The sequence below is a fragment of the Labeo rohita genome, chromosome 16 (genome assembly GCF_022985175.1).
Source record: "Labeo rohita strain BAU-BD-2019 chromosome 16, IGBB_LRoh.1.0, whole genome shotgun sequence".
Lineage (NCBI taxonomy): Eukaryota > Metazoa > Chordata > Actinopteri > Cypriniformes > Cyprinidae > Labeo > Labeo rohita.
The window spans coordinates 32816692-33344493 of record NC_066884.1 but is presented as its reverse complement, the minus strand read 5'-3'; the positions used below and the strand labels follow the sequence as shown (position 1 = coordinate 33344493).

At 36.8% G+C, this 527802-nt stretch overlaps 12 protein-coding genes and 1 long non-coding RNA gene across 23 annotated transcripts; 5 read left to right on the top strand and 8 right to left on the bottom strand.

The window, feature by feature from the left end:
• Positions 1-60102: 60102 nt before the first annotated feature.
• On the bottom strand, positions 60103-67606 carry sri (sorcin). The gene is made up of 8 exons (XM_051132260.1): positions 67448-67606; positions 65382-65450; positions 64908-64977; positions 64735-64778; positions 64414-64561; positions 62492-62605; positions 61708-61766; positions 60103-60767 (listed from the first exon to the last, which is right to left on the bottom strand). The coding sequence occupies exons 1-8, from the start codon at positions 67484-67486 to the stop codon at positions 60741-60743; spliced, it is 570 nt and encodes a 189-aa protein (XP_050988217.1). The 5' UTR covers positions 67487-67606; the 3' UTR covers positions 60103-60740.
• A 1063-nt stretch (positions 67607-68669) lies between these two features.
• On the top strand, positions 68670-77827 carry nt5c3a (5'-nucleotidase, cytosolic IIIA). Of its 2 annotated transcripts, none has more exons than XM_051132375.1 (9): positions 68670-68868; positions 74356-74454; positions 74712-74781; positions 75949-75995; positions 76094-76179; positions 76254-76343; positions 76529-76691; positions 76805-77005; positions 77087-77827. In XM_051132375.1, the coding sequence occupies exons 1-9, from the start codon at positions 68731-68733 to the stop codon at positions 77186-77188; spliced, it is 996 nt and encodes a 331-aa protein (XP_050988332.1). In that variant the 5' UTR covers positions 68670-68730; the 3' UTR covers positions 77189-77827. The 2 variants fall into 2 exon arrangements, with proteins under 2 accessions (XP_050988332.1, XP_050988333.1); XM_051132376.1 differs by lacking the exon at positions 68670-68868 and adding an exon at positions 73347-73405.
• On the bottom strand, positions 72062-74332 carry LOC127179100 (uncharacterized). Its single transcript, XR_007829473.1, has 2 exons — positions 74128-74332; positions 72062-73865 (listed from the first exon to the last, which is right to left on the bottom strand). It is a non-coding gene; the product is annotated as an uncharacterized LOC127179100 (long non-coding RNA).
• A 2705-nt stretch (positions 77828-80532) lies between the features above and the next one.
• si:ch73-341k19.1 (protein piccolo) lies at positions 80533-90050 on the top strand. 5 transcript variants are annotated; one of them, XM_051130369.1, is made up of 7 exons: positions 80533-80726; positions 81681-81849; positions 82095-82546; positions 84396-84564; positions 84723-84812; positions 84947-85066; positions 85384-86281. In XM_051130369.1, exons 1-6 carry the CDS (start codon positions 80721-80723, stop codon positions 85030-85032), a joined length of 972 nt encoding a protein of 323 aa, XP_050986326.1. In that variant the 5' UTR covers positions 80533-80720; the 3' UTR covers positions 85033-85066; positions 85384-86281. The 5 variants fall into 5 exon arrangements, with proteins under 5 accessions (XP_050986326.1, XP_050986324.1, XP_050986322.1 ...); XM_051130367.1 differs by lacking the exon at positions 84723-84812 and having other exon boundaries at positions 84396-84488; XM_051130365.1 differs by having other exon boundaries at positions 84723-85066.
• Positions 90051-99697: 9647 nt separating this feature from the next.
• bmper (BMP binding endothelial regulator) lies at positions 99698-116703 on the bottom strand. The gene is made up of 14 exons (XM_051130372.1): positions 116052-116703; positions 115359-115444; positions 113898-113997; positions 113179-113261; positions 112734-112824; positions 112417-112499; positions 110922-111021; positions 109113-109357; positions 108910-109014; positions 107485-107530; positions 106442-106768; positions 102361-102697; positions 100540-100670; positions 99698-100378 (listed from the first exon to the last, which is right to left on the bottom strand). Exons 1-14 carry the CDS (start codon positions 116140-116142, stop codon positions 100197-100199), a joined length of 2007 nt encoding a protein of 668 aa, XP_050986329.1. The 5' UTR covers positions 116143-116703; the 3' UTR covers positions 99698-100196.
• A 4257-nt stretch (positions 116704-120960) lies between these two features.
• bbs9 (Bardet-Biedl syndrome 9) lies at positions 120961-289967 on the bottom strand. Of its 3 annotated transcripts, none has more exons than XM_051131731.1 (23): positions 289894-289967; positions 285158-285270; positions 283954-284104; positions 281893-281957; positions 281294-281407; positions 279602-279776; positions 274007-274091; positions 273742-273925; positions 270298-270427; positions 266490-266671; positions 266154-266230; positions 264959-265012; positions 264732-264834; positions 241202-241306; positions 236388-236402; positions 234835-234975; positions 231428-231523; positions 229480-229652; positions 229187-229339; positions 203869-204051; positions 197568-197793; positions 190881-191000; positions 120961-122292 (listed from the first exon to the last, which is right to left on the bottom strand). In XM_051131731.1, the coding sequence occupies exons 2-23, from the start codon at positions 285267-285269 to the stop codon at positions 122096-122098; spliced, it is 2841 nt and encodes a 946-aa protein (XP_050987688.1). In that variant the 5' UTR covers position 285270; positions 289894-289967; the 3' UTR covers positions 120961-122095. The 3 variants fall into 3 exon arrangements, with proteins under 3 accessions (XP_050987688.1, XP_050987686.1, XP_050987689.1); XM_051131729.1 differs by lacking the exon at positions 289894-289967 and adding an exon at positions 289326-289449; XM_051131732.1 differs by lacking the exons at positions 236388-236402; positions 289894-289967 and adding an exon at positions 289326-289449.
• Positions 289968-292664: 2697 nt separating this feature from the next.
• On the bottom strand, positions 292665-303525 carry eaf1 (ELL associated factor 1). Its single transcript, XM_051132478.1, has 6 exons — positions 303000-303525; positions 301385-301479; positions 301165-301301; positions 299358-299524; positions 295337-295540; positions 292665-293784 (listed from the first exon to the last, which is right to left on the bottom strand). Exons 1-6 carry the CDS (start codon positions 303100-303102, stop codon positions 293735-293737), a joined length of 756 nt encoding a protein of 251 aa, XP_050988435.1. The 5' UTR covers positions 303103-303525; the 3' UTR covers positions 292665-293734.
• A 458-nt stretch (positions 303526-303983) lies between these two features.
• Positions 303984-308267, top strand: pmvk (phosphomevalonate kinase). Its single transcript, XM_051131724.1, has 5 exons — positions 303984-304156; positions 304243-304306; positions 306665-306817; positions 307577-307706; positions 307790-308267. The coding sequence occupies exons 1-5, from the start codon at positions 304068-304070 to the stop codon at positions 307960-307962; spliced, it is 609 nt and encodes a 202-aa protein (XP_050987681.1). The 5' UTR covers positions 303984-304067; the 3' UTR covers positions 307963-308267.
• Positions 308268-309053: 786 nt separating this feature from the next.
• arhgef2 (rho/rac guanine nucleotide exchange factor (GEF) 2) lies at positions 309054-355379 on the bottom strand. Its single transcript, XM_051131723.1, has 21 exons — positions 355087-355379; positions 339608-339767; positions 329962-330029; positions 328083-328146; positions 327694-327826; positions 326721-326830; positions 325283-325426; positions 324485-324735; positions 323609-323734; positions 323373-323490; positions 320460-320711; positions 320295-320371; positions 318917-319089; positions 318751-318818; positions 318461-318649; positions 318267-318371; positions 315806-315861; positions 315661-315702; positions 315485-315535; positions 315046-315400; positions 309054-310559 (listed from the first exon to the last, which is right to left on the bottom strand). The coding sequence occupies exons 1-21, from the start codon at positions 355150-355152 to the stop codon at positions 310507-310509; spliced, it is 2661 nt and encodes an 886-aa protein (XP_050987680.1). The 5' UTR covers positions 355153-355379; the 3' UTR covers positions 309054-310506.
• Positions 355380-378185: 22806 nt separating this feature from the next.
• Positions 378186-396355, top strand: LOC127178361 (myelin basic protein). The gene is made up of 4 exons (XM_051131197.1): positions 378186-378379; positions 382065-382113; positions 385662-385725; positions 395861-396355. The coding sequence occupies exons 2-4, from the start codon at positions 382069-382071 to the stop codon at positions 396157-396159; spliced, it is 408 nt and encodes a 135-aa protein (XP_050987154.1). The 5' UTR covers positions 378186-378379; positions 382065-382068; the 3' UTR covers positions 396160-396355.
• Positions 396099-408495, top strand: LOC127178362 (myelin basic protein). The gene is made up of 5 exons (XM_051131198.1): positions 396099-396354; positions 406471-406572; positions 406690-406716; positions 407358-407432; positions 407785-408495. The coding sequence occupies exons 1-5, from the start codon at positions 396238-396240 to the stop codon at positions 407818-407820; spliced, it is 357 nt and encodes a 118-aa protein (XP_050987155.1). The 5' UTR covers positions 396099-396237; the 3' UTR covers positions 407821-408495.
• A 1346-nt stretch (positions 408496-409841) lies between these two features.
• LOC127178739 (zinc finger protein 236) lies at positions 409842-452114 on the bottom strand. Of its 2 annotated transcripts, none has more exons than XM_051131815.1 (31): positions 451988-452114; positions 446602-446729; positions 445471-445635; positions 445105-445283; positions 442711-442838; positions 442459-442631; positions 441922-442047; positions 441510-441680; positions 437190-437391; positions 436652-436924; positions 435370-435573; positions 435052-435184; positions 434458-434718; positions 433966-434129; positions 432792-432884; positions 430983-431122; positions 428609-428709; positions 428014-428165; positions 427552-427734; positions 426641-426932; positions 425083-425186; positions 424307-424732; positions 422294-422439; positions 421987-422206; positions 421344-421520; positions 418853-418993; positions 417540-417697; positions 416129-416314; positions 412852-412981; positions 412191-412388; positions 409842-411008 (listed from the first exon to the last, which is right to left on the bottom strand). In XM_051131815.1, exons 1-31 carry the CDS (start codon positions 452037-452039, stop codon positions 410842-410844), a joined length of 5373 nt encoding a protein of 1790 aa, XP_050987772.1. In that variant the 5' UTR covers positions 452040-452114; the 3' UTR covers positions 409842-410841. The 2 variants fall into 2 exon arrangements, with proteins under 2 accessions (XP_050987772.1, XP_050987773.1); XM_051131816.1 differs by lacking the exon at positions 451988-452114 and adding an exon at positions 448445-451805 and having other exon boundaries at positions 409843-411008.
• A 284-nt stretch (positions 452115-452398) lies between these two features.
• znf407 (zinc finger protein 407) lies at positions 452399-500519 on the bottom strand. Of its 3 annotated transcripts, XM_051131841.1 has the most exons (10): positions 500446-500519; positions 484414-487498; positions 483310-483424; positions 468804-468878; positions 467003-467169; positions 461020-461103; positions 460555-460675; positions 457602-457780; positions 454879-454903; positions 454282-454487 (listed from the first exon to the last, which is right to left on the bottom strand). In XM_051131841.1, the coding sequence occupies exons 2-10, from the start codon at positions 487433-487435 to the stop codon at positions 454406-454408; spliced, it is 3870 nt and encodes a 1289-aa protein (XP_050987798.1). In that variant the 5' UTR covers positions 487436-487498; positions 500446-500519; the 3' UTR covers positions 454282-454405. The 3 variants fall into 3 exon arrangements, with proteins under 3 accessions (XP_050987796.1, XP_050987797.1, XP_050987798.1); XM_051131839.1 differs by lacking the exon at positions 454879-454903 and having other exon boundaries at positions 452399-454487; XM_051131840.1 differs by lacking the exon at positions 454879-454903 and having other exon boundaries at positions 452399-454487; positions 484414-487494; positions 500446-500511.
• Positions 500520-527802: the final 27283 nt, after the last annotated feature.

Sequence of the window (527802 nt, the reverse complement as noted above, 5' to 3'; positions counted from 1 at the left end):
TGAATAAACAAATAAACTTCTATTTCGTAAAGATAGGCCTGTCTTACAATATTTCCAAAACTCTTTGAAAAAGTTTCTGATTCCTCCAGCTGTGGTGTGGGACTTAGCAAACTAGTATACCCTGCTTCGCAATTCTTTTTATTTGGCAGACACATGGAACTAAATCACCATCACTATGACCCTTTTCTTTTTGTCTCACTGTCCCTTCTCACTTCCTCTTCCCTGGTCTCAGTGCTTGTCCCGCACTCTTGAAGTACAGCAGCCAAAGAACAGAGGGTCCCTGTGGGTAAGCAAGGATGGGTTTTTGAAGTGATTTCTCACTTAACTCACAGGGAGTACAGCAGGCATTTGGTCTGAAGAGCTCAAAACCTTCATCCTTTGCAGGCTTCTGCCTCAGAATTCTGCTCTACTGCATCACATGTTCTGGTGACTGTAGCCTACATATTACACTTTGCTCTTTGAACTGAGCTCTGCTACTGTGACCATCATACTTTCACCTTTTTACACTTCCAATCAATCTTAGCTTCTGTGCCAAGTGATGTTTTAACATGTTTTCAATATAGTGTTACATGGGGCATTTTTAAGTTGAAGGTGAAACAAAAGGCATAATGTCTTCAAACAAACAAACAAACAAATAAATGGTTGTGGTCAAGAGAGACAAATTAGCACAAATCCAAACATTTCTAAATTAGGGGCCAGTTTCAAGATCACTGGACATTTTGGAAATGCTAAGAAGTTTAACAAAATTTCTAAAAATGAAAAAGACTGAACTCACCATACACCAACATACATATTTCAAACAGAATTCCCTATTTCATATTAAAAAGGTAACATTTGTTGCTGCAGCACAACATAGAATATTGGGGGACACATTTTTTTGGAAAATATAATACAATTGTGCTTATAATCCTGAAATAAAGACTGAAAGAGTTGTCACAACCTCAATTGTGGTGACACTGAAGTCATGCAACCATGGTGTAGTTTGTTTGTAACCTATGCTTAGCTTTTTATTTATGCCAGTTGGTTTCAAAAAAGGTTATGTTCATTTGTGAATATTATAATGATGAAAAAAAAACTTTTGTTGGAGCCCATTTTCTGCAACCATTGAGACATTGTTAATCATTTAGATAAGCTCAATTTCTGTGATCAGCTATGCACAAAAAATACTTGTGCAGTTATTTCTTGTTTTCCTCCCCTTACAAAAAAAGACGTTTATTCAAGTGTTCTATTAGTATACTGCTTTTAAACTAAAAGTAGGAACATACACTTTCAGTCTACTTTTTATGTACTTGTCAGAAATATACTTAAAATGTCATTTAAGTATACTTGGCTTATACTTAGAAAACGTCTAAATATATTTGAGCAATATTGTTCCCCAAGAATCCATGTTTTCATTGTTATGGTAGGGGGCGCTATTACACATCTTCTGTACAGAATTTCCAAAACACAAGCGAAGAAGAATCTGAAACAACAGATTCTTCTACACAGGATCATAAGTCACAAAACAGCATCAAAACTGTAACGTTATGGAATAAAACGTGACCCATAATGAACCTAATAATGATTGTCAAGCTTTGGGGTGTTGATCAACTCCATCTACGTTTTGATTATCATTCTGAATCCAGTTCATAGTCTTTTTTCACCTTTTTGTTCAAAATGTTTTTTATTTATTTATTTTTTATTATTATTTATGAAACGTACCCACATTCAAGTGTTTATAAAAAAAAATGCATTAAGCTAGAATAAGCTAGAACAAGCAGATGCCCTGTTCTTTCTTTTGATGTTCAGATATTCATATAAGAAAATACATACACATTAATACTTAATAGGGACATAGTAGCATAATTAAAGTATGATGTAAAATCCACTTAAAGAAAACTTATGACTATACTTGCAGTATAAAACTACTAAACTAGTAGTTTACTGAGACTAAAAATGCTACAAGTATTTAAGTAGTAAACTATCAGTATACCTACAAGTTCACTTTTAGTATAGTTGCATTACAAACTAAATCACAGATAGATGCTGTTATACTTAAAGTATACTCAAATGTATACTTTTATATACTAGAAAGTGGGGCAATTTAGTCCCAAGGAGTATTGAAATGGTACACTTACAAGTATACTACTAGTACACTGACATTTGTATACTTACTACATAAAGCATGCTTAATCATATACTTGAACTTTACTTAAGTATACTTAATGAAATAAACTTGAAGTATATTTATTTTTGGTAAGGGTCAGCAAAGACAGAATTTTCCCCAAATGCTGGTTTCTGTTTGGATATTGTTTGAGTACCAATTTTTCAGTTTTAATGCTTTAGGTTATATATTTTGCAATCGTATACAAAAGAATATTGAGAGCCAAATATTATTAGCTGGGATTGAAATGGCACATACCGATCCACAGATCTTCCCTACTCCAAGTTCAATTGGCAGCTACAAATGCAATTTCTTTATTATCCCCTTCTTGGTAGCTTTTCCCAGGGAGATGTGTCTTTGAAGATAAGCATTTGCTTTAGCTTTAATGATATGCTGTCTGAGCCTCACTTCAGTTAACTTCCTTTCCAACATATGAACAAAACGATGAATTAGCCAGGCTTGTTGCATTCAATTTGAGCAGTTGAAAAGAGAAAAGTCAGCTTTGACACAGCTCATGCAGAGAAGGAACCAGAGAGCACCTGACAGTTTATGCTATTGTTTGATGATTGTCAGAGGTTGCTTTTGCTTTGCACAAATTGGATTCCGTCTCCTGGAATGAATTATCAAAAGCTGAGGGGAGGATTAATAAGTCATGGAGCTGTTTTCTCTGCAGTGTTATGATTATTTCACAAACGGAATGGCTCCTCTTTGCTAGTCATGCTGTGTGTTTTTGTTCTGTATCCAGCTTCCTTCACTGAACTTCATGTAGCTTGTTTCTAACCTCGTGCCAAAAGCTCAGGTGCAAAGGTTTGTGAAGAATCTTGTGAGTTTTTCTGAGGCTGGTGTTGCTTCACCATGATCTGACTTGATGTGTATCTGAGTGATACAAGCCCACGGTAGAAGCGAAAAGCACCTTTCCTGGCTTAGAGCGTCTCCCAGTGTTTTTTTCTCTGATCTGTGCTGGATGTACATGTAATATACCCGAGGTCAATCAACAAGAGAGACTGAAAGGCAGAAAAGGGTGTATTAACATTCACAAACTTCTTAATATTTTATTACTTCCAGCTGTTTGATGTTAAAGTGGCTCACCAGGGAGGATGCTCTCCATATACACAAAAACAGACACATATACACTCTTAAAAATAAAGGTACTTTAAAAGGTCCTTCACAGCGATGCCATAGAAGAACTGTTTTTGGTTCCACAAAGAACCATTCAGTCAAAAGTTCTTTAAGGAACCATCTCTTTCTGACCTTTTTATAATCTGAAGAACCTTCTTTTGCCACAAAGAACCTTTTGTGAAACAGAAAGGTTCTTCAGATGTTAAAGGTTCTTTATTGAACTATTTTGACTAAAAAAAAAGGTTCTTCTATGGCATCAAGAAGCACCTTTATTTTTAAGAGTGTACACACCATACAGACAAGATACTTCAAGGAAGCATACTACATTTACTACAGATCACATATGTGACCCTGGACCACAAAACCAGTCATAAGTAGCATGGGAATATTTGTAGCAATAGTCAAAAATAGATTGTATGGGTCAAAATGATTGATTTTTCTTTTATGCCAAAAATCATTAGGATATTAAGTTAAGATAATGTTCCATGAAGATACTTTGTAAATTTCCTACTGTTAATATATCAAAACTTAATTTTTGATTAATAATATGCATTGCTAAGAACTTCATTTGGACAACTTTAATGGCGATTTTCTCAATATTTAGTTTTTTTGCACCCTCAGATTCCAGATTTTCAAATAGTTGTATCACAGCCAAATATTGTCATACTCAGCTTTCAGGTAATTTATGTTTTTTTTTGTTTGTTTGTTTTGTTTTTGTTTGTTTTTTTATTATATCAATTTCTGCATTTTATCAAATGTAAAAGTGGTAATGGCAATAGCTCCTGCTCAAGGATGTAAACAAATTTCAGTAAAATGCTATGCAAATGCAAAAGCTGTGATGTAAACTAAAGGCTAATGACTATTCAGGAGCGTCAATTTTGTGGCTGCAACATATCTAAAAGGGACCATTTTCTGAAATTGCACAAGTACAGAATTTACATTCACAACTATTTCATAACTGTCCTGGTGCAGACTGGTGCACAGATTTCAATGTCACCATCACCACCTCCATATTCCAGTGGTTGTATGAAGTGATGTGAAGTAGTAGTTCCTGCTTAATTCCTTAAGTAAGCAAACAACAAGTGGTGGATGACATCTGGGCCTTATTTAATAAAGCCTAAAATAAGAATCCCTCAGGGAACAATTTTAGGTCCTATTCTTTTTAGTCCTTATATTAACTACTTTCCAGTATGCACAGAGTCTTCAAATGTATGCTGATGATACTATTATTTAAATTGTGTGGATGTTGTTTGTTAAGTGTCTGCTTGTCTAGTCCTTAAATACTATGAAAAGTCTGTATCTTTGTTTATTAAAAAGTACTTACAACAGAACCATTAAATGTTAGAATTAAAGGTAAGGTTGCAAACATTGATAAAACCTATTCATTTGGATAGTGATTTATCCATGGAGGAGTAGTGAGTTGTGTCCTACAAACCTGGAAATGCATTCATGTGGCTAATCACATGATTGTCAGCTGTAAACCAAAAAAAAGTCTGTTATTGCTTGGACAATTAATAAATTTATATTTAATTTAATAATAAGAAATCAGTATCCCATATTTTTTATTTGATCATTTAAATATCCTGGAAAAGTGGAAATTAGCAGAAATACTGCAAGTTAACACAAACTTAACATTAGTCGACTAGTAAACAGTTGTGCAAGTTCTAATTTACATACATGTTTATAATAAATATATAAAAATATATATAATTATACTACAATAATTATGTATTTAAAAAAATATGTCTCCCACTCAGTGGAGCGACATAATTGTAAACAGTTTCCAGCATTTCAATAATAAAAGTGTCCACTTTTAAAATGTGTGCATATGAAATTAAATACTTACCATAACTATGCTTAGCAGTGATCAAAAAGGATTTACAAAACGACTTTTGGATTGATCCCCTTTTGTAAACTCTGAGATGTGAATTTAGACTGCAACTTAGTTACCACAGTAAGTAATTTGACTGGGAATTTTTATGTTGGTGGTGGTAGAAAATCGCTCACATCATTGATTCGAATGCCGGTGAAATTACAGACTAGCTCCTGAAAATGTTGAACTGACCTCACATCCCTATATGAGAAACAATCACTGTCTGAATAAGGCTTAACACCCGTCCATTTTGTGTTAGACAAGTGAAAATAATTAAACAAAAAGCATATAGATACATACAAGAAAAGGATTCAAAATATTCTGAAGTGTGTGTATCTGTGTGGTGAACATCTCCAGAAGGACCAGATCAAAACCATAAAGCCCATCAAAACCCTGCTCTGTCTTTCTCTCTGTCTCTCTCTCCCATTCTACTCCTCCTTCTCTCATTAAAATGGTGAGCTCTGGCTTCTAATTAAATCCCACTTGAAAAGTCTGAAAAGTCAGACTCAGATTGATTCAATTTGCATTTCTGAATAGGGTCTGTTGCTTAAAGAATTACTAAATTGGCAAAAACCAGCCCCCTCTTAACCAGAAAATCCATTGCTTCAACAAAAATAGAGACTTGTCATCCAACAAAGTTTCATCTGTCTCTCTCTCTCTCTCTCTCTCTCTCTCTCTGTGTGTGTGTGCGTGTAATGGTGTGAATCTGGCTTTTTGAGGGAAGCCTGCAGAGACCAAAAAGAAGCACCCTGAGCTGTCTAATTCCTTTAATATTCTGTGTATATCTGTCACAATATGTGTAAAGGTTATATTTAATGTACTGCTTCAGGAATAATTTAAAATAAAGACTGTGAAACTCATAGTGAACTGCTAAACATTTAAAACAATAGAAGGATTAGTTGTTTAAAGGTACACTTTTGACCCTCTAGTGGTTACAAAAAAACAAACAAACTAAAAAAAATCCTGCTTAAGAACATTGTTTTGGTTGTTGTTCTGCTCTGTTCCTCTGTGTGGATCTATGGGATTGGAGAGACCAGTGTAAACATGTATACAGGAAATCTTATCGAAGCAGACAAATACATAAATAATGGTTTCTTTGTTCAGTATGCAGTGATTTCTTGGAGGTTTTGATTGATCTGTGGTCCTTTTTCTTGTTCATTGTGACACCCAGCTTTCAGCTTCACATTAACCACAGCCAGAGATTCTATTGTCCGTGTACACGCATGACATGTATGGGCGAATGACGTATATATGCAATATCGCATAAAATCCACCCTGAAAGCTATAAAATATAGTCCTGGTTTGGAAGATGGATTTTTTAGAACACTTAATGATACTATTTTTTTCTGGTTAGCATGGCCTTATTTCCCCCTGCTGGTGTATGCTACAACTGCATGCAAAGAATTTTTTGCTCCATTCGTTGCTATTCTAAAAAATCTATGTGTTTTGATATAAGAAAATGTTTTGTGTGGTGTGGGTAGAAGACTGCATAAGAAATGTCCAGTAACTGGACACAGGATTGCAGTGGTTGTACAAAATATGAACAACTGATCTTATATAACAGATTAAACAAAGAAAAGACACCATAACAAGGCAAGGCTTTTGGTTGGAGGATGGCTAGATAACAGGACAACAGTAGAAGCATGATTTTTTCCCCTCAAACCTTTCCCCGCACCCTGTTCTAAAGATTCCACTGATTGTGTCAATCACAGTGCTGATTGCCTATACAACACTTAAAGGAGAAGTCCACTTGCAAAACAAAGATTCACATATAATGTACTCACCCACTTGTCATCCAAGATGTTCATGTCTTTCTTCAGTGGTAAAGAAATTAAGTTTTTTATGAGGAAAACATTTTAGCATTTTTCTCCATATAATGAACTGGTATGGTGCCCCGATTTTGAACTTCCAAAATGCAGTTTAAATGCGGCTTCAAACAATCCCAAATGTGGTTGTAAATGATCCCAGCTGAGAAAGAAGGGTCTTATCTAGCGAAAAGATTGGTTATTTTCATAAAAAAATAATACAATTTATATACTTTTTAATGTCAAACGCTCGTCTTGTCTTACTCTGCCTGGAGTGTTTTTCTCTGTTTCATGATAGTTAGGGTATGTCGAAAAACTCCCATCTCATGTTCTCCCTCAACTTCAAAATTGTCCTACATCAATGTTTTATCTTTTTTTGCTGAGGGTGTTTGATCTTCTTTGCATGTTTACTTTGCATGTGTCGGTATTTCTGCAGCGATAGGATGATTTTGAAATGATTTTTGAAGTTGAGGGAGAAAATATGCTGATTTTTCTAACTGTCTTGAGCCAGAATACACAGAGTTCAAGGAGAGCAAGACGAGCATTTGAGAATATAAAGTATATAAATTGTATTATTTTTATGACCGATATTGGATTTTACAGATACCGATAATTAGGTTGGACCACACTGGCCGATACCGATTAATCAACCAATTACTATTTTAAAAAAATATATATAGCCTACTAAACCATACTTTGTAAATGAATAAAATTATTAATATTAATTACATATTGATCATTACAGTTAGTTCATTGTTCATTAATGTTACCAAAAGCAACTAAAATTTGTAAAATATATCAGTAAATGCGGAAATTAACACACTCTAACAAGGAACAATATTTCTATTCTATAGCTTTAATCAATCTTAATGCTACAAATGGACTCATTGTAAAGTGCTAAAAATGACATCAACAATCAAACTAAAGATGGCCATCTTTAAATATCTACACAAAGGCCACAGTATGAAATTGCATACATATGGATATTGTGTACTTTCACAATTTAACTGCTTCTATTCTAGAACATTTGTGGTTATCTAATCAAAATATAAAAATATTTTAGTCACACAACGGGCAAAAGTGCAGCGCCACATCTAGAAGAACAGGCAGCTATCCGGTATCACACACACTGGACGCGTCGCGTTCAATTCAAGCAGCGGTCTACAAGACTTTATCTGATCAACAAATGGGCAAAAGTATACTGCTGTCCTTTCTCCACTAATGCAGCATCTAGTCAACAAATTCATTGCTTAGTAATGACATAAAAACTACAAGTATACTGTACACACCTTTTTGTTGTCGATGTTTTAAATCTGCCAGCTTCGCTAAATAAGACCCTTCTTCCTCAGCTGGGATCGTTTTAAGCTGCATTTAAACTGCATTTTGGAAGTTCAAAATCGGGGCACCATGTCAGTCCATTATATGGAGGAAAATGCTGAAATGTTTTCCTCAAAAAACATAATTTCTTTACGACTGACGAAAGAAAGACATGAACATCTTCGATGACAAGGGGGTGAGTACATTATATGTGAATCTTTGTTTTGGAAGTGGACTTCTCCTTTAAATAAATACTAACCACATCCTAAACCCTAACCTTAAAGGCAGAGATGTTTTTGTTAAGAGGTAAGGTTAATGTACATCCAGCCTGTTACTTATATCTTTTAATCCATTACCATGTTCAAAACTGTTTTTCTGTAATCAAATTCTATAATAAGAGTCCTATCTGCCATGACACATAAGGAAATATGTGACACAGATGTTACAAAACCATACAAATGAAGTATTTATTTTTTATATAAATCAGGGGTATTCAATTAAATTTCCAAGAGGCACGGCCTTCTTTACATGTATTGTATTTTTACATTTAGATACATGCGAGGCCATGTGACAACAAATGCTGTTTCTGTTTAGGGTTTTCTTCTAATCTATACTATTATCTACTAAAAATGTCTACAATAATCAAAACGTTTTCATCTTAAGCAGAAAAGAAAGATAACCAGCAGTTTCAAAGTTTAAGTTCTATCCTAGCCATCGAACAACAATTTTCCCAATTATAATTACATGATTCTTTTGACATATGTTATAGCCTAGAATAATAATGCTAAATGTAGATCAGAAACATCTGGTCACATTTAGTTTGAACAGTCAGAGTCATAGGTTATTGATAGATTAATAGTAAGAAAAATAACTAGATTTGCAGCATTGTTTTTTCTGCTGTGTTTTAGTGAAAGTAATCTATAATTTTGCTGCTTACCATGTTTTTGTTGTAACCACATCATCCGCAGCTCTTAAACTTGGTGCCGACGCGCATCTGGAGAGAGAGAAAAGGCACGGAAAGGGCTGAAAGGGCTTGAATAAAGCATGTTTGGCTTTAGATAAAAATACTAGAGGATATAGGCTAGCGCTGAAAGCTACAGTGTACTCCTAATATTGGCACCCTTGGTAAATATAAGCAAAGGCAGCTATGGAAATAAATATGCATTATTTATCCTTTTGATCTTTCATTTAAAAAAAATTACAAAATTCTAACCTTTCATTGAAGTAAAACAATAGAAACTGATTATAAAAGTCCTTTTCCCAAGATAACAGCTCAGACTCTCTTCTATGAGTTTGGAAAACACCTGACAAGAGATCAGAGACTATTATTTCGTACAAAATAACTCCAGATCCTTCAGATTCCCAGTTCCATGTCGGTGCTTATTTTCTGTAGTTCACCCCACTGACCCCACTGACACCCCATGATAGAAGCTTCATTTTGTGCTCAGTGACACATTTTTGTGTTGACTTTGATGTTTGTTTTGGATCATTGTCCTAATGGAAGATCCAACCACGACCCATTATAAGATTTCTTACAGAGGCGGTCAGGTTTAGATTTTTTATCTGTTGGTGTTTGATAGAAACCATGATGCCATGCATCTGAACAAGACCTCCAGGAACTCTGGCAGAAAAACAGGCCGACAACATTAAAGATTCAGCAGTATATTTAACTGTGGGCATGGGGTACTTTTATCAATGTTTCCACCAAACCCGTCTGGTGGGTTAGCTGCTAAAAAGCTCTTTTTTAAGTTTCATCTGACCATAGACGCCAGTCCCATTTGAAGTAGTCGTGTCTGACAACTGAATATGCTGGAGTTTGATTTTGGATGAGCGGGCAGGATTTTTCTTGAAACACTCCGAAACAACATGTGGTGATGTAGGGGCTATCTGACTTTTTTTTAGGCTTTCTGGCCCCTAGATTTAAATAATCTCTGCAGTTCTTCACCTGTGATATTTGAAGAGCCTTTGGCCACTTAAACTCTCCACCCTAAGTGTGCATTAGGACAATATAGACGCACGTCCTCTTCCAGGCAGATTTGTAACATCTTTAGTTGATCTGAATTTCTTAATTATTGTCCTGATGGTGGAAATGGGGATTTAGCTGTTTTCTTACAGCCACATTCTGTTTTGTGAAGCTCAGCAATCTTGTCCCGCAGATCAGAACTATATTCTTTGTTTTTACTCCTTGGTTGATTGAGGGAATTTGGCCTTTGTGTTCCTCATATTTATAATCCTGTGTAACAGGAAGTCATGGCTGGACAACTTCATGCTCCTAGTCACCCTGGTGTGCTAAAACATGTAAATATGGACGGGAATATACTTCAGAGATATTTTACTCATAATAATTTCTAGGGGTGCTAATAATTGTGGCATGAAACATGAAATTGAGATGAGAAAAACATTTATTTCATAATGAGATTTCCCCCCCCCACTTTCCATTGTTTTACTTCAGTAAAAGGTTAGAATTTTGTGAATTTTTTGAATGAAAGATCAAAAGGATAAACAATGCAGATTTATTTCCACAGCTGCCTTTGCTCATATTTACCAAGAGTTCCAATATTTGTGGAGGGCATTGTATTTGCCATAAATGACCCTGAGCACTTGTTATGCGATCCGGGCTACTCACTTAAAATGGTGCTGCTGTTACGGCTCACGGTCTGGATGGATGCCGTGGTGCGTATGCACCTTTTGAGTATCAGTTATGTAAGTGTTTACAGATAAAAGACTCGAGTTGCTTTCAAAATATTCACGAGTCCTTTTCCTCAAGTTGAGTCAAGTCTGGAGTCATTTCAGGTCAAGTCTGAAGTCAAGCCTGAAGTCTATAAAAATGTTACTCGAGTCCGACTCGAGTTCAAGTCACTAACTTGAGTGCCCATCTCTGCTTAAAGGGGTCATCAGATGCCAATTTTCCACAAGTTGATGATTCTTTAGGTCTTAATAAAAAAAAAGTCTACAACATGCTTTGGTTAACATGTCTCAATGGTAATGTAAGAAAAACAGTTTTTACCTTGTCAAAACAGCTCTGTTCACAGCAACCCATTTTGTTGCATGTTTCTTTAAATGCTAATGAGCTCTGCTCACCCCGCCCCTCTCTTCTGTAGGATGACAAGCCGTAATGTTTACTTTAGCCGCATTTAGCCGTGAAGCTTGCTAACTAGCACGTTAATAGGAAAGGCGAATTGCAAATATTCATAAAAGCCCTTATACTCACTTCTTCTGTTGGTGAAGCTGCATCACAAATGAGTTGTGCGAACTTAGACACATTTAGGCAGATCGGCGATTGGCTCATTCCCTTCAAAAACTAGTCTTCAGTGGCTCAGATGCCGGGAGTAAATGAAGACTGCTGTGTTCATTATTAAATGTATGCAATTTACCATAAAATCTGTGATGGAGTGATGGAGTTGACCAGTGAAATCAGCTGTGGAGAGGGTTTGCACTTACAGTAAGTGATTTGGGGGGGAAAAATATGCATAGTAGGAGGGAAACATAATGCCACAATACTTGGTAATGTACATGCACAAGCATGCTTCAGATAAAATGGCATATCAGATGACAAGCATGGCATTCATTAGAAGGATACAAACAGTAGAGAGAGAAAAAAGAAAGTCTCTCTGCCTTGGTCACACAACTCCAGCAGATGACAATAATCAAATGTTCAAACAACATCAGTCAGCCCTATATCACTACACCTAAAATGAGTCCAAATCTAGCACAAAACATATGTAAATAATCCTAAGACTTCCCCTGGATGACAGAGCATAGAAACATAAAAAACAGTCTGTACAGTTACAGTGTCATCAATAGGCATTAATAACACAATATTAAAAGAGAAGTTCACTTCCAGAATAAAAATTAGGAATTATATCCATATAGTGTACTTCAGTGGTGCCCCCAAGTTTGAACTTCCAAAATGCAGTTTAAATGCAGCTTCAAATGGCTCTAAACGATCCTAGCCGATGAAGGGTCTTATTTAGCAAAACAATTGGAAAAGAAATTGACAATTTATATACTTTTTAACCTCCATAAATTATCTGTACATTTTTGTTCTGAAAGTGAACTTCTCCTTTAATAACGCATTTGACAGATACTTTTATCCAAAGCAACTTGTAGTGGATTCAAGATATTTTCTTTTCTTATTTCAGTTCATGCATTCCCTAGGAATCTAACCCAGCTCAACTGTTCGAGCAACAGGAACCCCAACAAATCACACACCACCCATCACTACTAAAAAGTCTGTCAGTTTTATGTTTATATTTGAAAAGTTTTGATGCAAAAGTCTCTAAAAGCCATCTTGGTCAAAAATGAGATAACGATATTGAGGGAATGCTCTCCACACATAGTATATGTTCATCAAGTACTTTCATTTCAAATGTGCTAAATACCAGCCTAAACCCATTCAGAAGTACCAGTTGTCTTCCTGTCACAGCACACAAACTACAGTACCTGTGGTTTAAGTATGAAAGGGGAAATTCCACGTGCAGCAGAACCCCGGTGCTTCCTGCTGAAATACTCACAATAGATGATTTCTACCAATATGCAAACATTTCTAACAGATTTATTTTTCTGTAGCATATAGTTTAAAGTCAGGGACAGGCCACATATCTTTAGTTCATTGCTTGTTGTAACCAACTGTCAGAATTTCCCCACAACCCACAGAACGAGTAAATGGATCATTTATGTTTCAGGTCTGAAAAGAGTTTTCCCATCTTTGTTGCCTATAATATTCTTATTATATTATTTCTTAATATTCTTAATATTATTATTTTTTTTTTTTTTTTTTTTTTTTTTTTTTTTTGTTCTATGGCACGGGTGTATTTGTAGCAATAGTCAACAATACATTGTATGGGTCAAAATTATCGATTTTTCCTTTTATGCCTAAAAATCATTAGGATATTAAAGGGATCATCAGATGCAAAATTCAGCAGGAGCAGACAAGAATGTCTCGTAAGCGATTGAGGTGTTCTGTTGTTAGATGAAATAATGATCATAGCAGTCATTTACTCCCGACATCCGAGCCGCTGAAGATGCAGAGGATTAATGTTACTTTTGTTTTTGAAGGAAATATGCCCGGCGATCTACATACATGTGTCTATGTTCGTGAAAATCATTCATGAAGCAGCTTCACCAACAGCAGAATTGAGTATAAGGGTTTTTATGCATCTTTGCAAATCGCCTTTCTTAATAATGTGCTAGTTAGCAAGTTTTGAGACTATATGCTGCTAAAGTAAACAGACCGGCTTGTCACCCCACAGTGGAGAGGGGCGGGGTGAGCAGAGCTCATTAGCATTTAAAGGAACATGCTATAGAATGGCTCGCTCTGAACAGAGCTGATTTTGGCAGGTAAAGGTAAAAGGGTGTTTTTTTCACTACCATCTAGAAATTTTAATCAAAGTACGTTATAGACTTCTCATTAAGACTCTAAAGAATCATATCAGCTTGTGGAAAATGGGCATCTGATGACCCCTTTAAGTAAAGATCATGTTCCATGAAGATATTTTGTCAATTTCCTGCCATAAATATCAAAATTTAATTTTTGATTAGTAATATGCATTGCTAAGAACTTTATTTGGACAGCTTTAAAGGCAATTTTCTCAATATTTAGATTTTTTGCACCCTCAGATTCCAGATTTTCAAATACTGTAGTTGTCTCTCGGCCAGATATTGTCCTATCATAGCAAACCATACATCAATGGAAACCTTAGCTTCAGATCATGTATAAATCTCTATTTCAAAAAAAAATTTACACTAATGAATGGTTTTGTGGTCCAGAGTCACACACACACACACACACACATACATACATACATACAGCACACAAATGTCATGCATAGTAATCACCACAGGATGGCAGTCATAATACTTTATGTAATAACTTTATTAGTAGAAAGAGCAGAGCATTACAATTAAATTCATTCAATATCAGATTTTTTATTTTCCAATTTACCAGTAGTCAATATTACAGTCAGAATTATTTTAATAAGGTAAACAGATATTGGTGTGCATAAAAATAAGCAATGGATTATTAATATTTTCATAAATATGACTTTTATTAAATTCAACTTTTAAAAAATATATATTTTATTATTTTTACATTATAATATAAAAATATTTTTATATTTTAGGTTTTTTATATTTTATCATTAGTTTGTCGGCTTATATTTTATTATATAGTCTGCCTTTATATACCGCCTTTAACAATACATAATTGTGATGGCTGTACAGTATTAAATACAAAATAGTACATCAACAATGCCAAGGGCAACAGTAAACACTCAATTTTCAGGTAAAGGTAGTTAATCAAATACAATAAAATAAAATACAATATTGTGTGAAGATAAAGTGAAGATAAAGTGTCCCCAACTAAGCAAGCCAGAGGCGACAACGGCAAGGAACCAAAACTCCATCGGTGACAAATGGAGAAAAAAACCCTTGGGAGAAACCAGGCTCAGTCGGGGGGCCAGTTCTCCTCTGGCCAGACACAGAGGACTCACCAGGTCCCGTGGTTCTGTGCCGACAGCCGTCTACATAGAATATTAATTCCTCATATAGAAAGTGTGTTATTTGGTTTTGTTATTAATGTTTTTATTTTTGATGTAAAATAAAATAGTAAGAGTATTTTTGTTGTTATTATTACTGTTTTTGTTGTTTATTATTTTTATTCTTGTAATATTTTTATTTTTGTTCTTGTTATTTTGTTTTGTATCATTTATATTATTTCATGTTTATATGGTTTATATTATTTTAGGTATTTTCTTTTTATTTTGTTGCTATTTGTTGTTATTTTTGTTGTTGATGTTATTTTTTTGTTATTATGTCTGTTGTTTTTATTATTATTATTTCTCATTATTGCGCCCTATTTTTGCTCTTATTTTTGTATTTTATTTTTATTATTATTGTTGTTATTTCTATTATTTTTGTCATTTGTTATATTTGTTATTATTTTGTTGTTATTTTGTTATTATTTTTGTAATTTGTTATTATTACTTTTGTTTTTTTGTTGTTGTTGTTGAAGTTATTTTAGCGTTATTATTTTTGTTGTTGATGTTATTTTATAGTTGTTATATTTATTATTATTTGGCTGTTATTTTATCATTGCTATTTTTGTTATTATTTTTGTTGTTGTTATTATTATTATTTGTTGTTATTTTGTTGTTAATTTTGTTATAATTTTTGTTGTTGATGTTATTTTATAGTTGTTATATTTGTTACTATTTTTGTTATTACTATTTTTCTTGGTGATCTTATTTTATAGTTATATTTATTACTATTTTGCTGTTATTTTGTTGTTATTTTTGTTATTATTTTTGTTGTTATTATTATTTATTATTATTTTGTTGTTATTTTTATTGTTGATGTTATTTTATGGTTGTTACATTTGCTGTTATTAGTATTATTATTAGTTAAATTATTACTATCAGTTATATTTGTTATTATTATCATGTTTGTTATTGTTACTTTTGTTGTTGTTGTTATTTTTGTTATTATTTGTTCTTATTGCTCGCTTAATCAATGTTAATCAAACTCTTACCCTCCCTCCCTACAACAACATTCCTGGTGGACACACCTTTCTTTAACCCTTAAACATGCAATATGCACCACAACATATACATACTCTGTAGTCTCTCTTAAGAGGCATAAGACAGATTTTTTCACCCATTACTGTTATCATTATCAAACTCGTAACCTAAAAAGCTTGTAATTAAAGCTGCGACAGTTCCACACTTCATTAACAGTTAATTAAGTTTATATGAACACTAATCACACTATTTATACTAAAATAAAACATAGAATAGCGCATAAGCACATGAACCTACTAACCTCATTCACCACAGCCAAAAAGAGGGGCTTCACTGTCGGACTCACGTCAGCAACCCACGGGAATCTGAACTGGACCCCATCCGACACCCACCAGCGTTGCGTCACTATTGATCTTCACTGTCAGTGAGAGATATGACGCAGCGTTTCGCCTTTGGTAAGAGTGTCTTCACCTGGTCAAAGGTGCTGAGGGAAGTGAGGACACCAAACCACCTGACGCCTCGGGTCATTCCTATAGTTATGGTGTGGAGAGACACCACACACCCCACACAGCACCGCCCAAGACAGATCCCACGAGAAGCTGAACGCAGAGACCCTCTTCACCCTCTGAACCTCTTGGTCTTCTGTTGGTCTTCACTGGAAAATGATGGTCTTCACTGTAGTTTGAAGGTCTTCAATGTTTTTTGATGGTCTAAGCTGATGTTGGATGGTCTACCTTGATGTTTGATGGTCTACGCTGATGTCTGAAGTTCTGCGCTGATGTTGGATGGTCTACGCTGATGTTGGATGGTCTACGCTGATGTTTGATGGTCTACGCTGATGTTTGAAGGTCTACGCTGCTGTTGGATGGTCTGCGCTGATGTTTGATGGTCTACGCTGAACTTTGATGGTCTACGCTGATGTTGAAAGGTCTAAGCTGATGTTTGATGGTCTGCGCTGATGCTTGAAAGTCTACGCTTATGTTTGAAGGTCTACGGTGATGTTTGAAGGTCTACGCTTATGCTGGATGGTCTACGCTGATGTTTGATGGTTTTCACCAGGGTTCCTCAAATATGGTCCTGAAGAGCTGGTGCCTTGCAGAGTTCAGCTCAAATCAGATCAGACTCACTTACCTGTGATTTTTCTAGTGATCCAGAAGATCTTGATCAGCTTGCTCAGTTGTTTGATCTGGGTTGGAGCTAAACTCTAGGGCAAGATTTGATTCTACACCAGGGTTCCTCAAATATGGTCCTGGAGGGCTGGTGTAATATGTAATATGTAAATATGTAAAAAAAAATATATATATATATATATGTAAATTTACGGCAAAAACAGCTGTGGTAGCCAAAATTTTACCATAAAAATATGGTAGCAACATTTTAGGTTTTTTAGGATACACAAGCAGCTTTTAAATTCTATCATATATAGAAGTTGCACATTGTCATTCATACAAACACTAAACACCAATCATGGTATCACACATGAAACTGAAATAATGCAATAAACATTAGTTTAACCACATTAGATGTAACATACAACCCTAATGTACACAACTAATAAGAAACTACCGTACACTTACATGTAATGTCCAGTGCAGTTTTTCACCATGTATAGTGGAGGAACTTAACATTAACTAATTAATAGGGTTTTACTGTAGCCAGTCTGTCACTGTTAAAATCACAGTCATTTTTTTTAGCTCAAAACCTGATCCAACTCACTTACCTGTGATTTTTCTAGCGATCCTGAACCTTGATCAGCTTGCTCATGCAGTTGTGTTTGATGGAGCCAAACTCCAGGACAAGATTAAAAGAACCCTGGTAAGTTGCCATAGATGATAGTTAAGATAATTAAAATACGTATATTAAAAGGTTTGTGGATGTTTTGTCCTGAAATACGTTACAGTAACTGAAACGCCCTGATTTTGATTAGTGGTAAAAGATTCAAATTGAAGTTTATCTAAATATTTACAACTTTTCCACACACTTACACGCATATTGTTTGCTTCCTGTTGCTATACTTGTGAAACAATATTTTGATGTTCACACACGTCCATTCACTTCCGCTGTAAGTGCCATGCTGAATCATTCACCCGATTCGTTCGAAAAATGATTCTTAAAAAATGATTCATCCTGCTGTGGCTTCATCAAATTCGTTGGCGCAGCTAAAACAGATCAAGCAACTGGCAATATTGTGCTCAAAATGTAAGCTGTCCAATATGAACTTATTAACAGAAATCCAGCTTATTTTGCTAAATGGAGTATGCTATTTAGTGTGAATGTGTGAGATTTCCGTTTTATTAGCCGCTAACTAAAACTAACTAGAACGGTAAAACTATTTGCTCTACAAAAGACTCGGATTACAAATTTAAATTATATGATAATTAAGACCATTTTGCAATATAAATCAGCACAACAAACTGTTTGTCTACAGGTAAAATAACTGGAAGCGAATCATATACAACTGCTCCAGGTAAGGGAGACATTAAAATGAAAGTCATACATACAGTGACCTCTTCTGTGAGGAACATGTTTTTAATTTCTGAATTAAAATTTTAGGGTAGCAGAAAGTTGAAAATGTCAGTGTAAATTGCCAAATCACGACCATATGATGCAGCCAATTAAGTCTGTGGAACAGTGTTGTTATTGTTAACTAAAACTATTAAAAATTGTTTTGGTATATAACATAAATAAATAAATAAATAAAAAGTAAGTATTGAATGAAACCTAATTAGAAAATTAGAAATTTTGCCTTTGCAACTAACTGAAATAAGTTGAACCTGAATTACTAAAACTGAAATAAAAATGATTAAAGCTATATATAAGTTTTGGTAACACTTTAAAATAAGGTGTCATTTGTTAGTTAATGTATTAACTAACATGAACAAACAATGAACAATACATTTATTACAGCATTTATTAATCTTTGTTAAAGTTAGTTAATAAAAATACATTGTTAGTTCATGTTAGTTCACAGTAACTAATGAACCTTATTGTAACGTGTTACCTATATATGTAGGCCATGTGGTGCAATTACTCAATTGTATACACCGATCAGGCATAACATTATGAGCACCTTCGTAACATTGGTTTGGTGCCACAGATGCTTGACTGGATTGAGATTTGGGGAATTTGGAGTCCAAGTCAACACCTCAAACTCGTTGTTGTGCTCCTCAAACCATTCCTGAAACATTTTTGCTTTGTGGAAGGGCACATTATCCTGCTGAAAGAGGCCACAGCCACCAGGGATACCGTTTACATGAGATGGTCTGCAGCAACGCTTAGGATAATGTTTTCAAAATGTGTTTATACAAATCCAGAGTAGAAAAACAAGCTTTTGTTTGACTTTTCTTCTCATCTACTTTGCTTCTTCAAGTTGTGGATGTTTTATGACGGCCGGCTGCTGTTGCCTCGAGAAATTGAGCAACAGATTGAAAGGATCTTGGCGGACAAATCTGAATCTCAGCCAGGAGAAGAGATGCTGGCCGCACTGACAGCAGGTGAGAGCTGACTACTCATTTTTATTTTTCATTAATTTGTTTACATTTTTATTTTATTATTTTTTAAATATTTGTGACAGTGGACCGCAAAACCAGTCATAAGTAGCACGGGTATATTTGTAGCAATAGCCAAAAATACATTGTATGGGTCAAAATGATCGAATTTTCTTTTATGCCAAAAATCATTTGGATATTAAGTATCATGTTCCATAAAGATATTTTGCTAAGAACTTCATTTGGACAACCTTAAAAGCAATTTTCTCAATATTGTGATCTTTTTGCACCCTCAGATTCCAAATTTTCAAATAGTTGTATCTCAGCAGTTGTATCTTGAAAAACTGACACTTATGACTGGTTTTGTGGTCCAGGGTCACATTTATTTAAAATTATTTTTAAAAATGTTCATTTTAATTTAAAAAGGGTAAATGATAATATATATATATATATATATATATATTTATTGTAGAATGGTTAAAAAAAAAGAAAGGAAGAAAAATAATTTAAATATCATGGTCGATGAGATTGCATTAATAAAGGAAAAAAAGGTTCCCTATCTGTCGTACACTCCGAGTTGTGTCGAGTAGTGTACGACACTAGGGGTCGCCCTTGAGAGCCCAAACACCTCTGACAGTTTTGAGAAAGGCCAATGAAAATTGGGTGTGCAGATTTGCATAGCTGGCCACGCCCCGGACATCCGGGTATAAATAGGGCAGCGTGTGCATCTGCTCACTCGTTCTGTTCTTCGGAGCCGAATGCAGCGTCTCTCTGTGAGAAGCGGCAACATTCACCTCTCTCGTCGTTGGATCTACGGCACAGACAGCGGTCTCTCCCTCTCTGACACGGCTCGTGTTGTGAGAGTTCCCCTGGGTGCGTCGACGGCGATCTTCAAGAGAAGATTTTCCTCTAATTGAGCAGATTTTCTCTAAAAGAGCTCCACGGGCAGATTGTGTGTTTCATTATGCCTTTCCGTCCGTGTCCAACTGGTTGCGGATTTTACCTTTCCCCTAACGATCGGCACGATCGCTGTGTTCAGTGCTTGGGGCGTGAGCATGCTGAAGCAGCGTTCGCTGAGGGAGGTTGTCAGAACTGCGAAGACATGCCCTTGGGCACGCTCCGCTCACGGGCCGCGTTCTTTGCGAAGAAGCCGCGGCGCCATTCAACTGCTTCCCGCTCCGGTCCTTCTACTTCCGGGTACGAGGCCGCAGCGATGTGCGTTGAAGAAGAGCGGCAGGGGGACGACGTTTTGCCGGGTATGTCCCCGCAAACCGTTCACCCTGTGTGTCCACCGATGGAGTCTCAGGACGATTTTGAAAGCTCGTCTCAGTATGGGCTGGATCTTTTGTTCGGGGCTCCTGCTGAGGAAAAGGCAGGGTCTGTAGCATCGGAGGGAGAGCCGTCAGAGGCTGACGTCACGGCTGAACTCACCGCTCCGGCGGGAGGGTCTCAGTCTGTGGCAGATGCCGAAATGGCCGCCGCACTTAAACGGGCAGCCAAGGAGATTGGGGTTGTGTGGGTCCCCCGCCCAGCCCTGAGCCTTCAAGGCTGGATGACTGGTTCCTGGGCAGTGCACGTGACTCGAAGCCACGTTCCTCCCGGTCCCGTTTTTCCCGGAAGTGCATGAGGAGTTAACGAAGTCGTGGAAAGCCCCTCTGTCGGCTCGTTCACGGCACGCTATCTCCCCGTCCCTCACCACCCTCGATGGCGGTCCAGCGAGGGGGTATACGGAGGTCCCCCAGGTGGAGAGAGCGATTGCGATGCACTTGTGCCCGCAAAACGCCGCCTCCTGGAGGGGCCGCCCGAGACTCCCGTCCAGGGCTTGTAAGTTTTCGTCTGCGCTTGTAGCGAAGGCTTATGCGGCCTCTGGGCAAGCTGCGTCCGCCTTACACGCTATGGCGATTTTGCAGGTCTACCAGGCTAAGGTTCTCAAAAACCTGCACGAGGGTGTTCCTGACCCAGAGCTGTTACACGAGCTGCGCTCTGCGACCGACTATGCTCTTCGGGCTACGAAGGTTACGGCGCAGGCTCTGGGGAGGGCGATGTCCACTATGGTGGTCCAGGAGCGCCACCTATGGTTAAACCTGGCCGAGATGCGAGATGCCGAGAAAGCACGCTTTCTTGACGCTCCCATTTCCCAGGCTGGTCTCTTCGGCGAAACCGTGGAAGAATTTGCCCAGCAATTCTCCACGGTGAAGCAGCAGACGGAGGCCATCAAACACATCCTGCCTCGGCGTGCAGCGAGCGCGGGCCCAGCTCAGCCGAAGCAGCAACCTCCGCCTGCCCCCCGCCGAGGAAGACCCCCTACGAGGGCGGCTCAGGCCCCGCAACCTGCCGGTCCTGTAGCCAGTCCTGCCCAACGGTCCAGCACTCGTAGGAAGGTGGCACCGCCAGCCCGTCCTCAGGCCACTAAGAACCCGCGTCAGGCTTCAAAGCGTTCCTGAGACGGGCAGCCCAGGGAGGGAGGATCTTCTGACCTGTCCGGATCCGCACTCGACGAGGGGACGAGCGCTGGATTCGGCTTCCACCCGGCTGTCTGCCGCACGGCAGACGGCCACCACATGGTCAATAAAAGAGCTATTTCCTTCTTCTCTGGGCACAATATGCAGCACCTCCGACCCTCTACTCGACGGTCGGATGCTGCTTCCATTATCGGAATCAGACGGTCGCACAACACCTGTGCTCCCGTCTGCTCTGGAAACAACGAGCTCGTCCAGACGATCTCCCCTCTCGGGTGGATCATCTGCACAGCTCTTACGGTTCGGACTCCCTGGACAAGACAGCCAGTGTGGTTCGGGGCTTCTTACCTCCGGCCACACACTGTTTTTCCAGCGACGGTACCCCCACCCTTGGTACACCGAATGTAACTCCTCTGAGACCCTTAGCGGAGAATTTTTCGGATTGGTTAAATCTCCCCAATCCTTCCCGCTGGCTCCTCAGGACCATTCGGCTCGGCTATGCCATCCAGTTTGCACGGCGTCCACCCAAGTTCCGTGGTGTTCTCACTACGTCGGTTCAGGGCTCCAACACCGCGGTTCTTCGGGCGGAAATCGCAGTCCTTCTGGCGAAGGATGCGATAGAAACTGTCCCCTCAGCCGAAATGAAGAAAGGGTTCTACAGCCCCTACTTCATTGTACCCAAGAAGGGTGGCGGTCTCAGACCAATCTTGGATCTGAGGGTCTTGAATCGGGCCCTGCTCAAGCTCCCGTTCAAGATGTTAACCCTCAAGCACATTCTCACGTGTGTCAGAATTCAAGATTGGTTTGTGGCCATAGACCTGAAGGACGCGTACTTTCATGTCTCAATCCTCCCAAGACACAGGCCGTTCTTGCGGTTTGCCTTCGAAGGACGGGCATATCAGTACAAGGTTCTCCCCTTCGGCCTCTCCCTGTCGCCCGGGTCTTTACGAAGGTAGCGGAGGCCGCCCTTTCCCCCTCAGGGAAATGGGCATACGCATTCTCAATTATCTCGACGACTGGCTGATTCTGGCTCACTCGTGGGATTTGGTTTGCGCACACAGGGACATGGTTCTCAACCATTTGGCTCGGTTGGGGCTTCGGGTCAACTGGGAAAAGAGCAAACTCTCCCCCGGCACAGAGGATCTCTTTTCTCGGTGTAGAGCTGGACTCGGTCAGTATGTCTGCGCGTCTCTCCCGGAGCGTGCACAGTCAGTTCTGAGGTGTGTGGCAACACTCAGGTGCGGGTCAGCGGTCCCCCTAAAACAGGTTCAGAGGCTCCTAGGGCACATGGCATCCTCAGCCGCGGTCACGCCACTGGGGTTGATGCACATGAGACCGCTGCAGCACTGGCTTCATACTCGAGTCCCCAGGTGGGCGTGGCATCGAGGCACATTTCGGGTGAACATCACACCATCGTGTCGCCAGACACTCAGCCCTTGGACAGACATTATGTTCCTACGGTCAGGAGTTCCACTGGAACAGGTGTCCAGACGCATCATTGTCACCACAGATGCTTCCAAGACAGGCTGGGGTGCCACCTGCAACGGGCAGGCAGCTTCCGGGGTCTGGACAGGCCCCCGACTGTTTTGGCACATAAATTGTCTGGAGTTGTTGGCAGTGCTCCTCGCCCTGAGGAGGTTCCGTCCTATGATTCAGGGCAAGCACGTGTTGGTCAGGTCCGACAACACTGCGACTGTGGCCTACATCAACCACCAGGGCGGTGTACGCTCCTTTCGCATGTCACAACTAGCCCGCCACCTGCTGCTCTGGAGTCAACACAGACTCAAGTCTCTACGAGCCACTCACATTCCGGGCGAAGCCAATCGTGTGGCCGATTCCCTGTCACGACAAGTTTCGCTCGGAGGCGAGTGGAGACTCCACCCCCAGTCGGTCCAACTGATTTGGGATCGATTCGGCCAGGCACAGGTAGACCTCTTTGCCTCACCGGAATCCACCCACTGCCAGCTGTGGTACGGTCTGACCGAGGCCCCCCTCGGTATAGACGCACTGGCACACAGTTGGCCGAGGGGCCGGCTCAAGTATGCGTTTCCCCCAGTGAGCCTCATCGCACAAACCTTGTGCAAGGTCAGGGAGGACAAGGAACAGATTCTCTTGGTGGCCCCCTTCTGGCCCAACAGAACCTGGTTCTCGGACCTGGTGCTCCTGGCATCAGCCCCTCCCTGGCGCATTCCTCTGAGGAAGGACCTCCTTTCTCAGGGGAAGGGCACAATTTGGCACCCGCGCCCCGATCTTTGGAACCTCCACCTTTGGTCCCTGGACGCGACCAGGAGGACTTCAGAGACCTTTCACCTTCAGTGGTAAACACACTTCTACAGGCAAGAGCCCCCTCTACCAGACGGCTGTATGACCTAAAATGGCGCATCTTTGTGAACTGGTGTTCTTCTCACGGGAAGGACCCACGGAGCTGTGGCATCAATTCAGTGTTATCCTTCCTTCAAGAAGGCCTGGACAGGCACCTGTCTGCCTCAACACTCAAGGTTCATGTCGCAGCTATATCAGCTAACCATGACTTGGTGGGGGCAGATCGGTGGGGAAACACGATTTGATAATCAGGTTTCTTAGAGGAGCCCGGAGGCTGAACCCTCCTCGGTCGCATCTCATCCCCTCTTGGGATCTTGCTGTGGTTCTCCTAGGCCTACAACAAGATCCATTCGAGCCCCTTCAGTCAGTCGAACTCGATGCTCTCTCCTTCAAGACGGCTCTTTTGACTGCGCTCACTTCTTCCATCAAAAGAGTGGGAGACCTCCAAGCCCTCTCCGTGAACAGTTCGTGCCTGGAATTCGGACCAGCGGATTCTCACGTTGTCTTGAGACCCCGGCCTGGATATGTGCCCAAGGTCCCCACCACTCCTTTCAGAGATCAGGTAGTGACCTTGCAAGCTCTCTCTTCCCAGGAAGATGACCCCAACCTGACCTTGTTATGCCCAGTCCGTGCCCTGCGCATCTACATGGAACGAACGCAGCCCTTCAGACGTTCGGAACAGCTCTTTGTTTGTTACGGAGGACAGCAGAAGGGGAAAGCTGTCTCCAAACAGAGGATCTCCCATTGGCTGGTAAACGCGATCCGTATGGCCTACCTGGCCAGAGGCCTACCCTGCCCTCTGGAGGTAAGAGCCCACTCAACCAGGGGCATCGCTGCCTCAGCAGCCCTGGCGAATGGGGCCTCATTAACAGACATCTGTAGAGCTGCAGGTTGGGCTACACCTAACACATTTGCCAGATTTTATAATTTGCGCACAGAACCAGTGTCAGCTAGAGTCTTGATTACTAACTCTTGACTCAGCACACTGGTTGGTGTAGAGCTTGCATAAGCGCTTCCCTAATGGTGATTACGCTTCTGAGTTTCAGTAGGTTTCCTGATGCGAACCCTGGACACCATCTCCATCTTTGGCACTTCTGCACATGGCAGAGTTTAGCGGAGAAACTCGCTATGGAATCCCTTCACAAGGTATGAATACCCTTTTTATGATTGGATTGTGCCCCATATGTAGTGGCCCCTTATGTGGCCCCATATGTGTATTTCCACCTATAACTCTTGTGGTGCGGTGTTTTCCCCTGAAAACAGGTTCTCTAGGATCTGAGTCTGGCTGTCTTCCCAGGTGTGAGACCCATCTCAGGTCCCATGTCTAACTATGTCACTCTAACCCCCCCTGTTGGGCAGGTCGTGAACTCCGTAATGTCTCTCCTTCGGGAGCAGGCATTTTTCCCAACGATCTCAAGACACTCAGCCGCCCTTAGGGGAGGCCCGGCTGCAGGACCCCGCTGTACAGGTCAGTCCTTGGACGTTGGATGGTCACAGAGGAGGTGAGCTGCACTTACGTTAACACGTTGCCCTGTTTCTTCTGCACTTATCTCTCGTGACGCGGTCAGACATGTGGCGTGTTTTTACGGGGACCCCTAGTGTCGTACACTACTCGACACAACTCGGAGTGTACGACAGATAGGGAACGTCTCGGTTACGTATGGTAACCCTCGTTCCCTGATGGAGGGAACGGAGACGTTGTGTCTCCCATGCCACATCTCTGGTCCGCCTCTGAGTGAGCTGAGACGCTCGGCTCCTCAGAATCAGAACGAGTGAGCAGATGCACACGCTGCCCTATTTATACCCGGATGTCCGGGGCGTGGCCAGCTATGCAAATCTGCACACCCAATTTTCATTGGCCTTTCTCAAAACTGTCAGAGGTGTTTGGGCTCTCAAGGGCGACCCCTAGTGTCGTACACTACTCGACACAACGTCTCCGTTCCCTCCATCAGGGAACGAGGGTTACCATACGTAACCGAGACGTATTATTTATTTATTTATTTATTTTTTTTTTTTTATTTTTTTTGATACTCAAAAATATGTGACCCTGGACCACAAAACCAGTCTTATGTTGCATGGATATATTTGTAGCAATAGCCAAAAATACATTGGATGGGTCAAATTTATCGATTTTTCTTTTATGCCAAAAATCATTAGGATTTTAAGTAAAGATCATGTTGTATGAAGATATTTTGTCAATTTCCCACCGTAAATATATCAAAACTTAATTTTTTAGTAGTAATATGCATTGCTATGAACAGTGTTTCCAACTTCTTTCAATGGGAAGTAGCTAAATCCCGTTTGAAAAGTCGCCAAATGTTGCTAGATGACGTCATACACTAATTAGCATATTCATGACATCAGTGTGTTGTACTGTCTTGCCTCTCAGGGCTCATATACTGCATTTTAATGCAGCCAAATTCTCAATAAAACGGTTTTCATACCTATATTTCGTAATTATATTGATATATTTTACTGTTTCTGTCGTCAAACATCTTGGTACTTGCACTGCAAGCAGCAGCATAGCAGATCTGTTCCACCAAGACCAAATACATTTACATTGTCATGTACATTACCATGCCAATCCCTCCAAGAGTTGTCATGACAGATACTATACATATATATATATATATTCAAACCAAAATTTATTCAGACACCTTCAACATTTCTCACATTATCACAGTTTATTCTCTAGCGTTTATAAAATTGTAATAAAATATGACAAGAATGACCTTTTAAACATGATTACATAATGCGTGAGTTCGAGTTAGTGCAAGATGAGCATTTGTGGTTAAAAAGTATATAAAAATTGTATTTTTCTTAATAAATGATTGTTTAACTAGATAAGACCCTTACTCCTCAGCTGGGATCATGTAGATCCCTTTGAAGCTGCATTAAAGCTGTAATTTGGACCTTCAACCCATTGATCCCCATTGAAGTCACTATATGGAGAAAAATCCTGGAATGTTTTCTTCAAAAAACTTAATTTCTTTTCGACTGAAGAGAGAAGTATGTGAACATCTTGGATGACATGGTGGTGAGTACATTTTTATTCTGGAAGCGAACTAATCCTTGAAAAGGGACAGTTAAAAAAAAATTAAAAACCTGTCATCCTTTACTCACCCTTATGCTGTTCTAAACCCTGTACGACCCTGTTTGTATTTCTGCAAGCAACAAAAATTGAGAGATTCAGCAGAATGTCCTGGCTGCTTTTGTTCATAGAATGAAAATTAATTACAATTGGGCTGTCAAGTTCACTAAATATTTTTAAAAAGCACTGTAAAAATGTCCGATATGACTCTATTGCTCTATATTTCAAATCTTCTCATGTTATATTATAGCTTTGTGTGGAAAAACAGACAAATTTATTAACCAAGTTAAATATTTAAACACTTAACACTACCATTCAAATGTTTGAGGTCAGTAAGATGTTTGAATAGTTTCTTCTGCTTACCAAGGCTGCATTTATTTGATTAAAAATGCAATAAAAACAGTAATATTGTGAAATATTTCTACAGTTTAAAGTATGTTTCCTATGTGAATCTATTGTAAAATATCATTTATTCCTGTGATCAAAGTGAATTTTCAGCATCATTACTTCTGTCTTCAGTGTTATGATACTTCGAACCCTCCGGGTCCCCAGAGACTGCAGTGGGACATCCCAGAGGAGGTCAATTAAAATGTTGACTGTGCATTTCAAACATGCTTTACTTTCATCCAATATATAATTGAACAAGGAGTGTCCTCATTCCTTCACAGTGTCAGACGGTGATCAACAGCTCTCTGAAAGTGGTCAAAGCTCTGGTGTACGACGTGGACATGAACATCATTCCCTTCAGTGGGTTTGGCAAAGGCCTGATCAAGAAATGCAAGATAAGTCCCGATGACTTCATGCAGATCGCCCTCCAGCTGGCGCACTTCAGGGTATGAGCGATTCTTCAGCGAGGTCTGCCTGAAGTACGAAGCCTCCATGACGCGTCTGTTCAGAGAGGGCTGCACTGAGACCGTGTGCTCCTGCACCACTCAGACCTGTGATTTTGTCTGTGCCATGATGAACAACAAAGCGACGCTGGGGCTGACTGTAATGGCTGGCTAATTTCAGTGAGTGTGTTTGCTAATTCCTACTAATTCCACCATGTGTTTTTTTTCTCAGAGAGAAGTTGAAGCTGTTGGAAGTGGCGGCAGAAAAGCACTGGGATTTATACAGACAGGCCATGACAGGAAAGGGCATCGACTGCAGTGGCGATTTCTTTAAGACTGCAAGGGAAGCTCAGCTTCCCCTATAATGTCACAAAATTAATGGTCAAATTATGTACTATTGTATTAACATTTTACTGACTAAAAATGCGTTAGAAAACGTTCATCTCAAAGACGAGTTCGTTCAGAATCAGTTAGATATAGCAGGTCGGCTGACTTGATTTTCTTCTCATACATTCCCGTAGCGTCACAGTGCATTTCCCCCGTTGAAGCCCAGCGTCCATTGACTTCAATGCGGCTGCTTTGAACGTTTTTTTTCAGTGCTTTGAAACTAGACGGTCATTGGATAAACGCTGCGATTATGTCCCGCCCACGGACGCTCAGCGTCTCTGGGGGTGAATGAGGAGCAAATGAGGAGTGGGCTGGCCTGGACTCCGAGCTTCTGCGTGATGATTGGAGGGTCTGTCGAAAGATTGCATCTCCTTTTGACTGACAGCGATTTTGTACTATAAGGAATCGCTGAAGCTATTCGCGTTCAGTCCCATCGCGGATTTCTCAAGTTCAGTCGAAATAAAAACTGCTGCAACCTATTTCTTTATATTTGCTTGGCGAAATTGCTTGATTTTCATCATACATTTCACACAATTATACACCACATTCCTTGTTTCACTTTTACAGAGTTTAATTTTTTTTTTTAGATCGTTCATTCATTCATTGCTTACTTGGTGTTCCTTAAAGACATGGAGTTGGACAGTGCAATGCCTCACCTTTACAAACTGTTCTCATTAGTGGCAACAATTGGAGCTACATCTGCAGGTGTAGAAAGGAGCTTCTCCTGTTTAAAGCGGCTCAAGTCCTACACCCGAAACACAATGGGCCAAGGCCGTTTAAGCAGCCTAGCTCTGCTGGCCATTGAGAGGACACTGGTCAAGTCACTGGAAAAGACGCCTAGTTGGTACGACAGGGTCACAGACCGTTTTCTTGAAAAGGAATGTAGGGCAGAATGTACTTTTAAATAAATAGACAATTTTATGATGTAGGCCAAAAATGAGCTTCCCCTATTTGACAGACCAGTAGCCGCCACTGATCGACTGCTATCTTTTTTTGCCTCTACTTGGTTTCAAAGTGGTGTGAGATGTGGCACAAGCTAAAATGCAATCCATTTCATAGATTTTGTAGCCTAAAAAATTTGTTTGTGATGCATTGGTTGTGTTGTAAGCGTTATCCGAGTCCTGGAGACTGTCCACTAGGGGTGTAATGATACATGTATTTGTACCGAACAGTCACGATACGGGCATCTGCATGAGGCCTTACAACGAATACAGGCAATTCATCGAACCGTGACATCTGTATACCGTTACACCCCTACTGTCCACCAGTCAGACTCCTCTCCAAGAGGTTGATATGTTTGATTTAAAGAGGCATCTAGAATTAGTCACCAGTAGAGGTGGATTTGGACTTGTAAGTTCAACATCTTGTTTCTAACACTGTGTCCTCACAGATATGATTGGGTGAAAACGCACCGGTAGTTGTGTAAAAACAATTTAATTACGAAATTAAAGCTGTTATATTTTGAGAGTATATTCTAGCTTGCACATGCAAATGGCCCAGATTGGAGCACCAGGAAATATTACAAAGTTTCAGCCTTCAAAATCTGCCAGTTTTATTGTATTTTGTGATGAAACTGCCAGAATTTAAAAGCTTTAAAAGCACAAAATTATTGTGATTACTGGGTGGCTGGTGTGCTACAAATAATGAATGGAAGACATTAAATATTGTTTCAGTAATTCACTGTATTATACCGTGAATAAAACAGCTTGTGAATAGTCACTTATATACCGCAGAAAAGACAACAATATAACTTATGTTACCGAGTTGGAGTCTACTTCAACCTTTTTTATTGTTGCTTTTAATTAAATACTTGTGAGAAAATAAAGACTGGACTCCACAGATGTTTTTGTGGAGTAGGTGGTGGAATTTTCACAAAGGAAACAGTATAATTTAATGAATTGAATCACATGAAAACAGCGTTTTGCAACGTTACATTAAAGAGCTTGGAAAACACATTATTGAAAGACATTGTTTGTAATTTGCTATAAAACTGGCTATTTTGAAAGCTGAGATTTGAAAGCTGAGACTCAGAAAGCTGACCAAAAGCACAAAGCTTATTGCTATTATTGGGTGGCTGGAGCACTACAAATAGGCCTAATGAATGCAATCGAAGATGTGAAATATTATTTCCAAGCATACTGTCCCTGCAAGTATAACACATTGAATAATTCAAATAAATATATTCACATATATTCAAATAAATTCCAGTAGTCTGGCAACTTCTCCTGGTGCTCCCAAACTGGGACATTTGCATACGCAGGTTATACTCTCAAAATGTTATAACTTTAATTGCTATGATTTAATTCTTGTAATTTTGACTTTATTCTCAAAACATTTAGACTTTATTCTCAAACTATCACAACTTTAATCCCGTAATGTTTTTTTTTTGTTTGTTTTGTTTTGTTTTGTTTTGTTTTTTTAAAATGCCACTAAAACGTCATACTTAATAACGTGTTCAGGGTTTATAAAGAAAACAGTGTGTATTTTTTTTCCCAATATGTGAGAAAAATGTGTTTTCTTTAGGTTGCTGATGATGGTTATGGTGTATCATATATTATTTCTGGAGAAGACCTTATCAACTTCCACATATATAGCAAACACTCCAGACCAGAGACTGTAAGTTCACACTATTCACAAAAAAATAAATTAATAAATGAATAATAATAATAATATTATTATTATTATTATTATTATTATTATTATTATTATTATTATATATTATAAATCATATTATTTATTTAGAGTTATTATAAATAAAAATTATATAAAAGTACTGTTTTAAATATATTTTTTAAAGAAATAAATTCTTTTAGTCAGCAAGGATGCAATAAATTGATCAAAAGTGACAGTAAAGACACTTAAAGTGTTATATTTTAAAATATATTAAAAAGGCTATTTGAAATTGTAGTAGTATTTTACTGTTTTTACTGTATTTTGATTAAATAAATGCAGCCTTTCTTCAAAAACATTTAAAGCACTTGCTGACACTAAACTTTTAAATATAGAATATAATGGTAGTATAAATTAGTATAAATTATATATATATATATATATATATATATATAAATTTAAATTATTCATAATATAATATAATGTAATATAATATATGTATACATGTCACATAAAGATGTTTTTCTTGTGAGTTTTTTTTTTTCCTCATCGCTTTTTCCAGCTAACAAGTGATCGATCTCTTCTTGTTTTCTCATTAGTCATTTCATTTGATGAAATTTCCTGTTCAGTTTTTCATTTTGAAGTGTAAAGAAGACATACTGTGTGGATTGGGAATTACATCACAGAGTGTGTGAGATTATTTTGTCTGTGTTGGGATGAAGGGGATGTAGCCTTAATCTGAAATGTTCTTCAGAAGATCCAGGAGAACCTGTTGCCTTTCTGTGCTGCTGTACAGTCAGATTTTCAATTTTTCTGCATTTGCATTTAAACACTGAACTTTTATTCAATGAATGTGTCACACTCAGGTTTGCAACTAATTTATTCACTTTGTTGTGACTTGAATTATTTCTGAAGTAACACTGTGGCAGGTTACAAAGGTTATAAAGGGAAGCTATACAGGGAAGACAGGCCAAATATTTCCAGCGTGTAGGCCAATTATACATATTTTTCTTTCACTTGCGTTGTTTTTTTTTATTTACACATGGTCAAAGAATTGCAGCAGAGTGTCAACATTATCTCATAGATAGTTATTTTTAATTTATTTAATGAACTAACCAACACTCCAACAACACTTCAAATAGTAATAATTTTAGTAATAATAATTGTAGTAATAATTTAGCTCTTTTCGTCAATCTCAGTGCACTACCAATCAAAGCCAAAAAGAGAAGAAAACTGAGATATCATTCAAAAGTATAAGAGATAGAAAGATTTATTTCTGTCTATTTTGTTTCTCCAGGATAGAAAAGTGTGCTATTTAATTATCGGTTCCTCATCAAACATTTCTGAAAGTGTGCTAATGGATTTAAAGAATTTTTTTTTTTTTTAATTATTGTAAACATTAATAAATGCAAATTAATACAATTTAAAGGGAAAGCTTCACTTAACTTCATGTGTTGTGCAGCATATCAAATATATTTGTATCATATTTTTCACTATATACCTCATTTTTGCAACAAAGGTATGATATATGAACTGTTTGGAATTGTTACTGTCATTCAAAACACATTTCAACATAATAAAAGTTGACTTTTACTCACTTAAAATAGTTGGGTTAAAAATGACCCAACAGATAACCCAATGGTGGGTTACTATTAGCAACTACCTAATGTTGGGTTATTTTAATACAGTACACCAACAATCACACTATGAAAAATATTAAACAAATCATTCCAAATAGCAAACAGATCAAAACGGTACTACATTATAACAAGATTATGACTACAAAAAAATCGCATACAAAATTAAACATGAGAACATGATAAATAAAACAAATATCAATTACTATATGAGTGCCTTCCCTGCTCCTCACGCCGTTTGTGTTGTTCGGCAGCTTGTGATCTGGGCAATCAGCGCTGATGGTGCGGCGGGAGTGCGCAGATCACGAGCTGACTCTCTACCACCTGTGGCTTATTTCCCCACGCCTTTATATGTCCCCACTTTTCCTTTCCTCGCTGTGAGGAGATTGTTTTGTCCTTAGCTGTGATTTGTGTCACTCTCACGCTGCAGTCTGACCCTCTGTTCTCTTGTGCTGCAGGATTCTTAGCGCGGAGTTCCAGCTGCTTGGATGGTCCGCTGTTTCTGCCGGCCAGCTCTGGAATCTCTGTTTCTCCTAAACAAGCAGTTAAATATTGTTTATGTTACTTTGTGTTTTTTCGCTGCCGGCTAGCTCTGGAATCTCCGCTTCTCCTAGCAGCGGTTAACTATTGTTCATGTCATTTGGTGCTTTGTCGCTGCCGGCCAGCTCTGGAATCTCCGCCTAGCCTACGGCGGTTTATTATTGTTTGTGTTACTTTGTGTTTTAAGGCGAAAAGAATAAAGCTTCACTATTTCTAACTCTGCATCTGAGTCCTCTATCACCCTCACCGTGACAGAATCTACTCACCATTATGGATTCAGCAGAGGAAACAGAGCTGCGCCGAGCCCTCTCTCAGCAGGGCGTTCTACTCGGTCGGCAGCAGGAAGAACTTGAGGCTTCTCGCCACGCCTATGCAGAGGTTTCGCTCCAACTCAGCCAGCTGGTGGAACGGCTGAACCAACTAAAGGTCAGCGCTTCTGCAGCTCAGGCGGCTGCACCCGTTCCTGGCCCAGAAAGAGACGTTTCTCGCCACGCTGAGCCGCGACTTAACCCGCCCGCTCCTTACTCGGGTGAGCCCAACTCATGTCGATCATTTCTGTCCCAATGCTCGCTGGTTTTCGCTCTCCAGCCCTCCTGGAGCTATCCAGGGTAGCGTATGTCATCACGCTCTTGGTGGGTCGAGCGAGGGAGTGGGGCACTGCTATGTGGGATGGCGAACACGCTTGCTGCGGATCGTTCGAGGCGTTCTCAGAGGAGCTGCGCAAGGTATTCGATCACTCGGCTCGAGGGATTGAGGCGGCTAGAGCATTGTCGGTGCTTCAGCAGGGCGAGCTGTCCGTGTCTGTGTATTCCATTGAGTTTCGCACGCTCGCTGCGTCCTGCGGCTGGAACGAGAAGGCTCTCTGGGATCGCTTCCTCCACGGCCTGGCTGAGCACGTGAAGGACGAGATCTATTCCCTGGAGCTGCCTGCTGGCTTAGACGGACTGATCGACCTCGCTATTCAGGTCGATGACCGGATTACTCTCCGCTCCCGGCACCGAAGAGGGGGATTTCCCTGCGAGCGCGTCACGAGCGCTGAGTCAGTAACTGCTCGTGACACAATTTCTCAATGCCTCGTCCTCCCGGAGGAGGAGCCTATGCAGGTCGGAAGAGCACGGCTGACTGTGGGGGAACGACGCCGTCGCCTGGCCAACAGGTTGTGTCTTTACTGCGGGGAGGCGGGGCATGTAGCAGCTGCGTGCCCTGTAGCGGGGCGACGCTCATCACGCAAGGAAGAGCATAGGGTGAGCGATACCTCGACTCGACTGCCATCTGGTGGTCGAGCCGAGTTTCTTGCTTCTTTACGGTTCGGTGGAGCTGCTTTTCAGGTATCAGCGTTAATTGACTCTGGAGCAGAGGGCGATTTTATGGATTCTGGATTGGCTACGCGCCTAGAGATTTCGTCCGTTGCCCTGGCCAAACCCATTTCGGCTAGGACACTTTGTGGCACCCTACTCACTAAGATCACTCATGTCACCAAATTCGTCACATTAACTCCGTCTGGTAATCACGCTGAGAAGATCCGATTCTTCCTCATTAACTCGCCCACCACCCCTGTGGTGTTAGGTCACACATGGTTGGTTAAACATAACCCCCACATCGATTGGGCCCACAGTTCCGTGTTGGCTTGGAGCACCTTCTGTTTAGCCCAATGTTTGGGTGCTGCATTTTCCCCTGTTATGTCTTGTTCTGTGTTGCAGGAGGAGCCGGTGAGCCTGGCAGATGTACCGGAGGTTTACCATGACTTGAGGGAGGTGTTCAGTAAGTCCCGAGCTTCATCTCTGCCTCCGCACCGCCCGTATGACTGAGCGATTGCCTGGCACGTCTCCACCTAGGGGGCGCCTTTACTCTCTATCCGGCCTAGAGAGGGAGACCATGGAAAGGTATATTCATGATTCTCTGGCAACTGGCATTATCCGTCCCTCTTCCTCTCCAGCTGGGGCGGGGTTTTTCTTCGTGGAGAAGAAGGATGGTTCTTTGCGCCCCTGTATAGATTATCGGGGGTTGAATGACATCACGGTAAAGAATCCTTTGCCGTTGATGTCATCGGCATTTGAGCTCTTGCAGGGGGCAACCATCTTTACGAAGTTGGACCTCCGCAGTGCTTACCACTTGGTTCGGATTAGGGAGGGGGACGAATGGAAGACCGCCTTTAACACCCATGCTGGGCACTTTGAATACTTGGTCATGCCCTTCAAACTCCCCAGCGGTCTTCCAGGCACTCGTCAACGACGTGCTCAGAGACATGGTCGATCGGTTTGTTTTTGTGCGGTTCTTTTGGTCATCGCAGGCACAGACTGCGTTTGAAAATTTGAAGAGTCGATTTATTTCGGCTCCCATTTTAACAACCCCTGACCCGTCCCGGCAGTTCATTGTGGAGGTGGATGCGTCTGAGGTGGGGATTGGGGCCGTCTTGTCTCAGAGATCACCTTCAGACGAGAGAATACACCCCTGCGCCTTCTTTTCCCATCGTTTAACCCCCACGGAACGGAACTACGACATTGGGAATAGGGAGTTACTAGCTGTCAAGCTGGCGCTGGAGGAGTGGCGTCACTGGTTAGAGGGCGCAGGATTTCCGTTCATCGTTTGGACCGACCACAAAAACCTAGAGTACATCCGCACAGCCAAAAGAATGAATTCTAGGCAGGCTCGCTGGTCATTATTCTTTGGACGTTTCAGGTTTACTATTTCTTATCGGCCGGGCTCTAAGAATGGTAAACCTGATGCACTGTCGCGGATCTTTGAGGCTAAAGCTAGTCCCGCCCCCCCCCTGTGGCTATTCTGCACCCCGAACGGGTGGTGGTGGCGGCGGTCATCTGGGGGGGTGGAGTCCAGAGTCCGCACCGCACTAGGCGACGCTACTGTCCCCGCGGGGTGCCCAGAGAGCCTGCTGTTCGTGCCCGAGTCGGTCCAAACTAGCGTCCTACAGTGGGGCCACTCCTCTAGCCTAGCTTGCCATCCTGGAGCGACTCGCACTCATAGGCTAATCAAGCAGCGGTTTTGGTGGCCGTCCATGGCGCGGGATGCTAGACGGTTCGTGTCGGCCTGTCCGATTTGCGCTGCGGGTAAGGGCTCCAATCGACCCCCAGCAGGGCTACTCCAGCCGCTGTCAGTCCCTTCGCGACCCTGGTCACACATAGCGATGGATTTTGTTACGGGCTTGCCTCCTTCTAATGGTAAGACAGTAGTCCTCACTGTGGTGGACAGGTTCTCGAAGGCGACCCACTTTATTCCCCTCCCCAAATTACCTTCAGCGAGGGAGACGGCGACTATTGTCTTAGATCACGTCTTCTGTATTCATGGCCTCCCGGTGGACGTGGTTTCTGACAGGGGTCCCCAGTTTGTGTCTAGATTTTGGACAGAGTTCTGTCGACAGCTGGGGGCGACTGCGAGCCTGTCCTTTGGATATCACCCGCAGACCAATGGTCAGGCTGAGCGTGCCAACCAGGATTTGGAAAGTGTTCTGCGCTGTGTGGCGTCTGCCGAACCGTCATCTTGGAGTTCCAGGTTAACCATGGTCGAGTATGCGCATAACTCCCTCCCTGTCTCGTCTACGGGGTTATCTCCCTTTCAGTGCTGTTTAGGCTACCAGCCACCATTATTTCCCTCTCAAGAATCCGATGCTGTTGTTCCTTCCACGCATGCGTTTGTTCAGAGATGCCTCCGTACTTGGAGGATCGCCAGAGAAGCCCTCACTCGGACTGGCGAGAGGAACAAGGCGTTGGCGGACCGTCACTGTATCAAGCCCCCACCTTACGTGTGTGGCCAGAAGGTCTGGTTGTCGTCTAAGGACATCAACGTCAGACTTCCCTCACGTAAACTGGGACCCAAATTTGTTGGACCGTTTATTATCACCAAGGTGCTTAGTCCGGTGACGGTGCGGCTCAAATTAACCCCCCCAGTTTAAAAAGATCCACCCGGTGTTCCATGTTTCCAAGATCAAACCCGTCTTTTGATCCCCCCCTTCAACCCCTGACCTCTGCGGTTAACTATTGTTTGTGTCATTTGGTGCTTTGTCGCTGCCGGCCAGCTCTGGAATCTCCGCCTAGTCTACGGCGGTTTATTATTGTTTGTGTTACTTTGTGTTTTGAGGCGAAAAGAATAAAGCTTCACTATTTCTAACTCTGCATCTGAGTCCTCTATCACCCTCACCGTGACAATTTTAAACCCATTTTTATTGTACTTAATATTTTCTTTTTCACAAACTGTTACATACCGTTTATATATTACAAACTTTTTGAACTTTTCAAATGTGTTTATGTTTGTGCTTTTGGAAATGGATCTTTAATTAGCCTTATTATTTTGCATTTAAGCATCTTTTTGAGCATAAATGTAATTACATTCTGAAAATGTAATTGTTGCATGTCCAATTATTTTGCTTTATTATGATTTATCCATAACATGGTGTAGTTTCACCAAAGTGTTACAGTTAAGACGTGTAAGGGGTTTTGACACTGGAACTTTCAGGAACGTTTAAAATTGTGTAAAATCTAGCATCCTGTTCAGACCCTATTATATAGTAGATCCAAACAGTATTAACTTAATTTCACATGAACAGCTAGTATGTCACAATACCTTGAAACCGATAACGGTGTCTTTTTATAATTGTAATCAGTGCAAGTTAGCTCACAGCGCCCTCTGTTGGTGAAAAATAATCACTATTGTTACATGATTGCTCTGGTAACCAGAAACTTTCTAGAGACAAAATGGTTCATTTCTGTGTGTTTTGTAGCGTTTTAATTTTACACTGTAGTTTCCTGACAAAAGTACATGTAGTTTTGAATAAAAAGACGACATACTTTCACTCAGAATGGATGCGACACCGGAAGAAAGTGGCTCCGCTGGTCTTAGGGGCCATTCACATATCACGTCTTTTGCGCGCTCAAGTTCGTTATTTCAAGACGCGCGGCAGCCGCGCTCATAACGGAAGCGACGCGGTCGCGACGCGCTCATTTTTTTCAGGCGCGTCCGCACCGCATCGTGATGAAAACATCTCAACTTTTCAGAATGCGGCAAGCGCACCGCGGGTCATGTGACAGGATTCAACCAATTAGCTCCATCCTTTCCAGTAACAACATTTAAAGCTCAGCCAAGATGGAGAAACATCTGGTCATAGCTGTACATTTTTAAATAAATTTAGTAGCAGAGCTACAGCAAGTGATTTTTAGTGCTGGAAATCCGTTTGTCCTTTGATGAAACTTCCGCGTCTTCATTGAGAGTGCGGGTCATGGTTGCTTAGCAACGGCAGACGCCACGGGAGCGCAAGCCACAGAGCACTTTGGAAAGGAGGAAAAATCGGCGCGCCTAGCGTTTTCCACGCGTTTTTAGGCGCGATATGTGAACGGCCCGTTAAAGACGAGCGCGTCGGCCAAATATCTGAAATATATGTAAAATTTCCCCCCAAACTGACGAGACGAACAGGAAAAAGTAAGGGAACCATTTTTTAATAGGTTTGATCGGCTACAAAGCGCTCCTGTCGTTAGTAAAGAGTGCAGATAACTGATTAAAATATCAGTCGACAGAGGAGATGTAAACATACTCTTAGGAAAAACAGAAATATTACTGTCAGGGCTTAAAGACACTTTGTAACGAAAAACAACACTACGCACACATTAATTACCACTGTATGGTCTGCCGCAGTTGCACCGATCGACCGTTGGAATTAAAATTTTAACCCAACTGGTTGCGTTGTTATAGAAATAACCCAACAAATTTAGGAATAACCCAACAAAGTGACCCAACATGTTTAACCCAAATACTGGGAACAGTAAATAACCCAACGTTTTTTAGTGTAACATTCATCTGATCTGATCTGTATGCTTCACATCATATTTGATTATGTAAATGAGCACTGGAAGTGTATATGATTATATATCATTAGTTTTTCACATTGTGGTGTGTTCATGGAGTATAGTCATGAATACAGCAAATTCACATGAATATATCACTATAGAAGTAATATTACTAAAACATGAGTGTCCAAACCTGATCCTGGAGAGCCACTTTCCTGCAGAGTTTAGTTCCAACCCTAATTAAACAAACCTAAACTCGTTTATCAAGGTATTCAGCATTAATAAAAAGAACTGTGGCAGGAACCTCTGTGGAGTTAATGACAGGATCCACTGGGACTGAGCTGACATTGCAAGGAGTTTGGAGATGGGGGCAACAATAACAGCAGCCCCTGTAGCAGCCATTCATGTATATTTAATTTAGAATTTAGTGTTTTATAACTCAAGGTAGCTAAATATATTTATTATAATGGGTAATCATGATTAATTTCAGAAATATGTGTGAATAATTATATATTACGTGTGAATAATTAATTACATATGTACACACACACATACAGCACACAAATGTCATGCATAGTAATCACCACAGGATGGCAGTCATAATACTTTAATAACTTTATTAGTAGAAAAGCAGAGCATTACAGTTCAGTTCATTCAATATCAGATTTTTTATTTTCTGTATTACCAATTTACCAGTAGTAAAATTTATAGTCAAAAGTATTTTAATGAACAGATATGGGTATATATATATATATATATATATATATATATATTTTTTTTACATTATAATACGAATATATCTTTATATTTTATCATTAGTTTGTAGGCTTATATTGGATTATAACGTTTACATAGAATATTAATTACTCATAAAGTGTGTTATTTGTTTTTCTTATTAATGTTTTTATTTTTGATGTAAAATAAAATAGTAATAAGTATGTTGCTATTATTCTTGTTATTTATTCTTGTAGTATTTTTTATTTTTGTTCTTATTTTGTTTCATATCATTTATATTATTTCATGTTTTATATTATTTATATTATTTTAGCTGTTTAACTTTTTATTTTTTGCTGTTATTTTTGTTTTTTTTTTTTTGTTTTATTTTTGCTATTATTGTTTTTGTTTTATTTTTTTTGTTATTTTTGCCATTTGTTACATTTGTTATTATTTTTGTTGTTGATGTTATTTTTTGTTATTATTATGTTTGTTGTTGCTATTATTATTATTATTATTATTTCACATTATTGCTCCCTATTTGTGCTCTTATTGTTTTTTATTTCATTTTTAAATATTATTTTTGTTATTTCTTTTATTTTTGCCATTTGTTATATTTGTTATTATTATTTTGTTATTTTTGTCATTTGTTACATTAGTTATTATTACTTTTGTTGTTGAAGTTATTTTAGAATTATTATTTTTATTATTATTTCTTATTATTTATGTTGTTGATGTTATTTTATAGTTGTTATATGCATTATTTGGCTGTTATTTTATCGTTGTTATTTTTGTCATTATTTTTGTTGTTATTATTATTATTATTTGTTATTTTTTGTTGATGTTATTTTATAACTGTTATATTTGTTACTATTACTTTTGTTGTCAATATTACTTTATTGTTATTTTTGTTATTGTTGTTATTTTAGCGTTGTTATTTTTGTTATCTTTATTTGTTGTTATTTTTGTTATATTATGGTTGTTATATTATTATTTGGATGTCATTTTAGCATTGTTATTTTGTTATTTTTGTTATTATTTGTTATTATTTTGTAGTTATTTTTGTTGTTAATATTTTATTATTTTTGTTATTATTATTAGTTATATTTGTTATTACTTTTGTTGTTTTTGTTGTTGATGTTATCATTATTTTTACACATCACAGTTTAGCATTATTTTTATTATTATTATTATGTTATATTTGTTACTATTTGTATTATTTTTCTTGTTGATCTTATTTTATCGTTAGACTTACTACTATTTTGCTGTTATTTTGATTGTTATTTTAGTTATTGTTATTGTTATTATTATTTTTATTGTTGATGTTATTTTATTTTAATTGTTATTAGTAGTAGTAGTAACAATTATCATTATTAGTTATATTTGTTATTATTATCATGTTTGTTATTGTTATTTTTGTTGTTAATATTTTTGTTATTATTTGTTATTAATTGCTCCCTTAATCAAATTTGTTATTATTGCTCCCTTAATCAATGTTAATCAAACTCTTACCCTCCCTCCCTACAACAACATTCCTGGTGGACACACCTTTCTTTAACCCTTAAACAGGCAATATGCACCACAACATACATACATACTCTGTAGTCTCTAGTAAGAGGCATAAGACAGATTTTTTCACCCATTACTGTTATCATTATCAAACTCGTAACCTAAAAAGCTTGTAATTAAAGCTGCGACAGTTCCACATTTCAATAGCGGTTAATTAAGTGCATGTGAACACTAATCACACTATTAATGCTAGAGCAAAGGATAGAATAGTGCATAAGCATATGAACCTACTAACCTCATTTACCACAGCCAGAAAGAGGGGCTTCACTGTCGGACTCGCGTCAGCAACCCATGGGAATCTGAACTGGACCCCATCTGACACCCACCAGCGTTGCGTCACTATTGATCTTCACTGTCAGTGAGAGATATGACGCAGCGTTTCGCTTTGGTAAGAGTGTCTTCACCTGGTCAGAGGTGCTGAGGGAAGTGAGGACACCAAACCACCTGACGCCTCAGGTCATTCCCATAGTTATGGTGTGGAGAGACACCACACACCCCACCCAGTACTGCCCAAGACAGATCCCACGAGAAGCTGAACGCAGAGACCCTCTTCACCCTCTGAACCTCTTGGTCTTCTGTTGGTCTTCATTGGAAAATGATGGTCTTCACTGTAGTTTGAAGGTCTTCAGTGTTTTTTGATGGTCTACGCTGATGTTTGATGGTCTACGCTGTTGGATGGTCTACGCTGACGTTGGATGGTCTATGCTGATGTTTGAAGGTCTACGCTGATGTTGGATGGTCTACGCTGATGTTTGAAGGTCTACGCCGATGTTGGATGGTCTACGCCGATGTTTGATGGTCTACGCCGAAGTTGGATGGTCTACGCCGATGTTGGATGGTCTACGCTGATGTTGGATGGTCTGCGCCGATGTTGGATGGTCTGCGCTAATGTTTGATGGTCTACGCTGATGTTGGATGGTCTACGCTGATGTTTGATGGTCTGCGCTGATGTTGGATGGGCTACGCTGATGTTTGATGGTCTACGCTGATGTTGGATGGTCTACGCTGATGTTGGATGGTCTACGCTGATGTTTGATGGTCTACGCTGATGTTTGATGGTCTACGCTGATGTTTGATGGTCTGCGCTGAGGTTTGAAGGTCTACGCTGATGTTTGAAGGTCTACGCTGATGTTGGATGAGCTACGATGATGTTTGATGGTCTACGCTGATGTTGGATGGTCTACGCTGATGTTTGATGGTCTACGCTGATGTTTGATGGTCTACGCTGATGTTTGATGGTCTACACTGATGTTTGATGGTCCTTGCTGATGTTTGAAGGTCTACGCTGATGTTTGATGGTCTACGCTGATGTTTGAAGTTGATGGTCTGCGCTGACGCTGATGCTGGATGGTCTATGGTCTACTGATGTTGGCTGATGTTTGAGGTCTATGTTGGACGGTCTGATGTTGGATGGTCTACGCTGATGGTGATGGTCTACGCTTTGATGGTTTTGGATGGTCACCAGGGTTCCTCAAATATGGTCCTGAAGAGCTGGTGCCTTGCAGAGTTTAGCTCAAATCCTGATCAAACTCACTTACCTGTGTATTTCTAGTGATCCAGAAGATCTTGATCAGCTTGCTCAGCTGTTTGATCTGGGTTGGAGCTAAACTCTAGGGCAGGATTTGAGGAACCCTGGTATGTTGGTCTTCACTGCTATTTAATGTTCTACATCAGGGTTCCTCAAATATGGTCCAGGTGTATGTAATATGTAATATGTAATATGTAATATATATAATAACCTATTAAAATGCTGAAAACTGTTTGTAATACACTGATAACCACCAAAAGCAGGAGGTGTTGAGAAAATCACATGATGAACCACAGCCCTACACAAGCAGCTTTTAAATTCTAACACATGTAGAAGTTGCACATTGTCATTGATAGAAACACTAAACACCATCATGGTATCACACATGAAACTGGAATAATGCAATAAACATTCATTTAAAAACATTTACTGTAACACACAACACTGATGTACACAACATTAATTAATTAATAGGGTTTTACTGTAGCCAGTCTTTTACTGTTAAAATCGCGGTCATTTTTCAGCTCAAAACCTAATCAAATTCACTTACCTGTGATTTTTCTAGCGATCCTGAAGACCTTCATCAGCTTGCTCATGCAGCTGTGTTTGATGGAGCCAAACTCCCGGACCAGATTTAAGGAACCCTGGTAAGTTGCTTTTCACGGTTGTTTGATGGTCTTAGCTGCTGTTTGAAGGTTGAATCTCGTTTCCATAAAGTTAGAAAAAGACTATCCATCAGAGCTATAAGTGCAGGAGCGAGTTTCATCAGTTTACACAAGGGATTCTGTTCGTCACAAGAGGAATTTAGAACGTCCCTGATGTGACTGCGCTGACTGTCTCTCCCGATGCTGATTGGCTGTTGAGAGTAAGCAACTTTCAAAAAACAAATCAAATACAAAAAAAAAAAAAACACAGGAATATTAAGTTGTGTTCAGTTTGTAGTAAATACTGTAAGTTGGTAACATGCCAGCTTGCTTCTCTTCTTGTTTGTGACGGCAGTATAAGCCTATAGTAAATGCATGGTCCGTGTATCATCTGATCATTCAATTATTCCACTTAATCTGGTAAACGAAAAATGGGCAAAACAGGTTGATATTTCATTTTTAGTTTTTTTTTTTTTTTTTTTTTTTTTTTTTTTTTTTTTTGCCAAAAATTACAGCTGATTTATTTTTTTTCCATTTTTAAGCTCGAAACCAAAAATCCAATTAACAGAAAAACCAAAACGAAATAATACGGTTAATTTACTTTTTTTTTCTCCCAAAGACTTACCGCTTATTTACCTTTCTTATTGTTACCGCTTAATTAATGTATGGCCTCTACTCCAGGCGCGCAGATGGCACTTGGGACTGGGGGGACACGATCAATCTGAGCGCATCATGCGCATAGCGGTCAGACACAGCGAAAACTAGAAATAAAGAAAAACGTAAATTAACCGTATTATTTCGTTTTGGTTTTCCTGTTTATTGGATTTTTGGTTTCGAGCTGAAAAACGGAAAAAATATATCAGCTGTCATTTTTTGGCTCATACAGAAAAACCGAAAAATGAAATATCAACCTGTTAATATTTTTCGTTTGCCAGATTAAGTAGAGTAATTTAATGGTCAGATGATACACGGACCATGCATTCATTCATTTATCCATTCATGTATTTATTTATTTATTTGGTCTTGTCCGTCTCAAGCCCTTTGCTTAACTGCAATTGTGTTTAATAAACGCGGGATAACCTGATTGCAGACAAGGTCCTAAAGTAAGAAAGAGTTTTCAGGTGATTAATAAAGATTATTAATAAAAAAAAATAATAATCTGCATCTGCAAAGACATTTGGGAGATTTTGTCTTATTATTTTATTACTGTCAGCACTCTTCTGCTGCCCTCTGCAGGCCATTGATGATAATAATTGAAGATTATTAAGTTAAGATGTAATTTCTAGATGTTTTTACCTGGAATGCAAAAACAGATCAAGCAACTCGCAATATTGTGCTCAAAATGTAAGTTGTTCAATATTAACTTATTAACTGTTTACAGAAATCAATATGTATCCAGCTTGTTTTGCTACACAAAGTAAGTTATTTTATGTGAGACTTCTGTTTCATTAGCTGTTCAGGCTAACTAGAAAAATAACAAAGTGTGTAAACGGTAAAACTATTTGCCCTACAGAAAATTCTGATAGAAATTAAATGATAATTAAGACCAATTTGCATAAATAATAAAGCAAATAATAAACCAATATAAAGCAGCACAACAAACTGTGTAGGCCCACACGCGTGTGCATATAGGCGAACTAGGCAGCCGCCAAGAGCGGGAGCACAGTCAGGACGGCATAAGGGACAGAGATTTTATTTTATCTTTTGGGCATTCGTTTGCAATTATTGCACTCATATCAACAAGTTACCACTCTATTAGTTATTCTAAATCTAAATGAACTTTCTTTCATAATAATGCCGCTTCCACGCCACTCCCGACTGCGGCGTCAGTCCTCTTAATGCAAAACACCATCATGTACATCCATAAATGTCATCAAAATGATTCTGGACATAAAAACAAATTTAAAAATGAAAACTTATAATAACCCTGCACGAACGACTTCCATTGGTGCATGAGTATGGCTTGAACAGATTTCTGTGTCTCTTATTGAAAATGAACTACAAAGACCTGTGCTTTCAGCGTCCCAAACAGCATTCATGTCGAGCTGCTCACCGGGGATTCTACCAAATCTTCCAATGGCCACTTCAGGCCCGCACATACACAGAATTTGCATTTGCAGTTGTACTAGTGTTTGAATGTTTTTTTTTTACATTAAAAAAAAAAAATGTTTGGAATGATTATAATTCTTATACCTAGTCATGCAGATTCCTTTCCTTTAAAATATAGTTACCATAGTAACATTCTAAGACAGTTAAATTCAGTTAGCTGCCTTTTTTAAGTAGAACTTCACTCAACAAGCTTGCAGCAGCAATTCAACTTGTGATCATCTGTAGAAAGCATTGTCTGTAAGTTTTTATGGTTAATTTATATTTAATTTGCTGAATTTATTGTTTATAAAGCTGTAAAAGAACTATATACCATAAATGACACTAAAAGGAGATATTGTTGTATTCTTAGAGATAACTATAGCTTCACTACACTTCTCCTTTCTGTAGTTTCACTCTGTTTCGACATACCCAACGTGGTGTGAATAAAGTGGCATTCTCCCACAAGTCTACGTGTTGGAAAGAGTTTATCTATCTGTCTAACTTCAGGAAGAGAGACACCAAAGTGAGGGCAGAATGAATATATATATATATATATATATATATATATTTAAATCAGAAAACATGCCAGTGTCTGCTTTTATTTTAATTCAGTTGTATCAATTAACAAAATCTCCAGTGTTAAGTGGGGGCGGCACCAGGGCCATGCACAGGGGGGTGGCCCAGTGGATAGAGCCACTGCCCCTCTGCCCTCATCGGCTGAGGTGCCCCTCTTACCAGTCCCCCATTACCCCAGCTCAAAGCATTCTGTTACCACTACACTAAAGATCCACTGATTCCACTCTGTGTTTTCTTGCTCTGTGTTTTCACTCAAAATCTGTGTGCCCGCTCTCTGGAGAGTAGAAACAACAGTTCGCACAAATCATGCGTGATCCTGCTTCACCTACAGCAGAAGTGAGTATAAGGTTTTTTTATGAATCTCTGCAATCACCTTTCCTAATAACGTGCTAGTTAGCAAGTTTCATGGTTAAACATGCTAAATGCGGCGAAAGTAAAAAATCTCTCAGAGCAGCTCATTTGCATTTAAAGGAACAATCCCCCAGAATGGGATGATTTTTGCAGAGCTCATTTTGACAAGGGAAAAAGGGTGCCGTTTTACACAATGATTGAGAATTTTTAACCAAAGTATATTATAGACTTTTCATTAAGACCCTAAAGAATCATATCAGCTTGTGGAAAATGGGCACCTGATGACCCCTTTCAAATCTACATGGTGGTAAGTGTGCATGCTAGGCACCCTGTGCACTTTTCTAAAATCCTGTGTGGTATGGGTTACATGCTTAACCTCCTTCCTATTATGAATTTGGTTCAGGTCCCCGTCACCTTAGGCCCCACTCTACCTATGTATCCTTGGAACAGGGTGTTGCTACCTACGTTCTGTGAAACGGTTCCTGGGCGAACCCATGCAGAGCCAGCGGTAGCCACTGGGTGACAGGCCAGGCCTAGTTACTACCTAGGCACTTGGCAGTATCCCCTTAAAGTAATCTGCTTTCTGATTCCAAACCTTCAAGCTCTGCCCCGGGTCCAGCACTTCTAACCCTTTACAGGTAAGTCTTTGGGTATGCAGCTCAGGCCTCTAGCCGAAGGGGATAATATCACTGACAGCCGTCATTCATCCCAGGGGCAACTCCCTTAAGCTTTGGTAGAGTTGGTACTTAGTGCTCGCCTTTATGCTTGGCATACACTCCTCTCACCATGGCAGCGTGGGTATACCTTTCCCCATAGCAACCCCTAGAGGACGCAGTTCCACGCTCCATTGAAAGGGTACATCTCACGTATGTAACCATGGTTTCCCGAGAAGGGAACGAGACACTGCATCCTCTAGAATCCTCACCATGCTTCGGACACAAGCTTCAGACGAAGAAGTGATAATGTGTTTTCCCGGCACCCTTTTATACTGATGTTATAGGCTGTCACCGGGCAATGTTATTGTCATCTTTAAATGTATGCTTCAGTCACTGGTCACCATAGCAACCCCTAGAAGATGCAGTGTCTCGTTCCCTTCTCAGGGAATCATTGTTACATACATAATCTAAGACGTTCCCAAAGCTTGTTGCGTTAACAGGTAGATGCCTTACAATCCACATTACAGTCACTGGTTGATCTGCTGAATTAGTAATTTGGTAGTTTGTTTTTGTATTACTGTCGGTAATGATTTGCTCTTAATCTTCTAAAAGTGCTAACAACAAAATATCCACGTTCTTAGAATTAGAATGCCTAATCAAATCAGGGCCGTGCACAGGGAGGTGGCCGGGTGGCTAGAGCCACTGCCCCTCTGCCCTCATCAGCTCATGTTCCCCTCTCACCAGTCCCCCCATTACCCCAGCTCAAAGCGTTCTGTTACCGCTACGCTAAAGATCAGCTGATTCTGCTAATCTGCTCCATGTTTTCTCGCCTGCTCCACAGCATCACTTACTCTTCTATAGTAATGTGCGTCGTAGCCTACGTGTCAATAGGTGTCATCATCGTACAGTCTACATGCATGTCATACCCAAGATTATTAGATCCATGTCGCACAGTGTGATCCATGTGTTGCACAGTGTTCAGTGTGTAGAAGGCTTTAAACGTCTACAAACAATGAAGTCTCATTAAGTACTCAGAAAGGACATACGTAAACCAATATCCTTCAGAAAGTTCTCAGCCATGTCTGTATTGGAGTAAAGAGTATATATATAAATTGCAGTCAAGTAGGTAAGTTGCTAATATCTGTGTTACTCAGTAGGTATACAAAAAGATAATTAGGTAGAGCAAATAATTACATTTACTCATATACTTTATACCACTGGTTAGTTATATTTTGTAATTTATAAGATTGATATAAGATTGATTGATAATTTATAAGATAGATAGTTTCAAATTCTACAGAAATACTTTTAAATTCTCAATACTTATGATTTCTTCAATATTTATCCTTTATTAATCTTTAAATTTGAATTGAAGCTCAACCTTTAAAAGCTGTGAATGATTAAAACTAGTAGGTTTCTATTGTTTTCTCTCTTTCACACACACATTTTAACAATTTATTTAAATCCACTTAAAAGAAAATAATTTACAGGGACATAAATATTACAGATGCAATAAGATACATGTACAAAATCATGGACCAGTAGCATACAACAGATCTTCACAATATTAAACATATCACTATGTTATGGATATACATAACAACGTCTCCGCCATATGGCGGCTGCCTATGATAGCAGACAAAGCACAATACTTTGCTAACTGTTTAGCCCTCTTTTTTGGAATCCCAAGTTGTTGAAGCCCTCTCACAACCAACCTATGTATATGTCCTAAGCTGCCAAATATAAAAACAGATAAACGACCCCGATAACCTATCTCCGTAATAATATTTAGGAGTGGTTGGTATTTAATGACTTTAGTCATAAAGGCTTCCTCTATACTAGAGTCAAAAGTGCATGCTACCTCCAGAATGAACACTTCTCTACGCTCCTCATTAATCACAACAACATCTGGTGTATTAGCAGACAAATGCAAAAAAATTCCAGAATTACTGTTAAGACACTGAAACATAGATGTCTTTACACAAGAATGCTTGTATATTCTTACTACAGGTGGTAGATACTTTGATATATCCTTCATTATAAGGTCCACTATTCTACACACACACACACACACACACGTTTGTTTTTGTGAATTGTGGGGACTTTCCATAGACTTCTATAGATTTTATACTGACCAAACGATATTGTCTATCCCCTAACCCAACCCTAAACCTAGCCCTCACAGAAAGCATGTTTGCATCATTACACTTTCAGATAAACATCATTTACTATTTTTAAGAATTTTTTAACATTGTGGGGAACACAGGCCGGTCCGCACAATGTCAAAAATTTCAGGTTTTACTATCCTTGTGGGGCATTTGGTCCCCACAATGTAGCAAAAACAAGTACACACACACACACACATTCTTGCATTTGTGGTTTACGGGGACTCTCCATAGGCGTAATGGTTTTTATACTGTACAAACCCTATTTTCTATCGCCCTACACCTAAACCTAGCCCTCACAGGAGACTGTGCAAACTTTTTGAATTTCATAAAACACTGTTTAGTATGTTTTTTAAGCCTTTTGTTTTACGGGGACACAGGAAGTGTCCTCATAAACCATGTTTACGTTGTAGTACCCATGTCATTATACACATTTGTGTCCTCATAAACCACAAATGCCGGCGCACACACACACACACGGAACAGCTCAGAACTACAATTTATCCATGTAATGCACAAGGTGCACAGGCAAATTTTGCTACCCCTTTCACCAGACGTTGTCGGGAACTGTCAGTCTTTGGTTCATTCATTGTTCAATTCATTGTCATGGACTTTTAGTTTGTTTTGTTTTATTTTATTTCCTGTTGTCCTTGTTGGCAATTCATTTGATCATCACTCCTGTTAGTCCTTTAGTTAGTTATCAGTGTATACTTCAGATCCTTTGTTTCCACAATTCATTGTCAGTTGTTGTTTGTGTATTGTGCACACTGCCTCGGATTACCCTGTGTTTATTCTTTTATTAAATACCTTCATGTTTGAACTTTCTGACTCATCTTGGTCTTAGCGACTTTTTAAACTGTGACATTTGTAAAATTACAACAACAATTGACAAAAACTCAAAACAAGTATTAGACTGACAAAATTTAATACCTTAATATCTGATCTAGATATTTTACTAGTCACAGGAAAAAATATTTTAGGCATTTTATTGACTTAAAGGGGTCATCGGATGCAAAGTTCACTTTTTCATGTTGTTTGAACATTAATGTGTGTTGGCAGTGTATGTACAAATCTACCTTATAATGATAAAAACTCCATGCAGTGGTTTTTAATTAATCTGTAAAAATAATATCCCCTTTTTCAAATCGAGCCATTCTCATATGCCTGTTGGTGCCTGTTCACACCGACAGAGGCCGCTCCCATGATAATTGATTGACATGAGCATCTTACCTCAGATCAGCTGTAACAGTCCGACCTCTGTTGTTTCAATGCCAAAGCAGGAATGTAAGTTAGACAAGAATATCTTGTCTAATTTACAGAGAGAAGAGAGCAGAGCTCATTTGCATTTAAAGGAACAATCCCTCAGAATGGGATGATTTTTGCAGAGCTCATTTTGACAAGGGAAAAAAGGGTGTTGTTTTAGACAACCATTGAGAATTTTTACCAAAGTATATTATAGACTTTTCATTAAGACCCTAAAGAATCATATCAACTTGTGGAAAATGGGCATTCGATGACACGTTTAAAACAATATTAAATCAAGATGATGTGCTTCAAGGCAAGCTCACAGAGGGGAAAAAAACATGAGAAGAGGGCGGGGGGGGAAGGTGCATGCTGCACGTTGTAGTTGCATTGACAATCTGCCCATTGCCGGCAGCTCACAGCTGATGGGTCGAGCATGGAAAAGACCTGACAGGAAATATTTTCCCTATCAGTAATTTCCTGCTATTTAGAATTCCTTAAAAGTAAGGAATTGTATAATGTGGATATTTATCCTCAGCTGTTGGACGTATTATTTATATTATGTCCTTATAAGATAACCACATTATACTGCACTCCGGGAGCCCTTTTTCTGCATCTTTACTTTCATGCAGGGTTGTATGGCTCTCTTTGAGCTTCCTCTGTCTGAGGGTCGGGGTTGTAAGTCCTGTGTGTTGGACCTTCCCCCACCCTGGAAACCTCTTGAGTTGTATGGCCTCCTACTAGGCCTCCTCAATTAGGTTTCTCCTCTGACTCAAGTGCTGGCTCCTTGTTGCTCATGCTAGCCTGAGCGCTACTTGTGAGTAAGTCCATAACACAGAACCTGGCTCCCCAACTTTAGCGCTACAACCTCTGAGGCCCTCTGTGTCGAAAAACATTATGACATTCCGCTAATTCATGTCTCATCCTGAGGGGCTCTTGTGACTTAAGCTACCTCATGCCCTACACAAATATCTAAGTTGTTACTTAGTACAACTTAACATTTCAAGTTGACTAAACTTATTTTAGTTGAATGAACTTAACTTGAATTTTAAGGCAGCAGGGTAACAAATTATTTTAAGCTGACTCAACAAATTGTGTTTTTTATTTTTTTACAGTGTAGGGGAGTGTGATGTACTAACTTCTACTGAAGGTCTATTATTGGGTACTCGCTCTGAGGAGCTCTACCATGTGCATAAATGGCATTGGGTCCCATTCTGTACCACTGACTTAAGATAAGTTTGGTAGGGCACTTCCTCTGTTCAAAGTCAGAACCCTTCACTGTGGCGACCTCTTGAGGCTGGTGGTCAACACCTCCCCCAGTCAGGTTTTCTTGTGTCTCTAGGTTGAGCTGATGTTCCTCACTTATGAGTAAGTGAAGTTGAGTATTCTGCTCCCTGTGGACTGGAGCTCAATTTTACTCCCCCCCCATTAAATCCCTTGTTAAGTATACTCGCTCTGAGGAGCAGTAGTTCTATGCATGATTGGATTATTGGGCCCCGGTGTTCTTGGCTAAACAGGACCCACACTCTCTCTTCCGAATCAGAGAGCATGAGACTGTATACAGTTGACAAGTCTCTCATCGGCACCCTGTTAGACTGCCTGTTCTAGTCTAACACTGCCTTATGGTCGAGCTAAGCAGTGCTCCCCTCACTGCGAGGGTTAGCTATGAGCCAACTCCCCCCGGTATGAGTAATAAGAGTTTGCCTCAGTCTGAGGGCCGAGAGCATTGCTCCAGAGAACTCCATGTGCAGCTATACCAATTTATCAGGCCCGTCTCTGTTGCCCCCTTGGTCAGTTGCCTTTATGGTAGAAGAATAATGTCATGTAGAATAAGGCATTAATATGTGCTTAATTAGTACTAATAAATGGTTAATATTCTAGTAATATGCATTCTAATAGGCAACTAGTTAAGAAACCGTAAAATAAAGTGTTACCCTAAGAACTCTACCTCCTTGGCTATAGACCGCTCTCTCTTGAGCCGAGTTCTCCTCTCATTTCTGAGAGTCAAGCCCGCCACTCCCTGAAGCAGCCAAACCAGGTTGTCAGGCCATCTTGCCTCCCTGCTAGGCTGCCCTTATGGGTGAGCGTAGTGTTGCTCCCCCTACTTTAGAGGGTTACCTATGAGCATGCCACTTCCAACATGAGCGTTTGAGTTCCTCTTTCATCTCTGAGAGCCGAGTCCTCGGCTCCCTGGAGCTCTGTTGAGCAGCTGCACCAGGTAGGCCATCTTCTGCCTCCCTCTTGGGCTGCTCTTTTGGTTGAGCTTAGCAGTTGTAGTGGACAGCACATTCCAGGGCCCAGTTTATGGCAGGGGCCCTCCCTGACCACAATACTGGACAGAGGTTTGCTGCATTTTGATTGTGGTGAACTAACATAAGCAAACTGTCCAACGCCATCAGATAAAGATGCCAGGACAACAGCCAGACATCTCTTAGAGCGCAAGAAGACCATCTTTGGTACAAAGCCCGGGAAGGACAGAACTTCCTATTGGTCAAAATGCAGTTTGTGCCCTTCACCCACCTTGAGACTGATTCCTAATGGTTTGGCCTGTGACCCGGCCATAAAAATTCTTTAGGACCTCCAGATGCAGCAGCAGTGGGTGAAATAAAGAGAGATCATGGAGATCCATCCAAATCCATTCATAACTGTTTTCAAACCTTAAAACTGATGCACACTACAACACACACATCTTATACTTATTCAGAGAAATAAGTATTCCTTGTGACAGCAATGTGTAGTGCAACACCTTACACAAACTTAGCTGTTAATGGACAAATGAATGCATGAATGACAGTTTAATCTTTTCCCATCATGTTTGGACTTAATGTGTTCGTAACATTGCCAGATGCATTCTGGTTATGGTTTGGAAAGTGATAAATGCACCGGTGAAACTTTAGTGACACTTTTCTAGCTTTGTGTTTGGACTATGCAAATAAATTCCACAGGAGGAAAGAAGGGTGGACCACCACGTGTCCCCCCACTCTGATGGAACCAGCCAATCACAGCATGGAAATGGAGAAGCGCCAAATTGCAATCTCCTCCTCATCGGAAAGGGATAAAGGTACCCTTCCAAAAGACACTCCTTTGTTCTGAGTCTCAGTCTGTCAATGAAAGAGACTGCAACAGAGCAAGAAAGTTCTGAGTCTGCCATCCGTTAAGGAAAGAGACTGCAACAGGACAACCAACATTCTGAGTCTGCTACCTGTGAAGGAAAAGACACCAACAGAACAAACCCCGGTTATGAGTCTCGGTTCTGTAAGGGATGAGACAGAAACAGATCACCTTCGTTCTGAGTCTGCCGCCCGTCAGGGTGAGACAATAGCAGAAACACCTCCGTTCTGAGTCTCCGGCCTGCAAAGGTGAGACAATAACAGATACCAAGTCCAAGTCCCCAGCTTTTGAGGCAGCAATAGATACGACCACGTTCTGAGCCTCTAGCCTGAGAGGAAAGAGATAATCTACGTTCAGAGTCTTCGTCCAGTGAGACAACAACTGATGCAGCATCCTGAGTCTCCATCCTAGAGAGACAAAGCGGATTGACCAAGTTCTGAGTCTCCAGCCCAGAGAGGCAGAAGACACACAGACCTTTGCAACAAGGTTAAGCTCCGGCGAACAAACCTTCACTTCAGGTACTTTTGCTTGCGTGTTCCAAGCTAAGGACCTTCAGCGCCTACTCCAGGGCCACATCTGCGTGTTCCAGATCTTAGGACCCTTGGTGCTCCAGGAGATCAGCATCCTACAGCTCTTCATCTTCAAGGCTGTTGAAACGGATTCCTGCTCCTTTCCCCACTGTACTGCCACCAGCGCAACCAGTGGAAGAAGTCGCCGCCACCGGACTGCTCACTCAACCACAGCAAACGTAAATATCACTTCCAAACCTCTTCCAGAGACCTTGGCATTGTTGTATATTATCAGTAATTTACAGTATACAGTATATTTACATTGGATATTATATAGCTGATTGCAGTTGATAACAAATCTTACACATATTTGTTTGATGCATAGTAAGGTTCTTCACCTTATTTGTTTCAGAGTAGCAACAGTTTATCTGTCCAGATAACGTAGCTCTGACATAGCAACACCCAACATAATCACTTGCTTTTTATGCATCTTTTGCACTTTATTCCTTCTTCATTCATGGTATTCATTTAGTAGTTGTTGATTACTCTTGTATATCTTGTTAATAAAATTTTATTACAACTTGTGTCTTCCTTGTGTTGATAATACAGAAGGGGTTCTACAAGTTAAAGATCCCACCAATCTTTCTTATGTGATGTACTCATAACCACACATTAAGTGACGCGATCCAAGAATCATAACATCAGCTGTGACATGAGTACCCATCACTACCCTATTTCTCCCCCTAGGTTGGCGAAAGTTAAATTCACTACCTTAATTGGTGTCCCTAGGTTGGCGAAAGCGAAATTTATTACACAGTGCTCCCCTCACTCTAGAGCAGGGGTGGCGAATGTCGGTCCTGGAGAGCCGCAACCCTGCATAATTTTGCTTCAACCCTAATCAAACGCACCTGAACAAGCTAATCAAGGTCCGAAGGGTACTAGAAAGCAACAGGCAGGAACTCTGCAGGGCTGCGGCTCACCAGGACTGGAGTTCACCACCCCTGCTCTAGAGGGTCACCTAAGAGCATGCCGCTGCCGACTGAGCATTTGAATTCCCCTCTCATCCCTGAGGGTTGAGTCCATTGGCCTCTGGAGCTCTGTGAGACAGCCATACCAGGTAGTTTGGCCACCTTCTGCCTCCCTGTTGGGCTGCTCTTTTGGTTGCCCAGTTTATGATTGATTTTATGATTGTGAGTGCCCACACTAAGCATCCTGCACACATTTCTAAAATCCTTAATGGTAAGGGTTACGTGCCGCCAGCCTCGTTCCCTTTCTCTGAGTTGGCTTCACCTTGGGCCCCACTATACTTATCCTTGTGATACATTTTCTATGATTGATCTTAGCAGTGCTCCCCGTGTTCTGGAGGGTCACCTATGAGCACCTATGAGCCGTTCCCAGCTGAGCATCTGAATTTCCCTCCTCATCCTGAGAGTTGAGTTCCTCACTCCCCAGGGCTCCATGAGACAGTGATACCAGGTTGTTAGCCCCTGTGTTTGCTTCTTTGATAGGCTGCTCTTGTGGTTGAGCTTGTAGTGCTCCCCTTGCTCTAGAGCAGTGGTCTCAAACTCAATTCCTGGAGGGCCACAGCTCTGCACAGTTTAGCTCCAGCCAGCTCCAACCTACACCTGCTTAATAGTTTCTAGTGATCCTGAAGACCTTGATTAGTTGGATCAGGTGTGTTTGATTAGGGTTGGAGCAAAACTGTGCAGAGCTGTGGCCCTCCAGGAATTGAGTTTGAGACCAGTGCTCTAGAGGGTCATCTATGAACAAACTGCTCCCAAGTTGAGTGTCTGTGTTCCCCTCTCATTGAGGGTTGGGTGCTCCGCTCCCTCAAGTAATTTTTGAGCATAATGCTCCAGAGCTCCTGTCATGGTAAGCAGGTGTGCTGGTGGACCAGCATAAAGTATGTTTTGCATAAGGTATGTTTTGCAATAATCCATGCTGGTTTATGCTGGATTTTTCAGCAGGGATCTTTCCTAAGCGGGGTGTTTGCTACCAAACTCCAGTATCTGTTGTGACAGTTCCTTTGAGCAAGCTTGTGGTAGAACTGGTGATAGCCCCCTGAGTGACAGGCCAGGGTCTAGTCATGTCGCATTGGCCATACCCCTTTAAAAAAATCTCTTTGTTTCCAGCCAATCTTACTGTCGTGTTAAGATGTATACTTCAGCCACCGGTCATAGCGACCTCTAGAGCAGCGGTTCCCAACCACGTTCCTGTAGGCCCCCCAACACTGCATGTTTTCCATGTCTCCTTAATCAAACACACCTGCTCATTAGTAGAGACTCCAAGACCTGAAATGGGTGTGTCAGACAAAGGAGAGATGCAAAATGTGCAGTGTTGGGGGGCCTCCAGGGAACGACTGCTCTAGAAGATGCAGGGTCTCTTTCCCTTCACAGGGAACCATGGTTACATATGTAACCTGAGACATTTTCCTTGGCTCTCTGTCTACCATTTGCATTATACTTTTGTTCAATCTGGGGTCGACTTTCCTCTTGTGGGAAAGGACATCTGGGGAGATTATTTGCAACTATAGTCTCAGGAACATCAAACTGCTTGGAGATATTCTTATAGCCTTTACCTTTCAACATGCTTATCTATGATTTTCTTTCTGATGTCACAGACAACTCGCTCGCTTTCTCTGGTCCATGTTCAGTGTGGCACAAACAATTAAACCAAACAATAGTAATGAATGAAAACAGCTAAGTGGACTTCTCCAAAATCTAAGAGTCGATTAAGCAATTATAGGTTGGTAAGCATACATAGGTACCCTGCTCTGTAAATTAAGGCACACAAAGCCTGGTTACTGACAAATCTGCTTTTTTCTGTAACAGCAGCATTGATCTTAAAAGCTTTCATCTGACCTTAAAATGCACTACAGAGAAGCAAAAAGCTGGGAAAGGCAGCAAAATCATTGATGTTCATAAATCCATGATAAGATAATTTGTCTACAAATACAGAAAATTCTGGACTGTTGCTACTCTGCCAACACAGTAAAAAATTATTTTTCTTAGTTTTACATGAAGATTATTGTGGTGTGTATTTACTAGACATTATTGTGTATTTATTGATTATTGGATACTATTTCAGTCGTTCTACATAAAGAGATGGAAAGAACCTCCTGATAACAGCAAAACACTACAACTACAAGTTTTTGTACATGTGCTTACTGTCAGAAAGTCACTTAACAGGAATGGGGTGCATGAAAGGAAACCACTGATGTGGTTTTATTGAGATGTGTTTTGTGTGCCTGCAACCACCTAGGTTCTCAAAAACCTCTCTAGGAAAATGTTGTGTGGGCATTTAAGTCCACAAAACGTCAAACTTTTTAGTGAGAATTGGCCACTGCACATAAACACCTAAACCGCTTCCCATCTGTGAAGCATGGTGAAAGCATCATAGATTTATGCTGCTTTGATGCCACAGGGTCTGGACACTTCCTTCATTGCAATCATTTAACAACAAAAGATTCAAAACTGCATTAATTTTACAAGGGAATGTTTCAAGCTTTAAAGATGTTGGATGATAAAACACTAAAATATCTCAATTAGAACTTGCATATTAGAGGCTTGTATTTGAATAACTAAATTTGAAAACCATAAATTAAGCTTAACATCTGGATAACAACTGTTTTAAATTGTTTTTTTTTTTTTGTTGTTGTTGTTTTTTTTACTTATTTGCAATCACACCTTCATCTGCAAACGAAGTGATTATAAACATTTCTCAGTAATGAGTGCTATTTTTTTTTATTTCACACTGTGTACACTATCAGTGCCTAAAAGTGTGTACAAAAGCAGTGGCTAAAAGGTCAATCATTTTTCCACTGCATATACTGACCACATCCTTTCCTTGAAATGTTGCATCCCTCAAAGTCACAGTACAAAGCACACCATCTCAGTACAATCAATTGATTTTGAAACATGCATGAATATGCACAGTTGCTTTGCATTTTGGAACTGAGACTAACTGCTGTGTCAAACTGTTTGTTGGTGTTAGATCATGCCTCCACAACAGAAATTTCAGATCCATCCCCGGGCGCCAGATCCTGTCAGAAAATATTAGTTTTTTTTATCTGGTAACAGAATAACTAGTCTGAAAAGTATAGTCCCCTGGTTTCACAGACAAGGTTAAAGTCTAGTCACAGACTAAAATGTAAGTCTGAGCTGTTTTATCTGAAAGAAGCTTGCACTGATTGATCTTTAAATATGTCAGTGCCCTTGTTTTGTCTCAAGATGCACACCAGTAATGTTTTTCTAAGGCATGTTTATAAAAAATATTTTAATTTCCTAATTGAACTATGGCCTCCTGGTTTAGTCTAAGCCCTGTCTGTGAAACCAGCCCTATATCTGTTAAAGGTTTAGTTCACCCAAAAATGAAAATTCTGTCATTAATTAATCACCCTCCTGCTGTCTCAAAACCGTAAAACCTTTGTTCATCTTCAGAACGCAAATTAAGACATTTTTCACAAAATTTGAGAGTTTTCTGACCCTGCACAGACAACAATGCAACTGACATGTTCAAAGCCGAGAAAGGTAAGGACATTGTTAAAATAGTCCATCGAACATCAGTAGTTCAAACCCTAATTTTATGAAGCTAAGAAAATAAAAAGTATACTTTTTGTGCGCAAAGAAAACAAAAATGATTTTGAAGTTCATGCAGACTTAGATAAGACAAGCATATAAAAAGTATATGAATTGTTCATTTGTTTTAAAAAAACAACCAATCAACCAATCATTTTGCTAGATAAGACCCTTCTTCCTTGGCTGGGATCGTTTAGAGACATTTGAAGGTTCAAACTTTGGGGCACCATTGAAGTCCACTATATGGAATATTCCTGAAATGTTTTCTTCAGGAAAGATAATTTCTAATCGACTGAAAAAAGAAAGGCATCTTGGATGACAAGGAGCCTTAGCTAAGACGATGAAAGTGCTATAGTTTAAAAACTTAGAATTATCTGGGGACCTCGTGTGATTTAGAAATTACCCCCCAACACCGAAAGATGGATGAAAAGGTGCACAGGAAACAAAAACTTTGAAAAAAGAAATGATATACAACACCGCCAAATGCTGCCTAAATCACAGAGATGCAGATTCACATGGGACTAATTTTATCACAGGACCTCTGTGTTTGGCAAAATATGGTAGGTCATTTGCGCTGGAATTTTTACCGATTTCCACGGGATTAAGATCACAGAAAACCTCCGCAATTACTACAAATGACTGGTTGCATTGCTGTCTATGCAGGGTCAGAAAGCTATCGGAAAATATCTTAATTTGTGTTCTGAAGATGAAAAACGGGTTTGAAACAACATGAGGGTGAGAAATTAATGACAGAATTTTCATTTGTGGGAAAACTAACCCTTTAACAAGAAGTCTTTCCTGGTACCCAAAACTGAAGAGTCTTCTATCAGCCAAGAAGCTGAATGACTAAAGCCAGAGAAGTGTGAATGACAAAAAAGGTTCAATGTTCAATGTTCTGACGTCATCTGACCAGCAAAAATCCAACAAGTGTTATTATACTAAACAACTACACAACAATATTCCATGACGTTAAAACCTAAATAGGAGACATTCTCTTATTTCACACTCATGAAGATAAATAGCCCTTAAAACCACACAGAAAAATAACATAAAAAACGTATATAATATAAATGACTAATCAATGAATCAATGACATTAGTATATAAATGGCTACAATGATTATTATAAATGATTAATGGAATAATAAAAACGATTAAATGATAAATGATTACCAATGAATGAATGAATGAATGAATGAATGACTGGATGAACATAAAAGAAAAAAGTAAAACAAATGTATGGTTGCTCTCTTGAAGCAAAACACAGGTTGCTACAAAGAACCTTTCAGTGGAGAAGACTATGTGAACAATTCTGTAAAAGTGCATTCAGTACGTTTACATAATCAACTGTAATACACAGGAAAAATCTAAAAAAAAAAACCTCACACATTCATATCTTCACCAGTCAAGAGTAAAGAACTTGTTACACAAGATGCTGAAAAATAAGTATTCTGTCGTTATTTATTAAGTCAAACAGGGAATGTCTTAAATGTTATGTTATTTAAAAATTAAGTCAATGTAAATAAAAATATGCTCATATAGATCTTACGAACATGTCAAACAGCCAAACAGAGTCAAAAAGTAGAGCAGACACACGTGTCATTAATTCTTTGGTGATACATAGTATAACATTTTACTTCCAGTTAACAGGACACATGGATCTGAAGTTTAGCCCTCCTCACATTGATATAGTATTCATTACTGACCGTGCAAATTTAAAACAAATACATTAGGGGTATACAAATGCGCTGACAAGATGCCAGAGTTGGGATGCTGATTTTGATGGTATACTGTAATGTGTCTCTAATCTGCTAAATGCAACTCTAAGGCATTAGGATATTATAAACATTAATATCATGAATTTCTGTATAGCTGCTTTGATACAATGACTTGATATATAGAGGATATATGTTGATTTTGAGTGGTTAGTCTGTAAATGTCATTGGTGTCGATAATGGTGCATAATGCCAACAACATTGTTTTATATTGTATAAGTACTACAATCTATCCAAAGTATGACATGAAAGCACATGTAAGTAAATCATTTAAAATTGCAAGTTACATGAACCCAGAGGCTTCTCTCAGATGCTCATGGTGCATTGGATGAACTGTGAAAAGAGACACACACAAAAAAAATTAAAATAATCTATACCAGTAAGACCTTTAAATGCAATCATTTTAAACATCTACTTATTTAAGGACCACCTAAACGATTCACTGGAGCTGGGTGAGTGTAGGTGCATGAATTGAAATACAACACTATAATTTTGTAATTCACACATTAGAGGCTTGCATTATAACTGCATTTGAAAACCATACATCACCTTGATATCTGGATGAACAGTATATGTTTTAAATGATTCCTCACATATTTACCTTACCTATTTGATCTTCAATTTGACCTTTGACAAATTGCAAAAAAAAATAATTTTTTTTTTGTATTGGTTCTGTATGTTGCTCAATAATGAGGGCACTTTTTTTTTGTTTCACACTGTGTGGTATCTGTGGATTATGGTCTATGTTCATTTTTCCACAGCAAACACCTGACCACATTCTTTTTTCACAAAATGCTTTGTCCCTCAAACCCCACCAGCAAACCTACAATCCACTTTCCATACCTGATTTTGCACATCAGCTGCTTTTAAAACATGCATGAATTTTTTGGTTTAGTGGCATGTTTGGAGACCACAAAAACAATTAAGTGGAGCTGCTGAGTAATGTATAAATTTGAGTCTTGCAATGTTTTATTCCTACCAACAGCATATTATTAGTTTGCAACTTTATCATGATTATAATATCACATCAAAATTCTTTTTCTGTGCTCTTTAATCCAGAGAGTCACGACTGCAATTGAGGTTCACTAGCAGCCTTTGTCCAATGATTCTTATTATTTAAAAATAATTATTTTGTCTTTTGTTTTATTTAAACCATCACATTTTGATTTATAGATCACATTGTATTGAAATTATTTTGAAAAAATACTTTCTCTTTCTTTAAGTAACAGTTTTTCTTCAGTATATTTTGTTCTGTAATTTTCTAAGTACTTACATCATCATACTGAAATGTCGCCATTCCCTGTTGTGCCTGGTCCCTCCTTCTGAACAAATCTGATCATGAGACAGTTTTACAGCAAAAAAAAAACATTAATATGTTTCAATTAATTAGTTTAGTCAATTTAATTTAATTAATCATTCACTTAATTTTATATAATGCTGGTGAAAGTTCTAATATTCATTAGGGTAATCTGGAACACCTTAACTGAAAATTGAGTCTGCGGGTTGTTTTTCATGTCCATGGATTGAAGCGACCCCAATAATGTAACACTTATGGAATACTAATTTAACCAGGGGAAACCCCACTAAAAAAATGTGTATTTTACCCCCCCAGAATGTGATTTTTAGTTTTGTGTAGTAATTGGGCAGGTTTCGTTGTGAAAACCTGGTAACCCTAATTTAAAATCATATGCATTGACGGCCCTGAAAAATTTTAATATATATATATCTTTCTTGACCATTCAGAAGTGTTGTAGGTTGGAAGTGTGGAGATGACAGTAAATTAAGTGTGTAAAATAAATACATAAAAATTTGTCCCAGGTTACCCTAAAGCCTGTTGCACATACTCTGAGTATATGTTCATGATCAAATTTGTAGCAGTTCTCAATTACCAGAAAAAAAAAATCCATTCTTTTAGAAAATAATCATAGTAGTAACCTTGTTCATGTTCTGTTCACACAGTATGTGGAACAGGCATAATTCAACCTAATTTTCATTAAATGGAAAACTCTATTTACAATAAAAAAAAAAAAAAATCATTAGGATCTTTTCATACTTACCAGTCAAGCTCCTCAGTTTGACACTGCAAGCGACATAATCATCAAATGAGATCTTCCCATTAGAGCTGTAACGCTTAATTATGCAGTTCATGGCCTGAGGACTGAGCCTGTACCCTGCAAACATGACACACCATGATCTTAAAAAACACAATACAGTTGATTTACATTCCATGAAAAGCCTCTTGCCACTAAATAGGCAGATGAAATCAAATTGCATCCATACGTTTTTTTTTTTTTAACCTGTTTTGCATTCTCATCAGGAAGCACAAATAAAAAGCCCATTCTGTCTTTTCATTCATTTATCCAAAGCACTGCTAAAGGAAGATGCTGGATCTAGCAGTCATATAAAAATTGGGCTGATGTAATCAGACATCATATCCTTATTACTCCAAACTAAAGTCTTTACTAAAAAACAGATACAACAGATTTTCTACATGATCATTCAGAACAGAATAAGCACTGGAGGAGGAGCATTTCATTTAGGGCTGGGCAATGTGGGCAAAAAAACATATAATCACAATAATTTTTTTCATATCAGTCGATATCAATAATTATCACGATAAATGTCAGATCTTTATTTTATTGAAGTTTAAAGTCAAATTTTTGCTCCAAAGTAAAAGCTGTAGAAACTAGACCATTCATTTTCCTTAACAAAATAAGAATAAATAAATATCTAAATAGAAAAAAAAAATTCTGCATGTTCTAATAAGTTATATTGTTTTAAATCAAGAAACAGGTTTGGGTTGTCTGATAAAAATAATAATAATAATAATAATAATAATAATAATAATAATCAGTAACACAATAACTACATGGTATAGGTAGCCTATTTGTATGAAAAACGGTAGTCTAAAAACATTCAGTATAAATGCACACATGCTATAGCTTAATCACAAATACATACATACTATAATTATATACCATTACTCCTGTAATAAAATTCACTGTGGATATCCCACATTGCTGCCACAATACCATGGTGCAGTGACTGTTACTACAGTAAATCCATGGTAAATGTCTCGTTGCACACAGCTTTAAACTAGTTTGAATCACAGTCATTTGTGTTCATCGCTGAATTCAAGTGTTTCACACTGGATCTCACAGCGCTGTTTAGTGCTTGCGTGATGGAGTAAATTCATCCTCTCTAGTGAGCTCGTGCAGTGTGGCAGTTTGAACTTTGGTAAATGAGTTGCGCTGTTTTGTTCCACTTTTGGCACATATAAATTATATTGAACAATTATCGAACTCTTCATATCGTTTTATCGAGGAAAATTATATTGCGATAATTATCGTTTTCGAATTATTGCCCAGCCCTAGTTTCATTCCTCAGGAAGTCTTGACTGCATTGTCACAGCTTTTTAGTAGCTCTCTGTTAAGCTCAAAGAATATGGACTGAAGTCAAGATGAACTGTGGAATATTTTAAATATTAGTATATTAGTAACACTTTAGTGACCAAGTCTCACTATTTTCTAGTTGCTTATTAGCATGCATATTACTAGTATATTGGCTGTTTTTTAGTACTTATATGGCACATATTAATGCCTTATTATTTTATTAATTTTATTAATTTTTTTACGTTTATTAATTTTAGTTAATGTTCATTTCAGCATTTACTAATGCATTATTAAAATCAATGTACAATTAGTTAATGCATTGTAAACTAACATGAACAAACAATGAACTACTGTATTTTTATTTACTAACTTTAACAAAGATTATTAAATAGTGTAATAAATATATGAACTAACATGAATGAACAAAGAACAATACATTAACTAATATTAACAAATAACAAATTGTAAAGTGTTACCGTTTATTACTGCAAAAGTCTTAGTTAATAGTTGAGTTAATAGAGAATTGGTCCTCAAACTAACCACTCATAATGACAGACACTGAACAGATACTGATTCTTAAGTTTTACCCATAGACGAAACAGCCTGGCCCATTTCCTGTGGGTCGACTGTGCCACTCATGTCCTTGTCAATGCTCATGAAGTGCTGCTTCCAGCCATTGAGCACCGCCCACAGCTCCTTAAACTCATTAAATCCCATTGAGCAAGACATGTCTCTCTGATGAACAGCTAAGTTATGGAAAAAAAAAAAAGTTCAAGAAATGGCCACAATTTATTTAGAACTAGGGATGGCATAGTAGTAAGATTTAATACATTTCATTTTGAAAACTGTAATACATCTGAAAAGATTCATTATGTCTGAAAGGTCTTCAGTGTGAGTGAGAAGGATACATCAAGCATGCTGATCATCAGTCTACATGTCTCAATGTTGAAAGCTGCAAGATAAAGAATGATTGTTACAAATCTGCAAAGTTTTAAATCTCCAAATACTTTCAGTTTACAATTATGGGGAAATTCTCTACATTCTGCATCTCTATTAAATTAAGATAATATAACATTCTTACGTCGGTAGCCACCAGAGAAGTTGGCCTGAGTCAAACAAGTTTGAAGTTCTTCTGCAGATATCTGGCCATCCTAAAGAAAAAAAATATATATACCTGTATTTATAACATCAGCAACTGTAGAATATTCATATTAGAGAAAAATGCATTCATGCTTGTTCAGCAGAATGAAACAAGTAGCACATAAAGAATTTAAACTTCTTATGAGAAAGACTGATTTGTATAGACCAGGGGTGGCGAACGTCGGTCCTGGAGAGCTGCAGCCCTGCATAGTTTTGCTTCAACCCTAATCAAACACATCTAAACAAGCTAATCAAGGTCTGAAGGGTTACTAGAAAGCTACAGGCAGGTGAGTTTTAATTAGGGTTGGAGCTGAACTCTGCAGGGCTGCGGCTCTCCAAGACTGGAGTTCGCCACCCCTGGTATAGACTGATCTATGCAATCTCAGCAAAATTGTATGCAATAACTTTTACTTACTTGACCAGCAACTGCAGTAAAGTATCCATACAGAGGGTCCTGCTGCTGTCCAGGGAATCCACCTGGATACTACAGAAGAAGGGGGAGGATGATTTTAGTGCTGTTATAAATGGTGATAAGACACTTTTTATGATTCATCAATATATGTGTAACTTCCCCCCAGTTTTTTTTTTTTTTTTTTTTTTTTTTTTTTGCAATGCATAAGTTTAATTTGTATACCTACTAAATGCTACACTGTACCGTGTTTTACTCCTTTTTATTTATTTATTTTTTTTAAATCAGCTTACGGTAGGGTGCTTTGTGTTACATTTTATTCATGTTTATTGCATTGGTGTATGGCATTTTTTTTGACCCTATGCACTGTGTATAGGCTACTATTTGAGAATCAGCTGTCTTATAGACAGACCACTTATGATGAAACTTCATCATGTGGTTGTCTGTTTTATCACCTGTATTATCAGTATATTTTGAGGTAAAAAGCGGATTTTAATAGCTTAAGTAAACTGGTAGGTTTACATTATATCACTTCATAAACTATATGGTTTTAAGGTGTAAACTACACAGGCACCAACATGTCATCCTATACTACCTGAACCACTCTTCACTGTCACCACATTTTTACAGTGAATTTCTAGCAATTGCAGCTGCTGTTTTTTAAACCATAAATTTAACAGGATTTTTACAGTGTAGCATTTAAATAACCCTGAACATGGCTAAACTCAATGAACTTAAAGTATGGGGGGAAAAAACTATGGAAGCCAATGGCTACAAGTAACTGTTTTGTTACTAACATTCTTAAAAATATCTTCTTTTGTGTTCAAAAGAAGGAAAACCCTCAAGGTTTGGAACATCTTCAGTATGAATAAATAATGAGAGAATTTTCATTTTTTGGGTGAACGATCCCTTTAAGACTGAAAACAAGCTTTAAATTTACATCATGCAAATAATATTGTAAAGTGCACAGCACAGTACACATATTCCAGATTGAGTATACATGTTTACATAACTTTTGTCTATATGTCTACACAAAGTATTAATTAAAAAATAAAAACATAAATATACTTTTCTTCCACAGTGTACTTCTTCATAATTTATAAAGTAAAACTGTACAGAAAAGTGGACTGTGCAAACAGGAAGTGTGGCAAAAGTTGCTGAAGTGGTTGCAAATCTTCGAAGATTGAAGCAATCATTAAATATCACTAATCTGTTCTTAAGCAGGATACTCAACTTCATGCCCTTATAATTTAACAATTCAACTTAACTAAGGAACTACAATTATGTGAGCATAACAAAACCGAATAGGAGGAACTGATATACAAAATCGAACTGCGTAAACTCAAGTGACATTATTCAGTGAACATTTGCTACTTTGTGCTTTCCTGATGACCTAGCCAGTTTTCCACCAACCAATTATTACTAATTAGTCCTTTAGCTGGCACTTTTATTATGAAGTTAAGTATTTGTAGGAAGGTCCAACCATGACATACTATAGTGGTTTACAATCCTGGGGACACAGCACTGCACATTTTGTATGTCTTTCTTATTTAACGCAATAAATGCAGATCACAAGCTCTATTAAGAGAAAACTCCAGGAACTGGACAGAGTGTATCAGATAAGAGAAACATATAAAATGCACAATGCTGTGAGTCAGGACTAGGATAGAAACCACTGACCTACAGTCGTCTCTCACTCATCTAACACACCCAGTTCTGGTCAAGGGTCACTGTACTAATCTGCTGATTAAAATCAGGTGTGTTTAGTCAGTAAACCAGAGGTAGGCATACCAGCAACAATTAATTTCCATATCTAGTTTCCCAATGCTTCAGGACCGCTTGAAACGTCACAGGACATAGTAACACTTTCATTTTACAGCGCCCACTGTAAAATAAAGATTTTAGCCATTGCCAAATACAATTCACCCTGAAAACATAAGTTTCTGGTCACACTATAATGGTTAGATGAAGCAGAAGATTGTTTGGCATCAGGCTTTACTAAACGTTCTGTATAAAATGTTCCTCTACAACGTATGAATTAATATAATAAACAAAACAATGATAAATCCTACCCCGCCCGGAGCCGGTGCACCGTAACCCTGGAAATTCATTGTTAGCAGAGCAGTTTCTTGCCAAAACCGGACGAGAGAGATTGCCCAAAACCGGACAAGTTGATGCTTAAATGTGTGGATTTTATTCTCCTCCCTCTTCCGTGATGGGAGTGTCTTAAGCAAACAAACGAATGTTTTTTCCTACGACCGTAAGATGATCCACTCCCCTGGTTTGCACTATGAACTAAATAATAAAAGCCATTCTTTTGTATTTACTCACTTGTGAAAGGGACTTTAAAGCATGGAAGCGAATTAAACTATTGTGTTTGGAAAATGACTGACATTTCGGAGAATGTTGCGACACCTGTCGTCAATTGAGTGTAATCGTACGCATGCAAAGAATATTTGCCATATTTGAAATAAATCTCAGTAGTACTGTAATAAAAAATCTGTAATACTTTAGATGCCTATATTATCTTTATTAAATAGGTTGTGCTATCTGTGTAATTGAGGCTGGTGAATTAAGTTTATGAGTTTTCCAAAATTAAAATTAGTAACATTTTAGAATAGGGAACACTATTCACTATTAACTAGTTGCTTATTAGTATGCAGATTACTAGCATATTGGCTGATTATCAGTATATATTAAGCACATATCACATATTATTCTGCATGACCATATTCTAGATCTCTTAAGTCAATCCAATACCTAAACTTGTCTTACTGCATTTTTTTTTTTTTTTTTTTTTTTTTTTTTTGATAACATTTTACATTACTATTAATCCAGGAAACAGTGTTGTCCTGTAGAGAGCACATTCAGGGCTTTTCAGAGATGCCAAATGTTTGGAGGTTTAACTATGACCACACCCTGGTCATAGGAGGTCCCAGGAGGATATATGTCCCAGAATTAGGAGGCTAAAATAAAGTTATTTTTTATTTAATCATGTTATATTGAATATCAATTTGGTATGCCAGGTACCAATATTTCTACAGAAATATGCATGCCATGCAGTAAAAGATTACTATCGTGCAGACAAAACAGAAAAAAGAAAAGGGCGCCCCCTGGAGGCAACGGCGTCCAGTCGCGCGCATTGCATTATGGTAGACTGCTAGTCTTCTCTGGTTGCATACTTCACATTTTGGAGAACGCTAGTGTGTCATCCGGGTATTATATCCATGCAGACAGCTGTAATACTACATAGTGCAGAAACAGATAGGGTGTAGGGTGATTGTGTATCGTTTCGACACACCCTGTAAACGTAGTGTAAGCGCGACAAGGGTTGTTTTTTAACCGGAGAGCGGACATGGATAGAAACGCTGTGGTTAAAGTCGGCGCGATGGCGAGCGCAACTATGTGTGCGTTATTCGGTGGAGTTGTGGTCGCTCAGTACATTTTCACCAAAAAACAGAGAGCAGGAAAGAAAACCAAGATAATCGAAATGGTGAGCGCACATATTTTTAAATTTCTGGAATGGCTTTCGCACCCCGTTTACCCCGCGCATAAAATTAGAACGTTCCCGAGGCTGTCAAGCTCCAAAAGTTGACAGCTGTCTTCTTTAAATATAACGGATGCTCGCGATTAATGCTGCTGAGCAGTCCAGTGTACTGAGCCTTGGGCCCCGGCGCCCGCCACTATCGTCACGTCACTGTCAACGTATATGGGATGTAGAGGTCATTCAGCACGCTTGATCTGTTTGTGTTAAGAATAAATACAATATCATGTTCATGTATTGTATAGTGTGTCACTTTCAATTAAACATCCCACGTGTTCTTCGCATTAATGAAGACAGTTTTTATTACTTGTTTATTGTTTTAGTGACATTATATAGCAATAAAATCATTACAGGTTCACTTACTAGGGTAACCATACAGTAGTTACTTATGTAAATTATTTGTAATTGTATTGATAGTATTTTACTGGAATGGAACTGGTTGCCATGGTAACTTGGTAAAAACTCCTATCAGAGTGCAACAGTGCCCACCCAGAGATATTGCTTTCCTAAAGCCATAGACCAAATCAACCAGTCCATCTATGAGGTAAATTACAACATTACAAACTTTGATTTCAAGCAAAAAAAAATTATTAAAGACGGGACTGTGTATGTCTTTAATGAGGGGATGCCATGAAGCATTGCGAAGGACATAATTAAAATAAAAATGATGAATAAATATAAGTTTGTTGTTTTAAAGATGTTGATTGTTTATATAAAGAGAATTATTTTATGTTTTTGGCAAAATATGCATATAGACCATTTCGCCAGATGTAAACAACACTGGTCCAGAAGTGCTTCCTGTTTTTCATTTATTTTTTTTATTTCACATATACACATACATCTTAAAGGTGCTAATGTAACATTTTCATCCAGTCAAATGTTATGTTGGTTGTATTTTTTTGTGATGTTTGTGTAAAGTAAAAAAAGAAACAGGAAGTGTATCGGGACCAGTATGTTTACATCTAGCAAAATGGTCTCTATATACACAAACATTTAATTAGTTTGAGAGCGTAGGGAGGAGCTTTTGATATGCTTTGTTTTGGTTTTTGTATTGGAGATTTTTCTGCAGAATATGGTTTAAAAGATTGAAATAATAGTTTAAATAATTCAGGCTGATGGATTTATCAAAAACATACACCATTAACAACCTTGTAGCTCACAGTAGGCCTGTCTTTGATGGTTTATAAATTATTGTTCAAAATTAGTACCTTTATGGAGAAAATGTATGGGATCATCACTCTCCGAACTCAGTGTTGCACTATAGAATGTTGCAGGGATGATAATATTTGTGTAAGTCACCATTACCCTGGTTTCCTTAAGAAAAAGCCAGTAGGATTTTTCTGTTGGCTTTGGGGTTATTGCAGAAAATAAGCTCTGTAGTCCCATTTAGCCACAGTGTTTCACTGCCTTTTACAAAACACGTAAATGCTTAAAAAATTACAAGTGGGTTGTTATTTCAGGTGTATTTAATGTTGTTTAAAAAAATAATAAAAAAGTAGAAAAAAAAAAAAAAAAAAAAACACACACACACAGACCATATTTCTGGCATTTAACTAAATCCTATTGACTTTGGGACAGTGGAACTGGAATTTCAAAAATGCTAATTCGTATCTGGCTTTTGAGACTACTTCCTGCTGCACTCTATGGACAGTGCTGTGACCATAGATATCTATATGGAGATACCTCATTCAACCAATCCATGAAGGTCAACACGTCTATGGTCAAAAATTCAAACACTTAACAGATCAATGATTTTCATTGTTGTTTTCATGGAACAACATAGTGCAGCCTAAGCTTGTAAATGGTACACTTCTCTGATGACCAATGATATTTATGAGTTTTAACTAATATTACTATTAATCCTATTTTGATTTTTGCAGAATTATCTGCTAAACTTAATTTTGTGAAATTCAGTTGCCAAAGACTTGCAGTTTTATACTTGTGAATAGTGCACAGTCAATTTGCTCTCAAGCGTTCATGAACCACTCAAATATGGCACATGATTATCATATAGCATCACATTGCAACAGACGCTATCTACATCTATGGCTGTGACAGCATTACATTTTTTTTAAGAACAGACACACTTTAGTTATAGTGTATAGGTGATTTTCCAACTTTTGTGAGGTAAACAAAAACTTCTTATTTAGGGTCAACAATACATACAGTTGAGATCAAACGTTTTCATACAGAATCTGCAAAATGTTAATTATTTTACCAAAATAAGAGTGATCATACAATATGCATGTTATTTTTTATTTAGTACTCACCTAAATAAGATATTTCACATAAAAGACGTTTACATATAGAGAAAATAATAGTTGAATTTATAAAAATGACCCTGTTTGAAAGTTTGCATACGCTTGATTCTTAATACTGTGTTGTTACCTGAATGATTCACAGCTATGTTTTTTTGTTTAGTGATAGTTGTTCATGAGTCCCTTGTTTGTCCTGAACATTTAAACTGCCTGCTGTTCTTCAGGTCCCATAAATTCTTTAGTTTTTCAGCGTTTTTGTGTATTTGAACCCTTTCCAACAATGACTGTATGATTTTGAGATCCGTCTTTTCACACTGAGGACAACTGAGGGACACATATGCAACTATTACAGACGGTTCAAACACTCACTGAATTTGTGGGACCTGTTTAACTGTTCAGGACAAACAAGGAACTCATGTGCAACTATCATAAAAAAAACAAAACAAAAAAAACAGGTAATTTTTATAAATTTAGCTATTATTTTCTCTTGTGGACTATATTTAAATTACTTTTATGTGAAATATCTTATTCAGGTCAATACTCAATAAAAAATAACATGCATTTTGTGTGATCCTTCTTATTTTAGTAAAATAATTGACATTTTGCAGATTCTGCAAGGTTTATGTAAACTGTTGACCTGAACTGTATCTCTTAAATATGATTTACTAAGCAGCTCTGCAAAAAATAATGACCATGGGCTACAGTACAGTACTTAATTTCTGAATTCCTAACTCCTAAATTCCTAATTCCTAAAAAATTTTTTTAAAAATAAACAAAAATGAATATTTTTAGTAAAACCTGAGAGATTTCTGTTCCTCCGTTCTATGTCCATTCTACCGAAACATGCTTCAAAATGTTCAAAAAGACACTGTAAACATAATCCATAAGAAATTAGCTGTTTTAATTTAAGAGACAGATCTCTTCATATACAGATAATTCACATTTAAACACTGATTCACACATACATAAAGATCGTGAATTATGGTAAACAGAAACTTAAACATGCTGCTGAGCAGTGTAATGATATACATGTATCTTGTGTTAACGGTATATTGTTAGAGATTGTTTTATCATTTATTTTGCGGTATGTAAGCACATAGCACAGTACTACTTAAAATTATTGACACACAAGTGTTATAAAGAAACATCCGTGAGTGGGAATAATAAAGAGGACGTGTTTGATGTTAAATAGAGTTAAGCTGTGAAATAGAACTCAATGCCGTACTTGCGCTGATTGACACACAGCCGAAGTGCTCGCATAGAAAGCCGCCTCTCTCAGCAAGTGATTGATAAGTTGCACCTTATCAAGTTGTCAAATACACCCAGAGTTACATCATAACACCCAGCGTGTGGAGTATTCATACAGTCGATTATGTCATTAACATAAACAGCTGGGTGAAAACTGGATGTTTCAGTATATTAGATCATTTTGCTGGGTCTTAAAGCCTAATAAGCATGTTGCTTGACACATTGTGTTTTAATTGCTTTTGGGGCCTTAATGTTTAATTGTGTTTAATTTTTTACCTTTTAAGGGTGGGGACAGAATTAGCATTTGCGTACAATGAAACAATCAGTGTGTGATGATTAAAGACATACCTCATGACTGGAATGTGTTGTGTCAGAAAGAAGTAACAGCATGACTCTTAAACCCTAAGACTGTGGCTATTACATTGAGAGGTGGAACAGATTTAGGGCTCTCAAATACACAAAGCATAAGGAATCCAGTTGTGCAATCAGTTGCACTCTGAAGATTTAGATTAAGGTTCTTCTTATAATTTCTATTTCTGACATTGTGAAATATCTCAGTGCAGAGTATAGCTGTCAAACCCTGACCTTATTGAACCACACAATCCACACATACCACACACTCAAGGAGACACAAGGAGATAACCTTAGTCTTTTGGTCAGCATAATTTACTCTGTGGATATACACAGTATACTGTTTGACTTGCAACTTGCGTTGCGTTTAATGTTGAGTGTTAAAAACACTCCAAACTGCACCTGTGCTTCATCTCTGTCATTACCACATTTTTGGATTGTGTTTGTTTGTTTGTTGTGTGTGTGTCTGCTGAAAATGGGTGTTTGTGTCATGTGATTCCCTGCAGGGGTTTAGATTATAGGGTGTTATCAGTTTTTAGGCAACGCCCCCTGTGTGCCGGGGCTATAAAAGCGTGTGTCAGACAAGAAACATTTTCTTCTGTTTGACACAACGCCTGGAAGAGGAAAAGGTATGCTTACATGCTATTTATACGCAAAGAGATATTATTGGACTTAGCAATATTTGTTTACTTGTGTCATGCAGTAAAGGTTTATGAGGTCAGCATTATATGATGAAAGTCTGTCTTGACTATAACTATTTATTTGATGTGTTGATGTTTTTGCATGCCTGTCATTTGAATTAGCTGCAAAATTGGCATGTTTTTCTCAAAAATACCTCATGCAGTGGTCATTGTGGTTGACTATAAATGTGTGTTGTACTTCTTGAATGGGTTGTTTATAAGTTCTCTGGGAGAATTAAAATTTGTTTCAAAAACTCTACAGTCATTCTCTTATGCAGCCTTGTAAATATGAGGGTCTGGTTACCATTTGGAAGGCATGAGATGGGGGTTGGGGTAGATCACAAGTGCATCCAGTGTATTCGGGATATGTTGTCCACTGTATTTTTGGAACAGAGATGAGGGACTCAACCTTCACAGTGACAAATGACATGTCAACAGTGTCAGATTTTTAGTTTGCCAGTGTTTAGTAGTACAACCTTATGTTTAAACTGTTTATAAGTATACAGAAATGCATCTTTAACATGTATATATTTATACTGCAGCTAAAGCATGAACATATTAATTATGATACAAAAAAGCATTTTCGAAATACTAGAATGCATTACAGTACATTAAATAATTTAGATTTTAATTATTAAAACTCAAAGATAAAACTTGTTTTAAAATTGTACCTGTGATACACCACAGTCATTCTCTTCTGCTTTAGTTGATTTCTTCTTTAAGACTCAAGCTACTATTTTTCTCTTCTTTACTGGTGACAGGGTTCTGCGTCTGCCTTCTTCTGGCTCCTCCTTTCTGCAGTGACATCACCACAGCATTAAGGAGAGGGGAGGGACTAATTAAACATGCCACCGAACTGTTTAATCTCATTGGTTCTTTCCGTGTTTGTGTTTCTGCAGATGCCGGAATTTGAGAAGAGCACAGTGCACATCAGAGACCCTGAGAGGGTGGAGCAGATTATCTGCAGTCTCATTAAAGGTGGAGCATCAAAACTGCAGGTACAAACACTGTCACCACACCTCCCCATGCTTCATTAAACCATTTGCCTATCATCACAACTACTGTCACATTACTAGTGTTATGCATTAAATGCAAACACATCTGTACTGTCAACAAAATCACTAGTAGTGTTTAATGAAGCAAGCATCACTGTTGCTTGATAATGCTGATTCAATCAAATTAAATCAGTCTGTGACTAGATCTAATGACCCATGGTGTCCACATTGGCTCTGCTGACTCTCCTTCTGTTCTTCAGATCATCACAGATTTTGATATGACGTTAAGCAAATTTGCTGTCAACGGAAAACGTTGCCCAACATGTCATAGTGAGTAAAAACAGAGCTCTTTTGTCATCTTTTCATTTTGCAACAAAGGGCACAACATTTACAACATTATATTATATTTTTATAAAGTCAAATTGTAGATTTTTTTTTTTTATTCAAATATATACACTACCAGCCAAAAGGTTTTGGACAGTAAGAATTTTTAATGTTTTTTTTTTTTTTTTTTTTTTTTTTATGTTAATGTTTTTTAATGTTTCTTCTGCTTACCAAGCCTGCATTTATTTGATCCACAATACAGCAAAAGCAGTAATATTGTAAAATATTTTTACCATTTAAAATAACTGCTTGAATATATTTTAAAATGTAATTTATTCCTGTGATCAAAGCTAACTTTTCAGCATCATTACTCCAGTCGTGTCACATGATCCTTTAGAAATCATTCTAATATGCTCATTTGCTATTAAAGAAACATTTTTTATTATTATCATTATTTAAAACATTTGAATACAGTTCTTTCAGGATTCTTTGATGAATAGAAAGATCCAAAGATCAGCAATTATCTGAAATAAATTATTTTTTGTTATATTACACACTACCATTCAAAAGCTTGTGAAAGACGTTATAGAAATTAATACTTTTATTTAGCAAGGATGCTTTAAATGAAAAGTGATGATAAAGACATTTATAATTACAAAAGATTTCTATTTCAGATAAATGCTCTTCCTTTCCACTTTCTGTTTATCAAAGGAAACCTGAAAAAATTCTCAACATAATAATTTTTTTTTTTTTTTTTTTTTGATCAGCAAATCAGAATATTAGAATGATTTCTGAAGGATCATGTGACACTGAAGACTGGAGTAATAATGATGCTATAAATGCAGCTTTGAAATCACAGGAATAACATTTTAATATATATTCAAATAGAAAACAGTTGTTTTAAATAGTACAAATATTTCAAAATTGTACTGTTTTTGCTGTACTTTGGATTAAATAAATGCAGGCTTGGTGAACAGAAGAGACTTTTTAAAAAATATAAAAAATCTTTTGACTGGTAGTGTATGTCACCATTTTTCTTGATAAAATAGGGTATTTTATTTTAAAATGTTAATTTATGGATGTTAAATTTAACAATAATACATTTTGATTCATATCAATTAATTGATAGATTTTTAAAAATCATATTAACATATGTACATTTTGCTTTGACAGATATCATTGATAACTGCAAGCTGGTGACAGAAGAATGTAGAAAGAAGGTATGTGATTTTCTTTTTTTCAATAAAACATAAGCGTTTAAAAGTTCATATAAAGTTGTATGAAACAGATTTACATGCTAAAAATGTTATTTTTCCAGCTGCTTCAACTAAAGGAGACGTATTATCCAATAGAGATAGATCCTCATCTGACCATGGAGGAGAAATATCCATTTATGGTGGAGTGGTGAGTGATCACACATGCGAATAAACACATGAAATGATATTTCAAAACGCTTTATCAAGGTCTTTTTTCTACAGGTATTTTAAGTCTCACACGTTATTGGTAGAGCAGAGATTGCAGAAGGACAAATTTCCAGAGGTCGTGAGGGAGTCAGATGTCTCTCTGAGGTACAAACATTTCCATTCACATCAAAAGGTTTTCTCAGCCTTTCACTCTGAATATCAAATAAACGTACACTGGAATTGCAGCAGCTGTGGTATCATTTTGCAAAACACTACACCAAAAGCACAATTTATGTCTCAAAGATGTTGCCAGATCTGATCTTTATCATGTGTTTGGTCGCATGTGACAGGGAAGGGTATGAGCAATTCTTTGATCGGCTGCACCAGCACAACGTTCCCGTGTTCATTTTTTCTGCGGGTCTGGGAGATGTGCTGGAGGAAATTATCAGACAAGCTGGCGTCTACCACACCAACGTCAAAGTTGTGTCCAACTTCATGGACTTTGATGATAATGTGAGCCTCAAACCCTTTATAAAAATCATCGGTTTATGTTACTCTCAAACACTACTTTAATTGGACTCAGTGATGATCATCTGGTGATTACGATCTTCTGTGTTGTCCTGCAGGGAGTTCTGAAAGGCTTTAAAGGAGAGCTGATCCATGTTTACAACAAGCATGACGGTGCCCTGAGGAATACCGAGTATTTCAAACAACTGAAGGACAATGGAAACATTATTCTGCTAGGAGACTCTCTCGGTGATCTCACAATGGCAGATGGTGTGCCCAGCGTGGAGAACATCCTCAAGATTGGCTTTCTTAATGATAAGGTACTGATTTCTTTTCTTATTGCTGAAAACAGAACCGTTGTTTAGTTGATTTCACTGATAAGGTGTTGTTGTATTTCACAGGTAGAGGAACGGTTAGAAAAGTACATGGACTCTTACGATATAGTTCTGGTGAGGGATGAAACACTTGAAGTGCCTAATTCCATACTACAGAAGATCTTATAATAGACACCACAGAGCGACCGGCCCACAGCACAGCCTGCCAGGAAAAGACTCAAATTCTAGGATATTCAGAGTCACCTGGATGATTCCAGCACTGAGGCCAGCCTTCATCTGTCGACATGCCTCACATTCTCACAAGCCATACATACTTCACCCTTTGACCTTTTTAAAGTTGTGTCCTCTCATAATAATGAACTGTTTTAATAAACACATACAGTACATCTGGAATCTCAGTGTATACGAATATCAGAATAAGAATGCATCATTTGCATACTGGTAAAATTATTGTTTGTAGTATTTTTGATATGGAAATATGTGTATTCAGTGTTTGCAATAACAGTTGGGACTGTGAACAGTATGAAGCCCAACTGAAATGTCACATTCATCATCATTCTTAAAATGATGTGCACTTTCAAAGTCTGAAGAGCTGTTAAAGTTCTCATGGAACGTTGTGTTTCATATGAGTATGATGGCTGCATGCACAGTTCAGAATTAAAGCAATACTGTAAATTGCTCCAAAAGCCATGATGTTTAATGTGTTGTGTGCTTTGTCCCGTGAGAAAGTTTTAGCATAAATGATCAAACTTTTGGTGTTAAAATTTGCACAACCTCCTGATCACCTGTGAGGTAGGCAATAAAGTTTTTTTTTTTTTTGTTCTCTGGATTGTTTGATGAAATTAAGTGTGAATGAATGAGAAAGATTTATACAAAGTTGGCAATAACTTCCTGTGACTATTTTACTTTTCTAACAGAAAAACTTTGGCAGGAAGGCTGAACACAGAGTTTGTGTTTTCAAGTTTTAAAAAGCAATATGTTCCCTGACAATGCTAGTGAGGTTAGGTTTAGTGCCTCCAAATGATTTAACCATAACCTGTGTTGGGGAAAGTAGCTTAAAAGTAATACATATATTGTGTTACTCTATAAAAAAGTAACTAATTGCATTACTTAGTAACTTTTTATGCTAAGTAATGCTTTATGTTACTTTTTGTCAGCTGGGCTAGACTTGCTTATTTGTTTTTGATAACAAAAAACCCCAGAGTTATCTTTTTGGCAACTGTAAAGGCCCTTTCGAACCAAAAATGAAATTAATAAGCCTCAGTCAGAAGGAATCGTCTCTGCCTCTGCACTTCAGTATCAATCTTTATCAACACAGTGACAGGAGAGGGGTTTGTGAATGAATGAGAAAACAAAGTAACCCCAATATTTTCTTGTAAATTTAAAAGTAATACATTACTAGTTATTTAGGAAAACTAATCTGATTACGTAACTCATGTTACTTGTAATGCATTACCACCAACACTGACCATAACCCTAACATATTGGGCCATAATAAAAAAAAAAAAAAACACAGTCATAAGGGTCAATAATTTGAAATTGATTTATACATCTGAAAGCTGAATAAATAGCTTTCTATTAATGTATGGTTTGTTAGGATATGATATTATTTGGCTGTGATGTAACTATTTGCAAATCTGGAATCTGAGAGTGCAAAAAAATCAAAATATTGAGAAAATTGCCTCTAAAATTGTGCAAATGAAGTTCTTTGCAATGCCTATTATTAATCCCAAAATGTATTTCTGGCTATTCTTACCCATGCTACTTATGACTGGTTTTGTGATCCAGAGTCACATTTGTTCACAGATGGGTGTTATTTTATGTGTTATGACTTACTGAATTGATTTGTCCCAAAAAAAAAAAAAAAAAAAAGCAAGTCTTATTATGCTTTAGTGTTTTCCGCTTAAATTCCATTTAAAGTACATCTATTTTTCCTTCATTGTGTGAAATGCTGAACATGAGATTTTATCTTCAAGGGCCTTTTTTTCTTTTCTGCAGTGCTAGTTGTGACCTGCCTTTGAACAACAGACCACCAAATAAGTAAGATGACATGCAATTACCAACACTATCTGCAGGTTTTGACAATTATCCAATAAGCTAACAGGTATGGACAATGAAACAATTTATTGTTATTTAGACGTTTTTACTTGCCTTCCTTTATCCACCAGCCATAAGTGAAAGAGATTTAAGACTTACTTTTTACATTCTCAGTTCATTTTTACACATGACAGTTTGAAAAATTAATGCTCTCAGAAGTCTCAGGAGGAAACAAACAATCATTTAGAGCATGCTAAGGGTACATCTTCCATAAATCATCCTGCATAAATAATGCAGATGGTGAATTTGTCAGTGACATTCAAGGTCATCCCTTCCATCGCGCTGTATATCTGGTTTTGTACTTTAGTCTGCACTGTTTTGTGCTTTTTTGCACACTGGAGGTCACGCTTAAATCCCTTAGAAATGGCAGATACATTTATGCCTGCTCTTTCAAATGCTTCTAATCCATCTTGCTGCACTACCACAGAGAGTTCCGCAAAAATGAAATGAGACGAGTTGACGTAAATGTGTCTATATCGTGCCTCTGTAATTGCTGGCTTGTGGTATGGAAATTCTCTAGTACTATGTACCAAAACTGCATCATGAAGGCCATCTACAAAGTGTCCAGCGGTGCACAGCACAGACGCTTCTCTGCAAGTTTCTCGTTTTCCATGTATGTCATTGGATATTTGGCTCAAGGTCTTTCTGACCTGTCTGACCTCTCTAACTGAATGACACAAAATGGATTAAGAGATTATTTCTGTTCTTCCCTGACATGCTGCTTGCATTGTTGCCCCCTACAAATGGAAAGGTCACACCCAAGAATGTTAACTATAGCCAGATTGTGCTCATGAGAGAGGTCTAATGTGGAGCGATTACAGATTAGTATTTAATGCTTTGAATCCCAGAAATGGTTTGCTGGATTTTCTCACTCATGTGGCAGAATAAACTTTTCATATGTGGTCAATGATAAATGTTGTGGGATCAGTTAGATTAGTCAATTTCATAACAAAAAAAGTGACAAGGGATAAGGACTAAGGGTGACGTGTAGTGTCCTTCCTACTCAAAAATCCCTTAACGCGGTTTCTTTCGAAAGAGTCACCCACCACCACCCGGTGAGAAAACAATTTAGAACACCCACTGTACCCAGAGTACTAATTTTACATGCTACCATGATAAAACTGTGCAATTTGATAAAAGGGGGGATTTTCTGGGAGTAAGCAGCACTGGTAGGAACACTTTGAGCTCCTGCAAGCTCCTTTATGACAACAGATTTTATGATTAACACTAATCTATACAGTGAAATTGTCAAGTTAAAATATAATGCATAAGAGTGATTGTATTTTTGGTATGGGAGTGGAATATTTGGATATTTGGGGTAGGGTCATTGGGTTAGTTTTGGTACACAGATCTGGCAACCCTGCAGCCGGTAGTGGGCACTCGCGCATAATCAGTGACGTACAAGACGAAGGGAATTCAGAGAAGGAAGGGCATAAAAAGTTGAAGTGGAACGCGGCTACTGGCTTCAAAATAACACTCTCAGTGAACATAAATGTATGAAGTGAACGAGAGCGGTTCATTCACTTGAAAGATTCATTTTAAACCACCGAATCGTTCATCTAACACCAGAAAGTGGAAAAACAAGGAGACAGATAGCCTTCTGATGATTGTGAGGAGACTGTGTTTACGTTTTGGCTAACAGATGTTACTCTATTTGCTGCTCGGTTACTTAACTTACTAAATATCTGTTTAGCTTCACAGCTGTTTCGCGTTAAATATTAGTTAGCGTTAGCAATTGATTTAGTGCACATACATATTTGTCCCTTTATCAGTAAAACCACCAGTGCTCTTACGAAAATTACACTTAACCATGGTATTTGTAGTGGATTTGTAGTGTTGTTGTTGTTATTATTATTATTATTATTGTTATTATTATTTCCTGAGCCAAAAAAAGAGACTATCATCATACATTTTACCATGATTTACAGAAGGAAAAAAAAATCATTCAGTATGACAGTTTGTATGCCAAAAATTATTGTCAGTCGTATTTAGAACAAGAATCATTAAGTGACATTAAAAGACTTTCATTAAGTATCACAGTGCAGCCCCAAAATGCTGATTAAATGGCATTTTAAGTATTTATCAATCTTGGCCGCTATCCTTCAAGCCACTAGGTTTTACCCGTTTGTCAGCAATAAGTTTTAATCATTTACAATATAATAATAAATATAATAAATGTAGAATGATCACTTATTATTTTATTTATTTTAATATGCACAGGTCAGAATAAGTATGTTGTTTCATTTTTACATAAGTATATCTGTTGCACTGAATAACAAGGGAACATTTCATATTTTTGAAACATTAAAGTGAGACACTTTAGTTGCATTTGATATGCAAAAACACTTTTGTATATTATATTTGGTCTTTAAAATAGAACATCTTGTCTCTGACACATGCATAGACTTATATAAATATGTGCAACATAGTTTAATTACCTTTTTTCTTTAGCTTTTTTTAGTCAAATGGGAAGCAGTTGTATTATAGTGAAGAGTACACTTTTTAGATTCAAGTTCATTTTTATTTTCCCTGACTGACACGTACAATATTCTTGTCTATTCAGCACATCACAGTTAAGCAGAAAGGACAAGAGCCTCGACCGCGACGCTGTCATGCAGATGCTGCTTTATTCACATGTCCCTTCTGCACAACTGATGCATGTAAGCCAAGACAGTACCATCAAATAATGACCCATATCGCTGGGCATAAACTGCGAGCGGTTGAATATGGAGGTGAGTGTGTGAGCATACAGTTTTTTTGGTAGAAGTAGCTAACATAGTTAACGTAAGTTATAAACTAACAATAAATGTATCTTGGTTGTATGTAGAAGTGAGTTTGTAAGAAAAGATTGTTTATAATAAAGCTGTTATAGTCCACTATCATATGTTATGAACTAAGTGTGAAAAGTGCTTTTACATCATCCATTGTTCTTGGTCAATATTGTGCTAATACAAATGTGCTCAAACCTCTGTTTTAGATCATGTTATATATAGCTGTAACATTGGCTGTGGCAAAAAGGGCAAACATTTTCACTGCTGCAAGTGTCCCAAGACTTACATCAATAAAGGTGCCATGAAAAAGCATCTTTGCAGTGCTCATCCAATAGCTACTTGCACTCCAGAACCACAACCTGTAGGGCATCCACTACAAGAACCTCCTTCACAGCGACAACCAGCATCTCATCCACCACTAGAACCTCCTTCACAGCAACGATTAGCATCTCATTCATCACCAGAACCTACATCACAGCAACAACCAGCATCTCATTCACTACAAGAACCTCCTTCACAGCAACAAGCAGCATCTCAACCATCACCAAAACCTCCTTCACAGCAACAAGCAGGATCTCAACCAAAAGAACTTGAATCGCAGCAAGCAGCACCTCCAGCAATCGGGAAAATGCAGAGCTCTGTACAGTGTCCTAGTAGGGTGAGTCTGAATACCAAAACATTTGAAATGCATTGAGTGGATTAATCACAAGCCATGCAATTAACCAGCACAGTGTGCTGATAAAAAGAATAGATGCACAGTACTAAGCAAAAGTATGTTAGAATTTTCAGCAAAAATAAATTTATATCTATTGGTCTAAGTATGTTAATAGGGAATGTCAGTTCACACTTCCAAACATTCCTTTTGCCATTATTTGTAATAATCCAGTGAAATTTTTGTATGCACAATAAATCTGAAAACATACAGAGAGAATAATCTCACCATCAGTGAGTCTGTATGTAATTATGGAAGAAGACCAAAAAAAAGAAAGATAACTAAATCCATAAAAACTGTGAGAACATCTCCAATATGCTTGGTAGAGTTTTAATCATTTGTGTAAAAAGTGCAGTAAAGTGAGATGTTTAAAAAAATAATAATAATAATGTCATAAATAGATTGTATTTATCAAATAACTTCTGTTACCTAAATCAAACCTCACTGGTTTATTACAGTTAATGGCAATAGTTCATGGCAATTTGAATGTTTAGAAATGCAAAAGATATCAAACAAAAGATAAAAATAAATGTATGTAAAATGCCTCAGACTTTTGCAAAGTACTGTCATAAAAAAATCATTGTGTGGGCCCTGTATCCTCATTCATGTTGCAAAAAAAAATTTAGCAAAACAAAACCGGGTGTTTCCTAATCAGTACATTACTTCATTAATCCTGACACCACTTCTCTTCAACTGTTATTATGAGTCAGACACTGAGAGTTTTGAGCTTTTATTTTTTTGCGAAAATCACATTACTTTTTTGCGCACCATTAGTGCTTCTGAAAACTAAAAAAGAAATGAAGAGTTTATTTGCAAAACAAGATAACTCTGTTTTTTTTTTTGTTTGTTTGTTTGTTTGTTTTTTCCAAAATCTTGTTTTTGATTATGTTTTTGTGTTAGCTGTATTTGTCTGTTATTTTTCTGTAAAAACATGATTTTTGAAAATTGTTAAAAATGGAGTTACCTGTTTTTGGAAATGAACTCTTCTGTTACAACTGATAAAAGCTAATCTGTTATTTATCATGCATAAAAAATTAACAGCACATGCATAATACTAAGCTAACAATAGTTTAACATAAACATTTACCAAAAGTGAGTAAGTTTGATGATTTTTTTTTTGTCTTTTATGACTAGTCCCACAATGTTTTGGATGTTTCAAAAAGCAATAGAATATTACAGAATGTTACAGAAGCTTTTAGAATGTTCTCATCCCTGCAAAAGCAAAATATCTTTAAAAAAAACATGCAAAAATGTATCTGTACTAACCGATTGTTTTAGAATTAATTATAGCTCTAATTATTTTTGTCAAATTATTGATGCTATGTGAAAATAAAGTTCGATAATAATTAGCACCATAGAATTAAAGAAGTGAAACAAGAAGTGGTTTTGCTACATTGTGTTATTGTTTTCTAGTAAAAAAATATGAAGAAATGGTCATACACTCTCATTTTTAATCAAGATTCTTTAAAAGGTTCTTCAAAGCGATGCCATAGAAGAACCATTTTTGGTTCCACAAAGAACCATTCAGTCAAAGGTTCTTTAAAGAACTGTCTCTTCCTTACCTTTTTATAATCTGAAGAACCTTTTTTTGCCACAAAGAACCTTTTGTGAAACAGAAAGCTTCTTCAGATGTTAAAGGTTCTTTATGGAACCATTTATACAAAAAAGGTTCTTCTATGGCATTGTGAAGCACCTTTATTTTAAAGAGCGTATACATTGGGGAAAACATATTTCAGATGAAAATGTATAGATATTTCCACTTGAAGCTAACTGACATTTTTTCTTGTCTCTTCAGCACATCACAATTAAGCTGAAAGGACAAGAGCCTCGACCGCGACGCTGCCGTACAGATGCTACTTTATTCACGTGCCCCTTCTGCACAACTGACGTATGTAAGCCAAGACAGTACTATCAAATAATGACCCATATAGCTGGGCATAAACTAAGAGCGGTTGAATATGGAGGTGAGTGTGTGAGCATACGGTTTCTTTAGTAATACTTTAAAAATGTGGGAAGAGTTAACAAACATAACCAACATTATGAACTAACAGTCAAAAATATGTATTTATTAATTCTTTTTTAATATTGTGCTAATACAGATATGCTCAAACCTCTGTTTTAGATCATGTTATATACAGCTGTAACATTGGCTGTGGAAAAAAGGCCAGACATTTTCACTGCTGCAAGTGTCCCAAGACTTACATCAATAAAGGTGCCATAAAAAAGCATCTTTGTAGCGCTCATCCCATAACAATAAGCAGTCCAGAACCACAACCTGTAATTCCACCAGAACCTCCTTCACAACAACAACCAGCATCTCATTCACCACCAGAACCTCCTTTACAGAAACAACCAGTATCTCATTCAAAAGAACTGGATTTGCAGCAAGCAGCACCTCATCCACAAGAATTAACAGCTTCTCCAGCCATTGAGAAAAAGCACGTCTCTGTTCAGTGTCCTCACAGGGTGAGTCTGAATTTTAAAAATTAAAATGCATTGAACTGAATGACTATCTAGCATTGAGTATTATTCGTTAACATTAGCTAGCTCTTTAGTGCATCTAGCTATTTGTCGCTTTATATCTATGAAACCAATGGTGATAATAGTAACTTGCATGTAAAAATAATGACAGAATGAGTGTAGCCTTAGCTAGATAGTTATGTAGTTCTAGGTACTACATAACATAACCTGTTATATTAAACATTTTTGTTTTCTATTAAAAATATGAAGTAGTGGTAATATACATTGGGAAACACATTTTAGAAATTTGTTTGTCTTTTCAGCACATCACAGTTAAGCAGAAAGGACAAGAACCTCGACCGCGACGCTGCCATGCAGATGCTACTTTATTCACATGCCCCTTTTGCACAACTGAAGTATGTAAGCCAAGACAGTACCATCAAATAATGACCCATATAGCTGGGCATAAACTGAGAGCGGTTGAATATTGGAGGTAAGTGTGTGAGCATGCAGTTTCTTAGGTAATACCTTATAATTATGTTGTAATAGTTAACATATGTTAGAAACTAACATTGAGCAAATGAAGAGTTTGGTTCCAAAACATGATAAATGCCTTTTTTTTTTTTTAATTGAGCTCCTGCCAAAATCAGTATTGTATCTGGTCGGTATTGAAAAGTCCATTTTTATTTTAAGCTCTGTGTTATTCCGTCATGTTTTCTTTCCAAACCGCAAGAAACGCCAGTCTCCCTTCTCTGCAGAATGCGATACATCCGCTCAACCAATCACAGTACACCATTTCACGCATTGTAAATGGTAAAGGTAGTGCTTTGAATACTGAATCAGAAAGAGTTTTATTGCCAGGTGTGCTAACACACACACAAGGAATTTGTCTTGGTGACAGAAGCTTCCAGTGCACAGACAGGATCACGAGTGACAAGACACAGATAACAAAAATAAACAAGTGATTAGAATGAATATATGAAAGAAACAAACAATAGACAAATAAATGAGTGATTAGAATAAACATGTGAAAGACAATACACAATAGACAATATAGTGTAAGCACAGATGTGCTGTAAACAAATTATGCAAGGGAATTTGCATGTATTGAAGATATGACATAAAACTTGAACAAAGAATATGTTAAAGCGATAACGTGTGTGTAATAAATATAAGTACGGTATTGCACATGTTTTATTGCACAGTGGCAGGAACATTTAACTGTTCATGAAGTAGATGGCCTAAGGGAAGAAGCTTCTTCTGTGTCTGGATGTTTTGGTACTCCGTGCTCTGTAGTGCTGGCCAGATGGCAACAGTTCAAAGAGGACTGGGCTGGGTGTATGGGGTCCAGAATGATTTTGCTAGCCCTTTTGCTCACTCCGGATGAGTACAGTTCTTGGAGGGTGGGGAGGGTTGTACCAATAATTCACTCAGCAGTCCGGACTATCCTCTGTAGTCTTCTGAGGTAAGTTTTGGTAGCTGAGCTAAACCAGAAAGTTATTGAGGTGCAGAGGATGCAACAACATGCAGAATACACCCAACATCCTAGTTTTCCTGATCTACTTTGTACTTTGTGATCAACAAACAAACAAAAAAATTAATAAATTTGACAGCATTGATGAACCTGTGGTGATTTCTGCGGTGGGGAAGAAACGGAAGCCATCAAAATCTAATCATTTACGTGAGGAGATTAAGAAGATTGCATATGCCAATTTTATCGCATATGCATGATTTATTGCATTTTGGAAGGGAAAAAAAAAACGTGTCGTGATTTATTGCATTTTGGGGAAAAAGAATTTGTTTTTATAATGAATCTTTGAAAATCAAAATCTGGATTTGAATTTTTAATGTTATTATAACCTAAAGATGCTATGTGAAAGTTTGAAACAAAGTAGTGGTTTTCATCTTGCCACTTTCTTGGTAAAGAAAACACATTTTTAATCAAAATGGATTTATAGCGTTTTGGACTCAAACTCTTCAAATATTGTCTTACAGCATTAAATAATCTTGGTTAATGGTAATTTGAAAATATAAATACATTTTTAAACTGAAAAATTATATACTGTGTATTAACATCCGCTATGAGCTGAGTATTCAGTCATTCTGTAAAAGACAAAAAACGTTCTTTGTTAATGTAATGCACTGACTAATGTTACAAAATGCATCTATTGGGAAGTGATACAGTTGTTTAAGTTAAAGTCATATTAGGCAGAGAAATGACTGCTAATATTTTTATTTATCTTTTTAGATTTTGTTATGTACAGCTGTAACATTGGCTGTGGTACAAAAAAGGGCAGACATTTTCACTGCTGCGAGTGTCCCAAGATGTACACCAGTAAAAGTGACCTAAAAAGGCATCTTTGCAGCACTCATCCCATAGCTCCAGAAACAAGACCACGTCCACTAGAATTAGCAGCTCCTCCAGTGATTGCTAAAAGTAAGAAAATGTCAGTGCAGTGTCTTCACTGCGGGCTCAGTCTTAATTCTAAAAATTTAAAGAAACACATTGAGCGGAAGCATTCTGAAGCCTTACACCCCATAACTTCAGTTCTGCCAGCAGAGTGTGTTGATAAAAAGAATGGACTATATGTTGTATCAGAATCATTTTGTGAGCCCTTTACCCCTATCCATGTGGTCAAAAGATTTTGGGGTTCATCCCACAAGGTTATGTGTGAAATGGATGGTTGCAACAGTCAAGTTGAAATGGCACAAAGGAGTGAACTTTTCGCTACACAGTGTGTGCACCTACGCTCAGTAGACTACGCCTGCAGTGTTGCACCAAGTGAGGATTTATCAGAGCATTTGTTGACTGAGATGGTGGAGCGAAAATGGATTGGGGACGTAAGGAAGAAACGATGCCTTAAGCTGCAAAATCTGGCTAAAAGTAAAGGTGCCACATTTACTAGCCTTGTTACCATTGGAGGCTCCGACTACATGTATTATATATCAATATATGAGCCGAAGGTGTCACAATACAGTAAACTGGGAAGAATCTTGGTGAACTACAATGCCAAGACAAACACTTGGAATTGCCCTTGTAGCAAAGGTAGAAAATCATGCCTGCACAACAGTATTGCAAAGTGGTGTCTCTATCAAATGAAGAAGCAGCTCTTCGAAAACCCACCCGAAGCTGAGGAAGAAGTTGAACTGGTGCAACTTGTCTAGCCAACAGTGCTTCCAAAAAGTGGTTTAGCTGAGACATCTCAGCCCAAAAGAAAAACTGACCCGCAACAAACTGACACTGCAAGTAGGTGATTCTACTGATATCAATGGGCATAGAAAACAAAGACAGAACAAATGTAAAATGAAGAAAATAAAAAGTTCAGTTTTTTCAGTATTGATTTAGGGATGGCGATTGATTAATTGCTGTTAATAATCAGTTTAACTTATTGATTGATTGTTGATTGATCAAGTTCAGCATAAACATTGTGCTCATGAAAGAAGCTACAGCTTTGTACATTGTTTCACAAAAAGGTTTAAAATATAAATGTTGCAATACAAACTGCATTTAGCTTGTTTATTTATAATAATAATAATTTATTTGTTTCCTGAGGTGTACTTTTAGCATTGTTAGGATTTTTACATCAAAAACATCATATATAAAAATGTATAAAACATATCAAAATATTTTAGATTTACATATATGGGCTATATATGTTGGAAATGTCTTGGAGGGAAAAAAAATGCCTTTTTCCACAAATTTTGTATGTATGCAGTTTGTTTAATATCCAAGGTACACATTTCTAGTAATTGTGCAGTTAATTCTCATATTGTAATTTCAGAAAGTTTTAGAATATTTGTCCTCTCCCCAAATTTGTCACTACAGAAACACTGTAATATATGATTTAGTAATGTAGCTGGTGCTGATAGGTCAGTTATGGGTTATGATTGATGTATTTGTGGTTTCAGTTGTTAATGTTTATATTGTGTAATTTTATTGTAATTTCACAATTTAAATGTTCATTTCTGTGTCTGTGTGTTGATTTTCTATTTTTGTTGGTATGGTATTTGTTTTTGTTGTGTTCTTAAGTTTGACTAAGTTGAATGTCACATGATTCTTTTTGACTAATTTAACCTGGAAGTGTTTGCACATACTCAATGACGAGACTTGAATTCAGACATGTATGTTACAGCTCCTCACCATTCTACTGCTGGTTACAAGGCCAATACGGTAAATGTGTTTATGTTTTGTATATTTCTTTATTTGTGTTGATGTCCTTCGAATTGTTGTGTGTAAAATTATGTTTCCTTGTTTTGTTTGTATGTAGTTTTCACTGTGTTCCATATCCATCAGTATTGGAAGCGTGGACTGTTTTAATTACCAACGAGTAGCTACAAGAAGGGTTATAGATAATAATACAAGTAATAAGGGTTAAGATATATTTTTCTATTTTATTAAAAAGTTTTCAGAGGTAAATCAATAAGAATGGCATTTTTAACAATGTTTCAAGAGTGATTTGTGAGATTTGTTGTATTTTTAATCCAAATCTTTATAAAAGGTAAAAAGTTGATCAGATTTCAAAGTTTGGGATTTTTTAGTGTGAATATACATTGAACCAAAAAATATCATGATGTCTTAGTTGATAATTCAATATACTTTATTTCTGAGAAAACATCCCATGTTTCAGTAGTGACTGCACATTTTCGGTAGTGACAGTAAATCTTTGGCCACATCACCTTACAGAATTTTTATTTGCCATCTAAAACCACTAAAACGTACAAAAATACAAAAAAGTTGCATAACTGTATAAAAATGTTTATTTCCCCCAAATAAAGGATTATGTGTTCCCTTTTGTCACTACTGAAACAATGACATGTTTAGCTAATCAACACATGGTTAGCTAGCACAGCTCTGAACAGTGGTACACATTTAAAAACCAAATGTTATGGAATAACTTCCATAAAAAAATGGTGATATTGAAAACTCTTTCCAATACTTGTTTTGGTAGTGACATGAAAAATGACCTTTTTTTTACATAAAGTTTCAAAAAAATAATAAAAACCTTTAACTTCATTAAAAAAAAATAAATAAAATAAATAAATAAAATTTTGAAAACAGCAATGGAATAAAATGTGAAAATTATTTCAGTATCATTTTCATAAATTGAAATTTAGCAGTTAGTTAGAGTTTGGGACAGCCACCTCCCAATTGAAAGTACCCAACAAAGCAGGGATAGGCAATGTCAGTCCTGGAGTGCCGATGACCTGGAGAGTTTTGTTACAACTCTAATCAAACACACCTGAACAAGCTAATCAAGGTCTTCAGGATTATTAGGGCTACAGACAGGTGAAGATTTTTCAGGGTTGGAACTAAACTCTGCAGAACATCGGTACTCCAGGACCAAAGTTGCCTATCCCTGCACTAAAGGATGATTTTATATATATTAAGCTTACTGATATTTTAAATATTATTGTGGGTTTCAATAGTTAATAAAAGTATCTTAGTAAACATGTAAGATTTGAATACTTAAATGCTTTTTAAATGTGTTTTTTGGTTGTGGGACAGCAGTTTGCACCAATTCTGTAGAATGGACCATATATAAAAGGGTGAATCTCACAAAATCTTGGTTTTAAAATGAAAATGTAAAAAATGCTTAAATTAACTTTAGATTTTTATACATTCGAAACAAGGTCTGGAGTATTTGTGTACATTAATTTAAAAACTATTACTTACCATTTAACACTTTTTTTTAACATAATTTCCAAAATAATTCTCATTACCCCAACAGTCTGAAAACATGAGCACTGTTAGAAAAGCTAATACATTTTCACATTTTTAAAAAAAGATTATTAATAGTCATGCACAGTTACTTGAAATTCTGAAATAATTATTTTTAAATTTAAGTTTTTCTTATTTTGATTGATCTTTCTCATTACTTCAACACCTTCCACAATTTACAACCATATATATATATCAATAAAACCTGACATATTTTCAAAATGACATGACAAACCTGAAAGAACATCATTTGTAGATTTCTGCACATGCATTTAAAATCAAACTACTATTTTTCTATTTTTCTATTCTCCTCATCAGTTGCGTGAAGCTGAGTCTGTAACCTTAAGTGTGGATGGCTCTGCTTTGCAGTTTCAAACTAAAAAATTGGAGGTGATATTGATGCCAACTTAACATTTGATCCTCATGTTTGTAATTCAGTCAAAGCATCTTTTTTTTCATCTCAGAAACATTGCCAAACTACGTCCCATACTGACTTTTTCTGTGGCTGAAAAGTTAATCAAAACTTTATTTTTTTCACATATTGATTATTGTAATGCTTTGCTGGCTGGAGCATTAAAAGCTACCCTTAGTAAATTACAGTTGGTACAAAACTCAGCTGCTAGAATTCTGACAAGGACCAGTGCAAGGGAGCACATTACACCTATCTTGGAAAAACTGCACTGGCTTCCTGTCAGTTTTTGTATAGATTTTAAAATTCTCATGCTTACTTATAAGGCCTTGAATGATCTGGCTCCTCAATATTTGTTAGAGCTTTTAACCTCCTACACCCATGCGCGTACTTTACGTTCTTCTGAAGCTGGTCTTAAATGTTCAAACGACTTGGCTAAAAACTATGGGTGATCGGGCTTTCTCTTCATTGGCTCCTAAACTGTGGAATTCCCTGCCCACTGAGATTAGGAATGCAGAATCTCTTAATAGTTTTAAAGCATCCCTTAAAACTCACCTTTTTAGGGTAGCTTTTATGTGATTTATGTAGGTACTCTGTTTTTATTATACTGGCTTTGTATTTTTTTTTTTTTTTTTTTTTTTTTTTTTTTTTTTTGTTACTGCTCGTATTTTGTGTGTGTGTATCTTTTAACTTTATTATTTTTATTATGTTTATACAGCGCTTTGAGATGCTGCTTTTAAAGGAGCTATATAAAATAAAGTTTATTATTAATTAAATTAACATTTAATGAACATCTGTTGCGGTAATGATACATAACATTTGGGCAATCATGCATTCAAATTAAAAAGAGTTTTATTAGTGTTTGAAAAATACATAAGCCATTTTTTTTAAAGAAAAACATTTAAAAAAAAAAAAAAAAAAAAAAAAAAAAATCCCAATGTAGATTAGTGGTTCTTTCAAAACAAAAAAACAAATATGAATGAATTGGCTGTGGTGCAAGCAGGAAAATGTAATAGAAGAAAATCACTTAACTGCACTTCAGGAGGTTAAATGACACTGGATCATCTTGGATGTGGCTCTGGAATGATGGCTTTTATGTCATCAAATTAGTACCACACTTTTTCTCCCTCGTATCTTACAGGTGGAATAAAACATTTTTTTGGTCCAGCACAACTCATTGTGTCAACTTCATACTGACCATCTACAATCTAGAGAGTAAAAATGAATAAATAAACAAATAAACATAAATAAATGTAAGGATTTTTCATCAACAACAACAAATATCCATAGCACCAAATACTTCTTCATACCTGTGTGATTGTGCCAGGGAACTGTTCTCTGTCATTTTGTACAAGGACCAACTTTCCTACTTCCAAAACTGACTCAGTGTTCTCCTTTTATGGTCGTCTTTTTAGACTTAAACATCCACAGGCAAAATCACAAAAGCAGGACACTTCTCTGGTGTAGATAAGGCCTGCTTTTGTCGATGTCAGCTTAAAGAGAAAAGAATAGCAATTATGAATCAAAGATATTAAATATTAAAGGTATTAAATATGAACATACTAATATCAAATAACAGATAAATAACATCTTTTAATCTTAACTTCTCTCTTTTAGAGTTTGCAGGTAATTTCCTTAATGGACCCATATAACTGCCTCTTTTTGCTTGCGACCATACTTATACACAGTTGTTAACTACATTTTAGTACTCAGTTTACTAGATTAGATTTAAATAGGGCTGTCAGTCAATTACATTTTTACTCTAATTAATTACATGATGTTTTGATCAATTAATTAATCACAAATTTAGCTGAAAAATTACTCCTAAAAGATAATTTAAAGTCATTGTTGTGTAAAGTATCAAACAAACATTACAAAAAGTAGCTTCAGCAAAAACTAATTTCATAAAATTTATTTTATTTGATTCAAAATAGAATTTATTACACATAAATATTTTGGCTGCAATCATTTGAGAAACATCTCAGTATTTTTTGTTCATATGATGTAATTCACGGTAACCAAAACAGCTTTGTTACCAACAGTCTTTAAAATACCTTATTTTATGTTCCACAAAAGAAAGATTTGAAACGAGGGTGAGTAAATTATGACAGAATTTAATTTAATATATATTTTTTTTTGATTAACTATCCATTTAATGTTTTTATTTTTCTTCTTCTTATTATTTTTTTATTTACTATTATTATTATTTTTTTAAATGATACTCTAAATAAGAAAATAAATATGCCAGCAGGTGGCGGTAAACGTCTTAGTGAGTCATTCACGATTCTTCAAAACGCAGATTCATTCAAACTAAACAATTCTGCTATGGCTTTAAGGGTAATATGTTCTCTGCAAAATTGAGCAAAAACACTTGTATTGTTTTTTAAATATAACACAATATAAACTTATTTACTGAACTGTTGTATAAAATCACATTTAAGCTCGTGATAGATCGGGACAAAATCAGCACTGGTGTCATGTCGCTCTTGCTGGCTGTGTGATAAGTGATATATGACATATATATATGAGACAAAACGCATATTTTCACCAATATCTTGAATTTTAGGCCATAACTGGATTTCTGGAGTTGTTGCCCTGCATCATATTTGCCAACATCGCCTTATATTTTCATAACTAATTAATTAAGTTAATTAAGCTGGACGGCCCTATAACCATCTCTTATTTACAGCTTTAAGTTACTATAGCCTATTTGCATTGAGTTTGAAAATGTTGTTCAATATGTTTACTCACCTGATGAATTCTCATTGTCCCAGGTACTGTCTTCAGGTCTGGTGGTACTAATTCGGCACTTGATTTGACATCTTCCTCTGTAATTTTAAAGAGCCTTACAGATGAATTGAGATTTAGCTGCTCAGCATGAGTGTCAGCATCTGGTATGCTGGTACCATAGGACACAATTGTGTCAGCCAGGTTTTTCAAGGCATGACCCACTCCATCAGGAGCACCCTTTCCATGGCATGCTTCTGTGAAGTGTCATGATACGTTATAAATGTTGGTTTCGTTCCAGTTTTGAGATGTGGGCCCATCTGAAATTAAGTGGATGTCCCTTGCATTTGGATGCTCCGCTCCTCAGTACTGGGTTGAAGACAGTCAGAAAGGACTTCACCTTCCCCCCACTGAGATAAGTAATTCCAGTATGGAGGGTTACCTGCTGATTGCCACCTCCAAAGTGAGTTTCTTTTTTTTTCTGTTATATTTACAAGCGTAGTTCTCACTGTAGTCAACATGAACTACTACTTCATTCTGGGTAAGGGACTCTCTCAATTTCCCCAGTCTTTCAGACTGATGCTTGATGTTGTAAATGTGTCTTGAGTAGTTTGAGAGGTGGTCCTGTGTCAGTTCTACAAGCTTTTCAGTGGAGGTATGTTTCTCCTCAAGGAAAACATTCCTCATTTCCTTCTCTTCAGTGGGCCCATCTGTACCTTTTTTGGTACAGATTTTGTAACCCACTCTTCCCACACTATGATGTTTTCTTTCAGTGAAGAGACAATGTTGTGGGAAATGTCTTATTTTTGCATGTTGTTGTCAACACACACTGGCCTGCACAATGTCCCTTAGAGTGGATGTGGCAATGATTCCTAGCTGATGCAGCCTTTTTATCTTCAGGCCAAACTTTTCATGTGTTTTACAAGCACATGTTTCTCTATCTTTTACTCTATGGCGGACAATCCAAAATGGCTTAAGTTTACAGAACTGAGACATGGAAAGTTTGTGCCTGGGATTCTCAAACCGAAATCATCTATGAAGATTTGCCATGTTGTCTGTCAAGGCTCTGTTGCGAAATATCTCGCCCTTTTTCGAATTTCACCAGATTTGCCATTTATTACAGTCGAAACTTCATCTTGGTGAAAGAAGCGGCTGATAATTCTGCGCATTTTCAAATCTTTTTCAAATCAAGCCATTCTCAGCGTCTTGTTTGTGGTGACACAGAAGTCGCTTCCACGATAGATTGATTGACACGGCCATTTTACCTTAGACCCGCCTTGAATGAGCTGTAACAGTCCGATCATCATTGTATCGATGCCAGAACAGGGATGTAGGGACGTGGCTCCTAAGCAATTGAGGTGTTCTGTTGTTGGATGAACATAGTAGTCGTCACTTACTACTGACATCTGAGCCGCTGAAGACGCAGTGGATGACTTTTGTTTTTGAAGGGAATGCACCTCATAAATGCGTCTATGTTCATGCAAATCATTCTTGATCCAGCTTCACTAACAGCAGAAGTGAGTATAAGGGTTTTTTTCATTTACCTTTGCATCGCCTTTACTAATAACATTCTAGTAAGCAAGTTTTGTGGCTACCCTGTTGAAAAAAACAGCTTACACTGGTTAGGTAGGTTTTGATGCGGGGATGCTGGTTTTAGCTGGTTTAAGCTGGTCCTCCCCAGGACCAGCATAAACCAGCTAAGGACCAGCAAATAGCCAGCATAAACCAGTTAAAAACCAGCTAAGGACCAGCATCCCAGCATCAAAAACCAGCATCAAAACCTACCTAACCAGCATATCCTGTTTTTTTCAACAGGGTAAACGCAGCTAAATATGGCTAAAGTAAACAGGCTTGTCACTCCACAGAGAGAAGAGAGCGGCAGGGTGAGCAGAGCCCATTAGCATTTAAAGCAACATCCACCAGAATAGGTTGATTTTTGCAGAAATGATTTTGGCAAGGTAAAAAGGCCAATGAGATATTTTAACCAAAGCATGTTATAGACATTTCATTAAGACCCTAAAGAATCATATCAACTTGTGGAAAATGGGCATCAGATGACCCCTTTAAACGGTTGCAGTATATGAGAATGGTGTTGCGGAGGATAAGGTACCTCAGTATGTTTTACTTACAATAGAGAAGCCATGATGGCTTTGCAAATTTTTTACTCAGTGCATATAAAGAGATATAAAGAGATGATCTTACCTGGTAGCCATCTTGAAGTAACTGGCCCATGTGCTCAGTCACTCAAAGTCAAACTTGGAACTTCCTTGTTTATCCAAAACAGCTTTTATTGGAACAAGCCAAAACCAAAAAAAAAACAACTTTTTTTTTGTCCTTGTAATGTCATACAGATGAATATATTGGTGCAAGACTGCTGCACAGACACATATCAACATCTGATACTTCATCATCAGTTCTTTAGCTCAACCTATTGGTGCATTAGTGAGGTGATAAGGATAGACAGGAGAAATACTAAAACACAAAAAAAGAAAAAATCTTTACCTTCGGCAGGTAATGTAAGGAAAAGTGTCCCCTTAGTTTTCACTATGTAAATGTCTGAGTAGAACATCATTTGTTGTTTGTTACATTCCACTGTGAATTCTCAACATAAGGTTTGCAAAGGTTTGCAAGGTCAGCAACATGTAGAATGTCAATTTTCCTATCAGTGATGTTTGGCTTAAGTTGTTCTGTTTATACATTGAAATGCTAATAGCAGAGGTATAAAATGGCTTGTTGTAATCAATGGGTAGAACTGCAGACTTTGAGACACTGCAAAAAAATTTAACAGTTGGAGGCCATTGGTAATTGTAATTTTTTTGTTTGTTTGTTTGTTTGTTTGTTTTTAACTTCAAAATAAGAATACCCACTTTACTTTCTGCCAAGCATGCACAGAAACATCATGTTTCAAAAGGAAATACTTAAACAGTAAATTAAATTGTGCTTAAGTGATTTAATGGGGTCTTCAACTGTAGTAAATTAAGATCTTGTCAATGAGTAACAATTACAGATTGCATTAGTATACAGTATACTAGTAAAATGACAGAAGAAAGACTTAATGTGCATAGGCAAGCTATCCTGCTGGAAGACCTAACCACGGCTCATTTTAAGCATCTTGACAAGTCAGTCAGGTGTTAAAGGAGAAGTCCATTTCCAGAACAAAAATTGACATATAATGTACTCACGCCTTGTCATCCAAGATGTTCATGTCTTTCTTTCTTCAGTCATGAAGAAGTTATGTTTTTTGAAGAAAACATTTTCCTTATATTGGACTTTTATGGTGTCCGGGGTTTAAACATCCAAAATGCAGTTTAAATGTGGCTTCAAACGATCCCAAATGTGATATACGATCCTAGCCGAGTGAAACGATTGGTTATTTTCATAAAAATAATACAGTTTATATACTTTTTCATGTCAAACGCTCGTCTTGTCTCTGCCCGGAATGTTTTTTTCCGGGTTCATGACAGTTAGGGTATGTCGAAAAACTCCCATCTCATGTTCTCCCTCAACTTCAAAATTGTCCTATATCGCTGTTTTACCTTTTTTCTTAAGGGTGTTTGATCTTCTTTGCATGTTCACTTTGCATAGACTGTGTCGGTACTTCTGCAGCAATGTAGGATGTTTTTTAAATGATTTTTGAAGTTGAGGGAGAAAATACGATTGGAGTTTTTTGACATACCCTAACTGTCTTGAACCAAAATACACAGAGTTCAGGGAGAGCAAGGCAAGACGAGCGTCTAAGATTAAAAATTATTTAAATAGCATTTTTTTAAAAATGAAAATAACTGATCGTTTAGCTAGGTAAGACCCTTCTTCCTCAGGATCGTTTACAACCGCATTTGGGATTGTACCAGTCCATTATATGGAGAAAAATCCTGAAATGTTTCCCTCAAAAAACATAATTTCTTTACGGCTGAAGAAAGAAAGACGTGAACATCTTGGATGACAAGGGGGTGAGTACATTATCTGTAAATTTTTGTTCTGGAAGTGGACTTCTCCTTTAATTTAATATCTGCTGGCATTTATTGAAATTTATGATATCATGTATCCTAACAAGTTGAAGAAAATTAGCAGCACAAGCATTATAGATCCTCCACAGTGCTTAGTGGGACTGAGGGAGATTTCTTCATCTTTTCTATTGTTTTGTTTCCAGAAAACTCTATTTTGGTCTCATCTGGCAGTAAAATCTTCTCAGTGCATCGTCAGAAGAATGGCGTCTACGCTAATATTAGTCTGTTTCTTTCTTATGCCGAGGTCACCTAAACCACCAGATCCAGTCCGTATCCAGATCAGATGGTCATTGCAGTCCTCTGGATCCACTCTGTACCCAGACGGTGGATCAGCACCTGGCTATCGGCACAGGACCACGGGACCTGGCGAGTCTTCTGTGTCTGGCCAGAGGAGAACTGGCCCCCGACTGAGCCTGGTTTCTCCCAAGGTTTTTTTCTCCATTTGTCACCGATGGAGTTTTGGTTCCTTGCCGCTGTCGCCTCTGGCTTGCTTAGTTGGGGACACTTTATCTTCACTTTATCTTCACACAATATTGTATTTTATTTTGTTGTATTTGATTAACTACCTTTACCTGAAAATTGAGTGTTTACTGTTGCCTTTTGCATTGTTGATGTACTATTTCCTATTTAATACTGTACAGCCGCCTTGTCACAATTCTGTATTGTTAAAGGCAGTATATAAATAAAGGTGATTTGATTTGATTTTGATTTAAAACCCAGTTACTGCCAAACTGTAGGTACATGAGTTTGATAACATCAATAGCTATTTACGGCCATTTTCTTTATAGATTTTTCTTATTGGCCACTTTCCACCTTATATTTTTCCATTTTGGAAACTTTCTGATCCCAAGACCCAACTAGCATCTACGAGCAGAAGAAAGTCATAAAGGTTTGGAATGACATGAAGGGTAAGTAAATGACTATTATTGTTTTTTGGGTTTTTTTTTTTTTTGGTTTTAGTTGGATGTTTACTCTTGAGAATTTATTCCACATTTCTGCATCCCTAGTCACCCTACATAGGACAATGTTTTAAGAATCGATGGATGGACTCGTTCCACAATTTTTTTTAAGGAATTTTACTTGATTTTATTTATGTAAAAATGTTAAATAAAGTAAATAATTTGCAGTTGGTTTTGTTCATATTTACCAAGGGTGCCAATATAATTGGAAAAAGGCAAATGAGTATTTATAACCAAAACTATACAGACATTTTTAACATAAAATCTTTGTAGAAAAAAAGTTAATGAGTCAACTACTCCATTATGTCACTTATTGTCTCAGATGTCTTTTGTGTGTTGTGGAAAGAATGTTGTTTTCTTTTAGGGCTGTGCCTGTGTGTGTTTAGTCACATTTAATGTAGCTCAAACAATAACTCTTGTATGATCACGACTTAACTACAGCACTTGAACACTCAACACACATAACACTCAGGTTCGTATTGTAAATGTTTTATCAATTTACAGCCTACAAGACCATTTTTATGTAACCTGCCAAATTCTTAACACATTTTATGTAATATGATGATTTTTTGGGCTCGTCTGGCATAGGTGCAAAGTCATTCTACCAGTCCTGAATCAACACGAGACGTCTCCAAACCTGAGTCGTGTGCACAAATGTCACACTGCACTTCCTGATGACAAAATTTTAAACATGTTCATCTTTGAAAGTATATAAGCTTTATACTGGTAATATAGTATCTATATAGTATCTTAATGGGTCAAGTGAAATGTACAATTAGATTAACACATACACACATCAGTGTATGAACACTTGGCTGGACAAATACAGTACACTTCTCTTTAATGCTATAACAGTCACATTTGAGTCCCCGACTTACAAAATAAACAACAAATACATAAATAGTTTCCCTTTCAGATAAGCAATTGCGTATTAAATACTGGCTGACCCAATAAATGGATAATACTATAGTTTATGTATGCCGTATACCCCACACTTAACTCAGATTGTCCAGTTCAGTCCTTTTAGTTTGAGGCATCAGGAATTTAGTAACAGAGGTCAGTAAGGCACTTAGGATTTGGTTTTCACCATCTATGACAAATCCACATAGACCGAGCACAGAGATCCTGAGTCCTCACAGAGAAGCCAAAGGAAACGTCTGGTGAGTCTCACTGCTGAGGGAAGCAGGGCAAAGGCACAATGTGTCTCTCTCAGTATCTGAGTATCGTACAGTCCTGTTTGCAATGCCCAGTTCTCTTAGCCCTTGTGTATTTGGATCTCTTTCAGCCCTCTGCTTTAATAGTAGAGTCCTGTGGGTCATCGCCCGGGGCAGGTTGTAGGTTTAATGCAGTGGCCCTCAAAGAGGACCAGGCTGGCTGGACAGTGGCAGCCAGCGACACAGGGCCTTTGACAGGGTCCGATCTCATTCCAGTTATTGCAGGTTTTAGTGCAGCCAGGTCCACATGTGTCATAAACTGCGCCATGTTTGCAGTGTGTGCCTACAGCAAAAAAGTCAAATGAACGCCAGTCAAATATGAAGAAAAGACAGCTTTTCCACAAATGTAAATAAGAAAGCTTCTTAAAAAGAAATCCTATAACATTTAAAATGTAACTGACAGAAAACAATGAATGAGGGTTTGAGTTGCTGCTGTCGACTTACTCATGCAGGTGAGTTCCGGTTTCCAGTGCACACGGATGCCCTCTCTCTCACACGCTCGACTATACGCTATAAACGACTCACAGTAACAGTTCTTATGCACTGGACACTCACACATGTCTGTTACACATGACCTACGAGAGGAAGACATGGGGAGAGACAGAGATAGTATTAGTGTCAGTGTTGTATGTTGAGGTGTGCATCATTAGCACTGAATAACTGGCACCAGTTTAATGTTTCTCTGCTCTACAAACATTTAGTTTAGGATTTTAGCATTAAATATTTAAAATTAAAATGCAAAGACCTAAAGCTTGCTTTAGTAGTTCAGTAAAATGGCACATGCACATACCATGATTGCTTACTAAGTTTGATGCTCTGATCTTCAGAAATTCAAATGCTGCAAATGTATTTTACTTGCAGTTGAGGTCAAAAGTTTACATACACCTTCTGCAAAATGTTAATTTTACAAAAATAAGAGGGATCATTCAAAATGGATGTTATTTTTTATTTAGTACTGACCTGAATAAGATATTATTATTATTATTATTATTATTATTATTATCAGGGAAAGTAACTATTGAGTTATTTTAAAATGTTCAAGTATGTCACAACTTAGATGCCCCCAATATTAAATATGTGAAGTGAATAAAACATTGTACACTAATCTACACTATATTAATGTTGCTGTGGGACAATGTGAGAGACACCTTCCAGGGGCTAAATATCACATCATATCATTTGAAACTGCAACGTCTACGTTTATTGGTACATAAACATAATAACAAAATAAAATGCTTTTGTAAAGAAAATAAACAGGGTGCTCTCTGCCGTCTCAGTCTCTGTCACTTCTCTTCACAGACACGTAAATAAAACAACCTGAATCTCAGCGAATACCTGCCTCATAGACATGAGAAATATGTGTATAGAAAGCTTGCAAAATGTCTACTTTTAAATGTCACGTCAAAAAGAAGTATTCTTTAGTAATCCGTTTGATACCAACGCAAACTCCAGTTTTTCCTGTCTAAATGTATTATTAATGTAATCACGCCCATGAGCAGCTCCACTTTTCAAATTTTAAACATTCGAGTGAGACGTGCGGACATGTAGGTAAATACCCACGTCACTTCTGTAAACAAATGTGAATGTTCATCAAGTTCATCTCGGCTACTTTTCCTTTCTGGAAGAAGGAAGGAATAAGCTGAGAGGAATAAGCCAGAATTTACCTCCGAAGAAGAAAACGATGCGATGCACAGCTTTGCAGGTCCTATGGCTGAGAGAGAGCATACTCGTATGAAAATCGCTTCAGTGAGCTCAATTATAGTAATGCCGCATTTTATTGCCAGTAACGGTAATGGCGTTATAACGAGGGAAACCGAGTCAAAAATTTGTTTGATTACTCTTTTAGAATTTGAAGATCAGGGTATTTAGGGTATTTAGGCAAAATAAGAAAAATGTACACATCTTCATTCTGTTCAAAAGTTTGCACGCCCTGGCTCTTGATGCATTGTTTTTCCTTCTAAAGAATCAGTGCATTTGAACTTTCTGTAATAGTTCGCAGTTTTTCTTCATACTGTTGCCGCGGGTTGTTTTTCATGTCCGTGGGTTGAAGTGACCCCAATAACGTAGTATTTAGCTCCTGGAATGCTAATTTCACCAGAGGAACCCAGCCAAAAAACATGTATTTTTTTGAATGTCTGTTATGATAGGTAGTAAATAAAAAAATAACATGCATTTTGTATGTTCCCTCTTATTTTGGTAAAATAATGAGCTTTTGACCCTAACTGTATTTATTTAATAATAATGATTGCATAATAGGAAACTCACTTGTAGAAAGAGGTAAAGTCTACAGCAGAATGGCACTTCTGAAACTCCCAGGACTTAAGTTTTTGGCATGTTCTATGTGCACGCAGCTTTACTTTGACTGTGCCGGGACAGAGGAAGGACGTGGGCCTGCGGTTCTGTGCCTGACACACCTCATTGTCCTCCACACGCCAAGACTCAGCAAATTCATCCACGTCAAACTTAATATGGCCGTCTCCTCCTAAAGAGTCATCCCGCCTTTGACCGTTGTAGTTTCCACACAGCCCACAGAGCTGCCCCTTTAGATGGGGTGCTGCGACCACCTCCACCAGACTGTCCCCGTCCCATGTGATCTCCAGTCCTGATGACACAGCCGAGATGAAGATTAGGGAAAGGAAACACATTGCATTAGACTATGTTTGAGAAGATGAGATATCCAGTGGTCTGACCAGTCTAAATCTATTTTAAACAGCATTTGAATAAAATCATTTAGCAAACAAATTATTTAAAAGATAAGAGTATTTTGTTCCCTTTAAAAACCCACTTGTTACAATAAAGGCATTTTTTAAATAAAGTATACATTTTCTTTTAACCAGAATCAAGGCCTTTTTCATTTTCTTAAACAGTCAAATAAACTTTAACCTACAATTTGGATCCTGAAAAATCTCGACATGTTCTGCACAGCCTATTAGAAAATGTGCTTAAAAAGACAATATTGAGTAAAATTGACTTAACTACACTTACACTATGGGGTAAGAACAAAATTTAAATGGATAATGACATCTTCCTTGCAAAATCAATACTGTTATTGAACTGTAATGAATCAACACTGAACAGACTTAAGCTGAATATTGACACTACTGTTTTTTGTAGGGCTGCTTATAGCTGAATTTATCTCTTTTTAGGATTTTTGAACCTTGCAACATTGACAGTTATTGAACTGAACTAAAATAATGCTGAATAATGGCTCTTATTATCTTCTTTGGACGTGCTTTACAGCTAAAAACAAATGAGAAGCTGCTTTGAAACACTGCATTGTATAAAACGCTATATAAATAAATGTGACTTGACTTGAGCTAAACCAGCATGCTGAATTGGAAGCTAGTTTGGAAGTTTGTCATTTGTATTGAATAATCAAATAACAGGCCAGTCATGCTCTTTTGAAAAAGAAAGGTGTGGCAAACTTAGGGCAAACTGTACCCCTCCTATTCAATCTGTGCAAGGTTGAAATGATTGACGAGCTGCTATCACAAAGGTTGCTTACAGATAAATGTCATACACACATTGGAGAGTTAATCAAGTCAAATCTGTTGCCAGGCCAAAGGTCAACTATGTGCAAGGCACTAGGTTGGTTCATTCTCACACCGCAAAAATCATTTACTTACTCAGAATTTTTCACAGTAGTTTCCTTCAGCTAATACGCCACATCCACAGTGCACGTTATAGCAGCCTCCCATTCGCTGACTTGATATTAATCAGTTTTGAATGCCACACATCCTTTGATGAATATAAAGCTTAAAGGAACCGCATTTATTTGAAATGGAAATCTTTTGTAACATTTTAAATGTTTTTCCTGACACTTTTGATTAATTTAATGTGTCCTTCCTGACTAAAAGTATTTCTTTCTTTCTTTCTTTATTTAAATCTTACTTACCCTAAACTTTTGAATGGTAGTATATCACAGTTTCCACAAAAATATTAAGCAGCAAAAACAGTTTTCAACATTGATAATAATAAGAAGTGTTTCTCGAGCACCAAATCAGCAAGTTAGAATAATTTCTGAAGGATCATGTGACACTGAAGACATCAGCGTAATGTCTGCTGAAAATTTTGTTTCCATCACAGGAATAAATTAGATTTCAAGAAAAAAAAGTAGTAATATTTAACAATAAAACTGTTTTTAAGCATTTTTTGACTGAACTAATGCAAAAAATTCCAAAATTACCAAAATTATAAACGCAACACTTTTGTTTTTGCCCCCATTTTTCATGAGCTAAACTCAAAGATCTAAGACTTTTTCTATGTACACAAAAGGCCTATTTCTCTCAAATATTGTTCACAAATCTGTCTAAATCTGTGTTAGTGAGCACTTCTCCTTTGCCGAGATAATCCATCCACCTCACAGGTGTGGCATATCAAGATGCTGATTAGACAGCATGATTATTGCACAGGTGTGCCTTAGGCTGGCCACAATAAAAGGCCACTCTAAAATGTGCAGTTTTACTGTATTGGGGGGTCCGAAAACCAGTCAGTATCTGGTGTGACCACCATTTGCCTCACGCAGTGCAACACACTTCGCATAGAGTTGATCAGGTTGTTGATTGTGGCCTGTGGAATGTTGGTCCACTCCTCTTCAATGGCTGTGCGAAGTTGCTGGATATTTGCAGGAACTGGAACACGCTGTCGTATACGCCGATCCAGAGAATCCCAAACATGCTCAATGGGTGACATGTCTGGTGAGTATGCTGGCCATGCAAGAACTGGGATGTTTTCAGCTTCCAGGAATTGTGTACAGATCCTTGCAACATGGGGCCGTGCATTATCATGCTGCAACATGAGGTGATGGTCGTGGATGGATCTCGTCAGGGTATCTCTGTGCATTCAAAATACCATCAATAAAATGCACCTGTGTTTGTGTCCATAACATACACCTGCCCATACCATAACCCCACCGCCACCATGGGCCACTCGATCCACAACGTTGACATCAGCAAACCGCTCACCCACACGACACCATACACGCTGTCTACCATCTGCCCTGTACAGTGAAAACCGGGATTCATCCGTGAAGAGAATACCTCTCCAAAGTGCCAGATGCCATCGAATGTGAGTATTTGCCCACTCAAACCGGTTACGATGACCAACTGCAGTCAGGTGACCCTGATGAGGATGACGAGCATGCAGATGAGCTTCCCTGAGACGGTTTCTGACAATTTGTGCAGAAATTCTTTGGTTATGCAAACCGATTGTTGCAGCAGCTGTCCAGGTGGCTGATCTTGGAGGTGAAGATGCTGGATGTGGAGGTCCTGGGCTGGTGTGGTTACACGTGGTCTGCGGTTGTGAGGGCGGATGGATGTACTGCCAAATTCTCTGAAACGCCTTTTAAGACAGCTTATGGTAGAGAAATGAACATTCAATTCACGGGCAACAGCTTTGTTAAAAATTCCTGCAGTCAGCATGCCATTGCACCCTCCTTCAAAACTTGCGCCATCTGTGGAATTGTGCTGTGTGATAAAACTGCACATTTTAGAGTGGCCTTTTATTGTGGCCAGCCTAAGGCACACCTGTGGAATAATCATGCTGTCTAATCAGCATCTTGATATGCCACACCTGTGAGGTGGATGGATTATCTTAGCAAAGGAGAAGTGCTCACTAACACAGATTTAGACAGATTTGTCAACAATATTTGAGAGAAATAGGCCTTTTGTGTACATAGAAAAAGTCTTAGATCTTTGAGTTCAGCTCATGTTTATAATTTTGGTCAGTGTATATACCTGTATTGTAAAAATCTACCTGTATCAGATCCAGGCAGGACAATAGCTTTTCAAATGTGACTCTGGACCACAAAACAAGTCATAAGTAGCACTGGTAAATTTGTAGCAATAGCCAAAAATACATTGTATACGTCAAAATTATTTTTTATGCCAAAAATCATTAGGATGTTTAAAAAGCTTAATTTTGATTAGTAATATGCATTGCTAGGAACTTCATTTGGACAACTTTCAAGGCGATTTTCTCAATATTTAGATTTTTTTGCACCCTCAGATTTTTAGACTTTCAAATAGTTGTATCTCAGCCAAATATCAAACCAAACCATAATCTTATTTATTCAGCTTTTAGATGATGTATAAATCTCAATTTCAAAAAACTGACCCTTATGACTGGTTTTGTGGTCCAGGGTCACAAATACTCAGAAAATAACTGGTCAGTACCAGTACCAGCAACTAAATACTTAAATGGAACTTTTGAACATATACACAGGTCATAAATTCACTGAGATGGAAGTCACTGGAGATGTTAATACCCATTGCAGGGACGCGGCCACAATCGACAAAATGTAAATGAACCTATGATAGAAAATCCCATAGCAGGATGCTGGCCTTACCTGCAATAGTGGTGAGTTTGAGCAGGTATCCGTCCAGGTCAATGTGGACTCCTGTGCTATGATAGGGAAGAGCGATCCGTGTGCCGTTCTGACGGACGGTCAGGTGTTGGTGGAGGCTGATGCTCAGGCCTGATGTGTGCAGCTCCACTGATTTGGTCCATGAGAAAGATCGTGTGCGACGGGCATCGTTCTTCACCAGCACTGTGAAACTGGCCGCTGGGGAGCAGTCCTTAGTGAGCACGTATTTACACGTGCCCTGGAAGTTAAAGGTGCGGCCGTCAAAAGTGTTATAGTGAGGGTCTCCAAATACGGTACACACACCTGGCTCTGGAGTTATGAAGAGAGAGATGGAGAGGATATTGGTGGTCAAATAGTGACTTTGTAAGTCAAATAAAGAATGCATATGTGACCCTGGACCACAAAACCAGTCTTAAGTAGCACAGGTACATCTGTAGCAATAGCTAAAAAGACACTGGGTCAAAATTATACATTTTTTTTTTATGCCAAAAATCATTAGGATATTAAGTAAAGATCATGTTCCATGGAGATATTTTGTAAATGTCTTACCATAAGTATATCAAAACATAATTTTTGATTAGCAATATGCACTCCGAAGAACTTCATTTGGACAACTTTTGAAGGCAATTTTCTCAGTATTTTCTCAATATTTCTTCAGTATAATTTTCTTTTGCACCCTCAGTTTCCAGATATTCAAATAGTTGTATCTCTGCCAAATATTGCCCTGTCTTAACAAACCATACATCAATGGAAAGCTTATTTATTCAGCCTTTTAGATGATGTATAAATCTCAATTTCAAAAAATGTACCCTTATGATTGGTTTTGTGGTCCAGGGTCAAATATCTGTATGCAAACTGATGGCAAACATAGAACTTATAATATACAATTGAAAGTTACATTATTGACTGTGTGAAGATTTGACTGCAGTAGAAATTGATGTAACAAAAAAACTATGAAAAAAGTGTAACTCTTCTTCTTCAGTTACAATTCACAGCAGGAACAACATGTAAGGAAGTCAACTTACTATCAGTGCAAACAGGACAGCATCCAGTTCGATTAAGTATCTTGTTCTGAAAAATGAAAGAAAAGCATTGTATAGAGATAGACGTACATAGCGAGACACAGAAAGTCAAACAGGTTTGTTAGGCAGTGCTAAGTATAACTAGATACAAAATATTTAGGCATTTTGTCCATCACAGAGATTTTAGCCAGATTTAATTTTAGCCAGGCCCAGCTGAGGAGTTTAAGAGTGCTTTAAAGCCACAGCTTTTAGCTGCTTATTATTAATTATATTAATATTGTTTTAGACCAGAGATGTCATTTGGTACAGACCAGCATGTACATAGTTGTTCAGTTTTTGTACGTATAAAATGTGACCTTGGACCACAAAACCAGTCTTAAGTAGCACATGTATATTTGTAGCAATAGCCAAAAATACACTTAGATGGGTCAAAATTATTGATTTTTCTTTTATGCCAAAAATCATTAGGATATTAAGTAAATATCATGTTCCATGAAGATATTTTGTAAAGTTCCTGCTGTAAATGTATCAAAACTTCATTTTGAGTAGTAATATGCATTGCTAAGAAATTAATCTGGGCAAATTTAAAGGTGATTTTTTTTTTTATATTTTTGCACCTTCACATTCCAGATTTTCACATAGTTGTATGTCGGCCAAATATTGCCCTATCCTAACAAACCACACATCAATGGAAAGCTTATTCAGCTTTTAGATAATAAAAAATGTAAAAAAAACCTTATGACTGGTTTTGTGGTCCATGGTCACAAATGTGATGGCTGTTCACTATGGTATTTGTTCTGTCCCTCCTCTACTGTGATTGGAAAGCTAGATAAAATGTGACAGATCCAAGTGCTGCAATTTAAAGTTGAGATTTTTTCAACTTCAGGGGACCAGAACAAAACAACCAGCAAACATAGACAACAGCAGACCAGGAACAACTGAATTTGAGGCCTACAAATATACAGGGAAACACTAGGGACTAAACAAGACAAAGGAAACATGAACTAACAGAGGAAACTGGGCAAAACTATCTCCAACACAGATGTGATGTCACAATACCAATGTAAGCTCCACTTGAAATAATTTATCAGAGCACAATACTCTCATATTAGGTACACCCATACAGGCGTAAACAGACACACCTGCACATGTAGCACACGCACACAAACGGTTTTCCAAGCCATTTTGATTGAAAAAACCAACTTGACGTTATGTTGCTAAATGTGAGGTAAATGTTCTCTTCAGCTAGTCAAGACTTTCAAACTGCCAGACTATTTTCTGAAACTTCACATTCACCTTTTGACAGTGGATCACCACCAAAGTGTGTATAAAATACATTATGACTCAAACGTATGACTATAAAGTACAAACGACTTTAGATAAACCTGCGGTTAGGTGTCTTTATGAGCTTTGTAAAACAAAACCTACCGAGGGACAGCTGGTAATAGGAACACAAATCTTTGGCTGACATTCAATATTCCCCTTAACACAGGTACACAGAGAGCAGTTAGCAGATGACCATCTGTCACCATCCTAAATCAGGAAAAGACAGAGATAAACACACTCATTCTACTTTGATACACAGACATACATTTTTCAACTAGTTGTGCACGTGTTTGTTTGTCCCTTACCCTATAGATTTTGCTCTTCACCCTGCAGTATTTCACATCTTCCATCTTCAGATGAGACTGGCACTCTTCACAGCACGCACTGCCATGACAGCTGCCAGGCGCTGAGCATCTCTTCCTGCACACCACCGTGGAGTCCACACATGTGCAGGTGGTGCAGTTGTCATAGCTAATGGACGTGCCGTTCTCATAGACCTCACTGCGGAACAGACAGCTCCCAGGCGACAAGTCAAACACCCTCCTCTGACCTAGAAAAGACAAACAAGACCCTGTTACATTTTTCATGAAAGCATACTAGATACAATTGCAATCAAAAGTATTTAGCCCCCTCAATTTTTCTTTTATGCCAATAATCATTAAGATATAAAGTAAAGACCATGTTCCACGAAGATATTTTTGTAAATTTTGATTAGTAATATGCATCGCTAAGAACTTCATTTGGACAACTTTAAGAGTGATTTTCTCGATATTTTGATTTTTTGCACACTCGGATTCCAGTTTTTTTCTATCCTAACAAACCATACATCAATGGCATTCAGCTTTCAGATTTTGTATAAATCTCAGTTTCCAAAAATTTACCCTTATGAGAGGTTTTGTGGTCCAGGGTCACATATTTGTATGGTAGGGTACAAAATCTTAACAAAACTTAATTAGCCTAAACCGTTAGAGATACATAAATTTAGCCCATGCAAGTGCTAAAGTTAAGTAGCAAATGTGGCCAAGTCAAAAAAGCTCTCACCAAAGCTATAGAGAAGAAATCTTTGGCTACAAGAGGACACTAAAAGTTCCTAGAGACACAGCGGGCAGCATTACCCATATGTTTAAAATGTGTTTTACCACAAAACTTTTGAGGTCAATGAAGAAAAAAAACAACATCATAAAGGGAAATAAAACATTTGATCAGAGCAACTAAGAAAACCCCTCAATTTACTGCCAAAGGCTTGCAAGATGACCTGGTGAAAGGAGGAAAAAACATTTCAATGCAGAGCATAAGAAGAAGACTAGACAAGCATGACCTTCATGTTGGGATGCCACTCTTGAATAAGAAGAAAATAAAAGGCTGACTTGAATATGCTCAAATTAATTTGGAGAGACTTGTGAGGTTCTAGAAGAATGTTTTATGGAGTGCTGTGACCAAAGTGGAAGTTATTGGATCCATGGAACTGCTGTGCATGTTTGGTGCATAAAAGGCAAGTCTTATGAGCAGAAGAACACTATCCCCACAGTCAAACATGGAGGTGGACATCATGGATTTTTTTTAAGTATGAGGCCATTTTGTGAAAAAATGTGATGCCTTCAGTGAATAGACTGAACCTTGATGACCACTGGACTTTCACAGGACGATCAAAGTATGCATCTAAATCTACTGAACCTTGGTTAGGGCATCAATTGTAGAAAGCTCTTCAGCGGCCTGTTCAGTCTTCAGATTTAAACCTCTTTATAAATATTATGTGCAATTTGAAGAAAGCAATGGCAACATGGAAACCAATGATTATCAGTGATCTGGAAGCTTTTTCAAAGAATGGGTCGAGATTCCAGCAGAGACATGTCAGAAGCTTGTAAGCACTTAGAGACTATGTTTAGTGGAGGCTATAAAGAACCAAAGATTCTCTTGACTAAATTTCTGAACTTTTATATAGTAATTGAATGCTTTACCACATGTGCACAATAATATAATATAGTCAGTGTGTATGATGTTTGTCATTCTGTAAGTCTCAAGTCCGTACGAGAGTAAGAGTTTCTAAGTGTCTTGATGTTAGGGTTAGTTTTTTTTTTTTTTTATCCCAAAACACTGAGAAGAAAATAACTTACCACGACATCTAGGACAGCACTGGCCAGGTGGAGTGTGGGTGAGATGAGATGGGCAGGACAAAACAGGACACACCATTTTATGACACATGCTTTGCCCTCCCTGAAAAACACACACGATTATATAAAGCATATCAAAACATATATATTTGTGTTATTTCACTAAACTATAGGTGCTACTGTGAGACACTGATATAGAAGAAGAAAACAAAATATATTTGAAATGAAATTTCATGTATTAGGGTATTTTGGGGCTAAAGGCACATTTGATTTTATTCTCCTCTAATCTAATAAAAGTTGATTCTGCCCTAGTTTGATCAAATATTTAATGTTTTTTTTTGTTTTGTTTTGTTTTGTTTTTTCATAGTATTCTATAAAACTATTAGTGCTGGGCAATGATTAATCGCGATTAATCGCATTCAAAATAAAAGTTTTTGTACATAATATTTATGTGTGTGCACTGTGTATATTTATTATGTATATATAAATACACACGTTCATGTATATTTAAGAAAGTTATGTTACGTTTATATATTAAATATATTTATATATAATATAAATTATATGAATATATAAATATATACATGTAAATACATACAAATATTTTCAAAATGTATACTGTATGTGTGTTTATATATATAATATATATATTATTAATAAATAATATATATAATATAATAAATAATAAATATACACAGTACACACAAATATATTATGTACAGAAAACATTTATTTTGGATCTGATTAACTGCATTTATGATTTTCAGTTTCGCTCAAGATAATTTAATCAACATTTTTTTTCAGTAATTAAAGAATATGTGAAAGTATGGTATTTGGGTAAACATGATTTACTAAGTCTAGAGATAATCACCATATTTATATAGTAATGTTATATAAATAAAGGTGACTTGACTTGACTTAAATCTATGCTATCAATAAGATGTTGCATTTAATGGGTTCTCCTTTAAAGCTTTCAGAATCTTTACTTTTTTAAATAATTGTTTTCAGTTTTTTAAAAATGAACATTTTAATGACAATAATTAAACAAAATAAAATGACATGAAAATAGTGTTAACTTTGCTGAGGTGATTGTTTTGAGCAAGTATTAACTAATATATTATGCCAAACGTTACTTCGAATTTGTATCAATGCTTCTTGGGTAAAAGGCCCCCTTCACCATCTCATACATTTGAAACATTTTTAAAGAAAACAAACCACTTTTATGATTTATTTTCCCACATAATGTGTCGCTCCATCAGTGTTGTCAAAACATGTTTTTTTCCAGTCATACACTATGGGAGCAGTGAACAGCACGTTTTCCTTAAGGTGTGGCTTTATCCCTGTTGTACCCTATTATTATTGTCACTATTATTATTTTGAATGTTCAAATACTAAATATTTACCATCTCAGATGGGGTGCTACTGTTTGGTTATAGTAAAGAGCCCCTAAGCTTTTTGTTGTGTTTTGTAACACTAGCTGTTTAGCAGATAAACTCACAGTGCAGATGCATTTAATACAGGGATTCGCTTCGGGATGAAATTCTTCGTCTTCTTTATATAAATTCCCCTCGAAAATGCACCCTGTGAACATCCAAAATATGAACAAGCGCTAGGATGAGAATCTGGCTGATTGGCAGAGATATTCACATACACACAGACAAACAACTAAGTTGTGCCGTCAGTTTAATGAAGTGAAGTTATTAAGTTATATGTTGTGCACGTCAGTATTCTGTTTACAAAAATGTCCCTTTTATGGTAAAAATGCACTGCATAAGAACATAACAGACACACACATACATAATAGCACTGACTGACCTGGGCAAGTTGGGCAGCATTTCTTTGGATGGATTTTGGGATTCTTACAGTGAATGACACACCTCATTTCTGCTTCAGTGATGACACCTTCCTGTCCAAAGAAAAAAATGTATGAACTTTACCATCCCCTTCAGTGTTTACCTTATATAGATTTATATTGGTAGGTTGTTTCTTGTTATGGAGACATAAATATGAAAATGCACATATTGTGTGTGAGGTGAGGTAGGAGGTACTCGAGTACTCATTTTCATCTACACTGTTATTACTACGTGATTTTTCTCATTTGGCAAACATTTCATTTAAACCAGTAGTTGGTTAAAGCATTCATTCATCAAGTCCTGTTTTTCTTATTCAGTTTATTCTACATGTACTTAAACTGCTAACTTCAACAGATTAAATCCAGTCAGCCATTCCCAAGATGCAGCCAGTGTTTAATGTTTCCCACCTGACAGCTGTATGTGACACAGGGTTTCACAGGACTGATCCAGTGATGGGAACTGTTGTAGGATGTCCCTTTTAGCTGACAACCTGCCAAGACAGAGGAAATGCTCAGATCAAATGATTTCAAACCATGTGCACTGGAAAAAATTTGATGTAGGATTTACTTTTTCCAGACAGAAATTGCTGTAAAGTAATTACAAAGAAACAGAAAGGAACATACTCAATTAAACACAAAATTATAAAGTAGAAAGACAGCAGTATAATAGTATTTTCTTGTAAAATGTACTTCAATAATCTGTTTTATTTACAACTTCAACAACAAAAAACATTTTCTGCAATGTAACCAGAAAATATTAGCCACCATTGGTAAAACAACTATTTGTGCATTTTAATTGGCTCTTTTATTAAAACTAGACTGAATTTCATCTGCAGATTATCGACTGATTTATAGCTGATTATACATTTATTATATTGATTATAGTTTATTATCAGAGGAACCTCAGATGTTCTAAGGAAACCCATTTGGCCAACAGCCAAGGAAAATCAAGACCTCAACTATAAAGAGTCATGGCGCATCTCAACCATAAGGTGGCAGTGATGTTAAACAGCAATACATACCAACTATACATTATGCCTAAGGAACTAAAGACCTTTGTTAGCCCAGATATAATAAATAAGAATCAAATAACATTAAGATCAGTTCTTCGGCTGGTTTGAACTGACCTTTGCATCTTTCACAGCAGGCTCCTGTCTGTTTGACCACCAGTGCACACTCCTCTGCCAGCGGTGAACACTTCTCCTGCTTACAGTCTACTTTTTGATTCTGTTGATAAAAACAATTGAAGTGCAATCCCTTATTATCATTCATTACTGGTTGTAATAATTTTACTTGTTGACAATGTGACAATGATAAAGCCATGAAATGTAATACGGGATGTGATCTGCTTTCTTGATAGATCAGCTTAATTCAATCACGTTCGGTTCATGACATCCCCATCAACAGCAGACAAATGCATGTACATAAAGAGTAGCATCATCTTTCAGAGATAAAACTTCCTGTATTGATCTCTATTCATCATCTCACATGCTGCAAAATCAATACGAGACATTCATCAACCCATCGTATCAGCTCTCACGCACTAACCTTGTGAAAGGCACATTGTTTGACTCTTGATGCTTAACATAATGTTCTCATATCATTCTCTTTATAATGCCTAGCAGACACATAACATAGAACCACGTTGATTTTTGTGATCAGGACAGGGATAGATGGATTACAGTAATTCCAACATGTGACCCTGGACCACAAAACCAGTCTTAAGTACCACGAGTATATTTGTAGCAATAGCCAAAAATACACCGTATGGGTCAAAATGATCAATTTTTCTTTTATGCCAAAAATCATTAGGATATTAAGATCATGTTCCATGAAGATATTTTGTAAATTTCCTACCATAAATATATCAAAACGTAATTTTTGATTAGTAATATGCATTGCTAAGAACTTCATTTGGACAACTTCAAATTTTCTCAGTAGCACCCTCAGATTCCAGATTTTCAACTAGTTGTATTTCGACCAAATATCATCCTATCCTAACAAACATTCAGCTTTCAGATGATGTAAAAAATTTACCCTTATGAATGGTTTTGTGGTCCAGGGTCACATTTTTTGCTTATGTTTTACCATCTAAATTCATTACACTGGACATGTATACATTTACAGTTCTCACTACAAAGTCAGCTCTGCAGATTTAACCACAGAGTGAATGACATACTGTAAATTCCGCTTTGAACAATATGTAAATTTTGAAGCAGTATTGAGTACAATTATTATTGTTGTATTACTGAAAACTGTATGTATACTCTTACATTATTTACCTGTGGTGACAAAACTTAAATTAAATTTAACTCTTATAAATATATATTTCATATAGGCTATCACTTGTTTAATACTTACTGAATATCTCTCTTAGACCTTCAATTCTATATAACCCTTGTGTTAAAAGTTGCTACCCTGAATGCTCACAAAATCTTGTTTGCCCAGCCACGGCTCCACACTGCTGCTTCACAACAGAAATTGACTCTTAAAAATGAGTCATGTGAAATCTGCAAACTGCACTATAAATATTTAACCATATTTCATACTGAATTCCGACCGAGTCCCGAGGATTTAAGTTTTCTCACCAGACAGACGCAGGAGATGCAGGGGTTGTCTGTGATGTTGGGGATGTGTAACACTTCTCCCTCGTTTTCACAGCTAGCCTCCGTACCTGAATAAAAAAAGCAAGAATAAATTAACATTTACATAAGATATTTCCTCTAAACATTTTACGCAAACATACAAACAGTAACTAAAGCCTGCAAATAAGCAAATCGCGTTAAGATGAGTGAATAAGGGGTGTCCAAACGGCTTTTGTTTGGGTTAAGTAGTTTACAAAATATACCGGAATGTAGGCCACGCTTCATTTTAAAGTGTTACTATGTATTTAAGTAATTACTATTTAAACAAACGAAATACACGCTGGCAATTATTTTATGTCTACATCGGCTACATATTATACTGATGAACAGTTGCATGACTAAGGCAACGGACAGTTTTACACCTTTTATTAATCATTTTCGAATCTGATTTTACTCAAAGCCAAATTCAAAGCAATGCAAAATTGCATTAAAGCGAGTTTTGACATTTTAATTCGTTCAGTTTTGAAATGAGAAAAATATCAAAACCAATTTACACGATCACGATGACAAACCAACACATATTCCTGAGATATTTTCCCGAGACATCTTAATTTGATATTAATCAAATGTTTTATGTCTTATCCAGAAATGTTTATATGATTTCATTTCTCATGGATGTTTATTTATGATTCTTACCAGTGATTAAAGGTGCAGTTAAATGTGGCGTTTGGAGAATTAAAAACCAGAATAACAGGTTGTAGGTTACTGGAGGAGACAAACACAGCATCCTAAATTCGCTCCAGACGTATGGGGGGAAAGAGAAAAAATGAATAAACAGAGTATCCAAAGCCTGTAGAAACGGTTTTCGTTAAGATCCAGAGAGAGGGGGACATTGGTGTCATGAGGGAGTCAATCCCAAAACCTTCGGCAAACGCGGGCGATGGACAATCAGCTCAACATTATAATGACAAAAACGGTCCAAAAAACACGTCGACGGCGAAGCAACTTTCCGAAGATCCAGGTTTGCAGGTCACAGACTCCACAAAGAGTTTAAAACAGAGATAAGATCCAAAGGTCTTCTGGAGACAAGCGCATGGAGAGATGACGCTGCCATGATCCAAACGTCTTTGGTCAGAGCGCTCTCGTTTGGTCTCCGGTTGTTCTCTGACAGACGCACGGATGCGCACTGCTGGTCATTTCTGGCGACGCCGATACTCCTCCAGCCCCAGAGCTGCAGTTAAACATTCCCGCGGCGTAGGTCCGTCCTCCAGTCCACGCAGATGTCTTCCCCTCTCTATTTAAACGCATGTGTGGGTTTATAATCCCGCAGATCTGCTGTATGCTGAGGTGTAGTGAGATCCGCCCCTATCTGTACCTCAACATATCAGCATTCAGCATGGGCACACTCGTCTAACTTTCTCACCAAACAAGAATGTCAGCCTATTGCGAGGCACCGAAGATGGATAGGAACATGCCTTTTGCATGTAATTCTCAATCTTAGAATAACAATGACCTCATTCATTGACCATTATCCAAAGTAGGTGCTAAGTGTCTTCAGATATCCAAAGTATCTACGTGCACATCTGCATTTCAAAGATCAAATTAATACCTAAAGACATGGAGCTCGAACAGACCTAGTCTACTTACATTTGAAGAATGAGATGTCCTAAGCTTAATTGCTTCTAAAGGTAGACGTGCTTCTGCACACCAAGACAGGGCTCTGGGAGAATCAAGTTAATATTCCTTTAATATTAGTCACTAGATAGCGCCAAAGAGCACTTTTACTGGAGATCTTGCAGCCTGGTGTCTAGTGTCTTGGAAATTCTAGTCACCTGGGTGACAATCCCTTTTGCCAAGCCCAAGCAATTACAGTTGCTTTGACAAATCTTCTTATTTAAATCCAATTATAATAATTATCTTTAATTGGTCTAATTATCAACAGGGACTGATAAACCATCAACATTCACTTGATAAGACAAAGATGATGCTAGCATATGGTGTGTGAAGCTTATGTTATTTTCAAGTTTGTAAAGATATAATGGAATGTTAAGACATTTGTTTTGCAGTGTGTAGATACGACTGTTCACCTGGCATGTCTTGGAGTATCTTTGCCATACATTATGAACGATTCAATATCATTACTCAATACCTTCTTGTGAAACGACTTCTCTCAAGTGATGTAAGACTTCTCCAATCATTTAGTCACATGAACTTTGTCCCACTCCTTCCAATAAACAAAGGATGAATAGAATCATCGAAAGTCGCCACCCAAATTTTTTTTTTTTTTTTTTTTTGATAATCGTTCCATAAAAAGATCTACTGCTACTTCCATTAAATCTTAACTCTTCAAAGGAATTATCTTGACATAGGTCTATCTTTATTGCAATGACAAAATCACCACTGTCTGTATTCAGAGTCAGTAGTAAATGAAAACAATTTAAATAAAGGCCTGTTCACACCAACATGAATGTTTGGTGCGATAAATATTTTAATTGGAATTAATGTCTGTTAATGCATCTGTTCAGACCAACAAGAATGCATATCATCAATATGATAGATTTTACTGAAAGGTGTTTCAACCATTTTTCCATTTTGCTGCAAATGAAACTGGTTAGACATAAGATTGGCACTTTTAGTCGTGCACAGAGACACTGCTGTTATGTAAAACCAGGGTATTTCTGCTTTTTTTCTAAGCGCCACCTACTGTCAGAGAGTAAATCAGCATTTTCATTCAGCCTTCTGCTGTTTGTTACGCATTGGTATGAATTAAAGGGTTACTCCACCCCAAAATGAAAATTTTGTCAATCACTTACCCCCATGACGTTCCAAACCCGTAGAAGCTTTGTTTGTCTTCGGAACACAATTTAGGATATCTTATATGAAAACCGGGAGGTTTGTGACTGTCCTATTGACTGCTAAGTAAATACCACTGTCAAGGCCCAGAAAAGTATGAAAGATGTCGTAAAAATAGTGCATCTGCCATCAGTGGTACAAGCATAATTTTACGAAGCTACAAGAATACTTTTTGTATGGGAAGAAAACAAAAACAATGACTCTATTCAACAATTCATCTCCTATGCATCACCATAGCGCCATTTTGGAGAGTATCCACTGGGCGCAAACTGTGCACACCGTTCTGTGTCAGTGTTTTCTTTCTGTACAAAAAGTATTCTTGTAGCTTCGTAAAATTATGCTTGAACCACTGATGGCAGACGGACAATTTTGACAACGTCTTTCATACTTTTCTGGGCCTTGACAGTGGTATTTACTTGGCATTCAATGGGACAGTCACAAACCTCCTGGTTTTCATCCAAAAATATCTTCAATTGTGTTCCGAAGACAAACGAAGCTTTTACGTGTTTGGAACAACACGGGGGTAAGTGATTAATGACAAAATTTTCATTTTGGGGTGGAGTAACCCTTAAATAGACAATTGAAAACTGCACTGAATTTTTGCATTGAACATTTCTGTTGGTGTGAACAAGCCTGTGTAATTAGGCAATCATCTGAAAAACAACAACCTACACAACTTTGATTTGTCTTACCACTGCAGTCTCTTTTATTCAAGAGAATAGTTAATGGCATGTCTCAAATCTCATGTCTCAAAATTGATACTTGCATGGGTTTAAATGGCAAGTTACTAGTTTAGTCCAAAGCTGTTTTTAATTTTTATGCGTACACACGTTTATGCGCACAGTGCGCAAGATTTAAACGTCACCATCAGCATAGTAGGCCCTATCTTAAACGTCTTACCGGTGCAATGTGACACCAGGTGCAACGCTAGTGTTTTTTGCTAGTTTCAGCCCAACACAGTTATCATTTTCACGTCCAGTGCCACGTTGTTTAAATAGCAAATGTACTTGTGCCCATTCTGTTCACCCATGGTCTGAAAGCAAGGTGTGTTCAGGTGCATTGTTGTCGCGTTGCTATTTTGAGGCAACTGAAAACGACTGCACCATTGACCAACCAAAACCTGGTCACAGTATTTTTTTTAATTTATTTAAAGGGTGCATTAGTAATATGCACCTACAGGCGGGTGCACAATGCACATACACACTGCTTATTAGACACACAGAGACACGCAGCAGCACACAAACATGCCAAATAATAAAAATGAAACAGTTTCCTCTTTGGAAAAGTGTACAGTGCTTGCTCTTGCAAATTCTGTCATGTAAATAGCAAATCTGCCATGGTATAAGCACAACTGGCCTTTAAAGTGAATGGGAGATTCTGATTGGTTTATTGCACGTTACGGCCAAAACACCCTCATGACTCTTAAGAGAACAGGTACGGGTTGTACGGGTTGTTTTGGACCATTTTTTCCCGTTATTAAATTAGCAAAAGTGGATTCAGACATACCCTAAGTGTACCTGCACCATGTGGTTCAGACCATGCTCTTAGATCACTAAAATAGGACATAAAATGTGCATACAGTCTATGTGGACGTGGGGACATTTCCCAATCAGTGGCCATTTTTTAACCACTTTGCCCCATTTGCTTTAAACCACTAGGGGCTAAGTTTAGGGGTGGGGCTTCATGATTTTTGCAAGCTGGGTAAAGCTGTGGAAAAATATACGAAATTGCATACTCTGGGTAGATACTAATTTTTGAATACATACTTAAGTGACAGTAAAAGTGTATGATAACCCATACTCTGAATTTGTGCTCTGCATTTAACACATCCAAGTGCACACACTCAGTGAACACACCTGGAGCAGTGGGCAGCCGTTTTTGCTGCAGCAACTGGTGCTCAGGGTTTGGTGCCTTCAGTTGTGGGTACTGAAGGTGGAAGAGAGCACTGTAAATTCACTCCTCCCACCTACAGTTCCTAACAGTGTACTGAGATTCAGAAACCGCTTCACTGCCATTCGCAAATCTTTTTTCTGTGGACTCGTGGGATACTAAAGTGTCCATTGAGTGTGTACTTTAGAATCTCACCGGAAGTAGTAGGTCACCCGGGTACTTTGTCTACTGTTTTATGAATAGTATGAATTTGGACATGAATAATATGACATGACATGAACAGTGTAAAATTTTATGCAGTGTTTCTGCCAGTGTATCCGGCAGGAGATCACTTTCTGCACTCCTATTGGTTAATTGCCATATCAGCTAACAACTGCTGCTGCTTGTGTTGCCAGACATGGCCAGTGTCACTGAAAAGGAATGTAGTCAAATGTAGTCAGTGTGAAGCCCCTTAACCGGTTATCTGTCATCAATCACTATGAAGATAACAACTAAAAAACATTCAGTTTTTTAAAGTCATAATTTTGCTTTTACAAGTTAAAAATAGCTAAACGTCAATTGTACAAAGTACACCCAGCTGGAAATCACTACTCCAGTCTGTAGTATGATTTACATTGACTATGTATAGATGTGGGAAATATGACTCATTTCTTCCCACTAATAGCCGCACAGATCAGCGCTGTAAGGAGCTGATGATTTTGTATGGAGGGGAGACATTATTATCTAGACAAATGGCCCTATCAAGTTGCCAAAATGAGGCAACATAATACAGAAACGACACATGTAAAACCACAAAAAACTCCATTAAATATCTAATCTTGGTCCACCCACACCCACAAAAGAGTTTACCATCTCACTGGAGCATTTGTACATTTTAATATTTGTAAGTTATATTATTGAGTGACATTTTTATTGCCTCGTTTGACAGTGTAATTGATTTACAGGAAGAGACTGATCTCTATAATGTTTCAGGTTTAAAGGGAAATGTTTCCTTACATAGCTGGTACCAAAAGATCACATTAAAATCTATGTAACAAACGTTAGTACGAATGTAATGTTGATTCAACAACTGGAACAAAGACCACAATAACAATAATAATAGTAAGGTACAACTAATAAAAATCTTGATATAAAATGTAACAATGTGATATTTTTGTATTTTGAATGTTTCTGATGACTCTTACAATGTAAAGGTAGATTATTCTGACATTCTTTTTACACATTGTATGCAATTTTCTACAGAAATGAGACAAAATGACAAAATACAAATTACTTTTTGTAAGACCACATATATCTGAAAACTATAAAAAATAGTCTGTACATGATTATCTTCTGCTTTTGTTGTGCAAAATTCTGAATTTAAGAAATTGGCTCTTTTTTTAATTCAAGAGTTGAATGCTAACATGCGATTGGGTCTTTCATCCTGAGAAATAAAATGTATAATTAAAAACTATAAGTCCATATAAATTTCATTCTACTTAGTTATACTTTCTTATAGTTTGAATTCTAATTCTGCATCCTGTTTGCTAACTCAACTCATATTTAGAAATTTGACTGGAATTTAAAAAGCTCTGAATTCTGAAAGTCACACAAACAGATAGTGGGACAGACAGCAGAGATAAGGTGGTGTGGTTATTTTTAGTCATCTCAGTGGGGCGTGGTGCCCGTGATCAGACGTCACGCCGGGCTGCGCAGGTGGTTTACTGAGCAACAGGAGATGAAGGACACACAGACTACATGCTGCAGTGGCAGACAGCTGAGTTTAAATATAAACCCCTCCAACATGTCCACTTGCCCTCAAAGAGGGTGAAAACATGCACTTTTAGTTTTTTTTCTGCCACTATGCTATCAACTCTAGATTTACAACAAGAACAGCAGGATAAGGTATTAACCTTTACACAGACAAACCGACTACTAACGAGCCAAAGAATTTTATCAGTGCGGCAGCTGTCGATGCATTCAGCCGTCTCCTGCCTCTGACTTCTTCTCTTTGACCTTCACCGAGGACTTTCTGGACACCTTTGTCTTCTCCTTCCCAGACTCCTTTGATGACTCCTTCTCTTTGGTTGACTCCTTGTCCTTTGAGGGTTCCTTTGACTCTTTTGTAGACTCTCTTTTGGACTCTTTTTAGACTTTGACTCCTCCTTACCAGAGTCTTTCTCCTTCTTCTCTCTGGACGATTCTTTAGATGAATCTGTTAAAAAATAAAACAGACATTGTATAAATATAAAGAATATAGCAATGTACATATTATGATATATGTTTTGTTGCAATACCTAGCAGGTTTTCTACCCACACACATCTACGCCACACATCATGTTCTCATGCAATGAAAAATACATAGCGGAGCAAAGAGGACACCGACAACACAATGACAGACAAGACACAGCAGGTTACTTTTGGTATGAAAAAGTCTCTGCTTTTAAATTTGGTAATTTTTTAATTTATGCAAAAATCACTTTTATAAGGTCTTTGAACACAGTTGTGTGGCCACAGTGTGTGAAAACAACCAGCGAATAATGGTAAAAATACACAATATTTTATAATCCCAATAAATCATGAACAGTCTGTCAGAACAAGCAATTTCAGATTCTCCCTATTAGCATAAACACAGCCCTGAGTGAGAAGCAGCAGTCCACCATTACTGTAGATATACAATGTCAGCGCCAAAGAGGCATTAAAAGTGTTGTTTGGCAGTACATCCAACCGGCCTCACAACCACAGACCACGTGTAACCACACCAGCCCAGGACCTCCACATCCAGCATCTTCACCTCCAAGATCGTCTGAGACCTGCCACCCAGACAGCTGCTGCAACAATCGGTTTGCATAAACAAAGAATTTCTGCACAAACTGTTGTAACTGACTTGAGTGGGCAAGTGCTCACATTCGATGGCGTCTGGCACTTTGGAGAGGTGTTCTCTTCACGGATGAATCCCGGTTTTCACTGTACAGGGCAGATGGCAGATAACGTGTATGGTGTTGTGTGGGTGAGCGGTTTGCTGATGTCAACGCTGTGGATCGAGTGGCCTATGGTGGCGGTGGGGTTATGGTATAGGCAGGCATTATGTTATGGACAACGAAAAAAAGGTGTGTGGCCAGCCTAAGGCACACCTGTGCAATAATCATGCTGTCTAAACAGCATCTTGATATGCCACACCTGTGAGGTGGATGGATTATCTCGGCAAAGGAGAAGTGCTCACTAACACAGATTTAGACAGATTTGTGAACAATATTTGAGAGAAATAGGCCTTTTGTGTACATAGAAAACATCTGAGTCTTTGAGTTCAGCTTATGAAAAATGGGCGCAAAAACAAAAGTGTTGCATTTATAATTTTGGTCAGTGTATTAACTGTAAACAATATTACATAACACACTACAGTTAAAATTATAATCAAGTGCTTTAGATGCGTATGTTAGTCAACACATCAAAATAAACTTAGTTCTTTTAAGCCTGACAAAATATTAAAATCTGATTTAAAATGTTACATAAAAAAACATGTGCCCTTTATGTGTACTTGCAGTGTATTTAAAATCTTAAAAGTAAATTAAAAATGCACTTGCAAATAGTTTAATATTAATGAAATTAAATGCCACACAGGTGTACTTACATGACCTGCAAGTTTCTTAATACACTGAAGTACACTTTAAAAAAGTGCATTTTGTAACTGTCACATTAAATGATCTACTTCAGCGTACATTTTAAATCATATTTTACTAATCTTCTGTCATGTTTTAAAGCAGTAAATTTATTTTTGTTGACTAACAAACTACAGCTCATGTAAGCACTTGAGTTTAACTGTGTATTATTTGATATTACATTCAATGTTAGTTTATTTTTAATGTACTAAATCATTATTACAAATGTGTAATTAAAAAATATACCAAAATACATGACTTAAGTTTCAGTGACATTTATATTTTAGTTCACTATAAATGTCTCCAGTGTCTCCAGTACATTCAAAGTATTATATTTCAAAGACAATAGTAAATATGAAATTACAGTATAACAATGTACTTGAGTCCTAGTAGGGCTAAGATAAGTTTAAACAAAGATAAATTTAAACTATAATAAATAATAATTGTAAATTGTAAATAACATACAATGAAGTGTCTGAACACATTTAGTTTGCTATTAAGCAGATTCTTTTAAAGTATATTATTTCCATAATAAATACTCATTAAAAAGTTTTTTCTGTAATTATGTTATGTTGTAATAAGTTTCAGTTATGTCATTGTTTGGCTCAAAGGACACTGTAAACACATGCCGGTTCTGAGAGAGGATCACAAATGACCATTTATTCATTTAGCAGACCATTTTATCCAATTGTACACCATGAATACAACTGATGCACCAGCATCAGAACTGGCAGAATATTGGTGGAAAAGGGGTAGGACAGTCAGACAGCCATTAGAGAGATTCTTTGTGTGTGTGTGTTTGGGTGAGTGTGTGTTGGGGGGTAGGGAGCAGATCTTTTTGTTGTGTACCAGGTGCCATTGTCACTCAGTGTCAGTCACAGCAGGCAGTCAACTCAGAGCACACACACATACATGGATACCATGTCTACTAAAGGAGTGATATATGTGCGTCTCTAAACAGTCTTTAAACAGTCACAGCCGTTCGCATCCTCTGGGGGCTGGTCTCAATCCTCCACCTGTGTGCTAGACGCCTGTGAGCTGCAGTCACGCTGGGGCTGATGGGTAGACAGACAGCTCCTGTAGGGCTGTATCCGCAGGGAGCAGCTTAATAAGGCTTTTCCTGAGGTGCTTCGCAGCAGCCGCAGGCTTAATGACACTGACAAGACTGCAGACGACCCTTCACAGACAGACAATCGCACAACACCCTTCATCTCTCAGATGAGACTGTGATTGTGTGCATGTGGTTGTGTAGTGTGAATCTAAAGACAAAGACTCAGAAGTATGTGTATGTGAAATGCACCCCTACACATGACCGTTATCTGATGTTTAACCACAGACAGCCCACATCACCCGGGGAATCGCCAGTAGATATCTTTTTACTACATAGACTGAGTACAGCAGTACCCTACATTTGGGGGTTTCACACTTTTTTATGACAAGCACCCCCAAATATAAAAAAAATGTAAAAATAAAATACTCTTTTTCTCTCAAATTTTCTCTCAAGGACCCACTAAAATACACCGGCCAGAGGAGTTTGTTACTATGGCAATGGGAATGGTAGCAAAACAGCTCTGTTGTGACTGCACACTTCCATAAATCAGTGGAAATAGCATAAATGAGTCTCTTTAAACTCTTAAACACTCAAACTCTTTGAAAATTTTGAACTTCTTTATTATATCTATTTGTCTGTGTGTGTGTGTGTGTGTGTCAAGAAAATTTAGAGAATTGTTTCTAAACACATTATAAATGTTAAAAAACATATAGCTGAAAACGCATTACAAAGACTGTGAACTACTATTTTTGTGTTAAAGATTTTTTGGGCGGTTCTAAAATCATGTCTCAATGACGCACTGGAGCCACTGAGCATGGTCCCCCCCAACACTATAATAACTAGAGAGCATTAGTATCAGTGGTTTACCCGCCTAATTGTGAGTTACTGTGAGTTACTACAGCCTGCAGTTTACTAGCTAGCTACAGTAGGGGAAAAATTATTTGATCCCCTGCTGATTTTGTATGTTTGCCTACTGACAAAGAAATGATCAGTCTATATTTTAATGGTAGGTTTATCTGAACAGTGAAAGACAGAATGACAACAAAAAATCCAGAAAAACGCATTTCAAAAAAGTTATAAATTGAATTGCATTTTAATGAGTGAAATAAGTATTTGACCCCTTGGCAAAACATTAATTAGTACTTGGTGGCAAAACCCTTGTTGGCAATCACAGAGGTCAGACGTTTCTTGTAGTTGGCCACCAGGTGTGCACACATCTCAGGAGGGATTTTGTCCCACTCCTCTTTGCAGATCCTCTCCAAGCCATTAAGGTTTCCAGGCTGACGTTTGGAAACTCGAACCTTTAGATCTCTCCACAGATTTTTTTATGGGATTAAGGTCTGGAGACTGGCTGGGCCACTCCAGGACCTTAATGTGCTTCTTCTTGAGCCACTCCTTTGTTGCCTTGGCTGTGTGTTTGGGTCACTGTCATGCTGGAATACCCATCCACGACCCATTTTCAATGAGGGAAGGAGGTTCTCACCCAAGATTTAACGGTACATGCGTTGAGTTTACGCGAGTTTATGCCAAAGAGCTTGATTTTGGTCTTATTGGACCACAACACTTTCACCCAGTTCTCCTCCGAATCATTCAGATATTCATTGGCAAACTTTAGACGGGGCTGTACATATGCTTTCTTGAGCAGGGGGACCTTGCGGACACTGTAGGATTTCAGTCCTTCACAGTGTAGTGTTTTACCAATTGTTTTCTTGGTGACTATGGTCCCAGCTGACTTGAGATCACTGACAAGATCCTCACGTGTAGTTCTGGGCTGATTCCTCACTGTTCTCATGATCATTGAAATTCCACAAGGTGAGATCTTGCATGGAGCCCCAGACCGAGGGAGATTGACAGTTATTTTGTGTTTCTTCAATTTACGAATAATTGCACCAACTGTTGTCACCTTCTCACCAAGCTGATGAGAATCAATCAAATCAAATTCTGTGAAGACATTAGACACCCCCAGCATTTGAGAGCAGAGAATACTGCTTATTTTTTTTCAACTTTTTTAGTGGTGTCAAAATTAGCGTGTTAACGCAGGCGATTAATAATTTCAGTTCAACACGTTAAAAATATTTCACTCAATTAACGCAGAGGCAGGGCTAGGTTTGGCCACTACACTCACAACTGCTAAAGAATTGCATTCATTTATATGCGGAACATCTATACGAGCACATCAAGCGGGACACTTTACAGACGCTCTCCAACTTCACCTTAGCACCAGGCAAAAACCCAAATAAAACTACAAGTATGCAATGTTGTAGTTATGTCGTCATTTAAGTCATGAAGTTACAAAAAGGCGATTAAAACTGCATATAAGTATTTATTATTTATGAGTTTTATTAAAGCAGTGTCCAATCCATGTCAAGATCAACAGTGGCAGCTTTTACAGTGACAGCAGTCAAAACATCCTAATAACCAGCTGCTGTGATGTTAATCAAAGAACAAAATTAAAAAGAAGAAATCAATAACTTGTGTAGTTTTATGTTTTATCTTTATTTAAAGGAGAACTCCACTTCCAGAACAACAATTTACAAATAATGTACTCACCCCCTTGTCATCCAATATGTTCATGTCTTTCTTTCTTCACTCGTAAAGAAATTATGTTTTTTGAGGAAAACATTTTAGCATTTTTCTCCATATAATGGACTGGATTTTGAACTTCCAAAATGCAGTTTAAATGTGGCTTCAAACGATCCCAAATGCTGTTGTAAATGATCCCAGCCGAGAAAGCGGGGTCTTATCTAGCATAACAATCGGTTATTTTAATACAAATAATACAATTATATTCTTTTTAATGCCAAACGCTCGTCTTGTCTTACTCTGCCTGGACTGTTTTTTTCTGGTTCTGGTTCTTGACAGTTAGTGTATGTCGGAAAACTCCCATCTCATGTTCTCCCTCAACTCCGAAATCATCCTGTATCGCTGTTTTACCTTTTGTGTTAAGGGTGTTTGATCTTCTTTGCATGTTCACTTTGCAAAGACTGGGTCGGAAATTCTGCTGCGATGTAGGATGATTTTGAAATGATTTTTAAAGTTGAGTGAGAAAATATGATTGGAGTTTTTCGACATACCCTAACTGTCTTGAACCAGAATACACAGAGTTCAGGGAGAGAAAGGCAAGACAAGCATTTGAGATTAAAAAGTATTTAAATTGTATTTTTTTAATGAAAATAACTGACCGTTTCGCTAGATAAGACCCTTCTTCCTCGGCTGGGATCGTTTACAACCGCATTTGGGATCGTTTGAAGCCACATTTAAACTGCCTTTTAGAAGTTCAAAATCGGGGCACCATAGCAGTCGATTATATGGAGAAAAATGCACAAATGTTTCACGACTGAAGAGAGACATGAACATTTTGGATGACAAGGGGGTGAGTACATTATATGTGAATCACTGTTTTGGAAGTGGACTTCTTTAATTTGAAATTTAGTGTTTGATAACTTTTTTAAATTAGGCTATATTTTCTTGCTGAAGAGCACAGGTAGCTATGACATTTATTATACAGGGTTTATGACTGTTTTAAGTTCACTTAAGTTATTTTTTAAAGTCTAATAAATGTTAAATTGATAGCTCTCAATTATACTGTAATGTTGAATGGCTACAGTCAATGCTTACATATTAGAAAAAAACCAAGGAGACTTCAGTTGGTTTCAGTGACACTTGCTTTCAGTCATAAAAAATATAGCATTGACCAAATATTAAAAATATACTTTCTTTATGTGGTTTCTACATTAATTTGAATATTGAATGTGAAATTATTGCATTATAAAAGTAGAATCAAAAACTTTAATATTAGGTAGGACTAAACACGATTAATCGTGATTAATTTCAGAAAAATGTGTGATTAATTCATTTTTTTTTATCGATTGACAGCACTACTTTTTTATTTACTTTGGTCTTTTTTATAATTAAAATTTGGTTGGGTGGTAAATAACACATTTTTCTGTGGTGTGACAAACTCAGAACACATATTTAATATTGCTTTACACGGACTTTAAATACTTTTCAGTGATTTATAGTCAATACGTTTTATTGTACTAGCATTTCTGATTATGTCATTTGCAGTTAGTGCTGTTCCTGTCCTACTTGGCAACTACATAAATAGTTCCAGAAAGATTACACAAGTTATTTACAAAGGTTTTTTTTCTGTCTGAAATTTCATGTACACATTTCTGTTGATCGTAACAGGAGTTTTGTTTTGTTTTGAAAACTATTCTTGGGAAAGACATTATGTCACCCCCTGAATAAAAATACACAACAAATGTGAATGAGCAGCAAGAGTGAGGGCTCTCACTGCACAAGAAACACAAGATGAGCATCAATGGGCAGCTGCTGGTTTCCATTCCCAACACACAAAGACTAAAAACCTCTCATGTAAACTCAGCTAAAAATACACACACACATGCACACTGGTATTTCTATCATTATATGGACATTCCAAAGACGTAATGGTTTTTATACTGTACAGACTGTATTTTTTATTGCCGTACTGTAGCCCAACCCCTAAACCTACCTACAAAACTACAAGCATTTTTTTAGATTCTCAAAAAACTTCAATCTGTATGATTTATAAGCTTGTTTCCTCATGGGGACCAAAAAATGCCCCCACAAGGTCATTACTGACTGGTATTACTATCCGTGTGGGGATATTTGGTCCCCACATAATGTAGGGCATACCAGGTATACACACACACACACACAACTAGGGCGCCTCTATGGTTTCTGGGACCCCTGAATAGCATATTGACTCTGCTCCCCCCTGTGATTGCGTTCCGTCTACATGTCTATACGTGTACATTTATGTATGCTTCTACACAAGATTACTATTTGATAGGGCTGCCCTCAGCTAAAGATTTTTCTGGTCAATTTTTATTAATAAACCATGTAAATCATATAATGAGCCTTTAATTGCCTACATAGCCTGATAAGTGCTCAAGCACACGCCTAAAAAAGCTTGCCACAGCGCACTGGCAGACACAATGGTTATGAATGTGTCAGGGAAAAACAGCAAGGAGACTGCATTAACATTTGAATAATCCATTGATAAACCAGTGCTTTGTTTGTTTTCGGCTTAAGAGATGAAGTCGGCAACACTGGCTTCTTGTCATCCCTGCAGTAGTGATGCGCCTGTATGCCAGCTTTATACGGATTACACAGTCTGAGAATATTTGTTTTCTATTTGAATTGGTTCATTTGAAAGTAGACATTTTCCTCTCTCTAGATATATTTTTCATGTTTGCAAGGCAAGTATACACAGAGTTTCAGAGTGACTTGCTCAAGTTCATAGAGACCAAGATGGCATCATGTAATTATTTTACAAAAGCACGTTTCATTGTTATCCTGTGCACACAAATAAACATTGAGTCTTTACAGATTCAAAAGACGTATTACTTTTATCTTTATGACCAAAAATGACAGAGTATTTTTTTTAAGAGCAAGTGACCGTACCAGCGTCTCCATCTGTCATGCAGTAAGCGCAATACTATTCAGTTTCTACACTCCGCACAGACACTTCAATAGCACACATTTTTCTATGTTAAATTTAGATTGGGCTGGCATGTAAAGTTGCTACTACATACATCTTTCAGATTAAAAGCCATATTTGAGATTGATGAATGATAGGTGGATGTCCTGCCCGATGTATTACTGTATATTACCACATACACCAGCCATTAACACACAGATTGTGTGACTTCGCTACTTCCTGTGGATTTTTTTTTTCTGCGACTAAGCAACTTATAACATTTAGGTCGACCAAGCCTCTTCTCGTTGACTACGGGTTAGTTGACAATTAGGGGGCAGCCCTAGTATCTCTTTTGGTAATTAAGTCAACAAATGTGTTCTGATCACTTACATATGAGCACTTACACAGTATCAGTCAAAAAAATGTAACGCACGGACTTACTATTTATTCCTATATTTTTCTTCAAAGCAGCCCACTCTTGCCTAGAGTACGGCTCTGCTCACTCTGGACATTCTCTCAGTTGAAAGCATCATGTAGTGGTGCATCCTAGGATGCTTTCTAACAGTAATAAAACAGTTCCCATGTATGTTGTACACTTGCTGGCCCATTACTGCTGGCTACACGCTAATACTCTAAGGCATAGGTCTTCAACCCTGCTCCTAGGGACCCACTGTCCTGCAAAGTTTCTCTCCAACCTGCTTTAGCACACCTGGCCTGTGACTTTTCTAGTGATCCTGAAGACCTTGATTAGCTAGTTCAGGTGCGTTTGATTTGGGTTGGAGTAAAACTCTGGAAAGAGCAGGAAAATCCCAGGAAAGTGGGTTCTCAGGGGCAGGGTTGAAGACTCCAAGCTCTAAGGCAGTGGTTCTCAATCCTGGTCCTGGCTCCCTGGCCCCCTGCTCTGCACATTTTGCATGTCTCCTTTATTTAACACACCTGATTGAGGTCATCAGCTCATTAGGAGAGAGATCCATGAACAAAGCCACTAGATGGCAAGCCTGCAACCATTAGCCAAAAAAGCGTAACGGCTAAAGCTAACGCTTCCAGTCTGTCAGTACGTGGGAAAGGAGACCAGAGGCTGTTTTCTTTGAATGGATGTCAATGGAAGACAGGCTTTATTACACTGAATAAACAGCTTTTTAGAGGAAATGGCTTATCATTTAATGAACTGACAGCCTATTTACTAATCTTCAGCATGTTTTACACTAAACAATACTTTTGGAAAATTGTTAAGAGTTTACTACGAAAAAAATGATGTTTTATAAGAAAAGTCACTGACTTTTTGCGACAACTGTGATTCAGTTTACGGCACTTCTCATTCATTCCTATGGTATCCGTAAACGGCGATTGAGTGTCACACAACTCTGACTGAAATTCAATAATGTCAAGGCTGTAATTTGATTGGTTATTAAGGAACACATGATCCAAGTTAGCCGTTGTGCTCTCTCCAATAGTATGTAATACAGACCCTCTCATCTCCCTATAGTAAGAAAATCTCTGATCCATGAACTGAACTAACAAGCTGATGATCTCAATCAGGTGTGTTAAAATAAGGAAGACATTGAGAACCACTGCTCTAAGGTACTAATATGCACCCTTTTGGGGTGAAGAAGGTACAAAGATGTCACTTTGAGGGTACTGCCCCAGTGACATGCTGTTGTACCCCTAAAGGTACAACTTTTACACATTTAATTCTAACTGTGTATGGGGAGTCATGAGGAGTGTTTGTCTGGCAAGTGTAAGCATAAAGTGTTTGTGAAAAGATCTTGCAGAAAGACAGAATGGTTGGATGGTGATGTGAGAACACCACTGTTTGTTTGAGTTATGTCATCAGGATATTTTAGCTGGTGTATGAATGTGAGTGTGTGTTTGACTTGTGTATGAGGCTGTGTGAGGTCCTGTTTTATTTAGTTTACTTCATATGACCATTATAGATGACCATTATCACAACTGCACAAATTGCAGAGATATCAAAACTAATAAAACTTACAAAACACACTAAAAACCAGAAAACTAAACCATAAAGAGAAAAGTTTACAACACCATTTAATTATGTGTGCTTTAGGGGATGAGTCAATTATAGAGGATCAAGTACAGACATAGAGATGATCCGTTACTCATATCAGGCATGGGCTCTGATACTGCCATTCTTTGCCCGATCGGTTATCCGTCAGACCGGGCCGATCCAAATCCAATTTTGTGCATACTATTCTGTGTTACTGTTAGCCACACAAAAGGTGCGTATAAAAAACATTATAAAGCACAATAAAGTTTTTGTGCACTATATTGCAAGATCATTCAGTGTTACCATAATTTGTAGATACATTTCTATGATTTAGCATAAAAGGACTTTATCTTCCAGGAGTTTATTGTTGTTTCTAAATCATGTTATTTGCTAGTGGGTATCTAGAAAATACAAGAGTAGAAAAGACTATAAATTGTTTTTAATGCGCACAGTAACTGAAATTTGAAACTTAAAAGAAAGGGCTCAATAAACTGTTGCACAGATATAATACACTAGGCAACAATATCTCTTTGCTTTGCGCTTTGAACGTATGTATAATTGCAAAAAATAAATATACATTTATATTGAACATTTGTGGAGCAACAGATTTTGTGTGACAATAAATCATACAGGTCTTTTATTTTGTTTTGAAATCTTAGAAAAGTATGAGATGGCAAGGGGGGCCATTTTATTTTAAAATGTATTTTAGCCAATGTAACAATTGGCAATTGGCTGAAGCCAGAGCCAATAGTGTAAGTCTTTGTGGAATGAGACCCCGCCCCATTTTGGAGGTTCTGCCCACTTTTGTAGTTCATGCCCCATTTTGGAGATCTCCGGTCTGCAGTTATACATATTTGTTTAGCCCTGTTGTACCCTACATCAGAGGTTGTGCTAGACTTTAACATTGTCCGTCATTTTGAAGGAGAGGGTCGTAAAAATTCTGTCATAATCTATTATTACCTGTCATCTTAATTTTCATATTTTACTTAGAATAACACATTTAATTGCTTTTATTTTTGTTCACATTTTCATTTTTGAATGAACCTACAGGACGATAGCACAGTGTTTAAAAACAACAAAACACATTAGGTCTGGGTAAACAAAAAAACAAACTAAAAAAATCGATTTCTCGATTATAATAGATTCTTATTTTAATGAACCAATATCGATTCTTAAATCAAAATCGATCTTTTGGTCTATGCTGTTTCCAGTTGATGAATAAACAGTCTCTTCTCTCATTCTCTGCGTCTCTCTTCCAATAAATAGCAATAGGCTAGGCTTTGTGCTACTTTAGATATGAAGTCTCAGATTTCAAATTCTGTCAGTGAAATTCCAGAAATAAATAGAAAAAGAAATCAGTTGCTAGCCAATGGCAAGTTCAAACTAGACATTTTAGGGATACGGTGCAGTCATACCAGTTTTCTTACACAACATTTCACCACATAAATAATTAAGTAGTAGTACTAGTTTGTTAGTTATCTTATAATCCATTACAGTGTACAAAAAAAAAAAAAAAAAAAAAGGCAGCAACTGCGTTTGTATGAAACAATAGAGCGAGTCCATGATACCAGGATGACAGAATTAAGAAATTGTCTACATAATATTGAATTAAGCTTTAATATTTTATTAGCTAACCAAATGCAAAGCTTCCGCCAAGAAAAACTATGAATTAAGTTGCCCCGAATGAGTCTGAGCTGTGTAATGATTAAATTTAAAGCACAGCCACCACAAATACAGACTTTTTTTTTTTTTTTTTTTTTTTTACTTTTTTTTTGGTCTTTTTATGCCTTTTATTGTGATAGGACAGTAGAAAGATGACAGAAAAGAGCTGGGAGGAGAGAGGGGAGAGCGGGATCGGCAAAGGACCTCGAGACGGGAATTGAACTCGGGTCACCGTGAACGCAGTTGCGCTATATGTCATAACAAGATCATAACATAAATAACATCATAACAAGAAATAGTTTAATAGCTATGATACTGGGTTTGAAATCAAATGTTTGCATAGTTATGACAGAAAACACTAGCTAACAATGCCTTGGAAGAAACAATCTTAAAAAATAAAGTTTATGCATAAACCTAAGTAGGAAATAAAACAGTTATCGAATAAGCATGTGTCCTATTCTGTGTCCTAAACTCCTGAAACATTGGTGTCTCATTTTAAAGCAGTCAATGCAATTTAAGAAAGAAGTCAATTGAGTCTGTAAGAGGGGGGGTGGGTGTGTGAAAAAATTCAGATGTAATCCCCTTTTGTAATCACTGGCATTTTTCAAAAGTAACTGTAATTTAATTACACATTTTTTCTCAGTAACTGTAACTAATTACAGTTACATTTATTTTGTAATTAAATTACGTAATTCCGTTACATGTAACTAGTTACTCCCCAACACTGTTGATCACCCTCAGTGAAATCTGTCAAAATGATGGACAGCCTTCAGATTTTTCCGTCATTGATAAAAAATTTTTTTTTTATAATGTATAATGTGACCTCTGCCCTACATATTTATTTTTTCCTATTTATTTTATTTTTCTTAATAATGAAACAGTCCATATTTAGTAGATTGTGAAAGAGTGATTATCAGTTCCACAAACAGAGATATAGATTTTAAAACAGCACAGGTATCAGACCAATATCTGTATCAGCTAATACTGAGCATCCCTAAATAAAGCTCTGAATTCTGAATTCAGCTAGTCTCTAAAACATAATTCTAAAACAGAATTGTATTATTTGTTTTTAAATGTTTAGGACTATTAAAGAACACAGCAAGATATACAGAGTGTGCATTTGAGGACAAGGACTCTAAAGGGGTTTCATCATAACTTGCATCAGCACTGACCAATGCATTGATCTCTATGGAGTGAAGTGTCAGCTTTAGCGCGACCTCCATGTTGCATGCCGGTTGAACTTGTAACAGGGAGCTCTTGAGTTCAACTGACTTCTTTGCCACTGACCTTTTGAAGTGTCAGCTAATCCTTATCGCTTTATTCACTGACGTACACTTCTCACTTGCTCCCCGGCAATGCTGTTCCTTAACACTATGTGCGATGTTCATGTTGACACCCTGACTTGAGTCAGAGAAAGCCCCAAAAGAAACACAAATGACTAAGATAAAGTGGCCAATTATAATGATTAGAGTCTTGCTCTAAATCAAATGGATTATTAACATTAACTGTCCTCTGGCAATCCAAAACATGAAGAGGAATTATAATCCTGTGTGTGTTATTTTTTATGTTTACATATTCTTTTACAAAGGCCAGTACAATATACAAACTGCAGAGCAGCTGGAACAGACTTTCAGTATCTCCTACACTTAAAAAGCTGCAATTAAATTCTATTTATGTGAAATAAACCTATTACCAAGCAGAGTTGAGTTTACAGACCTGTTGCTATGACAGCTGTGGGATGAGTTTCAAAGAAAATAACAACCCAGGATCAAGTCAAATCGTCAACAATTAAATCTAGAGATAACTCAGTAATCCACATCTGAAGAAAGGGGCCTTGGTGTGCTTAAAATTAATGAATAAAAATGAACAATGTCTGTAAAGAATAGAAAGCAAATTACAGAAACATTGTTTAACATTACCATCTGTATATAACTAATCCTTGGATGTTAATCATGAAATCCAATACAGAAGAACGAGTCTTGCTGACCTGATGTCAGGGTAAGATTTTTCCTCATGTTTATAAAAGCACTTTTTCAGATAGTGCTCAGTAAAATAACAGCATTTTCTTCAGAGAAAAAAGAAAGTTATTTTTTTTTTAAAAAAAGGACTTGAGGTGACAAAAGAAATACAATATACAGAAATGTGTGATTAATTCCAAGATTTCCTTCAATCAAAACTCTCTTGAGAACTGAGCTGGAAATGAAAAAGGAAGGGAATGAACATAAATATTGGATTGCTAAGAGATGATTATATCCTTTAGTGAGTTGTACGCTGTAAAAGGCAGGCAATTCGTCTACGTCGTCAACCAGTCACTGTAAACTAAATGTTTATATTATCTTTTCTAAACATTACACAAAACAACATACTGTATATGAATGTGGCTATGACGATATTGATGCAATTATCTAAGACAAATTGTCCACACTGTATAAATCAAGCAGACTGATTATTGATTGCCTCAATGGTGCAGATTTCCACAGAACTCCATGAGCGATGTGTTTTTGTATATTTAAACAAGATTTGTAAGGTTAGCATTCTGGGGTAAAAGCTGGAGCTGGTGTGTAGAGGTAAAACAGGAGACCATAGTAAATCTAATTAGAGATGTTTAACTAATGCATTACAGAATTCAAAAGATAGGAAGGTGGTAAGTTTATTTGTGTAGTATTTATATGCACAGGAGAAGTGCTCTTTCCAGAGAGATGCACATAAAGATCCACAAGCAATGCCAAATGTGCCATTCTCAAAACCAGTTCAGACACATTGAACACCTCTAATACAGACCCAGAAGACAGAGCTTAAATTAACTAGCTGTACATATGTGCATCTGCATTTCTATCCTGGGGAACTGTCTAAATGTTTATAGCTAGCTAAATAACGAAGCATTCAGTTTCATGGTACAGAAATTTGTAAGTAACCCTATAGGGCGTTTTTAAGATTTATTTTTGCCGTTTTTTGGTTATGACAGTGAAGGGTGAGGACAGGAAGCAATGAGGGAGAGAGAGAAGGGCCAGGATCGCAAAGGACCACAAGCCAGGATTTGGACTCAGGCCACCCAAAGCGCAAACTAACTGTGGGTTAGAATGCTGGCCATGAGGATATTGGCTCTGACCTATTGCAAAGTTTTTATTTTAACAGTAGAACAAGAATGGACGTTAACTTTGCACAATTTTCTTTGTGCCCTTAAAGGTGCTGTTCATGCATCTGTGCTGGTGTACTTCCATAATATCTCAGGCCTAGTTAACGGTTTACAATATGGTTACCTTAGCATTAATGCAGTAGCTAACATGAACACTTAACTATGTAAAGCCTATATCATATTTCATATGCAAATTTATAGGGCCTCTAAATTATTAACATAACTGAAACTTGGATTAAAAAACACGTTTTATAAAACGGATAGTTACGGTCCTTGATTCTGATGGTTGAGCTGTGTTCAAAGCTGTTGTAAATTACTCCACAAACATACACCTTTGTTTACTTTTATGTGTTGCTTGGCAACCACTTTGTTGGAACCACAACAGTTTTTTAAAGAAATACATTGTTTGGTGGAAGAATACTGTTTTTATTAATGTCATTCAATTTTATATACAGATTTATTTTGTGAAATCTTACTACCTATATGGAATGACCATTTTATAAAAGCAATAAGCCCAGTGAAGCCGTGGTTTACAGATAATTTATAACAGCTAAGGGGGTTTTGATAATGTACTCACCCCCTTGTCATCCAAGATGTTCATGTCTTTTTTTCTTCAGTCATAAAGAAAATGTTTTTTGAGGAACACATTTCAGGATTTTTCTCCATATAATGGACTGCTATGGTGCCCTGAGTTTGAACTTCCAAAATGCAGTTTAAATGTGCCTTCAAAAAAATCCCAAATGTACTTGTAAATGATCCCAGACGAGGAAGAAGGGCTATGTAGCGAAATGATTGGTTATTTTCATTAAAAAAATAGAATTTAAATATTTTTTAATCTCAAACGCTCATCTTGTCTTGCTCTCATTGAACTCTGTGTATTCTGGTTCAAGACAGTTAGGGTATGTCGAAAAACTCCAATCGTATTTTCTTCCTCAACTTCAAAAATCATTTTAAAATCACCCTACATTGCTGCAGAAGTACCGACTCAGTCTTTGCAAAGTGAACATGGAAAGAAGATCAAACACCCTTAACAAAAAAGGTAAAACAGCGATATAAGGAGATTTTGAAGTTGAGGGAGAACATGAGATGGGAGTTTTTCGACATACCCTAACTGTCATGAACCAGAAAAAAACAGTTCAGGCAGAGTAAGGCCCCGATCACACCGAACGCGTTTTTGCAGCGAGAGGCGCCTTTTTTGAACTGTTTTCTATAGGCAGTGAGCGTTATGCGCACTGTTTACGCGCTGCGGGCGCCTCGCGTTTTAACCACCTGCTGCGCCTCGCGTTTTTGCCGGAACGCTCTAAACGCCTGAAGTTGAAAAAAAAGCAACTCTGAGCAGAAAAGCGCCCGACGTCATCGTGGTTTTTTCCATTATCCAATCGAATGAATGGAGAGGCGGGCCTTCTGTTGTGGTGACGAAAGTTTTACAGATGCTTAAAAAGTCCGGAGACTGCAGTGATGGAGGAGAAACTTTTGGTGTCTGTCGTGGGTTACCCGGAGCTGTATGTTTTAAGTTTTTTGCTGATATGACAGTTTACTTAACAGCTAAAAACCAAAGATTTTAGAGCGCTCGCGCTATAATCCTTTGATTAGATTGACAGGACGGCTTATTTGATGGTTGCCTAGCAACATAAAAAAACGCAAAGCACTGCTCTTTTTTTAAAAGTCACCAGAAAAAGGCAGTGCGGTGCGCCTCGCGTTTTTAGAACTAAAAAACGCATTCGGTGTGATCAGGGCCTAAGACAAGATGAACGCTTGACCCTTCTTTCTTGGCTGGGATCGTTTACAACCGCATTTGGGATCGTTTGAAGCCGCATTTTAAACTGTATTTTGGAAGTTCAAACTCAGGGCACCATATAAGTCCACTATAAGGAGAAAAATGCTAAAATGTTTTCCTCAAAAAACATAATTTCTTTACGACTGAAGAAAGAAAGACATGAACATCTTGGATGACAAGGGGGTGAGTACATTATCTGTAAATTTTTGTTCTGAAAGTAGACTTCTCCTTTAACAATACCCCTTAAATTTTATAAATTCACTGTAAACCACGGCTTCACAGGGCTTATTGCTTTATTAAACAATATCCAGTACATACATACCTTCTAAAAATTCAGGTTGTGGTACACTTCATAATGCTGTAAAATCTTTACTGCTTTTTTTCAAGTAACCATAAGAATACATACATATACATTTATATATATGAAGAGTTCAGATGCAAAAGCCTCTAAATCCATTTGACGTCTTTCTTTAAAAAATGATTTTTTATCAGGCTCCAATGTATAGGTTTCTATGTAAGTACCGGTACTTCTGATTGGGCTGAGGCTGGGATTTTAGCGAGTTTGAAGTAAAAGTATTTGATGGACATATTATATGTCGAGGGCATTCATTCATTCATCTCATTTTTGACTGAGATGGCTTTTAGGGGGTTTTGCATCTGAACTCTTCATATATATATATATATATATATACACACACACACACACACACACACCCCTTCAATATTTCTCACATTATCACAGTTTATTCACTATAGTTTAGAAAGTGGTAATAAAATGTTAAAATATTAAACTGTGTCAGAACAATTTTATCTTAATAATGTCAGATAACTTTGATAGAAAGGTATTTAATGGATTGCAATCAATCAAAAATGCAGACAACTGTTAGAATGACAATATTACAAAACTATCAATACTTTGTTGACCAATTACCAAGCAATACTTAATTTTGTTCAGTATGTGGTGTAAAAAGGTCACATTAGCATTTAAAGAAAAAACACTTAAGCAAAACATGTCCGCTGTATGAAGAATTTTTGGGTATAATGTCACATTTTACTATATTTTGCTGAAATGTAATGTCCTGCACCCAGTAGTGAAAAAAAAATACATCAGAAATTATATCTGATGTCTTAATAATTACTAATATTCAAGATGAACACATAGTGGACTGAAGCAACATACATTTTCTTTTTTTTGGATTTAAAAAAAAACAAAAACAAATATGGTACAAGCTGGGATGTTTATTTGTACATCTCTCAGTCTCTCAATTGCATTATATGTTTTGCCCCCCCACAATTAAAACGAATAGCTTTGATCACAAAACGACAAATTTAAATAGCATCTTTCCATTTTTGTTTCCCGTCGCTATTACAGTGCTTCATATGTCAAGCTTTACAAATTGGACCTTATTGTAAAATGTTCCCTGATAATGTAATGATGTAAAACTAATCTATAGAACGGTAACAGTTGTTATCAACAGTGTAACATATCTTCAGACAGAAAGAGGCAGAAAGAGAGACAGCTCTTGGCCTCAGAGGGTGTGGTATGGGTGGGATTCCCGTGGTCAGTTGGGATATTTTCTCTCCACTTGTCCACGCCCTAGCACAAAACATCCTTCTTACACACACTGGTATGTCTACTGTCTGGAACTGCTTGCAAAGTCTGCACTCTGCCCACGTACAGCCGAACCACATCTGAGAGACGCAATTAGAGTGGTCGGCCTCTGTCTCTCCATAACGTGCACCACACACACATACTCACAATCCTTCCCCATACAGCTGAGCACATGCACAAATAAATAAGATCTAAAAATCAGAACGCTGTAAAGATGTTTTATATATACAGAACACACACATGCACACACTCTAGATAGTATGTCTGTATGCTGGGTTTCCTCTAGTTTAATGCGTTACCGGCACGATAAATAATTTGGGGCATTTGTAGCACAAAAAAAATTGTGCAAAAGAGTTGTTAGGTCACCCAAAAATGAAACGCATATAGAAATTTTCAATGAAACCTGAGCGATTTCTGCCCTTCTGTTAAAAGTCCATTCACTCAAAATTTTAAAGGGGACATCGGATGCCCATTTTCCTCAAGTTGGTAAGATTCTTTAGTCTTCATAAAATGCCTGCAACATACTTTGATTAAAATTCCTCAATGGTCGTGTAAAACAATACCTTTCTACCTTGTCAAAAACAGCTCTGTTCACTGCAACTCTGTTCGTTGCATGTCCCTTTAAATGATAATGAGCTACTGCTTACCCCACCCCTCTCTTTCATTTTTTGTGTATTCAGTCTTGTGTTAGCATCAAAAACAAAACTAATCCTCTGTGTCTTCAGTGGCTCTCATGTCAGGAGAAAATGAAGACTCTTATGTTCATTTTACCATCTAACTACAAAACACCTGCACTGCTTACGAAATGTTGTCGCTATAGCCAAAACCACTAGAAGGCAAGCCTGCAACCATTAGCCGAAAAAGCGTAACGGTTAAAGCTAACGCTTCTGGTCTTGCAGTACGTAGGAAAGGAGACCAGAGGCCGTTTTCTTTGAATGGATGTCAATGGAAGAGAAGCTTCACTACTCTGAATAAACAGCCTTTTAATGAATCGACAGCCTATCTGCTAATCTTCAACATGAGAAGAGAGAAGTCACTGACTTTTTGCAACAGGTGGGATTCAGCTTAGGGCACTTCTCATTCATTCCTATGGCATCCGTAAATGGCGACTGAGTGTCGCACAACTCTGACTGAAATTCAGTGACGTCAAGGCTGTAATGTGATTAGTTATTAAGGCACACGTGATCCAAGTTAGCCATTAAGTAATACAGACCCTCCCATCTCCCAATAGTAAGAAAATCTCTGCTCAAGCGTGGAGAAAATGGCAGACAGGATGCAATTGGCTGGGGGCAGAATATGTTAATATGATACAGTCTGTCAGCAGTCGTTGGTAGGGCTTGAGCAATATGACGCCATACTGCTCAGAAATTAAAAAAGGCTTGAGACTGCTTTTTTTTTTATTGTAGGGTGGTTGTGTCCACACACTGATAAGACACAATTAAATGCTAACACCACATACAGGGTTCACACAGATACTGTAAAATGAAATTCATGGACTTTCAAGGGCATTTCAAGCACTACTTTTTTTTTTTTTTTTAAAGACTTCAATCAGAGATCTCACTTATCAAATAATAATTTATCTTTCAAATTCTAAAAAAAGACAGAAATATATAAATAAAAATGGCAAAAATAAAGTGAAGCACATGCAAAGTATTACCACTAAAGTATTACAAAGTATACTACACTTTTACTATAGTAAAACCAAAGTTCATTTTCTTAAGGGTACTGTATTTGTGTACTTTCTTTTTTCTTTGTTTTTTTTTTTTTTTAATATAATTAAAAAAAAAAAAATCTTAAACAGTAGAAAATTACTGAAAAGTTGGAGAAGAAAACGAGATGGGAGTTTTTTGACCTACACTAACTGTCATGAACCGGAATACACAGTTCACGCAGAGCTAGACAAGATGAGCATTTGAGGTTAAAAAATATATACATTGTAATTTAAAAAATCTAAATAAAATAACCGATCGTTTCGCTAGATAAGACCCTTCCTCGGCTGGGATCGTTTAGAGCCTTTGAAGCTGCATTTAAACTACATTTTGGAAGTTCAAACTCAGGGGCACCATAGAAGTCCACTATATTGAGAGAATTCCTGTAATGTTTTCCTCAAGAAACATAATTTCTTATCGACTGAAGAAAAACAGACATGAACATCTTGGATGACAAGGGGGTGAGTACATTATCTCTAAATTTTTGTTCTGGAAGTGAACTTCTCCTTTAAAGTACTTGAATTTGACTTTTTGAAATTTAAGGCCTTAATGTCAGAAAACAATCGAGCAAGTATCGAGCAAGCTAAGCAAGTAGTAGTACTGACAGTGTCATGTAAACGTGGCTGAAGATACGAAAACAGGAACAGATGAACCAAATAAATTGAGTCACTAACGCTAACACCACTCCGACTGATTCATGACTTTGATCATTAATCGGAAACACGTATCACAAATCATTTGTTTTAGACTGGAACGGGTTTGTGAATCATTTCCCAAATTGAATTATTAAAATCAAATGATTTGCGATACGCGATTTGAAGCAAAGTTCTGATCTAAGTCAAATGAGCTGCGATCGCGGAACTTCGGAGTGAGTTCGCATATTTTTTGCTTTAGATCGGAACGTTAGAGCACGGATCGTCAATCATTTCACTGAGATTGGGACTTTAGTGCGGGTTCAGAGAGATTTTGCAAATCTTTTTTTCTGATTTTTTTTTTTTTCTTAAACAGGTGAAAATTACTGTAGGATGATTATGAAGTTGAAGAAGAAAATGAAATAAGAGTTTTTTGACCTGCCCTAACTGTCATGAATACACAGAGTTCACGCAGAGCTAGACAAGCTAGACAGCATTTGAGGTTAAAAAGTATATTAATTGTGTAATTTTTTTAGGAAATTCGCTAGATAAGACCCTTATTCCTCAGCTAAGATTTAGAGCCCTTTGAAGCTGCATTTAAACTGCATTTTGGGAGTTCAAACTCAGAGGGCACCATAAAAGTCCACTATATGGAGAGAGATCCTGAAATGTTTTCCTCAAAAAAACAATTTCGTTATGACTGAAAGAAGAAAGACATGAACATCTTGGATGACAAGGAGGTGATTAAATTATCTGTAAATTTTTGTTCTGGATGTGAACTTCTCCTTTAAGCACCTTGTACGAACCCTGCATGTAAGAGTGAATTTTACACTCCAATGTCCCCTTAAGACTTCAAAAAAAAAAGTGGATTAATCCAATTCTTTAGGAGACATGATCACTTTATATGACAAACAGATTTAATTTAGGCTTTTATTCACATACAAACATTGACCAACGTACACACAGCACTCCAAATATGATAAACGAAAGATCAGCCATACTTGCTTGATCCTCAAGAACCTCATTGGTCTTCAAGTATCCAGCAAGCACGGTTGAGCTTCCATTTACCATATTTGATACACTTTGCGAATGTGCATTGATCAATGCAAATCAATTCATATGGATTCATTTAAGATCTCTTTATGAACTTAAGTCAGTTTTTTCTGAAGATGAACAAAGTCTGGCTTTAGAATGATGTGAGCGTGGGTAACTGATGACAGAGCTTTCATATTTGGGTGAACTATCTCATTAATCTAATCAGTTTGACAGTATTGTTGTGGTTCAGAGCTTTAGTGTAGTGGGGTTTGTATATGTTAGTGAAACATAAGAACTTAAGCTCCAGACCGGCTGTGAGAAAGGCTTTATATTAATATAAGTGGGTCACAGTGGAGTATTACAGGGCCCCATGATTTCCGTGATGCGGAAAACATGAGCAGTCATAAAAGTGGAATTTACTGTATAACACGGAATGCAACAGAAATTGGCAAAATTTGGATACATAAATCAAAAGTAGGGCTGTATACTTGTTTAGAACTAGCATCTGTGAATATTATTTATTGAATATTATTTCTGTGACAGTTTCATTTACTACACAATCTCACGCATGCATGACACTCGTGGTGTTTCCACTGTCAGCCATCTCTCCAGAGTGGCTCTGAAAGTCACTTCACCAGCATTTCACCATTTAATTTCAGAAAAACATCTTCAGATGTGCTGGAAAACTTAAAGGTCTTCAACCCACCATTATAAGAACATGAAAGAAAGTATGATTACTATTATACAGCAGAATGTACTTCTCAAAGTAACTAACAATAATGGCAAATGTGTGTGTTTTTTTTTAGGAATATCACAATATTTAAATTTCATTTCAAATTCCACAGTAAAATCTCTTCTTGTGCAGCACTTTGTTTGCCAAAAAGTTTTGAAAGGTAAACTAATTACATTTAAAAAAAAATGAATTAGATTGTTAAAGTTTTATGCATTCATTTGATTATTATCGTTGAAATTTTATTAGACCAATTAAAACTGAATTCAGAAAAATTAAAATGGAAACACAGGGGAAAGATGAAACTGAATCAGGGAAGTAAAAAAATCGTAGGTATATCCAAAATTTGTCAGTTTATGACTGGTAGTGCAATGGAAGGGAAAGAATAGGTTCAGAAATGCCTCAGAAATCCAGAGCAATACTGGTACAGTACTCAGCGCTGCTGTGCCAACAGCAAACAACACAAGCTCTCCATCAAACAACCAACCCACCAAAAAACACACTTGTCTTCGCAAAAACTATTTTATATTCCACATGTGTTTTCTGCTGAGACTGAAGTCTGGGCACTATTTTAGCACACCGCACTGGTCTATCCTCTGGCTGTCTGATCGTCAGGGTCTGTGGTGCGTTATTTCAACCTATGCCGAGCATGCTGTCAAAAATCTACATGTGTCTTCTCTTTTCAGAGATACCAAAGATGCATGAAAACCACATCACCCGCTAAGGACGCGTTCTTGCACGTTCTTCATGCGCGCCTTGAAGCGGTTTAAAAATGTAGGGCTTGTAGCACCACACACTGAAACTAATTAAAAACCTAAAAAAAACCAGTTAAAAACTTAATTAGAAATTAAATTCTGTGAAAGTAGGTGATGTGTTACTGTGGTGGTGGTCCAATGCTGACGCATTCCCAGTGTGACATCACAGTGAATTGGGCCCACACATTTTTGTCCTCAAATTTTGTGCCTTGGAACCTATTAATTTTAATGATAACCCTGCATTCCCCAGCTTATTTTAAACAGTAATTTGCAAGACCATGTATAACACAAGCACTGTTTATGAACTCATTTTTAACTCAACTTGTCAAGGTTTTAGCATTAAAGGAAAAAAGTTAGAGAGCTTCTCTCTTCCGCTGTATGGAAACAAATACTATGGAAGTCAGTGGCTACTGTCAACAGTTCGGTTGCCAGCATTGCTTAAAATATCTTCTTTTGTGTTCATCAGAACAAAGAAACTCATATTTGGAACATCTAGAAGGGGAGTAAATGATCACAGAATTTTCATTTTTGGGTGAACTGTCCCTTTAAAGTACAATTCCTAAAAAGATACTCACAGTAACGTGAGTATTGTGCAACATCTCTGTTCTGTCATTATCACTGTTATCACAATGATTTTTCTGAGGATTAATGCAATAATAACACACAGCTGCTGAAGAGCTGAAAAGTTGTGTTAGGAAAATGAAAGTCTTACTCAAATACACAAACTCACATGCTACTTTCATACTTCACAGCAACAAGATGAGATGTACCCAAAGCACACACGCTCCTGTGTTCCGTTGAACACAAGCTGTTGACCGCATTCATGCTTCAATTATAAACTAGTTCCCTTTGTTGTGAGATTAAGTCTTCTGTTTTCCACCACACACACACCTCATTCATTAGTTATTTGACAGAAAGTGTTTTGAAATCACACCCTTCACAGTAGTGCTTCCAGACATCAGTGGGGAAAAAACAAAACAAAACATATTTTCTCAGAGTTATTTTTATCATATGATATCTGGAGTGTAACACAAAGACATCTACTCACCACAATACATCAACAGAACAGACTATAGATGTCACTGGAAAAGTTTAGACAAGTCACATGGGGTGTGTGGTTGAAAAAGTCATGTGTATGCATCTGAATAAGACATCTGCTGTTTATCAAGAACACCACAAAGAGAGATGACAAAAGTGAAATTACCAATGTATTATGTACAATAAAAACGGCATTCAAAGGTAATAAACTAAACCAATAATCCACAAGAGGCTGTGTGATCAGTGTTATTGTAGTATCACTGATATATGAGCAATATCACACTCATAGACGTGAGATATGGCTTTATATCGGCACGGCTGTGATTCGGACGTAGATAATCACAGTATGCCAATATACAGCAATATCTCACGTTTACGAGTGTGACATTGCTTCTATGCAACACTTCGATGGCATGATTGTGTAAATACATTAGAAACAACAACGGTGGAAAGTCTTTAAAAACACCTCTTTTCTGCAGAACTACTTTCTTCCGCCACGGATTCAAATCTAGTAGGTTAAACAGTTGAGCCCAAGCCTCTGTTACTAATTCAATTTTTCTCTGTTACTAATTCATTTTTTTCAATATAAAAGTCTTTACTGCTGATTCATAAAACAGTCTCTTGTCGGTAAGCTTTATATCTCTTACCTCATTATGGCAAGCAATAGCAAGACGTTTAACTCTTGTGCAACCTTTTGGACATTTTTGTCCTTTTCAGTATTGATTTTTGTGATCATTTCGCCCGTGTTACTGCCAGCTCCATACATTTTGGCACAGGTGTCTATTTTTATTGGAATTTTACTATTTCACTTCCATTTCCTTTAATAAATCTATTTTGGACTATACTACTCTCAGCACCTTTTGGACAAAAATGTCCCCATTGAAACCCATTTAATCTGCTATTTTATTGCAGTGCCATTTAACTGTAAAATGATGCAATTTTTGTTAGGAGGCTTTCATTCTGTCGGCAAGGCATGAAAATGTAATTTTTTAGAATTTTTTCCTAGATGGTGCCATTTTTTCAGGTTTGGCCTATAAAGCAAATACTCGCTTTTATTCCTGTTTTCTGCTTCTACAAATCATAGAGCCAATTGGATAAATAATGCAGCTATAATTGTGTGGATGTGTTGGTATGGATGTCAGAGTGTGGTTTGTATGTGTGTCATAAAAAAAAAATTGTGTTTGTGCATGTGCGTTCTTGTTACATTTGAGAGAGAAAAACTCTACTGCAAATCACAAATCCAACCACTGTGTACACCAGCAGAGTTTTGCTGGCATCTTATGGGGAAAATTTGACACTGCGCCCAAACAAAATCTTACTGAAAGCTCATTTTTTGAGATATCAACCTCAAATTTGGAACAAAGCTGGTTTAGATTTATGGCTTTATTTTCTAGAAGGTTTAGAGTTCAACATGTTTCATAAAATATATATTTTATATAAAATATAATATGTTTTATATAAAAGCATTTTCATAAACTTAAACCTCTATAAGTTTTTTAATGAGACCAAACTTAAGTTTGTGCTCCCACACTTCAAAATTTTGACACTTTTTTTGACATGGATATTTTTGTCCACTATGGACCTATGTGTAACTTTTTTTAATTGAAGCACAAGGGTTAAGAAGCGTGCAGATCTGCGCCCCCGCTATTTGACACACGTGCTGATGCCAAACACGATCTTTGCATCATGTGTTTGGATGAGGAGAAATTCCCCTTAAACATGATAAAACCATTGTAACACAGCCTTGAGAAAATTACTGATTTATAAAATAGTTACAGCCATGTGCAACAAATAATTGCATTTTAGCAATAATTATTGTTATAGCCTATTTACAGCTATATGTATTGTTCTCGATAATTATTTGTCTCTGCTTCTCTCAGGTATTTAATCCAGTTGTCATAATAGAGGTGTGTTTATGAGTTGAGCTAACTGAAGGTTTAACAGGATTTGTTTTATTCCAGACTCAACTGGGCAGCTCTGTATCAAACTGCAGATGGTCAGCAGTGAGAACTGATGTCCCGAGGCCTGTATGGTGTTTTGAATATGCAGCACAATTTCACAGCCTATTCTAGCTTTTGTAGAAAACCAATGAAAATGTACCTAGATGAGGATAATGTGAACAGATTTTCTTGTCCAAGTTGATAAGAAAATCTCTCTGCAACAATAGCTTATGTAAGGAAACAGTTTAACTGCTCATGACCTGCTTTCACAAACCATAAAAATAGTTGTTGATCATCCTGGTAATGACACACAGGACTATGAATCAAATGTATTTGTAAACTTATTATTAACATTTTGTAGATTCTACATGGTGTATGTGAACTTACAACTGTATATTCTGTCAGTCCAGCCCTATAGTGCTGAGAAAACCTGTTTAGGATTGAAAAACGTTGCTTTTATTTATTTTTTTAAATTGGCAAAACTCTCATTACTACTACAAGCATTACAGACACATTTCAAAGCAACATGCAATGGCATAGAGTAGGATGGCCTTCCTATATGTGCTGCAGGATATTTCTCTGTCTCTGATAATGTGGGTGCCATTAAATAAGAAGTAGACAATAGAGGTGAAGATCTGTATTAAACAGATTCCCCGACTTTTAAATCACTTCGATAAGCAGAGCTCAGGACAGCTGGTCAAACTCACTTCCAGCCTTAAAAAAGTGCTTATCTGGATCACATCTGGAAGTGTTTCTACACTCACACTCAGAGCCACTACAGTTGAGACGTATTGATGGATCCCTCGAGCTCATACTTCCTCAAATATACACATACATACTGGTCATGGGAGATATGCAAAGCATATATTTGGATGTAACTTATCCTTCCTCTCTTCTCCACAGGCTCTGAGTGGATAATGTGCGTGTGTGTTTGTGTGCAAGTTACTCAAGGACATAAGGCAGAGACTGTGAGGCTGATTTGGAGGTTTATGGAAGACAAACTCATAAATAATGCACTTATTCTCAAAACAGATTCAAAACATGTAGAGCAAGAATATGGAAAGAAAAGTCCTGCCATCCATCTTTAAACAAAAGGCCACAGATGCTGTCCATACAGGATTTTTTTTAAAACAGGTTAAAAGAGTTTTCTCATCTATGCACTATTCTTTATATAGCTGCTTTAGAACTTGAACTGACAAACTGAACTTAACTAATTAAATCTGCATAAGAATTTGGTCTTCACATCTAGTTATCCAGTGAACACTTACTCATTGTTTGCACGGTTGCTACTGTTTCTGTTACCCTTGTATATATGTAGATATACACATCTCTGCAAAATGTCAGCATTAGCAGCATTACAGTCTCATTCATATCTAACAAAGACAAAGTAGTCTGTCTAGTGGGATCCACTGAGGAAGGATAAATTCGAGAGGCTGATGGTGAGTTCATTATAATGCTTTCCACCTCAAATACAGCAAAGACACAACAAACTTCAATAATAATAATAATAATAATAATATCACAGCGTTTCCCACAGGACGTCGAAAGACCAATGTTGGCTGGACAGCTATGAGGGTCTACTGACATGTTCCTCTAGTACATTTTAAGTTAAACATTTAAAGCTGCAGTCCGTAACTTTTGCCGCTCCAGCGGATAATAAACAGAACTGCATGTGTCTTGTGAAAGAACATTGTAGCCGGAGCTACTTCTCTCTATTTATGTCTATGACAAATCATGTAGTTGCTGCACTACTCTGCAGCGGTTCCAACCAGAACAGTGTTAATTGTGACAGCAAATTTTAATTTAGACTTAGTTATAGTCTTTTGACTAAAATACCATTTAGTTTTAGTCATAGTGTAGTCATCTGTATTGTTTTAGTTTTAGTCTAGTTTTAGTCGACTAAATTTAAGATTTTAGCCGACTAAATTTACAGTAGATTTAGTCAGCTAAAATCGAATGGCTTTATTTACAGTGTAATGTATTTATTAAGCATTTTTCTAAAATGACCAAACTAATTGCATAGGTTTGATATTAAGGTTTTATCATGACAGACACAGATTTAACTGCTGTGACACGCAACATGTCTTTAAATTAAAATGAAATGAAACCACTTCTCATAATATACAAGAACATGGTCTTCTTTTTAAATTAAATGCCAATGGTTATATAGGCTAATTATGCATTCTTTACAACAACTTGTTTACCACATTCTTCATTCTTTCAAGCAGACAAATTTATTTATATAAATAAATTTTGATTAATCTTCATTAGGGCTACTACATTCAGTCAAGAGCAGTGAGTGATTTTCTGTCCTTTTTTGTTGCTTGATTAACATCAATGCCACAGACAGTAGCAACTAAATTAGGCTCCTGTCCCTTTAACTCTTTTTAAAAATTCATACAGTTCAAATGTACACATCTAACCTCCTAACCACGCAGCAGTTTCATTCTGAATGAACCACTTCCCAAATCATCCCTCCCTAACATTTTAATCTCATTTTTATTCGTTGACGAAAATGTCAATAGATTTTCATCATAGTTTTTGTCCTTCAAAACAATTTTTTGTTTAGTTACTGTAAAAAAAAAAAAACAAACAAAAAAAAACATTTGTCCATGAAATTAACACTGTACACCAATCTAAAGTAGTCAGAATATAAAAAGTTACTATAGGTGTACCATAGTGATTCAGGATAGTCAAAAAAAAAAGTTTGGAAAATGGATTCATGATATACTTGCTTATTATATAAATTTTGTAAGTTTTGAACACAAAAAAGTTATGGACTGCAGCTTTAAGTTAAAAGTGAAATGCATCAGTCTGGTGCACTTTGAGAGCAAAATTAAGAGCTTTAACCCCTTTTTTAGTGACCAAATTAAACAAAATGTTTTCTTTTTTAACTTTTAACTTTTTCTGAACTTTAAAATGAACTGAACTCCACATTACATTGAAACATTCTGCATATAATAATCATAATAATAATAATAATAATAAGAAGAAGAAGAAGAAGAAGAACAACAACAATATTTCTAAGAAAAAAAAAAAAGTATGTTAATTATTCTACTTTTAAGTAGCATATAGAGTTTTCTACATTTACTGTGAATTAAGCCGCTCTGAGACACTGAAAGCACCTGAACATGAGCTGCATTCATATAAATCAACATAATGCCACAATATCATTGCGCAATAACTATATCGCAGTTTTGATGTTTTTAGGGATGCCCTCGACTAAAGATTTTTCTGGTTGACTAGCAGTTGTTCATTTTAAGCATTAGTCGACTATTAGTCGCACGTTTATTAATAAACCATTTAAATCTTAATAATGAGCCTTTAATTACCTACATAGCCTAATAAGCTAATAAGCTCAAGTGCACACAAAAAGGCTGTAAGGCAAGTATACACAGAGTTTCGGAGTGACTTGCTCAAGTTCACAGAGAATGAAATGGCAGAAAGTACATCCTGTTTGCTTTAATTATTTTACAAAAGCATGTTTCGTTGTTATTCTAAGTGCACACAAATAAACAGTTTTTACAGATGCGAAAGATGTATTACTCTTATCTGTATGACCAAAAATGAGGGAGTATTTTAAGAGCAAGTGACTGCAGTTTAAAACTGTGACAGGACAGAGTAGACTGTATCAGGAATTATTAGACACTGAAATCAGTTATTATAATGTCATTCCATAGTGGTTTCTGGAATGTCTTTGGTGAACACAGACATTTGCCAAAATTATGTCCCCACACCTCCTTACTCTCGCATGTAATGTGCCTAAAGACACTACCCCTTCCTCTCTATCCTCTGCGTACATCTACTTTATTACTTTGTGGGTCCCAGAACTTCCATTTCTGCCTTTCCAGGTTTTACTATACAGTTTACAATACAATTCAAATACAATTTTCACATTCAAACTGTAGAGAAACTGCAATTCCTCTGCGATTCACAGGCCAGGAATGCAAAGAGCTTCTTACATATACACATATAGTCACTTCCTTCCATGTGTCCTACTTCTGTTCCTGCTCTCACTGGTACCTCCACTTCCTCGCATCCATCAGTTCAAGAGGAACGTTCAGAATCCTTTACACCCATCCGTCACCTCTTTAATGCTTGCCTGACCTGCCTTCATCTGACATATCTGCAGATCCTGTTGCATTCACTCTGAATCCCTCTAGTCAACACTTGATAGCCTCTGCCCAGTAGTTTCCGTCTGTCATCCGGTTTCTGTTTCGACAACCTCATGGCTCTTTGACACTCTCTTGTGTAAAAGGACAAGCAACGGGAAGCAGAGAGTGGAAACCAGACGACAGTCATATCTCATAATGTTTATGCAACATGACACACTTTTCCATGTACATTTTATGCCACTCACGACAACCGAAGTGAACACAGCAAAACTTTAATGCATTTTACCCTGAAAATAATAACAGCATTTTCCATAAACATTCACAACTTTAACATTTATACTGTGACAATATTTAAATTTGTGTCTGTATATAGGAAGGTAAAAAATAATATATTTAAAGTACATTTATTTTACACTAAGTATAGTTCAGATCTATTATTATATACTTATTTTTCAATAGGGGATTCATTAAAAAAAATGTAATAATCATAACATTCTCTGGGAACGACTAAAAAGCTTTTTGGCAAAATGTGTACCATGCCCTATACTTTTTAACAGTTAGGACAGAAAGATATTTTTTTCCCTCGTCTGAAAAGGCTAAGGCTAAGTCTATGAGACTTGATTTGGTCCCACTTTATATTAAGTGGCCTTAACTACTATGTACTTCTATCAAAAAATAAGTACAGTGTACTTTTTTGTGTTTATTCGGTAATGCAAAACACTGAGGTGAAAAATGGGTAAGGTTAGAGACAGATTTAGTGGTATGGGTAGGTTTAAGGGTGGCTTACACTGTGTCTACACCGGACGCGAATGGTACGGTGCGGCGCGACAAAATACAGTAGAACCCATTGTAATCAATGATGGATGCTGCGCGGCGCAACACGACAAATTCCCGACAGTAAACTGCTACCGCATTCTATTTATGACGTGGTCACACAAAGTTCAAATGATTTGCAACGGTCGCTTTGTCGCGTCCAGTGTAGACAGACTTTAGCTGTTGCGGCACGACGCGACGCAGTGTGACAACTGTCGCGTCCAGTGTAGACACGGTGTTAAGGTGTAAGGGATGGATCAACAGTGCAATTATAAACGTAATTCTCTAAATTAATTACAGATGTAATTACATGCAGGTATTTTTAAAAAATATAAGTACAATGTAAAAACATGTAAGTACACAATAAGTGCACTGTACAAAATGATTCATTTAAATGTAAGTACACAGTACTTAAGGCCACTTAATATAAAGTGGGACCCTTGATTTTTAAGAATATAAGAAAATTTGAAAGTATGTGTAGTCATTGCTTCACTTCAGTATTTAAAGAAGTTCACTTCCAGAACAAAAATTTACAGATAATTTACTCACCCCCTTGTCATCCAAGATGTTCATGTCTTTCTTTCTTCAGTCGTAAAGAAATAATGTTTTTTGAGGAAAACATTTTAATGTTCTCTATATAGTGGACTTCTATGGTGCCCACGAGTTTGAAGTTCCAAAACGCAGTTTTAAAGGGCTCTAAATGACCCCAGCCAAGGAAGAAGGGTCTTATCTAGCAAAACGATCGGTTATTTTCTTTAAAAAATTACAATTTATATACTTTTAACCTCAAATGCTTTTCTTGTCTAGCCCTGCATGTACACTGTTCAAAAAAATTGTCCTACATTTCAGTTTTTTTTAAAGGGCGTTTGACTTTCTTTGCACGTTCACTTTGTAAACACTGGGTCGGTACTTTTGCATGTAGGATGATTTTGAAGTTGGAGGAGAAAAAAAGATTTGTGAAAAGAGTTTTTCAACATACCCTAACTGCCCTGAACCGGAGTGCACAGAGTACATGCAGAGCTAGACAAGACGAACATTTGAGGTTAAAAAGGAAATAAATTGTACTTTTTTTTTTTTTTTTTTTTTTTTTTTAGAAAATAACCAATCGTTTCGCTAGATAAGATTCTTCTTCCTCGGCTGGGATCATTTGAAGCCGCATTTAAACTGCATTTTGGAAGTTCGCGGGCACCATAAAAGTCCACTATACAAAGAACATTGATGAAATGTTTTCCTCAAAAAACAAGGAAAACAAGGGGGTGAATAAATTATCTGTACATTTTTGTTCCGGAAGTGATCTTCTCCTTTAAATTTTGAGGTGAAATATCATAGTACTTGTATGGAAGTCTCTTCCCCATGCCACCATGTTTGAACGTTTCTGCTATTCATTGTGAAACTAATTTGGTTTTCCTTCACTATTTTGTTATTCTCCCACCGTAAAAACCTAGTGTTTTAATTAAACAATATGTATGAAGAATACAGTTTGAATTGTGTCACGTAATGTCATCTTTAAACATAAGAGATGACTGGCAACCCGAAAACCTCAACTGAACACCTGTTGATCCTGTTTTACACTACTGCCAAAGAATTCTATCAATCAAATAGTACACCCCAACTGGCAATCACAACCAGTCACTTCTGATTAATTAGTTCCTTTTAAACTGCATAAAGAGTTTAAACTATTTGACAAACAAAGCCTTGAGATTCAGGTTTGAGATTCAGACTTTGAACACACACACACTTTCTAACTGCACTACTAACACACCACCCTTGCTATATTGTAGGTGTGCATGCAGTAAGGTAAGATTTGGTATATGTACAGAAAAATCTGACTTAGGCTTTAAAAATTTTAGGAAAGTATCTGAAAAAAAAAACTATTATTATTTAAATATCATATTCATTTTATATCATATTTGATCCTACTGTATTCACTTCGTAGCAGATGCAGAGATTGAGTTCACTGCATTTACTGTGAGTCAAGATGCTGAAAACACAACATCATGAGCTACTCACGTGTAAATGACCAGTGCAACAGACTACAGGTGGCAGATTCATAAGAATCTGTATGCTGTGAATCAAGAACATACAAATGAGGACAAACTAATTCACATGAATTATCCACTAATTTGGCAAAACATAAAATAGTTCTGAAATGCCATGAGAGAATGCACTGTCAAATATGTTTTATGCTATTATGAGAAGTGTACAAATATTTTTTCCAGTTCATTATGAACACATCTGCCACACATCTCACATGACACTAAATATTCCTCTCTCCGGCTCAGTAAAACACTAGGAAATATATTTGATTTCAGGAAAAGTTCTGTAGTTATTTCTAGAGTCGGGGTTGAGGGGGTTGGGGGGTGGAAGAGTTGCTTCCTTAGCCGTATTGGGTTTCATGGGGACCGTTGTCTGGCGTACAGAGCTCATTGTGGTCAGCTGTGTGGGCCACACCCAGTGAGGGATAGTGAGGTGATTGTGTGCATCAGCACAGGGGGAAACAGCCAAACCATTCATCATAGACTGTTTACTTAGCCTTTTCAGAAGCCCTCCAAAAACCACACGTAGCAAATATGAGTTAATCCTGCTGAGAGCAGACATGAACGCACACACACACACGCTCGCTCTCTTCTTAGCATCTGTGGGAGAGACATTGTGTTTATACATAACATGCGAGAGGTCAGTGGTGACAAAGCTTTGCACACTGTGTGCGTGAGAAGGTCAGTATCTCTCACACTCTATTTTAACTTGGACATATACAATAAATACACTTTCAAGAGCACCACTCCGTTCCATAAAGAGGACAACTAGGATGGAAAGACTGTTGATGAAACAAAGGAAGACGGAGTGAGGTGTGTGGGGAGATTTACCTAGCTATAGAAGTTTTTTTTACATTAAAAAAACATCAATAATAATAACAATAATAAATGACCTGCAAGGGAAAGTTGTACAAAACAAACTCTGGAAAAGAAAAAAAAACAGGAGGATTGTTGGGATTACACAGGAATGTTCGACTTCCTCTATCCCAGAAAGGAGGGAAAAAAGAAAAAGAAATATGAGTATGCGAAAGTTTGCCTCAACTGGCATGTGCTGATTTGAGCAAGGCCTATTTGAGGTTATGCGTGGGGCATAAACCTCGATCAGATTGCAGTGCTCATTGGAGTAAAGTAAATATTTAACATGCATTTATTCACTAACATGGAAACAAAGGATGCTCTATGTCTGGGATGGAATGCTTGAGCGCTTCAGTGGTCGACGGGCCTGCAGATTGTTAAGACATGAGTGTGTGTGTGCATTAAAGGACTTTTTTTTTTATAACTTCAGTGCGGAAACTTAGAGAGAATGAGAACTTTGAATTTTCTTTGTTGATGAATTTAGTGTGCTATGAGTGGGCCCACATGGAACCTGCAGTCATTTACAAAGTTCCACACATTTCCTGCTCATCACTGCAATCTCAGCTCCTTTTAATAGAATTTTACAATGGTTTTCTTCCCTAGCAGTCCAAACTCCATCTAGCACTAATTAAGAAGGAAGAATTTGAATGCAGCTCAGTAGATGTTTAAATGCAGCAATGGTGGGGTTAAAGTCTCAATCAAACATAGTAGCGACAGATCCTTCTTCAATATTGATTAATTACAAATAACTATAAAGCGTAAACTAGGGCTGGGCGATTCATTTGAATGTAATGTTTTGCCACGATTTTATTTTTTAGAAATCGAGGAATCGTGATTTTAAATAGAAAAATTTCAAACGTTAGAATTAGACTGACAATACGCCAAAGAAAACAGTACAGAGAAAAGAACGATCCAACCGCATGTGGGCGCACGTGTTCACATCGCTCGGTGCCATTCACATAGAATGTGGTTTTGTTTTGACAAAAATGCGACGCAAGCAGTGGAATAGGAAATACGTGCAAGGTTTATAGAATGCCGTTTCATGCATTAGATGCTGCAAAAGACGTGGGTGCAACAGTCAAAAAAATGGAAAAGTAGCGCAATCGAATGAAAAACCTGTGAAGAACTACTACTGTATGTCTGATGTTTCATGTTTGCATCATGGTGACAGGCTGCTGCTCATTGTTTTTACAGAACATTTATAGTTAATAATAATCTACTGGTGTTATACCTTCAGTCATTTTGAATTTGAATTACCTTGACTTGAGTTTTTTTTAAAAGCATTTTTCTAGTGTTACTTCTGAACAATATGTATAAGACAAGTTTGCACAAGAAAGATGTAGTTGTAGTTTATGCAACTTTTCTGCAACGACATTTAACAAGTGATTTGTTTAACATTTATAACATCATGTTGACAACTTCATGTATGGTGCACTTGGAATAGAATTTTCTTCAGCTAGAGGTTTAATAAAGAAAAGGTTACTTGAATCATGTTGTAGTTACACTTTCAAGTTGACTAGTTAAAAATGTTTAAAAAAAAAAATAAAAAAAAATAGAGAATCGGTTAAACGTTCTGAAAAAAAAGACCTAGCATGAACATTACTTTTCCCATGCTATGTTGCTGTTTATCCAATTGATTGATTGATTGCAAGTAATTATAAAACGCGAACAGTACTTTTCCCAGGCTTCTAGTGAAGCCTAAAGTATTTAGTTTTGATGACAATGCTTAGGGTATGTGTACATCCAACCACATAGCCTTTCAGTGTATATTCCATTTTATTGTGTGAACACAGGCAGTTAACTATAACCTGTAAATTGCTGACAATATAATGTGATTAACTTACTGCCTCAGATGCGGCCGTTCTAACACAGATCTCCGTCAAAAGGATAACTACGTATGAGCATGATTTTAAGAAAATGTTAAGTGCAAGTGCAACTCTGACAATGTATTCTTTAATTTATTGGGGAAAAAAACACTTTCCTGGTTCTTTTTTTTTTTTTTTTTGTGCGATGGGATTTTTTTACTTATCAAAACTGTGCTGTGGCAGAAAAAAGGCATCTGCTGTTGTTGCAGTCACCAGTAGTTGATGTTGTTGTAATTTTGGTCTTTTTCGACTGAAAAATAATGGCCTGGCATGGTTAGAAAACATTCACAATATTCAGTACCAAGAATACTATACAGATGATGAAATTTATGTAACATGCGTATCTTATACTTTTGGGTTTGAAAAGACAGGCAGTGTTGGCAGAACATTACTTTCAAGTAGCTCCACTGTTTACCACTGTAACTAGGTAACGACTCATGACAAACATTTTATTCATATATTTGACATGTTGGATACCCCACCAAATCTGTACACACCAAGAAAGGCACCTGCCTTCTATACAACAGATGCTAAGAATGCAATTTTTTATTTTGTGGTTGCTCCAAACATAACAAACCTTGTTGCCACAAGATGCATGACAAATGCAAAAATTGGTTCAAAATATCAAACGAGTTTGATATTCTCCAACTGGACGGAATCATAGGGCCACATTTACTAAATATGAGCAACTGGCAAATTAAAAAGCACAGTCGCAGCCAGATAATTTCCATAATGACCAATGCCATCTGCCAAGATTAACGCAAATTAGCATTGGGTTGAAAACAAGCAGAGCTATTGATAATCAGGTGTGGGTAATCTATTAAAAACACAGGTGCAAAATAGGTTAAGACTTTTTTTTTTTTTTTAAATAATGGCGGAAATACCAGTAAACTGACTACTGCAAACCTTAGTAAATCACCTTGCATGACTCATTTAAATTCTCTCCTTTCATAAACAGTGCATCTGACAGGAAACCTCCTACAAATGCCTAAGCAGTAAGTCAGCCACAAAACTGTGTCCACACCTTTTTGTCTTTAGTAAATCCTGACAGAATAGGGCTTGCACTGATGCAAGTTACGTTATGCCAAAAGAGGGTTTGCGATGGTGCAATCTGTAAGTCTGGCCCATTGTTTGAAGCTAGGGATTGTAACAAACAACTATTTGGTGTATTCTGATACTGCTACCGATATTGGAAGGGCTTATAAAAAAAAAACCTGATCAGTTCACTCCGGTTAATAACATAATTGTAAAAACTTTTTCTTTGCCTGTAATAATAATAATAATAATAACAATAATAATAAAGTACAGCGTTATCTTTACTCAAAAAAAAAAACAAAACAAAACAAAAAAAAAAAAACACGAAGACGGGCTTGATCTGGTAATCTTCCACTTAGTTATAACCAATACAGCATAATCTACTAGATTTTGGCCAAATGTATTAAACGAAAGAAAAATCTGTCAATGCTTTAAAGACATTAAAGTATTTTTTTTCAAGATATTTAAAAATTTTTGCAGCATGGATAAAAAAACCCCCTGCTACTCCTATAAGTGTTTTGAGACGAAAAACCAGCATAAATTTGTAGGCTGTATGTCACATTTTATTATTACATTCAAAAATAATGTAGCCTAAAATACCTAAAATATTTACAAACACAATTAGGCTATTTTAGTTCCCTTCTCTCTAAATCCTCTAAAATTGTATTTAGACTAAATATAAACATCAAGCCAAAACTAATTCATTTAACAGCGAAACTGAAACCTACCTGTCATTCTGCACAAATCCAAATGTTTCCATATTCTTGACGTATCTAGATGCTAAAATATAACGTATTATGTAAACTATAGGCTTTGTTCTTCACTCACATTACCAACGTAAAACACAATCCTTTTCTCCTCTAAATTGAGCAGTGTAGCTTTTTTATGTTTCTTTACCAGTATTAGATTTTGATAATGAACAGGCTGCGATGTCATTTCGCAAAAATATGCTGTGTGTGTGTGTAAGACACCGACACGATCGCTGCAACTGTTACTCTGTATTTTATGGTCATATCAATGCTGGTTGATCATACAGATAGAAGCAAGGCATCATTCAAAACTGTAAAGCTTTTGCAAAATAAAGAAAACGTCTTTTTGCCGTCTCTGTTTCTTTTCCGTAAACTTTGGAGCGTGTTACAATGATCCAAAAAGCCAAATTTTTTATTTCGTTTTGTTAACCTGTTAAGTAAAAAAATATTTTTTGTATATATTCCTTTTTATGTAGCCTATATAGTTTTATTTTGTTTTCTCCGTTCACAGAAGTGGTGCAGGTGTGTAATGTGACCTCGTGTGAATGTCCTGCCATTTTTGCTGGTTTCAGACACACAAAACGGTGCATATTACCTGTCATTCATTTTCACTTAAATGTAAGCTTAATGCTTGGCGGTTCATGACATATTCTCGAATAAACTAACGCTGGGGCATTGCCATTGCGATTTACCCATGATGAATTTACCACTGAGCATGGGCATTTCACTCGTTGGATGCGTCAGCGTCACATTTGCATATTTTGTACAGATTTTTATTGTTCTGGAAAGTATTTAATAATTTTGCCGAGAGAAAAACATTCAATTATGCACCAAACATGCAACTCATTGACACTGCAGTTAAACCATTGGTATCAGGCAGCGCCAATAGCCTTGTGGTTAGTGCGTTGACACTAACCACAAGATTCCCGTCTCGAGGTCCTTTACCAATCCTGCTCCCCTCTCTCTTCCCACTGCTTTTCTGTCATCTCTCAACTGTCCTATGTATAAAAAAAAACAAAACATTGGTATCGGATCTTTTCATGCTATTGCCAATATGCCAATGGCTTTGAAATAATCAAAAATCAGCCGATAAACATCGGTGGCTGATACATTGGTGCATTCCTATTTGAAGCCAAAAAAATTCTGAGTTTGTTACCATCATACACTATGCGATTTTCTGTGAATTCTGTCTAGTCAAATCTGCAGACAGGCCCTGGCAACTAGCATCAACTTATCCAGACTGTATATTGGGACAAAAATCTGGGCAAAAGATGTGTAGTGTGTACCAGCCTTTAGGAATTGCTCTACAAATTGTGTCCAGAAGCATGCAAACATACAAACTATGTATGCCAAAAGTGGTTCATAATTTAGGACAGGTCATATTGACAACAACCTTCAAGATCCTTCAAGCAATTGGTTGGTTTGCCCATAAAGTAAGAAATATGCTGTCACACCAACCAAATGAACTGCAACTAACTGACAAACAGACTTAGGTTCACAGCAAAAGTTTCTCTGGATAAAATGTGTACTTAAAGTGTAAAGTATGAGCAAAAATAGCACATGTTGCAAAAGTTGTAGGTGAGCAGCTGCTATTGAGATGAATAAGAATGCTAATAAATAACTCTCTACAGCTATTATAGAATGAATTTTTGAGGATTTGAGGACATCATCATTTATCAGAGAGAAATATTTCTGTTTAGCCTCCGTATTAAGCCGCAGATCAAACAAGTGTACACACAGGAGTGAATGAAGACAGGATGGTGACAGACATATTTCAGAAAGAAGAGCGTATTGTCCAGGGGATAGCCAGCACTAATTACAGTATAAATGACAGGATGAAGGGATGAAAACATGTGGATTTAGAGCGGGTTAATGCTTTGGCTCGTGTAAAAAGGCTGGAGCATTTGAGTAAGCAGCACTATGACTGATCCAGAACAATGCTTGTATTCATAGAGCATTATCTCCACAACACAAAAAACATATGTACATATACAAACTCACTTTAGTAGAGCCAAGTACAGTGGAAAACACATCTCCACTGCCAAGACGTAGATGAATGACCACACTAACTGCAGAGAGGTACAGAGAGCACAGGAGAAAATGGGAGACAGGTTAAACATGAGTGAATATGAGGCTCGAACGGGGATTCGGTTTCCGCAATCATATGCAGTGGCTCTGGCTATGCATTAGAAAGGAAACACTAGACCTTGTTCTGTGTTAGGGATATAAGAAGTCTGAAAAGGGCTGTTTATATTCAGAAAGATAGAGGTACACAGCTGTTGTTAAGTAGGAAGCATTGTTTAAGGAAGTTAAAAAAAACAAAAAAAAAACGTTGCAGATATTCTTTGTTAAAAAGTTCCAGAAGGAGAGACTTGGAACAAAGTCCATAGTGAGTTGCCTTACTGTTCACTGTCAATAGGGGCGGCTGCCTTCATCAAACCTGCAAACTCCAAACCAGCAAAAAAGTTGATTTTGTTCTTCTAAAAATGTCTTAGAATCAGCTGTTGAATTTATTTTGAAAAAATCTAATATAGCAGAATAGCATGTTGTGTACCTAGCAACCTTGTTTTGAAACCACTGTCTATGGTAACCTCATATTTAAGCCTAATAAATGAATATGTACAGTACCTTGCGAAAGTATTTGTACCCCTTCATTTTTTTCACATTTTGTTATGTTGCTGCCTTATGTTAAACTGCTTTAAAGGGGTCATCGGATGCCCATTTTCAACAAGTTGATATGATTTTTTAGGGTCTTAATGAAAAGTCTCTAATATACTTTGATTAAAAATTCTCAATGGTTTTGTAAAACAACACCTTTTTTACCTTGTCAAAATGAGCTCTGTAAAAATCATCCAAGGGGTTGTTCCTTTAAATGCAAATGAGCTCTGCTCACCCCGCCCCTCTCTTCTCTCTGTGGAATGACGATCTTGTTTACTTTAGCCGCATTTAGCCGCGTTTAGCCGCTAAACTTCCTAACTACCACGTTATAAGGAAAGGTGATCGCAAAGATTCATAAAAAAAACACTTATACACACTTCTGCTGTAAGCGAAGCTGGATCATGAATGATTCGCGCGTACATAGACCGATATATGTAGATCGGGAGGCGCATTCCCTTCACAAACAAACGTAATCTACTGCATCTTCAGCGGCTCAGATGTCGGGAGTAAATGACAACCACTGTGTTCATTATTACATCCAGCAACACAACACTTCAATCGCTCAATTGGAGATATCCTTGTCTAACTTACATCCCTGCTCCGGCATCGAAACAAGGAAAGTTACTGGACTGTGACAGCTGGTCTAAGGTAAGAGCTCATGTCAATCAACTATCGTGGGAGCGGCCTCTGTCGGTGTGACGGCACACTGACAGGCATCTGAGAAAGGCTCGATTTGAAAAAGGGGAAATTATTTTTACAGATTAATTAAAAACCACTGCATGGATTTTTATCATTATAGGGTAGATTTGTACATACACTGCCAACACACATTAACGTCCAAACAACATGAAAAACAACATGAACTTAAGTATCCGATGACCCCTTTAAATTACTTTTTTGCCCTCATCAATCTACACTCCATACACCATAATGGCAAAGCAAAAAACAGGTTTTTAACATATCTGCAAATTTATTAGAAATAAAAAAACTTAAATGACTCCACTGCATTAGTATTCATACTGGGAAAGTTTAAATTTAGCTTAGGAGCACTCCTATTGCTTGTAGACGTTACTACACTTTGAGTGATGTTAACCCGTGGCAAATTCAATTGAATGGGTATCATTTGGAAAGGCTCACACCTCTCAATAAAAGGTCTAGCTGAAAATGCATATCAGAGAAAAATCTAAGTCCTGAGGAAAAAAAAACTGCCTGTAGAGCTCAGAGACAGGATTGTGTCAAGGCATTGATCTGGGGAAGAGTTCAGAAAAAATTCTGCTGCATTGAAAGCTCACAGAAGCATTTCAAGCCTCCATTATCCACAATGGATAGAGAAACTGATGGAAAAAGGTCTTGGTTAGACTCGTGACCAAGAACCTGATGGTCACTCTAGTTCAGCTCTATGATCATATGTGGAGATAGGAGAAACCTATAGAAGAACAAACATCTCTGCAACACTCTATCAATCTGGGTATTTATGGCAGTGTGGCAAGACTTAATACTCTCCTTAGTGAAGACACATGAAAACACACTTGGAATTAGCAAAAAAGCACCCAAAGGACCCTCAGACTGTGAGAAACAAGATTTTCTGGTCAGATGAACCTCGGTTCCAAGCATCATGTATGGAGGAAACCAGGCACTGCTCATCACCTGCAGAGTAGCATCCCGACAGTAAAGTGTGGTGGTAGCAGCCACATGCTGTGGGGCTGTTTTTCAGCAGCACGGACTGAGGAACTCATCAGACAGAAGGTTCAAGCTCCAATAGGACAATGACCCTAAGCACGCAGCAAAGAGTGGCTTCACTCTGTGGATGTCCTTGGGTGGCCCAGCCACAGCCTTGACTTGACCCCAATCAAACATTTTTGGAGAAACTTGAAAATGTGCATCTGCCCCCATCCAAGCTGACAGAGCTTGAGAGGTGAAGAAGTGAGAAGAAGAATGGCAGATAACTGCCAAATGCAGAGGTGTAAAGCTTGTCACATCATACCCAAAAAGACTTGAGGCTGTAAAGGTGCCTCAGCTAAGCAGTAAGTTAAGGGTATGAATACTTATGCAATGTACTTTTTTTTTTTTTTTTTTTTTTTTTTTAATAAATTTACAAAGTTGTGACAAATCTGTTTTTGCTCTTTGATTATGGTGTATGGAGTGCCGATTGATGTGGGAAAAAAAAGTAATTTAAAGCAGTTTAACGGTTAAAGTTTAAGGGGTACGAATACTTTTGTAAGGCACTGTATATTGTATATAATTGGTCTGAACAAAAAAATGCTAAATGAAAATGCAAATTCACTCTCTGGAAAAACAGTGGTTACCCCTGTAAATACAGTGGTTACCCCTGTAAACAATGCAGTGTTGTGCTTATAAACATTAAGAGAAAATGTCATCAAAATGGAAACTTAAAAGTGACTGCTCATGTGTATGGAAGATTTCAACTCAAAGCTGGTACAACAGTCATGTTGTACTTGAGAGTATAACAAATATAACAGAAATACTGGGTGAAATTTTGCCTTTTTATTAGATTCAGCAATATTTACTGTTACTTTTTTCAGTATTAAATGCTATAGAATTCTTAACTTGGAGGAACATTTTTTTCATAGTATTCAGGTACTGCCTTTGAAGGACACATGTGATGCTTAAGAATCAACTTAGAGGGAAACAAAATTCTATTAGCTACTTTTTGGAACAGTATCTGCATACACAGTGCACCTAAGATGCCTTAAAATGCTGTCTAGGTGGGCGGCTCACTAGGGTCATGAGCAGTGCTAGACAGTGAGTGCAGGACAGTGATCAGAGATTACACAATTTTCTATTTTCTATTCTTCTTACTACTACTGCTTTTAATACTTTTCTGAGAAGCTGTAACTGTAACCTAGAAGGCTATATTTTTTAACAGCTAGGCTGTTTATATTGGAACCAAACTAAATCACAGTAGTTGCCACCTATAGAGCCTCACAGCAGTCTGGATCTGTGTTTGTAAAAATGGACTTCCTGTCGCACAAACAGATGGAGATGAGCTACATTAACGCTGGGAAGACAAACAACTCAGCTCAGTGTAGCGTAGGAAAAGAAAAAAAAATCGACACAGGGAGCAAGAGAGTGTGAGATTATCTGCCTGTGAATTCAACATGAACGTTGACTCTACACTTCGAAGAATTCTTGAGCTCTACTTGAGTTACTGATTATGCCGTGCCTTCATTTTCATAACAGCAACATGTTTTTATGTATATATATGGGTGTGTAAAGTAATATGCCTTATTTGCCTTAAATTAGTAAAAGAATTCCAATCATTCATTCTATTTGTCAATCTCAATTCAAATCAATTTAATTCAAATTCAGTATATTATTAAGTTATATTATGATTTTCAATTATATTTAATTGTGAACTGAAAAGTAGGTTCTTCTAACATTTTTGGGTTGGCTTGATAACTATAAAGATAACTATGTTAGTGTTGACACCAAAAGACAACAGATAACATTTTGTTTATTAGGCTGCACTGCAGTTATGTTGTTTGTTGCTTTAAATGCTAACATACTTTATCAATGTAACTGTCAATGTCTTTATCATTTAGCATCATTCTGAAAGTGATTCCAACAATATTGTTCCAATATTGTTATCATTATTAGCATTATATGGTGTGGACATGCCCATTTTGTACAGAATTAGCACTATTAACAGGCCTTTAAGGGTGTATGGCTATGGTAAATGGAGTTGGTTTTGAGTGTGTTTGACAGAGCTCTATTTTAAGGCCTTTGATTTTTTGTAAATCTGGGGTGAGTGCCGAAAACCGCAACCACAGTCTACATTGTGCAAGTCATGATGTGTGCATCCACCCAGACACATGAGCTCTTATTTTTTTTCACATGCAACAATGAGCCTGCAGTGACTGAGACTACAGGATTTTCAGCTTTAATGTGCTCTGAGGGAGGGCGGCCACAGGTATGAAATCTCACAGGAGATCTTGATGTTTTACTTTGAGCCCATGTTACTGGTAGCAACCGAGAGCAGGATATGAATAAATCACTGTCTTCCTGTAGGTATACATGGGGAAATAATTTATTCTAAACATTGTTGTAGTGTCCTGAGAGCCTATGGAGCAGCTAACAGCACACTAATGAAACATTCCAGCACAGAATCCTGGGAAAGACCACTGGAAGAGCTTTTCATTATCATTACTTGCTCTGAACATGAGACAAGACACCTCCATGTCCTGGCACTTCTCACCATCATTAGCCACGTTTACATGTACACTTTTTTTGTCATTCCGATTGAAAGATTCGGTGGACTGTTTACATGAGATGTTATCTAATCCGATATGGTGTTTATATGTGCCACGCCTTTAATTTTGGGACACGCTACTAGCATACAATGACAACAAATACAAATCACCAGAGGAAAAAACGCCAGTATTTGCGTTAATATTTTTTAAAAGCTGCTTGCACTTGCTTAGAATAAACTGACTAATATTTGAATCCTTTGTGTTCATTTGAATGCTCAGTCATGCGGCCAGAACACGACACATACTCACTCACAGAAATCATAAAGCCGTCTTCCATCGTACCACACACAGACCCAAATTGATTTCTCGTTTGCAGTTTGTAATAACTAAGTTGCACAGATACAGTGCTGCTTGAAAGTTTGAACCCTTTAGAATTTTCTAGATTTCTGCATAAATATAATGCAAAACATCATCAGAAGTTGGAAGAGAATCCAATCAAACAAACAAGACAAAAATACAGACTTTGTCATTCAGTTATTGAGAAAAATGATCCAGTGCTAAATATTTGCGAGGTGCAAAAGTATGTGAATCTTTGCTTTCAGTATCTGCTGTGACCCCTTTTTGAAGCAATAATTGTAGGTAATGTTTTTTGTAACGGCTGATCAGTCCTGCACAACAACTTGTAAGAACTTTAGCCCATTCTTTAGTACAGAAACACTTGAACCCTGTGATGTTGATGGGTTTCCTCCTAAGAACTGCTTGCTTCAGGTCCTTCCACAACATTTTAATTGGATTAAAGTCCGGACTTTGACTTAGCCATTCCAAAACATTACCTTTGTTCTTGTTTAACCATTTTTTTTGGTAGAATGACTTGTGCGCTTGGGGTCGTTGTCTTGCTGCATGACCCACTTCCAAGGTTCTTCTTATGCTGAAATGCAGTGTTTTTCTTTCTCCAAACATAACACTTTTTATTTAAACCAAAAATTATATTTTGGTCTCATCCGTCCACAAAACATTTCTCCAATAGCCTTCTGACTTGTCCACATGATCTTTATTAAACTGCAGACAGGCAGCAGTGTTTTTTGGAGAGTTGTAGCTTTCTCCTTGCAGCCCTGCCATGCACACCATGGTTGTTCAATGTTCTCCGGATGATGGACTCATGAACTTCAACATTAACCAATGTGAGAAAGGCCTTTAGTTGCTTAGAAGTTATCCTGGGGTTCTTTGCAACCTCGTAACTATTATACATCTTGCTTTGGAGTGATCTCTGTTGGTCGACCAATTCTGGGGAGGGTAACTGTGGTCTAGAATTTCCTCCATTTGTACACAATCTGTCTGACTGTGGATTTGTGAAGTCCAAACTCTTTTTCTGAGGTCCTCAGAGATCTCCTATGTTTGTGCCATGATTCACTTTCACAAACATGATCAGACTTTAATAAGATCCCTGTTCTTTAAATAAAACAGGGCCTAAACTGACATCTAATTGTCATCCTATTGACTGAAAACACTTTTGAACAGATAGATTCTAATTTCACCTTCAAATTATTAGAGATTCACATATTTTGCAACTCACAAATATTTAACGCTGGATAATTTTTCATAACAAATAAATGGCAAAGTATATATTTGTATCTCATTTGTTTCATTTGGGTTCTCCTTGTCGATTTTCAAAACTTGTGTGAAAATCGAATGAACTTTTTGGTCATATTTATGCAGAAATATAGAAAATTCTAAAGTGTTCACAAACTTTCAAGCCGCACTGTATATTTACCAGATAAAATGATAAACACAACAAAGCTTGATCTCAGTCAGCTGATCAACACATATCATCATATCGCTAATTTCTTAATGTTATAGCAGTAAAAGGTAAAATAATAGTACGGCCCACTGTAATGCAGTTCGGAAATTAATTGCATTGTGATACTAAAAGGTTTTATTCTACTTAAATGGAACAAATAGTTGCTAAACAATGAATCAAAGTGTGCAATCTGTGATTGCGTGCAGTTGCTGATGATCGTGAAAGTGTGCAGTCGTTTTCTAATGTGCGCTGTTTTATCGGTTTCAATTACACTTTCATCAGAGGATGAACAGGAGAATGCTTCCCACTTTGGCGCAACACCTGTCCTGCTTGACACAGATGCAAAGTAATCGGTTTTAGGCATTTACACGGCAGAATTTTAATGTTGTTCGGTTTAAAGAAAAGTTTTATCCCACCCCTCTCAAACCGGTTACAATTTCATTCGGTTTGAGCATTTATTTTCCGACTGAAGCGTTTATGTGGAGCATTTTTATTCGAATTGGACTTTTAATCTGATTACAATGCTCCATGTAAACACACCTAGTGTTACAGGATCCAGACTTTTATTTGTGAACACTGATGTAGAATCTAAAACAACATCTTGGTATTCTTGACCAGGGGTGTCCAATCCTGCTCCTGGAGGCCCAATGTCCTGTATAGTTAGCTTCAACCTGCTGAAAGTTAGTAACCTTGAAGACCTTGACTAGCTTGTTCTGGTGTGTTTAATTAATTAAATTAATTAAATGTGGAATTGGACACCCCTGGTCTTGACGCAGCATGTTTTGCTATATATTATATATTGTGTATTTATCTGAGTGTAATGTATGTCTGCAGATCAAACTGAATATACTTGCCTTGTGCTTTTCAGATTATTAATCTCTAAGGTTTTGTACAATTTATAACCAATTTTTGTGTACTGACAGGCCTAAATAAATTGAAATACAGCAGAGAAGGATTTTAGTTAGTGGAATAACAACTGAAACTTTAGTATGTCTGTCACATGAAATTCATCTAGACGGCTTTATCATGCTCTATGATATTTGTATTATATTTTTATTGTATGTTTCTGTACATTTGGTACTCAGCAGTGTCTGCTCCCATTCATTTTCACTGTATGAAAAAAAGAGCAGTGCAGGGTTGCCAGGTTTTCACAACAAAACCTGCTCAACTGCTACTCCAAACTAGTCCAAAACTAGCCTAATAGTTTCGAAAGGGAGTTACCCAGTAAAAATCGCCCATGTGAAAATAACTCAATTCTGTGGTGAAACTACGGATTTGGCAACACTGGAGCAGTGTGAACATTTTGCTAAACTTCTCCTTTTGGGCTACACAAAAGTCATGTGGGTTTAAATCAATCAAATCATGAGGGTGAATAAATGATGAGAGACTTTTTATTTTGGGTGAACTAACCTAACTTTATATTTAATATAACAAAGCTTAAACATAAGACTAAAAAATATAACACTAAAACCACCATTTTTGGTATATGTCCTGTAATTTTAAAAATGTCACTGAATCCATAAAAAAAAGACACTAACTCTATGGAAAAGTTATTTTTGTTAACAAAATCAATAATATAAAATGAGGTTTTCGAAATATGGGCGAATTTTAATTGAACGTATTCTATTCATCTAATCATAATAATTATTGATTTGAAATTATTTACATAAAAGGCAAAAAAGACACTTAATGAAAGAGTAAGAACATGGAAAAGAGAGCAGTTACAGTCTAGTGTAAAAACATTTCTAAGGGGAGCCACTGGAGGCAAAAATGCTTTATTTTATGCACCTGTCAAGTTTGAGATTTGGGGCTTTTTGGTTTTTAATAAAGTGTTTTTTCAAACTTGTGGACAGAAAACATACAAAAGACACTGTTAAGTGTTTTTTAGCACTTTTATAGCACTTTATCTATTTGTATCAATAGATTTCAATTACAATACATAATTTTAAAGGCAGTTTTTTCAAAATTAGTTTTTTCTCTTACATTGAGCCATAAATATCCATTTTAGTAGCACTTACACATACCAAACTTCTATTCTATATTCTGTAGGTTTTTACAGAGGGATTTTATTGCCCCCAAAATTGAACATACAGAAAACAATATATATATATATATATATATATTGTTTTCTGTATGTTCAATTTTGGGGGCAATAAAATCCCTCTGTAAAAACCTACAGAATATAGAATAGAAGTTTGGTATGTGTAAGTAACAATATATATATATATATATATATATATATTGTTTTCTGTATGTTCTAAGTATTTTCTGAATTATGGAGTGACAAAATGAGATACCCAAAATTCCCTCTGTAAAAACACTTGGATGACAAAATTAAGCAAGAATTTTGAAACTGACTTCATCCAGTGTTTAGATTTTTATACTAGAATTTTATGCAAATTACCACATATTTCATTAAATAATGCCTCATTTGCATCTTTAAACCTAACATTTCAGAAAACTTGTAATACAAAAAATGTTTGCAATTATCAATGTAATCAATCAACTGGGTAAGTAAGGTGATAACTATTAGTTTTTTTTTTCTTTTTTACCCTACTCACCTGCAGTGTCTCGTCTTAAATTTCTAATTCATGGTTTTATTTTTAGAGCTTATAAACTTGTGACTGTTACAAGGCGTCATCAAAAGCAGTTTCATATACAAATGCTGCCAAATCTATGCTATTTGTTTGTGCAGTGATCTAAAAGAAACGAGATATGCAGATGAAAGTAAAAAAAAAAAAAGAAAGAAAGAAAAAAAAATGAGGGCTTACTCAGGCTGTAAATTTTGCACACTTAATTACAGTTGGGACTTTACACTCTCCTCAGCTGTGAAATTTAACCAGCTGAAATTAAATCACTCTATACCAAACTGTCAGACACCACCAACATGGATAAAATGCTCTTTCACAGCTGGAAGTGAGAAAACCACCAAGGAAATACAGTAGAAACAATGTGAGATATGAAAAAAGTATTTTGAAAACATAAAAAGCTGACAGCTAATATAATACAGTTGTTCTAAATAAAAGGCATCAAGTCAGTTTCAGAAAATGTGTCACCAGCTTCATGACTGCACTCTATGGCTGCACAAAGAGGGTTTATGTTTGTGTTTGAGGTCAAGGGCATGTGGCTGTTTGTGTTTGACATGGCAGACTGGACTTAGAGCCTTGTTGATTTAAGATGAACTGATTGGCTAAATTAAAATGCTCTCTAATCCTTGGAAGGTACAATCAGAGCAGGATTAGAGTCGGAGCAACTGTTGGAGGCAGATGCGTGTCGAAGCAAAGCAGTGAGGTCATTCTTTCAGCACGATGCCCTTCTGCTGATCAGAGAGCAATTTTATAGTTTGAAGTTAATAGGTGAGGTTAATTACAACAGCTGAGGCTAAAAATAGAGGCTAGAAGCTCATCCTGGATCAGTGTTCCTGTCAAGGCTTCAGCAAGTATCACCATGAGACCTGACCTCAGACAACCTTAAACAGCCCAAAATACACAACAAACCATCTGATCTTGAAGAGCCTCATCAAAATAATGCCATTATATATTGTCATATTTGTGAATTAAATAATTAATTAAATTGAAAAATTAATGAAACTGAAAAATTAATTAATTATGAATACATTCTGGATAACTGATGTTTGTCCTTGTAAAATTCACCCAACCCAGGCTCAATAAAAAAAAAAAAAAACAACAACAAAAAAACAACAACATGCCTGTGGTGAAATTTCTGCGAACTATTACATTTCTTGACATAAGAAATGTACAGTGAGTGCCGTTAAAAGCATGTTCAGTTTTATTAAAAACAGATGAATGTGAAATCTGGCTATGTTTTATTATGCTGGTTGTATGTATCTGGCAGTTTAGAAATTAAATGTCTAGTTAGAGGGACTAAATATAAGTTAAAACACATTTTTAAAGGAAAAGTCCACTTCCAAAACAAAGATTCACATATAATGTACTCACCCCCTTGTCATCCAAGATGTTCATGTCTTTCTTTCTTCAGTCGTAAAATAATGAATTACGTTTTTGGAGGAAAAAAAATCAGAATTTTTCTCCATATAATGGACTTCTATGGTGGCCCGATTTTGAACTTCCAAAATGCAGTTTAAAAGTGTCTTCAAACGATCCCAAATGTGGTTGTAAACAATCCCAGCCAAGAAAGAAGGGTCTTATCTAGCGTAACAATCGGTTATTTTAATAAAAAAATAATACAATTTATATACTTTTTAATGGCAAATGTTTGTCTTGTCTTACTCTGCCTGGACTGTTTTTGTTCTGTTTCATGACAGTTGGGGTATGTCAAAAAACTCCCATCTCATGTTCTCCCTCAACTTCAAAATCATCCTATATCGCTGTTTTACCTTTTTTGTTAAGGGTGTTTGATCTTCTTTGCATGTTCACTTTGCAAAGACTTCAGTGATGTAGGATGAGTTTGAAATGATTTTTAAAGTTGAGGGAGAAAATACGATCGGAGTTTTTCAACATACCCTAACTGTCTTAAACCAGAATACACAGAGTTCTGGGAGAGCAAAGCAAGACGAGCGTTTGAGATTAAAAAAAGTATTTAAATTGTATTTTTTAAATGAAAATAACAGATTGTTTCGCTAGATAAGACCCTTCTTCCTCAGCTGGGATTGTTTACAACCGCATTTGGGATCGTTTGAAGCCACATTTAAACTTCCTTTTGGAAGTTTAAAATCAGGCCACCATATCAGTCCACTATATGGAGAAAAATACATAAATGTTTTCCTCAAAAAACATAATTTCTTTACAACTGAAGAAAGAAAGACTTCTCCTTTAACTTACATTTTTAAATGTAAGTTAAAAACACATTTGCAAGTCATACAAGTCTCACATGTATTTATCATGACTTCACTTCCAGAACACAAAATAACAAATAATTTACTCACCCCCTTGTCATCCAAGATGTTCATGTCTGTCTTTCTTCAGTCGATAAGAAATTATGTTTCTTGAGGAAAACATTTTAGGAATTATCTCCATATAGTGGACTTCAAAGGGGCCCAAGTTTGAACTTTCAAAATGCAGTTTAAATGCAGCTTCAAATGGCTCTAAACAATCCCAGCCGAGGAAGAAGAGTCTTATCTAGCGAAACGATTGGTCATTTTCGAAACAAATTGACAATTTATATACTTTTTAACCTCAAATGCACGTCTTGTCTTGTCTCTGCGATGTGCATGCGTAGTCTGTGTAATCCTACATTGCTGCAGGTTAGAAAGTATAGAAATTAGGTTGAAAAGTTTATTGTTAAATTGTCAATGTGTTTCGAAAATGACGATTGTTCCACTAGACAAGACTCTTCTTCCTCGGCTGGGATCGTTTACAGCTGTCTGAAGCTGCATTTAAACAGAATTTTGGAAGTTCAAACTTGGGGGCACCACTGAAGTCCACTATATGGAGATAATTCCTGAAATGTTTTCCTCAAGAAACAGAATTTATTTACAACTGAAGAAAGAAAGACATGACCATCTTGGATGACAAAAGGGTGAGTAAATTATCTGTAATTTTTTGTTCTGGAAGTGAACTTCTCCTTTAACCTCAGATAGGTTTTACACTTGTAATTCAGAAAAAGAATTTACTTTTTTTTTTTTTTTACTGGATTCATTCTTATCTTGGAAAAAAAGTGAATTTTGGAGAAAAAAAAATGACACTGCTAGAGCCTTCATGTAAACATGTCATGTGTGCCAATTAATGACACTGACACCATAAATATGCAAATTAGAACGGCATAGTTTTATGAATGTACAATTTGAAACGTCAGTTGATGCATTAATTGTTAACTGAATTAAGTGGTTCAACCATGGATTAATTGTTTTTTAATCTGCAGAGCTTGTAAACTTGTGGCCATGACAAGTCAAGAAGTTTTAGATGCAAACACATTGCCAAATTTATAGTATTTATCTGTTCACTGATCTCAACAAGGAACATGCTTAATCAGTAAGATCCAAATAATTAAGATCTAACCATACAGTACGAATAGTCAATTCAGTCATTTTCTTTTTAATGGTGTCAAGCGCTACTGATTTTATCAAGTGGGAAAACCGTAGTGTCAACTACAAAGTGTGTTGAATCACCTGAAATATCAGAGACAAAGAGCTGTCAAATACTGTCAGAAATGCTGTGACAGAAAATCCGCATGGATATCCACATGGAGTAAACAACATCTTTCTATTTCTACAATACTCTGAGATGTGTCAAATGTCATCGCTAATCACATCTCAGAGGCTACTGAAACTCCTGCGGTGAGGGTGAGAGGGGTTAATCAGATGTGCTGACTCACACGCCGGTTTTGCCGCGGTCAGCAGGACAGAGCAGCAAGTGGATTTAACAGACAAAGCAGCCGTAGATCCCAAGAGAAGAGACTCATGGGCGAACAGAGGATTGATCCAGAGCCTCATTCTTAATTGAAAGTTGTAATGTGTACTTGTTTGGATGTTTAAATACTTTCAAGCGACGTTAATATACAGCGGCAACTATAAGTAAGCCATTGGTATGCTGAATTCCTGATCAGTTTAAACAACATGGATCTATGATGTTCTCAAAACACTGTTCTGTTTAAGTAAATTTGGACTCAGCCAGTGGGACTACCTATCTAATCAAGTGAATCTCCAACTGTGGTACACAAATAATGAAATAAATAATTCTGTCATCTTTTATTCAAACCGTTTCTGTTCATCTCTTACTCAAATACTTCCATTTATCTTCAGAACTCTTAAAATGAACCTGTGAATGTCTGTGTGTGGGCACGTCTTTGCCATTCAAAAGCAAAGCGCGCCTTTTCATTTTATAATGTCTTATTGCTCTCTTTGTAGTGGGTGTATTTTAAAAATGTTTTCCCGACAAATCCTGGACTCCTGCTCAAAATTAGAAATTAATACACAAATGCAACAATAAGCCCACAAAGCTGTTGTTGTTTCATCCTGACGGTTGACAGCTGAGCGGGATCCCGGAAAAAAAAACCAAGGAACTTTGACCAATGAGAGTCAGTTTACTTGCGCGTGACTTGCATTAAAAAAGAAGTCCACTTCCAAAACAAAGATTTACATATAATGTCATCCATGATGTTCATGTCTTTCTTTCTTCAGTCGTAGAGAAATTATGTTTTTTGAGGAAAACATTTCAGCATTTTTCTCCATATAGTGGACTTCTACGGTCTACATATCAGTCCATTATATGAAGAAAAATCCTGAAACGTTTTTTCTTTTCTTTACGACTGAAGAAAGAAAGACATGAACATCTTGAATGACAAGGGGGTGAGTACATTATCTGTAATTTTTTGTTCTGGAAGTAGACTTCTCCTTTAACACATCTGGTCCATTTAGAAACTTTGCTGTGTGAAAGCGAACCGCACCAAGAATAAAAGGCAACAGTGTAATACTTTTAATCCCTGTTTTGGAACAAAGCACTCAATCTACAGGTGTGAAAGCACCCTTATAGACCAGATTTTCACATCTGCAGTGCATGATGTGACTAGCGTTCAAACTAGCGTTCGCTTGTGCGGCCGTACTAATGTTAGAAAATATACACTGCAGCTCAGTCAAAGTATTTCCAACTTCTGACTATAAATGGGATAATATTTTTGGAAGAATGGGTTTCCCTTGAAAAATATATTTCAAATATAATTAAGTCTTTTGATAATTTGTTGAATTAGTCTATTGCCTCCAACATATATATTTAGGGAGCAGGAGTCATTTTTAGGAGGTTATGAATCACTTAGGAGTCAGGGAGTGGACAGTGATTTCGAGGAGATTCTCATTTCGGAGCTTGCGGGAGATGTGGAATGTGTGAGTGTTTGCGGGCGGTTTCTTACTGAGCTCTCTGTCCGCAGCGATGGCTGCCCGCCCGCCACTGAAACCACACCGACTGTCCTGCCAACAAACTCTAAACAGATCAGCTTGTGTAATCTCCTTACACTTTTCCTGCTGTGCTGTTGCCATGAAGCAGATCTAATTAATTAATGCAATTAAACACATCTGTCGACAGCTTTGCCGTCGACACATTTTTGCTTGGCGTTTTCTTGTCTTTTTTTTTTAACAAGAGCTACCTGGAAGTGTATCTAATTTCCATCCCTCAATATTTAGGATGGAACATATCCCAGTTTTTACTGCGTAATTGGAGGGAACTAAGTACATGTGTACGCGCAGGCTGGCGTTTTTCAGGGCACGCTGGGAAAAAAGAGAAAGAAGATATTTGTTTTAAGGTCCTTCTTTTCTGGAAAACTACTGACTATCTGATTAAGCTGGGGAATTACCATATGGCCTAAACAAAATCTCAACTCAAACACACACTTAAAATTTCAGCCACTGGCGAAAAAAACTTCAATAACATACACAGATTGTACAAAGCCTGAGCAGAGTGTTTCAGTGCGTTGTTGGGGACCATGATGAGGAACATACGTTAGTCATTGATGCTCTGATAGCACATGCAGTGCGGTTTACAGCCCACTGCACAGCTGGGCAGCTGGGATCTGGAAAAGTATATTTTACTGTTCATTGCTTCCTTTTAACAAACTTAAAGGTATCTTGTTAAAAACGGCACAAAAGCCACTTTTGTTCAATGCCAAACTCACAACCTCATCTGAAGCGTACCTCTCAGAAAGCCCTTTTTTTTTTTTTTTTTTACTGCAGTAAAACCACACTGCCACCAGTAATGCAGAGAATGCATGAGCATGTGGGAGTGTGGAGGTCCTTGCACTTTGAGCATTTGGTAAATCAAATAATTAGAAAGAATTTTTGAGGGGGCATAATTAATAGTTCTTGCACTAAAACTGTGAGTTATGATAATCTAGTGGCGTAATTGTGTAGTATGCATAGGTTCCGGATTTAAATCCTGATTTAATATAAATTTACCAAGCAAAATTGCAGAAATCAACTTTTGCCTCAGAGGCTCTAGTTCTCTATAGTCCTTTAGAGAAACACACTACACCCTTGCCATAGAGTTGGTCAATCTGTCATTTTTACAAAAAGCTGATGTTTAAATACATCATACAAATTTCATAAAATGCTAAAACTCTTCACTTTAGTTAGTTTGAAAAGTTAATGTTTTGTAAAATTTTGCATGGATTGCATAAAAGGTGTAGACTAGTCTTAAAAAGTTAGTCAGCTATTTTTTTTCTTCAAGAAAATTGTATATTAGTCTAAGTTGAATCCAAAAAAAAAAAAAGACTGATTACCCTTTGGTTAACTGCTAGTTGTTCAGACTAGTACTTAAGACACTGTCATAGGAGCTAAGTTTATGCAACTGGCCCAAAAACTTCTTGGTTCTGCACAGAACACATAAGATAATTGACATATTTTGGCTTAAAAAAGGTAGAATTCACCAAAAAATGACTTGGTGAAGTGTGTAATTTCTGTCAGCAGCATCAAAAAGAACTAACGACGTTTTCCCAAACCCTTTGCTTCCATCTTTTACTGGTCAGTCTTACTCACACCATTAGGTGAGTCAAAGTTGCTGAGATGGTCAGGATGCTGAAAGAAACAGAGCAATGTTTTGCAAAGAGCTAAAACATGAACATGTGGGCCTGCGCAAAGAGCCATAAAGATTGCTCTGAAAACAACAGGATGCTCTGCATTGCCAATTTATGGAAAAAACAGTCTTTGCATTGCTTTCCTTCTGATGTCAACGTTAGGAAAGAGTGGATAAACTTTATTTTTAAAAGTTTAAGAACTTTGTTTACTTCATTTTATGGAGGATTTGTTTACAATTACCCATAGCGTCAGCGACCCAACACTCGTTCCCTCAGGGAGCCGGGAGCGACGTGTGATTTTCAAAAAGACTGAAACTAAAAAACAATGCTGTGCCAACTACAGTCATGGCCAAAAATATTGGCACCCTTGCAATTCTGTCAGAAAATGCAACGCTTCTCTCAGAATTTTTTTTTGTTTGCATTGGCCATTTCAGAACTGTCCAGCGCTTTGTTTGTAAGCATTTCTGAGTGCTTTTTGAAGTGTGTTTGGGGTCATTGTCCTGCTGGAAGACCCATGACCTCAGGTGGAGACGCAGCTTTCTGACACTGGCCACTACGTTGCGCCCAATCAGCAAAGCAACCCCAAAACATCTTTGAGCCTCCACCATGTTTGACTGTAGGGCAGGGGTACTCAACCCTGGTCCTGGAGATCGACTTTCCTGCAGAGTTCAGCTCCAACCCTAATCAAACACACCTGTCTGTAATTATCAAGTGCTCCTTTAGATCCTAATTAGCTGGTTCAGGTGTGTTTGGTCAGGGTTTGAGCTGAACTCTGCAGGAAAGTCGATCTCCAGGACCAGGGTTGAGCACCCCTGCTGTAGGGACTGTGTTCTTTTCTTTGAAGGCCTCATTTCTTTTTCTGTAAATAGTGCCATGATGTCCTTTACCAAAAAGCTCTACTTTTGTCTCATATGTCCACAATACATTCTCCCAGAAGAATTGTGGTTTTGTCACATAAGCTTTGACAAACTCCAGTCTTGCTTTTTTATGCAGTGGTGTCCTCCTGGGTCTCCTAAATAGCGTCGTCCCCTTTCATTCAGATGGTGACGGATAGTGCGAGCTGACACTGTTGTACCCTGTGTCTGCAGATCAGCTTGAATTTGTTTGGAAGTTAATAAGGGTTCTTTATCCACCATTCGAACAATGCTTCGTTGTAATTTTTAATTAATTTTGCTCTTCCGTCCACGTCCAGGGAGGTTAGCTACAGTGTCATGGGCTGTAAACCTCTTGATGATATTGCGCACAGTGGACACAGGAACATTAAGATCTCTGGAGATGGACTTGTAGCCTTGAGATTGTCCACGTTTTTCCACAATTTTTTCTCTCAAATCCACAGACAACTCTTTATATTTCTTTCTTTTCTCCATGCTCAGTGACACACAACACAAAGGCTGTACTGGTGCGTTCACTTCCGAGTCTACAATTTGCCACTCCTATTCAAACAGAGCGTTCTGTCAAGTCTGTTTTAGGTTTTGTTCTTCTTCATGTTTTCATGTCTTTTATTTTGAAATTTGTCATAGCTATGTTTCCTGTTTTGTGCTGCCTGTGCCTCTCATGTAATCTTGTCATCTGCTTCTTTTGCTACATGTGTTATGTTCTCATTGGTTTATTGTCATGATTGCTTTCAGGTGTGTCTTGTTTAATCACTGGTCCATGTGTGTATATATAGCACTCATATTTCCTTAGTCGGTTGTCTAGCTTTGTTATTGTAACCCTCTGTTGGTGAGTTTGTCAAGTCTGTTCAAGTTACGTTCTCATGCTCATGTCATGCTTTAGTTTAGTTTAGTTTATTTTGCATCCGTTTATTAAATAAAACTGCACATGGGTTCGCAAGACGACTCACCCTTCAGTGGAATGTTACACTGTAAAATGAGATTATTTTTATACATACTTTTGTTGTTGTTTTTTTTTTTTTTTAAATTGTGCTCATATCTGCTTTTGTAATTATTATTATTATTATTATTATTATTATTATTATTATTATTATTAATTAATGGACAGTATGTATGCATGGATGTGTATTGATTTCAAGTGGAATCTTTTTTTTTTCTAAAAAAAAAAAATCCATATCCATTTAAGAAATAATAAAACAAGAGAACAAGTATCTGTATCACATCAAATTAAAAATGTTTGGTATCACCCGTCCCTAATGGAATTTTTTTTTTAAGCGCACTATTTACCTAAAGTACTAACAACTTTTTTGCTTTGCAATGTTTGTAATGTTGTGATTCACCTTGTAGCTGGTATGTCTGGTTCATGGCTTCAACACTTTAACAAAGACTTTTTAAAAAATCCCTTAAAAAATATTTCCAGAACCAAGCTCACAGAAAAAGTGGTTTCTTTACAAATCCCAGAATGCAATGCAACAAGCTGAAAAAATATCCAACTACGATGCACAAAAGAATTAACATTGAGTCTCATCTCTTGTGTGCTTCACATGACTAGCTCTATTTTGTCTTGAGTATTGTGTGCAGATTTCCCCCCTGCTGCTCTGAGAACATTAACATAATGAGAGATTAATGAGGCCTGTTTACTGGGAACTCATATATGGACATCAGCTTCCCTCTCATCTTTGCTATCTCCGGGTTTCAGCTCTATCTGATAGAGCACCAGCTATATAATGGAAACCGTATGACAATATGCTAAATATAGAGCCGATCAAGCCTTAATCAGTACACACACCATCATTTAAAGGCCATTTATTTCTCACTCGCATCATAAACTATAAACCAAGTAATCTGAGTGTCTGCTATTAAAGCCCAGTGCATACGGTACAATTTTGGCCAAGGTTTTGCCATCTGAGACAAATTTCTGGGATCCTAAAGGATTTCTTTTGTTGCAGGGCAAAAGTGTGACATGTTCACACATGGAGAATTAATGGTCTTTGCAATGAATCTTGTGAAGGGGTCTTGTACTGGACGAAAAGTGTTCAAAATCCTTCCTGAGTTTTCAATTAAATTACTTAAGTCTTACTGTTTGTGATGTTAATTTTCAAACATTTTGCTCATTCTTGAAGTGCACATTTGCATATACAGTATGGTGATTAGATGCACTGTTTCAGACTATCAAATGAACTTTAAGAACATGAATACAAAATGACATGTCAACGCTGAATCATGGGTAGATGTCTTGGCAAAGAATTATCATACAGCCTGGCATGTAAAAATATGTATGTTACACTCAATGCCTTGTCTATCTCTTTAAGGTCTTATTGTACAATCTTTCAAGGTATCATCCTAAAGAATTAAAAAAAAAATCATATAGTCAGCTGCACATTTACCAACACGAAACAACTAAATATTGTTCAGAAATGTTACACCTATCATACTTCTTGTTGGACTGAAATCTCACCATCCTCTGTTGGTATTTTGTCACCTCACTGATTAAAGGAGAAGTCCACTTCCAGAACAAAAATTTACAGATAATGTACTAACCCCCCTGTCATCCAAGATGTTCATGTCTTTCTTTCTTCAGTCGTAAAGAAATTATGTTTTTTGAGGAAAACATTTCAAAATTTTTCTCCATATAATGGACTGTTATGGTGCCCCGAGTTTGAACTTCCAAAAAGCAGTTTAAATGTGGCTTCAAACGATGCCAAATGTGGGAGGGAGAACATGAGATGGGAGTTTTTCGACATACCCTAAGTGTCATGAACCAGAAAAAAACAGAGTTCAGGCAGAGTCAGACAAGATGAGCCTTTGACATTAAAAAGTATATAAATTGTATTATTTTTATGAAAATAATAAATCGTTTCGCTAGATAAGACTTCTTCCTCAGCTGGGATCGTTTACATCCACATTTGGGATCGTTTGAAGCCGCATTTAAATTGCATTTTGGAAATTCAAACTCGGGGCACTCTAGAAGAGAGAAAAATGCTTAAACGTTTTCTTTAAAAAACTATTTCTTTATGGCTGAAGAAAGAAAGACATGAACATCTTGGATGACAAGGGGGAGAGTACATTATCTTTAAACTTTTGTTCTGGAAGTGGACTTCTCCTTTAAGCATGGACGAGGACAGTTCTTCAAATAAACCTAGGACTCAAAGCGTTTAAGATTAGGGCTGGGCGATAAATCACTAACGATAATTATCATGCGATATATATTTCCTCGATAAGCGATAACAAGAGTTCGATAAATGTTCAATATAATGTTTATGTGGCCAAGGCAGAACAAAAGAGCGCTAGTCATTTGAAGTATGCCACTCAGACCATTTATCCGCTCTGATCAAAGTTCAAATGGCAGCACAGCGCGAACTTACTAGAGCAGATGCGTTCACTCTCTGATGAGTCTCAGTCACTAAACAGTGCTGTAAGATCCAGTGTGAAGTGATTTAATTCAGTGAAGAACACAAATGACTCGGTTTAAAGCCAGATGAAACAGCGCTGACAAACAGGAGAAAAACTGTGCTCAACAATACAGTCTACAAATTTTTAAATCTACTTACTGTAGTAGCACTAACTGCACAGTGGTGTTAATAATGTGGGTATATTTGTGTTGAATTTTATTATATTATTAACGTAAACGTATTAAATGTATTGAAGGAGTAATGAAATATAATTACAGTATTTTTTTTGTGATTAAGCTATAGCGTTTATGCATTTATACTAAATGTATTTAGACTACTGTTTTTCATACAAATACCTAGGAACCATATTACATTTTTACCATGGTACTGAGGTGCTATATTTGTGGTTTTAACTGTTATTATCATGATATATGGATGATGCTATGGAAGAACAATGGTTAACTAAAAAAAACAAAACAAAACAAAACAAAAAAAACCCAAAAAACCCCTCAAAGTCAGAATAATTAAATTTTACCATATAAAAATGAGGCTGCTACAATTTTTACAGATATTACTGATTTTGATGATGAACATAAATCTAAATCTGCATCCTAACTCAAGCTACTATGAAATGTGTATTTCTAAAAGACAAAAAAAGTTTTATTGTTAATATTATCAGGCAACACAAACCTGTTTCTTGATTTGAAACAATATTACTCATTAACCCTTTAACTGTCACTGTTCGCTCTGTAGGAAGTTTACTTCACCATATTAAAAATAAATTCTAATCTAATCATGACAAACTATGAAGGTCTAAGACTCCTAAATAGATATTTTACCACTCTTTTGTGTTACAAATTATGTAGGAAAAGTAATAAATTAATTTATGACAAGAGTGCACCTCAAAAATCTCCATCATAACAGGGATTCTGACCTTAGCCACAAAAATACTTTCTTCGTTGTCTTTTTACCTATCACACAGTAGAAATCTTAAGATATTATATATCAACTGAAAATTTAAAATCTTGAAATTCATCCTATGAAAACCATTTTAAAATCAGACATTGCATTACCGTGGAAATTGTACATCAAAATCATATTACATCATATTACGAAATGTTTTCGTTCATGAATTATAAAAATGTAACTTTGGATAGTGCATTTTCATGTCTATGTTCAAGTTAGGGAGTGACCGTTAAAGGGTTAAAGCTGTAAAACTAAGAAATTATTATTTTATTAAGATATTTATTTTGTTAGGGAGAAATTACTGGAAAAAGTGTAAAAAAAAAAAAACCAAACAAACAAAAAAAAAAAACATTAAGTGTTTGTCATGTTCTGACCATAAAGAATAGTTTAAAGCCACAATTAACTGTCTGGTTTTACAACTTTCACACTGTGGCAAAAATCTGCCTTAAACTTGAAAGAAATAAAAATTTGACATTTATCGTGATAATTATCCGTATTGACTGATATGAAAAAAAAAAAAAGACTAAATAATTTTTTGGCCATATCACCCAGCCCTATTTAAGTTCATTTGAAATTTACAGGCAGGTATGCTGGATATGGTTGGAACAAAAACACTGCTTTGAAAACTCCTATTAGCATTTAGCCTATTAGCCTATTACCTATCAGCAGGAAGATCTTATAACAGATAAGTTGTTAAGATTTACCTAGGCTGACTCAGACTATGGACAAAACTGCACACTTTTAAGGGGGGAAAAAATCCCCATCTGACTAAACAGCCATACTTTGCTTTTAAGTAAAATTCATATATGTAATTATATGAGTGACTTAAAAATGTACTAATAATCATAATGTATTGCAGTATTGTACAGAGTGATTTGTTCATTTTATGGTTTTCGTGATTTTAGGGTTCATTTTCATGCCCTGAAAAGATATCAATGACATAATAGTTGTGTTATTTTGCTAAGCTGTATTTTATTTAATTAAGCTACATTTAGGATAAACCAATCATTTTACCATCATTTTTTCACTTTTTGAATTTTAGTCAGTGTGTGTATCTTGGGGCATAAAATGATCTACAAAGTAACAAATCTTAAAGTCCACTCCAAAGGGAGATATTTTGTTTGTAAAAAATCTCTTTTCAAGAACTACAACGAATGGCTCCTTTGGACTACAGTGTTTGTTTTCCGCATGCAATGATGTTTTTTTTTAAAATGCATAAACTTGCACTAGAATAGGCTAGGCTAATCAGTGATGATGATCTTTGATCATGTTAATGTTAGGCTGCTTTTAGCCTTATGCTGGAGCTGGTTTCGGGCAATGAAACTAAGTATGTAAAATATGTGTCTGTGATCTCGCAGGACCCAACACTACTGTAGCGTATTATTTACTCACCCTCCATGCATCCTAGGTGTATATGACTTCCTTCTTTCAGACGAATGCAATCAGAGTTATATAAAAAATTATCCTGGCACTGCCAAGCTTTAGAACTGCATAGACGGGCGTTTCTGTTCATCAGTCCAAAACAAGTCAATAAAGTGCATCCATCGATACACTGTAAAAAATGATTCTGAGTTTTAGTCAGGTGGACAAGTTAAATCATGTCCTGTCAACTTGCAGTGTCTCACTACACAATAGGACGAGTTGGAACAACCCCAACTTAAATAGGAATTGAAAACTTAAAATAACATGTTCATATAACAACAAATCATAGGTTCTATCAACTTTCTGTGTAATGCACATGTGCCAGATACTCTATGTCATGATGACATACTTTTTTAACAAAGTTGAGACAGACGCAGATAATTAATGTTTAATTAAGTGATGACTGATCATTATTGAATGAATGTTAACAAGCAGAATCACCAAAGGAGAAAAATCACAATTTTTAAGCAACCATTATAGTGATCAGTATTTGCATTAGTTGGGCTCTTGACACTTACATTTTTAACTTTAAATTTTCTTTGGCTACTGTGACTGTGTTAAAACAGCCAGACAAGCCAAGAGCACAAGTCATCAGGTGGTGATGATTATGTTTTAACATAATCATTTTTTGACCTGAATCGTTGAACTCATTTGGAGTTTAATTTTTGAGTTATATTTCCTTTATTGCGAATATGACTCAGAGATTAGACTCTAAACAAATTCAGTGATTGAAATCAAATAAAGATTGTCTTGAATAATTAATGTCAGCCTTGTGATTCCACAACAAAAGATCCTGAAAATGGTAAGAATAAAAGAAATTACAAAGACAATTCAGCGCATAATTTATTCATGCCGCAATGCATGATGGGAGCCATGGATTAGTTCTGATTGGCTACAACATGCTTTTTAATTGATACAGTACGTTGGCTCAATTTACTGCAAGTTATTTCAACAACTACATATAAGTTGAGTGAACTTAACACCTAGTGTTTGCTAAACTTAACTAAGTCAATGCAACAAAATGACTTGACTAAGTCAAGTTGTGTCAACAAATCATTTTTTACAGTGTAATAAAAAGTGCCTCACACGGCTCCAGGTGGAATCAATAAAGGCCTCCTGTAGTGAATCGATGCGTTTTTGTAAGAAAAATATCTATATTTAAAACGTAAGAATCACTTTAATCTAGCTTGCGCTAACTGCTTTGGCAAGGGGCATAGCAGGACAGAAACATCGCATTGCAGTGGGAGAGATAACTAATTTACAACACATTCTGTTTTTTGGAAGGCGGGCCTTCATTAAACCTGGAACTAATCGAGCCATTTGTGTCAGGCTGGGGAGAAAGGCAATGTAATAATGCAAATTATGTGAAAAATAATGCGTTTTTCGATCCACCAAGCATGAGAGCAAAAACAAAATCAAGACTTTGTAAAAGAGCATAATAGGACCTCTTTAAATAATAGATTAATTTACTGATGGTCATTTTACCATCTTCTAACTTGATCCTTTATCTCTCTCTATTCTTTTTCTGTTTCTGGAGTGTGTCCAAAAAACCTCCAAAAGTTGAGCATCGTATTTGCCCGATACAGGAAGATTTCGATAACAGAATACATTTTAGAGCTGGTAAGATGTTAAGTTTAATATAGTAACATACATATAAAATTGATCAGATGTAAAAACATGGCCACTGTTAATTGGATGCACAGTTTAAAAGAATTACAATACATTTTGTTAAGTTACAGCATACAGTGAGGTATGCTGTTTTATGTGTTACTGCAATCATAAAACTTCAAAAATATTGGAGGGCCCCAGTGCGGTTGCCTCGCCTGTACTGCCGGCAGTTACGCCACTGCTGGAATTACATGGATCTGAATTTAGGATGTTTAATAGCCAACAATTCATGTTTATAAATACATAGTGTGACTCAGAGTCTACTTGGTGATCTGATGTGCAATACACAGAGGACATGTGAACTTTGAATTTGTATTAAAAGAGATGAGAGACACATGAAAGAGTGGCTTCTGTTTCACATCAGAGACAATGTTTGAATCCTTTCAACTGTATCAGATATCCTTCCTCACTGTTCCTGTTTAATGGCTTCCTCTGTCTAAATATTTCTGTGTTGTCAGGGGGAATGCTACACGTTTAAGAACTCAGACAGAAGAGCCTGGCGACTGAGGTACATGTCTGAGCAGATCTGCAAAGACAAAAAAACCCCTAATGAGCATTCAGGTATTCTCCAATATTTGAGGTGCACTACTGAGGATCTATTGTTATTTTGCTCAGGCCATGGAAATTTCTGGAAAAGAGGTAACAGTAACCGTAGTAACTAAAATGAACAACACAGGCTCATCACAAAACATGACATTTCGACAAAATGATATTACATTGCTTCCTATGTGATACTTTCAAAGTGAAATCCCCATAGTGTGTCATTAATAGTTTGTATTTTTATTCAAAACTTACTAAATGTAAATTGGCAATGTTTTATTCTGCTGATTGTTTTTTATCAAAATTGAGTACACAAAAAGCCTTAATATTAAACCATTCATTAAACCTAACAATACTTTTAACAAAAGCTCTTGGGATAAAAAAGCTGCCATGCAGGCTTTTTTTGATCTCTTTCTCTTTCTTGTGGTTGACATGAGTTGTGAACACCATTGTTACACTTGAGCTACTGAGCAAGTTTACTTTGCAAAAAAGCTGAGGCCTGCAAAAGTTCTTTGAAAAATTGTCCTGGGGTCTTTCAGGGACCTCTCGGATGAGTTGTCTCTGCGCTCTTGGGGTCAAAAATTTTAATATATAATCATAATTTGTTTGTAAAGTTCATTCTGTTTCACTGCCACCATAAAAGTCAATAGGCCACTCCTGGGAAGGTTCACCACTGTTCCATGTTTTTGCCATTTGTGGATAATGGCTCTCACTGTGGTTCGCTGGAGTCCCAAAGCTTTAGAAATGGCTTTATAACCTTTACCAGACTGATAGATCTCAATTACTTTTGTTCTCATTTGTTCCTGAATTTCTTTGGATCTTGGCATGATGTCTAGCTTTTGAGGTGCTTTTGGTCTACTTCTCTGTGTCAGGTAGCTCCTATTTAAGTGATTTCTTGATTGAAACAGGTGTGGCAGTAATCAGGCCTGGGGGTGGCTACAGAAATTGAACTCAGGTGTGATAAACCACAGTTAAGTTATTTTTTAACAAGGGGGGGCAATCACTTTTTCACACAGGGCCATGTAGATTTGGAGTTTTTTTTTCTCCTCCCTTAATAACGTAAACCTTCATTTAAAAACTGCATTTTGTGTTCAATTATGTTATCTTTGACTAATAGTTAACGGTTTTTGATGAGCAGAAACATTTAAGTGTGACAAACATGCAAAAGAATAAGAAATCAGGAAGGGGGCAAATAGTTTTTCACACCACTGTACATATAAGTTGAGTGAACTTAACACCTAGTGTTTGCTAAACTTAACTAAGTCAATGCAACAAAATGACTTGACTAAGTCAAGTTGTGTCAACAAATCATTTTTTACAGTGTAATAAAAAGTGCCTCACACGGCTCCAGGTGGAATCAATAAAGGCCTCCTGTAGTGAATCGATGCGTTTTTGTAAGAAAAATATCTATATTTAAAACGTAAGAATCACTTTAATCTAGCTTGCGCTAACTGCTTTGGCAAGGGGCATAGCAGGACAGAAACATCGCATTGCAGTGGGAGAGATAACTAATTTACAACACATTCTGTTTTTTGGAAGGCGGGCCTTCATTAAACCTGGAACTAATCGAGCCATTTGTGTCAGGCTGGGGAGAAAGGCAATGTAATAATGCAAATTATGTGAAAAATAATGCGTTTTTCGATCCACCAAGCATGAGAGCAAAAACAAAATCAAGACTTTGTAAAAGAGCATAATAGGACCTCTTTAAATAATAGATTAATTTACTGATGGTCATTTTACCATCTTCTAACTTGATCCTTTATCTCTCTCTATTCTTTTTCTGTTTCTGGAGTGTGTCCAAAAAACCTCCAAAAGTTGAGCATCGTACGTACCTGCCCGATACAGGAAGATTTCGATAACAGAATACATTTTAGAGCTGGTAAGATGTTAAGTTTAATATAGTAACATACATATAAAATTGATCAGATGTAAAAACATGGCCACTGTTAATTGGATGCACAGTTTAAAAGAATTACAATACATTTTGTTAAGTTACAGCATACAGTGAGGTATGCTGTTTTATGTGTTACTGCAATCATAAAACTTCAAAAATATTGGAGGGCCCCAGTGCGGTTGCCTCGCCTGTACTGCCGGCAGTTACGCCATTGCTGGAATTACATGGATCTGAATTTAGGATGTTTAATAGCCAACAATTCATGTTTATAAATACATAGTGTGACTCCAGAGTCTACTTGGTGATCTGATGTGCAATACACAGAGGACATGTGAACTTTGAATTTGTATTAAAAGAGATGAGAGACACATGAAAGAGTGGCTTCTGTTTCAATTAACATCAGAGACAATGTTTGAATCCTTTCAACTGTATCAGATATCCTTCCTCACTGTTCCTGTTTAATGGCTTCCTCTGTCTAAATATTTCTGTGTTGTCAGGGGGAATGCTACACGTTTAAGAACTCAGACAGAAGAGAGCTGGCGACTGAGGTACATGTCTGAGCAGATCTGCCTCTTCAAAGACAAAAAAAAACAACCAACTAATGAGCATTCAGGTATTCTCCAATATTTGAGGTGCACTACTGAGGATCTATTGTTATTGGTGCTCAGGCCATGGAAATTTCTGGAAAAGAGGTAACAGTAACCGTAGTAACTAAAATGAACAACACAGGCTTATCACAAAACATGACATTTCGACAAAATGATATTACATTGCTTCCTATGTGATACTTTCAAAGTGAAATCCCCATAGTGTGTCATTAATAGTTTGTACTGTTTTATTCAAAACTTACTAAATGTAAATCTGGCAATGTTTTATTCTGCTGATTGTTGCATTTATCGAAGCACGTCCAGTGAGTACACAAAAAGGAAAATAATATACACTAAACCATTCATTAAACCTAACCAATACTTTTAACAAAAGCTAGTGTGGGATAAAAAAGCATGTGCTAAAGAAACCACACCAAGCTTTTCTTTGATCTCTTTTATCCTTACTTGTGTTTGACATGCAGTCCGCCTGAGCAGTCCATTGTTACACTAGGTGAGCTACTGAGCAAGTTTACTTTGTCAAAAAAGCTGTATGGAGCTGGTTGTGCGATGCAAAAGTCAAAAAGTGTTCCTTTGAAAAATTATGCACTATGGTAAAAGTGTTTCAGGGTCATTACACAATATATTGTGTTATTGTGAGCAGCGTGAAAATATGAAATCAAAAATATAATTAATATATAATCATAATTTGTTTGAAAAGGAATAAAGTTCATTCTGTTTCACTGCCACCATAAAAGTCAATAGGTGTTTTACTGCCACAAGTGTTCATTTCAACTGGAAACTTTAGTGAATTGTACTGTATGTACAGATCAGTTTTTGGAGTCTGCAAAAATGAGGCAGAGGCACTTTTTCCGATGAGCTAATGCTGAATATTAAGGTCTGAAATTCATTTTCCATCAGAAAACCTTTGTTTGTTCCATTTTTTAATGAAGGATATGTAACACTAAAACAAAATCTATTCATACAGAAATCCACACAATTCCAAAAGATTTTCTCATATTAATTTCCTGTCATGTAGAGCACAGTTTCTTTGGGATCCTGATGGCATTAAACATCTTAGTAAAGTACATCAGCAATTTAAACAGTTCAAAGCAATTACACAGAACTAGTCAATAATTACTACGCATTTCACACATTCCAACACTAATGGGATCTTTTTATACTAACCAGAGGTTATGCAACCTTGTTTTGAATGTTTCTTTTCTTTCTTTAATTTTTTTTTTTTTTCATGAATTTGAGTTTCACTACCTAAACTGGATTTTGGCAATTTGGTCATTTAGGATGGCAAAGCTTTGTGAGTGTTTATTGTTCTTCTCTTCAGCTCATTAACAATGTCTGCGGTTCTAGATTAAACAAATTAAGGCATGTGCTGCAGACCTGTTTAAACATGTTATATCCGAACACAAACATATCCCCCCCACATATCGCAGAACCTGACTCTGATTTACTTCTTCACAATCTCAGCAACTACTTGGTTATCTTCTTGGTAGGGATTTTCTATTAATCTTCAGCATACAATATCAACATTCACTTTTCCAAAAGAGTTAAATCAGTGCAGCATTGAGGGTTTCTGAAATGTTGGCACTGCCACATGTCTTACCTGACTTGCTCTTGATTCTCTTGGATGGCTGTTTTTTCTTAATGTACTTGGCGACGTCCTGTTGCAGTGGTGGTTCCTCCTCCTGCTCAACTATCGGCTCAGGGATGGACTCACAACTAACTGCAGAACAACATAAAAATACTCATTATTAATACTAAGTTAGTGTGATTAATCCAAATAAAGCCTACTGTATACTACGTGAGGCATGAATTTTAAATGATCAACAAACTTTGCTGACAAACTTGTGCACAATCTTCTACATGCCTTCTGCCCTCTGATTGATAGTTCAGACTTTTCCTAAAAGTCAACCTTTAGGTTGTGGTGCATGTGTGTTTTTTGCTCCAATATCTTTAAAAATGTTGTAGAAAAGGCATGTTAAAATGTGAGAATCAAATATGATTCATCAAGCTTTTGGGGAATGTTTATTTACATATTTCAATAATCATGGCATGGCATGGCATTGCATTGCGTTAGTTTGGACATCTGAATAAAATAGTTTTTTTCAATTTTATGAGCTTCATACTCACTACATTACACTATATGAACCTTAAAAGCCTTATGTATCAAGTATCATACAAAACATTTTATATATATATATATATATATATAAATATAAAACATAAAAAAAAAACGAAACAGATAAAAAAAAAGGTTACATGGCATTACATGGTTACGTTTTACACCCTGAGCAGTTAGGTAAATTATTCGTTAGACATCGCTCTTAATTGAAAAGCAATGTTGACACACTGTCGACACATTTCAAATTTCTCCAAACTGCTGGCAGATCAGAGTGCACCTGCTGGATTCAATCAAACGGATTTGACGCTTATTGCTGAGGATCAGCCAGAATTAGGAGTTCTGAAGGAGACTGATGAATCAGCCTCTTATTTCTCTCCGTCCAGCCTTTTACCCACAATCCTTTTGGAGTTTTCTCTTTTTTACACCACATACCCCAAATACACAAATCTGGTGAGACTGCTTACGTTCCTGAAACAAGCTTATCATAATCCTTCTCTAATATTTACACAGACCTCAACAGGCTGTTCATTTAGGAGTAATATTTCAGATCAGAGACGGAGGTCTCGTAACACAGGTATTTGTGTGGATGTACTGCAGCTTTACAGTGGGAGGGTTTGTCTGGGATTGACACTTATCCACACCAACATCTGAACAAGAAGAATGCCTTCAAATGTTAGAAAAACTAAATCTGATATCTGCTGACAACCAACTCAATAGTGCTCCATTTATGATTTCAATTCATGAGAGAAGAAAGACATGAAAAAGTAGACAAGTTTTAGCTAAAAGATTTACTTTAGCCTAGGCCTGCCTCATTCTCTCCTCTCATGTGTGTCACTGGGTTTTATATTTGAAAATTTAGTCCTGTATAGGGAAATGGACAATTAGAAGTTAATTAGTCAAATGGCAAAGAAACTCATTGAATAGTTTTTGTGATGAAATTTCCTCCAGAAATAATCAGGAAATTGTAGTGAGTGTTGAAAGCAGGTAAAATCATGTTAATGTGCTACATTCCACACCACTCAGGAGTTCTGCTCCATGAGTTTGAGGCTCCTATCAACAACTATGTTGTTGTTTCTTCTAGATGTTTCCACTTCACATTAACAGCATTTACAGCTGCTCTAGCAGCACAGAAATCTGTTGAAATCACCTACTAAACTGCGGTAAATATAAATCAATATGAGTTTTTGTCATCCTAATGCAACTCTTTTTATTTAAAGAAAGTTTTGCAATAGACGTGCTTTTAATATTTCAATCAGCTATCAATCAAAGAAGATGCCCATATACTATTGCATATAATATACAAGCATTACAATGATTAGGTTTATTATAACTCTTATTAAAAAAGCCTCCATTTAGCTAACTGTGTTACATATAATTTGTTACTCCATTGCACTGGCTAGTCTTACAGTCTTACAGTCTGTCCATAAGCTCCACCCACAGCCCTTGATTGACACCTCGTTTAAACATTTGTCAATTCTCATTTGAACATTTAAATAGTTTTAATTAAAAAAGGGGTAATAATGAAGTGATAACAGGGCTCAAGAATAAGGACTGCCCGATGGCCCAGGGTCAGCATGAACAATGCTTGGGCCAGTTGACAGAACTGTCAATTGCCTGATCGGGCCAATGCACATCGTATGAGTGTGTGGTATATAGTCTATGATAATATTGTAGGCTAACTGTTGTTTTAACAATCTGACATTTGAGGATGTCCCTCACTTTTTTAGGAAAATCAAACAAAAACACATGCAGTCATTGACTTCACGTGATGAAGTAGTAGGTTAAACTACTAGAATACCCCCACAATTCAAAATCGGGGCAAAAATGCCTCTGTATGTCTTTTATCTTTCTATATAAATTACATAATTAAAGAAAAAAAAAAAAAAAAAATCACACGACGTGTACCATTTTTATCCAAATATCAGCAAGATCAGAAAGTGATACTGATTTTATACCACACTTCAATAAACAAGAAGTTAATAATATTAAGAGATTTACGTTTTAGACACCATAATGTCCATTTTTATTCTATTTTGCCAACGAAAATAGCTTCAAACAAAGATAAAGACAATGGGCCTTTATGAAACAAACATACAACAGAAAATTGGACGTACAGTCATTTCTACCCAAAACTTGGAATTTATCAATATGGACGTGAGCGGTGGCTACGATCAAATCTCACGTCAGGTCATTCAGATTGAGTTAGCCTGAATTTGAGTGCAGCATAGAGAATTTTGGAGAATTTTATAATGACAGCATTTTGTTCATTTAGATTATTTTCCTGGCTGACAAACAAAGCTTGTTTTATTCTTTTAGGGCATTAGATTTATATGCGCAAATAGCAGCATAAACAACAGACCATGAGGATTCAGACATCGTCGCATCACCCACCTGCCGCACTTCGGTAAACGGAGAAAACAGAAATTATAAAAGGTAATAGGGCTAGCATAAATATATTTTTCTTAAATAATTAATAGACTAACAATAGAAAAAATCTGCAACAAGTATAGGCCACTTTTGTTTTTGTGACACTCTTAATGCATTTTATTTGTTTTCTTTATATCTTTACCATATTAAATGTAACTGATCGCACGGACCCCTCACACGCACACACACACATCATTTTAGCGTTGCTAACTTGACATTTCAACCATTAATCAAACTAAAAACGCAGTCAGCCAAACATAAAAGTTACACTCCTCAACTTAAAAGGTCTGCTGTAAAATCAGCATGCAGCGCCAAAATAAACATTTTTGCGCATGTGAATTAGGATGATTTACGTGGATATTGGAACACAAGTAGAGTACAAAGACTTGTTTACATCGTGGATAATAGTTTGGCAACCAAATGTTTCATGGCAAAAAATGGAAACATTTGGATGTTGATGAGAGAGCCCAGTGCTGCTTAGTTTCGCTTTACTCATTTATTCATTTTAGCTTGATGTTTGTATTCTGTATTGACTAGCCTAATTTGTGTTTTACTTTATAGTTTAATATAAAATTTTATAGCGACTCATTTTTCATTCTTGTTATTTAATACCATTAAATTTAAAGTGTTTGTTGTGAATTAAGGATAACTAAACAGGCTATAATGTTTATAAATGTTTCATTATACTTATTGGTATTTAATGTACATACTGCATAAATTAATGTCATTGTTCGCAAATATAGCCTAAGGTTAAAGGGTCTTTTTAGAGTAAGATCAATTTCTCTGGGGGATTGGCGGCATACGAATGTTTCATGAATCACACCTGAACTCTGTTGTGAGTTGATTTGTGCGCTCGGATCTGCCTCGTTTCTACGTTAGATTGATAAATGAAGCCCATTGTTTTGCATCTCTGAGCTAAACGCAACGCTGTTTCCTACTGAAGCTGAAGTGCAGGGTGATGTCATCAAAATCACTGCTCCAAACTGGCAGAAGTTAGAGACTGTACAGGTAACATATGAATGCTTATATATTCTAAATATGAATTTTGTCATTGTTTTGTTAACCTTAAGGCTAACATATTCATAATAAAAGCCAAAAAAATATAATTTTGATTTCATGGGGACTTTAACAAGTGATCCAAACACTTCTCACAGACTCCTCTAAGAACGAACCGTGACCTCCAGTGGTTCATTCAACAGAAGATCTGGAAGACAGAGAAATGAAACAAAAACACAAGGTTCCTATGATATGAGAATTATGAATGCTGAAGCATTATCTCAGAGGCAGGTGCTCGGGGAGTGTGGCAATCCTCCCGTGTGATGTCAGCACTTCAACGCAAGGTCAGGTGAGGGAGAGCAAGACTCAGAGAGGGAAAGACAGACAGGAAGACACAAATCAGCCAGATAAAACAGCCAGGCCACAAGTGTGTGTATGAGAGAGTGTCAAGAGTTTGACTTTAAACTTGAAGGAATGGAGCCACACGTCCTGCAGACATATTTCATCAGACAAAAGCAATTTCAGCAGGATTCTCTGAGATTAGTCACTCATTCTCCTCCACACGACTGGCAACTGACCAAACGCTGTGTGCTCAGACATCCTGCTATCTGAGGGGAGGATAATATCTACACACCCAGTGTCCAAACACCAGAGAGAGAGAGCGAGAGAGAGAGAGACAGTCTGAGACTTCAGGGAGGACAGGCGTCTGATAACAGAACCCATCGGGTTAATCATTCACACATTCCATAGGGATCTCTGCCGTTTTATATGTCCTCTGAAGTAAAGCTCTATTCTTTGAATCCTTGTTGTCCCTGCACATCACTACAATAGCATTAGTGTAACATGAGAGTCTTCATACTTAGTTTACTACCAAAATGAAAGACAAAACAAGACTTTTACATTTTTACACTCTGGCGAAAAAGTTGTTTTTCACTGCACTGGTCAAGTTTGAGATTTTTTTTTTCCTTCCATAGCATGTCTTCTTTCAGGCTAGTGGCTAGTGGACTATACATTAAATGATCATTTTAATACACTTTATCTATTTGTGTCTGTAGATGTCAATAACAACACATATTTTTAAAGGCAGTTTAAAGGCAGTTTCTCACGACTCAGAATTCGCCACTTTTGTTGCACTTACGTACACCAGAACGTCCAGTTTTATTCCTGTCTGTATTCTGAAAGTTTGTTCATATATAATTAGCCTGATTTCTATAACATTATGGTAAACTATGGTGAAACTGACTGTTGACAATATTTTTTGATTTATGGAGTGATAAAATGAGATTATCCGAAGATGAACGAAGGTCTTACAAATTTGGAACGACATAAGGGCAAGTAATTAATAACAGAATTTTCATTTTTGGGTGAACTATCCCTTTAATTTTAATAAGTCAACAGAATGAAACCACAATTTTAAACCTGGCTTTATCCAATCTTCAGATTTCTGTTTTGGACATTTTTATTTAAATAATATGAATGCAGGGTCTTTTAGCTACACAAACTTACATAAGTACATTGACACAATCTGGCAGTTTTGAATGCTAGTGTGCACATAAAAAATGTGAGCAGCCGCATTCAAAAGGTATTTTGAAAATGCAACTTAAAAATGCATCAAAATTGGTAAACGCATTAATCACCATACAAACATAAAATCAATACATTAAACACTTTAAATGAATTTAGCATGCTAAAAGCTCATTCCAAAATGCTGTTGATAACATAAATGTAATTTATCCTACAAGATAAATTAAAACTTGTTAGCATGTCCATATCTGGAGTTGTAACCTTATTACAATCCCAAAAACACCTTATTTATCAAAGCTATGTTATCCAAAAATTGTTGGAGTCAGAGGACGAGCTGTACTGCAGCAAAATAGGAAGCATTATTAATACCTTTGGTTAAAATTTCTCAATGGTAGTGTAAAACAACACCCATTTACCTCGTCAAATAAAGCTCTGTTCACAGCGAGCCATTACGGTGCATGTACCTTTAAATGCTAATGAGCTCTGCTCACCCCGCCCCTTCCTTCCGTGGGGTGACAAGCCGTTCTCTGAGACTCTTTAGCCGCATTTAGCCTCGGAATTTGCTAACTAGCACATTATTAGGGAAGGCGATTTGCAAAGATTCATTAAAAAAAAACAAACATTACACTCACTTCTTCTGTAGGTGAAGCTGGATCATGATTGATTTGCGTGAACATAGACGCATTAAGGGAAATCGGGGGGCACATTCCCCTCAAAAATACAAGTAATCCTCTGCGTCTTTAGCGCCTTAGATGTCGGGAGTAAATGATGACTGCAATGATCATTATTACATCCAGCAACAAAACACCTCAATCACTTAAGAGCCATTCTTGTCTAACCTGCTGTGGCGTCGAAACAATGGCGGACTGCTTACACCTCACTCAGGGTGGGTCTGTGATAAAACGCCAGTGTCAATCAACAATCACAGGAGGGGCCTGCCTGTGTGACGTCACACAGCCAAGAATCTGAGAATGGCTTAATTTGAGAAAGAGGTTATGATTTATACGGATTTAAAAAAAAAAAAAATACTGGGTGGATTTTTTATCAATATAGGGTGGTTGTGTACACACACTGCCAACCCACATTTATGCTCAAACAACATTTACAAGTGAATTTTTTGCATCCGATTAAATATATTGCATTACGTTTTACAATTAAGACCCTCCAAGCTAAAAATGATTGTCTATGCATGAAAGCTTTCAAAATGAAGATTTTTCTGACCTGGCATCATGACGGTTGTAGGGACATTGGCTTCTGAGGAGAGAGAGAGACGACCACCCTTGCCCAAGCGGTCGCAGAGCAGCGTGATGTGTTTCTTCAGGCGTGACGTGTCTTTTGGGATGGTTAGCGGGCCGGTGCTCAAGCTGATGGCCTGATCTTTGGGGCTGCGTGACAGACACGTTTTTAAGAGGTGGGAAACGGCTGCATCCACGCTCTCCTCCCAGCCCTAAGAAACATATACAAAATGAGCCTTGCAAATATTAGAATTCATCAGCTGAAAGTGAATAAACAAAGTCCTGCTGGAGAGTTTTGTGTTGTGGTTGATGTGAAGTGTGAAGTTTATGATTTTCACACTTTCACACTAATGTCTAGAGTACAAAGCAACGAGAAATGTTTAAAAACTCTCAAACTTTATGAGTAGATCTTAATCATTTTATTCATTCATATTTACCTTATTCTAACGTCTTATTTATTTGTAATACTTTCTCATCCTTTGTTTGCAATCCTTTGTTTGCAATCATCTGATGTTTTTACTCAATGAGCCACAAACACTCCCTACCATCCACTACATTTTTCTAGCCACATCTAAAACTCGATCTACATACAAACAAGCCATAAACTTTTAAGTGGAATTTCTGTGTGAGTACATGCTTTTTTTGCATGGGTTGTGAAGTAGGTTTTGCCACATGCCTCATGAATGGAAAGTTACTCCCTGTGAACAGAGATTTTTATGTGCGTGTGTGTGCGTCTTTAAGTCTGGCCTGCAGCATCTCCAGCCCACCCTTTTGCCGTCAGGCAGGCTAGGGAGGCTCTGAGAGATGGGCCGGGGTGTTGACAGGCAGGTGGAATGTGGGGCGACTGTGTCGCCATACAGACAGCCCTTAATGAGATCTAATAGCAGGTAATCAGCCTTGTTACACTGATGACAGAGACTAGCCCTTTATTGACTACAGAAGATAATGGAGAATCAGAGGGACAGAAAGAGGACGACATTGATAAATCAGATAAAGGTCTCCAATGGAGGAAATTAGCCTGAGTAATAAAAGACGCTCAAGACACATGACTGCTGTTGTTTGTTTTGGCATACTGAATCACACTCTCCATGAATTATCTACAGAGTTCAGAGAACTGTATATTGTTAACAGTCCTGAATAACAAACCCTTTCCAGACAAAAGAATATTTCCATGTGTGAGGATCCAACAGACAAAAAAGTGTTGCTGACGATACAGAATATAGCAATGTTGCAGATGCCAGGGAATAGCTATGTTGCTCAAATGTTCTGGGTTTTTTGCTAAGGCATTGGTAGGTGGTGGCTGTGTGCAGTGGAGTAGCTCTGTCATAAAAAGTGGTGGGCACAGTGGCGTGACAGTTGGTTAGGCTGATTCAAGCATTTTTTTTAGGGCAACTAGGTCTTAAACTGGACGGGATGAGTACTGCTTGTACAGTATTGTGCAATCAGAAACCTGCCAATTAGGTCTGGGCGATATGGCAAAAAATTTAAATCTTGATTTTTTTCTTCACAAGTTTTTTTTTATCTGATTGCGCTAATTTTCCATTGTTTTTTTCTATGTAAACATGAATGCCTTTGACCCACTCTCATGCATGAAACGGCATTCTAAAAACGCGGTGCTCAAGTTAAAGAACTCCCATCTTCTTGCATGTTTTTCCTATTCCACTGCCAGCGTCGCATCTTTGTCAACACAAAAGCACTTTCTGTGTGAATGGCACCTAGCAATATGAGCGTGTCACATGTGAGCGGTTAATCATGTGCGCTGACATGTGGTTGGATTGCTCTTTTCTCTTTACTGTTATTGTTGGCATATTGTCAAAGTTTTTAAATCTAATGTTTGGTAACATTTCTATTCAAAATCACGATTCCTTGATTTCTAAAAAAATAAAATTTGTGCAAAGCAGTAAATTCTAATTAATTGATAAAATCAGAAAAATTGCTCAGCCCTACTGACAATATACTGTTCAATGACTGAAGTCAAGTGTGCATAGTTGATCATTATTCAGATGAAAATATTTTCTTTCTTTCTCTGTCATTAAGTTAAAATGCAGCAAAAGCATTAACTACTTATAATTGTATTTACAGCTTAAATTCATGTTTTTTAAGCGGATACAGATTTCATGTTATTTGTGTGCTAAACTAAATTCATTGAAGCAGAATATAGGGCTGCACAATTTGGGGGGAAAAAATATTTCTTCTGATAAAAAATTGCAATTGCAATTTAAAATATAATATTACACAGGAAAAAATAAAAAATAAAATAAATAAAAATAAATAAATATATAAATAAATATATAATGAAATATTGAAAAATCCTTCTGAAACATGCAGCACATGCATTTACTTTTGGTATTTTTAGCCTTTATTATGACAGGACAGATCAGAATGGACAGGAAGCGAAGTGGGAGAGAGACAGGGAGAAGGATTGGGAAAGGTCCTCGAGTTGGGCTTCGAACACGGGACGACCGTAGCGCAACGGCACTGTGTGTTGGTGCACAGCCCACAAGGCTATCATTTCTGAATAATTCATAGCCTTTGTAATTTGATAATCAAAGCAAATTTGTAATTCTGTTTTTATTTTGAATAATTGTGTGCATTTAATTCAAATGTTTGTAAATTGTTTACTTAATCACTAAAACCCTGTGTATGCACTGCAGTAAGTTGACTGCTTGTACACAAAATAAGTTTTAAAAATTCTCAACATGTTTGTGGCAAGGTATATAGATCATTGTTTGGATGGTGTAAATGTTTTAATGTGTCACATACAGGTGAATCTCCATTCCAATAAATTAGAATGTCGTGGAAAAGTTAATTTATTTCAGTAATTCAACTCAAATTGTAAAACTCGTGTACTAAATACATCCAGTGCACACAGACTGAAGTAGTTTAAGTCTTTGGTTCTTTTAATTGTGATGATTTTGGCTCACATTTAACAAAAACCCACCAATTCACTATCTCAACAAATAGTGACATGCCAATCAGCTAATCAACTCAAAACACCTGCAAAGGTTTCCTGAGCCTTCAAAATGGTCTCTCAGTTTGGATCACTAGGCTGCACAATCATGGGGAAGACTGCTGATCTGACAGTTGTCCAGAAGACAATCATTGACACCCTTCACAAGGAGGGTAAGCAACAAACATTCATTGCCAAAGAAGCTGGCTGTTCACAGAGTGCTGTATCCAAGCATGTTAACAGAAATTGTTTGGAAGGAAAAAGTGTGGAAGAAAAAGATGCACAACCAACCGAGAGAACCGCTGCCTTGAGAGGCTTGTCAAGCAAAATTGATTTAAGAATTTGGGTGAACTTCATAAGGAATGGACTGAGGCTGGGGTCAAGGCATCAAGAGCCACCACACACAGACGTCTCAAGGAATTTGGCTACAGTTGTCATATTCCTCTTGTTAAGCCACTCCTGAACCACAGACAACATCAAAGGCGTCTTACCTGGGCTAAGGAGAAGAAGAAATGGACAGTTCCCCAGTGGTCCAAAGTCCTCTTTTCAGATGAGAGCAAGTTTTGTATTTCATTTAGAAACCAAGGTCCTAGAGTCTGGAGGAAGGGTGGAGAAGCTCATAGCCCAAGTTGCTTGAAGTTCAGTGTTAAGTTTCCACAGCCTGTGATGATTTGGGGTGCAATGTCATCTGCTGGTGTTGGTACACTGTTTTTTGAAAACCAAAGTCACTGCACCCGTTTACCAAGAAATTTTAGAGCACTTCATGCTTCCTTCTGCTGGCCAGCTTTTTAAAGATGCTGATTTCACTTTCCAGCAGGATTTGGCCCCGGCCCACACTGCCAAAAGCACCAAAAGTTGGTTAAATTACCATGGTGTTGGTGTGCTTGACTGGCCAGCAAACTCACCAGACATGAACCCATAGAGAATATGGGGTATCGTCAAGAGGAAAATGAGAAACAAGAGACCAAAAATGCAGATAAGCTGAAGGCACTGTCAAAGAAACCTGGGCTTTCATAACAGCCGTGCCACAGACTGATCACCTCCATGCCATGCCGAATTGAGGCAGTAATTAAAGCAAAAGGAGCCCCTACCAAGTATTGAGTACATATACAGTAAATCAACATACTTTCTAGAAGGCCAACAATTCAATAAAAATGTTTTTTTTTTATTGGTCCTATGAAGTATTCTAATTTGTTGAGATAGTGAATTGGTGGGTTTTTGTTAAATGTGAGGCAAAATCATCATAATTAAAAGAACCAAAGACTTAAACTACTTCAGTCTGTGTGCATTGATTGTATTTAATACACGAGTTTCACAATTTGAGTTGGATTACTGAAATAAAACTTTTCCACGACATTCTAATTCTAATTTATTGAGATGCACCTGTATATAAATAAAATGTGACCCTGGACCACAAAACCAGTCGTAAAGATCTTTTTGTTTTAATTGAAATTTATACATTATCCTAAAGCTGAATAAATAAGCTTTCTATTGATGTATGGTTTGTTAGGATAGGGCAAATATTTGAAAAACTCCAATCTCATGTTCTCCCTCAACTTCAAAATCGTCCTATATTGCAGTTTTACCTTTTTTGTTAAGGGTGTTTGATCTTCTTTGCATGTTCACTTTGCATAGACTGGGTCGGTACTTCTGCAGCGATGTAGGATGATTTTGAAATGATTTTTGAAGTTGAGGGAGAAAATACGTTTTTCAACATACCCTAACTGTCTTGAACCAGAATACACAGAGTTCAGGGAGAGCAAGACAAGACAAGCATTTGAGATTAAAAAGTATTTAAATCATATTTTTTTAAATGAAAATAACCGATCGTTTCGCTAGATAAGACCCTTCTTCCTCAGCTGGGATCATTTACAACTGCATCTGGGATCGTTTGAAGCTGCATTTAAACTCCATTTTGGAATTGTCTTTAAAGCCGATTAAACCTGTAGGACGGCTGCGGGCCAGGACGCCGGGCCGTTTAATCTCCAGGAAGTGCTGTGGCCAAGGTGGACGAAGCCACTAGATGAAGCCACCGCGGACCTCAGTGGGGAGAGCGTGCGGCCGCCGGACTACGGCCCTTACCTGGACCCTTCCCTTCCAAACACTGCCCCTCCTTCACGGGACTCCCAGCACGACGAGGACACCAGATCCTCCTGTTTATTTTGGACACTTTATTTTCTCCCCCTTTGGACACTTTTGTTTATTTTATGTTCAATAAATGCCTCTCCTAGGCCTGAAGTCACGCCCACTGTGTCTGTCGTTTTGCTCCTCCCGCCACACTATATATTTACTTATTGTAGGAAATGTACAAAATGTCTTAATGGAACATGATCTTATTCTAATGATTTTTGGTATAAATCAAAAATCGACAATTCTGACCCATATTTTTGGCTATTGTTACAAACATACCCCTGCTAATTAAAGACTGGTTTTGTCATCCTGGGTCACAAACTATGAAGAATCACAGATTAGAGATCCTAATCTTTTTTACATGCTATTACAAGCTATTAATCCAGTGGCTTTCAAAAAGTGGTGGGAACTGAATCGACAAAGTCAGTCAAAACATCACACCGGAAAGTTTTGATGATATTCTGGTCTCTAAATATGGCTCCTTGTCTCTAAATATGAGCCCTTGCCTCAGTGGAGGTCTATCAGATTTTTCCATCCAACAAGTTCAAACACAAAACAGTAATAGCACATCTTTTCTATCATGTGTGTCTGCGGCACAAATGAATTTACAAATGTTCTGATATCAGGAACAACACAACGCTACTGGAGTCTGTTTTCACTATATCAGAAGACACATCCTACATTACTGGAGCCTTTGAAATTGAGATAAAGCATTACAGGAATTCTACTGGCTGAGAGGCACAATTTTGGTTTAAAGAAACAAGCTGTAAGGAGGGGCGAGTCAACCAAGAGAAGCCTGACTCCACTCACGTATTTGTGTACAATTGTGTACAGTTATCTCTCAATTTCTGTGTTTTTATTTTAATATTTATATTTTATTGTATTTCAATGGAACAAAAATATTTTATTGTATTTAAATTAAATTTAATTAAATTTATTTTAATTTTAATAGCTGAAAAACACTGAAGAGAACAAAGCTGGAGAAAACTGTGTGAAGTAAAGTGTGCAATGGGGTCAGTAATGCTTATTGTGTGTTTATGTGTCACATTTGTATCACAGCTTTTTGTGCTTCAGCACCCATGTCACCCAACACCTGGAGACAGATCCTCCAGGTCAGCCAGACACAGGCGGCTCATTCCGGAGGGTGTCTAATGTGAAAAACTAGTGTTGTATGTGTGTGTACATATGGGTGTGTGTGTTCTCTCACAAGTTGTGGTGTGTCCTGCAGCAGTGGTAGGAGCGTGGCCTCCAGGATGGCAGTCTGCTCTGAGCTGAGCCCCTGCCACAGAGACAACAGCAGGATGAGGAGGTGAGTGGCACTCCGCAAACGTGTAAAAGCTTGGATCAAACGCTCCCGGTTGTCTTCTGCTGCATCTGCTAATGCTATAACCTGACAAAGAGAAAAACAGAAACAAAACAAATCAGAAAAGAGTTTACATGTACAACCAACTGAACTGATGTCCTGTCTTTTCAAGCTTTTTGATTAGTGTCTTAAAGGAGAAGTCTACTTCCAGAACAACAATTTACAGATAATGTACTCACCCCCTTGTCATCCAAGATGCTCATGTCTTTTTTTTGTTCTCAGAAATTGCATTTTTTGAGGGAAACATTTCAGGATTTTTCTCCATACAATGGACTGCTATGGTGCCCCGAGTTTGAACTTCAAAATGCAGTTTAAATACAGCTTCAAACGATCCTAAATGCGGTAGTAAACGATCCCAGCCGAGGAAGAAGGGTCTTATCTAGTGAAACGATTATTTTCATTAAAATAATACAATTTATATACTTTTTTTATCTCAAACGCTCGTCTTGTCTTGCTCTCTCTGAACTCTGTGCATTCTGGCTCAAGACAGTTAAGGTATGTTGAAAAACAAAAATCATTTCAAAATCATCCTACATCACTGCAGAAGTTCCGACCCAGTCTTTGCAAAGTGAACATGCAAACTAGATCAAACACCCTTAACAAAAAAGGTAAAACAGCGATACGGGACGATTTTGAAGTTAAGGGAGAACATGAGATGGGTTTTTCGACATACCCTAACTGTCATGAACCTGTAAAAAACAAGACAAGACGAGCATTTGACATTAAAAAGTATACAAATTGTATTATTTTTATGATACTAACTGATCGTTTCGGTAGATAAAACCCTTCTTCCTCAGCTGGGATCGTTTACAACCACATTTGGGATCGTTTGAAGCCGCATTTAAACTGCATTTTGAAAGTTCAAACTCGGGGCACCATAGCAGTCCATTATATGGAGAAAAATCCTGAAATTTTTTCCCTTAAAAAAAAAATCTTGGATGACAAGGGGTGAGTACATTATCTGTAAATTGCTGTTCTGGAAGTGGACTTCTCTTTTAAAGAAAATAAATGCATAATGCTATTTTGATGGCAATTAAAGTATGTACATTGTACTCTTAAATGTAATAAAGAATTTGCAAGAGTTTCTTTGAAATTGCCTTTGTTCTCAGTGCTAATTTCAATTAGATTATCATTATTGTAGCTGTATTTAGCACTATTTAGATGAGAATGCACAATCATCCTAAAAATAATGTCATAATAAAAATGACTTTGCTGTCTTAATGCATTTATTTCTTCAGAATTTCCTTTTAAATATGACATGTCTCTGGTCATTAGCAAACTGAAAAATTAAGCAGGTCTTGATGTAGGATAGAGTCAACCATCAGCATTTCACTTAATGCTGGTCTGCCTTTTTTTATACAGTTATGAAAAGTGGGATATGAGAGGCTGTTGAAAGACAAAAATTAGTAAAAATAAGCAGAACAAGGCAAAAAAGGAAAAAAGCACAATAAACACTGCTCCACAACCTCAAATGACAGCAAAAAAAGTTCAGCAATAATACTTGCTGACTAACTTTTGGTAAAAATCAGCCCATTGTACAGGCCTGATAAAGTTATGCTCTTTGAGAGCAGACCTCACCTGTATAGTCAATCATATTTCGCCTGAAACCATAAGGCACAGAGCACAAAAAACACACTGAAACAGTGTTTGAGAGAGACATCTGCTATTAAGGATCAGTGTGTATTGATAAAAAGGTTTGAACAGCCAATCCAAATAGACCTTCAGTGAAGGAGCTTTTGTGAGTGAGAGTACAAGAGTTGATTGATGCCAGCTGAGCAAAAACAAAAGCACATTTAACACAGGAGAAAGAAAGAACTACTACTTGAAAAAGAGAAAGTCAAGAATAGGTGAAAACACCCTTGAGAAAAGATGTAAGGCAGTTCTTGAACTTGTTCAGTGAAGAACGGTATATTCAAAGTATTTAAGTATACAATGTGCCTCAGGAAGAGAATAACACAAACAAAAAAATCTATTTAAATACCTTATTTAAAGCAGAAAATAAAAAATGGAGAAACAGGAAGTGGGTTTTCATTATGTACAATGTTAAGTATCACTTAAGATGAATTAGATTAGAATCCACTATCTTGAAGAGCTAAAATTTGCTGTTGGTTAGAAAAGAACAGACATGAAACAGCTGGCAGACCGTTAGACCCATCAGTGTGGTCACCACTTACCCATGAGCACATTCTACAAAAATTATATACTCTAAAAATACCCCAAACCATTTTGAAATATAACATTTCAAGCCCAAAACAAACCCCAGCCAATGCCAAAGACAGGCAAGAAAACACTTCATTCCCTGAGGGATGTAGCCAAATACGGAGAGACAGAAATATCTGTGCGGTCAGAATAAACAGATTTTTTTTATAGTTCTTCGTGGGATGTCAGTAGTCAGTGGTCCTGTTCACACCTTTAGGAGAAAGAGAGCTGCTGAAATACAGCACTTCACTGCTCAATCTGTCATCATCAGACTTGAGTTCCAAAATAATATGAAACTCTTGAAAAAGCATTAACAACATGGTCTGGAGCCATGGAGCCCATCTGCCTGATAGTGGTGAAGAGAAGTGGAAGCCCCTTTGGTGGCCTGGGCAAGACAAGATATGTCAAAAGGAGAAAAAAAAAATACATGAAAAAAACACACACACACACACACACACACACACACACACACAATGACTTTTCAATGGGTGTAAATCAGCTGCCAAATTTAGATTTCTGATTACTGCCACTAAAATTAAAAACTACAATCATGCATAATTAATTTTTGTTGGCTCTAAATCTCACAGGGCACCTGCCCCTCTGTTTGAATGGATGCTGCAATTTTACTGAAGAGTGCAAGTTTCCATGGGTGACTCAAGAACAATCTCAAGAACCGTCAGTGTCAAATTTAGCATGTAATCAATATTTACATTATTATATTATAACATATCATAAATATTATGCTATAAATAATGTTGATTAAAATTGTATTGAACCTAAAAATATCTTAAAAGAAAACATCTAAAATTCTACTTTTCAGGACCAAATTAATTTCTCTGCAGTGACATTATTTCATGACAAATTGGGGAATATATAACTATACTGTCATGAAAATAATGTCACAATGCTAACTTGTTTTCAGTCCTGAACACATGCATCATGCATGCAAAAGACACATACCAACAGCTGAAATTAACTGACTAAGATTTGAATTTATATTTCAAACTCTGGTCACAATGAGATAACAGTGAAATATTATTACAATTTTAAATAACTGTGCTTTCTAATTTTATATCTTTTACAATGTATTTTATTTCTGCGATGACAAAGCTGAAGTTCACATGAGTCTCACATGATCCTTCAGAAATTATTAATATGCTGATTTGATTCTCAAGAAACATTTTTCTTAATAACAATGTTGAAAACAGCTAACCAATGAAGCAATTTTTTTAGGATTCTTTGATGTATAGAAAAAAAAAGAATTGGAAATAGAAATATTTTATAGCAATGCACTCTTATATCTTTCTTTACTGTTACTTTATATCAATTTAAAGCATCCTTGCTGAATAAAAGTATTAATTAGTAGTATTAACATCTTGTTCTTGAACAGTAGTGTACAAATATGCGGACAAAAGTTTTGGAGACCCAATCTCAATGGCTAAATAAAGGGCTGGTTTTACAGTCAGGGCTTAGGCCATAGTTCAATTAGGATATTAAAGTAATTTTTATAAACATGCCTTAGAAAATACATTACTGGTGGGCATATTGAGATGAAACAAAGGCACTGACATATTTCAAGATCAATCAGCGCAAGTTTCTTTCAGTTGCAACAGCTCAGATTTACATTTTAGTCTGGGACTAGGCTTAAGCCTTGTCTGTAAAACCAGGTGAAATGGTTTAAGAGTTTAATCTGCCATATGTATAATTATCACTATGAAGACACTATGCATTTGAACAAATTTATGCCACTACTGAATGAACCAATTTAAAACAATTAACTAATCAAAAAGTAGGTATAAAATAAAATGAAACAATCAAAAATGTCAGTATTATAACTGAACATAAATATGCTATGGCTGGTTACTGAATGTGTGTGTGTGTAAGAATGGCTCCTGTGTGGAGGGAAAGCTGGGAGGTTGATGACAAAGAGATATGCATCTGTACCAGCAAGCGATCCTAGACAGTTACCATTGTTGTTTTCAGTCATAGCGCAGAGATTACATTGAGAGGAATAAAGAAATGCTGGCAAAGACAATTCTTGTTTATAAACTTATCCATTGAAGAGAGTTGAGTAAGACTAAGGGTATGATAGTATCTGGCAACCCATAGAGACAACTAAGATGCCTTATCAGCTGGCTCAGACCTGATAAATATGCCACTCCGTGTCTTTTGGTTCTGTCTTCCTGGGAAAATTGTTCATTATCCACCGCTTCCCTCACTTCTCCATAGCTGGAGAAGCCATTACAGTGATAGACTTCCTGTAGGATGATCCACATCCATTTAGTCAACAATAAACAAGACAGCTTTTAGGCAGAAAACTAAAAAAAGCTCCTGCCTAGCTGACAAGAACAGATTTAATACATTTCTCATTGTTAGGCTCCTGAAATGCTAGAACTTTCTGTCCACAAAAATGTTTGAAATGTGCACGTAGTAACCAATTCATTCTTCTATCAATCTTACAAATTGTTTATTGTGAAGCGAGCTGCTCAAAATACTTAATGAATGGCATATTCACTTTGAAACACAACGCATTTCAAAGAGTGAGCAACAGACAAACGTTGCTTCTTGCACGTTTGTTTTGTATGAAACAGATAAGCATAAATCTGGCAATGTTTTTTATTACTCTTGCTGTACGTATGACATTTTAGAAATCAAACACATTCGGAAATAACGTACCACCTACCCTAAACCTAACCAATAGTGTTAACAAAAGCAAAGGTGAGACAAGAATACATTTTTCACATTTAGCTTTGCTTCTAAGAGTCTTTGAACTGTTTTAGCTTGACTCGTGTTTCACAGGACCCAGGTGCAAATTTACCACATCAGCAGTCAAATGTCAAAATATATTTGTTTATAAATTATGCACTACGGCAAAAATGCTTTTCATCGGTGTCATAACAGTATTTGCAAGGAACCACAAGAATTGTGGTTTGTTTTTATTAATTAATAATTTCCCTCTTAATCAGAATATGTGTGAAAAAGAATAAAAGTTTTTGCTCTTTTACTGCCTCTAGTGTTCAATTCAGTCTTTACATTTTATGTATAGGTGCATTTTTGGAGTTTTGCAAAAATGTAGCTAGTGGTACATTTTTCCAGTGAGCCTAGGTTGAGAAAAACAATACACTATATTGTCAAACACTTATGCTTTGTGAGTGGAAAACACCATAGTCAGCTGGTTTGCATTAATGTGTTCTGGACTACCTGGGACTAGCCCTTTCCAACATAACTGGCAGGCTTGCAGTATGATATTTCACCCTTTTTGTACTAAAATTTATAGTTGTTTTATTTAGTCAGTTTAGGCAGATTCATATACACACAGCCATGCAAAATCTGCAGCAGGGTCTTACTTAGCTTGATGGCTATCACCATTAAATTGTCACAGGATCTTGCAAACAGGCCAGTTCATGACATTTCCGCTCTGTTAGAGAGAGCTGAAAGTATTGCTATTGCGAAGCAGAACTTCACCAATACGCACTACCAACTTCCTTATTCTGAAAAGAATCTCAGCTCAAGAGATGTTTATCACTAGCTTCCTCAAACCCAAACATCACCATGTGTCAAACTGGACATTTGCTCAATGCCACTGGATTTTGGAGCTGTGAAAACACAATCTCTATACCAGGGATGTCCAAAACCTTCTCTTGGAGGGTCCTACAGAGTTTAGCTCCAACTTACCCCAACACACCTGCATAGAAGTTTCAAGTAAGCCTAAAGATGTTGATAAGCTAGTTCATGTGTGTTAAACTGGGGTTAGAGCCGTCCAGGAGCAGGACTGGACACCAAAGCTCAAACCAAACGGAGAATCACACTCAGGGCTCAAAATTGCGACCGTTTTGGTCGCATATGCTCCCAAAATTTAATCTGTGTGACCTCAAAATATATTTGGAAGCATTTGTGCGAGTGCGAGAAAATGTTGTGATGCGACTTGTTTTCATTCCTTTACAAAACTTTCGCTAGCCTAACTACTGCCCAGACCGCTGTGAGCTGATGCAGTGTCATGATCGCCGTTCTCTTCAACATTACATAACTAATTAAACTTGATCTTTACATTCTTAACTTTAATGCAGATTTTACATATTAGCCGTCAATCACTCCCTGTCACTGACACTGCGCTCCGCTGAAACTCGGAACCGGCTGTTTTTTTCTCTCTCTCAGCCAACCTCTGTTCCGGATTTGCAAAAACTACATTGAAATTAGGAGTGTGTGATATGACGATTTTTGATTGTGGACAATTAAAATGTCTCCACAATCTGCTTTTGAAGAAATATGTTCGTGCTACAGCGCACATTCTGTCAGATGCAATTCTGGCACCTCCGTCTCAATATACTGTACAACGCGGCATACATTTACATCAAATGATAACTCTGCCGTTTATTTTTTATATATACTGTAGATTGTTTAAAAATGCAGTGGTTGCCTCTAATTTAAATGGCTCTACATGTAATACAGAAAATTAACATCTTATTCATGTACTCATATTTTCATTCATTCTTGTCCCTGCTTAAGGCTTAAAATAAATATTAAACAGAGGCTTTTAGAATCAGCCCATTTGCTTGTAAAAACATCAGCAATCAGAATCGGCCATGAAGAATCATGATCGGTGCATTACTAAAATGAAATGCCTGGCAGTTGTGGTGCTCCTTAATATTCATTTGGTGCTCCTAAATTTTTTTTTGGTGCTCCTAACTTTTTGAAGTTGGGAGCACCAGTGCTACCAAGTAAAAAAGTTAATTTCGAGCCCTGACGCTTCATAATACGTCTTACAAGTGAAACTCGGTCTGACAAACACAAGGGGAACACTACCTGATCTGTGGTTCTCACGTGTTCAGTCACAATTTAGTGTAGGGAAACCATAACATTGAACCACACAATGACATTCTAGATGATTCTGAATGTTTTGGATACAGCCCTTTTCTCTTTCACGGTTCATACCAAAACAGATAATGCAGATTTGATCTGGTCTCAATGCCATGAAAACCCTGGCTGCACGTACATAGGTACAGCAAGAGGCATGAAAAGCTTAACAAAAAATTTGGAATTAGGTACTTCAACTCATTCTACTTCTATCAAGGAATTAAAAAGAAGGCCAGCATTTGAGCAGGATTTCAGGGATAGATGGTACGGTTGTTTGTGTATTCATGGCTAGGTTACTCACGGTTCCATATATAGAAGCCATGAGTCTACAAACAGCCCTTTCATTACTGTGAGCTTTCTCTAGTCATTTCAGCAGACACAATCCAACAGTCTGTAATCAACAGTTAAACCTCACCTCCCAGGCAGAAACCAGCCCACCTCCATACACTGACCCCCCCTGAAGTAACGACAACCTGTCATTTATACTCACGAATATAAAACCAGGAGAAAGACAGGAACTATATGCAGGCTGTGGACAAAATAATGAAAACATGGGAGCTGAATCATGAAAGAGTTCATGAAAAAGTTACTGTTATTGGAAAACTTAATAACAACTGCAAATGTAGCTGCAAGGATTTGCTGCATACAATTTATTGTTAATTATCCACTTTTATTGGCAATAAAAGAATTGTGACTGTTAAGACATTAATATGTTTGAGGTTTCAATGCAATATGAGGCAGTGAGTTCTAAAGTTATCAAATAGCTAGAGACTATAACGCTGGTACATCAGTCATATAAACCTCAAGACTAGGTAATGTGTTGGGAATCTAGAAAAAGTAACGCGTCTCTACATTAGTCCCTGCATCTGCACAGATTTACACTTACCAGATAAAGAAAAATTATTTCTTAAAAAAATATTTCTTCTACTAGGGATGAAATGATCACAGGTTTGATGATAAATCATGATAAAATTCCCCATGGTTAGTATTACCGTTTCATATCTTAATAACTAATCAGTCCGATTACCACAATTTGAACAACTCAGAATAAATAAATACTATCCAGCATAACACTGTAAGTTTTAAGTAACAGTCTCACGTGTGCACAGCACGCAGAGTAGTTTTGTTTTTGGTGAAAACATGATGGAAAACTGGGAGGATTTAATTGAATGCTAAGGGAATTATACAAATGCATATATGAATGAATAAATTATATGAATGCATCTCTGAAGGTTCTGGTTGTCTTCAGAAAATTGTGTTTTCATCTTTTTAGTAGTGTTCTTATTCACAATGCTGCTTTATCCACAGGGGTTAATGAACTAGCTCTAATTCTGCTGTTCCATAAGTGCCACCTAGTGACAGAGAGTGGATTTACAGAGAGTTACATTTAGCCTGTGCACAGTTTTTGTCTGGCCAAGAAACGGACCAAATTTGCATGCCCTGAATCTTACCTCTCAGACAGGTCCTTCAAGCTATCTTGGAGAAGTGAGGTATCCAAGTCACAACATCTAGCTACAACGGTACCTCAGGGCTTAGTTCTTGGACCGCTTCTCCTCTCTGTCTACATCACTAGGTTCTGTCATTCAGAAACATGACTTTTCATATCACTGCTATGCTGATGACACTCAACTACCTCTCATTCCATCCTGATGATCTGGCGATAGCTGCTCGCATCTCAGCTTGTCTAACAGACATTTCTTGCTGGATGAAGGACCATCACCTTCAACTCTGCTTGTGGTTCCATCAAACCCATCATTTCATCACAATTTCACCATCTAGTTAGGCACATCAACCATAACTCCTTCAGACACAGCCAGGAGTTGTGGTTGATGATCAGACCACATTGCTAAAACTGCCCGGTCCTGCAGATTAGCTTTATTCAACATCAGGAAGATCAGGCCCTTTCTTTCGGAACTTGCTTCACAATTCCTTGTTCAAGCTCTTGTTCTGTCCAGGCTGGACTATTGCAATGCTCGTTTGACAGGTCTTTCAGGCAGTTCTATCAGACCTTTACAATGAATCCAGAAGATTAATTTTTAATGAGCCGAAAAGAACGCACGTCACACCTCTCTTCATCAGTTTGCACTGGCTACCAATAGCTGCTCGCATAAAGTTCAAGGCATTAATGTTTGCCTGCAAAACCACCACTGGCTCTGAACCCCTTTACCTAAATTTATTATTTCAGACTTATGTGCCCTCTAGAAGCTTGCGTTCTGCAAGTGAACGGCGCATTATTATGCCATCCCAAAGAGGTACACAGTCACTTTTATGGACTTTTACATTAAATGTACCCTCCTGGTGGAATGACCAGCCCAACTCAATCCAAACATCTCCAAGAATAAGCTAAAAACACATCTCTTACATCTTTATTTGACCCTCTAACTGTAGCACTCTCTATTCTAATTCTATTCTAAAAAAAAAAAAAAACAGCCCTTTTGAACATTTCGTACATGTTATTAGATAAACTGTTGTGTCAGTTATGTTGTCGTTTAAAATATGGGCATCATTGGTAATGTCATCGTTTTAGTGTTTACGCAAATAAAACGTCATTTTATTTGTTGTTTGTTGATTTTAAATATAAAACTTGGTGAAACAATTTATGTGTCAGTACTTTTTGAACATTTCCAGAATATTTTAACAACATGGTGATAATACTGATAACTGTGATAATTTTGGTCACTATAATCTTGATAAGATATTTTCATAGCGTTACATCTCTAATTTCTACATTTCCCAGAACAGCCAGTCACTTTATCAGTATTGGATCAGAAAAAATTGGATGGATGAAAAAATGGATTGAAAATGAAAAAGCTGGGTTGATTTGACCTAATCATAGCCCAACGGTGATGGGTTAGGATGTGGATACCACTTTATCTATGCATGTTTGCAGTGCTCTTGATGTAACTGAAACAGAAGAGAAAGATTGTTGTGAGAAACATGTTTTTTTTTAAAAATCTGGTGTGTTTGTGCGTTTTCTCTCTCGTAAAATCACTTGAGCAGTGAACGGTGAGCGGGACAATACACCTAATGGAAACGTCAATTTCGCAAAAACTCCCATATATCGCCAAAAAGTTTTTATGCTTGCATGAGGTGGTTTTTCAGGCAATTCAAAAAAGGAATACTCCGCAACCTGGAAACAGTTTTTTCGCATTTACAGTTGACCTAAAAGTCATTTGATCATTCTTCAATGTACTATAACAGGGGTGGCGAACGTTGGTCTTGGAGAGCCGCAGCCCTGCATTGTTTTGCTTCAACCCTAATCAAATGCATCTAATCAAGCTAATCAAGGTCTGAAGGGTTACTAGAAAGCTACAGGCAGGTGAGTTTTAATTGGGGTTCGAGCTAAACTCTGCAGGGCTGCGGCTCTCCAGCACCAGTGCTCGCCACCCCTGTACTATAACCGTCAACACCAAGTATAAGGGGCTTTCCTTGCCATTAATGCTTGTATAACTCCTTATTTACACTGCATTACAGCTCCAACACGGCCACCAGAGCTGATCACAGCCACTCTAGACAATGCTTATTTTTATACTAGCCGCGTTGCGGCACGTTTCAGAAGTGGTTCTACATGCTGCTTCACTAAAGATACACATATACATCTTTATCCTGGCTAAAGCAATTTTGTGACAGTCTATCACACCATGTGTTGGTGTACAAAATACTATATAACCCATTATTTTTAATGATACTGTCTACATTGTCTACACTATACTGTCTAGTGTAGACATCTTTGTGGTGTGGCGCAACAACTGTCACAACGATGTAGACACGGTGTAAGAATAATCAGTCTATGTTATGGTTTAAAGTTAAAGATATTGATAATAAAGTGAGTCTGAGAATCTTGTTTATTGATGTTTATTTGACAGTGATTTCACATGTCTTGTTTGTATGAAGGCTAAATACAAATAAAAGGTGAACATTAATTTATTAGTACCATTTTTAATTTAAAATATTACATACAGGAGGAGGTTTCATGGACTTGGCATATTCATTTTCAGAAGTCTGTGGGTACAGACATCCATTGTGGGCATTCTTGGCAGTTTTTCTCAGGCTTTTTTGTATTGTTTATATCGATATCAGAAGTAGTGTCGACTGAAATTAAGAAATATACTGTGATACAAATTTTGGCCATATCATCCAGCCCTTGAAGTTATTCCTTCAGTTTATTCATGGCTTTCAGTGATTATTAAAGCATTAGTTCACTTCCAGAACAGAACATTTACAGATAATTTACTCAGCCCCTTTTAATCCAAGATGTTTATGTCTTTCTTTCTTCAGTCGTAAAGAAATTATGTTTTTTGAGGAAAGCATTCCAGGATTTTTCTCCATGTAGTGGACTTCTATGGTGCCCACCCACGAGTTTGAACTTCCAAAATGCAGTTTAAATGAAGCTATAAAGGGCTCCAAACGATCCCAGCCAAGGAAGAAGAGTCTTATCTTGTGAAACAATCGGTCATTTTAGAAATAAATGAATATTTATACACTTTTTAACCTCAAATGCTCGTCTTGTCTAGCTCTGCGATGCACATACGTACTGTGTGCACTCCCGTTCAAGACAGTTAGGCTATGTCAAAAAACTCTCATCTCATTTTCCCCTCTAACTTCAAAATCGTCCTACATTGTTGTTTTACCTTTTTTTTGTAAAGGGCGTTTGACCTTCTTTGCACGTTCACTTTGTAAACACTGGGTTGGTACTTCTGCAATACTTCCCTAAAGACTGATGATTTGTTCATAGTGTGAGTATTATGTGTTTGTCACATAATACAAGTAAACACAATTTTATCTTGACTTTAACAAATATAAATACTATACAAAACACAAAAAGTTACTGAAAAGTAGTTCATTTTAATGCTTTGTTTATTACTACAGTGCAATTATCGTAATTCACTTATACCCCCAGTGCAGCTCATGACCCTCACAGACCACTGTCCCTGAGCAAGATATTCATCTACAAAGAACATTTAGCCACAAGTAACACATCTTCAAACTACCTTTTTTTCTCAACGTAAAATCCATTAATATACAGTCTAAAATATGCGAAGAGATTGGAAATGTTACCAACAACACTCTACATGCAAATTACATTTCATTCTAAAGCCAGGTTCAGTGCAACAAAGAACACACAATAATACTTCCTCTGTCTGTCTTTACTCTCTCACACATACATGCAGCAAACAGAAAGTGAAAGATAAATAAACTGTTCCCCTAAAGGTCTGGCATTTGCAGAGATGAAGATAAATCGTTTGTTTGTGGAGTTGCGTTCTCTGCACAGTGTGTATTTATTTATTCCTCCTTTTTTGGCTCACAGAAGGCAGGCAACAGCTTAGAGGGGAGATAGCACACGCTTTTAAGTCAGAATCAACAGTAGCCAAAGACAATGGAGTCAGTGTAGAAGCTTTTGATTTTGGGTTTAGATTTAACCTGAAGAATTCTGCTATCTTCTGCTTTCAAGTTAAAGATCAAGAGCACATAAAACTAATATTTTTGTTTTTTATGAAGGTAATTTGATGATAATTTGTATCGACTAGTTGTAGCCTGTGTGCACTAGATCTGTAGCCACTATGGTATTCAACAGAAATATCAAACTGACATTCACATACAACAAGAGGTAGAACCAAGTGAAAATTCACTCTAATTGAAGTATATAATATATGAAAAAATGTTATATAGCGTACTGTGAACGATTTATTTATTTATTTTTTTGTCATTGTCATAAATAGATCTTCTGGTGAAAATAACAGACTTCTCTCAAGTGATGTAAACAGGGCTTCTTTTTTGGATTTCATTTAGTCAGGTTAAACCCCATCCCTACAAGTCCTGTCCTAACTTTTTTCTGTTTCAATACTCCTTTAGACTTTGATGTTTGTCCCCACAGTTTAATGCAGTTTTAACACACTTTAATTACAGTAAAACAATAGAAAGCTAAAATATTATGATTACAATTTTTATTCTTTACAAATACGTCAAAAACAGCCCTACAGCATCAAAGGTCCACCACTACACTTCACAATGGGCATGTAGTATTCTTGCATAGCTATCTTTTGTCTATGCAAAATCTACCTCTGGTGTTTTCTTTTCCAAAAAGCTCATGTGAGCACTGAACCCACTCCCATTTAAAGCTCCAGGCTGATAACTGGAGGTCAGATTACTTCTTTACCAATGTAAACTTTTAAACGTTTTGGTTGAGTTGACTTACAACTAATGGTCAGAAATCTCTGAAATGTTATTAAATATATCTTAATTTGTGTTTCTAAAATGAACAGGGGGATTGGAAGAACATGAAGGTGAGTAAATGATAACAGAATTTACATCTTGAGTGAACTATCCTAGTTCCAAAAGATATTTCATTACGAAATGCTAGAAGAAAAAAATATAAAAGAAGTTTCATTCCTAGTTCAGTGACTCCTAAATAAACCATATTAGTCTTACGGTTGTATACCACACATCTTTAAAATCACAAGCTTGGAAGAATGTCACAAGTTTCACCTCCATAAGTGCAAAATGCAAAACCCTAAGTTATCTCTTTAAATAATAAAGCATGTCTTTTCATTTCCTGGCGTCTTCTCATTGACAAATGTCCATTTCAGACACTTGGAGAACTTGAGAGACATTAATATCTATAGACCTGATAGACTAAACATCAGCCACTCAGGGCAGATTCACTGGCTTTTACTGGCTTAGGTGAATATAGAAGGTAAAAGAAATTGTGCAGTCTGTGCAATTGAGCAGTGATACCAATGTTATCAACTGAAATAGAAATTGAAGCGACAGTTCCCTGTCTCATAGTGCACTAGATGTTGTTCACTATTATCCGCAGTAACTCCCACGAAGAATGTGTGTAAAAAGTAATTTTCCCAAGTCACCCTGACGACATAGAAATAAACTGTTACTGGCACATTGCCAGATGTAAGTGCACTTCCTGAGACTGAATGTGAAAGTGACCGTGTACAGAGTCCACTGAAAAAACTGAGGTGCATAAATGCCAGCTCTCCTTTCCCAGCACCTCCTGTAAGAGGACTGAAAATCTGGCAGGCGCTCAAGCGTTCTGCTAACTGCTTCGACCCAAACCGGAGCCTTGCTTAACGGTGAATAAAACCAAAATCCCAAGCAGCTGTCATGACTGACTCTGTGCCAAAGGCTACAGGTGGTCCTACTGAACGTCTCCCACACAGTCAAGAGTATAAATTTCACACTGAGCTAATATGCAAGAGTAAAATAAACGGAATAAAAATGCACCGACTTTTCATTTCGTGCCTACTTTATAGGCAGCAGCTTATCGGCACAATCTGCAACACCTGTTCTGCCTCTCACTTGATTGGTTTGTTCTCTACTGTCTTGTGCCAGATTGTTGTTTGCCTTTGTGCTTGGACCTTTTCACCCAAGGCCCCTGTTGATTCCTGACAATCAGTCTTCTGGTTCTTGTCAGTTTTCTGGTTTCTGCCAGTTCCCTTTACTTTGCCCACTCAACTGGGCTTCAAGTCAGCTCCTTTCTGATTCAGCCTGCCTGGTCTTTCATCCCTACCAGCTGCCAAACACTGTCCACCACTGACTGGGTTTTGTTGCCTTGTCTACCAGCTATATTGGCCCCTGACCTTCACCTGCCCTAACTTTGCTTCCTGCATTTCCCACCTACTCAGATTATCATTTGTGTGACTCCGATCTCTGCTCTGCCTGACCACAGTCCTACCTTGACCCAGTCTGGTTATGTCTGCATCCGCCTGCTAAATTCTCCTGGCCCCTAGAATGTTTTCACTTAAGGGTACCGACCAAATTTCGCAGATACTGAAGAGTACCGATTCACATTAAATTTAATCTGTGCCAAATTTTGGTACCTGAGAATGCATCTGGGCGCGTAGATAACAGAGAGAGACCCACACCTGCAACTCACAGGGCAAACTGAAATGTTCTAAAGTGTGGTTACATTTCTAGGGCCATTTGGTTTATGTGAAAATGCGGACGGGATCGCAGAGTCCATTCATAAAAACAGAATTTATTTTGTAGCATTCCCACAGAATTCATTATTTTTTGGATGAATAAATCAAAAGTAGGTCTGTTACTTAATTCAAGTCGTGATATGGACTAGTGTCTGTGAATATTAGAATACAAAAAAATTGTTTAAATATGAATCCTGTAGGTTCCGCTTACCTCAGTAAGTATGAACGGCGGAGACGCGGTTTTGTTTACTACACAAATACTGAAGCACGAGTATTACTTTTGTACAGTATAACGTTTGTCTTTATATTCCATTTTCTGTCAAATTTAAATAAAACAATTAAATGATAAAAATAAATATTACAACCAGATTAAACAATTCTGCTTGTTTAGATTCTGGCTTATTTGAGACAAGGCTGAAAAGACTGAAAGACAATTCACTCATGACTCAAACTTTCGCCAACGGCATCAGCATCAGTGAGTTGTTTACTCGAGATGGGTAATTAAGTTCAGTCTGATTCGTGAACAAATAATAATCAGTCCATTTTAGGAACTGGCCATATATCATTATTGTTTATTTTAAAGCTTGCAGTGGAATAAAAAGTATGCTTCATAACGTAATGAATTAGAAGTGCCCCAACACGAAAATGCAAGCAAACTATGGAGTAAAAGTCAAGTCTACATTTAAATTAATGTAATTAATAGCAAACAAACAAATGCACACATGCAAAATGAAACACAAATGAGAATGCACCTGTATGTATTATCAGTAGCTCCCCCACTGAAATTGCCTGCCTTTGGGCAAACACCTGTGACGCAAAGCATCTGTGTGTGGTGTGGAACTTTCAAAGGAAAGCACAATCTTCTGAATACAGCCTAAACTAGGCCTGACTTTTTGTAGACTGCTAAATTCTTAATAAACATTTACACAAAATATGCAAGGCTTGAATGTTCTATGTCAGAGTTCAAGCACTTTTAGCTGTGTAAACTTATTTCACACATTGTTGCATTTTTACATCTGTCAGAAGTTCAGAACACTATTCAAAAGTGTGCTCTACATTCTCAGCCTTGCCGCAAGGGGTGCTATAACAATTTATACCATAACTGTCTGTTTCTATTATCAGCTTATCTGCTTGTTAAGTTTGACGTAACACAGCACCACTTCCGGGTCCGAACGCTCGATCAGATGCTACAAGAAAGCAACAAACGGTGCTAATATACATTCATTCAAAATGTGATATAATACTACCAAAAAAATAAACTCACTATACCGAAAATCTCTGATGGCCAGACAATGATTCATCTTTTATAAATCGTTAAAAGATTTGTGTCTGGGACACTGGGACACCGTAGGGTTTTTAAATGTTGAACTTACATGTGTAATATCAAGAAACAGTGCTTCTAAACGGCTGTTGAGAAAGTATTCTTAAGTAAAACAAGTGGAGGCTTGGACCCAGAAACAGCTTTCCTTACATCACGACTTAAGTAGATTTAGTCAGGTCAATTACTGCAATGTCAGAGCAGTTTCTTGCTTAGCAATTTAAGGTTAGTGGTGGATGATATGACCAAAATTTTATAAAAGCAGTTTCTTTATGCGTGCTTCGGGTGTGTATTAAACAACTTGAGCCCTGCATCACTTTTTTTTTTTTTTTTTTTTTTCTGTGGTTTAACAACTTTTTTTAGCAACAAGCTAAAATTTATGTTCTCATTCATGCATTGTTTCTTTAGTTGTTTAACTTGTCAAACATTTTAATTGGTCCTGAGCTGTGTGATTATATTTTTAGGGCTGCAAAATGATTACGATCAAAATCAAAATCCAAAGTTTATGCTTACATACTATATGTGTGTGTACTGTGTATATCTATTATGTCTATATAAATACACACTTATATGTAAATATTTAAAAAATATTTGTATGTATATATTTATACTTGTATAGAATTTAGATTATATATAAATCTTATATATTTTCCTTAATATATACATGTATGTGTGTGTATTTATATAAACATAATAAATACACACAGTACACACACATATAGTATGTAAACAAACTTTTATTCTCAATGCAGTTAATCGCAATTAATTGTTTTGTAGCCCTAATTTACATACCATGTTTTACACAGAATAAAGCAAAATCTCTATTAATATGTACTTTCTTTTGTTGCCATGATATGTGTGAGGAATAATTGATGACAGGCCATTGAATTCTTGTTGATAGCAGACTAATGCAGTTAATAATGAAGTTTAGACAGACAGACAGGCACACAAACAGAAAGAGAGAGCGCAAGAGGGAGAGAGAAATAGCTCGCAAATTACCTCTCTGAGTCTGTGCGTCTCTCAAAAGTGACGCAGCAGTGTCTACTAATAGTGAAACTTTTGAATCATTTTCTTCAGAAACAGCACTGTTACCTCACTTGTGAGAAATGTCATATAATTGTTAAGTTGTTAATCGTCAGGGCAGCGCTGACAACATTAGCAAAAACATGGAAATAATCTGTCGTTTTTATCCTATTTTTTTTACTGTATTTATTTGTTTGGTCGGTGTCATTGTGGGTTTTGGTTATTTTGCTGTTTTAGGCTTTAAGGACCTTTGAAATAACTGAAATCATGTGGCGAAGTGATATAGACATATAATGCGGTCAAGAGCTGCCTGGAATTACGTTCGCCGTGCGTTTCCCTAAAAATAATGCAAACCTTAGAACATTCGTCAGCCAATCAGATTCAAGCATTCAACGACCCCCGTAGTATAAATCATCATACCGATCAGCCTGTTATAGCTAGCAAACTGAATAAACTGCATCTAGTGTAACTGTACAGACATTTGAAGGTAACTCTATTGCCCCCTATGGGACACTGCATTTGTGCTTGTGTATACAGACATTCACACCAAGGATGATAACTTTCAAAACAATTTTTTCCCCAGTTGTTAAACTATAGAAGCATTGACAGTCAGTCAGAATCTATCCCATTTTAGAGCTTGAGCATTTAAAGCAGCAGATGACACAACTGCAGAGCTGTTTATAATAAACAGAACATTATCTTGTGTTGTTCTGGACACTAACATAACTATCGTTATAGTATAAACACCACCAAATAAATGATAAAACCAGCAAAACAAAACAAAACTACAAATCAAGACATTTTAATTGCATGATTATGATATGTTCTGGGAGTCCCTCTTTTAAGGCCCAAAGAATTGGGCTATAAAGCTTTGGAAATGAGATCTAATCTAAGCTGCCTACATCAATGTTTCTTTGTGCCTGTGCCCTTCATGACTATGAATGAGGCGTATATGTGCTGATGAAGAGGGGGAAAAAAGGAAAAGAGCAGGAGAAGAAAAACAGGAACTCCCTAAGGCCTTTCATAGGTTACACAAACAGAAGCAGTACCTGAGAGTCCCTTTTGAACCTGGCATCAAACAGACACATGTACATGGAAGCACATGCCTCCAGATCTCAGACCACTGGCCATTAATGGCAGAGCTCATGTAGACAGGAGGATCAGTGTTGAGCAGCATTTAGCCCTGTTTAGCACTCCATTTGGGCTCAAATAAATCAAGGCTGTTGGAGAGAGGCCTCCATTATGAGTGCAGGGGCCCCGCAGTGAGCTGTCATTCACTGGCCAGCCACCTTCACCTTTCAACTGCTAATTACAGGGAGCCACACAGCTCACAGTGAAACACACACACATACAGAAGCCTTTTTAAAGCGCTCTTACAAGGAAAAATATTTGTGGGAAACACAGATGGTCAGTGCTCTCTAGACCTCAACACATCTCTCTTTTCCTCAAGAATTCTTGTTGATCCTGAATTTAGAAGTAAGGGGTTTTATCCACACAAATAATGATCAGAGGAATGAGAGTGGGGTTAAGAAGGAATGAGCAAGTGAAATCTTATCTGCCCACAAACATCCAGAGCATCAAACACATTGTAGATGACAACCCGCAGTCTGTTGCTGTGTAATGATGGAGGCGCATCTAGGTTCTTTGAGTGACATAAACAGGATGTGTAACAAAAAACATGTCATCCAAAAAGCATACAACTCAACAGTGTATTCATCTCTGAATCCTGAATATTTTTAGAGCTAACCGAGCAATGTTGATAAACAAATGGGAAAAAAATATTAACAGACATTCTGTGCCTTGTTTAAATGCCAGTCATAAACAAACCTAATTGCTAAGAATGTACACTACTATTCAAAATTTGGGGTCAATAAGATTTTGTATGTTGGTGATAGAAGTCTTATGCTCACCCAGACCTCATTTATGCGATCAAAATACAGTAAGAACAGTAATACTGTGAAATATTGTAACAATTCAAATAATTGTTTTTCATTTGAATATGTCATTTATTCCTGTAAAGCTGAATTTCAGCAGTCATTACTCTAGTCTTTAGTGTCAAAAAAGTTTGTGGAAACCTTTTTTTTTTTCATGAACAAAATTCAAAAGAACAGCATTTAAATGAAACAGACTGTCTTTAGTGTCACCTTTAATTTATATAATGTGTCCTTGCTGAATAAAGGTATTATTTAAAAAAAAAATACAGACTTCAAACTTTTGAACGGTAGTGTACAGAAAATCCACTGGTCCATTCTGTACATCTCACCAACCAGTCTCAACCAAACACTGAAGTAAACGCTATGATTGGTGGAGGCCAAGAACAGCACAAGTGTAACCTCACACTCTATGCTATATGGCATCAGGCAGGTGTCCAGCAGCCCCAGGGTCTCCTTAACATCTAAAGTAAGGCTTGGGAGCAGTACCCCACTCCCCATCATTTTGTCATCAAATATGTACAGTATGAGACATGAGAGAGAGCTTCAAATAGGCAATGTCATTGGTACAGGAACAACTAGCTGAGCTTCAGCAGCAAGTCATCCACCAGTTGGCAAAACTAATTGCTTTTTAAGGTGCGGTCACAGCAACAAATTTTGCCTGTATTGTCTGAAGGGCTCTCACTAACGCTTATTTTGGTAATCGAGTAATCTGTCGATTATTCTGACGATGAATCAAGTAATTGGATAATTTTGATTAATTATTTGTAGTAATAAAAATAGACCTAAGTGGACAACAGCCTTTAAAATGACTTAAACTACACATGTTTATTTATTTTTTTTTGTTTGCATTGGAAAAGCACAATTGCACACAGAACGCAAAAAATGCACTGGACAAAAATTATTGGCACCCTTAACTTAATATTTGGTAGCACCCCCTTTGGAAAAAACAACTGAAATTCGCTTCCTGTAACCATGAATGAGCGTCTTACACATCTCTCTACAGAAATTTTGGACCACTCTTCTTTTGCAAACTGCTCCCGGTCATTCAGATTTGAAGGATGCCTTCTCCCAACTGCTGTTTTGAGATCTCTCCACAGATGTTATATGGGATTCAGATCTGGACTCATTGCTGGCCATTTCAGAACTCTCCAGCACTTTGTTTGTAACCATTTCTGAGTGCTTTTTGAAGTGTGTTTGGGTCATTGTCCTGATGGAAGACCCATGACCTCTGGTGGAGACGCAGCTTTCTGACACTTGTCACTACGTTGCACCCCAAAATTCTTTGATAATCATCAGATTTCATGATACCATTCACAGTCAAGGCATCCAGTGCCAGAAGCAGCAAAGCAACCCCAAAACATCTTTGAACCTCCACCATGTTTGACTGTAGGGACTGGGTTTTTTTCTTTGAAGGCCTCATTTCTTTTTCTGTAAACAGTGCCATGATGTCCTTTACCAAAAAACTCTACTTTTGTCTCATCTGTCCACAGTGCATTCTCCCAGAAGGATTGTGGTTTTGTCACAATCAATAAGCACATGAATACCAAAACATTTGCAATTGGAAAAAAATTTGAGAGAAGTGTTGCATTTTCTGACAGAACTGCAAGGGTGCCAATATTTTTGCCCATGACTGTAAAATAGCAATAAGGCAATAATAATTAGTTCAAATAAAGTAGCAAAAGCAAGTAATCATATTGTTTTATTGAACAAAATTGTTAAAATACATAATTTATTATAAACAATAGAGCTAATATACATTATGCATTATGAGAAATGCCTGCAGAGGGCACCAACGGCCTGACGATTGTTTTACACTTTACTGCGCAATCTACTCCTTGTTTAATAATCCTGAATATGTGGACATCAAAACGTGTAAACTCAGAGTGAGGGTTTGAACTTATTTTGAAATCACGATGAGCAGTTAACATATTGAGAAAGATATTGATGTATTCTCCTGTGTTTGTGTAGGTTTATAAATGATTTACCTTACAAATCTGATGAAACTGCACATTGCATTCCCAGATGAACATTATAATAAACTCACAACAACATGCAGAGATGGAGTTTAAGAAGCTCCACACATGTAAATGATAACAGTTTGTGTAACAGCATTTACTGTGAATGGAGCCGTTCTGACACGGATGTACGTAACCTACACGCATGTAAATAATTAAAGCGCATATGCATCACATATACTTAACTGAATCATAGCGTTTGTGAATTCTTAATAGCATTATGCTTTATTATGACTTTAAATTGGTTTAATATGTGGAATGCGCCACTTCTGATATTTGGCAAATTACTCGACACCGGCAAAATGCAATCGAGGATTTTTTTTTTTAATTGGATACTCAAACAGAATTGAGAAATCCTTCAATCAAGTGACCACAACTTTATCAAGGACACTACAAAGTGCCCCTATTATGTACTATGAAAGATTCACATTTTGGTTTTGAGAGTCCCCAACAACAGGTTGACTTGCATGCAAGGTCAAAAAACACTTTCACAACACCCTTTAATATGCATTTATTTTTTTTGCTCAATGACTCCCAAATGACTTGTTCAAAGAATCATTTGTATAAACCACTCCTTCACGTGATGCTAATTTGCATGATTGGTCCAATGACCCAGTCTGGTGATTGGTGACTGCGTGAAGTGCATGTCGGAAACGGAACGCCCATTACTCTAGCCCACAGCTCGGTGGTAAACACCCAAACAGTCACGGCGTATGCGTTAGCCGCAGAAACTTACTGATAAAGCACTGCAGTTTGTACACCAACGTATTACTTTATTTCTTTATCAGAACTCCAAGTAATAACAACAACAAACATTTACTATATCTTTAAGGTTTTTGAGGAAAACATTCCAGGATTTTCCTCCATATAGTGGACTCCAGTGGTGCTCAATGGACTGAAGGTTAAAAATGCAGTTTCACTGCAGCTTCACATGGCTCTAAACGATCCAAGCCGAGTTATAAAAGTCTTGTCTAGCATAATGACCGGTCATTTTCATACAAACTGAATATTTATACACTTTTTAACCACAAACGCTCATCTTGTCTAGTGATGCGCATGCGTCTTGAACTCCAGTGGTTTGAGTCTTACCTCTCAAACAAGTCCTTTAAGGTATCCTGGAGAGGTAAGGTATCCAAGTCGCAACATCTAGCTACTGGGGTACCTCGGGGCTTAGTTCTAGGACCACTTCTCTTCTCTGTCTACATGGCATCACTAGGTTCTGTCATTCAGAAACATGACTTCTCATATCACTGCTATGCTGATGACACTCAACTCTACCTCTCATTCTATCCTGATGATCCGACGATAGCTGCTTGGATCTCAGCTTGTCTAACAGACATTTCTTTCTGGATGAAGGACCATAATCTTCAACTCAACCATGCCAAGACAGAACTGCTTCTGTTTCCATCAAACCCATTGTTTCATCATAATTTCACCATCCAGTTAGGCACATCAACCATAACTCCTTCAAAAACAGCCAGAAACCTTGGAGTTTCTCAGACTACATTGCTAAAACTGCCTGGTCCTGGAGATTAGTTTTATTCAACATCAGAAAGAATTCTTTCAGAACATGCTTCAGAACTCCTTGTTCAAGCTCTTGTCCTGTCTAGGCTGGGCTACTGCAATGCTCTTTTGGCAGGTCTTCCAACCAGTTCTATCAAACCTTTAAAATGAATGCAGAATGCGGCTGCAAGATTAATTTTTAATGAGCCAAAAAGAACGCACGTCACACCACTCTTCATCAATTTGCACTGGCTACCAATAGCTGCTTGCATAAAGTTCAAGGCAATAATGTTTGCCTACAAAGCCACTACTGGCTCTGCACCCCTTTACCTAAATTCATTACTTCAGACTTATGTGCTCTCTAGAAGCTTGCATTCTGCAAGAAACAGCACATTTTTGTGCCATCCCAAAGAGCCACAAAATCACTTTTACAGACTTTCACATTAAATGTACCCTCTTGGTGGAATGACCTGCCCAACTCAGTCCAAACAGCTGAGTCCTTAGACTCAATTTTCAAGAATCGGCTAAAAACACATCTCTTCCATCTTAATTTGACGCTCTAATTCTAGCACTCTCTATTCTAATCCTATTCTTTAAAAAAAACTAAAAATTAAAAAAAAAAAATGTTAGACTTATGCTCTATTAATTTACTTACTGCTTGTTTTCTTAAAAAAATAAAAATAAATAAAAATTAACATTAGCTTCTCTGTTCTTTTGTAAGGTCTCTAACACTACCTTGCTTTTTTGTTTTTCTATAGACCAATTATCTGTTTGTAAACATTCGGGATGCGCGCGCAGCATGGTTGCAGAAAACCCGGGAGAGCTCGCCTTTACGGCTAGAGAATTACAAGGATACGGCACAAAATACTTAGATTTAAAAAGAGTATAGATTATATTGATGAGATGTCATGTTATTCGCATATTACAAGAGCTTGTCACCCAGCGATAAGCACTGTTATTCAAAGAAATTGGCGTTAGATAGTAGAATAGCCTTACAGATCCGAAACCAGGATGACGTTTTTATGGGCGGTTCAAGTGGCAGCCTATGGAGCCATAGAATAAAAGAATAACAAATGTAAATTTGATTTTATATTTCAAAATCCTGACTTTATTTTCGCAATTCTGATATTATATCCCACAAATCTAGAGGAAAAACAACTCGTCATTCTCTCTTTTCCCCTCAGCTTAAATCCCAAACTTCTGGCTTTTTCCCCCTCAGAATTAACAAAGTCATTAGTTTTGTTAAATTGAGTTATAAAGTCCGAATTAGTAGATATAAACTTGCATTTGTGAGGAAAAAAAGTCAGAATTGTGAGATAAAATAAAAAAAATGTTCCGTAAAATGTTAATAGTAATAGGTTTAAATAATATGTAATGCTGTAACAGTAGGGCTAATACAGTACATCCCCTATGAACAGCATATGTGAATATTATGTAGACCTATTGTTTAATCAAATTTATGCTTTAATAGTACAGTAATCATAGCAGTTTTCATCCATAATGTGTCAGTTTAAATGTCTGCGTTAGCTTCAAATGCCGTCTTTGACTACAGTATTGTATATAAATTATTTGCATTCCAATTTCGACATCAAAAGGCACAATTTTTTTTTTTTTCTCTTATTCCATGGAGTTTACCCGTTTACCTCCATTTTCTACCAGTGTTTTTCTGCAACCACTATGCGCGCGCAGCTGCAAGTGACGTCACTGTGACGTCTACTCGAAATTGGTCTATTCTATCGTTTTTTTTTTTATTTAGTATATCATTTTAAAAAAAACTTTGCTACGTGTACTGCTTTAGGCTAACTGAGACATAGCACTTACATGTTATTGCTCTTTTGTTGATTTTGATTGCTTCCATTGTCCTCTTTTGTAAGCTGCTTTGGATAACAGCATCTGCTAAATGTCTAAATATAAATGTAAGACAGTAAGGGTATGTCTAAAAACTCCCAACTGTGGCCGTTGCATTCCCAAATTCGCTAAACTCTCAGCGCACGCAATAAACAAGTTCACTGTGCATTCACTGTGAACTGAGCTGTTCTGAAGTGCAGAAAACTCAAAACAGAAGACCTATATCGTTTCATATCGTCATGTGACCACGAAAATATTGAGACAGTTTTGCTATTGCGATACCACAATATTGATAATTTCGTTACATCCCTACTTGATATGCTTTTTTCATTCGCAAAGAGAGGCAACTGCTAACTTACATTTTAACGTATCATCAAGGATCTTGGTTTCAGCAAAAAAATTTTTTTACTGTTCTACTCAAGAAAAAAAGTTACCTACTGTACATCTTGGATGGCCTGAGAGAAACAGCAAATTTTCATTTTTAGGTAAACTATCCCTGTAATCTCTAGTGTGTCTTCATGTAATTGTGCTTACTTGGCGGTAGGTTCCCTCCATCAGTGTGTCCAGGTTTTGAAGCGGCCCTGGGGTTTTGTCTTTAAAACGGGTCAGCAGACGCCGCTGGATGGCCCTGAACTGGACTGCTCTCTCCGACAGCAAGTCCTGATACTTCTGCGCATTCACACGAAGCTACAAATATTCCCACAAAATGAGGAAACATCACTCAGATGGTTATGTTTTAATGTCATACAGCATTTATTAGGAATGACAGTATATATAGAGAGCCAAGAATCTGTTTGAAAAATGTGTGACTGTGAAAAACTTTGCACCTCAAAGTGGTGGTCCACTGTCTCAAAGTATTCAGGCAGTGGAATTGGTCCAGTAAAGCTGTTACGAAAGTCTTTGACTCCAAGGGAGGCAAAGTGCTGGTCGAAACGCTGCACCAGCTCCTTGGCTACCAGCCAGATATCCTCAAAGCTCTCGCTCTGGATCCTGTAACGCTCTGCAGAGAGTCAACACACACTCACATAAAGAGAGAGACAGAGCAGCAGTCCTATCAGCCTTCCGTCTCCCGCACCTGTAATTAGCTCATGACAACCTGAAACAGATCACAGGGCTTCCTCGCATGATGGATGCAAGCGTTAGTGAAGCGTGCGTGAGGGGGGAGTTTGTGTGAAAGTGTGCATTTATGTGTGTTCATGAAAGACAGACAGAAGAAAGGGAGCGAGAGAGAGAGTGAGAGAGAGCAAGATGTCGATCCACACTGGCAGTGCAACAAAACTTTCATTACAGGATTTGACTGACCCCTTTGTTTTGAAAATACACAACCATGGTGGCTCTTTCACATAATATTGTACCTGATTCCCAAAATCCCAGCACTAGTTTACAAATATCAACACAGTTTTACCGCAAGTCCAGTCAACACTGGAATTCTTCAAGAGACTTTGAAGAACTTTCAGACAACTACAATAACTATCAGTCAAGGAGAGGATGTGGTTTTTCATTCTTCGTCTCCAAACAAAGAGTTTCTCTTTGCTGTTGTCTTTGGTGCTTGTCTTTATGAAGCACATTTTGAAACATTTCCTCTGATTAAGACATTCAAGCAGTTCAAGTTTACAGTCATAAAATGAACTTTTCATAAAACCAGTTTCTAGGTGACAAGGATATTCCACTTGAAAATGTAGGGCAGGACTTGATGTTAACCATAAGAAACCGAGTGAATGGAGAAAAGTGGTCTTTATATGACAGCTAATCGGAGGGGAGTGGTTGGCTTGGTGAGGTCAGTTAAAAAGAAAAGCCGCTTTGGAGGCACAGGAACTTATTAAAATTTGAAGATTTTTTTTCCTTTGGCATAACATAGAAAATCATACAAAATGCATGTTATTGTTTATTTAGTTCTGACCTGAATAAGATATTTCACATAAAAGACATTTACATATAGTCCACCAAAAGAGAAAATAAGAGTTAAATCTTAATTCTTATTTTGCCTAAATATCATGTTTTTTTCATTTAGTACTGCCCTTCAGAAGCTATAGAAGATACTTACATGTTTCCCAGAAGACAAAATCAGTTAAATTTACCCTGATATTCAAATTCGAAAAGTTTTCACCCGCCGGGTCTCAATGCATCAGGTTTCCTACTGAAGCATCAGTGAGCGTTTGAACCTTCCGTAATAGTTGCATATGAGTCCCTCAGTTGTCCTCAGTGTGAAAAGATGGCTCTCAAAATTATACAGTCATTGTTGGAAAAGATTCAAATACACAAAAATGCTGAAAAACCAAAAAATTGTGGGACCTGAAGGATTTTTCTGAAGAACAGTGGGCAGTTTAACTGCGGATCATTCAGATAACACAGTATTAAGAATCAAGTGTATGTAAACTTTTGAACAGGGTCATTTTTATCAATTTAACTCTTATTTTCTCTTATGGACTACATGTAAATGTCTTTTATGTGAAATATCTTATTCAGGTCAGTATTAAATAAAAAATAACATGCATTTTGTATGACCCCTCTTATTTTGGTAAAATAATTAACATTTTGCAGATTCGGCAAGGTGTATGTAAACTCTTGACCTCAACTGTATACCAAGTTTTGTTTCAACAGAGCACTGAAAAGATAAAACCCTACTTCCTGTTTGACACTGTCAGTGAGTTTTGGATAATATGATCTAGGAATATCAAATTTGGTGAAGACTAAATGAACACTGTAGGAGGAATCTGAAAATCTATATTTTTCAGAAACCTTAAAATAGCAGAAAGTCACTGGCATAGGACTCACGGGATGTTTTGGAGGCAAGGACAATGACCCTGGAGCCCGTAATGAGTTGGAAGCCCAAAGCACTGCTGTCATTATTTTCTGACTTCTCAGAGAAATCTGAAACCCAAAAACAGAGCACTGAAGTTCAGTACAAAATAATGTAACATACAGCATATTTCTCCAATTATTTCCAACTTTGTTTAGGAAAGACAGACATACAGTGCAACGTGTACTTTTCTGTTGCTCTTACAAAAAGCACTAGTAAAATGGAACCATACCAGCCTTTCTGCAGAAGTGGTAGAACAGAGTACCGGCTTATAGATGGATGCTTTCAAACGGCCTTGCACGTATTTGTGCGAAGAGCGTCAAGGGTTTCTATTTTGTTTTTGTTTTTGAACATGTGACCGCAATGACAAACATTTAAGTATTTAAGTATTAAGTTAATGCCAACAGATTGGCAATTAATTTAGCCAATCTGTTCAGTAATAGGTTTTGTTCACTGAGATCTGAGTTGGGCACAACTGCAAATTTTTTCATTATAACCAAAAAAAGTATAAATAAGATATTTACTGTGCAGTGTAGGAAGCTTTTTAAATATAGTAGGAGTCTACACATAGTCATGGAGCTCGTGCTGAAGTAAAGTAATTGACTGCTTATAATTATATGTTATCTATTAACTAAATTAAAAAAAAGATATTAAAATTAAAAACTATTAACTTAAAACACTATAACAGTTTATGCCAAAATTGGTACTTATTATTATTATTAAAATTATTATTAATCCAACTATTTTTTTTTTTTTTTAAGAAAAATTATATTATAGGAACATGAATTCAAACTTTGTTGTAATGAAGAAATAAGTAGAATGTGGACTACTGAAATTTTGGAAATTTTTGTTTGATATTTTGTTGTGTAATGCAATGATATCCATACATTTGAAAGTTCTGCTGTCCAAAGTGTCCAAATGCCCTTCAGGATTACTGTATTCCAGGGTACTGAACGACATTCATAATACCCTATTGTTGTTTTTAGTGTCCTTTTCCCCAAGAACACAGGCGCATGTTGCCGTCTCGGTCTCTGTCTGTCTGTCCCTCCTGATGGCTTCTGATTCTCATGCAGAGTGGCTGAACGGATGTCAGACAGAGATAGTCTCTTATCAGCACGCAGGACGCCGGAGCACAGCGGATTGTTCCTTATCTGACCAAAGCTCAGGCCTCACATTATCTCAGAAAAATGCTTTTCCAAGCCCTGTCTACAGCACTCACCCAGATAACAGAACACTGACTCCACTGCTCACCAATAACATGTGAAATGTGGGAATTACACTAATGTAATTATACTGTACAATTACACTACATATAATAACATAATTATACTTTTACTGGATATGTTTTCAGTGTTAACCAAATTTATTTTTCTATAAAAATATATTTTCTAGCGCTGTCAATCGATTAATTTTTTAAATCTAATTAATTGCAGTATCTGGTAATTAATCAACCTAATTAGTTGCATATTAAATTTGGTTGAGAAATCACTCCCAAAAGATTATTTAAATACAAAAAGTATTTACAAAATATTACAAAAAGTAGATTTAGATTTCATTTTTTTTCTTTTGTTCTTTTGTTTTCTTTCTTTCTTTTTTAAATTTTTGGGTAAACTATCGATACTAACTATTTTTTTTTTTACAGTTTCAGATTTTTTATTAATATGGAAATATGAAACTATTTTTTAATGAAACAATACTCAAAATAAAAAAACTAAAACTGCTAGTATGTGGGGGTACATGTTTTAATGTAGTTATTGAGTTATTCATTTACTTGATTCGTTCAAACTGCTTATTCATTTACTAATTAAGGAATTGGCGCTCTTTATAAATGGGCCATTGAATCGTTGGTTCACCTGATACATTCAAAACGCAGATTCATTCAGAAACGAATCACCACTGTGTGACACATAAAATTAACCGTTCGCAAAGATCTTGATTGACAGACGATCTGACCAATCATAACACAGAATCTGTCAAACAAAACAGCGAAGGGTCCATTTTGAATTTTGCTTTGGCTTTATAGGTAATATTTGCAAATTGTAATATTGGCAAAATTGAGCAAAAACAAGTTACATTTATTTTCACTTTCTTTTGAAGATGGAGCGGGAACATGCAGCTCATTTGCATTCAAAGTGATACACACCAAAACAGCTCTTCTTTAGACACGCCCCAAAGTGATTTCCAGGTATTATAATTAGGGTTGGGTATCGAGACACTTTTTAGGCACCGACCGAATTGTCTCGATAACACTGAGTATGGAAAGACATCTTGTCGTCCGGTACCAAACTTCAATACCTTCGGGGTTAATCTCGTCAATGTCAGTGAGCCAATAAGTATGCAGCACTAGATGTGTTCGACTTGAAGCAGCGCTGCGCAAATCGATCAGTGTTTGACATCAAAACACAGTGAGAGCGATTCAAAGCATATATAGAGAGCAGTCTATGTTTCTTGTGGTACTTTGATGTCATACACCGATTGGTCTGTGCAGCGCCGTGTTAAGTCAAACACACATACTAGTTTACGCCAATTACACCCAGAGACGTGGCTCACATGTGAGGCTGTAGTGTGAAAGTGTCCCAACCCCTATAGATGTAAGGCTACATTTACACTGGTGTGTTTTTTGTTTTAAAACTGCGTTTTAAAATGAAATTGATCCTCATCCATATTGTGTTTCAAAATAGATCATCCAAACTACACGACCGAAAATGCGTGTATGATCATGCTACGTAATATTTATATTCCACTTTTACTCACTTTAAATCACAGTCGAGTGTTTGTAATATTGTGATACTGATTTCAATAATTGGTATAAAGAAAAGTGTCGTTTAGGAACTGGTATCGAAGTCTAAGTATTGGTATTGGCCCTAGTTATAATAAATGATCTGTGGGGTATTTTGAGCTGAAACTTCACAGACACATTCTGGGGACAACCAAGATCAATATTACAAGATTTATTTACATTACAAAATATTTTGAATGAATACATTGATAATAAATTTCTTCAGTTTATAGTCCTCCATAGCAAGGCCCTAACAACTAACAGCCTTGCACTACACCCACTAAATATCTGCCACACACATCAAAATATACAATGTTTAATAATATATATAAAATATATACTTATGTTTACTTTTACAGCTGTTGCTGTTGTAGCATCCTTCAAAATTAGTATTTGCCTAAGTTCAACCCATGACTCCTATACTCATTTTAACTTAATAGTAGTGTTGGTAATAGACATAAAGATTATGGTTGATGGTTGGCTTTTTGGCAAGGAAGCCTTGAGGTGACATGTGATGCAGTGTGTTTTTGTATGATTCATCTATAATTTTCAGAGATGGCTGGGATAAAATAGAATTACAAAAAATATCTTCAGCTGTGGTACCTGGGAAGACTTCGTTGAGGTTGACAGGAGGTTTGTTGGTGTCCACAGTGATCTTGTACTTGGCATTTTTGATAGCTGCAGAAGGGTAGCACACTAACCGAAGAGGCAGGCTGAATTTACACTGAGATACCCGAGGGATTCCTGACAGAGTGAACACAAAGACAAGTCAATACACAAGTCCTTCAGGTAAAGACAAGAAGCACTCAAACACACACTGAACTGTAGAAAGTCTCATCTTCAGACTGGTCTTCAATATATTAGCCAAAATTAACTGAACTGAACAAGTGTTTCTGGAAATAATGATGAGGCGGAGAAGACTCTCAGAGAGTTTAAAAAAGAATTAAGAATCAGTGATGCTGGAAAAATAGACAAGTAACTATGTACTGTTCACAAACACATGGAATCTGTATTTGTCATGGATCAGTGCATCTGGAGTTTCGGTAATGCTTTCCTGTTATGTCTCTTTAGGTAATCTAAACCTGTACTGCAGGGCCATACACCACTGAGCTAATGTCATACTTGAAAGCAGGTTTCCCAAATGGGGGTTCTTGAAAAATAAAATAATAGTGGCATTGTGATTATCAAAGTAAATGTTGCGATTTAATTCTATAGTCTGTTGAGTTGCGTGTTTCAAAATGAAGAGCAGCACTGTATTCTTGCTCATCTCATGTTTTTAGCATTTCAGCATGGTTCATAGTAAATGAAGAACATTATTTGTGCTTCGAGTTTAACTTTAATTTGGGAACCCAACGTGCACTAGGTACACCTTATTCATACATATTTACATAATGGGCAGAAGTTGACAGCGTTTCACTGATATAAAATCTTGAGGTTTTGAATGTGAAGAATTTAAGAATTTTTATATTATCACAACTTGATGCAATTAGATTTTAAATATATATTTTTATAATAATAATAAAATAAATTCGATTGGGTTCCAAAAAACACCAGTGTGAATGCAATGTGGACTAAAGACACTACCACAACTAAAAAGAGGTTTAAGTCAACTTTAAAGTCCAGCTGCAAAGTAAAATGTTTATCAAATTGCAATTCATATTGCAATATATGACAACATAATCACAATATGATTTTTTTGGCCAAATCTCGCTGGCTCTATACATTATGTAAAAATAATTTTCAAATAAAAACAGTTAAACAGTTACATTTTTTATCTGTTTGCTTGACCATTATCTGACATCAGAAAACCTTGAACAAGTGAATGTGTTGAAAATTATTGAAATAAAAAATCTCAGAGGATACACAGATAATGTCTAAGGAATCTGGCTGACAAAAAAGCAAAGAAGGACATGACATATACTCACTTTCCTATCTGTCAGATGGGGCATAAAATCACCTGTACGATGCTGTCACCCCCTACCCCCTACTGGACACATCAACTACTGCAGTGGATGTGTATTATAAATGCCCTGTGCTGTGTATATGTTTTTATGAGCAAGTTTGCGTATTATAGTGTTTGCCTAAAGCTGAATATTTGCAATTACAACTGATGATAGGAAAATTTATCCTGTTCTGAGGTAATTTTTGTCACTCACCTGCAGGGTTGAGCTCTGACAAGGTTGGCAGCAAGAAAGAAGAAGAACAGAATATCTTACACATTCACACTGACATATGAATCATACTACAGGAGCAGGTGGGGTGACTGCAGTACAGAAAAACAACTGATACAGTAATTTCATGTTATATAAACATTCAAAATCGAAAGTAACAACTTCCACATCCACATCCACAATTTATTTTAAACTATGTAAATACATAAGAAAATAACACGTTTAATGTTATTTTAAAATAAATAATTAAGAAAGAAATAAAGAAAAAGAAAAAGAAAAGAAAATGTATTCCAGTACACTACTAAAAATCATATATAATACATATACATATATATATACAGTTCAAGTCAAAGGTTTACGTACACCTTGCGGAATCTGCAAAATGTTGATTGTTTTACCAAAGTTAGAGGATGATAGAACGTATGTTATTTTTTATGTAGTACTGACCTGAATAAGATATTTCACATAAAAAAGATGTTTACATTACAAGAGAAAATAATAGTTGAATTTATACAAATTACCCCGTTCAAAAGTTTACATACACTTGATTCTTAATACTGTGTTGTTACCTGAATGATCCACAGCTGTGTTAATTTTTTATTTTTTTTTAGTGATAGTTGTTAATGAGTCAGAAATAAGTCAAAATAAGTTTAATTTACTCTGATCTTCAAATTCAAAAGGTTTTTACACCCCGGCTCTTGATACATCGTGTTTCCTTCTAAATCATCAGTGAGCGCAGTGAGCGTTTGAATCTTCTGTAATAGTTGCATATGAGTCCCTCAGCTGTTCTCAGTGTGAAAAGATGGATCTCAAAATCATACAGTCATTACTGGAAAGGGTTCAAATACACAAAAAGGCTGAAAAACCAAAGAATTTGTTGAACCTGAAGGATTTTTCTTAAGAACAGCGGGCATTTTAACTGTTCAGGACAAACAAGGGACCCATGAACAACTATCACTAAAAATATATATTAACAAAGAAAAAAAAAAAAAAAAAACAGCTGTGGATCATTCAGGTGACAACACAATATTAAAAATCAAGTGTATGTAAACTTTTAAATGGGGTCATTTTTATAAATTCAACTATAATTTTTTCTCGTGTGGACTATATGTAAACATCTTTTATGTGAAACATCTTATTCATGTCAGTACTAAATAAAAATGTGAATTTTGTATGATCCCTCTTATTTTGGTAAAATAATTAACATTTTGCAGATTCTGCAAGGTGTATGTAAACTTTTGACTACACTACTAAAAGTCAGGAAAGTCTCTCATGTTCACCAGGGCTGCATTTTTATGATTAAAAATACACCCAAAACAGTATTACTGTGAAATACTATTGCAATTAAATAATAGGGCAAGACATTAAAAAAAAAAAAAAAAGAAAAAAAAAATAATGATACATTAATTTAGCAAAGACGCATTAAATTGATCTAAAATGTCAGTAAAGACATTTAAATTGTATTTATTTGAACTGTATTTCAAATAAATGCTGTTCTAGATTCTTTGATGAATTTCTATTCATCAATAATGGCTGAAAATTCAGCATTGTTCTCACAGGAAGAAATTACAAATTATATTTTATTCAAAGAGAAGACACTTCAAAATATAATTTGTTTTTTTCTGTTTACAGTGAAATCTGACCTGGGCCTGTTTTCGTGAGATTCAGCCAAAAAGCTTTTACTGAAATCAATGATAGCTGTTGCACTGAATGCTTCTGACTGGCAACACACTTTATGAAATATGACCTATAAGCTGGAAGTGTTTGAGATACACCTCTGCTTCCAGGTCTAAATGTAGCATTAGTCTCCTCTCAGAGTTCCCGCTCCATTTGCGTAAAGCTCAAGTTATCTCTGTGTAAACATCGCCAACCCTCTGACAAAAACTCACCCTAACCAGTTAACCTCATCTTCCATGTCAGCAGCGACTGCTCTGTTTACTTAAAGAGAGAAACAGCCATTACTGCCCAAGAAAAGGCACTTTAAGCGGTGGCTACATCAGTCATCTAAACCACACTCCCAAAAACACGCTCTGCATTCCACATGTTCTCAAGAGCTATTCCTGCTGTTACTACACAAATACTGCTCCATCTAAGCCACATAGAGAGCCTGTGCACTTTTAGCACATTTTCTGTGCTAGAAATCTGCAGAATGGTTTAAACCATGCATTGCAGTCTCATTGGTACTTAACAAAAATATACATATATTAACAAACATATATATATAAAGAACAATTTAATAATTTGCGTGATTTAAATGCATTTGATCTATTCTAGATGTGTTTATTGTCAGTGAGGGTCTGAACATGAAAGCAATGAAAGCTGGATTAAAACCTTCAAAGCGCTACAATTAACCTTTGTGTGTATGTGTGTGTGAGTGTTTTTTTGAGGTGTGGAAGGAGCAAGTGATTAGGACAGTAATTACAGGCTTGCATGGGCGACACACACATACACACAAATTCTTCCCATTCCATACAAGCATCTCCAATGCAAAACTACTCCAGTGCTCAATGCACACGTAAACATGCACAAAATGTTTAACTTGTATCATAAATATCATATAAAACCAGATTTGAGAGTATTGAGAGTATTGTGAGTATTGTGAGAATATTCTTAACTCCTGTTTTCTTCATATGTACTAACCTAAGAATAAAGTTAAGAACATTTTGTATTTACTAAAAAAACAAGAAGAATATTCGAAAAAGGAATTCCTGAAATATTCCTGATTTCAAATTTCTGAAGAGAATGTTCTTAAAAATCATCATAAATAACCTCTTAAAGTTAGGATATCTACAACTTGTCTTAAATCCCCAAAGGTAAGACATTTAGGGCTAGATTTACTAACAGATTTACTAAACCATCTTTTGTACTGTCAGGATTTACTCAAGATGCACAGTGTAGAATTAGTGCTGAAAAGCCATGGACTTTTAAATATGCAACTGCATATTTAATAAGCAAAATTTACAAAAGTGATTTTATGTTCATAAAAAAGAACATTAAATGTAAGTAAAGTGTCTACTTTTAAGGTTTCAATAAGTTTTTGGAGAATAAAATGTCAAAATTTGGTTGAAATAATGTTACATTGTCATTCAGTGTAACAATATTTATGTAAAAATTCAAACAACATACTTATTCTGACTTGTACATATTAAAATATATAAAAGAATAAGGGAGCATATTACATTTTATTGTGTTCTAAATGGTTAAAAAAATCTTGCTGACAAATTGTCAAAACCTAGGATAGTGGCAAATTTTAAAAATGTAGAATTACAACTAGAAACAATAGTATTTGGGGTGAAAGTAATTTGTCATTTAATACGTCACTTTTTATTTATTTATTTATTAATTTATTTTTTGGAAAAACAACAATTTAAAGCAGTATTACACTTATTGTTTTTATGCTTAAGGGTTTAAGCATAAAAACAATAAGTGTAACACTGCTTATTCTTTCACCCAGGAGTTTCCCTTTTCAGACTCAAAATTTATTGGAGGAGAGTATTAAAATGAATCACGCAGCATAATTTACTAATGCTTGTGCTCTTCAAATGACTGGTATTTGTGCCATTATTTAGCGCCTAAAAAAGCATGTCTTAAAGCAGGCGGTAACTTGCTCTTGGTTGATTGCGTCGGTCATTGTGGAAATGATCTAACTGTATCTGTATTCTTTAATGTGTGCATTGTTAGTCAATAACACACAGAATTTTCCCCTCCCATCAGTGCTTTTATGGAATTGCACTCTAACGCTAATTCGCTCTGTTCAGTAAATCTGGCCCTTAATGAACTTTTCAAATATTAAGCCTTACAACATAACACAAGCTACATATAATACACACTAATACTACTAGTAACAAGTACTCTAAAGAGTTTAAAGTGTTTTTTATTAATTTGACCAAATTTTTTTCATAAGAAAAAAAAAGATCAAATAAATATAACATAAGCCTTTTTTCAACATAACACAAGCTACATAGAATTTACCTTAAGAATTTTTTTTAACAAGATTTACATGAATCCAGACCCAGATCCTTAGTGCCTGTTACTGCATATATAGATTCCCAGCATAGAGAGTGCCCTTTGTGCATGTGTGTGTGTGTGTGTGTGTGTGTGAGAAAGAGAGAAAAACTTGAACAGAAAGAGTATAATAAACTGAGTGCCATTACAACCAACAGAGTGGGGTTTCCCCAGGTCTAAGAGAGAGTGTGTGTGTGTGTGTGTTTAATTCTAAAAAGTCATTATAATTAGCTTCATACCATACTATGCTGAATATTATATATATAAGAATACTAAACACTGTTTTTTATATTTTAACTTTGTTGCTAAAGTTTGGACACAAAGTTGTACCCTATAAGTTGGCTAAATATGACAAAACCTCCCTCTGGAAAACATTTTCTTATACAGTTTGGGTTAGTCTTTAGTCATTTAGTCAGTCTCTGGAATATCCTCATTTAAAAAGCTAGACAAGCATGTGTGTGTGTGTGTGTGCAGTCCTATGTACCTGCGATCTAATGTGTAAAACAGACTCACTATTTTCAGAAGGACAGAAAGAAAAAGAGAGCCAGAGAAAAGGGAAACTCCCGGATATTTTCAGGAAGTTTTCCAGCAGTCTCTGCCAACACAGACACCATCCAAGAGAAACGCCAGGACAAACGCAGCCTTTCTGCTGCTTTTTCTGCTTTGGCAAACATCCAGACATCTTGAAATGAGTAAAAGGGCTTAAAGAAGTGAGGAAAGAGGGTAATGTGTTCCAGAGCTTAGAGATGGAGTCAGACAAACAGAGCGTGGGAGTGTTCATGAGGAGCTCATACCTGTAGCTGAGCTGTAGGACACGGCGATATCTCCACACATATCCGCTGGAGGATAGTGGCCGTTCAGAAATGCTGAGAATCTCACCACTAACTCGCAGCCACTGCCTGTCAAACAAACAATAAGAAACATAATATATGTAATGTAATGTCTTTAGAATTAAGGTAAGCCTTTAGACATATTCTACAAAACAAATATTACATTTGATATTAATTTAGGCAATTTGCTATAAACCATTACAACAACATTAAACAGCCAACTGAATGAACTATATAGGCAGAAGAATGGGTTAATTCACTTCTAAATCACAAGCAAACAATTAATGCAATGCCAATAATATTAATGATCCTAAAAACATACTTCATTTTCTTTATACATTACCCTTCACAATTTTTAGAGGTAAATAAAAACACATTCCACCTTACACATGAGAATCATATTTTAAATGTTTTTAGAACATAGTTTTGATTCTAATGTCTTATTGGAGGAACCAAGGTAGAAGCTGTTATAAAATTTTACACATTCTATTAATGCATTAATCCAAAGCAAAAAAAAATCAATTTAAATACTTTTTAATTAAGACAGTTAGGGTATGTCGATAAACTCCCTCATTTTCTCCATCAACTTCAAAAATCATTTCAAAATCATCCTACATCGCTGCAGAAGTACCGACCCAGTCTTTGCAAAGTGAACATGCAAAGAAGATCAAACACCCTTAACAAAAAAGTTAAAACAGCGATATAAGGCGATTTTGAAGTTGAGGGAGAACATGAGATGGGAATATTTCGACATACCCTAACTGTCATGACTTGGAAAAAAACAGTTCAGGCAAGTTCAAACAGTGAGACAAGACGAGCATTTGACATTAAAAAGTATATAATTTGTATTATTTTAATGAAAATAACTGATCATTTCGCTAGATAAGACCCTTCTTCCTCAGCTGGGATCGTTTGAAGCCACATTTAAACTACTATAGCAGCATAGCAGTTCATTATATGGAGAAAAATCCTGAAATGTTTTCCTCATAAAACATAATTTCTTTACAGCTGAAGAAAGAAAGACATGAACATCTTGGATGACAAGGGGGTGAGTACATTACCTGTCAATTTTTGTTTTGGAAGTGGACTTCTCCTGCAATTTATTGAACATTCATATTCTTATTACTGATCCTGTTGCAGTTTTTGAAAAATAAGAATTATGGTGACATTTAAAAAAAAAAATGTAACTGATTTTTCTGGGGGGGAAAATTTTAAACACAAAAAGAAATATTGCAATATTGCAAGAATATTACAATATTACTATTGTAATATTCACTGTAAAATAAAATAAACAAGTATTTAAGATTTATAATAATCACTATTTCTTTTGTATTTTATAGGACACTTGTAAAATTTCAAAACTAATACTTATGGCTATTTTAACTCCTTAATTGCAGAACGTTTACATTAGTGGAAGACCACAGGAAAACCTTAAAGTTTTCTTTTGTTGACAATAGCTGGTTTATAAGCGCTTCTCATTTTAAGTTGAAGTGGAAGATGGTTGGCGCATGTTGTGTTTCCAAATGCACGTTATAGGCAACCCAAACTCAGAGCAGATGTAGAGATGGAGTTTGTGTGGACCAGCAATTTACTGTGATCTGAGCCAATCTGAGACACTGAAAACAGCGGATCATGTGTAAATAAACATTGTTTTGTGCAGCATATATTTATTTAATCAAATCACAGCCTTTGTGATTTGACAATCATACTAATCCATATCAGTTTTATTACAATTAATCATCCAGCCATACCAAAAATCCACTCAAAGCTGTGCATTTGAGTGATTTTACCACAGTTAACAAGGCTCCTTAATGCAGAGCTTATGGCTTTATCATTTCTTCAATTGGTTTGTGTTGTATCTCTGTCTTTAGCAACATGATCTGTTCCAGGTTTAGTGTTTTGTGTGTCCACAGTGAGTTGCATTCACACAGGTGACTGACCCGCGGTAATGCTTGATTGCCGAGCACTTAGATTAAGTGTCTGGCCCCCCAGTACACACATACACACACACAACGCCTGACTGTCACTCACACACTCTCTCTGTCTGTGCTCCTATCAGCTCATCGGGCATCAGCACTTTCTATGTGCTTTAAAAGCTCGCTCCCTGGGAGGGCAGGCTTTTAACCTTTCCATCTCACTGCCGTGGGCAAACAGTAGACCATCAGGCTCTCTTGTCCCTTGCACAACACACAAGCTCAGCCGCCACGCTGCTGGCGTCAGTTTGAGCTGGCAGAAAGCATGACACCCCTTTTTTAAACTCTTGTAGATTCTAGGTGGTTAAATTAAGGCCATTTGTGCTGACCTCTCTTGACCTGCGCTGACAGTAGCCCACCTTTGGAATTCATGACATGCATTAGAAACAGCATGCAGAACACACACAGCACAAAAGCACTTAGATAAGAATTCCTTTGACAAAAGCAGCTAGGTGCACCATGAGTGTCTGTTGTGAGGATTATAGGGGGATGTTCTAAGGGTCTTTGACCTTTAAGGCACATATGATTTCTGCCCTCTCAGCACTTACACTTACTTTTGATCTGTTAAGCTGAGGTCATGGTCATAACTGAGTGTTAGGTTTATGTCTTCATGCATTATAACAACATATATAAACTGTTCAAAGAGGTGTGTATCTGAATATATTTGAGTCCTTCTGAATATCTCTGCTTGAATACATGAGATAATTCGAAAACAGTTTTTAATAAAACATAGCACAGTGTGATGGCTGGATTAAAGGAACACTCCACTTTTTTGAAAATAGGCTAATTTTCCAACTCCCCTAGAGTTAAACAGTTGAGTTTTAACGTTTTCGAAACCATTCAGCCGATCACTAAGTCTGGCGGTAGCACTTTTAGCATAGCTTAGCATAGATCATAGATCATTGAGCTTAGCAAGATTTTCAAACCTGGAGCTCAACACACTCAAAACAGTGGAGATGATCATAGACTTCAGGAGAAAACCCCCTGCACTCCCCCCTCTCAGCATCATGGACAGCACTGTGGCTGCAGTGGAGACATTCAAGTTCCTAGGGTCCATTATCTCCCGGGACCTGAAGTGGGACACTCACATCGACTCCATTGCAAAAAAAGGCCCAGCAAAGGTTGTACTTCCTTCGACAGCTGAGGAAGTTCAACCTGCCGCAGGAGCTGCTGAAACAGTTCTACTCAGCTGTCAATGAATCTGTTCTTTGCACATCAATAACTGTCTGGTTTGGCTCAGCTACAAAATCAGACACCAGAATATTACAGAGAACAGTTTGGACTACCGAGAGGATTATTGGTGCTCCCCTGCCCACCCTTCAAGAACTGTATACATCCAGAGTGAGGAAAAGGGCTCAGAAAATCACTCTGGATCCCTCACATCCATGTCATCCCCTTTTCGAACTTTTGCCATCTGGTCGGCGCTACAGAGCCACACATACCAGGACAGCCAGACATAAGAACAGTTTCTTCCCTCGGGCAATATACCTTATGAACAGTTAAAATAATAACCTTATATTTATTTGTTACCACCTACATCTCAGTACATCCAGGCATCTCATTCTATTCTATTCTACTCTATTCTATTCTATTCTATTCTATTCTATTCTATTCTAATCTATTCTTTTTCTATCATCTGTAGCACAACTGTATATACAATTAATTTATTTTCTTAAATCTTATATTGCCATTTTTGTCTATTTATATTTACATGTGTGTATTTTTTTATTCTCAACTTATTATTATTTTTCTGTGTTGTTGTTGTCGTCTCTGTGCACTGGAAGCCTGTGACACCAAAACAAATTCCTTGTATGCGTAAGCATACTTGGCAATAAAGCTGTTCTGATTCTGATTCTGAATATTTTTCCTATTTAAAACTTGATAGTTACATCATGTACAAAGACGGACGAAAAATGAAAAGTTGCAATTTTCTAGGTCGATATGGCTAGGAACTATACTAGTCAACTAGTTCTGGGAGAGTAAGACAAGACGAGCATTTGAGATTAAAAAGTATTTAAATTGTATTTTCTTAATGAAAATAACCAGTCGTTTCGCTAGATAAGACCCTTCTTCCTTGGCTGGCATCATTTACAACCACATTTGGGATAATTTGAAGCCATGTTTAAACTGCATTTTGGAAGTTCAAAATCGGGGGACCATAGCAGTCCATTATATGGAGAAAAATCCTGAAATGTTTAACTCAAAAAACATAATTTCCTTACAGCTGAAGAAAAAAAGACATGAACATCTTGGATGACAAGGGGGTGAGAACATTATCTGTAAATTTTTGTTCTGAAAGTGAACTTCTCCTTTAATGGAGATAAGCACTGAAATTACATAAAGTCGTTGTGCAGTTAAACAAAAATTATATGAATTTAGACATATTTATAGTGGATGCGCTTGATCCCATTTCCTGTGGCTTCAGGATAAATACAATAAGCACTCAAAAGTCCGTCAGTATGTGAGGTTCTTGCATTAACACGTACTGCATTCCAAACAACATAAATAAAAGCATATCTAAAGTAAAACACTGAAATGACAGCGGGTGGATGCATACACTGTCAAGCAATGCACACGTATCTTACAGCGCTTATTCTGTGCAATTAGGCACGTCACAATTGTTTCTAACAAACACACATGCCATTTGTGGGGAAAAACAAGCTCAGAATTGATTCTGAAATGTTTGTTGAAGAGAGAATCACGATGCATCAATATTTTCTCCCACCCCTAATAATAAACCCAAATAACTGAACAGATAAATCTATGCAGTCTTTGAACTTTCCACGATTTCGCTCTGCTTAATAAATATTATTATAGCCCTATTACTTTTTCTTTCAGATACCATCCCTATTGAAACGTGCAGCACCCAAAAAATAAAAATAAAATAAAAACATTAGGAGAAGCGCTCAGTCAAAGATGGGACTAAACTTTCAACACATTCTCATTCCCAATTTGTAACACATTGACGCTCGGTCTGGACCCCTTGGTGTGGCTTTTTTCAGTGCACAGGGGTATCCTTTTAGCGTCACTTTTCGACCTGCAGGGTCCTCCACTGTTTTCAGTTGTTTGTCTTTATTTAATGATGTATACCTTTATTCGAGCACCTACCCAGCCCCTACCCTAAACCTACCCACTTCTGAACAATATAAAACAAATAAAAATATAAATAAAATTAATATAATATAAATATAATATAAATTAAAGCTGCAAGCAGCGATGAAAGGGCCCTCGCACCCGGGCTCATTGCCGATCGGTGGTGAATGGTGGGCACTATGCTTTTCACATAGTAAATTTAGGAGGAATATGTCAAAGTCATTTATATGTGCCAAACTTCCTGCTGCCAGTTGGTGGCGCTATGTCTATAACTGAATATTGGCATGTAGATGTGTTCAGGCCAGCACTTTTATCAAATATATGAAGTTTGGTGCAGATTGAACATAGTATGCTTGAGCTAGTGTAAGACATTACATATCTTGTTGCCAACAGGTGGCGCTATGATTATATCTGAATATTGGTCTTTAGATGTCTTCAGGCAAGTATTCTTACCAAACATGTGAAGTTTGGGGCAGATCAGACATTGCATGTTTAAGTTAGTGTAAAATAAGAAATTTCCTGTTGCCAACAGGTGGCGCTATGATAATAACTGAATTTTGGCCTCTAGATGTGTTCAGGCCAGGACTCTTATCAAACGTGTGAAGTTTGGGGCAGATCGGACATTTTATGGCCGAGTTACAACATCTTGTATTTCCATGGCGAAACATCGAACTTTGTCAGGCCGCCACGGACACGCCCTTCAACGAAAACTCAAGATCTTCACAATTTAACATGGCAAAGGCTTTAGAGTAGACTGACCAAATTTGGTGTTGTTCTGAATAAATCTCTAGGACGAGTCGTTACAGAGTAAAACTTGTCACTTCCTGTTGCCAGCAGGTGGCGCTATGACTAAAACTGAATATGACTTTGGGCATGTGTTCAGGACTGGACTCTTATCAAACTTGTGAAATTTGGGGCAGATCAGACATTGTATGGCTGAGTTATAACAACTTCGATTTTCATGGCGAATCATCGAAATTTGACAGGCCGCCACGGACACGCCCTCCAACGAAAACTCTAGATCTTCGCAATTTAACGTCACAAAGGGCTTTAGATTAGACTGACCAAATTTGGTGTTGATCCGAATAAATCTCTAGGAGGAGTTCGTTTTAATACGACGCATGGAAATGGCAAAAATGACACAAAATTTGCTGAGAAAATGAAAAATATCTGACTTCCTGTTGGGTTTCGGATTTTCCTCCAAGAGACTTTTTTGTGGGTATTGGTGTGTTACATGTGCTTACCAATTTTCATACATGTACGTGAAACATAGCGGGAGGGGCACTTCATAGAAAGTGAATAGGTGGCGCTGTCGAGCCATTTTGCCACACCCACTTCTGAAACCCATATCAGACGTAAATTTTCGCCAGGTCTGATGTGTGTGCAAAGTTTCATGACTTTTCGGGCATGTTTAGGCCCTCAAAAATGCGATTCATTTTGGAGAAGAAGAAGAATAAAAATAAATATAGCTGCAAGCAGCGATGACGGGCCCTCGCCGCCAGTGCATCCGCAACCCTGGTGCCATCAGAAAATTGGTGCCCACCGGGCACATGCATTAACAGTATCCCTGTACCAGTTTGGATTGAAGTGTCACAGCAATGAAACGGTTAAAAGCAAAACGCTTTTAAATCATTCTGATAGACTGAGAATGAGCTGAAAAAGATTCTTTATCCTATGAGGTCATCTTGTGTTCATACTCGGTATTACAGTCTTCATCTGCCAGTTTACATCTGTGATATTTTAAATCTTTTTGCAGTCTCTAAAAACATGATAAACATATTTCCTAACAATGACTTGTTTTTCCATATGTAAAAAGTTGTGAAGATTTAGCATAATGCACTGTAAATGCACTCTGTCTCTCTCTCTCTCTCTCTCTCTCTGTCACGCACACACATACACACAAGCACTCAGGCACAGTCCACCCCTCCCCCACACACAGAGTTAGAGTGAGAGAGTTAGAGTGAGAGAAGATGTTGAATAGTTTATTAATTTTCTATTTTTTGTAGACTATTTTATATCGATGGAAGTAAGCATTTATTACTCAGAATGACTAGTTCTATGTATGTAAAAATTTTTGAAGTGTTTGGATGCTGCATTTTAAAATTACGGTCATGTTTTTTTACTGCTACTTTAATAATTCACCATAAATCAACCGTTGAAGATATCCCAAATCCACTCACAATTTAACATCTTCAGTATGTTGGCATCATGTTGACTAAGTCTGGTGTAAATTCATTGTTTTTTGTAGGAGTAGTATTCATTTGTTCACAGCTATATTTTTCCAAAAATCCACATTCAAATCAAAATAGCAGACTTCCTGTTGGTCGCAGCTAATGGATGTAAATTAGAAAGTTGTCCGGCTTGATGAGATAAATATACATACCGAGTTTGGTGTGTGTAGCTCAAAGTAACCCCCCCACTTTTGACAAAAGGTGGCGCTATAGAGCGCCTCCTCCACACCCATTTATGAGCTTTTGCCAGTGTCTAACTACCATTAATACTGATGTGTGTGTTGAGTTTCATGAAAATCTAAGCTTATTAAGTGCCCCAAAAACACAGGAAACAAATGTTAAAGTTTGACACGTTGCCATGACAACAGCATTTAATGTATCAACGACCCCTTTACAGATTGTCATCGGCCGTGTTTTGACATTATTCTGATGAAGTTTGAAGCAAATCGGGTAAAAATAACCATGTGATATCAAAGCATTTTTAAAAGAGACACACTTCCTGTTGCCAGTTGGTGGCGCTATAACTTTGACTCCTAATAGTCACATCTATCTGATCGGCATCATACAACAAACAAACTGCTGAAGTTTCAGCAGAATCAGACAATGTGTGCAACAGTTATTAGCCATTTCCTGTTTCTCATTTCTCGCCATAATTTCAACGCCTCGCCACGGCCAAACCGTTCGAGATATCAAAAATCCCCTCACAATTTTTCATCCCCAATGTCTTCAGATCAGATTGACCAGGTTTGGTGGCAATTGGGTAAAAAACCTAGGACTAGTATATCAAATTCCAGAGCATGGGTTTTTGACAAAACCCAGAATAACCAACTTCCTGTTGGGATTAGCTAATGCCATAGAGAGCGAAAGTTGTTCAGATTGATGAGTTCTATATGTGTACTGAGTTTCATTTGTGTAAGTGCAAGTATGTGTGATATATGACCCTTCAAATTCCAGGGGGCGCTGTAGAGTCCCCTTGCCACGCCCGTGTACCAATCTCTGCCCGGCCCTAATGGCCGCAGATTCCAAGGTGTGTGCAAATTTTCAAGAGTTTTTGAGCATGTTAAGGGCCTCAAAACCCCCCAAAACCTTGACAAAAAATAATAATAAGAATAATAATAAAAAATCCTAAGGAAAACAATAGGGCCTTCGCCCTTTTAGGGCTCGGGCCCTAATAATAATAATAATAATAATAATAAACAGAGCAATTCCAAGAGGGTCCTCGCACCACCGGTGCTCGGGCCCTAATAAAAAAATATAAATGTAAAATATAGCTGCAAGCAGCAATTGCGGGGCCAAGCACAACAGAGGCAGAATGAGGAGCTAAGCATGGCAAGGAGCAACAGACCGACTGTAACAATGATTAACTAAAGTCATTTTAGGATGATATCAGTTGAAATGGCTGAAAAATCATAAATACAACCAATAATATAATTTAATGGCTTATCACTTTTGACCAACAGGTGGTGCTGTTTTCAAATTGATGTGATGCATTCTGTGTGAGCTGACAATGACACACACAAATTTTGGCTGTTTTCAAATTGATGTGACGTGTTCTGTGTGAAATGACAATGACGCACACAAAGTTTGCCGTCATTATGTCAAAGCTTTGCAGAGATACAGCCTCAGATGTAGTTTGGCATCTTTCCATTTGTTGATGCGCTAAACGAAAACGGTTTCGTATATCGACACGAAATTCATAACTTTTTGCCAGCATAGTCTGAAGATGATCTGAGTCAAATTTGATGAAGATAGGACTAAAAATCTGGGAGGAGTTCGAAAAGTAGGTTTTGTACATTAATCAAAATGGCAGACAGGAAGTTTGGCCAATTTCGGCATAATGGGTATCACTGTTCTCGACTTGACCCAAGGAATCTATTGGCATCAGTTTCATTCCAATAGGCTAATGTAAACAGAAGTTATTAGCATTTTTGTAAATTTCATTATTAATGTTTAGTGAATGGCGTATTACTTCTGACCCATAGGTGGCACTGTTACCAAATCGATGTGGCTTGGTCAGAGTGTGGTGACAATAGCACATATAAAATTTGGTGTCAATATGTCAAAGATTTGCAGAGATACAGACTCGGATACAATTTGGCGTCTTTCCAGTAAATTTGTTGATGCGCTAAACGAAAACGGTTTCGTGTATCGACACAAAATCCATAACTTTTTGTCAGCATGGTCTGAAGATGATCTGAGTCAAATTTGGTGAAAATTGAACTAACGGTCTAGGAGGAGTTCGAAAAAGTAGGTTTTCAACATGAATCAAAATGGCGGACGGGAAGTTCAGCCAAAATTGGCAAAATTGGTATCGGTGTTCTCAGCATGACCGAAGGAATCTATCAAAATCAGTTTCATTTCAATAGGCTAATGTACGCAAAAGTTATTAGCATTTTTTGAAATTTCGTTATAACTTTTGACCACAAGGTGGCGCTGGCCCCAAAATTTTTATGTACATTCAGGGCATGGTGCCGAACATTTTTGTAATTAATGTCGAAACAATACGCTAATCCGTTCTCAAGATACAGCATTTTAAAGCTAAATTCAAAATGGCCGACATCCAAAATGGCTGACATGGGAAAATTGGATATGGTTTGACTCGGTATGACACACCGAATCTAAAGAGACCAGTTTTGTGATTTTTGGACAAATCATTCAGACGTTATAAAGAAAAATAGCCATTTTTCGTATCTCCTGACCACTAGGGGGCACTGCACCGAAACACTGCAGGTAGCCTCAGGTCATGCTTGTTATAACACACACCAAGTTTGGTGTCAATATGACAAACTATTACGGAGATATAGCCTCACATTGATTTTTGCTAGCTTTTCGTAGAATTCTTTCGCGTGTTATTCGTGAACGGCTGGACGAATCGACTTGAATTCCATAACTTTTTGCCAGCATGGTCTGAAGATGATCTGGATAAATTTTTGTGACAATCGGTGCAACGGCCTAGGACGAGTTCGAAAAAGTAGGTTTTACGAACAATTGAGAATAGCGAAAAAACTAAACCTTACGATTTTTGAATTTTGGTGTCCATTCGACTCGGCATAAGCCAAGGAATCAGAGGAAAAAAGAATTTTTGTTGTGTGGCTTACGGTTCAAACGTTATTAGCATAAATCTTTTGAAAGTTTGGACAAGTGGTGGCGCTAGAGAGTTTGAGTTAGAGACTCCAAACTTGCTATGGTTAATGTTGGGACTGTCCTCTATCAGTGTGCAAAATTATACGACTTTCCCGCAAGTGGTTCTATGGGCTACCATAGACTTGCGGCGGAAGAGGAAGAAGAAGAAGAAGAAGCGGAATAATAATAACGCCAACGGATACAATAGGTGCCACCGCACCTCTGGTGCTTGGCCCCTAATAACAATGCAGTCACAGGTATTTATTGCAAAAACTGACCATAAACAAGCAGTATAAACCATTACAAATAAGTCCTGTTACAGCATTCCGTCTTTCTGAAGCCATACGATATCTTTTATGCAAAGAAGAGAGTAAAACATAAGGTTTTCATTACTGAAAATGATCCTGCTTCATTAACAGGCTCACATCTCAAATAGGTATTAAAAAGGTACTCCCGTAACATGACATAGTCGGTCACGAGACACACAGGAGCCAATAGCATTACACAACCAAGGCTGACGTAAGGCTTCTGATGAGCTTTACGGCGGATGGAGACGCCGACTGTGTCTATTCCTTCTCACAAATCAATCATTTTGCTTCGGAAGACTTGGAATATTTATACTTTTTGAATAAATTATGACTGTAGTTGTATCTGCCTGTTATGTCTTGTGTTTTATTGACAAATGGTAGGTTTAAGTCAGTGAAAGAAATTTCTCTAACGTCCGTTGGGAAAAACGTATCCCATCCGAATATGAAGTATGTTTACTGCCAGAAATGCTGCTTTCTGAATAACAAACTGTTGAATACCAGCAAACACAGGCCTATATAAGATTATAACAGTGCATGTTCTATTAGGATTGTGCCGTTGAACGATATTATCCTGTATCGACGATAGTCAAAGATATCGCCTGTTGCTGATGCCTCTGCTTGTTTTCTGAAGCTGCTTTTTGAATAACTAAGGAAATGTAAGCATTATAATTAGTAACCTACAATGTTTCTATTAAATTGTTATCATGTTAAATACAAATTAAGTCATATTAAAAACATTTGGCTGCTTTTAGCCTTATGCTGGAGCTGGTTTCGGGCAATGAAACCAAGTAATAAGTAATAAGTAAATAATTAAATAAATTAGCATGATAATATCGTGTATTCGTGATCTCACAGGCTGACGATAGGATGATATAAAAACTGAGCATATCGTCCAACACTATGTTCTATAATGGTAGCTTCAGTAGTGGTATCAATACAGGTAAAATTTGATGGTTCATGATACCAATTCTGAAAACACAGCACTTTAAATAAATTAAATTAGTAGAACAAAGAAATATAAATGAAACAAGAAAAAGTATCTCTATTTAGTACCTGCTGAGATATCGGCTTATTAAAGGGGTCATCGGATGCCCAAGTTGATATAATTCTTTAGGGTCTTAATGAAAAGTCTATAACATGCTTTGGTTAAAATTTCTCAATGGTAGTGTAAATAACACCTTTTTTTACATTGCCAAAATCAGCTGTGCAAAAATCATCCTGTTCTGGTCGAGGATGCTTTAAATGTTAATGAGCTCTACTCGCCCCGCCCCTCTCTTCTCTTTGTGGAGTGACGAGCCTGTTTACTTCAGCCGCATTTAGCCGTTAAACTTGCTAACTAGCACGTTCCACTGCATGGATTTTTATAATTATAGGGTAGATATGTACATACACTGCCAACACACATTAATGTTCAAACTACATGTAAAAGTGAACTTTGCATCCAATGACCCCTTTAAGGGGTCGTTCACATGTTGCGTCTTTTGTGTGCTGAAGTTCATTATTTCAAATGGAGACACGCTACAAGCGGGCTCATAACAGAAGTGATGTAGTCACAACACTTGTGGTGAGCAATGTTACCAACTTCTTTCAAGGGAAAGTAGTTTTCAAATGTCATTAGCATATTTATTGCGCCATTTCGTTCGGATTTGAATTGTATTAAGTATCAACCTTTTATGTTACATTTGTTTGTCTCTCTCTGGCTCTCGGTGCTCACATTCTGTATTTTAATACGGCAGAAAAAGGAGAAAGCGGCACGGCTGGTGTTTTCCACATATTTTCAGATGCGACGTGAACGGCCCCTAAAGCTACTAAAACACATTGAGTCAAGACTGATTGGTTTAACACAAAGATCTATTTTGGAATTTGATTCTTCCCCCTTGTCATTGTAAAGCTGCACTATTTGGGATTTTAAAGATAGCAGAATGCTTCCTGTATCCAGGGCCATGACTAGGATTTCTGGGCACTGTGCACTGAATTTGCTATTGGGCCCCCACTGTTGGGGTGGGGGTGATTTAGTGATTTAGAGAAGCATTTATTTGTTTTTAACCTTTGCAATGCCACTATTTTACTAAAAGTATGTCATCTTTTATGTCATATTAAAACATTTATATGTATAAGCTATTTAAAATTTATTATTCAAACAAATCGAATAAGAACAGGCAGAGTTAGAAGTTACCAATCAAAAGAAATCAATATAAACAAAATTAATTTGCACTACAGAGGTGGCACAGAAAAACATAAAAATGGCCTGTAGGTATATTTACAGATGTTTATTGAGGCTTAGAGGTGACATGGATGTTTTATACTCATAATAATGTTCATATTCATTGTTTATATTCATATCTGTTTATATTCATAACAATTCATAACAATGTGAGATTAATGTTTTAATTATAACATTTTGAAAAACAGAAATATTGACTGATGGATTGAAATAATTTAAATAACTGAAATGATACTTTAAAAATCAAACTAAAACTGCCAGTAGGTGGCGACAAGTCACTGAGTTTATCACTGCATCATTCATTCAATTGATTTGTTAAATGACTGATTCAAGGAACTAAGTAAGTGACAGTCTTTATAAATGGGTATTTGAATCATTGACTCATATTCGTTTAAAAGCGCACGTTCATTCATAAACAAAACTCTAGGACTTTGGCAAAATCAGACAATATTTTTATAGTCAATGTAAGTCACTTAATATTAACTTCTTGTTTATTAAACTGTTGTATTAGCCTTAATCAGGGGTCACCACACTCGGTCCTGGGGGACCAGTATCCTACAGAGTTTAGCTCCAACCTTAATCAAACACACCTGAACCAGCTAATCAAGGTCTTAGTAGGTATACTTGAAAATGTTAGGCAGGTGTGTTGAGGCAAGTTGGAGCTAAACTCTGCAGGACACCGGCCCTCCAGGATCAAGTTTGGTGACCCCTGGCCCAAATCAATATCACATTTGCAGACTCCCTTAAAGGAGAAGTCCACTTCCAGAACAACAATTTACAGATAATGTACTCACCCCCTTGTCATCCAAGATGTTAATGTCTTTCTTTCTTCAGTCGTAAAGAAATTATGTTTTTTGAGGAAAATATTTCAGGCTTTTTCTCCATATGATGGACTGCTATTGTGCCCCAAGTTCGAACTTCCAAAATGCAGTTTAAATACTTCTTCAAATGATCCCAAATGCGGTAGTTGATCCCAGCTGAAGAAGAAAGGTCTTATCTAGTGAAACGATTGGTTATTTTCATAAAAATAATACAATTTATATACTTTTTAATGTCAAACGCTCAACTTGTCTTACTCTCCCTTATCTCTGTGTATTCTGGCTCAAGACAGTTAGGGTATGTCGAAAAACTCTGATCGTATTTTCTCCCTCAACTTTAAAACCGTCCTATATCACTGTTTTCCCTTTTTTGTTGAGGGTTTTTGATCTTCTTTGCATGTTCACTTTGTAAAGACTGGATCGGTACTTCTGCAGTGATATAGGATGATTTTGAAATTATTTTTGAAATTGAGGGAGTTTTTCGACCCTAACTGTCTTGAGCCAGAATACACAGAGTTCAGGGAGAGCAAGACAAGACGAGTGTCTGAGATTAAAAAAGTATTTAAATTGTATTTTTTAAATGTAAATAACCAATCGTTTCGCTAGATAAGACCCTTCTTCCTCGGCCGGGATTGTTTACAACCACATTTGGAATCGTTTGAAGCCACATTTAAACTGCATTTTGGAAGTTCAAACTCAGGGCACCATATCAGTCCATTATATAGAGAAAAATCCTAAAATGCTTTCCTCAAATGCTTTCCTCAAAAAAAATAAATTTTCTTTTATTTACATCGTGTTTTTGTTCTAATGTATAATTTTCATACATTACTCACAGCAGCACAAACATGGTGTAGAAACTTTTGAAGCTCTCTTGAACGCAAACACAAATATGCTGACTGGTGCGCCTCAATATTTTTCCATATTTGCATGTTGTAGTTAAATGCGACTGAAATAGTCGCACTTTAGAGCCCCGGGAGATCGGTTGAAAAAAAACGTAGTGCCCCCTATATAGTTTTTTTTTTGTTGTCCTGGGTAAAAGTTGAAGAAACCTGACAGTTAATTGTGGTTACTACTCTTTTTGACAAACACTTTGCCAGGTGAACATTTCACAAATCTGAGGTACAACACATTTCAAAATTCAAAATATTTTTTTTACATCAAAGTATGCATGAGTAAATTTAAATAAAATCCTTTTTCAGTGTTTTTTTCTTTAATAAATTTAAAATGTGCAAAGAATAATGTTTTGGAAAATGTGCTTTAAAAGGGGATGCAAAGAGTGAGAGATGTGACATAAGGTCCTCATCCATCCACCTCTCAGGTCTCAACTCCACCTGAACTGTCCATCACAGCTGATGAGGTTAAGAGTGGTCTGTCAGTCACAGCTGATCTAAGCCTCTCTTACTGAAGAGGACACATGGAGTTTCCAAACTGAGCACACATTGAGCTCCACTCAAAAGACACAAGAGAGATACAGTCATGTGCTGGTGATCTGAGAAGCAAACACTGCTAATTAAGCAATGCTTACCAGTCACACAGAGCAATTCTGCTGTTATTTATTCATTCTATCCCATTCTCTTTTTTAATGATATTCCAAGACAAATAATATGTAACCCATTGCTAATACATCTTTTCATTCCAAAAGCTGCATGCTGCATGTATTTTATGGCATCATATGTTTGCTCTCGATAAAAAGAGGATCATAACACCTTTTAAGATACCTCATTTTGGCCAAATTCTAATGCATTTACCCTTCATGGATAAGGCAATCTCAGAATGCATTGTGATGAACCTGAGGGCAGATGTCAGATAAGGTGAAAAAAATATTACCTATAATTCTGTAAAGTATTGATAAGAACACTTAAGTGTAATTAAACTTGAGTATTTCACCCATTATTAGTGAGTGATGTGCTTTTTTATAGTATTCTGTGGTTGCACTAGGTCATGGAATAAAGCTAGCAGTAATTTGTGAAAAAACAACAAAACACACAAAAAAGAAACCACATACTTTACGGTTAAACCTTCTTCAAATATTGACTGTGGGTTTGGAAACAGTACAGAACTTAAGCTGAATGAGTTGGCTCATCTGGGACTGACAAAGCACGGCCCATCACAACAAAAGCACATGAATATAAATGCAACGAGACAGGAGCATAGGAAATATTCTCTGCTTCAGCACCTCTATCTTGTGGTCTCCTATATTTACATTCCTGAGCTGACTGAAGGGAGTTTGTTAGGTGAAACCCCTAAAAACACTTCCTTCACTTCCATCAACAACTTACAAATGCAACAAAGGCATGCCTACTTTCTTTCATGAGCACCATAAAGAATTTGACAATTGGTATTGAAATAGTATCACAAAACCATACTACACTGAGATTTTTCACTTAACCCCTAAGGGCCAATTCACAGCAAAAATATATTTTCACAGTAATGAGAAAACTGAAAACAATGCTATCCACATAGACCTCCTCACGCTGGGTGGGAAAATCAGCCGTAGGATACAGGATATTTTTTTGTTTCTAAATATAAGTCAATTTGTTTTTTGGTTTTCTTGCCAAAACAAAAGATATTTTACAATATTTCATATATTTTTATCTTAATGTCAGCTCAACTCACCAAGTGATGTCAGATGGACTGAGCCACCCAGTCAGTGATTGACTTAAACTGAGACAGCATTTCTGTACATAGATACCTCTATAGGATACGATAATGTTTTAGTGCCACGTAAAAAATAAATAAATAAAAAAATCATCTAAGATTACGAGATTAAAGTTGTAATATTTTGAGAATAAAGTTGAAATACTATGAGAATAACATTGTAATTCTGAGAAAAAATTGTTTTCCATTTTTCCAAATGTTTCGAGAATAAAGTCAAAATTACTAGAATTAATTCATAGCAATTACAATATTAAAGTTATAATATTTGAAGAGTATATTCTAGCCTATTGCACACGCAAATGGCCGAGATTGGGAGCACTGGGAGAAATTCCAAAGTCTCAGCTTTCAAATTCTGTCAATTTTATAGTAAAATACAAACAGTATGTCTTACAATAATGTGTTTTTCACGCTCTTTGATGTGGTGTGACAGATCACTGTATTGGCTTCAGTTTAGGAGGCATGTAGGTCAACCATCTTTTCGATTACAATAATGAGACATTTGTTTCATTAAATTAGGCTATATTCTTTTTTTTCATGCATTATGATGTTCCTTCACTTTTATATCTTGCTATAAACTTGAAATAAACACATTTATAATTTGTATTTCATGATAAAATTGACAGAAATTGAAAGCTGAGCTGTGGTAAAAGCAACAAACCACAAAATTATTATGATTACTGGGTGGCTGGCGTGCTACAAATAATAAATGGAAGACGTTAAATATTATGTCCAATCATTTACTGTATTATACCGAGAATATAACAGCTTGTGAATAGTCATTTAACGTTACATAGCCTACCTCAGAAAAGACAACAATATAACTTATGTTAACGAGTTGCAGTCCACTTCAACCTTTAGAATGTTTTTTTGTTGTTTTTAATTAAATACATATGAGGAATGAAAGATTGGACGCCACAGATGTTTTCGCGGAGTAGGTGGTGGAATTTTCACAAAGAAACAGTATAATTTAATGAACTGATTCACATTAATACAGCGATTTGTCACGCCACATTAAAGATCTTAAAAAAACACATTATTGTAAGTTTGTTTTTCGCTATAACTGATTTTGAAAGCTGAGACTTTGTTTTATTTGAAAAGTAGCCACCAAAAGCACAAAGAGGGGCTGGTGAACTACAAATAACAAATGCAATCGAAGACATGAAATATTATTTCCAAGCATACTGTCCTTACGAATATGACACATGGTATGATTTCTGCTAATAAACTCACATATTTGTAGTATTAAAAAGGGTTAAATAAGTGAGCTACAGCGCCAGCGCCCCCCCCCCCCCAAAGGAATGTCGATTGGGCGTGTGAGCTGATGTTAAGATAAAAAGCTGTTCCCGTTCAGTCCTATAATGAATATCATATTCTTGATATGAAGCTGTTTCCGCAAGTCCTTAAAATTGACTCTTTCTCATGGCAGTAAGATGATGCCGCATGCTCAGACGCAACAATATTTAAATAAATTCCAGTGGCCTGACAACTTCTCAGAGTGCTCTCAATTTGGGCCATTTGCATGTGCAATATAGCCTATACTCTTAAAATATTATAACTTTAATTTCTACAGTTTAAATTCTTAAAACATTTCATCTTTTTTCTCGAAATATTGACTTTATTCTCGTAGTATTTCAACTTTATTCTCGCAATTTTTCAACTTTATTCTCGCAATATTTTATCTTTATTCTCAAAATATTGACTTTATCCTCATAACTTTTCGACTTTATTCTCATAATATTTCGACTTTATTCTGGTAATATTTCAACTTTATTCTTGAAATATTGACTTTATTCTCATAGTATTTTGATTTTATTCTCAAAATTTTAACCCATTTTTTATTCATTAGCTCAACACTTTTGTTTTTGCAAAGAACTCAAAGATCTAAGACTTTTCCTCACTAATACAGATTTAGACAGATTTGTGAACAATATTTGAGAGAAACAGGCCTTTTGTGTACACAGAAAAAAATCTTTGAGTTCAGCTCATTAAAAATGGGGGCAAAAACAAAAGTGTTGCATTTATAATTTTGGTCAGTGTATTTTGACTATTCTCGTAATTTAGACTTTATTCTCGAAATATTACGACTTTAATCTCGTAATCTTAGATTTTTTTTTATTTATTTATTTTTTTGTGTCTTAATAGGAAACTTCATTCAAACAGGCTTTCAAGGAAGCAAAACATAACGTCTAATTTTAGAACAAATTTAAGTAAATTTTAAATACAATTAACAAATACTGCTAGTTTCACAGTAGAAATTTATTATAAAAAGAAAAATAGGAAATTCATTCATTTACATAGTGCTCAATTAGATGCCATTGTGGTTCTAACTAACAGGCAATCAGCACACATAGGATTGTGGGATATTATCTATGCTGCCTTAAAAATGACAAGATGAAAAGCATCTGTGTAATCTTACAGACATGCTGAATAATCTAAAAAAGAGAGCCCATATGACACTTTAATAACACCTCAACACATACAAGTTATTAAAACATGTCTACATGTCTAAAGATTATTTCAATAGCACAAATTCCTAATCATCAGTGAATGATTATCAAAAGCATGTCAGGAATATGTTCAAAAATGCAAATACAGGTTTAAGTTCCTTATTCCTAAGTCATTTACAATGGTTTATGTTTGCATAGTATTGCTGTTCTTATCCCAGTAAGCATCAATCATTTATTTATTGGCTTTTCAATGGGTAACAGTTATTTTATTTAATGTTAAAATGCAAATAGCATTCTCATGCAAGTCAGTACATATATCAACAATGATTTGAGACAAATATCAAGTAATTAAGTGGAGTAGTACTCCCGAAAAGTCAAAGAAAACTGTTCATCAGTCCTATTGGTTCTTCAGTGCATGGGAGCTGTAAGAGCTGCCTCATTGCCAGAAATTCAGAGGCTGACAATTTATCATAAAGAGCATTAATATTGCCATTAGTGAACATGTCATACTAGGCTGTCAAAGACTCACAGTTTCACCTCAATTATTTTCAGTTTACTCACTTATTCAGGTTTAAACTGTATGACAACAAATCAATAAACTCTCTTTCAAATAAACCATATATGAATGGCTAGAAGTATGTGAACACACCTTCTAATTAACAGGTTTGGCTAGCTACTTAATTTTAGTGAATACAAACCTAATGCATGATGCTACGGCATACAATTACATTCTAGAGAATTGTGTGATTCCAACTTTGTGTCAACAGTTTGGGAAGGGCACGTTTTTTGCCTAATTATGGCAGCACCCCTGTACATAAATCAAGATCTCCATAAAAAGAAATTTGCTGTGGAAGACCTAGACTAGTCCGCACAAAGGCTAGACTTGAAGCTCACTAAACACTTTTAAGATGAACAGGAAAGCCAACCCTGAACCAAGACCCAATGCTAACATCCTGGCCTGACCTCATCCCTGAATGGATGCAATCCCTGTAGCCATGTTGCAACATTTCATATAAATCTTTCCCAGAAGAGTGGAAATTGTTTTGGAGGACCTACTCCCTAACACAGTTAATTGTTGTAAGCAACATCTCACCAGAAGCTTGTGTTGACTATTTACCCTCAATATTTGTATGTTCTCTCACATAATACACAATTAACAAGTACAGTATTCAGTAATATATATATATATATATATATATATTTATTTAGTGAGCCTATTCAGTATATATTTTTGCTGTGGTACTGCATATTCAGAAGCATGACTTCTAAATATCGGTATTAGTACATTGACTTCGGAAGAAAATAATGCAGTCTGAGAATACTAAATTTCGGCTATTGGGCAGGAAGTATCCTCTACACGTTTGGCCCAGCACATCCAGGGCGACATCATGTCAAAGTCTAGCAATATATTTTACAAGCCCTGATAATTTCATCCCCAAAACACATGGCATTGATTTTCTTGAGATGTGGTTTAGTAGTTGTGGGCTGGTAATTCTGAGTTTTCACAAATTACTGACCTGATCAGCTGAGACTATAACAAAATGTAAGGTACAGTTCCCTTAAAGGTTCAGATAAAGACACAATTTCAGTTTGTCATGGGTCAAACCATAGCAAAGCAGTGAGTGAGCAGAGAATGAGTGAAACAAGTGATTCTCCTCTACTGTGTCTCAGAGGGAGTGTGTGTGTGTGAGAGTGTGACTTGAGTATACATTACACATTGCCAAGCTCTAATGGCTCAGGCTGTTGTGTTGCTGGACTAGATGACATGTGGAAGTCTGGTGAAACATGAGACAGAGGTCTTTCAGCAGAACAACTAAGTAAAGAGCTTGTCAGGGTTTGGCATCTCTTCAACATTACAGTGATGTAACACTGGCTTCTGGTTGGCCAACATCAAATTGAATTTCTCAGACATAGTCTTACGGCCACACTCAAAAAAAAAAAAAAAAAAAAAAAAAAAAAAAAAATCATACTTCGTTCCTGCAGTGACAGTGATCATGAACCTACCCTGGAACTGGCCTTGAGTAAATTATAGATGTAGATGATAGTGTAAATCCCATACTGCAGGGACATTTTGGTAAATGTTCATTTAGCAAGTCAAGAGCAGCTGTTACAAGAAAAGTAGAAATGATTTGACAAAGGTCCCAGATTTCTTGAACAAAGGTTTTTCACTTTCTGAAGAAAAATAGACGTATAGTGATGAAGACCAAAATATTAAATATCATGGATGAATATTTGCAGAGCAATCCACTATTTTGTAGAGGGGGCTCAAAATGGCAAATGTCACCTGAGATTCAGAGCCAAACTACAGGCAGGTAAAAATGACTTCAGAAAGATGGCAGCATGATAATGTTATTTTACACAGAAATTGGTAATTCTATTAGTAAAGTCCGTTGACTTCAGCAATCTTTGTTACATTATGTGCGAACTGTGACCATTCAAAAATGAGGAAATGGCACTTTTCAAGTTTTTACTTCAAAGTTTGCATGCCTGTAACTCAAGAAGTATTAAATATATCTTAATGTCCTTTTAGATATTGGGTCTCAATAAACTTTCCTTTTAGCATCTTCATGGTTTGGTTCCAGAGATATTGAAATTTCAATATGGCTCCAGGGGTAAATCGTTAATTTGTACACATTTTCAACAGTTAAAAACCCAGTGTGGGTCAATGTGCAAAAATATGATGCTTCTTTTCTTTTAAAGAGGAATGTCTGAAGTAGAAATAATGTTGAAAGCAGAGATGTACCTTGTTTCCTTCCGTCAAAACAAGTGTATTAAACACACCTGTCTGATTGCCATGAAAATTCTTTTTACAGTTTGTGTTAATATATCTCAAGAAGTATTAAACATATCGTCATATGATTTTAGATTATAGTTCTTAATAAACTTTTCATTTGAAATCTTCATTTTCAAGGCCCTGCATCGTTCAGTCCCAGAGATATGGGCATCTCAATGAGGCTCCATTTTCAGATTGTTGAATATTACCCACATTCAATGCGTGAAAACCAAATGTTGGTCACTTTATAAACAGCTGATACTGATTGTATTTAAAGCAAGATGTCTGAAGAATAAGTAATGCTGAAACTATAAATGTATCTTGTTTCCCTCTATCATAACAATTCCATAGGACATACCCGTTTGAGTGTCATAAATATTCTTTTTTTCCAAAAATGTGTGTGCCTATAACTCAAGAAGTATAAAAGTCTTAATATGATTTTAGATTTTGGTTCTTTTTGGTTCAAAAGAAACCAATTTTTTTAAGGCCCTGTATGGTTTAATCAGAAAGATATTGAATTCTCAATGCAGCTCCACATCCAAATTTAGTATCCTACCCATGTTCAATTGTCAAAAACCAAATGTGGTTTTGTGTTTATCTTGTCATCACTGTGGACAATGCAAATATGCAAATAATAACAGTAACCCAAAGTTTAGGAATGTACAGTGTGACATGTCAGACTATGAATGACCAGGATCAAATGTTAACTCTAAGTAAAGTATGGACAGTGTGAAATGCAAAATAAAATCACCTAGGATCCCATTTACTTAGGGTTTAGAATTACCCAGTGTTAATTATTTCAAGTATAAGAAGCCTTAATGTTTTAGGTCGTATCAGTGATTCTGCCAAATATGCCCTTAATACTATCTATATCTGTGCTTCACATTTTATAACAATAAAAAAAGAAAAATAAATTCTAATAATTAATCCAGCTGAGGTAAATCTTGTTTTTTTGACATGGATACAATGTGTGGTGAAAGCATCCACACTTCCCTGTGAGGCATGGGATTTGTTTAAAACTTGTTACAGTACTGCATGCTTAAATGCTTGGTAGCTTCAGAAGCTATTAAAATAAACAAAATCCCTTCTTCCAAATATACCTGAAACTGATTCAAATATGGAATCTTATGAATAGACTACAGAGAGCAAGGTAATGTGCCTCTACTTGACCATTTCAGTGCATTTTCTTTGTTCTATGCAACTGTTTTGATAGAAGGAAACAAGATGCAATTCTCATTTCAACATTATTTATTCTTCAGACATTGTTCTTTAAATAAAATAAGTATTGGCTGTTTACAAAGTAAGTATTGGCTGTTTACAAAGTGACCAACATTTGGTTTTCAACTACTGAAAATGGGTAGTATTCAACAATCTGGACACTAAGATCCCCATATCTCTGGGACTGAATGATGTAGGACCTTAAAACCTAAGATTCCAAAAGAAAAAATCATTAAGAACTAGTATCCAAAATCGTACTGCCATACCTTTAATACTTCTTGAGTTATAGGCACGCAAACCTTGGAAAAAGAATATTTATGGCACTCAGAATGGTATGTTCCATGCACTTGTCTTGACAGAAGGAAACAAGATACATTTCTGGTTCCAACAATATTTGTTCTTCAAATATTGCTCTTTTGCAAAAAAAAAAAAGATTGAACAATGTGAGATTCGGCAAAAGGCAGCCATCCTTGTTAATCCAGGGTTTAGAGTTACCCAAGGGTTGACCATTTTAGGCATGGAAAGCCCTAATAATTAAAACCACGAGAAACTTCATGTCTTCATGGTCAATTAAAACTTTGGTTTGTTTGGGACAAAAGTATGGCAAAAAAGGGAAAGTGAGTCATACCCATGGATTCCAACACAAACTGGTCCTGCGTGACCGCCAGAGGAGGCTGAACACACACCGTCATTTTTGGGCTCTGCACCGCAGAACGAATCTTTATTTTAACCTAAGAAAAAAGCACACATTCAGGACATACTATCACCTCAGTATTACAAAGCACTACAGGCTCCTATTACACCAGAAAACCTAATATACTTAATAGACATGAGCGTTAAATGAGCTGCACTCACCTTGACTGTGACAGAGGGGACAGGCATGCCGTTCATCTCAGGTATGACAGCACACTGTAAGAGAGGTCATCACAAAACAATAACACATTGTGCGCTCATGACTGTCTGTAAAGTATGTGTGCGCTATGTTTCTAGACAAACCTTCCATTGTGGACATCCTCAAAGGTAAAAATGATTGATAAACCATTTTTTTAAAGAGTTAAGGATGCGAAAACTTAAAGATCAAAGATATGGAGGCAGTGTGTAAACGCGATTGACAACGTGAGGTTGTATTTTTTTTTTAACGTGAAAATTTCGGACAAAAATTTTGGATTCAGTGTGCAAAGACCTTTAGGGTTTCAGTTAGTCTGTAGAAGGGCTGTCAAACAATTAATCACGATTAATTGCATACAAAATAAAAGTTTGAGTTTGCCCTAATATATGTGTGTGTACTGTGTGTAATTATTTTGTATATATATATATATAAAAATGTGTATATAAATACAAACACATTCACGTATATATTTAAGAAATATTTACAAGTATATGTATTTATTATAATTTTTATATAATTTATATTATATATAAATAAACAAATTTTGTACATAAATAACATATTTCTCTTCAATATATACATTAATTTGTGTGTATTTATATATACATAATAATTACACAGTACACACACATATATCAGGCAAACTCAAACTTTTATTTTGCATGCCATTAATCACGATTAACCGTTTGACAGCCCTAGTCTGTAGTCATTAAAGTGAATATTATACAGTGGGTACGGAAAGTATTCAGACCCCCTTAAATTGTACACTGTACATAAAAATTCTGTATAAAACAAAGTGATACAGGCTCATTTAATTAGCTAAAAAATTATGTGTGTGTGTGTGTGTTAACTTAACTATAGTATTACAATATAATAAACTCTAACTTGAACTGTAATCTTCAAAAGTTTTCTTTTATAAGTAGCTTTATTTAAAAAAAAAAATGTATAGAAGTCTACAGTATCTCCTCATCTAGCTAGCTAAACCCATGTGAATGTGTGTAAAAATTACTCATAAATAATAATAAATAATATAATGTAAAAATAATGCAAGTTTCAATTTAGGGATAAAGTAGGGCTTGCTGTCACCTGCAGTCATTATAATGAGCTTCATACAAAAACAATATAAAAATGTAGATGAGATAAACGTGTTAATATTTGTACCGAGACTTCGTCCAGGTTAGATGACACTATGGCGTTCAGAGAGAGCTCTTCCTCAGTCTCTGCTCTCGGGAGAATGTCTGGAGAAAGATAACACACAAAAATTTCTGTGCAACAGAACTTTTAAACGTTTAATCTTACTAACATATTTTTAGGAATATAAATCACATTTTTTAGAATCTGGCATGTGCTGCGGGTTATATTGCAACGTGACTTACAATAAGTGTCAACCATGCAAAGCTCACACAAATATGCATACACACACAGCATTTTTTAGCACTTTCTAGTATTACTAATTTGATATCACAACCTATTCATCATCAATTCTGTGCATCATACCTTGGGTTTTGGTAGCCTCGCGTATAACCTTTTGTAGCATTTTCATCTCTGTATCGACCTCATCATAGTTGACCTCACGGGCATCCACTTTAGGTGCAGTGAAGAAGGAGGGGTCAGTGCCCATGTAAGAGCACTGGAGATGCCCGTCAGAGCTCAAAGTCACCACCAACCCCTTCAGTTCCCTGAAAACACAAAACACATTTCATTGCATGTCTGTCTTTAAAAAAAAATTCTGCTTAGTCTACTGAAGGTTTCTTACTTTAGGATTGTTGTTTTTAGTTCACAGGATATTGGTTTCAGTACAAAAAGTTAAAATAATAACATACTAACAGTTCTTTTTTTTTTTTAAATGACAAATTTTCAATTAAGACATAAGTAAATGCAAAAAGTCTGGCTGTGCTTAATGAGTACATTTTTGCACCTTTAAACAAAGCCCTGTTCCCAATAAGCTCACAACATGTTTTTTTTTAATTCTTGTATATAAAAAAAATTATTTAAAAAAATAATTGAAAAGTTTTATTTGAAGGCAAAGAGTCAATCACAAAAATTCAGCTAAGTAACACATATTCAAAAATCAACTAACAAAACAAACCAACAAAACATTTTATTCATGGGGATTTACATAGAAACTAGCCTCATTATGAAGCCTCTTGTCAAATGGATGTCAACTTCTTTTTATGTTTTCTTAAGCCTGGAATGCACTACACGATTTTTGGCCTGATTTTCCACTGATTTACTGTCTGGAGAAGTTGAATGGTGTGTCGGATTGACTTGAAATTACAGGAAGTAAGTACTCACAAACATCAATTGGTTAAGACATCTAGTAGGAAAATATATTATTTTTTTCTTTTTATAATCTGAGCTCAAAAATGGTAGTGCGTAGGGGTGTAACGGTACACATGTCATGGTTCGGTACGTAACTCAGCTAGAGGGTCAGGGTTTGATACGATTTCGGTGTAACAGAAAAAAAAAAAAAAAATCAACTATGCTAGGTTTCTTTTCATTTATTTTAAACAGACAGTAGTACAAATTACTTGGGGGGCTAAATTAAGTGCAGTTTTCTTAAAATAAGTAAAATTATCTGCCAGTGGTGTAAGTAAAATATTCTTGTTTTTAGAATATTTTGCTTACCCCACTGGCAGATAATTTTACTTGTTTCCATGGGAAAAAATTAGACCAAGTGCATTTTGCTTAAAACAGGACTAAACATTTTCTGTCATTTTTCTTATTTACTAAATGCATCTTAATTTAAGAATTTTTAGATATTTAGATGACAAGAAACAAGACAAAAATAATCCTTCCTTTTTTGCTGTGCAGTTACTCCAATTATGGGAGTAACTTCAGTTAAACTGCAAATATTCAGATACTCCAAACAAGCTTAAATGTTTAATCTATTAATGCAATATAAGAAACGTCATACAATAAAGCATTGTTCTTATTAACATCATTCTCCTCACCCCTCAACCATCGAATAGCAAAAGTAAACTTAAAAGTGTAAAAGTAATAACAAACTTTCAGCAGTCTATGAATAACCGCAAAAGTAATTTACGGATGTGTTAAATATTACTGAAGTAATAATTGCAAGTCTACATTATGTAACATAAGTGTACATTGCATGATTGAAAAATATTCCTCTCATTATCTGAAAGACTGGTGGATATTTCAAAGTGCTTTCAATCATTTTGACAGATAACAAATTGTATTTCCCTGTTTTCCCATAAAAACTGCTGTTAGGGATAGGGGAAAAAAAGAAGAAAATTATGTTTTAAAGCACCCATGTGAAAACAAGCCGGAAAAGAGACATGATTGAGGATTTGTGAAGAAAATGAGAGATTCTTACTGCATTCCAGTAATTTATTCAATGCATATGTTCATTAAATCGGGAAAGAAGACCACATGAGCCCAGGATCTGAATCAGGATTTGTGTTACGGTGAAATAGGACAATCAGGAGGAACCAAACACAGCAGACTGAAAAGATATTCTTGTGAATATCTTGTATGTGTCACATTAAAATACCAAGCATTACAATATTTTCTTAACAGATTAAAACAAAGCCTGACGGGAAATGTATGGCTTACTCCGTCAAACTGATGGATTAGGAATATTTGTACAACTACAATTTATTTGAAATGATTGTTTCAGTTTTGAGTGTTCCCCAAACTGCCAACCATAATTTAAAGCAGACTCGTTTGGGAAAAGGTGTATATTGGCATGAATATGCCAGATAATTTTACACCAAAATACCATTTGTCTGATTGGAATGGACACGCAGGCTTTAACCCAAAGAATCAACACTAAAAGATGAGAAGTGTTTTCTTCTGCCTTGATAAGCCTATTGGTTTGGGTATTCTAACTATGTATGATTCTATGGTTAGTTGCATTTATTATTTATCTTTAATATAGTAAAGTTTGAGAAAGTGAAGGTGTGAGTGCTTATGTGTGTGTGTGTGCGCATGTATGTGTGCTAAAGACGTGAACAGAGACAAGCACCGCAGCTCATTTAGGTGGTGCTGACAGACGCTCTTTTAATGCGAGGCCAGTAAAAGAGAGACAGGATGGACAATGGCAGAGTGAGTGACCCGTGCAGGATGGCCAGAGAGACCAGTGCAGTTAAACACTCCCTCTACAGACGTATCTGTTACCTCTGCATATGAGAACTGCAATAAGCAAACAGTCCCACAAACACCAAATGCTTCAAAGAGACACTGAGCACACAACCTTAAGAATGGTAGCACACACAGCAGCTCACATTCAGTCCAACTTCAGATAAGCTGGACTGACAGGTGTTTCTATGAGAAATGGAGGGTAAAGGAGAAGTCCACTTCCAGAACAAAAATTTACAGATAATGTACTCACCCCCTTGTCATCAAAGATGTTCATGTCTTTCTTTCTTCAGTCGTAAAGAAATTATGTTTTTTGAGGAAAACATTTCAGCATTTTTCTCCATATAATTGGACTGCTATGGTGCCCCGACTTCGAACTTCCAAAACGCAGTTTAAATGCAGCTTCAAACGATCCCAAATGTGGTTGTAAACAATCCCAGCTGAGCAAGAAGGATCTTATCTAGCGAAACGATCAGTCATTTTCATAAAAATAATATAAATAATACAAATTTACTTTTTAATGTCAAATGCTCGTCTTGTCTTACTCTGCCTGAACTCAGTATTTTTTCCAGTTCATGACAGTTAAGGTATGTCGAAAAACTCCTATCTCATGTTCTCCTTTAACTCAACTAAAATTGTCCTATATCGCTGTTTTACTTTTTTTGTTAAGGGTGTTTGATCTTCTTTGCATGTTCACTTTGCAAAGTCTGGGTTGGTACTTCTGCAGCAATGTAGGATGATTTTGAAATGATTTTTGAAGTTGAGGGAGAAAAGTTTGGAGTTTTTCGACATACCCTAACTGTCTTGAACCAGAATACACAGAGTTCAGGCAGAGCAAGACAAGATGAGTGTTTGAGATTTAAAAAGTATTTAAAATTGTATTTTTCGCTAGATAAGACCCTTTTTCCTCGGTTGGGATCGTTTACAACCGTTTACAACTTTTGGAATCGCTTGAAGCCGCATTTAAACTACATTTTGAAAGTTCAAACTCGGGGCACCATATCAGTCCATTATATGGAGAAAAATCCTGAAATGTTTTCCCTCAAAAACATAATTTCTTTACAACTGAAGAAAGAAAGATATGAACATCTTGGATGACAAGGGGGTGAGCACATTATCTGTAAATTTTTGTTCTGGAAGTGGACTTCTCCTTTAAGGAGAAAGGGACAGACAGGAAAGATTCATTTGGACAGCGCTCACTTACAGGAAGTTGGCGACACGAACAGCCACAGGCACACAGGACAGCTGGGCTGCCCACTTCAGCGTCACATCCTGGTACACCAGCAGCATGTTGTTATGGTTACACATCAGGACGTTGGTGGAACCCTCAGAAACTGAAGACAAAGCCAGAGAGAAGACAGCTAAGTATGAAGGACAAGTGTGTTCAGATGGTCTGTGGTCTCTGGGCCTCACATGGAGAGTCAATGCAGCAGTTAAATGATAGACTGCATCCACTTCCAAACCACTAGCAAACGTCCATCTCTCACTTTCCTATAAACCAACATCCTTCTCACCAACACACACACATATACATCTCCGTTCTGTGGCCAAAGACTAAAATCATCTCTCTCTCTATGCGGCAGACAAAGACAATAGTGATGACTCATGAGACTGTCCACATGATTGTGCGTGTGTGTGTGTATTTGTGCTATACAACTTTTCTTACAAAAATACACTTTGACAGATAATATATAAATATTCCTTAATGGGTATTTTTGTTTTTTGTTCCAGTAAAAATATCTAGAAATCCTATCCTATGGACAGTTTAGCCAAAAACAAAGTTCACTCATCATTTACTCACCCTCATGTCATTCCAAACCTGAGTCTTTTGTTCATCTTTGAAGCACAAATGAGGATATATTTAATGAAACCTGAGAGATTTCTGTCCTTACATCAAAAGTTCATTGCACCAACAAACGTTGACACTTCAAAAACATGTCAGCATCTGTTTGCCATATTTGAGGAGCTCTATGTGTATTGATGAATGATTATATGTGAATAAAAGCCTAAATTAAATCTTTTCATCATATAAAGGCTATAAAGATCTGGGTCTCTTCAGAAGGCTTGGATTAAACTGCCCGATTCATTTGGATTACTTTTTGAAGCATGACAGTTTTGGTGAAATTAACTTCTAATGGAGGAAAAGAAATCTCTCAGGTTTCGTCAAAATTTGTTCTTGATGGGAAAGAAACAATGAGGTATGTTCTTTCGTGTCAAGCAAGCACAACTGAACTTTTTACCATTTTTGATTTACAGTATGCTGATTGGAGCTGCACAGTAGTTAAAAGATTGCGATCTTGATTCAAACACCCATGTGATCTTATCCCTAAATGACAAGATTCAGCTATGTCTATTATGCCTGTTTCACATCACAAAGGAGCATGAGCAGCTCATATTTTGTCACTGCTCATATTAATGAATGAAAGGTTGGCCATCATGCCTCCGATGTGAACACTGTCATTCACAGATATAAACAGCAACAAAACGCAACTGACAGTTAAAAAAAAAAAACCTCACTGAATCATTAATTCAAGAGATTCATTCATATATGTGGATTCATCCAGTAACAAAACAAATCTTTGACATTGACTCTTTCATTCAATTTTTTTTAAATTATTTCATTCTAATTAATATCCTCTAGTAAAAATAACCTCCAGTTAATTGCATGTTTTTTTTCTTAACTAATGTTTATTTTTCAGAATCGTGGGAGAATTGCAATCTTCATTCAAAAAAAAATCCAGTTTAACTAGAATCATGCAGCAAATTAAATCTTTTCATCATTTTATCTCTTCTTTCACATCATTCATATAGATATCTTTTATGATGTCTTCATGTACTTTTTGAAGCTTAAAAGAAATAGAAATGGTTTATGTTTCAATAAAAATATCTTCAACTGAACAAAAGCCATTGGAATGACACAGGTAAATAAATTATGACAATATTTTTTATTTTTCGGTGAACTACACCCTTAAAGGGGCTCCCTTCCATCGTCGGGCCCTTACAAGTGTCCTAACCCCCCCGCCCCCCCACCTTACCGCGCCCCTCGGCATCGGATGCCCATTAACCACAAGCTGGCATGATTCTTTTGGCCAGGGGTGTCAAACTCAATGCCCTGCAGAGTTTAGCTACACCTTTATTAAACACACCTGATCCAGCTAATCAAATCCTTCAGGCTTATTCGAACACTGCATGGTTTGTGTGTTGAAGCAGGGTTAGAACTAAACTCTGCATGAGTTTGACACCCCTGCTTTAGGGTCTTCATGAAATGGTTAAAATGACCTATGTTTTACCTAGTCAAAAACAGCTCTGTTTGCAGCAAGCCATTTCAGTGCATGTCTCTTTAAATGTTACTAAGCTACTGCTCAGTCCACTCCCCTATTAAGTGGGGTGTGTTGTCACGAGACACCTGAATTGCTGCCTTGGACTCCTTATATGGCTTGGAGGTGGTCTTATTCAACACTGCAAAAAAAAGGCTTATCTTACTTAGTCTTTGTGTCTTGTATCTAGTCAAAATATAAGCAAAACAACATTAGATATTTAGTCTTGTTTCCAGGCTAATGTTATTTTGCTTATCTAGTAAATGCATCTTGATTTAAGAATTTTCAGATAATTTGAATAGAAACAAGACAAAAATGCTAAGTAAGACAAGCCTTTTTTTGCAGTGAAATAGATAGCTATCTACATAGAAACCGGCTACAGACTGAAACATCTCGCTGGATGACACAGTTTTCAGACTCAGACAGCCCAAAATGAACTGGCTGTGTGTTTTCTTTTCAGCTTTTCTAAGCTGGCGGACACGCCAGAAAACCTAACTAAATGCAAAAAAAAAAAAAAAAAAAAAAAAAAAGGCTCATTGTCCAACTCCCCTAGAGTTAAACAGTTGAGTTTTACCGTTTTCGAATCCATTCAGCCAATCTCCAGGTCTGGCGGTAGCACTTTTAGCATAGCCTAGCATAGATTATTGAATCTGATTAGACCGATAGCATCTCCTTCAAAAATGACCATATATAATGACGATATTTTTCCTATTTAAAACTTGACTCTTCCGTAGTTACATCGTATACTAAGACTGACGGAAAATGAAAAGTTGCGATTTTCTAGACTGATATGGCTAGGAACTATACTCTCATTCTGGCGTAATAATCAAGTAACTTTGCTGCCGTACCATGTGTGCAGCAGGCGCAAATGATATTACGCAGTGCCTGAAAGTGACCGGCACTAAGTTTGTGTAGATGCAGAGTTACAGCCGGCAGCAAAGTTCCTTGATTATTACGCCGAAATGAGAGTATAGTTCCTAGCCATATCAACCTAGAAAATTGCAACTTTTCATTTTTTGTCCATCTTTGTACACAATGTAACTACAGAAGTGTCAAGTTTTAAATAGGAAAAATATCGAAACTCTTTGGTCATTTTTGAGCGAGATGCGAACGGTCCAATCGGATTCAATGATCTATGCTAAGCTATGCTAAAAGTGTTACCGCCAGACCTGGAGATCGGCTGAATGGATTTGAAAACGGTAAAACTCAACTGTTTAACTCTAGGGGAGTTGGAAAATGAGCCTATTTTCAAAAAAAGGGGAGTGTTCCTTTAAACTAAATTTAAATTTTGGCAAATCGTTTTTCATGCACTGAAGGGCAGTATGGGTCACCTGATCCGTAGGGCAAGAAACAGCTGGGGTTGAACTCCAATTTCTTCATGAAGCGGATCTGACCATTATCCTTGAGACAAAAGAAATTTCTCTCCCCCAGCACAAAGATGGAGGACATCGCTGAAGATGTGTTGGGAACACAGATATCTAGAGCCTCTTCTCCTAACACCAGTGTCCAGTCAGCCTGAGGACAAACATACAGTCATATCCAAAGACAAATATTCACACCGGAAACAGTAGCACTTTCAATCACCAGGGAACGCACCGTCAGTCTCTTCCCTGAGCTCTTGCTCTGCTGATCAGAGTCTTGTCTGGTGTCTGCATCTGTGGCAACAGCAAGTGTCTCATACCTGCATTTAAGAGAGAAGAGGATGTTAATTGCACCAATCAATCTAAACACAGAGACAATGGAGATTGCTCAATGCTTCAACATTCACATCACCAGAACACTGATGCTCTAAAGGTTTCTTATACCACACGCAGTCACAGTTTAGTTTTTCATGACGTTTCCCATGACCCTTACCTTGACCTTTTCAACAGAAAAGATCACGTACTGTAAAATCATACAGAAGTGTCTAATTGTGTAACAATCTGTTGAAATATTCAAATAATTAGGCATTCAAAAAACCCTAGTGTAGTTGTCTGAATGGCCAAGGATCAGCAATTCTCCATGTAAAACTGATCGTGCAGACCAAACCATAAATCACAGAGACTTGAAACTTGGAGGGATGGTAGTACTCACACCGCAGACAACGTCGCAAAGGCTCAGCCCAATCAGCCTGATAGGGGCATTACAGCAATCAAAAGTACGAAATCACTCATAACTTCTAAACTGTCAGCTGCAGACTCAAGTGCCTTATGTCGTTGGAATCCTTGGCACAAGCTCATGCCTCAGATTAGAAATGTTCAGATATTTTGGATTTTTTGAAAAACCTACTTTTGCGAACTAGTCCTAGATTTCGTAAAGAAATTATGTTTTTTGAGGAAAACATTTCAGGATTTCTCTCCAAATAGTGGTGCCTGCGAGTTTAAACTTCCAAAATGCAGTTTAAATGCAGCTTCAAAGTGCTCTAAACGATCCCAGCCGAGGAAGAAGGGTCTTATCCAGCAAAGCGATCAGTCATTTTCAAAAAAAAAAAATACAATATATACTTTTTAACCTTAAATGCTCATCTTGACTAGCTTGTCTTCCTCAGCTGGGATTGTTTAGAGCCTTTGAAGCTCCATTTAAACAGCATTTTGGAACTGCAAACTCACGGGCACCACAGAAGTCCACTAAATGGAGAGAAATCCTGAAAAGTTTTCCTCAAAAAACATAATTTCTTATCAACTGAAGAAAGACATAAACATCTTGGATGACAAGGGGGTGAGTAAATTATCTGTATTTTTGTTCTGAAAGTGAACTTGTCCTTCAGCAGAGGCCGACTGGAATGAAACTTGGTGGGCCTGTTTGACTCACAGCCCCAAAGGTCTGTGAGAAATTGTAAAGAAATCGGCCACTGCGGGGTGATATCACATTTTCAAGGGTGTAAACGATTGTAGATTGCACGGTTTTTCACACATACACACAATATTTGTATCATATGATAGAATTGCTCATTCTGAAAAAGCTTCTAGAACCACCACTGTCAATCAAATTGTTTGTTAAATGATTGATGTAAAATGTAAAGATGTAAAATGTAAAGATGTAAAAAAAACTACTTTTGCTAACTAGTCCTAGGTTTTTCGCTCAATCTGGAAAAAAACACTTCAGTACAATTCTCTGGGCTTTTTAATTCAATATTTATCCAAAACATGTTGAAATTTACCCTTTGGGAAGCCATAACTGGATCGTTTAGAAAGGGGCCTGTCCAAATTTACCCAAAATCCTACAGGAAAATTCAAAACTTCACAAAACCTGGTGTGTACAAGTGACAGGCAATTCTAAACAAGCATGCAAAGATCAGACCACAGACCAAATGTTAAAAAACATAATATTTCTAAGGTAAATTACCTGGATTTTCCAAAAAAAAATTCAATCATTGATTTAGGTAGTTACAAGCTTGCTAAATAATGTCTTTTTTATATTTGCTTAAATGCCTTAAAGTGATTGAACCCTGGCAATCACTGCTTGCAGCTATATTTCTTTTTTGTAATTATTATTTTTATTTTTTTAATAATTATTATTATTACTTTTTTATATTCAGACATGTCCAAGGATTTGCTACAGGGTTGCAAAGTTTAAAAAACTTTCTATAAAACAAACGTAAAACAAAACCATTCATATAATATTTAGTTTGAACCCCTGAAGTGGATGATGGACCTCCTCGATGGAGTTTCTGGGTCAATTTAGTACCCTATTCTTGGAAAGCATTTTGTTTCAAAAGAACAAGAAAATCCTGTTTTGAATTTGCAATTTGACCCCAAATATCTACTGAATTCCTCTAGGAAAGTTGGGTGGGTTTGGGCAAACATTTATAGCAATGAGACACAGCAGTGATTATTTAGCTTTGAGAGCATGTTCAGCACTGGTGCTCAAAGTGTGCGTGTGTGTGCACACGTTTGTAAGAGATCAAACGCTGTATTCAGAAACCACTGACAGTCCTCCAAAGCTATCAGCAGGTCATGAGGAGTATTATGAGAACCAAAGACTCTGCTGTCTCACCTCAACTAAGATCTCTATTTTCAACAGCTTTAGCCAGATTGTGAAGATCATATTTCCTTCTTAAAGGTTCACCTAAAAATGACAATTCTATCATCATTTTACCCTCATGTCATTCCAAACCCATAAGCCTTTCATTCATCTTTAACACACAACTGACAATATTATTAATGAAACTTGAGAGATTTCTGTACCTCCATTGAAAGTCCATTCACCCAAAAACTTGTCGTTCAAAAAGCTCAAAAGAACATTGTAAGCGTAATCCGTAAGAATCAAGTGGTTTAATTCAACTTTTCTAAAAAGACACAATCATGTTATATAATGAACAGATTTAATTTAATCTTTCATTCATATATGTAACAATGGACCACAAAACCAGTCATAATGATCAATGTTTTATCTGAAAGCTGAATAAATAAGTTTTCCATTGATATATGGTTTGTTAGGATAGGACAATATTTGGCTGAAACACAACTATTTGAAAATCTGGAATCTGATCTTTACTTAATACCCTAATGATTTTTGACTTAAAAGAAATATTGATCATTTTTACCCATACAATGCATTGCTGGCTTTTGCTACAAATATACCCGTGCTACTTATGATTGGTTTTGTGGTCCAGGGTCACACAATGCACACACATAGAGCACATTAAACATGGTAATCGGACACTCAACTGTACTTGCCGGACATGCGAGAACCAATGCGTATTTGTTGTTATGTGTCAAGCTCAAATTATTTAATTAAAAGTTACGTTATTAGTTTAATTAAGTGTCTATAACCAGCTACATTACATACAATCTGGGGGAAGGTTCCAATAAAAGAATGAATTCCACATTGTTTATGAGAAGAAAATGTTTAATGTGCACAACTTTAAGTGGACATTAAACAAGATAAGGACCCAAAATATGCAAATAAATGCACAAAAGAAGAAATTAAGAGTTTTTAAAAGGCCAAGTCATGCTCTCAGTTGAATGATAATAATGTGTTGTGGGACATTAAACATGTAGGAGGACCATGTAATATCACAGTTTCAAGTATTCTGCATGGAGGAATGGGCAAAGGTTTCACCTAATCAGTGTAAGAGAATGACCAATGAATAAGACGTTTCTACTAAAGGGGGCAATTTCAAGTACTGTTTTTTGTTTTGTTTTTTTACACAGAAGATAAAGTTGTGTTTCCTTGTAATGATTTCTAAAAACTAATTTACATTATATTTAAAAAAAAAAAAAACCCATAACCTTATGACATTTCTTTATCATATCAATACTATAATTAGTAACTAATAATGTTTAATCATGAACATTTGAGTATGTAAATAAGTACAATGAACTTGACACTGTCTTTAAAAGCTATTGCCTGTTTTATTGTGCTATTTTACCTTCGCTCCCTTACCAAATGTGTCTGGAAATGAAACACAACCTGTATCGTTTGCCACAAGGAGAAAGGAGAACATCAACACAGCAGAAATAAACAGTGGCGATCAATCAATGGAAATTTCATTCGGATGTAAAAACATTTCCTTATTATGTCTCTAAGGATATGCTGGAAATAGTGTTACACCTAACCTACCACGTGCTTTCTGAAACATAACTTTTTCACCTATTTTCTTTTCTAATGTGCTCCTAACTTATTTTAAAGGGTCATCGAATACAAACTTTACTTTTACATGTTCTTTGAACATGTTGTTGGCAGTGTATGTACAAATCTACCCTATAATGATAAAAATCCATGCAGTGGTTTTTAATTAATTTGTAAAAATAATATCCCCTTTTTCAAATCGAGCCATTCTCAGATGCATGTTGTTGTGGCATCACACCGACAGAGGCCGCTCCCAAGATGAGCGTCTTACCTTAGATCAGCTGTAACAGTCCCACCTCCGTTGTTTCGATGCCGGAGCAGGGATGTAAGTTAGACAAGAATATCTCAGACTGAGCGATTGAGGTGTTGTGTTGCTGGATGTAATAATGAACATAGTGGTCGTCATTTACTCCCGACATCTGAGCCACTGAAGATGCAGTGGATTATGTTTGTTTGTGAAGGGACTTCGCCTCCCGATCTACATAAATGCGTCTATGTTCACACAAATCATTCATGATACAGCTTCACCTACAGCAGAAGTGAGTATAAGGTTTTTTGTTTTTTTTATGAATCTCTGCAATCACCTTTCCTAATAACGTGCAAGTTAGCAAGTTTTGCGGCTAAATGCGCTAAATGTGGCTAAAGTAAACAATCTCTCAAAGCACAGCTCTCACTCCACAGAGAGAAGAGAGAGGCGGGGTGAGCAGAGCTCATTTGCATTTAAAAGAACAATTCCTCAGATTGGGATGATTTTTGTAGAGCTGATTTTGACAAGGTAAAAAGGGTGTTGTTTTACGCAACCATTGAGAATTTTAACCAAAGTATATTATAGACTTTTAAAGACCATACATTAAGACCATAAAGAATGATAGCAACTTGGGGAAAATGGGCATCCGATGACCCCTTTAAACATGGTGGAGGCTCAGATTAAATAATGTGTCTCGAAAAGTCATATTAAAAGGTCCAATGAAGTGCTTTGAAACATGCAGCGTTTTTCTATGTGTTGACGTAACTTCAACCAAAACAAGAAAACAGGACGGGACATATCCAGCAGTCCCAACCCTCTTTTTTCAATAGCGAATAGCATTTTATTTCATTTGACAGCAAATGACAGCCACAATCTCATTCACATCACATTATCTATATAAAAAATAGCATTTTGTGTAGAATTCAAATGGGTCCGATACATTTTGTGGTCTGCGCCGAGTTGTGCATTTGATTCACTCTGTGCTATTGTGTCCCTGCCTGTGAGTGCGCTGCTGTGGTTCATGTGACACAAAGCGAAACCAAACTTCATTCGCCCCAACGGAATGCATATTTACACTGTCTGAATCGTTCCCTATTCTCTATATACGTGCCATTTATGTACAGAAAAATACAAATTCTGTGAACAATAGACCAATTTCAGCCGCAGCTTCAGCGTATAGTGTAGGAGGCGGGATGCCTTTTGAATGCTTATATCTTCTAAATGTGAATTTAGAGAAACTTCCATTTTGATTTCGTGGAGACTTTAAAGATATGACCAAGAAAAAATATAAATGTAAATGCACAGAATATGCACAAATCCTGTACGTTCAATAAAATTGAATCTGCGTATGGAAGGATATGGCCAGTGACTATTCGCACAACTGGTCTCACCTGTAGCACTCCACCTGTCGTGTGGAGGAGACTGTGATGAAGGAGTCAGTGCGGATGCAGTAGCTCAGTGGGCCAGGCAACAGGAAGCCTGGCAGGAAGCGACCAAAAGCATAAGTCTCCTGCTCAAAAAACATCAGCATCCCATCCATGGACTGGATACAGATGAAATGATGACCTGCACAACAGCACAGGAAATATTCAGTCGAGACAAGAGAACAGAAAGACATACTCAATAGTATTATCTAGCCCTGTTGTGCAAATAAAAACGTGAAACAGTAGCAAACAAATTTACATAGCCCAGATGTCCTTAATATTACACACACACACCAATATTAAATAGTTACATTTATTATTTATTATTATTATTATATTTATTTTATTATTATCATCTCTAAAGACTAAACACCTCTTCCTCTAACTAATATAGAGTAGGTTGTTCACGGTTCCAAGTAATGTAGCAGCTTGGTGAATTAATACAGAATGTGAAGTTACAGATGTTTGTTTGTCTGCATTTTGCAAAGGCCTTGAAGCAGCTCATCAGATCAGAATTCAGTGTCAGAACTATCCATTTAATAATAAGAAATAAACATCCAAAAAAATAGCCAAGCTAACCTAAAGTATCCATTTGTCTACTGTGTTTGTGTCAAATGTTTTTTTGGATTGTTCCTTAGTATTATGATATTTAATTACTCTCATCTGTATTAATAGTCAAACTACGTTATACAAAAAGTCCCTTTAAGACAGGTCAGTTCACACTGTCATCCCTAGGATTTTTTATAATAAGATACAATAGTATTCATGCTATTTACTTGAATGCAAAAAGACAAGTACATACAGCTGCCATATTAAGAATTATAATTTGTCTTATTCGTATCTCTGCTGCTTCTTCTCCCTATTATGCTTTCTAGGCTCTGTCATGTGCAGATCCAATGTGACTAATGGTTGATGAACTCCTATCATTGAGTCTGTGCTGCCCTCATGTGGTTGAGAAGATAACTGCCCAAAAAAAAGTACTACTGTAAGTCTAAAATCCTATTAAACAAACATGTGCCACTATTTTATTTATAGTGGGTCGACTTAAATCGGCTTTCTTCACACATACAAAAGAGATCTCAGAACCTAAAACCCACAAGCAAATGTTCATTGAGACTAAAGGGAGCATGACGTTTCAGCTATTTTGAGAATGATGTGACATGAGAAATGTTCTATTTATTAACATTTGTTATTACATTAACATGAATGAACACCTAAAACTTTTATTAATATTAGTTAATTACTAAATACATTATTAAAATCAAAAGTTTTATGTTAACATCAATGAACCTGAGATAACATGAACTAATGAACAGTTGTACTTTTATTAACCATTGTTAATAAAGATTCATACATGCTGTAACAATTTTACTTCTCATTGTCAGTTACACTGTTAGTTACTTAATGCTTTAATTTAAAGCTCATTTTAACTCATGGCACTTTATTTTAAGGTGTAACTGAAAAGGGTCTTTTTTGAGAGACTATTCTGTCCATTCTATCACACAAACTATCAACTATATCATAACATATCACAAGATAAAGACAGAAAAGGTAAGGAGAAGAGAATGTTTAATATAAAATTTAAAAAAAAGTAGCTTAATTCAGCCCACTGAAAATATGAGATAACATTATGTGCGGAATATTAATAATATCAATTACCTGTGACACCCCCAAAGGGACCATACGTCATGTTGCAAGCTGTTCTTTGTAGGTTGTGTTCATACACCAGTCGCAGCTGATACTGGTCACCATGTTCAACATTACCAGCAGTACCTGAGAAAACCAACATCAGTTAACACATCTGCAAAAGCACATTCATTTGGCGCACAAAATCTGAAGATCAGTTATAAATAAGACAGAGACTGACATTATTATTAAATCAGACTGACTTTTTAAGTTAAACTATACTTCTATCTAGAGAAGTTGTCAGGAACATAAAAAAAATTCAATTTTCATGAATGGATTCCGCGCTTCTGTCCGAATTGTGGAAATGATAGGGCCCTAAAATTACTTTATTACTTTCTCCATGGCTATGGGTTGTGGACCCAAGACCCCACTTTGGGAACTCCTGGTCTACAAACCAATAAAGTAAGTACAAAAATAACCACTGCATGTATATGCTCTGTTCAAAAGATACGTGTGGTAAAAGTATTTCAGAATAAAGACAGAAAAAAGTCAACCCCAGATATGCCAAGCTTTTTGGCAGTATTTGAGAGGAAGTTCAACATAAGGTAGGTCCGAATCTATGGAAAACCAACCTGATACAGCATAGACAGACAGCTTCCTGGGGTGAAGCACTGCCAGATGGAGCAACTCTGAACAACTAAAATATATACATGACAAAGAAAGAAAAAAAGAAAAAAGGGAGTTAAAAAAAATGCCAGACTAAGAAGAATTCCAACATTAACCCTATAAAGCCAACTGTATCATATTTGATATGTGAAATTCTAAGGTCTCTTAATTTTCAACATGATCAAAACTTTGCTTAAAAATATTTTGGCATCTTCTATATGCCTTCTGTTGTCTGACTGACAATTTATTATTTAGCAGAATTGTAAAAACATTCACCTTAAGGTACATGTGTCCTTTGCTAAGAAATCTTTACAGATTTAAATGTAAGAATAACTTTTACATTGTTAAAAATATTTCAAGATTAACATTTATCAGACTGAGGTTTACTTAATGTGAATATCAAATATAAATGTCAATATCAATATCAATATCAATATTTACTTGATGTGAATATCAAATATGATACATCAGGCTTTTGAGAATTTTTTTTGGTTTATTATACTGCTTTGCATTATATGTTTTGCCCCCATCATGAAAACTACAGAGCTTTCATCGTAAAACTAAGCATTTAAATATCATCTTACAATTACTGGAAGATACAGAGTGACAAGCTACGCAAAATCGCACTCATGATCACAGATGAATCGCATTCAATTATGAGCGCGATTTTGCGTAGCTTGTCACTGATTTACGACTCTGTGTATTAATTGCCGCTCCAGCTGAACGCACGTGACGGAGATTTACTACTAATCAAAGTACCAGCTTTACTGGCTAAACGCGCCTGACAGTCGCATGCGATTTATCGTGCAGCCCTAGATAAAACAATTTGCAATATCAAGCAGCAAAACTAGCTGTTTTGTACAGCTAAAATAGCTAGATGCAGATGAGACCGGAAGCAAAAACCATAAAACTTACAAATGGCTGTGCCCACTCTTACGGAAAAAATAAGGTGGATACATTTAATGAAGTTATCAATTATTTACAAATGATTTACAAATTACATTTTTCTTAAAGTAGCCATTAATTCGTATAGGAATCAGAACTGAATTTCTTTCACAAGTTTGACAGTCTGACTGCGTTTTGCTGTGCATATCATCACAAGCAAACATAATATAAAGAGATTATAACAGAACATAACAGAGTACTAATCATAATACATGTTATAGCTTTAAAATTTGATCTATGCGTGTTTAGAAATAGGAACATAATAAAGACTATAGAAGCCCTGTGCTGCACATCCCATGAGAACGGTACAAAAAAAGGACCTGAAGCTGTAAAAATATCAGTGAAGTATCAGTGAAACGCAGGGATGTAACAACATCAAAATCTCACAGTACAATAAAATCATGATATGAAGTCCACAGTACGATATTTATTATTTCTACAATTGAAAGAGACATTTTGAATTTGGACTGCAGTAATGCTACCCATTTAAACTGCTCATTGTCAGCAATTCATACTGAACTTTTAAGCTTTTATTTAGATGGAAATGGCAGTAGAGCTTTTATTTTGAAGGAAAATTCTAGCTTAAGTGAAAATGCGTCATATTGCCATATTGCGCTTTCAGTTTTAGTTCGTTTGACGATACTGTGTCAAAGCATAATGGCTTAAAACACAACTTTAAGTTTAGCGCAATAGCCTTGTGGGCTGTGCGCTGACATACAGCGTCGTTGAGCTACGGGCGTCCCGTGTTCGAATCCCGACTCGAGGACCTTTCCCGATCCCACCCCCTATATCTCTCCCACTTCGCTTCCTGTCCATACTGATCTGTCCTCTCACAATAAAGGCTTAAAATGACAAAAAATAAATCTTAAAACACAACTTTTATGTTAGGATAAGAATTTTAAATATATTTTAAAAACTACACTTTTAGCCCGGAAGACCTTTTGTTTTATATTGTCACGTGACAACAATAATATAGAGTATTGCTATCGCGATATCACGATATTGATAATATCATTACATCCCTAGTGAAATGAGTTATTAATCCTTAGGAAAATTTCTAAAATTGTACATGTGAGACTTACGAGACAAACTTGCCCATCTCCACCTGAATGATGGGGTCAGGAAACTGAACCTCCATCAGCTGGGTATCAGCTTCCGTCGGCTCATCTGGTTTAGCAGGGTGTGGTGAGAAGATGCGTAACATCCCCATAAAACTGCCCACTACAATCTTATCTGGATTAGAGAATGAGACAGACAGAGAGAATGTAAACAGCTTCAGGGAGAGAACAGAATCTAGTTCAACACCACAGTATACTGAACGTAATGCTAATCTAATTCTTGTCATTTGAGCTTTCTTTATAGATAAACAATAAAGCTGAACTGCCATCGGAGCATCCTTATGCACACCTTATCTTACCCTTTTCAATGCTGCGCTCATTGTCTTCTGTCTTCCGTTTGTATTTCCACAGTGTGAAGTTAAGGTCGTGCAAATTTACGAATGAATGGCTCGTTTTAAAATCTTCCCGATCTACTGACATTTGTTATGACATCCACTTTGAACATTACAATGCACATGAATAAGTCTACAATACATAAGTCCACTTCACCAGATAATTATTCTGTAACAGTGATGCTACACAGAGCTACAACAAAAATGGAAATTGAAAGACAAATTTCTAAAGATGGCTGCACACTTGTTTCTCTGACGCTTAAGGTCTATTAGAGCTACTTTGTCTTCATTAGCACTGTCATGACTTTTCCACTTTACATAAACTGTAAAATGTGGCACTAGATTCTCATCACTATTTATTTAAAATAAAAAAAAAAAGCAGCACATTACAATCACAAATAGACAAGACAGTTGAAAACATTCTTTAAAAAAATCTTCTTTTGTGTTTCGCAGAGGAAGGAAAGCCTGGATTGTACTGCTGTTTAACATCATGCCAAATGTTCAGTTAATGAAACATCTTTCCAAAAAATCTCTCAGTGGAACCATGTTGATTAAATAATATTTGTCATTAATGACGTCATGCTCAAGTGGTGAAGTCTGTAAAATTACTTCAAAATCACAAATAATGTCATATTATTATAGTTCATTTACATGAACAAAAGAAATCCATTTCAATCACAATTTGGTGCAGCGAATGTTGGAACTATGGTTTTGGCAAATGCTAAAGCATTGAATTATGTTGGTAACAACAACGCCTGTGACCACAGCTGTTAACAATGCTTTTGGGAAATGCACTCCAATGCCAATCAACTATTTGTAATAGTACTTTAACTCACCATAACCACTTCCACTGTTATCCACATCCCCAACACACAGACATCCCTGGTCAAACTCCTCGCCCTCGCCCAGAACTGATGCCCACCAATCACGAGCCTTAAATAAAGACATCCTGTAAAAAGATGAGAAAGTAATTTACTTGTATATTAGTACCAATCATCTGCCAGACTCCTTCAAACCCTTGAGTGCTGTGAAAAAGTATTTTGGCCCATGTCTGATTTTCTGCATTTTTGCACATTTTTACACTGCATGTCATCATTTGATCTTTAACAACATACACATGCATAAAAATGAATGAGAGGCAAAAAAGCATTAAAGAAATAATTACACACCATCAGCATCAATACTCACAACCAAACAATTTTCTGTAAGCATTTATGGCTTTTTTACACTAAGGAAGAATTTCAGCCCACTCTTTCTTGCAGAACTGCTTCAGTGACATTTGTAGGCTTTTAAGCATGAACTGCATGTTTAAGGTCCTGTATAGTTTTGAGCCATTTTTAACTTTCACCACTAGACTTGACTGTTATGCTTTAATATGTTTCGCTGAACATAACTTGGCTTACGGCTTGGAGAAATTTAGCACAGGACTCGACATTAACGCTTGTGCAGGACAAGTGGATTTTGAAAAGGGGCAAGTAAAGGAGAATTTTGCTTGCCTGACCAGACAAGTAACCGGATTACAACATCAATAACAATAACTAGGGCAGCACTGAAACTTTGGTGAGAATGATTCAGATTTTATTACTTTTAGTGTAAACGGTGAACGAATAGGTGCAACAACACACACAAAGAAACATGACTGAACAAGCATAGGCTACTGTGGTAGAAAAAAAGATAAATATTGTCTATAATATATGATATAGGTAAGCAACAGTACATGACCAAGCGCCGGCACGATTGCAAATGTGACATTGATTTTATACAACAGTAGTTCAGTAAACAAGTAGTTAATATTAACTGACTTATACTGATAGTTTTGCTAACAAAAACAGTTCTAAGCAAAGCCACAGCAAAACAGTCACGCATCTCAAAGCACCATACAGCGGTATTTCATTACTAAATGATTCAGCATTTTTGAACAAATCGGGTAAGTCAATGATTCAGTGAGCTATTCATAAAGACAGTCAGTTGCTTTATTTGTTGAATGAATTAGCCGTTTGAACAAACTGGTTGAATCAGTCACTCACTTATTAAAGGGCACCTATTATGTAAAATCCACTTTTAGAAGGTGTTTGGACTAGGGCTGGGCAATATGGGCAAAAAAATTATCACGATAATTTTTTTTCATATCAGTCGATACCGATAATTATCACGATAAATGTCAAATCTTTATTTCTTTCCAGTTTAAAGTCAGATTTTTGCTCCAAAGTGGAAGTTGTAGAAGCCAGACCATTAATTTTCTTTAACAAAATAAATATCTAAACAGAAAAAATAATTTCTGCATGTTCTAATAAGTTATATTGTTCCAAATCAAGAAACAGGTTTGGGTTGTCTGATAATGATAATAATAATAATAATAATAATAATAATAATAGTAGTAATATCAGTTTTTTGTCTCTTAGAAATGCACATTTAATAGTAGCTTGAGGATGCAGAGGTAAATTTTTGTTTATTATCAATCAGTAACATCTGTAAAAATTGTAGCAACCTCAGTTTTATTCAGTTAAATTTATTCAGACCGTTTTTTTTTTTTTGTTTGTTTTTTAAATTAAGCATTGGTCTCCCATAGTAGCAAGCATACATTTTAAATCATGATAAACACAGTTAAAACCACACATAATGGTAACTCAATACCATGGTAAAAATACTACAATAACTACATGGTTTTATAGGTAGCCTATTTGTATGAAAAACGGTAGTCTAAAACCATTCAGTAAAAATGCACACATGCTATAGCTTAATCACAAATACACACATACTATAATTATATACCATTACTCCTGTAATAAAATTCAATGTGAATATCCCACATTGCTGCCACAATACCATAGTGCAGCCTGGTGGCGCCTGTTTCTTTCCGCTTTTTGCACATAAAAGTTATATCGAACATTTATCGAACTCCTCATATCGTTTTATCGAGGAAAATTATATTGAGAAAATTATCATTATCGAATTATTGCCCAGCCCTATGTTAAAAAAGTAAAACATTAATTTTTTAACATTATTTATGCATTTGCAATTTCACTCGCTATTTGCTTTTTTGCCCCGGACAAGTGAATGGCTGATTTACTTGTCCGAAGGACAAGCACATGTCAAGGCTTAATGTCGAGCCCTGTAGCATCATATCACTTGCTCACCAATGGATCCTCTGCAGTGAACGGGTGTCATCAGAATGAGAGTTCAAACAGTAAACAGAAAAACATCACAATAATCCACACGTCTATCTTACAAGTAATCCACACTTCTATGTTAACATCTTGTGAAGTGAAAAACAGCATGTTTTAAGAAACAAATCAATCATTAAGGAATTTTAACTTTAAACTATTGCTTTTGGTCTAAATATAATCCATAACTATTCTTCCCCCAGTAGAAAAGAGGCATCCCCTGTTGTCCTCACATCAAAATCCACCACATATTACAACAGTTTTGGACTGTTTTTGCTTGTAAACAGTGCTAGATCTGTGCATATGGATACATGACTTTAGCCAGAAGATGTATTTTAACCTGAATTGAACTCTCATTCTGATGGCACCCATTTACTGCAGAGGACCTATTGGTGAGAACGTGATGCAATGCTAAAAATTTCTCCAAATCTGTTCAGATACAGAAACAAACTCATCTACATCTTGGATGGCCTGAAAGAAAGAAAGTATCATTTTTTATAGTCATATTTATTTAAGGTTCTTCTGTGAGTTCTTGGATATTTTAGCATCTGGCTCTTGGATATATTTCAGTATAACTACTCTTTGGAATATTCAAAAAAAAAAAAAAAAAAAAAAAAAAAAATTCCTATTGGATAATATGGTTTTGATCAGGGTTTGTTGGAGACCTAGATATGTTATAATCAAGGCTGTCAAGATGACTCTGGAGGTATTAACACTTTTATAATTTACATAATAGACAGACAACAGAATAGAACAGACAAATTAGATTTAAATATTATTATATGTTTTTTTTTTTATATACTTATGATATTTCCATTCCCATCAGGTGCATTTTTACCAAAGTGACTTACAGTAAAGTTCACAAAACTCAGTAATGTCAAATACCAGGACATGCAGCTGAGATACATTATTAGACCTAATCATTTTACATATTATTGGACCAAACAGACAGATATTCAAATAGAAGAGCATTTATGCTCATGTATTTTACGATGGAGTAAAAATGCAAGCATAAAGACCCCTGCAGTAAGACCAGGTCAAATCATTCCCTGTCTTTGTTTGCAAGTGGTCACTTCTGTGCACACGGTCTTTGATGCTGACAGAACCACTGGATCTGCCGGACATACAACCAAGTGTAGAAAACACAGACAGGTCACATGACTGCAGATTTCATTGGCTGCCACCCAAGCAGCTTTCCTAACTAACTGCTGACTGCTTAACAGAGCTAATCCACACACCAGAGAGACACAGAGAATAGGAAATGCAAGGAAGTAGACCAATCCAATAAGATGGACAGATTTCTGTACATTGACATAAAATATATCAAATATTTCAGCACATGAAAATACTGATCGTTATCCAAAGAATATATGCTGGTTATCTCTAATGGAGCCATAAAGTCCTGTTAAAGGATTAGTCCAACATATAAATAGTAACAACATGACTTTTTAACAAAAGGGTCTACAGAAGAAGCAAATATTGAATTAAACAATGACTATAACATCTAGTTAATATGCTGTATTCATTTGGTGAACATTTTAAAGCACACTGGGTTCTTACACGTGAAATTATCAGAGAGCATCCAGAGCAACCTGTTAACAGTCTATCGACTTTATACGGCATGAGAGACTTTACATTCGTGCAAAGTAAGAGAACAGGTAATGGGATAATAAATCATATTCCCAGTGAATGACAGAATATTTTACTCAATCTGCTACTCTGCTTTGTTTGTTCTTTGCGCTTGCTTGCACAAACTGCCCCACTCTCACTATTGTATCGTTCAAAGTGACGATGTTCTCTTCTTTTTACAGGTTAAGCGTATAAAGTTTTTACGTTCTACCTGAATGCAGTGATATGTTCTCCAGTTATAGGTGGCTAAACAAGACAGCTCAAGACATCTCAGCTTCTCACACTCGACCTACTGTTGTCATGGTGCTGACACCAACGCTGAAGCCAGAACTGTGTAACGTAACGGCGTCTTATCAAAATAAAAGTCTCTGATCCTCACTTCCCGTTATTTAGTGAGGATAACGTTATGTCTACAGCAGTGAAACGTGTGTGTTACATAAAAGACATATACTGACATCAAATACTACAACCGAAAGGCAGTCTGGGTCGTTAAGGTTAATTATTGCTCTCTTGATATTGTAATGATAATGTCGATTAATAGAAAGTTTTTTGTGGAGGAAAAGCACGTCATATTCTCGCTAAAGACGAAACAGTCGAAGAACAATGTATGTTAATTAGTAGCATTACAAAACTAAACGGTTATATAAAGTGGTAATGAAATATATAAAGAAAGCGAGAGCGGTACATGACTTCGGTTTAATGTGAGTTATGTAATTACTTTCCCAAAAACTAGTGTTATAATCAGGAAAGATTTCTACACTGTAAAATAAATCTCTTACCTACATCATTTCCGTACTTCGTTTATGATGCTGACAGAATTAGCTAATGCAGAAAAATTTAGTCAGAAAGCGCGCGCACTGAACAACCGTTCGCCGCGGTGACAAAAGGTCTTTGATTGGATATTGCACTGATAAGCTCAACAGAAACGTGTGTGATTGGTTAATGCTCAACACTGCAAACGGCGCGTAAAAAGAAATGTCTTGAGGTCCAGGAGTTAATATTACAGACAAGAGGTGGAATAATTACTTAATTAGAAATGTACTTAAATAATAAAACTTCATAAAAAAACATATTTACATTTATTCAAAAACTTGGAAATAGAGAATCTTGTCCATTTATTTTACAACATTTATAGCAGAATGTTTTCCAAAAAAGACTTTTTTGTTTGTTTGTTTGTTTGTTTTTGATAGACAAAGATTATCATCAAAACTTCATGGGAGCTTTTAAGTTACAGTCATAACCAAAAATATCGGCACCCTTGCAATTCTGTCAGAAAATGCAACCCTTCTCTCAGAAAATTGTTGCAGTTGCAAATGTTTTGGTACTCAGATGTTTATTTATTTATTCATTTATTTTTGTTGTTGTTGTTGTTGTTTGCATTGGAACAACACAGAAAAACAGAAGAAAAGTAAAATCTGATACAATTCCACAGAGAACCCAAAAAATGCACTGGACAAAATAATTGGCACCATTTTACTTAATTTGGTAGCACCCCCTTTGGAAAAAATAAATGAAATCAGTTGCTTCCTGTAACCATGAATGAGTTTCTTAAACCTCTCTATTGGAATTTTGGACTACTCTTCTTTTGCAAACTGCTCCAGGTCATTCAGATTTGAAGGATGCCTTCTCCCAGCTGCTGTTTTGAGATCTCTCCACAGGTGTTCTATGGGATTCAGAACTGAACTCATTGCTGGCCATTTCAGAACTCTCCAGCGTTTTGTTTGTAACCATTTCTGAGTGCTTTTTAAAGTGTGTTTCGGGTCATTGTTCTGCTGGAAGACCCATGACATCTGGTGGAGACGCAGCTTTCTGTCACTGGCCACTACGTTGCGCCCCAAAATTCTTTGAAAATCATCAGATTTTATGATACTGTTCACACAGTCAAGGCATCCAGTGCCAGAAGCAGCAAAGCAACCTCAAAACATCTTTGAACCTCCACCATGTTTGACTGTAGGGACTGTGTTCTTTTCATTAAAGGCCTCATTTATTTTTCTGTAAACAGTGCCATGATATCCTTTACCAAAAAGCTCGACTTTTGTCTCATCTGTCCACAGTACGTTCTCCCAGAAGGACTGAGGTTTTGTCACATAAGTTTTGGCAAAGTCTTGCTTTTTTATGCAGTGGTGTCCTCCTGGGTCTCCTACCATAGCGTCCCTTTTCATTCAGATGGTGACAGATAGTGCAAGCTGACACTGTTGTACCCTGTGTCTGCAGATCAGCTTAAATTTGTTTGGAAGTTAATCTGGGTTCTTTATCCATATTTTTTTTTTTTTTTAAATTTTGCTCCTCCGTCCACGTCCAGGGAAGTTAGCTACTGTGCCATGGGATGTAAACCTCTTGATGATATTGTACACAGTGCACACAGGAACATTAAGATCTCTGGAGATGGACTTGTAACCTTGAGATTGTCCATGTTTTTCCACAATTTTTCTTTCAAATCCACAGACAACTCTTTACACTTCTTTCTTTTCTCCATGCTCAGTGTGACACACAACACAAAGGTTGAGTCAACTTTTCTCCATTTTAACTGGTTGCAAGTGTGATTACTATATTGCCCACAACTGGTACTTGCCACAAGTGTGTCTAAATACAAATTACAGGAGCATCACATGTTTGAAAAGCAATTACTTCTTACAATTTTGAAAAGGTTGCTAATAATTTTGTCCAATCCATTTTTGAGTTCTGTGTGAAATTTTATTAAGTTTGACTTTTCTTCTCAGTTTTTTTGTGTTGTTGCAGTGCAAACAAAAACAATAAGCATGTGAATACCAAAACATTTGCAATTAGAACAATTTTCTGAAAGAAGTGTTGCATTTTCTGACAGAATTGCAAGGCTGCCGATATTTTTGATAATAATCTCATACATGTTTTTTTTTCTTCCTATTGGTTGTATATCTGATCAAGAAATTGTTATATTATCACATCTTCGATATGTCAGTGAATATTAATATTAATTGTAATGTGAATGTTAAAAAATGCAGTAATGCCGCAGTCAACACTTTTATTTCATATGTCACTTCTCAGCTTAATTGTGCATTTTTTTTTTTTTGCCCTTATCTTGAATTTTGGGGGCATGTTCATTTTGGTGGCATTTTTGCCCCAAATTGCCATTGATTTCTGACCTTGATTCTGGATAGAATACATGTTTTCAGCATGATTTCTGTGCATCAGGGTTTAGTATGTTGTCATTCCACTAAGTTCTACATCCTTTTATAGATCAATGTGGTCAGCAGTTCCATCTTACTCTGCAGTGAAATCTGAGAGGATGCAAAAATAAAGCACCATTGTCCACTGACCTTACCACTAGTTCTGAAGTGAATGTTTGAGAATTTGGGAGAAGTATTGTGCTATTTGGTGAGTTGGTATATATATGCGAATTGCAGGTAAAACGTCATCATGAAGGTCCATCCCTAAACCTTAGGTAGGTGTGAGTAAATGATCCAAAAACATAAAATGAGATTGCACAAAAGATTTTCATATGTTTTTGCAACCAATTCACCAAATGGTAAAAGTCAAGACATGCCTGAGAGAGTAATTGTGTTTTGCCCTGTCTTTACATTTTTTTATTTTTAAATTTTTTTGTGTATAACAACACAAAGCTGAATTACATAACCATGGAGAATGAAACAACTGTTTCAGGTTTAATACAAGTTCAGTCAACAGTTTCTAGCCTGTTGTCCATTACGACAAAACATTCTCCACACTCATCTCTTAATTCATTAAATACACAACAAAAAATGTGTTTACAGTAAAGAATAAAACATTTTCAAACAGTTAGGCCCCATCATATTTACCTTTAATTTCAATGGAAATCCAGCCATTTCAGATTTTTACACTGCGGTAACTTTGGCATGCATTTTTTTTGTGTCAAACTTTCTGTCCTTTAAAAACAGTGATGATATTTGTGAAGTAAATAATAATAATAATGATTATTACCATAATTAAATGATATCTCAGACCCACTGACAGTTTATTTTTGACGTTTATCTTACATTACAGATGCTATATACAACATTAATATTGTGTACAGTGCAATAAAATAATTTCTTTTTGGTTAAACCAGCAGTATACACTTCTACAGACAACCACACAGCACTGAGTATTGACAGTAAGTATTTGAAACGTTTTGTGTTGCCAAAATATAATATAAATAATAATAATAATAATAATGTGCCAAAAAATGTTGTCTTCATACTTCAATGTGAACTTCATAGGCAATGCCAAAAGCAGTCAGAATAAAGATCACGCATTAATTTGATGTATGTAACACTGAACACAGGGGGGTGAAAGGTGCAAGAAACATGTTAACTGATGATTTTTAGCTTCATAAAAATACTGAACAACCAAAGGTACAATATTCAGTTGTGATGATTTACACAACCTTGTCTGTTCAAAAAATTTCCCTTTGCAATAAAAATAAAATCTATTAAAACTATTTTACATTCTTTAACACTTTCTATGATATCTCCATGTTAACATGAAGACATAAAAGCTCAAGGTAAAACTGCAAAAGCACTGATATCATCTATGAAACCACTGCAAAAAGACTGATATCTATAAAAGCACATAATGCAGAGAAACACAATCTATGTTTTCAAGTGCTGAACATCAGCTAGGAGATCAGTCAATGTCACTGTCACTGCCAGATTCGCTCAGCTGAAGATCATTTCCTGAAGGGAAAAAAGACAACAACAAAATTTACCACATAAAACACAGTAGGGTGATCCTTCAACTACTGGTACTTTAATGTCCCAGGTGATGATTTTGTCCCAGGGGTGCTATTATGCCTTTTCATTTTTTGATCTTTAGTAAGTGTGTGGTGTGTATCTTTGGGCATAAAAAAAGATCTACAAAGTTACAAATCTCAAAGTCCACGTCAAAAGTAGATATTTCGTTTTTAAAAAAACCCTTTTCAAGAACTACAACGAACGGCTCCTTTGGACTACAACGTTTGTTTTCCACATGATGTCACAACGCGGTCCATTCGAATATCATTAAATTAAATCCTGCCCACGGAAATTCGAATTGTTGGAGGGAGGTTAGGGACGAGGTGGGGGATTAGCCTAACTTTAGCGATGCAACGTGGAGAACCACTTCAACGAGCCGCAGCACGGCAGGTATAAACACAAACATTGACGTCGGAGCCTTAACATGCAGCAGATGTGTGCAGTGTGTGGTAAGAGATTTATTCATCATACAGTGTAGATAGCTTCACTTATAACACGATTCACTTTAAAATTCACGATTCGCACTAAAATAGGCTAGGCTAATCAGTGATGATGTTTTTTGATAATGTTAGACAGCTTTTTAGCCTTATGCTGGAGCTGGTTTCGGGCAATGAAACCAAGTATGTAAATAATTAAATAAAATAGCATGATAATTTCATGTATTGGCGATCTCACAGGCTGACGATAGGACCCAACACTACTGTAACGTATTATTTACTCACCCTCCATGCATCCTAGGTGTATGTGACTTCCTTCTTTCAGACGAATGCAGTCGGAGTTCTATTAAAATTTATCCTGGCACTCCCAAGCTTTAGAATGGCATAGATGGGTGTTTCTCCTCATCAGTCCAAAACAAGTCCAATAATATGCATCCATCCATAATAAAAAGTGCTTCACACTGTTCCGGTGGGTTAATAAAGGACTTCTGTAGTGAAGTGATGCATTTTTGTAAGGAAAATATCCATATTTAAAACGTAAGAATCACTTTAATCTAGCTTGCGCTAACAGTTGTACACAAAACTTGCTTCTTTGACAATCGCAACGCAGTGGGACAGCTAACCAATCACAACACATTTCGGTTTTTGGAAGGCGGGCCTTCATTAAACCCGGAACTAATGTCTTATGTGCCTTATGTGCCAGGTTGGGAGAAATGTATTGTAATAATGTAAATTATGTTAAAAATAATGCATTTTTCGACCCACCAAGCATGAAAGCATGTTCTAGTACACCCCCAAAACAAAATCAAGACTTTGTAAAAGAGCATAATAGGACCTCTTTAAACTAGCATGTAACAAAAAAAGATGAAATAAGATGTAAATAGATGAATAACAAATCTGTCAGTGTCCTATGGCATATCAGATGTCTTTGTGTTGTTCTACTGTGTGTTTTTGTACTGTATCATGCTTTAGATTTTTTTTTTTTTTTTTGGGACTGATAATGAGAAATTATTTTCTATGGCTGTAGTGGTGAATAAAATGATAGCGAATGCTCTTACGGAGTGTGTTCATCAACTGGTTGCTGCCTTGTGATTTGTTCATTCCATTGGCCATGTTGTTCCTGCTGGGGGAGAGATGAGTTTCCTGTTCTCCATCACTGCATGAGCTGTCATCACCACTGCCAGAACAACTGCCAGAATCTGACGAACTGCTGCTGCCACTACTGCTCATCTGCTCAATCACGTCCACCTCGGCCCGCAGCTCTGAGACAAGAGCAAAAGAGAAAGATTTAGCTGAAGAAGAAAAAAAGTAGATGAATTCTTAAATTGAATAAAACAGTTTACTATTAAAACTCTGTTTCTTCAGTTTCCCGTTAAAATGAGCTTTTGTTGTTACTGTTACTGTAAATGTCTTCTTATACAATAAAACAAATTATATATATTTGTTTATATATATATATATATATATATATATATATATATATATATATATATATATATATATATATATATATATGTATATATAGACTCTGCAGGCCTCAGTTAACATGTTAAATGATAAAGTTCATGACAGTACCATTAGAAAAATATGGGACAAAAATGGCATGTTTGGAAGACTTTGCAGAAGGAAGCCTCTTCTAAACCAAAAAAAAAAAAACATTGCAGCACAGTTTAGATCTGCAAAGTTGCATCTGAACAAAACACAAGTCTTCTAGAATAATGTCCTTTGAACAGACGAGACCGAGGTGGAGATGTTTGGCTATAATGCACAGCACCAATTTGGTGAAAAACTAAAGAGCATATCAGCACAAACACCTCATACCAAAAGACAAGCATGCTGGAGGAGGGCTAATAATTTTGGGCTTGTTTTGTAGCCACGGGACCTGGGCACCTCACAGTCACTTAGTTGGCCATTAACTCCTCTGTATATCAAAGTATTCTAAAGTCAAATGCGAGGGCATCTGTCCGACATCTAAAAATGAGCCAAAATTGGGTCATGCAAAAGGACAATGATCCCAAGCACACCAGCAAATCTACAACAGAATGGCTGAAAAGAAAAGAATCAAGGTGTTGCAATAGCCCAGTCAAAGTCCAGAGCTCATCCTGACTCAAATGCTGTGGTGAGAGCTGTGCATATGCAAATACCCACAAACCTCAATAAACTTGAGCAATGTTGAAAAGAAAAGTGGTCCAAATTCCTCCAGAAGGATGTGAGAGACTGATAAAGTCACACAGAAAATGAATGCTTCAAGTTATTGCTGCGAAAAGTGGATCTACAGGCAGTTGAATTATAGGATGTCCTAACTTTGTCACACATGGCTTTTCCCTCTTGGCTGTATTTTTCTTAAATAAATAATGACACTGTGAGATATGACATGTGATGATGTTTATCTGAGGATTTATTTTCCAGATTTTAAGACCTGCCAAGGACCAGATAATTTTTTATTGTGTCCTGATACAGAAAACCATGAAATTCAATAGGGTGTAAATAAATAGGGTGACTGTATATTATTTGTTTTATGCATAAAACAAATGTGTTTTTCTTAAAGGAGAAGTCCACTTCCAGAACAACAATTTACAGATAATGTACTCACACCCTTGTCATCCAAGATGTTCATGTCTTTCTTTCTTCTGTCGTAAAGAAATTATGTTTTTTGAGGAAAGCATTTCAGGATTTTTCTCCATATAATGTACTGATATGGTGCCCTCAGTTTGAACTTCCAAAATGCAGTTTAAATGCGGCTTCAAACGATCCCAAATGCGGTTGTAAACGATCCCAGCTGAGGAAGAATGGTCTTATCTAGTGAAACCATTGGTTATTTTCATAAAAATAATACAATTTATATATTTTTTAATGTCAAACACTCATCTTGTCTTGTTCTTCCGGACCTCTGTTTTTGTTCCGGGTCATGACAGTTAGGGTATGTTAAAAAACTCCCATATCATGTTCTCCCTCAACTTCAAAATCGTCCTATGTGAATTTTTTTCCTTTTTTGTTAAGGGTGTTTGATCTTCTATACCGATCAGACCGTTCTTCAGCTGGGATCGTTTACAACCACATTTGGGATCGTTTGAAGCATTTAAACTGCATTTTTTGAAGTTCAAACTCAGGGCACAATAACAGTCCAGAAAAATCCTGAAAAGTTTTCCTTAAAAAACACAATTTCTTTAAAACTGAAGAAAGAAAAGACATGAACATCTTGGATGACAAGGGGGTGAGTACATTACCTGTAAATTGTTGTCCTGAAAGTGAACTTCTCCTATAATTGTGTGAGGCATAACTAGTCTTCTCCTATAATGTGTAAAGGGTTGGCCATGACCCCACAACATTAAAGATCCATTCATATTTCTCACATACAAATTTATTCTTTTCTATAGTGAAATGTGTTATAAGTCTGGCAGTGATGTCCTTGACCCTTTTCCCATTCTGGGTGCTGAAATTGGGGAAACACCATCTCTAGGCCACTAATTATCAAATGGCAAGCAAATTTAATGCTTGACGATTCATGCTTGCATAACACAGGTCATCAGGTTTTGTCCAAGTCTGTTTGAGGACACATTAAACCATAGAGCAGTGGTCGGCAACAGGTGGCCCGCGGGCCAAAACTGCAGCCAGATTATTTTGATAGTGGCTGGTTCTGAAATAGATCTGTCATGACAACCTTTGAAAAAGCGCTTGCTGTTCACTTTCACTTTCGATTTCACAACCACTCAATCACGTGCACTCTGTGTAAAGGTGATAAAATGAGTTTTTGTCCAAACTAGCCACTGGAACAACAACACAAACTATGACAGTTATAATCTCAGGTACTGATTATGTGCTTTATTCAATTTTAAAAGTGTCTAATGTGAGTTTGAATATCATATTCTATGACATTTATAGCCATAATGAAAGCAACAACAAATAGTTCACCTCAGATCTAAGCAAACATATGTTAAAACTGCAAAACAACATGTGTTTTTCATGACAAAGATATCAGGTATAAGGTATGAGTCACTCAGTATTTAGTTTCAACAATGTTATTTATGAATTAGATTATAAGCTTGTCCATTTCATTGAGAGTGCAATGCAGTTCTGCGTTTCTGAATGGCTGTGGCGTGGCATTGCGTGTAGTTAGGACACTGTGTATGATATTTGTCAATGAGCTTATGTTCTTTAGAGCAGCAAGACTTGATCAGGTGCAGTATTAACATTCTGTGTTTAAAGGATTTGCTCTGGTACGTCAAATCAAGCACTCTGTAATGACAGGTAAACTGACCAGTCAGGTGTTTGTCATTAGAAGTGTTCCACAAAAGAGCTATGGTTTGCAGACAGTTATAAGAGTTGATGTTACAAATACATCTTTTGAATATACTGTGTGAACCCACTGTCCCATCAGCTCAGAGAGCTTTATTTTCCCTCTTCACTAAGTTTTGTCAATTGTTTTGTTTATTGGTCCAATTCTTGTTTCGGGTTTCTCTTTCTTATTAACCTTACATTGGGTTAGCCACTCAATTAATTCTCTTGTGCTTCGTTCCTACCCTTCTGTATTATGTTGCACTGATAAGGAGTTATCACAAACTAAGACTGTTCAGTTGTGCTATTATACAATCAATATACAGTAAATGTAAGTTAAAGTGTTGCCTATGTAACCAGTTAAAACTTGTGGCGATGAGGTCTTAAAATGTATGGAAAGAGTCTTAAAAAGGTCTTAAATTTAACTCCATGATTCCTGTATATACCCTGAAAGAACAGCTCACTACCAGTTACAAAAGACACTGTAACAGTCTGTTACAGGCAATTCTAGTTGCATTTTTCATCAATTAATTTCTTAAATTATCCTTTGACTATGGCGAATCACCTAGTGGCAAAAATTTTTTGGCCCGATGGCAAACTTACTTGCTGACCCCTGCCATAGGGGGGACATGCCAAATACCAAGAAATTCTGAAATTTAATTTTTCACTCAAACTGTTATGCTGACATATTTATTTTTTGTTAAATATATGTATTAAAGCTAGAATATTGTAAAATAAACAAAAAACTGCAGAAGCATACCAATTTAGGACCCTACTGTATAATCACAAGCATGAAAGTCTAACCTCGTTTGATGTCATCCAGCTGAGGCTCAGGTGAAGGGTTGTCTTTGGTTGGTGAGGTTTTCGCTCCTGCTCCGGGCTTGATGGGGGTGCGGAACTGTGCCGTCAGCTGGTTAGCTCTCACTGACTGCTGCTCTATACGAGCCTGAATCTTACTGCTGCCTTCGGCTCTGACCAACACAAACGAACATCTTCAATATCACACACAGACGATTGACAAGTACAGTCCATGTGAAGGTGAAAATACTGAAAATACACACTAAACAAGTGACAATTTCAACCAGTCAGAGGAGGTGTGGATGGGTTCACAGTCACATTAAACTGTATAGATCAGTGATCCTCTAACTATGGTATGCATAATACCAGTGGTGGCATGTGATGTTAAAGGTTACATTTGAAGTCAAAAGTTTACAGACACCTTGTGGAATCTGCAAAATGTTAATTATTTTACCAAAATAAGAGGGTTCATACAAAATGCAAGTTATTTTTTATTTAGTACTGTCCTGAATAAGATATGAATTTGAAGATCAGGGTAAATTGAACTTATTTTGTCTTCTGGGAAACATGTAAGTATCTTCTGTAGCTTCTGAAGGGCAGTACTAAATGAAAAAAAAAAGATATTAAGGCAAAAAATAAAATAAAAATAAAATAAACTTACACATCTTCATTCTGTTCAAAAGTTTACACCCCTGGCTCTTAATGCATCGTTTTTCCTTCTGGAGCATCAGTAAGCATTTGAATCTTATGTAATAGTTGCATACGGGTTCCTTTGTTGTCTTCAGTGTGAAAAGATGGAACTCAAAATCATACAGTCATTTTGGAAAGGGTCTAAATACACAGAAATGGTGAAAAACCAAAGAATTTGTGGGACCTGAAGGATTTTTCTGAAGAACAGCAAGCAGTTTAACTGCTCAGGACAAACAAGGGACTCATGAACAACTATCACTATACAAAAAAACACAGCTGTGGATCATTCAGGTAACAACACAGTATTAAGAATCAAGCATATGTAAACTTTTGAACGGGGGTTACTTTAATAAAATTTCATTTTCTCTTGTTGACTATATGTTAATGTCTTTTATGTGAAATATCTTATTCAGGTCAGAACTACATTTTGTATGATCCCTTTTATTTTGGTAAAATAATTAACATTTTGCAGATTCTGCAAGGTGTATGTAAACTTTTGACATCAACTGTATATTTCATGTCTTCTTTAGAATCTGATTACAATTTTCATGTGTCTTTTGAATGAATAGGCAATATTGCACTGTATGCAACGTTTTCTCCTGCCTAAATAAATGATTTGATGTGAGCATGATTTTCTATAGGTGAGCTTACGGCATTTATTGTTTTTAACTCAGAAACACTGGATTTAGCACTCAGTTGTAAGCATAATATCATTAATAAAGGCAGACAGAGCAATTATGATACAGTTTGTCTAGTTTACAAATATATTGTATATTAATGTGATTAAACCAGGAATATAGTTAACCACATGCATTAAAAATAAAAGAAATATTATTGTCAAACAAAAAAGTGAATAAACTACAACTTTAAAATAAAAAGGAAAATATAAAAATAAAAACTTTTTTAAAACATTAATAGAAAACTTTTATTTTCTGTGAAGCTGTTTTGCAGCAATCTATAAGTAAATATAGACAGTATCTATGTTATTTAGATTCAGTTTTGACAGGGCACATCTGAACTACAGGAATATTGTTATTAATTAACTAATCAATGTCCTTCAGCTTTCACTCAAAAAGACTTGGTGACTAGGTGACACTTGACCTGAAATTATTTGGCTGCTCACCTTGTTTTCTTGACTTGTATGCTGCTGCTGAGCTTTTCCAACATAAACTCTCCAGTGTCATGGTTGATAATGAGAACGCAGTCCTTCTGATATGGCCTTTTGTTGCCTTTAAACACTGTCATTGGTGGAGTGGAGCCCTTGAGAGAAATTACAGTAAGTGACGCATACAATGAGTTTCATAAATGAAGCAGCCACAAATCTCTGAGAGAATGACCCTTACTGGTATGTGCGGTAATGTGATGGTGACCTCATCTCCTTTTCCTACTTGTAATTCTCCTTCACAGGATGTATCAATAGATGCTGGTTTAAAATCATCTGTGGAATAAAGTTAACATACAGTCTCGGGAATTTATTTTCACTTATAATAATGAAATCCATGCACATTATTACAGCTGGCTCACTTCAAATATTAATAACAAATTCTATTCCAACTGTACCATATCAACAATGTTTTCACCCATCTGACAGATTCTGACAAAAGTGGTAAAAGGTGTAAAAATAAAAGCTGTTAAACTAAATAAATTAATGGTTTAGGTTAATTCCACATTAACTATTTTTATAATAATACTTATTTAAGGTGAGACACTGCAGGTGAATAGGGTAAAAAAAACAACAACAACAACAAAAAAAACTAATAGTTATCACCTTACTTACCCAGTTGATTGGTTACATTGATAACTGCAAACATTTTTATGCTACAAGTTTTTTTTAAAGCTAGGTTTAAAATATGCAAATGAGGCATTGTTTAATGAAAAATGCACTTATTTGCATACATTTGCAAAAACACTGAATGAAATCAGTTTCATAATTCTTGTTTAATGTTTTTGACATATTAGAGTCAAATGTTTTTACAGAGGGAATTTTGGGTATCTCCTTTTGTCACTCCATAATTCAGAAAAAAACTATAAATTTTTAGCAATTTTTGGGGGAATAAAATGTATAAAATCAAGCAAATTACATATGAACAAATCCCTCTGCAAAACCTTCAGGATATAGACAGGAATAAAAATCTAAAGTTTGGTGTTAAAGTTCAAATTCGGGGCACCATACCAGTCCATTATATTAAGAAAAATCCTGAAACGTTTTCACATAAAAAAAACATATTTTCTTTACCACTGAAGAAAGAAAGACATGAATATCTTGGATGTTTTAGAAGCTGCTCTGGAAGTGGACTTCTCCTTTAAAAATATGTATTGAATTTGAAATCTACTGACGTAAATAGATAAAGTGCTTTAAAATAAACACTTAACAGTGTGTTTTGGATGTTTTCTTTCCACTAGTCTGAAAAAACACCAAAAAGCCCAAAATCTCCAACCTGACAGGTGCATGAAAAAAAACTGTTTTTGCCTGCAGTGTCTCCCCTTAATCCCCTTGGTATTTAATCTGGGCTAAATTAATAAAAATGTTTTTTGAGAGGGGGTAATTGACAATGATTACAAGCATAATAGTCAGGAAATATCATATGCATGCGTATTTCCTCATGCAAATGTGAGAATGACCTTTACATCACTATTATAAACAACATAGAATCTCAGGCCGCAGTGTGTTGGTTGCTTCAAACGTTTGAAGGCTGCCGCAGTACTTTTATGTGTGGAACACGTCTAATGTTCATACTGTCAATGACTTTACATAATCCATACATTTATATCATCATATCTACGGGCTGGTCAGCAGGACCTGTATTATTTTTTTAGTTACTAGGCTTGCTTCTGTTTCCAAATACCGGTAAGATTCTTGAGATTAGAGGTGTGTTTGTTGAAATGAGTATGTCATTTTGTTTATTAAATTATTATTATTATTATTTTATTAAAGTATGCAATTCTTGATGGACTCACATCTGATGGTGTGAAAAGATGATTTTGGTCTCTTCTCAAAACTATCTCCGAGCTTTAGCACATGCTCTTCTTTATCCAGAGGCGGGTTCGAGCTGCCGTTCATCACTGCACGTCACATCGAAATCACCAGCCTCAAACAAAATAGCAAATTCTTCAATGAATATCACATGTAAACAAAGACAAAGAAGTTGTTGCTAAAACACTCTTGACAGATCCAAAACTTCCGGGTCACGAAAACAAAAATAACGCCTACACCAAAGCTGTGGCTTTAAAAATCAAACATTTAGTATTTGAAACATAATGCACAAAATAAAAAAGCATCATCTGAGCTGTTCATATTTTAAAGTGGGCGAAAAGGTCCAAATGACAATAAAGAAATAAATCAATAAACAATAATGATTGAAATAAATATATTATGAGGATATCATATTTATTAGACTCAGTAAGGTCGCGTGTTAGCACAACTGCAGGTAACGTTAATTAATTTGCAAGTTTGTTTTTCCTCATAAGCAAAAGTAGGTTGATAAAAATAAGAATGAAATCTAGAAAAAAACGCCTTTGTCGTTTGACTTCCGGTTCAGTGATGTCAAAAAAGATGGTTAAAGAATACGTTAGAAAAATAAGATTACTATTTTATTTAGCAGTCTCTGATGATGTTTAAATATTATTTTGTATTCAAATGTTTCAGCTTTAATTAAATGTAAAAAATGTTTAGTACATACCCTGTAAGTTGATGGCGTGACACTCGTCCGATTACCTTAAGTACACAAAACACCAAGCATAGCACATTTCCACACACTTACACTTACCCCTTCTTTAAGTGAAAAAAAAAAAATCACGTACTGTATTAATGCATTACCATACACAAATAAAAAAAGAAATCAGCATATCTGGTTAAGATGAACTCAATTAGCAGGACCAACGCGTGTTTATATATTTTTCATAGTTGCGTTATGTTGGTTCATTACGGTAAATCGACCTGAAGTCTTTCCTGTTTGAATAGCAGTCAGACTGAACATGTGTCAGTTTTGTATATGAATGTAGAGCAGATTTCATGCAAACACAATCATGACATCTACACAACCAAGGACCATTCTGTTATTTAGTGGGAAGCGAAAGTCAGGGAAGGACTATGTGACAGATTTAATACAGAAAAGGTGAGATCACGAGTTTTATGTAACACTCTTGGGTGAATAGATGAAATGCATGAATAAATATATGCTGCTCTTATTCTAAATTACAGACTGACAGCAGAGATGTGCTGTATACTCAGACTGTCTGCACCTCTCAAACACCAGTTTGCTAAGGTACAGTACACATTCAACCTGTAAAGCCTAGCATAGAAAATAATTTTTACATGTTTACTGAATGTGTAGGTAGGCAGGTAAATAAATATTTGCATGTGTTTTATGTTTTGTATCATTTTTGATACATCAGGCTTTTATGGCTCATATACTATAATGTGACACAAAATGTGAGTATAGTGGAGTTCATCTTAAGGAAAAATAAACACCTTTTTTTTTGTTCAGGAGCACAACTGGGGCAAAATATTCACTTTTTGTTGCAGATCTTGCCATTTATATAGCCCAAAAGATGAAATTCTGATACATTTTCAGAAAAAAAGTGCAAAAGTTGTACCTTGAGGGGTACAGCAGCTTGTCACTGGGGCAGTTCCCCTTAAAGCGACACCTTTTTACCTTTATTACCTCCAAAAGAAGGCATATTATTACCGTAGAGTAGTAATATGTAGTCTTATGATACTATTATGAACTTTGAAGGTACTGCCCCAGTAAAGGTACAATTTTTGCATAACTTTTCTTACAGTGTAGCTTGTAATGTAAATTAATTATATTTTTGTCACAGTGTAGACTACTTACATAAAATGCATATAAACATCGGTTGTCACTCTGTATCTTAGAATAATATGTCTTAGTAAGATGTTTTTTTTAATGCCTACACTTACTGAAGAGTGAATTTCTCAAGCTGGTATAGTTCATCATATTGACAACACTGATGCTCCAGAAGGAAAAACGATGCACTAAGAGCCAGGGGTGAAAACTTTTGAACAGAATGGAGATTTGGAATAAAGACATTTTTCTTATTTTGCCTAAATATCATATTTTTTTCATTTAGTACTGCCCTTCAGGGACTACAGAAGATACTTACATGTTTCCCAAAAGACAAAATAAGTTACACTTACCCTGATCTTCAAATTCAAAAAGTTTTTACCCCCCACCTTAATGCATGGTTTTTCCTTCTGGAGTATCATTGAGCATTTAAACCCTCTGTAATAGGTGCATATGAGTCCCTCAGTTGTCCTCAGTGTGAAAAGATGGATCTCAAAATCATAGTCATTGTTGGAAAGGGTTCAAATACACAAACATGCTGGAACACCAAAGAATTTGTGGGACCTCAAGGGTTTTTCTGAAGAACAGCAGGCAGTTTAACTGTTCAGGACAAACAAGGGACTCACGAACGACTATCACTAAAAACAAACAAACAAAACCAAAAAAAAAAAAAAAAAACATAGATGTGGATCATTCAGGTACCAACACAGTATTAAGAATAAAGGGGATGTGAACTTTTGAACAGGGCCATTTTTATAAATTCAACTATTATTTTCTCTTGTGGACTATATATAAACATCTTTTATGTGAAATCAGTACTAAATAAACAATAACATGCATTTTGTATGATCCCTCTTATTGTAGTTAAATTAACATTTTGCATGATGTAAACTTTTGACCTCAACTATATATATATATATATATATATATATACTGGGGTGCAGTTGTTGTAATTAACTAAAATGAAAATTAAAAACTAAAACTATAACATAAATAAAAAGAAACTGAATAAAATAAATAAAACTTATTTTATTTCAGCTAGTTACAACAAATCTCATTGAGTTTAACCTGCTGCACCAAAATAACAAAAACTGAAATAAAATAACTACATAGACAAATTATAATAATAATAATAATAATAATAATAATAAATTAAAAATTACAGCTGAATAATTATATATATTACATATATAAATTAAAAACACATATATAAATGAAAACTAATGAAAAATATTAGTATAAACTTTAGTAGTATCTCAGTGATACTAAAACAACACTGCTGGGGTCTTGCTAATTGCTTTGCGAATTACAAACAAAAAGGTCTTTGCTAGGATGGGTGGATGTAGTTTAAAAGAGGAGTTAAAGTCAGAAGTGTTTGGTCTCAGAATCAAAAGGAATAACATTACTACTTTATTAAGCCAACATTATTTATTATTTATTAACTTTACTGTGGTAGCAATAACGTTTTTTTTGGAAACACACTGCAAATACATTTTAATGCATTTAAGTGTTGAGGTGAATTCCCTAAAATGTCATTCTGTTTGTGTTCTGAAAGGCAAATGGTTGTTGTTCTATATCTGGGGTGGCGAATGTTGGTCCTGGAGAGCCGCAGCCCTGCATAGTTTTGCTTCAGCTATAATCAGACGCACCTAAACAAGGTAATCAAGGTCTGAAGGGTTACTAGAAAGCAACAGGCAGGTGTGTTTTAATTAGGGTTGGAGCTGAACTCTGCAGGGCTGCGGCTCTGCAGGACCGGAGTTTGCCACCCCTGTTCTATATGAAAACTTTAACAAAAACTGATGTATTTCTGAATATCAGGATCATAATCTTGACTATGAGGAGCTGTTGGGTTCTGGTCACTATAAGGAGAGCTATCGCGCTGACATGATCCGCTGGGGTGAGATGAAGAGACAGCAGGACTCTGGCTTCTTCTGTAGACTGGCCATCAAACATGCCACACAGCCCATCTGGGTAAGAGCTCTTTAACACTCAAACAACATGCAAGCTGAAGGACTTCTAGAAGTCTTAAGGTTATTTAAGAATGTATGAATGAGCAGTCCAGTTTAGTTTATTACACATACTAAAGCAAGCTTGACTCTTGTGATATTTCCAGCATCTGCCGTCTCACTGTGTGAGAACATGAACACAGAACCTATTCTCCAAAGCTGCTCTGAGAGTCACCTTACCAGCATTTCACCATTTCATTTGAGATAAATATCATAAGATACATAGAGAAACTCAAAAGTATTCACTACAAACTGTAAAAATAAGAGTGGTTAAACTTGAAATTATGACAGAAATATATTCTTTTTTAAGAAATATCATGCAATACCACAATTTTTTTATTCAAACTATACACCTCTATTGTGCGGCACTTTGTTTGCCAAAAAAAGCAATTGTTCAAATTTCATTAGATTACATTTTAAAAGATTAAATTGCTGATGTTTGATGCGTTCATTTTCACAGTTTTTGATAAAATGTGTATTAAATAAAAAATTAAGTATTTTATAGGGTGCTTAAATTGTTAAAATGGTAAGAATTCAGTTTACTAAACATCTTTGATTATTAAATTTAATTAAATGGAAAAAAAAAAAAAATCCAGAAAAGGGAAACATGGAATTTGATTGAAAAAGGGAAAAATAACCTAGATAAATAAGCAAAGCACTTCATTTTCCTCTCTGATCTGTTCACTGTATGACTGACATGTATCACATACTAATCATCACTCAGATAATCAGCGACTGCAGAAGGCTGTCAGATGTGCAATGGTTCCGTGAAGAGTTTTCTGGTAAATGTGTTTGTGTTCGGGTGGAGGCTTCTGAGCAGACGAGATCACAGAGGGGCTGGAGATTCACTACAGGTACAAATGCTACACAAAAACACTTCGTAAGTGCTATGGTGATTGTGGTAATGGTATGATTGTGTCCTCCTGTACCTGTTCAGGTATAGACGACGCTGAGTCCGAGTGTGGTTTAGATGAGGGTGTGAAGTTTGACTGTATCATCAGAAACGATGGAGCTGATGACATTCTGGAGAAACAGCTGGAGGATCTACTGTCATTGATCAAGTCACGGGAAAAGAACTCAAACGCACAAATTAACATTAAACTGGAATAATAAAAGCTGCTTTTTTGCGGTCAGTCCTGTATATCCTCCTCACCGGAGAACTTCCAAACTCTTCTGCATTTTATTGAACAGTTCCTGTCATCATTTACTCACCCTCATGGCATTACAAAAAGTGTCTTATTTTATTTTTGTAACAAAGTAGATCATCATTTGCCTTGTTTTTTAGTGTTCGGTACTTTCCATGTAAAATATTAATTTATTTAATTATACAAATGTCTCTTAGAATGAATGAATGAATAAAAAATAATACAGTTTTGCAGTTTAAAACAAGTCCATATGATTTGTGTGTTGCTCCACATTTTTATTCCTAAACATCAAAAAACGTTTGGCATAATTGTGGGACAGGATACCTTGATGTGCTTTGTTTTAATATACAGTAGTCAACATTTGAAGTGGATCAAAACCTTTCATCAAAGTTGTCCCAAAACCAAAACAATACCCGTTCTTGTCTTAGGACAACTTTGATTAGCTTTTTTGATCAACTTCAAATGTTGACTACTGTAAACAAGAGCCAATTAGAGTTGAGCTATTACATTTTTTTTGTTTGTTTTTTTTCAGTTAAATAAAGTTTTGGTTCTTCAAGGGTTTTCACGTAAATGTTCAAAAAGAAAACAGAATGATCATGGTTGACCGTACAGGGATGCAAAAAGTAGACATCTGATAATTGTGAAAATGACTAACATTTAACATACTCTATACACAACTTTTTAGAGTGCTGTCATCGCTGATGTCTGTGAATAATTCTTACTGGTAAATCAGTTGGATTAATTGTCTAAAATTATAAACCAACAGAAGTCAAGGAAGATATTTGACTGGTAAATTATGTGCAAGTGAGCCTGTAGTTTTATCTAGTCAAAATTGCATTACAGATATCTAAAGTTTTGATTAGGTAAAACAATTACAGTAAGTAATGCTGCAAGTTTGTCACAATCCATTTTAATCCTGTGGGGCACTTGTTTTCATCTGAGAGTGTGATAACCATTTCTTGTTTAGTACTGTGTGGGGTTGAAGTGTGAGATGGCAGAGCATTTGCACATCATGTGATAGGAAAATGTTCAAATGTTAATGTGTGGTGTAGTTAAAGAAATTAGGTAAACTGGTTATCAATGCATTTATATAGATGCAAAGCAAAGTGACAGAATACATGATTACAGGAATATATTTAAACACACAGTACAATGAACAATGAATAAAAAATGCAATATATAAACAATGATTTAACAGCTATGTTTAAAGGGTGCTGTTCTTCCTTGAACATTCAAACATTTATACATACACAATATCAACAGTGTAACATTAAACAAAGCTTTAGTGTGATTTCAAGTGGCCAGAATTTACAATCTTTTTTCCACGTCATTTCATTATCAGTATCAACATTAATATCTTTTTTTTTTTTTACCAGTACAAGAGAAAGCCTCCACTGTTCATAACATTTATTACCATTTATAGGAGGTAAACTGTAGTTATAACTGCATTCAAAGTCTTTTTCAAGCTGCTGCCAAATAAGCAGGGCATTCAATGTGCTACATTTCATTTTTACTATAATATCACTTCTTTTCAGCAGAAGAAAAGCATGTCTAATGACACAACCTTCCAATAATATAACAATGGACAATTATACAGCTAAAATTGACATTCGATATATTAAAACTGGAAGTCGGCACAAGCGCAGAATATCCTCTAAAGTTTCCTTCGGTTCCAACTCGGTATTTAGTCTTTTCATTCAAAGAAACACATCATTATCCTTTTAAATAACACCACTGTAAAATGTAGACAATGTTTGCAAAAACATTGAAAATCTTGAAAAAAGGCTTAATTGTTCTATACTATGTTTAATATAAAATGCAACAACATTATTCTCTACAGAGTAAAGGCCTGTTCACACCAACACAAATTTGGTTACATTTTTGCATTTTGTCTATTCAAATCAACGAAGATGCAAAAATCGCTCTCTGAGAGAAGACGACGCTAATAGAAAAAGCAGAAATACCCTGGTTGCTCAAGTACACACAGTGTTGTGCCATTTGGGACACCCGTTTTTTCACAGAGAAGAAATCAGATTGACAGTATTTACATGTTTTCAAACAGCCCTCGCTATGGTGTTCAATAAAAACACCAAATACAAGAAAACAGAGACAGAGAAAAGATTCTGACTTCTTCTTCTGCTTTTCACTGTTGTTTAGTAAAACAGACTGTTCATGAGCGCCACCGAGTCATTGTTTTATGTAACAGCAATGACTCTGTGCAAGCGACCAAAAGTGCAAATCGCTAATTGGCCAGCATCATTTGCAGTAAGATTTACTTACTAGTAGAGAATTACATTCCCTATTCGTAAAAAAAATATGTGTCACATCGCCAGCATGTAAATGTTAGTGTCAGATGCATTAACAGCAGTTTATTCAAACTAATTTTAACCACAACGGATTTTTCCGTATTTGGCGTGGTGTGAACAGGCCTTGAGTCATAACTGACTGATGAGGTGAGTTTTTAGAGTTTTGGAGGAGGTTCAGGTAGGATCTTCCAGTTGAACTGATGTTAACTGTGAGTTTCAGTCCCACACTCACTCTCCTCTGGAATATCCTGCAGATCTGAAAAAAAAACAAAAAACAGACAAAGCAGTGTGTGTGAGTTATGATTCATATGATGGAGACAAGAGGAAAAAACTGATGGTTAAATATAGAGCGTTTTCACGTTACGTCATCAATCCGGAAGTCGGCCATTGTGGTGGCACTGAACGTAAACAATGCCATTGAACTGAATTGAACTTGTGCATAAGCTTGGGAAAGATGAAGAAACTAAAGTAATTCAATAGGAGGCAGATCGCATGGATATTTACCACCAATTACAGGGCTCAACGATATGGACTGCTCTATAGCCCGGTGCAGCTCATACATTCACTGCACTGCATTGATGTTCCAAAATGTAATTTGTGTGGAAATATTACATTATTCTTCTATTTAGTCTGTAAAAGGCCATTACCAGAGGCCAGAAATGCTGAATACAGACATAAAATACTGTGGCAGGCAGATCAATCTTAGTAGGCGCGTGTCCATTACAGATTTGCACAAAACTTTGCGAAATGATTCCATGAACTGATGTTATGCAACTAAAACATAATTTTTTCCTCTCGCGATAATTCATGGCAACGGATTTTGGTGAGATTTTGGCTATATTTAATCGAAGGAGACATATGCGTGTATCTTTACAGAGGGAGCGCGGAGAGCCACTTCAAATCTAAACACAAGCATTGACAAGAGTGGCCTCGATCAGTCCCGGTGGATGTGTCAGTGCCACAGACGTGTGCAGTGTAAATGGTCTAAGCATTAATAGCAGAGAAAGCCCCTTATACTTGAGAGCGGCCACGTATGAAGTGTTTCTTGGAGGTTATAGTATGTGAACGTGAACTACAAATGCGAAAAAAAACAATTCTATTGCAGCTTTGCCAAATATTCCTTTTTCGAATTGCCTGAAAAACCACCTCATGTGAGGGTAAAAACTGTTTTGCAATATATGGGAGTTTTTGCACAATTGACGCGTTTCAATTAGGTGTATTTTTAATTCGCAATATCAGTTTGCGCAATGTGAACGCAGCTACTGTTCACAATGCATGAAATATTGGAAGAAACTCCTAAATAATGAATTGGGGGTAGGTTTATATAAATTCATCTCTGAAGGGAACTGTCTGTTTTCAGAAAAGTTTACATGCTTTCTTTCCATCTAGCCTCTGTATAATGCATTATAAAGCAGTGTTAATAAGTGTAGCGCAGCTTTGTGTACAGCCAGGCCCATCACCAAGTGATTCGACAGGCCCCCCTGCACATGATCACGAGCGAACTTACTATTGAGAACGGAAAACATTCACTGTACTGATCTAGCATTAAATATTGCCAAACTAATCATTTTGGTATATTGCATAAAAAAAAACCACTGGATGGAAACGGCAAGATGTGCATACATTCTCAAAAACTAATGTGCTCAACTAAGTAGTTACAATTCTTATCCAGTAAGAAAACACCTGCATAAACTACGATGGAAACACCTTAAAGCGCATTCAAAAATTCATGTAACTTTGTGATGGGACAGCATAACTGGACTAACCAACGAACCAATCTCTTTGCACAGCATCTGAAATGCTAATTTTGTCATTCTAAAATGCTTGAGTAATTGCTTGAGAAAGTCTCGTCAAAGTGCTTTGTTATAATTAACTCCCAGATCTGCGTTCCCAAACAGCAGGCTCCGAAAATAAGATAACATGACCGCGTTTCATCTGCATGCTCTAAACCTTTTACAATTAAGCGATTGTGCCGGAGCCTCTCGTGGGAAATATCTGTATTCGTGCCAAATGAGAGATGTATCGGTGCATTTCAGTTTCTCTATAAATTTGTTTTGGACTTTTATATGTTGTTTATTACGAATGCCATAATAATTTGTGGTTTATTTTATAATTTTTTTCTGTTTCTTAAATAAATTTGTTTTGGTTAGACTTTTATATGTTGTTTATATAGAATGCCATTATAATTTGTGATATAATTTGTGGTAACCAAAGAAACACTATCACTGCTTAGCGTTGAGCTTTGTGTTAACTTTATTTTGTCAAAATATAATGCCCTTTTCTTGCTTACTAAGTCCTTCTCTATATGATTTAGCAGCTTCCACACATTTTTTCCATTGTTTAGACAGCATAAATCAGTAGAACAACGTCTTCAGTAGTACATTAACTATGCAATCCATGCTGCTGTTTATATCCGGGTGTCGCCACAATGACTGCGCATCTGCGTAACTGACTAAAACATGACGTGAGCAAAAACCCTCTATTATTGTGAATCCGGTGGTGGAAATGGCCAAGATTCACTGAGGGGACTCTAGTTTGAGACATATTTTATATATTTAAAGATGCACAGATGCAGAAAATCCCATTATTTTATGTATGAAATGTGCATGATGTTTGGAGGTTATTATAAGGATAAAAGATGGTAGTCCTCCTCAACATGGAGTTCTTAAAATTCACTCCCTGGACCCAAGTTCCCCTCCCCATTTCCACCCCTGGGTAAATCTCATAAAAACCTTAAATTGTGACACAATTAAGCAAAGTTTAAAAATTTGAAATCCCGCCAATAAAGTATAGCTTCCATCCTGTTTGTCCAAAAGAACCAAGTCTACTTTCTGGGAATTGACGCAAAGTATCATAAAATTATCAAAAACGAATATTTGCTAAAAACACTCAATCTCTGGCCACCCAAGATGTAGATTTATAAAAACATATTTACAAAAACGTATCATTACATTACTTGCTTGCCGATGGATCCTCTGCAGTCCAAACTGCTGCTAACAACATCACAATAATCCAAGTAAGCCACACAACTCCAGTCCATCATGGAAAGGTATTATAAAGTGAAAAGCTGAGTGTTTGCAAGAAAAAAATAAAAAAATCATGAAAGCATTCTAACTATAAACTGTCACTTCTGGAATCCATAATCCATAATAATGATTCCTTCAGTGAAAAAGCGTGTGCTTGATCTGTGCATTTCTCTTCTGATTCAGACAAGATAACTTTTTCACTGAAGAAATCAACATTATAGATTATGGACCGAAAACAACAGCCTGAAGCTAAAAATGCCTTAACGATGGATTTTGTTTATTACAAACACAAAGCCTTTCACTTCACAAGACGTTACTTGATGGACTGGAGTCATGTGGATTACTTGTGGATTATTGTTTTTATGAGCAGTAATCTCATTCTGACAACATCCATTCAATGCAGCAAATCTTTATTTTTGAGTTAACTATTCCTTTAATAGTCACATGACCATTGGCAGTTAACAAATAAAATATTACATTTTTTGTTTGTTTGCTTTGTTTGTATTAATTATTTATTACTTATTACATTTTAACTCACAAACCCCTTGCAATTCCCCTGTTAACCCCTAGGGGTGCACAAACCCCAGTTTGGAAAATCCTGGTTTTAGGCAAAGTCACATTATGACAGCGTTTTCCTAAAATTATGAGATTAAAGTCGTAATATTTCAAGAATAAAGTCAAAATTACGAGAATAATGTCAAAATCTGTCGGTTTTATAGCGAAATACATACTGTCAAGTGTCTTGCAATAATGTTTTTCACGCTCTTTAATGTGGCAGGACAGATCGCTGTGTTCACGTGAATCAAACGTCTTTTCAATTGCAATGAGACATTAGTTTCATTAAATAATACTGTTTTCTTTGTGAAAATTCCACCACCTACTCAGCAAAAACGTCTGTGGCATCCAAACTTTCATTCCTCACATGTATTTAATGAAAAACAACAATAAAACGTTCTAAAGGCTGAAGTGGACTCCAACTTGTTAACATAAGTTATACCGTTGTCTTTTCTGAGGTATGTAAGTGACTATTTACTATGGTATAACACAGTAAATGACTGGAAATAATATTTAACGTCATACATTCATTAATTGTGACAGATTTTAAAAGATGAGACTTTGGAAAGTCTCCCAGTGCTCCTAAACTGGGCCATTTGCATGTGCAAAAGGCTAGAATATACTCTCAAAATATTATATACTTATAACTTTAATCTCGTAATTGCTACAAATTAATTCTCATAATTTTGACTTTATTCTTAAAATATTTAGACTTTATTCTCATAATTTCAACTTTATTCTTGAAATACTCCGACCTTAATCTCATAATCTATTTTTTTTTTTAACGTGGCACTAAAACACCATTGTACATTGTGCATAAAGGAATTTATTCTGTAAATGTATTTCCATCATCGTTTATATGCGCATGCTTTTGTATAAAATACAATAAAAATTACCTGCCACAATAAAGTGCATACTTTTAAGTGATATTCCAAAATTTGTATAAAAATACGTGGATAGAAAAATAACTGTTGATCAATTTTAATAGGTTCACTTTCATTAACAATACACCTGCACCTATCTCCACTGCAAAGACATGGACAAGAATCAAGAAAAAGAGGCAGGACGCATGTTCCCTGAGTAATAAATAGCAATTAACAACTGAGAGGAGAAAAGGGAAAGGAACACTACACAACTGAGAATTTTTTTAAGAGGACTCACCTCTGGGACTGTCAGCTGTCACTGTCTCTTGCATGCCATCTACCTGAGCCACTGTTTCCTGTGAGATCAACGTGTCACGTGTGTCTTTCGTGTCTTTAAGCCGCAGCTCTTGGAGTTGTTTTTCCAACTTATTTGGTGCTCTATCACCCGTCTTGTCCTGGGTGGCCCGTAGTCGGATCACTTCCCCTTGGAGCAGGTTGTATTTGCGCTGTAGCTCTGCCAGATCTTCTTGAGTACCCGCAGGACCACCTGACTCCGGCAGAGCATCACGTGGTACAGCATGAGCTGTTGTAGTGGGACACAAGTCCTTCTGCATGTACAACTCTAGGAATGAGTCCTGCTTGATCACTGCAGCCTACAGACGCAGCAAAAATTAGTCATTGAGCACATACTTGTCTAAAATCTCACCATTTACAGCATATCTCTATCTAAATCTCACCTGTAGTGCATGAAGCTGAGTGCTGAGGTTCACAAGTCTTTGTAACACCTCCTACAAACACAAATAGTTTGGACAGTTATCTTTCAATAGTTTGGATAGTATTTTTGGATAGTAAAATAGTTTGGATAGTATTTTCATCATCAGTATTTCAATTTTAAAGAGTTCTTAAGGTGTACCTCATTTAACATCTTGTCCTGCAGCTGATTCCCATTCCTGTCCTGTGAAATATATAATAAATAATAATTCATTAATAATAAATCCAAGATGTACTGGAACATCTCATAATGACGAACATTTTAATGTAAAATATCATATCTTTACCTTGTTAGATGGACTGTTTATGTCATGGGTCCCGTTAACTGATATTGTTCCTTTATCTATTTCAAAGAAAAGAAATTTGAGGAGGAAACTTTAGAGTTTTATTTCAGTCACAGCTTTATCTTCAGTTCCATTTGAAAATGCCATGGGGACAGTATAATACAATATAAGTGTAACGCCAAGCCAGCAGAGGGAGCCCTCACCCTAGTACTGCCTGCATGCTCCCTCTGCTGCTTCTACTGTTACTTCCTGTTTGGCACTATATAAAGACTGACCATGTGCTCATGAATTTGTGAAGTATTGCCAGTTTAACCTGCCTTACTGAGCGTTCACTTACTCTGTTGGATTACCTGTTGCCGTCTTGCTTTGTTCCTGATTATTGTGTTTGGATTACCCCTTTGGATTTATTTGCCTGTTTGGACTGATTTCAAGGTTTGACCCTGCATTCTCCTGTTGACTACCGCTCTCTGGATTTCCCCCATTGTTACGTTAGCTTGATTGGACTGTCTGCTCGGTATCTGACCCACTGCCTGCCTAACCTCTCTGCTGCTGGAATTACCTTCATTGTGTATGTTTGCTGATTGTTTTAATAAACATCCGCTCTTGGATTCTACCTCTGCGTCCTCGTTACAATAAGCAAAATAAGAACTGTGTGCATGACATAATATAATGTCCAGGTAATTCTGTCTTTTAGTGTCATGAATGACACATTTAAAAATATATTTATAACAAATTTTAAAGGTTAATTACAGAAACCCCTACAATTATTTATTTATTTTCAATCAACAGCCCTAATACATATATACATTATTGTCCAGTAGAAATTAAATTCTTAAAACAAGACATATTTACTTAAGAAGCAAATTTTTTTTTTTTTTTTTCTTCGATAAGTTCACTATACGTTGTTAGATGTATGCTTAAAAACTAATTGCCACTGGTGTTAGAACAATAAATGTAATTGAATGAAATAAGTCTCTGAAACTAGTTTATAAACTAGTGTTTGTTTATATACACTGACCAAAATAATAATAAACGCAACACTTTCGTTTTGGCCCCCATTTTTCATGAGCTGAATTCAAAGATGTAAGACTTTTCTATGTACACAAAAGGCCTATTTCTCTCAAATATTGTTCACAAATCTGTCTAAATCTGTGTTAGTGAGCACTTCTCCTTTGCCGAGATAATCCATCCACCTCACAGGTGTGGCATATCAAGATGCTGATTAGACAGCATGATTATTGCACAGGTGTGCCTTAGGCTGGCCACAATAAAAGGCCACTCTAAAATGCGCAGTTCTACTGTATTGGGGGGGTCCGGGGGGTCCGAAAACCAGTCAGTATCTGGTGTGACCACCATTTGCCTCACGCAGTGCAACACATCTCCTTCGCATAGAGTTGATCAGGTTGTTGATTGTGGCCTGTGGAATGTTGGTCCACTCCTCTTCAATGGCTGTGCGAAGTTGCTGGATATTGGCAGGAACTGGAACACGCTGTCGTATACACCGATTCAGAGCATCCCAAACATGCTCAATGGGTGACATGTCCGGTGAGTATGCTGGCCATGCAAGAACTGGGATGTTGTCAGCTTCCAGGAATTGTGTACAGATCCTCGCAACGTGGGGCTGTGCATTATCATGCTGCAACATGAGGTGATGGTCTTGGATGAATGGTACAACAATGGGCCTCAGGATCTTGTCAGGGTATCTCTGTGCATTCAAAATGCCATCAATAAAATGCACCTGCATTCATTGTCCACAACATACGCCTACCCATACCATAACCCCACTGCCACCATGGGCCACTTAATCCACAACGCTGACATCAGCAAACCACTCACACACACGACGCTATACATGCTATCTGCCATCTGCCCTGTACAGTGAAAATCTTTGGTTATGCAAACTGATTGTTGTAGCAGCCGGTCTGCAGTTGTGAGGCCGGTTGGATGTACTGCCAAATTCTCTGAAACGCCTTTGGAGACGGCTTATGGTAGAGAAATGAACATTCATTTCACGGGCAACAGCTCTGGTGGACATTCCTGCAGTAGGCATGCCAATTGCACGCTCCCTCAAAACTTGCGACATCTGTGGCATTGTGCTGTGTGATAAAACTGCACATTTTAGAGTGGCCTTTCATTGTGGCTTTTATTGAGGTGGATGGATTATCTTGGCAAAGGAGAAGTGCTCATTAACATAGATTTAGATAGGTTTGTGAACAATATTTGAGAGAAATAGGCCTTGTGTGTACATAGAAAAAGTCTTAGATCTTTGAGTTCAGCTCATGAAAAATGGGGGCAAAAACAAAAGTGTTGCGTTTATAATTTTGGTCAGTGTAGTTAATATTGTACTGCAAAACAAGACCAAAATACTGATCGTGAAGAAAGAAATTGTGTACTGGTAATAGATAAATAAAGATATAAATGTTTTAACATAGATCACAATGTATACCAATGACAAATATGGTACCTGTTGTTTTAGAGGTGAACTGTACATCTGTTGATTCACCATTCAATCTGCAAGACTGTGGACGCTCAGTGCAGGAACCCAACAGCACTTCACTGAGTCTGTCCACTGAAATTCGAAATAAATAACAAAGCAGTGTTAATGTCCTTCATTACAAGTTCTGTATTCTCTATAATGCTGTACACTCCTCTGCCTACCCTCAACAATGGCGTCACTCAGTAGCTTTTCCGCCTGGGGAGCATAGGGCGTATCTGCTCTGAATATATTTCTGGAGTTTGTGGGAACGTTAACATTCTGACCTCCAGTGGCCTCGACCAAATCAGAGAACAATGTCACACGCTCCTGTAACAGCTCCAAAACTTCACGATCCTTCTGCTGGATATCAGCTAGAGAAAGAAATGAAACAAAAATGAAAGAAAGCTGAGCAAAGCAACTATGGTTTGACAGTAGATAGAGTTGAGTACTGGATTTCCATTTTGATACAAACCTCTTAATCGTCGTAGCAAAGCTTTGTCCTCAGTTTCAATCAGAGGGAAATCCTCTCTTGATGGACAGCTGCACAAGAGAAATATAGAGATTAAGTGTTTGCTGTTGACTGTGCAGAGATATTTCAGGAGTGCATTGAGGGGAAGGAATTGTGAATTGACTCTGACTTGCTCACTGTCTGCTGAACGAGCTTCATCCAAGTGTTTCTGCCCTCTTTGGAGGCGGCATGCAGCTCGTACATCTCTGGAGGTGTGGAGTGACTGATGAGGAACATTCCTCGCTCCTGATTGGCTATATCTCTCACAATCAAATTCTGAAGGCACAGTACTGCCGGTTTGTCCTGTGAAAAGAGAAAGGTATGCACTGAGAAAAGTGAAACGACTGTGTCATTTCTTAAAAATTTCTTTAAAGTCCATTTAATACTGGTCTAATAACTTTCAATTTTCACTTTAAAGTTCTTTTGTTCAGTATGTCTAAAAGCATAAAGAGAAAACAATTTTGTTTAAACAGTGTTTACTGACTGCAAAAATTGTTGTGGGTTTTATTAATTCTTCTGGCGTTTTTTTTTTAATTAGTTTATGACAGAAAATCATGCATGTTTTACAAAGATATCACAAAGTTTTTTTTTTAAGTTGTCTTTATTTACAATAAGTAAACTAAATTAAACATTGACTAAATGTGTTTTTAGTTTTATATTAAGTTAAAATTCAATTTTCATATTATTGCTAATTAAGCTTTTTGTATGGTGAAATTAAGTTGTAAAAAATAAAAAAGAATTATTATATTGACCTACCTGCAAGAAACATTTTGGCATATGTCTAAAGAAAATATACTGAAGTATGGTCTTTGGTCTTTATAATAAATATACTGTCTTTATAATAAATGTCCCCCTGGACCACAAAACCAGTCATAAGGACCAGTCAATAATAAAGCTGAATAAATAACTTTTCCTATTGATGTATGGTTTGATAGGATGGGACAATATTTGAAAGAGATACAAATATTTGAAAATCTGGAATCAGAGGGGGCAAAAATATCAAATTACTAAGGAAATTGCCTCTACAGTTGTCCAAATGAAGTTATTCGCAATGCATATCACTAATCAAAAATTAAGTTTTGATATATTTACAGTAGGAAATTTACAAAATATCCTCATGGAACATAATCTTTACTTAATATCCTTATGATTTTTGCCATAAAAGAAAATTAGAAAGATTTTGACCCATACAATGTATTTTTGGCTACTGCTACAAATATACCCGTGCTACTTAAGAGTGGTTTTGTGGTCCAGGGTCATAAACAATCTTTTTACTTTGTATAAACGTTTTTGTCTGTAGGAAAATAAATATTTTTGATTAATAATAAATCAAAATGTAAGGTTTGAACCAAACCATAAATATAATTTGAGAAAAAAAAAAGCCAAATACATTCGGCTGTGACAAATTAGAGTGTAATTAAAGTATATGAATTATAATTAAAGTACAATTCATACTTATGTGAATAATAATAATATATATAGTCAGCCAATAGAGTGCAGTGACTCACCAGACAGGGAAAAATATACTTTTGGTCTTTTTCTTGCATGAACACCAGGATGTCTGTCATTAACAAAACGTGCACATCTATACAGAAAAAAACACAAAAGTTACGGATAAATCTACCCATATACCAACTATTTCACTCACTCACATACATTTACACTAATGGCACCTTTGAGTCTGGAACCTTGAGCAGTCTTCCACAGCAGTGCTCCCTCATGGATGAGTCTACGGCGCAGCAGCTCTCCTCCACCAAACACTCCTCCACCTTTAACTTTCGTCTCAGCTCGTGGGTCCAGACGGGATTGGATCTCCTGCAAACGCTGTGCTCGCTCTAACTCTTGAACCTGTTGATCCACGGAACATAGCAGCTCCCGGATCAGCGTCAGTGAGTCAGCCAGAGACTTACTCTCTTCTTCACTACCTGTGAAATGAAATAAAATTTGTTCTCAGATCACCTCATATCTGAGCAAAGGAAAACCCAGGGCTGTTTACATGAACTAAGTGGTTCATGAGGACCTGTTGATGCTGATTTTCGTAAAGTAATTCAACTGAAGCATTTGCCATAAAAGAATGACACACTAGGCATACTGTTTACATGCACAAATTTTCATCAATCTGAATGAATCCAGTCTGACATCAGATTATGTCTATATGAACCCTAACCTTTGCAGTCCGACTGACATTTTTGTTTGCATATGCATTTATGTATTGCAAAGAAAACTTCAGCTTTAGCACATACACAGTGCCCACTGACCATTATTTTGGCCTTGATGACATACCTTAAAGGGATAGTTTGGCCAAAAATGAAAATTCTGTCATTAATTACTCACCCTCATGTCATTCCAAACCTGTAAGACCTTCATTCATCTTCGCAACACAAATTATGATATTTTTTGATAAAATCCAAAAGCTTTCTGACCCTCCATAGACATCAACGGTACTACCACGTTCAAGGACCAGAAAATTAGTAGGAACGTTGAAATAATAGTCCATGTGACATCAGTGGTTCAGCCTTAATTTTATGAAGCTTTTGTGTGACTTTATTCAGCAATTTCTTTACTTCCTTGTCAGTATGATGAGCGTACGTGAGAGTACCATGACGTATGAGTATGTATTCCTCTGCTCACAAACAAGGCACAACACATCAGGATCCTGTGTCAGCAGAACCACACACATTCGTTGTACTGTCATGAATGTTTGTCAAGCACTGACACGGTTGAGAAAGAATTGTTGAATAAAATAATTAATTTTGTTTTCTTTGCGCACAAATAGTATTATTGTAGCTTCATAAAATTAAGCCACTGATGTCACATGGACTATTTTATCAATGTCCTTACTACCTTTCTGGGCCTTTAACGTGGTAGTACTGTTGCTGTCTATGCAGGGTCAGAAAGCTTTCAGATTTCATTAAAAATATCTTAATTTGTGTTCTGAAGATCAACGAAGGTCTTACAGGTCTGGAATGACATGAACATAAAAAAAATACATTAAAGCTTTTTATAGCAAATATTTAGTAAATAAGTGTCTATTTACATTAAGTGCAAATATCCGCCTTGTTGGCGGAGACTATTTACACTAACTCCGCCCACCAATGTGTGATTGGGCTAGTCAACACTATGAAAGACGATAATCTAACAACAGCTCCAGTGGCGCAGATAGTAAAGTGCATGCCGTAGTCATTTTTGACATGATCGACCCGGGTTTGAATCGATTAGGGAGGGCTTATATTGTCCTAAGATGGCATCTATTTAATAATCTAAATTATAATGATAATTTGCACTCAATACGTTATTATTGCATACTGTTTTATAATGTACTACAATACTGAGGTTCAGATCATTGCCACTATTTGCAATAAGTAGTATAAATAGCAGATAATACTGCTATTTTAACAGTGTAAATAGAATATATTCCTCTCCGCACTTATTGTAAATAGCATCTATCGCTATTTGCACTTAGTGCAAATATCCTCTATCATTATTTACACTTGGTGCAAATAGCCGCTGCCTTTAGTAAATATTTAATCTCCTCACTAATCAGTTCAAAAGACATAAATAAACATATGCATGTTCATAAAAAACAACTGTAAAGCAACTTTAAAAAGACATTTTTACAATAAAAAGCCTCTACTAAACACACAAGGTACAAGGTATTTTTGAATCTGGTTTAGAAGATAGTCATAGTTAAGTTTTTACATGCTTAGTTGTTTCCTATTTATTCGATTTCTTCAGTTCTACCGCACTCCTTTCAATTTGATCAAAATTTCATTTGAGGTGTTTACATGAAGCCTTTTTGATCAGAATAACCCATCAATCCAATTACAGACAGCACGGGTGCATGTAAATGTAGCTACTGTGTGATTTGCTATAGTTTATTTACAGCCAAACCAAAATTTATTCAGACACCTTCTCAGTTTCTCACATTATCACAATTTATTCACTATAGTTTAGAAAATGGTAAAAAATATGACAAGAACTCTTTCTTCTAAGAAGCTGTGTCAGAACAAACTCATCTTGATAATGTCAGATAACTTTGATAGAAAGGTATGTAATGGATTACAATTAACCAATAATTCAGACCTAAACTGTTTGTATAACAATATTTACACAACTATCAATACTTTGTTGACCAATTACCAAGCAATGCTTAATTTTGTTCAGTCTGTGGTCTAAGAAGGTTGCATTAGCAATTAAAGAAAAAACACTTACGCAAAACATGGTCAGGTCAAAGTGTCTGAAAAAATTTTGGTCCCAAATTTGTATCAATTGTACTGGTAGTCCACTGTATGAAGAATAATAAAGGTGTAATATATGTGTAAAGTGCAAAGATCTTCAGTTAAAAGAATAGTTTAATTCAGTAGTAAAGCACCCCTGTAGAAAACAGTGACGTCATCATCCAGGTCAGTTCAGTTCTTATCCATGAGTGTCTGTACAGTTAATTCAGTAATATTGCTAAATATTTAATGTCCCCAACTACGCAACCCAGAGGCAATAGTGGCAAGGAATCAAGACTCCATTGGTGACAGAAACGGGAAAAACAAAGATTGGCTGAAATTTTGTAGTACATGTCTGAGTAGTCTTACCTTTAGTGTTGTCTAGAATACGCTTGATGAGCACAGGGTATTTAGTGATGCGTTGAGTGACGAGCAAGATGCATTCTTGGACACCATGGCGGCGCAGTAAGGAACCCCTGCTTACCCGCTTTACAGCAGCACAAATGTTAAAAAATATATTTTATTAAACACAATCTAGGCAAAAAACAAGAAATTCACTAGAACCTTATGCTAACATGCATGTCTTTCTCTGGGTGCACTCTTACCCGTATGAACTGCTGGAACCTCTTGTCACGGGCCAACAGCTCCTTATAGAGTTTTACAGCCTTCAAGTGCCGACTGCAGAATTCAACGTAGCATTTCCTCATGTCTTCTGCATTTTGACCTGAGAACTGAAACAATAAAATTCATAAATTCATAAATTCATAAATTCATGTCAGAATTAAAACAAATGGCTAAGGTGCACTCAGAAAGCAGGAACAATTTAACTAAGCACTCTGAAGGGTGCAAGGTATTATGTCCATATAAGTGTGTTTAGTCTATGTTTATATCTGTTACAACTGTTGAGGCCAAATAAATAAATAATGTAAAATCAAAACAATAATAATAAATAAATTAAATTCTATCGTTTGATGACCCTAAGAAAATCATTCTGCAGTGCACTTCAAGTGCAATTCTTCTTAATATTTTGTCTTCATTTTTACATTACATATAAACCCTAAGACCATAAATATTTTTAGTTACAAAAAAATGAACAAACTTCCATTATTAAAAGTGCTTAAAAAGAGTGTTCACCTTATCTGATTCACAATATTGATTTATATTTTTTTAAGCGAAATATATTTTTTACATTTTATTCTACGACATAAAATTGATCAGTAATGTTAATTTTTTAAGACTTCTACGTATCTTAAAAATTGTGTACATACTTGTCATCACACGTTAAGGTGATCTCGTTATGGTGTAATTACATAAGTACTAAAAATTATTAATTAGTAATAAGTAATAATTATTAACAACATGCTATAGAGTTAGGAACAGGGCTTGGTTAATGATTAGCTGCTAGTAATTATGCACAATTCACTGTTATTATTATAGCAAGTACCAACTGTTCTTATGTGAGCTGTATGTTAGAAATTCACCTGCTCCACCAGTATATCTCCAAGCTTTTGGATGGTGAAGTTGCGGGTGCTGCTGGGAGCCAGACTATTGTTTCTTCTCTGCAGTAGTTGGCTCAGGAAATTTGAGTGAATAGACAGCAGCTGATCTAAGCAGGGAAAGATGGCGTGAACTACACCCATCTCCATCAACACCTCTTCCAGCATTCCTCTGCGAAACACCCCCTCCATGATCCGCAGCGTACGCACATGGTTGAACTCTGTCTGAATCAGCTCTGAAAGACACAGATGCACTGATTTATTGAAAGGCACATACGTTACAGTAGTACAAAGGCTGCATTTACACTAAGGATTATGCACAGATCCAGTATTTTGACAAATATTTTGTCTTATCTATTTATTGCCATCTGATTTAACTTGCTGACTTGTTAACAGACACATTAAATGAATGTGTTGGATAAGGGAGATATACAGTTGGAAATAGTCCAGGACCAATGTGAATAGGCCTTAACACATCACCAGAGCCAAAACTTATTTGCTCACTGGATCGCTTCACATACTGCGTGACTAAGATTGGTAATTTGCCATGCAGATGTGAGAGACTGCAATGTCGAAACATTAAGAGGAGAATCAGACAGTGTTTGAGGTTTAATCAGGTGTGGATTGGATTTAGACACGCATTTACAAGCGGCCGAAATCAGATGCCAAACACTGATTCTGATAAGTGTTTTTGAGGCTTGCATGCATGTAGCAACATAACATCCATCCCAGAACTAGTTGACAATAAAAGTGTATGAAAATAAAAATAAAAATGAGTCTCACCATATATGACGTCTTGTCTCTTGATGACGTCTTTGCGTTGAGACTGTAGATAAGATGAGTCCACAGCCAGACTCCAAGAATCTGCCTCAAAATCCTTCCCATCTTTTTCCAGCTCCTCCAACATTGATGCATAATACATTTCTCCTGCAAAAATGTTTGTGAGAACACAGCAAACAAACAAAAAATATATATATGCCTTGCAAAAGTATTCATACCTCTTAATTTTTTCATTTTATGTTGCTGCCTTATGTTAAACTGCTTTAAATTACTTTTTTCCCTACATCAATCTACACTTTATACACCAGTGTGACAATGTAAAAACAGGTTTTTACCATCTTTGCTACTTTATTAAGAATAAAAAACTTAAATGATTCTACTGCATAAGTATTCATACCCTTATCTAGGACACTTGAAATTGAGCTCAGGAGCATTCACATTGCTTTAACTACACTTCAAGTGAAGTTAGCCTGTGGCCATTTCATTTGAATGGTCATGATTTGGAAAGACACACACATCTTCATAAAAGGTCTAACAGCTGAAATTGCATATCAGAGCAAAAACTAAGCCCTGAGGCCAAAAAAAAAAGGTTTCACAGAAGCATGTAATCTTTGTGACCCTTAATGGATAAAGTTTGAAACAACCTGGAATCTTCCTAGAACTGGCCTCCTGGCCAAACTGAGCAATTCATGGAGAAGGGCCTTGGTCTGATGAACCTCAATTCCAATCATCATGTTTGAAGGAAACCAGACAATGGTTTCAACAATAGTAAAGTGTGCTGGAAGCAGCCCTATGCTGTAGGGCTGTTTTTCAGCAACAGGGACTGAGGGACTCATCAGAGTAGAAGAAAAGTTCAATGCACCAAAATATTGAGATAGCCTCACTGAAAACCCAGTCCAGAGCATTCAGAACCTCAGACTGGGCAAAAGGTTCACCTTCCATCAGGACAATGAGCAAAAGCACATAGCAAGACTGGTTTATATTCACAACTCTGTGAATGTCCCCAGAGCCTGAGCTTGAACCCAATCAAATGTTTCTGGAAAAACCTGAAAATGTGCATCTACCCCCATTCAACCTGACAGAGCTTGAGAGGTAAAGAGATAAGAAGACGGATGTCAGATAACTGACAAATGCTGATGAGCAAATCTTGTTGCATCATAGCCAAAAAGACTATAAAGGTGCTTCAGCTAAGTACTGAGTTAAGGGTATGAACACTTATGCAATGTACTTATTTTCATTTTTTTATTTTTAAAACATTTATGAAGTTGTGACAATTCTGTTTTTGCTTTGTCATTATGGTGTATGGAATGCAGATTGATGTGGGGAAAAAGTCATTTAAAGCAGTTTAACATAAGGCAGCAACATAACAAAACGTGGAAAAAAATGAAGGGGTATGCATACTTATGTAAGGCACTGTATATATACACATCTTGAGTTGTACCTTCATCATTGAGGGATTCCATGGACATGGCTCTGTTCCTGAAGTTCAGAGAGTCTGTGGAGTGAGACAGAATTCGTCTCAGTCCGACAGGAGAATCATCATTCAGACCTCTGTCAGAAAAACAAAAACAAGCAAGCATTAGTGAATGAGGACTTGGTAGAGGCGCTGTAAAAAACAACAACGACAACCCTGCACTCACGTAAAAAAAACTGTATATTTTTTGTTAAAAAATATTCTGAAAAATAGTTTAAAAAAATTAGTGGCCAAGCACTTATGGCAGGCCATATAACTATTTGAAGAAAAGTTTTTAAATGCGGAACACTAACAAAAGAGAGTCTTCTTACCACATTCTTTGTGGTAAATATGAGGAAAGATCCCCACACATCTTAACATACGTATCTAAATGGAATTATATATTTAAAACTCTAGAAAAGTTCATATTTGTTGCCTCCAGCTTGTCTATATTTTACTGCTGCATTCAATTCTAATATACTATAATTATGTTCTTAATTTATACCACAGAGTTGTTGAATGCTTAATTCTGGTTAGTTGACAAACCACTATATGAATTTTTATTACTATTTTATCTATAGAAAGCACACTTTCTTTCTTTCCCTCTCTCTGCACACATACAGAAACATGCCTATCCACAAAATGTAGTTTTTAGTGACATTTCAGAATAGCAAGGTGGTAACAATAGCATTTTTGAAGCAGTTAATCATACATATATGCTATAAAGAAGCTGCTGCTGAACACGGTTGAGAACCACAGACTCATGAATTCAGCGGCTTTTCATCAGTTATTCCTAACTTATATGACATCGCTCTATCATTACTTTTTTTTTTTTACATTACCTATACTTCATTTGACATGATATTTAATTCAAACACAGTAATAGAGAAGTCACCTTTCCTCTTACTACAACACAATTCACATAATTAACACACTGTGTTGCTGGGATCAAATTCTTTACCCTGCAATGTTATTGGTGGAGACGCTCTTGTTGAGGGACAGCGTAGAGCGTCCTTTGCGGGAACCGAGAAAAGACTGTCTCAACGTCTCTGATGGGTAAATGGCTGAACTCGGCCTCTCCTTTAATATTGGATCTGGAAAAAAGGAAATACTACTAAATAAAATCTTTTCTTTTATAAGAAGACTTGTTTAAACACCACAGCAACATACTGCAATAAAATTACACATCAGATGACACTGTATTGCAGCTAGTTACTAAACAGTTATTAGTTTAAAGAAGTTGCATTATTATTATTATTATGAATTAGTGACAGGAATCGGTCATATGAAAGAAAAAAAATCTAGAAATATTAGATAAAAAGATGTGAGAAATGACAGAGAGAAACTCACTTTTGCTTCGGAGGGCCACATTATGTAAAGTTGCGGCGTTCCTGACCAGAGCCAGCCTCTGTTGCTACAATTCATTAATATGTTATATGATTTCATATGAATTAATGCAATGAAATAATCACATAGATTTAACAATTTGTGAAACTAGGCAATGTAATATGCTAAACTATCCTAGATAAATGAATTTGTTGATTCAAAAATTGTGCAAACTCATTGCCTTAATTCACGTAACATTTATTAAACTAAATTTTGAGTACTCCTTACTTATTCTCAGCCATAAGTACCTACCAGGGTTGGGGTCAATTCAGGAATGAACTCAACAATTCCAATTCAAAGAAGGAAATGGAATTGGAATTGGAATTCAACAACAATTACAGGAAACAGAGTTGGAATTGAATTGGAATTACAGGAAGTGGAATTTAATTCAGGGAAATTCCACTGAATTCCATTTATTGCTGTTTCTGAGCATTTACTTGTGATTGCATTTAGAGACATAGATTTGAACTTTATTTATGATGCTTTACAAATACCAAGTAATGTATGAAATAGAGTTGATCAAATGCAAGTAAATAAAAATGAGAACTGTACATTATGAATTAATAATTGAATGACAGTGGTGATAAGTTTCTGGATGTACTATACATTCAATATATGATTACCACATAATATATGTCTCAACTCACAAAAAAAATGAGTCATGTTCATTCATGTATTTCATTCACTTTTTATTGCATCGAATTATCATCATTTCCTGAAAATTGTCATCGCTAAGATTGCATCTCTCAGGCCTAAATATCTCAAGTGGAATTTAGTGGAATTTATTTGATTTCAATTCTGTTTCCTGGCATTCCAATTCAATTCCAATTCCATTTCCTGTCAGCTGCATGCAATTCCAATTCCAATTCCATTCCAGGAAGTGAATTGGAATTTACCATTAATTCTCAATTCAATTCATGAATGGCCCCAACCCTGGTACCTACGGCAGAGGTTCTCAGCTTTGGCCCTCAAGGTCCACTTCCCTTTAGCTCCAACCCTAATAATACACACCTTAACATGCTAATCAAGGTATTCAGGATTACTAAAAAGTTACAGGCTGTTAAATTTGATTAAGGTTGGTGCTAAACCCCGCAAGAAAGTGGACCTGGAGAGTTGAAAACCCCTGACCTACAGTATGAGAGAAATCTCTCATTTCTTCATCAGTGGTTTAAAGGGGACACTGGATACAAAATTCACTTTTACACGGTGTTTGCATATAAATGTGTCTTAGCAGTTTGTGGACACAACCATGCTACAATGATAAAAATCCATTCACTCCTTTTTCCCCCTCTTCCAATGAAAAGAGGGCATGGTGAGCAGAGCTGTGAACAGAGCTGTTTTTGACAAGGTAAAAAGGGTGTTGTTTTACACAACCATTGAGGGATTTTTACCAAAGTATGATACAGATATTTCATTAAGACTCATACCACCTTGTGGAAAATGGGCATAAGATGTCCCCTTTAAAGATTAACTAAAGTCGTATGGGTTTGGAACAACATGAGGGTGAGTATATGACAGAATTTTCATTTTTGGGGGAACTAACCCTTTATCTAGGTTTTCTCTACTACCTCTAGGTGTCAGTATGTTATGAAAGTCTACTCCATTGCCTATTAGTTATTACAGACAATTAGCTGACATTTATCAATCTGTATTATTGGATTCCATACGAACACTAGCTCCCTGCATCCATCTGATCACAATGTTGACTTCTAGACAAAAATGTAACATTTAATCTAATGTGAAACTGTAATTTTTGATATTTTATATGCAATTGGACAAACATTTGGTCACCAGCTCAGTGTTATACTCATTAGTTAATTATCCTCCCTCTATTGCCTCTTACCTTCTGTTTCATTTTGGCGCAGTTGGCCAGTGTGTCACGGCAGCGGTTGTGAATGGTCACATTGCAAGCTGTTAAGACAGAGAAACAAGAAAGAACATTACTGATTATTACTGTTTGAGGAATCCTTTTGACTGTGGTTGATTTCCAACATAGCTGAGCTAGTTACTTGTCTCTTGTATTACTCCCTATTATCTTTCCCACATAATTAAATCAAACTCAAATCAATAGTTAATGTGCATTTATATATTTGGAAAGCAGCCATGTAATAAGAGGGACAATCTTGCGCTCACGGTCCTGATCACCCTGGCCCCAAGTAGGTTATTTCTTACATTTCTTACAATGTTTTCATGAAATACTTGATTGGTGTTACAAAAGCTGTCATTTTACCTTTGTTTTATTATTAACTATATGAAAATAAAACTATTAAATAAATGAAATTAGCTTAGTCAGTGCCACTCTGATTTGCCAATGGTGAAACAAAGGCCATTTAAATCAATTCAATAAGATTGAATTCTGATCTCACAATCATGGAGACTTGATCAGATAATCTTATTTCCACACAAATGTCAGACAGCAAATGCAGCACAGAGAAGGTGTGTTATCTCTTCTGTGTATTGAGTGTCAGTGGGAGTCAGTGTCATCTCTCCTGTGAACAGACGTATCTTTGTTCTGGTCAACAGCAGCTCCAGGCGACATCTCTGAGCTCTGTATCTGATTCACCGGACAAGCAAGTGTATGTAATCACATTCAGACACACATACTTGCCTTTTCTATCCCCCACCCTTAACCCAACCCTAAGCAGAAAAACCCACAGAAACCTTTTATCATTTCCTGAATTTCAAAAAAAAAAAAAAAAAGTCATCATCATGAGGACCAATGTCATACATAACTGTGTATATAAACCATAAATACAAACACACACAAAATAATAATAAAAAATAATGAATAAAATTGTATGTATGCCTTTTTTCACAATGTTTCTAATGTCAATTCATGCAATAAACATTTCGGAAAAAATGTGAAAATATGGTCAATAAAAAAACTAATCTGTAAATGTCATTCTGTTAAACAAGCCACTCTCTTTCCAACTTTACACAAAGCTAGAAAGCATTGTTTAAAAAAAAAAAAAAAGTCAGTTCTTGTAGCCAGTCAGTGATATTGAAAGTTGACAAGGTCAAACTCATTGATTGGAATTAGATTATTAGAGCTATCTAGACAACCATCTGACCTTCATTGATTGAACCACAAGATTCCAGTCAAATCAATGCTATTGGACCCCTCTTGACTTTGAGTCAGGAATTAATCTCATTTGTAGCCTATTTTAGTCCAGATTCAGACAAACAGTAGACTGAAACAGTAGAACAGTAGGTTCCACCATATTGTGTTATACAACAGTTAGTTCCTGTCCTTATATTACATTGACAAAACAGCATTCCACGTACTGGTACTTAGTCCAACAACACTGGATCTTTTCAGTGTATACAGCACTTTGCTTATCTGTGTTTGCACATTGCAGACAGGCTGTCAGTGCTTTTCTTAGAGGTATTATTGATTTTTCTGTGACTTTACAGCTTAAACAGTTACACCAGTAGGTGGATACAAGTTCTTTTTTGTGTAACCGGTCGTTATGTCTGATGTCACACGTCACCATTTCTGGGTCCAAATAATGCGAACACACAGTGGAGATCAAATTTAGAGAACAATCTATAAATACTCTTTTTTTTCTGAAATATTGTTTATCTTCATCGCTCTAAACTTCGAAGGAATATTAGCTGTAGGTATAACACTGTTCTACTAACATGTTTAACAAAATATCCAAGGCATTTTAACAAAAAACATTATTTAGTGGATAACAATAATCGAAATTAGAGAACAGCAACCACTGTAGCACAAAAAATGATTAGAACAAAAATTACAGAAGGTTACAGCTGTCAGAAATTAGCAGGAATTGTAGAGGGCCTTGTTTTCAATGACTTCAGCACATCTGCAACCACAGGATACCACTAGTTTCTCACACTGCGCTGGTGTGAACTTGGTCTACTCTTGGTCTACTCATCTTTTACTCTCCTCCATAGTTTGGTGGGTTTCTTAGCCATAACTTTGTCACCAAGGATTTTTAGTCTGGTTTAGATCAGGACTCCGGACCGGCCATTTTATTATTTCAATGTTCTTAGCTTCAAGGAACTGATTTACCTGTTTTGCAGTGTGATGGGGCATTATCTTGCATGAAAATTGAAGGCTGACTGGGAGACGCTTCTAACATGCGTTAACAGACAGATCCTAGCACTGAACTGGCTAGCAATTCCAGCTGCAGTGTTGAACTAATTCCCCATTAAGAGTCTCTGCATAATCCTGTCTTTTTGTGCATTTGTCTTACGTGGACAATCAGTCTTTTTTGGGTACTTGAATTATAAAACTGCAATATTCGAGAAATCACAGATTTGGAATTACCAACTTCTCTTTCTACGGTAGAAGGGGTCATCCCTTTCGCATTCATCTAGACAACCTTCTGTCGCAGAGTTTCAGTCACCTTAGAGCCATCTTGCAATCTCGGTGAAAATAAGAGGAATGCTGCTATTTAAAGAGGGTTTGTCAGATAATTAAGTAAATTAGCACCAGATGCCAGATTAACAACAATAACTTGGAGGTATCTGTAAGTGTTCTCTAATTTTGATCAGAGTTTTTTTTTCAAATATCTCATTTAAGTTATACTGTACTTAAGAATACAACTAATTTACAAAAACAATAAACTGCCCTTCCACTTCTGTTAGGATAACTTCAAAAAGGACTAAGCCAGGGGTGCCCAAACCTGGTCCTGCAAAGTTTAGCTCCAACCCCAATTAAACACACCTAAACCAGCTAATCAAGTTCTTACTAGGCATACTGGAAACCTCCCGGCAGATGTGTTGAGGCATGTTGGAGCTAAACTCTGCAGGACCTCGGCCCTCCAGGGGGCTGTTTCATAAAGCAAATTTACCAAATAAACCAGGCTCATTTCAGTTAGTCTGACTCACTGTCACTTGATTTAGTTTTAGAAAGCAAATTTACCATAGCACACTTATGCTGGGAAACTAACCTGGTCTGGAGCAGGCTAACTGTCAAACTAAGCTAAGTTCTTATAACACTGACCAATAGGAATGCACTGATATTACCACTGACTCTCTCACATACAATTATTTTTACTTTATTATCAGTCAAAAATAAAAGTACACACAAAATGCAATCAAATAAATAAAAATACAGGCTACAACCGATTGTATTTAATGAACTGTGCCCAGAATTACTTTTTACGACATATGAAAACATTTTAAAATAGTTGCTATTTGTGCATTCAGTTGATCAGCAGTTTCTAGCAATGCAGGGTTTTATGACAGCTGTACCTTTATGATTATTAGTAGGGCATTAAAACATTACAATCTAAAATTGCTCTTTGAAACATTGATGCACTGAAAACACTAAATAAAAGTTAAAATCACTTAAATTAAAAATAAACAAAAAATAACAATAAATAATAGAAAACAGACTACATTTTAATCGGTAAGAGGATTTACAGTTACTGCTATCATAAAAATACATTTAAATGTAGGATTAAAATTCTACATGTGTCATATTTAATGTCCAACAATGCAATGGTGGATCGATTTCATCCATGATCGACATTAAGGGCTGACATTATCTTGACCCACTGAACCTGGAACCTGGATCAAATTAGTGCGATTGCATGAACTTAAATTGCCATTTATGAAACCGCTTTAGTCCAGATTGAATTGAGAAGTTATTTCAAGTCAGGTTTTGACTTTAATACCCGCTTTTCTTAGCTTATTTTATGAAACAGCTCCCAGGACCAAGTTTGGGCACCCCTGGACTAAGCCATGACCTTGAAATTTAGGAAATTCTAGGTTGTTCTCCAATTTTGATTTCCACTGTACACTCACAGTGTGCTGTAGTACTAACCTTTATCTCAATGCCAAAATCTCAGCTGGCCAGACAGTGGGGTTGCATGATTAATTAAAAAAAAAAAAACTGTGATATGGCTTATTATGATTACCAAACTGTGCTGCAAAGTTTGAGCGTGAAACATGCATTTGGGAACTAAACATGCACCAACCATCTTCCCAAACTTCTAATGAGAAGCACTTTTCAACAAAAGTAATTTTAATTTAGTATAAACAATAATAACAACCGAATTATAACTGACTGTAATAGCAACTTAACAATTAATGAATTTATATTTACAGTCATGCATTTGGCTTTTATCCAAAGTGCATTCAAGGCATACATTTAGCTCATGCATTCTTTGGGAATCCCATCACCTTGGGTGTCTCTATTGCGGCATGCTCAATTGTCTGAACTACAGGAATGCTTAATGTTTTAAGTTTAACACAATGAGAAATAAAAGCAATTTTATACAATATTTACTCAAAAGATTTGAAAATGGTGAAATGTTCATTATTTACTGACAAAACTGTCAGTAGAGGCGTAGACAAAAAAAAGGATCTAGCACTTTTCTAAATCAATCTTAATCAGTGGACGCTTATTGCCTCTTATCATGCTGATAATCTTATAAGTGGCCTAATATTGGCTGATTAATCAGCCTGGATGATATATCTGCCTAGTTTGCTCTGACTACTGCCACTGGCCAGAGGATAACCAGCCCCAGACTGAGTCTGGTTTCTCTTTTTTTTTGTGTCTTTTTTCTTCATTACTGTCACCTGATAAAGTTTGGGTTTCTTGCCACTGCCACATTTTTCTTGCTTAGCTGAATTTAAAAAAGACAATTAATATTCAGTTATACTATATCAACTTAACTTCACTGACTACAAATTTTAAACTAAACAGGCTAAATGATGACACTGTTAACTGTTATAAAGATGAATAATAGCTGTTATAATAGCTGAATTGAACTTTCCATAATTGTTTTACGACAATAACATTATTATTTATCCAGTTTATTAATATGTAGCTGCTTTAAAACAATATGTATTGTATACAGCGCTATATAAATATGTCTTAAATATTAACCCGTATTTCATAAAACAAGCCTTTGTAAATTGTACAAAGTAATCATTAATTGTAACAGGGCAAATCCAGCGTTATGAATGTGACATATAAATGCTTAGAGAATGTATGTGTTACCAATATGCCAAACCATCTGGTAATATTTTAATGAACCCTTGTTAATAGAGTCTAAACATCAGAAAAATATCAGTGCATTATGGATGTGACAAAAAAGGACACCGTTTTTGAGAGACTACATACTTTGTAGGATTTCTGCGAATTAAAATGCACAAACCAGACACAATAATACCAAACAAATAGAGATGCGATGGCTCTTCACAGAACATATAATTGTTATTTTATTTTAATTTTGATGTGTCTATTTATGAGGAATATGTACTGTTATGGATGTGACAAGCCTGAAAAAAGCACTTACCAGACTAAGGAAAATCATGCACTAAAAATAAAAAAAAGCTTTAAAAACTTTAAGAGAGACCTCACATGGATATCTGAACCACCAAATGTTGACATATGTGCTATCAATATAGTAAAAACCCTTGGTAAAAACTGTATTTTTTTGATGGTAAGGTTACCATTTGCATGGAATTACCCATTAAATATGGTTATATTTCTATTATGAGCATTTGTGTGAGATAGTGTGCATGTGTTGTGTGTGACAGACTGTGTATTAATCTTTCTAATGCCTCGATCCCCTGATGCTCAGACTCCAGATTACGGGTGTTACAAAGGAGGGGAGGATTTTGGGTAGCAGCTGTGCACAAGGCAAAAGGGGGGCTTTGTACATAAAGATAACAAAAGACCTCCATTCTGTACAACAACAACAGACTTCAGAAGAGGGCCATGCAGAATGAATCCATGTATTATCTGTCTGGGTTCATGCACTTAGGTTTTACATCAGATTAAACAACATATCAGCTACAATTATGTTTTCCTTTTAATGTAGGTTAATGTAATTTAGACAAATTAAGAAAATATAACCCATTCAAGCATTTATGAAATTAAGCATAAAACCACTCAAATATTAATGCAGTAAATTATCTGGTTTATTGACATGGGGGAAAAATAAAACCAATTCAAAAGCTTCATTGTACACAATAAGTGTGAATGTCAGTCTCTCAGTTCCCCTCCTCCATTTCACCTCCACCATGTTATCAGCAGTGACAATGTATTCAAACCCCCACAATCCCTAACTCCTAAAAACTATAATTATTCACCTGCATCTGAATAAATGCATTTGCTCTAGGCAAAAACAGCTGCTCTCTGTGCTGTGCTAATGAAGAGATGACTTCCTTTAATTTTCTGGACTGATACAAGCCTTCAAGGTCTCTTTCAATCCTAGGTTAAGCCAGTGTCAACCAGTTTAAAGAAATCCTGCTGTGTCCTGAAGCAAAATGATCATGTTATATGAAGAACAAATCAAATCGCTGATCAACTTATGTACATGCAAATCCCTAATGAAATATGTGATATATGTGTGATGATGTCATGGAGCTGGTTTACGCTACCAATATTAGGTATACCCATAAAATCCCTATAAAAACATATTATATTTTCCCAAATTCCATGTTTTCCATTTTAATTTAATTGTTTTAATGGTTTAATTAAAGTCTAGCAACCAAATAGGATGTCACAATTTCATTCAAAAACCTTTAACAATTTAAGAATTGACTACACTTATAACAATAATAACGCCCTATGAAGATTCACTATACAACAGTATTATTTCAGTCATAATTTCCTAAACCAATTTTTATTTAATTTAAACCAGATTTTTATTTTGGCGGGTTGTAATGAAGATCTTTGACTTTCTGTGTGAGAGTTTCATGAAATTAAATGGTGAAATGCTGGTGAAGTGACTCTCAGAGCAGCTCTAGAGATACAGAGTTGATTTTTAAATAGCAGTCTTTTTGCAGTTCATTATTCACAGACACTAGTCCATATTGCAGTTTGACTAAATGTACAGCTCTACTTTTGATTTATTCATTCACATTTTGTCAATTCCTTAATTTGACATTCCACTTAATATTCCATCTGCATTTTCCATACTGTGGAAATCATAGGGGCCCTACTATATGTACTTCTTGCTACTGCCTATGGATTGACAAAATATCAAATATCTTCTTTCGTTCTTTTCAAAACGTTCAAAAGTTTGGAACAACCTGAAGATGCGCAAATAATGACAAATAATTTGTAAGGTGAACTATTCCCAAACAGCCTTCAGTAAACAACTAAAAAAATCGTAATAGATTGTTCATAGATTCTGATTACTCTGAATGGCAAAGCAGCTCAAGGTGCATTTGTGTGTATCAGGGTGAGTTTGCTTTTGTTTAGCCTGACGCATATTTGTTTCAATCTCGGTATGAATAGACCATTTATAAGACTGAAACCACATAGAAAGGTATAGCATGTGACCACATCACATTTGTATTGGAAACGCTATACACCCTGAATAGGTCCACAGCAGTGAAACACTGCCTACTCACTGCCTAATCTCATAATATGTAATCGTTATGGAACAAGACGGACTACAAAAGAATTTAACCCTTGTGCGCCAATAAAAAAAAAGTTACACATAGGTCCTTAGTGGACAAAAATGTCCATTTCAAAAAACTGTCATAAAGCTTGGGAGCACAGATTTAGGTTTGGTCATTTTAAAGAGGACCCATGGCAGATTATTGTTGAAGTAGAAAAAGTTTAAAAAGTGAAACCAAAAAAATATTATAGAGGTTTAAGTTTATGAAAATGCTTTATGAACAATATCTTATATAAAATATATATTTTCTGAAACATGTCAAACTTGCTGGAAAATTAAAGCCATAAATCTAAATAAGCTGTGTTCCAAATTTGAGGTTGATATCTTAAAAAATGAGCTTTCAGGAAGATTTTGTTTGGGTGCAGTACCAGATTTTCCCCATTAGATGCCAGCAAAACTCCACTGGTGCACACAGTGGTTGGATTTGTGATTTGCAGTACAGAGTTTTTCTCTCTCAAATATTACAAATACATGCACACACACACATTTTTTTTATGACAAACATAAAAAGCACACTCTTACATCCATACCAACACACCCACACACTTATAGCTGCATTATTTATCCAATTGGCTCTATAATATGCAGAAGCAGAAAACAGGAATAAAATGAGTATTTGTTTTATAGGCCAAACCTGAAACAAATGGCACTGGTAAAGAATCTAAACACATCTGGCAAAGAAAAAAATTACATTTTTGAAAAATTGTGAAAAATTAAATTTTAAAGCCTTGCCAACAGAATTAAAGCCTGTTAACAAAAACTGCATCGCTTTACAGTTAAATGGCACTGCGATTAAAAATTGCAGTTTTAATGAGTTTCAATGGGGACATTTTGGAAGTTCAAACTCAGGGCACCAAACAGTCTATTATATGGAGAAAAATCCTGAAATGTTTTCCTCAAAAAACATAATTTCTTCATGACTGAAGAAAGAAAGACATGAACATCTTGGATGACAAGGGGGTGAGTACTTTATCTGTAAAGTTTTGTTCTGGAAGTGGACTTCTCCTTTAAGGTCCTGAGAGGCAGGACCTAGTGTAAAATAGATTTATTAAAGGAAATGGGGGTGAAATATGATGAATGAATATAATATTGATCAAATTCAAATGTAATATGTAAAAAAAATGTAATTGCAGTTTTATTGAATTAAAAGGGTACTGTTTTTTTCCTTTTACTGTTTTATAAAATGTACAGTTTGCTGATTCAGGTAAACTTGCTGATAATTGGCTGATAATACATTCATCAAACTCTGAACAGCACCTGCGTCACAAAGTATCTTGACTAGAATTGCCTACCAAAGACACAAATCCATTCATTACAAACCACACATACCCTGATCTTCACACACCAGCTGAGAAGCTAACAATTCTAGTCCTTCCAACTGTGGCGATTAATAAACCATTTTTTACAGTAAAAACAAACAGGTAAGGACTTGGGCTACAGAAATCAGCTAAAGCAGCAGCAGCGGACCAATTCAAAACATTTTGCTCATTTAAATAGGCTGCATGCAGTTTTTAAAATCTTCCAAAAGAATTATTGTTCTTATTTTGGTAATGCCTCTGGAACCAATAATACACTCTAAAGAATGGCCAACTTGTTTGTAATTGAGACAATCACTTCCTTAAGGCTTTGCACGAAAACACACTGCAAAAAGATTTTTTTTAGACGAGTCATACTGCTGGCAACACGTTTAACATAAGCAAAATCTACCTTGTCTATGTCTACTACCTTCTTAAAAAGGGGGAACAATATGAATGTTACAACTCATCAAAATCAGATGTATCTGTTACACTTTTTTTGAGGCGGCAAGCCTAAGCTTTTAATCTCAAGCTTTTTCAGTTTGTCTCTTACCCATTCCTCTCTCTCTCTCTTAACTTTTTCATGCTCTTTAGCTTGCTCCACTTTCTTAACTTGCAACATCCTCTGAACTACCCTTGACTGATTCAGGATACAACAGTATGTGTGAATAAAGCAGTAAATGTTATGCAATGACAGAATAAGTGGTGACCTTTTTTGAGAAGGGGCTGTGTATGACAGACTTTGAAGTAGACTTATCAATCATCATGTTTTAGTGTAACTATAATGCATGTTACTCACTGGGGCAGCTGAGGGCTTCTTTTGCAGTGATGCTCTTGTTGCATGCAGAGCAGAGTGTGGTGGCAGAAACACTGAGGGAGGTGAACAGGTGACCATTGCTGTAACGTGACTCACGCTCCTTTGTCTCCTTCTCCCGTGCCTTCCGCTCTTTCTCTTTGTTCTGCACACAGAAGCGTTAGGAAAAAGATGAGTTGTGCAAGTATAGCATCATAGCATATCACCATACACTACAATCACAGCATTCATCATTCACTACATAATGAAAGTCACGTTGTCAGTGAATTCTCACTTACGCACACTTTGCACATCAAATTACGAAAACAAGAAATGACTAAAAATCCTGGTTGATGAAATCAATGTCACATGCTAAAGTATATTGTTCTCTGGTGAAGTCTTTAAAAGACATTATACAGTCAAATCAAAAATTTTATTCAGACACCACATACAAGTTTTGATATTTTTTACTAGTGGGTGCAGGACAGTACAGTTCTTTTTTGTGAGGATAGCACAATAAAGTAAACTGTGACATATTATACCCAAACATTCTTTGTGTAACTACCAGTCACTCAGTGGATTCTCAGTAGACTACCAGTAAAATTGCTAAAAAATTTGGAACCAAAAAATTGATTAGCCACTTTTACCTGACCATGTTATATTGCATGCTTAGTTCTTTCATGGAACTCTAAATGGCGCAGGCTGATGGGTTGTTAACATGACTGATGACATTCACAGCCTTATATGACTTGGCACAAGCTGATTGGTTCATGTGGCGTACGCAACAAATGAGTTTGCACCTATACCTTTAAATGGCTGGTTGGCATTCATATGAGCCTTTCACAGCAGCGTGCTTTCAGAGTTCCTCTGAAACCCTCTACCTCTTCCAGCTCCATCAGTATAGATCTGCGCTGGGTTATTTTATATGCTATTTGTGCAGCAGCAGTATGTCTTAAATACACTGCAAGAATTAGATGTTTTGTTTCCAGTCAAGACTTGGAGAAACTTGTTCATGTCTTTATCACCAGCAGGGTGGACTACTGTAATGGTCTCCTCACCAGCCTTCCCAAAAAGACTATTAGACAGCTGCAGCTCATCCACAACGCTGCTGCCAGGATTCTGACTAGAACCAGAAAATCTAAGCATGTCATTCCAGTCCTCAGGTCCTTACACTGGCTTCCAGTTATTTTTAGGATTGATTTTAAAGTACTTTTACTCGTTTATAAATCACTCAATAGCCTAAGACCTAAATACATTGTAGATATGCTCACTGAATATAAACCTAACAGACCACTCAGATCATTAGGATCAAATCATTTAGAAATAACAAGGGTTCACACAAAACAAGGGGAATCCGCTTTTAGCTATTATGCTGCCCGCAGTTGGAATCAACTTTCAGAAGAGATCAGATATGCTAAAACATTAGCCACATGTAAATCCAGACTCAAAACTCCTCTGTTTAGTTGTGCATTTACTGAATGAGCACTGTGGTATGTCCAAACTGACTGCACTATATTTTATGAATCATCATAATTTTATGTCATTTTAAATGTTCCTTGTTTTTATTGTTGTGATTATTTTTATGACTATTTTAATTTCTTTTATGTACAGTACTTTGAATTACCATTGTGTATGAAATTTGCTATATCAATAAACTTGCCTTGTCTTGCCTAAATACTCACAGCACCGTATCGCCATATGCTTTGGCAGTAGCAGGTTCCTGTACCTGCTTACAGCAGCAGCAATAATCTATAACTACAGCAAAAACCAACAGCAGCAGCAATTCAGCAACTGCAGCGTAGCAGATCTATTCCGCCAAGACCAAATACATTAGCATTATCATTTTCATTACCATGCTAAAATCTTCTGAGAGTTGTCATGGAAGAAATAGCTTTCTATCAAAGTTAACTGATATTATCAAGATGAATTTATTCTGACAGTTTGTCAGGAATATGGACCTGTTTTGTTGTGTTTTTCCCTCCCCATGTGCTCCCTGTGACCTAGATTCTCCCTTGTTTCATTGTTATCATTGATTTCAGGTGTGTCTCGTTAATTGGTTTGTTTAGTTGTGTATTTATAGTGTGGTCTGGCCCTTGCTTTCTTTCTGGGGTTGAATGTCAGTTTTTGTACTACGTGTGTGTTCCTGCCTGTCCTGTGTTCCCCTGTCTCCGCCTCCAGCTTCAGAGCCCGGGACTCCGCCCTGGCCTGTTGACCCAGCGGCTCCACCATGGCTCCTAGCTCCTCTCTGCCTGGCAAAGCCAGTGGACTGCCTTCCACCATCGCCGCACGGAGCTGGAGCTGCAAGTGATGTCAGACCAGGTGCGTGAGCCGGCTACGACCCCGCCACGAGAAAAGAAGCCGTGGCCGGTGAAGTCGCAGAGAGGACTGCACCATAGCTAAGGGTGTGCTATCTGTGGATCTGGGCCTGTTAGAGGTTGAGGGGGTTTTCGAAATGGACTTATATGCCGACCTACCCCCTCTCAGCCCCCTGTCAGCCTTGGTTCGGCCATGGAGGCCATATTGGAACTGTCTGTCAGCCTTGAGAGCCCGGAGGCTCACAAATGCCCGCCCACCCTCCCACTTCTGCCTCCTCCACCGTTGTGGTCTGGCAGCCCCTCTGCTCACCCTCAGCCCACCATCTGTGCGGTGGGCTTACCGCGGGTCTGCCAGTCTCCATCGGCATCGTGGCTGGAGGACCCCTGTCTCCGCCTCCAGCTTCAGAGCCCAGGACTGCGCCTCGGCCCGTCGACCCAGCGGCTCCACCATGGCTCCTAGCTCCTCTCTGCCTGGCAAAGCCAGTGGACTGCCGAGCTCCCTCGTCCTTCCAGCTCCACCTTGGACTGTCTTCGACCATCCTTCACCTCCGGCCTCTGGCTGCACCTCGTCCCTCTGGCTTCGTCAGGCCCTCCATCCCTTTAGCTCCACCTGTTGCTCCGGCTTCACCGTCACGTTCCACCTCAGCCCTCCGGATCCTCCTCGTCACAGTGGCTCATCAGCTCTCCGTCTCTGCCTCGGGCTCCTCCACCGCTATCAGCCGGTCGGCCCCCTGGAGTTATCAACCCTTCCTCATCCATGGCACCTTCCTCAGTCGACTCCACCATTGTTCGCCTTCCTAGCTGTGGCCTGGGTCCCACCTGGCTCCTTCTGCTCCAAGTTCCTCCTGTCTCTGTCTGGTCCGCCCTGGACCCTCCTGTCGTCACCCTGGCTCGTCCCTATGTCTGGTCTGCCCTGGCTCCTCCTGTCTCTTCCCTGGCTCCTCCCCCCATGTGTCTCCTCCATCATCGTCTCCTCTCCTTCCAGGCATCCGAACCGCATCCCAAGTTCTCACCCATTCCTCCCCCAGTTGTTTCTACAGCGCGAGGACACACCTTCCAGAAGGGGGGGGGTCGATTTTCCAGGAATATGGACCTGTTTTGTTGTGTGTTTCCCTCCCCATGTGCTCCCTGTGACCTAGTTTATCCCTTTTTTCATTGTGTTCATTAATTTCAGGTGTGTCTTGTTGATTGCCTTGTTTAGTTCTGTATTTAGAGTGTGGTCTACCTCTTGCTTTCTATCTGGTGTTGAACGTCTTCAACATCTTAAAATTCCTGTACTACGTGTGTGTTCCTGCCTGCCCTCTGTATCCCTGTTTGGATTATTAAAGACTGTCATTTGTGTTTTATCCGCGTCTCCTCATTCCTCGTTCCTACGCAGTAGCAAAGTATGACACAGTTTAACTCGAGTTCTTGTCATATTTTAGTACCACTTTCTAAACTATAGCAAATAAACTGTCATAATGTGAGACATGTTAAAGGTGTCTACATAAATTTTGGTTTGACTGTAGCTATGACTTAACAAAAAATGAGCTCTTAAATATGAGTTCTTCATGAAACAAAATGACAAATGGTCCTCTGTACTGAAGAAAAAATACTAAAACTTTTTAAACAATTTATTTTATTGATTTACTTGCGGGAAAAAAGTAATAAATAAACTAAGCGTCTTATTAATGCTAATAATATGTAAATAATAGCTTATTTTCATTGTGTCTACACCATTGGTAATAATAAAAGGATTTGAGTATGCACAAGCATACTCATAAGCAGTATTGAGTGAATTCTGACTTTACTATTGTGTTGTTTTCCACATGTACTGTATTAGATTTAACTTGTGTGTATTGTTTAGTTGTATATATGCATTTGTCATCTTATCTCCCACGTTTAACTTGGTGGGGTTGTGGTTGTGGTTTTGGTTTGGTGTTAATGCTTAATCCTGCTTTTTACATGGCTACTATGTAATACTATAAACAAATGGATGCAAATATTTAAAAATAAATATTTTATTAGCTCTGTTTCCACTAAAAACAGTTTGTCTATGAGTCAAGATGAATGAACAAGTTCAAACAAGATAAACATTTTAAGTGATAAGGTACAGTCAGACCACTTATTTCATGACCTTTCTCCAAATAAATAATTACTTCACTGGCTCATATCTTAGCCCAGCTACTTTAAACTGCTCACATTCTAGGGTTACTATTATGCATAGAAAACATTATACAACACTAATGAGATAAAAAAAATTTGTATCATATATCATGAAAATTTTATATTAGTACTAGCAGTATTACAACATCAATTATGTAACTTGTAACATTTGAACTTTTAATTTAGTGCAATACTGGTGTCATTGAAACATTTTAATTTTGCTTTGATGCAGCCATCAAGGTGCAAACAGGAGGTGCAAACAGGAATTAAACTGCTCTAGTCATGTGAAAATTTGCACTAACTATGTGAAACTGCACATATTTGATTGAGACGAGGGCTCGAAATGAACTTTTTTACGTGGTAGCACTGGTGCTCCCAAATTCAAAAAGTTAGGAGCACCAAATAAAATTTAAGAGAACCCAATGAATATTGAGGAGCACCACAACTGCCTATTGAGAGGAACGACCAGCAACATCCTGATGGGCTAATTTTGAAAGCCTTTTTTTTTTAAAAATAATTATTAATTGCCTTAAGAAAGGGACAAGAAAGAATAAAAATTTGAGTACATGAACAAGATGTTAATTTTTACTATTACAGGTCAAACTCTGTAGCTATTTAAATTTGAGGCAAACACTGTTTTTTTAAACTTAAGACACAAAGATGCTGCATGCATGAGCCATTTCTGATTTAAATTAGATTATAATTTCAATATCTGAAGCAAAAACAGAATGGTCTGACAGACTTTAGCTTTGTGAAATTATGCTACATAAAACTCCTGGGCCAAACCACACATGAAAGATAACTTACTCCAGTAGTCAGGTGCTGTTTGACGGGCTTTTGATGCATGTATTTATGTATGTGTCACGCGTCGTGGTGTGCGGGGAATGAGGAGTATGATGAGGAGGTCCAGAATATGCACATTTATTTAATAATCCACAGAACGAGCAGGAACAGCAGGGAATCCAATGTAAACAGACACGAACAGACTTTGAATAAACCAGAGAAACATAAACAAAACGATTTCAATGACTGCAGGATGACAATACAATAACCGACGACCAGACCGTGAACACAACCAAACTTATATACAACGACCAATCAGGGGGAGACAGGTGTAATCGATTAAACAGTGACGTAATAATTAGAGACGGAAAAGGAAGACCGAATAAGGGCATACACAGGGAAAAACACACAAAACAGTCCACAGGGGTGTGACAGTATGTATGTGTGTGTGTATTTATTTATTTTATTTTTAATTTAATTTTATATATTTTATTTTTTTGAGTGCGCACGCTTCAAATGTAAGTGCATATCAGAACAGCACACGTATGAAATATTTAAGCGGCAAGGTTTAAAGCACATGCAAATAATGTACTTGTATGATCGTAAATAAGTGCAGTCTTTAGTGAGTGGAATTCTGCTGCTGAGTAAACATTTGGTGTGAATGTATGTCGCGTGAGACGGAGGCGCCAGAACTGCAACAAGTTGCACCATAACAATTACTAGCACTCGCACAAATGCTCCCAAATATATTTTGAGGTTGTGCAGATTAAATTCTGGGAGCATATGCGTCTAAAATGGTTGCAATTTCGAGCCCTGGAGACCCTTTATTTTTTCCATATTTGCAGGAAGTGCACTAAAACATCAGTCAGTAAGGTTTTTAGAGCTTTATAAATGGAAACTTTTTTACAGTCACTATTGTGATCGGTGGGATTAAATGGGTTAATATCTTGTTTATGATGTTATAATCTGTAAAAATGCAGCCTATACAAAACAATAACTACAATAATATTACAGTACTTTTAAAACTGAAGTCCTTAGATTTCATTTTCAAACCAGTCGATAAGTGAGATACAAGATGGCATCAGCTGCATCTGAAGGACATAAGAGAGAGTGAGTCCTCTGTGTGATATGAGAGACATGAAACCTCAAATATGATGGCCATTACTGGGGAATAATATACCCCAACTGACCAATCAGAATCAAGCATTTCAGAGAGCTATGCAATAATCAAAAATAATAAGACAAAGTACACTATATTGCCAAAAGTATTCACTCACCCATCCAAATAATCGGAATAAGGTGTTCCAATCACTTTCATGGCCACAGGTGTATAAAATCAAGCACCTAGGCATGCAGACTGTTTTTACAAACATTTGTGAAAGAATGGGTCGCTCTCAGGAGCTCAGTGAATTCCAGCGTGGAACTGTGATAGGATGCCACCTGTGCAACAAGTCTAGTCATGAAATTTCCTCGCTCCTAAATATTCCAGAGTCAACTGTCAGCTGTATTATAAGAACGTGGAAGCGTTTGGGAACAACAGCAACTCAGCCACGAAGTGGTAGGCCACGTAAACTGACGGAGCGGGGTCAGCGGATGCTGAGGCACATAGTGCGAAGAGGTCGCCAACTTTCTGCAAAGTCAATCGCTACAGACCTCCAAACTTCATGTGGCCTTCAGATTAGCTCAAGAACAGTGCGCAGAGAGCTTCATGGAATGGGTTTCCATGGCCGAGCAGCTGCATCCAAGCCATACATCACCAAGTGCAATGCAAAGCGTCGGATGCAGTGGTGTAAAGCACGCCGCCACTGGACTCTAGAGCAGTGGAGACGAATCGCGCTTCTCCATCTGGCAATCTGATGGATGAGTCTGGGTTTGGTGGAGAACGGTACTTGTCTGACTGCATTGTGCCAAATGTAAAGTTTGGTGGAGCGGGGATTATGGTGTGGGGTTGTTTTTCAGGAGCTGGGCTTGGCCCCTTAGTTCCAGTGAAAGGAACTGTGAATGCTTCAGCATACCAAGACATTTTGGACAATTCCATGCTCCAAACTTTGTGGGAACAGTTTGGAGCTGGCCCCTTCCTCTTCCAACATGATTGTGCACCAGTGCACAAAGCAAGGTCCATAAAGACATGGATGACAGAGTCTGGTGTGGATGAACTTGACTGGCCTGCACAGAGTCCTGACCCCAACCCGATAGAACACCTTTGGGATGAATTAGAGCGGAGACTGAGAGCCAGGCCTTCTCGTCCAACATCAGTTTGTGACCTCACAAATGCGCTTCTGGAAGAATGGTCAAAAATTCCCATAAACACACTCCTAAATCTTGTGGACAACCTTCCCAGAAGAGTTGAAGCTTTTATAGCTGCAAAGGGTGGACCGACATCATATTGAACCCTATGGATTAGGAATGGGATGTCACTTAAGTTCATTTGCGCGTCAAGGCAGGTGAGTGAATACTTTTGGCAATATAGTGTATCTGTTATATAGTTTCCATCCAAAGATATGTTCCATAATTCCATTTATTGTCAGTTTAATAAAGACTTCTACTTAAAGGGGTCATCGGATGTTAAGTTCACTTTTTCATCTTGTTTGAACATTAATGTGTGTTGGCAGTGTATGTACAAATCTACCCTATAATGATAAAAATCCATGCAGTGGTTTTTAATTAATCTGTAAAAATAATATCCCCTTTTTCAAATCGAGCCCTTCTCAGATGCCTGTCGGTGTGCCGTCACACCGACAGAGGCCGCTCCCACAATAGTTGATTGACATGAGCTCTTACCTTAGACCAGCTGTCACAGTCCAGTAATTTCCCATGTTTTGATGCCAGAGCAGGGATGTAAGTTAGACAAGAATATCTCCGATTGAGCGATTGAGGTGTTGTGTTGCTGGATGTATTAATGAACCTAGTGGTCATCATTTACTCCCGACATCTGAGCCGCTGAAGATGCAGTAGATTTACGTTTTTTTGTGAATGGAATGCGCCTCCCGATCTACATATATCCGTCTGTGTTTGCGCGAATCATTCATGATCCAGCTTCACTTACAGCAGAAGTGAGTATAAGCATTTTTTAATGAATCACGTGGCAGTTAGGAAGTTTAGCGGCTAAATGCGGCTAAATGCAGCTAATGTAAACAAGACCGTCTTTCCACAGAGAGAAGAGAGGGGCGGGGTGAGCAGAGCTCATTTGCATTTAAAGGAACAACCCCTTAGAATGAGATGATTTTTGCAGTGCTGATTTTGGCAAGGTAAAAAGGGTGTTGTTTTACAAAACCATTGAGAATTTTTAATCAAATTATATATTAGAGACTTTTCATTAAGACCCTAAAGAATCATATAAACTTGTGGAAAATGGGCATCCGATGACCCCTTTAAGATCTTAAGATTCTTTAACAACAACAACTTATCCTATACAGATAATGCACTGTCAGAGAGTTTGGGAAGAGTTAGATTTATTTATTTTTTTTGTTTGTTTTGTCACATGCAAACCATTTAGGTTGTTTTGCATGTGACATCATCCAGCAGAAAATAAAGTGAGTTGTTTATATATTCTGCTTTTGTCAATGTGTGAGAAATTTCACAGGACAAATGGATGTTGAAGATACAAGTTTAGGCAGCATAAACTTGTTTGACACCTTGACTTTCATTTTTAGGAAGTGTGTCATTTGTTTATAATCTTCTGATTATCTCAAAATAACTTCACACAATGAACACTTTATATGATATACTTTAATGCATCTTAAGTTGTTAGTTGTCAGTAAAAAAAAAAAATTAAAGGCTTATGTCCAAACTGAGCAGACAGGGTGTACGTATTCTGAAAAATTGGTCACAGCATATACTATGCTGATGACAAAATTTGCATCAACTATACTTTGGACTTTTTTGCTGAAGCCCACTGTATCTTATTTTTACCTTATTTTTAATATAAAAGTGGGCACCTCAAATATATTTTTAAGGCAAAATCCTGCTACCTTTTTTATTAACGTGTCTTTCCTATCATACAAAGTAGATCACACTGTTGTCATTTGACTATCCTTCTTGCTCTAATAAACTTTAAAAGCAGTAAGTAAACACATATCAGCGTGTGAAATCAAAAGCTGTGTTATCTAAGGGATAATGTTTCATAGAGGGCAGGGAGTAGAAAAGCTAGATGTGGGGGTTACTTCACAATTCAGACTGAGAAACAAAAGGACAGACAGCCTGAAAGGAACAAAGACAGCCAGCGAGATGAATGAAAGATAATACCTGACACACAGACAGCAAGACAAGAACCTTCAGTTCAGAAACAAAGAGCCAAGAGACTCCAGTGCAGGGTAATGCACTGAACAACAAATCAAACCATAAAGCAAACCAAAAATTGATCTAAAACTCTGAACTTCTGAAAGTGAATTTCCAAAATATTAAAAGTATATCTAATCCGAGGAAAAACATACCATCATTTATTCATTCTTTGCAAACTCATATGACTTTTTTCCTGTGAAACAAAACCTTCTAAACCTTAAAATACGTAGAACACTAAACCAAAATCATACAATGTGCAAATGCATCATCTACAGTAGTTATCCTCAACAGGAGGGTTGTAAAAAACAGATCTTTTTCTGTTCTAACAATGACAATATGACGATGACAATATTTTTGGGAAGATGGCCTACCCCCAGGGCTAGTGGTGACTGCAGAATGAGGAAAAAGACAAACTAACTGAACAAAATCATGCATTTCCAGAGTAGAAATGTTCCGGAATATAGACTGATGAACAACATTCTGCATAACTACAACTACAACTGACAAAATGAAACGACTTTAACTGCTAATGTGAAAAGTCCAGAGAGGTAAGTACAAAGTACAGTAAACGTATCTTTCCTTTACCTGTATATGTTCAATATAAGCTCAGTCTGTCAGTGGTTCTCAAGTCCAGTCCTGGGGACCCAATGCTATGCACATTTTGTAAGTCATCCTTATTTAATGCACTTGATTCAGATCATCAACTCATCAGCACAGAGCTCCATGAACTGAACTGAAGGTGGCAGATAGAGGCCTGGGTATACTTCTTTTTTTACATACATTTTGAAAAGTATTTAAAATAATGAAAAAGGATTTTACAACAACAAAGTTTCAATGTTACCATTATTGTCTCATGGTATCTGTTTTATGGACTTTTATTTCACAATTGCGCATGGACTTTTAGATCGCGTTCCCTCTCTTTCTGTGTATTCTTCCTGTTAACCGGTTGACTTAGCCTCTCAGGATTATCGCCTACATTTTTTTTTATTTCTCACTTTCCACTGCGAAAATTAAATTTACAAAATCTAAACAGTAGAATGTTTTGTAACCCAAAATAGGCATACTTCCTGGGTCTCAGAAGGACACGGTTCTTTGTTTTTTTAGTGAGTTCTTTGTAAGTCCTTGTTTTAAAGTCCTTTGTTAAATGGTTGTTTTTTTTCCTTCTGGTGTCTTCTTCCTTTTCATTTAATAAATATCACACAATGATTAGATCCTTGGCTACTTTCTTGCCTGAAATCTGTGACAATTATATGGCATGAAGAAAGGGGCTGAAATTTGCTAGTTTGAATTAAATTGAATACAGATCAACTCTCAGACATAAAAGTGCCCTTATTACCGCTCAATGACACAGTCACATTGTATCTGGATTTTTGCCATTTTTATACCAAATTCAGATCACTTTAATTGGCTGTTAAATAATTAACTGGGTTAGTGTGTCAGCTCAGTTCATGAAACACTGAGCACAAATGTGTCCTATATGCTCTAGTAATAAAGTGTGGCCTGTTCTTGTTCTGAGCATTGGGCCTTGTCTCTAATTCCTCAGTGTAGAACATATGACCCATGCCCTCAGGAAATGAAACACAGACAATAGCAATAACAGAAACAAACATGGAAAGAAGGCATAGAAATCATTTGAAAATGAGACACGTTGCTACCTCTTTTTGCAACCACAACCAACATTTTTTTCCGTACCATCATTTTTTAAAAATAGTTTGGTGAAGGAATGTAGGTCTACAACAAACACACAAAAAAGCATTTCCAATGTGAAGTTTGTCATAAACATGAAACATCTTTGAGCTGAAAAATAAAATAAAGTAAACATGTGCATCAGTTTTTATGTTTTGTTTTGTTTTGTTTTGTTTTGTTTTTGATGGAAAAACATGGATTTAGTATTTTTATCCTGTTGTTTGTTCTATTTTTTGGCTTGGTCAATGTCTTTGTGGGTACAACTAATCCATATGAATCGAGCGATTCAGTCCGAGTCATCTGAAGAGACACAATAGCTTTATATGATGAACAAATTCAAAGGCTTACATTTACATAGAATCATTTATCAACGCACATACATGGAGCATATAAAATATGGTAAACTTAAGCTCAATTGCAACACACGTCATTTTTAACATTGGTTAGATGAGAACTGTTGTAAGACCTAGAAAATAGAAGTGGTGGGACCAACAGGGAAAAAGAGTTCAAATTACCCACCTCAAGAGATTCTTTGTGTTTTTGTGTGAGCGCTTACAGCCACGTATGCTTCATAATGACATTTGCGTAAAAAGTGACACGGAAGTACAGAGAGTTGTCACTTTTCATGCAAATATAATAACATGCCAACATATGGCAGTTAGCTGTGATGGTTTATAGTTATCAACCAGGCTCATATGGATTACTGTTGTGTTCACTTTGTGAAGTTTTTTAAGCATCAGTCTCAGAAGTCTTGTACAATTGCATTACAAGGGCTTGCAAAGATGGATTAATTTTCCAATAAATCTTTTTTTGGGGCCATCTGAAGAAAGAAGGTCAGATACATCAGGGACACCATTAGAGTGAGTAAATTATGAGAAAATGTTATTTTTAGGTAGAATGCCTATAAGAACTGTGACCACTGTAACTGTGTCACTCTCACTAACATACACTGGCAAATCAGATATACATGCTTAGACATAGATCAGTTGCCACATATCAGCTATGTATCTGATTTTAAAATACATCCGGAAGTAGCTCAGGCCTGCTAGATGTGAAACAATCTACATATGTGCAATAATATCCAATCTGTGTCAGATGCAAGCGCAACATTTGATTTTTTTTTACCCAGGTTCATTAAAGGAGAAGTCCACTTCCAAAACAAAGATTCACATATAATGTACTCACTCCCTTGTTATCCAAGATGTTCATGTCTGTCTTTCTTCAATTGTAAAGAAATTGTTTTTTGAGGAAAAAATTCCAGCGTTTTTTTCTTCATATAATGGACTGATATGTTGCCCCGATTTTGAACCTCCAAAATGCAGTTCAAATGCGGCTTCAAACGATCCCAAATGTGGTTGTAAACGATCCCAGCCAAGAAAGAAGGGTCTTATCTAGCGAAACGGTCGGTTATTTTCATAAAAATAATACAATTTATATACTTTTTAATGTCAAACACTCGTCTTGTCTTACTCTGTCTGGACTGTTTTTTTTTTCGGTTCATGACAGTTAGGGTATGTTAAAAAATTCCCATTTTATGTTCTCCCTCAACTTTAAAATCGTCCTATATCGCTGTTTTACCTTTTTTGTTAAGGGTGTTTGATCTTCTTTGCATGTTCACTTTGCAAAGACTGGGTCAGTACTTCTGCAGCAATGTAGAATGATTTTGAAATGATTTTTGAAGTTGAGGGAGAAAATACGATTGGAGTTTTTCGACATACCCTAACTGTCTTGAGCCAGCATACACAGAGTTCAACAAGAGCAAGGCAAGATGAGAATAAAAAAAGATGAGATGAGAATAAAAAGTAATTAAATTGTACTTTTTTTTAACGAAAATAACCAATCGTTTTGCTAGATAAGACCCTTCTTCATCAACAACTGCATTTTTAAACTGCATTTTGAAAGTTCAAAATTGGGGCACCATATCAGTCCATTATATGACGAAAAATGTTGAAATGTTTTCCTCAAAAAACATAATTTCTTTACGACTGAAGAAAGAAAGACATGAACATCTTGGGTGACAAGGAGGTGAGTATTTTATCTGTAAATCTTTGTTTTGGAAGTGTACTTCTCCTTTAAAAACATGTGCTTGCAGTGACACTTCTACAAAACAGTATTACGTTGCTTTTTACACATTTTGCTTTCAAAGTTAAATATCTAGTGAGGCGCTAAAAGCGCATTCAGTTTTATCTAAAACTGATAAACGTTCTGGCGACATTTTATTACATTTTTTGTTGTACATATTGTGGCAGTTCGGAAATGAAATGTCCGGTGAGTGGCACTAAAACTTTATTGCATTTAAAAATAAAGCACCACCTACACTAAACCCTACCCTAAACCCAACAATCAGTGTTAACAAACACAAACCTAAAAACACATTTGCTAAAGCAACCATGTAATTTTAGTTTGCTTGTGGAAGTTTTTGAGCTCTTTTATTGTGACTCACGTATCACAGGACTCATACCCAAGAACTTCAAATCAAAAGTGCAACCCTGTACCCTCAGGTGAGCTACCAAGCACATTTACTGTATCAGAAAAGCCATATGGAGCTGGTTATTTGATGCAAGCATCAAAATGTATTCGTTTACAAATCATGTGTTGTGGTAAAAGCATTTTGTTAGGATACAGTATTTTCAAGTCTTTCTTAATTGATAATCTGCCTCTGTAGCCGTAATTTATGTTGAAATGAATAAAAATTGGCATTTTGCTGCCTCTAGTGTTTATTTGAGCTGGAAACTGCAATAAATTGTATAGGTACATTTTTGGAGTTGTAGGTAGAAGCACTTTTTTTTCTAATGAGCCTGGGTTGGATTTTTTGATGAGAACAGAATGATGTTGGTGATGAGAGTTGGGTGGACGATTCATGAGCAAGTCAAGCCTAGCAATGGGAATCAGAAGAACACTCCCACGGTAAAGCAAAGACATATGCGGCAGTCCCCAACATCCAATTAGGACCAGGAACGTCACTGAGTTCAGTTCCTGCTTACAAATGGGACCAAACTGCTTCCTCACCTTTCTTCGCCCTCCACCATTTACTGATGCAATACATTGACCTCAACTGGTTGTCATCTTTAACAGTGTCGAAAAATACTCATTCACATCTTCCCCATAAGCACCTCCCATACTGTCCTTGCAGGGAATTCTACATGGCCCAAATGATTTTACCACTTTTGCTGATCTTTGTGTTCAATAAAGACTTCTCCGATGATAAAATCCCAAATAAACTGCAACATCTGTGCCTGTGCCTCATTTTCTCTGCTACATCTAGTTACATTCTGATATACAGTCAACCGGCAAATGCACCTAAGTGATGTATCACAGCTTCACAAGAAAGCATCATAAAGCAACTACAAGCTCAGAAGGACTTGTCAGATACACGTGTGCAATATGTAAATGCTTTATGAAGTGAATTCACTTTAACTTAATACACAAAACACAAATCTTACAGCGATACACCAACATGACAATGAATCATCACTGTACAGGCTGGTTACAGAAAAAGGGAAGCAATTGCGTCACTTAACCGACACTTGCTTAAAAAATACTAAAAAGGGAAAAACAGAACTGGATATTTGTTAACATAAACTGCTTCATAAGCAAATTTATGACGTAAAGACCTTATACAGCATATATAAGAACAAAGACACTACGATACTATGAACACGGGGGATACAGGGAGCGCAAACGGTTAAAAAAAACGCTGCAGTCAAACACTTATTATAGTTATAACTTTTGTGTTTTGTGACCGTATGTACTGCAGAAAGCTTGTGTAATGAACGGCTAGTAGATGCAGCAGTGAATGCTCTGTAACATGCTGCAGTCTTTGTATGTCCCTCCCCCATTGGTTCCCCTTAGTGCCCTAGACAACGTGTTCATACTGCCGCACAATGGACTAAAGCTTTGCATACATATACTTACGTATATATACGCTAAAATCTTACGTATACACACACATAAACGAAACACAGACATGGAGAAGTATAAGAACGATAATACAGGAAAATCTAATTGTAACTTCTTTTGTTCGTTTCATCAAATGAGAAAGAAGCAGAGTAGCGGCTGCCTCCATCAGACAGCGAAGTAAAAACCTTCACCACACACCACTGTCAAGAGCTATTCAACAATATATGCATTCAGTTAATGCCACTATGTTGCTCATGTTGTTACACATACGTGTTTTAACAATAATATTTTATGCATTCTTTAATAAGAACAAAAAGCAATGTAATTCAGACATACGATAGAGCGTTACAGGCTTATAATTCATTTATAACTCACCTTTACATTAATGTCTTTCATTTTTTCCTGGCGTGCTTTCGGTAACGGGTCCGAGACACGGGACATCGCGAGAAAATGAAAACTTTACCAACAGCAGTCGGACTATATAAAATCCAGATGTTTGAATCTTGTCCAGAAAAAAAGCATCCAGTACGTGAAGTAATATGAAAAAGATACATGTACATTAAAGCTCCATTCACTCTTCATGAACTGTGTGTTTAATAAGACACACTGGGATTTTTTTTTTCTTTCACAGGAAACTCCACAGCCTTCATGAGATACTGGCCCTAATCAGACTTTCAACCAATAGCAGTCGTGAATTTCTCTGACTGACAGCCGTTTGGCCAATCAGAATTGCCACACATTGTGACCCCGCCCATCACAGCTGCTACAGTACAGACTACAGCAGGACGCGCCACATGGTGTGTGTGTGTGTGTGTGTGTGTGCGCGTGAGACACAGTGAAGGGAAATCCTGAACAAACACTCAAACGTAGATGAGAGACAGCAGTGTAGCTCAAACCATTTTATTCTGATGGTTTTAAACTTGATATGTATTATTATGAACAAATGAAATGAAACGCATTCATTAAAATTGCATTTCAAATATTTTATAACCTGAGACTTTTTTTTTTTTTGTAAAAATGCTATAACATCTACATGTATTGTTTTTAATCATGTAAATAGGCTATCTATGAGTAATTCAACCTACATTTGGATCCACCCCAAACAACAAATTGTGGTATAACACTACGCGATTATGACTTTGTTCAGTATAACATTTAGTCAAGCCGTTAAACAAGCACCTAAACACTGAAAGTTATGTGAATGTTTAGTGAATAATTAAACTGAAAACCTGCAGTCAGCTGACTGGTACAAGACGGGAAAATGTAACTGTGTGAAAACTCAGTATCTTAACAGTATATATGGGATTTTGAGCAATAAACTTAGGCAAATTTGTTCAGCCAATAGGCAGTTTTATTGCACACATAATGCTGATAATGTTGGTCTTAATATCCGCTGCTTGGTAAGTGACCTGCTTTGGTTTACTTTAGTGAGCTGACTAATAGATCCCTTGGAAATTAGAAAATAGTAAATGGCTGTAGATATGAGGTTGTTTACTTCAAAAATTGTCCAAAAAAATAAATAAAACAAAAGAGCTGACAACTTGTGTCTACATGTCTGCAGTCAGAAGCCTAGGCTATATGTTGTAGGTGGTTTTATGCTTTGTAAAAGCTGGAACGCACAACTTTTGTACAGATTTCTAATGCTATTTCATGACCAATTTATACGTATTTTACTTTTATCTCAGTGACGGGTTGGTTTAAGGGCGGGTTAGGTGTATGTAATTTGTACAAATTTATACGTATTGTGCAACTCATAAAAAATATGTACGTTTTATCTAAAATCATATGAATTTGTATCTTTGAGTTCAGCTCATGAAAAATGGGGACAAAAACAAAAATGTTGCGATTATAATTTTGGTCAGTGTATTTAATTATTTACATATTTAGTTTCATTGCCCGAAACCAGCTCCAGCATAAGGCTAAAAGCAGCCTAACATTAACATTATCAAAGAACATTATCACTGATTAGCCTAGTCTAGTCTAGTGCAAGTTTATGCATTTTAAAAAAACATTCACGTTATAAGTGAAGCTATCTACACTGTATGACGCATAAATCTTTTACCACACACACTGCACATGTCTGTGGCACGTTATGGCTCCAACATGGCCACCGGAGTAGATTGCGGCCACTCTAGTCAATGCTTGTGTTTATACCAGTGGCATTTCTGCAGAGCGTTGCGGCTCTGACGCGGCCAGTCTAGTCAATGCTTGTGTTTATACTCACCGCACTGTGGCTCATTGAAGTCTCTTAGAAGCTGCTCTCTACGCTGCATTGCTAAAGTTAGGCTTTATCTTAAAGTTAGGATTTATTTTAACGATATTCTAATGGGCCGTGTTGTGACATCATAACATCTGGAAAACAAGCGCTGTAGTCCAAAGGAGCCGTTCGTTGTAGTTCTTGAAAAGGGTTTTTTAAAAAACGAAATATCTCCCTTTGGAGTGGATTTTCAGATTTGCAACTTCATAGATCTTTTTTATGCCCAAACATACACACCACACACTGGCTAAAATTCAAAAAGTGAAAAACCATAATAGGACCCCTTTAAAGCACATATTGATTTAATTTGTCATGTGTCTATATCAACAAGGCACATGTTTCTGTGTGAGCTTGTTGTGAAAGTCTGGTAGTGTGTGATCCTCAGTCATTTAGTGTATGATGCCTAATGTTTTACTGTATAGATTGTTGTATTCATGTATACCAACTGTAAGTTACTGCTCTCAGTAAATTTTATGCCACACATTTTACAGATATCGAAGTAAACCAAAGGCAGGAATACACTACACAACTTTTAAAATCTAAACTGATTTTTAAAATAGTGACAGGAAAACTGGCAATCATACACTACACAACTGAGGATCACACACTACCAGACTTTCTAGTTGTTCCGATCACAACAAACTCATGCAGAAATGTGTGACGTTGCTAGGAGACGCATGACAAACAAAAACAATGTGTTCTAAATTCGGCTGAAAATATCAAACATGTTTGATCTCCTCCGACTGGATGAAGCTAAAAAATTGAAGTCTGTGATGATCATACACTACACTACAGACTGGCTCTGACTTTCAGCAACTAGCGTCAACTTCTCCAGACTTTAAATTGGGGCAAAAATCGTGTAGTGTATTCTGGAAAACATTTAGATTTTATATAAGAAACCTAAAGACCACAGAGTCATTCAAGTTTATAGAACAGAAAGAAAAATGCAAGGAAAAGGTTTAGAAAACTTATTAGTCTAAACATTCCATGTGTTGCAGAATGTTCACTGAAAGCAATAACTTATCAAGCATAAAGCTGTGCTGAATGCATGACAGGAAGGATGACAAATGCAGACAACAAAAATAAAACAACAGCAATAAATAGCAACAGCAGAAGACAGTTTTTTTTGGCACAAGCAGAACTCCATATTCAGATAGGAACTCTTTTTACACCTACAGCTTAATTATACTTTGTTATTGCTTCCATACACTCAAATGTCCCGTCTCTCCATGGCCTATTTGACATCCAGCATTCACCTATTTCTCTGCAAAGTACTGACCTTTACTTGCCATAATGAAGCCATTACACACCACACTACATTCTCTCATTGTATCTGCCCCTTCTCACTATATCTTTAATAACACTATATTAATGCTGAACAAGTGTGGAGCAGTCTGCAGTGGCGTACAGATATGTCAGCATTTTCTGCACTTACACTTACCACAAACATCTGCCTGTTTTATCTTTTGCATCATAGCTTCACCACTCTTAAACTATAATGGTACAGTACACATTTTGACCCCAAAAAGTATTTTTGTAACTTGTCAGAATGCCATTGTATTGGAATAAAATATCGAACTAAGTGTATACATGTGTTATCAGACTCTTGCTGTACTTACACAAGGACTTGTATATTCCTCATTGTGCTTCAGGTTTCTCCAGTGTCTTATTTTCCAGGATCTCCTCATCTCTGCATTCCTCATCTGTATTCTTGAGTATTCCCTTGTGTTCTACTTGTATATGTTATTAACTAGCAAGATAGAACTGATAAGAGATTATAGGGATAGGACATTTTATGATGAACCATAGTAATGATCACTATGGGAACACTGCAGTCGAGATAATACATAGTTTTAGAAATACAAAATCAAATGGGATATAGAAGAGTCTGAAAAACGTGGAATTTTATATAAAACAGTAGATGCAATTATAGGAATAAAAGATTAGTGGAGAAGCAGTACCTTGGCAGACATATTAGTGCATTAAGGCTATACTAAGGAAGAATAAATGTTTAGGAATGTTAAAAAGACATTCATTTTAAAGGGGTCATCGGATGCCCATTTTCCACAAGTTGATATGATTCTTTAGTGTCGTAATGAAAAGTCTATAATATACTTTGGTTAAAAATTCTCAATGGTAATGTAAAGCCACGTTTAGCCGCTAAACTTGCTAACTAGCACATTATTAGGAAAGGCGATCACAAAGATTCATAAAAAAACCATTATACTCACTTCTGCGGTAAGTAAAGCTGGATCACAAATGATTCGCGTGAACACAGATGGATATATGTACATCGGGAGGCGCATTCCCTTCACAAACAAATGTAATCCACTGCATTTTCAGCAGCTCAGATGTCGGGAGTAAATGACGACCACTACATTCATTATTACATCCAGCAACACAACACCTCAATCGCTCAAATGGAGATATTCTTGTCTAACTCACATCCCTGCTCCAGCATCAAAACATGAAGGTTGGACTGTTACAACTGATCTTAGGTAAGACGCTCATGTCAATCAACTATCATGGGAGCGGCCTCTGTCGGTGTGACGCCACGACAGGCATCTGAGAATGGCTCGATTTGAAAAAGGGAATATTATTTTTACAGATTAATTAAAAACCACTATATGTATTTTTATCATTATAGGGTAGATTTGTACATACACTGCCAACACACATTAATGTTCAAACAACATGTAAAAGTGAACTTAGCATCCAATGATCCCTTTAAGATTTTGCTATTTAAAAGAAAGCAGAAGCAAGAAGGTTAATTCAAGCAGCTAAAAGGAAGTATTGGAGATACTGGTATAGCCATTATAAAAGGTGCTACTGACATCAGTGAAACATGGCGTACAATAAGAAAAAAAAAAAAAAGAAAATCTGTGATAGATACTGAAAAAGTAGAGTGTTGGCAGAAATGTTTGTCAGAGAACAAAATGATGACATGTCTGAAGATATAATAAGGTATAGAGACCAGAGGAACACAACAGAGAAATGGAAAAAACATTAGATTAAGACTTTACTCATTAAAAGTGCTAACGGAAGAGTTAATTTAACTAAAAAGAGCTGTTGGAGGAGTTAAATATAGTCAAAGACATTGTTACATAATGATTCAAAATATGTTACGTCATCAAATGAAATGTTCTGTTTGTTCAAGGTTTGGAATGCTGGTAAAATCCTTTACCATGGAAACAGAATTATTGTACCAGTTGGAAAAAATAAATCAAAGTAATTATAACTGCTAATCTTAACTAGTGGACAGAATTATTTATTATTTATAGGCTGGATTATGTAATAGAATGAGGTCTGAGTACTATGCATGCTATGATATGTTTAAAAGCAAGCACCGCAAGTATAAATAATTACATTTATTGGATTAGTGTGTAAGGAAATGTTAGAACCATAAGAATAGTAATCTCAAAACTTTTGGGTGGAACGCAAACCAAAGGTTATTGGTATTACACAATGTGTAGTCAGCTCTATAGTGTGTCACGATTGGAGTAGGAGTCAGTGACGTGGATATAATTGCGTGAAGAGAACAAAGGAATAAAACCTGACAGAGTGTCACATACTGTGTCAAATAAACATGCATAAACATGATGAAGACAACAGTAAACAGTTTTTAATAGATCCACAAAAGGTAATATCCACTTCTTCTCTCCTCGGCTGGGATCGTTTACAACCATATTTGGGATCGTTTGAAGCCGCATTTAAACTGCCTTTTGGAAGTTCAAAATTGGGGCACCATATTAGTTCATTATATGGAGAAAAATGCTGAAATATTTTTTTCAAAAAACAAAACTAATTTCTTTACGACTGAAGAAAGAAAGACATGAACATCTTGGATGACAAGGGGGTGAGTACATTATATGTGAATCTTTGTTTTGGAAGTGGACTTCTCCTTTAAATAAACTATGAACAGGTGATGATATTCAGAAAGCAAAGAAACTGAATATGCAACAGGAATTGTACATATATCACAACTGAACAAAATACAAATTAAGAGTCTTTTTTCCTCCTTTTTTATGGCAGGCGGCACCAAGGCTAGAGTGCATATAGAGAGCTATTTTACAGAATTTTTTTTCAGCTTTCCTTTAAACCAGGGGTGTCAAACTCCGGTCCTGGAGGGCTGCAGCCCTGCAGAATTTAGATGCAACCCTAATTAAACACACCTGATACAACTAATCAAGTCCTTCAGGCTTAATTGAAAACTGCATAGTATGTGTGTTGGAGCAAGGTTGGAACAAAATTCTGCAGGGCTGCGGCCCTCCAGGAACTGAGTTCGACACCCCTGCTTTAAACAATGGAGCAGGCTCCCTGGTAAGATATGTGAAATAGTAAAATCATTGCGTTTGGGCACATCAACAGCACTTACACTTAACAACTCATAATAAACCGGTGAATGATAGGTCCAGAAATGACGCTTAACGACAGAACAAGTTTATATTTAGAATACATTGCAATTAACTCACACAACTGCATTGAGCTTCTTTGCGTGTATATGTAGCCTTTTGCTTCAAAATCTGAAGGATGTGTTTGTTACAGCAAACATTCAGAAGACGGGTCCTGCTTTGAAATGGCAACATCAATTTGGTTAATTGCAGGTGAGCGACAATTCAATTATATCCAGTGAACATAGAGGGTAGTATTTTGCTGTCTATCTTCACTGGTGGACTGATGTATAGGTGATGTTACTGTTATGGAGGCCCCTCCTCAAAGCCTGAGGCCCTAGGCAAGAGTCCATGAAGTAGGCGGAGCAGAGGTAGAACAGGGGGAGGGATGGAGGGCCGGGTCCATGTGGAAGTGGAGTGACAGGGGACTGAGGCAGAGCCGGTAGAACAGGGTGCCAAGGCGGAGCACAGAGCCAAGGCAGAGCAGAGAGTCAGGGTGGAGCTGAAGAGCACCAGGGGAGAGCAGGAAGAGCTAGAGGGAGCACCAGGGCGGAGTGGGTGGAGCTGAAGAGCACCACAGCTGAGCAGAAGAGAGCAAAGATTCCCACGGCGGAGCAGATAACCACCACAGCAGGGCAGATATCCACCAACGAAGAGCTAGTGAGGCAGGTGACCACCAAAGTGGATCAGGCAGGACTGAAACAGAGAGCACAGAGAGGTTAATAACGGCCTCTGCGGCCATAACTGGACAGTCAGAGAGTTCATAGACGGCCTCCTTGGCTGGAAAAAGGGCCAACAGAGAGTTCACAGACAGTCTCCTTGGCCGGGACAGGGCAGATGAAGAACTTGGAGATGAGCTCCTTGGTCGTTATAGGCTGGACAGAGAGTCCAAAAGTGGATGCCGCTGACTCGCGAGGTTCTGCAGTGGAAGCTGCCACTTCGGGAGGAGCAGGAGCGGACATCGCTGACTTGAGTGGTTCTGCAGTGGGACCTGCCACCTCGGGAAGACCTGGAGCAGACGTCGACGACTTAGGAGGTTCTGCAGCAGGAGCTGCCACCTCAGCAGGAGTGAAAAACTGGAGCGGGGTCTGGATCAGATTCAAGGACTGGAATGGACTCTGGAGCAGACACAGAGCAGTGTGTAGCCCACACACACAGAATGGCAACCACCATTACAGGGAGCACTAAAGAAAGAGGAACAGTCTCTGTGATGACCAGTGCTGAGACCCTTGGAATGGCTGCTGCTCTAGCTGAAACCAGCCTTAAACACATGTGGAATGCCTGGATGTCCTCAAATGCTTGGCAACACTGGAGTGGCATCCGTGATGGCTGAAGACTGTTGCTTGATTTCCATAACAGCTGGAGGCTCTGGTGTGAAAGCCATCTCGTGAAGTGGCTCTGGGTTGGTGGCCATCTTGGGAAGGTACTCAGAGCAGGTGGCCATCTTGGAAAGAGACACTGAGTTGGCGGCCATCTTGGGAAGGGATGCTGGAATGGCGGCCATCTTGGGACGAGACTCTGGAACAGCAGCCATCTTGGGACGAGACTCTGAAACGGTGGCCATCTTGGCTCATTAAGTCCAAAACTGAACAAGTCCTTAAACAAAACAGTACTTCATGTGATAACTCACAGAAATGGTAAACATATTCCTCAGTAGATAGGCCTCCTTGCCATAGATGTAATAGCTAGTCGACTGGGTCCATGGTTGAGCTGGGTTGTTGAATAAAGCTGCTGGATCTGGGTATGGCTGATTATTCTGTAACATAGGAGTTGTGACACAACGGAGTTAGGGATCCAACTGCAAGTCTTTATTAGCAAACGTAGTCAAAACAGGCAGGAGTCAAACACCAGCAAACAATACAATCCAGGTAGAGGCAAAAGAGTAATCCAACAATAGGCAAGGGTCAGTGCAGTCAGCAAACGATCAAGAAACTAGGAAACAGTCTAGTGTCAACACACAGGAAAACTAGGGAATGCCGAAAGGGTAAACACAGGAACTAGGAACTAGGAAAGGGTTATACAATAATTGGCGATCTAAATGAAAGTACAAACAGCTTTTATACTAGACAAGGAGAAGAAATGACAAAACCAATGAGAACAAAACACATGCAACCAAGGAATATCACATCACATGAGGAGCAAGAGATACATGGGAAATGCAACATCGCATGAGGAGCAAGGGATGCATGGGAAATGGAGTCCAGAAAACAAGGCAAGAGTCCGGGGTGGAGTGCCCTCTAGTGGAATTCATGGGCATTCCAACTGGCGATTGTGACATACAAATGGGAGAAAATAAAAAGTATTTAAATTGTTTAACAAATTGGTACATTTAAAGCCTGCTAAATTGGAACAACTTATTTTGTACTTGCATTTTAATTGTGCAGAAGTAGTGCTGAAGTCCAACTAAAGATATACTTAAATATGTTTGATTGTGCTAAAGTGGAACTACTGCAAGTATTTTTTAGGTGCACTTTAAATATTTTGCATTTTAAGACCTTTATTTAAAGATCTTTATTTAAATGCTTTATTTAAAGATCATACAATCCTCATCAATAGTGACATTAAAATATGTTTTAGGCTTAATATTAAGAAATGTGTATTGTTCACAAGTAGTACTCCAAATAAAGCTTAATTACAATTTTTATATCAGTAAGTCTCAAACGATATATCATAGACTTGAACTATACTTAGCAGAAAATAAATGCATTTTAAATCTATTACTTTTTTTACTAAGGACAATTAGTTAAATATTGAATTACACATATTCTGACTAATAAATAAAACAAGGTAATCACTTCAGCTTGTCAAACAATTCTATTCCTATTGTACAATTACAACTATTATATTTTTTTTACAGTACAAATAAATGGCACACAAAATGATATTGTCGCTACCAGATTCTTGACACTCTCATTACATTCACTTTCACACTTCACAGACTTTCACGTCACCCGGACTACATTTCCCATCATCCATTGCACTAATTACACACACAGCTGCAACCAATCACACACACTATTTAACACCCACTCAGATCTTTCTCAGATCGCTGAGTATTGTTTAGCATTTATCACTCTCACAGCGATAGCTACATTGCGGAGTCACTCCAAGTTTTTCTAGTCTTATTTAGTCTAGTCCTGTTCATAGTCTGAGTACTCGTGTCTTGATCCTTGCCTGGTTTCCCTCGTCTTGTTTGTTCTGCTGCCTGCCTGGATTTATCGCCTCTTTTGTGGATTACCCGTTTTCCTTGCCCCCTGGATTATGTTCGCCGTCGATCGACCCTCGCCTGTTTACTGGACTACTCTTGTGTCTTGCTCTCAATATACCTGTTTGCCGGTATTTGATCCTGCCTGTGTATGACCATGTCACTGAATAGAAGCATGCGTATTGATCCACACGTCTCTCTCAGTCACTCAGTAACACAATCTGACGGGGAAACCCTGCCGCAGACCCTGGGACATTCAAGTATATTAATCGCTACACTGGTGATTAAACCCACTCGTGAAATGGTGGCCGCACCGGAGTGCATTCACATAATGGCGACGACAACAACGCCCCGTGATGTCATTGTTGCCATCCCTGAGTTAAGTCACAGCAGATCTTCCAGAGTCAGGTCAAGTCAAGTCACAGCTGATTTTCCTGAGTCAAGTCTCGTCTCAGCTGTTAGTCCAGAGACTCGTCGGGTCTCATCTGATCTCCCAGAGCCTCATCACGTCTCATCTGATCTTCCAGGGTCTTGTCACATCACAGCTGTTTGTCCAGAGTCTCATCACATCTCCGCTGTTTATGAAGTGTTTTCTGCCTCGGTCCTGGGGGCTGTGAATACTTTGTCTGGGTTGTCTATCCCTGCTTTCCCTAGGTCTCAGTCTCTGCCATGGTCTTCTGTTCCGTTTGCTCCGGCCTGGTTGTCTCCTGCTCCTTCTCTTCCACCGTAGTCGTCTCCTGCTCCATCTGCTCCGCCCTGGTGGGCTCCTGCTCCGGAAAGACTTTCTTATTCACCATTTAATCAATGAAAAAATTACACATGGTTTTGCCTAACTTCACCTTTTTAAGTCATATGGAACAACATAAAGATAAATGGTAAGACATTTTATTTTTGAATTAATTATTTTATTCTTAATATTAGCTCTCCTAAAGGGGTCATGATGACTTTTTCTTTCATTATTATTTTAGTAAGTTCCTTGAGGTTTACTTATAATGTTAATAAAGTTTCACAAAAACAAAAAAACAAAAAAACAAAAAAAAACTAATAAATATGTGGAAAAATTATTATTTTCACCTCTCATTCTGACTTAAAATTACCTGGTGTGCCCTTTAAATCTTGTCAGTAATCTGCCACTGTTGTCAACAGTATCGATGCCAAATGAGCCATCTTCTCAGAGTTATCACATAAATGTTTTTTTTTCTTGATGATGAGGACATTTCAAGTTATGAAACTTGCAGTATGTATTAAGGATACAATTCTTTGCAAACTTTCCATATTATAACTTGTTTACAACATAGTCACTGCAAGCACACTTCAAGATGACGGGAGACACACCAGTGTCTTTAGTCATACAGCTGTTGCAGCAGACTTAGTTGAACACCACAACAGAATTACAACTCAGAGAACACAAGTGGCACTAGTGCTGCCATAGTGGCGGCTGATCGATAGAGGGCGCTAGGGCCTGTAGGCACTACAAATAAGGCTGTGAGTGAACAGACTTTCTTTTGAAAGGAACTTTGTTTTTTTGTTGTTGTTGTTTTTTTTAGTTACAGACTGATTGCAAAGTTTAACAATCAAAAACAGAAAGACTGCTGATATTGTTTTTTTTAGTAATATCAGTAGTAATATTGTTTTTCAAAACTTGATGCTGAGTTACAGTGAAAATACATGAATGAATCAATCATATGTTCATGTGAACAGGGCATGTTAATCAGTCTACAATGGCTAGTGGAGGAGCAAAAGAACTTGAAAAGTTCTGCATTGTATGTATGGGAATATTTTGGCTTCCCCGTAAAATATAATGTTGATGGAAGTAGCATGGTGGACAAAGCTGTTATGGTATGTAGGCACTGATTGTGGCATGAGAAAGCCGTATGAAAGCATCCCTGAAGTGCCACTGACAGGATCCAAAACACAACAACCACACAGCTGCTTCTCACCACTGCATTTAAGCAGTCCTTTGCAGCAGAATCAGAATGGGCTAAAAAGATTACCAAATCAATCAGGATACTTTTCACTGAAGACATGATGAGGCCATACTCCATTTTAGAAAGCAAAGGGGAAAAATATGTTGAAAGTGCTTGAGCCACGGTCAAAAAATCCTCTCACACACCCACTTCAGGATGAAGACTGTGCCAGAACTTTACGAACAGGAAAAAATCTAAACTGATTACTCCTCAGTTTAAAGAAAATTAAAGAGAAATTCACAGCATTGTAATACAACTACACCAATGTGCTTAAAAAGTGTTAGATCAAGTCGCTACACCAAGACAATAATTAGGATCCAGCCCAGGACGCCAGATCCCGTCAGAAAATATCATTTTTTTCCGGTAACAGAACAACTAGTCAGCAGAGCTGTTGGTACTCAAACCCGTTAACAGCAGGTCTTGACTGGTATCCAAAAATACCCAAAACGAGTGTTAGACAGGTTTCTGTCAGTCAAGAAGTTGACCGATGGAAGCCAGAAAAGAGCAGAAGCAGGAGACGAAGTGATGATGATAAAAGGTATAACAGAATTTATTGAACAGCCTTAGTTGCGTATGTCTCAATGTTCAGACTTCGTCTGGGGAGCACAGTTCAACAAACAATGATATATCAAACTAATTCATGACAACACCCCATAAACCTTGGATTTCCATAAACATCCCTCTTATCTATTTACCCCACAATCATGAGACTGAACAATAATGAAAATGTATAAACAATGAAAATAAGAAATGTAAAACATAATTAAATGATAAATGAATAAATGATAAAATACTTAATCAAATGATCAAATAATGAATAATTTAATATTAATTATGTGAATAACTAATGATTATAAAATGATTATAAATTAATTTTAAAAAAAATTTAAACACAACACAACAATTTGCATGTAAGGATCTAAGGATCATTCAAAAGGCAGATCAAAAAATAGAGCACAGGTGAAAGAATAGAGTACAAACTCTGCAGCAGTTTATATGTTTTAATGCTTAGTTTGCCAGAAGTGACTAGTCAGATGTAAATCCTAGCACACATTGTTCTAATTGAGGCCAACTTGTATTATATTATATATTACAAATTGCCCTAAATTAGAATTATGTGACTATGTAAAAGACATATAGAGGAGTTCCTGTGGGAAATTCTAAATTATCATTACAGAATAATTGGTCCCCTAAGAGCAGATCCACAAAAATAATTTTTAGAAAAAAAATAAATAAAAAATAAGAGAGATCTTGTCATAAATTTGTGATAAATTTGTAAAAATGTTTCTTATGCTATTAAAAAATAATCAAGATAGAAATAATGAACTTGGCCAAGACAGAACAGACAAAGGCACTGTCCCAAATGGCACATTTTGAGCATGTGGATTGCCCTTAGAGTCCACACTTTGGTGACGTCATGTAGCGCAGACATATGGAGCCCTTGCCGTGAGTCCACAAGGGTGCATTGAGTCATATTTTGGGACAGACTTGATGGTTATACAAGAAATAAGAAGACTGGCTTGCAATGCAGCAATATCACCTTGTTGTGCTCTGATGTTGTAGAAAACAAGATTATTTTTTGTTCATAGAAATGCTGATGTCATATAAGGAGTAAGAGGTGTGGAAATAAAGTTACTGACATTTTGTAGAACGCTGACCTTGTTAAAAGTATTAAGTAAATTAAGTTGTTTCATTAACTGCTTTACAGGCCAGCCAATTGGTTCAGTATACCAGATTAAATTGGTCTATTCCAGTTCTCCAAATTTATTTTGATGCAGAAAGTGACATGCATCCTAACTATGGCCTCAACAGTCAGTGGACAAATCATGGACCAAACTGATGCTGTTGACCATGGATTTGAGCAACTGGCATGACATCTTGCATACCAAACGGCTGTTGGAGCAATTGATGGCTGCCACATCAGGATCAAGCCACCAGGCTGCAATAAAGGGGACTACTTTAATTTCAAACAGTTCTATAGCATACAAATGCTGGCAGTTTGACCACGTACACACTGCAAGTTTCAGGAGTGACGACCACATTTAAATTTCCGCATTTGTAACCATAGCAACATTTAGTCATCTTGCGGGAGTGAATAAGAATTTAGCCGACATTATCTGACTTTTTTTTGGCTAAAGACTCTTTTTGTCCGTCGATTTTAACTAAACTTCCACTGATAGATGTGCTGTGTTTTGTTTATGCTCGGCTAAGCTGCTTTAGAGAGCGCTGTTGCCATGTCCTCTTATTTACAAGCATTTTAGGCATGTTGTTTGGTCTTAGCTCATAAATTAGCTTAAATTGTTTTTTTGTCTGCATTGGAAGAACAAAAAAACAGAGAAGAAAAGTAAAATCTGACACAATTCCACACAGAACCCAAAAAATTGCACTGGACAAAATTATTGGCACCCTTAACTTAATATTTGGTAACACTCCCTTTGAAAAAAATAACTGAAATCATTCACGTCCTGTAACCATGAATGAGTTTCTTACACCTCTCTACTGGAATTCTGGACCACTCTTCTTTTGCAAACTGCTCCAGGTCATTCAGATTTGAAGGGTGCCTTCTCCCAGCTGCTGTTTTGAGATCTCTCCAAAGGTGTTCTATGGGATTCAGATCTGGACTCATTGCTGGCCATTTCAGAATTATCAGATTTCATGATACCGTTCACACAGTCAAGGCATCCAGTGCCAGAAGCAGCAAAGCAAACCCAAAACATCTTTGAACCTCCACCATGTTTGACTGCAGGGACTGTGTCCTTTTCTTTGAAGGCCTAATTTCTTTTTCTGTAAACAGTGCCATGATGTCCTTTACCAAAAAGCTCTACTTTTGTCTCATCTGTCCACAGTATGTTCTCCCAAAAGGATTGTGGTTTTGTCACATAAGTTTTAGCAAACTTCAGTCTTGCTTTTTTATGCAGTGGTGTCCTCCTGGGTCTCCTACCACAGCATCCCTTTTCATTCAGATGGTGACAGATAGTGTGAGCTGTTTTACCCTGTGTCTGCAGATCAGCTTGGATTTGTTCAGAAGTTAATCAGGTTCTTTATCCACCATTTGAACAATCCTTCGTTGTAATTTTTCATTAACTTTGCTCTTCATCCACGTCCAGGGAGGTTAGCTACTGTGCCATGGGCTGTAAACCTCTTGATGATATTGCGCACAGTGGACACATGAACATTAAGATCTCTGAAGATGGACTTGTAGCCGTGAGATTGTCCATGTTTTTCCACAATTTTTTCCACAGATAACTCTTTACACTTCTTTCTTTTCTCCATGCTCAGTGTGACACACAACACAAAGGTTGAGTCAACTTTTCTCCATTTTAACAGGTTGCAAATGTGATTACTATATTGCCCACAGCTGTTACTTGCCGCAGGTGCGTCTAAATACAAATTACAGGAGCATCACATGGTTGAAAAACAATTATTTCTTACAATTTTGACAAGGTGCCAGTAATTTTGTCCAGTCCATTTTTGAGTTCGGTGTGAAATTTTATCAAGTGTGACTTTTCTTCTCTGTTTTTTTTTGTGCTGTTGCAGTGCAATTAAAAACAATAAGCATGTGAATACCAAAACATTTGCAGTTGGAACAATTTTCTGACAGAATTGCAAGGGTACCGATATTTTTGGCCATGACTGTAAATACGTCATTAACAACTAGCTGTTGAGTTCGGTTCCGTACACACTGTATAGAATTTCTGTAAATGTGGTTGTCACCACCTGTATTTTTGAGGAGTTAATGCGGTTGTCGAATGCAGTAGTCACTCGTATTTTATTGAATGATGTGTGTACAGAACGTGATTAAAAAGTAAAAGGTGAACTGACAACAGAATTTAGCTGCAGTGTGTACATGGCCTTTAAGATTCAGGTCGGTTTCTGAATATTTTTGTGGGCTTCCCAGGATCTCTTCATAGAACCAGTATTTTCTTAAAATTGTCCAGTGTAATACAATGCTGAGTATCTTTCACCTGGCTACTTTCTGCTAGGTGATGGTGGGTATCCATGTATTGAAAAGCCTATTCAAGCTGTCACACCATTTAAGATTCCATTACAAGGACCAGTGGAGGAGAGGTTTAATCGGTTCCATTCACGAGGCTGCAACATTAAACAGTGAGCTTTAAAATTGATGAAAGCAAGATGGAGGAGAATATTGTTTTCAGCTCTGGAGGTGAAATTAGGATTTTGCAAGTAGTGATAGCATGTGCATTTCTGTATAATGTCTGTTTAATGCATGATGATGTGCTTGAGCCTGAGGATGCTAGGCCCCATCCCCACCTTCACCTGATTCAACAGTACTTGTGGATAGGTCTAGTTCAGGGACAGACTGGCTGCACAGGTTTCTGCTCCTGTTGGTGTCCAGCTTTCACTGATGGAGCATAATTACAATGTACTTGTAAAATAACATTTGCTATTGTGCACTTTTTTAAAAGTCTGTAACTTTTGTTGTAAATGGTGACACTCAGTGGCTGAGCAAAACAGATTTTCTTCTTTTTTTTTTTTTCATTTACTGTAATTTTTGTGTTACCTTGAAGTGCTTTTTGATTGAAGTATTGTTTAAAAAGTAAACATTTTGTATTTACCTCAGTCTGTATTGTAGCACTTATAAAATTGTATAACTTTATTTCCTACACTTGGTGACATTTGCATATGTTTCACTTTATTGTTTAATTGTATTTCTGTAATATTGAAGAATTTACAGGACATCTATGTCTATATTATCCTCTTTAACTTACCTAAATAAATTACACAATTCCATATTGTGAGCCGGAGAGACCAAGCAACGATGAGAATCCAGGAGACCGAGGTGAAACCATGGCAATAAGTAGCCAAGGTGGAGCCTGGGTGCTGGAGGACTGAGGCGACGATGGTGTAAGGATGGAGGCAAAGCTGGAATGGTGGAGGGATAAGGTGCAGCTGAAGGCCCGGAGGTCCGTGGTGATGGTAGAGCAACGACTAACCAAGGTGGAGCTGGAGGGATGAGGGAGCCTGGAGGAGCCGAGGGAGTGAGGTGGAGCCAACTGGTCGATGGGATTAGGCAGAGCGATGAGTGAGGCAGAACTGGCAGACAGGAAGCCTGCAATGGATCTAAGTCATTGCTGCAGGAGTTAAAAGGCTGAGTGACACCAGCGGAGATGGGGTTGAGGGAATAGCTTTTGCTCTGGTGGAGTGGGCAGGAGAGGAAGGTAGGGCTTGTACAACAATATAGAGTAACACTCTGTACTAGAAGGGACTGGTAAAGATGAAGAACACTCTGTGGTGGACAGGACTGTAGATGATGATGATTCCATGCTGAGTGGGATCAATGACAACAGAGACTCTGAGCTGATTGAAATCAGTGAAAATGAAGACTACCCAATCTGATCTGAGTGGGATCAGCAACGATGAAGAAGACTCCAAAGTTTCAGGGCTGGGCAGGACCAGGAGTGAAAAACATAAACATATACAGAAGGAAGGTTTGTGTGGACAGGGTGGGAAGCACTACCTCAGTTTCCCAGACAATTTCTCTGTATCTAGCTGCACCAATAGTCCCATTGGCACTGTGTGTTGTGGCCGGCTAGCACACCTGGTCAGACAGGACCTCAGTTGTTTCCACTGGGACGGGCGAGGCTGCCTCTGGTTCTGTAGTGGGTTTGGGCTCAGGCATGATGTCTGTGCTGGTCATGGGCTGGGTCTCTAGGTCTGTGCTGAATTCTGGCTCTTCAGCCACTGTGGGCAGAGGTACTGGGTCTAGCTCTGCGGTGGTGTACTCCATAGGACGGATTCTCTCCAGTTTCTCTTCTACAATTTTGGTAGATCCAGAGGTTCATAGAAATTCATTCAAATCCAGTAGAGAGATTTTTATGTCTCATCATCGAAGGAGGTTCTTTGGGCGGAAATGGAAATTATATTCCAATAAAGAAAGCCCTTCCTGGGGTAGAGCAGAAAATATTATAACAAAAAGTCTATTTTATTAAAGTCAAACAACAAAGAATATTCAGGAAATTTAAAAGTGCAAGACAGAATTCACACACAAGCATTACTAGCGAGCTAAACACAAACAATACTGGATGACTGAGCACTGAACAAAGAGAAGCTTAAATAGTTATGGTGGTGAACAAATTAGAGACAGGTGTGATTGTAAATAATATTTTAGGTTCATAGACAGCACCATACCATAATAATAAAACACAAATTCATACATCCTTAACTTTAATGTTACGGTTCAGTTTTTAGTGAATGCGATTAGATCCATGCTTCAACTCCTAATTCCAGCTAAATGTTTTAGACGACAAAACCGTTTTTATGGATCTAATGCCGGTTTAAATCCTCCTTCTCACCCAGGGTGATCAGTCCCTCAAGGACCATACCCCTGAGTTTTTGGAGCTATCCTGCCAAGTTTATTATCCCGACAGTGCCCACATTTTTTTTGATCAATCTGGACTAACTAGAAATGGTCTTCATATGAAATTCTGTTTATAGAGCTTGCACTCCAGTTGAGTGCATCCCCCTTTACAATACGTAAGAAACACATTAAAGGGGTCCTATTATGCTTTTTCACTTTTTGAATTTAAGTCAGTGTGTGGTGTGTCTTTGGGCATAAAAAAGATTTACAAAGTTACAAATCTCAAAGTCCAGTCCAAAGGGAGATATTTAGTTTTTAAAAAATTGGTTTTCAAGAACTACAACAAATGGCTCCTTTGGACTACAGCGTTTGTTTTGATGATGCCACAACGCGGTCCATTGGAATATCATTAAATTAAATCCCATCTACGGAAATTCGAATTGTTGGGGGGTGGGTAGGGATAAGGTGGAGGATTAGTCTAACTTTAGCAATGCAGCACGGAGAGCCACTTCAACGAGCCGCAGCGCGGCGGGTATCAACACAAGCACTGACTAGAGTGGCCGCTTCAGAGCAGTAACGCACCACAGACTGTTCTAATGCTACCTGATCCTACCCAATAATATCAATATGTGATTATTCTCATAACAACATGAACTGCTTAAAATGAAGAAAGTTATCAACATAACTGATATTCAAAATGATGCTTTGTTTACGTTTTGTACATCTGCGTTTACCTCCCATATCCTTGTTTTTTGAATAATGAATACATATTTTTAAGAGCTTCTGATGTAGACAGCTAAATCTTCTCATGCGGACGCAGAACGCACATGTGAGTTTGCAGTCGGCTGTAGTCTGAGGCGGTGTGTTCAAGTGCAGCTTTTTGGTCCAGACACTGCCTACTAGTTCTTTGAAGTTTGCTTGGTGTGTCCCGGCCTTAAAACGCCAATGCAATTCAGTGTAATTTTCAAAATACAGATAAAACACCTGTAAAAATTTTAAGCTTTAACCATGGAGCCCTGTGATGCATCAGCTTCCTCCTCTCTATACTAAAGGCACATTACCCATAACAAGCCTTACTATCAAAAAATAATTCCCTGTGTGCTCAAGCACACATGGCATAGCAGTAAAACTTTATTCTGATTGCACAGAAGAGAGGCAAAGCAAAGTCCTGAAGTTCAATTAGGCTTGTTATAATTGGCAAATTAATAAACTCACATCTGACTGGATTTGTGAAGGGAAACACAAATTTAAGTAAACACATTTTTGTTATCACATTTTCTGAATTTGGTTACACACTTGCAAGCTGTATTTTATGGAAATTGTTGTATTTTGTCAATGTACATTATTTGTGATTCATATTTTGTGAATATATTTACATTGAGACTATTCTTACCCTATACCTGTGGATACAAGGCTCAAGATTAGGCTATGCTTTCATAAGTTTTACATGCACAAGCCTTACATCACAGCAGATCCAGGGCAGCATTCTTTGTGTCAGTATCCTGCTCTGGCAGCCCTCTACTTATTGTCTTTGTTTTATGTCTCTATTTTTGTCTTGTGCTTGAGCACATGGCTTTGTCTTTGTTTGTGTTGGCCATGTGCTCTTCTTTTTCCTCACCACACCCCTTTGATTAACCTAGTCTGGTCCTCATCTTGCCAGATTTTGCACTGTTGTTCCAGAGTTTTTTGAGACTCCAACTGTACTAGAGTTTATCCAGTCCTTTAGGTCTTGCCTTCTTGGTACTGCCTTGTCTGTTATCATAATCTGTTTTCCAAAAATAAAAGCAATTAAATGTGTTATTATAATTCTGTCTGTCATGATGGACAATGTTATGAACCACCAACCAATGAACCACTGTTTGGAATTAAATTCTGCAATGGACACCGGTCCTCCAGGATCAATGCTCCCCACCCCTGTTATTGACTAAGTGTGCCCATACTCTTTTTTTGGGGGGTTATGATCTTTTTTTCAAATGACCATCTTGAGATGAGACAACCCTAAATACATTAATGCTAATTGGGACTACTGCATGCATCTTTCTGTTGAATTAATCTAATAACGTAAAAATTTTAATATAAACAAACACAAAATGCCCTTGATACAATAGACTGAATAGCCTAGGGGTTTACCTTTTTCTGGTGACCAGCACTAAATGGAATGAGACAGTTTTGCAGCTGGTCTGAAAAAGGTCTCCAATTCTCCATCTGTCATTTCTGAATGTGGTTGTGATTCAAAGACTGATTCACAGAAATACAAGATTAAGCCAAACATTGCAGTCAATAGGCATGTTTAATTTGTCAGAATGACTCCAATCCTATTTCATACTTTGAAAGTTCTGTTTACATGAATCATGTATTCTGAACAAAACTTAGTGCACACACAGCACGTTCAGAACCAGAGAAAGAATGCTAATAGTACTACTGATAACTAATAATTTAAAAAATAATCAATGTTTTGTTCCTTATTATTGTTACATGATTTAATAAGCTGATTAAATAAACTTAAGTAACAGAAGTTACAGAATAAAAGGCACTCAGGAATCACATTAACACATTTCTGAACTCTTGCTAATTAAACACTTAATTCAGCTTATTTGAAAATGTTTGAAAATGTATCTTTTTCCTGCACATTTTCACATTCTTTTAACACTGAGAGACTGAGTTTTGCTTTTGTCTTGCAAAACAGCTTTTTGAAGATGTATAAAATTTGAAAGTATATAAATTTGAATAAGTTTTAGTGTTGTTTTTTTGAAAACAAAAATGCATGTTCAGTCATGTGAAAGTTATTATAAGTGAAAAGTGAAAATGAAAAGTGCAATCTATGCTCTGCATTTAACTCATCCAAGTGCACACACACAACAGTGAGTTGTGAACACACACACAAACACACTGTAACAATAAATACTGATGTTTCTACCAGCATCTGCCTGTTATGTGCTATTCACTTTTTGTTCTAAAGATAAATGCTACTGTGTCAACTGACCTGTGGCCGGTTGCATAAACAGTTTAAAATATTTTTTTTTTTCTGCAAGGCTGGTCATAACTTTTTAAAGTCAGTTAAATAAAAACATAGACTGATCTAATCTGAATCTAAGAAGTAAGACTTATAACCACTAGGTTTATTGCTAGTTAGTCAAACTAGTTCTTAAGACACCGTCTTAATGTGGTGACTTTGTTGCATAAACTTAGCCTCTATGTTTAGACAATATCTTAAGAACTAGTCTGACCAACTAGCAGGTTGAGGACAAGGGGTAATCAGTCTCATTTTTTGGTTTCAACTTAGACAAATCTACATTTTTATGTAAATGAATTTTGACCAGTCTTAAATAAAAAAAAAAAAATAGCTGACTAACTTTTAAGACTAGTCTTAACCTTTTATGCAACCACCCCCAGGACACACCAGTGGGTGGGGGGGATATTTTGCTAATAAAATAACTGTGCCAGAAGAATAGTTTGAGAACTTCATCATGTCTTTTTTCTCTGTAACATCTCAGTGAGCTTTTATTACATTTTACACATTTGCAGCAAAGTGCTTTTAGTATTTTGTTTCAGTGTGGTCAAGAAACTTCTGGAAAATGCTTGAAAATGGTAAGTGTTTTGAAACAAAAGCACTGTTTCAAATGTATCCGGATTAATGTAGACGTAGCCTCAGATAAAGGACACATCCAAAATGTATACTGTTTGGCCCCTTATTGTAATGAAAACTACCTAAGTAACATGGACAACAGAGGATTCAGTAGAACTCACACCTTTCACACCTGAAATAGTGTGTCATTTTAAAACCTAGAAAAATGGAATGCAGAGTTATCATGCTTTACCTTTCACACTGCTCACAATTTAATTTACCTGGGTTTAACAATTAATCCAGTGTATACATAAGATAACATTTCATGCTGTACATTCCTGGATACTGTGTTAATATTCTTACTTGCATATTTGTGGAGTCAACTGTTTACAACCTGTTTACATAAAGGCTCTAGCATTGCATCCTCAAATTATATATTGCTGACTACTACCAAGTTTTTTCTAAATGGACTTTTTGGATTATAAGGGTAAGCATGAAACGGTCTCTTCTTTACTCCCCATCGTCTGTCACTAAGCATCTAGCCATTACATTCTAACACTACATCGTTTCACACTGTACAAGTCTGACATCACAATGTGAAGCAGGGTTTCATAACCCTAGGCAAAATTTGGCGCTAAACCCGCTACTAAATTACAAGTGTGAAACGTTTCTATACTCAGGGTTAAAAACAAGGTTTGGAACAACAATTATCCGGGGTTACGTACATTATGAAAAGCCCCTTTGAGTGCAATTGGTGTATGAAATGGTCTCCAAAGACCATCCCCTACATACTGTAAGGATGGACTTGGGTGGTTCCCATCTCTTACACCACCCCTACGCCTAACTCTAACCATACATATGCACATTCCTGAACAGTTTCACTGACAAATCAGGTGGATTTTTCAATATGGTTATTAATCAGAATCCCCATCCTACGGAATTTCCTTGGAAATTCTTTCTATTGGCAGCTGTTTTCAGGCATGCAAGTACAGCTCCTAGCTACTTAAATGGGGTCAAGAGACTGTTAGTTAAGATTACATTCCAGTATACTGAGAAATGAAATCTGACAACAATGGTGCAATCAAATACGCTACTTTAACTCAAATCAAATCAGGTTAAATGATCTGATGCACATGAACATTCTACAGTAGACTAACACAGGACTGGCTTCTTTATCTGTAAAGTAGGGATCTTACATATTTAGAGGTGTGAAGTGTTCCTTATTTAATTTATTATTTTTTTTTTGCAAATTTTGAACAGCCTGTATTCTGAAGTTACAAGTACAGTATGTTATGTTCACGCTAAAAAAACGTTTAGAGCCTAAAAGTTTAGAGCCTGTTTCAGCAGACTTCCCATTGACTCTACTGAGAATAACTAAATTACAGAAAACCATGCTTTTGTTGGTCATGTTGTAAAAAATATACATATGTTCTCCAAATTGCCAGAAATTTTGCTGAAAACAAACACTGTACATTACAGTAATATTGACTGGGTAGCCTATGCAGTTCTCATTTATTAAAATAAATAAAGTAAGTACCCTTTATTTAATTTATTTTTCATATAATATGAAAAATAAATTAAATAAAGGGTACTTACTTTAGAATTTACTATATATATATATATATATATATATAGTAAATTGTTTAACATTGTCTGTTACAATATCTAGAGTTACAATATCTACAATTATAATTAGCTGGATGAATGCAATAAAAGTAGTATTTAGATACACATGCGTTAGCAAACGTGTGGTGTTTCAAAGCCCCACCCCACTGAATAACACAGCACTACCTAAAAGCAGGAAGTACAGTAGTAGATCATCCATCCAAACCACATGCAGCTGAAACAGAAAAACAAAGCCTACAAAATTATATTTTGCGCAGATGTGGATTTTTTGATGTACTGCTGAGGCGAGCAGCCGAAACCTGTAATCTACACATAGCGTGGACGCGTTTGGGAAACAAGTACGTCTATGTGCGTGTGTGTGTGTGTTTGTGTGTCTGTTCGTCAAATCACGACATCTTAAATGGTTCCGTCGCTTTTGCTTGAAATATGCTCTATTTCTGCTCAGTTTGTTTCTTAGCTAAGTAGATGTTGTACTCAGTGGTTCTATTTCTGTCATGACTGTGCTTATTTATTATGTAACCTGTCGCGGTTCGATTGCATATTGCGGCCACCTTTACAACTTCTGTGCCAGATGTGATGAACACGTTCCAACGCCTGTTAGCCACTGCCTTTTCTGTCACTGTTACTCACTCATTAAAACAGATCGCACGGTTTTCTGTACAGTTCAGCATCACGATCCTGTTAACAATGAATATTTGTTTTTTCCGTGTAACTAGAGGCCCCGTTTTGTAGCAAAATATCTTGGTGATGTCACATTTTCATTTGCATACACTACACTAAACTGAAGCGCGTGTCAAGCAGATGTGAGGAGATAACCGTCCCGCGCTTGCAATACTATTATGTTTTAAATTTAAATTTGAAGCTTTTTTTTAGTAACTATCATTTTGTGTTAACAGTACAACACGTTACAGATTACAAACAGGAAGACATACTTTTTCATGGAGTGCCCTCGAGGTGTTAACATGACGTTAGTTACACAACTTCAAAGATGAAAAAGCTTCGAGCTTTTCATGCCTTAAAGTTTCATTATAATCGCATATAATCGCTGTGGACTGTCTTTCAGGTAAAAACACGGCCGTGAACTATCAATTTCCGCATTTGTTCAGATGGAAACTAATGTGGGCGACATACGATCGTATTTACGTCGAAGGGAATAAGATGTGTTGGGAAACTAAAGGCGGCGTCCCACTAGCTGATTCAAAACATCTCTATTATGATCGGGGGTGTCTCACCTGCCGAGTGTTTTTGTGAAATCTCGCCCTCTTCTGACGGAGGTCCGCCACACGCTTCCGACTAAATACAAATTGAAACGTTCTAATTCCTCAGAATTGAAACAGCCTCAAATAAATAACCACTGTAACACCCTGTGCATTATCGCTTGGTTAACAGAACTATAATTTTTGGTTTTAATTTTATATTTGTCCTAAAACCTGTTAGACATGTGCCATTAGTAATGAACATTAACAGCATAAACAGTAAGTAATTCTGTATAACTTACCCGAATTGATGTTAGCTTCTTTCCATTCAACCGGGCTGTTGGTTAAGTTAACACAGTAAGGACTGTTCAGTTTCACACGAACACAAACACAAACACAGTTCTGCATGCAATGTGTTTGTTTTGTCTCTAGCATACTGCTAGAGATATTTTTAGTACATATATATATGAGCAATATCAGTTGTACTGAAAACTGAGATAATCAACACCAAAGTGAGGGAATCTGTAAAAAAGTTGTACTCTCTCACACTTTCTTACTCCCATAAAAAAGAAATGAAAAATAAATAAACAAATACAAATAAAACATTAAACACTGAAATGTTGTGCGTGTACACTATACTGGATACTTCCCAAAAATGTTGTGGCTGAGAGTCGAATCCTTTCCTTTATAAGTTCACCCTGAGAGTGGAACTTACATTTGGACTTGAAGTTTAAAAGATTAACATTTAAAAGAAATTAAAAATTACAGATCGTTTCGCTAGAAAAGACCCTTAATACTCGGCTGGGATCGTTTAGAGCCCTTTAAAGCTGCATTTAAACTGCATTTTTGAAGTTCAAATTTGGGGGCACCATATCAGTCCATTATATGGAGAAAAATCCTGAAATGTTTTCCTCAAAAAACATAATTTCTTTATGACTGATAATAAAGACATGAACATCTTAGATGACAAGGGGGTGAGTACATTATCTGTAAATTTTTGTTCTGGAAGCGAACTAGTCCTTCAAGGAACAACAATGTGCAAAATGTTTATGTACTTTGCAGCACGCACTAGAGATCAGTTTTTGTTTCATGGAGCTAGGATCATCCTAGCTCTATAAAAAACTCTATAACCCAAATGTTTTTGTATGCAGTGACACAAAGATGGCTACTGTGGTTAAAGCAAGTTAAAATAAACAAAAAAACGTGTGGCTTTGTTATACCAATACCTTAAGGTGATCACTTAAATGAGAAAAAATAAAAATGGTCAAGCAACCTTCATGGACTTTAGATGGATTGATCGTTTGTACTTCTGTGTCTTCGGTGAGAATGTATCATTTTTGCAGACCAAACAAGCTGTAACTACAGATTTCAGGAAAATCAAAGAAAAGAAAAATTCTGTAGCTTTGCATCCTGTGCCAAGATATGTAACTACTTGCTGATTTTAAACATCTGGATGGTGGTTGGGGGAGGGTCTCACCTGCCAACTGTTTTTGATAAATTCTTGCTTGTGTAAAGTCAGTTTCACACACACCTTTTAAAAATGGCAAAGGGATGAGAGAACGACTGCCTCTTGAGGATAGATCCGTAGATTCAGTGAGAAAATAAATTCAACACAGACTGGTCCACATCCAAAAAGAGTAAAGTTTGATGTTGGCTTGAAACAGCCTATTTCAAAAAAGGTGAAAATGATTTTTAATCTTTAAGTTGAAAGTTTTAAGGTTATAGATATATTTGATACATCTTAAAAACTTTTACAACTACATTCTGTGACATTACAACAGTAGTACAGTAGTTGAAAATTATAGTAGGTTTTTTCCTCTGCCATTTGCACTCGATGGGAGAAGTGCTGTTTGTCTAGAACATGCAGAGACACGCAGAGTGACACATTACAAATGGTGAACAGTCCCAATTCTGGTACTGGTATATCAGCACTCCTGTAAGGCCTCTTAGCCAATCAGATTTTTAAAATATTATTTTTTAAACATTATTATTATATTTCTTAGTTTATGTTTTATTATATATTGCTTGATCAATGAATGAGGAAAATATTTGTGGGCCCATTTGCAGTGAATATTCATGCCAGGTGCAGGGGCAGTGAAGGGGGCAATTAAAGGGACACCCAAAAATTAAACTGTCATCATTTACACACCCTCATGTCATTCCAAACCATTATGACTTTCTTACAACATTTTTTTAGGAGTAATGTAAATGGGTAATGCGGTCAGAAGTAGTCGAAAGTGGACAAAAGAGATGGATTAAAATGCCAGGTGTAAACCGCTATGTGTCTCCATTGTCCACTTGTGATCAGATTGATCAAAATGCATCTTAATACCAATTAAAACAGGGCCTAAAAGAGTTTGGATTTCCCAGTGGGCACTGTTGTTTTTAACTATGAAGTGGAAGATACATCAGAGTTGGAAGCTATAATCTGAGTGCTGTGTAGTAGGTTTAAGGGATCAATATTTCTTGCCAAACAAGAATGTGACAGAAAATACAGAGATACCCAGGATCACTTTGCTTTGAAACAGCTCCTGATTTAGTAGTAGCTGTAGGACAGAGAAAAGTGAACCAGGTGAAGAGCTTTGCACTGTGGGGTGACATTATAGCCAGTTAAACCTGAACCTAATGGCTAGCTTTTAAAAGTGTTAAACAAAGTGTGTATTTAATTAATCAATTTTCTTTTTACTTTCAACATTTTTTAGTGTATATATATATATTTTGTAGCACACACTATTCTCAAATACCAAACATCAGATTGATTATATCAAGTAATTGTTTGCCTTTCTACTTCTTAATAAATATTCCCTTTTTTTCTACTTTGTCACAGGAGCATGGGGCAGCATCTTGGAAAACGTGAGCCACCTACTGATTCAAAGGTATGTTTGTCTGTCTGTCTGTCTGTTTATATGTATTTACTAATTTATTAATCAATTTGTGTATCATCTAACATTTTAAAATGGGCCAAATTAGTGATATAATTACAGTTATAGTTTTTAGTAGTTTTTTTGTTTTGTTTTGTTATTATTAAAATCTTTTGAGAGTCATAGAGTTGCTCAGATTAAATTGGGTGCCTTGCATTATGTTACAGTAATGTACCTACAACCTGGGGAAAAGTAAGTACACCATTTGCGATTGTCATTTCTTCATGATAGAATTAATAATTGCAAACAGATTGACAAAATCAAGGCATTCACCATCCTGGATGCAAAGCCTGGTCTTACACGTTTATAAAAAACAAAAACAAAACCTTGCTACGTGTACTGCGTTAGATTAACGGGACTTGTCACAACACTTATGTTGTTGCTCTTTTGTTGTTTTGCTTCAATTACCCTTATTTGTAAATCGCTTTGCATAAAAGTGTCTGCGAAATAAATGTAATGTAAATACGTGTAATTAAAATATAGCAATCAAAGGATAACCATTTACACCATTAATTACATACTGTGTGGAGGAATATCCATTAAGGCAAGAGATCAGCATCTTCAAAAATGAAGCAGTTAGGATCTACAAACCATAAACTCAAGCCAAGCCATATTATTGCATAGTCTGTAAGGTGCTACAGTATGTGTGGGCTACCGTCCCACAGTGAGTGTTATGTTAGATTCCACTTAAACAGAAAATGCATGCCGCCTTCTTGTTGATAATCATAGATTATGGAAATTACTTGAAATAACCAACTACATGGTAGTTAATGTCCTGTTACAGTGAGATAATCACACCCTGTCCAGGATGGAGAATGATGTTTACAGAAATGTTGCATTTACATTTTAAGTCATGCTGTGTTTCAGAACTGCTGCTTGCCCCATCTGTATATCACATATTTCATCATGATGCAGCAGTTGGTATTAGCATGTCTTGGGTGATCAATCCCAAGTGAGCAGTGCTAAATACAGGCATAAATGGCATCTGAAACATTTTCATGATCTGTTTATTCAAACCACCTACGACGGTAGTCAGGTATCCGGTGTTCAAATTAAGTTGTGCTTTATGGGGGTACCCTTTTTTCAGTTTAAAATGCATAACAATACCACAATTTAAGTATTATTTCACACTAATAATAAAAGGTCTTGTGATAAGATCTCAAAAGAATTTGAACATTTTCTCGACCACATTGTTATTTCAGTCACAATGTTTATATACTAGAGGTTGCACTAGACTTTAACATTGTCCGTCATTTTGAAAATTCCGTCATAATCTATTATTACCCGTCATTTTAATTTTTATATTTTAATTAGAATAACACATTCAGTTGCTTTTATTTTTATTGACATTTTCATGTTTAATCATGAACCCAACGTTACAGGATGACAGCGCAGTGTTTAAAAACATCAAAATATGCTAGGGCTGGGTAAACAAACAAACAAAAAAAAAGCGATTTTTAATAGATTCTCATTTTAATTAACCAATATCGATTCTTAAATCGCAGTCGATCTTTTGGTCTATGCTGTTTGCAGTTGATGAATGAACAGTACATAGTGTGTCTTCCTTTCAATAAATAGCAATAGGCTAGGCTTTGTGTTACTTTTGATATGAAACAAAGTCTCAAAGATTTCAAATTCTGTCCATTTCATTAGGAAATTCAAGCAATAAATACAATTTTGGCGCTCTTAAATGTTCTTAAATGATCGTTGTAGCTTCTGTGTACTGGCCTGTGCGTAATCAAACTCAGGAAAACATTCGTGACAGTTTCGTTTTTGCTCTGGATCCCCTGCTCTGCCGCACACGCCACAGACTGGACAGGGGTAGGAATTACAGCTACAATTTACAATAGATCACCCTCAGTGTAAGCAGTCAAAATGACAGACGGCCTTTAGACTTTAGACTGTCACTGATAAAAAATTCCATCAATGACGGACAATTTTCGGTTAACGCGACCTCTGTTATATACACACATTTTTATCAGATTTTGATATTGATACTCCAAGAGGTGAATAGATATGGAAACTTTAAAAATAGAATTACATTTCCAAAATGTGCATGTGTATACACATGCACTTGAAGTGGATACATTTTTCATTTGGTAAGAAGACCTGCTTAAACTACAGTGGAAGCTGTCAAAAAGTCATACTATATAATTTGCTTAGAGAAGAAAAGAAAACAAGTTGCTCCGCCGATTCTGAAATGCTGGAGCCAAAGCCTGTCATCAAAATACTTGGCTACTTTTACATGTCAAAATGCTGTCACCCCCAGGCTTAAGGCATCTGCCACAGATCGCTAGCAAAATAAAAATTTGGCAAACGTGTTTTTTAATATATTTTTTTATTACTATTATTACATTTGATTAAAGAGCAACAGTGGTTTCTCCATTGGCTACAACTTCCCTTTCTGTTTTATGCCGGTTTTACCAGAAGTGATGATTTAGTTCTCTTGAACACACAGGCACTAGGACAAAATTTATTTTTAAGTAGGCAAAAAAAAAAAAGTTTAAAGCTTCTATAGCCCCCAATTTTTAAAGCACTGGGCATACTGTACAGCCACCAGTAGCACCACTCCCTTTATGAAGAGTACTCACCATCTACCCTAGGGGGCACCAGTCATTGCTAGATAATACAGATATTTAGTCATACTGGAGGCCAGTTATATTACAAATGGGCTACACAGCTGGATTTATTTGGTTTTGGATTTGTCATTGGTTACTTTTTCACTCACTTCCCATGCAGTTGTTTGTTTGTTTCTCATGCCACATTTATATTGCGCAATCAAGTTTCATTTAATTTAGCTTTAATTTTTTAGCTTAGTTTAATGTTTTAGTTTGTTGTGTGCAGTGCTAATTATGCGGTTAAACATAAAATAAATATGTAGAGTGTTCAGTGTTTTCTCCTGGTTTTACATTTAAAGAAGAAAAAGCAGAGATTTTATGACAGTAACGTGATCAGAAGTTCAATGTTACGTCAAGCATTAAGGAGAAGTAAAGTGGGTTTGCAGTGCATTTTAAAAGTCTTTATTGTGCATTTTGCAATGTGTTGTGAAAACAAGTGTTCACATGCAGTTTAGCATTTGGAAGTGTAGTGCAGTGTAGTTATATATATCCTTATATATCCTTTATATATATATATATAAGGATGATAAAGGACAACCCAGACAAGAGACCCACTGTACCGGGATTACAAAAATATGTTAACCTAATGTTAACAGATGTCTTATTTGTAGATTTATGACAGGTACTAGTAGTTAAACACATGTTGAGTGGTACACTAAGAGTAATAACTACTGTTTTTGTTTATTTATATATTCAATTTATTCTGGATTTCAGAAAGCTACTGAATGAAACAGAACTACAGTGCTTGAATATTTAGGTTTTGGTAATACAACATTATTTCTAAAAATGAAGCACTGATTATTTCTTGAAATGCAATTACAATTTATGTTTTATTTAAACATTATTTGGTTGTAAATGTAAAACTTTGTATTTGTATTTTTGAAGGGATCCTCAACAGTACCTGAACACATCCCAACAGACTCACCGGAGTCACAAGATGAGGTATTTGGTAAGAACATTTTTTGTTATTTATTTATTTGCATAATTTCTGCCTGTATATCTACTATTCTGGGATTACCAGTTTACCCATCATTGCCCACCTTCTTGAGATTTTAGCAGATCGATCTAGAAAGGTCACTCTAATAAACTCAGGTGCATTGCAGCCTGTGTGTTAACTGTCCAGTTGTGTAACTTTTAGGCTGCCACTATTTTTCTGTACTTTGAACTGATAAAACCTCAATCCTGTCATTGGAAATTGACTGGATTGGATGGATTCCTAACCTCAACCCAGCAATAAACTGTCAAGGGGGCCTAGAAAGAGGCATTCCTGCATATTGCACACAAAGCCGCAAGCACTTTCTGTGCTTTGATCTGACTGGATGGTTTTACGCAACTTCCCAGAGTAAAGGACTCTCAGGTTATCAGTCCATCCTGAAATCAAATAGTGTTTACAGTGTAGTGAATTGATATAAGAAGCACTACTCCCTGGATTTCTCGATGTAGCAAATCAAAGATATACTCTAGTCTCGTAATCTAGTTTTGTTTCAGACAGTAAGTAGCAAGGAAACTAGATATACAAGATGTATTTATTACTTTTGGGGCAAACAGAAATTCACATGCAGAAACACACATGCAGAAGTCTATTATTTCCCTACTACCAATTGTCGCCATTGTGAAAAGTGGGAAGTGTATAGGTGTGGACAGCAGTACTAAAAAGATGTTCTACATCATGATATTATCATCAGTAACATACAGTATGGTGGATTGCTTTGAGTGGTATAAAACGAATGTTTATCATCACTCTGCTTAAAAAACATTTACAATTTGTTTTAAGGCTTTTGTGGTAAAAACAACCATGGAATACAGTAACAATAATAGCTATGTTTTTCTCTGCATGTGTGTTTTTGAGTGAGTAAGCAGATGACACAGTGGCATTTCTACTGCACGTTTAAGGTTGCTGGAGCTAACACCAGCTGGCACAGGCTCCAGAGAGACTACAGGCCTCTGCGTCCATATTCAAAAGCTCATATTGTTCAGAAAGCTAGTCTGTCACTGCCTCGCTGTTCACTGCCTAAACGTCATTGTTCTCTTTCTCTCATTCTGTGTGGAAATGATTTTATCATCTACTAGTCTACTAATCCAGTGGTTCTAACTACAAACTATTTTAAACAGCGTTTTTCTTTTTTGATAATTAAACATGCTTTTTTTTGTGAAATTACATTAACTGACAAACTGCATGGAAACTACATCAGAACCATTTGTGAGTTAAATGGAAAAACAGCACCTACAATATACATCTTCTTTTACACATTTATGAACATTTTAATTGCAAATATTAATATTTAATATAATTTGTTTGGTGGTTTTTCCCACATAGAATCAACATATATAGAACCCTGATATTTGTAGCAGTTTTTCTGTTTACCTCATATTCCCTTTAAATGTCTTATTTCAAGTGTAATCATATTTAATTTCATTTGATGTTCATTAGTCTAAACAGTGCATCAATTCATTGTTCTGAGCTCAAATTCTTTACAATGTCCAAATAGAAACTTTAAAATCGTATTTCTTCTGGTACAAATTATTGGGTCCAATCCACTTACTGTTTTAGTACTTTATTATTCCATTGCATTTATTTTCCTCAATAGAACTGCAGTAGAAAGCAGGGCTCCAGGAAAAAGAAAAAAAAAAAAAAAAAAAAAAAAACAATTCAGGAGCTATTGGCTCCTTTGAGAAACAAAATTAGGCACCAGATAATTTTTTAGGTGCCACAGAATAAACATTTTTTTTATTTATATATATTTTTAACCCTTTAACATTTCAGTCTTACTGTTATGTGTTTATGTGTCATCTTTCTTGTTTTTGTCAGCATTTTAATCCATTGTGTAGATGTCCTGGGAACTAAACATTTATAAAGAATTGTTTATTACACAGAATCTATGCCAATATCATGGACCATAACTATGTCAGCATCACTTAGTAGTGTAGTTTGGGCTCCTCCTAAATGCATCCTAAATGTTGTCATATGTCTTTCATCTGGTCTGTTTTTCTTCATTAGTAATATGCCATTTTATAGATGTTGAACTTTAGATTCAGATCCTTGCATTGTTTCTTATAATGTAGACAACAGGTTAAGTAAAAATATGAATGTGCAATATAGCGCATCAGTTAAGCAGAATGCTAATTTTTATAGTTATTTTTCTAGCTGACTGATGAGCTTATGGACACCGAATGGTTATTCTGAAGTAAATCTATTGTTAGGTGGCATTGTTTATGCTTTACACGTTTTCTGAAGTTTGAAACACTGAATGAGCGATAATATAAGACATTTAAGTAAGTTGTATTGGAGGCTGTATTATGAAACTACTTTTTGATGTCCGTTCATGTTCATTTTGTAATATAGCAGTAAAGAGAAAGATATGATTGTTTCACGTGCCACTTTAACTGAGGTGCTAAAATAAAGCTATTGTTTATGCCGCATTAAGGAGCGTATTTACTCTTTTCGTTATATTCATTAAGTTGATACTTTATTGTACATTGTTCTGAGCTCAAATTCTTTACATTGTCCAAATAGAAACTTCAATTTAAAATCGGATTTCTTCTGGTACAAATTATTGGGTCCAATCCACTTACTGTTTTAGTACTTATTCCATTGCATTTATTTTCCTCAATATAATTGCAGTAGAAAGCAGGGCTCCAGAGAAAAAAAAAAATAAAACAATTCAGGAGCTATTGGCTTTTATGAGAAACAAAATTAGGCACCAAATACTTTTTTAGGTGCCACGGAATAAAGTTTTTTTTTTTATTATTTATATATATTTTTAACCCTTTAACATTTCAGTCATACTGTCATGTGTTTATGTCTCATCTTTCTTGTTTTTGTCAGCATTTTAATTTATTGTGTAGATGTCCTGGGAGCTAATAATAATACGATGTTTCACGCATTGTTAATGTCCACACAGCTGACAGCTTTACCTGTTGTAGTTTGTTCGATTTGTACACGAAATAGGCACTGCTTTTCCACGCTTTCACTTCGCACGTCTCCGTCATTTCAACCTCTTTCATGCTGTACAATGGAGCTGCTTTCAGCAGTTGTGCCATCAACGCTAAAGTGTGGCAGAGATGAGGACTGTTTGAAACACTTTTTTCCTCTAGAACTTTGATGAGCAACATAACAAACGATGTGATCGCAAAACAGTCAGGAAAAAAGCCATTACATGCACATTTTAAAATCATAACATGTACATTTTTGTAGTCACCACTGACCACCTCAGCAAAAACTTCACTCGCAAATTGATATTTTTGTCATTTTAGTCGCAGTCTGGATCCCTGGAAAGAATTTTACAAAAAATAATAATAAATTCAGTTTACATGCTTTACCATATTTAAATCCAGCACAGAATCAGTGCAGAAAGTGTGAACATGTTGTGTTTGTACTAAACACTGATTTACATTTGGCAGTGCTGAAATATTTGTGAAGATGCTCACAAATTCAGTGAAAAAATGGAAAACAGCTTGCTAGTGTACCCATATTAATTTGATGTGCAATATACTAGATACAGTTTTCAAGGGCAAATATTAGGAAATCAAGTCTGTATGATAGAGCTCAAAATTTATTTTTGCTATAAAAATGTAGCATCAAAAGTATATCAAACTTTTAAATAAGCTAATAGAATTTAAGGGTTGGCCATTTCGACTTATTGAGCAATATCTGACAAACACAAAGTCCAACCACAACAAAACTTGATACATAGTCAACAGAACATTCTAAAAAAAAGTAGAATTGTTTTTCAATTGTGCCCATAGGGGGTGGAACAACTAAAAAGCTGTCAGAACACTGCCACAGCTTGATGAAAGAAAATTTCAATTTAATGTATATCTTCTAGTTTCAGAACTACTTTCACATTTATCAAGCCATAAATACTAAGTTCTGTCATGAAACTCTAGATGACGCAGGCTGATGGGTCATAGATGCAAATTTACAGCATTAAACTACTTGGCACAAGCTGAATGGTTAATGTTGCATACGCAGCCAATAAGCTTGATACTTTACATTTATATGACTGGATAGTATCCACTAGAGCATTTCGCAGCACGCTTTTAGAGTTACTCTGAAACCCTCCGCCTGTATACATCTGCGATGGGTTATTATTTATGCTACTTGTGCAGCAGCAGAATGTCTTAAAGGAGAAGTCCACTTCTAGAACAACAATTTACAAATAATTTACTCACCCCCTTGTCATCCAAGATGTTCATGTCTTTCTTTCTTCAGTTGTAAAGAAATTATGTTTTTTGAGGAGAACATTTCAGCATTTTTCTCCATATAATGGACATATATGGTGCCCTGATTTTGAACTTCTAAAATGCAGTTTAAATGCGGCTCAAACGATCCCAAATGCGAATGTAAACGATCCCAGCCGAGAAAGAAGGGTCTTATCTTGCGTAATGATCAGTTATTTTAATAAAAATTATTCAATTTATATACTCTTTAATGCCGAACGCTCGTCTTGTCTTACTCTGCCTGGACTGTTTTTGTTCCGGTTCATTAAAGTTAGGGTATGTCGGAAAACTCCCAACTCATGTTCTCTCTCATGTCCTGTATCGCTGTTTTACCATTTTGTTAAGGGTGTTTGATCTTCTTTGCATGTTCACATTGCAGAGACTGGGTTGGTACTTCTGCAGCGATGTAGGATGATTTTAAAATGTTTTTTGAAGTTGAGGGAGAAAATACGATTGGAGTTTTTTGACATACCCTAACTGTCTTGCGTCAGAATACACAGAGTTCAGGGACGAGCGTTTGAGATTAAAAAGTATTTACATTGTATTTTTTAATGAAAATAACCGATCGTTTCACTAGATAAGACCCTTCTTTCTCGGCTGGGGTCGTTTACATTTGGGATCATTTGAAGCCACATTTAAACTGCATTTTGGAAGTTCAAAATCAGGGCACCATACCAGTCCATTATATGGAAAAAAATGCAGAAATGATTTCTTCTGAAGAAAGAAAGACATGGACATCTTGGATGACAAGGGGGTGAGTACATTATATGTGAATCTTTGTTTTGGAAGTGGACTTCTCCTTTGAATACTCACACCACCGTATCTGGATATGTATTGGCAGATCCTCTTTCTGTAATTGCTGCAGCAGCAGCAGCAGCAGCAGTAATAATATACAACGTCAGCAATAACCAAAGGCAGCAGCCTAGCAGATCTGTTCTGCCAGTTTTCCATGCTAAAATCTTTCAAGACTGATGTTTTACACTTATACTTACGGATTAAAAAACAGGACCCAGGTTAAAATTCTGAAGCAATGTCAGAGTGTGACCACTGCTTAATATATCATTAGATGAAATTTGAGAAAACAGCATTTAATTAATTTCCATCCAAACACTGTGCTGCCATGCTAAATGAGAGCACAACACAACTGACCGTTTAAAATACAGTGTAAGAAAGTGTTTTTATGATTTCTGAAGCCAAGCGTTATCTATCATAATCACGGAATGAAAAGAAAATATGCTTAAAGGCAGGTGTTAATTCAAAAATGGATTAAGAACCACTGATTTTTCACTCAAAAAATCGAATATGCTTAACACATTTTTGGTGGTCGAAGTTTCTAAATATATCAGCTGTAGCTTATTTCTGTAGTCGTTACAGTTGTTTATAGCACTAAGTGAATATTCTGCTGCGGCTAGCGTGTGGAGAATGAGATGAAGAATAGCTGGTGAATGCTCAATGACAGTCAAACAGATGAGGGACTGTCTTTGGGGCCTGTGGGCGCCCTCGGGTTCTCGTGAATGCTGCTATAGAGAGGACTTCTTGCAGGGGTGGGAGGTCTGGACACAGACCGCATGCCTATAGCCCCTCTCACAGACATGCTTCCCGTGCCTCGGTCCCACTGCTTCATACTGTGTGGGTCTGTTTGTTGCAGCAGGGCTTTAGCTGGGTTGGGTTAACTTTTCTCAGAAATCTGATCAGTCTTTGAAGCATCTTTTACATCTTTTATAGTATAGTGATGTGTGAAATCTTAGGTGCATGAACCAGACACTGCAACCATATACATATAGACAGAGAATATAGATACTGACAGAATATCCAATATATCCAAAATACATACTTAATAAAAAATTAGGACATTTTGTGTTCTGCTAATGGGCAAAATCATAAATTAAAGCAATATTCAGACTGCCCCAAAATTTGTATACTGTCAAATTTTGTTATTCAAAACAATGATATAGTTTTATATATGTTATATAGTTTTCTATTGAACAGGCAAAATAAGTGGAAACAAAGGAATTCATTGATGTACAAACAATTATAGTATATTTGTTGTACATTGCACATACAAAGAGTTGAAACCAGAATTTTACATACATCTAAAATGTTAGTTTACCAAAATAAGAGGGATCACACAAAATGCATGTTATTTTTTATTTAGTACTGACTTAAATAAGATATTTAATATAAAAGACACTTACATATAGTCCACAAGAGAAAGTAATAGTTGAAATTATTAAAAATGACTCAAAAGTTTACATACACTTGATTCTTAATACTGTGTTGTTACTTGAATGATCGACTGCTGTTTTTTTTTGTTTAGTGATATTTGTTCATATGTCCCTTGTCTAGAACAGTTAAACTGCCCACTGTTTTTCAGAAAAAAACTTTTAGGTTCCACAATTTCTTTGGTTTTTCAGCATTTCTGTGTATTTGAACCCTTTCCAATAATGGGTTTTCACCCCCTGGCTCTTAATGCACCGTGTTTCCTTTTGGAGCATCATCAGTAAACATTTGAACCTTCTATAATATTTGCATATGAGTCCCTTAGTTGTTCTCAGTGTGAAAAGATGGATCTCAAAATCATACAGTCATTGTTGGAAAGGGTTCAAAGTAGATGTAAAAGATACTTCAAAGACTGGTCAGTGACTGACACAGTGAACGTCGCCTTTCAGGGATCTTTCAAATTCACATAGGCTTCAATAGAGCTGGATGATGTGGCAGCCTAGATATGCAGCCTTACTAGGATGCTGACTTTGAACTTAGCAAAATTTGAACTCATAGCCTTCAGTTTACTATGTTCATTGTCACTTCATGTTTAACAGTTTTGGGTGAACTGTTGTTTGTTTAAACCTCCCTCAGTTGTTTTTGTGTTTTGTTCTGACAGATTAGAAAAAGAAAAGAATATACAACAATAGCACATCTATTTTCCTATTTTTTTTTAACAGGAGATTTAAATAATCAAATAATAAATAGGACTGCATATTATAACAAATGCTTGGAATAATAAGAATACATTTTACATAACAATAAGTATTTTTTTAAATGCTTTTTTAAATCTTATCTGTATGACCAAAAGAGCCTTTTTGCAAGTGAGCAAGTGACCATACCGGCGCCTCCATCTGTCATGCAGTGAGCCCGCTACTGTTAAGTTTCACACTCCACACAGACACTTCAATAGCGCACACTTTTCTAGGTTAACATTAGATTAAGCTGCCATGTAAAGTTGCTAATACTTACATATTTCAGATGATAAGCCGTATTTGGCTCAATTAATGATGGTTGAGCGTTTGGATGTCCTGCCCGAGTACTGTATTACCACATAGACCAGCCGTTAATGATCTGTCACGGATTGTGTGACTTCGCCTGTGGATTTTTTATTTTCATTTTTTTTTTTACTAATAAAATTTTGGTCCAATCACAGTTAGTCGACTATTAGGGGGCACTCCTAGTATTGACCTCAAAAACCCTGCATGCATTTACTTTGTTTTTCTCCATTATCAAACATTAAAGTCTTTTTTGTTTGCCACAGTCACATATTTTGCATTACATACTACATATTATGAATAAATATGTATAAATAATATAAATATGTCCAAATATTACACATGACTTTCCACTAACATTTTGTATATTTTCGAAGTCGTAGAATCACTGTTTCTTTCACACTACACGACTGTTTTGGGGATCATGAAGCTCTTAATTTCTAAACATTTCTATGTCACTGCATAACACATAATGACCAAATTATTGTTTTAAGTGTAAAAATATAGCAAAAGTAACACAGAAATTCATAAACAATAGACTTTTGAAAAGGCCCCTGAAATAATTAGGTCTTCACTTTAAGCTTCCATTTAGTGATGTGAGTTTTTGCTAGAAAAAGAGCAAGAGAAACAACAAGAAAGTGTCTCAGAGTCAGCAAATGCTATGAAAAGAATGACACTTTATCTCACAGAATATGCAGCCTGCAGAAGTGACATACGTGGTTGTTTATCAACACCAGAACTACCTACTGTAGCCAAAGCACAATAAACTCATTTAGTGTTTTCCAAGGCCCGTATTTACAAAATATAGGCTTCTAGGAATCCATACTCTGGTCTCATTAGACCAAGTCAGTCATTTCGGACCTAACAGCATGTCCAAAATGTTCTGGTGTTGCTAGAGGAGGAGTACAGTGAGAAGTGCCTGGTTCCTACAGTGATGTTCAGTGGTAGTAAAGCTCTTATATATGAGTATGAGTGCCGAAGGTGTAAAGGAGTTGTGCTTTATCCACGCTGTCATGAATTCACACACCAATGTGAGATGTAATACAAGAACTTGAAACAGAACACTCTCCTCATGCCCTGCATTGTTAGGCCTTTTTTCCAACATGACATTGAAGATATTTATTCTCCCAAGGTGAAAATCCTTCAGTGGACATGTATTTCATGCAATCTTAACGCTCTTGAGCAGCTGTGGGGGTTTCTGTAGAGACGAGCTGAGCAACACTCCCCATTAAAGACATTTAGGCATTTAAGGAGGTCATCCTCCAGGAGTTAAACTGGACAGTTTAAACCACCAAAGTGGTATTTTGTCATGAACATGTACACTCAGTGAAAAGAAGGGTCAGAGCAGTATACTTAAAGTTCTGGAGGACATACTAAGTGCTAGAATATTATTTCCTGAATTAAATCTAGGGTGTATGCATTTCTGATTGGCTAATTTACTTATTCTACAGAATTCATACTTATACTTTTTTTTATGTTTAATACATTACAGTTTTGCCATCTTTCATTGAATTATATTAGTGATCATTAAGAAAATACATGTTTTATATTTATCCAGAGGGGTCGTACTCATTTATGCTGTGTACTGTAGGTATTAACATCATGAAACTTTTAAAACTGCTTTGAAACAATGTGTATTCTAAAAAGTGCATCAAATAAATTGATTTGACCGAAAGGGCAATAATGTATCCCATCTAGGAATTTAAATTCCATTTAAAATAAGGAACGTTTTAAGATTGTGAACAGTGTTTTAAAGTTATGGTGTACAGTTACTTAAGAGTCTGCTTTAGGTTTTTTTTAATGTCTACTCTAAGACCACTAATCAAATGTGAAGACATTTGTGACATTGGTAACACTTTTGTACAGATGGTGTGGTTTTCTTGCTTCCACTAAAGCACACAAGGTGCTCTGAAATTCTACTTTTGATTAAAGACTTTAGGCTGATAATAGAATTCAAATGGAAATTAAAATGGAAAATAGAAACATTTTCAGTAGCCGCCTCAAACTTTTTATCTGCTTTTGGACCGGCCTTAAAAATCCATTTGGACCAGCCACACCTTGTGAGATAAACTTCAGAAATGAGATGAGTTTCACTTTGCAGAGAATTCGCAAAACGCAGCCTGGGGAAGTTATTACAGTCACACTGTTTCCTTTGTCCTTCTACAATAACTTTGTGGTGGCACAAAGAAGCTCTGTAAGAAACACTAGAATTCAGATTCTCTTGTGTTGTGTGGTACAGTTGCGGCTTTGTCTTGCTGCACTGGGTTCAAACCTGACGACCTCCTGAGGAAGCACTGCTCTGAAATCTATGAATCTCTAGATCTGTTAACATATAAGTTCTTAATGAAAAATATACAGAATCATAAAACCTACTACAAATTGCAAAGTTTCCATAGTTTCTAGTGTTTATTACAGCACTTCTGGATCATTTCTCAAAGGAAAGTGATTGGTAATGCAATGAAGATTTTTTTTTTCTTTTTTTTTTATGTGGAATTTGTGAGAGAATCTGTAGCACTCGTTGCCTGCACAGCAGGGGGTGGGGGGGTAGGTGATGACAATGATCTTACTGTGAAATGTCAGATAACTCCCGATGTTTCTGTGCAGGAGTGGGGGAGGCGGACCTCAACCAGAACAATGGGTGCTCCAGCAAGAGTCCAGTGGTGACTGACTCCATGAACGCTGCAGTAGATCACAGCAGCTGGAACCATCCGAACACAGCCGACCCTAATGCCTCAGGGCTCCGCCCACACTTGGTCCGCCTCTTTTCTCGAGATGCCCCAGGTCGCGAGGACAACACCTTCAAAGACCGCCCCTCGGAGTCTGACGAGCTGCAGACCATCCAAGAGCACTGCGGAGCTGGCTCAGAGTGTGGTTCCGAGTGTGCAGAGCAGGACCTACAGTAAATTTCCTCTTTGCCTACTCTTTCCTCACTCCCATTTCGGAAAAAAGCACCGCTGCAGAGATTAAAGCAAGCACTCAGCATGGCATCTGCAAGCTCTTCGCAGTCAACATTCAGACTGGGCCGCAGTAAGAAGAACCCTACTGTTATGGATCAGATCGGAAAGTTCTTCGGAGGGGACAAAAAGAAGAAGGGAAAGGTGAGGACTGAGCAGGCTTCATCTGAAATTAGCATTCAGAGTTCTCCACATGAGCCTTTACTACTGTTCTATAGCTTGAATTTATCTTCACCTGCAATTATTGTTTGATTATCAGATCACCACCAGTAAATGAGTTGCGTGTAATTTTCTTTCTTCTTTTTTTTTAATCTTTAACAAAGTTTATTACACGCTATACCTGCTGTCATATAGTATCCAGTATTGAATTAAGCTGCAGTTTGATTTGTTAGAGGATTTTACTGTGATTCAGGGATTCAGTGAACAGTGTGATGTTTATAAACAACATGACTTCTATCTTTTATAAAATGTTCAAATGTATTTAAAATGCCTGTGTAGGAACAAAATTAAGTGTTTTTATGACTTTTCACTGACAGCAACTCAAACATTGAAAAGTTCTGTAGTAATCAGAAAAGATGGTACATATGGTATATTATACAGTGAGTGGTACTATGTCTCAACCAGGATGTTTATGTTGGCAAAGAGAATTTTCACATATCTTTGACATTTTCTTACACAGTATGTGACCGATGAATATTATATATTTTATAGACATTTTAGAAATCCAACTCAGAATATCATGGTGTTGAGGGAGCACCTCAGGGTTTTTCATGGTACAGACGGCGGCCGTTACCGATCAGCTTGGTTTCTGAAATGAGTTTGCATCGTTTTGGAAATTTTCTTTAACATTTGTTATGCTTGTGAAATTATGCAATTTCTAGAGCCTTAACTTTTAAGAAAAGTGGGAAATCAATATTTTTCTTCAAAAATAAAGATATTTAAGCTGTTAGGAGATAAACACCAAAGTTGGTTGTAGAAAAAAATGTGAAATGAGATCTCGATGACGTAAGTTTATATTTGTGACCTTATTTTTAAAGTGCCATAGGATGGTTAAAATGTAATGTTACAGAATTACTGACTTACATTTTGATTAACCAGTTTTAAAACAGCTCAACTTTTTGTGGGGAAAAATAATGTTTAAAAATGTGACAAAGAGATTGAGATTGTCATAGTTCCAGTTGTATAATAGTTTTGTCTCAGACAAGTTGCTGCTTCAACCAGATTTCTCAAACATGCCTCAGGTTAACTCATCTCTCTTATGTAACAATGTGATCTTGAAGTGTTAATTTCTCACTAGTAACCCCTATAGATTGTGTCCCATTTGTAACGCTTTGTAACAGCAACAGCTTGTGTAACCTACGTATTCTTGAAAAACCCTGATCCTGTCCTGAGCTTTTTGACATTTGCTTGATTAAAATATATCTAACAACATGAACACTGACTTTTTTTGTTTGTTTTGAAATTTTGATATTAGTAAAAAATGTGTTTGATATGTGCGGTTTTATTATTATTATTATTATTATTATTTAATTTTTTTTGCTAGTGTGGTCACCATGAAAATTTAAAATTGCCAAGGTAAAGTGTCTTGTAAAAGGCTGACAAATTCACATGCATAAGCAAGAGTAAGCAGTTTTCGATGAATGAAAATACAGTTGGATTAGCTTCAGATAGTCAGATATGATTTCAAATAAAAAAAAAAATGTTATATTAAAAGATCCTTTAATTATTTTGTTCTGACAGGAAACTGCTAATATTTGAGTACAGAACATAAGTTCAGGTTATTTACAGGCAGTGTCTTTCCTTGCTGCTAGGGTTAAGCAATGTAGTTTTAAAAAATTAATTATTATTATTATTTAATTAGTACTATTTTGACTATTTGATGAAGATTTATAATTATATATATTTTCAGAGAATGTATTTGCTCTAACATTGTTTTAAAGGTGGTTTCTTTAGAAATTTCTTAATTTTGAAACTTCCAGTGTAGCAGTTACGTTCAAAATGTTTAATGCAAGAAGTGAAATACAGTAAAAAAGTTTTCACGAAATGCTTAACTTTACTAACAAGCAAAATAACTAACAGTATACTTTCTTCAGTCCCACAGGAGCAATATGTGGTAACAGCTTAGCAACACAGTGAAGGAAGGGGATTTCAGAATGGATTTCAGTTTAAGGATTGCCCCAATGCCTCATCGAGGCAACCGTTTCGTCTTAATGGAGAAGTCCACGTTCAGAAGAAAGATTCACATATAATGTACTTACCCTCTTGTCATCCAAGATGTTCATGTCTTTCTTTCTTCAGCCGTAAAGAAATTATGTTTTTTGAGGAAAGCATTTCAAGATTTTTGTACATATAATAAACTGCTATGGTGCCCTGATTTTGAACTTCCAAAAGGCAGTTTAAATGGGGCTTCAAACGATCCCAAATGCGGTTGTAAACTATCCCAGCCGAGAAAGAAGGGTCTTATCCAGCGAAACGATCGGTAATTTTCATTTAAAAAATACAATTTAAATACTTTTTCATCTCAAACGCTCATCATGTCTTGCTCTCCCTGAACTCTTTGTATTCTGACTCAAGACAGTTAGTGTATGTTGAAAAACTCTTTTCTCCCTCAACTTCAAAAATCATTTCATAATCATCCTACATCACTGCAGAAGTACCGATCCAGACTTTGCAAAGTGAACATGCAAAGAAGATCAAACACCCTTAACAAAAAGGTAAAACAGTGATTCAAGATGATTTTGAAGTTGAGGGAGAACATGAGATGGGAGCTTTTCGACATACCCCAACTGTCATCACCCGGAAAACAGCAGTCCAGGTAGAGTGAGGTAAGACAAGCGTTTGACATTAAAAGGTATATAAATTGTATTATTTGTATGAAAATAACCGATCATTTTGCTAGATAAGACCCTTCTTCTTCAGCTGGGATCATTTACAACCACATTTGGGATCATTTGAAGCCGCATTTAAACTGCACTTTGGAAGTATGAAATCGTGGCACCATATCAGTCCATTATATGGAGGAAAATCCTGAAGTGTTTCCTTCAAAAAACATAATTTCTTTACGGCTGAAGAAAGAAAGACATGAACATCTTGGATGACAAGGGGTGAGTACATTATCAGTCAATTTTTGTTCTGGAAGTGGACTTTTCCTTTAATAGTAAGATGAAACTGAATGCAAAGGGGAATAAACTGAATTCAAGAGAGAAGTTATGTTGATGGATCTATGAGAGGAAACTGGGCATGATGCCACTGAGGTACAAGGCTTCATAAAACACAAAGAGGATGAATCTAAAACAGAAAGTTTGTTCACAATGGCCATCTTCTCTTCCTGGGCTAACAGTAGTACCCATAAAACACGAAAGCCCGGACCCCATACCTCAGTGGGTCCCAGATGGTGATGAGTCCAGTCCCTTAGAGAGTTCCCAAGGTGTTCCTCCCATCTCTCCAAGAACAACACTATGAGAAACATATTCACAGAGGCAAATTTTGTAACCAAAAGACTTTTGTGTGTGTGTGTGTGTGTGTGTGCACGTGTTTTTGTGACATATTAGGACACAAATTTGTATAATGACATGGGTATGACATGGGTATTACAAGGAGAGGGTGACTTATGAGGACATTGCCCCATGTCCCCATTCTTCAAAAGGCTTATAAATCATAAAAAAAGAGAAAGCAAAAATGTGCACGGTTTCCTGTGAGGGCTAGGTTTAGGTGTAGGGTTGGTGTAGGGCGATAGAAAATACGGTTTGTACAGTATAAAAACCATTATGCTTATGGAATGTCCCCACAATTCACATAAACAAACCTGTGTGTCTGTGTAAATGACATCAAGGAAAAAATTAAAATAGTTCTAATATCTAAAAATTCCAAAGCATTTTTAATTTGGTGATTTTTTACCTCACATTTTATAACTTAGGAAGCTTGTGTGTTTTTGTTTTTTAATGATATATTTTAATTTACATAATCATTTCATATAATTCCATACCAATAAAACAAAAATAAAATAGAATAAATAAATTCTATACATTTTTAAAAAAAAGATTTACGATGAATGAGCAAACTGACTTGATTAATATACTGTAGCCAAAGAAAACTTATGAGGATGGCTTAACAATATAATTAATTGCAGCATGACTGATGATGCCAAACATTGAGGTAAAAAAAAAAAATCATGGAGGTAAAGTTTGCAGTAATGCAATAGAGGTCTGGCTTATTGATGAGTGTCTGCATAACAGTCTTGTTAGTTGTTCAGGTTTCTGTTGCGGTTTTAGCTGGCCCTGGCATGATGTTTGTGGCTTGTCTGGTCATAGGGATTTCTGGCTAGGAATGGCTATGTTATGGTCTTTGCTGGATGCAAGTGAACCATCTGGCCTGGATACAGGCTGACTATGGTAACCCCAGGATAAGTCTGAGGATGAGTCAAACAGAGACCAATATGATTGTAGATGCCATTTACCATTTATGTGGAGCGTTTTTCAGATCCAGTTTTAATTGAACTGCGTTAAAATGTATATAAAGGGGGAAGCATGATGACTCAGTGGGCAGCACTGTTGCCTCAAAGCAAAAAGATCCCTTGTTTAAGTTCCAGCTGAGCCAGTAGGCCTTATTCTCACCATGTTGGCAAAGGTTTCCTCCAGGTGCTCTGATTTTTTCCACAATCCAGATTGTCTGTAGATGTGTGTGTGTGTGTGTGAGCTAGGAGAGTCGCTGGGACAGGCTTCAGTATTCCTGTGAGCCTACAGAGAATAAGCGTTTTGGGGCATGGATGGACACAACGGCTTGTTCACACCAAGACTTGAATAAATATCTATTAATGCATCTGTTTGGAACATCTTGAGCATCTGTCAATGTGTCCGCCAGTACGTAAAACCATGATTCATGAACAGGGTATTTTGCTAAGGGACAGTGAATAGCAGAGGAAAAATCTGGAACCAGTAATCTTGTCCCTATCGCTGTGTCCAAAATAGGATACTGTATAGTAGGTACTACATTTGGCTTGAAACTTGCTTCGCAACTGTTAAAAAAAAGTAAGTTCTATATAGTGTGAATGAAATTCAGATGTACTGCGTCTGCCTTGCTGTCATTGTCATGTGATCTACACTGTCACTTGCTTCACTGCCATTCACAAATCCTCTCTTGTGGCCTCATGGGATAGTAAAGTGTCCATCAGATGCACACTTTGGAATGTCGCTAAAAGCAGTAAGTAATCTGGGTACTTTTTGCCTACTGTTTTACTATGCTGGGTGTGTGTTCGGTGTTATTTGATAGATACCACAATGAATACAAAAATCTCTGAATTTCTTTCTTCTCCATGACAAGTAGGTGTCAAAAATAGAAAGTTATGCAGCATTTTGTGTCCCGGAGTAATGCCATCTACTGTCACAGAGTGAATCTACATGTTCATTCAGCTTTTCTGCTGTTTTTTATGCATTGGTTTTTGTGCTGTACACTTGTGTTGGTGTGAAAAGGCCTTAAGACGCTTTATAAGTATAGTACAAAATTACTTGGTTTAAACATGTATAACAAATGGATTTCATAATATTATAGCATTTCTCAAAGAGCATAAAACCAGACAAATGCCTTGTAGATCTTGTAAATTTACTACAACAAACAGAGTTCCTGTTTAGGCCATAACCCATGGCTTAAAGTGTGTTGTATTGACTTTTATACTCCTCAGCCCATGCTTATACACACACGTTAAACCTGAACAGAACATAACTATTAAAAACAATATCAGTTCATGCAAAAAAAGTTAAATATATAGATGAAATATGCTTGTTAAAGAATTATTGTAGTTCTTTTTGAAGAAATGTAAAAACAGTTGGCTTTAAACTTGGTTTTAATAAATACTATGTTTTCAGTGTTTACCACTAGGGGTGTACATTCTAGTTAATATTTGCATTTGCCTTGGCATCGGTATTTGTATTTGGAAACAACCAAATGTGGGCGCGACTTTTGAAAATACACCTTGTATACTTATTTTTTTCATTCTTGTTTATTTCATATTTTCTTTAAATATATTTTAAAGCGGTCGTCAGATGCCCCTTTTCCACAAGTTGATATGATTCTTTAGGGTTTTAATGAAAAAGTTTATAATGTACTTTGGTTAAAAATCCTCAATGGTAGTGTAAAACAGCACCACCTTGTCAAAATGAGCTCTGCAAAAATCAACCCATTCAGATGGATTGTTTCTTTAAATACAAATGAGCTCTGTTTGCCCCGCCCCTCTCTTCTCTCTGTGGAGTGACAAGCTGTGCTCTAAGAGATTGTTTACTTTAGCCGCATTTAGTGCATTTAGCCGCGAAACTTGCTAACTAGCACATTATAAGGAAAGGTGAATGCAGAGATTCATTTAAAAAAACCCTTATACTTACTCTTGCTGTAAGCGAAGCTGGATCACGAATGATTTGCACGAACACAGGCGCATTTATGTAGATCGGGAGGCGCATTCCCTTCACAATCAAACGTAATCCACTGCATCTTCAGTGGCTCAGATGTCGGGAGTAAATGACGACCACTATGTTCACCATTACATCCAGCAACACAACACCTCAATCGCTCAGTCTGAGATATTCTTGTCTAATTTACATCCCTGCTTCAGCATCGAAACAATGGCGCTTGGACTGTTACAGCTGATTTAAGGCGGGTAAGACGCTCATGTCAATCAACTATTGTGGGAGTGGCCTCTGTCGGTGCGTCACACTGACAGGCATCTGAGAATGGCTTGATTTGAAAAAGCTGATATTATTTTTACAGATTAATTAAAAACCACTGCATGGATTTTTATCATTATAGGGTGGATTTGTACATACACTGCCAACACACATTAATGTTCAAACAACATGTAAAAGTGAACTTTGCATCCGATGACCCCTTTAATGATTAAAACAATAGTATCAAGTTTTAAAATAAAAGGAAAAATGTTCTTTAAAGTTCTGTGTATGTCTGTATGGACTGTGGATAGTTCTCATCTAATAAAAACCGCTCCTATTAGAAAGTACAAAAACCAATAGAACCCATTATAATCTGTGATACTGTCTACACTGAATGTGGTGTGGCTCAACCAATCACTGGCTATAAACAGAGGCCCCCATTCTGTTTCTGTTGTATTCAACACTGCTTGAACCCTGGCTCTGCAAGCTCACATTCATTGGCCTCTATTTTTGAATGCAACACTTACATCTCAAAATTCAATCAAAAACCAATGGATAGTACTAAGTTACCACAACACCTTTTTTTCTTTTTTAAATAATCAAATCGCAACACAAAAGAAAAGATCTGTCACTACTTCAGTTTCATCACAACTTTAAACAATTAAAGGAAGGCAGCGTCTGCAGGTGTGCGGCTATGTGCTCGTATATACCATAAATGCTCAGACTAACAGGAGAAACGTTTTCCCTGCAAATATTTAAGCAGTCATTATGTGTGTCCTGTATTTCTGACCACTAAACCAGCAATCATTCATGAATTAACCATGGTTTTGAGTTGTTTTTTTATTTTCAGTGAACTGGCCAAACTGAATCTGAATCCATCTGAACCAGTTCACACTCATTTGAAGCGCTGTCTTACTGAATCATCTAAACTGTTTTTATATAATATTTAGAATTTGTCATTAATTTTAAACCCATGATTTAAACCCATGATGATACCTATGATTTTCTAGATAAGGTATTTGGGTCATTTTTCAATTTTGGTACACTAGATTCCTTTTACTCATATACTGGTGCTTAAGCTTATAAGCACATATGTCTGGGGTGTTATCACTATCTCCACCAATGGGGACAATAACACCACAGACAAATTAGCACAAATTCAGACATTTTTAAACATGGAAGCTTCCATCATGATAGTTTCAAGATAGCAGTACATTTTGGAATATTAATAGGACTACATGTATAAAAATGGATTCAAATGTGTAAAATCTATCAGCAGAACAAAACAGTTACTAATAAAGTGCAACAAATGAAATTGTCAGAAATTTGGCAAAATGTCTAAAAATTATTAAGAAAGAATTAACACACCACACACCTATCAGAGATCAGCCATCACCGGCAAAGTCCTTTACACATAGAAAGTATTTAAATAAAATAAATAAAATTTCCCCTTTTCTTGCAGGGGCAACATCCAGCGTTCTCTTAAAATTTGACAAAATTCATATATTTTTCATAATTTTACATTTTGCTTTACAATTTTTAGCAATTAAATTCAGTTGCATATGGTAAAATCTATATTTACAATATAACTTTTATTTGCATTAAAAAAAGTACAATTACATCCTTTATTTTCCTTTTTATGTCTGGTGGGATTCGAAACATGCAGATGGGTCATTCTACAGAAATGGGCACTTTTGGTATGGCAAGATGTCTTAAAATGTATTTCTTTTTCTAACATTTAAACTTAGACCACATTATTAGATTACCTTTTGACTTTATGAATACATATAAATGACAGCTTAATGATTTTTTTTTTTTTTTACTTTTTTGTGCAGTTATTTAAAAACCGCATGTACCGTTTTTTGTGTCATTAGTGTTACCTTCTTTGGCAATATTAAAGGTTTTTATGAAATATTATTTCTCGATTTTTTTCAGCACATGTAGCCAGAGTTACAGAAAAATAATGAAATGCGAGAAATAAGGAGATTATGTTGTATTTATTTAATGTGACAGAAAAAACTCACAGTAACACCAGTAACACAATGAATCACCAGTGACATACATAAGACCTGATATACTGATCTTCACTGTTGTTATCCATAAGGAAGGTAACACCAGTGACAATCTTCATGAAAAATGCATTTTACAACATGGTTGCTGCAAGGTATCTTGTCGTCAGTCATGGTGTACTCACTAAATTAAACAGTTTAATTATTTTATTATTTTTTTTTTTTATAGTTCCCTAGCAGTAAAGTAGGACTTCAACTAAAAGCTTCATATGAAATCATGAGATAAGAAAATTTCTGATAACTGAAAGAGATAGTGGACTTAACATGGGCCTTTTTTCATAGATCTTTAGGAAATAGGACAAAGAAAATCAAGTGATGTCATCAGTGTGATTTTTATTTCAAAATAAACTATTTTTGTTAAGTGGTAGCACCACTGACACAACTCCAGGGGACCACGACTTTATATTTTTTATAATATTATATATTTTTATAATATTATATATTTTTATATTATTTATATAATTTATAAATTATATATTTAATATTATATATTTTATAATATTTATTCTGCATTTAGTTTTTTATGCCATTTACATCATATATTTGATAGTTATGAATACATTATTGTATTTTAAATGGTTAATCTAAAAACAAATATTGCCACATAATTGGCTTAAGAAGGTATAATTGTTCAAATAACATATTGTTTCATTTTAAAATATAAAGAAATTATAACCCTAAAGTGTTTTTCAAGTGTAATATTTCTGTAAAGGTTAGGAACAATTCTACAGAAAAATGGACATTTCCATAGAATGACCCAGATTTTGTTACACATTTAACCTCTTAAACTCAATTTAAATATGTATTTTAAAACAAAACTGTCTCTTATTGTTTTCACCATACAGAATACAAATATGCAAACATTTGATGATTTATAGTTTAATGTTTATTTCAAGTAGGGAACACCTCTGCCACCACAAATGAAGAAGGACCCATGTGGCTTCAGGCACATCCTTATTTTCAACATTTATAAAGCCACTTCTTTCCCAACTTGTACAGCAGCTTTATGTCCAATTTGAAAGTTCATTGTGACTGACACGAAGGGGATAAAATGCGTAATACTGAATTGTTCTGTGATGCAAAAAAAAAGTGGATACCACATTTTGGATTTTTTTTCCATTTGTCAGGTTTTTGTCCTTAAAACACTTTTATGTGTAGCACTAATTTCTTACACATCTCATTCCAAGCCTTCGTTGCTAATTTTGAAAACATCATTTAGGAGCAAGTAATGGAACCTTTAACCTCTGATATGCAGACTAATACAGTTAAGAAATAAAAAGGGAGGGAGGTGAACAATGTATTTGAATATGCAACTTCCCTACTACATAGTCAAAAAACAGTATGTCTGTAATGTCACTTTTCAGTATGTCAAAACTGTACATTATTCATTATTCATAATACAATATGCCTACTTTTTCATTTTTCCCACATTTTCCTATTTTCCTGCTGTCTTTAACCAAAGGCTTGAACCAAAGATTTTAGTCTGAAGGTTCTGTTCTTATGTTTTAATGATCAAAGATGTCATCTCTTCAACACAGGGATCTTTTCGTGGTGGTTTGTCTGCATCACCTCAAAGATCAAGTGCATCTCCTCGTCGCCGTCCAGATGAGAACGCTGTCGTGCACTTTTTCAGAACTATTGTTTGTATCTCTCTTTCCTCTTATTTCCCTGTCTTTTGCACCAGACCAAAACATTAATTTTCAAGATTTTTTTTAAACTGATGATTTTCATTGTATTTTTCTTTTCCCCCTAATTAGGTATCTCCCTCTACCCCCAAATCTAGGGTAAGTCTCAATCTTCTGAGTATGATAGCTATTCCCTTTCAATAAATTTGTTAACATTAGGGGAGACCAGGGGCAAAAATTTTTTATTTTACTCAGTTATTATGGAAACAGCAAAGCCCCACTACCCTAGTCCCATGCTACATAGTATATACACTCTTAAAAATAAAGGTTCTTTATTGGTGTCTATGGTTCTTTGAAGAACCCTGAACATCAATGGAATCTTTCAAATGTAGAAAAAGTTCTTTATAGTCGAAAAAGGTTCTTTAGATTTTTAAAATGTTCTTCAAAATGATTCTCTTAGGAACTGTTCGCTGCAAGGTTCTTTGGGGAACCAAAAATTGTTCTTCTATGACATCACTGCAAAAACAGCCTTTTGGAACCTTTATTTTTAAGAGTGTATCTTATAGTACTTTATTAGTAATCAGTAGCTTTGTTATTTTAAATGTATCATTTTTCATGACCATGAATTTGCTTTATGTCAGGAGCTGTTTTTTCATAACTCCCTGTTCTGGCTAAAACTGCTATTCAGCCTGTCTCAGACTTCTGCAACAGTGACAAATGATGTTCTCCAATTTTGGAGACATGAAGACACCTCTAAATGAAAAACACAGTATCCACAACACTATCTGCTTTATTAACAGAGAGACCAGAAATCACAGAGCTCCACCAAAGGCCAAAAGGGGCGTGGAGACACCTTAACCAGGATCTTCAAAATGGTAACAATATTTTTCATCAGTAATGAACATGTCCCTGATAGCACACATACATCTCGGAGACGTCTATTTGACATCTGCATTTACATCTGCAAGACATAGTTTGCTCATCTACAAAACGTCTATTGGACGTTTCCTATCAGATGTCAAATAGACGTCTATTAGATGTCTTTAAGATGTTTATGATTTAGAATGTATGTAAAACTGATATCTTACAGATGTCTGCCAAATGTTTCTACATAGCAGATACTTTCCAGATCAAGAGATCTTTAACAGACATCTTGCAGACGTACATGTGCTATCTGGGGTAACATTGTCAGCCTATTTTAGCTTGTGTTTATTGTCTCTTTTTTAGGGAGGAAGCCAGTCTGCTTCATCTACCAAGCGTTGAAACCTCATTACCTTTTCCCATTTGAAGATAAAGAGGAAAAGGATGGAAAACGAATGCAAAAAAGTTTTTTAAATTTTTCTAATACATTAACATTGACTTGAAAAGGCTTTTGCATTGATATGTTACAACACAATCTGTGTCTCCTGAATGATTCCTGTTCAGTCTTGTCAAAATTGTATTGACAGTTGTGTATAATCTTTGATCTCTGAAATTGTCTTGTCTCTGTAGTGTCAATACTTACCTTTACACAGCTTAAGTGTCACCAGTACCTCTCTTAGCATATTGTGTATTAGACCTCAAATGTTTTCAACACCTTTTAATGTTGATGAACAGTCTTTTCCGTACAGTGTGATGGGGTTTGCCAGGAGGTGGTCTGCATCTGTAATGCATAACTTATGTTCTGATATCCACAATGTATATTACACTTCCAAACACAAACTGTTTTAAATGTTTGTTTGGTTCTGGAGATTGCTAATGAATTTGGTAACCACAGATTTCTGCACGTAGTTTGAGTATGACTGATTTTGTGCCCTTTGCTCATCATAGTTTGAGCCTTCATTATCTATTCATACAAAAACAAATGGAAAAAGGGGTCTTATTTAAACTAAAGGATATTTGATGTCTTCTGTGTTTGTTACACCTGATTAATGGCGACAATTAAAAGTGTGAAACTTCTTTGTAGTTTTTTTTTTTTTTTTTTGCCTATTTAGCATTAAGAATCAGTTTAGTTTAGTTTTTTGTTAAAAAATATTAAATCAAATGCAAAAAAGAATCCACTAAAAGCATATAGGAGGCTGGGTTTGTTTTAGTTCAATATAAATCAATTTTACATTAGTATTTTCACACAGTTGCCATTTTTAAGTTATATGGTGCTTTTAATGCCTCTCACTTGGGACTTGCTATTGGTAACATGCTACCAATACAATTTTAACGTTATTTAAAATTAACATTGTATTTATTAAAAACAAATAATTTTGATATTAAAGTTTTATTTTATTTATTTATTTTATAAATATAAAATTATTAAAATGAAATTTTATCAAATTATATTTTAAACTACCCATTCTAGAATATTCTGCATTAGAGATCATGTTTTGTGTATAGTTTTTTTTTTTTCTCCAGGGTGTTTACAGTAGTCACCTTATTTTTGAGCCAGTACTCAATAACTGCTTGATAACCACTGCAGAAGTATTAATGATGTAGGAGGAGTAGACTTAATCTAGAATAGATAATCATGGTTTAAAAAAGGCTTTCTGAAACACAGACTTAAGTATAGATTACAAACTCCTGGTCTATGGAGTCCTAAACTAAAATAAACTAGATTAATTTAAAACCAACTGTGCTAATCTGAATTAGCTCAACAGAGGTTGGTTATAAAACATCAAATGAACCAAGAAAAGATTAAAATTGTATGGAACTGAGAAGCAAACTGGAATAATACATATATATCACAAAAAAATAATTTTCAGGAACATCACTTCATGAAAATATTTTTTTTTTCTCTAATACACCATGGCTACAATGATTTGTAGTCCTAGAAAAATCTCTGAATATCTATATTCCCATTTACTCATTATTATTCACCCCCCAATTGGCCTGACGGTGGCGCTACAGCGATCAAAAGTACAAAATAGTTTATAAATCCTAAACCGTTAGTTGCAGGATCAAGTATCTATAAGACATTCTTCCTGAACGCAGAAGTCAGCCTGACTTTTAGCCTGAAGAACGCTTTGCATTTCCAGTGTCCAGTGTTTTTTTAAATTAGTGTATATTCCAAGTTGATAATCTAATGTTAAACCTATTAAAATGTTTTTAAAAAGCACATGGCTCCATAGCGCCATCCTATTAGTCAAACATCTTTTATTTTAATTATATATTGTAATTTTGTATTATTATACCCTCATTAGGGGCTGAGCCCCCCTAAAATGAAAATCCTGGAATCGCCTCTGTGGAGGCGGATCAGAAATAAACTTGGTGGACATGTTTGACTCATAGAAGTCTTTAAGAATTCTGAAAGAAATGGGCAACTAGGTGGCACTAACAAGTTTTTATGCCTCTGTATCATGTGGTGTTTCACACATCCACAAAATATTCAGAGTATTTGATAGATCATCTCATACAGAGCAAATTAGCTATAACAGGGTCATTTAAAAAAGGTCAAGTGCATGCAAAGGCTTGCATCTCCAAAAACAAAAAAAGGATTTTGGACCAAAGATGGCATTACAACCGTTAAAAAGCTTAAAAAAAACATGTATTTTCAGTGTTTTCAGTGTAAAAATAATTTAGTTATAAATTACTCCATACTTTCCCCCACTTAATCCATAAATAAACCTATATATAAAACCTATATATTCATATAAATATATAAAAAGCCAAAAATAAAAAAAAAACAAAAATAAGTGGATAAATGCTGAAAAAATGGATCAACATTGAAAAATCCCCCCTACATTTATTCTTAAATATTTTTGCATATTACAAACATGTTTGCCAAAATTGGATTATTCCTATAAAACTGATTTATATGATATAGAGAGGACTAAATCAAATAAACAGCTCTACAACTCTGGTATATTAGATGTAATTATGCAGTCTTTGACATACTGACAATGTCAGACAGTGCTGTCTGTGCTAAATAGGTGTTGTAGTTTTACCACAGGTAAGGATACAACTGAAAACTACAGAATGTCCATTCCAATACACAATTACAATCTTTACTTAGTAGTGACAAATATGGCTCCAAATTAAAAATAGTAATGAAAAAAAAAAAAAAAAAAAAAAAAAAAACCTTTAAAAAAAAATTAAACTTTCAAACTCAATAGCAAGTTCTGTCTTTAAACGGTTTTCTAATGCAACAAGAAGTATACAAAATAATGTACATTCACATAAATAAATGTGTGATTTGTGCAATGTAAGTCACACTCGCTGGCAAGAATAAAAAGATAGTAATTGGCATTGCTAATATCAAATTAAGCAAATGTTACTGAAGTCAGATCGAGCTGAATGTGTGCTGCTGTCAGGTGTTCATGGGAAGACTGTAGGGATGGGGCACTGCCAGTCTTCTGAAGACTCTTGCACCACCTCCTCCAGATCCAGACCTGACTGAGTCTCTTTGCCCTCCTGTGACGGTGCCTGCTGGGAATCTGACTCAGAATCATGTTCCAACACCACTTCTACTTCTTGTGGTTTTGCTGTAAACAAATTAAAGAAAGGTTAACAGAATGAGTCCGTTTTTGCTGATATCATTCAATACAGACAAAACATACTTTTTTAATCAAGCTATTAGGTCAGTTGATTAACTTTAAAATCATTCTTACAGAGAGAAAAAAAAGGGCTTCTTATAACCAAAGCAATTGACGAGAGTTAAAGGGGTCATCGGATGCCCATTTTCATGAAGTTGACATTATTCCTTAGGGTCTTAATGAAAAATCTATAATATACTTTGGTTAAAAATTCTCAATGGTAGTGTAAAACACCACCATTTTACCTTGTCAAAATAAGCTCTGCAAAAATTAACCCATTCTGATGGATTGCTCCTTTAAATGCAAATGAGCTCTGCTCACCCCACCCCTCTCTTCTCTCTGTGGAGTGACAAGCCTGTTTACTTTAGCCGCATTTAGCGCGTTTATCCACGAAACTTGCTTACTGGCACGTTATTAGGAAAGGTGATTGCAGAGATTCATAAAAAAACCCTTATACTCACTTCTGCTGTAGGGGAAGCTGGATCACGAATGATTTGTGCGAACATAGACACATTTATGTAGATCGGGAGGCACATTCCCTTCACAAACAAACGTAATACACTGCATCTTCAGTGGCTCAGATGTCGGGAGTAAATGATACCCACTATGTTCATTATTACATCCAGCAACACAACACCTCAATCGCTTAATCTGAGATATTCTTGTCTAACTTACATCCCTGCTCCGGCATCGAAACAATGGAGGTCAGACTGTTACAGCTGATGTAGGGCGGGTCTGAGGTAAGACGCTCATGTCAATCAACTATCGTAGGGGCGGCCTCTGTCTGTGTGACGCCACACCGACAGGCATCTGAGAATGGCTCGATTTGAAAAAGGGGATATTATTTTTACAGATTAATTAAAAATCACTGCATGGATTTTTATCATTATAGGGTAGATGTGTACATAGACTGCCAACACACATTAATGTTCAAACAACATGTAAAATTGAAATTTGCATCCAATGACCCCTTTAACTCTAATTTGGCTTCACCATTTTGGAGGCAAATATGCATCTACACACACTACGAGTCATAAACAATGAATTTGTTTCTTATGATCTTAAAAGCCTTTTGATCAGTAAACACAAGCTGATGAAGAACTGACAGAACTGAAGATGCCCCACACATACCAATCAGTTTGTTGGAGGACGGCAGATAACCATGAGATCTCTTCATATGCAGCTTCATGTTGCTCTTTTGAGTGAAGCTGATAGTGCACACTTCACATCTGTAGGGCTTCTCGCCTGTGTGTTTGACCGTGTGCACCTGCAGAGCACTTTTCTGATTAAACGCTTTGTCACACAGAGGACACTTGAAAGGCCGCTCACCTGAAATCGAACAAACACGCCAATGAATTATTTGTAGGAGATCGAAAAATCTGCATTACATCATACACTGACATATCAAGAAGGGTAACATTTTGCTCTCAAAAATCTGAGTGAGGTTCTATGGAGTTTGTGGTTGTCAATATAACATTTATATTTAACCAATAAATTCATAATAATGGAGTCTTAAAATGTTTTAGCTCAATTTAAATGTACACACAAAAAATTACAATATCTGTGATTTTAGCAAATATTGATCAATTAAATCAATCAGCACACTATGTAATTACAATTTTTAATCAACTCAAAGTCCTACTGTAAATGTATATGATGAACTACTGAGGAGACTTACAAGGTTCACAACTCACAACAGGCAGATAACAGTTTAGTGGCATCAACTGCTATGTCGTACAGAGATTTCTATATGTGGGACAAAGACAAAAGCAAGAGTGAAGATTTGCTTTACCTGTGTGTGTGCGATTGTGTCTTTCTAACTGGCTGGGTTTGGCAAAGGCTTTGTCACAATTAGGGCATTTGAACACTTTGGGTTTCTGAGAGTTCACTTTGGGTCCCTTCTTATGGACATACTCGTGCTCCTGAAAGAGAGATTTGCAAATGCAAATTCAACAGTTTTTAAAAGTTACAAAGTCCTAGAGGATTAAAATAAAATGTATAATCCCATTTATAGGACAATAGCTAGGCAATACTTATTTGACTTGCTGTTGATTTACAGAAAATAATTTAGTGAATGGGAAACAGTAATGTACTTTTAAAAGGAATGAAATAAATGTATTATTTAGTTGAGCATTTGGTCAAAGTGCTACTGACACTGAGATAAGCAAAAGTGAGATAAACATCAATCAATATGTCTTGTAAACTCAAGAGCCTTCAACTGTTTATTAATGAGTTGCTGATAGGATGTCTTAAAAATGTGGATGGTTTTTGTTATAGTTTTGGGTAGAATTAATGAATATATGTGACCCTAGACCACAAAACCAGTCAACAATACATTGTATGGGTCAAAATGATTGATTTTTCTTTTATGACAAAAATCATCAGGATATTAAGTAAAGATCATGCTTCATGAAGATATTTTGTAAATTTCCTACCGTAAATATATCAAAACTTAATTTTTGATTAGTAATTTGCATTGCTAAGAAATTCATTTGGACAAATTTAAAGGTGATTTTTTTTGCACCCTCAGATTCCAGATTTTCAAACAGTTGTAGGCCTGTCATAAATAAAAAGATGCTTGGCCAAATATTGTCCTATCCATACATCAATGGAAAGCTTATTTATTTTGCTTTTAGATGATATAAATCAATAAATCAAGCTTTTGTGGTCCAGGGTGACATACATTATATATATATATATATATATATATATAAAGGAGCAGACTGCTGCCATCTGGTGTGAAAAAACAACAACAACAAAAAACATGACTTATGTTGTGATGATAATAGTCAGGAGAACACTGAAGTAAACTAAAGTGTTCTACGCATCGACCTGTTGAGTGTAAATTGTAGACATGTGCATGTTATGTATTTGGATACATGTTCATATACTGACTACTATTATTAAATGAATGAATACTATAATTTGATAAACAACAAAATGGGCCTTATGTCCACTTTAGGGAGCTTGTCATCATTTTCATTTGTGCGCTGTTCGAGAACAGTTGGGTCTATCAAACAGCTTTAGATATTTTTTTTTTTTGTTGTTGTTGCATAGACCATCGGAAGATGGTCTGTGTCAGTTTTGGTGAAAATTAGACAAACCATTTATAAAGAGTTTGAAAAAAATAGCTGCTTTTTTCCCATGATATTGAATATTTCACAAAACGTTCGATTGACAGCAGTGGTTCTTGAGGCAAAGCTGTTTAGAATGAGGAAATATAACATGATATGAATATTGTGTGTTTGCATGAATCATTGCATGAAGTAAGAGCTGTAAACCACTAAAGCGTCACTGGTGGCCGATTCCTTTCAAATTTCTCACAGACCTCTAGATCCAAAAATCAAATATGCACACAGAGTTTCATTCCGATCTGTTTAATCTTTAATCTTGTTTAAAGGGTTACCAAACTTTTTTGTCTTATGGCAGTCATGTTTTTTAAGATACAGCAAGGCCCTCATAGACACTGGTAGCACTTTGGACAAAGACACTGCATGCCAAATTTTCAGTCAGTTGGATTAACAGGTGCTTACAATAGTTTTAGTCAGTTTCATGTCTTTTTTATGTTATAGCACCACCAAGTGGTCAAACTCCCCATTTTATTTGCTGTGACCTCAGATTGAGATTATTTGTGTTTTTCCTTTGGTGAAAATACCCCATTTCGTTCAAGAGTTTCAAACCATTTTAGTAAAAGTGGGCCCACCCACTTCAAATGTTTTAGCCTTCTGGTGCAACTGTCAATAGAACTTCTACTTTGTTTTGATAAATTTTGCTTCACGCCTGAACCCCAATTTATACCGGTATTTAGCACTGGCCATTTGTAATCGGATCAACACAAGCAGCACTTAAATTAAAGTTAATATTATTATATAGAAATTTAAATCAAAATTATTATTTATTTTTGATAGTTTTTGTCTTTATTTAGACAAAACAATATGGAGAGTAGACAGGAAGCAAAGTGGGAGAGCGACCATAAGCCTGCATTCAAACGCAGGCTGCATGTTGGAGCTCTACTCAATGCCATCAGCTCCAACTATCTGTTTTTTTTTTTTTTTTTTTCAAATTTAAATTTATTTTTTTGTTTTCAATAGATAGATTTGATAAAGTGATTTTTCTTTAATACTTGTGTATAACAATTACTGGCACCTCCAGAGAATATCATGGGTAAAAAAGTAATGGAACATGACTGTTGTTAAACCATGACTTTCTGTTTCACTGGGCTGTATATTTCAGGTGACAAGTCCAAAGGAAAGACCTGAGAATACAGTAATGATGTTAATGTTGATGAGTTACTAAAAGGTCAACTAAAGGTTGATCAGCTGAACAAATCAGAAAATTGCTATAAGATAACAGCTCAACAGTCTCAAAATGGCCATTTCTTCCATCAGGTTAACAATTAAGATGTTGAGATTTAAAATTGTTTTAAAAGACTGGTCTGCAAGAGGTACTATACAGGTGCATCTAAAAAAAAATTAGAATATTGTAAACAAGTTCATTTTTTGTTTGTAACTTATTTCAAAAGCTAAAATTCTCATATATTCTAAATTACATGTAAAGTAAAACATAAGTTTTTTTTGTTTCAATTTTGATGATTAGAGCTTATAGCTCATTAAAGTCAAAAATCCAGTATCTCAAAGAACAAGAGAAACACGGAATTTATATTGTAGGGATGGACATTTAATGAAACTCAAATGTAAATATATTACTATTTTGAGATACTGGATTTTTGACCTTTCATGAGCTGAAAGCTCTAATCACCAAAATTAAAACAACAAAAAAAAACTTTTGAAATGTTTTACTTTACATATAATCAATCTAGAGATTCAGTTTTTGAAATAAGTTACAAACCAAAAATGAACTTCTTCACAATATTCTAATTTTTTGAGATGCACCTGTATGTCTACAGTGGTTCCACAATAAGGATGACCGGCCCAAGAATCTCCAGCAATCATAGTCTGAACAGCAGATGTTAGGTGCCTCTTGATCTTTTCCAGTGGAAGTGGCCTAGACTGTCTGGCAGCACAGAGTAGAGCTACTCAACACTGTAAAGGTGTGTACGCGGATGATACCTTGAGGTGTGTGGCTCGTTTGAAGGCTTTATTGCAGACACGGCATACATGGCAGCGGTCCTTTCCATGAGCCTGTCTGCAGTGTCTTCTGAGAGCATTTGCTGTCAGCAGCACCTGACTGCAGTAGTAACACTGGTGCTTTTGCTGTGTCTCCGCTTCTTTCTCCTCCACCTGGTTATCTATTATCTGTGTAAACATGAAACACACATCTCAGCTAAATAAAAAGTAAAAAACTGTCTCACAAAAAAAAAAAAAAAAAAAAACAGTTGAGAAATTTATATAGTGCTTTTGACAATACACATTGCTTTAAATCAGCTTTAGAGATTAGATTATTATATTGTGGTATGCATGATTACTAATAGAAAAGCAAGTTTTTTGGTTTGGGAAGACACTTTGTCTCATTCACTATTGATTGTGTCAATTTTTTCATATTTATACACACATTCGAACTTCTCACAAAAACTTTTGTCACCCTCGTCAAAGATACTCCTCGCAACCCCATACAACGCTGTGTACAGACGCGCTTTAGCCAGATCTTTAAGCAATGCCATGTACGCAGTCCTCAAAGTACACAATAAAACATATATATAATTCAGTTCAATTAAATTTCAATGTTTCATATCTTTTATATATAGCCAATATATAGATTACTAAGACCTGACAGAGTCTGGTTTTTGCAACGTTCAGTTGTTTCTGTATTTTTTTCTTAAATTTAGAATAAATTTTAGTATAAAAGTTTTAGTGATTTGTTCGTGAAAACATCCGTAGGCAGGTTTCATGCACAAATCTGTGCGTACGCATGCTTTGTGAATGAGACTAAGTGGGGACTAAGTGGGGAGCGCAAGAAATTGCCCAATGACAATGTGGGAAAATGTTGACGATACATAGCAACAAAAACAGGGATTTCGAAAGTTTTTGGTCAACTGAACCCCTTTGACAAAATATTTTCCTGAAGTGCCCCCTTGCGATTTTAAGAACACATTTGCATGTCCACGGTTCTCTGATGTTATTGGTCACATGACGACACTCATCCAGGTAAACACATAAAATATTTATGGCCAGATTTACTAACCAAATCACCTTCATTTAATACTCTCCTCCAAAGTATTTTGCATCTGAAATGGAAACTCCTATAAATACAAAAATTATGTAAAATTATGTAAACGCAATTTGTGTTTTAAACTAGAAAATTATTTGTATCCTTCTCCTGTAGGCCCAATACACAGGTAAACAATGCAACAATACATAAGTGAATACAGATTGCAGATATAATCCCAGTAGACATCCTAAGAAACGTATATACTAGGTTTAGAGCTAAAGTCAGTACAGTCTGAGTTATTTCTCTGAGAGAATAATATGGAAATTGCTCTTGATAATCTGTTAAAAGCATTTATTACTTATGTGCATTTACCTGTGTGTTCAGGTTGAGAGAGACCGTATCTAGTATCTGTGTGTCCGCTAGAGTCAGAGTCATACTGCCATCGCTGGCCATGCCCGCTGATGACATCACCAGGCTCTGAGCTGACATGCCTGTCTGGGATAGGGAAGTGCTGGGTGCCAGTGCATTGACTGATGGGAAGAATTAGAAAACATGGACATATGTCACTCTAAACATCACTGGGAACTGTCCTGAATTCAATCAAATTTTCTCTTATGGACAATTTTCAGATCAACTACTGTCATGGCAGAGACAATCTGGCACAACACTGGCAACATGAATGTCGATACTTATTCATTAAACATCCAGCCAAAATGTACACATAATAATCTCATAAATGCAGTCTAGTTTGTCAACTTGCATTTTTAGTAAGATTTCCTGCAGTAAAGTAGAAAGAATATGCAATTAACAGTGTATTCACAATTGAGAGAGTACAGACTATATCTGTATTATGACCGAAAGCAAACCATTAGGCTTTATAGGGTACAACAGGGGTTAAGGTACACCTTAAGAAAAATCTGCTTTGGGTTTTCTTTTTTTTTACTGCTTCCATAGTGTATGATTGAAGAAAAAAATCAATATATTTTACTTAACTCTGATGGAACAAAAATAAAAAACAGTTTGATTTGAAAAAAAAATAATAAAAAAAAAAAAATCACAGAAATGTATATGGGGTGAGAGGGGCCTTCTACTTCACTACCTTACTGTAGTATCGATACATTTATTTAATGCTATGATTAATATTGTGTGTTTAAATATAGTTTCATTATAAATAAGTTAATCATCTGTGATGACACCCACCTTAATAAGTGATACTGATCACCTGAATCTAACCATGTCATGTCCACAAATGGAAAAGTCTGTTAGCTAGCTATTTATTATAATGTATAATGTATTCTAAAAGGTTTAGGCAAGTGTAGGGACTTTTTGTGCCATCTAGTGGTTTAGTGAAGAATAAAATCAAAGGAAATTTTTACCCCAGGGGTGCCCAATCCTCTTCCCAGAGATCTACCTACCCACATAGTTCAGTTCCAACCCTGATCAAACACACCTGTATGTAATTATCAAGTGCTCCTGAAGATCTTAATTAGTTGTTCAGTTGTGTTTGATCAGGGTTGGAGCTGAAGTTTGCAGGTAGGTAGATTGCCAAACAGGATTGGTCATCACTGTTTTACCCCGTGAACATTTAGCCCTACTGTACCATAAACAGAAAACGTACACAAACACATTACTCTATATGCCAGATCCTCAAAATAAATAATTATTTTTTATTACTCAGCTCTTACCGGTCATGGCTGAGGGAGGAGGACTATGAGGAAGGAGCTGCTCATTGCTTAACGTCAGACTGTTGCTACCTGGAGCAAGTCTGATCCCAGTGTTCATGTTTGGTGTAGAAGTTGGACAGTGCTGGGGTAACAGGTCCTGACCTTTAAAAGCAGACACAGAACAGATACGTGAAGAGATTAGTGTTTTATTTGACATGGATATTCCAAAGCACCAGAAAAACAAATCTTTTGTAATATTCAATAAAAATACCACTGTTTGCATATCAAACTTTTTTTTTTACTCCAAAGCAAAGAACAAAAAATAACTTTGCCAAAAAGTACATTGGGGCCTTTTGAATCCTAACTTTAGAAAAAAGAATCCAGATTAAGTTAATTTTAAAAGGATCTTCACTCATTTGAGTTTGATCTTAACCGGACACTATTTTAATAATTCCTTCAAGTTTCATAATGCAGAACAACACCAGCAAACATTTATTCATTATAACATCTAGGTTAAATTAATCAAATAATCCATACAAGTAAACAAATGAACAAGTTAAATCAATAATTTGAAATCTTTCTCTCTGACTTTTCACCACCAAGCCCTCTTTCTCTCTTGTTTAGCGTGTATGCTCTAGAAACACATTCTTGAATGTTTCTAAACTTGGACTGGTGGGTGAATGCTAATTAAACAACATTTATTTGACACACAAATGGCGTCACACCATGACTGCACATTAAGCTCCATGCTGTGATGTGACAAAGCTTTCGCTCATGTTTAGAATGGAGCTGTCAACACTTTGCCGCTAGAGTGATGTAGCTTTGGCACGCCACATGCTCATAATACAACACGTCATAATAATGACACGCAGCATTAAAAATGTCTATTATGTTATGCAGAGGTGAAGAGGGATACTTCAAACAGACTTATTCAGCATCTCCATTACTTAATAGCTCACCTGTCATATTTCAAGAGATCAATCTTTGATATACTTATATTGTATGGCATGTTTATGTACATGTAATGCTATTTTTATGCATATGTGACCCTGGACCACAAAAAAGGGTACATTTTTCGAAATTGAGATTTATACATCATTTGAAAGCTGAATAAATAAGCTCCATTAATGTATGCTTTGTTAGGATAGAACAATATTTGTCAGAGATCTGAAAATCTGGAAACTGAGGGTGCAAAAAATAAAAAATAAAAAAATAAAAATAATGAGAAAATCGCCTTTCAAATTGTCCAAATGAAGTTCTTAGCAATGCATATTACTAATGAAAAATTAAGTTTTGATACATTTACAAAATATCTTCATGGAACATGATCTTTACTTAATATCCTAATGATTTTTGGCATGAAAGAAAAATCAATAATTTTGACCTATACAATGTATTTTTATACCCATGCTGCTTAAGACAGGTTTTGTGGTCCAGGGTCACATATTATTACCTATAAGTAGGATTACAATTAATTTTTTCAGGAGCTGGACCTGACCTTGAATATAGTTTATTTTATGTTTTTCAACATAAAGGCTTACATAACAAAAAATTGTTAAATTAACTTGAATAAATTCAAGTAGTCAATTATGATTACATCCATGTATTATAAATGTCATTTATTACTATGATGGCAAGACTGAATTTTCAGCAGCCATTATTTCAGTCTTCAGAAATTATTCTATTATGCTGATTTAGTGTTCAATTATTATCAAATATTATTATTAGTACTCAATTATTAATAATAGTCCTTATTATTATCAATGATGAAAATACTTAGTATTTTTTGTGGAAATTGTTATCCTTTTTTCTGAACTCTTTAATGAACAGAAAGTTCAAAAGAACAGCATTTATTTGAAATAGAAATCTTTTGTAACATTATAAATGTACTGACTGTCACTTTTGATCAATTTAATGTGTCCTTGCTGAATTAATGTATTCATTTCTTAAAAGAAAAAAAAAACACTTAAAGGGTAGTGCATCACTAAAATAATAAATAGAAAACAAAAGTTTTCATAATTTATAATAATAAGAAATTTTTTCTGACCACCAAATCAGCATATTAGAATGATTTCTGAAGGACCATGTGACAGTAAAGGCTGGAGTAGTGATCCTGAAAATTCAGCTTCGCATGACAGGAATAAATTATTTTGTTGTTTGTTATGTGTTTTTATTTTGTAACAATATTTCACAGTCTATCTGTTTTTACTGTATTTTTGAGTAAAAGAAAATATGCTGAGATAGCAATAATTTTAACTGTTTTAGAAACAAGGCTCCCTCAAACAAAATCTGTTGTCATCTTTGGAACATTTTTACAACTTCAAAAATGGTATTTTCCTAAAAAAACATCAAATTTATGATTGAGCACATAATTGCATCGAAACTGCAAGTGAAAAAAATAGTATGTATAGTATCACCATAGGGGTTTGTTTATTGAGTGTTTGACACAAACTGTATAATCAACAGAAAGTGCAGTAGTGTGTGTCTGTATAGTTTGCAAGTGTGCGTGTACCTGCAATAGTGAGTGTGATCTCTGATGTACTTGTGGCAGGCGTAGATGCAGCAGCACTGGTCTGTGCTAAAGCTTGTGTCAGACTGGAGTTATTGATAGTCAGTGTGATTTCTGGAGCACTGTTGCTACCGTTTACAAGACCTGCAGCACTGGACACTTGTGACAGCTCCTGAGAACCTGACAGGACAAACATATTAGTACAAGACATAAATTACATCTGACCAAAGACCTCAAAATACACTCTTAAAGCTGCAGTCGATAACTTGTGGTGTTCTAACGGTTAATAAAGAGAACTGCATATGTCTTGAAAAAGAACACTTCTCTCAAATATAAAAACTTTTTTTATAAATGTACCGTAGTGATTCAGGATAAGCCAAAAACATGGTTTGGAAAATGGATTCATAATGTACTCTCTTATTATATAAATTTTGTAAAATTTGAACTCAAAACAGTTACGCACTGCACCTTTAAATAAAATGGCCAAGACTTGACCACTCACATTTCTAACACTAAAATAGGGTTCTTTTTTTTTGGTAGGTGAAATATGATCTGAACATAGTTGACAGAGATTGCCAAAACCTAATGTAAAAAAGAAGGAGAAATAGGAAAAAACTACTAAGCAAAAAATGGCAAAAAGACACACTGGCATTATCCTGCTCATTTGTCAGGTTGCTAATGGTAACACTGGCTGGGGCGGGTGGAGGTTGCAGCGAGAGGCCACTCAGAGGGTGAATGACTACATTAGCAGGAACCGAAGCATCTCCAGCAGTCATGAGGTGAGCTGTTGTGTGTGGCGTCAGACCTGAGTCAGTCGTCAGAGAGTGAGATAGCAAACCGCCGTGCTGTAGAATACTGGGGTCGATCTAAACAAATAGATAAAAACAAACATTACTGTATCATCATGCTTGCTTAGTACAACTAATCAAAGTCTCTTAAATTAAATGTGTTACCTGTAAAGTGATGTTGTTGATGTTGCTAGGGTCAATCCCAGAGATCTGCACATTTGGACACACTAGATTTGTAGGTGTGAGCTGCAAGTGAATGCCTTCAAGTGTAGCGAGACCCTCTGTTAAAGACACAGTCAGATCTCCACCCGCTGGGTTAGGACAGGGGAAAGGTAACAAAAAAAAACCAACAAAACAATTAGTTTATCCAAACCCACAGGACTTTCATTCATCATTGGAACATGAATGAAGATATTTTTTTTAAATTCTCTGATTATTTTTATCGATCTACTGAAAGTCTTTAAATGAATGGCCAAAATAATGAGCTATATTAATTTTTTTTTTTTGCACTGCAAAAACACACAAAAACAGAGACAACTTTATACAATTTCACACAGAACTCAAAAATGGACTGGACAAAATTATTGGCACCTTGTCAAAATTGTAAGAAATAACTGCTTTTCAAGCATGTGATGCTCCTGTAATTTGTATTTAGATACACATGTGGCAGGTAACAGGTGTGACCAATATAGTAATCACACTTGCAACCAGTTAAAATGGAGAAAAGTTGACTCAACTTTGTGTTGTGTGTCACACTGAGCATGGAGAAAAGAAAGTAGTGTAAAGACTTGTCTGTGGATTTGAAAGAAAAAATTGTGGAAAAACATGGACAATCTCAAGGCTACAAGTCCATCTCCAGAGATCTTAATGTTCCTGTGTCCACTGTGTGCAATATCATCAAGAGGTTTACAGCCCATGGAACTGTAGCTAACCTCCCTGAACGTGGACGGAAGAGCAAAATTAATGAAAAATTACAAGGATTGTTTGAATGGTGGATAAAGAACCCCGATTAACTTCCAAACAAATTCAAGCTGATCTGCAGAAACAGGGTACAACAGTGTCAGCTCGCACTATCCGTCACCATCTGAATGAAATGGAAAGCTATGGTAGGAGACCCAGGAGGACACCACTGCATAAAAAAGCAAGACTGGAGTTTGCCAAAACTTATGTGACAAAAACTCAGTCCTTCTGGGAGAACGTACTGTGGACAGATGAGACAAAAGTCGAGCTTTTTGGTAAAGGACATCATGGCACTGTTTACAGAAAAATAAATGAGGCCTTTAATGAAAAGAACCCAGTCACTACAGTCAAACATGGTGGAGGTTCAAAGATGTTTTGGGGTTACTTTACTGCTTCTGGCACTGGATGCCTTCACTGTGTGAACGGTCTCGTGAAATCTGATGATTACCAAAGAATTCTGGGGTGCAACGTAGTGGCCAGTGTCAGAAAGCTGCGTCTCCACTAGAGGTCATGGGTTTTCCAGCAGGACAATGACCCGAAACACACTTCAGAAAGCACTCAGAATTGGTTACAAACAAGCGCTGAAGAGCTCTGAGTCCAGATCTGAATCCCATAGAACACCTGTGGAGAGATCTCAAAACAGCAGTTGGGAGAAGGCATCCTTCAAATCTGAATGACCGGGAGCAGTTTGAAAAAGAAGAGTGGTCCAAATTCCAGTAGAGAGGTGTAAGAAACTCATTCATGGTTATAGGAAGCAACTGATTTCAGTTATTATTTCTGAAGTGGGTGCTACCAAATATTAAGTTAAGAGTGCCAATAATTTTGTCGAGTGCATTTTTTGGGTTGTGTGTGGAATTGTATCAGATTTGACTTTTCTTCTCTGTTTTTTTTTTGTGTTGTTTCAATGTAAACAAACAAAAACTAAACATGTGAGTACCAAAACATTTGCAACTGCAACAGTTTTCTGAGAGAAGGGTTGCATTTTCTGACAGAATTGCAAGGGTGCCAATATTTTTGGCCATGACTGTATATTGTTTGAGCTCAGTTTTGAATTTGGAGCTGTTCAAATTGTTACATGGTATACTAAATGACATTATAAAGTTTAATGATGATGTTATCATGTCAGTGACATGTCAGGGTAGGACGATTTGAAAAATAATGAATACACTTGACTTGCAGTATGAACAAACGTACAATGTTTGTAAAGATCATCATTACCTGACACAGTAGCAGGCAGTATAGCTTGCCCTACCAGCCCTTGCTGCAGCAGGCTGGGGTCATATTGGCCTGCGAGCACTGAGTTTCCTGGGATGTAAATGTTAGGATCTGTGGTGGCAGTCGGTAATAATCCCACAGATGACTGAGTGTCCACGGCAGAGGAGGGATGCTGAGCCTGGGGAATGCTCTGGACTTCTTGCCTTCCTGAGCTTTGTTGCTCAGTGCTGGAGCTCCGCTTGGCCTTCCGGTCAGAGGGCCGGATGTGACCCTGGATGTGGGTCTTGCGGTGACCAGATGTCCGAAAGCGGAGGTCACAGTGGGGGCACTTGAAGGGTTTGGAGCCAGTGTGTAAACGCATGTGGACCTTGAGACTGCCCTTTGTGGAGAAGGATGTGTTGCACATGTGACAGCTGAACAGCTTCTGCCCTGAACAGAAACATGCACATGAAAGAGGTTTAACTACTCAAAGTTGAGTCAAATATGAAGACTCATATTTGGAATCATCCAAAGAAAATCTTCTGAATCTTCATCTATTTGAGTTTCTCAGGCAAAAATTTAAATTATGCTTTGGTTGTTTTTTGGCTCTCAATTACTGGTCTGTTGCAGCACTGAAAATAAGTGTTAGGAACCCATTTTACCCTCACATTCATTTCGTCAGTGATTTGTACAAAACACCTAATACCGAATAGGAGTAACAGTGACAGCTGACTCCACTACAAAATATAAACATAAACGCATAATTTACACAAAACTATAGATTTCTATATATAACTCACCTGAGTGTGTCTTCACATGACAGTCCAATGTGGATTTCACTGTGAAACACTTTCCACACTCATCGCACTTGTACGGTTTCTCGCCTGTATGTATCCGAATATGTCTAAAAAAAAAAAAATTCAAAAGGCAGCTTACACTCAAGCTAGACATTCAGCAATTTAGATAAAATATCTGATATGGTTACTGTAAGTGCATTGGCTGACTTTTTTGTTACTTTCATTGGCTTTATTGGTTACATATTTACTCATTTAGCAGATACGGTAACACTTTAGAATACAGTTCCGTCATTAGTGAATAACTACACAGGAACAAATGACTAATGCACTATTAACATTCTAGTAACTACTATTGACTAACAAGAAATTCTGATTAACTAATCAGTAAGTAATAGTGCTCAGCTGAAAGTAGTAGTTCAATATTAACTAATCAGTAACTGATATTTTTTCACATCTCCCAAAGAACTACTAAGAACTACTATATACATGTTCATAATTAATGTGAATGATGCAAAATGTATAATTAATTCTGAAGTAAAGATCATGGTAACCCACTAGTAATGACTCAGGTAATACCAAATACTTCAGAAGGAATTACTATTTTTTTTGGATCCATATTCTTTTGGATTAATATCTTAGTCATTGCTAGTGGGTTACCATGATCCTCACTTCAGAATTAATTATACATTTTGTATTATTTACATTAATTATGAACCTGTATATAGTAGTTCTTAGTAGTTCTCTGGGAGATATGAAAAAAAAAGTAGTTACTGATTAGCTAATAGTGAACTACCACATTTAACTGAGTGCTATGACTTACTGATTCGTTACTGAGTTTCTTGTTAGTTAATAGTAGTTACTAGAATGTTAATAGTGCATTAGTCATTTGTTCCGGTGTAGTTATTCATTAATGACGGAACTGTATTCTAAAGTGTTACCGCAGATACTTTTCTTCAGAGCTACTTGCGCACAAAATACTTCTGTTCGCCAATGAAAAACACGTGTCATGCACATTTGCTCATCATCAACACACTTTCAAGAGTAATCCCCATTTACTTTTTCACTTATTCACAACAAAATTTTTGTTCCCACACTTTTACAGGGTTTTAGTTAAACTCTATCTCAGATGCACAAGCCTTTCGCTTTATTTTGCAACATATTCTGTAATATCATGGCTATGACATGTGTCATCTAAACCATGAAGATGTCTATGCTAACCATTTAAGCAGTTTTCCTCTCTATTACAATATAAAACACAATATATGCAATTTGCAATATTCTATGCATCAATGTCAAAATAAAATTTACAGACATTTTATATTAGCTTATACCAGGGGTGCCCAAACTTGGTCCTGGAGGGCTGGTGTCCTGCAGAGTTTAGCTCCAGCTTGCCTCAACACACCTGCCAGGAAGTTTCTAGCATGCCTAGTAGGAGCGTAATTAGCTAGTTCGGGTGTGTCTAATTGGGGTCGGATCTACACTCTGTAGGACACTGGCCCTCAAGGACCAAGTTTGGGCACCCCTGGCTTATACAGTAACATGTAACATACAAGATGATTACCTAACCAGGTCACTGGGCTTCTTGAAGCTCTTTGGGCAGTACTGGCAACGGTTTGCAAACTTTGGCTCTATGTTAAGCTCAACACATTTGTCTTTAACTTCACTGATTCGATCTCGTTCAGCAGCTGTCTGGGCAAGAACCTTCTCTGATAGAGATGCCTCATCCCCTGGGTCTCTCTTTGCCAGCTCTGCTGTCTGCTCTTCAGTTAATGTGATGATACCGTTGCGGTTTCTTTTTATCCCTGAGCGGTCTGATCCATCGTCCTCCTCACCGGCTTCATCAGTTTCCAGAACTATGGACATCAATTTCATGTTAACATCAGTAATGATTTACTGATTTAAGCTCTATTTTCCAACCATATTTCAAAGTTCAATTTTACAACTTGCAATACAATCATACTCCCTAAAATGACTTTAAAAATCATTTAAATGGTCATGAATTGTACTTTTTTTCCCCCTGAGTGTCACTTGTGTTTTTACATCAAAAGCAGTCATAATTTAGAAATGTTAGAAATATCTACCCTGATGTAAACTCTGTGATTTAGACACTGTTGAGTGCACAAATTCAGTTGTACAACCTGTACTGTCACAAATGTTTTTGTCATAACTAACACAATGCAAACACAGTGTCAGTAAGAGATTCACTGTGCACTGTAGACAGCATTACTAATTATAACGTAAGTTATATTAAAGCAATTTATTGTTTTGTAGTAATCAATATTATTCCAAAAATCATGTTAATTGGGCTAAACTTGTACTGAGTCAGGAATATTCCTCTAAGGTTAAATTAGTTGACTACAAAGTGCAGACTGAGTAATGAAAGTGCCTTATTATATTATGAATGCTTTAGAAAGCTTTTAATGTAAAGATACAGCAGAAATTGATGGTGACGATGCCTCAGTTTGTCAGTACCTTTGGGACCTACAGCATGCAGGAGTTTCATGTGTTTCCTGCGCAGCATGACAGTGCGGAAGCTTTCCTCGCAGACTGTGCACTTGAAGGGCTTTGTGTTCAGGTGGATGATCATGTGTCGGTTCAGACTACCGTTAGTGGTAAAGCAGGTGTCACATATGTTACACTTATAAGCCTTCACTCCTGCAAACACAAGAAGAACAGTCACAGAGTGACCGTAAAAAAATGTTTTTTTTTTGGTAACACTTAATCAACTAAAAATGACCAATACATTTGTTTGTATTCATTTGTGTTATTATACTTAATGAAATAATATTAATATAACAATATAAAAAATAATATTAATTAAATATTATTAATAGATACAACTTCTGATTTTAATCTATTAGTAAATGTTAAAATTTATGTTAACTAAGATTAATAAATGCTTTAGAAGTATTTTTCATTGTTAGTTCATGTCACCTGTGTGTGTGTTCAGGTGTGATTTGAGCACTCCAGCAGACACAAAGCTCCTCCCACAGAGGTTACAGCGATAAGGTTTCTCTCCAGTGTGAGAACGCACATGCTGCTTTAGGTGACTGGACTTCTTAAAGCTCTTATCACACATATTGCACCTAAGAAACAAAACACATATTACTGCACAAACTGAACTAAATGCATGTAGCAGTAGTACAACCATTTTTTGTATCTGAAGATTTCTGGTTTAAGTACATATTGGGACAGAAGTGAATTGCACATCTTTGTTTACAAGAAAAATGGGTTTGTGCAAAATGTTTTGAGGATTTTCTCAATTTACTGCGTTTTTCATAAATACTCAGACAGGCATTCTGTAATTTTGCGTGTGTTTGCATAGTAAACACAATAACTTGTGAAAGAGAACTCAATTCAGTACTCACAAAAAAAAGGATAATAGGAGTTTACAAGAACAGGTTTATTCCATTTTTTAAAAATAATTTCTTTAACCATTTATTAATGCCAGGGCTTTATTTAGGAAAATGACACAAAGACACATTCATTGTATTCAAGACAAATTCATGTTTAAGGTATGTGAACTTACTGATAGACTCTCTTGTTGATTTCATCCTCATCCTGGAAGTCTTGTGTTTGGATAGACAGCTGTAGCTCTCCTTGACTCGCCTCCTGCAATAAACCACTCGTCTACACACACACACACACACACACACACACACACACACAAACGTTTGTTTTTGTGAATTGTGGGGACTTTCCATACTTCTATAGTTTTTATACTGACAGAATGATATTTTTTATCCCCTAACCCTAAACCTACCCCTTACAGAAAACCTGACTGCATTGTTACATTTTCAGATAAACATAATTTAGTACTTTTAATCATTTTTTTACATTGTGGGGAAATTGCAGTCAATTTCAGGTTTTACTTTCCTTGTGGGGACATTTGGTCCCCACAGTGTAACATAAACAAGTACCAACACACACACACACACACACACACACCAACATTTAACATAATTTATTTTCACTTTATTTTCATATATGCTTTCTGTACACAAAACTGACGTGGTAGTATAATGTCAAAATTGTAATATATGATATATATGGTGTGCTAATATTATGGAACATTTATATTTATTTACATTTAGCAGATGCTTTTATCCAAAGCAACTTACAAGTCATAAGAGATCCAATAATACTGGTTTATTGGAAAGCTAGAATAGGAAAGCAAGCTAATGCAAAGGTAAAATGCAAAGAAGATTTTGTGTGTGCATGTGTACCTACTGTACTGGAGACAAACTGGTATCCATAACTGACATAAATCTGATAAAATATCCTTTAGATGAGGTCCTCAATTGTAAAAATGATTTATTCTATTCTGCTGATAGTTTTTCTAATATTTGATCTAAGTTGACAGATATAGCATGTAGACGATATAATGGCCATATCACTATTCAAATATAAGTTAAGAGAAAACTAATTTCAGCCACTTATATCCCCAATCTTATTCTTTTGGTCACTACCCTAAGTTCATAACTATAGGTAAGTGTTAAAACATAGGTTAATTGGTAAATAAAGAGTTTGCTCTCCTGCAAACGCATATACAAAGCCCTTGCATTGGTTATACGGTGACCGGACTGGCATGCACGGTACCCTAAACAAGTCTTCTTGGACACTGAAAATGTTTAACTCTGGAAATTTTTTATTCTTATTATTTTTTTTGATATCTGAAATAGTTTCACCCTGCCAAGCCAATAGATTTGTGGTGAAAAAAAGGGCTGGCTGATGTAATATTGCAAATGTTTTATATCTCAAATAGTGCTGAGCATGTTTATGTGCCACATCAAAAGGAGCACTACAACAAATATACAAATGGAATTAAAAATAAACTGAAAATAATAGCATATGCATAAAAAGTTTGCCTTAGAATGTTTTCCAAGATCGTAACTGTGATTGAAGAGAATGATTGTGTAAAAAAAAAATCTGATTTTTTGCCCACATCTGACACAGATTGGAATTTGATTCACATGTGTAAACACAGAAATCCACTCGATATCCGATTTTTTCGCATCCGATCTAAGCCGTTTCCAAATGTGGTTTTAAATTAGATACATATCCGATATCTGGACATCCGACCTACGTCTAAACACACATATCCGATTCTCCGTGTCAATTACGTCACTGTTCCATGACTGATTGCGTTGAACATAATAATTTCACACCTGCTGGGATGCGTTTGCGAGACAAGCAAATAATTAAACAAAGACAGTGAAAGCGCTCGCATACAAACTCAAAGCTAGTCTTGTTTACGCAAAAATGTTGTACCCTTTTCCGACTTGATTCCACCACTCCTGCCTCCTTGGTCTTTCCCACAGTAGTCGTGACACCAATGTAGAAAGTATTAATGCCGTCCTTATGATTGCAGCATTAAAAAGCCGCTTTTGCTTTCTTTGTTTAATTATTTGATCTTGAGTATACTTTTGCTGACTTTTGAAAAGATGAATAAGCAAAAGTCCATCCAGAATTCGAGGGTCAGTTGTTGCACTCATGGTCGTGAAAACCAGTGGAATGACTTTATGTCAGAGATTAGGGTAAACATGGATATCGGATATGAGGCGTGTCTAAAGTGAATGTAAACAGACGGGCCAAAAATTGGATATGGTGAAAAGATTGGATCTGTGCATTAAGACTTGCAGTGCAAACACAGACATTGACGCACAAAGTCAGCAATCAGTTGTTTAGTGTGCAATTTTCTATTCTGTAGTGTAGTGCCTACCAGCCCTGGTCTCAGAGAACCCCCAACACCGCAACACACCTGATTTTACTGAACTGGATGTGTCAAATACGGGATATCTCTATAATTATGTATGGGGGTACTGCAAACCAGGGTTGGGAATCACAGCTGTTTGGCTTTATGTGCAGTAGTTTTGGGTGGGGGGCGGGTGATGTGTTTGTACCTCAGAGTGTGTTACATGCAGTAGGTTGGGAGGGTGGTAGCTGGCAGTCAAGGCTTGTGACTCCAATGTGCTTGAGTCCTGAAGCTGCTGTACTGTAGAGAAATGTGCCTGCTGGGTAAATCCCTCAGCTATAGTAAAACCTGCAACAGAGCACATTTTTGTATTTTAAACCAGGGTTCCTCAAACCTAGCCCTGGATGGCTACTGCCTGGCAGACTCAGCTCAAACTATGATCAAACTCACCTCAACTGTAATTTTCTATCAACTTTTTTTCTACAAGGACCTCTCTTTCTAGTGACAGCTAGGTTACTGTAAATCAACAAAATATACAGTAGTCAACATTTGAAGAGGATCAAAACCTTTCATTAAATTTGTTCTAAAACCAAAACAATACCCATTCTTGTCTTAGAACAACTTCAATGAATTTTTGGATCCACTTCAAATGTTAACAGCTTTTTTTTTTCTTTCACTTCCCTATAATTGTCTTAAACACTTTACTTGAGTGCTTGAGAGTTTCTACAAAGTAGACTAAAGGACTGTACAGTAAATAATACAATGATACTAGGAACAAACAGAAGCAAAAATGAACAATAACAGGAAAAATAAAAATTACAACATTAAAACAAATTGCAACTTCTAAAAATAAACAATTAAAAGCTATAGAGAACAAGTATGTTCTCAAGTCAGATGTAAAAACATCAACTGAGGGTGCAGATATCAGGTGGAAGGGTATTTAGTCTTAGGCCAGCAACAGAAAATACCACATCCTCTTTAGTTTTCAGGCAAGTTTTCGGTACTGAGACCACTAAGCAATTAAGTGATCTTTGAGGTCCACAAGAACCAATATGAATCAGATTTCTAATATTTTATGGGGCCATATCATGGCAGCTTTAAAAAACGTACAACAGCTTATAATGAATCTGATATTTACCTGGAAGCCAATGCGGCTTTTCCCTTTTCTTTGTGCTAGTAAGGAGCCTTGTGGCGGCATTCTGGACCAATTGCAATTTTGGAATAAGAGATTGGCTTACTTCCAAATAAAGAGCATTACAATATTCCAAGCGGGAGGAGATAAATGCATGAATCACTATCTCAAGATCAGCAACAGACAAAAAAAAAATCATTTTTGCAATAGTCCTCAACTGAAAATTGAGTTTTGAACATAGAGAAAATTGAGAAACTGAGGCCAAACAACCAAACAACTGCAGAGTTTACGATTAACTCTGGAGCGTGTGAACTGCCAATCACACAAAACTTAAAGAGCATCATTTTGAGTAATTTAATAATGTATTATCGAGGAAGGAAGAAACACTGCTGGATGCAATAAAAGTTTTAGAATAAAAAATCTGATTATATTAAATCAACTGAATAACAATAAATGTATAAACAATATGCAATAAATGTATTTTTTTAATACATTTGAAATAAATGTTTAAAATTAATTGTCAAAATATATAACTGCCTATTTGTAACACATTAAGGATATATACTTACACTACACCGCTAACCTGGGGATCTGGTTTTACTCTGGGTACTTTTAAACTGGATCAATCAGTATGAATCAATGTGTATTCGTAAATATTTAGTTTATATGTAGAGTTATGTTTCTGTCTTCATACATAAGTGACTAAAACAAGAAGGTGGAGATAGAACAGTCTGTTTTTTAATTAAATTCTTTGTCTCACTGAAGCTGCATAGACATATGCATTCTACAGGAAATTCACATGACACAGTGTAAAGTTACTTAATGAACAACATGCAAATTTAGTCCAAAATAAGTGTATTTACAGAAGGTGTGCATGTGTGTTACCTTGTGTCATAGCTGGCTGTTCAAAGGTGGGCTGAGGCAATGCTGGTGCCTCAAACTGGCCCATGTGAGCATGCTGAGCACTCACAAATGATTCTGTGGATAAATACAGTATTTTCATTGTTAATTTAATGCTTTTCCCCCCATCAGTCCCATCTTTTCATTTAAATAAAGAAATTATTTTATGTAAACAATCCAGTGGCATGCTGTGGTATTTTGAAATGAGGAGTCAAAGTCCTTAATGTTGTGGATGTCAGAACAACAGAACACAGGAGAAGCAAGTTCAACACTCTAATTTTAGCTATGTTTGCATTATTTTACATTGTATTTTCGAATTCAAATTTATTCAATATAGAATCTGTTTTTTTGTGTAAGTGACACGTGTAAGGACACTATTCCAAAAATCAATATTTGTCTGGGGTTTATATTGAAATATAGATTAATTAGATTAAATATTTAAAATCCACTGTATAAATAATAAAAAGTAATTTAATAATGTAAATATGATATGACGTAAATTCATATTCTAGTGTGGATCAATCTATACACACACACTCTAAAAAATGCTGGGTTAAAAACGACCCAGCGACTTTTTTTTATTGCTTGTTAATAAATGTTCACCTTTTGATTATTGCTGATGCCTCTAGTCATTATGTGTCTGATTTTTTATTTTTAATTTACAACCTATTTTGGGCTTATTTTAGGCCAGCCATATAGTCATTTTTAAACAATAGCTGAGTTTAAACAAAACTACCCAGACAGTTGGGTTAAACATTTAACCCAAAACAACCCAATTGCTGGGTTTGTCCATATTTCACCCAGCACTGGGTTGTATTTAACCCAGTATTTTTTAGAGCGCACAATCAACCCATTTCACAATGTAAATAATAGTAATAGTAAATGAGTGGGGGTAGAACCGAAGATTATATTGTGTTTTGTACTAGACTGTTAAACATTTTGTACTGTAAATTGTTTTCTCATTCATTCTCATCACACACTGTCTCTGTTTCCTACTCGGAGAAGGCGCCCCCCCAAAACAAACATAGCCTCCAATCTCAAATGACCTGTCAGCATCAGTGTCCCAGTTCATGTTTGTCAAAAACCAATGCGCAAGCTTCAGTCGTTTTGTAAGAAAATATATATTATTGTAAATGAAAAGAGCTTGCGTCCCTCTCACCTGTTTCCTGCAGGGCATCTTCCCCCAGTGTAGTCGGCAGTGCCACCTGTTGGCTGTCTCCCACCACCTCAAGCATGCTCTGGGTCCCTGTGCCAACTACAGCTGTGGGCGGCTGCATGTCATTTGAGTTTTGCTGCTGTTGCAGCTGTTGAGCCAGCTCATACCTGAGAATAAAACAAAACAAATACAAAAATGCTCTACAACTGCTCCCCTACAAATATCACAGCATAACCAATATCAAAATATCTTTGTTCTGCTAAACACAAAAGAAGGTATTCTGAAGAATGTGGGTAACAGTTCAAACAGTTCCTGATCCCCATTGGCATTCATACTATGGAGGTCAATGGGGATCAGTTTGAACTGTTACCCACATTCTTCAGAATACCTTCTTTTGTGTTTAGCAGAACAAAGAAATTTATACAGGCTTGGAACATCTTGAGGGTGAGGAAATGATAACAGAATTTTAATTTCTGGGTGAAGACAAAAACTCACCTGTGTGTTTTCATGTGCTTTCTGCAGTTGGGGGAGGATTTGAAGGTTTTCTGGCAGTAGGGACACATGTAGGGCCGTATGTCGCTGTGGGTAGTCATATGGCGTCGCAGGCTCCCGCTGGTGGTGAAGGTGGTGTCACACAGCAGGCACTTGAAGGCTCTGAGGCCAGAGTGTGTGCGGATATGAGCTTTCAATACACCAGATGAAGCAAAGCCCTTACTGCACTGCAGGCACTTATACGGGCGCTCCCCTGTATGTGACCTGCAAAACACATGAAATACAAACACTCCCACATCAAAACTACAGCTATTTAATCTGTTTCTGGATCAGTACTTCTTGTGGTGCTACTGAATGTACAGCATCATGTTACGGTACACAAGCCAATGTGCAAATGACAAGCCATAAGCAGGTACATAAGGAGTGTACAATTGAATCGGCGTAATTGCTAACTAGTTTGTCCAAAAATGTGGCAAAAAAAAACAAAAAAAAGATAAACAGGTTTTATATGACCAAAGCTTTGTTGATTTTTCATTTTTGTCCTCCACAGAACTCCACTCTCATTATTAATAAATATGCACTGTGCATAATTTGGACCTGATGTGCTGCTTAAGGTGACTTGACTTCTTGTAGGCTTTGCTGCAGAATCCACACTTATATGGACGCTCATTCTCCACAATGTCCAGATACTGCTGCAGGGCGGCCCGTGAGCTCTGGTTCTGCAGGAGTCCTGCAGAGATAAGGACAATGTTAAAAAAAAAAATAAAAAAAATAATAAAAATCACATCAGATTAAAAAAAGCTCAGTTAACTTCTGACCCTGATTTAGACTGAATATAACTACAAGCTCAACGACTAGCTGAACTACAAGCTCTGTAAAGGTGCATGCAAACACTTTGTTGATGATCTTCCGTACCCATGTCCGTGATAAGTATTGGCTCTTGGAGAGGTATATCAGGCAAAGGCAGATTGCTTCTGGACACTCTGGTTTTGTGAGATTTTCGAGGGTATTTGTGTTTTTTGTGGTGTATACTCTTAAAGTGAGAGGTGACATGTGTTTTCCTGTGGCCTGATGTACGGAAGAACTTCTCGCAGTGAGGACAAGGGAATGGCCGTAAACCTGAGGAAAGGCAAATAAACATGTCAAGTCTTTTTTTTTTCTTTTTTTTCATTCAAGAAATTTAATTTGTTTTCACATTTTGATCTGGTACCTGTTGAGGAAGTGTTATATGCATGTTTCTTTTTCTCTTTGTAAAGCCATTTTCCCCCTATTAACCCCCAGTTTTGGAAATGTCAAGACTATTAAAATATGTATTTATTGCCATATAATTAGTTGCAAATACCTTTGAAATATATATTTAGCTTCTTTCCAAATCTCTTTAATAATTTTAGCACTAAATTTTGTTGATGAACATGAATATGCACACATAAAAACATTATAAACAGACAACAAATGTAACTGACATCGCAAATAAACAATATCAAATGCACTACAGCCACAGGGATGAAGAGTACAAGTTCAGTAATATTATTATTATTATTTTTTGATTAGAGAAATGTGGGCTGTTTTTGAGCAGTCTTTTACGCTTCCGTGTTTTTGGCTTCTGGTTTTGCTGTTTTGCAGGGGTTTTTTTCTGGTAACAACAATGGCAAGAGTCAAGATATCAAGAGACTTTTCCATTTCAAGAACTCGTTCTCTGTTTTTATCCTGTTCCTAAAGGCTACTCTGTTTCCAAGAGAGAACCTTTTAATCTATAATATATATGTATATATAATTTTTTTAATTCTCATTTCTCATGATGTGGTGATATAAGAGAAATGACTAAATGAGAATTTTCAGTAAATGACAAATGAACAGTTAATAAACACTCAATGCTACATTTGAACATAATCTCAGTGTTAGTGTTCTGAGTGGCTATATAAGTTGCAAACATGCAATCTCAGCATATTCATGTGCTGGTAAGAAGTTATTAAACATAATATGCGTTTATTCTTTGAGGACCAGCTTTTAGCAGAGTTTAGCTCCAGTCCTAATTAAACACTTCTGACCAAGTGAATCAGTGTCTTCAGGAAAACTAGAAACTTTTAAGCAGGTGTTGTGGAGGTAAACTCTGCAATACGAAGCAGGACCGGACACCCCTGTTCTAGGAACTCTTGGTCAAAGTATGTGTATGTACCAGAAAGAGTGTTGTTCTCACCAGTGTGGAGACGCTGATGGACCTTCATGCTCCCAGATGTTGAGAAACGTTTCATGCAGTACTGACACTCAAAAGCTTTAATGCCTGTGTGGATCTTCATGTGGGCAGTCAGGGTGCTCTTGACCGCAAAGGCACGGAAGCACTGCTTGCATTTGTAGGGTTTTTCATGAGTGTGAATACGGATATGACGGACCAGATCGCTGGGCTTCTTGAACTCTTTGGAGCAGTATGGACAGCCGTGCCACCTCACACCATTTTCCTGCCTGATGGTGCCTAAAAACAAACACAAATATCATATTTGCTATGTAATTGTGAATATAAATGGAGCTGGATCCTAAAGTCTGAGACCACATTATTAGTGAAAAGTGACTACAGTAAGGGTCTGTTTATTACACTAAGTTATCATATGATTTCAGAAAGCTGTAAATATAACTTTTAAATCCTTTTTTATTTTTTTCTGATCAAGCTGTGGCAACTCTCATTTATCCATTTAGTAGAGGATAATTAAATGAAAATGTTCCAGGCCTGTGAAGCATACCTAGCATCTGTGGAGGCTTTTTGATAATGCTTCTTTTCTCCTTTTTTACAACAGTGTCAGTCATGAGTATTTTTGAGGGGACTGGTCCATCATTTGTTGAGGTGTCAGTTGGGGCAGCTGAGTCTGGCTGTAGCTTTTCTGAGCTACTCTGAGTTTCAGGCTGAACTGGAATCTCAGTCAGTCCGCTGTTCTCCAGAGCTTGCTGTGGAAACATCAAATTTCATTCAAACAAATGTTAAAGGGGTCATGAACTGCAATTTAAATGATTTCAGACCATTTTCTGAGGTGCACTTATAATTTAATAGGATTTTTATATCAAAATCTGTCATAATTTAGAGTGGTGGAAAAAAATTATTTGATCCCCTGCTGATTTTGTATGTTTGCCCACTGACAAAGAAATGATCAGTCTATATTTTAATGGTAGGTTTATTTTAACAGTGAGAGACAGAATAACAACAATAAAATGCAGAAAAACGCATTTCAAAAAAGTTATAAATTGATTTACATTTTAATGAGTGAAATAAGTATTTGATCCCTTCGCAAAACATGACTTAGTACTTGGTAGCAAAACCCTTGTTGGCAATCACAGAGGTCAGACATTTCTTGTAGCTGGCCACCAGGTTTGCACACATCTCAGGTGGGATTTCGTCCCACTCCTCTTTGCAGATCCTCTCCAAGTCATTAAGGTTTCAAGGCTGACATTTTCTATGGGATTAAGGTCTGGAGACTGGTTAGGCCACTACAGGACCTGTGTTTTGGGTCATTTTCATGCTGGAATACCCATACATGACCCATTTGCGAATACATCGCACCAACTGATGTCACCATCTCACCAAGCTGCTTGGTGATGGTCTTGTAGCCCATTCCAGCCTTGTGTAGGTCTACAATCTTGTCCCTGACATCCTTGGATGGCTCTTTGGTCTTGGCCATGGTGGAGAGTTTGGAATCTGATTGATTGATTGCGTCTGTGGACAGGTGTCTTTTATACAGGTAACAAGCTGTGATTAGGAGCAATCCTTTTAAGAGAGTGCTCCTAATCGCAGCTCAGTACCTGTATAAAAGACACCTGGGAACCAGAAATCTTGCTGTTTGATAGGGGATCAAATACTTATTTCGCTCATTAAAATGCAATTTATAACTTTTTTGAAATTATAGACTGATCATTTTTTTGTCAGTGGGCAAATGTACAAAATCAGCAGGTGAGCAAAAAAAAAACAAAAAAAAAACAAAACTGTAAAACAGAGCTCCGAAAATGATTAATCAACGGTGCTTAACCAACCACAATCGACTGTGCTTAAGCTGCAATAAAGGCACCAGCAGAGGATATATTTGCTTGTGTCAGCAGAGAACAATTTCATTCCATCAATATACAAATGATCTGTGGTGAGCAAAAATCTCTGGCCAATGTAGATGCGTGCTGGCCTAGATTGACCTGTAACTCCATTATGTGATAATGATCTTGTGCATGATGACTTGCAGTAACTTATAATGTGATCTTACAAAAGGAGACAGAAATACAAATCTCATATTATTAGAGAGCAAGCCGGGCTTTGCAGTTACAATTTTTAGGTTCTTTTATTTTTTTTTTGCAGAACATAACAGAACAATGGAACACACTCAATTTCAGTTATTCTTAGGAAAATTAATGAAAAACAGTTAATAACCATTTAATTTTGCTCTGATAACCTTTCTTCAAATAAACAAACAAACAAAACATTAGGTTTTGTCAGTGAAGGTAATGTGCAATGGATGTCACAGAATCACACGAAGAGGAAGGCCACATAGACAACAGCCTCCAACACATCCACACATTGATGAGACCTGACAACTAAAATACACAAGCAAATGAGAATAATTAACAACACACACCTGAACTGAATGACAAAATCAAATCAAATCACCATGACAACAAACACAAGGGAAAAACTGCAAACTAAAAAGTCCAAATTGATTTTCATGTACCAATTCGGACGGGACTAACATCTTTGTGTTTATTACAGAGGTGGGAGGGTCTATTTTTTACATCTGGGCGTTAAAGAGATCACATGCTCTGTATACGTGCACTGCATATAGTCATTTGGATTGATTACGATTAGAATAACCACAGTTTTACTACAAATACAATGGTTAAGCTATGGCTAGTATAGCAAAAACATGGTAAATTTGTAATTACTTTAGTTAAACTATTTTATTATTAATATTATTTATTTTTTTATTTGTAGTATGCTTAATTTTCGTAAAGGTACATATGTAACTAAAATATTATGTAACTGAGTGCAGAAATGAAGGTGAGTAACCTTACCTGACGCTGATATTACAGTAGCCAGTCTTAACTGTTTACCTGATCTGGCTCTCTTTTATTTCTTTGCCGGGAGGCAAATATATAAAAAATGCGCACAGTAGTAAGAGTGTCTACCGTAGTTCACGTTGGCCAAAACACACATTCACATTCACATTCGGACAGGATTATTTTTCTCAGACGATCACTGAGTTTGCTGAAAAACAGTAGGTAATTTGCTCTGGAATTATTACAGAGGTTGTATGAGAAAAACATAGACGTGGCAAATTTGAACTGGATTAAAATCGCTGAAAAGTAGACTAGTTAAAAACTAGTCCTGTCTGAATAGGGCTTATGCGATATTGTGACAGAACGTCCCCTCCCAGAAGGCACAACCTCACAAAGTAGCAAGAAAGTGGTGAGGAAGATGAGGAGATGGGGTGGCAAACGGATGCCACAGGCAGAGAGATACAGGAGGAGGTTCTGGAAGAGGACGGATGACTGGAACAACTAACCAAATCCAGGGAAGTGCAGGTTGAGGACATGATCAGGGAGGAGCCTTAGGTAGGAGAGGATTAGTGGAGACCCAGGCCACAGCCAGGACTGTGCTCCATGGCCCAACCCAGTCAGGATGACAATATGGGACCATAGGCTCCTCAGGCTCGGGAGATGAAGACAGAGGGACTGACAGGTGACAAAAAAGACTGGACAGCAGGAATGACTGAGGACTGAGGAGACTGAAGAATCACATCAGACAGATGAAGAGAATCAGGTAGGCTTGAGGGGAGCAAACTCTCTACCTCTCCAAACTGAAAAACCAGGTCCAAATCCAGAGAACAATCACTCTTAGTGGCAGGAGGGTGGATGGGGCTCGACTCCATACCCCGAATTCCACTAACACTCCCTCAGCGAGTGATGAGACAGTCAACATGCATGCCTGATCGCACGGGGTCCCCTCTGGCTTGCTGATGGTTTCAGGCCCTGTCGCTCCTTCTAACGATAGCTCTGAAATCGCAGCTGAGGTGTTCTCTGTCTGTGGTGGGCTTAAACCGCCACTCCACGCAGCGGGGTGGTGACTGGCTGGGCACTTGGTCTGGAGTGGAGCTTGTGAAATCCTAAACGGTGAAGGCTGATCCACAGGAAGCCAGCACCCTCCCCAGACAACTGTGCTCGTGTGACAGTGTTAAGTATGGTGTGTACAAGCACAGGCAGCCATCCGAGAACGTGGTCTAATGGGCAAGACAGATGAATTTGAGGAAACAGCTCCCTTGCTAAGGCAAAGCAGGTGAATGGCAGCAAAGTGATCCATAGGAAAAACTAAAAAACAATGATCAAAAAATGAAAAAAAAAAAAAAAAAAAAAAAAAAACACTAAATCAAAGATACGCTGCTGTCACTTTTCAGGTTGGGTCTTCTGTCGCAGAACGGGTTTTGCTGAACACACAGGTGCGCGAGCAAGGCTGAATGTAGTCTTTTATAAATCCACACGTAAATAATCCACAGAAAGAACGGCAACACATCCAGACACTGATGAGACCCGACAATCATGAACAGAAAGAGTGCAACTTAAAAGCACAAGCAAATGATAATTAACAACGCACACCTGAACTGAATGACGAAATCAAATCAACAACCATGACAACAAACACAATAGGGAAAATATGAGCAGGAGGATATGAAAATGGGGCCAAATCTTTTCATGAAGTCAGTGATTTCAATAGAAAGTATTGTACAGGTGCATGGTCTAAGCAAGGAATCACTGAATAGCTGTATCAGATTTACTATGTTCATGCTGTCATCCACAACAAGATCTGTGACATAAGTGAGAGTAAAAAATCTGGGGCAGTCAACTGTGATGTGAATGCCTAGCATGTGTTGTGCAGAGTACAGGGACACATGGATCTGTTGTCTCCGTGGAATCAGGTCTTTTAGGCTATCTAATCAAATCAACTCTTCAACCTTTATCTACAGTCATTTAAAAAACCCTTCTGACTAGGTTTCATATTACTTTTACTCTCTTTCACTGAAATAGATCTTGGTTACCTGCAGGATGTCCTGGTTGATGGCTGTGCCTATGGTCTGCCCTGGGGGAGGTGGCTGAGCACTGTCTGCTGTCACATGGTCAGATAGCTCCAGCAGCTGTTGGATCACATCTGTAACACCCTCTGCCCCTTCCGACCCCACTGCACCCTGATCAACCCTTGCATTACCTTTCTGAAAATAAATAAATAAATAAATAAATAAAAACAATAAAAAAATAAAAAAAAAACACACACAGAAAAAACATAATCATAATTTACAGGTAAGCTGCTTATGTAAGGATGACCCACCCGCCACAGATGAAATAAAGTCAAATACATAAATACATCCTGGGTGGCATGAGGGTGAGTTAAAGATAAGAAAATATTCATTTTTGGGTGGAGTTTGTGCTTTAATGCATGTGAGCTGAAATCACCTGTGCTGCTGGCTCCTCAACTTCCATTACTGATATGTGCATTTTGCTGATGTGAGCGTTGAGGCTGCCAAGCTTTTTATAGACACAGCTACAGTCCATACATGGGAAGAGTGGAACACCAGTTGCCTAAAAACAGAGATTTTTCATTAACAAAAGCACCCACTACAGATATGGGGAAATACTGAATATTTTCATGCTATTTAATATTATTATCTGGGCAATTTAAAATAACACAACACTGTAAATATTGCAACACTGTCTCCTACTATTACTTAGACTCTGCCAACCTACCACAATTTTATCTTATTCCATGTAGGAACAGGCACCAATTTTAGATTATTTTCACATTCTCATAATTTTGTGGACAGATGATTACAGCATTTAACTAGATTTTTATAGTTAATTAACATTAGCTATTAATTAATTATTTGATTGTTAATTTGAATGACAACTGATTATAATACTCTACCCTCACACACATAACAATGTGTGTTACAAAGACAAATTAACTCATGACAAGTAATGCAGGGGTGTTACCTGAGAGTGAACTCGCTGAACATGCGAATGAAGGTTTCCTTTTTGGGAGAAAGAGGCAGGACAAAGCAAGCACATGTGAGGTTTCTCCCCTGTATGTCGCACCATGTGTGTCTGCAGCACCACCTTTTGGTTGAAGGCCTTTCCACAGTGAGTGCATTTATATGGCCTTTCACCTGTAGCACACAAAATATACTGTCAAACTGTCAACAGCACAGGTTCATAAAAATATAAAAATTGTGCATTTATGTTTACCTGTGTGAATGCGTATATGTCTCACAAGCTGACTGGGTTTCTTAAATGTCTTCCCACAGTGATGACAAACGTTTTTGAATCCTCTCCGATCAATGTTCTTATAGTTCCTTGAACTTGTTATAACAGGCCTTAAAATGAATTGAGGATCAGAGTATGAGCAACAAAGCCGAACGTAAACAGTACATACAATATATCTGAATTTATATACTGACAATAAATAAATCAAAAGTAATCTGATTATTCAGCTCATAGTAAAAATAAAAAATAAAAAATAACAATAAAAAGCTGGTATCCAAATGGATGAATCTCATAAAACCTGTCAAGAATGTCACATTTCAAACAGACAGCATAAGCACAAAATTGTTAGTGAGGAGTCAACACATTGATTCTTGAGACATGGGACAAAACATGTCCAGCAACTGCTATTAGGTTTAAAAATTAAAATATTTTAAATTGTAAATGTTATGGGGGATTAATAATAGAATGTATTTAACACAATTATCCCCTTCAGGTTAATTTTATCATTATTAAACTGTATCAAATCTATGACACCTATTGTCTTCTCACTAGATCTAAAACAGTGTGTCCACAGAGAAGGGTTCAATCATTCATATGCTATAAAATGGATAAAAAAAGAGCCTGTTTTATCAAAAGCAACACTTAATATCTCATATCAAATCAAGGTTGTTTTTCAGTGAAATATGCGTGTTTCATAAGGTTTCAAAGTTGTGTCCCCACTTTTTGTGACAGATGCCAATGACAGAGTTCACATTCAATGTGAAGTCATCCTATTTTTGTGGTTTTCAAGTAATTTTTAATTATATTAAATATAAAATAGTGTTTACTTTTTCTAACAATGTATAAATACTAAATATGTGACCTGAGCATATATTGCTTTTGAGGATTGACAGCCATCACTTCTAGCAGAGTTAGGGTTGAGGGAACAAAATATTCAGGGAACATAAGGCTGAGGGAATACAAAACACTGGATAAAACATATCTACATATAATAAAGTTTGTTTGTATACGTGTTCTTCATTTTATATTTGTTCTGATCATTTTTGGATCATTTGTTATGATCTTTACAAGTTAATATTAAGATCCTGGTGAATGTAAATAGATAAAGGTAACAACTAACATCTGTCTGCTAACATGAACATGTGTTTTGAAATGTTAAAAACATCTTGATTGCTGTTAAAGTTAAAATTATATTACACAGTCCAAGGTAAAAAGCACATTTTGATAAAAAAAAGAGTAAAATTGGGAGGGTGAATCAAAGCATAGCTCAGTAGCTTAGTACATATAAGATATATACATGTAGTTTCATTTGTCTTTTTTCTTTTGCACCCTGTTTTGTTCCACTTCTCAAGAATCAGTAAGCAACTAAGTTACAAACATCGCAAAATCTAAAGAATAAAAATGAGGGGTGTTATATTTACATCCAAATGCATTATACATTATGCCACCCACATGCTATAGTACTTTTAAAGTCGTCAGATTGCTATTCTTTTTAAAACTATACACAACTATCGCTGAAGTGATTTCCAGTCATAGCATTTCACACTGCAGGAGTTGGATAGATATTTAAAATGCTAAATATCTCTCGCGTATCTGCAATGCATCTGTGTTTCTCTCAGATTGTGTCCTTGAAAATTCACACCAAGCAATACTAATGATTTTGGGCTTTTGTCGACCCAATCTTTGAGTTAGGCTCTTCAACATGTCAACATGATTTGTCTAATGTTATTTGCAAGTTTCACTTTAAAAGAGTTATGTGTTTTTAGGATATGGCATAATTTTAATTATTAGGTTTACTTTTTTTCTCTCTGGAATACACATCATGATTTTTGCCCATATTTTAGCACTAACACTTTCTGTAGGTCTGAGCCAGTCTGCAATTATTGGGCAGTCTCAATTTACAAATTTGGTCACCAAAATAAATATGTGCTGGCTTACGGTGTGATTCAGTGTTACAATGCTGCTTCTATTTGCAGGTTTATGGTTGGGTTAGATGTATTTTATTTTCTGCACCAACAGCCTCTTTGTAATTCCTGCATTACTGTCTCAGGCTGGCAATCAGGCTGAAACTAACAGGGATCTTAAAATAAAAATAAACTTTAGTCAGGGCTTATCTATTCTTCACATGTTGAGATTGAAAACCAATTGTTATGGAGAAATGTTAACCAGACTCTTGTGATTGTCTCTTAAAGTGACCAGTCCTTTTCTTTTTGACTATATTAACTGTGGTTGCATGCAAAAGTGCTGTGTGAACATTTACCCTAAATATCTCCTTCTGGAAAAAGAAAGGCAATGTAAATGAGTGCTCATTTTTGTCTAAACCCTTTAGCTGAAGACAACAGCATTGATTCAACTGTAATCATCATGTATTCACACCTGATCTTGGCATGACTTTTCAAATGTTCTTTCAGCTGGTTTTGCGTTGTGAACTCTTGGCTGCAGGTCTTGCAAGTGTGCGACTTTGTTCCACTGAGTTCTTGCCTATGTTCCTCCAGATGCAAAGAAAGCTGACTCTGAAGAATAAATTCATCTCCACACTCAGAGCACAGGAAGTTCTGACAACACAAAGCATAATATTGCTAAAGAGAATGCAAAAAAGAGACTAAAATACAATTAGTATTTTCATTCTGGATCAGTCTGATTGGGCTGATAACACGTATTTTCCAGATGAACTAAGTCTATACACGGAGACAAAGATTCAGTTTATTAAAGAATAAATAAATAAATAGAGAGTTCTCTGACCTCTTCTTTCTCATGTATCATGACATGAGCCTTCAGACTGGCCACTCTTGAGAACTTCTTATTGCATACTGGGCATTTGGGTTCGCTGGTGGTGTGAGTGGATTTATGAAGGCCAAGATTGTACTCCACATTAAAGGACATTGGACACTGGTCACAGCGATATGGCTACATCCAGGAAGCAGTAAGAAACAGTTATGTTATCAGCAGTTTCTGACAAGTATATTTAATATTACTACCAAAACAAGACCAATACATGGGGGAAAAATAGTCATTTGTTACAATATGTTTAAAACACTGCTTAACATTAGACATTAACTTCTACATTTAATGAATCTATTTACATGCACAACAAAACAGCTTTTTTGAGGATTCTGAGTAGCATTCTGAAAAAAGTGTAAAGTGTCCTTGGGCTTTAAAGGGAATTGAGAGAAAACAGTGTAATAATGCATTATCCAGTTAGTCATGCATTATCCATGGAAAACAACAAACAAATAATTCAAGTAACAAGAGATGTGAGGAGAAAGCTGCTTGCTCATAGTGAATCATGAGTATGTGGCTGAAAAGTGCCACCAAAAATGCATGTAAACATGAACAGCTTTCTCACATCAACTGTGATTCTGATGTGCATGTAAATGTATTTAGTGTTAAAGAGTACAGTTATATTCCCAAATTAAGCAGGATATTTTAAGGAAAAAAATCTAGGGCAGAACTAGTGGTATTTATAAAAGTAGATGGAGGAAAGGGGTTCAAGCATTTTGGATTAGTCAACATTAGCATGGTCTGGGTGAGGTCAGCTGAACAGTAAATTTGTTTGAGAGAGGGAGCAAGCGTAGTATAAGAATAGCATGATGAACAGATGCACTCTTCACAGTAAGTGCAGTAGGTTATCAGCAACAGTGATTTATGATTTATAGCAGTGACTTGTTCACAGCATGCTTGTAACTACTATCTTACTGATTATTCACACAATTATTAGTTGGCTATGAGCCTGGTAAATAAGCATTTCATGCAAGTCTATTATAATTTATACATTATCTTAAAATAAAGCATGTGTTAAATGATATCTCATATGAAATTCATCTATCTATACAGATCAGATCTTATGTGAGATGATATTGTGCAGTCTCTTGCCTTATCATTGACCTCATGGTCTCGTAGGTGTCTCTGAAGTTGACTCTCACTGGGAAAATTCTGGGAGCAAATATTACATTTATTTTCCACGTGCTTCTGGCTCTCTGAACTTGCATCTTGACCTCCATCTGCACAGTGAAAAAAAAAACAGTGAATGATATATTCAGAGATAAAAAGGAGATACAGAATTCTCTCCAAGTATCCATTCTGTTCTGAAGATTTAATGCATTTTAGAGCAGAAATCAAACAGGAACGACTTTGAATCTTTTTCAACTATTTATGACTGTATCACACAAATCAGGCTGAATAGGCTGATGCTACAACAGTGGAAAAAGTTCCACATTTTATTTTTATTTATATTTATTTATTTTCCTTTTAATGCTTTACAAATACAACAAATAGAACAATGACCACAATTATTAGTGTCCTCTTAAAACAATTATCCAGTAGCACTTGTTCTGTTAGAATGGGCAAAAAGAAAATCCACGGACAATATGTTTTTGCACAAAGCCCCTAATTTGTAAATACCTGAATAAGTTATTTTGGTGTAATTTTAAATTAAGCCTTCAACTGTCCAAATGATAACACCACCTCCTTTCAAACAGATCCTTTACAGTGGTTATACCAACTTTTCTCCACAATGTGAAATCATTATCCATTGTTCCAGTATGAAAATCAAAACGTGTCTTGGTAGTTTAGGCTTTCCCTACCCAACTCCTGATTAATTTACACACTCGTAAAATGTGATAATAATCCTGTTCTTCCCTAGACCAGAATTTTTTTTTAACATCTAAAACAGATTTCAGAAAAGAGGTCAGGCAATGTAGACCACAATTAAAACAATGATATAATGGATCATAAATTTTGCATCAGTTTATGATTAATTGCTTGTGATGTTAAAGTCTGTTGAATGAATAAATCTGAGATATGAAACAGAATATCAAATTGTTAAAGTTAGAAATTGGATATAGTGGATCTCATGTGAAAGACATTACAAGTTCTTAAAATCAGTGAACAATGATATCTCATTGACAGAGTTTCTGTTTAGTGTTAATGGGTTCAAATCACGAATCTCAGATGTACAGTTGTGATCCTAATTTTTTTATACACCTTCTGCAAAATGTCTGCAATAAAAAAATGTTATGTTTAGCACAATTATTGGCACCTCTAGAAATTCTTATGACTAAAATATCTCTGAAGTATGTTCCCATTCATATTAACAAGGGTGACAAGGAGAATGAAATTGTCCAGCCATGACTTTCTGTTCCACAGCATTATAAATATGTGGAACACAATGACCAAATTCCCTTAATCAGCCATCACAAGGAGCAAAACCAAAGAATATAGTTCTGATGTGCAGAACAAGATTGTTGAGCTCTGCAAAATAGAAAGTGGCTGTAAGAAAATAGCTAAAGCATTGAAAATCCCCATTTTCACCATCAGGGCAACAATTAGGAAGTTCCCAATTCCAATGTTACAAATTTGCCTGGAAGAGGACGTGTCCATATCGGTCCAATGCACAGTGAGGAGAAGAGCTTGAATGGCCAAAGACTCTCCAAGCCTAAAAAATATCAAACAGCCCCTACATCACCACATGTCAAGACAAAGGTGGCATATTGGAGTTTTCGTACATGTATAGTTCTCTTCGAGCCAAATATTAGTGCTGCCCAGTTTGGACAGGGTGAAACATGTGGTGAAACAACTTTTACAGATATTTTGAACATGGACGCCATGGCAAGGCAATAATAATAATTAGACTTAAGATATATGTTTGGCCTAGGAGGCTGACCATACAGAAATGTGTCACTTACAACAGGCTTTGCAATAGTCCACTTATAATTACCTCAATGATTTGAAACCTTGTCAGAGTACCATCAAGACACATGTAAACCTGTGAAAGGATTTTTTGATTTGTTTACAGGACCGTCACACTAGCACTTTTGGTGTGCATCCGGATTTGTTTGACATCAGATCAGAGTTTGGATGATGTTTTTGCATAATCCAGATTGCACAACTGCAAACAATACCCCGAGTCAACTTTAAAAATGTTCTGGGTTATGGTTCGCTGCCAATATGCATGTGATCGTACTAAATTATGGAAGTGAATCACTGTTGAAGGTGTATGCTTTGTGTGCACTAGTGTGCATTCTCACTCTCTATCCTGACAAATGATATTGAGTTTTGACAGTATCAATATTTTCTAATGTGATAACGGATAAGATCTACAATACAATCTACAAAACTTTTTAAGACCTGCACAAATTAAATTAAAATTGCATGCTGTCACAGAACAAACGCATACAATTTCAAAATGCATCAGGTATCTCAGTTTTTTTTTTACTTAATTAAACAGGCTTTAGCACACACAACTGCAACAGGGTAACTTCTTTAAATAATCATATAGTGCCGCTGTGCTTTGGGCGTCCCGAGTTCGAGTCCAGGAGGCAATCCAGACGCCTCTAAAATCCCTTCAGGACTTTACAGATGATCTGTTGGGTGAGAAGTCCGTTACCATCTCACATGTCAAACCTGTGCTACACCAACACAAGTCTCCTGGCACATGAACAGGGCGACAGCAAGCTGTTCAAATTGATCAAGTATGTTGACCCTGTCACTAGTGACCTGTCAGACATGGCCTCACTTGTAGATCCACAGTTCAGAAACAAATACATTTCAAGTGAAAAGACCAATGTAGTGAAAAACCATGCTGTCTTAGAAGCGTAATATCTGATAGCTGCTCAGGGCAGCTGTCAAACTGACCCAGCTGGGCCTTTGCCTGCAGACTAAATAGCAATAAGTAGTCATCAATGCCAAGCATCTTCAAGCAGAGCTCAGCTAGCACAACCAGCACTCCACTGACATGGAGACAGGCAACTGAAATTGAACTTCCAAGCTACTCACAGGCAGTTACTGTAGTAGAGCATGACAAAGAACCTCTTAAATGATGAAAAGAACATGAAATTGTCTTTCCATCACTGACCAGCTGCACATTGCCAGAGACAGATCTAGTTTAAATATGTATGTGTGTATGTTTGTGTGTGTGCATTATATGTATATATATATATATATTTGAAGTTTTGTCATTATAAGTTCATATGTTGTGCTGCATATTTTTAAAGGGAGAAAAAGCTCTTTGCATTAGAACATGAAATTGTCTTTCCATCACTGACCAGCTGCACATTGCCAAAGACAGATCTAGTTTAAATATGTATGTGTGTATGTTTGTGTGTGTGTGTGTATTATATATATATATATATATATATATTTGAAGTTTTGTCATTATAAGTTCATATGTTGTGCTGCATATTTTTAAAGGGAGAAAAAGCTCTTTGCATTATATTTTGACCATCTACTGTCTTAATTAAAATGATGACATTTTACATGGCTTTGACTTGCAACTAAACATTTAGTCCACTTTGTAGAAAATACAGAGGTATACTGTATACTGCCATTCAGCCCAAAAATACCAAGATATGGATTTTGATCAATGTCGCCCAGCTCTAGAATATCTGATTTCAACAAGCCTTTAGCAGAAACGGACTCCCGCATTCTTCAGAACATTTGCAGTGCATTCACAGCAGAGACACAAGTGCCATTATGTGTTGATTCTTCATAAACAAAATCAAATGTTCAACAACATATCTAAATAAATGTGAGGCCAACAATGCTGTGCGTTTTGCAGCTTTCTCCTTTGTCACTGATACCTAGCAACAGGAGTAAACAGATGTTGATTTTATACTTTTTTTGTTTGGAATTAAACAAACAAACAAACAAACAAGCAGTGTGAACACAATCCGATGTTGACAGGACAATATTTGTCCGAGTACAACTATTTGAAAATCTGGATACTAAGGGTGCAAATAAATCAAAATACTGAGAAAATCGCCTTTAAAGCTGTCAAAATGAAGTTCTTAGCAATGCAAATCAAACCATGCAAATCAAAAATAAGTTTTGATATATTTACGGTATGAAATTTACAAAATACCTTCATGGAACATGATCTTTACTTAATATCCTAATGATTTTTGACATAAAAGAAAATACTGAAATCGAAAATATTGACCCATACCATGCATTGTTGGCTATTGCTACAAATATACCCGTGCTACTTAAGACTGGTTTTGTGGTCCAGGGTCACGTATAATGTATTTGTTGAGTTAATTAATCTGCTAGCTAAACCCTTCAGTTTACCAAATAACTTTTTCAAATAATCTAGTCATTTTCAGCAATGCCTGACATTACTGAAAATGATTTGATTATTTGAAAAAGTTATATTCCTTGACGTTTCATTTTTTATCAAGAGCCCTTTTTATTAAAAGCCCCCTTTTTTATATTAAAGACCATCAGAAGCTACAGAAGACATGTTTCCCAGAAGATCAAATTCAAAATGTTCAAAATGTTGTACAACTTTGGCACTGCAAGTTCGCACATTCTAACTTACTTCTTTGCTACTTCTGAGTAAACTAGTTTAATCCAGAGATCAGATATGCATTTTTAAATAAATGTCAGTAGATGTCATCTGTAGGTTTAATATATTTTGTAACTTTTGAGCCCATTTTAAATGTTTTGTAAACTTTTTTACTTTCACGCCAAGCTGTGAAAATCATGTTATATAAAATTTAACAGCAGCATTTAACAACGACAGCTGGGCTGTTGCCTAAACTGGTTGAAGTTACAGACTGAACACGCCAAACATATGCCTATTAACTAACATAAAAGTACCATGGTACCGTGAATTCACAACAACAAAAAACAGTTAAACCACTTTTGGTCGTTTTGGCTGACAACCGAGACGGATTCCACTGGTCTTCTCTTTTTAAGAGACCTTTTGGTTGTTTGACAGCTAGTACAGCCTGAAAACTAATTAGACCAAATAAACATTAGCGAAAACGAGACCGATTTAACACATTGTGTAAATACCATATAATATCATCACTGTATCGGTACATAAATCCCTAAAATAGCCTATAACCACATCTTACATAACTGCCTGACAAGTTCTACACCCTCCTCACAAAAGTACGGAAGCATTAGCTAACATTAGCAACGATACCGAGCAGCTCATAATGTACTTTAATTAAATGTATCAGTTCAGGTAGTGTAGGCGAGTACAATCTCAAGTCTATGACAACCACTCCAGCTACGTATTCTCCAGCACAGGACCGTGTTATTAATATCATTCCGCCGCAATCACTCCTGCAGCAGCACAAAAACACAAAGATACACACGCGCGCACACACACCCGCAATACTATATCCGGGGACTATATACACAAGCTTCAAATGATTTTCTCTAACCTTCTGTTGCATTTTCGTCATGCACTATGCACGTAAGCAAATAGTTTATGGTGTGAAGTTTTTATTTGTGAGACTGCAGTTGACTTTACCGGTTTCGCTGTCATCTTTAATCCTTTGTTTTCGCGGCCGGCCCCGCGGCATAGTTCCAGTTTATAGAGCGGGTGTAGTGTGAGCGATTTGGATTTCAAAATGGCGGCCAACTTCAGTGAGTCGAGACGGCGAAGGCAGCAGCGCCATATCATGTTGGAGGATGCGACATCTACAGGACATTTATTGATACTTCAGGATCTGAAATAAGTCATGTTTTTAATATAACGGAGAAGAATAACAGTAAAATGTACAATATATCTGCATTTTATGAACAACAAATAAATTGAATGTACTGGACAAATATGGGCTATATTTGATTATATTAAGTAAATTTTAATTATATTTAATGGATTAAATTACTTGCTTTACATTTGATGAGATACTATTTTTTTTTTTTTCTATTTTAACGATACCAATATTTATTATTTCCTAAACGGTAATTTTTTTTCCTCAAAATCATGTTTATTTTTAGGGGGGAGAGAGAGTTCATAATGCAAATTACATCCACACCACACATAATGGGCATTAATAACAAATTATTACAAAAGCAAATAGCAGCACAATTAAGTGTAAAGAATAATCCTGAATTTTACAGAAATATGAACTAAAAAACCAACAACATAAAACATTTACACATTCTTAAATATTTCTTAATCTTCCTAAACAGGCCTTAATTCTCCCAGACCAACTTCTGCTTTCTACACATTGAACTATTTAGGCTTCCAGACAACAATGTTCATCCAGATGATTAACCAGATGAGTGCTCTGATTTACATGCATAGCCTTACACCAGGCCTACCTGACACAAAACATATACTACTGTTCTGTATGTTACTAATAAATACATCTGCTGTTTGCTCCCAATCTCTAAGCATTGTGTTGCAGCTTTGTCACATTAATCACATACATGCTTAAAGCTTGCAAGATGTTTTATTATGAATACTCTTTTAACACTGTCTTTTTTAACATACCTAAAACGTACTGGAAACAAACAAATGTGCCAACAAAGTGGTCAGTTCTTTATTTACGAGACTTAAGCAAGTCAAACTTTTTAAATGGTATTTAAATTTTTAAATGGTAAATTCACTGGAAAATATATTCAGAAGTTCACATTTTTAATAATAATAATAATAATAATAATAATAATAATAATAAAAATCACAAGCAGGTTGTAAATATACAAGTTTCATTTAAACAGTTTATCAGAGTTAATGTAGTTTTATACATGTCCCTTACTTTACCGATCATGTATGAATGTTGTCTGGTAAGATGTCTAGTCCTCAATCCTGAATCAACAAAAAAAGGTATTTCAGAACTAAAATGCGGAATACGAAACAGAAGGTGTATGTTTAACAAGGTTTTCATTAGCAATCTGAACATCTACATACGTTTAACTTCAAAAAATAATTTTTATACCTTTTTGGTTGTTAGTCTTTAGTAAAAGGATATAAAGCATTTTTACATATAAAGAGTTTATTTCACAAGTGTTGTTGTATATAGAATGTTGTTAGCGATCAAAAAACCAAAGCAATCCATCCCAAAAGCTTGCTTTTTATGTATGTTCCACTTTGACCTGAGTTCACCCTCTTAGAAGAAAAAGTAACCAGACACAGGATTTCAAATTCAGTGAAATGAGAAGAGAAACACCAAAAGGATCGACTCTCAATCTCTCTTCTTCCCCTCATTCTGGATTAATTTCCGAGTAAACTATCGCCTCCTCTCCGGATGGATCCTCTACAGTGCCCTCAACATGCAGGGTAGAGTCATCCAGCTGTGTGACTATGTAATGTGTCCCCTCGTCATTGACGATAACTTGAGTAAGACCCTCCTTCATCATCAGCTGACTGGCAGCAAACTGTAGCACCTCTTGCATTTCCTCAGATGGGTGCTCATGGGTAGAGCTCATTACCTGAGCCACCACACCCACTTCTGCCCTCTCCTCATATACCTGTCCTTCGCTCTGTCTCTGTGTCTGAGAGGTCTGGCCTTCACAATTCTCTTCTGGCATATGTTCTGACACTGTAGTGGTGGTAATCTCTCCCTCTCTAGGGCCGCCTTGTTGGCCCAACTCCGTCACGGCACAAAGCAAAGCATCCAGAGCAGAGGAAGACTCGGACACGCTGTGCACAGCCTCCTCCCCTTCCTGTCTTGCATCTTCTACGGTCTCTCCGGAAGACTCCACCAGCACGTACTGAGTGGTCTGCCCTCCTGTCACTGTAGACACTTCCCGACCAGATGTGATGAGCTGTCCATCCTCAGTGATGTGTAGCACTTCGGCCAGCTGACTAGACATAGCGAGGGTCTGTAAAGTGGCAGCAGCCGACTCCTCCAGGGCATGATCGATGGCCACCTCTCCCCCGCTGTAGCCCTGAATGATAATGACCTGCTGAACAGCCTCAGAACCCAGTTCACTCTCATCAGGGGTGAATACGGACTCTGCCTGGACAAAGGATGCCCCCTGTCCCTTTAGACGACACTCGAAGGACTTGGACACGATTCCTGACACAAACACGGGAGAGAGTAGAAAGACATTCTGTAGTTCAAGTTTGCCTGCAAACCATTTATTTATTTTCGCACAATAGACAAATGACATTCTGTACCTTGAAAAAAGTAAATCTGAGTAACATTTATTTTATTACTAGTGCCACAAGTCAATTCTTTTTCCTGCTTCCTGCGCACACATCAGTATCTTCCCTCCCGCATCCATACTCTACAATTTAAGACAGATCCAACGCCGTCCTCAATTGCATCAGAATGCTGACCACTAATTTGTAGCTCAGTAGGACCATTTTATTTAGGGTTCTTACAGATACTGTAAAATTAACTTTCAAGGACTTTTCAAGCATTACTTTTTTTATGTTCAAGGAATTCAATCAGAGATATCACTTACTGAACAATGTCTTCCATTTCAAATTCTAAAAAAAAAGAGAATAACAATAAAAATATACAAAAAAAAATAAAGGCAATAAAAATTAACTCTTCTGTGGGGTGACGAGCCATAATGTTTAATTTAGTTGCATTTAGCCGCAAAACTCACTAACTAGCATGGTTTGCAAGGATGCATAAAACCCCCCCCCTTATTCTCACTTCTGTAGGTGAAGCTGCATTACAAATTATTTGGGCGAACTTTGACGCATTTAGGCAGATCGGGGATTGGCCTTTCAAAAACGGTTTAAATGCCGGGAGTAAATGACAACTGCTACGTTCATTATTATATCCAACAACAGAACACCTCAAATGCTTAGGAGACATTCGTCTTCCCCTTTTCCGGCATCAACACAATGGCGGACTGCTTACAGCTCACTTAGGGCGGGTCTAAGTGAATTTTGCATCTGATGACCCCTTTAAAGGATTGTATTTGTGTATACTTCCTTTCTTTTCTTTTTTGTTTTATAACTGTACTGCATTAATGGTTTGATGTTTTCTATCGTTTAAAGGAACACTCCACTTTTTTTTTGAAAGTAGGCTCATTGTCCAACTCCCCTAGAGTAAAACAGTTGAGTTTTACCGTTTTCGAATCCATTCAGCCGATCTCCGGGTCTGGCGGTAGCACTTTTAGCATACCTTAGCATAGATCATTGAATCTGATTAGACCGATAGCATCTCACTCAAAAATGATCATATATAATGATATAGATATGATATAGATATTTTTCCTATTTAAAACTTGACTCTTCTGTAGTTCCATCGTGTACCAAGACTGACGGAAAATGAAAAGTTGTGATTTTCTAGGCTGATATGACTAGGAACTATACTGTCATTCCGGCGTAATAATCAAGGAACTTTGCTGCCGTACCATGGGTGCAGCAGGTGCAATAATATTATGCAGTGCCTGAAAGTGACCGGCACTAATTTTCTGTAGATGCAGAGTTGACGGCTGCGTAATATCATTGTGCCTCCTGCACCCATGGTACGGCAGCAAAGTTGCCGAAATGAGAGTATAGTTCCTAGCCATATCAACCTAGAAAATCGCAACTTTTCATTTTTAGTCTGTATTTGTACACAATGTAACTACAGAAGTGTCAAGTTTTAAATAGGAAAAATATCAAAAATCTTTGGTCATTTTTGAGCGAGAGGCTCAATCCAATCTAATCCACGGGTGCCCAACCCTGTTCCTGGAGATCTACTTTCCTGCAGAGTTTATGTCCAACCCTGATCAAACACACCTGTCTGTAATCATCAAGTGATCCGTCAGATCATAATTAGTTGGTTCAAGCGTCTTTAATCAGGGTTGCAGCTGAACTCTGCAGGAAGGTAGATCTACAGGAACAGGGTTGAGCACCCCTGGTCTAATCGGATTCAATAATCTATGCTAAGCTATGCTAACAATGCTACCACCAGACCCAGAGATCGGCTGAATGGATTCGAAAACTCAACTGTTTAATTCTAGGGGAGTTGGAAAATGAGCCTATTTTCAAAAAAAGTGGAGTGTTCCTTTAAGGAAAAAAAAAAAAAAACTGAATCATTTTCGAAATTTGACATTGCTTGTAATGGTTTTAAAAAGCATGTAGTGATGGGCGAAACAGAGCTTTTAGAGACTCTGAATCAGTTAAACAACTTTTTACTCTAAAAATCTTTTGTTTCAGATCAGGATTTCAATGTAATTTCGTGAATCTTTTTTCAAATCCTGATCTGAAACAAAATATTTGCAACTGATTCAGAGTTAATGAAAAAATTAATGGCTCTTTTAATTTGATCTGGTTCTTGCTAGTGAATCGCTTGAAATGAATGATCAAAGTCACAAGAATTGATTTGGTTCATCTGTTCCTTGTTTCGCATCTTCAGGCATGTTTACACGACACTGTCAGAGCTACAACTGGCTTAGCTTGATTGTTTTCTGACATTTAACTAAAACAAGCAAAAAAGGCATGACATTTTTTTGAATTGTGTGAATTTTGCATGAAAACATACATGCTTAAAATGGACAAAATTAAACCCTTATTTCATAGATACATTGTCTTTCAATAATTTCAAGTACCTTTTCAGAAATATTGCTATTTTCAAGGGTTTTCCATTCCTTAAATTTCAAAAAGTCAAATTCAAGTACTTCAAGCACTTTAAGCACCTTGAACGAACCGTTTATAAGACTGATTTGTCAGTTAATACTGAAAAAAGGCACAACAGGATCCAGATACAGTCAGTATTAGCAGTTTTCTTTGACCTTCTTTGTCGTTGTTAAAGGGATTCTATTATGACCCTTTTTACAAGATGTACAAAAAGTCTCAGGTGTCCCCAGAATGTCTCTGAAGTTTCAGCTCAAAATACCCCACAGATAATTTATTATTCTACACTGTAAATACCCATTTTTAAGGGAAAGCAAAAAACATTTGAGGATCATTTCTATTTTGTTTAAGTTACTCAAAGTAAGGAATGATAATTTCAGTTTATTTTACTTTTTTTTTTTTTTTTTTTTAGAAAATTTACTTTTAGATTTATTTTATTTTTCTGTTATATTTTGGAATTTCAATTTAGTTTATTTTAAGTTTCAGTTAACTATAATAACCTTGCTATCTTTGGGACACTGATAGGAACTTTTTAGGTTTGATCACATAGCTTCATCTTCTTTTATTTTATTAAGAACAGGATAGGAAAAGCACAAGACAGACGTAGTACCTGCATGAAGGTAAGCCAGGTCTGGGTTCTCAATGTCAGGGTGAGTCTCTTTGAGATGATTTCTGAAGTCCATCGGGGCATTGGTGGCATAGCTGCACTTGGGACAGTTGTACATCTTCACCCCCTCATGCTTCCCTGTGTGCAGGATGTGTTTTCGGATATTCTCCGCACAATTAGATCTGATAAAAGAATCCAAACACCAACCAAAAATGTTCAACAAAACAGGAAGCCAGGGAGATGAGAAGAGAAGAGAAGAGAAAATTCAAAAGAACAGAATTTATTTGAAATAGAATTTTTCTGTAACATTTTAAATCTTTAAGTCTTTACGGTCACTTTTGATCAAGACAGATTTTTCCACCTGTGCCTTGTTTTAAACTTTATTATCTTAGGTCAGGGGTGTCAAACTCAGTTCCTGGAGGGCCACAGCCCTGCAGAGTTTAGTTCCAAATCTGCTCCAACACAACATTTAGTTTTGGTGTGTTTAATTAGGGTTGCTAAACTCTGCAGGGCTGTGACCCTTCAGGAACTGAGTTTGACAGCCCTGACTTAGATAATTATATTCCCCTGTTTAGTTCTGTTCTTTGTCTGTAGTTAATGGTTTAGTTTTCTGTTCTTCTAGCATTCCCTAGTTAGGGTTCCTTTTCCCGACTTCTCTGTAGACAATATTTCATATTAAAAATAAATGATTAAGTGTCTAACAATTAAAGATTTAATTCACAATGTCGAATTTACAACTGGGTACTCTCACAATACAACAAACTTAGAGTTGTCACAGTATCAATACCTGTACATTTTTTTTTAGTTCTTGGTACAATAGCAAAAACTTTTGGAACAATGAAACTGTTTTATTTAGCTATTTGAAAATAAAGAATAATGTTAAATTAGTTAATTATTAATGCTAATAATAATAATTAGGTAAATGTTACATTAAAAAGAATGTAGCCTTCAAGTATTTTTCAATATAGTGAAATCATTGCTTTAAAAAGGTTGAGTAAAAAAAAAAAAAAAAAAAAAAAAAAAAAAAAAGACAACAAGTGTTCTTATTTTGTTTTATAATAAATAAAGACTGTTGCAAGTAGATCCGTTACTCTAAGTTTGTGAATTAACCTGAGACAAAATGTTTCTTGAGCACCATATTAGAATGATTTCTGAAGGATTATGTGACTGGAGTAATGGCTGCTGACTATTCATCTTTGCTATCACAGGAATAATTAAAATAGAAAATAGTTCTTTTTTAAATAATATTATTACACGGCTCTGTGGAATACTCAATTCTGATTGGTCAGTCACCACATTCCAAGGTATGTTGTTCCTCAATAACAAGTGGTAAAAACGAATAACACAGGCTCATCTGGGTAAGTGCCTGCAGTTGGCACTGTTCACTTGCTGGGATCAGTTTTTCTTCATGAAAGCTTTGCGTTTGGTTGGCTAATAAAATATTAAAACTCAGTTCAATATTAGGAGTACAATTATTTAATTATGTCATCCCCACAGACTCCCATTCACAGACTCGCTCTCTCGTTTCATACAAACACATCTGTTGCCATTTTTTGACGCCTGTTGTTAGGGCTGCACGGTTAATCGCATGCGACTGTCATGCGCATCTTGTCAGTAAAGCTGGTTCTGTAATCAGTAGCAAATCTCCATCACATGCTTGCTATCAGATGGAGCAGCATTTACTACACAGAGCTGTTGTTCACTGACAAGCTATGCAAAACTCTTCATAATCGTAGACAATATGATCGATATAATTGACAAATTATGAAATTGTTTTGTGATGATAAAAGTTGTTTGCATAGATTCTCAGTGAACTACAGCTCTGTGTAGTAAATGCTGCTCCTTGCGAAAGCATGTGAAAATACCTCTAATAATATGTTTTTATTCCATACTCACTTTATAACGTCAGTCGAGTGTTTGAAATATTAATCTTTGTTGATGTTGGCTTCTTACATAGAATAAGGCACGCAACATATTTCATAGTATTCTAAGCAGCGTTAAAGGCCATGTCAATTGGCATTGCATTATTTTATACTTTATTATAATGAAAATTATGATAATTATAATAAGAACTCAGATAAATCACATATTGTCGTAGTTGTATGTTTACTAGTCACGTTGAATCAATGAAAGCAGTTATATCTTCAGCTACTGCTATAAGGATTTCCTGGATTTCTTCTGCTGAGTGTATTTGGAGTTTCTGTGTGAGAGTGCACTCTGGCCTTCGGATGGAGATTTACTACTAATCACAGAACTGTGCTTCACTGACAAGATGTGCATGACTATTGCAGCTTTTGCCTAAACATCCAGTGCGATTTCATTGCGATTTATCGTGCAGCCCTAACTGTTTTGTGCACTGTAATGGATAAGATAATAACTAACAAACTGCCAAGATTTTGAAACGTTTTGGCTGCCGATAAGCCTGTCAGGCTTTATTTTGCGATAACAACCGGCCAGATGTACATTATTCCTTACATAATACTTCACAATATTATTTCTGCATTTTTGATTAAATAAACGCAGCCTAGTTGAGGATAAGAAACTTCTCACAGAAAAGTTCATTGTCCCACTCTTTTCCAGAGATCATTTTCCAGGATTTTTCCAGGACATTCTCAATTTGATCATGGCAGGAATATAAGACAAGGATCACAAAAATAATATATTCCATACTCCAGAATCTACTCATTTGTAACATAAATAAAAAGAAGAAGAATTTTCCAGGAGATTTTAGATTTTCTTTATTTTCTATTTTCTAAGGTTTTTTAGGATGTGTGGGAACCCTGAGTGGTCACTTGTTTCTGACCACCTCCAAATGTGATTAAAATGTTGTGAAACTGCAATTGGTGGTGGTTAGAAACATGTGATCACAATACAGTCCTGATGCATCCGGGACAGCAGGAACCTTTTTTTTTTTTTATAACCACAAAAAAAAGACTGAAGTCTGAGTTTGTTGTACCTGTAGTCACACCAGGGGCAGCGATAGGGCTTCTCGCCTGTATGCACACGTTTGTGGCGCGTCAGGTGGGACTGTGTGGTTGAGGCAAAATTGCACAGCTGACACTTGAAGGGTCGTTCACCTGCAGAGCAAAGGCATTAGAATGAGACATTGAAAGTCCACTGAAATGCCAGACCTATAAACCTTCAAACTTCAATGCCTTTTCAACTATTTTTTTTTAAACTTTCAAACAAAGGATTGTTAAGCCAAGGTTTGTCTTAACAGACTTTGCTTAGCTAAAAAATTATTTGCATTTGCAATTTTTTCAAAATATACATTTTGATTAGTTTTAATTCTGCTTCCTTATATCCACATTTGAATTGCAATTCTGCCTCCTATTTGCTCTATTAAAATTCAGAATCTAAATGAAAAATTAAAAAGGGTAGTCTCAATTTAATTCTTATTGTGCACAACCCTGGTGTGTACCTGTGTGTTGTCGACGATGTTTGGTCAGGGCATGACGAGTGCCACCAGCAAATCCGCAGAGATCACACAGGAAAGACTTCTCTCCTGAAATAGAAAAGTCAGATGAATGGCACTGTAAAGATTGAGAAGTTCACAGTATGATTTACAGATACACATACAGTCTTTGTCATTAAATACACTTGTTCAAACAGTTCATAGTAACATTTTTGTTTCTTTATTTTTAAGATCTCAGACAAATTATCCATTATTGCTTTAATTTATGGCTTTTGAAGTCAGGCACAATTAATACAGGGCTCCAATTTATTACTGAAATGTAATAAATTGGAACAAATTATTTTTTTTACAATTACATTTAGCCATTTAGCAGATGCTTTTATCCAAAGCGACTTACAAATGAGGACAATGGAAGCAATCAAAATTTTATACATTATGTAATAAATAAAAATAAAACTGATAGAATAGAAAAAGAATAGAGCAAGCTAGTGTTAGAGGCCTTTTTTTAATACACTAGAATCTAGTGTTAGTTTTTTTTTTTAATAGAAAACAAGAAATAGTTTAATAGTTAGAGGGTCAAATAAAGATGGAAGAGATGTGTTTTTAGCTGATTCTTGAAAATGGCTAAGGACTCAGCTGCTTGTTTTTTTAATTGCCACAGAATAAATTTATTTAATTTTTTATTTTTTTGAACACTTTTAAAGAAGAAGTCCAGTTCAAGAACAAACATTTACAGATAATGTACTCACTCCCTATCATCCAAGATGTTCATGTCTTTCTTTGTTCAGCCATAAAGATTTTTTGAGGGAAACATTTCAGGATTTTTCTCCATATAATGGACTGGTATGGTGCCCCGATTTAAACTGCCCAAAATGCAGTTTAAATGTGGCTTCAAGCGGTTGTAAACGGCTTCAAGCGGTTGTAAATGATCCCAATAGAGGAAGAAGGTCTTATCTAGTGAAACGATCCGTTATTTTCATTAAAAAACAAAAACAAACAAACAAAAAAACAATTTAAATACTTTTTAATTTCAAACGCTCACCTTGTCTTGCTCTCCCTGAACTCTGTGTATTATGGTTCAAGACAGTTAGGGTATGTCGAAAAACTCCAATTGTATTTTCTCCCTCAACTTCAAAAACTTTTCTAAATCATCCCACATTGCTGCAGAAGTACCGACCCAGTCTTTGCAAAGTGAACATGCAAAAAAGATCAAACACCCTTAACAAAAAAGGTAAAACAGGGATATAGGACGACTTTTGAGAACATAAGATGGGAATTTTTCGACATAATCTAAATGTCATGAACCGGAAAAAACAGTTCAGGCAGAGTAAAACAAGACAAGCATTTGACATTAAAAAGTATATAAATTGTATTATTTTTATGAAAATAACTGATAGTTTTGCTAGATACAACCCTTCTTCCTCGACTGGAATCGTTTACAACCGCATTTGGGATCGTTTGTAGCCGCATTTAAACTACATTTTGGAAGTTCAAACTCAGGGGAACCATATAAGTCCACTATATGGAAAAAAATCCTGAAATGTTTTCAAAAAAAAAAAAAAATTCTTTACGACTAAAAAAAAGAAAGACACAAACATCTTGGATGACAAGGGGTGAGTAGATTATCTGTCAATTTTTGTTCTAGAAGTGGACATCTCCTTTAACATTTCAGTCATACCGTTATGTGTTTCAGTGGCGTACGGGACACCCCTGCAGCCCCCGCGGTGCGTGGGGGCCCCGACCTTTTGGGGGGCCCCGTTGCAGGACATTTTAAAAGGCAGTGCTTCGAGACACTGCAAAAAAACGCGAGACGTGAACGCAAAGGTAGGGCAGTGGAGCGGGATTAATGTTCTAAATTAACACCTGGGGAAAATCAATTTTTCTCACATTTCACTTGTCATAAACACCTCTTCTAAGACAACCGCGTCGTAATGAAAGAGGATATTTTTACACTTAAAGTGGCTTATGGAGCCCCACAAATGACAGAAAAAACTTTAAATCATGTGCACAGTATTATTCGCTCTCTCGTTTTAAAAAATTTGTTGATTTGATCAGACTAAATCCTGGTTACGATTTAGTAATGTCGTGTGCAGTAAAATGAGGAAACGAATATTCGTGCGCACAATTTAGTAAAATGAGAAAACGAATTCGTGCAGACAATGTATTTTTTTGTCCTGCATGTCATGTGCGGGGCTCTGTATGCTTTAAGCAGGGCTTAAACCAATAAAAAAAAAAAAAAAAAGCGGTCCACTCCAAGCATAATCGGTATTTTCTGTTCATGCGTTTTTCTGTATTATTAGTCTTTTCTTTAGGCCACTCAGAAAGAAAGAAAAACAAACAAAAAAAAAAACATGAAGAGAGTCTTGATCCGGTAACCTATCTTGCCCTTAGTCATAGCCAATACAGCATCATCTTTTCTAGATTTTGGCCAAATTTTTAAATGAAAGAAAAAACTTTCGATGCTTTGAAAGACATTAAAGTATTTTTTTCAAGATATTTCAAATGTCTGCTGTATAGTTAAAAACACGCTACTTGTAAAAAAAAATATAGTTTTGAAAAACATATGTCGCATTTAATTATCACATTCAGAAATAGCTGGTGTAGGCTAAAATACTGGTAGCCTAAATCAAAATGTTTCTAAAAATTATAAACACAACCAGGCCTTTATTTTATTCCCTTCTCTCCACACCAAAATATCCATGACATTATCCTTTACAAAGACTACAGCACATTGAGGCACTGGTCACGCTGAATGGAACAACAGACTATTTAAATTAAACATAGTAACTTTTATATGTTTTTTAAAAATGTATTTTATTTTGATAATGAACAGGCTGCAATGTCAAGGTAGCAAAAATGTTGTGTGTGTGCGTGAGGCGCCAGTGCGATCACTGCATTGTTTTTGCAACTGAAGGATAATGTTGTGGACAATTTAATGTGGAGAGAAGGGAATAAAATAAAAGCCTAGTTGTGTTTATAATGTTTGTAAACATTTTTGATTTAGGCTACCGGTGTTTTAGATTACATCAGCTATTTCTGAATGTGATAATTAAATGCGACGATTTTTTTACAAGTAGCGTGTTTTCAACACAGCAAACATTTGAAACATCTTGAAAAAATGCTTTAATGTCAGTTGGTGCCCAATGATGAATTTTCGTGCATGACATCACTGGGAGGGGCCCCATCTCCTTCTTTGAGGGGGGGGCCTCTAAGAAGTGCGGTACGCCACTGATGTGTTTATATTAGGGGTGTAACGGTACACAGATGTCACGGTTCGGTACGTACCTCAGTTCGAGGGTCACGGTTCGATACAATTTCGGTACAACAGAAAAACAAAAAACAAAAAAACAAACAAAAAAACCAGATCTACTATGCTAGGTTTCTTTTCATTTATTTTAAACAGACAGTAGTATAAATTACAATTTTTTCCACCTACATGTGAAAATACTAAATATTATAATCAAATTAATGTCACATATTGGCCATAAAATATGCAGTACATATATACATAAAAGGAATAAATACTTGACATATAATTTAGTTAACTGATAAAAAAAACTGCGACACATAACGTAGCCTATATTTGCTGGGTTTCAGTTTAGTTTTGTGACAGAAATGAACATAAATAGCAGAAAGCGACATCCTATTTGTTTTCTGTTTAAATTGATTTTGCTAGTATGAGAAAAGTTGAAGTAATCGCGCCAGCACACACCAACACAAAACATATCAGTTCCAGGCTTGTAGCATTGCTAACTTGGCAGCCCAGTTGATACTTTATTGGTTCAGTATGAAAACATGTATCATTACACCCCTAGTTTATATCTCATCTTTTCTTGTCTTTATCAGCATTTTAATCCATTTTGTAGATGTCCTGGGAATTAAGGTTCACTTAAAGTGAAAAATAAATGTCTTTTCCAACTTGAAAGCTATACAGTCACAAAGAATTTTATTACACCGAATCTGCGACAACATCATGGACCATAACTATGTCAGCGTCAATTGGCCCTTGGGTGTAGTTTGGGCGGCTCCTCAATGCATCCTATAAATGTTGTCACATGTATTTCACACATCCAGTCTGTTTTTCTTTATTAGTAACATGCAAATTTATAGGTGTTGAATTTTATCTTTAGCTCCTTGCATTCTTTCTTATCATGTAGACAACAGGTTAAGTAAATATATGAATATGCAATATAGCGCATACATTTAGCAAAATTCTCATCTTTACAGCAATTTATTCCAGCTGAATGGACGGCGAGTGGTTATTCTGAGGTAAATGTATAGTTACGTGGTACTGTTTAAACTTAATGTTTTCCGCAGTTTGAAACGCTGAATAAGCCATTACATGAGACATTTAAGTAAGTTGTACTAGGCTATCTTATAAAATAGCCTAGCATTTGATTTTCATTCATGTTCATTTTTGAAAGTTCTGATTTTGTTTGGTTTAATAATTAATGTTACCTTTGCAAGTATGATCTCACTCGGCTTGTGAATCAGCAGAACTTCAACAGGGACTTTCTAAATGCTCAACACGAATAATGCTTAAGGTGGCTTAATGGAAGTAGACAGTGATAAAGAACGAATTGTACAGCATACTATGTGCAGATCCTCATATGAGAGACAAAAAGTGAATTATATACACGTTAAGCATGTCCCTCTCATATTAATAAAATACTTAATGCACTGAGACGGTGATATTAAAAGACCACATTCTGGACACACCTTACTAATAAAGCATACTATGAGCAGGAAAAAAAAAACAAAACTAAATATGAATGTTAAATATAACCGTCTTAATGCATAAGCCATGTTAAGCGTTTTCTTTATTATGGTATTCTAAAGGGAGGAAAATGCTTAACGTGTAATTAAACGTGCTGCATTCTGGGCTCATCTGCATGTCTTTTAGTATCACCGTCTTACTACATCAAGCCAGCATTTTAAGATGCTACAAAACAACTTACAAACTCCCAGGGATTACATTTGGGTTGTCATTTATTGAAAAAAATCTGACGATGTAAAAAGAATTTCACACTGGAAAATGAACCAGAACATACTGACAGATGTGCAGTTCTGAGATGATGTAGAAAATATCATTATAGACTGTTGAAATGAGGCAAATTTAACAAATAATTTTGGGGTAAATTAGGAATTAATGAACTATAAAATCAGAGCCATAGCCATAAAGAGAGGAAAAGAAATAGCAAAACACAGAAGAGAAAATGAAGAGAAATGATATGTGCATTGTAAAAGCTCTCTGGAAATTGCAGTTTAGATCAAGAAGGGAAAAATAAATTACTACAACTACAATTAGATTTAGATAAAATATGTAAATATGAAGCAAAGGGAGCCTTAATTAGATCGAGGAAGAAATGGTTAGAGGAAGGAGAAAAAAATACAAAGTAAACTTGAACATGCAACTATGGCCAAATTGAGTATTAATGGACAGTTCGCAGAAAATTTGATGGAAAGTGATCAAGATGTGTGGCAGAATCCTACAAGGAATCGTTATTTTTAGATTCTAGTAAAGAGCATGCTAAAAAAAAATATATAGTAATAAAAATGTGTAAACAAGATATATCCTTTAATGAAATATTTTATTATATTAACAAAATTAAAGACAACAAGTCACCTGGGATGATGGTTTAATCAGTGAAGATTTTATAAATAATCTTTGCCCACCAGCAACAGTACTTCTAGATTTTTATTTATTTATTTTTAATTCAAATGTAAAATTGGACAAACGCTAAAAAGCATTAAATCCTGATCTATTTTTATTTATTCATTTATTTATTTTTTCACATTTGAGAGAAACATTTGAAAAAAAAAAAAAAAACTTTAGAAATTGGTCTTTGATCCAGAAGCACAATACTTCAATATAAGCATACTTTGGTTGTAGCATAAGGGCAAAGTTTACATGCACACAAACTCTCACACTCGTTAAGCGATAATGAAGTCAAACATGAAATTAGTGTGTTTGGTTATGCTTTTGTACCTGTGTGTGTCCTGTGATGGTCCTTCATAGCAGAGAGAGTCAGGAAGGCATAATGACATGAGGGCCATGCACACTTGTATGGTTTGTCTCCTGTGTGCAGCTTCATGTGGTTATTCAGTGCCCATTTCTCACTGAAGCTCCGTTCACACAGCTCACACTCAAACTTTCTAGTAAAAGAGAACACATTAACCAATGAACCATTGCAATGCTTCATTCAGTCACAATTCTTGATCATAGAAATTTTAAATTACAGATGTCTTTATTTTATTTGTTTATTTTATTTTATTTATTTCAATTGTAAAAGAATCGGTCAACATCAAATGGATGTTGTGGGGATCTGTCTGTCATATTCCAACATCTTTGACAGCAGTTGCACTATAGCAGTTGCATGATTATTCAGAATGTCCTATTGTTCATATTTACCAAGTTTTGCGATGTTTGTATGTTGCAATACAAGATATAAGTCAATTAGTCATTATGGGTCACACCCATAAAACTAGATCTATTATCTGGCCTATATCTGCTAAACGATTAAATGAAAAAAAACAAAAGCTATGGAAACATGACTACAATTACATCTAAATATAGCCTTGTCTTGTGGTCAGTTTTTCACAAACAAAAAAAAACAAAAACAAACAAACAAACAAACAACCAACAACAAAACAAAAAACATATCTTTTAAAACTATATAAGAATATATAAAAAAATAAGATTTATTTTTTGGCGGTTTTTTTGCCTTTATTTAATTAGGACAGTGTAGTTTGACAGGAAGCGAAGTGGGAGAGAGAGAAAGGGTGGGATCGGGCGCTATATGTCGATGCACTATCTGCAAGGCTATTGACGCCAACAAGAATATATCAGTTTTTGTAATGACTGGCCATTCAGATTTAAAATTTTAAGCTGCTTAAAGTTTATTGGCTGCTAGCAACCATGTTTGTTAGTTTATCAGAGTGATGTGTGTAGAATATGTTAGTGACGTTTTATGAGTGACTTTTTGTCACAAGTATCTCTTTAAATCTCTAATGCCCAAGCCAGAAAAATAATAATAAATATAGCTGTAAGATCCAATTTTCGTGGGTTATGAGTTTACCTCATAACATCCTATTGTTAGGTTTCATGAAAATTGGATGTTGCAGTCAACATCCAGTTTTCAGCTAATTTTTGCTAAACGATTAAGTTAATGAAAATTCTTATAACTTTCTCTCAGGAGCATCTCTAGATGATTAACATCAAAGTTTATGTGAATCTGACTAGTCGTCTTAGATTATTTTAAAAATTTAGGCCAAAAAAAAAAAAAAAAAAAAAAAAAAAACACAACAAAAAACAATGGTGTTTACAATGAGGGGAAATTTTACAGATAAGGATAATAATTACATTTACACCCTTTAGGGTCTTAAAGCACCCCGTGGCCAATTTTCACAAAATTGGTACACATTCATTTTCACAAGATGTATGAATATATTAATTTTTTTTAATTTTAATTGACTGCTGGTGGCCATGTTTCTATGGAAGCATTTGGAGGGGTAGCCTAGTCATGAATAAATAGGCTTTATGTGAACAGCAGCCCACCAAAAAAGTTGTTTATACTGAACCTGTAGATTCCCGTTTATCACATTTAGAGCATATTTAGAAACCCCCTATATCTTATAAGCATTATTATACCTTTTATACTATTGTGTATAAAGGTATTGCTCATTGTTAGCTTGTATTAAGTAACGCATTCACTAATGTTAACATCTATATGTAAAGTGTTACAAAATAATATGATACATAAGTGTATGTGTTCAGTGTAGTTCAAAACCTCTCTTTGGGCTGGCCCAGTCCATGCTTTCCCAGCAGATGAGTGTTGAGATGTTTCTTCATTACAAATGCCCATCTGTAACACACATGAAAAATGTATATACATAACTAAAAATCAGGACACAAATAAATTCATTATTTTAATTATGTACACCATTTCTTTCTCTCTTTTTTTTTAAGATTTATTTTTTCCTCAATTATTATCAATTAATATAACAGTGGAGAGTAGATGAAGGGGGAGAGAGAGAGAAGGTTTGGGATCGTGGAAGGTCCTCGAGTCAGGATTTGAACTCAGGACACCCGTAACGCAACAGTGTATGTCGGCACACTGCCCACTAAGCTATTGGTGCTGACCACCCTCATTTCATATTTTTTATTATAGATGTGTGTCTGTGTGCCTGAATAGCAGTGCATATTTTGAGACAATCCTGCTGAGTTTCAGGGTTTCTGCAACTAATGTTCTTTGATGCCCAGACACCAACAGACATCAGCCTTCTTTTGGTCACTAAAACGAACAAACAGCTGTTGCGACTTAACAGCCTCTTGCAAATACAGTCGACATTAAATTAGTTACGTTCTAAAGAAAAGATACGCAATCTCACATTGAAAGAAATGAGGTGGAAGCTCAGATAACCTAAATAATGGTGTGTATTTTCTTTGCACAACAGCCTACCATACATACAATGGTGCAAAGAAGTTTGATTTAAACCTTTGAACTGAAACGATTTATTCAAAATAAAAATTAAACTGGAAAAATAAAGTGCAGTTAGGTTAATTTCCATGTTGTTTAACTAACAGGCCAAAAAGATTATTTCTTTTTAGGGAAGTAAGTGCTCATTCATAATTATCTCGACTTCTAAATGTGGCTTGATTCATACTTTTGAGTTTTTGGATGTTGTTGTATTAATATTTAATATATTTACGACGTATGTTGTGCAACCAGGTGAATACCTGTCAAATAAACGGTAACATCTTTTAATGAACTCTGGCTTTCAGCTCTTTTAAGCAAGTGTACATTATTCAAGGCTGTTCTATTCACTAGAATGTTTATATAGTAACGGTGCATAATTTTTATTTTTTACTCAATATAAAATTTCACACCGGTAGATCATCCCCTGTACTGAGTGTAACTGGTAAGTAATGGAGGCTGCTTTTAATTATCGGTCTTCTAATCCAACTATCCCAGTATACTGCTATCTGTCTGTGAAATTACAGTCTGAGAGATTTCATATTATTGATATGGTCTGCTGATCTGTATGTATTAATTTACTTATTCAACCCATAATGCTAAAGTAAGTAAATGCTTGTGAGAATTTCCTGTTATATATGTACAGAGGTTGCAGGAAAGAGTAAACCACAATAATGACGCAGTAACCACAGTCCCGCTCTGAAATTCAGACCCTGTCTTTGTGTCAACACATTCAGCTGCAATATGAATGTAGCTGAAGCAGCATCAGAAGCAAAACGCTGAAAAGGTCAGCACTAAGCCATTTCACTTGGCCAGTAGGGGACAGTCTTGTTTCATTCTTAGTCATGTCAAGTACTGAAGCTGTGACTTGTTTTCTGAGAGGTTCATAGAACCGCTTACAAAGTATTGCAACAAGAGGCAGAGCACATTAAACACGGACAAGCCATATTCACAAGTATTGTGTACTGCTGCAATGCAAAAAACATGTATTTTGGTCAAAACAACTACCTGAAAATTGTTACACTCTTCTTGTCTTGTGCACATTTAATTACCAAAACAATGACCTTGTAAGACAGCAGCCATGGAAGACAGAATAATGTAAGAGTTCATCATCTAAAATGAAAAATCCAATCCTTCTCCTTAAATAGCTTAAGTATGTTTTAATTTAAAGAAGTCAAAAGACTAGGCACAGGGCCATTTTGGGTTTATGGGGCTCTAGGCAAGATCATGAATAAGGGGATCATCAATACTGACATAACATTAACACTGTTACAAACATTACAGCTGCACTAAAAAAAAATATATATATATATATATATATATATATCACTAAAAATAAGTAAAATCTGTAAAATCGAGTCTGAAAAATTATAAACAAATAAACTATCAAACATAAGTAATGACTACAAAAATATATGTATACTATATAAAATATCACATTTTTGCTATGATTTTTTTGCATCTTTTTGTTGACAGGTTTTTCAAATTCTTTGCCCAGATTATTCTTGCGAAATCGTGACAAGTATTAGCAACTGAAGTGCTGTTTCTGTCATCCAAACATGCCTGAAACACAGAAAGCATCTCAAATAGCTACTAAGAAAGTATTTTGTGAATCTGTCAATAATGTTTCCCAGTGCTATGCATTGTTAATAAATGATGCCAATTACGATACTTTTTTTTTTTTGTTACTGTTACTGTTTGCTGCTTCCGTTTATACTGTTGCTGCATTTATTGTCACTTGATGCTTGAAGTTATTTGTCAGTGTTTTGTCATTTTCTAGCTTTCACAGGTATCACTCTGGTTAGATAGCTACCAATTACCTGAGGCGTCTCAGATAATTTACCAGCAAGTTAGATATTTTTGTATGGCCTACATAGTGCCATAAATGTTTAATATAAAATGTTGTAATATTGAACACATAGCTTGTGTTTCCAAAGCTGCAAAGCAGCAAAACCTTTTAAAAATAACTAAATTAGACAGATTGTTTTTTGTTTTTCTTTATTACCTAAGTTTTAACAGGCCAGAGAAAGAATTGTTGTAGTTACTGTTTTTTTATATATAACATTAGTATAACATACCCAGGGAATAAAATTGGGTAAACTGCATGTCCAATAACACATATTTGATCAAAATGCACCTTTTAGTCTAAATGATTGCATTTTTTCCTGTTACGCTGTGTTTGTTTAACAGACGTTTAATTGATGTCTTTAAAGATGAACAACTGTTATGATGTTACGACTAATTGTTCTGTAAAATGAAAATGCAATATAAGTTATGCTCTGAGAAGAGCATCTTTTAAGCATATTAAACAGCAAAAACACTCCTGTTACTGGTTTGAGTATGTATGTTGGCAATTCTGCACTTTATATCTCACATATGTAAACATGTCTTTATTACTTTTTTTTTTTTGCATTTCTCCTCATTACGTCTGTAGAAAACAAAAACACTTTCACAACAGCACAGTAAAGTATGTACACGTTAGCTCTATGAATATCTGCAGAGAGCAATAAAATACATGTTTACAAAGCATTTAAAATAATAATATGCTGTATTACACTTATACTGGCATGTGTAAATTGATTTTTAGAAAAACTAGATGTTTGTGTCCACTATTGTTTTTCATATTTTATTGTGGATATTTTATTTTCTCTCAATAAATGTGCAGTTAAATTATTTGACACTATCAGAGAATGATGGTTATTCTCTTTTATATACAATGAGATAATCCATAAGCCTAGGCATATTTAAATACTGATTCAGGACAAACCATTTCCAAGATGAAGTGGCCAAGAGCAGTCTAATCTGGCCTAGCTACTGACAAATTTAACAAATTTATTTAAATGCTAAGAAGCGTGCCTGCAGGGAGCAGTGCTCATGCGTGACGAATTGCATGCTACTGCGCTGGAAAAAAACATGCAGTCTTAAAGGCCACATTTGTATGGGCAATTTTAGAGTCCCCAATTCACCTAACCTGCATGTTTTTGGATTGTGGGGAAAACAGGAATACCTGGAGGAAACCCACGCCAACACAGGGAGAACAAGCACACAGGACTTCACACAAAAAGACCTTGTGACTCAACTGGGGACCTGTGCTACCCACTTAAAAGAAAACAAATCTGCAAACTTGTATAAAAAGATACTAATGCTTTTTTTTTCTATAAAAGTGTATTATTCACAGTACTTGATTTAAAATGATTTAAGCATAAACCAAATGTATGCAATTTTCCTTCTAAAAGATTTTAAAGACTTATTTTTTTGCAAAAAAAGAGGACAATGGTATCAGGAATGGCAATTATTTGTTTTAAATCTGAAACTATAGTAATAACAACACAGAAATGTAAAAAACAATGGATTTGTGACAAGGTTCCTGAAATAATCAGGCCTTCACTTTAAGCTTTACTCATGACAAGAAATTTTTTTGCAATAGGAAAGGAGCAGGAGAAATACAAAGCAAGTGTCTCAGAGCTGGCAAAAGCTATGAAAAGAGTGACTGTTTCACCACATGTATTAAGATGCAACGTGCACAAGTGAAATGCGTAGCTGTTTTCTACACTGGAACTACTTATTGTAGACAAAGCAATTAAACTCATTTAGCCTTTTCTGAGGTGCATTTAGTATTTACAAAATTTAAACTACTGGGAATCCATACATCTTGGTCTCATCAGACCAAGTCATTTACGATTTAACAACATCCAAAGCGCTATGTTTTGAGGAAGAGTACAGTGCAAGGTGTCTGGTTCCCACAGTGAAATTCAGTGGTAGTAGGGATGTATAACTGCTGAAGGTTTGGGAGAATTGTGCTTTATCGATGCTGACATGAATTCACACACCACTGCGTGATGTAATACAAAAAAACACATATACCACTTTCTCCTCATTCCCTTAATTGTTGGGCATTTTTTCAGCCCTAACGCTAACTATATACATTCTCCCAGTGTGGAAAACCTTCAGTCTAAAAGTATTTCACCCAACCTTAACACTCTTGAGCACCAGTAGGGTATTTTGTAGAGACAAGTTCAGCAACACTGCCAACACTACAGTAGAGATGTGACAATTTGTCAGCTACTAAAACATTACAAGTTTGTTGAATTTAATAAAGGGTCTAAGCATATGTATAATACATTTCAGTTTTGCCATTTTTCCATGCACTGTATCAGTGAACATTAAGAAAAAAATATTTTATAATTTTTCAAAAAAAAAAGATACTAATTTAAGTATTAGGGATGTCGGATCTCGTGAGATCACGTGACGATGTCCTAGCCAAACATTTTGCAGTGTTTACATTAATCCTTAAATATCGAGATCTCGATTTAAACACCCTTGCGATCTTATTCCTGAATGACAACGATTTAGCTATGTCTATTAGGACTGTTTTTCAACATACCCTAACTGTCTTGAGCCAGAATACACAGAGTTCAACAAGAGCAAGGCAAGACGATCGTTTGAGAATAAAAAGTATTTGAACTGTATTTTATTTATGAAAATAACTGATCGTTTCGCTAGATAAGACCCTTCTTCCTCGGCTGGGATCATTTACAACCGCACTGGGATCGTTTGAAGCCGCATTTAAACTGCATTTTGGAAGTTCAAAATCAGGGCACCATATCAGTCCAGTATATGAAGAAAAATGCTGAAATGTTTTCCTCAAAAAACAATTTCTTTACGACTAAAGAAAGAAAGACATGAACATCTTGGATGACAATGGGGTGAGTACATTATATGTGAATCTTTGTTTTGGAAGTGGACTTCTCCTTTAATGAAGTGAGACACTGACTCCTTCATTGAATGTTTTTTTTTTTTTTTTTTTTAATTGTTTAAATAAGTATATGCTTTTAAAAGACTTAAGCAATGAACAGTTTTGTCAGAACCACCAGTAAATTACGTTATTTTGTTCTCCAGAATCCAGAATTTATTAAAAAGAACTTGGATTCTCAAGTTATTCAGAATCGTGAAGCTCTTGTTTAAATGTTGTTTATTACTGCATAATATTCATTAAATTGGAAGATTAATTACATAAAGTTCAAAATGCACCTACATTTTTTTGCATTTTGTCTTTTGCAGTTGAATAAAAGACTATTTTCCCTATATATTTCATCATTGAGGATTTCTTAAGAAAAGTTTACAAATCTCGTCTCGTCTCATTCTCCTGAACCCAGTCTCGTGTCATGGGATGAGGGTCTCGTCACACCCCTATTAAGTATATATTATATATATAAAATCAAATCCAGCAATGACTGTCATTAAATAGTCTTTGTTGCTAAGGCATCTTCTTAGTTGGTGTCCAATGAGCATCACATATTGATTAACAATATTTTTATACTCACTTAGAATGTGATTCATGCAACAGCACGAATCAAAAAGGATTAATCATGAGCCAAGCAATCTTTGCTGTCCAAAAAATTCCAATTTAAATTCTGATGTTTGCATGGATAAAGGTTTAAGCATTGATTAGGGATGATTTTAAGTGTCCTCATGTAAAGTCTGAATGAATCTGCTCCACCAAACATAAACAGCTAGACACATCAGTAAAAATAACACTTAGATATTAAAGGAGTTTATTAATTTGCTCATAATATTAGTAGGATTGTTAACAAAAGGCCATTTATTAACCTGATTTTAATCCCTTGATTGTAACACTCAAGTTTAAAGGGGTGTGTCTCTTTTAAGACTTCAGTGTATATGCCCACTGCTATGGCTGGGTAATGTCTTTGCATATAAAATAAATATTACATGTAGAACTCTTACTACATTTTTAAGATTACAGCTGACAATATTATTATCTAATATTAAAAAAGTGATGATTACAGCGCTATATTCTGATCTACTCTAACTGCATAAAATATTGCAGCACTGAACACTCCATCCGATCATTGACCGCGCCACTCTCATGAATGCTTTCATCTTAGCTCACACAGTGCAAACACAATGTAAGCAAAATAATCAATGTGCACAATTCAACAAAATACAACCGAACCTATTACAATCAATAATCAATAATGCTATCTACACTGGACGTGGCACGGCATTCTATTTCTAAAGTACTCCAAGCGTTTGCGCTATGTCTGATAGGGTAATGGATTTGCAACAGTCGTTTCAGTGCGCAGTGTAGACAGCCTCTAGAATTGTTGTGGCAGCATGTGAACGCTGAGTTCTTGAATTTCATTGTGTTGGAAGTAGGAAAAATGGGCAAGTGAAAAGAGCTCAGTGATTTTGGCAAGGAACAAATAGTGATGGCTACAAGACTTGGTCAGACCATCTCCAAAATGAATTTTGTAGGGTGTTCCCAGTATGCACTGATTTATACCTACCAAAAGTGGTGCAGTGAAGGATAACCAGTAAACTAGCGTCAGGGTCAGGGGCCACAGCCCAGGTAAAATTGTAAATCAGCACTCCTACAGAACACCAGAGCTTCAGAGAGAGGTAAGGAAATTATTGGAGCACTGGTGGTGTACCAGAACACCCGGGTCAGCCCCATTTTAATGGTGTCCAAACCAGACTGTACTGTAAGAATTTTGAAAACTTCAGAAAATTAAATTAGTGGTCTAAATTTGAAGCCTATCTCATACCCCACATAGATGAGTTAATTGACTGACTGGGTAAAGCTCACTTTATTAACACTTAATCTCACTGGCTGGTGATTCTGTCCCCAGAATCTAAAGAGAAGACGAAGAAAATGAAAAATAACCAGTGAACCAGCATCAGGATCATACAAGGATTACACAAAGGTGTCAGAACGCTCTCTGTGCATCACAGTGTAACCAAGATGACCACTGTCCATCACTGCAAGAGCCTACAGTGAGCATGTGGACAAAAAAAAAAAACAATAGAAGTAATAGTCTGATGAATCACGTTTTCTCAATCAGGTTGACTGCTGGGTGTGTGTGTGTTGTTTATCTGAGGAAGAGATGGCAGCAGGATGCACTTTGGGAAAAAGGCAGGCCGGCAGAAGCAATGTTATGCCTGGATGTATACACCTCCATTGAAATGGTGCATCTCTTTCAGCAGGATAATACACCCTGCCACACTGCAAAAATAGTTCAGGAATGGTTGGATAAAGTTCAAGGTTGCCTTGGCCTGACTGAGTGATGTGCTGAAACAAATCTGATCCACAGAGGTGGAGGATCATTTGCTAATGTCTTGGTGCCAGATACCAAAGGACATGCTCCGAGGTCTTGTGGAGTCCATGCCTCGATGCTATATCAAACTGTAATTTTACAAACAGCACAAGTGATTCAGTCCTGAATATGGATACTTTTAACAGTATCTATCACTTAATAGCACATCTTTACATTCCTGTTGCAAACAGTGATACCGGTTATATTCATATGGATGATCTACCAGTGCAGAATTTCATGAGTAAAAAACAAAAACATTATGAACGAAACCTACTTGATGACAACAGTTCCTAAAAAAAAAAAAGTCGTCTAACAACTTTAAACAGTGCTATATGCTAACCAGGGGTTTTCGAAGATTGAGGGTGGCAGAGCATATCAAAGTTGTTAAAAAATAAATAAATAGTCGATTAATGTAGCCCCTAATGCTGCATTTTTATCTGCAGCCCAATTTATTTACATTAATTAAATACTGTTTGAAAGTTGAACACCTCCTTCTGTATCTCTGAAGTCTGTTTTTCAATAAATACATTACAGGGTTAAAAAAAGGTTGATTTTTGGACAAGAGATATTGCTACGTTTCTTCCCACTCTGTTCGCGATTTCAGATCATTTTGAACTGGTTAACCTCCTGGGCCCTCATTTATCACCAGTACATACGCACAGATGTGTGCATAATAAGTGCGTAGGAACAGTTTCACGCAAAGCGTGGGATCAGCCCAATTGGACATACGTAGGAATATGTGTAAATATAAGCACAACTCTGAGCATGCGTACGCAGAGAATCCAGTGGCAGAATGGTGATACTACAAAAAGAAAGTGTCTCTGCGTGTTTCCTCGTGTCCTTTAATTGCAATTACTCAACTTCATAGCTCAAGCTAGATATTTGCAGAATTGAAAATAATGTGAAAAGCTATAAAAGACAGCTGGGAAGTCGTTTGAAATGTAGCTATAGTGTCATGGCTGATCTCGCTTTTCCTGGAAGATTCGGCAAACCATGCGCTGCGCGTTTTTAAAGAACGCTGATGTGTTTAATGTGAGCACAGAATGGCTTTTCAGTCGGTACTGCTTTTCGTTTAGGGCTCGATCGATTATCGGCGCCGATATTAGGCATTTTTATGATTATCGTATCGGTCATTTTCAAAGCTGATTCGCCGATAAAATAATTACATTTTGAAACGCGCTATTTGGCTCTGATGCAGCCTGTCAGACCTCACCACTCTGTGACCGAGAGTAATCTCCGCCTACCGCCAATCTGATTTGTTGAGAGTCACGAGTCTGACCAATCAACACGAACACTCTCTCACACCGAAAGCACTTGCTAACCAGCATCAGTTGTCTCTGAAAGTTAAGACAGCAGCAGATGTTGCTGTTTATACACAATCGGAAGCGCTTGATGATGCTCATGGTGATTTTAGCCGCGTCTGTTGTCTCACTAAATGTGGACATAAATACATGAACAACATCCAAATCTGCTCTGAGGGTCGCTTCATGAGCATTTGACCGTTTCATATGAGTAAATCTATCGTCATATCATATAATAGGCTACAGAAACTCAAAGGTCCTCATGGCAACCTGTCAAAATAGAAGTTCTGTTTAGCTTAAAAAAAATTTGTCAGAGATATATTACTGTGGTGCAGTAGAATATACGTAATACTACTACTACAACAATTATTACAATTTTGTTTAAAAGAATAATCATCAATTTCAATAGTAAACTCCTTTGTCAGAAATAAAGAGTTTAACTCTCATTTGATTAAAAGTTAAATGAAATTGTTTTATGCCTTCATTTGCAATGTCATCTAAATTAAACAATTCATACATTTCAATAGGCTATTGAACTAAGTGTGCCTATAATAGGCTATTATTGTTATAGTTTCATGAAAATAATGGTCTTCTTAACTTCAACAATGGAGCTATGAAGATAATTAAATTATTTACACTTATTATATACATTGTTTTTGTTAGTTTTTTTTAAAGTTTATCCATTGATGCGCATTAGATGAATTGAATAGTCAACTCTACTATTTTAGGTTATGTTTTAGTCATCAGAAAAGAATTAATGAGGAATTACGAGAGGCAACGGTATTACACGTACATTTATAACGTAAATTATTAAAGCCAAATACTTTTCCCCAAGCTGTTTAGCTGTAGTACAGTGTTCATAGGCTTAATCATGAAGCATACAGTCAGCAGGGATGCAGTGGTCCCACTTTTAACTCTCTCTTTATATTACCCTTATTGTAGATGGATGCACAGAGGCAGACATAAGAAAGTGCAGTGTGGGAGTTCTACACTCAGTTAACACCAGGGAAGACAGTTTTCTTCAGAGCCCTTGTTATTCTTAATTTTTACATTAATTGTAATTATTACACTAGACATATATATCAGTTCAAAATATCGGTTATCGGTCTACTTGATCTGTAATAATCGGTATCAGCCCTGAAAAACACATATCGGTCGAGCCCTACTTTCTTTGCCATGATTTCGCTGAGGACATACATTCATGTGATTTATAAAGAAAGGTGTTGCACCACATATGGTTGACTGGAGGCATTTCTCAATGCAAATGACCATGAACGTGAATGAGCATGTTCTTACGCACCATGCACGGTGCACATGGTGTGTAAGAACACATTCTAATTTTCATTCATAGGACAAAATGTAGAAGCTTTTCTTTTTTTTTTTACGCACTGTTCATAAATGAGGGCCGTGGAAGGTTTTTAGTCCAAGGATACATTTACATTTGTGCATTTATCAGATGCTTTTATCCAAAGACACTTTATCATTAGGCAATTTATCATAAGGCAAATAAACACCAGAAGGTTTCAGACATTTTGAACAGGTTTCAGACATTGTACCAGCTATAGTATCATTGAATATAGTATGATATATATATATATATATATATATATATATACACATACAGGGGTTGGACAATAAAACTGAAACACCTGTTTTTTTAAAAACAATTAGTACGTTGTTGAGCCTTTTTGTGCCCAATGCAGCATCATTTCATCCTGGGAATGACAAATATAAGTCCTGCACAGTAGCCAGAAGGATTTTAAGCTATTCTCCTCTTGCAAAAAAAAAAAGTGGCCAGGTCACTACGTGATGCTGGCGTAGGAAAACTTTTCCTAACTCGCTCTTCCAAAACATCCCTCAATAATATTCAGATCTGGTGACTGTGCAGGCCATGGGAGATGTTCATCTTCACTTTCATGTTCATCAAACCACTCTGTCACCAGCCTTGTTGTGTGTATTGGTGCATTATCATCCTGATACAAGGCACTACTTTCAGGGTACAATGTTTGATCCATTGGGTGCACATAGTCAACCTTCACTCTCTGCTCTTACTGGTGCAGTGTCAATCAGTGAAGATAGGCCACCAGGCTGTGCAAACATATCCATGAAACCTCCAACACTATATTGGCCAGTGTTTCAGTTTTATTGTCCAACCCCTGTATATATATATATATATATATATATATATATATATATAGCGAAAGTGAGCAATGACTTAAACCCCACAACAGAGACAGGAGGTGATGAAGATCACAACTAGGATGTCTTCTCCACTGGTCCAAAATTCACTTTCATGATCCAGCATGTAATTCCCAACTCAGGTAAAACTGAACAAGCACTCCTACAGAATACTGGAGGCTCAGAGAAAGGCAACCAAAGAAAAGGTGAGGAAAACACTTGAGAATTTTGGAGTTCTAGAGCACCTGGTTTAACCCCATTGTAATGGTGTCTATTACTCACTTTCCTACAACACTGGATCTCACTAAAGGGTATTGGCTGGTGCCTCTGTCCCCAGAATCTAAAGAGAAGATAGTCCCCTGAGGGGATATTTCATTACACATACCTATCCATCAGCCTGCATGGGGCCCCATCACCTTCCATAGGTGATCTGATGAGCCAGGTGTTAGCCTATTTAGATGATGTAGTCATCTATATTCATTTATATTCACATAACCAGGACACTCGCAAAAACAGTGAAATTAAACTCAAAATATGATGCAAACCAAAATAATTAAATATGTTAAATAATACAAATATCCTTTGTGGATTTAATCCCATTTTATTAACAATGTCTTTGCTGCCGACCTTCGAAGATGCAATTCAGCCATACTAAGCAAAAATTACTCAAGGTAATCTAACATTTGTTTTTTTTTTTGTTTTTTTTTTTAAATCGCTGAAGAGTTGACTCTTTTGTGTCAGACGCACCACACGGATACGTTTTCTACATATATTTACGCTTTGATTTGAACAAAAACAGCAAATCCGGCATACACAGTTGCGTCCAGCGGATACTCTCCAAAATGGCACTATGCTGACATGGAGGAGACAAATTGTTGAATAAAATCATTATTTTTTTCTTTGCTTACAAAAAGTATTCTTGTCATTCATAAAATTCAGATTGAACCACTGCTGGCAGATGGACTGTTTTGATGATTTCTTTCATACTTTTCTGGGTCTTGACAGTGGTATTTACGTGGCAGTCAATGGGTCACTCCTGGTTTTCATCCAAAATATCTTAAATTGTGTTGACAAACAAAGCTTTTACGGGTTTGGAATGACATGGGGGTAAGTGATTAATGACAAATTTTTAATTTTGGGGTGGAGTAACCCTTTAAAAAGGAAGTTGTTATAATTCAGGCATACAATATCCGATCTGCCCTAAACTTTGCATCTTTGATAAGACTCCTGACCTGAAGAGATCTACATACCCATATTCAATTATAGTCATAGCACTACCTGCTGGCGACAGGAAGTGACGTTTTATGCCATCTCAAAAAGAGATTTAATGACATCAACATTATATTTGGCCAGTCTAATCTAAAGGCCTTTGCGATGTTAAATCTTGAGTTTTCGTTAAATGGTGTGTCTGTGGGGGCTTGACAAATTTAGATGTTTCACCATGGAAAAAGAATTTGTTATAACTCAGGCATTCAATGTCCAATCTGACCCAAACTTCACACGTTCGATAAGAACCCTGGCCTAAACACATCTAAAGGCCAATATTCTGTTATAATCATAGCGCCACATGCTGGCAACAGGAAATGACTTGGTTTATACTAACTTAAACATGCAGTGTCCAATCTGCACCAAACTTCAATTGTTTGGTAAGAGTCCTGGCCAGAAGACATCTAAAGGCCAATATTCAGTTATAACCATAGCGCCACCTGTTGGCAACAAGATATGTCATGTTTCAATTCAAGCATACCATGTTCAATCTGCATAAAACTTCATATGTTTGATAAGCTGGCAGCAGGAAGTTTGGCACATATAAATGACTTTGACATACTTCTTCTGTATTTACCGTTCACCGCTCCCCTAAAGCCACCGGGTGGTGGTTAGCCGAGTGCAAGGGCCCTTTCAATGCCACTTGCAGCTTTAATTTTGTGTGTTTGTCTGCTCAAGAGCAAGAAGAGGAAAAGTTCAGTTCAGTGTTTGTGCACTGTCTGAGAAACGCCCTCTCTGTGTGTTGAGTTGAATTATTTCGCCTCGTGCTTGAACACTTTAAACTCTTTTTAATGTTGAAATTGGCAAGGCTTAAAAACACATGCAATTGATACCCCCCAACCCCCCCCCAGCCATGGGCCCCTATAATTGTCACCATCTTTCACTCCACTAGCGACGGCCCTGACTGCGTAGGCTACTGCGCAACAAAATTTCCCCACAGCACCATCCACTATCTACATTTTTTTGTAGGCTTCTTCCTAACAATATAAATATGTTTCAGCACATAATTGGCTCAATTTCATAACTAAAAAGGTGCAGTGTCTAAACCTTCGTATTTGGAGTATTTATAAGACACTAAGGCACTCTTCTTTGTAAAACAGCTTAAAATGTGTATTGTAAAAACACAAATACAATAAGAATGCCAGTGGTTCTCATTTCTGGTCCTGGACCCCAAAGTTCTCTAATATGTACTAGTGATGTTTCGTCTGCGTATGAAGATATTGCAGAGTGTTCTGTATGAACATATTTTGTCAAATTAAGTATAGGGAACAGGGAGCACTAAATTCTGTGCAGATGTCATGTCCATTCAAGTCATGTCGGATAGTTCAACGCACATGAACGCCACCACAAAGTTGTTATTACGAGGGGGAAACTCAAAATTTTCTTTAAGCCTCAAGTTTTCGAGTTGGGGGCGTGTCAGTTGGAAAAAAACGTGTCGGATGCAATGAATGCATCCAAAGACAATAGATATGCAGTGTCTGTATTGACCATAAATTTGTTTAAATTAATAAAATGATTATTTTTTTTTTTTAATGTACAATAAAACTATATGTTACATATACAGAATATTATATTATTGTATAATTACCACAGAATATAATGATTCAGTTAACATCACTTTCATAAACTGAATAAAAACAGATAAAAAAGCAAAAACACAATGATGCCCATTCTTTATTTATCATTTTGTAGATGCAGATCTTAAAAAAATGGTTGATTTTTATGTAGAATTTGAATTTTATTTTTACGCAGCAAAAGACCCTGTCAGTTGGAACACAGCTCAGTTCATCAAGTCTCTTCTAATGAGCTGATGATCTGAAACAGGTGTGTTACAGTGAGACATACAACACACGCAGAGCGTGGAGGAGAGGGGGGCTGGACAGAAATATGAGAACTTCTGAAATAAGCAAACATTCTGCTTACATATTTTTTTTAAATATAATGCTCTCTTGAACTCACCCACAGATGTGACACTTGTACTCCCTCATGCCTAGATGTCTCTTAACGTGGTTTCGGGCATCACCGAGCTGAGCGGTGGCAAAGTTACATATTTTGCACATAAACGGCTTAGATCCTGTAGAGAAATAAAAAATAAAAGACACTGAATTCTCTGAGTAATTGATTTTCATTTCAGAATGTTTATTTTCAAATGAAATACAGTACACCTTTAAGAAAAGACCTGCAAACATGCGAGGAGGGATGAACATACATATCTACATCAATGGTAAATAACATCAGTAACTAATAAATAATCAATATCCATGTTGTTATTTTAGATAATAAATTAATTTGCAAAAACTAGGGGTTAGACACTGAAAGCACACTGGGAACTTACAATAAGATGCTAGAATTGGTGATGTGCACTAATTTGACTTATGTTTAAACAGAAACTTTGTAAATTTGTTACGACTAATTTAAAACAAAAAAAAAACTCTGTCTATATGTGTCTATATACAATCCATTTGCAAAATTAATCTCATTTCATCAGGGACATCCGATACTAATGACCACAGAAAAATAAGGCTTTTATTTGTGATGTGCTTGCCTTGTGTTATGACCATTGTACATCAAGCTTGCAAATGCTTTTCAAGGTGTTTACTCTAATCTCAAATCTGTGAATCAAAATGATGGTGCGAGTCGGCTCGCTTGCTAAATTACTTCAAAAGCAGTTTGTCATACTTTATAATCATGCTTTTGTATCAGGTTGTTATGCTGAAATGTTAAATTCAACAGTAGAAGACCACTCTGAGACAATGAAAATTGGATGAAAACATGAGCTGCTCATGTGTAAATGAACACATTGCTGTGCTTCACTCTGAAACATGTCACAAAACATATAACATACCCATTTAATGAAATAATAGCCTTTGATTTGAAAAAAAAAAAAAAAAAAAAACACACTTGAAATCGTACTTTGAAAATAAACTATATTGAGATTTCAGGGGTTCTTTTTTTCGATTAATTATACTGATCCATTTTTTTTTAAATTTTACATCCAGTTTAATTAATTTATCACCTTTTCATCATGCATATATGTCTGGAAAAGATGACAGGAAGACATACCTGTGTGTGTGCGAATGTGAGCCAGAAAAGCCATGGAGTTGCTGCTCTTGCATACTTTGCCACAGTACTTGCACACATTGCCCTGGTTTTCCTGTCGCTCTCGGTTGATCTGCTCTGTGTCCTCCAGCACATATTTGTTCACTTCTCTCAGCAGTTCTTCATGTTTTTCTTTGATATGCACAAATAGTTCCTGCTCAGTTTGGCAGGGCTCACTGCATCGGACGCATTTAAAGCTAGCGCCTCCTTCTGGAAGGTCTTCAATGCTTCCATGCTCGTTGCGCACATGTGCCGCACTGCTTAAGTGCTGCTGTAGGTTACTCTCTGTGTAGAAGGACTTTCCACAGAGCAAGCAATGGAAATGCTTTTCCTTTGATGGATGCTTCATGGAGATATGAACATTTAGTCCACTTAAGCCATCTGCCAAAAAACCACAGTCCTCACAGCGGATACGGGGCATTGGTTTGGTAGTCTTTGTCTCAGGTACAACTGGTGTTTTTGGCTTTTTCATGCTCTGCTGGTTTAATGCACCTGTAGTTTGTTCTTCATCATGTGATGTCTGCTTACGCTCAGCTAATGTTTTTAAGGAAAAGATGCAGGCATCAAACTGTATCGCTCTAAGGTGTTTCTCAGTAGAAGGACTGTCATCTCCCAAATCAGTCATTTCATCATCATCAAACACATTTTCCTCATCCATATCCTCCAGCATTGCATCTTTTACCATCGTCAATGACTGGACCATGTCAGACACATTTGATTCAGCTGGATTAGTTGAGGATTCTTCATTGTCTTTGGAAGTATTCTTTACAGCAGACTGTTTTGCTCCATCTTCATTTGCGCAATTCTCTTCACCTACTTTTGCAGAATTCTCTTCATCTGTAGTTGTGGTGCTTGAAGATGTCAAAGTAGAACTATCACGGACCACTTCTGATCCTGCGATTGTCTCTGGGTCTTCAAAGGTGGATTTGGTGGTCATATCAGTAAGGTCAGCCTGACCATTATTAAAGCTTTGGTTCTGTTTTTTCAAGTAACACTCACGTTTCTGCTTGTGTTTTTCTGTTGCCATGTGTCTAAACATCTCTCTACGGGTTACAGTGTAGTAGCTGCATGCTAAACAAACAAACTCAAAGTCTTTTGTGTGTTTGCGTCGCACATGGAGAGCAAGAGACGGAGTTGAGTGAGCAACAAAGTCACACTGAGTGCAGATATTACTCAAGTCATACTTGCTTTTCTTGCATGGTACGGTGGAGTTATTTTTGTCCACTTCATCAATAGTTGTCTCAATTACTGATACTTTGTCACCCAGTTCTGCTTCATTTTTCTTTGCTTGAATTGGCTGCTCAGCATCTAGCAGAACTACCCCACTGCCTTCACTTCCGGCTGCTTGCATTTTGTTGATGTGTTTTTTAGTTTCACAGTGGCGGTCCATGTCACCCTTGGTCACACAGTAATAGTTGCACAGCTTACAAACGAAGCTGTATAACCGACTGTGCCTGCGTCGTATATGGACACTGAGGTTGGTGGCATTGGAAGCAACGAGCCCACAGTGACTACAAACAGTCACATTAGAAGTCTTTGGTCTGCCTCGCTTACGTTTGTGAGGAGAACCTTTCCTTACAGCTCCAGCTGGCTCTGGTAGTACATTTTCCATTTCCTGAACCTCCTCAGCTTCTTTAGAGCACTGCTCACGAGTGTCACTCTCATTCATGTCTCCTTCCTCCCTTAGATCTGACAGAATCACAAGGATTTTTTCAACACAGTCTTTAAAAATAGGGCTAATGTTTTTCTCTTTGGCCACCTGTTGGTGTACTTCTTCTGACAGATGAACCTCCATGGCCTCTATAGTGGTGGTGTAATAATGGCAGGCCCTGCAGTGAAAACGGTGCTCCACTGGATGGTGCGTTTTAATGTGCTGTGCTAACATTACAGAGTTGTTGGCTGTGAAGGTGCACCTATCGCACTGATGCTGTGCCTTGCTTTCGGTCGGACGTGTCATCGGTGTCAAAGGTGGGAAAACTAATTCTTGATCACGATTCTCCAGCAACTTTCGGTTGTGGTTATTGCTCATGCAGTGCTTCTCATGATCACACTTTGTAACGCAAGAATAGCTACAGAAATCGCAAGCGTTATTTTGTTTTTTATTATGTTGCCTCTTAATATGCGTGTCTGGACTGTGTCCATCTATGACTTTATGTACACAATAGGAACACGAATGTAGAGTATTCAGCTTTGAATACTTTTGACTTGCATGATTCTCAGCATGTCCATCAATGCCACCATTTTTATTGCTTTTCACTTTACTTTCCAAATGAAAACTGCAGCCTGCTTGCATATCATCACCATCTTTAAAGGTCTCATTTATGTCTTCCCCATCCTGACATCTACATGAAGGGGGCTCAACTATTTCCAGCAACATCTGAGTGGGACTGGTTCTTCCATCCTCAGAAGTATCAACAACCTTCTCCGATATTACAGCCTCTTCTACAAGGAGCTGATGTGTTTGTTCACCCTCTGTTTGAACCATGCAGGTATCTGATTGTTTGTCTTCCTCTGACAGAGACACTGTAGTACTGTCCAGTTGCAACTCTGAAAGATGTGTTCGGTTTTCACTTTCTTGCAATTGTGGTGTGTTCTGCAATGGATTTAACCCTGGTGCAATAACTGTGTCAGAGACTGTGTCGTTTTGTAAGCCTTTTTTATGAGAGTGTTTCCTTGTTGAGTGAATTTTCAGTGCAGTTTGAGTTTTTGCAACAAAATTGCAAAATGAACAAGCCAAATCATCAGTTGTTTCTGGAAAGCCACGTTCTTTAGACTGTATGTTTCTGGATTGGTCCTCCACTGTAAGTGTCCCAGTTTGTTTACTTTCTTTTATAATATTTTTATGTCCTGAATCATCAGAAACTTTAACACTTTTAAGTGCAGGCAAAACATCTTCTGTACCAGTTTCGTTGGCCTTTTTCTTAGGTTGACCCTTGTCCTTTGAAATCTCCCTTCCAGATCTCAATTTTCGTTTTGGATTGTCCATGTTGCTGTCAGTTCACGAGGAATATTCACTAAGCTTCATTTCAAGGATCCATAGAATATCTTTCTGTGAAAAGAGCACTATAATGAAAATGTAGCTAAACCAAATAATAATAACAATCCTAGTAAATTATTACACTATATTAATATTTACATCAACATTATTATAAAAATAATTAATTCTAACATGATATTTACATAGTGTACCACTTCAAATATGGGGTGAAAAATTATGGATGCAATTATACCAATTGATACAGACCAATCTCAATCAAATCTCACACACACACACACACACACACACACACACACACACACAATAATAATAATAATAATAATAATAATAATAATAGACTACCTGATAATCAAAAAATTAAACGTCTTTTTTGTGCTGCCTTCAGATTACTGTAATGCTGCTACTACTACTACTACTACTACTACTACTACTACTAATAATAGTAGTAAGCGTGCACACAATTTTTGCCATGAATAGCTTAATGCACCATCACATTTTTAATGTGCTGTGTATTTTAAGTTGTCTTTTAAAGAGCGTGTCTTAAGATAAGATGGAGTGGTCTGTTGTATTAATTTCTATTTTTACACTCTCTCTAGAGCAGTGGTTCTCAACCAGGAGGCCAGGGCCCACCAGGGGGCCTTAACGTGCAACAAGCTTCTGCCGATTTTGGTTTGGGTCTTGTTCTGGAGTTAATGCTGGATTATAATCATATTGTTTACAAATTTGATTTTTCAGTTGTTACATGTATATTAAATATTGCAGTCTTGATGCTTTTATTGTTATTATACTGTCTGGGTTTACACTAGTTTATTGAACAGACAGCCTATCTTTACGTTAGGAAAGAAAGCTTACATTGCTCCAACTGTAATCACATCAGTGGACATTCACCATTACGTGAAGCTAAACTCCCATATAAAATAATTGAAAATATTCGCACCGTAAACCCACAGACCGTAATACACTTTTACATGGGTCATCATAGTGTTGGGGGATATACTGGTTCAAATGGTACACTGGTTTGAATCACATAAACCATATGAATTTTTTTTTTTTTACAGTGGTCATGAACTGCATTTTTTAATTATTTTATAATGTTCTCCGAGGTTCACTTATAATGTTAGTGTGATTTAACATCAAAAAACATCATGAATTGGTAATAGTAATAGGAAGTAATAAGAAGTAATAGGCTATTTTCTATCCTATTTTTGAGCCTCTCTGCAAAACTCTCGGTTTTTATAGACGTTTTTCCTAAATTTTCCTAAATTTCCTAAATTCCTAAATGTTAATTCCTAAAACCTGAAGAATGCTTTGCATTTCCGGTCTCCAGTGGTTCTAGGCAAATTAGCGTATTTTCCAAGTTGATAAACTAATGTTAAACCTGTGTTTAAAAAGCACATGGCACCATAGTGCCATCACTTTGCAATGTGGCAATGACCGTTATTTGTCAGTGCCTCGCTCCTCAAAGTTTAATGAGTGTGTAGATGACACAAAGCTGCCGACGTTATCTACATTAAAAACAGATGGGCACTATTTGAACTGGTTCCTATGGAGACCAGAACAGAAGAGCATCCAATTGGAAGTTAAAATTCGTAATGGTGGCGCTCATCGTTTACTCAGGAAAAAGGTCTATAGGTGGGGCACATTCAAGACTCGAAAGCAAACGCCCACTGCTATGATTGGCTAACAGTTTTGCTTATTAAAATAACAGATGAACACTGCTGTGGTGTACTCAACAACATGGGTTATTTGGGTTAAAAACATAAATACTCAGTATATTTCAAATGGTATATATGTAAAGCAAACAAACAGCGTTTCACTGATGCAATCTGGAGCTCATTCCTAATTTTAAGTTTACACTGGATGCGAACAGCACAATGCGACTATAGTGAACTGATATCCCGTTCTATTTCTAATGTACTCCCAACATTTACGCTGCTTCTAACCTGAAAGAGAAATGGATTCGCAACATAATGCAACAGCGCTTGTGTCTGAAAGGAAGGCAATTCAAAGACTATTTTTCACAACTTACTCTACACAGTGTCTTGTAATCTTGTATTGACTATGGACAGGCGTTTCAAGAAAAAAAAAAACAATAAAAAAAAAAAAAAAATTAATGATTGCTGGGAATTATACAATTATTATTCGAAACTTTTTCCAATTTAATCAATTAATTTGAATTTAATGGTTTGCCACAATTTTATTTTTTAGAAATCGAAAGATTTTGAACAGAAATATTACCAAACGTTAGATTTAGACACTTTGACATTGTTTTTACAGAACATTTACAGTTAATAATACAGTGGCGTAGCAAGTTCCATATGCAAAATGTTTTACAGGCCCCCCAATCATTATGGGCTCCAACTCAGTTAACTTGTTGATTTTTCTTAAGTACATAACACGCAAGTATTCACAAGCTGTTTTATTTACAATATAAATGCTTGGAAATAATATCTGACATTTTCAAGTCCATTTATTATATGTAGGATGCAAGTCTCAGCCTGTAAATTGTCAATTTTATGGTAAAATGCAAACAATAAATGTGTTTTCACGCTCTTCTACTGGTGTTATACTTTAAAGTCAAGGTAATTCAAAACGACAGAGATTTTTTTAAAAGCATTTTCCTCGTATTATTTCTTAACATATAATATGTATATGACAAGTTTGTACAAGATGTAGTTGTAGTTCATGCATCTTTTCTACAAAGATATTTAACAAGTGATGTGTGTAACATTTACATCATATTAACAACTTAATGTATGGAATAGGCTTTTCTTTATTTTTTAACTAGGGTTAATGTAGAAAAAGTTACTTGAAACATGTTGTAGTGACATTTTCAAGTTGACTAGTTAAAAAAAATAACAAAAATAACAAAATAAAATAAAATTCGTCCAGCCCTGCGTTCAAAATGTATGATAACAAACCGATTTAATTTATTAGGGATTAAGCTATATTAACTCTAGCCATACAATGCTTGTAACATGCTGAATAGGGATGTAACGGTATGAAAATTTCTGATCACGATTATAGTGACCAAAATTATCATGGTTATCAGTATTATCACAGTATTGTTAAAATGTACTGGAAACGTTCAAAAAGCACTGACACATAAATCACTTTACCAAGTTTTATATTTACATCAACAAACAACAAATAAAAAGACTTTTTGTTTGCATAATCACTAAAACAACAACAGTAGCCTTACCAGTGATGTCCAGATTTTAAATGACAGCATGACTTACAACAGTTTATGTTCAAATAGCGAAATAGCGTAAATTTTCAAATAAAGCTGTGAAAAAGTTTCATAAAAAGATAAACCTCACATTTCAGCCTTTAAATAAAGAAAAGGGTTAAGTCAAAATGATAACTGATTTAATAAATTATTATATGTGTTTTATGTGTTCCATAAATAATCTAGATAACTGGACTAAATTGTTTAAATGTGTAGAATCCACTTAAGCTTGCTTTTCCATCAACCGGTCAAAATTTAGGCTACAGCAGGGCATGCAAATTCGGTCCGTTTTTTTGGACAGACAAAAACTGCACACAAACTGAATGTAAATGTAAGTCTCTGTAAATCCACTGTTTGACACTAGATGGCGCTTATGGAAAAGCTGAATTACAACTGTTTCACGTGAACTCCGTAGATAAAGCAGCATTGCGATTAAGAACATTTCTTTAGGCGTTACATGGAGCGAAGGTAAAAACAAAATGCCATCGAATCTTTTCTGAAGACAGTCAGAACCTTTAGAGGTGCATTCATATAATTCATTAATTCATATATTCATTATAATTCCCGATTTATGCGTCTGTCGGTGGGTGCCCAACCCCCAGTTGCAAAGTGAAACGTACGGACTGCAAATACATTGTTAGCATGATTAGCAAGTTACTAGCATGTTGCTAGCATGATTAGCCAGTTACTAGCATGTTGTTAGCATGATTAGCAAGTTACTAGCATGTTGCTTGCATGATTAGCAAGTTACTAGCATGTTGCTTGCATGATTAGCAAGTTACTAGCATGTTGCTAGCATGATTGGCAAGTTACTAGCATGTTTTAGCATGATTAGCAAGTTACTAGCATGTTGCTAGCATGATTAGCAAGTTACTAGCATGTTTCTAGCATGATTAGCAAGTTACTAGCATGTTGCTAGCATGATTAGCAAGTTGCTAGCATGATTAGCAAGTTACTAGCATGTTGCTACCATGATTAGCAAGTTTAAATGGATTAGAAATACAGTACATAGAAGGAAAGCTTGATGAGTCTTAAAGGATTCTGGGAGTTTTGACGGTTGGAATTTGAAAAGTGTTGGCTCATTTGAACATTCCGTCAATGTAAGTCTATGGGATTTTTCCCAAATTTAATCGTCATTTTTAGGAAAATCGTAAGTCCGATCAGTTAGAAAAGATATAGCACACTCGGTCGGATCAGTCTGAAGATCTGGGCTGAGTTTGGAGTTTGTAGAGTTAAAGCTCTAGGACGAGTTAGTGTCGACAGATTTAGTCTCAGAAGAAAATAGCATATCAGTATGATTTAATAAAAACCAGTAATGATTTAATAAATACCCGTTTACAATAAGCACTTATTCGCACGTATAGAACAATGTTTGAGGGCGCACACGTAATATCTGAGGGAGCGCAGAGAGCCATGATCACAATATATATGGGGAGAGGAAGCCGGCTGCAAGCCGAGAGGATTCGTGCTGCCACCCTCTCATGCAATAATGCACTCTTGACATTTACCATTAAAATAATGCCAAAAACGGATTCAAATGAACTATGGAAACGAGAATAAAGTCGTAAAAGCTGCAATGCATTTCTTATTGATTAAAATGAACGGAGACTGTCTCGTGTTTTTCCGTGGGTGCTCGATTATTTCCTTGGGGATTGGCATCTATGCCCTTAGCAGTCTTTTAAAACATCCACCATCTTTTCACACAAAACGAAACTACTCGGCATGCCATGTGCAAATGAGACTGCTACTTAAAACTGTGCATTATGCTGTACAGTAGTTATTTATCATCAGTTGTTCAAATCGCAGTAATCAAATACCGTTTTAATGATAATTAAAATATGAAACGGTAATACTAACTGTGGGGAATTTCATCATGATTTATCTTCAAACCGTACATCCCTATGCTGAAACATATTATAACGAACATAACCAAATTTTGACACTTATTAACAACGGTCCATCATTTTGAATAAAAATCAACTGCTCATAAGGTTAGGACATTTCGATTTCAAAAATAAGCATGAACATTCATAGCAATTAACAAAAAACAAAAAAACAAAAAAAAAAAAAAACAACTACTATGGTACTATGGAACCCCTAAAGGGAATAAATACAAGATGGGAGGAAAAAATATATTTCAATACTTTCTCTCGCAATTATGTCGTTGGGCAAGTATACTGTATATAAGCTGCGGCCATCAGGAAGCCGCTGTTAATAAGCGGGCCATTGAAATCTAATTTATCACACATTACCACACATACTAATTACCATACATTTTACAAGATGTTTGTCAGTTGTGCTCAGGATCTGCAAATCATTTGCCATCGTCCTATCAGTCATCTCATTTATGTGGTAAGCAAATTTTATGTACTGTAATGTAACAGGCTAGTGCTAGCAAGCGGCCAACCATGTCCCTTTAGTGGCTCTGTAGTACACATTTTTTCTTTTTATGCCATTCTGAATATGGATTCAGCACACCTCTAACCCAGTCGGGGGTATCTGTGGTCCACACAGAACTCTTACTCAACACAGTCTCAAATTATTGTAACAGATATATGTTACACAAGTTTACAATGTGCACCTGAGACAATGTGTTAGGTGCTTTTAGGTGCATTTTTGGCAACTTCAATACATGAACACGTCACCACCGCATCAGCACCAAAATCATGGGGACTTTTTTTAGACAATAATCACACAACCTCGATATTCTATAATTAAATCAACTAATCGAAAATTTGAAAATCGTGACCCTTCCCTCTTAATGAGAACCATATGGTTCTGTTGATGGAGTAATCCTGTGTTTGTCTCTCTAGTATAGGGGTGCTCAACCCTGGTCCTGGAGATCGACTTTCCTGCAGAGTTCAGCTCCAACCCTGACCAAACACACCTGAACCAGCTAATTAGGATCTCAAGGAGCACTTGATAATTACAGACAGGTGTGTTTGATTAGGGTTGGAACTCTGCAGGAAAGTCGATCTCCAGGAACAGGGTTGGGCACCCCGCTCTAATATTTCTTTTCTCCTACTACAAGTGCTTATTAGTGGGCGCAGCTAAAGAGGCAACGATGTAGAAGCAGACGTTGATCTCCTCCTGCAGAGGTGGGCTTTCACCTCACTATCACGTCCTAAAGTGGCACATTCCAAAGCAAGTTGTTTTCTGAGCTTAGTATCAATAAAAGCTGTTTTTAAACTAATGAGAAAGTTTTAAAACTTACAGGATGTTTTTATAGTACATTAACCTATTATATGTCAAAAGATCTAGGGAAATTTGATTTCTCAGTTCATGACCCCTTTAAACCAGCATACCTGTACAAGTGGCTAAGCAAGTAGACAGCGATCGTGAATTGAAAGGAGGTCCCTGTTAACTGTATACACTTCTGACAAATGATTAGAGAGCTATTAATAACACACAACTAATTCTTTAACTGGCCAAATAAACCAACTGAAGGTCATTCAGTCTGTCTGGCGTTTTTGTTCCATGCAGATATGTTTTATGTAGTATAATTTCACAAAGCTAAGGTCAGACCATTCTGTTTTTGCTTTTGAAATTAAACAATCTAATTTACATCAAAACTGCTCATACTATGGTACTGAAGGCATAATTTAGAAATAATGGTACACTGTTGATAGTGTCCCTATTTTGCAAACAATTTTTGCCAATTTTCACCTCAGGTAGCCTATAAGACGCCTTCAAATTTACGCAATATTCTAGTAAGGGCAGATTTATCTGTTTTTCAGCCAACATATTTTTTGAGAAATATACCTTCTGGTGACTACAAGTGTGGAGATTGTCAAGAAAGTAATATTTACAAAACACAAACTTTTAAGCATCCCTGTATTAGGAAAACTTTTAAGATTTTTTCCGTGCAAGACCTCTAATGTAATTTACAGTGCATCCAAAAATTATGCACAGCGCTTCGCTTTTTCCACATTTTATGTTACAGCTTTATTCCAAAATGGATTAAATTCATTATTTTCCTTAAAAAAATATAAAGACAGTACCCCATAATGACAATGTGAAAGAAGTTTGTTTGACATCTTTGCAAATTTCAAAAAAAAAAAAAAAAAAAAAAAAAAAAAAAAAAAAATTATATATAAAAATCACATGTACATAAGCAGGGCCTAAAACTAACTTTTTGCCACACCTGTCAATGGCCGGTGACATAATAATATTTACCGGCCAAACATTTGATTTTACCGGCCATAAAATACTAGTTAATACTACTACAATGACTAAACATATTTACAGTGTTTTTCATTTGTCCTGCTACTGGTTTCTCTATTAAATGCATTTTCCCTCAATTTTACCTATTACATTTTATAACTATAACATTACAGTATAATTGAAAGACATTATTTTTAACATTTGATAGACCCTGAAATATATAACTTAATTTAAGTGATTTTAAACAATCTTCACATAAACTATAAATTGTATATGCACAAACTACACAGATAAAAAGTGATTTAAAAGATATAAAGTGATTTCTCTTTTTCTTTTGTTCTTTTATTTCCATCAATGACAGACTTCAGCAGGTTTCACTTTAAAAGCAGCACTTGTCTCTTTAAAGCTTGATGCACAGGACTGTGTGTTTTTATGGTACGGTTAATGAATTGACATGGAACTCATTTTTAATGTGATAGTTTTATTCTTACATGTACTATAATAACATGTATTATTAGCCCCATTTAGTCAGTGAATAAATATTAGATACGTATTAATTATTTATATGCCCAGATAGTCTAGTAGTAGAATTTTCGTTAGGCTTGTTAGAGGTTTTGGGTTATAATCCGCCCTTGCATCATTTTTTCGCTTATTAAAATCAAATATGTCCATCGTGATCCTTTATCAATAGGAGGGACACGTGTCTATGTATTTTATTTTGTGGTTTAACCGTAATGAAAAGATCTCCGCAACATCAAGTGATAGATTAAAGCACTCGCGTGTGAACACTGATCACAAGCCGCATTTTGAACATTCCATCACTAATAACATTGCAACGAACGTTCAGCAAGATTTCAGAACACAGATTCCAGCACCAGATTGCATCTTATTTAACAGAAACTAATGTTTGATTAGCATTATTACGTCCATGCCGCGAGATGTTTAAAAAAGTGGCGAGGACAATATCGACCCTGGCAAAAAGTGGTGCGGACATGTCCCACCCGTCCACCCGTAAATTACGCCTATGGGTAAATGTTATTACAACCGTGTCTAGAGACAAGCTGGCCATCACACTGCTCTGACCTTATCAGCTCGTTTATGTCCTATTATTTGATTCGCTCTTGTCGCTTATGATAGAACAACTAATCACGATGACATTGTCTTCGGAAAAGATTATTTTATTCGCTTACATCAGAAACAACAAATCTCTTTAAAAACTAGCTGTTGTTTTCACTACATCGCATTGTTATATTTCATAAAAGTTCTACCCAGCAAATGGCGAATGACACCGTTACATTACACCGTTACTCAGTTAGGCCAGGAGGCCAGCTCTAGGAAGAGTCCTGGAGCCTGTACCATGAAGCCAGATTAGCTGGCTAGCTAGGTAAGATTCAGTTTAGTTTGCACCAATCCTGGGTTTTATAGGGCCCTATGATTTCCGCGATGCGGAAAACACGGACGGAATCACGGAATCCAGTCAATTTACTGGATTTTACTGCATAATGCGGAATGTCACAGAATTTGTCAAAGTTTAAATGATTTAATCAAAAGTAGGTCATTACACTTAAATCAAACCACAATATGGACTAGTATCTGTAAATATTACGCTGCAAAAATACTATTTAAATGTGAATCCTCCATGTTCTTCGTGTCTCGGTTTTAATAAATGGAGCAGACGAGCGGTTTTGTTTACTGCACACACTGAAGCATGCGTGACGCTTGTGGTGATTTCAGCATTTGACTGTTCCATTTTAGGAAAACTAGCATCATATCATATACACACAGAAATGTAAAGATAGACACAGCAACCCGTCAAAATAAAAGTCTTGTAGACTTGAAGACATTGTGCCAGAAATGTACTACCGTAACTACTACTACTAAAATGTTTATTTTTTAGGGTATAATCACACACTTCTTCCATGTTTTAATTTTAATAGTAAATTCCCCCTTGCTTGCAAAAAAAAAAAAAAAAAAAAAAAAGTTAGCTTAATTTTCAATAATTAAAAGATAAATTAAATTAATGTTTTATGCCTAAATACACAACACATAATTTCTGAGGATAGGCCATTTTAAAAATAAATTTGAATAAATGCAAGAAAAAGTATGCATTCAAATAATTAGACATGCTAAAAACACAGAATTTGATAACAATAAAACATGGTGAGAAAAAATAAAACATTTCTTAGGGCCCTAAACGTAATTTTTTGTTAAACCTTTATTAAATTGATGTGAAATTGTATACGTTTCATGATTTTAATTAATTAGACATGCTCTTTGATTAATACAGTTTAATTTACAATTTAAAAGGAGTTGAGAAAAATTAAAATGGAAAAAAACGGAATCCAGAAAAATTACAACGGAAAAAATGGAATTTGGAAAAAAATTAAACGGAATTTGGGAAAAAACAAAACAGATTTCATAGGGCCCTAGTTTTAGGTACCATAAAAGTGGCTTGGCTTTTAGCTACATTCATTGCCATAGTAACTTACACTCCATAGCCAACCTGTTCCAGTGCAGGTTATGTTCTGGTTTAGAGATCTCAAACTGAAATTGGACCAATCAGAGCAAAATGACATGTCTGACCCAAAAAAAGTCACTAGTACTAAAATAAAAAAAAGGTCTGAGTTTAATAATAATCATTTAGAATTGTTTTATATGATTTATTATAAACTAAAATAATTATATTTAACCAGTTTTTATACCTTCAACGCTGCAGAAGTTTTTCTGTACCCTTCCTCAGATCTGTGCCTCAATACAATGTTGTCTCAAAGGTCTACAGACAATTCCTTGGACTTCATGCCTTGGTTTGTGCTCTGACATGCACTGTTAACTGTGGGACCTTATATAGACAAGTGTGTGCCTTTCCAAACCATGTCCAATCAACTGAATTTACCACAGGTGGACTCCAGTCAAGTTCTAGAACCATCTCAAGGATGATCAGTGGAAAGAGGATGCACCTGAGCTCAATTTTGAATGTAATGGCAAAGGCTGTGAATACTTTCGTACGTGTTTTTTTTTTTTAATAAATTTGCAAAGCTTTCATACAAACTTCTTTCACATTGTCATGATGGGGTATTGTTTGTAGAATTTTGAGGTAAATAATGAATTTAATCCATTTTGAAACAAGGCTGTAACATAACAAAATGTGGAAAAAGTAAAGCACTGTGAATACTTTCTGGATGCACTGTACATGTTGTATTGCCCGACTCTGTTACATGGGTATTGCCAAATACCAAAGTGCTATTAGCTTAATGAAGTCCAGTAGTATTTTGTTAAATTTAAACATTCAGTTTTCACACTGCAATATATTGGCATTAGAGCAGTTAAACACCTCATAGAGAGGGACAATATCAACAATTTGTTTTTAAACCATGAAGCCTATTGGAAGCCTATTTGGTTTGTGAAAAATAATTAACATGATCAAAAATTAAAGGGGACCAGATTTCTGAAATGAAAACCGGGGACATTTCCTAGTTTAGTGGTCAAAATATCACTGAAATCTCACTTGTAATTATATATATAAAAAAAAAAACAGGACAATACGTTCTTGTTTTTAATTGTTGTGGGTTCTATATATAAATCATCATAACTGATAATTACAGTGATGTTTAAGGATCAAACTTACCACAGTTTTTAAAAAGTACAAAAGTAAATAGTAACTATTGCAAATAGCAAAATATATAAAAACAACAGTATTCTAACAATATTATGGCTTTAGAAAAACACATCAAAAATAAAACAATAAATACGAGAACTTGTGATAAATAACACTGTATTTAACAAGTATGTTTTTTTCAAACTGTATTTAACATTTTTACAACTGTGAGTACAACTTCTCAAATTTTATGTTTATGCTTTTGGAAATGGATCTTTTCTATCCCTGTCAGGCTTGTTATTTTGCATTTTAGGCTCATTTTGTCCACAAAGTATGAGTAAATACGAAATTTCTATTTCTGCAACATCACGGCTGGAACAACAACAACATACAAACTATGACAATTATAATCTCAGGCACTGATTATGTCCTTATTCAATGTTAAAAGTGTCTAATGTGAGTTTGAATGTCATATTGCGTGGCGTTTATAGCCATACTGAAAGCATACCTCAGATCTTGAATTTAAGCAAACATATAGCCTAGTCTACGTTAAAACTGCGAACACAATAGGAACCCAAGTGTTTTCCATCACAACAATGTATCAGTCAGTATGTAGTTTTAATAATGTTAAAAAGGCTTAATATTTATGAATTAGATTGAAAACATGTCCATTTCATTGGGAGTGCAGTGCACTTCTGCGCTTCTAGCTTAGATATTTAAGTGATTCTGTCACGCTGCACTGTCAGTGTATTTGCAGGTTGTTCTGAACGTGCTGTAAAACAGGAACATCTCCGGGGACGTCTGGTCACCCTATCATAAATAGCTGGCTGACTTTTCTATTTGTTGATGGCATGGTTACATTCAGATGGTAAAACTCATATATTAAGATGAGTGCCCACCTTAGAGATAATCACCATATTTATAATGAAACCATCATATTGAAAATGATAATAGTCAACATATCATATAATGAAATATGAAATATCATATTTATTGTTACTACTGTAAAGCTATATTAAATTATTGGCATCTCTTTTAATGCTTTTAGAATCTTAACTTTTTAATCACTTTGTTTCTGTATTTTTTTAATAAACATATTTTAAAGACAGTATATTTATATTTTTTTATCTATCAAAATTTTGAAAGGGTATTAACTTATTTTTCAATATTATTCAAAACATATTACTTTAGCTAAAGTATTAGACATTTTTGCGCCCCCGTGCTGGTGAGCCTTTTACCCATTGTGTGGGATAAAAGGCCCACTTTGCCACCTCATACATTTAATTTTTTTTTTTACACAAAACTAAATCCGTTGCTCGTCAGTGTTAAATAAAAACAAATACATTTATTCTCTAATCATAAAGGATGGTAGTAGTGAAAAGCACATTCTTCTTAAGGCGTTAATAAATAACCATTGCAATTAATATGGAAATATCCAAAACATAACAGAAACTTGTTGTAAAACGACAATTGTTATAACTTTATTATCACTCACGATTATAATGTATTAATTTAAAATGTCTTGATTACGTTAAAAAATCATAAAGACAGGCGTGATGTAGCAATAGTAGAATAGGGAGTTTCACTCGTACGTGTTTTGTTTGGTTGAAACAGTTTGTTTCGAGAAGATGATATAAAAACTTTAATCAGTAATATTAAACTTTAAATCGTCTTTTGGCCATGTTCATATTTTTTTTTCTCTGACATGAAACAGTTTCCTTTTTTACTTCCTATTACCGTGACACTTTATTTTGCTGGCGTGGTTTTCGTCCAGTTAAAAGACTAGCTTCCTAAGTTCGTCCAATTGAAACACGGGAAAGGCGGGTTTTCGCTTGAGTATTGAAAACGACGGTGGCACAGAGGCCCCAAAAGCGCATTATACGTGACTTACAAATCCTTCACATTAAGCGCTGCTAAGCGGCAGGAACATCGTTAATATGCATATTTCACAATTCTAAACATCAGATCTGTGTTCACGTTTCGATAAAAGTTCCATTTGAACGTCATTACCTGAAATGTTGGTCGTATTCTCTCACTTCGCGCGTTCTGCTCTTGGTCACAAACGGCACACCGTAGTCTGCTAGCTGTTACGTCACAAGAGAATTGAGTGCAGCCAGAGATGTTCTTATTAAAGGAGGAGATGGGAAACTCAAACTGGTTTATTTGGCTCACGTGCTCCAATCGCTTTCTCAGAAATGGCTCACTCAATCACTTATTCACCAATCCCTAACCTATATAGTGCATAGCGCTAGTTGGCTGTAGTGATGGGGGAAACAAAGCTTTTTTGTAAAACTCCGAATGAACTGAAATAAATGCGTCTCAAAGCGATTCACTGTTTCGAGGCGCTCGACACACCACAAGGATGGCGGCATCTGCTGGTCAAGACGGTGTAACTGTCCAAACACAGGTTTTACATCAAGCTACAATTTTAAATAATTTCACTAAGTAAAGTGTTTTAGTACTTTAGTGTAATGTACAAATAATTATACCATTATATACCATGGATGTTCTGTAATATTTTTTTATATTATTAATGTGTAGTGCTTATGTTTAGTGTGTGTGAGTTGGGAGGGTTTGCACTTACGTCACGGTTTGGCCAGTTACCCTGATGCGTGGTCATATTGGAGACACTCGAATGTAAACAACAGCATGGATTGCATCGTTAATTTGTTATGGGCCATTCCACCGATTGGGTGCCATTTCTGTCACTAGGACATAACATGTACAAATATGCATACAAATTATTTATAAAATAAACTTTAGTATACTGTTTAAAATCCTTCAGAAATCATTTTTTATTTTGCATTTCTGTGTACCTCCATATCCCATCTGTGATTTAAATACATTTACATTTAGATAAAATACACATTTTAGTTGTGTCCCCAGGTTTTCACTCAGTCCTGTTACCCTAACACATTCTCCCCTCTAAAAAACTGGGAAATTTCCACAAGACACATTTTCAACATAATATTACAACATATGGATCTTCTGAGGGCAATTAAATGACTGAATGCATGTGGTCTTATTTTCTTTTCTGTGTATTTGATGATATTGTAACTGTAGCAGGGAGCGTCATTATAAATATACTGTCTTGTTACCTAAATTATTTCTTAGATGTTATTTGTTTATTTTAAAAATACAAATCTTTGATGAATCACTATAATTTGCTGAAATATCCTCATACTATTAGTATGTACTCAATCTGGATATATTTTATGTATTTGCTAATTTTATCCTAACATCTCAATCCTCTTATTTTCAGTCCTTTTACTCATATACTCATATATCCTATACCCTATACTATAGCTATAGTAACTGAGTAATAGTAACAGGAATGACTGACTTATAATGTAAATATTAGGCTATATCAATATTAATCTAGATCAATTTAAAAATGCATATTTTTCTTAACGTTTTGGCTTTTTTTACCCACACTAAAAACGGAAAACTTACGATTGTTCTGGCATTGTTGCTTTATATTATGACACAAAATGTACTTGCAATTTCTGTCCTGTGGCAATTATGTATTAGAGTCTAATAATTAGACCCAAACATGGAATGGCATTTGAGTGTGAGCTGCGCTGTAAGAAAACAATACCCACAGAAAGACTGATTATTTGTTATTTGTTAAGTTTATTAAGCATGAACATAACCCTAACAAAAACCTCTGAAGACCACTAGATTTAAATAGAAACATGATTTGACCTTTTTTTAGCAGTGAGGTCAGCTCACTAGTCAGTGTTTAATGCTCTTCACTATACTAGTGCAAGCATTAATACCTCACATGTGCAGTCAAACCTACATACTAATATAATGGATATTTATTCCTGTTACTAAATATTTGTTTCTTAAAATATAAAGTTAAACCACTATTTTTTTTTTATTTTTTATTAAGTTTGGTCCATCATTTGTCCCATTGTTTAATAAATTGCAAAACTTGAGGTTTGAGTCAACTTTATAATGACAAAAATGGGTTTGTGTACTTTAGAAAAATACACCTTGTGTAGATAAATTATTTTTTTATGATAAATATAATTTTTTGACCATGAAACCAACAATTTCTTTAAAATAAACACCTGCCTGAGGAGAAAATGAAGGAAGTTGTTGACATATTTTTAAACATGCTTTTTAAAAGACATAAGAGTTTTGGTAACTGGACTGAGAAAAATCCATCCATCTTTAACTTTAAAATTCTGCAAAAGTTAACTGAGATGGACCAATACAGATTTTGAATGGTTAAAAATGTGTATTACTAGATTCCATTTGAAAAAACACTTTCATTTGGAAGAGTTTTGGAAGCAAATGACACCCATTCGGTGGAATGGCCCTTATAACTTTTGGCAGTCTGGTTTGGTCCTCACAATGTGCATAGTGTGACCCATTAAATATAACTCTTAAAAAAAAAAAAAAAGATTAGTCATAATATCGTTGGACTTTATTTTAGTTATTTATTTTTAAATAAAATAATAAACAACACAATAAAGTGTTGTGCTTGAGTCCAAGTGCTTGAGATATAACCTCTCACATTCCTTTCTGTCAAGCTAGCTAATATGTTTAATGTGTGAATTCTTCATAAAATGCAGTTATATTATGGCCTGTTGCCATTGATTGTGTTCATGATGGAGCGGTAGTGGAGTGCTCTCAGAGCAAGTGAAAACCACAACACTCCATCTTTCAAAAAAATCCATTCCTCGCTCCAGTCAAAAATCACGCTGCTTTACTCCCAAGCCACTCCCATACTTTGTGGGTGAACCATGTTCCAGTTCTGAACAGGGAGGCAGACCTTTTGTCGAGGGGGAACCCACCTATCCCACCCGCAAATTATGCCTATGAACACATGTATAGTACTTGCTAAAAAGAAGGGTTTATGAGGTGCGTAGTTAATAGATTACACTAACATTCAATAGGTTCTGGCTGCAGACATGCACCTGCACTCTCAGACGCCTGCACTTCCGCGAGTGACGTAATTTGCAGTCTATTTTATTTTTTACTTTATTTTATATATTTATTATTTTTTTTTAATCGAATCTCTCAACATTTTACAACAGTAGCCAGGTGGTAAAGACAAGAAAAAAGAAACTAAATTACAATGTCACTCGCAATCGCCACCTGCACTCTCAGCTACCTGGGACGTCACTTGCAATCCACACAAATGGTGCGTGTTGCCAATGGAGACAAGACGCTGTGGTCGTTAAACGATAAAAACTAATTTAATAGCATAACGTACAGGGTCCTGCAAGTCATCTGTAGGAGATAAAAACAAGACCATTAACACTTAATATGGCTCAATGTATTAAGATGCAATTAAAAGATCAAATTCTACATACAGTTTATTAATATAATGTATATATAGGCTATATAGTGTTTTCCTTCGCAAAAGGAATTAATAACGCATAACGGATTAAGATGATAAAGACTGAACTCAATATGCTCCTATTCATTATTAAAACAACTACACACAAGCAGGTGAGCCCAGAATAAACGCAACGCCGCGTACATTCTCATATTCCCATAAAGAATAATCTCTACAGCTGTTTTATATCATTGTCTTTTGTTTATATTGATTTTCTATGGGAGGAAAACGTCTATTTAACGCATTGCATTCTGGGCTCATCTGCTTGCCTATACAGAGTTGGTCCTTTTAATATCACCTAATGCCTTTCTTATGGCGCGTTCATATATGCTGGTATATCGTTTGACAATAGTAAGGTTTATATTGAATTTGGTCTTTAACATCTTAGTCCATTTTGCCACAGTAAGTGTTTGCTGGGCAAGTATAAAAGTGAAAGTTTGCGCATTCATGGCCATATGCTTACCTTTAAGTACATTAAATTAATAAACTATATTACAAATTTGATCGTTTAATGGCACTTAATGTATCTGAATACATTAAGCCATATCAAGTGTTAATGGTTTTCTACGGGAGGAAAAAGCTTAATGAGAGACTTTACGCATTGCGTTCATATTCCATGGCCACGGATTTGTGGGTCTTGTTTTTATCCCCTACAGATGACTTGCAGGACCCTGTACGTTATGCTATTAAATTAGTTTTAATCGTTTAATGACCACAGTGTCCTGTCTCCATTGGCAACACACACCATTTGTGTGGATTGCAAGTGACGTCGCAGGTAGCTGAGAGTGCAGATGGCGATTGTGAGTGACATTGTAATTTTTAGTTTATTTTTCTTATCTTCACCACCTGGCTACTGTTGTAAAATGTTGAGAGATTCAATTAAAATAAATAAATAAATAAATAAAATAAAGTAAAAATAAAATCGACTGCAAGTGACGTCACTTCTGGAAGTGCAGTTGTCTGAGAGTGCAGGCGTCTGAGAGTGCAGGTGCATGTCTGCAGCCAGACCCTTCTCCTAACATTAGGTTACTTTTAGGCTTACTCTGGACTTGTTTCACAATGATACTGAATAAGCGTTTATCTTAGAACTCACGAACAGTCACTAGGTTATTCGATTTTCTCAACGATAACAAAGACAAAACAAAACAAAACAAAACAAACAAAATCATATTTAATTTAAACAAACACAAAAATAAAAATATGGCGAGAGAGACTGAAATTAATATGCTGCTATTACATGGATTTTTGTGGAGAAATGTCTTTGTCTATCAATTAAAGCTGTGTACATGTTGTGAAATTGAAAATATCAGTGCTGTCAAAATTAGCACATTGACGCAGGCAATTAATTTTTTTCAGTTTACGCATTAAAAATATTTAACGCAGGGGCGGAGCTAGTTAGCCACCCCACTCACAACTGCTGTCAAAGTGACAGACAACCTTCAGATTTTTTCTTCACTGCTAAAAATTCTAAATATATATTACAGTCATGGCCAAAAATATCGGCACCCTTGCAATTCTGTCAGAAAATGCAACCCTTCTCTCCCTTCTCCCTTCCCACAGGTGTTCTATGGGATTCAGATCTGGACTCATTGCTGGCCATTTCAAAATTCTCCAGCGCTTGTTTGGAACCATTTCTGAAGTGTGTTTTGGGTCATTGTTCTGCTGGAAGACCCATGACCTCTGGTGGAGACGCACCTTTCTGACACTGGCCACTACGTTGCTCCCCAAAATTCTTTGGTAACCATTAGATTTCATGATACTGTTCACACAGTCAAGACATCCAGTGCCAGAAGCAGCAAAGCAACCCCAAAACATCTTTGAACCTCCACCATGTTTGACTGTAGGTACTGTGTTCTTTTCTTTGAAGTACATTCTCCCAGGAGGATTGTGGTTTTGTCACACTCCAGTCTTGCTTTTTATGCAGTGGTGTCCTCCTGGGTCTCCTACCATAGCTTCCCTTTTCATTCAGATGGCGACGGATAGTGCAGGCTGACACCGTTGTACCATGTGTCTGCAGATCAGCTTGAATTTGTTTGGAAGCTAATCGGGGGTTCTTTATCCACCATTCGAACAATCCTTTGTTGTAATTTTTTATTAATTTTGCACGTCCATCCACATCTAGGGAGGTTAGCTACAGTGCCATGGGCTGTAAACCTCTTGATGATATTGCGCACAGTGGGGACAGGAATATTAAGTTCCTTTCGAGGAACTCGAACTGCATCCTCTAGGGGTCGCTATGGGGAACGCCATCTCCGTGACCCATGTCTGAAGCCTACATACAAAAACATCAACAAAGTTGGCCGGCGACAGCCTATGACGTCACTTCCGGCGCGACTTGTCGCTGCCGGTGCGACCACAGTATAAAAGGACGCTGGTAGAACAGGACGGTCTCTTCTTCGTCTTCACTGACCTTTTGTCTGTAACCAAAAGCTCGAATTGAGTGCATATTTTCTCACCAAATGTTTTAAGTACGGCTCGCGTGTGACGATGCGTGGTAAGGAGCAAGCGCTCTTTGCTCCCGTGGAGTTTATTGCGTTCTTTGCTTGTCTCTTGCGAGAGGCAAGCACGCTCTATACCCGCACCTTTCATACGGTCCTTATATGGTGAGGATTAAGCAAATATCGGCTCTCGAGGGAGTTGAATGAGATCATCGCATTTATTGCTTGTTGCGAGAGGCAGACACGCTCTCATACCTGCTTACACAGGGCTCGCGGGCTGTGTGTTGGGAGCAGCGCGTCCAGCTCGCGAGGGAACTGGATGTGCTTATCACGATGCATTCGCAAAGGGGGGAGGTGAGTCTTCTCTATACCAGAATTTGCATGAGTGTGTTTGCCTCTCGGGCATTAACAACGCATTCGCGGTGGCGGCTCCGTTCCGCCTGATTCCCAGGGGAATCTGGTGCGTGGGCAGAGCGTGTTCAGCTCCCGAGGGGGTTGAACATATGCTGCGCGTTGCGATTGTGGTGTTAATTTTCTGCCATAATCGGGGGTATGGACAGAAAATAAATAGGGACCTCCCTAGTATAGCCATCTGAGGATGGTTATAGTTTTGCATTAATTATGTGGTTAAGTGCGACTATCTGAGGCTAGCTGTGTGTTGACTTGTCCCTTCCTGGAAAGCTTAGCAATGTGCTGGCTGGGGCTGTGCGAATGGTCGGATGCAATTGCCGGTTCCATGGATGGTCATGGGTTTCCGTCACCTGCTGTCGGGTGGGGCTGCATGTGCTGCACGGTGCCGTGCTTCGCTGGTGGGCTGCGCAGTGTTGCACGGCTTGTCGGTGGGCTGTGGCCCTGTGTGGTGGGTGCCGCGCCGTCTGGCTCAGCGTGGTGGGGGTTTGTGGCTGGTTGCAAGACCGGCGTTGCTGTCGGAATGCGCACAATAGTCGCGTCCGGTTGTTTGCGCAGCCCTAGTGCTAGTTAAGACCCTTGTTTGGTGTTCTTAATAGCAGCTTTCTGGAACCTGCTGAGATCGTGCTGTCCTCCCTTTTGGGTTTATAGTTTGACAGCCCGCTGCTGGTGATTTTGGCAGTTGCATTACCCCTTTCATAGAGCCGTCTATCTGAGGATAGCCAGGTGTTAGCTCGGTGATCGCTCCCCTTCCTAGGGTTTCTAAGTAGTGGTCTCTTTGAGCTCTTAGCCAGGTAAGTGCTGTCTTCCCTGCCTGGGATGTAGGTAGACAGCCCATTTTTTGTGGTCAGGTCAATCTTGGTTGGTTCTCCTTTTCTGTTAACTCGGTGATTGCTCCCCTTTATAGGGTTTTTAAGCAGTGGTCTTCCTGTTCCCCTGCCTAGATGGTATTATCTCCCCTGTTAGGGTTTTAAATAGATGACCCCCATGATGGTTTGGGCAGTTTCTCAAGAGGGTGTGGGAACCACGGTGGGTGAGTACGATCCCTTATTATATGTCTAACAATGCCATATTTCTGGGACCTGTCTTGTGTGTTTCCTTTGGTAGGTCCTCTTCTAGCACCCCCCTCTGGTCTTCGACCATGGTTATGGTCTGCTTGCCTGGATCTACCTTCAGCATATCGATTGGGAAACTTTCAGTTCCCTACTACAGCACTACATCTAGGGCTACGGTCTTACCTCCAGGTAAGCTCTTTGGATGTCTTTTCTCACAGGAAGCTCCTGGACACCCTTGGATAGATACATGGACCTGAGGCCACCTGGCTGAGACCCTCTATCTGCGTCCCGCCCTGAGGGGCCTCCTGTTTCTGGGTTTTCCCTTTTATCATACAGACCTATTCTCATGCCATTTTGGTGATCTAGCGAGTTGCCCCTCCGAGGAGCGGGCTTGATCATGCTATGTTTCACCATATTACAAGTCAGAGTCGTTTCTGTGGAAACTCTCTGGGTGCTCCGAGGAGCCTTTGGCTACATTCTTGGCCCTTGTTCTCGAGGTTCTGCGGGCCTTGATAGAGCAGGGCCCATGCTTTCCATCGAGATGGTAAGCACAGGTCTGTGTCGGGTGAGAATGGCTTATGCCTCCTTAAGAGAATACTCAAAACACAGCCCGAGGGCTGGGGACGCTACTGCTCTCTGTGCAGTATTATAGTATCATATCTGATCCGAATCTCTTTCTAGACCTACTTTACAGGGCGTGACGATGCTCCCCTTTCTACGGAAAGGGTTTGCTGAGAGCTTGTCCCCCTTGGGGGGATCAGGTGTTCCTCCCGTCCCTCGGGAGTAGAAGCCTGTCCCGATACACTACCTTCTATTTTGGTTGAATGTATCGGCTCTATGGCAGTATTATTAGACAGATAGCGGCGGCTACTGTCTGCTTGGCGCAGTATGCTCCCCTCCCATCAAGGGTTTGCTTTGAGCACTGCCCTATCGGGCAACTAAGGTTCGCCCTTACTGCCTTCCCCTCAGGCCAAAGGAACTGATCACCGGGATCAGATCTAAAAAGATCTCCGTGATCAGATCTCTCCCAAGGCCTCCCTTACAGGGCGCGACGATGCTCCCCTTTCTACGGAAAGGGTTTGCTGAGAGCTCGTCCCCCTTGGGGGGATCCGGTGTTCCTCCCGTCCCTCGGGAGTAGAAGCCTGTCCCGATACACTACCTTCTATTTTGGTTGAATGTATCGGCTCTATGGCAGTATTATTAGACAGATAGCGGCGGCTACTGTCTGCTTGGCGCAGTATGCTCCCCTCCCATCGAGGGTTTGCTTTGAGCACTGCCCTATCGGGCAACTAAGGTTCGCCCTTACTGCCTTCCCCTCAGGCCAAAGGAACTGATCGCCGGGATCAGATCTAAAAAGATCTCCGTGATCAGATCTCTCCCAAGGCCTCCCTTACAGGGCGCGACGATGCTCCCCTTTCTACGGAAAGGGTTTGCTGAGAGCTCGTCCCCCCCGGGGGGATCAGGTGTTCCTCCCGTCCCTCGGGAGTAGAAGCCTGTCCCGATACACTACCTTCTATTTTGGTTGAATGTATCGGCTGTATGGCAGTATTATTAGACAGATAGCAGCGGCTACTGTCTGCTTGGCGCAGTATGCTCCCCTCCCATCGAGGGTTTGCTTTGAGCACTGCCCTATCGGGCAACTAAGGTTCGCCCTTACTGCCTTCCCCCAGGCCAAAGGAACTGATCACCGGGATCAGATCTCGTCCAAGGCTCCTTTACAGGGTGTGACGATGCTCCCCTCTCTACGGAAAGGGTTTGCTGAGAGCTCGTCCCCTTTGGGGGATCAGTGGCTCCTCCTGTCTAGGGAGTAGAAGCCTGTCCCGATACACTGCCTTCTCTTTTTGGTTAAGTGTGTCGACTCTATGGCAGTTTTATTAGACAGATAGCGGCGGCTACTGTCTGTTTGGCATAGTATGCTCCCCTCCTTTCGAGGGTTTGCTTTGAGCATTGCCATATTGGGCAACTGAGATTCGCCCTTTCTGCCTTCCCCTTAGAGCCTTGTTATGCCAGCAATGCTCCCCTCACTCTGAGGATCTTCTTATTTCACCGTTTCTCAACGGTACGTCTAAAACTCCATTCTTTTGGTAAGGCCCACACGAACCTTTGGGCGCTTTCTCAAATCCATGTATATGGTAAGTGCGCATATGAACCTTTGGGCACTTTTCTAAAATCCACACGGATTTTAGAAATGCACCAGAGTTCTGCGTCCATTCTAAAATCCTTTATGGTAAGGGATTCACGCGCTATTGCCCGTACCCTTTCTCAAGATTCTAAGAAAGGGTACTTTCTCAAGTACCCTTTCTTAGAATCCTGGCCACCTTGGGTCCCACTCCAGAGCATCTGCCAGGCTAAAGGAACAGTATTACACGCGCTAGTCCCAGCGCGCTCTTAAGTTACCACTTGCATTCTGTAATATGGCTCCTAAGGGAACCTTGCAGAGCTGCGGTAGCTCCTGGGTGACAGGCCAGCCTAGGTAATCCTAGGCACTTGGCTGTATCCCCTTAAAGGAATACCTCGGTTTCCAAGCTTGAGACTCTACCCCGGGTCCAGTGTTCTGACCGTTGCAGGTAAGTTGGGGTATGCAGCCCAGGCTCTGGCCGTAGGGCATATGTCACTGACAGCCGTCACTACATCTCAGGGGCAACTCCCTTAAAGCTTAGGGAGTTGGTACTTAGTGCTCGCCTCTATGATGACAGGCACTCCCCTCAGCATGGCAGCGTGGGTATAACCGTTACCCATAGCGACCCCTAGAGGACGCAGTTTGAGTTCCTCGAAAGGGAACGTCTCAGGTTACGTATGTAACCTTGGTTCCCTGAGAAGGGAACGAGACACTGCGTCCTCTAGTCTCTTCGCCATGCTTCGGATGTGAGCTTCAGACGAAGAAGCGACCGTCCTGTTCTACCAGCGTCCTTTTATACTGTGGTCGCACCGGTAGTGACGCACCGGCAGCGACGAGTCGGAGCCAAGGTTACATACGTAACCTGATACGATCTCTATGTATGTGATATATATATATATATATATATGTGTGTGTGTGTGTGTGTATACATTGCTGTTTGAAAGTTTGTGAACCCTTTAGAATTTTCTATATTGCTGCATAAATATGACACAAAACATCAGCAGATTTTCATACAAAATATATACTTTGTCATTTAGTTATTGAGAAAAATGATCCAGTGTTAAATATTTGCGAGGTGCAAAAGTATGTGAATCTTTGCTTTCAGTATCTGTTGTGACCCCTTTTTGAAGCAATAACTGTAGGTAACGTTTTTTGTAACTGCTGATCAGACCTGCACAACGACTTGTAGGAATTTTAGCCCATTCTTTAGTACAGAAACACTTGAACCCTGTGATGTTGGTGAGTTTCCTTCTAAGAACTTCTTGCTTCAGGTCCTTCCACAACATTTTAATTGGATTAAGGTCCGGACTTCGGCCGTTCCAAAACATTACCTTTGTTCTTGTTTAACCATTTTTTGGTAGAATGACTTAGGGTCGTTGCTGCATGACCCACTTTTTCTTTAGATTTTAGTTCATGGACAGATGTCCTGACATTTTCCTTTAGAATTTGCTGGTATAATTCAGAATTTATTGTTCCGTCAATGATGGCAAGTCGTCCTGGCCCAGATGCACCATGTTTCACAGATGGGATATATATAGTCATGTGAAAAAGTTAGGACACCCTATTGAATTTCATGGTTTTCTGTATCAGGACATAATAAAAAATTATCTGGTCCTTGGCAGGTCTTAAAATTTGAAAAATAAATCCTCAGATCAACATCATCAGATGGCATATCACACAGTGTCATTATTTATTTAACAAAAATACAGCCAAAAGGAAAAGGCCATGTGTGACAAAGTTAGGACACACTATGAGTCAATTGTCTGCAGATCCACTTTTAGTAGCAATAACTTGAAGCATTAATTTTCTGTGTGACTTTATCAGTCTCTCACATTGTTCTGGAGGAATTTGGACCACTCTTCTTTTCAACGTTGCGCCAGTTTATTGAGGTTGGTGGGCATTTGCTTACGCACAGCTTTCACCACAGCATTTGAGTCAAGATGAGCTCTGGACTTGGACTGGGCTATTGCTACACCTTGATTCTTTTCTTTTCAGCCATTCTGTTGTACATTTGCTGGTGTGCTTGGGATCATTGTCCTGCTGCATGACCCAATTTTGGCCCAACTTTAGATGTCGGACAGATGCCCTCGCATTTGACTCTAGAATACTTTGATATATAGAGGAGCTCATGGCCAACTCAATGACTGTGAGATGCCCAGGTCCTGTGGCTACAAAACAAGCCCAAAATGATCAGCCCTCCTCCAGCATGCTTGTCTTTTGGTATGAGGTGTTTGTGCTGATATGCTCTTTAGTTTTTCACCAAATTTGGTGCTGTGCATTATGGCCAAACATCTCCACTTCGGTCTCGTCTGTTCAAAGGACATTATTCTAGAAGACTTGTGTTTTGTTCAGATGGAACTTTGCAGACCTAAACTGTGCTGCAATGTTTTTTTTTTAGATAGAAGAGGCTTTCTTCTGCCAAGCCTTCCAAACATGCCATTTTGTCCCATATTTTTCTAATGGTATTGTCATGAACTTTATCATTTAACATATTGAGGCCTGTAGAGTCTGAGGTGTAGTTCTTGGATTGGCTGCCATTTTCTCTGAGCTGTACACGGTCTGATCTTGGGGTGAATTTTCTGGGATGTCCACTCCTGGAAGGAGAGGTGTCTATTTTAAATGTCTTCCACTTGTGAATAAACTTCAAATTGTTTGGAAATGGCCGTATTACTCTTCTCAGATTGATGGCAGCAACAATTGCTTCTCTAAGATGATTGCTGATGTCTTACCTTCTTGGCATTGTGTTAACACACACCTGAAGGCTCCAAACCAGCAAACTGCCAAAGCTTATGCTTTTATAGAGGCGCTCAGACATGCTGATGATCAGTTAATCAAAGGTATTTGATTAGCAGTGCTTGACTGTTATTTACCCTCTTAATTCCAATGTTAACAGTAAGGGCGTCCTAACTTTGTCACACATAGCTTTTCCATTTTGGCTTTATTTTTGTTCAGTACAAAATGACAGGGTGTAATTTGTCATGTGTTGTTGTTCATCTGAGGTTTTATTTTCAAAATTTTAAGACCAGCCAAGGACCAGTTTTTTTTAATGATGTCCTGATACGTAAAACCATGGAATTCAATAGGGTGTCCTAACTTTTTAATATGACTGTATATGTATATTGGCTGGTGCTCATACAACACTACCTGTTGATAAGTAGGGATGGGTATCGTTAAGGTTTTAATGGTAGTACTACTCTTACCGATACTGCTTATCGATCCAGTACTTTAACGGTTTTCTTATCAGTACAAATACAGTAACAGATTAAGAGCTTAATTAACATTGCTTCATATTCTATAACATAAACATCATTTAATGAAATTAATATAAAACATCAATTTGTAAAAGCATTTTTGTGTTTCAAATACATAAAATAAGATGCAGTAAAAACGTGAACAAAGAAACAAAGTAAAACAAACTGACAAATACAATAAAACAAATGCACAAATGAAATAAACTGTGCTTTAATTTTTTTCATGGAGGTCTACTAAAATTTTTGTTCAGGTACAATATAGCCTACAAAATAAATCTAATAAAATAACCAAATGTAAAACAACACTCCATAGTTTCATTGTATAATTTGATAGATTAATGCTTATTAAAGCTAATGTATTCAGATTAAGAGCTGTGAGGGATTTTCTCTGGCGTGCTGTTTACATGCAGAAATTGATTTTGGCGTGGATATGATACGCACGCATTTGGTGTGCATATGATATGTAATTTTTGCCGTTTATATGATACATAGTTTTGACGTACACATTATTCGCAATGTATTGATGTGCATATGATACGCAGTTTTGGCATACATATAATACGCACCTACGCCACACCCAATCCTTACCACTGCGTATCACATGCACGCAAAGTCCATTTCTCCATATAAAGTGTACACCAAATAGAAACAGAAACTTGTGGTACTGATACACACTTTCATGAGATCGTGATTTTCTCACAGCTGTTCACATCCAAGACATAAACTGTGTTTAAGTGAATACTCTTCACTCTTTACTTGAGGCCACATATTTGTGCGTGTTTTGGACTCAAAGTCCAAAGTGTAATTTGCTTGTCTGTTTTGGAGCATGCACACAGTTCAGCTAGGGGACATTGTCTCTTACATGGATTACTGTGCGTTCAATGTTTTATCAAACATGTCCTGCAGTTTATTAAAAGTAAAGATCACATTGTACAACAATCAGTGCTGATTCTGAAAGTTTGGGTTTTATGGAACGAATGCGCACCGCTGTGAAGGTAAATAAGTTAAAAGAATAGTTTTATCTTGTAACTTCTTTTTTAATGTTTCTTGGAAGCTAACATCGAAATCAACAGTAAAACTAGCTTAATATCACAGCCTATTTGTACCCTTTAAAGGGATAGTTCACCCAGAAATAAAAATTTGATGTTTATCTGCTTACCCCCAGGGCATCCAAGATGTAGGTGACTTTGTTTCTTCAGTAGAACACAAAAGAAGATTTTTAACTCAAACTGTTGCAGTCTGTTAGTCATATAATTGCAGTCAATGGGATCCATGGCTTTGAGAGTCAAAAAAAAACATACACAGGCAAACCCTTCAGCTCATGACGATACAATGAGACACAAAATAATCAGTCTGTGCAAGAAACTAAACAGTATTTGTATCATTTTTTACCTCTGATCCACCGCAATGTCCAACTGTCCTGAGCGTGTTCACAACAGCTGGAGTGTGACCCGTCAACATTCATAGTGAAGTGTCATTTAAGCACATTGTAACATCTAGACTAGTTTACGTTCAGTTAAAAATCAAACAACAAAACAAAACAGTAAAGCATTTCATTCATGGGATGAACACAGAAACCTCTTAAGGCTGAAATAAACTACACAATTTTTGCCCCAATTTCCCACCAATTTACAGTATGGAGAATTTGATGCTCGTTGCCAAAGGTCAGAGCCAATCTGCAGATTTGAGCAGACTGATTCCTACATACAGTGCTAGTTTTACTGACAGCATAAGACAAGACTCAATACTCTTAAATCAAACCAACACTTTGTAAACATGCATTTATACAGGGTTGTTCATTACAAAAACAGCTTAGCCATGTTTGATTTTCCTTTTCTTTTACTCTTTTATTTCTCTCTTATATGATTTTGGTAAGCCAGTGAGAGAACTCACTGATTGCTCTGTGGTAATAATTATGCTTATTTGTCATCATTATCAGATACCCCTGATCTTTCACACTGTATGCAAGTAAAAGAAATGTTGGCTTTGTAGTGCAGGCAGCCTCAGCTGTGAGTGATTCAATGCCCCAAAGGTTAATTTTCAATTTGCACAGTGAAAGGTTACCATTACAATTTGACCTCCAAATTGCATCTTCTTGCTAATGTACTATCATCTAATTTTGGCTTCTTTTGTCATTAAGATTGCTGTGACTACCATCTGTTTATTATTTAGTTCATACATGAATACACAGTCTGTCTGAGTCAGCTGGTCTGGCAGAGCTCATTTGTTCATATCTGCGAGTACCTGAGCTTCTAGAAACATACAAAGAAACAAAGTGCATTACTAGAAACCTATTTTTTTTTTTTATTTCTGTAACTGAATGTATTTCAGTGTACAAACTTTATGGCCAAATAATCTGCAGAGTTTCCAGTCATTCTGGATTACTGGAGAAGGTTTTTCAACATTTTCACTAACAAATAACAGTTTCTACACAATAAGCCTGACATAGACTGATCTTTTTTTTTTTTTTTTAGGCTGTCAGACTAATTCTCTTGCTGATCCTTGGAGAGTCTTTGCGCTTTCAAATGTTACAGGTCATAATATGTTAAAAAAGTTATGGCAACAAATGATTTTTTAAGTTGAAACAACTTTCACAGTCAATTTAATTAAACTTAACTCATGTTTTACTTATTGTCATTTTTTCAATGAATTTGAATGAATATACAAATTAATAAAATTAATTTTAGTTTTTTTTAGTTTATTTTTTAGTTTTTTGTTACAAAAAGTTTTGTATATTCATTTTTAACAACGCAACTCCCCTGCCTCTCGATCTACATGCTAGGGGGTGCTGCAGCACCCTCAGTATCCTTACTTCCTGCAGTAATGGGTGTGAATCTTGAAATTTCCTTTTCACCCAGCAGCTTACGTTAGAGGCTTGAATATTATTTTTATCAATGTGCAACTGAAGTCAAGCCTATATTCTATTTGTGATGATCACCTGTAACCACAGCGACTAAAGTAAATATCAAATATGGTGACATCCAAAACTGCAAAGTCTTATCACATTTGACATGACAGAAGTGCAACGGAGGTGTGCTGACCAAAACTGCTGGGAGCAGCTCTGGTGAATTGCAGTGACTTGATCTAAACCTTCATGTGACACAGATCACATTTTGGTATCTGTAAGATACAAAAACCACCCATGAAAGTTTGCAAGATGGCTATATGTGCAGCTACACACATACATAGCGCACAGAGCAGCTCTCTCACACTGTATAACATAACAAGCAACTAGTTATCCAGTGCAGTTCTGTTCAGACAGCAAGGCTTCGCTAAAAATATGGTTATGAGTCCTGAAAATATATGGGTGTTAGTCTGGTTATAAAATGTTGTTATCACTCCTGTAAATAATAAAGTGTGTGTGAACACAACCATATTAATTAATGACACAGATACATTCCGGTTATTTACAGGAGTGACAACCATCATTCTATAGCAGGGGTAGCGAACTCCCGTCCTGGGGTGCGTTTCCCAAAAGCATCGCTAGCCAACTATGGACACAAGTTCCATCGTTACCAACATAGTTCAAACGAACATTTGCAAACAGCGTTGCAAGCTTACGTGGTTGGAACTACACCGCAATGAATCAAACCCGCGGTGAATCAAACATCAAATAAAGCGAAATGACATGGAACAAAAAATAGTAAATTAGTCATCAGGTGCCATGTTTAATATAGCTTCATTTTAGAGATCTCTAATAAGTTAAATAGCATATATTATTACTTGGTGATGTCATTAACAACGGCCCTACATTGTTGAACTAATGTGGTTCAAATGACGGAGATGCGACCATGTTCGGGAAACAGTCGTGACTAGCTAGTTCATTTCCACAACAATGCATCGTACTATGGAGGTTAATCAGCGAGTTACGTCGTTGTATGGGAAATGCACCCCTGGAGAGCTGCAGCCCTGCAGAGTTCAGCTCCAACCCTAATTAAAACTCACCTGTCTGTAGCTTTCTAATAACCCTTCAGACCTTGATAGCTTGTTCAGTTGCGTTTGATTTAGGGTTGAAGCAAAACTCTGCAGGGCTGCGGCTCTCCAGGACTGACGTTCGCCACCCCTGTTCTATAGCATTCAGACCTATAAATTTTCAGGGCTCACAGTCACATTTTCAGCAAAGCCCTGCTGTGTGAATGGATTTGTGTTATGTATTTAAATTTTTGTATATTTGAATTGCCTGGCATTCTATAGCACTGCACTTACACGTCTGGTGTGTTCTGGGTTTTCATGTGTGGTTTCAGTAGCTTACAGAGATGCAGATATGAGCAGTGTGTCATCTGACATTTTAGATATAGTCACTGTACTCCACCAGATGTGATCCTATGAGAAAGTCAGTCGCTACAAGATGACACTAGAAGTTCCTTGAGACACAGCTGGCAGCCTAAATGGCCTGTTCAGTCTCAGGATTAAACTATCATTAAAATTATTTTGTGTAATTTGTAGAAAGTGTTCACAACATAAAAACCAAAGATTATCATTGATCTGAATGCTTTATTAAGTAATAAATGGGCCACATTTTCAGTAGAGAGAGGTCAAGGCAGATAATACATTTGACTGCAGCTCTATATATGTACTGTTTATTTATATCAATTAATAAATAATTATACTATAATAGTATATATTATATTTTAATTATACATTATATATAATAATATATAACTAATAAAATGTAATAAAAAGCATGTTACCTTGTTTGTTACTTTGGACTCTATATTATTACTATATTGACTATTATGAATAGTAGCCTTTTTGGATACTTTTAAAAACATTTTCAAACATTTCCACGTTTATTTTTATCTCAACATCTATATAGTTCAAACACTTTGACTCATTCATTTTGGTTAGTAGGCCACTTGTGAGCATTTGAGGCAGGCATTTTCACACTGACAGAGTAACCAGCCAATCACAGTAATGATAGTAAAGAACATGATAGGAAGGTCTTATAGCATTGCCAGGGTAATGAGCCAATTTTCATTTCCACCTTTCATGTGGCTTTTCGTCTCATTATCCACCTCACACTGACCCCATTTAGGGAAATCAATGACAATGCAATGATCTTAAAAGGAGGCAAAAGAGGCACTGCCTCCCTCTAAATGTTGGTCAGCTGGTGCTGCTATTAGCATATTACGTAAACACAGCAGCTACTGAGTCATAGCCTGATAGAACTTTTTATAATATGTGCATGTTTGTTAACAGGAGCTGTCTAAACTATTCATTTTTTCTGAAAGGTAAGTCAGAATGACCTTAATGTAAGACAGGAGAATTAATCATTAAAACACTAATTTTATAATTCATCTATTTGTATTAATGTCAGTTTGACTTCTCTTAGTCATTTCAGAAAAATGCTGTATTTGAAAGAGACATTCTTCTCCAGTTGACCCCTGCTAATCTTCTATATCTCTGATAGTTAAGAGGTTGCGAAAGCAAAGTTGATTACACAGATTACAGATTACACAGAAAGACAGCTGCAATAGAAAGGTTTAATCCATCTACTCATAACTGATCTCTCTATAAACTGTAAAAGCCATTCATTAACAAAAATATGGTGCATTTTCTCTGTACCAAATATGTGTTACAATACCTGTCTATTAGTGTGTGTTCAGACAGCTGAGATGCTCATAATCCCCTGCAGACAATTCTGTTTCTAAACACTAGCTCAGACACTGTTTAAGATATTTGAATGTATAATTCTGTATGTATGCTGGAATGTATAATTCCAGCTCTAAAAAATCAGAGTCTTTTTACATCTGTGCTGTCTCACATCCAGCTGTCACTCAGCACTGCAGTCAGAGCGGTGGGGGATGCAGTAAAAAATAGGCGACACCTAGAACTCTATTCATGTCATACAGTAAAGAAAAAGGGGCAGTTTTTCATGTCCTCTCCAATGCAACAACCATCAATTTAGCTCTGTGGTGGCCGGATGCAGGCCTGCCGGCCCAGCTGTGTTTGACACGATTTATCTGCTCTACTGAAGCATATCATTTTTTTATTATTAACCTCACACCCAAAAAAGAAAATATCTTCTCAAAATAAAAATGTGAAATGACAATGCAGCTGAGTTTGAAGCCAAGTAATCAAGCTCTCAACAATTATGTCTTTCTGTCCCTCTGTCTTTTGTGAAGAAAAACAAATCATCTAGATGACTACAGGCTACAAACACACAAGCCTTTAAAACACCAGTACGTTCTAGACACATCTTCATTCCACACACTTTGGTGCCATTACCACTGCCTGTCTAATAAATTAAGCCTACTTACTGATCTGTATTATATATGTATGTTGATGCTTGTATAATTTAATTTCACACAAATTCAATAGGAACTTATGCACTTAGTCAGCAAGGATGGCTGTCGGGGGAGAGAACTGAATAATAATAGATTCTACATTACAGTGGGAATCCCATGCTGTTTTAATAATATTGTGTTGCAAAAAACAGGGTCCTCATATATGCATTGCACATGCAAAAGACAAAAAAAAGAAAAAAAAAGAAAAAAGGGCATTGTAAAGTGTACACCATTTTTCATACACAACTCCAAATTTATATAAGTAAACTTCCAGAAAACATCTAGGTTGTGTAACGTCTCAGTTGCGTATGTAACCCTCATTCCCTAAAGGAGGGAATGGAGATGTTACATTGACTGATGTCATGGGGTCTCACTTGGGAGCCCAATCACCTCTGGGCTTAAGAACAAAAGGCCAATGGGAATTGGCGAGTGGAATTTGCATGCCAAGCCACTCCCCGTACATACGGGTATGTAAGATGGCGGCGTGCATCTACTCATTCAGGTTTGTGCTGAGGACCTGAGATGCATCCTGGCATACAGCGTAGTTCAAGACTGCAGCATGAGGGACGTAACGTCTCCATTCCGTCCTTCAGGGAACGAGGGTTACATATGTAACCGAGACATTCCCTTTCAGTCAGTCACGTTCAACGTTACGTTGACTGACATCATGGGGTCTGTATGGAAAACACCACAACCTGAACTGCGTTATGTAATTGAGGGAACAACTGGGAGAAAGCACACGGATTCAATGGGAATGGCGCTGCAAGCTGACACGGAGCTGGCCTCTTGCAAATTATCTAATGTTACCCACCACACGGGAGGACATAGACTTCACACGAAGATTGCAAAATCTTGCGAAGGTGTTAGGTGTCGCCCAGCCCGCAGCTCTGCAAATGACGAACATCTTCAAAGTGGAGGGGGTCAGCCTCCGCTCCAACTTGCCTGCAGGAAGGAAAGCACCACACCGACCGGGCATCTCTGAGGGTCCTCTCGGCGAGAGGAGCACCATTCAACAAACAGATCCCACTTCAGAGTGTAGGCCTGCCTCATAAGGTGGCCCTAGCCTGAGTGATAGTATCTACCATGGCCTGGGGAAGGCCAGAAAGGTCTAATGTGTCCCGTCCAGAAGCCAGATGTGCAGGTTCCACAGACCGGGTCGCGGGTACTAGATCGTGCCCATCACCTGAAAAAGAAGGTCCTTCCTCAGGGGAATCCTCCAGGGAGGGGTTGTAGCGAGAACATGAGGTCGGAAAACCAGTCCAGGTGGGCCAATATGGTGCAACCAACTGGCCCTGCTCCTTGTCCTAATGCTCCACAGGGTCTGTGCAAGGAGGCTCACTTGGGGATAGGTGTACTTGAATAAGCCCTGGGGCCAATCGACATGCGATGGGAGTGAACACCGCCTTGGTGGTTGGTGTCGCTATATTGTCTGTATGGACTAGCACATACTTGCCCTGCAGCAATGATCGAAGCCAGTGAAGGGCAAGCAGTACTGCCAGCAACTCAAGGCAACTGATGTGCCACTGCAGACAAGGTCCCGTCCAGGAGCCTGAAGCTACATGCCTTTTGCATATGGCGCCCCAGCCCATCTTGGAGGCATCTGTGTTGACAATCACGTCCCTCGAAACTTGTTCTAAGGACACTCCTGCTCGTGTAAAAATGCAGGGTCTGACCAAGGACTGGAGAGGCGGCAACAACCTGGGGTAATGCCAACCCAGAGAGTGCCACAGCGCCATGCCATTGCCATGCATCAACCTTGAGTCAGAACTACTCTCTTGCAACCTTAGTGCCATGGCCTAGTGTACTTGCAGTATGGCCATGGTATGCAGGGCAGAGGCGGCCTGGCCAACAGCTCTGCATGCCCCGCCAGCGAGGGCTGACAACAGCTTACAGGCTTACAACTCACAGGTGCACCGCAACTGCACACTCCACCGAGGGAACGTCAACATACACCCTGGCTGCCCCACCATCAAAGGGTAGTGAGGGGGGAAGAGCTCAACGTGATTGTCATGGGGCTGAGAGTCACGTCTGCCGCCAGAAATCAATCGTGAGGCCCCGAGCGCTCGGAAGAAGGTGGAGACCCTGATTGGGGAATGCCTCCAGCATAACTGACGTCTGAAGCATGAATGAAAAATGACAACAAACTTGACATTAGCAGGTGGCAGTCCATGATGTAAATAATAGAATGACTGTGGGTATAAAAGAGCACCTGTGGAATATGTCATCCACTTCTTTGTCTGAAGGAGATGTAGGCAAGAATGCCCAAAGCATGGCAAGGGGATGCAGCGTCTCGTTTCCTATTCTCAGGGAACCATAGTTACATGCGTAACCTGAGATGTTCCCTTTCGAAAAGGAATTTACACTGCATCCTGTAGAGGGCACTTTGGGGAATGGTATACCAATGCCGCCATGCTGAGGGATGAGTGCCCAGATAACTGGATTCCCTAAGTCAAAGACTCAAAGGAACATCATCCTTGAGGTCCCAGCAAAAAAAGCTGTGGCCAGAGTCCAAGCTACAAAGCCTCATATAGACAGACTTGAAAGCTCAGCCAATGTCACAGACAGAGATCCTAAAAACAGAAACCTCAACAAGGCCAACCATGTTCTGGAGCCCTGCAGAGTAGAGGCCTCAATACAAAAACTCCCCTAGAAAAAGAAGGCCTAGCAACACTCCGCAGTAAATTAGTAGCTAAGGAGGCTTCCAGAGAACCTATACCTAGCGTACCAATATACTTACCCACCAAAGACATGGAGCTCTAAGAGTGGAGGTCTCATAATAACAAATATCTAAAACAAGAGGAGACCTAGCTACACTTAAGCTCTGGGGAGTGGAGGCTTCACCAGGGTGACTCTCTTAAAATGAGAGGAAGCCTAACAGCACTCAGCCCTAGTTAAAGAGCTCAACGCCCAAGATAGTTATGCTGGTACCGATGAATGCATGCTGAATATGGTTTATCCCATGCCCTCTGGATCTCGTTACGAAGATCTGAAAGGAATGGGAGGCTCACGGGAGCTGGGCGGTTATGTCCGTAAAGAAATCGCTCATCAAATCTACTGCAAGCAGTTTCCCCTTCTTTGTGTCTACACTGCAGGTCTAACCTAGCAGTAGTGTGATCCATAACCTCCAGCAACTCATAATAAGCGGGGCAGGGAGGTTGAGAAGGGTCAGAAATATCCTCTTCACCCTCATCAGCAAATCCTACTCACTTTGGCTGCAGATACCATATGCCCCAGGAGCCTCTGAAACTGTTTCAGTGGAACCACTTTCCTACCTTTGAATGAATTCAAGCAGCTCAACATCGACTGAGCATGCTTGGTTGAGGAGTGAGTCCAACTCCATTCCAAAAAAAAAAGTCCTCTGCACAAGGGAGAGTGTGCTCTTTTTCCGGTTTACCTGAAGCCCCAGATGGCTGATATTTTGGAGCACCAGTATGAGCCAGTCGTTGAGGTAGTTAAGAATGCGAATAGCTTTTATCCTTGAAGGAACAAGGGCTGCCTCCATGACTTCGTGAAGACACAAGGAGACCTTGTACTGATATGCCGTCCCTCGAACACAGAATCGAGACACGAAAGTATGCGTCCTTCTGGTCGAAACTTTCATCCGAGCAATAAAGTATGATAAAATTATGCAGAGAGGACAAATTTGCCCCTATACAGAAATTCTGCAAAGAACAAGTGCCCGTGTAGATGCCACAATTTTAGTGAAATGTACCCTTATACCAAGGGGAAAATCCCATCTAACAGCCAATAAAGTCTTTGCTTAGAAACTGCAGCTGATTTCTTAGAACCTCCAAGGCATACAAAATGTGGTTAGACATACACCATTGACCTGTAAAGTCCGTAGTCTTTAAGGCCCTAACTGGACAAGACATATTCAGTCTTTCCCTTTCCCTCAACTCATTAAAAAAAACAACCTGCAAGTGAATAACTTAAAGGGGTCCTATTATCCCCTTTTAAAAAGTTTGATTTGTTTTTTGGGGTGTACTAGTAATGTGTTTTCACATTTTTTTGATCTAAAACACATTATTTTTGCATGTTTTATATAATTACAGCACTTCTCTTTCCACTTTGTCTCAAATGTCCTGATTAGTTCCTGTTTCGATGAAAATTCCTGATTGATAAAGATTTCCTGATTGGGTAGCTGGCCTATTGTGTTGTGAACTGCTTAGGCCAGGGATGCCCAAACTCGGTCCTGGAGGGCCGGTGTCCTGCAAAGTTGAGCTCCAAACCCAATTAGACAAAACTGAAGCTAATCAAGCTCTTACTAAGCATACTAGAAAACCCAAATTAGACACAACTGAAGCAGCTAATCAAACTCGTTGTACACTGCTATATAGACAAGCATGGGTGGGATATATATATATATATATATATATATATGTATATATGTATTAAATCTCCTTTTGTGGTCCAAAAAAGAAATAACAGCATGCAGCAATAGATTAACAAAAGGGAACTCTCCCTTTAAACAACTGTGCACACAGTGCACACATCTCAATCTGAGATGGTACCAGGTGCATCAGAATTGCAACTGTGGGAATTTGAATCTTTGAAGTGCCTATCTAAACTGGATGATGTAACCATGTTTTACAGTCATAACCAGTTCAAAACATCTAAGGTGGTAAATTCCTCATGGTCAGGGTTCCTCAAATCCTGCCCTTGAGGGCCAGTGCACTGCAGAGTTTAGCTCCAGCCCTGATCAAACCTACCTGTGATTTTCTAATGATCCTGAAGACATTGATTAGCATGCTCAGGTGTGTTAGAATTAAGGGTTAGAAAACTTTCTGAACGGTGCTAAGGTGGGTGACCGGGGGAGAAAGGCTTGGCCATATGATAAGGAAATTCTCAAGCAAATGGATAAGGTAAGGGATGTTGTAATTATTGACATGGATACAGCATAGGACTTTAGAAAGAGATGTCAAAACTTTTTGGACTGCTTTTACAACCAAAAGTCAAGCAGATGGCGAAACAGTATTTGTCAAAACCACTCCTTTAAAATCCTCTCTGGTGGGACACCAGAGAAAAAAACAGAACATAAGCAAGAACAAAGCAATGAAGCAGGTATCTCTCAGTTATCAGCTAGCTGATGCTTTACTGCCCAGAACTTTTCCACTACCGGTTGCACATCATCTCTATAAAGTCCTGACAGGTGTGTTCAAGATAAAGGCTTTAATCTTGGCCAATGTGAGTCACAAATTACGTTCCACTGTGACCACATATCACCATCCTGGTGATATGTGACTACGCAACCAGGTACCCTGAGGCCTTCCCACTCCATTTCATTAACACCCCAAAGATCATTCAAGCCTATGTACAGCTGTTCTCTAGGGTGGGAATTCCTTAAGAGATTCTGACAGACCAGGGGACAAACTTCACCTTGTGGCTTGAGAGGAGCAGTGCGGAACACCAATACATCCTGGTGATATGTGACTATGCAACCAGGTACCCTGAGGCCTTCCCACTCCATTTCATTAACACCCCAAAGATCATTCAAGCCTATGTACAGCTGTTCTCTAGGGTAGGAATTCCTTAAGAGATTCTGACAGACCAGGGGACAAACTTCACCTTGTGGCTAATGGGGCAGCTTCATCACCAGTGTAGCAAATTAGCTCAAAAGTGAAAATATTTATGATTAATTATAACTGGTTATAATTAATTATGAATATTCTGGTCAGATCTCAAAATTAACTGTAGCAGAATTAACATTACAATTATTTGATCTGTTCGTCCACCAAATAGACAATATAATCATTTATCAATTCTAGGAAAGGTTATTTTCTGGCCAAGAAAGAATAACTTTCCTACTTTAGTCAGTACTAGTAGTAACTTAACTTGTAGTAAAATCAAAATGTAGCATGTAGCAAGATCAAACATTCAGGGACTTCAAATTGTGAGCAGCACACAGAGACAATCAATTGTAAATATATGAAATTTAATAAATGAGACTGCAGCTAACATACAACTAAACTAAGCAAAACGTGTATATATTACCTGGACCCTTCCCTTCGGAACACTACCCCTCCTTCACGGAACCCCGTCACGTCGAGGACACCAGATCCCCCCGTTTATTTTGGACACTTTTTCCCCCTTTTTGGACACTTTCTGTTATTGTTTAATAAAAGCCTCTCCGAGGCCTGACGTCACACCCACTGTGTCTGTCGCTTTGCTCCGCCCCGTGACAAGTGGTGGAGAATGCGGGAATGGGCGGAGCTTAGACAGCTCAGTGGGAAACACCTGATGACGTCATCCCCTCTCGCTCGCAAAAGTCAAGGAAGTTTCGGACCCGGAGGGACGGAGAAACAACGGTGACAGCCTCCCAGCCGCTAAAGGGGTAAGTGACTTTTCTCATTTAGTAAAACTTACCCTGCGGTTGGTTGAGGCTGTCGACTAAATTCCGGTTTCTCTGTCCCCGGTCCGGTGGCGTTGTGAGAGGGAGTCGCCCGGAGAGGAATCCCCGCCCACTCCGACCGCTGGAGCCTGGTTGAGGAAGGTAGCACTCCTGCGTGGGCGGCGACCGGATGACGGGGATGTCGCTTGGGGGGGGGGGATGTGACGAGTCGGCTGCCTCCCCCCTAACTATCAGCTTTACCCCGTCGGTAATCGCCACCCTTCACCAGGCTCCCGACGGGAGTGGGCGTGTGGGAGGAGGAGGGGCGCTGAAACATCCAGGTCTGGCGGCGTGTGATGAGGCACACCTGATGTGAATGAAGTCTCATCACCGCCGCGGTTAAAATGCCGAGCGCGCCTCTCCTCAGGAGACCGGTCTCTTCCCCCGTGCATGCACGCTGGTGTCCTCGTGGGTCCAGGAAGGGGTGAAGAGGGACGAGCGCCGCCGTAGGACGAGCTGCCGGACCCCGCGGGTCAGGATGAGGACCGCACCCGTGACGGCTGACGGGCCAGGTTGCCGGGCCGTTTTATCCCCCCAGAAGTGCCGCATAGGTAGAGGAGGACGATGCCGCTAGAGAAGCCGCCGCCCCTCGCACCCCGGACCTGAGCGGGGAGCGCGTGCGGCCGCCGGACTCCGCCCCTTACCTGGACCCTTCCATTCGGAACACTACCCCTCCTTCACGGAACCCCGTCACGTCGAGGACACCAGATCCCCCTGTTTATTTTGGACACTTTTTCCCCCTTTTTGGACACTTTCTGTTATTGTTTAATAAAAGCCTCTCTGAGGCCTGACGTCACACCCACTGTGTCTGTCGCTTTGCTCCGCCCCGTGACAATATACATAGAGGAAGAAAGTGAGAAAAGAGAGAGAGAGAAGGCAAAGAATGGCAGTATTTAGCATCAATTAACCAGTGACCTCATGAGAATCATCAGAGAAGCAAAATCACCTTAAAAAGGGGCTCAACTTAAAACACGCATCTAGATATCGGTAAAGGTTACTTGCATTGGCTTTGTTGCTGAAAAAGCGTCCTGATGTGGTAGACAATGGAAGTTGAATTCTTTTAGGTGTGCTGGAGGTTTCCTCTAGTTCTTCCGAAGATAGAAAAATCCACAGTGAGTCGACAGAGTTACTTGAAGATAAACTACCGGAAAATTGACTCAAAGGTGATGAGTCTTCTCGAAGGGTTTTGAGCATGGATTGGTGGGAGTTAGGGTATTTTGATAGTTTCCCTACCACACCCACCTTTGGGTCAATTGGCCAATACAAAGTTTAGATTTTTTAGCGGGAGAATTTCTCTTTGTATCCATTTATGGCCCATTTGCATGTTTATTGCTGGTCTGGGGGATTGATGCAGTTTTACCCACAATATAGTACAAACAGTATGATGCATTTTCTAATCACATGGTGTACACCATTGTTTAGGAAATAAAGGGCAGATCGTTTTGATACCAAGAATGAAACATCTAGAAGGTATTAAACCAGAGATACATTCATACTTTGAAAATACGCATTTAGAGATGAACTAGTACAAATAATGAGGGGTAACTGGGCTAATATAGTACAGAAACATACAAGCAACACATGCATATACCAAGTACATTATGTGTATTGGAGATTGCCAGCCACCAAGGATTTTTGGTGCTTGGTGCTGGTGATTGCCTCCCTCATGGAATGCCTTTGAAGTCCAATGAGGAGACAAAAGCTGATCTGTTTAGCATCTTCATGATAGTGAGGAGGGAACCATAGACCATTAAACACCCATATAAATGTAGAACGTGAGGCCATGTCTGTAATTTATATGCAAATGTCAAAAGGCTAAAAGGTTCTCTACAACATAAAGCCTAAATGATCATCAATGATCCTAAGCAGACGCTACACCAGTTGGGCATCATCGCCATCAGAATCAGTGCATACCATCCACAAACAGATGGCTTGGTGGAACGGTTCAACCAGACACTAAAGAACATGCTGCGGAAGTTTGTATCGAACACGGGACGTGACTAGGACAAACGGCTCCCATTCCTGCTGTTCGCATATTGCAAAGTTCCTCAAGTTTCAACTGGATTCT

Bases quoted from the DNA above. Each gene is read 5' to 3' on its own strand.
- nt5c3a (XM_051132375.1), top strand. From the start codon at position 68,731: ATGGATAGAAACGCTGTGGTTAAAGTCGGCGCGATGGCGAGCGCAACT. The intron at 76,180-76,253 runs GTGAGTGATCAC...TTTTTTCTACAG, and splicing joins TATCCATTTATGGTGGAGTG to GTATTTTAAGTCTCACACGT. The intron at 77,006-77,086 runs GTACTGATTTCT...TGTATTTCACAG, and splicing joins TTGGCTTTCTTAATGATAAG to GTAGAGGAACGGTTAGAAAA.
- znf407 (XM_051131839.1), bottom strand. From the start codon at position 487,435: ATGGACAATCCAAAACGAAAATTGAGATCTGGAAGGGAGATTTCAAAG. The intron at 483,425-484,413 runs GTATGTCTTCCT...ATTTCTCTACAG, and splicing joins TCACATTCGCACACACACAG to GATCTAAGCCGTTTATGTGC. The intron at 468,879-483,309 runs GTGAGTTCAAGA...TGTGTGTTACAG, and splicing joins TACAAGTGTCACATCTGTGG to ATGGGCATTTGTAATGAAGA.
- eaf1 (XM_051132478.1), bottom strand. From the start codon at position 303,102: ATGAACGGCAGCTCGAACCCGCCTCTGGATAAAGAAGAGCATGTGCTA. The intron at 301,302-301,384 runs GTAAGGGTCATT...ATTTCTCTCAAG, and splicing joins TCACATTACCGCACATACCA to GGCTCCACTCCACCAATGAC. The intron at 299,525-301,164 runs GTGAGCAGCCAA...TGTGTTGGTCAG, and splicing joins ATACAAGTCAAGAAAACAAG to AGCCGAAGGCAGCAGTAAGA.
- LOC127178739 (XM_051131815.1), bottom strand. From the start codon at position 452,039: ATGCCGCGGGGCCGGCCGCGAAAACAAAGGATTAAAGATGACAGCGAA. The intron at 442,839-445,104 runs GTGTGAATACAT...ATTCATTTTAAG, and splicing joins AAAAGTCATGCCAAGATCAG to GCCTGTTATAACAAGTTCAA. The intron at 417,698-418,852 runs GTAAGAGCTGAG...TCTTCCCATCAG, and splicing joins TCCTCCCTCAGCCATGACCG to TCAATGCACTGGCACCCAGC.
- LOC127178361 (XM_051131197.1), top strand. From the start codon at position 382,069: ATGGGGCAGCATCTTGGAAAACGTGAGCCACCTACTGATTCAAAG. The intron at 382,114-385,661 runs GTATGTTTGTCT...GTATTTTTGAAG, and splicing joins AGCCACCTACTGATTCAAAG to GGATCCTCAACAGTACCTGA. The intron at 385,726-395,860 runs GTAAGAACATTT...GTTTCTGTGCAG, and splicing joins GTCACAAGATGAGGTATTTG to GAGTGGGGGAGGCGGACCTC.
- pmvk (XM_051131724.1), top strand. From the start codon at position 304,068: ATGACATCTACACAACCAAGGACCATTCTGTTATTTAGTGGGAAGCGA. The intron at 304,307-306,664 runs GTACAGTACACA...TCTGAATATCAG, and splicing joins TCAAACACCAGTTTGCTAAG to GATCATAATCTTGACTATGA. The intron at 307,707-307,789 runs GTACAAATGCTA...GTACCTGTTCAG, and splicing joins GGGCTGGAGATTCACTACAG to GTATAGACGACGCTGAGTCC.
- si:ch73-341k19.1 (XM_051130364.1), top strand. The intron at 81,850-82,094 runs GTGAGTGTGTGA...CCTCTGTTTTAG, and splicing joins GCGAGCGGTTGAATATGGAG to ATCATGTTATATATAGCTGT. The intron at 84,565-87,308 runs GTGAGTGTGTGA...TTATCTTTTTAG, and splicing joins AAGAGCGGTTGAATATGGAG to ATTTTGTTATGTACAGCTGT.
- arhgef2 (XM_051131723.1), bottom strand. From the start codon at position 355,152: ATGTCCCGTGTCTCGGACCCGTTACCGAAAGCACGCCAGGAAAAAATG. The intron at 323,735-324,484 runs GTGAATTTCTAA...TTATTGTTTCAG, and splicing joins GAGATATACTGGTGGAGCAG to TTCTCAGGTCAAAATGCAGA. The intron at 315,536-315,660 runs GTACACCTTAAG...TTGTGTTTGTAG, and splicing joins AGGACAAGATGTTAAATGAG to GAGGTGTTACAAAGACTTGT.
- bbs9 (XM_051131731.1), bottom strand. From the start codon at position 285,269: ATGTCTTTATTTAAGGCTCGTGATTGGTGGGCATCAGTTCTGGGCGAG. The intron at 265,013-266,153 runs GTACAAATATTA...CCTCTCTTACAG, and splicing joins CTAACCTGGACGAAGTCTCG to TGTGCTGTCATACCTGAGAT. The intron at 229,340-229,479 runs GTGCAAAGTTTT...GAATATTTGTAG, and splicing joins CAGTGGACCACCACTTTGAG to CTTCGTGTGAATGCGCAGAA.
- LOC127178362 (XM_051131198.1), top strand. From the start codon at position 396,238: ATGGCATCTGCAAGCTCTTCGCAGTCAACATTCAGACTGGGCCGCAGT. The intron at 396,355-406,470 runs GTGAGGACTGAG...TCTTCAACACAG, and splicing joins ACAAAAAGAAGAAGGGAAAG to GGATCTTTTCGTGGTGGTTT. The intron at 406,717-407,357 runs GTAAGTCTCAAT...CTTTATTAACAG, and splicing joins CCTCTACCCCCAAATCTAGG to AGAGACCAGAAATCACAGAG.
- bmper (XM_051130372.1), bottom strand. From the start codon at position 116,142: ATGCTGTGTTTGTCTCCTCCAGTAACCTACAACCTGTTATTCTGGTTT. The intron at 113,998-115,358 runs GTGAGAAAACTT...TTTTATCAACAG, and splicing joins GCATCTCCTGCGTCTGTCTG to AATCAAAAAGTAGACTGTAA. The intron at 102,698-106,441 runs GTAAGGCCAGCA...CTGTGTCATCAG, and splicing joins CAAACTCACCACTATTGCAG to GACTGGAGATCACATGGGAC.
- sri (XM_051132260.1), bottom strand. From the start codon at position 67,486: ATGAATTTCCAGGGTTACGGTGCACCGGCTCCGGGCGGG. The intron at 64,978-65,381 runs GTAAGTAAAAGT...TTTTTTCTTTAG, and splicing joins TTACTGCAGTTGCTGGTCAA to GATGGCCAGATATCTGCAGA. The intron at 62,606-64,413 runs GTAAAACTTAAG...TCATGTTTGCAG, and splicing joins CCAGGCTGTTTCGTCTATGG to GGTACAGGCTCAGTCCTCAG.